Source organism: Macaca nemestrina, chromosome 3 (assembly GCF_043159975.1).
Source record: "Macaca nemestrina isolate mMacNem1 chromosome 3, mMacNem.hap1, whole genome shotgun sequence".
Lineage (NCBI taxonomy): Eukaryota > Metazoa > Chordata > Mammalia > Primates > Cercopithecidae > Macaca > Macaca nemestrina.
The window spans coordinates 93,449,670-93,937,256 of NC_092127.1; the positions used below are offsets into that span (position 1 = coordinate 93,449,670).

At 37.3% G+C, this 487,587-nt stretch overlaps 1 protein-coding gene and 1 long non-coding RNA gene across 4 annotated transcripts; one reads left to right on the plus strand and one right to left on the minus strand.

Annotated features, from left to right (window-relative positions):
* The first annotated feature begins 100,025 nt into the window (after nucleotides 1-100,025).
* Nucleotides 100,026-487,314, plus strand: LOC105464214 (unc-5 netrin receptor C). Of its 3 annotated transcripts, XM_011711873.3 has the most exons (17): nucleotides 100,026-100,280; nucleotides 319,826-320,047; nucleotides 352,331-352,474; nucleotides 376,053-376,156; nucleotides 402,806-402,986; nucleotides 408,337-408,504; nucleotides 410,876-411,040; nucleotides 433,070-433,126; nucleotides 435,152-435,343; nucleotides 436,019-436,363; nucleotides 439,148-439,235; nucleotides 449,248-449,416; nucleotides 452,342-452,575; nucleotides 469,222-469,371; nucleotides 471,358-471,522; nucleotides 479,558-479,736; nucleotides 480,492-487,314. In XM_011711873.3, the coding sequence occupies exons 1-17, from the start codon at nucleotides 100,157-100,159 to the stop codon at nucleotides 480,655-480,657; spliced, it is 2,853 nt and encodes a 950-aa protein (XP_011710175.1). In that variant the 5' UTR covers nucleotides 100,026-100,156; the 3' UTR covers nucleotides 480,658-487,314. The 3 variants fall into 3 exon arrangements, with proteins under 3 accessions (XP_011710175.1, XP_011710176.1, XP_070949392.1); XM_011711874.3 differs by lacking the exon at nucleotides 433,070-433,126; XM_071093291.1 differs by lacking the exons at nucleotides 469,222-469,371; nucleotides 471,358-471,522; nucleotides 479,558-479,736; nucleotides 480,492-487,314 and adding an exon at nucleotides 459,355-462,921.
* LOC139362367 (uncharacterized) lies at nucleotides 466,181-472,647 on the minus strand. Its single transcript, XR_011621162.1, has 3 exons — nucleotides 472,511-472,647; nucleotides 470,468-470,522; nucleotides 466,181-466,317 (listed from the first exon to the last, which is right to left on the minus strand). It is a non-coding gene; the product is annotated as an uncharacterized lncRNA (long non-coding RNA).
* Nucleotides 487,315-487,587: the final 273 nt, after the last annotated feature.

Below are 487,587 nucleotides of genomic sequence, written 5' to 3' on the forward strand. Positions count from 1 at the left end.
TAAAGAGTAGTTAATTTCTGTGATTTACTATTATTTACACTTATTTGCTAACAACTTAAATTTAAGCTTATTTTTAACCATCAAAAGAGTATTTGCAGGTATGTAATATAAGTGTTCTGTTTATGGGTAATGAAATTATTATAATTATACTCACAGATTACTTATTCAGTTCCAAACTGAATGGTGAGTAATAACAAAGTGAATTAAACATTATTTATGAGTTAAGCTGTACCTTTTCATGACCTACTACACTTTCAGCAGTAAGCAAGGGCATAGGAAAGATAAGATCTATCATATGTTATGCTTCACAAACTATCTCCATAGAAATACAGTTCATTCCTTCTTGTTCAAAAAGTGTTTGGATAGGGTTCACTACTGATTTGAAATTTAAATAAAATTTTGCTCCGGAATGAGAGGATTTTGTTAGTCATGCATGTATTGCTTTTTTTTCTAATATGACCTCTGTTTTCAAATGAATGACTTGTTCCTCTTCAAAAGCTGCTGGATTCTATGAGGGGGAAAAAGCTACTACAGCTTTGAAAGACAACTATTTGCTTTTAATGTTTATTTCAATATTTTTTGATGCAGAAGCTAAAATGCATCAAAACCAATTTTCCTGGCTTTATTTATATCAGGCTTATCATTTTAGAAATGTACTAGGTATATGAATTTAATGGAAGGACTGTGACTTTTTTTGCAATCCTAAACATGGCTCTTAGTTTAAACATGCTGAAAAACGTGAAAAGTGTGGGATAAAAATAACATTGCTTTACTTATGCTATATAATGAGTCTCTATGGTTGCATTATATGGCTGAGTTGCAAGACAATTATGTAGAGTACATATATTGTATTCTTTTCATATTACTTCTTTTATAGTAGAAAATTGACTGATGTAGTTGATTAAGCCCATTTCACCAGAAAATAAGGCATAGTTTATTTTACTCTATCTAAAAATAATTTTAAAGGCCAACCCTAATCTCATATGTAAATAGCTATTAGCTAGGTACTAGAGATGCCTTTCGGTGTCATCAAAATTAAAACCTTTATGTAGCACAAGAAAATAGATTCATTTTGTAAAATAATACTCTTTCATTCTGCCTGGGAAGCCTTGAGGTTAGCAGTAATAACTGTAGAATTAATATTAACACTTATTTTTGTTCATAGAAAATTATATTTACAGAGATTTAACCTTTTAATTTAAAGATTTAACATTTTAAATTTAACATTTTAATCAGTGGAGTTTTCAGACTGTTGTTTCTGTTTTAATTCATAATCGCTGTTGTCTTTAGATGTTTATTATAGCTCAGATAATTCAAAAGATGAGCATAAATTTAAAAAGCTTAGCCAAGGTTTGCCATAAAAGCAAAAAAGAATTATACAGCTGTCTGTGTACAATGGGTAAAACTATAAAACAAATGTCACTTCTTAAAAAGTATTTTATTGTTCTTTTGTTAAACCATTGGACATACATTAAGTAGCAACTTATGCTAGCTACAGCACTAAGTCTATAAGAAACAACAAAAACAAAAATCTGCTAGCATATTTAAGTTTTCTAATTTTTTTAGGACACAGGGTTGGGTACTATTATACTCTTTATTTTCTAGATGAACACACTGAAGCTAGCAATGTTAAATAAATTTCCCAGGCTATACAACTGGGAAATGGTAGAGATTGAATCTGGATTTATGCTTTTTGGCATTATATCATAGATGACTCTTTTTTACTTGATGGTTTATTTGCTTATTTCCTCCACTACACCCTAATCTCCTTGAATTCTGAGATTGTATTTATACATTTTCCTCCTCTTGAAAATACCTTTGCGAATCACATTATCTGGAACTCACTAAATGTGGCACTCACAATAAATGCTTAAACAGTCTCCATTTAAAAGTCATTTTATTCGTGGGTCTTTCCTATCATATTTAAAATTATAAGTCTATCCTATCCCCTCACACAAATTTTCCCTAATTTTTAACTCTGCCTATTTTCCTTCTTATGACCATTTGACATATATACATATATTTTACTGGTTTATTATTATTTTTCAATGTTTGCTGGAAACTAAGCTCTATGAAATAAAATGTTTCTGCTTTGTTCACAGCTGAGACAAAATACTGCTGGAACATAGTAAGACGTTTAATAAATATTTGTCGAATGAATTAATTAATAAACATCCGGTTATTGGGATATAAAATAGACATCACAGAAAACCCAGCGTGATAGCCACTGCAAAAATCCAGATGCTGACTAGCATTACTAAAATGGTGGTAGTGAAAAGAGGAGAGAAAATAAGGAGTCTAAGAAATATTTAAGGGATAAGCAAGGTTGGTCTTGCTTACCAAATAGATAAACATTGGGCAGTGTCTTTTACATGTGCAAAGACTTACATGACATCAAATGAATTCCTGGCATCTTAGAGCTGGAAAAACTTAGACCTCAAGGTCATCACACTTTATCCCCTCAATATGAGGAGGAAACTGAGATTCAGGCTGGTTATGTAACATACCCAAGAGTTCCCCCACTATGACATGGTTATTTGGTAAGCAGCAGCATCTAAGTTTACAATGTATCATTGTAATTTTTGTACAGGTAAAATTTAATATGAAGTTTTGGTTAATTTTGGTATTTACCAAAATCAGTTGTGAACTGAACTAATGCGTCTCTCTGATGAGTTCTTATGTTTTACTAGCCATTCAACCACTCATCTCTAACCCAAATATCAATATTTGCATGTGGAACTAAATAATAGCAAAGTCTAACCTTAAACAAAAGTATTATTGGGTCATTAGAAAGAAAATTATACACTATAAAGTACGGGGAAATTCCATAACAAGAGTTTGATAAGATTATGCTTTTGTACTTGCCATACATCTATTAAATGTTAAAATTGATCTTTAGAGCTAGCTGAATATAAAGGTTTTTGTGATACTTAAGAATGTTACAGGAGCAAAAAGTTCATTTTAGCAAGGTTGTAAATGAAATAAAAAAGGTTATTTCAGAGTACAAATTTGAACCATAACATAGAAAAACTAGCATTTTAAAAATATCCTTTTATTCATAAAATTAAACTTGAAAGAGTGGTTTTAACACCACGCTATTCCAATTCTCAGAGTCATTACACTCTAAATAAAAAGGCACAATGATGACAAATAAGTCTCCACAAATATTTGGAGATACAATTTAGCACACATTTAATTTTTATGTATATGTCTTTACAAGATTACCAATGAATCATTGGTGAAATGGTGATGTTAACTAGGCGGCATTTGATATGTTTTGTTATAACTTTGCAAAACCCTGGGCAAATTCATAATATGGGCCCCAGAAAGATGACTAACCTGGGTCCAGACAGATTAACTATAAAACCAATAAACTGGGAGCAGTGGCTCATGCCTGTAATCCCAGCACTTTGGGAGGCCGAGGCGGGCGGATCACGAGATCAGGAGATGGAGACCATCTTGGCTAATATGGTGAAACCCCGTTTCTACTAAAAAAATACAAAAAAATTAGCTAGGCATGGTGGCGGGCACCTGTTGTCCCAGATACTCAGGAGGCTGACGCAGAAGAATGGCGTGAACCTGGGAGGCAGAGCCTGCGGTGTGCCGAGATCGTGCCACTGCACTCCAGCCTGGGAGACAGAGCAAGACTCTGTCTCAAAAAAAAAAAAAAAAAAAAAGAAAAAAAAAATTAAACTTCATAGGAGTGCTAAGATGTTATTATTTCTCCTCAAATTTTTTTTAGTTTACAAGATTTGTTGCTGCACTAAAATAGCATTAAAAAAGTAAGATTTGAAATTTTTTCTTTTTTTCTTTTTTTTTTGAGACAGAGTCTAGCTCTGTCATCCAGGCTGGAGTGCAATGGCGAGATCTCTGCTCATTGCAACCTCCACCTCCTAGGTTCAAGTGATTCTCCTGCCTCAGCCTTCCGAGTAGCTTACAGGCACGTGCCACCGTGCCCAAATAATTTTTGCATTTTTAGTAGAAACAGGGTTTCACCATGTTGGCCAGGCTGGTCTCGAACTCCTGACCTCAGGTGATCCACCCGCTTTGGCCTCCCAAAGTGCTGGGATTACAAGCATGAGCCATCACATCCGGCCAGCTTTGAATTTTAATCAATTACCCATGATTTAAATAGTTTCTCCCCACACTTCCCATATCCCTTTTGATGACTTCCTTGCCTTGGTGGAGTCAGAAAATGAATAACTATCCCAGAGGCCAGGGTGTCACTCTATTCTGAGGTGTTCCAAGATTGGCATAGTGCTATTTTCTGCTCCTAAAAGAAAAACACAGGTAGTCATATAAGTGTTAGTGTTTTCAAGCCTACACATAGTTCGTCTTGTAACTTCACCTGAACCTGAAGCTTCATGATAGTCAGGCGCCACATTTAGCACCTTCGGGCTTCCGCTCTGTCTACACTGCTTCCAGGGCTATAGCTCCATAAGCAGCTGCAACTGGCCTGACTCCTGATCTGCTGGTTGTTGCCTAGCTCACCTGTATTCCACATCTTTAGAGCCTGTAATATTTTCTCTTTCATGGCTGATGACTCTGGTTCCCATTTCACTGAGAAAATACAAGCACTAAGAGAAGTTTCTAACCATTCTTATCACCATATTTCTTAGTCTAGATTTACTTCTGCTTTTTTTATGAATATACTCTCCATGTGCCTATGAAAGGCCAATCCCTCTTATCTTCTGGATACCATGCATTCAAACACACCATTCCAGCCATTGTTCCCTTCCTCTTCTGCTGTTTAAAATATTTTCTTCACTACTCATCCCTATCAACATACAAATATACTAAAATACCTCTCTTTAGAATGTTTCCCTTGAGGCTCTATGCTTTTGAGTTACCATCCAATTTCTCTTATGTCTGTTTAATCATCCATCATATTCCTTCAGTGCTCCTTTCTCACTCCCCAGTCATTTTGACAGCTGTTCCTGACTGGGGGCTGTCCTGCACCTTAAGACAACAAGGTGGTGGCAGAACATAAGATTAAAAAGTCACCGATGTCCAGCAACTCTAGGCTTCAACTTGTTATTAAAAGTGGAAAGTATGTGCTTGGGTACAAGAAAACTCTGAATATGATGGTGCAAGACAAAGCGAAATTGTTCTTCCCTGCCAACATTCCTCCTGCCCAGCTTTGAGGAATTCCCAAATAGAGTACTAGAGCATGTTGGCCAAAATTGGCATTCATCACTAAGAATGTCGAATTTGGTCAGTGTGCAGAAAATACTACAGAGTATGTACACTTGCTATCACTGATCTAGGTGACTGATATCCTTAGAAGCATGTCGGAACAGACGGGTGAAAAGTAAACCATGCAAAATTTTTCATTAATAAAATTTGCCAAAGTTGGTTTAAAAAAAGAATAAATTTACCTAAGAGAGTCCCATACTGTCTTCTTTCATAGTCTGTTGAGCCCATTCCATCCCCCAACCTGTCACCAAAGTTTCTGATAGCTACTATATTGCTAAATATAATATCCATTTTACTCCACATCAGCAGCTTTTGACAGAATTACTCATACGCTCCTCGACATATTCTCCTCACTTGGTTTCTGACTCCCACATCTCCCTCAGCTCTCCCTTCACTTTACTGACTGGTTGTTCTTAGTCTTTGCTTATTCCACTACATCCTCTCCACCTGCAACCCAGAGCTTAGTTCTCAAGCATCTTCTCATCTCTAAGCACATGAACTCCCTGAGGGACCTCATTCTATTTCATGCTTTTAAATACAATCTATAAAATGGCAACCCTCAAATATATATTTGCAGCCCAGACTTCCCTTTGACATGTATATATTCATCAGTGTCTTCCACATCTCCACCTGGTTGTCTCAATATTACCAGATCCAAAACCAAACTTCCAATTTACCCCCACCAACCCTGTATCTCTCATATTTTTCTCCAGCTCAGCAAATATCAACTTCATGGTTCCATTTTTTTCTAGACAAAATCTTTTGAGCCATCTTCGACTCTCTCTTTTTCTCATACATTGTGTCCAATCCACCAACAAAACCTATAGGCTATAGGTTTTTAAAATAGCCATCTTACTACCTTTACTGTTCTTAAAGTAACCATGCTCTTAAAATAACCATCTTACTACCTTTACTGCTACCACCTCAGTCCTGACTATCACTGTTACAGGAAAAATTTGGGATGCTAATGTCCACTCCAAATTGGGAAGGAGCTGAGAGACCAAAGAATGACTCAGACGAGTCCAGTTTGACAAGAAGATGAATGTATTAAGACTTACTTACATACAGCACCCTCCTGGCTGGTGGCAGGACAGCTCTAGGGATCCACGCAACCTCCCATCACTAAGCTGCTTTTAACTCATTTTCTTGCTCCTTGCCTATTGTGGGTGAGCTTTGATAAGATTCTTTTTCTTGGTGGGTTCTCATATACTCTCTGGGATGTTTGGGTTCTCAGGGACACCTGCTCCTTGGCTAGGCACCACGGTCTTGGCTCACTGCACAGCCTTCAGGGTTTAGGCAGGGGAACATACACCCTTCTCTACTCTGGTGGGGGACCTATCATGCTATAATAATCATTTCTGAGATTATTGAAATAGCTTTCTCACTAAAACCCTGGTTTTTACCCTTGCCCTCTCAAATCTATTCTCCACAGAGATAAGTCACAACAATCCTTTTAAAGTCTAAGTCAGATCACTGCCATTCTATGCTGAGAGCCCTCAATTGCTTCCTGTCTCATTCAGAATAAAAGGCAAAATCCTCAGTGTCCTCTAGGTCTGGTTTCCTGAGTCTTCTTTGACCTCACCTTCTCCACTCTCCCCTTTGTTCTCTGCAGACTTGCAATGATTTTCTTGCTATTCTATGAAAAGAGCACCTTAGTACCTTGGATGTTGCAGTTTCTTCTGCATAAAATGTTCTTGTCCAAATATTGTCACACACTTCCTTCCTATCTCTGATCTACTTTGTTTCATCAGACAGGTTTTTCTTAAACTCATATAACAGGGTAACACTCTATCTTTGACTCTTCTTATCTCCTTGTTATATTTACCTCCATAGCACTTACTACTACCTGACATATGCCAGTCTCCCACACTAGAAGGATGGGTCAAGGTAGAAACATTATTTGGTGCATTGGTCTAACTCCAATACTAAAACAGTGCCCAGTAAACAATAGCTGTTCAATAAATGTTTGTTGAATGCTGTTGTCACCCATTACAGCTAAAAGGACAATTCTGTGCTTGCTAAATGCAGCCAACTCTTTCTTCAGACATTTTAATCAAAACAACAAAAATTTGGTGGAATTCCATGTAGCTCATTATTTCCAATATGTACGTCTTGGCAAATGTACTCCCTTGGTTTTATAATCCCTTTGCTTCCCACCTTGGTCCACCCTTCTTATGTTTGTCAGCATGGATTTAGAAACAGCACTGTCCATTTCATTAATGACCTCCTAGAAACTTTAGAGTAAATTGCTGCAAATAATTGCCACCAGCACCTAAGATGCAGAGAACTAAGGTAACAAACACTATAGCCTTAAATCCAAAGGAGGCCTTCAACTCTGCTCAGATTAGAAGATTTTTACGTAGTAGATTCTGCTTACTATTTGAAGTATCAAGTGAAACTTTGTTCCCAGATTCAAGTCACCTTGAAAAGCTTAAATCCCTGGTACAGAAGCCGTACAGTAGAGCTTATTTCTCCTATAATTAGATGAATAGCCTTCATTGGAGGTTAGCTAGACATATCAGTACAACTGGCTGCTAACAAGTGCAACTGTGGGTGCTGGCACCATGGGGGCTGGCTGGATACATTTTGGAGCAGGTATCAGCAATCTTTTCCTGCAAAGGGCCGGCCAGATAGTAAATATTTTAGGCTTATTGGCCACATACTGTCTCTGTCACATACTCTTTTTCTTTTAACAATTCTTTAAAAAAAAAGTAAAAACCATTCTTAGCTCCAGGGATGTACAAAAACAGGCCACGTACTGGATTTGGCCCATTGGCTACAATTTGCTAACCTCTGATTTAGAGCTTAGCATCTTTTTGTAACAAGTAAAATGGGTTAAATGTAAGATTCCCAGGACCCAGGAGAAGAAAGACCTATAGAGATGGAGTGTTTAATAAGGGAAAAAAACTTCAGGAGGCCAAAGCAGGCAGATCACTTGAGGCCAGGAATTTGATACCAGCCCGCCCAACATGGCAAAATCCCATCTCCACCAAAAATACAAAAATTACCCAGGCACTGTGGTGCATGTCTGTAATTCCAGCTACTCGGGAGGCTGAGGCAGGAGAATCACTGGAACCAGCGAGGCGGAGGTTACAGTGAGCCGAGATCATGCCACCGCACTCCAGCCTGCGTGTCAGAATAAGACTCCGACTCAAAAAAAAAAAAAAAAAAAAAAAAAAAATTTAAGCCACTGAAAAATGTCCTAGCCAAAGAGTAATCAGGATCAGACAGAACAAGTGGAAATTCTACGTGTCGGCCACAGTAAGCTACATGGAATGTTATTTCAAGTGGCCTTACCAGAGGCAGTAGATGAATGTCAAGGCAAGTGAAATATAAATCTGGTGTAAAATAGATCCTATGTTAGAAAAAGGCAGAAGGCCTGAGGACTGGTCTTAAAGGCCTGAATTTTATTTCTATCCTTGTGAAAAGCATGGCATACGTAGAGTTTCTTGCTGGGAAGAACCCAGATGAAGCAGTTGAGCACATATGTAGCTACCATTTATTTGGTGTTCGTATTTTATGGAAGACCTAGCATGTGCCAGCTTCTCTTCTAGGTATTGTAGGTATAGTAGGAGACAGATGAGACAAGGTCCCTGGAATCATGTAGCACGCATTCAAGTTGGGAAATGGAGACAGTGAAAAAAGCAAAAGTAAACAAGATCATTTCCAATATGGTAAGTTCTTAGCAATCAGTATAGAGGTGGTAAATTAGGATAATGAACCAAACTGAAAGTAACAACCAAAGCTTTAATCACTTGCTGCCAGCAATGAAAACAAGAGGCAAAATAAATACTGGCTCACCAATGTTCCATTTTTCCCCATAGAACAGCACAGAATGAGGGGTCAGATAGATGAAGTGCAGGTGGGAGAATCATCCATCTCACTGCCTAGAAGCCTCAAACAAAGGGCTGCTGCCTCTTTATGTATCTACGGGCTGAGGGAGGAGGGGGAAAGGGCTAGGAGTGGAAAGGTACTGAGTCAAAATACATGTGCTGAGCCAAGGTCCCTGATAGACAAAGAGGCCATCAAACACAGGGGCCTAGGCTAGGAATGCAGATATGCCTGTAAGAATATAAACACTGTTGTTGGCTGGCGGATGGAGTGCTATGCTAAGTCCTTGACTACAAACTCCCTCCAGAAAAAAATCAGAAACTGCAATGCAAGGGCTATGGCATTCATCTTCCTGCTCCCACCATGAAGCCTGCCCAGTAAAGCCTTGTGATTGCCCATCATTGGGCCTGAAAGATCACATGTAGAATTTGGGCCTGGAAAAGGACTCCCACTTGGAAGAAAGCTGTGTGTGTGTGTGCCCATGTGTGTGTATGTGTGTGTGCCCACGTGTGTGTATGTGTGTATAAAAACAACACATCGCTGAGGAGACACACTGTCGCACCATTAAGCTGGCACTCAAACAACAAAAAGGAGGTCAGTTAGGACACAAAAAGTTGTGAGAAATAGCACTCCAGCCACAAGAAGAGCAATTCCAAAGTGATACAGCAGAAGCTAGGGAGATTCAAGGAACAGAGAAAAAGGCCACTGTGTCTGGAGCATTGTAAACAAGGAGAGTCTGTTATGAGATTAGACATCTCATCGCCTGAGCTCCTGCTGTGTTCCAGGCACTTGGCTGAAAGCTGAAGATATTGCCGCAAATAAAACACAGTCTCTGCCACCACTGCATACCCATTCAGACTCAGGTATAGTCATTGCAATTAAAAAGAGAAAGCAATAAAGATCAAATATGTATTGAGCCTCCACTGTATCAGGGACTGTGGCAGGAGCATTTTAATATTGAGTCCTCAAAGCAACCTTGTAAACTGAGTTTTATAATGTGTTTTTACCTAGAAAGCAAATACGTCTCATTGAGGTTAAAAACATTATCGAGTACAACCACTTGATAACTGCAACTACAGCCTATCTTTTTGCCTCTATACCACAAGTGACTGGCAGTTCAGAGACTGTCATTAAGAACTAGGGTTCAAGGGCCAGTGAAGTCCATGAACTAAGGTAACTTGCTGTTAAACTCGTACCTACTTTAAGATTCTTTATCTACCTTTGTCCAAGGTTTAGATAAAGGTAGGTAAAGATTTATTTCAGAGTCTTACATGATGCTGAACACATACCTACTGTCTATGTGGCTAAGATTGCAAGTGCTACAAGCTGCTGAGAAGGTCAGCATGCAGACCATTATTCCAGCCAACCTCTCAATACCCCACAAGCAGCCTGGGCCCTTTATCCCTGGGCACCCCAGGGTCATATTCCTCACAATGTGCTATGACTCAATTTTACTTCCACATGGTTTCAGAAATACCATTCTAGCTTATACCTTGAATGGAAACACAGTCCTTTAGAAAAAATGATGGCTGATTAAAAGAAAAAAAACAGCAGACTTGGCAGAATAAGCAAAAACCTGAGCCTGAAGTGCTCAAAGTTATTAGACTGGCTCAGAAATAAACCACTATGTCTGCCTGGGAGATTTCTTTCATCTTCTCTTCCATTTTGGTTTTATTTTACTGAGAATATGAATGTGTTACCTACTGTTCTTATCTTTGAAATGGGGATAACATATACCTACGTTCCAGGGTCTGAGAGGGACAAAGACAGTGTGTCCTGCTCAGCACACAGGAGGCTGGTGATGCAGTAATTACAGTATTTTTATGGTCTGAATATTTTCTCCCATTGTGTAAAACATTTCTCAAGGCTCAAATGGAATGTCCCCATTATTACCTTCATTTGTTATTGTGTTTCTTCTCTTACATACCATCTTCCAGGATTACAAAGAGGATGATTAATATTTTAAAGCAGCAGCACCAGCGTGTTGTTATAGACTGTCATTCTAACCAGGGCATTTTAATGCAATTGTGCAATGTGACTGGAGTGGAGACCTCAGGTTAATGTCTACTGTCTTTCACTTTCAATTTAAACAGTAGATTAAGGATGATTTGCTCTTTTTGAACATGACAGAGACCTTTTGAGATGAAATGTCTTTAAGCCAATTTGGTTGCTGAAGTTGTTGGGATCAAATCCCTGAGGGTAAACATTATAGTGACTGCTGAGAAATACCTCTCAAGTTCTTAGAAATGACTGCTTTTCAACTGCAGCAATGACAGGGATGAATACCAAAATAAAATGCAGCATCATTTCTGTCCCTCACCATCGAATCTATTCATATCAAGACAACGTTTTCCTTAACAAAAAATATTGCAGCTTATCTCTATTCACTATTATGTTTTTTTCCTTTTATTGATTGGTGCATCATTGATTCCTTTCTCTTTCCTGAAAATATGCTATACATCCTTATCCACCATAGTTTTAAAAGCTGCATCATCTAACTCTTAGTTTTTCTTTGATTCAATTCAATGCTGCCATGGGCTGTCAAGCATTTCTGATGCAAGCTTAGGCAATTAACCCCTCTTTTGTATTGTGTTCTCAATTTTTTTCAGTGGGGTAAACCAATATAAGCTTAAAAAAAAAAAAGAGAGAGAGAGATTCTATGAAATGAACAAACATTGTCCTAGAAAACCATAGGAAAAATTCATTATTCTAGTCATTCATATGCAGATGTATTTTTCCCCCACTGTTGCAGAACTTTGCACTTGGTAAGTGCTCAAAAAATGGTTGTTTTCTTTTTAATTTTGTTTGTTTTTAAGGAGCAGGAATGAATGATGCATTTTTGTCAAACTTACTCTCCAGATGAATTTTAATAAATCTGTGATTACACATTTGCCAGAAAGATCTGTGAGGGCTTAGCTGTTATCAGCAAAATATAGTCAGTGACTAAGTCACTTACATTTTATAATCTAAAATCCTTTAGGAGCGTCAAGTTTCAGGACATTCCCATTACAGAAGAGTCTTCAAACAAAAATATTGATAGTGTTTAAAACAGCAGAAAAGAGAAAACAACATTAGAAAAAGTACTCTGAAGAAATTACAATGAAAGGGGGAAAAGCTCAATTTACATAAGACTTACATCTAAGACTAGGATGATCTCTTTTAATTTTTTCCAACTTGCTCAGTAAGAAGTGGGAAAGTTCAGTGAAACTATATTTCAAAAGATTTGATAAGAAAAAAAGGTAAAATTGTGCCATGTTTTTGCATTGTATCTTCATCTCCTTCCTGTAGTATGTTTCATATATTTATAATTGAATCAAAAACATTCCAGAATGAAGTAATTTTGTAATTGCTTTTATATTTTTAAAAATTTTAATTTTGAAGTATAACTTGTTTTTAAAAACCAAATGTAGATCAAGAGCTTCCGCCAGATAAAACCTAGCCTAAGAAATATGTATTAGGTAATGATTCACATAGCTTCCTATTTGTCTTAAAGCAGCAGATGATATTATTTCTCTTAATTCAATCACACAGTCAATCAGCTGTGCATTCTTTGCTCTTCTTGCTTCTAGTTCCAGAAGCATTAACTTTGCATCAAAAGCAAACTAGGATGTTTTATGTTTCAGTTCTCAGCTGGAGAGAACACATAGGGTTACTTCTTGGCTACCTCTCCCGGGAATGCTCCTCCTACTGGCTTTTGACTGTATCACAGTGAAGTAAATGGGGCTGTGATCTTTTTCATCCCAGTTTCCTTGTGTTCTGAAAAGTAGCTGTGTCAGAGCAACAATCTCTCAAGCTCAAAATTCCACACTTCAACTTAAATTCAAAGAGATTTTTATTTGAAAAGAAGCTGAGAATACCACTATGTTAGTACAATATACCATATTGTAGATTGCAATCCTCAAAGGCAGGGGAAAAAGTCTCTGAATCTATGCTATGAATTTTTCCTCTACATTTACTCTCTCCCCTCCTCCCTCTCTCCTCCTCCCCTCTTGATGACTGAATTCCTGAAGGATGCAGAAGACACACACAGCTGGGCCTAAAAATGTTGTATGCATATACGGGTTGCGTGTATTAAACTATTTACACTGGTGTGTGGGAGAAAGCAAGAGATTCTGTTGCCCGATAAAGAGCTGGGATAACAGAGGAATGGGAATTGAGAATAATAAACGTTAAGAGCCTCAACAGCTGACATTTTAAATGTTTACAAACCACAAAATTTCCATTAACATAAGCTGTGTTATTATAAAGCAGTAAAACACAACATAAAGGGACTCACGTACACAAATAATCTCTATACATTTCCTGCATCAGAACAAATGGCACTAGATGACCTCTAAGAATCTTAAGGAATGACTACCTTAGTCTTAGTTCATGTAGATATATATAAATAATAGATATTTGTAGAGTTCAGAAAATGCGTAAAGCATGAGGACATTTTCCTTTTAAATTGCAACTATTTCTTCCACAGAACATTATGTTCTAGTGTTCCCTAATGGCATAGTCAACTTCTATAAAGTATCTATTTATATTAAAATATTAAGGACTAATAATGTGCTTAAATTTTTTTCTTAGTTCTCAACAAAATACATTAGTTCAATGCAGACTCCCTGATTTTTCTAATCATGTTTGCTAATCTGCAAAATTTAGTAATTTGCAATGGATCTCCCAGTCATTAGCGTCAATTAGGGAGGCTCTCCCTCATACCAGATGGTACTGAGGGAACAGAACAAGAGAGTGGGAATAAAACGTGTTTTCTAAAACCCTCCTACATACCACTTTAAACAAAAACTGTGTGACTTTTAAAGAAAAAATATATAGTAAGAGTAGAGAACGTAACACCTCATACTTGTGGAGCATCTTAAACCCAAGGAATTCAAGAAGTAAAGAACTGACTAATGACACCCTTGTAAGCTAGGTATACAAAGACCATACGGCAATGATTTCCCTTTGCATCTAAAACAAAAATGGTAGTCCACACGGGCAAGGTTCTGTTTTCACACTGCCCCATGCTTAATTTTAAAACCTCCATCATTTACAAATGAAGAACTAGCAAATCCTCCTTTTTCCATCCTATCTACTTATGATTTGTTTCCTGAGACAGTAAGAAAAAGCTGAGAAATAATCTCAGCCTTTACAAGGTTCCAGATATTTCATTAACAGTGAGTGTCCCATTCATGGGAGCCAATTTTTTTTTTGTTTTTTTTCCCTATGAGACAGGGTCTCACTCATTCTGTCACCTAGGCTGAGTACCGTCAGTGACGTGATCTCAGCTGACTACAACTTCCACCTCCCAGGTTCAAGCAATTCTCATGCCTCAGCCTTCCCAGTAGCTGGGATCATAGGCATGCACCACAATGTCTGGCTAATTTTTGTACTTTTACTGGAGAGGAGGTTTCATCACGTTGGCCAGGCTGGTCTTAAACTTCTGGCCTCACATGATCCACCCACCTTGGCCTCCCAAAGTGCTGGGATTACAGGCGTTAGCCACCACACCCGGCCTAGGAGCCAATTCTTATCCATCATTATGAGGTGTCTGCCTTAGTCATGGGCACATTGCAGGTTGTAAATAAGTAAATGGTGAATGAGGGAATAAAGGAATGAATAACTGAATGAATGAATGTGCTCTGTCTTCATCCATAAATTTCTCTTTCTGACCATCCTAACCATAAGGCTTCTGCATCCTTTTATGCCTCCTTGTCTTAGGTCAGTTTCCCTGTAGGAGAAAAGCTGAAGATAATGATTTCAGCGTTATAGCTTATTTGAGAAGTAATCCCAAGAAACACAAGTACTGGAGTGGGGAAGTGACAGAAAAGGAAGTTTATACAAAATATGTAATGAGTAGATCAATGTGGCATAGTGAACCGCTAGGGCTCAGTCCTGCTGGGGGCTTCTGGAAGACTCCATAAAGTAGGCTGTATAGTGGTCCCACCCAAGGGGCAATGAGGTTGGCTATTTATATGTCAAATGCTGTCCATCACTGGTTGAGGTCTGCTCCTGGAAATGTTAATAACCAGGCATTCCCAGCTTTTTGCCCAAAGTGTTAAGAAAGAGAGAGTCACAGAAGCTTACAGGCAGAAGCCATGGGTGTGTATAGTGAGTGCTGAGGAGAAATGAGCAGGATGGTAACTGGTACTATCCCATGTAACAATAGACCTTGCAGGTTTTTGCCACTACTCTCTATGACAAAATAACAAAAATGACATAGACTTAAGTGATGGCAGTCTAAGCCAATTACATTTTTCCTGTCATTTAGAGACAATTTACCTATACAGGTACAAATATGCATGCAGGTAGAGATAGCATCCTGTATAACTCAATAAGCAAAAACTTAATTCATAACTTTCTTATTTTTTTCCATTAAAACCAACTCAGTCCAGACCCATATGTAAATATCAAGCTATCAAAACAGGTCAGTTATTTTAAAAAGAAGGATCATTTGCTTTGGTATCAGTTCTTTTAAAATCTGTGGAGTCTGTATGGAAAAATGGGCCATCTCATCATAACTCTTGCAGGAAGATCACAGTCCAGACTGGTCCAATATCAGTAATGGTTTTCTTGATCTTTATAACCCTACCACATTAGATACCTCCAACCAATTTTTAGGACCCATCATCCCAACAAAATATATTTTGTTAGTATTCAAAAGTGAGAAATTAGCTCCATCTTGGCACATAACTGACTTTAGAACTTCCTGTCCTCATCAAAATAGCTTATTATTATAGCATCTGCAATAACTTGATTTTTTGTCCAGAATTATCCCAAATGTCTTCATACTTCACCTTCCTATTAAGAAAGTTTAGAGCTCTCAGTATGAAGTGACTTAAGTGCTATGATTTGAAGGAGGAACATGCACAAAGTAGGAGTTTTTGGATGGAAGAAATAATCTAAGAAGGTTTCTAAGTATGCTACAATACTTGAAGTCCACAGGCCCATATGGCCCCAACAATCTGTGTCTCTGCCCACATAGGAACTCCTGATGTGCTTCTGAATGTAGTCAAATGTTCCCTGAAAAGCATACATATTTAGGGCATTTGTTAAAGTCCAAATAGTAGGAACAACCACAGGAGGGCTTATTAGTGTAGTTACTGATGGATATAAGAGGTTTTCCAAGTTACAAAGGCTGCTGCTGAATCTTAAATCTGACCAAAATCCATGTCACTACTTTAAAATTCATTCCGTTTGCTAACTGTCATCAAATTTATTGCTATGAACACTTTTTAAAAGATTTTCTAGTCTCCACTTTCTAGTTAAGGTAAATTTGAGATTCTCTTTTCTCTATTTTCTTTCTCTCTTGCTGTCTTCTCAATTGAAAATTTTATTTTACAGGTTAGGAAAAACTAATGCTTAAAAAGATTAGTCAAGTTTTCCCAGGACACACACTTACTTAGCAGCAAAGCCAGGATGCTCATACACAACTGACTCCAGAGCTTAAGCCATTGTCCCCTGTGTTGTGTTTGCAGTGACAACATGACAGAACCCAATATAGACAGAGGGTGAGGGTTGTGGTGGAAATATTAAGAAATTAAGGAAGAATCCATCAACAACTGAGAAGAAAGGAAGGGATCACAAGAGAAAATAATAGAGAAATAAGACAAGAGTCAATGAGTTACATAACTGTATTTTGCATTTATACAGCAGTATCTTTTTCCTCAATCTTATCAATGTATTTTGTACATGTAAAGTATCCAATATACATTCAATATTTGTCAGTACCTACTATAATCCAGGTACTCTTCTAGAAACTGCAGATTCCAAAACAAAGCCCTAGACATCCTAGAAGTTTCCATTGCAATGGGGCAGAGAAATAACAGGCAAAGAAAGAAATGGACAGATAGCTAATAGAACATCAAGTAGTGAAAGATGAATCATATTCAGCAAAGAATGAACTATTAAATTAATGCATCTAGTTCATTCTTCTATTTCTAGTTCTAGGTTATGCATGTAGTTTGAGCATCAAGTTTAAGTATCTAGTTCATTGTTGAATTAATGAAACAGGTGCTATTTCAGATAGGCAGGCCTCACTGAAGAAATAACACTGATTATCACTTCTCTGTGATTGTTGTTCCAAACACTGTTTCAGGGAGGCAGGAAGGAAATAGGGCGTTCTCATTTTCCTAAGAGGACTTAAAGTCCCAGCTCAGTGAAGGGACTTGCCTACTTGTGTCATTATAAAATCTGGGATGAAATAGAAAACTTCAGATATTCAATTCACTGTTAATAATAATTGTGTTTGTAAATTTGTTTTCTATCTCTATAATCTCCTCTGCCATTTGTCCCTATTGTCTAGACAGGGCTTACCGCCTCTTACTCCATTTTTTTTTTTTTTTTAACTGATAAGCAAACTCAGGGAAAAAATCGTAAGAAACTTACCCCAAAGTCAGAGAAGGAAGGGTATGGGTCTTAAGTACAGTTCAGTCTTCAACCCTCTGTTCCTGTGTTCTTACTGCACACTCCAGTATCTTCTACTGGATCAACAGGCTTCTAGTAAATATTGATCCACTTTCTGTAGCAGTAATTTAAGGGAGTGGACATATTTCAACAAATGTCACCCACCATCCACTCAGCCTTCTTAAAAAGAGCAGTGCTATATTTCAAAGGAATGTATGAACAAATTTCTTAGTAGTTTGTCATGTTCATCAGTCATGAACATTTGTTGATTTTTCTTGTCTTAGGTTTTTAGAAATCATGGATCCTTGTAAGAATATGATGAAGATTATGAACAGCCTCCCTATAAAAATAAATAAAATTTCAGGAGGCACTTTGAGACATGTTCTTGAACTCACTGGGGTCAATGGACCCCCAAATTAAGAATTTTTGCTAAGGACTATTGCAATTGTGGGCCCACACATCCCATAAAAGCAAACAAATTAGCCAGCTTTCCTTAGTTATATCTTCTGCATTTTCAAATGAATGCAGTGTCCATCAGGAGATTAAGGGAATGGAGGTGGGGGGCGGTCAGAAAATGTACATAATTAAGAGAGGGGGCAACCTATGACCTGAGTCACACAGAGATGGTTTATTTATGTGAGCTTTATATTCTTGGACATGGTGCTTAATATCTTTGAACCTAGTTTGCTTATCAATAAAATGTGGAAATGGTCACCAATCATTATAAACGAGATAATATGTGCCAAGCACCAAGGACATTGTTGACACCTCTGTAAATACTCCAGCACTGGTCCTTCTTTGGCTTATTGTTATTGTTGTCATGGTGGTGCTATGACTAACAGTGGGTTACCAATCCATCAGTAAATTACTACACTCCACGTGACAGAATTTTGACAAAAGCTCTTATTTGACATGAGAAGTTATTAATAAATGGAAAGTTCCAAGTTTGGCCAGAAGCAAAAATAGGGAAATTATCAGAAATTAAACCTCTATATATTGCACATAATATTTTCTAACAGAATATTATTTAATTGAAATAAAGTATAAACACACAAAAATAGTAACAGATTTTTTTAATATTTAAAAATTTTGTTTGTGAGCAAAACACATTTATATGCATGAGATTTTAATTGGACACATTTTCCATTAGCAGAATTATGTCTCTATGTTTTGAAACATTATACAATGAAAAAAAGGATTAGCAGAAAGTCAAGAACACCCCCAAAATATTTTTCACTGCATCTGGGGATATGCTAAACAACATCTGAATAAAGATAGTTGACTTTTCACTGCCCCACTGATGCATTTGGATTTATCTACGAGAAAGATGAGACAGTCGGTATTTATATATTTGAATATATTTGCTTTAAATATTTACACTATGCAAACTGCTAGAGCATTTTGAGGATATTTTGTGAATTCCTCATAAAGTTTTAGTTCAAATGAAATTTGTTGAAAATGTCAGCATGAATGAAACCATTTGTTGACCAGAATGAGCCTTATGTTATCAGGATGATGGGAAGTGAGGAAGGGTGTAGGTACAGATATTCATTCTACCTGACCTCAATTTTTCTTACCTATAAAATATGATATAGTTGAGCTCCTCCAATAAGAACTGAGTTCTCAGTACTTCTAAAAGGACTCTTATTTGTTCCACTCCCTCTGTTTTCTATAATCATCATATGGCAGATACTGTGAATTGTCCAAATGCACACTCATTCTCTTCTACTTTGTTAGTAACAGAAACCCCATTGTAGCTAGGAAACAATACTCCCAGCTCCTTTGAAACCGAATATGATCACTTAATATCTGACTGACAAAGCATAAAGAGAAGTGATTTGTGGGACTTCTGGGAAATCTCCTTAAAGGGTGTGCCCTTTGCCTCCCATTCCATGTCTCCATTGCCTGGGGTATGGAACTGCTGGGAGAATTTGCAACGCCGTCATGGTGGGTTCATATGGGGCATTCTAGGGACAGCAGGGCAGTAAAATACATGCAACCTAGGAATCTGATGAGTGTGGAGCTACTACACTAGTCTAGGACCACCTACCTCAGGATGTTAAAATGATAAATTTCTATCTTTTGCTTTTCTATAATTTACAATGGTAACTAATTCCAATTTTTATTAATTTTTATCAGCAAATCTTTTAAAACCGATTTTCAAGCCTCCAACTTGAGAGTTGGTTTTCATTGACCACCATTCTTTCATATACTTAATTCAACAAATATTCAGAAAGAACCTACTGCATGTCAGTTGCTAGGCTAGCAGCTGATGGTTGATCAAGAAACATATTAGATACAATTATGGAGCTTATAGTATAGCACGGGGCAAAGCATTAAACAAAGAAGCAAATAAATAAATACATAATTATAAACTGTGGTGTAAAAATGGAAATAATATGAGGAAGGTTAAAACAAAATATTGATTTAGATTGAAGTCTCAAGCAGGATTCTCTAGAAATGATATTAACTGAAACCAAAGGATGCACAAAGTCACTAGGAAGAGATTTTAGAAGAGAGTAGTCTGTCAAAATAATGAAAACAAGGTAAGAGTTTAATTCACTTAGAAAACTGGAGGAAAGTCAGCAGAGTCAGCACGGCTGGAGGTTAGAAGGTAATGAAAGGGGAGGCAAGAGATGCTCCTAGAAGGGTGTGCAGAGGATATGGGAACCAGAGACTGTTGGTAATGCTGATTTGAAATTTTGTTCTAAGGGGAATAAGGAGATATGGAAGTGATTCAAACAGAGCATAAATTTATTTTTGTTTTTTGTTTAGAAATATTATTCTTGCTGTAGTGGGAAAAAAATGGATTGGAGGGGGGCAAAAGTGGAAGATGAGAAGAGATCAGAGTTAAATACAGGGATCCAGGTGAGAGAAGCTGGTAACTTAGACCAAAAGTGATGGCAGGGGAGATGGAAAGATGTGCATATTTAAAATCCATCTTTCTACTTGAATTGACAAAATATTTAAAGAGATTTAGAGGTAGTTGGAACAAAGGCATGATGGCATGAGCACCTGGGAGTAAGGAGGTACCATTCCTGGAATATAGAAGCCTAGAAGAGAAAAATATTTGGAAGGAAATAAAAAGTTTACTTTTAAACTGGTAATAGTTTTACCTCCTCATGAGACATCCAACTGGGAATGTCAAGAAGGACACGGGATAAACAAGCAGGGAGCTTTGAAATGTGACTTTAAAAAATGCAAGCCCTATGTATCTCTTTCCTGCTCAAAACCCTTCAATGCTTCTACTTGTCTACAGGTATGAAAACATTCAAACTCGTAAGCATGGTGTTCTACTCCATTTATGATTAAGCACTAATCCACTCTTTCAGTTACATATCCTACTATGCCTTCCAAATGCCCTGAATCCTGGTCACACTGGTCCTTGAATACACCAGGAATTTTCACAACTGTGTGCCTTCTTTTTTCATATTGTCTGCAGCTGGTATATGGTTTCTACCCCTGCCTCTTTCCGATATTTTTAGCCTAAATATTGTGCCCATATTGCAAAGCTCAATTCAAATTCCAAATCCTCTGTTTTCCTTAATTCCTCTCTATTATTCCTTCCTTAGTTTGATGTCCTTAGTCTACTTACCTAAGCATGCAGGAAACATTTTCCAGACTTACCTTGCTTTTTATTTGAAGCCAACAAAAACAATGTAATTTAGTCAGCTACAATGTTTCTAGGAGGTTTCTCCAACGTAAATTTAACTCAAGCACCAAAATGCTTTCAGTCAATTTAAGATTGTTTCAGTCATTTCAGGATCCCACACTGCTTCCTCTTTTGTCTAAAGAGATGCATTATATTTCCTTGGGTACTTAGTAACAGGTACTGGGGAGTGGGATACTTGTTATCTAATAACATCCTCCACATTGACTGATACCTCTTTATGTTTTCCAACATCTGGACATCACCCTCATCTTTCCTGGTCCCCCGATTCATACGTTTTTCCACTTGGCATTCTCTTTCTCCCTACTTCAGGTCTACTCCAGGATGGAAGTCTCTCTCACCTGACTTCCACATACTCTATGACAGGAAAAACGTGGTGTTCTCTCATGTTGACACAGGCTCATAAAATCTATTGGGATTGTCTTAGGCTTTCTGATTCTTCCCTAGAAGCACATAAACCCTAGACATCCATTTCATTAACATTCCCATTCCATGGGGATCTTCTGAGACACTGCCGACCCCTGGTCTTCCAGCCAAAAAAAAAAAAAAAAAAAAAAATTCTGTCCACATCTGCACTACTGTCCAGATCTCTAGAAGGATTAACTGAGGCTTTTATCACTTGCCCTCTCCCTCCAGGTTTTTAGACTCCCTCTCTGAGGCTCTAATTCACTTGCCTCCTCATGGACTCTTCTTCCCAGTCCAGGCTACTCCAATTTCTGAGTGAGAGGTAGACCTGTCCTCCCTGTCTGCCCTTTTAAATACATTAAGAACATGAACTTCATTTCAATACTCCTACCAGCCTAACCATTTGAAATGCAGAAGTCCTGGCTCCAACACATCACAAATCTTGGCTCAAAAGACTAATTACCTCCCTCATGAGTTTAAAAAGTCAATTCAGATATTCAAAAGCAAAAACTTGGCTCATGGTTCCCTGTAGTCGGTGTCATCATTCTTCTTAAGTAATGCTTGGCTCCTAGGGGGTAGGGGTGTCTCCTGGGGGGTAAGGAAATAGAAAGGGAGGAAATGATGAGGTTTACAAAATTGTAAAACTTCACTCCACCACAAATCTTCCAAAGAAAATGCACTCTGCTTATATTATAGTTCACTCTTTTTGAATCTATCCATGCTTTAAGAGAGGTAGTCTTTGAGATAGTTTAAAGGTCCATAGCTTTTGTGTCTCATTGTCTCAGTTGAAATCTCAGCTGCACAGCTTACCAGTTGAGAGGCTTTGGGCATTGTCATTAGCCTTACTAAGCTTCAGTGTATTCATGATAGGAATTGTACCAAAACTCAAAAGATTGTTATGAGAACTGAATTACATAATCCATATTAAGCACTTACAACAGTGCTTTGAAATGTAACTAAGAAGAGCTCAGAAAGACCTAGTTTTAATTATTATGGCCAAAAATATATTCCTTGAGTTTCAGAGCAAATGAGACCATATGGATAATCTAATCTAACACTGTCAATGTGCAGACGAGGAAAACAATTTTCTAAAAGACACGAAGCCTGGACTCACTGAATCTCCTGACTCGAGCACTTTGTTTTCTTGCTTTATGTATTACACCACGCCAGCCACCCAGCCACTTCATTCAGCTGAGTGATCATAAAGTCTGAGTCTATTTAAGGGATTATGTTATATTTATTAGTAATAATCTCCAACTAAAGATGTACAAAAGAATAATATTGATGCTGAACATTGATCATGAAAATATGCAAAAACTTTAGGCTATGTTTGAAGATCCAAATCCATGAGCAATCCTTTCTCTATATTCATGAATAAAATGCATTCAAAACACATTTAAGGCAATAAATGTAGTTTTATTGCTGACTTTAGCTTTAAAGTTAATTCCTCATCCTAAAAAAAAAAAAAAAAAAAAAAAAACTGTGTCTCAAACTCTAGTATTTATCTTCAGTAATCCAGGAATTCTCCAAATTAAAAAAATATTTTCCTTTTGATGATAATCTAAGAATTAATAAAAGTATATTCTGGGTCAATCTTTTACCTACCTTTTAACAGAACAGGGCCTATTTTTGTATGAAATGCATAGGGAAAAGTTGGTGCCAAGAGATTATATTAAGTGATATTGTTAATGTATATTGGTTATATGTTTAATTTTAATATACCTTACTGAAATAAATGTTAAATGATTGAAAAATGACAGCAATAATTCCTCATTCATTGTGTATGTTGTTTGTTACAGATGAAAAACATTATGTTTGCATGCTATTAGGAATAATAGGTTAATAGAAAAAATCTGATAATGCAGAAAAGCAGTGATATATTTGCAGAGCAAAACTCCTTGAATAAAATGAGTGGAATCAAATACATAAGTATACCATCTTTTATAAGAGCAGTAGTATTGGATGCATGTAGCAGGAGGGAAGATAGATTATATAGAGACACATGTATGTATTTGGTAAATGTGGTGCCAGCAAGATAAGTAAGTTTTCTTCTCACTGCTTTAATATTTTTAGTAAAATAAAAGCAGAGCCACCAGATCAGTCCATTTTGAGATTCTGCGAGTGAATTCACTGGGAAATATAGTGGATATTGTCTGCAAGTGCTGAAAACACACTTAAAGTTTAACCTAACCAACAAACATATCCCTATAATAAATAGAAGAAATCATGGACAAAAAAGAGAGAATATGAATAAAAATGCAACCAAGCTGTGGCACTAAAATAAAAAATTTTGATAAAAGTGATTTTTTGTGTTTTTGAAAAATATAATAAAGGGGTAAAGGATGGATGCAGAAGAACAAAAACACTTAGATTGACACTAGTCTTATGAAGGTACTCTATTGCAAGTTGATGATGTGCTTGAAAAAAATGGAACCAGAAAGTAATCCACTAAATGCTCAGACAACTGACAGGTATAGAAAGTGGCAGAAAAATGAAGCCAGAAAATGTAAATAAATGCTTCTGGACATATACTAGAGGCATAAAGACAAAATCACTGTTTGAAAATGGTTGGCAGCAAGTGAAGATCCTGATGTAATTGATATCCATGAGATATTTACTCAATTTCAGGAAAGAGAATGCCAGAAAATCCTAAGCATTTGTTAGGAGAAAAATGAAAAGAGTGGCTCCAACCATCTAATGATTTTTACAAATAATAAAGTATTGCAAAGTAAGAGTAAGCATTTAGGCTCACCTAGGAACTACTTACCATGTGGATATAATTTGGGAAAAGATTTTTTTAAGTAACCTAAAGCTGGTATCACTAGGACCATTTTATCTCTGTGGTACCAAATCCATGCTCTAGAATAAAAAAGAAATAGCAAAGATTCTGTAAACATTGTTTTGGTGCTTATTGACAACATATTATGAGACCGATTCCAAATAATCTTAGCAGACAAATGAGAAGTAAAAGCAAACAGATGGCGACATTGGTTGCTTTACATTAGTTGATGAACTGGATAAAAGTAAAACATGAAAACTGAATCTCCAGTCAAAATTTTGAGAAAACCAAGAGTATAAATTATATAAATCATGATTAGTGTATGTGGCCATAATAGTACAAATAGCAACTTTCAGGGAACCAGAGGCTTGCCAAGATGTGCCCCAACTTGCACAAAGTTTCCAGAAAAAGCAATAGAGCACATGCAATTAAATTAGCCTTACTTCCATGGCAGGAAAGTTCTAGGCATAATCCTATTTTCAGAAATGTAATCTATTGAGATCAAGGCAACATTAGTTCTCACTAATCTACTAGAATTATTTGGGAAGGACACATAAATGGATGGACAAGGAGGAACTGGTGCATAATTGTTTTTGACAGGAGAAATTTTCAAGATGTTATTAAGCCTCTGTAATAGAATCAAATTCTGTTGGCAAGGCAAGAAATGATGTTTTTTTTAAAGTCTTTGTAAAATAGCCAGTTGAACCTTGTCTTCTAACCCACCTCACTTCCCACCCTTTCCAGATTCCAAAGGAAATTATCAATATAACATAAAAGTAAGAATCTGTACATAAAAATATCAGTAGGTGCTATCCACATTCCGAAAAAATATCGTGAGAAATAAATAGCATATTGTAGTGCAATTGGGTCCAAAAGATGTCTTTTGTCTCCTTTGCTTAAGAAGGCAAGCAAGGGAGCAAGTAGAGGAGATCTTGATCCCTCTAACTTGAAATTATGAGAGCTGGAGTTGAAAGAAGGCCATAGTCCAAACTGGATACACTCCTCATGGTTTACTTTCCCCGTTAGAATTCCACAGCTGCCCAGACGTGTTCCACACAGTCTCAGCAAGTGGAAGGATGGCAGGGCTTCCACCTGACAGGACAGTGTGAAAGTGAGGGCAACAACAGTAAGAAAGCCAGATAGTATTATAAACATACATTTGTAAAAAAATAAAAATAAAAAAAAGGCCGAGCAGAAAATAAATAGTAGATATACTTGATTTTTCAGACAAAAAATTCAGTAATCATGAAGTCTCCTGGAATTTCATAGTCAGTCTATAACCTCTTCCAAATGTAATTTTACTTCAGGATCTCTGCACTTGTCACATAAGCTGACACAAGCCAGTCCTTCAGACAAAAACAAAACAAGAAAAATCTTTAATAAACAAACACACCAAATACACACACACATGTAGACACTGTATAGATCACATTCTGTGACCCATATTCAAGTGAGAGAATATAGAAGGAGAAGCTGGTTTAGGAGCAACATTGATAGAGTTAATTTTGGACATGTTGATGTTCAGGTGCCTGTGACAGCCTGGGAGGAAATGTTTGGTTGGCACCTGTGGTTGGCTGCCTCTGAGGGGGTCCCCAGTGTTCCAGGTCCTGGCATTCAGGCTCTTGTATAATCCCTTCATCTTGAGGAAGAGTGGACCAAATGACTCACTTCTGATGAACAGAATACAGCAAACAGGATGGGTTAACACTTCCAAGATTAGGTTATAATAAGTTTGTGATGTCCTTCTTGCTTGCCATTCTCTCATACTCTCATTCCTAGGAAAGCCCTCTGCCTATCTGCCCAGTGGAGAGGGCTGTACAGGAAAGAAATTAAGAGAGGCCTCAGGCCAACCCCGGGCAAGAGCTCAATCCTTCCAACAATCATGACAGTGATCTTGGAAGCAGATTCTCCTCCAGCTGAGCCTTTAAATACGCTACAATCAAAGCAACACCTGGATTGCAACCTTGTGAGAGACCCTGTGCTAGAGGACCAGCTAAGCAGGGCCCTGATTCCTGATCCACAGAAATTATTATGAGAGACTGTCTGTTGTTTTAAGCTATTAGGTTTTGGGATAATTTGTTACACAATGATAGAAAACTAATATAATACAGTAATTGAATAGAGCAGTTTGGAACTCAAGGTAGGGCCTGATTTGGAGTCTGAGGTGGAATTTTAGGGAAATCAGTGTGTAGGTGATAGCTGAAGCCATGGTTAAGAATGAGATAACTCCGAGAAACTCTTTAACGATCGGAAAGAGGACCAGTGAGTGAAGTCTCCATGTTAAGCAGGCTAGCTTACCTGCTCACAACCTCAAAAAATAATCTCTTTGTCTTTCTGTAGGATTTTTTTTTTGTTTTGAAACAAATTCATTTCATACACAGTGATAAATAAATATTCAGAAGCATGTCAACATCACATAATTAGTGACTCTAAGCTCGAGATTATACTTTTTTATACAGTGTAATGAACACAAATATCACTCTGGCTACTGCTTCTCAGGACCAACTATAAAATAGAAAATTGCTAACTTACTGAGATATTTTTATTCTAGGTCAGAGTGTTCACCAAAAATGCCTTTGAGTTATTTTTAACTGAGGCTGCTTTCTGAGAAAAGGCAAAATGTCAGCAACAACCAGTTAAATTGGGTTTTTCTCTTGGTTTGTTTCATTTTGTATTTTTGGATCATGCATTATGCTATTTGGGGAAAACAATAAAGAATAATTGGAAAAATAAATTACAGCTAAAATTAAGTAATTTAACTTTTTTCCTAAATGATGGTAGGAACAGTAAACCTCATACTATGGTGAGATTTTAATCATCAACATTTTCATGCCAGTGCCAGCAGCCCCTGCCGGCTTATATTCTGTCATACCTATGAACATTTAAATTCCAAAAATATGATAGAAACCATCTCTATGTGAAAGATACAAGCTATTCATATAATTTTTTTACATTTCTATACCAGCAAAACTGGTTATATTGCAACAATAATTTGAGAAAACTCTTTGGCCATGCTGAGGTCTAAATGTTTGTTACAAAGCTTAAATGTCCTGGGCTTCTTTTTTTCCATATTATAAAACAGATTGCTATAATGGAAAAATTGAGAGAATGTTTGAGATAACAAAAGGCAGCTAAGTATAACAGTCATAAATTGCAGACAATAAATTTAAAAGAAGTAACCTTTATGGTAAAAAAAAAAAAAAAAAAAAAAAAAAAAAAAAAAAGGTTGTACTATTCCTTTGAATGAAATGGAGGCATAGATTTTATAATTTTACAAAACCTGGAGCTTAGTAAAAAGTCTCACCTAAGATAAAATCCAGCAATTACTATTTCTTCTTTTTTCTGTAATTTTGGGTATGGTTTTGACTAACCAGTAAGTAAAGATGAAGGACAACGCACAAAAGATGGCTCAGAGTCAAATAATCCCAGAAGAAATATCCTATAATTTCCACAGATCTTTCCTATTGAATCTTCCTTTACTTCCTCATCAATTCCACATTGGTGTGCTGATTCCCTCAGTTTGCCTCTTCACATCAACCCTCCACGATTCATTCTGCTCTGTGTTGGGGGAGAATGACATTGATGGGCTGCATAAACAGACCCTCTTGTCTTCTAACCCTGTTTGGGTTTGGCCTATGGCAGGCATTGGTAGGAAATCGGAGGGCTAGAATAAATAGAAGTCAAGGTATCTATTTCTCTGGGTCCTTTCCTATCACACCGCAGGTTTTGGCTGGTGGCCACAGGTGGTTCCTGGTATTCTCTACCAAAGGCATCTTTCCTAGAGCTTCAACTTACTTCAGGTGTCGCTTCCTTCCCTCAGCCCTCTTCTCCTTTTCAGCATAGGATAATGCCACTCACCCACAATTTTTAGAAGTAGTAATCCCTTCATTAAATTCCTCTCAATTATTTCATTTGGGTGTATCATCTATTTCCTGCTGGGACCCTGAGTAGTGACATAGCCAACACATATACTATATAAATGTATATATTTATATAAAATCACCAAAAAAGGCAATGATTTTTTTTTTTTTTCTAGGGACAGGGTCTCACTCTGTCACCCAGGCTAGAGTGTACTGGCATGATCATAGCTCGCTGCAGCCTCAAACTTCTGGGATCCTCCCGCCTCAGCTTCCCCAATAGCTAGGATTATGGACACATGCCACCACACTCAGTTAATTTAAAAAAAAATTGTTTGTCACATGAGGACTCACTATGTTGCCCACGCTGCTTGCAAACACCAATGGTTTTTAACTAAAAGAATATATATGCACACACACACACATACATATCTGTATATTTCCATATGTGTATAACTATATATTAGGTGAATATGAATATATTAGCAGGTCTTTTTTTTTCTTCTTATGTATACTTTCTTGCTCTGTAAGTTCAAAAAATAAAATGTTAGGAAAGAGAAAGTGTCTTCGGGCTCAAAAATTCCACTTTTCTTCCAGACCTTAATTGCTAATTGTCAACTTACTTAAGAGCAATATGGGCTGCAGTAGCACTCCCTTCCCTGCTTAAAACAATGTACTCTAGAAATAGCAACATCCCAGTCTTATCTTTCAATTGATAAGTGACCCACTTTTAAAATGTTTACATCTGCAATTGGATACTTCCATTCTTCACAATTTACTGAGATACATAGACATTGCTGTTTCCCGGGGTACCTATTTGATTCTTGCCCACTGTCTACTACTCTTCCAAGTGGTCATGTAAATAGAATATAAAGGAAGTAAAGTACGGAACCATCTTCTTCTCTCTGATTCTAATGTCCCACCCCTTCTGCTGTGAGCCAATAAATAAATGAGCCAGAGCCTTATGTTCCTTTCATCAAGTAATGTCTTCACTCTTCACAGCAATCCCTAAAATTTCTGCACATTTTTCAACGTCGAATCTGAAGCTTGGTCTTTTCTCCAGGAAAGGTCTCTTTTCTACTTCTCAAGTTGGCATTTAAAAACCACAAACTATGATATGAACTGTAACGTAAAAGCCCTTTCCTACAAAATGTAAAATGCCAAAGTGATATTTACAGAACTGTAAATATCTTCCTCATTTAATTTGGAACTGTCATATGTAAGGGCAAGAAGTCACTCCTTAGTAGTGCTGAGGAAAATTAGAACAAAGTCAAATAAGTAACTTTTCAGTCACGGTTCACCCTCACACTTTCAAATGTCTCTGTTGTGGAAAGTCAAATAGGAAACAAGTGTGTCATGGCAAGACCTAAGAAATCATTCCTCCTTTAATACATGGAAAACAGGCCTTGAGACTAAAATTTACCAGAATTTTGTCAAAGCTCTATTCCAAACATGAAGAGTTATTAGACTTGTCTGGGCCTTCTTATCTGTAAAATGAAAATAGTGCCATTAACTACAGCTCTTGAGAAGATATTGTGCCTTCTCCATAGGAGTCTTCATTAAACGTTAGACCTTTTCTTCATCACAGCCTAGTAAAGGAGATAAGGCATATCCACACAAAACAAATTAGGCAGATGATACACCATTTCATTTAAAAAGTATAAATTCCTGTTAGAAGGGAGATAGTCATGTCAAATATTAAATTTTGGCAGTAATGCGTGATGGGAAAAAGTAGGGAGTGAAAGAAAAGAATTGTAACACTATGTGATACGTTTTAAAGAAAACAAGATGTGTTTAATGAAAGGAAGTAATAGCGTGCCAGCAGACTAAGTTACTTTTCAGAAGAGCTTCTAGGAGACAAGTCTGGAAAAGTGAGTCTGTACCAAGTCATAGATGATCTTTGAAGCGCCCTCTAAAGCTTTGAAGAGCCCTCTAAAAATAGTGACCTACAGTCGATAGGTAATAGGAAGCTTTAGTTTCAATGAGTTCCTATTTTTTGTTTTGTTTTATTTCTATCCACATGACTAGAGACAGGTTTTAGGAAAAACCCATTTGCAGGTTGTGTATAGATTGAATTAGAAGAGCAGCTATTGAAGGGGGGAGATCAGCCAGGAACTGCTGAGGACAGCTGTAGCGATGATGGTGTGAACCATGGTGGATGCAGAAGAACAGGAAAGGGGCAGAAAAATGCGAGAGACGAGTCAGTGACGACTGTAAAGGGAGGTCGAATTTTTTGAATTTGTTCATTTGTTTCATTTTCAATCATATTCCAGTGAATATTTAATAATCATTCCTCTGTCAGTCTGACATTATGCTGGTTTCTTTCAGAGATGTCAAAGAAGTTTTTTTATCGCTTTTTTTCCTTCCAACTTTTATTTTAGGTTCAGGGGGTACATATACAGATTTGTTACATGGGTAAGTTTTGTGTTGCTGGGGTTTGATGTACAAATGATTTCATCACCCAGGTGAGCATAGTACCTGATAGGTAGTCTTTCTATCCTCACCCTCCTCCCACCCTCTATCTTCAAGTAAGCCCTGTGTATATTATTTCCCTCTTTGTGTCCAGGTATACTGAGACCATATGGTATTTGGTTCTCTGTTTCTGCTTTAATTCACCTACAATTATGGCCTCCAGCTATATCCATGTTGCTACAAAAGACATGATCTCATTCTTTTTTATGGCTGCAAAGTATTCCTTGGTGAATATGTACCATATTTTCTTTATCCAGTCCACCACAGATGGGCATCTAGATTGATTCCATATCTTTGCTACAGTGAATTGTGATACAATGAACATATGTGAGCATGTGTCTTTATGGTAAAATGACTTATATGCCTTTGGATATATACCCAGTAATGAAATTGCTGGGTCAAATAGTAGTTCTATTATAAGTTCTTTAAGAACTTTCTAAACTGCTTTCCACAGTGGCTGAACTAATTTACATTCCCACCAGTAGTATATAAGCACTCCTTTTTCTCCACAATCTTGCTAACCTCTGTTATTTTTTCTTTTTTGACTTTTTAATAACAGTCATTCTGACTGGTGTTAGATTGTATCTCATTTTGTTTTTGATTTGCATTTTTCTAATGATTAGTAATGTTGAGCATTTTTTCATGTGTTTCTTGGCCACATCACGTGTATGTCTTCTTTTGAGAAGTTTCTGTTCATTCATTTATTCATCGTTCCTGTCCTTTGTCCTTTTTTTTTTTTTTTTTTTGAGACAGAATCTTGCAATGTCACCCAGACTGGAGTGCAGTGGCATGATCTTGGCTCACTGCAACCTCTGCCTCCCAGGTTCAAGCAAGTCTCCTGCCTCAGCCTCCTGAGTAGCTGGGATTACAGGCACCTGCAACCACACTTGGCTAATTTTTGTATTTTTCATAGAGATGGGGTTTCGCCATGTTGGTCAGGCTGGTCTCAAATTCCTGACCTCATGATTCTCCCACCTCGGCTTCCCAAAGTGCTGGGATTACAGCCATGAGCCACCACACCTAGCCCATTTGTCCACTTTTTAATGAGGTAGTGTGATGTCTCTGGCTTTATTCTTTTTGCTTAGGATCACTTTGGCTACTTGGGCTCTATTTTTAGTTCTATATATATTTTGTAATAGTTTTTTCTAATTCTGTGAGGAAGATGTTGGTAGTTTGATAGGAATGGCATGGCTGTATGGCCATTTTAACAATATTGATTCTTCCTATCCATGAGCATGGAATGTTTTTCCATTTGTTTGTGTCGTCTCCGATTTTGTTCAGTATTGTTTTGTAATTATTGTCGTAGATATCTAAACGTTAAACCCAAAAGAGAACAAGTAGGTGAGTGTGGTGGCATGTGCCTATAGTTGCAGCTACTTAGGTGGCTGAGGTGGGAGGATCACTTGACCCTAGGAGTTTGAGGCTGTAGTGAGCTATGGTCATGCCACTGCATTTCAGCCTGGGTGACAGAGTGAGACCCCATCTCTAAAATAACAACAACAACAACAACAACAAGTAGATGTTTCTGTGAGGAAAAATGATGAGTTTAGGTTCTCCTATAGTGCCTTTGAACTCTGAGGACGTCAAGATGGTCATATTCAGCAGAGAGTTGAAAAAAAAATTCTGAAACACAGAGGGTCCTCAGTTCTGGAGATATAAATTTAAGAACCAAGACCGGGCACGGTAGCTCAAGCCTGTAATCCCAGCACTTTGGGAGGCCGAGATGGGCAGATCACAAGGTCAGGAGATCGAGACCATCCTGGCTAACACAGTGAAACCCCGTCTCTACTAAAAAAAAAATACAAAAAACTAGCCAGGCGAGGTGGCGGGCTCCTGTAGTCCCAGCTACTCGGGAGGCTGAGGCAGGAGAATGGTGTAAACCTGGGAGGCAGAGCTTGCAGTGAGCTGAGATCCGGTCACTGCACTCCAGCCTGGGTGACAGAGCGAGACTCTGTCTCAAATAAATAAATAAATAAATAAATAAATAAATAAATAAATAAATTTAAGAACCAATAAAGTTGAATACTGAAGACACAACTGCAGGTGACATGGAAAGATAAAAATAAAGAGTACTAAAGGCATTGATGTTTTAAAATGCCTATACTGATAAAGTGGAAGAAAGGCTATTTGAAGAGATATAATTAAAGAGCTCACTGGAGTAGGAAGAAAATCAGGGTATCATAGAGTGTTGTGAGATAGTATTGCATAGCATTTAAGAAATTAGATATGCTACAGTAAATCTAATAGCATGAGACAAATATTTAGTAGCATGTTTGGTACAGTTACTACTCAATAAATTTTGTTAATAAAATAATAAGAATAACTTTTTTCTCAAAAAATAAAATGTGACACTGATGGGGTGTTAGTATTGTTGCCATTTTACAGACCTGAAAAAGAGGCCAGAGATGTTAAGTACCTTGCTCAAAGAGCCATAAGAGTGCTCCAGGCTCTGTCTGACTTAGAATATGTTCTTACCTGGTGAAATTGATCTTTGGTGAGGCAATTTGGACTGAAATTCCTTGTAAAATGATTTGTAGTTAACATCTATTCAAGAGTGTATATTCCTGCTTGGTTTCTGAAATTAGTTTTTTTTTTTTTTTTTTTTTTTTTTTTTTGCTACAAAAATTTGGTTTTGCTCAGAAATCTGGAAGCAGTGGCTTAAAATAGCATTAGTTATCAAATAAGTGTGGGTATCATCAATTAAGTAATTATTAATGCCCACACTTGGCCTCTAGTCCCCAGACATTTTGCCTCTAAAATGTTGCCTAGGCAGCTTAAATTTGTTTTAGTAAAGGGTTCCTGGGTTTACAAGAAAAGTACTAGAAATTGTGTTGCTTTCAGTTTGTGAAACATTTGTATTCTGGGCTTCCGTTTTGAGATTAAATTCAGAAATGAATTAACTAAACAAATACAATTAGCTCTCCCTTGATTAGTCGCCTGCTTTGCTGATTATAAAAATATTATCAACAAAAGCAAGTGCATCAACCACTCAAAAGAACGCTTTTTTTATTTTGTTAACTATTAACTTCTTAAGCCAAAATAAGGCAGTATAGCAAACTGAAGATACATATATGTAAACCTACATATCACATGTATATACCTATAAGTTGATTAAATTTCTACTCTTAAATTCTCTAAGAAGAATATATTTTTCAATATTTGATAAATACTATCCAATCCAATATGCCTTTTGCAAGACACACTTAAATCATTAGTGAATGTATTTAAAAGAAAGGTATCAGCAAACACTAGTTAGAAAAAATAGTTTCTATAGCTCTGTTAATATCAAATTGAAAAGGCTTCAAAGCAAAAGGAACTTCAATAGACACTGATCACTATGTGAAAATAAACATTACCAATTACCAGGAAGCTAGCCATTTTAAACATGTATGTTCTTAGCAACATAGCTTCAAAATTGAAAAATCAACTGTTATAGGTGGAGATCTTTAATACATCTCTCCCAGTAGCTGATAAATTAAAAAGACAAAACCAACAACAACAACGAAAGTAAATTAAAGTTACTTGCCTCAAGATGGATGAATTTCAGAAGCACCACGGTGAGTAACCAGCAAAACACACAGAATGTAGACTAATGATGGTATAGGGTTGAGGGCTGCAAAGAGGAATAGGGAGTGACTGCTAATGGACACAGAGTTTCGTCAAGGATAGTTAAAATGTTCTAAAATTAGATTCTGTCGATGGTTGTATGATCTGTGAATATACTAAAAAGCACTGAATTGTATACTTCAAATGGGTAAATTTTATGGTATGTGAATATCTCAATAAAGCAGTTTTTTTTAATGTCACAGAAAAGTGTCCAGAGTGTAGACACTACTCACTGCAATTAAGAAGGCATAAGAAAAATTTTATAATACATGTTTTAAAATATGGCATTCATGGCAATAAACATATGTACAAGATAATGATAAGTGCAAAGTCAAAACCGTGCTATTTCTTATCCCTGGCTGCTACCACAGTAATGGTCTATTTTTCTGATTAGATGCCTCCATAATTTTATTGTTATACTTTAAAATTTTACACGTTACATTATGTTCTTTCATCTGTATACATTATTTCATAATTTAAAAACACTGATAACTGGTTTCATATCAATTCTAATCATTTGTCTACTCAACAAAAGTCTAAATATTGCAGGTATTACTACTTTTCAACACAACTTCCCACATAGTATCTTACTTTACCCTCACAAATAGTTGAATTGGGAAACCCAATATCATCATTCCGGCCAGGCATGGTGGCTCCCACTTAAAATCCCAGCACTGTGGGAGACCAAGGTGAGAGGACCACTTGAATCCAGGAGTTTGAGGTTGCAGTGAGTTACGATCATGCACACCAGCCTGGGCAAGGAAGCAGAACCTTGTCTCATTAAAAAAAAAAAATCATCATTCCATTTTTTAAATGAGAAAAAGAAAAAAGTCCAGTTGAGTTGATTAGTGCATAGTCATAGTAAATTCTTGCTGGTGGCAGAACTAGTACCCACATCTTTCAACTGAGCCACACTTTGTTGTTGTCTATTTCTTTTTTTTTTTTTTTTTTTTTTTTTTTTTGAGATGGAGTCTCGCTCTGTCGCCCAGGCTGGAGTGCAGCGCGATCTCCGCTCACTGCAAGCTCCGCCTCCCGGGTTCATGCCATTCTCCTGCCTCAGCCTCCCGAGAAGCTGGGACTACAGGCGCCCGCCACCACGCCCGGCTAATTTTTTTGTATTTTTAGTAGCGACGGGGTTTCAACGTGTTCGCCAAGATGGTCTCCATCTCCTGACCTCGTGATCCGCCCGCCTCGGCATCCCAAAGTGCTGGGATTACAGGTGTGAGCCACCGCGCCCGGCCTGTTGTCTGTTTCTTTAATTTTCTTCTCTAGAAAAAACTCTGTGTAAATAATAAAAACAATCCACCAAAGTAACCTGCTACGCATTAAATCCACTGTCAGCAAGAATCTCTACTCTCATTATTTCATTTAATCCTTAAACAACTATCTCTGTGTTGTAGGTACTGATATTCTGATTTTACAAGTGAGAAAATGAAAACATAGAGAAATGTTTACTTACCTAAGATTATAAAGTTAATAATTGATAAAAATGTCATTCCAAAGCCCAGGCTTGTGTGGTATCAGACCAATATTTTCAACCAGCATATTATCTGGCTAGAATTTAATGCCAAAACACTGACTGTAGTTAAGAGGGCATAAGAAAAGTTTTATAATTTCTATGAAAATACATTAAATGCATGTAACTGACAACACACAACAATAATACAAAAATTGGTACTTTAGGATCTTGTCTCCTATTTTCCTGACATTAGCAAATGATTTAAACACTAAAAATAACACTCTCCACATTCATTTCCTGAAACTGATGAGTTTAGTTCCTAAATTTATAATTTTATATGTTTTTCTTAACAGATGAAATTTCTAAATTTCACTTATATCAGTATAATCTCCAATGCCTGGAATAAATAAATGCCTCAGCATGGGAATCAAATTTATTTATTTTAAGTTGGAGCTTCATTGTTGTTTTCAAAGAAATGTCATGAGCTGGAATATAGGGTAGAGAACTTGGCAAAAAGATAGGTGATAGGCTTCCAATATAAGATGAATCCATTGCGTTCAGACCACCAGTGTCATTCAAGCCACTGCTTAAGTCACAGAATTTGTAAAACACCTATATTTATTTTAATTTGTTTGATTGTGAGCCAGGCAAACATACTTTTTGATATATAGGTGAGTCAGATAGAATATTTGGGTACTCCTTAGGGTTAGTACTAAAATGAAAGAAAGCAATACCTATCCCTTCTAACAGAGGGTCAGTGCTAGCCCTTATTGCATTGCTGAATATCAAGCTCTAACCTGGCAAATCAAATTTGCATGTTTAGAATTTAAATAGCACTGTCAATCATTACTTTTTTAAAAAAATCGTGGAACACAGCAACAGAAGTGCAACAACATCCGCAATTTTCTGCTGTATTTGGGGGTGTTGCTGAAGGAGGGAACTTATGTTTGCAAATGACACATGGTCTATCTCCACTTAAGTTCTTTCATGCCTCTATGAGGAACCTGACTATTCCCATCCATCTTGAGAATAAAGGGTTATATTATAGTCTGTTCGATGTATGAATAGTGTTTATCAACAAAAGATTGAAACTTACACTTTACAATTATTCCGTGAATATTTTATGTTGGCTTCATAATTATCAAGCTTATTTAATCATTCTGACATAATCAAATGGTAAAGAAAATATATGACTATATGAAAGTTCTAATATTGTGTTTTTAAATTTAAAAAAGCTCTAAAAGGAATATTGGTATATTCTGTATCAGTGGCCTATTATATTAATAAAGATGTTTAAATTTCCTTTGGATTATATTTCATTAAAATAGATATTACACAGAAAAAATAATTACTTTGGTAAAATGCTTGGAAAGAATTTATGTATGTTTGCTCTAGCGCAGTGTGTATGCCCAGTTTCATGTTATTGTTTCCTAATGTATTTAATCTCTTATAGTCTTTTTATTAATTAATACATTTTAATTCTATTTGACTAACCTAGCATATAAAATGTCGATATATTAAAGGATTAATAATGAATAGGTTATTAATCTTTAAGTTCAGTATATAATTAAAAAGGGAATAAAATATAAAGTTTGAAAATAAAAATTATTTTAAATCCTTTTAAAATGGATCCAGGTATATTTATATAAAATAAATGTATACATGTAAAATAATTCTGGGTCTAGAAGAGTATAGGGACCATAGAGTTCTGACATGAGGTGAGACTTCAAGATAAATGTTTGGGATTGTTGAAGGCAGAAGGAAAGTGCACCATAACATGACAAGCTTTTGGTGATCAGGCCACACTCCCTGCCAGGACTTCTTGTCTGTGGGATGAAGAGATTCAGCTTTACAGAAAAGCTCAAAGACTCTATTTTGTCCACTTTCTAAAACTGGATATTTGAGAATCAAGGAATCCTATTTAACTTCCTGCTGCCTCCATGATGTGGAAATAAAGAGAATAGAAGACCTCCGTATTGATGAGGTCATGTTGCCCACAAGCTTAATTTGAGCAGAGCAGATCCACTGGGTTTCCAGGATGTCCATATGTGATTGAGGTGACAAAAATGAACTCAACTTTTCATAATTTTAGGAGTAGATTTTTAACTCTTTTTCCATAGTAAGAAGGACCTTGGGGTTCCTAGTGAACCTTTAAAATTATCTGCTCTGCTGAAGGCCAGGGCCAATGGGGATATAACTGTATCAGAGGTTTTCAGAGGCTTTGATTCCTGGAGCATACTGATCAATTGCAATGGAAGCCCTTGAGGAAGATATAAGTCCCAGGAAATACATACTGAGTGGATTACAAGGCGAAAACTTTGTGAAAACTGCAAACGTGTGATGCTGCTTTGAAAAATGGGTCAATGAAAGACAGCTGGAAGACCGGTTTTCTAGCCTTGTTTGCATCATGGAAATGTAAAGAAATAAAACCCTCTGGGAGAGAGAGTAAAACACAATAAAAGAGTTTGGGAAAGAGAGATCAATGCTTAGGAAGCAAACCAAACAAAGTCCAGGAAAATAAATACATAAGTTATAGAGTCTTAAAACCTAGGAAACACTGCAGTACCCCAATATGCTAAGGGTAACATGTATCCTCAGGCCACAGGCAAGAGGGGTTCCTGCTCTAGTTCTTATGCTTTATAGGGCCCCACATTATCATACACACATGCGTGCATGTGTGTGTTTGCACAAATGGATTCAAACACACCTGGGCAACTCCTCACTTTGATCTTATGCTCAGCACTAACAGAGTATGACCATGAAGACACCACAGAAAATGCTTCTCCACATTTCTGGTCCTATGACTTCAAATAGGTCACTGAGTAGGAAAGCCATGAACGCTTGCAAGTTGTGCTGCTGCAAATGTAAAAGCATGGTTCCTAGTGAGAGGGATTTGAGTGTGTGAAATTGCTCCAGTAAGTAAAATGACAAATTAATTTTCTCGTCAAACCTTTTCTCCCAGGTAGCATGAAGAAATGAATTCCAATGTAACAAAGCATCACTCTCATTAGCGCCAAGCATTCATTTTTATTGTTTTGCTTTGTGTTCCCAACAATGCCCCTAGAGGTACTCTTGAGTTTGAGTGGTATTTACAATAGTTGCACATGATGGCTGAAAACGTTTTGTAACATTAGACAATTCAAATTCCTCTTAACTATGCATATGCTTAGGTCTACACATAACCAGATGGGCTTGAGTGTTAGAATTCAAACATTGAAACATCATAATTTTTTAAAATCAGATTTTATTTGATTTTTTAAATATAAAATTATCACATTTACTTATATAATTTTCAGTTTAAATATTTGTATTTACTAATTTTAATTTGTATTTTCTTTTGATTTTAATATATGATTTGAATATTTTCAAAGAATATGTTTTTATTTGTATTTAACTTAATAGTACAGTACTTAGGGTCCAGTCAGGAAAACAGAATCCACACCAGTTATCTTTACAGAAAAAATTTAATATAAGAAATTTGTTAAATAGATTTTAGAGGACTGAAAGGGGAAAAATATAACACTGAGTAATATAAAGTTAGCAACTGCTGAAAGAAGCTGCCACTCTTTGAGTGGGGTAAACAAAATGAAAAGATTTGGTTTGTAGAACCTCGAAGTTTATGTGTAGCCCTACAGAGCAGAGACCCAAACCTTTTAAAGAATAGTATTAACCAGACAGTGCTGGTACCTCAGGGGCCTAGAAAAACATCCTCACACAGCTGGAACTAATAGCTGAGGAAGCTATGCCAACTTTCTGGTACTGGTATCTCTTAGGGGACATAATGAGGCTGGTGCTAAAATATGAAACCAAACAAACAAAAACAGGAAACTGAAAGCAAACAACCATTGTCAGGATGAAGAAATATTGCCAAAGGGACTCTAACAAGAATAGGAAGTAAAGTCATAGGGAAACAAGCCCTTCTTTGTACTGTCTTTCCTCCTTAAAAATTAAAGAAATTTGTCTGAATCTTCAGTAACCTAAAGACTAAACTGCAAAATGAAACAACAACGATCCTAGAATAAAGCAATAAAGTAGCATGCATATGTAACAAGCAAGGGAAAAGATGCCCAGAATTTAAATCCCTCAGGCCTATAATCCAATTGGCCAGGAGTCCCTAATTACTTTTCTTACATTATCCATTTTTTCTTACCTTTGCCCTCAACCAGAATCTTGGCTGGTTGGCGTTATCTTATGGGATGAACCAAAACTTCATTCCTAAAGAGTCTGAAACCCTAATGTTTCTACTTGTTTGTTTACCTTGCTGTAGCTGTTTATTAACTTTTACTATTAGATATGGAAATATGAAAAGGGACCCCAGGGAAATCACTAGGTTCTAGCCGTAGTCCACCATAGCCTCATTATAAAGGAGGATCTCAATTTCTTCTTGATAATTGCCATAGCCATTAGAGAGAGCCCTGCCTTTCTTGCCTATTGGTTCAATAGCATAAAAATTCCAATATACATGTAGCAGTCCAATTCAGTGGAATTCTTGTCATGACACATTACTCCTTTGAACATCAATGCTCTAAAGCAATGTAACTCTTAAGTTGCAGGGACTGGAAGCAAAAAATAAATAAATAAATAAATAAATAAATAAATCCTGTGAGTGGATTATTAAATGTACTAGTGAGAAGAGCCATTCCCATGTCTAACCCTAAAGCCCAGATCAATTATTAAGTAAATTACACAATGAGTTGGTCACTGATTCAACCACAAATTAAGTCCTACATATAGAACTCCACTGTTTCAGGGTACTGTCTCCCAACTAGTGTAACTGAGTATTATTGGGAAAACATCTTAATTTACCAACACATAGATGAAATATAATTTTAATTTTTTGACATTTAGTATACATTTTTGATGAAAATACATTCCATTTTGAACTCTTTAACTGCAATTACACTTTATTTTGTAAAACCTTAGATTACGTTGATTGCAAGTCTAGATCATTCTAGAATATATACTACTAAAATATATTTAAATGGAGCTCAACAAAAGATCCTAAAAAGAAAGAAAATCTGCAAAGACTTATCTTCCTGTGCTTTAAACATGCTTACAAGTAATGCCAGCTACTCGAGAGGCCAAAGTGGGATGCCCACCTGAGCCCAGGAGTTGGTATCCAGCCTGGGCAACATAGTGATACTCACCTAAAAAAAAAAAAAAAGAGTAGAAAGCTAACAATAAAAGTGAATAGACTTCTGTCAAAGATGACATACAAAATCCACAAGTGAGATATTAAAAATATTTAATGATGCTTTAGTTATGAATAAAAACATTATAAAACAGTATAAATATCATTTAATTATCAACTTAAATTGGTGAGATGAATAAGACATATTATTTAATGTATGTTATAATTAGTAATCAAAGCATCAGAAATATAAAAGAGAACTACCCATATCAAATCCATGATTCACAACCAACAAATGTAACTCTGGAGGACTGCCTGTTAGAGAATGAAGAGAATTATATTCATGATGTTGGTAAATTGAACAAGGGAAAAAACAAAGGTTCCTGATCATTAACTATGTTTATTGGATGTTATTTCTGGAAACTGGTGATCATCATTTTGAGAGCATGAGAATATCTCTAACAAAACCAAGTGCTAGGAAGATTTTTTTAATACAATTTTCCTTTCTATGATCCTGGCAGAATATTTATACTTATATTTATTCTATGCCAAAAATCATTTCAAATATAGAAAGAGACTTTAAAAATGGGCTATTTTTAAATTGTGGTAAAATATGCATAACATAAAATTTACCTTTATTTATTTATTTGTTTGTTTGTTTGTTTTAGATGGTTTCTCACTCTGTCACCCAGGCTGGAGTACAGTGGCGTGATCCCGGCTCACTGCAAGCTCTGCCTCCCAGGTTCATGCCATTCTTCTGCCTCAGCGTCTCAAGTAGCTGGGACTACAGTTGCCCGCCACCACGCCCGGCTAATTTTTTGTATTTTCAGTAGAGATGGTGTTTCACCATGTTAGCCAGGATGGTCTCGATCTCCTGACCTCGTGATCCATCTGCCTCAGCCTCCCAAAGTGCTGGGATTACAGGTGTGAGCCACCACCCAGCCCATTTTATCAGTTTTAAGTGTACAGCCTAGTAGCATTATAAACATTCACATTGTTGTACAACTCGAATATTTCCAGTCACAGATTGGTATGATTTGGCTCTGTGTCTCCACCCAAAATCTCATCCGGAATTGTAATCCCCACATGATGAGGGAGGGATCTGGTGAGAAGTGACTGAATTATGGGAGTAGTTTCTCCCATGCTGTTCCCATGATAGTGAGTGAGTTATTTCCACTCTAGAACTTTTTAAACTTTTTCACCATTTCAAAACGAAACTCTTTACTCATTAAACAGTAATTCCCCATTCTCCCCTCCCCCTAGAGAAATGGTTCTTTATATTCCAAATTCAAAAGCATTTAGTTTCTACTATTGGATTTTTCACAACCAGTCTTCAAGATCGACTTTGGACTTCATTTGTGTATTAGTCTGTTTTCACACTGCTGTAAAGAATAACCAGGGACTGAGTAATTTTTAAAGGAAAGAGGTTTAATTGACTCACAGTTCCACATGGCTGGGGAGGCCTCAGGAAACTAACTTAAAATCATGGCAGAAGGTAAAAGGGAAGCAAGGCACATCTTCCCATGGCAGCAGGAGACAGAGAGATTGCAGAGGAAGTACCACACTTTTAAACCATCAAATCTCATAAGAACTCACTCACTATCATGAGAACAGCATGGGAGAAACTACCCCATAATTCAGTCACCTCTCACGAAGTCCCTCCCTCAACATATGGGGATTACAATTCGGAATGAGATTTTGGGTGGAGACACAAAGCCAAATCATACCAATTTGTGACTGGAAATATTTGAATTAGCAAATGAAAGACCAAACCAGGAAACATCACTTGCACAGAAATACACGCATACAAGCAATTACTAGAACCAGGGGGGAAAAGAGTGAGAAAAACAATAGGAAAACAGTAATATTCAACACAGATGAGTAAAGGCCAATATAGAACATTTGTCTCATGCAACTAGAAGCTCCTTTCAGGGGCAAAAAGATACCTACCGGGGCTTCTGGTCTTTATGCTTGTACTCTAGGCACCTACATCAGTGTCAAGCTAGAATTTTGTTTCTGAACCATGTTGTGTAAAAGTTGGTGTATTTAATATCTTTCTTCGGGATAATATGAATTCTCATTTAGAGTCTCTATAGTTTACATGAAAAAGGTATTAAGAGACCATTCAGTACTCGGAAACTGCAGAGGTAAAAAAATAAAAGAAGTTTCCATTTGGAAACAGAGTTCCATTGTTCACATTATGAAAGCCACTCTCCTCTGAGCCTGTGGTTCCTAACCACCATGTAGCCTGGCTGGCCGTCGGAGTGCTCACCCGCGTTTGTGTGAACATGTGCATTCTCCATTTCCTCCTTTCCCATGGGCCCAGGATGTACATTCAGCAATTAAATATTATATATGCCATAGCGATCACACAACTAAAGAATTCTTGGTGTTCAAATCTACAGAGAAATATCTGGTCTTTTGAATAACAAAACCAAAGTTTGCTAGCTCACAATGCTTAGTTATTTTGTTTCTATTTTAGGTATAATTCCTCGCATTTTAAAATAGCATTTTTTTAAACTTATGCATATGTTCCCTTTTGTGAAGAGTGACAGAAGGTATTTCTATTAACTTAGCAGTTAAAAAAAAATGTGGCCGGGCACAGTGGCTCACGCTTATAATCCCAGCACTTTGGGAGGCCGAGGAAGGCGGATCACGAGGTCAGGAGATGGAGACCATCTTGGCGAACACGGTGAAACCCCGTCTCTACTTAAAATACAAAAAAATTAGCCGGGCGTGGTGGCGGGCGCCTGTAGTCCCAGCTACTCGGGAGGCTGAGGCAGGAGAATGGCGTGAACCCGGGAGGCGGAGCTTGTAGTGAGCTGAGATCGCGCCACTACACTCCAGCCTGGGCAACAGAGGGAGACTCTGTCTCAAAAAAAAAAAAAAAAAAAAAAAAAAAAAAAAAAGTTACCTGTATTACTTCAGTGTTTTGTTTGTTTGTTTGTTTGCTTTTTTCCTTTTCGTGGAAGAAGGCTGTTAGCATAAAAACCAGGCTGTAGTGGGTAGTGACCCAGTGAGGTGGGATGTCAGCCACAGATAAAAAGGCAAATATATTTAAAAGGCCATTTTCTTTCAATGAGTTATTAGGTGAGACATTTAAGCCCTTGAGTTTCCTCCACCGCACCCCGAGGGCACTGGCTTTTACTCTGAAAGAAAAGAGAATGAAAACATTATTTTTTCTTTTTTTTAGAGAATGCCAAACATAAAATAATTTTAAAATTTATTATATTCTTAAAGTTTGCAAAAATGGATGGCATAAAGAACTGAGAAACCTATCACTCCTTAGTTCAGCGTTTCTTGTCTGATGATCCCACCCAAGGTAAACTTTTCTGAGGTGTGAATGTGGTTCAACTCTGTGGTAACATGTAACTAAGACTCAATACAAAATCCAAGGGAGTAAGAGGCTTTTAATTTCCATGAAAAATAAAATTTTGGATGCTTGTACTAAAACATTTAATGTTTGTCCTCATGCTATTCACTCTGAACATCCATCAAAAATGAAGGAAGGGAGGAAGGGAGGAAGGAAAGGAGGAAGGAAAAGTGAGAGGAAAAAAATTATAAGAACCCTGGGTCCTCGTAAGGGGATTATGATTTTGTAATGCAAATGTACAGTGTAATTAAGACTTTCGCAATTTGATTTTTGTAGAACTAGGTGACATTTAAAGGCTTATATGGAAATTGTTTCATGTGAATTTTCTGGATGAGAGTTTTTATGTTCTAATCCTGGACACATTTTTCCCCAGAAATTCTTAATATGATTTCAGTTTTGCCCTCTAAGTGACTCTAAGCGATTTAGATGAGGTGCAAATTTAATTGGGAGAAACGTCAATAGCTCGGATACCCTTGTCACTCACCTGGCAAAATTAGCTTAATTTTGTATGAAACAAAGTTTTGGGAACTGCTTTCACTATTAACATTTTATGTTTAGACATAGGTAGGAAACTTTTATTTGCATCACTATAGCCAAACAGACATTTATATTATTCAGGAAAAAAGTAACAGGCACAACCAAAGAAAAAAATTGAAAGGATGTGACCAAGAAAAAGAAGGGGAGGCAATAGTCTCACGGTGATGCTAAAAGACACACGATTTTCAAAATGGAGAAATAAGCACCTCTCAAGCTATCTATGATGAGGAAGAGGGAGAAAGGACAGCCTAACTCCATGCAGTTCAAAAAGTAGGGCTCTGTTGTCATTCTGGAGCCTTGATTCTTTATGGTTGGAGACGAGGTTAGGAATTTCTTTCTCTTTTCAGGTAGCTGGAACTGGACTGCAGTAAGGCCGACAGAGGCTACAAAGACCTGCACTCTTCTAGGCCACTTTCCAGATGGAGGAAAGAACAAAAAAAAGCAGAAAATCATTTTCACCACATTCAAATGTGTAAGTAGAGCCTCTATTCCCATAAAGGCTCTCCTCATACATTTTATTTATAAATCATATTAATCCTTGGAAGCCAATAAGAGGCCAACTAATGCACAAGAAATGTTCCTTTATGGTATAAATGGATGACACCTAAAACTCTGGACAGTGCTGTAATTTAAACACATGGACTGGGAATCAGCTTCTAGCATTAAAATGTTAAATTTAGTAGGATAATTTATATATACATACACACACGTGTGTGTGTGTGTGTGTGTGTGTGTCTAATGCTTTAATCAGTCAATCATACTGGAGCAATACTAAAAAAGAAAATACAAGCCATGGGCGGTGGCTCACACCCATAATCCCAGCACTTTGGGAGGCCAAGGCGGGTGGATCATCTGAGGTCAGGAGTTTGAGAGCAGCCTGGCCAACATAATGAAACCCCATCTTTACTAAAAATACAAAAATTAGCCTGGCATCGTGGTGCATTCCTATAATCCCAGCTACTCAGGAGGCTGAGGTAGGAGAATCACTTGAACCCGGGAGGTGGAGGTTGCAGTGAACCGAGATTGCACCCATGCACTCCAGCCTGGGTGACAGAGCTAGACTCCATCTCAAAAAAAAAAAAAAAAAGAACAGAGTTATGCACAGGTCATTTGTAAATGTCGACACAAGTTCATCACCTTAAGGAATTTTCCTTTTTTTTTTTCCTGTCTACCATTGCAGCCAAACAGTTTTCTATAATCTCATCTAATCACCAATAAATTATATCTAAAGAGGCCAGCCATGCCCAGATTTCATTTCCCCTGCACTCTAATTTTACTCTCCTGTACTATCCTTTCTTAAATTAAACCAGGTATTTTAGAAAGGTATTGGAAACTGGATTTGGAGTTAGTAAAAGAGCAAGAAAAGGGGCAAGACATTCTTGTTGCTCTCAGGGATATGAAACATGAACCAGTATAAAACCAAGAATCCAGACTTCCATGAAACTCCTCTAGAAAGGCGGTGATATATTGAGCATTAAAAAAAAACCACAGTAACTACATTTATGTAGTAAATAGCAATGGTTCTATGATCCTTGCAGTCATTTAGAACACGTTGAATGTACCAAAAGAGCCATGTGCATTTGTGTATGGATTTTCTGGTATGTACATAATTTCCAGTGTTTTTATTCAAAAGTTTGCATTTGAATCAAAAATAACTATTTAACAAATTGTATTGCTTTCCTGTGAATTGCCAGGCACTTAACGGTTCTACTGGTGATGCAGCCGTGTACAAGCAGGCTTAAAATCGCTGCCCCTATTAAACTAAAATTCTGTTGCAGTTTTTATTCTCCAGTCTGGGTCAATGTTCATCTTCTAGATTACGAATGGTAAATAGAAGTAGAAGAGAAAATATAATTAAGAAGCACTTTTAAAAATCATGTAGTTGTATTATAGTCCACTCATTTTAAGTTGGGGAGTATAACTGCATAAACATTGAGACATATGAGGATCATCTAATATCAAAACAACTAAACATAAGTCTATGATAAAATTCAGCATGGCTCAGAGCTATAATAATTTGTAGATCATTGGTGATATCCAAGTTTAAGAGTTCTGGGGAGAACAGCCTCCTGCAATCTTATGAGAAAGCTGAATACTTTTAAGAGTTGATTTTGGCTCTGTGTACAAGTTGACCTCTAATACCCTCAGGTGGCTGACTACTAACCTAACCACAGCTGTCACACTTCAAGATCTGGCCACTTAAGATTATATCCATAAAAAATAGCCATCGAACAAGGAAATCCAATTCTCCAACCAAGATACAAACTGGATCTTCCTTTAGATAAATAAATAAAACTCAATGAAAATGAGTTATGGGTTGTTGGCCAGAGAGATGGGACCCAAGAGCCCTACTTTCTACCAAATATCTATAGGTCAACCTGTAGCTGCCTGCCTGTCTGCCTTGGTTACTACCGAGAGCAAAGATGGGGCTTTAGGATAACCATTTGGGGGTTGCCTGATATAAAAGGAGAAAGTAATAAAACATGGACTTTATGACAACCTTTTGATTCTCAAATAGGGATCAGGTGCCAATCACAAGTAAGTCTGAAGATGTCATTTCATGTAGCTTTCTCCATTGATTTTGCAAGCTTCAGAGTCTTACTACCACTTGTTGCCTGCTTCAATGAAAGGCCACTCCACGTGGAGTGGAGATAAGACAGCCTGGGGCTTCGCAAAGGTCAAAGCCTTCTGGAACTTATTTGCATGCATTTTGGAAGCCTCTGGGCTCTCCAAACTCAAACTTTGTGACGCAGATGCTTTATGCTGTGGATATGAGTTGGTGACAACAGTGAACTCAATGAAATCGAGCCACAAAACTTAGAATATGACAGGCCACAGTGATTTAAATTTATTCAAATATTCCAGCCAGATATAAATTCCATTTTCAGTGATATACATATAGAAAGGCCACTTTTCATAAAAGCCAGATCTAGTATTTAATATCTCTTTTCCCTCTAATTTTTATTTTTTTGGAGATGATACAATTACACACACACACACACACACACACACACACACACACGCAACTTGTATATAAACATTGTATCACTCTTTTGTTTGTTTGTTTTTGTTTTTGTTTTTGTTTTTTGAGACGGAGTCTCGCTCTGTCGCCCAGGCTGGAGTGCAGTGGTGCGATCTCGGCTCACTGCAAGCTCCGCCTCCTGGGTTTACGCCATTCTCCTGCCTCAGCCTCCTGAGTAGCTGGGACTACAGGCGACCGCCACCGCGCCCTGCTAATTTTTTGTATTTTTAGTAGAGACGTGGTTTCACCGTGGTCTCGATCTCCTGACCTTGTGATCCGCCCGCCTCGGCCTCCCAAAGTGCTGGGATTACAGGCGTGAGCCACCGCACCCGGCCACATTGTATCACTCTTGAGCCTTTTTTCCCCACATAAAATAAGCTCAATGTCTTTTTCTCATACTCTTTCAAGAACGTTCATTATATTTTGCTAATAAGTAACTTATTAGTTGTATTTGGAAATATTTAACTCTTACATTAAAATTGTTCAGAGGGAAATGTATTTCATAGATGAGATAAAATTTCCCCCATCTCAACGTTATGAAAACTGAATTTCCTGTTTCACATTAATTTCTATACCTTCCTAATTTTGTTTAATATTGATAGCACTTCCACTACACCTGCTACTCAGGCTGAAAACTTCAGGGACTGCAGAATGGGGTCTTGTTTCTCTATTCTCCCTTCTTTCCTTTCTGTTTCCCCCAAATTTTCATCCATATATCATTACTAAATATTAGGTAAAATATTCTCCTTCCTCTCTAAATTCCTTCCCAAACTTCATCCTAACCCCAGTTATTTGGACTTCTATACTGTGACTTACATTTAGTGCACATCCCCTTGTCACTGCCTTATTCTATGTGAGTGCTTGTTACAAAGGTGGAACTTAGTCCTTTAATCCAACCTACTTACCCCTTCTCGGAAGCAAAATTTTAGTCAATCTCTGCATGGTTTATAACTCAAAGATAAGTTTTGGGTCCTCTGATTCTTAGGAATTGAACGGGAAACATTTGGGCTTGACCCTCAGTTGACATAAGAAGTGGCACCAGTCTCTGCTCTTTAATGGTAAGCCATGCTCCCTAGTGCATTCCTGCAGGGGTTATTTCCCTCCCCATTTCCCCCTCCCAACATGTGCTAAGTGCATCTCTACAAGCCCCTTAGGTTCTGGATTTGGTATCCTGAATTTGGAATCCTAGATATGCTGCTCACTAGATTTGTGAACCTAGGCAAAGTGATCTGCATCTCTGAGCCCCAGTTTCCTACCTGTCAAAAAGGAAAAACGGATAGCACTTCTTTCATACAGTTGCGAGAACTGAGTTAGCAGAAAGTTCTTAGAACTGTGCCTAGCATCTGAAAAGCACCAAAGAATATTTTCCATTATTTTATTTGAAGGATAAATAAATTGGGAATGTCTCAAGATTCTTTTTTAGTTGGGCACTCCAGTTCCTCTTTAGTGGTTCCATTCATATGTAGCTTCCTGCCTGTCCTCTAACTCTCCCCCCTTAAACTCAAGCAGTATTCATCACTTTAACGTATTGAAATGTACCTGCTCCAGGAAATATTTCTATGCATACCCAATATCTTTCTTATTACTTTGTTATTCTTAGTCCTAATTTAGGCAGGTGCACATGTGTGTGTGTATGTGTATGTGTGCACATTACATATATGTACACATACATATATAATTCATTGTCATAATTTTAAACAAGTATTACAACTGTCCTCAAATTACCCACGTATTGGTTGCTCATCTCCTCAATTAGAGTTTAAACTCTCTATCCACTCATTTTTCCTATGTAGTCCAGGACTGTAGCAACAGCATACTAATTCGTTTTTAAAACTCCTCTTTATTATGTGCCAGGTACAATTACATGGGACATTACACTTAATCCTCACAATGACCCATGAGGTGAATATTATTACCCCCACATTGATGAGCAAACTGAAACCTTGAGACTACATAATTTGCTCAGACAGGACTTAAATCTGAGCTTTCCAGGCTTTTAATAATTTTCTCTCCTACAGCGAGTTTACCTGCAGTACTTAGAAAGCACTTATAGAGAAAAGAAGTAACTAATCTGAATGCTGTCATGAAGTAACATGATCTTCTCTTAAACAAGTCCAGAGAATTAAATTTTAAACGTTTCTGTACTTATAGGAGTATAAGTTTTAAAGTCGGACTGACTTGAGGTCAATACTTGGCTCCAACAATTCCTGATGTATGAGTTTAGGCAAGTAATCTAATCCCTCTAAGACTTGGTTTCCTCATTGATAAAACAGGATTCTATCAACCTCAAAACATTTTTTAGGAATCAAATGGACAAAACCATATAACTCTTAACTCTTTAAAACAGCTAAATACAAGTGTGGAAAAAAGTTCCATGGGACACTTAAAAGTGGATTGATGTTTGAGATGAAAACAAAACAAACATCAGAAATATCTGGAGGAGCGGAAGTGGGATGACATGGAGGGTAGGGGATGTGGGCGAATTTGACGTAATTAAGTCTTTATCACCTAAACCTAGTTCTGCCTTTATATTTAAAAATTAACATGATTTATTGTTTGTTGCAATTTTCTCAAGTATTTAAAGTGTAAGGAAATCAAAGGATTCATTATACAGTTTTGGTTCTGTAGAGTTGCCATGGCAATACTCTATTTTGTTTATCTTACTTATTTATATATTCTTCCTCTCCATATACACAGATAGCTTGTCTCCAAAAGGCAACCAGTTTCACAATTCAAACCAAAAGATTTCCTCCCACCTCCTGGAAGTACATATGATCAAGTTGGGTTTCAGTATGACAGCTCATACTGAAGAAAGGAAACCAAAACAACAAATTAAAAATCATGAGAAAGCAAAGCAATTCTGAGTTCCTCTTATATTTATAAATCTACTTCTAAATATCCTCAAACAACTTTTTTGAAAACTGAATTCATTCTAACGCTAGGAGTCATTAATGTGGTAAAATAGTAGAAAACAAATTTCCAAGTCACATAATCTAGTAATCGTTCCCTGTCAGACTCACATTTCATCTCCTAGTTGTTACTGTATACACTGGAGAAGGGATGGCATGAGTAGGTGACCAAAAGGATGCACCTTCTAGTGCCTTCCTAGGCGATCGGGCAAGTGGACTTCTGCCTATATGCCATGAAGAGTACTTTACATAAAAATGATGACCACAGTAAACTGACTGATAGAGATAATTTTGACATGTTTTATTTCAATCAATAGCAAGGTTATGACTTAGCTGTCTTTCATAATAGAGAGCTTTGGCCTCACAGACTTGTGTCATCAGTTCCATGTATCTTCACTTTCTCAAGAGTCCTGAGCATTCCCAAATAAAAAACGAAATTACCTTTGGCAAGAGTAATATGCTGCTCAAAAAAGCATAATGCTTGATACAAGTTCTTGGTCATCTAAAGTTTCATATTAAATCTTGCCCTTATCAAAATATTAATACTGCTTCATGGAATAAACATGGTCTTATTACCCACAAAGGGAAATTTCTTTTTCTTTTTTTTAACTCACTGTAGCAATACTGCTATTCTTAAAGTTTTTGCTCAAATTTGTAATATAATATTCTTATCTCCTTTCATCATACTGCAATATGTTTTTTCATGTGGATGAGACTTACAGGAATACAGTGGCTCTCTTAGTTGCAATATTCAGAAAAATATTTTGATAGCTTTCAATATTCTAAAAGTTTAGTGCAGGTGTCAAATTTAATTAAAATAAGTGTGTACAAGTAAAAGTTGTACAAAATCAGGCTGAATACAATATATTGATACTGGATTTTATATTTAAAAGGTCATTTTTAACTTAAAATTGAGATGCTGAAAAACCCAATTTTCTGATATCTACTAATTTTCCTGCAATTTTCTTCTTAAAAATTCAATGAAGATAATAGTCTTATCAACTGAGTGTATTTTTTATTGAATATATTATTGCATATTCTTGCATATGTATGTATGTATGTGCATATTTAACAAATGTCACACGTTTACTTCTAGTAGAGTGTCTGACATATATGAGTGGCTAAATAATATTAAATAATTTTAAATATTTGAATTTAGATCTTTAGGATTAGGGAGGAGCATCTAAAAATGTTTTTCTTAAATAAAAATATCTAATTATACAGTTAAAGTGGGCCATAAAATGTCTTAAAAATTCTATCTAGTTTACAGGACATATTTTTCAATATTATTTAAAAAAGAAAATATTGGAAAAAAGTTCTGTGCAGCTCAAATATTTAGATAAATCTATAGAGTGAACTTTAATAATTAAATATAGCCTAATGGATAGTTAATATGAAGCATGCTGCAATGCACACTTTTATATCTTAATATTTTTTCCTTTTATGTTTGCATTGCTCTTCTAACATAGTCCATGCCTGTACTAAGCTTTATATACCAGAAAATTATCTGTTTTGAAAAGAGAGGCTTTAAAAAGCCTAAACTCTAGATGAGAGAATGTTTTATTATTTATCTATGCATTTGGCATTATTTAAACATGAATTTAATGACCAATGCGTGCAAAATATGCACTTATCTAGTATATGGGTTCTTACACAGCATTCGCTTTAGGTACTCACCTACTTCAATTCCTTATAAAACAATATTACTAGTAGTCAGATTTCACAGCTCACACTGCCCTTAGAACATCAAACTGCTTTTATTACTGCCACTTCATCACCTTATTCTAAATCATACCACCATCCTGCGACCTGTTTCACAAAAGGCAGAAATTGTCAGGAATGAACTATAATATTTTAAATGAATATATTCCCTAAAGCAATCTTCTATAAGTCCTTACCTCCTTTTTGTTGTTGCTGTTAAATCAACTAGGACCTCTCTTTTAATTGATGCTTTTGTACTTTTAGTGACTCTTCTAAAAATGCTTCTGTCATTGGGCATGTGTTTTGAATAGCTCCTTTTCATGGAGTCATTGGAATAACTAGGAACAAAAATAATAAATTTGATGTATTGCTTCACTGGAGATTTAATTTTCTGTGGATCCCTACTTGTGCATTTAGTTAAGGTTTAAGAGCTCAAAGTATTATTCCTGACAACACGTTAAATGTTTGAGGTATGGATGTATAATGGAATAATGCAATAAATGTCTTGTGCCCATATTGATTTTTTAGATGAATCTGCTTTGAAAATTCTGGCACCCAGCAGCCCAACAGCATTTAACCATGGTAATCTTTGAGTTTTTTTAAAGAGTATGGCACTTCTGTAGTCAGGTGTAATCCCCAGCAGACTCTCAGAGACAGAAGAATTGATCCTTATCCTCTTGTGCCCTAAAGTCATTTCAAGGAATCAGGCTCTCAAGGGCCACACTGCCAGGAGAGCTAGGCAGCACCAACAAGTCAAGCCACAATGTGATATTTTCTACATGGGCTGGTATCACTTTCAAGAAGAAAGTGTTCCTGGAGAATGAAGGAATGACTGGCGTACGTAGCTCTGCAACATGTGACAAATAGGAAGCACTATTTCATGCCTTCACATGAGACTTGTTAATACAAGTTTTTTAATGACTTTATGAGATCCCTTAGAAAGCTGGATGAACTAATAAAACAATGAAGGGATTCTCTCTTCAGTGAACATAATTGAAGGACCAATAACATGTGGAAAATCAAGGGAAGTATTTATCGTGCATGGTAGATGCCTAAGGACTTATGCAAATGTGTGAGAGCAAAGACAGGCTGTGGAGGGAATAAACAATTGAAGGAAAATAAGGGCATGTTATCCCTCAGGGTCTCCTTCATTTTCAAATCCCTGTACTTTCCTGGTCCACATCCCTGGCATCCGTTAAAGTGAGTAGCTTCTGAAAAGGTCCCTTAGACCTGTCAAAATCTCAAAACTGCTGTGGGAATCTTTTAATTTTAATTTTAATTTTATTATTATTTTTTGAAACAGAGTCTCGCTCTGTCGCCCAGGCTGGAGTGCAATGGCACGATCTCGGCTCACTGCAACCTCCGCCTCCCCGGTTCACACCATTCTCCTGCCTCAATCTCCCAAGTAGCTGGGACTACAGGTGCCCACCACCGCGCCCGGCTAATTTTTTGTATTTTTAGTAGAGACGGGGTTTCACTGTTTTGGCCAGGCTGGTCTCAAACTCCTGACCTCGTGATCCACCCGCCTTGGCCTCCCAAAGTGTTGGGATTACAGGCGTGAGCCACCACGCCCAGCCGGGAATCTTTTTACATAGCTTTCATTTTCCTACGGTTCAGCAGGAAGGGAGGGAAGGAAGGAAGGAGAAAAGAAAGAAGGAAGGAAAAAATGAATGAAGAAATAAAAGGATAAACAAAGTGGTCTTTAGTGAGAAACTTTGATGGAAGAAATAGAGCCACCAACTATATTACAATATAGTTTTTTTTTTTCTTTTTCTTTTTTAGCTTTTAGGATCAAGGGGTACATGTTCAGGATTGTTACAGAAGGATATGGTGTAATGCTGAGGTCTGCGGTATAAGAGAAACTGCCACCCAGATGGCAAGCACAGTACCCACTTGTTAGTTTTTCTGCCTGTGCCCCCTTCTTTCCTCCCCCATTTTGTATTTCCCAGTGTCTATTGACCCATCTTTATGCCCATGTGTACCCCACGTTTAGCTCCCACTTATAAGTAAAATCATGCGGTATTTGGTTTTCTGTTACTGTGTCAGTTCACTTAGAATAGCGACCTCCAGCTGCATCCATGTGGTTATTATGGCTGTGTATACCTGGTGTATACGTACCACATTTTCCTTATCCAATCCACTGTGTATACATCCCACGTTTTCCTTATCCAGTCCACCATTGATGAGCACCTGTGTTTATTCCATGTTTTTGCTATTGTGAATAGTGCTGCAATAGACATATAGGTACATGTGTCCTTTTGGGAGAAGGATTTATTTTCCTTTGGATATATACCCAGTCATGGGATTGTTGGGTCGAATGGTAGTTCAACTCTTAGTTCTTTGAGAAATCTCTAAACTGCTCTTCACAGCAGCTGGGCTAACTTACATTCCCATCGATACTGTATAAGTGTCCCCTTTTCTCCGCAGCCTCATCAACATCTGTTACTTTTTGACTTTTTAAGAAAAGCCATTCTGACTGGTATGAGATGCTATCTCATTGTGCTTTTGATTTGCATTTCTCTGGTGATTAGTGATGAAGAGCATTCTTTAATGTTTGTTGGATGCTTGCCTTCTTTTGAGAAATGTCTGTTCATATTCTTTGCCCACTTTTTAATGAGATTATTTGTGCAATTTTGCTGCTTTTTATTTCTGTTTTCTCTTGGTCACTTTTCCTATCAAGGAGCAATTTTCAAAAAATAACAAAAAACAGTGCTATGTTCCTTTTTATGTTAAGTATTTCTGTTTATCTATTCTGATGATTTAGGACACAGGTGATTTTAAGTTCATCTTTAGACCATGTTTTAATTTTTATTACTTTTTTCCTTTAAAGAGCTGAAAGTAGAAAATTATTGGGGAAAATTATCTTCTAGTCATGTTTCATTGTTAAATGTATTCATGTCAGTTTGGCAAAATCGCTTTCATCATCCTGAATTGATTTCACTAATATTTCCTCCAGATTGTTTCCATATTACGAGTTATATTTTGACATTCGGCATTCACTATCTTTTAGGGCCCTCATCCATACATTCAACAAAAATTTCTTGAGTGTCTCAGAGTCTGTTATGTGCCCACACTTGTCTAGCCCGTGGGGTTACAGCAATGACCCAGGAACCCTTGCTTTCAGGTACTTAAGGGGCTGATTCAAAAGCACAGTGATCCAAATCATAAATATCCACTTTGAACAAAACCTTTTCAATAACATCTAAATCATTAGGGACTGAATCATACATTACTGCTCTTTCTTCAGAGCACCATAAGTAAGCAATTGAGAAAAATAATTCTAAGTCATTTTCCCGAAATAGGAAAAAAAATGATTTTTATAAACTTCTAAACTTTGTTTCTAATACAAGTACATTTTAGTTTGTTTGCTTCTAATTTTTCAACTTGGTAAAACATCTGTAACGTTAATTGGACCATTTGTCAATTGTCAGCATGTTAGTTTTTTCAAATTTAAATTCTCTTCTCAGCATTCATTTGTCATATCATTTAATATTACAGAGTGCACCCTTTTAAACTGTGTGCCCTACATACAAAACCATCTAGCATAAATAATATCTGAAACCCAGAGTAACGTTAAATTCTTCAACTAATAGAATTGAGCCCTATGAAAACAATATGTAGGCCAGTGAAAATAAGTTTGTTTTGGACAATCCTGACCCCAGTAAAAACTTTTTAGAGTAGAAACATTATCCAAATCTACAGCAGTGGAAACCAATAGTAACTTTTAAAATTCATATTTACCTTTGGCTTAAATTTTACTGGATTAAGTGGCATTTAAGAAGAAAAATACATTCTATGTTCCTTTCACACTATTTCACTACTGCTAACAGATTTTGAACTATCAAGTGACCCCCCTTAAAAAAAGCATTACAACTATGAAGGACTCTAAAGCAATTTTGTAAAATGTTCTTTGAAGTCTCTGAGGCTGCTAAAGGCCAAACACATGGAAGTTTATTTTCCATTTTTACTGACTGTAGTTTTATCCAGACCAATGGGCCTTTTATTTCATAGTATTTTCTCAATCCATTGCTCTAAGTTCTTCGCTCTCACCACAATCAGGATGATGGAAGAACGCAGAGCTACAGTTACCACTGGGAGATCCTATCTGACACACTACTTTCCAAACTGCTATAACGCCTTAGACTGTCTTTGACCTTTTCCTCATCTCAGTGAGCTATGAAGAAGAAACTCTCCCTGAGCTGTTATTTTTCTCCTCAAATCCATAACTTGTAAAGCCTTCAAACTGAGATATCCTGATCTGAAGAGCATACAATCACAATCTATTACCCCAGAAGCTTCCTGAAGATTCTAGGTTACTGCTTTTGCTGCTTTTTTTTTTTTTTTTTTTTTAAGTAGTACAAAACACTGGTTAGCAGTTGTTTCAAATCAGAAATCAGTCTAGTGAATTTTATCTGACATAGCATAAATTCATGACTGTGCTGTTTTTGTCTTGCTGAATAAGGACATATTGAAAATAATTGGAGTGAGGAAAAGTTTTGTTGTTTTCTTCTTTTATGTTCATGTGTTCTTTGCTGTAATTTATGAATATACTGCCTTGTATTTTTTCATTATATTGTCTCGCTATTGGAGTAAGGAAAAGTTCCTTGTTTTTTTCTTTTATGCTCATTTTTTCTCTTATGTTCATTTTTCTTTTATGAACATAAAAGAAATACTGCCTTGTATTGTTTCATTTATATTGTCTCTCTAGGTGGACTATAGATTCCTCAGATCAGTGAAGAGATTTCATAATTTGTAAAAGCCTCTTTTCAGATTCAACACTGAATAAAATGTAATAAGTAAAGCCTTTCTGAAATAACTAATTGGTTAATTAAAAGACCACTTGCTTTGAAAGAAATAAATCCTATAATAATTATTTATAAAATCAAGCATTTTATTTCCAAAGCATCAAAATTAATTTTGAATAAATTCATTAATATTTGTAAGGTAAAAAATTGTTTGCATTTTTCTGTGGTAGATTATATGTTATACTCAGTTATCATACATAACACATATATACACTATACATATGAAATATAGATATACAAATATATTACAATAATATCAACTAAGTTGTGAAATCATGTGGCATGAAATGAACGAAGTTCTCTTTAAATTGTAAATACAGAATAGTGTGTGTTTTTATCAAAGGAAAATATTTATAGTCTATTTAATCTCACATTCCTAAGAGTTATTCAAAATCTTAGTATTAAAAGTCTCTAAGAATGCAGTTGTATATCCAATGAAATTGATTGTTTTATCTAATCATCTAGATAATGACTTAACTTTCTGGGTAAAATATAAACCAGCTGGAATCTTTGTTTATTCCCCCTGGACGGCAAGTCTCTGACTGTTTTGTTTGTTTGTGTAATCCAAACACCCAAAACAGTGCATGGTGCTTAATAGGAACTCAATAAATATTTGCTGAGTAAATGGCTTCTTATTGTGTACAAAAGAAAATATGTGAGTTTATATTTGATGGAGTTATCTAAGTGAAGGAGACAGGATAAAGGGTTTTGCAGGGAGAAAGAACACCATGTGTGCAAAAGCCCTGTGTGGAAGATAATGAGTAATGTTTGAGTACTGAAAATCCCAAGTGGCTGGAGTACAGAAACTGGGGGAAAGTGCTTTAAGATAGCCTCAGAGACATAAATGGGCCATATTATGAAAATCTTTTCAGGTCATGTTAAGAATGCAGTCTTTATCTTTAAAGCAATGAGAAGTGATGTGGAATGTTAGGCAGGGTAGTGGCATAAGCTGATTTGTATTTGAGGAAAATTACACTTGTAAAGCTGATAATGGTTGGAGGGGACAGCATGAGTGGAGGCGAGGAGCCCAGTTTAGGAGGCTGTGTGATACTACAAGTGGCAGATGATGTGGGTTGCAAAGACAATAATGGTGACTATAGAAATAAGTTTACAGCTTTGATGTAAAGTCACAAAGTCATCTCCATGCCATTTATCAAACTTTGCAATTGCCCATTTGTTTCTATGACTGTAGAGCAATGTCTACCACTACTGATCTCTGCCCTCCCTCAAGCTGACACTGGGTCTAATTTGGCTGTCCATTCTACCCCAGTGCTGAATACCTGGCACACAGTAACTGCTCCATAAAGATTTGTTGATTACCTGAATGGAATTATATTCAAAATTAAAATTGTATTCTCACAATACATAAAAGTGAAGAGAGTTTTGCTAAACAATCCATGTCCAAAATGGTTAATTTTAGAATTTTAAAAGAAATTTTAAAGTATATTAAAAAACCATAAAATATATAGGAATCCTAGAGTTTAATATGTCTCACAGAGTTTCTAAAAGCTGGATGGTTTAAGTAGCTCCACCATGAGTAGCCCACTATCTTATGATGTAATTTATTGCATTGGCAAATAACTGGGTTTTAACAGTAATTCTTACAATATGACAAAATCTATATTCTTTTCACTTTCACTGTTATTTCTAGTTCTGAAGTCTGGACCAACATACAAAATTTCTAATGCTTTTATTATTTCAAAGTTATTTAAATATTTAAAGATGGCTTTGCAGAGTCTAGTCTTTCCAGTCCAAATAATTTCAGCTGCTTTTTTTTGACATGCTTTCTAGACTTACCATCCTAGACTTCTGAAAATTGTGATGATTTCCTCCAAATGCCTTTCTTTAAATGCATTGAGGTTTGCCAATGCTTCTAAAATGTATAGCTATATTTGAAAAGCACCATATTGTATAAATATACAGATATGTATTTTTAAAGTTTATGAGACAAAGGGTCAACACCATGCTGCAACTGTGGTTTGATCAGCATTGTGTGCAATGAGTTTGTTGCTTCCCATGATCTTAGCATCATTCATACACCATTTAAAACACTAAAACTAACTGAGGAGAAGTCACATGCCTAAGTTGGGATGTGCTGATTCATAGTCTATGTTTTCTACCTGCATAATTAGATGTAGTTCTAAATGCTTACAATAAAAAGATGATGATCAAAAGAATAAGTGATCTTTGACATAATATACTTCCATTGCTAAAAATATTGCACATCTAATTTCCAGACAAGATCTCAAAGCACTTAAGTGCAAATACTTTTTAATAAATTAGGCTGGTTTTCATATAGGCACATAGATAATGTTGTTGTTATAACTCAAGTTCTCTTTATATGAAATATAGCTCACCCAGGGAATGCACATCTGTTTTCTGAAAAAAAAAATTCAAATTGAGAACCTTGTCAGTATTAATTAGGATAACAATACAAACCACACTAGTGTAGTTATTTTCACTCATCTAATAAGCTCTTCAGTAAAGATCTAAAAATGTATTTAAAACCCATAAAACAAAATCATGTCTAATTATGAAGGGCAGTTGCTATTTTAATCTGCTTGCAGTGTTCAAACCAGAAATAATTTGTTTTAGATGTTGTATCTGATATACTGAAACCCAATTACTATAGGATAATTAAGTTGGTTGTTAATTGTGGGATGTAACTGAAACAGAATCCATTATAAACTATAATATCTGTTATTAAATGACAATTATTCCTATAAATGTTATCATTGGCTTAATATATCAATATGGGTAATTTGAGAAAATATTAAGAAATGTTAATTTTAAAATGTATTAAATTATACTTTGTCTTATTGGATCTTCTAATAACAGACAAAATAGTATTTGTATGAATTTTTAAAACACACTGGTATGGACAAACACAGAAAGACTGAATCTGCATGGCAAAAATACATGTCATAATATATCATATATACAGCTAACATTTATTTCACAATCAACTTTTTTTTTACTGAGTACCTAATATGTAAGGTAGTATTATACAATCTCTAATAAACTTTGGTTAGAACCTGTTTTAATTGTGTTATATAATTTTAAATAATAATGTTTAATAATATACATATACTACTTTTAAATAATATATAAGAATATATAAACACTAGAATATATGCATATTTTCATATGTGTATATATTTTTAAACTGGAATACACTTAGATAATTATAGATATTCATTTTTCTATATGCAGAACAGTCATTAGTTTTTTAATATATTAAATATTGAATGTAATTAAATTCAGATTCATATTCACATCAGGCTCTTTCCACATGGCAAGTCTATGTGCTAGAACAACAATTATTAGTGAGTACAATAAATAAGTCTCAGCTCATAAAATTCAAGAAAAAAATACCATCTGGACAGTAACCTAAAAACTAGACCAGGTAATCACCTGAGGTTCCATTTATTTGCATTAATCTTAATTTCTACATTGTAATTTTCATTTGTTGAGTAAATTTCCTGTTATTGCAGATAAGAAACATTCTACAAATATACCAGAACTAGTCCAGCATTTTTCAAACTTCTATTTTGATGCCACCTAAACAAATTTTGAAAGCCCTTCACGAAATATTTAGCTGTTTAATTTTTCATAAAATTCTAGTCATTGTAAATTATATAATTTTTTAACACGTTGCAATTATTGACTTTTAAAATAAAAATGTTATGTCATTTAAAATGTAGCCGATGGTATCTACATATCATGGCAATTTTATACTTATCATTATTCATATAAAAAATACATTAAATCTTTTCAACTGTCAGAAATGTAATATCATGACTCTTCTACTTGAACTTATATATCCATTTCACTTATGCTGACAATTTTATTAAAATTTAATGAATTACTATGTTTTAATCTTTTCTTGTTCCCCCATCGTACTTCTCTGCTTTATAATATGTATGTAAATTGAAATTTAATTTTTGAAAAAGTTTACCTGACTATAAAGTGCTGAAGTGCTAAAAATTTCTTTTGATATATACATAATTGCAATAATTAGTTGTAAAAATGAGTAAAACAACATAAATATATTATGTTTTGTAATAAATTTTATACATAAAGAGCAAAATTTTCTTGGAAACTCATTTCTTAATGAGATGGAAGCAGTTCTATTCCCCTGATTAATTTATATATCCAGGGATGAAGATTATTTATTGCCAGACAAAATAGTGGTTCACTATCAATTCTATTCTATTTGATCTACTACCAAACACCGAAGCAATTAGATACTCCTCCAATTTTGATGAAAGCGAAAAATTAGAAATCATAACATGCAAATGGATTTGGTATTGTTATTAGACTCATTTACTTCCTCAAAGCAAACACATTTGTAATTGTCATTTTATTTAATACTGAGAGTAGGGTTTCTACACTAAGACAATTCAACAATGGTTGCAACACAAGATAGAAGAAAAGGGTGCCCCTTTTTTGTGGAGTAAGGGAAGGGCAATTGTAGAAGGAAGTGGGAAAGGAAATCAGCTTAACTTCTCAGTTGTGCTTTTATAGGCTGACACATATTATTTTTAGTACGTACGAAAATTAGAAGACCTCTGATCTATTTCAGCATTCCACTAGCAAAGCAATCCATTCTGAAACAACCTTGAGAGGTATGAACAAATATTGCTAGCCCTCCATGTCGACATTAAGCTCAATCCAACTTTCAATGTCTGAGATATTCTCATTTTGGAAAAGAAGCAGGGCTGTGGAGGAGGGATTCTTTTGTCCCTCACTAATATCCAAAAGTTCCATCCACCTCTTCTGAACTTCCCATTTATCTTAATTGTTCTGGACAGTAGTGAGACTGAGAATAATGATAATATGTACCACACCATTTTGAGACCTCTCTTCCTCTGATGATTTTAAGCAGAATCATCATTCTGGAGAACAATATACTTTTAAGGCATGGTGTCATCCCTCCCATCCCCAAACACAGGCACTCACCATTCAGAGTCACAAGGATCCATTTCTGCAACTACTGAGAATTCAACTTCATTGGTTGAATTAACTTTGTTTTACTAGTAACACTGATCATAGCTGTTTCACTTCATTATATAGGTCACATTTTAACATCTTGTCCATACTTACATCAGGAAAAAACTAACCCTCTATATATGGCATTCCCTTGAGTTAATATAGGCAAACAATTGTCCAGACAGAAAATGGTGTTACATGGATATAAGGCTTTCTTAAAGACTCATGCTCGTACTAGTGAAGCTTAACTTATGTTAGAGCTCACAAATCATCTGACCTAGAGTTTTTCCATGAATTGATACAAGGTTACCAAAATGAAATATGTAGGATTTGCCCATTTCTCTTTTTTTGAAAAGTACTCAAACATTTGCCAGTTTTCCAGCCTTAAGTCATCTCTACTATTTACATTGATTTACCAAATATCAAAATCTTTATATATCTATATGCATATATGCATTATTCTCTGCCCTAGGATTTAATTTGCATTTACATGGACACTGCTAATATAAGACATCTAAATTGATTTTAGTTTCTCTTAAAATGAGTAACTGTTTTACTCTCTGCATTTTGAGAATATTTTCTTGACAGAAAAATAAGGAAGCACCAAGGTGGGAGGATCACTTGAGGCCAGGAGTCTGAGACCAGCTTGAAGCAACATAGCGAGACCCCCATCTCTACTAAAAAAAAAAAGTAGCTGGTTGTGGTGGCACATACGTGTAGTCCCAGTTACTTGGGAGGCTGAGGTGGAAGAATTGCTTGAGCCCAGGAATTCGAAGCTACAGTCACACCACTGGACTCCAGGCTAAGAGACAGTGCAAGATCCTGGAAAGAAGAAAGGAAAGAGAAGAGAAGAGAGAAGAGAAGAGAAGAGAAGAGAAGAGAAGAGAAGAGAAGAGAAGAGAAGAGAAGAGAAAAGAAAAGAAAAGAAGAAAAAAGAAAAAGAAAAGATCCAGAGAGGAGAGGAGAGGGAAGGAAGGAAAGAAGAAAGAGAGAGAAAAGAAAGAGAAGGGAGAGGAGAGGAGGAAAAAGAGAAAGAAACATGAGGAAGCAAAATATTAATTTTATTAAATGAATCATAATGTGCTGTTTCCATACTAATTACAAAGTTAGAATGCTTTCTGTTTTCATCAATTAGAACAACAATGTATTTATATTTTTGAATATGGCACTTTAAATATTGGATATCATCTACTTAAGCAGACATGCAAGCATGGATGCTTAATCTGTGAACTACTCCATTTCCATAAGCATTTAAATCACTGGTATATATTCGGCTAAATGTATTCCACTGAAGTGGTTATTGTCTGAGGACTTAATTTCCCTTAGGGTAGTTTTTACACTCTAATATTGTCCTTAGCATAAAAATATTAGGATTTTTTTCATGTGGTAATATTGATATCTGTTCTCAAGACTCAAGCTACAACCTTAAAATTTTTCTCTGAATGAGATCTTTTATATAGTCTTCACAAAATAAATATTGCTCATCTCTAATAATTTTGTATCATTAGAAATATCAAATTGTCAATATTCTGATATTTAATAATTCCAAATATTTAATAATTCAAGAGAGACTATTGAAGAGTGAACTGGAAAATTTCCCAGTTTTAAAAAGTGACAACACATTAACTTAGTCATAACTAGTCATAACTTAGTCATAACTTAGTCATAACTAGGTGCATAAGAGATGAAATACCAAAGTTAACACCAGGTCCAGGTAAACTTAAAAAGCAGAAATACACAAACAGGCAGGGTAAATTAGAGCACATGTGCCTTCTATTTGTATATGAATCCCAAATGGATGGATGTCAGGATTGGAATATTTCTAAGTTATTATTCAAATCAAGTCCTATAGCATTTTTTGAGGACTCTACTCTTACAGGAGCCATAATAGCACCTAGAGATACAAACCTCTTAACCATAGAATCTATTCTCCACATCAACACACTATAGAAATAAGCATAGATATGCCAATAAATAATGTGCCCAGGGCGTGGTGGATCATGCCTGTAATCCCAGCACTTTGGGAGGCCGAGGGGGCAAATCACGAGGTCAAGAAATCGAGACCATCCTGGCCAACATGATGAAACCCTGTCTCTACTAAAAATACAAAAATTAGCAGGGCGTATAGTCCCAGCTACCCGGAGGCCGAGGCAGGAGAATTGCTTGAACCCGGGAGGTGGAGGTTGCAGTGTGCCGAGATTGTGCCACTGCACTCTAGCCTGGTGACAGAGCGAAACCCCATCTCAAAAAAAAAAAAAAAAAATGCCCAGGGAAGGGAGTAATTATTCTTCCTCTCTGGGAGAGGTCAGTGACTATTTCATAGATAACAACTAGGCCGCTTTGGCAGATGAATACTCATCTAACAGGAAGACACATAGCTAGTGAATATTAAGTTCTCTTCTGCTTATATGAGATAAAAAATTGTCTCAAGAAGTGATCAGGGCCCACTCCTGCCACCACTGACACATATGAATGCTGCTTGGGGACCTCAGGACCAGGCCACCAGTGTTCTAGTCTTCAGCAAAGGCTCATCACAGCCTCCACAAACAACCACAGCCTAAGCCACTGAGGAACTCAAGGACAGTACTGATGTTGATCACAGCCAAAGAAATCATATGGAGACTATACTGTGGTGGTCACCCCAAACCAAACCAAAGTACACTACCCAGCCAACATTATAGATCCATCTAGAGGAAAAACGTATTTTTCTATGAAAATAATTTAATAGGAAAGCTATGTCATAAACTTGGAAGAAATTACTGTTAAGCTACATGCACAAATATTAACTTAAAAACACAGGAAACATAAAAAAGTAAGGAACCTGACACTTTCAAATGAAAATAATAATTCTCTAGTAACATACCCCAAATAAAAGGAAATCTATGAAATGTCTGAATTGAAAAGGAATTCAAAAGAATGATCTTAAACTCAATGAGACACAAGGGAATACAGAACATATAATCAGGAAAACAATTCATGATCTGAATAAGAAATTCAACAAAGGGATATTGTAAGAAAGAACCAAAAAAAAAAATAGTGGAACTAAAGAATTCTATAAAATAAAAATACCATCAAAACATTAACAAGAGACTAGCTCAAGCACATGAAATAATTTCAGAACTTGAAGAGAGGTCGTTTGAAATAGCACAATCAGACAAAACAAAAAAAGAATGAAGAAAGTCTACATGACATATGGGACACCATCAAGTGAACAAATAATACAATTTTTGGATTTCAGAAAAATAAGGGATGAGAAAAGTCATTAAAAATCTATTTTATGATAAATCTCCAAACTGCTTTCCACAGTTGAACTAATTTGCATTCCCACCAACAGGGTATAAGTGTTCCCTTTTTTCTGCAACCTTACCAATATCTGTTATTTTTTATCTTTAGTAATGGCCATTCTGACTACTGTGAAATGGTACCTCATTGGGGTTTTGATTTCCACTTCTCTAATGATTACTGATATTTAGCATTTTTTCACATATTTGTTGGCCACAACTATGTCTTCTTATGAGAAGGTGTCTTCATATCCTTTGCTCTTTTTAATGGGGTTGTTTTTCACTTGTTGATTTGTTTAAGTTCCTTATATATACTGAATATTAAATCTTTGGCAGAGTAGAGTTTGCAAATATTTTCTCCTATTCTCTAGGTTGTCTGTTTACTCTATTGATAATTTATTTAGGTCCACCTTGTCAATTTTTGTTTCTGTTGCAATTGCTTTTGGCGACTCAGTCATAAATTCCTTCCCAAGGCTGATACCCTGATATTTCCTAGGTTTTCACTAGGATTCTTTTAGTTTTAGGTCTTACATTTAAGTTTTAATCCATCGTCAGTTAATTTTCATATAGGGTGAAAGGTAGGGGTTCAGTTTCATTATTCTGCATATGGTGAGCCAGTTATCCTGAAATTTAGGTATTCAAGTCAGTAATCCCATTACTGGGTATATATTGAAAGGAAAGTAAAACATTCTGCCAAAAAGACACATGCACTCATATGTTTATTGCAGCAGTATGCACAATAGCAAACATATTATGTCAACCCAGATGCTCATAAATATGAACTTGACAGAGAAAGTATTTGTACATGTATTCCATGGAATACTGTGCAGTCATAAGAAATGATGAAATCATGTTGTTTTCAGCAACATGGATGCAACTGGAGACGATTACCCTAAGTGAATTAACACAGGAACAGAAAACCAAATACCAAATGTTTTCACTTATAAGTGGGAACTAAACATTGAGTACACATGGGCAAAAAGATGAGAACAATAGACACTAGGACTACTAGAGGGTAGAGGATAGTAATGGAGGCAAGGGTTGAAAAACTATCAGGTACTATGTGCACTACCTGGATGATGGAATCACTTGTACACCAAACCTTAGCAACATGCAATTTCCCCATGTAACAAACCTGCACATGTACTCCTGAACCTGAATGTTTTTTGAAAAACTAATGAAATAACGAAATAGGGGGAAATTTCTTAATTCTTAGAAGAAATATAGACATCAATATTCAAGAAGCTAAAAGTTCCCAAACAGACTCAACCCAAAAAGATCCTTTCTAAGGGACATTATGGTCAAACTGTCAAGTCAAAGGAAAAGAGAGAGAATTATATTTTCAAAAAAGCAGAAAAACATAAAATCACATATAAGGGAATTTCCAACATATTAACAACAGATTTCTCACCAGAAGCCTTATAGACCAGGAGAAAATGGGATGATATTGTCATATCAAAAGACAAAAATGCTACTTAAAAATACCCAGCAAAGTTATCTTTCAGAAACAAAGACAAAATAAAGTATTTCCAAGACAAGCAAAAACCAAGGGAATTCATCACAATTATATTGACCCTATAAGAAATGTTTAGCGGAGACCTACGTCTGGAACTAAAGGATAACATCTACCAGCATGAGAATACATGAAAGTATAAAACTCTTTGGTAGAGCAGATATGCGAGTGAGAAAGAGTAAGAAAAAAATATTACCAAAGATAATCAACAGATTGCAAAGATAAACAATAAGAGATGAAGAAAGGAACAGAGGATATACAAAACAATCAGAAAACAATGATCAAAAATGACAAGAGTAAGTCCTCATCTATCAGTTAAAAACTTTGAATGTAAATGGTTTAAATTTCCCAATTAAAAGATAAACACTGGTTGAGCAGATTAAAAATAAAAAAGAACCAATTATACACTTGTTACAAAAACCTTACATCCCTGTTAAGTCACACATAGATTGAAAGTAAAAGGATGGAAAAAAAGATATTCCATGCCAATAGAAATAAAAAATATGCAGGAATAGCTGTACTTATATCAGAGAAAACAGACTTTAAGCCAAAACACAAGAAAAAAAGATTAAGTTCATTATACAATGATAAAGGGATCAATTCAGCAAGAAGACAAAATACCTTTCAAAGTATTTGCACCTACCAACAAGGAACACAGATATATAAAGCAAATATTATTAGAGTTAAAGAGAGAGATAGACTCTAGTACAATAATAGCTGGGAACTTAAATACCTCACTTCCAGCATAGGACAGATCATTTAGACATAAATTCAACAAAGAAACAAAAGACTTAAATTGCACTATAGACCAAATAAACCTCACAGAAGTTTATACAATATTTCACCCAACAGCTGCAGAATATATATTCTTCTAATTAGCACATGGAACATTCTCCAGGATAGAACACATGTTAGGCCACAACATGAATTTCAACAAATATTTTCAAATGGAAACTATATAAAATATCTTCTTAAACAACAATGGAATAAAACTAAAAATCAATAACAGGAGAAATTCTGGAAACTCTACAAATATTAACACATGGAAATTAAATAGGTGGGTGCTTCCAAGATGGCCGAATAGGAACAGCTCCAGTCTGCAGCTCCCAGCAAGATCAACGCAGAAGACAGGTGATTTTTGCATTTCCAACTGAAGTACCTGGTTCATATCATTGGGACTGGTTGCACAGTGGGTGCAGCCCACGGAGGGCAAGCTGAAGCAGGGCGGCGCGTCACCTCACCCAGGAAGTGCAATGGGTCGGGGGATTTCCCTTTCCTAGCCAAGGGAAGCTGTGCCAGACTGTACCTGGAGAAACGGTACACTCCTGACCAAATACGGAGCTTTTCCCACAGTCATAGCAACCAGCAGACCAGGTATACCCTCCCATGCCTGGCTCGGTGGGTCCCACACCCAGGGAGCCTCGCTCACTGCTAGCGCAGCAGTCTGAAATCGACCTGTGATGCTGCTGCTTGATGGGGGGAGGGCTGCGCACCATTGATGGGGCTTGAGTAGCTCATAGTGAAAACAAAGAGGCCAGGAAGCACGAACTGGGCAGAGCCCACTGCAGCTCAGCAAGACCTCCTGCCTCTAATGACTCCACCTCTGGGGGCACGGCATAGTAGACCAAAAGGCAGAAGACAGCTTCTGCAGACTTAAATGTCCCTGTCTGACAGCTCTGAAGAGAGCAGTGGTTCTCTCAGCATGGCATTCAAGCTCCAAGAATGGACTCCTAAAGCGAGTCCCTGACTCCTGTGTAGCCTGACTGGGAAACACCTCCCAGTAGGGACCGACAGACACCTCAAACAGGTGAGTGCCCTTCTGGGATGAAGTTACCAGAGGAAGTATCAGGTAGCAATATTTGCTGTTCTGCAGCCTCCGGAGTGATACCCAGGAAAACAGGGCCTGGAGTGGACCTCTAGCAAACTCCAACAGACCTGTAGCTGAGAGGTCTCTTAGAAGGAAAACTAACAAACAGAAAGGAATAGCATCAACATCAACAAAAAAGGACTGCCACAACAAAACCCCATCTGTAGGTCACCAACATCAAAGCCAAAGGTAGATAAAACCACAAAGATGGGGAGAAACCCGAGCAGAAAAGCTGAAAATTCCAAAAGACAGATCACCTCTGCTCCTCCAAAGGATCTCAGCAACTTGCCAGCAATGGAATAAAACTGGATGGATGATGAGTTTGATAAGTTGACAGAAGTAGGTTTCAGAAGGTGGGTAATAACAAACTTCTCCGAGCTAAAGGAATATGTTCTAACCCATTGCAAGGAAGCTAAAAACCTTTCAAAAAGGTTAGATGAATGGCTAACTAGAGTAAACAGTGTAGAAAAGCCCTTAAATGACCTGATGGAGGTGAAAACCACGGCGCGAAAACTGTGATGCATGCACAAGCTTCAATAGCCACTTCGATCAAGTGGAAGAAAGGATACAGTGATTGAAGATCAAATTAATGAAATAAAGTGAGAAGATAAGATTAGATAAAAAAGAGTGAAAAGAAATGAACAAAGCCTCCAAGAAACATGGGACTATGTGAAAAGACCAAATCTACATTTCACTGGTGTACCTGAAAGTGATGGGGAAAATGGAACCAAGTTAGAAAACACTCTTCAGGATATTATCCAGGAGAACTTCCCTAACCTAGCAAGGCAGGCCAACATTCAAATTCAGGAAACACAGAGAACACCACAAAGATTCTCCTTAAGAAGAGCAACCCCAAGACACATAATTGTCAGATTCACCAAGGTTGAAATGAAGTAAAAAAATATTAAGGGCAGCCAGAGAGAAAGCTCGGGTTACCCACAAAGGGAAGCCCATGAGCCTAATAGCAGATCTCTCGGCAGAAACTCTACAAACCAGAAGAGAGTGGGGGCCAATATTCAACATACTTAAAGAAAAGTATTTTCAACCCAGAATTTCATACCCAGCCAAACTAAGCTTCATAAGTGAAGGAGAAATAAAATCCTTTACAGACAAGCAAATGCTGAGAGATTTTGTCATCAGCAGGCCTGCCTTACAAGAGCTCCTGAAGGAAGCAATAAACATGGAAAGGAACAACAAGTACCAGCCACTGCGAAAACATGCCAAATGGTAAAGACCATCGATGCTATGAAGAAAATGCATCAATTAATGGGCAAAATAACCAGTGAACATCATAATGACAGGATTAAATTCAAACATAATAATATTACCCTTAAATGTAAATGGGCTAAATGCTCCAATTAAAAGACACAGATGGGCAAATTGGATAAAGAGTCAAGACCCATCAGTGTGCTGTATTCAGGAGATTCATCTCAAGTGCAAAGAAACACATAAGCTCAAAATAAAGGAATGGAGGAAGATCTAACAAGCAAATGGGAAGCAAAAAAAAGGAGGTGTTGCACTCCTAGTCTCTGATAAAACAGACTTTAAACCAACAAAGATCAAAAGAGACAAAGAAGGCCACTATATAATGGTAAATGGATCAATTCACCAAGAAGAGGTAACTATCCTAAATATGTATGCACCAATACAGGAGCGCCCAAATTCATAAAGCAAGTCCTTAGAGGCTACAAAGAGACTTACATTCCCACACAATAACAATGGGAGACTTTAACACCCCACTGTCAATATTAGACAGATGAACGAGACAGAAAGTTAATGAGGATATCCAGGACTTGAACTCAGCTCTGCACCAAGTGGACCTAATAGACATCTACAGAACTCTACAATCCAAATCAACAGAATATACATTCTTTTCAGCACCACATTGCACTTATTCTAAAATTGACCATGACTGGTAGTAAAACACACCTCAGCAAAGGTAAAAGAACAGACATCACAACCAACTGTCTCTCAGACCACAGTGCAATCAAATTAGAACTCAGGATTAAGAAACTCACTCAAAACCACACTACTACATGAAAACTGAACAATCTGCTCCTGAATGACTACTGGGAACATAACGAAATGAAGACAGAAATAAAGATGTTCTTTGAAACCAGTGAGAACAAAGACACAATATACCAGAATCTCTGGGACACATTTAAAGCAGTGTGTGGAAGGAAATTTATAGCACTAAATGCCCACAAGAGAAAGCAGGAAAGATCTAAAATCGACACCCCAACATCACAATTAAAAGAACTAGAGAAGCAAGAGCAAACACATTCAAAAGCTAGCAGAGGCAGGAAATAACTAAGATCAGAGCAGAACCGAAGGAGATGAGACACAAAAAAACCCTTAAAAAAAATCAGTGAATCTAGGAGTTGGTTTTTTGAAAAGATCAACAAAATAGATAGACTGCTAGCAAGACTAATAAAGAAGAAAAGAGAGAAGAATCAAATAGACACAATAAAAAATGATAAAGTGGATATCACCACTGATCCCACAGAAATACAAACTACCGTCAGAGAATACCATAAACACCTCTATGCACATAAACTAGAAATTCTAGAAGCAATAAATAAATTCCTGGACACATACACCCTCCCAAGACTAAACCAGGAAGAAGTTAAATCTCTGAATAGACCAATAACAGGTTCTGAAATTGAGGCAATAATTAATTGCCTACCAACCAAAAAATGTCCAGGACCAGATGGATTCACAGCCAAATTCCACCAGAGGTACAAGGAGGAGCTGGTACCATTCCTTCTGAAACTATTCCAATCAATAGAAAAAGAGGGAATCCTCCCTAGCCTAATTTTATGAGGCTAGTATTATCCTGATATCAAAGCCTGGTAGAGACACAACAACAAAAAAAGAGAATTTTAGGTCAATATCCCTGATGAACATCGACGTGAAAATCCTCAATAAAACCCTGGCAAACCAAATCCAGCAGCACATCAAAAACCTTATCCACCACGATCAAGTCAGCTTCATCCCTGAGACGCAGGACTGGTTCAATGTGCACAAATCAGCAAATGTAATCCATCACATAAACAGAACCAATGACACAAACCACATGATTATCTCAGTAAATGCAGAAAAGGCCTTCGATAAAATTCAACATCCCTTTGTGCTAAAACTTTCAATAAACTAGGTATTGATGGAATATATGTCAAAATAATAAGAGCAATTTATGAACAACCTGCAGTCAATATCATTCTGAATGGGCAAAAACTGGAAGCGTTCCCTTTGAAAACTGGCACAAGACAAGGATGCCCTCTCTCACCACTCCTATTCAACATAGTGTTGGATGTTCTGGCCAGGGCAATCAGGTGAGAGAAAGAAATAAAGGGTATTCAATTAGGAAAAGAGGAAGTCAAATTGTCCCTATTTGCAGATGACATGATTGTATATTTAGAAAACCCGACTGTCTCAGCCCAAACTCTCCTTAAGCTGATAAGCACCTTCAGCAAAGTCTCAGGATACAAAATCAATGTGCAAAAATCACAAGCATTACTATGCACTAATAATAGAAAAACAGAGAGCCAAATCATGAGTGAACTCCCATTCACAATTACTAAAAAGAGAATAAAATACCTAGGAATCCAACTTACAAGGGATGTGAAGGACCTCTTCAAGGAGAACTACAAACCACTGCTCACGAAATAAAAGAGGATACAAACAAATGGAAGAACATTCCATACTCATGGATAGGAAGAACCAATATCGTGACAATGGCCATACTGCCCAAGGTAATTTATAGACTCAGTGCTATCCCTATCAAGCTACCACTGACTGTCTTCACATAATTGGATAAAACTACTTTAAAATTCATACGGAACCAGAAAAGAGCCCACATAGCCAAGACAATGCTAAGCAAAAAGAACAAAGCTGGAGGCATCATGCTACCTGACTTCAAACTACACTACAAGGCTACAGTAACCAAAATAGCATAGTACCAAAACAGATATATAGACCATTGGAACAGAACAGAGGCCTCAGAAATAACACCACACATCTACAACCATCTGGTCTTTGACAAACGTGACAAAAAGAAGCAATGGAGAAAGGATTGCCTATTTAATAAATGGTGCTGGGAAAACTTGCTAGCCATAAGTAGAAAGCCGAAACTGGATCACTTCCTTACACTGTGTACAAAAATTAACTCAAGATGGATTAAAGACTTCAATGTCAGACCTAACACCATAAAAACCCTAGAAGAAAACCTAGGCAATACCATTCAGGACATAGGCATGGGCAAGGCTTCATGACTAAAACACCAAAAGCAATGGCAACAAAACCCAAAATAGACAAATGGGATCTAATTAAACTAAAGAGCTTCTGCACAGCAAAAGAAACTATCATCAGAATGAACAGGCAACCTACAGAATGGAAGAAAATCTTTGCAATCTACCCATCTGACAAACGGCTAATATCCAGAATCTATGAAGAACTTAAACAAATTTACAAGAAAACAACACCACCATCAGAAAGTGGGTGAAGGATATGAACAGATACTTCTCAAAAGAAGACATTTATGCAGTCAACAGACATAGGAAAAAATGCTCATCACCATTGGTCATCAGAGAAATGCAAATCAAAACCACAATGTGATACCATCTCATGCCAGTTAGAATGGTGGTCATTAAAAAGTCAGGAAACAACAGGTGCTGGAGAGGATGTGGAGAAATAGGAACACTTTTACACTGTTGGTGGGATCATAAAGTAGTTCAACCCCTGTGGAAGACAGTGTGGCAATTCCTCAAGGATCAACAACTAGAAATACCATTTGACCCAGCCATCCGATTTCTGGGCATATACCCAAAGGATTATAAATCATGCTGCCATAAAGACACATGCACACTTATGTTTATTGCAGCACTATTCACAACAGCAAAGACTTGGAACCAACCCAAATGTCCATCAATGTAGACTGGATTAAGAAAATGTGGCACATATACATCGTGGAATACTATGCAGCCATAAAAAAAGGATGAGTTCATGTCCTTTGCAGGGACATGGATGAAGCTGGAAACGATCATTTGGACAGAAAACCAAACACTGTATGTTCTCACTCATAGGTGGGAGTTGACCAATGAGAACACTTGGACACAGGGTGGGGATCATCACACACCAGGGCCTGTCGGGGGTGGGGGCTGGGGGCTGGGGGAAGGATAGCATTAGGAGAAATACCTAATGTAAATGAAGAGTTGATGGGTGCAGCAACCCAACATAGGCACATGTATACCTATGTAACAAACCTGCACATTGTGCACATGCACCCTAGAGCCTGAAGTAGAATAAAAAACGAAATTAAATAACATTCACCTGAATGACCATTGAATCAATGATCAAATTAAGACAAAATTAATCAAAAAAATTTTTGAAACAAATGAAAATTGAAACACAAAATAACAAAATTTATTGGATATAGCAAAATCTAAATGGAAAATTTGTAGCAATAAATGACTACCTTTAAAAGGCAGAAAGATTTCAAGTAAACAATCTGACAATGTACCTGAAGGAACTAGAAAAGCAAGAACTGACAAAACCACAAATTTGTAGAAAGAAAGAAATAATAAAGATTGGAGCAAAACTAAACCAAAAGAGACCAAAACAATACAAAAGGTTATTAAGAAAAAGCGAATTTTGTTTTCTGAAATGATACAAAAATCTGCAAATTATAAGCCAGATTAAGAACAAAAGAGAGAAGACACAAATAAAATCATAAACAAAAAGGGAGACAGTGCAATTGATAGCACAGGCATGCAAAGGATCATTAGAGACTATTTTGAACAGCTATATGCCAGCAAATTAGAAATCATAAAGGAAATGGATGAATTTCTGAATCTGTATAAACCACCAAGATTGAACAAGCAAGAAATAGAAAACATGAACAGACCAATAGAAGTAACAAGATTGAATTAGTAATAAAAAGTCCCCCCAAAAAGAAATGTCCAACACAAGATAGCTTTGTTCCTGAATTCTACCAGACTTTCAAAGAAGAACTAATAGAAATTCTTCTCAAAACCTTACAAAAAATTAAAGAGGAAGAAATTCTTCCTAACTCATTCTATAAGACCAGCATTACCCTGATATCAAAACCAGAGAAGGACACAACACAAATTAAAACTGTAGGCAATATTCTTACAAATATGATGCAAAAATCCACAACAAAATACTATCAAACAAAATTCAGCAACATATCAAAAAGAAAACACATCATGATCATGTGGCACCTATCCCAGGAATGCAAGGATAGTTCAACATATGCAAAAAAATTTTGGTACATCACATCAACAGTATGAAGGACAAAAGCCATATGATCATCATAATTGATGCAGAAAAAGTATTTGATAAAATTCAGCATTCTTCTTGATAAAAACTCTCAACAAATTAGGTGTAACAGGAATATACCTCAACACAGTAAAGGTTATATATGACAAACCTGTAGCTAATATCATACTGAATGGGGCAAAGCTGCAAACTTTTCCTCTAAGAATTGGAACAGAGAAAAAAAGGTCACTTTCACCACTCTTATTCAACATAGTCTTGAAAACTCCCTAGTCAAAGGCAAGAGAAAGAATAAAGAGCTTCCAAATTGGAATAAGGACGTCAAATAGTGCCTCTTCACAAATAACATGATCTTGCATATAGAAAAACCTGATACTCCACCAAAGAACTCTTAGAACTGTTAAGTGAATTGAGTAAAGTTTCAGGATCCAAAATCACCATATAAAACTCAGTAGCATTTCTATGCATCAATAATGAATTTGCTGAATAAGAAATCAAGAAAACAGGGTGGAGTGATATGGCAGAACAGAAGACCCTGTGATTTGTACCCCTTGAAAAACACCAAATATTAACAACTATCTGCACACAGAAAAGCACCATCACAAGAACCAAAAATCAGGTAAGCAATCCCAGTACCTAGTTTTAAATTCATGTCATTGAAAGAGGCATTGAAGAGGGTCAGAGAGACAGTCTTGAATCAGAGGCACCATCCCTTCACATCCAGCAATGGCCATGCAGCACAGAGAACCTGTACACTTGGGAAAAGGAAAGTGCAGTGACTGGAGGACTTAACATTGAACTTAGTGCTTCCCTATTATAACTGAGAGCAAAGACATGCTGGGCTCAGCCAGTGCCCGCTTATGGAGGAAGCATTTGGACCAGACCTAGCCAGAGGGGAATTGGCATCCAATTGGCCAGAGCATGAGTTTCTCGGCAAGCCGCACCACCATGGGCCAAAACCTAGGTAAACTTGAAAGATAGCCAAGGACACAAGAATTGCAATTCCTTGGCAACTACTGGGCTGGCTCAGAGCCAGGGATCTAGAATGGCATTTGACCTAGGGAAACATGAGCTAGGGTTGGTAAGGAAGCGCTTGCACCACTCTTCCTCCAACCCCGGTCAGTGTAGCTCACAGCAATGACATTGTCTCCTTCCTTCTACTGAAGGGGAGGAGAGTGAAGAATAAAGAGTACTTTCTTTTGCATCTTGCATACCAGCTAAGCCACAGTAGGAAAGGGCACCAGGCAGAGTCCTCAGGCCCCCGATCCAGTCCCTAGCACCCTGCAACCAAAAGAAAACCTGCTTTCTTGAAAAGAAGGACCCAGTCCTTGCAGGATTCATTACCTGCTGACTAAAGAGCCCTGGGGCCCTGAATAACCAGCAGTGATATTCAGGTTGTACACCGTGGGTCTTGGGTTCTGAGTTAGGCTGACTACAGGTGTCACTCAGAACATTTCCAGCTGTGGTGGGTGTGGTGGAAGACTTCGTCTGTTTCATAAAAGCAGAGAGAAATGTAAAGAGGACATTGTCTTCTACCCTAGATACCAGCTCAGCCACAGTGGGGTAGAGCAACAATCAGGCTCTTGGGGTCTCCAATTCCAGGACTTAGCTCTTGAACAGCATTTCTGGACCAGCCTTGGGCCAGAGGAGAGCCCACTGCCCTGAAGGGTGAGTTCCAAGCCTGGCAGAATTTACTATAGAGCCTGACTGAAGAGCCCTTGGGCTTTAAGTGAACACTGGTGGCCTGGTGGAACCCCCAGGTGGGCCAGTGGAGGTGGTGCCCATAGGAAGAGGCTCCCCTGCCTTGAAAAAGAGGAGGAAAAAGCAGGAAGGATTTTATATTGTGGTCTGAGTGCCAGCTTAGCCACAGTAGAATAGAAAATCAGGCAAAAATCTAAGGCTTTTGACTGCAAATGCTGACTCACAGACAGCATTACTGGACCTGCCTAGGGCCAGGTGTAGCTTCGCACCCTGAAGAGAAGGACACAACGTGACTGGCTTTGCCACCTGCTGATTTTAGAGCCCTAGGGCCTTGAGAGAATATAGGTGGTAGCAAGGTAGTGGTTACAGTGGACCTTGGGCGAGACTCAGTGCTATACTGGCTTCAGGTGTCACCCAACACAGTCCCAGTGTTGGTCAACACAGGGGTTGTTACATCACCACACCCCCTGTTCCAGGTGGCTCAGTACAAAGAGACCCTTTTTGTTTGATAGAAAGTAAGGGAAAAGGGAAAAAAGTAAAGGAAAAGTTCTCTGTTTGGTAATCCAGAGAACTTTTCTGGATCTTATTCAAAACCACCAAGGCAGTACCTCTACAAGTCTGCAAAAACCACAGCACTATTGGGCTTGGGACCCAAGTCCCTTTGAATACCTGGAAAGCCTTCTCAAGAAGGACGGGAAAACACAAGCTCAGACTATGAAGACTACAATTAAAACATAATTATTCAATTCCCAAACACCGACAGATGTCTACAATCATCACAATCATCCAGGAAAACATAACCTCACCAAACGAGCTAAATAAGGTACCAGTGACCAATCCTAGAAAAACAGAGACATATGCCCTTTCAGACAGATGATTCAAAATACCTGTTTTAAGGAAACTCAAAGAAATTCAAGCTAAGACAGAGAAAGTATTCAGTATTTTAGCAAATAAACTTAACAAAGAGATTGAAATAATTGAAAAGAATGAAGCAGAAATTCAAGAGTTGAAAAATGCAACTGACATACTGAAGAATGCATCAGAGAAACTTAATAGCAGAATTGATTCAGCAGAGGAAAGAATTAGAGAGCTTGAAGACAGGCTATGTGAAAACACATGTTCAGAAGATAAGAAAAAAGCATCAAAACAATAAAGCACACCTATCAGATATAGAAAATAGCCTCAAAAGGGCAAATCTAAGAGCTATTGGCCTTAAACAGGAGACAGAAAGAGATAGGGGAGAAAGTTTATTGAAAGGTATAATATCAGAGAACTTCCCAAACCTAGAGAAAGATATCAAGACACAAGTACAAGAAGGTTATAGAACACCAAGCAGATTGAACTCAAAGAAGACTATCACAAGGCATTTAATAATCAAATTTCCAAAGTCAACGATAAAGAAAGGATTCTAAAAGCATCAAGAGCCGAAAACAGATAACATACAAAGGAGCTACAACACATCTGGCAGCAGACTTCTCAGTGCAAACCTTACAGGCTGGGAGAAAGTGGCCTAAAATATTTAAATGTTGAAGGAAAAACTTTTATCCTAGAATAGTATATGAAGTGAAAATATCCTTTAAGTATGGAGGAGAAATAAAGACCTTCCAAGAAAAACAAAAGCTGCGGGATTTCATCAACACCAGACCTGTCCTACAAGAAATGCTAAAGGGAGTTCTTCAATCTGAAAGAAAGTATGTTAAAGAGCAAGAAGAAATCATGTAAAGGAACAAAACTCACTGTTAATAGTGAGCACACAGAAAAGCAGAATACAGAAAAACACCTATAAAAACACAGAATATTGTAACACTGTAATTGTGGTATATAAACTACTCATATTAATCAGAAAGACTAAATGATGAGCCAATCAAAAATTATAACTAGGCTGTGTGCAGTGACTCACACCTGTAATCCTAGCACTTTGGGAGGCTGAGGTGGGTGGATTGCTTGAGTCCAGGAGTTAAAGAACAGCCTGGGCAAGACAGCAAAACCCTGTCTCTCCTAAAAACACAGTAAGTTAGCTGGGTATGGTGGCTTTTGCCTGTAGTCCCAGCTACTCGGTAGGCTGAGATGGGAGAATCCCCTGAGCCCAGGAGTTAAAGAAAAGTCTGGGCAATATGGCAAAACCCTGTTTCTACTAAAAATATATTTAGCTGGGTGTGGTGGTGTGTGTCTGTAGTCCCAGTTACTTGAGAGGCTGAAGTGGGAGAATCACTTGAGCCCAAGAAGTCGAGACTGCAGTGAGTTGTGATTGTGCCAATGAGCTTCAGTTTGAGTGATGAGAGAGAGACTTTGTCTCAATAGTGATTATTATTATTATTATTATTATTATTATTATTATAACTACAACAGCTTTTCAAGACATAGTACAATAAGACTTAAAGAGAAACAACAAAAAGTTAAAAAGTGGGGGATGAAATTAAAGTATAGAGTTGCTACTAGTTTTCTGTTTGGATGTTTGTTTATGCAATAAGTTAATAGTCATTATCGATTTAAAATAATGGGTTATAAGATAGTATTAGCAAGCCTCACAGTAACATCAAATTGAAAAACATACAATGGATACACCAGCAAATAAAAAGCAAGAAATTAAATCATACAACCAGATAAAATCACCGTCACTAAAAGGAAGATGGGAAAGAAAGAAGGAAGAAGAGAAGACCACAGAACAACCACAAAACAAATGACATAATAGGAGTAAGTCCCTGTTTATCAATAATAGCATTGATTATAAATGGACTAAACTCTCCAATCAAAAGATAGAGAGTGACTGAATGGATGGAAAATCAAGACCCATTGATCTGGTCCCAGCAAGAAACACACTTCACTTATAAAGATTGAAAATAAAGGGATGGAAAAAGATATTCCATGTCAATGGAAACCAAAAATGAGTGGGGGTAGTTATACTTACAACAGACAAAATAGATTTAAAGACAAAAGCTGTAAGACAAAGAAAGTCATTATCTAATGAAAAAGGAGTCAATTCAGCAGCAGGATATATTGATTTTAAATGTATATGCACCCAACACTCGAGCACATAGATACATAAAGCAAATATTATTAGACCTAAAAACAGGATAGACTTCCATACAATAATAGCTGGAGGCTTCAAAAGCCCACTTTCAGCATTGGACAGATGTCCCAGACAGAATCTCAGCAAACATTGGACTTAATCTACACTATATAAGAAATGGACCTAATAAATATTCACACAATATTTCATTCAAAGGCTGAAGAATACACATTCTTCTCAGCACATGGATCAATGTCAAGGACAGACAATATCTTCGGTCACAAAACAAATCTTAAAACATTCAAAAAAAAAACTGAGATAAAATCAAGCATCTTCTCTGACCACAATGGAATAAAACTAGAAATTAAACAAGAGGAATTTTGGAAATGATATAAACAAATGGAAATTAAACAATATGCTCCCAAATGACCAGTAGGTCAATGAAGAAATTAAGAAGGAAATTTTAAAATTTATCAAAACAAATGATAATGAAAACACAATATAACAAAACTTACGGGATACAGCAAAAGCAGTAATAAAAGGGAAGTTTATAGTTATAAGTGTACACATTGATAAAGAAGAAAAATTTCAAATACATAACCTAACAATGTATCTTAAACAACTAGAAAAGCAAGAGCAAACTGAACCCAACATTAGTAGTAGAAAAGAAATAATAAAGATCATAGTAGAAATAATGAATTTGAAATGAAGAAAACAATACAAAAGATCAATAAAACAAAAGAATTTTTTTTTGACAGATAAAACTGACAAACTTTTGGCTGGATTAACAAAGACAAAAAGGGAGAAGACCCAAATAAATATATCCAGAGATGAAAAAGAGACATTACAAGTGATATCACAGAAATTCAAATGATCATTAGTGGCTACTGTAAGCAACCAAATGCCAGTGAATTGGAAAATCTAGATGAAGTATGTAAATTCCTAGGCATGCACACTTACCAAGATTGAACCATGAAGAAATCCAAACCCTAAGCAGACCAAAAACAAGTAATGAGTAAAAAGTCTCCCAGTAAAAACAAAAAGCCTGAAAGCCAATATATTTAAAGAACTAATACCAATTCTACTCTTCTACTCAAACTATTCTGAAAAACAGATGAGGAGGGAATACTTCCAAACTCATTCTACAAGGCCAGTACTATTCTGATACCAAAACCAGACAAAAGCACATCAAAAAAAGAAACCTATAGGCCAACACCTCTGATGAATATTGATGCAAAATCCTCAACCAAATACTACCAAACCAAATTCAAAAGGATAACTGATCATGGGCAAGTGAGATTTACTCCAGGTATGTAAGGATGGTTCAGCATTCACAAATCAATTTGATACATCATATCAACAGAATGAAACACAGAAATAATATGATTATTTCAACTGATGCTGAAAAAGCATTTAATAAAATTCAACATCCCTTCATAATAAAAACAATTTAAAAAACTGGGAATAAAAGGAACATACCACAATGTAATAAAAGCCACATGTGACAGATTCACTGAATGGGGAAAAACTAAAAGCCTTTCGTCTAAGATCTGGAACATGACAAGATGCCACCTTTCACCAGGCCTATTCAACATAGTACTGGAAGTCCTAGCTAAAGCAATCAGAGAGGAGAAAAAAAATTGCATCCACCTTGGAAAGGAAGAAGTCAGATTTTCCTTGTGTACATATGATATAATCTTATATTTGAAAAAAAACTAAAGACTCCACAAAAAACTACTAGAACTGATAAACTAATTCAGTAAAGTTGCAGTATACAAGATCAACATAAAAAATCAGTAGCATTTTTATATGCCAGCAGTGAACAATCTAAAAAAGAAATCAAAAAAGGAATCCCGCTTACAATAGCCATAAATAAAACAAATACCTAGGAATTAATTTCACCAAAGAAGTGAAAGATCTCTACAATAAAAATTATAAAACACTCATGCAAGAAATTGAACAGAACACACACAAAAAAGGAAATGTATTCCAAGTTTGTTGATTGGAAGAATCAATATTATCGAATGTCCGTACTACTCAAAGCAATCTACAGATTCAATGCAATCCCTATCAAAATAGCATAACATTCTTCAAGAAACAGAAAAAAAAATCTAAAATGTATATGAAATAAAAAAAGACCCAGATGAGCCAAAGGTATATTGAGCAAAAAGAACAATACTGGAGGAATCACATTATCTGACTTCAAGTTATACTACAGAGCTCTAGAAAACAAAACAGCATGATACTGTCATAAAAACAGACACATAGACCAATGAAACAGAATAGAGAATCGGGAAGCAAATCTGCATACCACCAGCAAACTCATTGTCAATAAAGGTGCCCAAAACTTGTATTATCGACAAGTAGGAACTTACTCCTACCATTTTGTTGTTTGTTTTCTGGTCTTCTCTTTCTTTTCTTGCTTCTTCCTCTTAGTGAAAGTGATTTTCTCTGATGCTATGATGCTATGATTTAATTTCTTGCTTTTTATTTTTTGCATATCTCTTGTATGTTTTGCAATTTGAGGTTACTATGAGGCTTGCAAATACTATCTTGTTGCCCATTATTTTAAATTGATGATGACTTTATGCTTATCGCATAAACAAACAAACATGTGAAAGAAAACTAATAAGAACTTATGCTTTAACTTCATGACATTGATTTAAAAAATGATTTTTATATGACCCCAAAACACAGGCAACAAAGCAAACATGGAGAAATAGGAACATATAAAACTAAAAAGCTCCTGCACAGCAAAAGAAACAATCAAGAGTGAAGAGAGAACATGTAAAAAGAAATAAAATATTGCAAATTCATTATCAAACAAGCAACTAATATCCAGAATATACAAGGAACGCAAACCACTCAGCAGCAAAAATTATAATCCAATTAATAAATATGCAAAGATTCTAAACAGACATTTTTCAAAAGAAGATATATAAATGATCAAGTATATGAAAAAATGCTTAACATCATTAATCATAAGAGAAATACAAATCAAAACCACAATGATATATCATCTCATCTCAGCATATCTATCATCAAAAACACAAAATATAACAAATGCTGGTAAGGATGCCATGGAAAGGGAACTCTAATACACTGTTGATGGGAATATAAGTTAGTATAGCCATTTTGAAAAACAGTATGCAGCTTTCTCAAAAAAACTAAAAATAGAACTATTGTACAATTCAGCAATCCCAATACTGAGTATTTATCTAAGGGATGAAAAATAGGAATACCAAAGAGAGACCAGGTCTTCCATATTTATTGTAGCTTTATTGAATAAAGTTCCATTTTTAGTTCTATTTTCAGTACTTAGTTATCGTTTAGCCAAGACACAGCCTCAACCTAAATGTCCATTGCAGATGAATGGACAAAAAATGAATATATGCACAACGGAATACTATTCAGCTATAAAAAATGAAATCCTATCATTTGGGGAAACTGATTACTTGGAGGACATTATGTTAAGTGAAATAAGCCAGGCAGAAAAAAGGCAAATTATTCTCCCTTACGTGTAGGAGTGTATTAGGGCATTCTTGCATTGCTGTAAAGAAATACCTGAGACTGGGTAACTTATAAGGAAAAGAGGTTTAACTGGTTTATGATTCTGCAGGCTGTACAAGTGTGGCACCAACATTTGGTTGGCTTCTGATAGGGGGCTCAGGAAGCTTACAATCAGGGTGGAAGGTGAAGAGGGAGCAGGCATATCATGTGACAAAAGCAAGAAGACTGGGTGGTTGTGGGGAGGTATAACAATTTATAACAACCAGATCTGGTGAGAACTCATTCATTATCACAAGGACAGCACCAAGCCATGACCCAAACACCTCCCACCAGGCCTCACCTCCAACATTGGGAATTACAATTCAACATGAGATTTGGTCAGGGACAAACATCCAAACTATATCAGGGAGTTTTTAAAAATTTTTCTTATAGAGGTCAAGAGTGGAATTGTGGTTATTAGAGACTGGGAAGGGTTGCAAGGAGGAAAGTTTAGGGAGATGTTAGGTAATAAAGTTACAGCTAGATTGGAAGAATACCAGTGTTCTGTAGCACTGAAGGATGAATATGGTTAACAATAATTTAGTGTGTATTTTCAAAAAGCTAGAAGAGAGAATTGTAAAACTGTACAACACAAGGAAATGGTAAATGTTTGAGATGATGGATATGCTAATTATCCTGATTTGATCATTACCTATTGTATACATGTATTAAAGTATCACTGTATCCCATAAATATGTATAATTATTATAAGTTAACTAAAAATAGAACGAAAAATAATGAATGTAGATAAATGTTTAAAAAAGAAGGAAATTATCTAGGACTGGGATAAACAGATAATCCAAAGAAGGTAAATGAGATCATACGTGGCTTCCATCCCAACTGTCTGACCATTGACTACGGAAGACATAGTTTTGCAACTGGAGGTTTGTAGAGATTTATAGAGTAAGAAGTTGGGTGCACCTTTCTGCATCTGACCTTGAAGGGAAAAAGATGCCCTGTGTGCCCCCATGCATGCCAGGAGAAAATATGACATCAAAGGAAGCCATCAGAGACCCAGGAGGGTATGAAGCCAAATGAGGTGTCTACAAAGTCAGACCAGCAAATCTACCCCAGAAGGGGTGAAATTTTATAATTTTGAAACATGACTATTTATATACTCTTTGTATCCTATTTTGTACCTCTTTATACTGTAATATGGCTACTTTTGAAAATGTCGTATTATCTCAACTGTTCTGAGGGAAACAGGCTGTTTTCCACACTTCGGTAAGAATGGGAGAGGGTATGGATAGACTTACAAAGAAAAACCTCCAAAAGGAAGTGAACCCTAACTATACATGGCGGCTGCAGTGGGGAATGGAAAGTTTAGGATGGAGTAGGTGTTCAGAAACGTCCTCAAAACATCTCCCTGCCCTATGCCTTTCAACGAGAGTGCCCCTGTAGAGAACTGATTAAACCTTGGTATGTTGACCCTTCTGTGAGGTAAACAGAATCAGAAAGCAGCTGGTTCTATGATGCTCACTAGGAGAGCCTACTGTTTCAAAGGCCTACACAGACAGGCCTAGGAAGTGGATCACGAGATGTACAACACTGATTCCAACACCGAAATGCTTGCTCTCTGCTCTGTTCAAAAAGGGAAGCAAGGACTTACATGTTTATGCAATCATTTATTCCTTTAAGTGTTTTATAAATATTCATTGGCTACCTCCTAAACTTTGCATTTTGTGCCAATGGCCAGAGAAAGGCAGAGCTGCTCTGATGTGGTACAGGGAAAACTCAAGTCTTGCAGGGAGTTCAGAGACTCCCACTGCTTGCAAGAGAGGGAGCCGCTGCAGTTCTGGGTTACTTTGGCGTATTCAGACATGCAGAATTCTGCAAGGCCTGTAGGTGTATGACCCTCCATATGCTAAACTTCAGACAAACCAGGGCAGACAGGAAGCTGCTCTATCATTCAAAATGTTATTAACAGGTTTGGAAAAGATTTCTTCAGTCACTGAAGCCTGAGTATGAACATGAATGGTAAATATATATATATAGTAAAATAAGAAAAAACAGAAGTAATTTTCCATAAGAGAAAAGAGTAAACTAAAGGGAAGATTACAAGGTGAGGTGACATAAAAGAAAAAAACTGGACTTGGTAGGAAAATCCTGTTTTGCACTTACTATATTCCATGAATGGTATTAGGTCATTTTATATCCATTCGTAGGGCGATGCTTCAAAACAACTCTATTTATTCCCATTTTATCTCTCCCTATTTAACGATAGGTAAACCAAAGTTTATTTAGTTGGTTTAAGTAACTTGCAGAAAATCATGCAGCTAGTAAAGAATCAGAAGTGGAATTGATATCACATATATCTTCTATTGCAGAGTTTTTCCAGCATGAGCAGAAATAAAAAGAGATCATCCTCTGGTGTTGAATCTGTCTCTATCTTTCTTTGGACCAGTAAGTTTGGCTTTTGGGGCCTCAGTTTCCTTATGTTTAAAATTGTGTTCCCTTGGGTCTTATTTTAATTATGATTGAAAAATTGATCATGCTTTGGTTCTTTACAGAACATAGGTGGAGAGAAAAAGGGCAAATTAGAAAAGGCAGAAGTAGTAGGAAGAATGGGCAGTAGAAGGATACAGAGTAAGAGGTTAAAATGTTAGAAGAGGATTGAGAATTATAAGTTGCAAGGAGGGTAAAATTTTAAGTGTAGGCAGGTGTGTGTGTGCGTGAGTAGGGGTGTGTGTGTCACCTACGTTAGTATCACCTGAAAATGCTGGAAAACTAATGACAGACAAGTACTGGTCTGAACCCTGAACCCTGGAAGAAAGAACTGGTACACACACACGTACACACACACACACACACACACACACACACACCCCACACATCTCCCACATACCAATTACTAATCTTGAAAATCTGGGCAGGTTGCCTCACAAGGAAAACATAAAATGCAGAGGCTACTGTTAGCCAAGTGGCATTTGATCTGGTGGCCAGGCATGCATTCAGGGATAAGCTAGCTTTTCCACCCCCAGGACTGACATGGATTCCAGCAAGATTCTCATTTGCTTTAGTCCTTTTCTCTCTTCTGTAAAGTCGGCCTTCTGTATCCACACATTCTGCATCCACAGATTCAACCAACCACAGATGGAAAATATTTGGGAAAAAAAAAAAACAGTATAATAAAAAATACAAATTAAAAACAGTACAGTATAACAACTATTTACAGAGCATTCACATTGTATTAGGTATAAGTAGAGATGATTTAAGGTGTACAGAAGGATGTGCAGAGGTTTATGCAAATACTATGCCATTTTATATCAGGGACTTGAGCATCTGTGGATTCTGGTATTCTCAGGGGTCCTAGAACTAATTCCTATGAATACCCAGAGATGACTCTATAAATTCCCTTCCAGGAAACTCACAGCTGGGCTAGAAAGTCTTCTGCATCTATTTATCAAAGCAGAACTTAAAACACAATCTTTTCTGTAGTGTATGGAAAATTAATCCAATTCTGACAACTTCTTCTCTTTGGATAGTCCAAATTCATCTATTTACAACACTATCAAAACAAATGAAATGACATTATACTCCCAACCTTTTAAGAATAGGAATCTTCAGTACCTCCAGAGGAACACAAGAAATACCCTTTGGGTGTGACAAAGGTTGTTTATGCTCTGGGAAACCCAGTTAAATGTCTGGAACTTCTCTCTGGCATCCCTTACTTCTGTGGCATTAAAAAGCTACCTGAAATTATCAGCATTTTAGCTCCTGCTTATAAGTGAGAACATGTGATATTTGGTTTTCTGTTCCTGCATTAATTTGCTAAGGATAATGGCCTCCAGCTCCATCCATGTACCTGCAAAGGGCATAATCTAGTTCTTTTTTATGGCTGCATAGTATTCCATGGTGTATATGTATCACATTTTTGTTTATTCAATATATTATTGATGGGCTTCTTAATACCTGAGTGATGAAATAATCCACACAACAACCAACCATGATACAAGCTTACCTGTATAAGAAACCTGCACATATACCCTCGAACTTAAAATATAAGTTAAATCAAAATAAAACTACCTGAAATTTACAATTGCTTGAATTCTCAGACACTTGCATGTAGACTTTCCCCCTCTTTCTTTAGTTTAACAAGTAGATGGGAAAGTTTATAAACACATAGTACATATATTATTTTTCATGGTTGGTTTAAAGCAGTTTAAACATAATTTTGACTATAATTATTTTAAATCTCAAACCTAAATTCAATGGTTTTACTAATAATATTTGTGGGTTGCTTTAATTATGTCACATATGTATGATTCATTTATTTTGTGGCCTATATACATGAAAACACAACCAAAATAAAAATTATCTTTGAATGACATTGTGGGACCTGCAATTTAGTGCCACCCATACAAATGGAAATAATGTAGGATTTGAACTAATCCAATGTTTTTAAATGGGCCAATTTAAAGTTGTTGTTAAGATGCTCAGGTTTTGAAAATTATGACATCAAATGCAAAGAAGAGCAATCATACAAGTTGCTACCAGGAAAAGCATTCACTTTTTACTTTGCAGCTCAAATCAACATCTACATGACATTCATGTATTTATAAGCTCTAAATCAGTGCTGCACAGTGGGGGCGAGGTGGGAGACTATCAGAATCACCCAGGAAGCCTTTTCAAACTACACCAGTCCTGCTCTCCCTGCGGTCCCTCCTCCCCCTGAGATTCTGCCTGGATGTGTCTCTGAACTTGAGCAACACCATCTGTTCACTTACAAAGAGGCATTTTTATCTCCAAAAGGGCAGGTTTCTGCACATGAGTCTCTAACATGTATAGAAGGCAGGGAGGGGAAGTCCTGAAACATACATCAATAACATAATCTCCCAACTGAATGCTGACATATTAGAAAATGGATATGTCTATAATATTTTCTGAGTGACATATTCAACTGGTTAGCCTTTGTGCTAATGAGATGAAAATTGCTATTTTAAATACACATATAGGTTAGTAAGCTTCATTCTGCAAGTTTTCTACAAATTCAGGCTTCATTCTTGGAAATTTTCATAAATGCAAGCATTTGTAGAATTAAGTAAAAGAGTGTGGCAATGTCAGCTCAAATCAACTAGTGCTATTAGAAAAGCATGGTGGGTGAGTACATCAACTTTCTATCATGAGGAATAAGAAAAGCCATTCTTATTATACACACATTTCCCATCGGGTGAATTCCTATGAAAACCATGTCACATTCCCTTGAGTGTTTTCCCCCTTTAAGAAATATTGTGAACATTTGTAGATATTGTTCTATTCTGCACAGAACTGACCTTGTAGGTTTCCTTTGCTGCAAGTGTTATCTTGAGTTTGTGAACATAAGGCATAAACATAAACACACACGCTGCTCACATTTTTATGTTATAATCACATAGTTGAAGCATTTTCTTCTATCATGCTTTTGCCAATTTATTTGGAATATGGAATATGTTGAGGTTTTGAAACTAAATATTCATAAAGTATATCATTTTGAAGAGTAAAAATATTTGAATGGATGTAGCATTAGATCATTTATGAAGTAAAAATACTTAAAATGTTACAAATATACAGTCATGTGTCACTTAACATCAGGGATACGTTCTGAGAAATGCATCCCTCGGTGATTTTGCCATTGTGCAAACATCATAGGGTGTCCTTAGACAAACCCAAATGAAATAGCCTACTATACACCTAGGCTATATAGCATAAGCCTATTGTTCCCAGGCTACTAGCCTGGACAGCATGTTACTGCACTGAATACTATAGGCAAATGTAACACAATGGTAAGTATTTGTGTATCTAAACACATCTAAACACAGAAAAGGTACAGTAAAAAAAAATACAATGGTATAATCTTATGGGACCACTGTTGTATATGCTGACTCTTGTTGACTGAAACATTGTTATTCAGGACATGACTATTTAATAGAACAAGCCATTTATGTCTGTGACATGACTAAAATATTTCTGAACCATCTTTTACAAACAGGTACTTATTTAGTGAATTATAATAATAATTTTTTAAAGCTCATATTTATTCATGTTCACTCTATCCAAGCATGGTTATTAGTGAAGTAAGCAAATGAATTTGTTTGACCTATACAACAATATTACAAGGTAAGTCCTACTATAAAGTGGCTATGAATATCCCAATTTATAGACAGGGACAGATAGCTTATAAGCAGCTCATGAAATTTTCTGTAGTGACAAAGTTAGTAAGGGACACAGCAGGAATTAGAAGTTAGGAGGCATTTTTGCTTCAGAGTTCATGCTCTGAAACACTTGACCACTGTAGAGGTGTGCTGGTGCCCCGTGGCTCATCCCTGTGTTGAGTCTTGCTAGCCATGCAGCACACGATTACTACCCATACCCGTAGCTTCTACCAGCGTGGAGATCAAGAAAATTACTATGGCTTTTTAACCGGTATTACCTCCCGTGTCCTTTTTCACTAAGGGCATTCAGGATGTCTCTGATGCAAAATTGCCTTCGATGCTCAGAATGCTGAATAGGTTCCTTTTAAAAAATTTTTTTCCAGGGCATATCATGTTGATATAAGGTGATCTCCTCCTCTTAATACACAGAGTTTCCCTTGACTTAACTGGAAGTTTCTAGAATTCCCTCCCTATTAAATACACCCCATGGACAACAATAGAAACAAAGACTTCTTTGCTCTTTGGAGCAAAGTACTGTGCTACTTTGCAATGGAGTAGGTGATGATGATTTAAATATTACTACAACACAATAAAATCGTTCTTGAGAAGCTAGCTAAAAGTCTAGAATAGTAACATATATAAACAAGCAGGCAAATCATTGCAAGGCATTTATTCTTAAAAATATCTAACTTGTAATATTTTCATAAATTATACTGTTGGATCGCCCACTTAATCCTGCTCCATAATACCTGGCTGTTTTTGGCTAGTGGGGTAGTGGCCCTTGTGGATGATTATCTGAACTATTGCTTCCTCACTATTTAACTTCATCTCATTCTTTGGGGACTTGTATTTCACACAGTTCTGTTTAAAATACCTCTAGAAAATTCTCCCTTGAATTGTTTTACTCTTTCTTTCCTTCTCTGTATTTTATATTTGTTTTCCTCCATGTGATGAGAAAAATTTATTTCTGTTTTTACCTTCTTTGTTCTTTTAATTTAATTTCTTAACATACAGCAAATAAGCAAAAAACAGCTACAATCAACATAAGGCTAGTTAGTGGAAAAAAATCCTTCTATTTCCAATTGAAATTAGACATGAAACAAGAGGAATGGCTTCACAGTTTGGAATTGTTGGAAACGACATAAAATGAACTTAGAAATCTCCTTAAAATCTTTACCCTTTTTTCCTCATTCTTCTTTATGTTTTCTACAAGTACAAAGATCAAATGTCTTGCTTTTGCTTTCATTTAACTATAAGTTATATTTGGATTGGATTATATATGCTGTAATAGCATTGTTTTCCACATAATGACACATGATTAACAAGATTGTGTGGGCTGAATTCCAAACCATAATTTATGGCATGTTTCTGCAGGATAAGGCACAACACATTTCTAACAATGAAGTTATAAGTAAATTTAAAAAAAAAAAAAACAAGTAAAAGATTTCTAATTGTAATAACTGATTTAGGTTACATATTATAAAATATTATTATTATTTATTTATTGTTTTACTTTAAGATTTTTATTTTTAAAAGATTTATTGATTACCTTCTCTGTGCCAGGTAGAGTTTTAGGGACTTTGAAAAGCAAGTAGTATGGCTATGTATCCAAAATGTTGGTGAGTCATTACAGTATTTCTTGAATAAACGATTTCAAGGCCCCATAAACACCAGTAATCCTAAGAAATGAATGTGTCCCACTGGCCCTTTAAATCTTATTTTTAATTCTTTAATGCCTTTAATTAAGTTGAGGGTGGCTTACTGTTTCAAGTAGTTTTTCAGGGTTACATAATTTATTCTTAATTGTATCATGAATATTTAAAACACAAATTTATCATCCTGTGTTCTGGCAGTAGTAACCACCATCCCAATTGGCTATCTTGTATATATCCCCTTTACTCATTTTCTGCTTACTACTACCTACATCCAAGCTCTCGCTGCTTCTCATCTTGATTGTTGGAATATACTCCTAAATGGATACTCCATGATTTTTCTTCCCACTTTAGTCCAGCTTGCACATTGCCGCGAGAAACGGTCATGGTATTACCTCATTGCCCAAAGACCTTTGGTCACTTCCTATTCTATGCATAATGTGGGACAGACTTCCTAGCAAACCACAAAACGCCTTGGAAAAAATAGCTTTATCTTCCTTTCCAAATTTTCCTCCCAGTATTTGCCTGCATCCAGATAAATTCAACTTCAGATCCCAAGCTGACACTAATTTAGCATAGGCAAGTTAACCCAAACAAACCTCAATTTCCTCAAGCTTAAAATGAGGATAATAATGATACCACTTCATATATAGTATTGTTGTGTGTATTAAATGAATATTTATCTCTCTTTATACAAAACAAGGTGTTTGATTAATGAGTATTCAAAAATGTTAACAACTATAATTTTTATAAGGATGATGATAAAAGCATTAAGCATGATGCTTTCTGGCCTCCAACCTAAGTCACTCAGTATTTGCTATTCCTGTGCTCCTTTTGCCTGCTGTGGCTCCAGTTCTTTCTTCTTCCCAACTCAGCAAAAGCAAATTCTATTTATCCTTCAAGACCTGGGTCTAATGTGCTTTCATTTAAGATTTCACTGGTTCTTCAATGTGAAGTAAGTGTCCTTTCCTCTCATCTCCCATAGTGATGTTTCCGTAACTCTCTCACTGCACTTTTCAGAGTCAGCCTATTTAATTCTGTAGTCTGTCTTATTTTCTATTAGCTTAGTGGTACTCTCAGGGAGATTGTCATTTTATTTATCTTGAGCTTAATCTGAGGACATGATTTCTCACACTAGGCACATTAGACACCTCTTGCTGCAACATTGCTGTATAGAAAATTAACCCTGAGCTCGGTAGCTGAACACAAGTACCTTATTTTTCTTGCTCATAGGTCATTGGCTCTGATGCAACACAGGCTCTGGACTCCAGACAGCAAGCACAAGGCTCCAGGCTGCGCATCTCTCTATGTGTCTCTTATCCACCTTAGTTTGGTGGTTAGACATTAGAACCTGGAAAATGTTCTAATGTCTTAGGACTAATGGTGACAACACATGAAAATGAGTAGAGGTATGCAATGGGAGCAACTGGCACACTGTAGCACCTGCCCAAGATCACTGGTCAAAGCAAGTCCCATGGCTCAGCAACCATCAGTGAGAGAGGAAGCCAATATGACCCACTGTGCAGTGGGTGGTCCTGCAAGGCAAAGTGCAAAGGAAATAACTGGGTAATTATGTTACCTGGAAAGGAGGAAAGACTAAAGAATAGTGCAACCTATCATCCTCTGGTCGTTCTAGAACTGCTTTTTTAAAGGACAGGAGTTCCCTGTAGTGGTCTTTGGAAAAGCAGGTCTGAGGCAGTGAGGAATCATTGACTAAGATTTTAGGACAGTAAAATGACAGGTTTTACATATTAGAAGGTCTTTCTGGGAGGTGTGGAGAGCATGGACTAGAATGTAAAGGCAAACTAGCTACTAAGGAAATAATTACAAGACCTCTCAGTAACAAGCAAATATATTGTGAGGCTGTAGGGCTGGTGATAATGGGATAGATCGTATAGCTCTTTAAGTAGTGAAATTGGATGGACTTATAAAATATTAATTGAATAGGTGATGTGAGCAAAGGAGGGAGATACTGACAGTAGCTCCAAAGATTATACTAGGGTGGTATCATTCATATATAGAAAGCCACATCACTAATACTATATTTTTCAGATGATTATGTAAGTTAAGTACAATAGACAATATAGAGCATATCTTACCCTAATAACATCTTCAGTGTAGACATATTACAAAGCACTTTCAGACACCTTTTATAGTCACAGGAACTTTGTGCATTCGTATTGTTACCGTTTCTTGTAACAAATAAATTAAAGTGCAAAGAACTTACAGGGATTTCTGAGCAAATAACTTTAGATAAATGGAGACTAAATTCATGTTTCCTGATCCAGATTCTTCCCACCATTCCATTATGTATTTTATTTCTTCCATCTGTAAAATGAGAAAAATGACTGTGGTCTAACTTGGCAGATAAATTTAAAATAAAATGAGATATTAGAAAAGCTCTGGTGAGCAATAATTATAATCTCTATCTCTAGTAATACTCTTCTAAATTAGATATTCTATTATTTTCCTTATAGTTTTTATTGACCTTTTCATTGTTTCCTCCCTCTTGTAGCAGTTACAATATGCTACACCAATGCAGAAATCACATTGGATTTTATTTATCTCTTCCTTCATTTCTTCTTTTTGCCTTTCTTCTTTCCCTTTCTTCCTTTGTCCCCTGCATCCTTTCTTCTTTCCCCCCTTTCTTTTTTCTCCATCTTTCCTGTTATCTTTCCTTTATTTTTGCTTTGTTTCTTTTTTATAAATATCATTTCTACCATCCAACTATAAACTCCATGAAACTCTACCTCAATGCTACACATTTTTTTCCAAAAATTCAGTAAATACACTTCAGTGAACTGAATAATGGAGTCCTTTCCATCTTTCTATTTCCCAGTGTGATAGAAAACACACTCACCCCTCCCCTATTTTGGAGACTCCAGAGACCGAGGCAGGAGGATCACTTGAGGCCAGGAGTTCATGGCTGTCATGCCCTATACTTGCACCTGTGAATAGCCAGTGAACTCCAGCCTGGGCAACATAGCAAGACTCTATCTCTAAAAAAAGAAAAAAAGAACACACTTTCCTCCCCTTTCTCCCTTTTTTCTCAACCAACAAACTATTTTTCATTTACCTATAATTATTCAAATCCATCCTCAAATATCCTGTCTTAATGTCTTTCTTTCTGTGCCTTCCCCTTGTTCCTCCTCTCCAAAACAGTTGTGTCCAACTCAGATGATCTGGCCAACATGTACAACACCCTTCTCCTTCTCCACCACTTGTGATTGATCTTAGGGGGTTATTTGACAGACCATCAAGGAAATGGAAACTACTTGGGCTGAGGGCTTCCAGAAAAGTTATGTGGAAGGCATCTAGGCTAGTTGCAGCCCCTCAGGCCTGTTCCGCCTTCTTCTGCCTGAAAAGTGAAACATGACTCCTGGAGGTGGAAAAGCTATCAAGCAACTGTGAGAATGAAAGCTGTACATTCTGGAGTGTGGAGCCAAGCCATGAAAAGAGCATAACTGAGCTTCCACGGTGGCCATCTACTGCCTACTCCCAGGTTCCTTATTGTTAGAGATAAATACAGCCATTGTGTGAAGCATAGTATTGCTGACACACAAGTGTGTGTCTTACTTTTACATAAATCTTCTTCCCAGGCTCCCATATCCTTATATTCCCACAATATTTTTGTCTCTATTTAAAATCCTTCTGTTTATTCATTTATGTTGCCTGTTAGATTCTGAGCCATTGCCACACAAGGACTACACCTCATGTATATTTTTCCCTAGGGATCCTAGAGTGGAACCACAATATAATAGGGGGGAAGTGAAAGTTTTCTGAATTGAATTGAATTGGACTTAATTCTTTCAGTCAGTTAATGGGAAAAGCAATCTACAGGGGGTTGGCTCTCTTCAGCCCTTCTTAACTAGTGCTCTTCTTTTGCTACAGTGGTAACTCATCCGGCTGCATATACCACAGAATAGGGATTTGTTATTTTTCTGCCCTACATCCATTCTCTTTGGCATCTTTTTCTTTTTTCTTTTTTTTTTGTATTAATCATTTTCCAGTGTATCCCTTTGGACAATCCTTTATCCCCACTTTCAATCCAAGTTTCCAGTTGGCAAATATTGGCACATGACCCAGGCCCTGCCTCTCAGTATATGCCAAATATCTGGCCGTAGTAATTACCTCAGTTGTGAGTATGTGGCCCAAGATAGGCCAGGGCCATAATTCTGTATTTATGTTTTGCCATTTGGAAATGAGTGTGCTTTGTGTTGAGATTGACAATGATAAAGACAATGTAAACCTGGAGGTGCTGGGAATCCCAGGATGGAGATCATAAGTCTGTGAATGAAACCAAAACAGAGGAGAGCATAACCAACATATTGAGGGTGGGGGAAGTACTAAGTCCCAGGAGTGATATTTAAATGCATGGGTCTAGGACATGATCCCTCAAATCAGACTGTCGCTAGTAAATACTGTGTGTGACCTTGGGCAAAATTACATAACCACTCTGTTTCCTCATTTATGAAATGGAGATAATAATGGCACTTTCATTCAGTTATGATGATTAAATGAGATAGCACATGTAAAGAGCTTAGAAAGTGCCTGACACGCAGTGACAGTAAATGGTATCTATTATTAAATAGATATTTCTTATCCATGGTTTTTGAGTTATGTACAGTGATAAATTATCTTTTTGCTTAAGCTGGTTCGGGTTGGGTTTCTTTCACTTGCAACCAAATGGGTCTTATCTAATACAATTAATAAAAAGCTTAAAGCCCTAGAGAGTTTTGGTTTATGACAAGTTAAATCTCTTTCTCTGGACTAAGGTAGGGAAGGAGGATTGAATCAACTGAATCTAGACCATCTGGCTCTCCTTAGTTGATGTCTATCAGTAACATTATGTGAGGACTCTGAACTCCCAACTCGTAGGAAAGGAGTTTTCCTCATCACCATCCTATTTATTCACTAAAATCCTCTTTCTCCTATGTTGCCAGTTAATCCAGCTAATAATATCCCTGCTATGGAGATTTATTTTTAAAAGTACACAAAACATATAAAAAGTGAGGAATCAAACCTATAAGGAGAGAGATAAAACGAAAGAAAATATTTCCATAATTAAAATATATGATCAGTTGTTTTTGATGTAAGCTTTAAACTGGAAACTTTTTCAGTACTAGTTCCGAGTAAATGATATTATTACTAAGCAGCCTACACGCTAAATAGCATACTTTTCTTGGTGTAGATTTCTGGAGGGATATGCAGGGGATTTGCATGCTTAATTCCCATTAGCACCTGTCACTGGGATTTATTATCCCAGAGTTAATTCTCCATTCACTGCAGCCAAGAAAAAGAAAGCCCTTGTATATGGATTTAAATGAAGCTTTTCGTTTTTCAAGATGAGATGAATTTCATGTCTGTCCCTTAAACACCTGCAGTATTCCAACCCTAAAAAGTCAAATTCCAATAAATTTTTGTTGAAAATTTGTCAAAACTTGATTTTACTCAACAACTAGGAAAGCCTACTCATAATTTGATAACTTGGGAGGCTGAAGAGGAGAGCAAGAAGGTTTAATGAAGGACTTAGCTCAGTTTTAAATCCATTGGCTCTGATTCGGTCCATTCAATATTCAGTAAGTATTTATTGATCACCTGTTATGTACAAGGTATTGTTCCAGGTTCTGGGTATAGAGCACTGAATGTATTAGAAAAAAAAATTCCTCCCCTGAGAATTTTATTGGAGCGTGTGTATATACATGTACATATACATATATATACACACACACACATATATGTACATATATAAAATAAGTGTTATATGGAAAATCAAAGTCGGCAAATAATACTTTGGATGATAGATTGTTGCTATTTTAGGTAACTTGGTCAGTGAATGCCTCCCTAAGCAGTGTCATTTGAGCCCAGATCTCGGTGACATTAGTAAGCCTATTCTCAGGAGCCTACAAAACACTATTATTTCTCTCATGAGGAAAAAATGTGATGATCAACAAAAGTAGGCAGGATGTTAATCCACAAGACAAGTTTCATCTGTATTTGTAGATAGCAGGAAACTTGCCTGCTGTGTAAAGCTGATCTATTGCTGGTGTTTTTCCTGTCCTTGGTGTGGTGTTGTCACTCTCCTCTTCCTTTTCTACCTCATCACTCTATACACTTCTCAAACCATTCTCCTGCCATCTTTAGGCTGAATTTCAGTATTTAACTACATTTCCTCTTTTAATCTCTTATTTGTTTTAAGGAACTAATTGCATGTGGTATCTGTCACTGAGTACCTCAATGCCCCAAACAGGAGTAGGTGACTATTTCAACCTTCTTTAGCTGTCCTAGACTTTGAGGAGTCTTCCCCATTGAGCTTTTTGGGCAGGAAATCAATCAATATTGATTGAGTACCAACTATATATCAGGCTCAGTTTAGGAGCTGTGGTTGAAATAATGAACAAAGGCAAAATCTCTGTCTTAAAACAGTTAAATTCTAATGTAAGAAGACAGGCAATAAAATTGTAAATAAATAAACAAATAACTTTTGGATGTTGTTGATGTGATGGTGAGTATGTGTGGAGATTTCTTAGTATTTAAGCTGTTGTCCTTCTTAGTAAAATTGTACATACAGATAAGTATAATAATAATCCCTTGTGAAGTCATTCTCAAAATACTTGACAAGTTATTAGTGGCCTCAATACACCATAAAATATGGTAGCCGCCGGCCACATGTGACTATTTAAATTAAAATTAATTAAATAAAAATTTCCAATTCACACTAGCCACATTGCAAGTAGCCACATGTATCTCATAACTACCAGCTCAGAAAGCACAGATATGAACATGTTCTTCATTCCAGAAATTTCTGCTGAACAGCACTGGTCGAGATAGCATAAGGCTAATGGGAATTTTTCATGAACGGTAAGAACAGCAGTTTACAATTTTGGTGTCAGGCATTTTACATATGTTTAACTTATATAATCCTCAAACAACCCTGTGAGATAGTTCCTGTTACTAGACCCATCTTACAAGTTAGGGAAGAGAGGCACCTAGCTTTAATGCTCAATATCAGTCAAGTAATAAGAAATGCTAAGAACTGAAGGCAGACAGTCTCGTGCCAGCACCTACCCTGTTGTCAAATATCATGATATCTTGGTATGGAGAAGATGAAGAGAGTGAAGAAGAGTTTTGTGTGGTGGACAAAGTCTCCACAGAAATAAGAAGTGGCCGGTTTTGTCAATGTCTTTGGCAAATACTACCTTTCTGGATCTCCCTGATTCATCCAAGATAGGTCTTATTGCCTAGATGGGGCTGTGCAGGCAGAATCATAGAATGCTAGAACTTAAGAGAACTTTGAAACTATCAAAATATTTCACAAATGAAGACACTGAGACATTCACAGGTTACCTGACTTACCCAGGGTAACCGTAGTTATGACCACAGCCAAAATTAGACCTCAAGTTTCCTGCGTGTGTGTGTGCATGTGTGTTTACACATGGCCCCGTTGGTACCAAGAACATAAAATTCCCTGATGTATTATTAGTTTAAAGATATGCTAATCTTGGGAAATGGTTTTCTTTTTCCCAAAATGCTGTGTCTGCGTGTTGATCTTTTAATAAATTCACTTTCCTTTTGTCTAGTCTTTCCTTATTTTACCCACCCAGTCTTGCATCCTTCCTTCATCATGACAACAGGGATTCACAACCCGGCTACGTAGACAATTATTTCCCATAGAAAGGTAAACAAATTCATAGCAGCTCGAGTTCTTACACACACTATTAGAAATTTGAAAAACATGTTATAGGCTCCATCATCACTTTGAGTATCTACAAATTTTGCTTTGCATTTTTTTTCTAAGAGAGTTTCTTCCTTCCAGTATCGCCTCACCACCCCTGTCAGCCACCAAGATGCACGCAAAGAAAGCACTGTTGCAGAATGAGTTTTCATGGAGCTTTTAGTTTCTGTTCCACTGCAAAGGGGTCACACGCGCTCAGAACATAAAGCAGTCTGACAGGCGCTGACAACCCCAGGACAGCAACGGGCTGGAGCACTGCAAAAGCTTCATGCCTTCTTCCCCAACCAAGAAGGACTTCAGTTCGAGCCCGCACCGGCTTGGTCAAACCCAACACCCGAAGTCTTATAGCGAGTCCAGTCCCAGGGAGTACGGCTCAAGCTTTGCCGGCGCGGCGAAGAAGGTGGCAGGCGGCAGGCTGAGCTCCACTGGACACAGCCAAGTGGCCCAGGGCGCGCCCGCTGCACTCCTGGCGTCCGGGTCTGGCGCACCGCGGAAGGCAGGCGCGCGGCCACTCTCCACAGCCGCTTCTTGCTTCTTCCTCTGGTCTCTCTCGCCTCGGCTTCAGCGGGCAAACCCACAGCTGATCTCCACCTTCCGCCCTGGGCGCTGATCTCTCTCCAATCCTTGCTTACATAAGGCGGGCGGGCGTGCTCCCGCCCCCGGTTACCCCCCAGCGGAGTTGTGCTGCGCCCTCTACGCCTCCTTGCCGAGCGCCTTCGCGCACCCGTGCGCCCTACTCTAGGATGTGACCCTCCTTGGCCACCCAGCAGCGACAACCGGGACATCTCTCCGCCGGCGTGAGAACACTGAGATTGGAGACCAGAGCGCCTGACGGTGCCCAAGCTTCCTCCCTCCCTCCTCCTCCCACTCCCCACTTCAACCCCCACCCCCACCCCCGGTGTCTGTGTGTGTTCCTCACAGGCGAGGGGACCCGTAGAGCAGTCCAGACTCGGCGTGCGGCGGAGCTGCGGCTGCTCCTGCTGCTGGGGGGAGCGGCGGAGGTGGCTGCCTTGCGCCTCCCTGGACTTCCCAAGTGGGGGCAGAGCAGTCGCTCGCGGGAGACGTCAGTTAGAAGGCATTGGAAAAGAGGGACCTTCAAACTCCTCCTCGGCGTCTCCTCTCCTCCCCCTTTTGGCCCCTGCCCTTGGAGAAAGTGGAGTGTGGCGCTCGGTTGTCGTTATTTCTTCGGACTGCTTCGCGGTGCACGGATTCAGCTTCTGCCCAGTGGGGCTTTCCTCTGTTTGCGCGTCTCTCTGTTCCCCCCCCTCCCCCGGCACACCTCTGTCTACGATGAGGAAAGGTCTACGGGCGACAGCGGCCCGCTGCGGACTGGGACTGGGATACTTGCTGCAAATGCTCGTACTACCTGCCCTGGCCCTGCTCAGCGCCAGCGGCACTGGCTCCGCCGCCCAAGGTAAGGGGGTCCGCCAGGCTCCGCGGCCACCTCCCTTCGCTTCTTCCTTCCCTGCTTCCTCTCCTCCTCCCCAGTTCTCCTGACTTCCTCAATTTGCCTCGTTGCTCTCAACTGGAAACCACTCTAAATTCCACTTTCCCAACTAGTCAAGAATCTTTATTTATTATTATTATTATTATTATTAATGTTTAATCTATCTTCCGAGATGGGCACGAATGGACCGGGGACGAACGGGGTGTGGACACGCATCCGATCCGTCTCCATACGTGTGGGAGCCTGGGGTGTCTTGTGCACTTTCAGCACCGCACATGCACGTTGTTGCATATTGTACACACAGAGGTTTGGAGAGACTCTCGGTGCGGGTCGCTCTGTGATATACCGTAGATGCACCCCGAAGCGCATGATGCACAGAGGCTCCTCGCGCTGTGCCAAGGCTGGGGTAGCAGGATCTTCACTGAGTCTCTGAGCACACTAGACCCCGAAGGGCGCTCAGCTAAGGAAATGTGTCCATTACTGTCAAGGACTCAAAAGCATCCGTCCCCCTCGCCTGCTGCTTCAGGTGCTGTGGAAATACACAGCCCACCCGAATCCGCGTACCCGGCTGGAGGCAGGCCCGGGGTGTGCATGCCTCTGCACTCATACATACCCCAATTCATGTCTGCCTCCCACCAGGGGACGTAGAAATGAAAATCCCAGAGCTCTGGGGGAACCGGCTGGTTGTTCAAACCGGATCCGAAACTCCCCGGGGTGGCCGACCAGTTTATAACTCTGACATTTTAATTTAACGCCTGTGAGCTTTAACATAAGTGACCGGAGCCCTGGGCGAAGCCGGGTTGGGAAGTGTGTGGCCGGGAGTTGGCGATGGGTAAGGGAGGAGGGGAGGCTCAGGAGCTGATCGCCCGGCTCCCTTCTTGTTCCCCTAGTTTGAAGTGTTAGCAGCAGCTCCCAGCCTTCCAAGCCAGGGAAGCTGACTGGAATGGAGCGGAGAAGAAAGAGCCAAGGCTGACCCCTCTGCGGTCTCTTTCGGGTCACCTGGACCCCAAAACTTCTGGCCAAGCCCAACTCCTTCCTGGGTCTCTCAGCCCAGTTCAGTGGTGATAGCCGGCTCAGGCGAGGCGGCTCAGGCGAGGCAGCTCAGCTTTTCCTGGAAAAGGAGAGGATGAAGGAAGCTTATGCAGCATTCAGAGGCAATTCAGGGATTCTCCCCTCACTCTCGGTTACTATTATTTCCAAATTTGGAGAGTAAAGGGAGGCTCTACGGTAGCCCCAACTCCCCAGGTGATGTTCAGACACCCTAGGGGTTCCGGAGAGCATTCCCTCTGATCTTAGAGAGGCGCTGGGGATGGGGGTGGGGTTGTTGGAAGTGGAGGAGAGCGCCTAGCATAGGAGTGTGGTCTGGGTGGGGAGGTAAGTGATTAGCAAGGCTTTGTGAATTAGCGATAGCTTCTTCGGGAGTAAATTTTCCTGCTGCCCTGCTAAGTGGCCCTGCTCATAAATCCTTCCTTCCCTTCTCGCCAGATGCCTCCCATCCCCGAGGTTCTGCTCTTGTTTTCTTATGCACACTTCCAGAGTTCATCTGTCTGTCCATTTAAAAAGGAATCTCCACCAAGAATCATAGCTTGTAGATTTCCTAACATTGATAACAAGTTCTCAGGGCGCTAGCCAGGGATACTTAGAGGGGGGTGTTTGGAAGCTTAAGTGAACAACCTGATGAATAGTCGTGGAATCAACCGCATGACTCCCTGTGGAATTCGCCTGCTGTTATTGGGCGCACAAAGGACTGAGCCATGGGGGTGGGTGGTGGGAGAGGGGGACGGGACACGGTGAGAGAACTGTTTGGGAAAAGGACAAGTTAAAGTCCCCAAAGATGTCAAACAAGAGATAGGATTCCTGCTGAGAGCTTACAATAACCAAATTAAAAAGACTGGGTAGAAAAAGGATCAATAAAGATAATCAAACAGGAGATTGTAAATGGATTAATATTGAAAGAAGAAGGGAGAAGAGATTAAAAAGAAAAAATGCTTAGGATAGACTGTTTTCCTCTTGCACTTTTTATAGAGTAGGCAAGTTAAAGATTAGAGACCGAGTCTCGTCTTAAGTGGAAAAGGAAACGTACTCTGTTGGGTGTGTGCATTTCACTGCAGTTCTTGTCCATTTCGTTTATTTAGTTCCTTCAGTGCTTGATTAGCAAAATTTTTGTTTGAATCTTATGGTCTGTAAAATGCACTATTCTACCACTTTTATCTTTGTTATCCTCCATGTTCCAGGGATACCAGTTCTTCCTGTGTTGTCTGTTAGTTATCAAAGGAAGGATAAAGCACCAAACTCCACTATCAGCTACTATCATCATCACTGCAGTACATTACCCCAGCCTGTTTATCTTGAGCCACTATTAACACTTTCCTCTCAGAATCACACATTTTATAAATGGTCTGATGGTCAGACCTCCTTTCCCTTCTTCTTCCTCTTCTTTCTCCTTTCCTTGGACTAGAACACTAGCCCATGCCCTCAAGGTATGATTTCCTTGTGGTGATGACTTAAAGATCCGAATGAACTATTTCTTATGAATGAAAGTCCAAGTGCGATTAACATGGGAAAGTTAATTTAAGCACTTTACAATGTGGACAAGGTTTTCATTCTGTTGTTGAAGTACTGCAGAAATTAGAAGTATGTATATATCTTCAGATATGATCAAGGAAACAACAGATATTTAAGATAAAACATAGAATAGGCATTATTTGTGAATGTACTGAGTTTTGTAACTGCGGGTCATTTTAAATAGGTCCTTGGGAAATTCTCTAGGCTGTAGGCAACAACTTTCTCCTTTCTGGCTATGCCCTAATTGTTTCATTCAGGATTGCTGGGAACTCCTAGCTCCAGGGAATTTGCAGTGTTTCTGACTTCCAAGAATGAAAGATTTTACTAGTAAAAGGCAGCGTGTGTGTGTGTGTGTGTGTGTGTGTGTGTGTGTGTGTGTGTGTGTGTGTGTGATCAGTGTGCTTCTGAATTAGGACCCTCCTAGTTTATAAATGCATTTTATCTGGGCTACACAGCATTGGTATGCTGCTTATCTAGCACCAACTAGTGTTTGAGTGTTAACACCACCAAACTCAGGACAAAAAATTACTGAAGTCTCTAATCAGATTGGGATAATTCCCTATTATCTTAACTGATAGTTTAAAAAAATATATATGTCTTCCTACAAAAGAGTAAAAATTCCTTTATGCATGTTTGCATATTGGTGTGGTATAAACAGACAGTCAACAATGAAGACAACTAAAGTTCATTACAATTCTGTCGTATACGTTTCCGTTGTAGGAGTACAGAAAATTTATGAATTCACATTAGGAATATACAATAAGGAAAAGTAGGCTAGTTTACTTCTGTTTAGAAAAATACTTTTGTGTATTCTAGCTTAGAGAATGCTTAAAACTTCAAAGAATAAACTTTCCAAACACTTGCAAAGAATTAGGAATCATTAGATTATAACTGACATTTATTGACTCCCTGTATTCTGGATACTGAGGGTAGAGTTAATTAAGACAGGGTCCTCAAATGCCTCCTATTGTAGTTTGGGAGCTGGTTGTCCTAGTCAGAATTCGTACAGGTCTATTTTAAGCAACCCCCCTAAGGACATGAACAGGGCATGAGCTCTACTAAGCAAACCCTCTTAGCTTATTTAGAATTATTGTTGAGACTTAAATATAACTGTTCTCTAATGTATGCTAGGTTCTCCAATTAGTGCAAACAGCAAGTGTGCTCTATTAGGCCTTAACTGCGTTTAGCACTTTTCTGATTTAGGTCATGGCTTTGCAGGAGCAGCAGAGGGAGTCACTCTCAGAAGAAACATTAAAATTACCGGCTGCAACCACTTCAGGAAGATAATGGGGAAAATTGTGGGGTTTGAGATTGAGCCAGTGCTATTGCCTTGCAGTTTTAGCCTACATATTTTTTTTAGTTTGACTTTTGTATTTGTGGCAGTTAAAAACAAACCTGTTCACATTTCCTCACAAATTAGAAACAATGTTTTCTTTGGATAAAGCATAGTATTAGAAGTAAAGTTCTTAAACAATTATTGTGCACTCATATTGCATCCCAGACTGAATGCTGTTTGTTGGAAACGGAATGTAGCGAGGCAGTTTCAGCCCTACAGGAAGACAGAAGTAGAATCATGGAATTATAATTCACTTTCTTAAGTATAAAAGCGGACACAGGTATAGTACTTTCTGGATTCAAACATCTGAAGACAGTAAACATAGGTCAAGCTAGGATTCTAATGTGAGTGGTGGTGGGGGGTTCTAAAATTTCTACACAGAAGAACTTGGGAGCAGTGATTTGGCTGGAAGTTGTATGTTCTTGAAGCTCAGTTTGCGTTGCAACAGCATTTTACTTAGATTTAATGCAAGTTTCATCTGGCTCTGGGGAAGCACGAGCTAAGAGCTGTTAGTGGTATATGCCCATTCTGTCAGTTAACACAGTGCTTACCAATGCTTCATAATACTGCTTCCAGCACCTCCAGTTGTGTGACTATGAGCAAGATATTTAACGTTTCCGTGCCTTAGTTTCCTCACATGTAAAAATGAGGATAATATATACTACAGGTTACAATTAGAGCAGCGTTTAGCTCATAGAATATTAGTATTATTCCTTGACTTCCAATTCTACAAACCATTGGCAAAGAAATCTAGATGTAAAAGAAACTAAACGTCAATAATTTTGAACTCAGAGTCATGATAGCTGCTGATACTGCTTCCCCAAAAGCAAGAAATGGAGCTGTCTGAGGAGATGCTCCAAAGTAGATCATTGTAAACTCCTGAACAGAGCACAGTTCTCTGAACAGCCTGTGGGAATCTCATTCCCTTCCACAGCCTCTTTTCTTCCCTTTTGTTCTCTCTGGGAAAATTAACCTCCTATTAGTTCTAAAAATGCCATGTTAAGTCACTGCCAGTTAAGTCCTTGCAAGAAGCTCGTCCTTGACTTTCCGTTTTCCCAAGGAATATTGCAAGATAACTTTTCATAAATCCATGAGCACTATTACAGAAAAAAGGTACACCCCAGGGTTTCTGATAAGGGTTTGGGGAAAATCAGACCTTTATGTGAATGTGGACAGTTTTTCTTTAAAAGAAAATGGACACAAGTGTATACTCTAAATAACATAATTGGTTTTGTGTTAAAACAAAATAAACAAAAAATAGGTCAACATGAAGGCAAAGCAAATTCACCAGAACCTTCATTTATTCAAACTATATTTGCAACAGGAAGTTTGGTTATCCTAATTTAAAACAGCATAGATACTCTCGATGACATATATTTTGGTGAAATATTTGCATTTAATTCTTACTGTTTAATGGTTATTGCTATTCTTTGCATGTTTGGAGCAAATGTTTTCTGTCAAACTTTTGAGATAAAATAAGAGATTTGTAGGGCATTTTATATTACTTACAGTTTAGATTTTTCGCCTACAAAATTGTCATTCTGCTTCTATTATTAGTTCTGGTTCTGCACTCTTTCTTTTTTAACCTGACTTCTTAAACATATGTATGGATGCTTCTTTGGTTTCATTTCTTACTTGGATTTGTTATTGCTTATGTATTTGTGGAGGAGGGCTACATGAATATGAGACCTTTGGTATTATTTCAGTATCTCTTAGCTCAAGGATGTTTTACTCACAGAAATTTGGTGCTGTTTTAGATGCTACTTTGAAGCAGAGTAAGTTTGCTTTGAGCGATATTCAAACATTAGTGTTTCCGTTTTTTCTAGTTTTTAAAAAAGAAACTCAGTAATGGGATAATTTATAGTTTCTCTTATTTTAAATATTTGTTATTTTCAAACTTATGGAGATTTTAATAAAAACATTTTATAGTAATACTTTTATGAGCTAACATGATCAGAAATAGAAAACTTTTTTTTTTTTTTTTTTTTATCCTATCTACCTCTATGGAACCACCAGAAGAATTTCTGCCTTTTCATGAAAACCCAAAACATATATCATGCTGCAGATATTTGGACTCTTTAGGAGCAATATGTTTGAAAATATTGAGCTGAAATTTCAGAATTAAAAAGTTTTGTGTTGAAGTTGTACTGTGGTTTTTCGTTTTGAGCATTGCTGCTCCCCCAAAAGTTGCTCACTTAGGAATATATAATGAGGTTTTAAAATACACAGAAGAATGTTTCCAGATTTTATAAGTACTTAAAACATACCTCCCCTTCTAGATGGAGTATATAGTGTTAAAGTTGCCATGACATTAATTAAGCTGAAGTTATAATTTAGAAAGTGAGCTATAGCTTTGAAAGTGCCAAATATGCAGGTATTTGTCCTTAGGTCAGTATAGTTTTTATAGCAATGAGCAGTGATTCAAAAGTGCTTTGTGTGGCAAAAGTGAAGTGTAACATCTGAAAACTCCCATGTTAGGGGAATACCCTCTTTTAGTTAAATAACTAAACACATCTCATTGCCAACGTGGCAGTGGAATGTGAGAGTGAGGGGAGCCAGGTGAAACTTCATTATACAGATATGCCTGTTAGAGTTCTTATTTTAAATACCAGTGCTCACAATAATCATATTAACAGATGATATTGATTACTCAGATTTAACACCAGAGTTACCAGTCTTACTTATTTTAAAATGTTGTGAGGATAAGGGGTTTTACCTTCATTAATCATGTTGTCATGTGGATCCTGTGGCTAGTTTCATTTCTCAGCAATTATGAGAGCTATAAAAATGCCTCATGTAGATGACCATGGATTATACCCCCTCCTAACTGAGGATGTGAAGCAACAGAAACTCCCTGAGCACACTTAACAAGTTCATTGATGCATGCTAACATTTCTCAGTTTTAGTCAATCTCTTAATTGATTACTTAATCACAGACTCCCTGAACTCTATTCTTATTTATTGTTTTCTCTCTCTTTTTTTCTGTTCGGAAGAACCACCTTATATGTGGATATTTCTTTGCAATAAAAAGAGAGTAGTGCTTGTTTATTAAAATGCATCTACAGTACAGTCAGAAGGGATATATCCATAAATAGAAATATATCCATAAATAGAAAGGCAGGTTTTCTCAAAATTTAAAAAACTTAGAGTATATAATAATATAAAAATGTAGTATAGAAGCACAGCATTTGTGGATAAAAGTGATCATTTTAAATTAATTCATAATATACATTCTCTTAGATAATAGAAGTTTAGTGCAATGTAATAGGGTACGTGATATAAAAGTATCTACTTATAATAACAAGCAAAAGAAATTCATGTACAGCAGTCCTCCCTTAAATGCAGGAGATATTTTCCAAGAGACTCAATGGATGCCTGAAAGTACAGATAGTACGGAACTCCCATCCACACTGCTTTTTTTCATTTGATAACCAAGATAACTACTAAGTGACTACCAGACAGGAAGCCTATACAGCATGGGTACATTGGATAAAGGAGTGATTCATGTCTGAGAGATTTTTGTCACGCTACTCAGAGCTCCATGCACTTTAAAACTTATGAATTGTTTATTTCTGAAATTTTCCATGTAACATTTTTGGACCACAGTTGACCTCAGGTAATTGAAACTGCAGAAAGTGAACCGCAGAGAAGCAGGGGGACTACTTTATAGAACTAAAGGTAAAAGGAGCAATTTGGGACTCTTCTATTCTCTATGAATTTGCGTATTTGTTACTTGTATTCAAATTCAATATTTTAAATAATTCTAATATCTTTTTGGAACTTCATATGGCCTTAAAAACCCTTTGAAGAACTAGATCAAAGATTATATTTTAGCCAATGGTATTCCGTAACTTTTATAGAAACTAAAAATGATAGTCAGTGACAAGAGCACTGTTATTATACATGATTTTCGGAGATCTGTGTTATTACTAATCAAAATCAAACAAGTAACCAAATTAGTACCACAACAAAATCTTTATGATTGGAAATACAAAGTAAATAATGGTAATTTCACTTTGAGCTGTATGTCTATGTGAAATACTTTGACATTAGAATTTCGCTTTTGATTAAGGGAAAATGATACATTTTATCTCACTGAATAAAGTGTTTGGCAAATATACACATTGTAGCCACCCAGTGGAAGTGCTCAAGTTTAGCAAGCAGCAATCTTGAAGTCATTCTAAATGAAACATTGATTATGGTGCCTGTCATTTTATTTAGCAACTTTCCTTTTTCCTTCTGGATCTCCTCTATAAGATGATGAAAGAATAAAGTTTAAAAATGTGTTAGGGATCAAATTCAAGGATTGGAGGCTCAGACATTTCCCGCTCTGCCTCCCACAGCCATCACCCACAGAGCATGCAGGGTGGTGGAAAACAGAAGCCCATTTCAGTAACTGCTCTCAGAAGCTGAGGAAAAACAGACATGTTCAAATGATTTATTTGTGCTATCTGGAATAGAGACCCTAGATCAGTATTTCATCATAATATTATTCAACAGGCCCTCTGACTTGAAATTTTTATCTAAATAGAGTCTTGATTTGCACATATTTCAATTAACATAGCAAAAGAATTTGGGAAGTATTTAAAAGGTATAAACTTGTAAGAAGTTTGAATTGTATTGGGACTATTTGGGCAGGAAGTGCTTGTCTGAGAAATCTAGACTTAAATCAATGGTATACCAGTATCCTCCAGGGGTTTTATAAAATGCTACTTCCTAAGCTACTCTGTTAAGTATTGTTGTCATTTTTATTTGTGTTTATATTTATACACACATATATAAATCTGTATAGAATTAAAATGACCACAGTGAAAAATGTTATAGTTTACTTACTATAATATGGTTTTTTTAAAAAAAAAAAAGTAGAAGGATGGCTAGGAAAAGTTTTGGCAGTAAGTATGTTTTCCCAGTAGCAAGGGAGAGCAGATAATCTTATTGGATTTATTAGAAATGATGATCACATGAAAGATACACGTCATTTTTTATTGAATTAAATAACTATGGAAATATTTCCTAGGAGGGTGTTTCCAGGCCGACTCTTAATGAAATGAAGAATGACAAGGAGAAGGCAAACATAGTTCCCTAATTCCCTGTGAGCATATATGTGCTTACACAAATTGTGAGTGTGTGTGTGTCTGTAGCTTTTTATGTTTTAGGAGCAGGAGTTGATTTTCAAACAGACTTGGCAATATTCTCAAAAAACCAATGGAGCCTATCAAACAAATGAAAAAACTTTTTAACTTGTAAAACAAATTCATAAAGGTAGTCAAGGACTAAGAACTCAGATTTAATCACTGATTTCTAAATGAAGAATTATATCTTACTTTTCTTAGAACGGTTGCCTTGCTCTTGGCAAATTGCACAGTCATTTCCCCAGTTTCCAAAGAGATGTTTCTGCCTCATTAGTGCAGTGGCTTATCTGATGGAAACAAGTTCTCTCCTGTCATCCAAGTGACAGAGACTAGGGGATCTCCACTTTCACTGACTTGTTTCAAAGCCGTGGAGGAGAACTGCTGTTGTTTTCCTACACGGTGGACTATAATTTGTTGACCAAAGGAGACTGTCGACTTTTATGCCTGCAGTGCACGCAGGGGTAAAATCCTCTCTTCACATTTATGAACCCCTCTCTGGGTGCTCTCTGGAAGAGACAGCATGTCCCTGGTAAGCACCCTACGTGAGGTGACCTCTCGTGTGGGCTGATTGAAGAAGAGGTCAGTTGTGCTGTTCTTCTCTGACCAGAATTCAGTGATGGTTTGTTTCAACCTCTTAATCAAATGAAGTTATGTTTGATTTTCTTGGATACCCTCAGATGCCGTATTGGTGGCTTTATTTCCAGGTTTATCCATTACATCTATTTAAAGCTTTATTTAAATGGATGAAGATAAAGTTAATTGGGAGGAGGGAAGGTTGTTGCTACTAAAGAAAGAATAAACATAATTTTATTCAGTATATAGTGATAATATGCTTCCCTACTTATATTCACTACTGTATTAAATGCAGGCTAATTATATGAATATTTATATAATACATCAACATATAAACATATATTGATTATTATTGTCATGCATTCCCACATCACTTGTCATTTTTGAACTAGGATTTTTAAAGTGTGTAAATAAATTCTAGGATTAAGCAAACTGTTTTGAATGTTTTCTTTCATACATATACCATTCATCGGTGACGTGGGGTTTTCATAGTGAAATATGTAGTATACTGCTAAGAATGGCAAAACAAATAATAATGCATCACACAGTTTTCAGATTACAAGTCTAAATACTAATGAGGGAGGTTGCCTGTTTAATGCTGAATGAAAGGTTAAAAAGAGGGTCTTAAAGATAACAGCGGACTCCAGAGTTCTTGAGTTTGTTTTGCATTCAGTGACAGTCACTAAATTAGGGAAAGGAATGTTCAAACAACACACTTGAGGAAAAGTGATTTTTATAGAAAGGAGCCATTTCTGCTAATAGCCAGTAACTGCACATAACCCCGCTGACATTAAAAGTCCATTAGCTAAGCCCAGTTTAAATAGCAGCTGATGCAGTGTCAGCTAAATGTACATTGGAATTTTTCATATAATGCAGTAATAGCAGTTCTATAATTTTTTTCCCCTAAAACTACGTACATTAAGTAAAACAAATGTCATCTGATAGTGGTGGCAGGGCTGCTAATAAACAGGCAGAGATTTGTGATGAAGCAAAAGTAACAGTCTATATAACAAGAAGATAATAAATAGTAGTGATTGTTTTTAAAGGGAGCCTTTGAGAAAAATCATATGGAGAAGCTTAAGCTGACATTCAGAAAGAGTTGTTTCCATAGAAGCACATATTAACATGAGCTACTTTGAGAAATTCACTTAAAGTGAAGTGATTTTTTTTTTTTTTTTTTTTTACTCTTAGCTGAGTGTCTAGTTTTTCAGTGCAGTTTGAAACTATACGACACTCCCCCCACCCCAAACTGTTATGTGTCTAAATGGGAGAGAAGGTAAGGAAATTAGAAGAGAGAGCAAGTAAAAACAGAGGAATGTGTCCTGATATTTTTAAGGTGATTACTATGATAATCCTTTTGAAAGTAGTATGATGCATTATTGCTGTCTGAAATGAAATTGAAGGTTGAAATGCCCACATTATTTTCCCCAAGAGAGTTTCTTATATGTACATTTTTCCGTCTTTTGAATATTTTCCAATCTTCATTTTAAACATCTGAAAGACAAGAAGTTTCACCGCAAATTTACACTAGTATCCAAAGATCATTAGTAAGTCACCTTAACATATTCTCTAGGACAGTGTTCTGCAACTATGAAGCCATTGTGGAGACAAACGGGATTGCTCAGTAATCTAATGTGTGTTGAGAACAGGGCAGTAATTAATCAGTGGCTGTCATGCTTAGACCACTATAAAGTATTACGAGAACCTCCATGCCGACCTTCCCCTCCCCTATTATCAGACCATTAGTGAAGCTCTGTACAAGTAACAACGGTGGAGCCCTGCTTAAGCATATGACCCCTATAGCTTGTGCATAAGCTTTGTGAGCATTTTCACAATGGTCACTTGAATTCTCATTATACTTTCTAGTAGTCAGAATTATTTATTCAATATTCTAACCAGAGGCATCACATCTTTTATTTATTTAGATTTTAAAATTAAGTCCATATTTCCTTATATATATATTTTTAAAAAACTCTCACAGAACCCATCATTTGTTGGAAAAAGAGAAAGCAAAGAAAGGAAAAGGAAAAGCTTACTCTTTACTGTAGCGGGATGGCAGAGATCTCCCCCTATATTAATAGATTTTCATACATGCATTTCTTAATAAAATCAAGAGGTACTCTTTGGTGTTGTTAACTGTTTTAATTCAGTTCAGGCCACTGTAAAAGCTTATTTTGAGTGAATTGGGAGCTTACATGGTCAGGGTTTGAGCAATTAAATTACTAACCAAAATCCCATTTACTAACATATTGCATGAGGGACTTGATGAATAATCTCATCTTTAGTATATAACTCAAACATTAATAACAGATGGAATATGCCTCAGTTCAAGCCATGGGCTTTGATTTTTAATTCTAAACCCATTTTATTTTTTTCAGACTCAAATATCTATTAAAAGTGACTATTTTCCATATGTTTTTCCTTTTGTATTGCATAAAACTTAATTCTATTGCAAGATGAATAAAGAATGTCATTGTATTTGGCCACATAATAAATTTACACACATCTATGAACTAGTATTATGAAACTGAATTATGTTGAAAATAACAAGATGATGCCAGACTGATTGAAATAGGACAATTATTACATTAGACTTTGGAATAGTTTTTAGAAAAAAATTACCCTGTTAATGTACTGTTACTTTCATGGATAACTTTAGAAGTGTGTTCTTTTCTTTCTGTATGAATGACATTTTAAAAAATATATGGAGTGGCCGGGCGCAGTGGCTCATGCCTGTAATCCCAGCACTTTGGGAGGCCAAGACCAGTGGATCACCTGAGGTCAGGAGTTCAAGAGCAGCCTAGCCAACATGGTGAAACCCCGTCTCTACTAAAAATACAAAAATTAGCTGGTCATGGTGGCATGCGCCTGTAGTCCCAGCTACTTGGGAAGCTGAGGCACGAGAATCGCTTGAATGGGAGACAAAGGTTGCAGTGAACCAAAATCGTGCTATTGCACTCCAGCCTGGGTGACAAGAGCGAGACTCAGATCTCAAAAAAAATATATATATATATACACACATTTATTTATAAATATATTTATAAATATATATAATATATATTTATATATATATAAATATATATATATAAATATAAATATAAATATATATTATATATATAAATATATATAAATTTATATTATATATAAATTTATATTATATATATAAATTTATATATATAATATATATATAAATATTATATATAAATTTATATTATATATAAATATTAAATATATATAAATATATAAATATATAATATATATATTTATATATGAATTTATATATTTTATATATAAATATATATATATACACTGCCAACACATTATAGTATGGATTGATCTTCACTTGATTATTTATTATTTATGCTTATAAAACTTTTATTAAAAGCATCTTTAATAATTTTCATTTTTTAAAGTGTATCATGGCTGTGTTTCCTTGAGTGAATGCTGTAAATCTCTCCTTTTTTCCAGCTTAATCCTTTCTTTCTTTAACTGCTAGAGAATTAAAAATGTATTGGATGTGTGCATGTATTTGTATGTGTGTGCGCACCCATGTGTGCGTGTTTGGATCTGATAATTTCCTGATATAGGAAATGAATCAAATTACTCTGAAAAAAAATTAAGATGTACAACCAAATGTATTCCTCAGACACCTGTGCTGGCCAAATACTAATGGCAGCCTTTATGTAAGTCTCTTGGTACAGGTGAATAAATTGTGCTAAAATATATGCTTTGCAAATTGAATACAAGTTAAAATCTCTTAGTTTCACTCCATATTTTCAAGGAGAAGATTCCAATAATAATAATAGTTACATCATAGAATTGTAATTAACAGGGTCATCAAAAGTGAAGAACTGAGAATAGCTCCTGGCACCAAACAACACTTAATGCACATTAGCAATTGTTGACGTGCTGTTTTATTCTCATCATATAAGTCTATGCCATACAATGATTTTCACTTGGCATTATTATGAAAATAATTAGATAAAAGAATGACAAAATTGCGTTCTGTCAGGGGTACCATCAGGTGAAAGAATGTCATATGGACCAATAAAAGCGTGTTGTCAAAGGTAAAATTCTTAAAATAAATTGGTATGTTTTAAAATCACATTTTTTTGTAACCGGTTAGGTTATGAGATTCTGATTTTATGATAAAACTCTTTGGAAAGTCAACACACTTTTGTTTCAGTTTCATGAATAAGCAAGTTTAGGTAATTTCTTTTTTTCTGTGCCAGGTTCTGAATCTAGAATATATTTCTATAAAATTACTACTTGATAAACTGTAATGAAAAAACTAAGTTGTGCTTTTCTCCCCTATACATTTGCTGTATTCATAAAGACAAATATAATTAGAAATCAGGAAGAATAGGAAACTTGTTACCCATTGCTAACATTTAAACTCTTTATAAAGGAAGAGAAACAATTAACCTTCCTCACTATATCAGAAATTTTAACACAACAAAGTCTTTACTGGTACTAATATAAAAGCAAAAATTAATTAAACTGAAATTTCCAAGCAAGGTCAAAGTTCTACATTTGCAAGGGGACACATTATTGTATAAGCAAAAAAGAAATTAATTAGGTACCCTATTGTTAAATATATATGTTGTGACTGACACATATTGCATTTAATAAAATATTCCTAAAATGTACTAATGAACAGACTCTAGCTAAACTCTATAGTTTCTAAAAGGCATATATATGTTAATCATGATATAATTAAGGAGAAGGGAATGGAAAAAATATCCAAAGATCACAGTTCTACTTGAAAATGTTTTCCAGTGTGTATTTGTAAAATGAAAGTGTACAGTTGCTTAAGTAACAACTTTATTTTGAAAAATAATATGAATAAAGAAAAAGCCTTTCAGCTACAAAGAATACTCATTAGTATTTGTCGTTGTTCACTGTGACATTTATATTCTTTAAAATGTGTCATTGTAAAATTTAAACAAGACAAAACATAAAAAAATCTTGTCCTCAAAATGTGTCAACTTGATAGGAAGAACATAACCCAAAATATTTATAACCCAAATTAATGCAATGGTGGACCTTTAGCAAACATAATGTAATAGATGCATTAACTAACTAAATAAACAAGGACAACTCAGTCACCACTTCAGGATGATACCCCCACAGGAAACATTTTAAGCAGGTCTATAAAACACCGATTCACTTGTAATTTTCTCTGTCCGAAAATCAGGTTAACACTCTTTTATTTTTTTAGCCCAACCCTCCTCCCCAACTTCCTCAAGTGCTGTGCTGCAGGGAATGTTCCACGTTTAAAACTCTGCAATCAACAGTGTGGTTTAGTCCCTACATAATTATAAAAATGTTTTATCTTTATAGGATATTATTCCATCTAAAGAATTCAACGGAAGCAACCTAGAATGCTTTTAATGATTGCTTAAACTGCTTATTTGGGGTTTTATGCTACCTAGAACATTGAATTTGTAGGAATTTTTATTTGAAGATTTCCAGGGAGGGAAAAACGAAACAACAAAAAATTTGAGACTATTTAGAATCCCTTCTTTCAGGCTGTACCTGTGTTGTTTTCTGATATAAAAACATGCTTCTCAAAAACTAATTTTCTGAATATTAAACTGTCTTAGGAAGTTCTATTGAATGATTACTGCCTTTTCTGTTTTTGTTTTTGAACTAACAAGAACGATATTTATTTTGTGCCATAATATATTATTTATTTGCTATTATTTCGTTGAAGTGTAGGAGACCAATTCAGAGAGCCAAGTTATTCAAACAAATAAAGAATTAAATTATTTCCTGGAGTCCCACATATTTACATGTTCACAAAATATGTACACATATTCAAACATTTGATGGTGTTGTGTTTAATGACATATTATTTAATGATATCACATTAAATGATAAAAATTGTTTTATCATTTAAAATATTATTAAATAATAAAATATTATTCATATCATTTTTCTTTTTTTTTTCTTTTTTTGACATAGAGGTTTACTCTTATTGCCCAGGCTAGAGTGCAGTGGTGCAATCTCGGCTCACTGCAACCTCCGCTTTCTGGTTTCAAGCAATTCTCCTGCCTCAGTCTCCCAAGTTGCTGGCATTCCAGGCGTCTGCCACCATGCCAAGCTAATTTTTTTTGTATTTTTAGTAGAGGCGGGGTTTCACCATGTTGGTCAGGCTAGTCTCGAACTGTTGACCTTGTGATCCACCCACTTTGGCCTCCCAAATTGCTGGGATTACAGGCGTGAGCCGTCATATTATTTTTCAAAATAAAGTTATTTAATGATTACATGATGTTACCTAACTATTTTTAAAATATGTCCATTTCTCCCAACTGGTTCACTGAAGAAGGTTCTTCCTGCTTCCTGTCCTTCCTCACTCTCCTCAAACCTCCACATTCAAGTCAGGAAAATTCTAAGAGACACCATCAGTAGAACTTTTTTCCTTAAAACCTTTTTTTTACCTTTACTAAACAGTTACTTTTAGAATATGATCTGAACATCTTACAATGAGTGACAGGAGTATTTGTGCTAACCCTCTACTCTATTCCCTGTCATTACAATCTTCCAGACCATGAACCCTCCCAAATTTGGCACAGACTGTTCCAGTGCAGCCCCAGTAGATGACATCCTTTAGGGTTTTCTCACAAGCCATCGTGCCCACTTACTATCAGTTTCGCTTAAGCTCTTTCATTTGCTATGAACAAGTGTTAATTCCTCAGGCTCCCTAGTTTAGATCTTCACCCCTTCTTACAGCAACCTTTCCCATCTCACAGGAGCACTCTTCTTTTCCCTGTGTCCTCAGTTGCTAGGCCAACATGATAAGTACAGGAATTGATGAGTTGATTCTGGTGTCTCTAGCACGTGATACAGCTTTTGGCACACAGCCAGAAGGTAACCAGGATTTTTTTTTTTTTTTTTTTGAATAATGTCGGGTGAATGCATATTTTGTTGATGCATAAATAAAGCATCTTGGAAGGACTTTGTGTGAGGACTCAGGGTGGTAAAGTTCATTGAAACTTTCCAGGTTCATCACTCACTTTTAGAGTTACTGGACAGAGCGAAGTGAATGTGAAGTCGTAGGTGGAAATCAAGACTATCTCAGGAGTGAGTGCTTCCCATCTCTTAGATTCTAGCTAAAAGGCCACTCTCCTCACCCTCAGAGATCCATCTCTAACTTCAGACTTTCTATCCTGTAATTTGGGACTATTAACTAATGAAGAACTTGGATTCTGTTGCAGTTGAGGAAATAAACCCCAGACAATTTGACAGGTAAGCATTAAGAGCACAGTTGGGCTCTAACTGGTTTGGTCAATTTACCTAAAGACAGAATTGGGAATTAAAGAGGTGTGCAAGTCAAACAGCACTGCAGTCCTGCCAGAGAATCTTTCCAATTATTCAACTGTAGAATTCTATCATATGGAATACTGACAAAATACATCGACTTTCAGGTTGAGTGATGAAATTTTGTTCTATATTGGGATTATTGTTGTGCCAAAAATCACCCCATGGCATATTTTTCATTTTTCTCCACTGTAAAGTCAACAAGTCTTGTGCAGGGCATGATGGTGTAAGTGTGAGGTGGTGGGGAAGGGTGGCTATAGGAACAGGGGTAGAATGGTAAAATAAAGAAAACTAAATATGTTTTGGAGTACATATTAAACCAAATGTTTCCCTGTAATTGACTATTATCTGAAAATTCTTTTGGTAGGACCACAGCCTATTATTTTTGGGCAGGATATTTTGATTTTTTGACAAGGAAATAGTTTAGTGAAATGTATCATTATAAGGTGTTATTGAATAAAATATTCTCATAAGCACTTTTAAGGTAACCAAAATATGTTATGGATTATGTTACACTGCTAGCAAAGAGGAAATTATAACAAGTAACTGCTTCTTGTTTCCTAAGACTTCAGTAAACACAGACCCAACTTGCCCTGAATAATTACCGCAGAGAGCTGTGCACTGGTCTTTAACTGGTAGTTGTTTGTAATCAAGCAGCCTGAATCTTGCTTTGACATAAAGCAGAGGAAGTGGTTAGGAGACAGACCTGTAATTATCAGCAGCAGGTGCCCATAATGGAATGCCAGAGAGATGTTTAAACATTACTTTAGGAGAGATTTCAAGACTGTCAATTTAGACCAAAAAACATTTAAGGAAAAACTGGCTTGCAAAGAGTATTAAAAGAATACTTCTCTGGAAACAAAGAAAAGTTTAAGAATCCCATTAATGTAAGTTAATCTAGTTTTTTTCCATACACCCAAATACTATAAAGTTATGAAATCTTAAAACAAGGCTGGATTCCACTTTCAGAAAAGGGATGATTTAACAACATTAGACATTCTGGTTATTAAAAGGTTTATGATGTAAACAAAAACTTTTGTCTTTAGTAAGAATCACATGAATATATTGAATGAATGACTCACTTCCTTTTTTAAACGAATTTTCATGGTTTCAAAGGTCCTCAAATCTTGATTTCATATTCATATATGACCAAATATATTTACTTGTCAATTGCTGAACAAAAATGCACCTTTCAGCAGCAGTTTTCAATTTTCACTTTTTTTCTGAAAAAAGTCCTCTCTAAATACAACTTATAAAGAATAATCAGCCATATGATAAGGTGCTGTATATTCAATAGAAACTTGTAATCATGTTATAAAGGAAATGTTAAATGTCAATTGATGATGCCAGCACCACTTTTAAAAATGCACTTAGTGTTGTTATTTTGATAGTGCAAGGTACTTCAATATTTCTCTCAAGCTATGCACTACTGTGGTTAGTATTAACTTACAGGAAATTCTATTGTATGAGGCATCGACTAAAGAAATCCAACAAGGGCCGGGTGCGGTGGCTCACGCCTGTAATCCCAGCACTTTGGGAGGCCAAGACGGGCGGATCATGAGGTTAGGAGATCCAGACCATCCTGGCTAACACGGTGAAACCCCGTCTCTACTAAATATACAAAAAATTAGCCTGGTGTGTTGGTAGGCGCCTGCAGTCGGGAAGCTGAGACAGGAGAATGGCCTCAACCCGGGAGGCGGAGCTTGCAGTGAGCCAAGATGGCGCCATTGCACTCCAGACTGGAGGACAGAGCGAGACTCCATCTCATAAAAAAAGAAAGAAAGCCAACAAAACATAAATGCTTTGGTAGTGTTTTGAATTTTTAAATGAAGAATTTTATTTTTCTTTCTTTTCCAAGTAAGAGTACACTTTTGTGGTTTTCTGTTGTGGGAGTGAATGAACTTTGTGGAACTGAATATCTCCTAATGCAGAGGGGAATCATGATATATCTGTACGACCCCATTCATTACCAGATGGCCTTAGCATACATTTTTGGAAATATTTATTTTCGTGCTTAATGCTAACCATATATTTATCATTATGAAAACAAGTGGAAAAGTCAATCATTCACTGCACTTGCCAGAAATGCCTTTAGCTCCCACAATAGTTATATGTCAGCATCTTGCCCCACTTAAAAGCAAGACATAAAATTTATTCTGGAAATTTACCAGGAGAGACCAACCCTCAAAAATATAAAGGAAAAGATCTCTGTAGCTAAATAAAAATAAACTTAAGTCACACTTGATGCATTACACTTAAGATAGCCCCATCTAAAACTATATATGCAAGTTGCAGAGGGTTTCAGTTGTTGTTCAAAGTGGACACCAAATACGGAAGACAGATTCAAGAATTACCTAAACTTCGGTGGATGAAAAAAGGAGTGTAAAATTTTTATGATTTGTAGTTTGTCTGCATATTTTGACTTATTTGGAATTCTTTTTTCTTAGATTAAGGAAATTAAATTAAGCCTGACATTAGGCCCACAGTTTATGTAGTTGTAACAAAGCATCAAAGTAATTGAATTCTCGCTAGGGAATTTTTTAATTAATTAATTAATTTTTTTTTTTTTTTTTTTTTTGAGACAGGGTCTCACTCTGTTGCTCAGGCCGAAATGCAGTGGCGCAGTCACAGCTCACTGCAGCTTCGACCATCTGGGCTCAAGCAACTCTCCTGCCTGAGCCTCCTGAGTAGCTGGGACCTACAGGGATGCACCACCCTGCCCAGCTAATTTTTTAGTATTTTGTAGAGATGGGGTTTGCCATGTTTCCCAGATTGGTCTTGAGCTCCTGGTCTCAAGCAGTGTACCCGCCTGGGCCTCCCAAAGTGCTGAGATTACAAGCATGAGCCACTGCACCTGGCTAGTATTTTAAAATTTATGTGAGTATAAATGTGACTAGAAGTATAGATGTGGAACTTCGAATATATATATATATGTATGTATGTATGTATGTATATATAGTGTATTCTCTCAAATCACAATTCAGTTTAGCTTTTTTAATGGAGGAAAAAAATCAGTACTGCTGAGATGAATCCAATTCTGGAAGCATTAATCGGCATATCCCATGGAGATAAATGAGACAGAATAGCATAACATACGGTACCTGCCTTTAAGAAACTTAAAATCTTGTTAGGAAGATAAAATATATAAAATCATAAGCTGGTCAACTGATATAAAAAATGAATGAAAATATTTTGGAAGAGATTAAAGGAGAGATAAATGTGCTTTGGTAACTTTCTGCTGGAATTAACTATTACTTAATTTTCAGGAAAAAAAAATCAAGCAACAACTTTCTTTGCCTTTAATAAGGATTGTTCTTTACTTAATTCAGAGAGGCTACTGGAACTGTTTTATTATAGCCATGCACAGTTATATCCTCTCTTTGCCTCTTTCCGTTTTCTTCCCCTTTCAACTTGAGAGCAAATCTTCCCTGGGGCCTCTCCTTTTAACAGCTCTTGTCTTTACCTTGAAGTGGGGAGCTGCAGAGAGCCCCTGTCTCTAATTTCTTGAGTCGCTCTCTACTTGGCTCTTCCAGGGTTAGACTACATTTCTGCAGCGCAAAATGAGTCTCCAATCCAAATTTAGCTGTTTTATTACATACTCTGTAGCTAAGCCACTTTAGGCCAGACATTACCACATCTCTCAGCAACAGAGTTTCAGTTTGTCAAGTTGTGCACGTTTGTTGTCTCCTTTAAAATACAGTTTTACATCGTTTAAAACTTGTTTGGATTTTGAGTAATGGTCTCCTTGGTCCCCTGTTGTTTACAAAATGATGTCAGTGCTTGAAGGTAAATGGTGGCAACGTTAGCTATTTCTCCTTTTCCTTGAAGGCTATATGAAGGGAAGGAGACCCTGTGCATGAATCTCCATGGGTGTGAAAATTGATAGAGTTAAGCATAAGCAGAACTACTTCAAAGTCAGTTATAGAAATTTCTATAATTAACTGGAATTCTTCAGGTAAGTTCATATCGAAGGGGCCAGAGGGCTTTGTATGAAAGATTCTGAAAATCAGATTTTAAATTCAAAACATAAGAATGTTTTTACCTAACAGCTTTCACAAATAAGTTTCAAAACATAAACGGATAGTTAAGAGATATATATTAATTTTAAATTTGATCATGTAATAATTTTTAGAACTGGAATTTCCTTACTCTGTAATCCTCCCACTAGTAAAAGCTTTTTGAACTTTTTCTTATGCCTTTTGTCATTTGGAAAAACTAAGAGTATTGTTAGAGTAAACAGTGTATAGGATGCCAATGAATATTTCTGAAGCTCTGGTGTTTTCTAGTTTTAGGAATAGAAATGTTAAAAACAAAAATGTGGAAGGAATATAGGGGAATAGTGTAAAGTGATTTTGCAATACAGTGTCACAGCCATGCCTGTGGTAGGCTCTTATTAAAAATTTCTCCATCGATTGCATTAAAAATACATGTAAAGAAGCTTCATATTACAGATTAATAAGAAAATCACAACACATTCCCTCAAATAAAGTTTGCATAATTCTTATCAAATTCCATCCTTTTCATTTGGCATAGAAATTATATGCCCATAAAAAAAACTTCATTTTTCTTAAAATAGGTAAAAATAGTAATTACAAAAGCAGTTATAAATATTTACTATGTTAAATATATATACACACAAATAGATATTGAATTGACAGTTGTATGATAGCAACGTAAAGACCATGAGGAAAGATAGAGGCTGAGAAATACTCCAATATTTAAAAAACCTCAAGTTTGCACAGCTTACCCATGAAGTATCAGGAGTCTTTCTTTAATTTATCAAATCAGTTTGGTCACACTAATCAGAAGTCTTGATTTGCAGTTGTATATCTTTGTGATTTAAAGTGAGTTAATTTATTATTTCCCAATAAATGCAATTTATTAAGCATGAAGTATAAAACAATGTCAAAGGCAGGAAAAAATGTTTCAAAATCCTAAGCGAAGTAAAATTAGGAAAATATTATTAATGGGTGTGATGCGTTTTTGTCGTTACTAATACATTTGGAATTGAAATTGACAACATTTCTTGAGTTCAGTTAATTTTTGTCATTGGATTGTAAAAGTAACTTGTTTGGGGATCTTCATTTTTAGGAAGTTTGTAAATAGGGTAAATGCATGGGTATATTAAAAAATTTAAATACAGACTTTTGAATTTGATCTTCAAAATATTGTCACTTAACTTGAAACTTTATCCTAAAAGCTATCATACTATGCCTGTATTAAAGACATGTTTTTGCTTTGTATTATTGGTTTTTTTTAGTGCTACATATTACTTTAATAAAATTAAAATTCAACTTTCAGCTAATTTTATTTATTAAGGACTTAGTAGAAATAATTATTCTTTTGTGTTTTTATTGTTACTTTGTACTGTTGGTAATATAACCATGTTAAAATCATTTTTTTTAAAATCCGCCTGAGTAGTTTCATAGCAATACAGAACAAAATTCACATTGTGAAACATATCTTAAATTTGGGCAATAAGAAGACCATTTATGCCCCATATTCCACTTTTATTTTAACTTTAATTCATTATACAATGTTTAGAAAATAGTTTTTTTTGTGGTGATTATTTAAATACTCTGGATTTTAATTTATCTTTGAAGACACGAATTAAAAACTTGATAGATAATGGAAATAAGACATTTGTATTACTTACTAGTTTTGTAAGTTTAACCTATTTCTGACCATTTTTTGTTATTGCTTAGTAGAGTTAAATTGAAAGTATAGCTTGACTAAAATTAGTGTAGAAGAATATTTCTTTACACTTTGTATTGTAAATCTTCCTTTTAGTGCATTTTCTTCAACAGGTTCAGTCTTATTAAACCTACATCTGTCTATCTACAGTGTTGCATGAAAGACTAGGTGCATTATAGTGACCCAGAGGTAGGGAGACCACATAATTTATTGCCTAAATTGGGCCATTTTTGTGCAGGAGATAGAAAGTTATTAATAATTGTTTCTTTACAAGTATAAACTGGGATTGTCTTGGGTAAACAAGATGGATAATCACCCAACTGGGACACTGCAAGATCATGTAGTACCTTCTTAATCACTAGGGGAAAAGTTAGATCATGCTCACAGCGAATTTGGAATTAAATGTACTATATTCTGTGTCTTTGAAAAATTGTTGCCCTTTCATGAGTGTGAATAAAATAATTGATTAGTCAGAACAGTTACCTTCTTGCCCATGTCAATTAACAGAGTATGCTTTACCTGTGCACCTTTAGTCTTTCATTAAGCCTATTTGAATTTTTAAAATTAAATGTGTTTTAGAAAGTAAAACAGTTGACTTCTTATGACAGATGATTTTTCAAAAAGCATAGAAATTACAATTTGTTACACCATGAACAACACAAATCTATAATCTATTTTGCCAGAGTTGATATAGCCCCTTACCTCCCATTCTTGTTAGCTTTTATTCCACCACTGGGAATTGTCATTAATTGACTGTCACATTTGAGTAGAGTAGCTATTCTATACAACAACAGAACACAAAACAGAAAACCTTGACAGTAACTTTCTGTAAAGTTTATTTGCTTGACACTTCCAAATCCAGTATCTTGGACTTCAGCAAGATATATTAGCTGCATATGTCTTTTTTTTTTTTTTTTTTTTAAGAAGTAGGCTTAGCACACTGCTATGAAAATTGAATATGGGTTTTTTAATATACTATCTTAGGTGAGAACTTGAGTATCACATTTTGAGTTACATGTTTTTCACATCTTTTTCTTGTGGGATTTACAAAAATCGTTTGATTAAAAATTTCTAGAATGAAAAACACCAGAATAAATCTTAACTGAATAGAAAGAGTGAATAATGATACGTACCCAGAGTCATGAGTTTCAAAACGTAGTTCTGCAAACTTATAAGAGTATATGATTGGAATTTTGCTTAAAAAGAATTATAAAGCAGATATAATTTATTTTAGTACTTGAGCATTCCTAGGTATTTTAGGCAGAAGAATAAACTTGAGGGAAACAATTAGTTCTATTTACTCAGTTAGAACTAATGCATTAGGCCAGCAACACAGGGGAGTGCATTCTCAAAATTGCTGCTCTTATGTATGTTAAACTTCCTTTTGGCATTTGAGCTTCCAAATGTATCCCATCAACTCTGTGTGCAGTGTTTCTTTTTTTGACAGGAGCATTTGGAGGGAGGGCTTTCTCTAATTCAACCAGGCTTCGGTGACCCACTAATTTGGCATCATTTTTAAAAAAGAACAAATGAGAAACTGAAACCCAGATGGGGAACTGACTTGCCTGTGTTCAGAAACTTGACCTACCCAGAACATATATTTTACAGATGAGGAAACAGTCCCCCATAGAGCCCAGAGTTCACACAGGTGTTAATGTAGAACTGGGGCTATAACTCATGCCCCTTGACTCCCGGTTCCAGCTGCTTTCTACCACGAAGCACTGCATCTTCAGCTGCCCCATGCAGATTTATATTGCATGCCTCTGGGTCTTATGCTTCCTTGGCAAACCAGGCAGTCACAAGCTCCAGTGCCTACTGGGACCAATGAGTTACATGAGTAAATGGGCTGAGTGTAGGACAACAGATTCTGCTGGGAAGTGTGGTGAACTGGAGAGCACACGTCCTGTCTAACACAAAAGATCTCACTGCAGGAATATGGGCCCAATATGGTGGCATTCCAGTTTTCCAAGAAAAGCCAGATCTCAATTTTTATTTTAAACTTTTTACGCAGGACAGGCCAAAGAACATGCATGCAGGTGGATATTTGCCAGCTGCCTGATAGATTGCAGCCTCCACTTAAGTGCATGTTTCTTATCTCCCTAACAGCAGCAATCATAATTGTCCCTGTTGCATAAAACATGCAAGGCATCATTTATGTCTTATCTTTTTTAATCCTCACAAAAACCCAGAGAAATGTTGAAGATGAGGCACTGAGGCTGTACCAGTTTGAAATAATATGCCAAAGTCAAACTTAGCTAAATGCAGGGTTAGGATTGAAATGTAGACCTGTCTGATCCCTCAGCTTTCAATCCTACCCTAACACCCTTAGCCTTCCTGATGCTTCATCCATTGCTGATTGAATTAAAGCTACCAACAAATCTATAGAGTTTTCCAAAGTCCATTTCAATTCAACTTTTCCAACACATTTTAAAAAATGTATTGAATAATCACTATGCAAAAAGTATTGTGTGCTCTGAAGAGGACCAAGATAATTTCTAGAATTTAAATCACTTCTGTCATGTATTAAACTTCTAACTGCTCATTTTGTTGGCTTCTACTTGGGTTGACATCTATTTCTTCTTATTTTTCTTCCAGGAAAAAAAAATCAATAAATTATTTGTGAACTTTTTATAGAAATGGAGTTAAAGCTTTTAAAATTTTTATTAGGGGACTGATACTTTTGACATTTATTCCTAAAAGTAACATTGTTTGAATTATTTTTATTATGCATTTGGTAATTGGAATGCTAAGTGACTATATTTACATGTGATTTTTTTGTAGTGTATGGTTTTAACGGCAATTGTAAAAATTATTTTGTTATTAATTATTTTGTTCTTTCAACTTCCAACATAGCAGCAGCCTTGTCACTTTGGTGAAACTAGCAGAATAATTTTTTGAAAATTAATTTCTAATATTTTTATTATCTCTCTCTCTCCCTCTCTAGTACAGCCATGCATTCTTTCGCAAACTATACCCCTAATCAGTTGCATAGACACATTTCATTCCAACTGCAGTCGAACTTTTCGTCTATCCTAGTGCCTGTTTCTGCTACATGCAGAGATGATCAGTTATGTCAACAGAAAGGTGATGGGAAATCTCTAAGGAATGGGCAAACAGTGGATGCTGTTACTTTCCTGTCCTGATCTCCTTTACTGGCCCAGTGCACACATCCCCCAGCTGCTGTCCTGTTGGCGGCTAAAGGCTTACAGCTGCCCCCTTCTCCCTTCTCCAAGGAATCTCCTTTGACTGAAGCAAGAGCTGCCTTGCCTGGTAGGTTTCCTCAAGGTGAGAACAATTCTGTTGGGCAGTTCATGCTCCAGAGGCTCCAAAGGCTTGGTGAGGCTGAAGCTTGCCTCTGATGAAGACTACATTCTTGCTCAGCCCCTCCTCTGCCCTATCCTGACCATCTCACTCTCCCCCTCTCCTTGAGGGTGTCCGTTGGTGAGTCACCTGCACAGATTCCCTCTGTGGAGCTCTTCTTTTAGGGAATCCAGGCAAAGATAGGACAAAATACCCATCAGTATTGATGAAACACACTAATTTTCTAGAAAATGTGCCTACAACTGTGGGGCCCTTTCTTTTCTTGTGCTTTGCTCTGGTCACCGGCATTGCAGAAGACCAGAAACCACAGGTCTTGGAGTGTTTGAATAGAACAATTATGAGAACATGTGACATAGAATACAGGATAGTCTCCCCAGCAGTTCCTAACACAGATAAAAAACTCACGATTAGGAGAAAATATAGAGGAAGAAGAAGAAGAGGAAGAAGAAAGAAGAAGAAGGAGGAGGAGGAGGAGGAGGGAAGGAAGGAGAAAGAAAGAGGAAAGAAAGAGAAAGAAAGAAAGAAAGAAGATTAAAGATTAAGATTAAAATGCTGTAATGATTTCAAAAATTATTCTAAGGATTATAAAGCCCTTTGTATTGAAGGTTAATGGTGATAATAGAATCTACAGAATCTACTGTGATTTTAGAGGTTGACTCTCAACTCTGAACTTTTAAAGACTGATTAAAAAGTCAGGACACTTTTTTTTCACCATAGATTTTTTAAGCTTTGTGTGTGTGTGTGTGTGTGTGTGTGTGTGTGTGTGTGTGTGTGTGTAGGTTGTTTTTTCATGTTAACTTCTTCATAAAGATGAAATTGTTAAAATTTTAATACAACCTCTCATTCTGTAATTTCTCTCCTTCTCTCTTCCTCCCAAACCTCTTCTCTCTCTCCCTCATGGCTCTCTCATGCACACCTGTGTTTGTTTTTCCTTTTATACCTTCTTTCAGAATAGCTTTCATCCAGCCTAATCTATTTTTACTGAAAGAAATATTAGCATTGCACTTTAAAATCAGTTAAAGCTCCTACCCATTTGTAGGGTACCAAAGTATGAACAACTGAGGATGTTTTATTTTAAATTATTTTATTGGAAGGCTATTTTCCAAACTTTTAAAATATAGAGTATTAGAGTATTACTTAATATTTAGAAATGAATAATATAAACTATACCTTTATACAACGTTTAAATAATGTCTTTTTTCACATGCAGCTGTTCAGCCAGGGACTTATTTGTAGATGATCTTGGAAAATTGAATACGATTTACTATATATGATTATATTAAACTAGAAATAAATTAGTGGAAGAAATGTGGTCATATTTTTTTCAGAAAAAAGAACTGCACGTTTCTGACATTTATTTTCAGTTTGATATTCATTAAGTTGAATTACACAATTTGTAACTGCCAGTTTTCTCATTCACCAAGCCAAGACCACATTGAATGATAAAATTAAATAGAAAATTATGTTTACTTTTTCATAATTGCACTCATTTAGTATTATCTCTTGCATTCTGTGATATATAAAAATGGATAGGAACTTTAAAAAATATACAATAATTTCCTTTTCAGAGACCACATTTTTGGCAAGTATTTTGGAAAGTTTATGAGTATCTACATAGCTTTCTCACATTTTTCCAATGGATGATTGCTATGGACTGAATGTTTGTGTCCCTCCACAACGTATGTGTTGAAACCCTAAGTCCCCAATGTATTGGTATTTGGATGTGGGATCTTTGAGAGATAGTTAGGATTAGGTGAGATCATAAGGATGGACCCCTGATGATGGGAATCAAAGGCCTTATAAAAAGAAGAAGAGGCTGGGCGTGGTGGCTCACGCCTGTAATCCCAGCACTTTGGGAGGCTGAGGCAGGTGGATCACCTGAGGTCAGGAGTTCGAGACCAGCCTGGCCAACATGGTGAAACCCCATCTCTACTAAAAATACAAAATTAGCCAGGCATGGTAGCACATGCCCGTAATCCCAGCTACTTGGGAGAATGAGTCAGGAGAATCGCTTGAACCCAGGAGGCAGAGGTTGTGGTGAGCAGAGATCATGCCATTACACTCCAGCCTGGGCAACAAGAGCAAAACTCCGTCACACACACACACAAAAAAAAAAAGAAGAAGAAAAAGAGGAGGAGGAGGAGGAGGAGGGGGAAGAGGTGGAGGAGGAGGAAGAGGAAGAAGAAGAAGAGGAAGAAGAAAGAAGAAGAAGGAGGAGGAGGAGGAGGAGGGAAGGAAGGAGAAAGAAAGAGGAAAGAAAGAGAAAGAAAGAAAGAAAGAAAAAGAAAGAGAGAGAGAAAGAAAAAGAAAGAAAGAAAGAAAGAAAGAAAGAAAGAAAGAAAGAAAGAAAGAAAGAAAGAAAGAAAGAAAGAAAGAAAGAAAGAGAAGAGAAGAGGGAGAAAGAAAGTATAAAAGAAGAAGAGACACTAGACCTCTCTGTCTCTTTTTCTGTATGTACTAAGGAAAAGCAATGTGAGGATATAACCAGAAAGAGCTCTCACCAGGAATCTAATCATTCAGGCACCCTGGTCTAGGTCTTGAGAACCATAAAAAATAAATGTTGTTTTAAGCCGCCTTGATTATGCTCATTTGTTATAGCAGCCTGAACCTATTTAAGACAATGTTTCTTGGAGGGGTACTAAGAGAGGGGCATCATTATTTTCACAGGCTACATAGGAACAGGAGGTACTCAGGTTACAATAAAGAGCATATACTTGATAGTTTTTCTGAAAAATAGTTTTTAAATGTGGCTTTCTTGATGGCTTAAGAAATTGCAGTTTCTCTTTGTTCCATTTTAGTCATTTATCCAAAGAGATAATGAATATCTCCTTAAGCAAAAGTATTTATATCAGAGTTCAGATATAAACTTCCATCATATTTTTCACCGTTATGCACTTTGGGGCTTGTCACACCAACTAATATAACCTGACAAGTACAATGAGTCAATCAGTGTTAAATTAAAAATGAAAAATATAAGTGTTGAATTTTACTCTTGACTTATATTTGAATCTTACATTAGATAATCCTTGTCTTTTAAAATTAATTGGATTGTCTTGAAAGAATGACACAACAAAATATCAGTATACCTACAAATATATTTTATATTCTATTTTTAGAGGTGATGTGATCTGTAGAAAGATCTAGAGATCTCTTCCTAGGTTGAGTATTTAGAGACTTGATAAGCTCTGTGACCTTGGGAAAGTCATTTTACCTTTGTGGAGGTTCAATTTCTTCATTGATCTCAAAGTGTTTGGAGTGTTGCTAGAGGTTCCTACATACTTCGTCTTATCTGAAAGCATAAGAATCCATCTTGCATTGCTCATTGGATGGTTTTGTATAATTCCCAATGGTTCAGGCACTGAATGTCTGGGTTAATGACTCTTTTGGGAGTACAGCTTCTTCATTATGAAGTCAGCATGTTCCAAAATGTCTTTATAAATCATCTCTATTAAAGATGCAGGCATTTGCAGTTATGCAAGACAAAAATACCTTCAGCTATGTTAGCAGTTTAGGTTTGAAGGAAAGTAGGGCAGACAATGGGAGAAATGGGAAATCCATAAAAAGTCTTCCCTTTCTGTTCCCTTATGCACACTGGGCAATTAAAACACATTTAATGAATACTCTTCCAATTAATTCTGTCACTTGTATTGACAAAGGAAAGTGTTTGCTGTGAGGCAATTAAGCAGGTAGGTTGAATTTACTTTAGTCCAATGAGTTGCAGTCAAAATGTTGCCCAATCAGCAGTTGAAGTAGGAAAAGTTTTTGTTTTTGTTTTTGTTTTTAAAAAGAATGTGTTAATGTGTGTTTATGTTTGCTTTCTTGTTGAAGTGTTCTGAGTTAACAATGCAGTGTTTTGGGCCATAGGGCATAAATAATGGCGTTGGCATAAACAACTTGGAATAGACCCAAGTTGAAATCAACTTGGGTCTATTCTATGGGTTTATTAAGGGGGAACATCATTTAATCATTCTGGAATGATCAGAGTGGTGTGATGGCCTCTAAAGAGGTCTCTGGTTTCCCCTCCAGATGGATTCTTATTCCTCTGGGGGCTTCAAGGCCATGCTGACCTTATTGTAATAGCTAGATACCGGGTCCTACTGCTCAAGGGGCCTCAGGTGTCAATTACTACTCCCCTAGAGTTTTTTTTCTTAACCCATGCTTGCAGTTTAGCAGACTACTCAATTATCATAATAAAATTTTCTTTAACTCTCTATACTCTATGTCTTGAAGCAACGTTTCCCAGATGTTGATTTAACCATGAAGCAAGTTTCTCAAAGTGTGGTCCATGGAACACTAGTCATGAAAGGTGTAATACCTAATAATCCATAGAAATAGAGATTTTCTCTAGTCAAGTCCCTGCCCAACCCCAACTCTGAGCTTCAAAATGACATTCAAATAAGACACTTTGGGAAGTAATACTTTCACTTTATTCCGATCTCTCTAGTTCTCCAGTACCAAGGCACCCAAGTCAACATATTTCTCACTAGATCCTCCTTTAAAAAATATTGTACAAGCTTACTTATAAGGACTTAAATATTTGGGGAGCAACCTCTTCATCAAAGAGATGTTAATGTTTTATTTAATTATACTTTGAAATCAAGTAAACCTCACACAAAATAGATCTTGTTTGATTGCTTCTTTACAAATGAAATGAAAATATGTATCTTAAAGATAAATGCCTGAAAAGCACTTTTAAAGTGAAATGATTGTTATTCTGCATATTGAAGATGATGTATAAATCTCTTCCAAGGTGAGCTACTGGAGTTGCACTTAATTTCCTAGACCTTCCTCCATATTTATCTATGTAACATTGGGACTTCAGATAGTTTTCTGTATAAATATGCATAAAGTCAATTAAAAAATACTTTGACTATATTTTGCAGCATAATTATGAAATCAGGTTTTTCCTTTTATGTTATGGTTTTACAGAGTTTACATCTTCTCATTGTATATGGAGTCTTGTCTTTAGTGACCTCTTCTTTAGGTTACCCAATTAACAGATAAATGGGGTGTTGCTAGAAGAAAGGGAACAAGGATCATCTTTTTGTTCAATGTAAATATTGGGTGCTAGATAGTCCATGATTTATTTGGAGTGAGAAAAATGGGCCTTGTTTGTTCAGACACTATCCCCAGTGACACGTAGGCCAAACATAAAGGAGATCGCCTACCCTTAGTTCTGGAATTCTGATGGAGCAAGGCCTTCTCTCTGGTGCTTTATTAGTTCTTGGACAAGGACTGCAGGGTTATGTTGAATAACACATTCACTATCTCAGTCTTTTTTCCTCATTAAGGAAAAAAAATTCTGCCATAATGTGATCCATGATTAGAGTTAATGCAGTCTCTAACGTCTCCCAGATGTTTTAACGTCACTCACGTCACTTGCAGAGTTTATAAATGTGATTTGTCTACTGGTTTATTCCTTTTTGTAGCAAACATTATCTTTCCGCTTGAGAAAAAAAAAATCTAAATCAGAGACTCAGTGAGTTACTTAACATAATTTACAGTGTGTTTAGAAACAGTGCTAAAATGCAGAGTATGTAATCAATGGCACATTTTCATAAAGAATGTATTTGCACTTCGTAACAGAAATGTGATCATGCCAAATTGACCAGATGTCTCTTCTTAATGGTATCCCTTTTTTTGGTACTGTGCCTCCATTCCAGCTTTTCATGTCCATAAAATATTTTCCGTTTTTTCAGTACAGGGTTGGAAATGCTGTAATCCCAACCTGGAAGAGTATATCTTCGCAGTATTGGGTTACAAGTTTAATTTTCAAAATTGTTCTCTTTATCCTGATTTTTTGGGAGCGCTTCAATAAGGCTCTCCTCTTTTGGTTTAAGTTTCTGCATATATTGGTTCGGTTTTTAGTTTTGTGTATATGTGTTTATGATACAGACGGGACCCCCTGTTTTTCCTTTCATTGTGTGTGCTAGGCACCATGCCTCAGGTAGTCAGATATTTATGCATAGTCAGCCTGACTCCAGTATAAGGTCAGTGGGAATTAGAAATCCCCTAATTTACAGATTAAAACATAATTGAACAACAAATGAAGAAGATGCAAATTTCAAGAAGTAAGAATTGTATTTGGAGGAAGCAGAGATTTTCTGAGTGGGATTTGAGGAATAAGATAACAGTATCTTACATTTAAATAACAGTTTAATATTTTTATCATTATTATCATTAATCATTCTTTGTATCTAGCTTTGCAATTTTTAAAGCACGGTTCATATGCTATGACTTTGGCCTTCACAGTTAGTTTTTGAGAAAAAGAAACAAAATTGATATTATCCCCCAGTTTACAGAGAGGAAACTGATCAGTGAGTGAGCCATGAACACATCCTTCCCAGTCTGTGCTGTTGCATGACATCATGCTCCCTGTAAGCCTCTATCCTGGGGACATCAGATCCCTTTTCATAGTGCTCTCCATGTGTATGTACAACAGGAAACACAGTAACTTGGCACGCACTGTAGGTCCTTTAGGGCACACAGGAAGTGTCATTCCAAGAAGAGATTTTAAAATGCCTGGTCGAAATGAGGCCTTCTGTTGCTTGGCTCTCCAAGATGATAAACACCAGATGCAGACATTGATGTAACAATGATTATCCAGGCTGATGAGCATGTTACTTTGATTACAAGAGCCATGGACTTAGAAGCAGGGCTTGGGAAAGCTTCGGAAGCAGCAGGAGATTTTGCAAATCCATTACTCCCTGCACTCTAAAGGCTCCTGTGTCCACTATGAAGAGGGCGGCCGACTGCCACTGGCATTTACACACACTCCGCCCCAAGCTTTCACCATACACCAACCAAACATCTCTGAAAACAGGGAATTTGGCCTTCATAATCTGAAAAGCCAGCCCAGCTTTGAGCAGTTTCACTAAAATTGGGGATCATGGGTGCTTTCACTCTTCATTGGATGCTCAGTGCTCAGTATATTTTGGTTGAAGGAATGGAGGATATTCCAAACCAAATAATATTCTGTCCCAGTCAATACTGTTATCATTTGCTTAATATTTAGAACCTCCAGTCCACAAGGTTCACGTTCAAGAATGGTCTGTGAGGAGCCATATGCTGGGGCAAATGAAGATATCACAGTTTAGTTAAATATGTGCTAATTTAAATCACACTTTATTTTTATTCAAGTAATATAATTAACTATAACTGAATTATTTGTAAGGATTCAATCTGAAAACATAGGTAAACATTACTACCATATTATTGAGAAAAAAACAATAAATATTTGTTTTCTACATGGGTGATCCAGTCCAAAAGCATGTACAGTTACAGTTAATTTTTTAATTGATTTGTCTTATTTCAGTTCACTTTAACATTTTTATATGAAATTTAATATATTCATATATACATGCACATAGAGCATTAATATATGCATACATACACAATACTACATCATTAGGGATTGTTTGGTTAATGTTTACACAAATTTCATGACATCTATATACACTCTTTAGACTGCCAAGTTTCTCTTTGGATGAAGCCAGCATACAGCCCTAAAATAGGAAAATATGATGTCAAAAAGTAAGAATTGTCAAAATTGTTTGTGTGCCAAAATTGACCTTTGTTTTAGGACTTTGCAAATAAAGTCCTGTGTTAGGTTAGATGTGGTAGATGTTTTTTTCTCCTTAGATCTGTTGGATCTATGTTGAACATCTGTTGACTATTGGCTATGCGTAGTAGATGATTACAGCTATTTAGCTGCATTATTCATACTTAACATTCACTACTCTCTCTAACATAAGGGAAAATTTTAGATGCTTTCAAGTATCCATTTTACTCAGCTAACAAAAACTGAGATTCACTAAGGAAAACCTAACACGTTAAGCGGAAATACCTTAAGGGTCAAGCTATTAAAATACTCATTAAGAATTCTGTCATTGGGATTTCATTCAGACTATAGGGCTGTGCAGATTCAGTTCTTTCAGTATTACCTACCAAGTGTTTAAATTTGAGCAAACAGCAAACTCTTAACATTCTGAGCCTCAGTTTGTCCATCTGTGAAACAGAGGCAATAACACCTTACCCAAAGACTCTAGCAATTATTTATTGAGAAGATACATGTGAAAGCAGCATGTACTATAATAAATAAATTACAATTATTAAATTAATTACATATATACTACTAGAAGCATATATTGTATAAGAAGTAAGATATTCTTGATGCTATTTCTAAATCATTGTTAGTTTTCCATGTTACATATATAAAGTATATGTAAAGCAGTTGATTTCCTGTCATTTAAGTAATATAAATAATCTAGGCCTTCTTTGCAAATTAAATATATTTAAGATCTTTCATTATGAAGATGGGGAAATAGCAAGGAATAGATCACCATTTAAATATTTCCTCATTTAGGGCCAGGCATGGTGGCTCATGCCTGTAATCCCAGCACTTTGGGAGGCTGAGGCGGGTGGATCACGAGGTCAGGAGTTCAAGACCAGCCTGGCCAACATGGCGAAACCCCGTCTCTACTAAAAATACAAAATTAGACAGGCGTGGTGGCACTCACCTATAATCCTAGCTACTTGGGAGGCTAAGGCAGGAGAATCACTTGAACCCAGGAGGCAGAGGTTGCAGTGAGCCGAGATCTCGCCATTGCACACCAGCCCAGATGACAGAGCAAGACTCCATCTCGAGGAGAAAAAAAAAAAAAAAAAAATATATATATATATGTGTGTGTGTGTGTGTGTGTGTGTGTGTGTGTGTATAATATAAATGCATTTATAAATATATTTATATTGCTACTCTTATAGAACACACAGGCTAGTGTAAGAGATAAATACTAAAGAGATATATAGAAAGGAACTTAATTGTACTTGGATAATTGCATTTAAGGAAAGATACAGTAAATTATAGAAGTATGTGATAACTTGTGGAGATTGCCAAAGAAGGCTTCTCAGAGGAGATTATTTGACGTCTAAAAGATTTCAAAGAATTAAGGCCAATAGAACTATAAAATTTTGTAAATTGGTCAAAGCATACCAAGGTCACACACATTTCTAAAATATCTCAACTTACTTTATACCTAATTAACTAGCCTGGATTATTTCTGGTCTTCCCTTAATTTATATGTACAAACTGAATATAGGCATTTAAATATAAATGCAAATTTTGTTAGTATTCCTTAACTAGTCAAGCTTATCTATAACAGATTTGATACTGGGTTGTTATTTACTATTGACAATTTTTGGACAATTATCTTGTATGAACACGTGCTGTGGAATGAGACGATGGAAAAATGAGGAAAATGTTCCTGTGTGAATGACAGCACTGGTTATTCTCAGAAAGCTGCTTTGAGAAACAGGGAATTTATTTATGGCTAATTTAGCAAATTTGATATTGATTCTGAAGTATGCCATCTGCCCAGAGCATGGGGTAGCACAAATTTTATATAACCCAAAATTGTTCAAGTGATAGGCTTTAAAGTTTAAAAGAAAGTTAGGTAAAGCAATTTATGAGCTCTAAAATTAACATCTATGTATTCGCAAAACAAATGAATTTCCCAGATAAGTTAGACATACATTTAAGAGACTTGTCACGATGGTTGACAATACATGAGCATCCAAGAAAGATATACCGAAGTTTGAATATTTCAAACTCCCAAAATATTCGAAAGGCTTTTTGCCAGGCTGCTCTAAAGCTGTTGCGTTAATGCCTGCCCCTCCTTCACCTGTTACTCTCTTAAATTTCATGTGACCTATCTATGTATGTGTATATATTCAGCAATACAAATAAAATAATTGAAACATACATTTTAATGTGTTGTCTTCATGTGTCTTGATAATATATATTAAGCTTGAATTTTGTGAGGAAATTAATATGATTTACTAAGAAAATTTCAGCAAAATTTGTCTATTAATGAGGGAAAAGGAAAAGTAGAGGTCATACTTAATAATGCTGGCAGATCTTTACATTTCTAAAAGATTTAAGTCTACATCAGTGGAAGCGATGTATATTAGAAAGTATTTGTTTATCCAGCCATTACCTTCTTATCACATTAGGAATGAAGGCACCACTTAGCACACTGGGCTGGTGTGCGCCTGGCATTCTGAACCTTAATCTGACTAATGCCCCCATTGCAAGATGTAAATAGATTACAAAGAAAAATTCAATATTTTCTCCCTTCTCCCACCAGAGCAGCCCACATTAGTTGTTTCCTGCCATATAATTGCATTACTTGCCGGGACGTGATCCATGGTTAATGGCAGTCACAGTCAACTGTCACTTTGCTTTTAGCCTCGGTTATTCAGTATGATTTACATATTTAGCAACCATGATGAGAACTAGATTTGTCAAACCACTTGTGGAGGTTGTGATTCTAACTGCTACCAAGAAAATTTTTGTTGTTGTTGAGGGACACCTTTGCAGGTGGTAATGCACCTAGATGCAGAGCATCTGTAATGTAAATTAATTATCAAGTATTTTTATGTCCTTAAAAATATTGACTACATTACTGGATTAACACTTCTGATTAATAATTTTCATTACCTGGAAATTAATTTTTATTTTAGTTTCTTACCAATTAAACAAACTTTTAAAAATAAAAATAATTACTTTTGCTTAATAGTAACAAATATATAAGATTGTTTCCATAAACCTGGCATAAACATGTTGAAAATCTAATTTATCATAGCTATTAACAAAACATATAATTGCATATAATGAATCTTTGAACCGTGTTGAAATGTCAGAGATGGTAAATTTTAGGAGATTTTGTTATGTATAAATAGATATCAATTTAAATGCACTTAAGTCATTTAGTTATTCATATGAAACTCTCCTCCCTGGGGTAACTTGAATGTCCAAAGATTGGCAGAATGAAAGGTGAAGGCCTCTCATTGCTTTATTTTATACATGAACTCTCTTTTCAGAACCATGCCCAGTTTCCCATAACACATTGTTCTGGCAGAAGAGGGTTAAACAATTATTAGCTGTGAATGAGGAATTCTCCTTATTGTTTGGTTGAAAATAGGCCATCCAATTTCTTTGTAAAAGTCTCGATCTGTAAGCCTAAGAATAATTGCCTTACTCCAAGCCACTTCTCATACCTTCATCAAGTGGTGTGCCTGTGTGTATGAATATGTGTGTAAAATACCAAAATAATGATTTTTTACTTTATTTTTGCACAGTTTTCCTGTGTTCCCTCATCAAGTTCCAGTTTGAACCTGTAAATGTTTCCTATCACCAACTTAAAGGAAATCATAGTTCCCTGTAGGAGTGGGGCATGACAGGTCCTCTACCTTCTCGCTCCTGCCTCCTACCTCCTTCTCCAGCTCCCTTTTCATTTCCATATTCCACTTACAGTGCCATGTTCTCCCACCACTTGGTGTCCAGTGCGTCACGTGCTACTTCCTTTGCATCTAACAAGCAGTGACATACCCTTCAAGTTTCTGCCAAAACAAGATTATCTGAACAAAACAACGTTCTTCCCTTGAATCTTCTTCCAGACAATACTCAGAGTGTAGCCCCTTCCCCAACTTCCTCAGAAGAAAACTTCCACCTCTTTGTTTCCACAGTAATTGGTACATATTTAAATTTTTATTGATTTTTTTTTCCATCGCATGGGTCTGAATGTCAACATCTTTCTCCCACATGTAAGAGAAAACCCTTCAAGGGAAGGGAGTGTTGATCAGCTTTATCTTCTATGCATCTAGCAGGGGATCCTAACTAAAAGGAAAGCTATGTGAGAGCAGATCTGGTTACTGTTGTATCCATGGAACCTAAATAGAGGTTATGCATGTATCTGCTGAATGAATGAATCAGTGTACCTACTAAGTGAAGAGATGTGGATTGTGCTCTGGTGGTTCAACATTTCTCTATCAATTTCTATATCTTGGTGTTCATTGTTTTCCTCCATGTAATTTAGTTATGTTGGACATTTAACACTTTTAATACTAATAGCATGTGGAGGAGAGGAGGCTTCCATTTTTCCTCATAATTCGGCACAACATTTCTAGTACGTCTAGCCTGCCATGAAAGTGTTGACGTCAGAAAACACTTTGATCCTGATATTAACACTTTTATCCTGATATTAATCCTGATATTAACAAAAGCAATCTTTTGTCAAAGAACCCCCCGACAAATACAATTAAAAATATGCAAAGGTTACTAAACTCTCCTTTGTGGTGCTTAGGTTTGCCTTCTGCCCTGATATTATTAGCTTCTGCTAATTTGACAAGGTCAGCAGTGACACTATCTTTCTTGCCATTATCAAAGGTTGTAAGGCGTTTCTCTTGGATGAATCACAAAATCATTAACTTCTCTATCACTGAAAGAGCTTCCCAGCTATTCTTTCTGTCTTTCTGAATCAATATCCCCATGGTATCAGTGTCCTTTTATATTCAACAGAAATTATGAAATCATTCCACCCGTTTCTCAGGGCACTAGCTAATGGGGACCTGAAGAAGACTTTAATTGTCTCTGACAACAACTCAACCAGTTTTTTCTTCATATGTGGATCCTGGTCTGCCCCGTAAAAGAAGGGACAAACCAAGTTAGGAAAACACTGAGGCAAATATCGAACAGTGTTGAAGAATATTCCACAGGCTTTTATTAAAATCCCATTCTATGGAGATTATATAACATTCATTAATAGACTTTACACAAAAAGCTGTTCTTTGATTTTCAGTGTCAGAGATGTCCAAGTTACTATACGACAACTTGCCTGGGAAAGTCTGGTTATTTGATTTTTCTACAGCACACTACCCTTAAGATAAAAATTTAAAGATAATACATCCTGAAGGAATAAATAACGTTAAAGGGATGTATTAAAACCATTTTCAAATCTATATGCCTGTGTGTATATGGAGAGAGAACTAGGGATATACACACACACACACACACACACATACACACATATGTATATATATGACTTGCTTTAATTCTGTATTCACAGAGGCTGGTACACAGTGGGCACTGAAAAATTAGTTTTGAATAAAAAATTAAGGCAAGAAAGAATGATTATTAGATATAGCTAGTGTTTTTAAGGTAGCTATATTCATTCACTTCTTTATATCTGAGATCAGAGTGTGGCTTGCCCTCTAGTGGTCTGTTTTAACGAACTTTAATCCTGGCCTTTGAAAGATAAATATTTACTTGATAATAGTAAAGTATTTATAGTAAAATATTTACAAATGGATGGTAACATAATTTTCATTTTTAATAAACATATGTCTAATAAAGCTTTCTTTTGTCCACTTTAAAAGTTTGTAGTGAAACATCAAAGAGAATTTGGAAAACTAGAAATAAAAGGACTTTACCTTTTAGAAAAATGAAAATATTTAATATATGACATTGATATTTTAAGCCTGATATTATTGTTTTTTAGTTATACTTCCAATTTCTGTGCCTTAAGTAAAATATGGAGAGGACTTTAAATTGTTTTCCCTGTCTTCTATTACATGTCAAGTGTTTCACAGATGGAAAACAGAATCTATTTAACAATATTGCAATCATTGGCGTGAAATGCAAACATACTTTTCTTTTGGAATATTCCAATTATGGCTACTTAGGAAACTACTGACGATTTATATACTAGTGTGGCTGATTAATACTTACTTTTTCATATTATTTATATTGTTTATATTTGACTACTATTATGCAAATAATTATTTGAATTAAAATGGCCTGCTACTCTAATATCAAATATACTAATATACTGAGAATACAATTAAATAAACATACATAAACACATTTCAAGAAGTGTATTTTTCTCTCAAGAGTTCACTGATTATTTAGTAATTATGTTCAGTCTAGGTGGCTGCAGTTATTTTTAAATGAATTAATAACAGGGTACACACATTTTAAATAATATTTTACAACAGGCATTTAATCAGTTGTGTAAAAGAATCAATGTCAAGCTTCAGATTTTTTATTAAATTCCTTCATTTTATTTGTTGATTTCAGCATCTCTTCTTTCTTTGTTTTACTTTATGACTTATATAATAGAAATAAAGGTGGGATTTTTCTAGCTACAATTTGGGGCCTAGAAATTAGGAGTTGAAGGCTGAAATGTGTGCAAAGGAGCATAGAATTATAGACTAAGATTCTGTAAGGAATCAAAACTTTAGTCTGTATTGCACTATACTCTTTGATTTACTATCATCAGATACAATATTAATAGTTATGTTGAAAAGTATAGGTACAGACTGCAAAAAATTTTATGATTACTAGAAAAAAGTGTAAAAAGTTTTTCTCTGGGCTTCAAAGTTTTTAATTAATAGTGATATTAATCAAGAATAAACTTAATCAGATGTTATTAAATATTTTTTATTTTTGGTATTCCACTTACATAATGTGTCAAAATTCCTACTTGTTAGAAAATTAAGCTTTTCACTCTCTCAATTATCCCAGATTTACTTAAACTCATTTTTGAAATTTAGCATTATGGAGGAATGCTACATATCATTTCCATAGGAAATTGTGACTGTAACACCAGTTTCAAAATTAAAATGATTTTCAGTTCTCTTCCTGAATCTAGAATATTCATGTCTAGATTTCTAATAGTTTCTGGAAGAAAAAAGATGTTTACTCCTCCAATAAATTTGGGATACTATATTAAAAATATTCTTTACTGTAGGACATCTTAAGGTCCATTAAAATTAATGTGTAATATTAATCTCCAAGATAGGTTATAACATACAGCTCGTTCTCAGTTGATTTGAGGATTCCTTTTTCTAGAAACTTTGACCAATACCAAATGGTGATCTGGTTTTTCCTCTTTGGGAACAAACTAGACTTAAGTCAGTGAAAAATGAGTAACACAGTAAAAATGGAGAGAAACAACAACACATCAAAGAAAGAGAGGGACATAATGAGTCACAGCATGAATGAAAACATAATTTCAAAGGGTGTTCTTTTTAATTCACCCCGTCTGGAGCAGAGAATTCATATTGACAAATACTATTTATTGAATTTGAGCCAATAACAAGATCAGATTGTACAGAGTCTAATTGCCAGGTTAAAGGATTTAGGCTTTATTTTATAGTGTACAGGAAGCCATTAGAAGTTTTTCATAAAATAGATGATAATGGTAATAATAATAGTGTCCATCATTTATTAAGCAGTTGTCTTAGAAGCTTTTCTAAGTGCTTTCCCTGTATTAACTCATTTATTTCTCTCAACAGTCCTTCGGTATAGGTAGAGAATAAGGGAACAAAATGTCAAATAACTTTTCCAGTGTCTATAGTGGATGTTGGAGCTGGCATGTGCAGATCCTTAAGTAGTGTGATTCTAGAATTGTTGCCCTTAAACCCTATTCTATGGTATAAAGAGTATCCTGTAAAGGAAGATTAATCTGGAACCATATGAAAGATGGATCCAAGAAGAAGAAGACTGGAAGAAAAATTGGTTGGTCAGGAGGCTCTTGTAATAAACCAAGTGTGAGATCCTAAAGTGTTTAATGGGGTGCCAATAGGAATGGAAAGAAAAGGGTGAGATTTAGAGATTCTAAGAAGGCAACATTGATGGTAAACATTTAACTTAATTTATGGCTTCACATTGATCCAGGGAAGTGGAGTTCCCTGTATGAGTTTTAGCTGATGGTAGCATTAACAACAAGATGATGGAAAAATTATGATACCACTGACAAAACTAGGGAACTCATACAGAAGAAACAGTCATAGAGGAAGATGATGAGTCTGAGTTTTAAAGATCTTTAGTTGGAAATGATGTCAGCACACTAGAATTATGTGACTGTACATCGAGAGGAATAAATGGCTCTGCATAGAGACTTGGAGTCATCAGCACCAACATGATGGTTGTGATCAGGGCAGGCTATGAATTTTTTAAGGGAAAGGATGAGGCAGGAAGAGCTGAGGCTCGAGAATGGGCCTTGAGATCTGCTAAGTGCTATGAGTGTGCAGAGGAAGAAAAATCAGAGAAGGAAACTAATATTTTAAAACGGAAATTGTAATGTTGCAGAGCCGTGTAGACAAATATCCTTAAAATGATGACGCGCAACACTGTAAAAAAGGACAAAAAAGAGAACCAGGAAGAGGGGTGGCAGTTAAACCATCTCATTGGTTTGGACTGTTTGGATGTTGTTACAAAGAATTCAGTGAGTCATTCCAGAGTTAGCAGCTGTCATTTGTCTCTCCTAACTATCTAATGGTGCATCATTAGCTCATTTTTTCTGGTCAGTTTAAATAGAGAAACACTTTCCTTTGTATCTGCTGATTAATTTACGTGGTGTGATACTATATTAGAGAAGAATCAAAAATGATTATTCTCCCCATTTAAAAAAGTGTATTTGATAGTCTCAAATTCTTGAGAGTAAAAGCTTGGAAAACTGAAGGACGCAACACATTTATCAAATTCCTGGATATTTGTTGAGTTCCTACTCTGCTTCTAAAATTGTAACGGTTTTCAGGTGATTTAAGTGCAAATTCTAGTCATTTAGTATATATGTGTGTTTTTGTGTATATGTATATACTATTTATTGTTATTCATATTATACATTGCATGTATATTTATTAATATCTTACTTACATTTATTAATATAAATAACCCTCAAAATCAAATATACCCTCAACATCGCAAAGTGAAGGCATTAGAAGAGAGTAATAGTGAAGGAAAATCAGATGTATCCTGGATATTATCATTGCCATATAATATATATATTATTATGACCATATTATATGTATATTAAAGTATTTTATTAGTTTTCTTAATGCAGTATAGCTATTTAACAACCCCAGATTGTTAACATTGTTACTGATTAATTTTTCCCAGATCTACCATCTGTCTGGGCTGACTACATAGCCATTTTGCTAGGGTTTTTTTTTTTTTTCCCCTCTGTAGCAATTAGCCTTACTCAACATGCTGGCTTCTTTAAAATGTAAAGTAACACGTCATATATTATTACATCAAAGACCATTCAAAATAGCAACTTTTAAATGTGTGAGTGACAGAATAAATTACTACTGAGTATTATGCTTAACATCACTATCACCTAGAGCCAAAAACCATCATGCAGTGTTGGTGGTTTGGTGACATATTTTGACTGGAATGTGCTGTACTATTGGGCATCAGTCAAATGTGGTAATTTATGATAATTACTCATCTGAGGCAGATAAAAAAACAACATCCTAAATACAAATACTGTCATAGCACTATTGCCCTGAACTGGTTGCCCCAGATTTGAATATTCTGCAACTACTTTGTGATTTTGCTTCCAATTTACTTCTGATTATTTTTATATAATATATAGAATCGTGTCTACTTTTGTCTACATTTCCTGAGAAAGTAATAAAAATAAATGGCCCCACCTGTTAAGATTAAGATGAAAATTGAGATTTCATAATGAAAATAAAAATTAGATGGATGATGTAAATTTTAAAAAACATGTTTTCTCATCCTTTCCTTTTTTCCAGATACTAAGAGAAAAGGCACATGTCAGCATATATTCTAGTCTTCTGGTAGCACTTTCAAGAAAAAAGCCCTTTAGAGTTACTCTTTACCCTTGAAATGAGTTCAGTCTTGTATTCTTTGTATCTGCTCTTGGTCTTCCTCAAAGACAAGATAAAATCAGAGTTGTGACTTTACTGCTACTCTTTCTAAAAGACAGATTCTCATTTCTTTCGGAAACGATGTTATTTGTCTTTTCAACATCTCCTGTATTTCAAAATTGAGAGTCAGTAGTTTTACTGTTAGATATAAATTGACACATATTTTCCCCCAGTAGCAAAGCAAGTGATCAATTCATATGGAGAGCATGAATGTTTCTAGAACAAAAATGCAATGTGCTTCATAATCTAAATCTGACAAGTGTTGAGGAAGAACTTTTCAAAATAGTGATCAGACCAATTTGCTTTAGTTGCTTAAAATATTATGTCACCCAATGACAGAACAAAAAAAGTGTTTATAAGGCATACTGCATAATTAGGAAGTAAATTCCTAAGATATATGGCTAATACAGCAGGGTTTGAATAGCTCCATTTCTAAAGCTGAATCATGGCCTTTGATGAGAGTGGGTTATAACAATGCAGGCTTTGAGAGCCTTGCAAAATCTCAATTAAGTTGCTGAAATGTTTCCACAGTTTATTTTTCTAGGATCTTTTCCATGACTGCTTGCTCATAAAGACCTGGCTGTGGAAGGAAATTGAACAGGAACTTTTGAATTGGCCTCTTGTTTGCCTAGTTCTATTGACCTGTACCAGGGTAGTTACACTTTAGAGGCCGTAAGTTGTTCATATGCTACTGTTCTTAATCAATAAATTGTTCCTTGCTAATGAATAATTAGAATCAAATTCTGATAACAGACCAATTAAAGCAGGAAGCAAAATTCTGAAATTAAGAAGTGAATATTTGTTGATTTTTCTTTTTGAGCCCCTGTCATATATAGCATTGTCATTTTTATTTGGTAAGAGATTATTGGAATACTTTGGTAAATAAGCTAAGCCTCTTAGTTTTAGATGGGTTGCATGTCAATACCTAAAAAATGTAGAAGTTCTTTAATGAAAGTAATTGTATAAAAAATAAAAATTAGTATCATAAGATCATCAAAACTATAAAAGAGACCACCCCCCAATTTAAACTGCAATGAATGACATCATAGGGCAAAGACATTATTTGATGATTCATATTAATGAGGGTATGCACACATATATGCATATGTAATATCTTTGCAAAAAACTTTTTAAAGAGCTGTTAATTTGATTTTGGCACAAAGGTTAATTTTTCATGCCTTGTTATAATGTGTCAGCAGTTTTTTGAAACCACAGCTTAATTTTGTTACTATATTTATAGACCTGAAGTGATGTGTGTTTTTCTCCAATTTAAAAAAATGTTCTCCTTGCCTTTAAATAATAGACAAAATCCATAATGAAATACCCCCTGAATTATTCAGTACCTTTATCATGATTATAATTCTTGCTAGCTTTTTCAAGAGTGCTATTAAGAAGTTTAGTTTACAAAGATGTGATTCATATAACAAATATATATGTTCTTTACATGTATCTGCCACAGACTTGGGTCAAAAGGAAATGATAGTTGCCCCAAATGGACAACTAAGGATTTGAAGACAGAAGGTTAAAGAAATGCTAAAAGCGTTGTTTGTTTTTTGCTATATTTAGAACTGAGTGGTGGGTAAGCTTGTTCAGAGGGGAGTGCTGTTTGCAGTAAGAGGCAGAAGCCCTAAGTGTTCAAAGACAAAGAAAAATGAAACACATTTGCCAAAGATTGGAGGACCAGGAAGTGCCATCTTATATTACCATCCACTGAAAGTTCATTATTTCATAGAAAATGTCAGTGGGACTTCAAGAATAGGAGTCGTGTTTTACTACATAATGTATGTGGAGTTAAGATAAAATCATGCATTACAAAACTGTAGGAAATAAGTGTTTAGGATTCTTAGTGATATTACATAGTGGTGATTGATTAATGACATAAATTTGAAATTCCTCTTGGACTGATGTGAACTGATAATTAGGGACTGTGGTGAAAGAGAAGAAAATGCTGTAGATTTCTGAAACTAGAATTTGTTTTGTTATATCAAGGATACAAGTGAAAAATTTCCATTGAATATAAGTGAAATGGTGTGGCAGCAGATGGAAGCAGTCTTAACTGACAGCCAACAATGAGGAATTTGGAGGAGTGATGAGGGGCCATGCTACTTTATGCTTTTCTAAAGAGTTAGTTAAATGGTTTTGAATATTCTTCAAGTAAAAGGACAGAAATATAATAAAAAGTACATAAAGCATGTTGATTATTCTTCTATTATTTTAGCATCTTTTAATAAAGTTGCTAAAGTGTTTATTTGGCATCTATTCTTTCAGAAGGTTTGTGTCCTGATGGCAGCCAGATGACATGAGACAAAAGGAACTGAATTTGTTGCATTAGAAGAATTATGTCAAATGACTCTCTAATAGACAATAAATTACAATTACAAATCAAAATAAAAGCCAACTTATTAGTGTTACAAAAGAAGAGATGTATCGTCCAATAATTACAAACTTGAAGAAAATGGGTGACATATTGTTTTAGTTCATTTTGTGTTGCTATAACAGAATACCACAGACTGGCCAATTTAAAAAGAAAAAAAAGTTCACAGTTCTGAAGGGTGGGAAGTTCAATATCAAGGTACCGGCATCTTTCTAGGGCCTTCTTGCTGTGTTATTCCATGGTGAAAGGGGAGACGGTGAGAAAGGGCATGAGAGAGAAACCAAGAAGGGGCCTCTCTTTTGTAACAAACCCACTCTAAAAGTAACAACAATGATTCATTGATGAGGCCTGAGCCTACATGATCTAATCACCTCTTAAAAGACCACCTCTCAATACTGTTACATATGGGATCAAGTTTCCAACACCTGAAATTTGGGAGACACATTCAAACCATAGCACATATGAACCAAACTTTTTCACTGAATAGGAAGTTAAGATATGGAATACATTTAGTGAATATAAATAAAAGTTAAAAGAGTGCATTTTGTAATGAACAAAGGGCAAAGGTAAGGTTAGTCAGAGTCCACGATAACATCATTTGAATAATCTTGGATATGATATCTGTGGGATTCTTTGAGGAGAGGAATTTTAAAGATTCTGGTAATAGTTAATACCACATAATATTCAATATAACCTGAACTTAAATCTGTGCTTTTCCCTAAGAGGAAGTTATAGGGAACAATTTTATTAAGATTTTCATACAATAAAACTGTCTATTTTCATTTTTAGTAATAATAAAAATGGTAACTGACACATACTGAGTGCTTTCCACGTGTGTGTCAAGCCTGTGCTGAGCATTATGCACTGTTGTGTAACTGCTCAGATTAAATGTAAGTCTAGCACAAAATGTTTGTCTGTATAAGTCAAAAAATGTTGGCCAGGCATGGTGGCACACCCCTATAATCTCAGCACTTTGGGAGGCTGAGGCTGGAGGCTGGCTTGAAGCCAGGAGTTTAAAGACCACTCTGGGCAACAAAGCAAGACACCATCTCTACAAAAAGAATTTTAAAAATAAGCTGCGCAAGGTAGTGTGCAACTGTGGTCCCAGCTACTTGGGAAGCTGAGATGGGAGGATCGACTGAACCCAGGAGTTCAAGGCTGCAGAGAGCTACGATTGCACTACTGTATGCAGCCTGGGCAACAGAGCAAGACCCTGCCCCTTTAAAAAAAAGTTTATATGATAATTATTTTCTGTTACATTTCTAATAAAGTTTCTAATCCAGTTTTTACAAGGTGATTGGGGACCAGTCATAATCCATTGTTGTAACCAATCACACTAGAAGTAACATGTTCTTCATCAAAAGACCAGCTGTAAATGCTCCTTTACTTTTGTCAAAACTAGTAATGAAGTAAAACACAGCACCATGGTAAGAAATTGAAATGTTCCTCAACTAATGGGCCGTAGTTTTTGAAGAAATAAAACAGTGGTCACTTCTTCAGGGGCTGATTTGTCAACATAATACAAGGGAAAAGAAATCTCCTCTCTTCTTCTACTGTGGCTGCATCACCACAGGCTTCCAATCAAAAAATAAATATTTCCAACATAAGAGGAAGGAAGCTTTGGTAAATACACGTATATATTTTTCAAAAACTGTTTTACATGAAAGAGGTCATTCATCACTGTAATAATATTTTCAAAGGTAACATCAGATGTGAAATTCAAAACTCCCTCAAAGCTGAATCCTGAAAAAGGAACTATAACAGACAAAAGAATCCTTGGGTTTATATGTGTTCTTGGGATTCTCTGATTTGCCTTTATAATATTTGCACAAGCTATAGTTTATTATTTTTAAAACCACTTTACTTCAAAATTATTGTATTTCAGCATCTAGTCCATACACATGTAATAAGAGGAGCCAAATAATTTATTAATTTAACAACAGCGATGGAGATTTCTGCACTCATTAGCATGTAACAATATTCATATTTGTTAGGTTGAAAATGACCTTTACCCTATGAAAAGTTTTGCTAAGCTAATTAGTAACAAAAAAATACATTGCAAATGGACATTGTTAGCCTCCTTAAAAGCAAACGTCTTTTAACTTATCTTAATTAAATAGCAAGATTATGTGTAAATACTGTATTTGTGGAATGATTGATACTTGTTGCTGACCAAAAGAGCCCTAAATTGTAGTCTAGTTCTCAGAGTTCTGAGCCAATAAAAAAAAATGCCTCTAGCTAGTTCTTTTAAAGAACACAAGCCCACATTGAACAGAGGACTAGCTGCCTATATATCATTATAAAGCAAAACCTAATTGTACTATCATGTATTTCAATATTGCATCTATAAAGCACTTTCCAAGAACTAAAATAAGAACATTAATTTATACTTGTATTTTAATGCAGAAGTAGAATTCCATCTCTTTCAGTGCTTATGAGTTTGGTGTTTTAACTCCATCCCAAATTACCTAAATTCTACAAATACTTATTAACACACAGGGTGTAGTATTATTCTAAGAGTTTTTAGACTAATGATCATGCAGTACTATCTAAAATAGCTATTGATGTTAGAAAGTTGTAACATTTCTTTTCCATGTAATAGCACATGATATGCCCAAGGGAAAAAATATACAGTATTTGTACATAAACCCAATCAAGGTGATATCAGTGGGACTGAATTTTTCCTCCTTAAATAACCAGCAAATGAAAATTGCTTTCTAGCATCTCAAAGGAGAAAGTGCTAAAAAATATTAGCTAGCAGAGCTTTCTGCCTGGCTGCATTAATTTTCTATTCATTTTAGTAAAAGGAAAGTTTTGATAGGCCTTATAAATTACAGCATGTTCCTGGTAGACTAATAGCTTGAGGAAGAACATATAATAGCTCTCCTTAATCAAAATAAGAGCAAGTTGTTGTTTATGCAGCTGAGGAACCTTGGATCAAGGGTGCTGATTTTATTATTTCGATGCCAAATCAAAAGTAATCCATATAAACATGACCAATATTTAGAAAGGTTAGGAAAAAACTTATTAATGTGGCTCTAACAGGCAGAGTTTTTTAGGAACTCATCCATTTTTTATAACTAGCTTGGTTTTTTTTAAGAACTTAATATGGGCCAGACATTGTTGTATAAGCACAGGGGCCATCATATTGAGCAAAACATTTCTATAGTCCCTGTTCTCATGGAATTCATTGTCTGGCAAGAAACTAAATGGGTAGCATAAGGTTTGTAGGACACTAAACTCCTTCAAAACTAGAGACCATCTAACTATTCATTGTGGCATGATAAGGTGCTAAGAATGAAACCAAAATGGAAATAAGATTTATGTTCTATTAATATTAAAAAGAAAATACTGCAGCACTTCTGTGAACTAGGTGTTATAGAACTGGCTGATCCCAAAACAAAACTCCTAAGTGTTTATCATTTGTATTAAGTTTCCATGTCAATTGGTTTTACTGGCCAAACTACCTTTAGTTCACCTGCTATTGAGTCAGATGCTAAAGGTGTGTTAAGTCTTCCAAGGATGGAGGGATTTATCCTCATGTGCCTACGGTTTCCTGAAATTTAGGTCTGCACTGAATGGCCTAGTTCAACTGGCTAACTAACTTCAGCCAGTTAACCTCGCTGAAACACAGCCTATCCTGTTTTGTTAATTTCCACAGTGAATGACAGTTCTTTAATTTCTATCTTTTCCCCCCAGTGCTCCCATCTTACTTATGTGCACATACATTCCTCCAACTTCTAACTGGACGTCAATGTAAACTTACCTTAATAGCTTTGGCAGATATCTGTGATCAAGGGGAGGGAGCTTACTGGAGTGTGTTTTGTCTCCTTGGAAGATTGAAGGGGTTTAGGTTTCCTGTGATTGACTGCTGTGCTCCTCCCTTTGTCTCCCCACAACTTCACCTCTCTGGCCAGATCAGTGTCAGTAGGTAAGTGAATCCATTATTTGAAAGCTATCTGTTGACCTTTTCTTCATGATTGATTGCATGAAAAGTGCATGGGAGTGAGATTTCCAGAGAAGAGAACGGTCATGCTACCTGCCCTTGCCACTTCTCCCAGAATATCACTGGGGTTTCCCACAGAGGCAGAGGCTGCTTGGGTAGAAGCAATACCTGAGAATGCTCTCAAGTAACCATGGTGAAGCTGAAAGCCACATCCAGCATTGCTCCACAGCTGGTGAGAATTATTTATAAAGACAAGGCAGGGGTTGAGTGGTTTATTGCCCTTCAAAACATTCCTGAAGGGACAGTGACCAGGTCTGCAGTTGCCTAAGGGTGTCAAGCCAACTTTTCAACCTCCACCTATTGTATCCAGAGGATTCCTTCTAACTTGGACTCAGAAGAATAACCAGATTCCAACTTTTTCTCAAGTTGGAAGTTACATAATGAATGATAGCTGTCCTAGAATAAGAAGTATATTTTAAAACTTTATGCCTTAAAATATTTTTCTTACTTGAGTCTGCATTTCATCAGGTCTCCTGTAGAGCTTTTGTTTTCTTCCATGTCCATGAGGAAAAAGAGGTTTCAATATCAAGACTCTTCCAATAATGAATATTAAAAACTTGCATTGGAAAAAATTAAGCACAAGTACATTTGGAGAAGTACATTTTTATTTGAATAAGGTAGTAGATTTACTGCAGCAAAAGATAGCAATGTATCAGTAGTTGAAATAGTGATTATATGTGTCTTACCCAAACTTAGAATCATTATGAAGTTTTACATGTCATTTCATACAAATCAACTCCAAAATAAATTTTAAAGGGAAAATTTGAATTCCGTTATAGCGATATATGATCCCAAGGAAAAAAATCACTGTATGTTCCAATCTGAAAATATTTTTGGAAGGAATAAAATGATAAAACAGAAAGGGTTTTTCACTGTTTTTAAAATTTTATAAATATGTAGAGATTGGCTTAAAGTTTGGGATACGACAAATCAGTGAAGAAAAAATCGTACCATTATATGTTAGCATTAGCTAACATTTGTATACACTTTTCACTTTTTAGAGTATTTTGGTAAGGAGTATCTCATTTGGCGTTTTTAGAAAAGATGGAATGTTTTCCTGTTTTATGTAACACTTTTCAACTAGTCAAAGGAAATATTTAATTTTAAGTACAACTAGTCTTGCTTTCCTTTGCTTATGGCTTACTGAATGATCTTTCCTTTTGCCAAAATGTAAATGACGAGTTATTGGGTGCCGCACACCAACGTGGCACATGCACACATATGTAACAAACCTGCATGTTGTGCACATGTACCCTAGAACTTAAAGTATAATTTAAAAAAAGAATTAATACTATATAATTCTGATTTGAGGCTAGAAAATAAGAAACTCAAAGATCATTATAAGTAGTAAGCAAAGTTATGCATGGGGCTGAATAAAACAACTCAAAAAGAATGATTATTCAAAATATTGTTACCTAATTCTGCAACATTAAGGGAATTATAAGCAATAGTTGCTATTTCCTAGTTCTCTACTGACTTTCGGGATCTATGATAGATGTTTGGTAAATAATAGTCTCTGATGCTTGAAAAGCCTCAAAGCTACTTATTTTTATCCCCAATTTACAGATAAGAAAACAGAATGTGAAGTGGTAGAGCAATTACCTAACTCTAAACCCAAGTCTCTGAGATTTGGAAGCTATGCAGCCTGTGCATTATGCCATGACTATGATATATCTGCTCACTAAGTTGAATATCATGTAGCTATTTAAAAGCATATTAAAGTATTATGTAGGATTATATGAAAATACTTGGGAGGAAAAAATTAAAATTTTCGTCTCAATAAAATGCATGTTTGTTAAAGACTGGAAAAAACACATAAGATAAAACTGTGTTTTTTTTCTTATTATGCTTTTTACCTTTGCTACAATTTCTTAACTTTCTCTAATACCGTTATAATTATATTGTTCAAAAACATCTATTTTTAAATAATAAATGGATCAAATGGTCAAGTAGTAAATGAGTATGTGGAAAATACTAGCTATTAATTAATTTATCTGTGTGCATTTAGTACTGTAAGTATTAAATTTATTACATTAGGTCTTATAATTTGTTTACACCACTGGGAGACCATTAGTGATTTCCACACGAGTATAGCTGATGTCTTATCTACACAACTTGAAGACCAGCACAGTGATTGCCCTATAGTGTCTGCTAAATAAATCCCAGGTGAATGATCATTGAATAAACAGGGATCTTTCTTAAAACTTATTAACAATGAAGAGTTTGTGAAGTAAGAGTAGAATAGAATTAGTGAATTTAACTGCTCTTAAATGGCTTATATAGCATATATCAATATGGATTTATATTTTAAAGTAAGTGCAAACTGTGGTTAAAAGCGTACATTTTTGCACTGCTGGTGGGAATGTAAATTAGTACAACTACTGTGGAAAGCATGAAGGAGATTCCTTAAAGAACTTAAAGTTGAACTACTATTCAATCCAGCAATCCCACTATTGAGTATCTGCCCAAAGGAAAATAAATCATTATATGGACACATGCACACACATGTTTATAGCAGCACAATTCACAATTGCAAAGATATGGAACCAACCTAAGTGCTCATCAACCAACAAGTGGATAAAGAAAACGTGGTATGTATATACCATGGAATACTACTCAGCCATAAAAAGGAATGAAATAATGTCTTTTGCTACAACTTGGATGGAGCTGGAGGTTGTTATTCTAAATGAAGTAACTTGGGAATGGAAAGCCAAATGTTCTATTTTCTCACTTCTAAGTGGGAGCTAAGTTATGAGGATGCAAAGGCATGGACTTCAGGGATTCGGCAGTGAGGGGGAAGATTGGGAGATGGTGAGGGATAAAAACTACATATTGGGTATGGTGTACACTTCTTGGGTGATGGGTGCACCAAAATCTCAGAAATCACCATTAAAGAACTTATCCATGTTACCAAAAACCACCTGTACCTCAAAAACTATTGAAATAATAAAAATTTTAAAAGTACAAATATCTATTTCTTGTTATATTTGTCCTCAATGCTACTGTCATTTAGTGCCAAATATTTATGTTACTTTATCAAATTAGGGTTCTCTTGGATACAAAGAATGTCTGTTTTAAAACCTAGGATGAACTAAAAGTGATGCTTTTGTTAGTGGCACATGTTAAAATATTTTAAAATTAAAGCTTAAAAATGACTGAGGATGGGCTGTTCATAATTTCCTAGTTAAAATAGCAATCTATAATTGTTTTCCCTTCTATATATTTAAAATACATTATACAACACAGTTTTAGGTATAGTCCAATTTGAAATACATACTCAATACTCTTAATTTTCCATCAGATACTAATATACTCTTCTTGACCAATGTGAGTCATTCACCTGTTTAAAAGATAAAAGTTATTAGACATTTTTGGTTAAATCCTAATTTCTGAGGCTCAGTAAATGTTTATTTTGAAAGTCAGGAAAGAGCTAAAATATATAAGTAGTATATACACTGTCAGAAGAGAATGCCACTTTTCTTGTTGCTTAGTTAATGAGTAAGGATTTATGCAATAATACTGTTTTTCTTCAGAGCAGTGTAATCTTCTAGTCCTCAGATTTTCAGTTAGTTGTTAATGTGTTTTGTTAATTTTGACATTAACAAAACATATTAACTAGCATTTATAGAATTGTTTCTATATGCAATATAAATAGGATAATGTATGTAAAACACCTTAAAATTGCAAAGTGCTATACATATGAAAAGTGTTAATATTAATATATATCTCTGAATAATTTCTAATTTCTCCATATGAATTGAATATTGTTTAAAATCTGGGTACTTTGTTATTCATTTGAACTTTAGTAAATCTTTGAATTTTCTTCTCCTTTTTGGCCCTTCAGATTGTTGTTGCTTCTGTAGTCGACAGATTTTTCCACTAATTTCATAATTTTAAAATGAGGGTGATAGAGTTGGCCTCTAAAAGAAGATGAGCTCTGGAGTCAGAACATGGGACTTTAAATCCTAGATCTGCCATTTAATAGCCATTTGAACTTAGACAGTTATTTAACTTGCTGAAGCCTTGGCTCCTTATCTGTAAAATATGGATTTTAACCCATATCCTTATTTACTCGCTGAGATTGTTGTGAAGGTTCAGAGAAATCATCTATGTGGAGTTAATGTGATCTTTATGATGTTAAGTACGTATCAATTATTATCTTTTTATTATAATATGTACAACTCAATTTCAAATAACATCTGCTATCCTCAGGGGTTTCATCAGTGCCACGAAAAGATACTGTACTTAATTTGGTTTTGAAATTCACAATCTATTTCCCTCTGTTGTTAGAGGCAATGGTTTTATCAATTTCAGGGGCAGCTTTTATAGACCAATAGATCCTGACGTCTATACTGGGAACAATTTGTCTTAAAACTGACAAAGTTACAAGTGATAAAAGGAATATAGTGCTGTTGAAAACATTCCCAAGAGAAGGGAGTGGGGAGTGTGTTAGAATCTTCTTTTCAGTTAGTTTTAGAAAACAAGTGATTATGTAGAAAGAAAAAATAGAGAACAATAATTTACCCTTTGAAATAAGAAAAATTAATATAGATATGCAACAGTAGGGGAACATATAAAAATTCCTTCCAACTTAAATACTAGCTGACTTCATTAAAATAATTAGAAATGCCTATATTGATTCACATGAATAACTGTATATAACTGTATCACTTTGGTTACATTTGGAGAAATATCTTATATAAATCCTACTTCCAAATATTCTCTATGGTGGCCATATATATTCATATAAAATATTAAATGTTATTAAAATTTGTCATGAAATCAGTTTTTCTCCAATTAATGTTTTCAATTAAAGAAAGGCAATAGTGAGTTACTTCTGGCTACTTACAGTAATGAAAATTTCATAATAAGTAGTGACTAAAAATTTGTATCAGTTCTGCACTTTAAAGGCATGTAAATATGTCACATGAACATCATTTAAATTGGACATTTAAATGTTTTAATTTTAGCTGAGACTTAGTTTAATAAGTTTTAAGTTTAGCATTGCCTCTTAGAAATGGAAGACATCTGTCCTCCATTCACCAGATTTGCTTTTTCTTATGTGAACTTTACTTCTCCAATTTTGAGAATTGCGTTTAATACAGGAAGGCCTTCTAAACAAAGATATGTCATTGAGAGGCAATTGTGCTCTTTCTTTCTGTAAAAGCATTGAATTCTGTTGGCTGTAGTTAAGGGGTGGCGAGGACAACAAGATCTGAAAAACATCTCCAATGAGAATTATGGGGCCTTTTGGTCTAATTTTCCAACAGCTAAAAATTTTCATCAGCACTAACTTTTTTAAAGGTCCTGAAATCTTTTGAATGAATAACAAGTTGCCATTACTAAAAAGCCAGTTGAATATCTGGACATATCAAACCCGCTGGCCATTGTTAATTGTATTTTAAATGGCTTACCTTCCTATAAAATGTAAACTGATTTAAATATCATTTGATTCACACTTTAAATTTGCCAAATAGCACCACTCTTCAAGCCTTTCCACTGAGTTAAGCAATATCAGCTGATCATCTCCTTTTTTACTCATTGATCATTTGAATGATTTTTCTTTCTTGTCGTTTTTAGTCTGGGGAACATTTTTAAGAACCCTGGAGTGAGCCGAAATAACTGATTCCTGTAGTTTTAATATCTCCTTATTGAATTTTGATATCATAGTTTAAATTTAATCATGAAATGTATCATATACTTGGCATCTTAGGCAGATACAATTTTTAAAAACTAAAAAAATGGCATTGTAATTGATAGAGAATATTAACTGTACATAGTAGTGGAGATTTCCTATCTATCATTTGCCTTCAGATTGTTTATTAATATAACAGAATTGGCCTTTAGGTTGGAATATTGTTGATCAGCCAGCTGTTTTTTGACTTAATGATTTGCAAAGCCTGCTGAAACAAGCAGGAATATACAGCCAGCTTTTGTCAGTATTTCTTGAATTCCTAACCCAGTTACTGGATGCCATTAAAAACCTAGACGACTTTTGCCCCACAGTACCTAGTTAGAAATGAGTACTTAAACACACTTAAATTTGAAGGAAAGAAAATTTGAAAGAAAGATTTTTTTAAAACTTAGTGTGTGTTTTTTTACCTTTTGTAGTTCTATTTTTCCCAGATTAAAAAAATTGTTAAAGTTTAATAAAGCTCACCATCTAGTGTTTCCATCCACTGACTGAAAAGCGTATTGTTGGATAAAAATATTTGGAAAACTCTCTTTAAAAATAGAGCGTACACAATAAAACTTCAGTTCGCAATTCAGTGTTTAAAAGTCTGTTCCTGACTGTATTTCCTGCCACCTTTCCAACCGTGAATTCCACATTGTAATTGGATTGTTGTGCTTCCAGTTTTCCAAAGAGGTCTCTTGAATTCCTAATTCAAAGCTATATCCTTATTTCTGGCCTGGAATTCCTTGTAACTCCTTTCCATTCCATTATAACTTCAGATTCTAGCTCCTGGAACATCTCATCCCTAATAGCTGCAGCCTATGGTCATTTCACATTTACTTGAATTTATTATTATATTCATTATCTTTATTTTAATTTGGAATTAAGCTTACATTACTTTATAATAATGTTGGTTGCCATTAAAGCTGCCTCTAAATGTGTCATATGTTGAGTGCTGTACAACATACATCCCAACATACAATAGGTGTTTAATAAGTATTTTTTAGCTTTTCTGCAGTTTAAAAGGGTAGTCTGAATCAGTCAAAATCAGAGTTGTATATAAATTTTAAAGAAATGTTATTATTTACTACTAAATATATGCCTAGCTATCCAAATATTAACAAATAGGAATCTTTGGATAACTCCTCTGATTAATACATAGATGAGAATGATGTCAAATAAACCAAAAAATCTTACCACAATTATTTCAAAAGTTTGTTCTGTTTAGTTAAACACTGCATTTGAAGAAATTGGCTCTTCTGATCTCATTAGATAATGGATTTCTCTCAGAGTAATAGTAAACTTCATCACAGCAGGCCTCTCCATTAGTAACTTAATCTCCATTAAAGGTGAAGTCAAGATTTGTGTGTGTGTGATAACGTGAATTTTTGTGTGGAATTATTACATTTTCCTTTTGTACCTTGAATAAAATATACTTTTAAATCTTAAACACAGCTAAAAGCAGTAATGCATAAGATTAATGCATATAATTAATGCATAAAAGCATTAATGCATAACATAAAGATAAACCTTTAAACTATCTAGTATATATTTTATGAGTGGTTATCATAAAAACAAAGGACAGATAATAATTCAGGCTTCTAAGGCTGGAAGAGAGCAGCTTAGTAACTGGATACTTTCTGCTAAGATTATTCCATGTTAGGAGAATTAACAGTAAGCAGAAACAACATTCAAAAATCGATATAACATAATGCTATGCACATTCTAATTTTTAAAGAAATTTACAATAAATGGCAGAAGCAGCATGATAGAAGTGAACACACATGAAGAGTTATGAGCTATCATAATCTTGGCTACTCAGGGCAAGGAAACAGTAAATTAATTAAGATAGTGTAACTATTCATAAAATAAACATATAATTCCTTCCCCAAACTATATATTGCTTTTTAAATAGCGTAGGAAACATAACCCATTTTGCATTAGAGATTTATTTTTATCATCCATCTCCCTATTTCTTTTCCTCACAACTACACACACCCCCTCACACACACAAAGCAAGCTTTCTTGTAACATTTTGCACAATAAATAGTAATTACATAACTAACACACCACACTTCAAGAATTTCAGTATATTTCCCATGTTTTACACATACATTTTGATATAAGCCAAAATCGTCTGGTTGTCCTTGATGCTACCAAACAATGTCAATGATAGTGACATTATAGAGTTTGGACACGTATTGATATTTAAATGGAAATTTCTGTTTGAGAATAGAACAAATCAGTAAATGTCTCAAGAACGCCTTAGTAAAAAAAAAAAAAAAAAAAAAAAAAACTCACAATGCAGAAATAAAATCATCATTTCTTTGGAACACAACACATTTTACTATTGCTTTATATTTTATAGAGTATTTTCAAATATATTGTCTCATCTGATTTCTGGAACTATCTGATGTGGTAATTACTATCATTTGTAACCCTAAATGGGTTCACTAGTGAGTGAAGGAATTAGGATTTGGGTATCTGTTCCATGTGACTGTCCAGTGGATTCCTCGCCATGTAACAACTGCACAGTAAGCAGAATGAATTATCCAAGAAAACTGAATGGCTATTTTACTGACTTGTCTATATATAGATGGGCAGTTTTTCCATATGTAAGTCTTTAAAATGTTCATTAAAATAACTTTTGTTTAGTCTCTTTGCCTAACACCAAATGTTTCTTATCCTAAATTCCACATTTCTTTCTATCAATAAGTGAATATGATCACTTTTCCAAAATATTGTTTCTTTTCTATCTTTAAAATAGCAACAGCACTATATTGAGGCAATTTTCCATTTGTGCCTGTAATTATTTTGTCAGCCTCTAGTTAAACAATTTACTATGTTCACATTTTCTTACTTGTGTCATGCAAAGTTATAATATATACTCACTTTTTTGGCCAGTCATTGAAAAAGTTTTGTTGGCAAAAATTTTATTTTAGAAGGGGGCAGTTTTGTGTATCCCCCATCTTACTTTTCTGCTACCATCTTCCCATTGATTTGTTCATTCAACAGACATGTATTAAACTCCTACTGTATTCCATGTGCAAGGCATTACACTAGGTAAAACCATTCCCTACCAGAAGTTCTATCTAGCAGAAACAGGAACTATATAGAATTAAAGAAATCAATCGTATTCTAAACTTGACCTAGTAAAATGAAATGAGATCTGCTTGGATATATAATAATTTGATAAATTATTTGATAAATTGTTCAATTTAAATCACTTTTTATTTACAGCATATTTTACCTTTTAAAGTATTTTTTTCATGTATTTATTTTATTTTATTTTTTTAATTTATTTATTAGTATTATACTTTAAGTTGTAGGGTACATGTGCATAACGTGCAGGTTTGTTACATATGTATACTTGTGCCATGTTGGTGTGCTGCACCCATCAACTCATCATTTACATCAGGTATAACTCCCAATGCAATCCCTCCCCCTTCCCCCCTCCCCATGATAGGCCCCTGTGTGTGATGTTCCCCTTCCTGAGTCCAAGTGATCTCATTGTTCAGTTCCCACCTATGAGTGAGAACATGCGGTGTTTGGTTTTCTGTTCTTGTGATAGTTTGCTAAGAATGATGGTTTCCAGCTGCATCCATGTCCCTACAAAGGACGCAAACTCATCCTTTTTGATGGCTGCATAGTATTCCATGGTGTATATGTGCCACATTTTCTTAATCCAATCTGTCACTGATGGACATTTGGGTTGATTCCAAGTCTTTGCTATTGTGAATAGTGCTGCAATAAACATACGTGTGCATGTGTCTTTATAGCAGCATAATTTATAATCCTTTGGGTATATACCCAGTAATGGGATGGCTGGGTCATATGGTACATCTAGTTCTAGATCCTTGAGGAATCGCCATACTGTTTTCCATAATGGTTGAACTAGTTTACAATCCCACCAACAGTGTAAAAGTGTTCCTATTTCTCCACATCCTCTCCAGCACCTGTTGTTTCCTGACTTTTTAATGATCGCCATTCTAACTGGTGTGAGATGGTATCTCATTGTGGTTTTGATTTGCATTTCTCTGATGGCCAGTGATGATGAGCATTTTTTCATGTGTCTGTTGGCTGTATGAATGTCTTCTTTTGAGAAATGTCTGTTCATATCCTTTGCCCACTTTTTGATGGGGTTGTTTGTTTTTTTCTTGTAAATTTGTTTGAGTTCTTTGTAGGTTCTGGATATTAGCCCTTTGTCAGATGAGTAGATTGCAAAAATTTTCTCCCATTCTGTAGGTTGCCTGTTCACTCTGATGGTAGTTTCTTTTGCTGTGCAGAAGCTCTTTAATTTAATGAGATCCCATTTGTCAATTTTGGCTTTTGCTGCCGTTGCTTTTGGTGTTTTAGACATGAAGTCTTTGCCCATGCCTATGTCCTGAATGGTACTACCTAGGTTTTCCTCTAGGATTTTTATGGTATTAGGTCTAACATTTAAGTCTCTAATCCATCTTGAATTAATTTTCATATAAGGAGTAAGGAAAGGATCCAGTTTCAGCTTTCTACTTATGGCTAGCCAATTTTCCCAGCACCATTTATTAAATAGGAAATCCTTTCCCCATTTCTTGTTTCTCTCAGGTTTGTCAAAGATCAGATGGCTTTAGATGTGTGGTATTATTTCTGAGGACTCTGTTCTGTTCCATTGGTCTATATCTCTGTTTTGGTACCAGTACCATGCTGTTTTGGTTACTGTAGCCTTGTAGTATAGTTTGAAGTCAGGTAGCGTGATGCCTCCAGCTTTGTTCTTTTGACTTAGGATTGTCTTGGAGATGCGGGCTCTCTTTTGGTTCCATATGAACTTTAAAGCAGTTTTTTCCAGTTCTGTGAAGAAACTCATTGGTAGCTTGATGGGGATAGCTTTTAAGGTATTTTACTGTTTGTCCTTTAGTACAAGTGAAAAATTTCAGTTAATGGACTATTTTTAGTTGTTCTCTTAATCAATATGACTAAATGATTAAGTGTATTCAGAAAATTTTATTCTTAGCAGGAGGATTATTGAGAGAGAACTATTGAATGATAATTTTTTTCCATTTATATTTGTGGTTATGGTGATCTTTTAGTAATGTTTTACTGAAGCAATAAGGTCACTCACTAAAATGCAGATGAATCTATTATGTGTGTTCATTATGCCTTATTTCATAGATATATACATGCAGAATCTGAGACATAGTCAAGATGTTAATTATTTTATAATGATTAGAATAAATTAACAGGGTTTTTTAATATATTAATTAAAAGTTCACGATGGGAGCAACTAAGCAATAAAATGTGATTGAATGCTTATTTTACTATGAACTTTAGGTTTACTGGTATCTTGAAAAGTTCAAACTTTTTAAAGTTATCACTTTTTAATGCCTTTTTTCCTGAAATTTCAGTGATTTCTCTAAGGACTTGTGATAACTTGCTATATTTTATTTTGGCCAATGTAACCCCTTCCATCTTATCAAGATGCATCTCTCGATTGCCATGCATTTTTGTTCTGCTTCCCTTCTGCCTCTCTTCCTCTCAGATCTGTCCGTCTCATTCTCCTTTCCTGGCTTTTCCTCTTCTCCACAACTGTTAGGTGTCCAGGCCTCAGGACTCCACCTGGGGTCCCCTTCTCTTCTCTGTGTAAACATGTATTTTCCCCAGTTGTGTGCCATGGTTCTGATTATCCTTCTTAGATAATCTCATTAAGTTCCATGGACTGAAATTTGACTTATATGCTAATGACTCCTAAATTCACAATTCCAGCCCTAACTTTCCACTTGAAATCCAGAATCATACATTCATCTGCATAGTTGATGTCTCCACTTGGAACAGACTGCTCACATACAACCTGTCCGTAAAACAAAAGTTGTTTCTCCCCTTTCTTCCCTCACCCCAAAATTCCTCCTCTGCATCCCATTCCATTCCTCAACTTCTCACTGTGTACTCCAATTATCAACATGTCCTGAGACTGATTTCACAGCATATGTAGAATCCATTTACTAACAGTCTACCACACATATGTCTCTCCATCTCTTTGCTCCCTTCCAGGGCAGGACTCTCACATCTAGAATATGGCAGTAATCTAACTGTTTCTTGCTTCAACTCTTGCCCATCCAAAACACATTCTGCCCCAGACAGTGAGGATGGGCTTTTAATATCTTTACTAGTTCAGTGACTTTCTACCATGTGATCTTCTAATACCTCATCTCTATCCTCAGAATAAAAATTTAAAAATTACTCTTCACTGTGGCCTGCAATGCCTTGTATCATCCCACTTCTCTCTGCCTCCCAGGTCACATCTTCTGTCACAATCACTATCACTGAGTTCCACTGGTCTTAATTCTGTTCCTTAAAAATCCCCGTGTACTTTCCACCTTAGGGCCTTTGGTTCCTGTTTGTAATGTCCCAACCTCAGAAATTGAACAGCATGTCCTTTCTTACAGGCATTTGTATTGTATCACCCTATCATCATGTCTGAAATCTTATAACATATTCTTACCCTTCCTTCCTTCCTTCCTTCTTTCCTTCCTTCCTCTCTCCCCCTTCCTCCTCCCTCCCTCACCCTCCCCCTCCCCTTTCCCTTTCCCCTCTTCCCCCTCCTCTTCCACACCTCCCTCTCTCCCTGCCTCCCCTCTTCCCTTTCTTTTTTCCTTTCTTTCAGAATATACTCATTTTTATTAAGTCATGATACCCTCATCCCCTTGATGCATAACACAATTTAACATAGCAGAGAATAAGTATATGCCAAATTGCATGGTTTAGTCAAATTCTCAGTTTTTGAACTGGTCTTATGTTTTCTGAGGATGCATCCCAAAGCTAGAGAGCATGCATCGTTGTGTGAGAGTGAACTGCTACTTTATCTAGCATTACCTTTATCTAAAGTTATCTAAATATTTGAAATATTCTATGCTAACAATTTTTGCCTCCTCCTGAGGCTGTGAATAGAATTATTCTCAGATGGTCCCAAAGTTTCAGCACATTACTGCAGTTAACAAAAAGCTTTTGAAAATGTTATATTAACCACTAAGGGGCATATGCTACCATTAATTTGTGTTATGAGTTCCTGTTGTTAATGGTAGAATTTGCCTGAGTGTGCATTTTTCTCCTTAAATCATATATAATAGAGTATTTGTTCTTAAGAAATCACAGATACCAAAGAACTGATATTAAAATACTTAAAACATGTTAAGTGTGCCTGTTAAAAGAACCAATTCTTAGAAGCTATGGAAGTATTGCCTTGTTTTATCTTAAGGAAATTTTAGTTGAAAATTTGCTTAAAAATGTACAGAGAGCTGGATTATTGTTGTCAAGGAGTATGTAAAGTGTAATTTGTTTTTCTTTTTCTTTTGCATTTATATCAAGTAAATTCATGCAAATTCTCCTTAGAAAATATTTCTGTTTAATTGTTGTTATGAATAATATTGTTAGTATATTGTATATATAGCACTTTCAGATTTTATATATCTATCTATATTCAAAGAATTTACATAAAATAAATAACCTTAATATCAGTATTCCTGCTATTGACTCAATGGTTATTTTCAGAACATTTCCAGGATAGAGACTGTTTAAAATGCCATTTGGGCTTACCATAGTTTGACTGAATGGAGCTAAGTTTCTTTGTGGATTGGACCAGTATTAACCAAAGAAAGATGAAAGGTTATCACTATTGTTAGTCCTATACAAAACATCTGTAAAGTTTTGAAGACAATGGGATGGGATTTACTAAAATTCTTTTCAACCTTCTTATAAACAGTTTACTTAAATGAAAAAGACAAGCCTTAAATTATAATACTATAGCCCATGAGGAAGGAGTTAATCAATAAGGAATTCAAGGTCATAAAGTACACTTTCTGTTTCCTTATAAGAAACTAAGGCTATAGTTTGACTTGCTGCTTGCCAACTTATATATATGGTTACCAGGGTAACTTCCTGTTCTAAATTATGCTGTATGAAACTTACATGTATTTTCTTAATTTAGACCCCAAATTTAGATTCCATTTATAATAACTAGGATGTGGTAGGAGAGAGTTCTCTAATAACTTAATGTTTGTAGTTTCTTGCTTAAAATCAAAAACTTTTTAGTGGCACCTAAGTATTTATAGTAGTGTAAATCAATACATAGCACATTTAACCAGATCATAAATCAAAACAGTCTAAATAAAATAAATTAGGGAAAAGCAATGTTTTATTTTGAGTGATGATTTTATAGTAGGAATATTAAAAAGGATACCATAGAGTAAGTGTTTATTTCCCTTCTGTATCTCTTGTGGCAAAATATGTGCTAGAAATTTATGAGCATATTTTCAAATGGGTGTAAATATTTATAGAGTTTTAGAGAATATGCTACCTCCGTCCTTTAATAAAATCTCACATTCAGGTATTAGAGATAACTATTCATTCACTCCTTTGTTTATTCAACAAACATGTACTGTTCATTATGAGGTACAAAGCAATGTGCTAAACACCAAGGATCCCAAATCAAATGTTCTACTATCCTCAAGGAGACTAGAGGGAAAGATGGTGTCTTAGTCTCTGCTGTTATAACAGAATACCACAGAATGGGTAATTTATAGTGAACATGAATTTATTGCCTCATGGTTCTGGAGGCTGGGAAGTCCAAGATCCAGGGGCCAGCATCTGAGCCTTCTTGCTGCATCATTCCATGGGAAAAGCCAAAGAGTGTGCAAGAAAGAGCAAGGTATGAATGTGTGACCTCAAACCTTTTTATAATTGGCCTTGATCCATTCATGAGAATGGAACCCTCATGACCTAAATACCTCCCATTAGGCTTCACCTCCCAACCATGGCATTGGAGATTAAGTTTTCAGCAAATGATTTTTTGGTGGGACACATTCAAACCATAGCATGTAGCAGTATATCAAGTTTCATAGTGCATTGTGATAAGTTATATAAAAGAGAAATGCTCTGGGTGCCAGGGTCATGGTGGAGAAGCATCAAAATCAAATGATGGGGACCAGGATGTTTTTCTGGAAGAAGAAATACATTTAAAACATTTTCATCGGAGGGTAACTCAAGTCATCAGATTTGCATTTTGGATTAATAACTCTAGTAGCAGTTTGGAGGCTGTTGGGAATAAGGCCAGACTGGAGATATGGACACCCATTCTTGGGAGATCATTGTGTTAAGTGTAGGATATGGATAGTGTAAATATGGACACCATATACTTGGGAAACCAGTGTGTCAAGTGTAGGATAATGAGAACCCAAACTATGTCAGTGACAGTAGGAATGTCAAGAAGAGATGCCAGAGTATCAACACAGCAATGATTTGGAGTCAAGGAATTTTAGAGAGTAAAGGGATTGTGGATGATGAATGCCTATATTTATACATTGGGAAACAATAGCCCAGAAAGTGATGCATACATATAAGTCTTAGACAAAGGGGATATTATGACTTCAATATTCTCAGTGATGAGCATGCAGTAACTTCAGAAATGTTTTGTGCCTTAAGATTAATATAATAATAATTTCTGTAATGGTCATAAATTCTAAAAATATATTTTATTTTATGTATATTTGATAGTTTGACCTTGAACTAATCAGAAACTAAAGAGATAAGCCAGAGTTTTTAAATCAAAGCTGATTAAATCACAAAAACATTTGAGCCAAAGGTTGCCTCTTAAGTAACCTGATATTTTTCAGAAAAATATTTTTATGTTTCATTTCTAACATAAATTTATAAAATCATTTTATGTCATGCAACTTTTTTGGTGATGACAGGGTTCTTAATTCTTAATGTAAAAGATACTGGAAAGTTGTATAATTAAACGCATGGTTGGACCTGTGGATACTGTGTTACTATTAATACTCATAAAAGTGACCATCTGAGTAGAGCATAAATGTAGCTTATAGAACTCTACCTGATAGCCTTGAACATTTTAAAACTATAGCTGACCTAATGATAAAATAAATTATAGGAAAAAATGATAAACTTTGATCAAAACAACTTATCTTTCTTTTTTCCCCTTTAAGAATGATAACTAATATCAAGATATAATTTATATCTGACCGTATAAATTTAGGGACATATGATCATCATCCAGTTTTCAAGTGCTTATGTTGTTAAATGCACAGAGCAAATATAAAGTGTTTGACTAATTTGTGGTGTTAATGTTAATTTCCTCTGGTGCCACATGAAGGTTCTTATATATCATGTTCTTAAAAGCACTGTAAAGTGGTTTACGTAAAGATTTGACCTTAGAAAGATGAATAATTTCTTCCTTTGATGATGATTCAAGTGCCTACAATAAGTTCTTACAGATCATGTTCTCTTTACTACATGTTTCCTAAATAAATAGCTTATGCTATTTCAATTTAGACACATCTTTAACGTTTGGGTCAACTTTAAACACAACTCATTTAATGTCATTAAAATAGTAAAGACTGTCATATTCTGTCTTAGCATAAGATATCTAGTAATTCCCAAGGCAGTTTAGTTCAGTGAGTTTAAAAAATTACATGTCTTCTTATTAGAAATTGTTGCCAGAACGTATAATTAACAAGATACCAATTTCCACTATATGGAAATTTATAATTTTTCAAAAGATATTATCATACTAAAGAAAGAAAGGCAGAATATAAATGTCAGATATTCACCACTGCTTTTGTTTTTGAGACCACTTATCGTAATTATGTGACATAAGCCCAAAGAGATTATATACGCTTGGATAGATTATATTTGTCATTTTAAGCATTTTTTTAACCAAGGGTACAAATATATGAAGTGTTTTCAGCTTCAAAAATAATTTCCTATAAAGATAATATGAACAGGTCAAATGGTTTGACTTTACCTTCAAAACTTATCCAGAACCTCACCTTCACTACTTTAACCTTGGTCCAAGCCCCTGTCATCTCAGAACTGAGTTATTGTAGTAGACTCCCATTTAGTTGATTTCTTCAGAACAGGCTAGGCTTTAGCAGCAGTAACTCTGAACTCTCCAAACCTCAGTGGCTTAACACAAAAATATTATGTATCTTCTTCAAAATATCTACTTTATGTTTGCATGGGTAAGGATACTAGAGGAGCTTCTTACTGTCACTCAGGCATCCAGGTTGACAGAGGCTGCACCATGTACAAGGTCACCAGTTGAAGCGGTAGGAGAAGAAACAGACTGGAGAATCCTGTAGCCTCAGTATAGAACTGACACATGTCACTAACGCCCACAGGTTGTCACCCAACACCAGTCATGTTGCCTCAACTCCAACTGCACAATGGTTGGAAAACATACCTGCTCGTGAGTCCAGGCAGAAATGGGAACAGGGTACTACTGAGCATTCATAATATCTCTCACACTGGTTTGGAAAATCCAGATTCCTTCCTTGCTACAAGAAAATCTCAACGGGGCAGCCAAAAATGGTCATTTTAATGTGTGGGGTCATATCCCTCCTCTGCTCAAAATCATTGAATGGATGCATTTTTCACTCAGAGGAAAAACCTGTGTCCTTACTATGAAGCACAAAGTCAAATATACACCCACCCATGTGGCTTATTCCCTGACTTCCTGTAGGTCTGCTTAATACAGAAGCCCTTCCTCATTACCCATTTTATTTTTCTCCATAGCACTCACCACTCTGATATTCTAACCAACATGGATTTTTTTAATACTTTTGTTGATTGTTTGCCTCTTCCTACTAGAACGTGACCTCAAAAGTGGAAGGACTGTTTAATTCACCATTTAAACCTAATGCCTAGAATGGTGCCTGGCATATTAGAATATGAACGAATGTACGAAATGCCCTAAAAGCTGTATTGTGAATCCCATTTCCTCTGTGTAGTTAACGTGTTTGTCATATCGTATTCCTTAGGAACTGGAGGAACTTACTTTCTTTTTTCCCTTGTTTCCTGAGGCTATCACAAAAATTAGAGGGACTTGTCTCTTGCTTAATGGGATCCAGGTTGAAAACAGTAAAAGTAAGAGATTACAGCCAAACATGGGGAACAGCTACTCAATTAAGAGATTGTATCAAGGAGAGGGAACCCTTCAGGTCAGTAGAGGCCTAATTTGGGGTGATTGTGAGGATGGCTTCTCAGTCAAATTGAATTAATGAGAATACAATATAGAACCATAAAAGGGTCTGTTTCTCAGCCTTACTAAATTCGTTCTTAGGATGGGATTGTATTTGATTTTTGAAGTGAGAAAAGCTTATCAGGCTGCCATTTTATATACAAAAATTATAGTACATTTAAGATTTCTAGTGGCAGATGCATTATTAACATGATAAGCAGATGAAAATATATACACACATTATTATATACATACACATTTCTATTGGTAAAGGGGTGAATATTTACAAAATAAAGAGAAAGAGTTTAAGATAATATAAAAAGTCCTGATTTGACTTTAATAGTCACAAAAGGAAAAACATTAATACCCTTTTAAGCTCACTTGACAGGAGATGAACTGTCAAAGAAGGAAAGACAGAAGGGAGTCTGGGTAAATTATTTGCTGGTGTGAGACTGAGGATTTATTATGCCTGACTGGAATTTGAGTTCCTTGCCAGTGGGCACTGTAATATACCAGAGCTAAAACCCAGGCATATATGATTAGCAGGAGGTCTTGAAAACAAGTTAGTGATGGGCTGGTACTTATCAAGCGCTAACTTGTGAGAGCTGCTAGAACTCCCTGCTGCTGTTCCAACGAATTCCATTGTGACCATCTTAACATGCTCCTTTTTTTAATCTGAGGTATAATAAGTACGCTGTGTACAATGGTAGAAAATGACATAGGGTGGTCTTTGAGAAAATTCTCAACAAGATTCTATTATGTATACATGAAAATGGTGGCATTTATTGCTCATTTCTGAGGACATGACAACTAATATTTTTAGACAACTCTTTCCTAAACTATTAAGTATTGCAGAAGTCATAAACTAAAGCCCTATTGTATTAGTCATCTTTCTCCAGAGAACCAGAGCCAATAGGCTATCTATATATGCACACACAAACACATATATGTATATGATTATAAATATAAATTATATACATTATAAATGTGTATATACATATATACTTGTGTATACATATATATGTGCATACATATACACATTTATATATTTATTTATTTATTATAAGGAATTGGCTCACACAATTATAGAGACTGAAAAGTCCCAAAATTTCCAGTAAGCAAATTGAAGACCTGGAAGTGCTGATGGCATAGTTCCAGTCTAGGCTCCAAGACACAGGCCCAAGGTGTAATTTCCAGTCCGAGTCCACGTCAGAGTCCAGTGGCAGGACTAATGTCCCAGCTCAAAGACATTCCAGGAAAGAGACAGAATTTTCTGTTACTCACCCTTTTTGTTCTATTCAGTCCTTCAACAGATAAGATGAGGCCCATTCATTATGGAGAAGACAATATACTTTACTCAGTCCATTGATTCAAATGTCAGCCTCATCCAGAACATGCTTACAGATATGTCAATAATAATATTTAATGAAATATCTGGGCACTCCATGGTCCAGTCAAGTTGACACATAAAATTAACTATTGTATTCATGAAAAATAAATTTCGTTGTTTATGAGGGGTTGGTTTTCTGGGTAAAAAAATACATTCACTATCTTGGGTATCTTATAAACTAAGCTATTCTTTATGAATATGAGGATTTTCTTTCTGCTAAAGATGGTTCATTCGCCATTTTTGGATCTTCCAATGTGTACTATAGCTGTTAGTTTCAGAACCTTCGTATATTTCAGACATTCATTTAGTTAACTGAGAGGAAAATACTGTCTACTTAAATAATAACCCAATTTCTACCCACTGTTGTGGTTTATACTATAAGATCTCAATCCTGGCTGCATAGTAGTATCATCTAAGGAAACATATCTCCTGCTTCTGGCATGATTTTTGATCACATGCCCAGGGATCTATCCAATGGTCTAAAATTCTGTATCACCTAAGCCCACATAGAAACAGAGATCACAGTTTTTAACCAAAAATAGAGACCCACAGTGAGGAAGAATGTGCATATGAAGATAATGGAATATACTATTTGAAATCAAGAAAAATCTGGACAATGAAAATTCACATAACTCTTTATACAAATCAGCCTAAGAATAGAGCAGGTAAGCATGCAATTTCTAAAGGTAGATGCTTGTGTTAGTCTGTTTTGTGTTGCCATAAAGGAGTACCTGAGGCTGGGTAATTTATAAGAAAAGAGATTTATTTGGCTCATGGTTCTGGAGATCGTACACCTTCTCAGCTTCTGGTGAGGCTTCAGGAAGCTTTTACTGGCAGTGGAAGGCAAGGGGAGTCAGTGGTCATATGGTGAGAGAGGGAACAAGTGAGAAATCAGGAAGGTGCCAGGTTCCTTTAAACAATCAGTTCTCACGTGAACTAATGGAATGAGAACTTGCTCATTACCATGATAAAGGCACCAAGCCATTGATGAGAGATCCACTCCCATGACCCATATACCCACCACTAGGGCCCACCTCCAACATTGGGGATCAAATTTCCACATGAGATTTGAAAGGGATAGATATTCAAACTGTATCAGTGTTCAAATAAATGATAACCTGGATTTTGGACATTAGAGTCAATTGTGTCTACTATTGACAGAGTTAAAAAACAAAATAATAAAATGCAGAAGAATTAAAGAAGAGTCACTCTAGGCTAACTGAATTGCTTTTGGGGATACGTACATATCAGTGTCGTTTACAACAAGGGTGTGGAATAGAAATAACCACCCAGATATTGAAAGGGGCATCAACATCATACTACTGTCCCTAAAGATAACAAGAGGGATATATGGTGAATTTGAAGCAGTCCTGAACCATTGAAATAGGTGGAAGAGGGTTTAGAATCTCATTAGCTGATGTGCAAAGCAAATGTCAGGTAGAGACTGAGAGATTGTTGAGTGATCTTGGAGAAAGTGGTAGCTGAAAAGAAAAATTATAAACCCCAATCCTTGTCCTTATTCTTGTCCTGTCAATCATGGAGCTTAGGGACAGAGGCACATAGAAGGTTCAGCTTTTACTGGCAAGGATTACTAGAGAAAAAAACTGATGCTATCCGGAATGAATAAGGTGGTGGTAGGAACTTGAGGAGCAAAAATAAAAATGGAGAGGAGATTGTCAATTAAGAGTGGGTATAAGGACTGAATAAAGTGTTCAGATTGAGTATTGGGTTTTGGGAGTGGTAGGAGTGAGCTAAAAACCTAGTAATAATATTGATAATACACAGTACTCATAACATTTTATTGAGTACTTATAAGCACCATGCACTGTTCTAAGCACTTTACAAATATGAACTTATTTAATTTGCATGTCAACCTGTAAAGTAGGTACTATTAATTGGTCCCAGAGACAGGCTACCTTATTTGGTGAGGGTGACACTGGAGGTGAAATTCCAACCCAGGTGAGTCAACTGCAAAGCCTATCCTCTTAAGTGTAGGTATATGCTTATTATACTTAAGTTTGTGCTCTGAAGTATGACAACAACTAAAGGCATCTGTGTCTAGATGACTCTTCATGAAAATCCTGCTTTTTACACACACAACATTATTGTGGATGTAGGAAAGTTTAAATGTAACAAGAATTTGCTGAACAAAGGCTAATATGTTGTCCACCAGGCAACCGTTTTATAAGGCTGCTGGGTGAACGTGGACAAGGATGAGCACATCAGAGTAATTTAGGTTCCAGAGCTGCTGAGCTCTAACAGCTTTGTCTCTCCATCTCATGTAGGAAAAATTCTGTCTGGGAGGCAATGGTGCCCCTTTCCTTTAGACAGTGCTTATGATGGCTCCACCAACCTCAGTTTCACAGACCTGGCCCTTTCTCCAGTCCACATTAATTCCCCATTAGACTGACATTTTGTTCTTAGATATGTTATTATTACTTGAGCCTTTGGCCTGGAAATCAGAAATCTCTTTAATGTTGCAATTTCTTTCCTCTGATCCATTTTGTGATAATTTCATATAGTTTAACCCTCAACATGCAATCTTATTTCCAAAAATGTGGCCTGCCTATATATATATATATGATAAAAAAGGAATAATAAAATCACTTGGCTAAACGGGACCTCAAGAGGGAACCTAATATATGTCATAGCCAGTTGGCAAAATCTTCTCCCCTATATATAAGCAGTCTAATTTAATCATCCTAAAGGTTATCTTTAGACATTTTTATTTATGTTAAAATAAACGTTCCATTTCTCTTGCTGTCTCTCTCACATATTTGTGTCTTTTGTGTGTAAACATGCACACATGCACACGGTCACAAACTATCATAATTCAGATTCCAGATATGTCCAAATGAATGAATTTGGTGTGAGATTTTTTTTTTTTTTTTTTTTTTTTTTTGAGACGGTGTCTCGCTCTGCCCCCCAGGCTGGAGGTTCAGTGGCGCGATCTCGGCTCACTGCAAGCTCCGCCTCCCGGGTTCACGCCATTCTCCCCCCTCAGCCTCCCGAGTAGCTGGGACTACAGGCACCCGCCACCATGCCTGGCTAATTTTTTGTGTTTTTTTAGTAGAGATGGGGTTTCAGCGTGGTCTCTATCTCCTGACCTTGTGATCCACCCGCCTCGGCCTCCCAAAGTGCTGGGATTACAAGCGTGAGCCACCGTGCCCGGCCTGGTATGAGATTCTTTTTCCCCATACAAGGTTGTGGAAAAGGGCACAGACCCTGGAGGCATTCAGACCTGAGCTAAAAATCATGAGTGACTGAAGAATTACTTAATCGCTGCTAGCCTTGGTTTTCTTATCTGTAAACTGGGAACAAGAATAGTATATACCTAATAGAGTTAAGAAGTTTAACAACAACAACAAAAAAAGGACAAATTCTTACTGCAGTAATATGTATTATTTAATACTAAACAACTATAAATTTTATTAGTTGAAGTAGTTGCATGCCTTTCTTCAAAGCAGCATTGTTTTTTCAGAAAGATTCAAAATTCTGTGTCAGAACAGAATGAACAATATTTTGGAAACTATCGCAAAACATGAATTCGTGTTTTTAAATTTAGCAAAGGTAATAGGGACAAAGGAAGTGTTCTTTGAAAAAAACTAAAGGACACCCCACTTCCAAAAGGTTATATTTTATTTGGTTATGTAATTTGTGCGATATTTCACCTATAATCTACTGTCACCTTCCGGGGAGAAGAAAATAGCTCAGTCTGCCATTCCCAAACTGTGACGTTCCTTTTATGACTGCAAAGTACCCTATGGAGATGGTAGATGCCAGGCTTTTTAAGACTTTACAAGGACTGAAGGCCAACTGCTTTCAAACAGAAATATTTACTGAGAAGCTAATGCATGTATCAGAGATCTGAAGAGAAAGAGCATGACTAACAGCTGAAAATAGGGCTCATTAACAGAGCAATCTGCAATGAGCCCAGAGGGAAGTTCTCTCATTCTAGAAAAGATGTGTTTAAAAGGAAAGACCAAGAAATGGAGTTAGATCAAATGATATGTTTGAAGTAAGGAGTTGGACAAACTGACTTGAGTGAATATTAAAAATGAACAAAATGGGCCTCATTAAGTTATTACAATTCATCGTATGGTCTTCATTCCAAAGTATTTACTTATCTAACTGGAAATATTGACCAGTACTTGATATTTTATAATAATGCAGGTGAGCATAATGTATGCCTGACATAATTACATGAGCTTTTGAAAACACTTTATTGCCATAAGATGTAGCGAGGACCTCCTGATTATCATTAGACATCTTGTTGTGTATTTAGGTAATGAATGATTTGGTAATAGTTTTTATTCAGGCTTATGCCAGAAACAGATTTGTTTTAAAATTATTTTGCTAAAACATAGGAAAAGCTGACATGTGATATTTAATAGTAAGTTCAAAGTTTTCCCAGGTGGGTAGTTGTTTGTTTTAGTATGAGAGAACTTATTTTTAAGACCCTTTTTTGTGAGTTTAAAGGGGCAATGGACTTAATTGTTCTGGTCATGCAAAATATGTTTTATTCTGGATGTCTTCTGACTTTATATTTTGAATATATATCTATTACAAATATCTGTCTGTCTGTCTGTCTGTCTGTCTGTCTATCTTTCCTGAGTGTCACAGGACAGAAGCAAAGAGAGAGGATCCGTCAACTAAACAGTCATTAGCACTGGTTGTTTTTAATATATGCCATCACTGAATTCTCTCAGCAACCCTTTAAAAATTGGGTGTTATTATTACCTTCCTTTATAAATTGGGAATTTGATGCAACTCCAATTTCCCAATTTCCCAAGTAATGAATTAAGTGAGACCCAAAATGGGTCTTGGATTCAGATTCCATGTTCTCACATGTTTCCTTCAATAATATGGATCTTTCATGGGGTCCCAGTGGTTTTCATCGTCTTAGTCAAGAGGAGAAGGTATAAAGACACCCCGTAATTTAAGACTAGATTATCCCTTCATCATTGGGAAAGCTGAGGTATTTGACCTAAGCTATAAGTGAATGAAGCAGGAGGTAGAACCCTAGGACCACTCATAGATGGAGCTGCTTGTTAGAGTACATAGCAGGCTCTAGCAAGTGGGCTGTCTGGGATGAAGTGGTGCAAGCAAGGGGAGAAGATCGATATAAATGTGCTTGATGGTATAGGGGAATTGATATTTATTTCATGCCAAGGCACTGTAAAGTGAACCTCAAAAGTCTTAAAACTGTGAAAAGAGTCAAATGTAGTGTTCAAAGTCAGAAGAGTGGTTATGCATAGGGTGGTGGGTAGTGACTAGAAGACAGCACAACACAGGCTTCAGGAATTCTGGTAAAATCTCTTTCTTGATCTATGTGCTGGATGAATAATGGGTACAATTTGTAAAATTCAAAGAGCTCTACATTATAATGCATGCATGTCTTTCTAAGTTTTTATTATTCTCCATTATGTTTATTTTACACTTTGTTTGCGCATATAATTGTATTTCTGTTTCCACATTATCTGGTCCCAAAGGTATTAGTTTTTAACAAGTTGATCAGTGTCTTTTAAAATTATATGTACCACAGGCCAGGTGCGGTGGCTCACACCTGTAATCTCAGCACTTTGGGAGGCCAAGGCGGGTGGATCACCTGAGATCAGGAGTTCGAGACCACCCTGGGCCACATGGTGAAACCCCATCGCTACTAAAAATACAAAATTAGCCAAGTGTGGTGGCAGGTGTCTGTAATCCTAGCTACTTGGGAGGTTGAGGCAGGAGAATCACTTGAACCCAGGAGGTGGAGGTTGCAGTGAACAGAGATTGCACCACTGGACTCCAGCCTGGGTGACAGAGCGAGACTTCATCTCAAAGAAAGAGAAATTACATGTATGACAATGTATAAGAAAATTCACACGTGTGTGTGTGTGTGTGTGTGTGTGTGTGTGTGTGTGTGTGTGTCTCAAGCCTAGTTTGATTCCATCTCAACTTTGTGGCAGTGGGACAGTCACAGAAGGCGAATCGGCTCGGAGAAATGCAATCACATTTTTGTGCAATATAGACAAAATGGGGAAAAATAATACTAACGGTTTCTGAATGAAAGGAAAATATCAACTACAGAATCATTGAAGGAAGAATTTATCATTGAAAGTGTAGGTGTTATAAGCAAGGAATTTGATTATATGAAATATCACTGTCTCCAACACAGAGAAAATTGAAGGCTGAGGAAAAATGTGTTTTGTGATTATAGCTTACCAATGTTAAAAGGCCCTGTGATCTATCTCAGGGATTTGGACCTTGAAATCAGGTGGAAACTATTATCCTAACAAACACTCCCCTTCCAAAATTCCATCCTTCTGAAACTATACTGGTCTCACTATCTCATAATTAAGTCATTTATAGCTACTGTCTCCCCTCTGTAGAAGTTTTTAGTGCAAGTGGAGTTAGACTTGGAATGTGGCACAGAGGAGTGAAGATCTTAATGTTTCTTGAGTAAATTCCACATAGGTCACTGACTTGGAAAATCTGCCTGTGTGTGACCATCTCTAATAAAATATCATCTTATGACAGCCTTTTTGCAAATAAGATACTTGAGAACAACATACTTCAATTTACCATGGATTATACCTGTATCAAGACAACATGAAAGAAAATTTAACCATTGTAAAGGACAGATCAAATTTAAGTGGAATTTGCTCTTATCCCAAAGTCTAAAGATAAATGCAGGGAAATTTCTCAGCAAAAGGAGAAAAGGATACAACACATTGTTCATAAATACAAAGAAGCAGCAAGCTCTCAAGAGACAAAAAGAGAACAGATTGCTTAACTACAAAGTGGAAACTTAAGCTTTCCATTCACAGATATAAAAATAAAACACGACCCCAGGTTACCATGGATGAAGATATGGCAGAAATCTTAAGCTACTGTGTCTTTGGTTTTGCAATCAAAATCTAAGCAATTGATTAAAATCAGGTTGCAGATATTTTCAGTATAACTGTCCCTGATCACATATTCTAAGAGGAACTTTTAATGAAACTTTTGAGTAGAAAGTCAAAACGCAAAAGAAGAGTTGGCATGAATTACCTTTGGGTGAGTGTATCATGAGGTTAGATGTTGAGGAACACATTAGGAGTTAAATTTCAAATGTCCTATACTGTTGGCAGCAAGATATAAGATATCTGAGTAACAATTTCATTATTAACTAATTTCTGATCTTTTTATTTCAGTGGAGCATAAAGGATATGATAAAAATTTGCTACAAATAAATGACAGCTTTGTTGAACAGGAGCACTTTTTTTTTTTTTAGATTTTACAACAATAGAATGGGCCAAATATCCTTGTAAATTACATTAATGAGATAGATTGCTACTTTTAATGGAGGCTCTGTGCTCTACATTATGCCTTATGCAGATTTGCCAGTTAATAAGCCTGAACAGTGTTTCTGTTTGAGGAAAATGAATCTGAAACGATTGTCAGATTATCTGTTTGGCATGCCTGGCTGGTGTCTGGAATGGCACTTTGCTAATGTGCTATTACTCAGTGTCATTAACCCACACAAATGATTGAAAGGTGAATTTATATGTGTACCATGGGACTCAGCACAGGGAACAGGCTTCAGTGAAATGAGACTGCAAAGGATAAAATGAACCATTCATTTTTTACCTCAATTTTCATGTGCTCACTTTAAAGACAGATGATATTTAAATATACGAAAAAGAATGAGACAAAACTATTACTTAAAAAACACAACTTTGCATTGCATTAATGGATTAAAAGTTATGTAGTTGAAAAGTGAGCATTCATCTCCCCATCATGATCCTCATGCCTGGGAGATCTTGGCAAAAAGGGCATAGCAATTAAATACCTTTGAATCTATCTCATATAAGACTATTTTGTACACTTTAAAACTCATGATGGAAATGTAAAATGAAAGGCTTCTCCTTCATGAGAAGAATTTAATTTACACGTATTCAGATTCATTAAAATACTTTAAAATGGAAAACTTATTTTTTAAAAAAATACAGATTAATACAGTAAAGCCATCAAATGGAAGTTATGAAATATTTTCTAGTTTGTCTTTTTAATGTCTTGTTTGACATTTATTCACTGGGTATTTTAATGCACATCTATCCTTTTGAATTTCAAGGGCATTGGAAATTTTGAATAAGCCTGTAAATAAAAGTTCCTGCCCTTATTCTTACAAAATAAACAGAAAACATCCTTTTAATGTGATTCTTACTTTCTGCATAGCTAAACTTATTTTCAGACTTAACAGAGACACTTGAGGCCTAAAATACCTCTAACCTAGCTGGTCTTACTCTATGTTTTAAGGCTATTTGGAATTTAAAAAGAAAAAAGAAATCAGAGTTTAAAAAAAAAAAAAGACAAAATGCATACAGGCGTAAAGTTTTTTGACAGTGCATTTATGGAACTCATCATTACATCATGTGCTGTTAAGATTCATAAACTAACAGGGGCATCCCTTGAAAACTGTTAAAGTTATATATGTGCCTATATGCCTATGCATGAAAGGAAATTCGACGTAAAAACATAGAAACGCAAACTGTGTTGAGAAAAAAATTACTCTTCCAATAAGATGTCATGATATCAATGAATTTGAGGGCCATGTTGACAGGCAGTGAGTCTTGAGTCAGGGTGTGGTAAACTGCATGTCGGGGGGTCCAAGTACTCATGTAAACTGCGGGTTCCCAGGAATGCTTTCTTGTTTATCTCTGAAACGCTGTGTTGAGTGGCTAATGTTCTCACTGTGATATTCTCTTATCCAGGAAATCCCTTTATTTAAACACTGCGTAATTTCTAATGACCTTTTTGAGTGGTGTCATCTTTCTATTCCTAGTACATTCAAAGGTCTTGTAAATTACATGTTGGTATACTTACATGAAGTATATCATCCATGAAAACTTATCCACACATTATTATATTTATAGCATAATATATTTAGGTTATTTTTATTCATCCGATTTCAAACAAAAATCACAATTTCCAAGGAAAATCATTTTTTCTACTTTTAATTCCAGCCTTCTCAGTAACAGCTTACCACCCCCACCCCGCCCTCATAGAAATAAGGAATTTTAAGTTCCAGCCAATCTTCCTATATTTAAATTTAAGAAGTTGCATAAAGGATATTTCCAAATTTCCTAATTTAGGCTCATTTTACTTGGATAATGGTTTCCATCCTTGGATTTTTTTTTTCTTTCATAAGGAAAAAAGTTTTAAAAGTATATCCTGACACTCATGAAGGCTAGAACTTTTTCAGTACCATTAATCTTGTTGAAAAATTAAATATTTCATACTTCTTTTTTGTTTTTGTCAAGGAAACCCTTACAATTTAAAATGAATAATTAGTAATTTCTCCTTAGCTAAGCAAATAGACCACGAGAGTAATTCAGGCTTGTGAGAAATGGCTTTTCTTTATCGTTTAAAAATATTTATCCAATCAGAATGTTGCTTCTTTTCCTCCTCTAGTTATAAATGTTTGTTAAGTATAAACTTTGGTACACATCTGACTTATTTCAAAAGCATTTTGCAATAGCCTTACTTTTGAGTGCTCACTTTGTTCGCGCTTAAGTTTATTGCCATCACATACTGCTATTTTTTTTTTTCTAACTCTTCTCTCTGCCCTTTATTCTCCACCACCTGCCCCTCTTCCCCAACACTAGAGCTACTCAAGGTGGGCTACTGCTCCCAAGGCTATATCTCATTCACAGGCACAGTCCCTATCTCCTTCCCAGATGTTGTTGTATACTCACGGTGTGGTCCATTCTCTGTCGACCAGGTAACCCAAGGTAAACTGATCAACAGAACCATGTTAATTTGTTCATTTATTCTTCTCTTTGAAATACATTTGACCCTTGAACAACATGAGTTTGAACTAAGTGGGTTAACTCATACATGGATTTTTTTAAAATAAATATATGGAAAAACATTTTTGGAGATTGTAGCATTCTCCAAATGCTACAATTGGAAAACATTGCAGGTGAACTCAAGTAGCCTAGAAATGTAGAAAAAAATAAGATAAAGTTAAGTATGTAATGAATGTATAAAATATATATATACACTAGTCTATTTTTATCATTTACTATCATAAAACATACACAAACCCATTCAAAACCGTAAAATGTATCAAAACTTATGTGCACAGACTGTATTTGTGCAAACAGTAAACTTTGATTAACACCATGGGACCTACATGAAGTGCCACTAGTGATGCTGGAAGTGCTCCCAAGAAGCAGAAAAAAGTCATGACATTACAAGCAAAAGTTCACTTGCATGATATATACCATAGCTTGAGGCCTGCAGCTGCAATTTCCCACTGTTTCAAGATAAATGAATACAGTTTAAGGACCATTGTAAAAAAAGAAAAGGAAACATGTGAAGCCCTCACTGCAGTTATACTAGCAGGCATGAAAACCTTGTACTTTTTGCAAAATACCTTTTTATCTTGTATTGAAAATGCAACCTTTTGTGGGTGCAGGGTTATAATAAGAAAGGCATACTTTTGACTCTCATATGATTTGAGAAAAAAATGAAGTCATTGTATGACAACCTAAACCAAAAGGAAGGTGAAAGATCTAAAGCTGAAGAATTTAATACCAGCAAAGGATGGTTCGATAATTTTAGAAATATTTTAAAAGTCAAGATAACAGGAGAAGCAGCTTCATTTGACCAGGTGGCAACAGTGTCCTCCAGATGCCATTAAGAAAATCTTTGAGAAGAAACAATATCTGCCTGAACAAGTTTTTAATGCAGATAAAAGTGACCTACTCTGGGAACCAAAAAATGCCACAAAGTATATTTACTGGTAAGGAAGAGAAGTGAGCTCCAGCAATTAAGGGAGGGAGGGATAGGCTAACTCCACTGTTTCGGGCAAATGTAATCAAGGTTATGATTGGAACTGCCCTTATCTATAAAGCAGCTAACCACTGAGCCTTGAAGGAGAAAGAAAAGTATCAACTGACAGTCTTTTGTTTGTAAACAATAATGCCTGAGCAAGGAAAACCCCTTTTGTGAATTGGTTTCATTGAGGCTTTGTCCCTGAAGTCAGGAAGTACCTTGCCAAAAAGGGACTGCCTTTTAAAGTTTTTTTTATTGGACAATGTTGCAGGCCACCCAGAACCCCAGGAGTACAACACTGAAAGTGTCAAAGTGGTCAACTTGCCCCTAAACATGACATCTATAATTCAGCCTCTAGATCAGGTGTCATTAAGACCTTTAAGCCTCATTAAACATGGTCCTCTATGGTAAAGATTGTCAATGATACGGAAGAGAACCCCAGTAGAGAGAACTTTATAAAGGTTTGGAAGAATTACACCATTGAATATGCCATCGTTGTTACAGAAAAACTCCTGAGAGTCACCAAGCCTCAAACAATAAATTCCTGCTGGGGAAAACTGTGCCCAGATGTTGTACATGACTTCACGGAATTTATGACAGAGCTAATCAAGGAAATGATGAAAGGTATTATGGATATAGCAAAAAAGATGGAGGGTAAAGCATTTCAAGATATAGATCTTGGAGAAATTCAATGACTAATAACCACCATATCAGAGAAACTAACAGAAGAGGACTTGATGGAGATGAGCGTTTCCAAACCAGTGCCAGATAATAAAAAAAAAAAAAGAGAGAAGAAGCAGTACCAGAAAACAAGTTGATATTAGACAATCTAGCAGAAGGGTTCTGATTATTCAAGACTGTTTTGTTTTACAACATGGATCTTTATATGATATGAAACTAAAGCAAATGGTGGAAGGAAGATTGGTACTTTATAGAAAATTTTTAAATAAATGAAAAAGCAAAAAAAGGAAAAAAAAAACAGATATTACGATGTATTTCAGTAAAGTCCACCAAGTATGCCTTCCTCTCCTGCCTCCCTTTCACTTCCTCCACCTCTGCCACCCTTGAGACTACAAGACCAACCCCTCCTCATCCTCCTGCTCCTCAGCCATATGAAGAAAATGAGAATGAAGACCTCTATGATGATCCACTACCTATTAATGAGTAGTAAATATATTTTCTCTTCCTTATGATGCTCTTAATAATATTTTCTTTTCTTTAGCTTTCTTTATTGTAAAAATGCAGTAAAAAGTGTATATAACATGCAATATATGTGTTAATTGACTGTTTATGTTATTGGTAAGACTTCTAGTCACCAGTAGGCTATTAGTAGCTAACTTTTTGGAGAATGAAAATTTATTCTCAGATTTTTGGCTGTGTGAAGGATTGGTGTCCCCTAAGCCCAGCATTGTTCAAGAGCTAACTGTATGGACTCTTCCTAAGAGACTTTCCTGGAATCAATATTTTATGCAGTGACTATGCAGACACAGGGCATCGTTTACCTTTCAAATAAGTTCATGCTCTTCTTTCTTATCTTTGGAATCCATGTAGTAATTTTCATTAACTACAGAAAATGTTGCCACATAATGATGATTGTAAATTCCAGTGATAATGTGAAAAGAAAATATATGCCTGCTGCAAGGGTTGTGCCTGCTTCTCCCAGTCCCATTCTCTCTCTCTCTCTCTGTTTTTATCTATGGGTTGATCTTTATATGTTTTTCTCTCTCCCTCTCCACACACACAGTGATTGCATTTCCTGTTGTTTATTCCTTCTCTATCTTCCAAAAAAAGTGATTGCATTCATTATCTATTGCTGAGTAACAAATTACCCCAACATTTAGCAGCTTAAAACAAAAACATTGGTCATTTTTACACCGGTTCTGAGGGTGGGGAATCTAGGAGTAGCTTGGATGGTTGGCTCTAGCTCAGAGTCTCTCATTAGACAGCAGTTAACCTGTCAGCAGGGGCCAGAACCATCTGAAAGCTTGACATTGAAAGCTTGGGCTGGAGGATCTGCTCCCAAGTTGTGTCACTCCTGTGGCTGTTGGCAGGAGGCCTCAGTTTCTCATCATGGCTTGAGTGTCCTCACTACATGACAGCTGGCTTCCACAGAGCAAATGATCTAACACAGAGCAAGGTGCAAGCAGGAAGCCACAGTAACTTTTATTACCCACTCTCTAAAGTTGCATACCATTAGAAGTGAGTCACTAGATCCAGGCCACACCCAATGGGAATGAAGTTAGACTCCACCTCTTGAGTGGCTAAATGGCGTGGTATTAAAGAACTGTGGACACACCTTAAAACCACCATCCTTCTTGAGAAAGAAAATATCTCTGGTCACTTCAATAACACTATAATGTGATTTATGAATGGCTTTTAAAAATAAAACAATGAGTATCTCCTTTGAGGCCTGGGGCATTTTTTTTTCTCATATGCACCCTATGTCCATAGCTCAACTCAAGCATAGAACCTGGCAGATAGTAGCTGGTACTGAACAACTATAGCATTAATTAATTAATGTCTCCAAATGCTGGGGTATGTTTTCTAAACACTTGAAGTTTTACTACCAACATTTGCTCCTCTTGCTCTGCTTCTAATAATGTTAAACAGGGGAAAATAGAATTAAGGGTATTTATTCCTTTTATCTAAAGATTGATTTAAAAAGTTACAAGCATCATAATTTATCTCTTAATTACTGTCCAATGTATGTGAAGTTTATATGTAGTTTCCTATATGTCGATTATCTGCTTTTATAAGTCTTTTTATTGTCTGTTACCTTCACTAGATTTTACGCTCCGCAAAGGCCAGGATTTTTGCCTATTTTGGGTAAGGCAGTATCCCCAAACTAGGACCCTGTGACTCTATGAGTAGGTACTCTATGAATGTTTATTAAATGAATTAATTAAAATTTTCACTAAGCTAAGGATGTCAGAACCTTGTCATTTGCAGGGATTTTGCTTAGACAATTATACACACTTATACTTATCTGGAGATCTTCAAAATTCCTCTCCTTTTTCTCTGGGTTGAAGTCCTCAGCATTAAAAACATATGATTGAAACACATACTTATTGCTGTTGCCAATATACAGGCTCGTCAGAATGACCAGGTTTACTTGACTAGCTTGTCACTCTATACCTTGGAAAGGACAAGGTAAGATAAGGGGCAGAAAAGCTGTACAGTCAAAGTATGGCAAAGAAAAGCTATGAATATTGGTGAAGATAGAAAACATGTTCCAAGGCCTGGGCAGGAGTGCAGAAAGGAGAAAGGTTAATGGGGAAATTGCTTGTTTGTAATTCCAGTCCTGAAATTAGAAATGAAATAGCATGTGCAAATCCAAACTTTTTTTTTAACCTGGCTGCTTTGGATCCATCTGTATATTTTGTCCTCATTGGCTTTTCTAAGTTCTAGGATACAAATTGCTGTAGATCTTAAAATAAGCTACTGAATATTCTCTATTCATTTTTACGCATCCCATATGTTACCCAAAATGATGGGCAAATCTACCTTAAAGAATCACCAAATCTGTTCGGAAAGGATGGCACTGGGAGAAAGACTATTTGGCTTTCTTCCTGCGTGGAAGGAAAGAAACACCTCCAGAGGAGCTAGGACTTTCTGTGAAGCCTACACTATATTGTAGCATAATACAATGATTCAAATACTTGTCAAGTTCAAAGTGACTTTAGAGACCACATATTCTAATCTCCCCTTATAACATTATATAATTTGGATAATTTTCCACTTCAAGTATGTCAACACGATGGTTTTGATGACTGCACTTCTTTTGTTCCTACTTTGGAGATGGGAGGGACAGGCTGCAATATACCTTGAGAGGCTATGCCCTGGCAGGGATTAGTCATGTAGGGAGTCTCTTCAAAATAACTCATCTGCTTCCCTTCCTGAGTGTTCCTCTGTCTTTGTGGCTGTTTGTTTTAAATTTTTTATTGTTTACTTAACATAGCCTGCAAGTGACCCATACGGTATTCATTTGGAACGATGCGCCTTAGTGAGGCTTTTTATGACACCCTGCAGATGTTAGGCAGCAGTCCCACGGTTCTCACCATCACTGGGGACACACGTTCAGCTTGGATCATCTCTCTGTGAAAAGCTCCACAAGAATATCTTTTTCATTATTTAACACCCACTTATTGTATTTTATTTGAACGTTTGATCTTCAGGTTTACTTATTTAGCCCAAAATGAAAACGTGACACCTAATCCCAATCTAAAAACTAGTAAATGTTCTAAGTTCTGAAAATGGGAAAGAATTATGATTTTTCATAAAGGTTCAAAACTTACATGAGGTATAGGTGGGAAGACACACTCAGGTGGAAACAAAAGCCTATTAGAAACTTTTTTCATGCTCACGATAAGAAAATAAGACAGTGATTTGTTTACAAAAACCATAAAAATAATTCTCAAAAACCATTTCGGTTACAAATAGTTATGAATTTATTTATAATTAAGCAATCTATGATGTTTGGAAGTTATCCCCGGTAAAATGTTATCCCCTATTTAATTATGCATTCTTGTTGATAATGCATAAATCTCTGTGATTATGTTCTTAAGTTAAGGAATTTAAAATAGCTCTATTTTAGATGCTCCTACTTTTCTGGCTTAAAAAAAGCCTTTCATATACCAACCAGGATACCATCCAATAACAATTCCTAAGGCTTGGAAACTTCTCTAATCAGATTCTTCTTAATGACACGGTGCTCAATACTTGTCATTTTTAATTGTAGATGACAATAGCAAACTGTAACAATTTCATTTCCGTAGGAACCAATTCATTATCATGCAGCCTGCCAATGATGCTCTTGTTCCAACTCCTCCCAGCATGCCTACTTAGCCTTCATCAAATATTTTTCCTTTAAAAGTAAACCAATACAGAGCTTTTTAGTGAGTCTTGCGATGTGGTTCAGTATCAATAGTTTCCAAATAGATTTTACTGGATCAAGATAATGAGATGTTTCCTTCAATCCACATATCCAGCACCTTTCTGTTATGTAGGAGAAACCGTACCTTCTGAATAATAATACTGTTCCTTACGTCATACTTTCAGCTTATGTGAAAGTATTTATATCATTGTATTTCATTTTGCACTTCCTGAGAAGACTGGTTTACAGTAAAGATTAACAGTTATTTTATTAAAATGCTTCATTATTTAAGGTGAATCCTGGTGACTTAATAATAGTTGGAGAGTTTAAAAATACTCAGGACAGATACCTCTGTGTGTTCACATATCTTTTGCCCTCTCTAGACTATTACTAGGGGGCAAGACCTGTTTGTTATTCATCTTTGTATATGGAGTACCCAATACAGTAGGTTGAAAATAAGGAGTCAACAGTTCTGTTGAATAAATCAATTGATGGTTAAATGGATGTAAATATTGCTACAAGTCATATGCTGAGATTTGCAGTGTTCTGAGATTTACATTTACAATAATCTGAAAATTAAAATATCCTGCTATTTTGATCCTTCCCTTTTCTTCTTTTTTCTCTTTTGTCTCAGAAGTCATGTAACTAAAGCAGGTTACTCATAGATTTTTACTAGGAAGATGTTTCTGACCTGAAACCCCCACGTTTCCTCCTCTAGCATCTGCTCTATGCTCTGCTTTCCATTAGGATGGGTTCATTTTCTGCCTCATGGTTTGGACTCTGAGCCTCAGTCTCTGCTTGTGCTTCATTCAGTGTTCACCATTCATGGCATGGTTGGGCTTCTTGCCCTTTAAATCAGGAGAGCCTGGCATCATCCTAAGCTGAGACTGCTCTCACCACCACTTCTTCCAGAGAGCCCTTCCTCTTAGCAGCAGAGCCTTCTTGTTCTCCCTGTTAGGAATGTGTCCACATATTCAGCAGCTCTGCAGTCCCTGCAGCCACACGTCTCCAGCAGTAGGTCACACACTGCAGCCTGGCTGCCACTGCAATCACTGGCCGTATTCATCAGCCCTTTCTTTAGTGCTCTCTGTGGCTGGAAGCCTGGTTTTTCTCCAACATGAAAGCCCTGTGTTTAGTTAGTGGGGAGAGCACAGCATGTTTGAGGGTGGCAGCTGGAAGACTACCTTCCCCACCAGAAACAGATCAAATGGTCATTTCAGATATTTCCAGGTTTCCTTGTTTAAAAGGCAGACAGATCAAAGACACTGTCACCCTCAAAGATTTGAAGACTAGCAGAGCAGCCTCAAGGCCGTCACCCCGTCACGACCCCTAACTGTTCACTGTTTGTGGTGACTTTGCACTATGTGATTTGCCTGTCTACCTTAATCAAAGAATCTGGAGAATCAAATACTAGTACACTTAAATATTCTGTCTTGAATATCAACAAGAATAGGGCCATTTGTTATTTGAATACATTGGAAGAAAGTAATCTGCATATATTGTTTTTAAATTTGCTACATAAACCCAGGATACATGCTAGTGTTGGCTGTAGTTTTTAGTTTTTATTTTTAGGAAAGATCTAAAGTATTACAGCAGTTAAGTCTTATTTCATTCAGAAAGCTTTATTTGACTTTCCCTTAAAACCAAATTACCTCCTGTATGTTGCCATATTACAAGAAGTTACGCTAGAACTAGGCATTTCTCCTGAAATTTTCATTTTTATAGTCAGGGTTAACTTGACTATATTCTCCACTATGTTGATTTTTGGCTGATAAGGTCCTTTATGAGCAGAGGATGGATCTTATTTATAATTTTTACCCCTAATATCTAATAGAGCACCTGAAACAAGTTTATCACTCAGTATTTCTTGAATTTGTTAGTATAAATTCCTAACATACATTGTGCTCTTGTCCTGTGACTAGTTTGAATGTCCCATTTTTTTGTTGTCTACATTTATAACTATTTACATTATATCTAGTTAGGTATAATATGTGTACACATACATGTGTCAATTTAGAAAGAGAAAGGGAGGGAAAGTGCGCATTGAGGAAATGTTTTGTCCATGCAGTAATGGTTAAAAAACAGCAATGGATTTTCTTGAATGCGGTTTTATTTTATGGTATTTCAGTATATAGCTTTCTCTCTATTCACTCACCTAAAAAAACAAAAAAACCCAAGGCTCTATCAACTTGATTGAGGAAAGGATTGTGGGAGTCACTAAAAAGATAAAAAGTCAATAAATAGTTCCAGCTGCCAATCATATAACCACAAGATAAAAAAAGAAAATCAGAAAAGGCAAATAAATGTTTCCTTTTATTTGGGTAAATTTCCACATATGAAAGGATATCTTGGGTTAGCAGGGAAAGCAATCTGACTTTACCAGCAGCTTTGCAAACATGGTCACTATCATCACCATGCATCACCTCTGATTGACTTCCTCCTTGCTACCAGGTTCCATTAGGCACCGGATTAGAAAACACAGAGTTTGAGCAGTGCAACAGCATGCTGCAGGTGGGCTTGCCAAATTTAAAGCCCCAGGCCCAGGGTTGTCATTGTTGTTGTTATTTTCATAGAAAAAGACTAAGGATAATGTAAAAGAAAACAATTCAAATAGCCAGAAAATATAGCAAAATGTGTCATTGCTAACAGTTAATTGTATTAATCAGCTTGAGATATTTGTAAGGTAAAACTGAAATTGTATTTATTTTTTTTAAATTTATTTATTATTATTATACTTTAAGTTGTAGTGTACATGTGCATAACGTGCAGGTTTGTTACATATGTATACTTGTGCCATGTTGGTGTGCTGCACCCATCAACTCATCATTTACATCAGGTATAACTCCCAATGCAATCCCTCCCCCCTACCCCCTCCCCATGATAGGCCCCTGTGTGTGATGTTCCCCTTCCTGAGTCCAAGTGATCTCATTGTTCAGTTCCCACCTATGAGTGAGAACATGCGGTGTTTGGTTTTCTGTTCTTGTGATAGTTTGCTAAGAATGATGGTTTCCAGCTGCATCCATGTCCCTACAAAGGACGCAAACTCATCCTTTTTGATGGCTGCATAGTATTCCATGGTGTATATGTGCCACATTTTCTTAATCCAATCTGTCACTGATGGACATTTGGGTTGATTCCAAGTCTTTGCTATTGTGAATAGTGCTGCAATAAACATACGTGTGCATGTGTCTTTATAGCAGCATAATTTATAATGCTTTGGGTATATACCCAGTAATGGGATGGCTGGGTCATATGGTACATCTAGTTCTAGATCCTTGAGGAATCGCCATACTGTTTTCCATAATGGTTGAACTAGTTTACAATCCCACCAACAGTGTAAAAGTGTTCCTATTTCTCCACATCCTCTCCAGCACCTGTTGTTTCCTGACTTTTGAATGATCGCCATTCTAACTGGTGTGAGATGGTATCTCATTGTGGTTTTGATTTGCATTTCTCTGATGGCCAGTGATGATGAGCATTTTTTCATGTGTCTGTTGGCTGTATGAATGTCTTCTTTTGAGAAATGTCTGTTCATATCCTTTGCCCACTTTTTGATGGGGTTGTTTGTTTTTTTCTTGTAAATTTGTTTGAGTTCTTTGTAGGTTCTGGATATTAGCCCTTTGTCAGATGAGTAGATTGCAAAAATTTTCTCCCATTCTGTAGGTTGCCTGTTCACTCTGATGGTACTTTCTTTTGCTGTGCAGAAGCTCTTTAATTTAATGAGATCCCATTTGTCAATTTTGGCTTTTGCTGCCGTTGCTTTTGGTGTTTTAGACATGAAGTCTTTGCCCATGCCTATGTCCTGAATGGTACTACCTAGGTTTTCCTCTAGGATTTTTATGGTATTAGGTCTAACATTTAAGTCTCTAATCCATCTTGAATTAATTTTCGTATAAGGAGTAAGGAAAGGATCCAGTTTCAGCTTTCTACTTATGGCTAGCCAATTTTCCCAGCACCATTTATTAAATAAGGAATCCTTTCCCCATTTCTTGTTTCTCTCAGGTTTGTCAAAGATCAGATGGCTGTAGATGTGTGGTATTATTTCTGAGGACTCTGTTCTGTTCCATTGGTCTATATCTCTGTTTTGGTACCAGTACCATGCTGTTTTGGTTACTGTAGCCTTGTAGTATAGTTTGAAGTCAGGTAGCGTGATGCCTCCAGCTTTGTTCTTTTGACTTAGGATTGTCTTGGAGATGCGGGCTCTTTTTTGGTTCCATATGAACTTTAAAGCAGTTTTTTCCAGTTCTATGAAGAAACTCATTGGTAGCTTGATGGGGATGGCATTGAATCTATAAATTACCTTGGGCAGTATGGCCATTTTCACGATATTGATTCTTCCTATCCATGAGCATGGTATGCCCAAAATCTCCTTAAGCTGATAAGCAACTTCAGCAAAGTCTCAGGATACAAAATTAATGTGCAAAAATCACAAGCATTCTTATACACCAGTAACAGACAAACAGAGAGCCAAATCAGGAATGAACTTCCATTCACAATTGCTTCAAAGAGAATAAAATACCTAGGAATCCAACTTACAAGGGATGTAAAGGACCTCTTCAAGGAGAACTACAAACCACTGCTCAGTGAAATCAAAGAGGACACAAACAAATGGAAGAACATACCATGAAATTGTATTTAGATTAGTGTAAATACTTGATTCTCTTGTTTGAATTGTAATTGTATTTTAGATAAGCCAGCAATAATTTATAATTTTACTTTGGGAATATTTTTCGACTTATATTTGATTATAATATGTTCACAACACAGTATTTTACTCACAAAGCATGACATCTTCTTTTGTTGATTTCTTTCCTTTGACATCTATTCAACTTGCTCATGCCTTGTGCTTCATGTTGGAAAAGGACTGTATCACATCTTAACTTCATGGGAAGAATCAATCACGCATTAAGTGAATTATTATATATTGCATGCCTTGCACTATCCTTGGAGGAAAAAAGATACTTTGCATTAAGAAACCTTCCCTTCAAGTCTTTCTGAAAAAGTAAATGGGGGATCTGTTTATATCTTCAGAGTACTTACCTAAGCAGAATAACTATCATTGTCAATAATTTAAAACTATAATTTATGAACATGTTCTATAATAATAAAATGTGTTTGTAGAATTTAATATGCCAAAATATCAGAAAATATTTTAAACCATCCATTGTGCCTACATAGAAAATATGCTATTTATAACTTTTGTGAATAATAAGCATCTTTTATATACCTATGTGGCAGTTAGAACTCTAGGATGGACCACATGATCACTTCCTCCTGATATACACACTCTGTGTAATCCTATCCCAGTAATAGTGGGTGGACCCAGGAATGTGATGAAATATCACTCCTATGGTTATGTAACATTGTTTGTCAAAAGAGAATTTGTGGACATAATTAAGGTTCATAAACAGTTGACACTGTGTGTATTAGTTTGTTTTCACGTTGCTGATAAAGACATACCCAAGACTGAGTAATTTATAAAGAAAAAGACGTTTAATGGACTCACAGTTCCACGTGGCTGGGGAGGCCTCACAATCATGGCAGAAGACAAACGGCATGACTTACATGGTGGCAGGCAAGAGAGAATGAGAGCCAAGTGAAAGGGGTTTCCCCTGATAAAACCATTAGATCTCGTGGGACTTATTCTCTACCATGAGAACACTATGGGGGAAACCGCACCCACTATTCAGTTATCTCCCACAAAGTCCCTCCCACAACGTGTGGGAATTAGGGGAGCTAAAATTCAAGATGACATTTCGTTGTGGACACAGTCAAACCACATCACTGTGTTAGATGAAACAAAGATAAGCACGTTGCTAACTATTTAAGTTATTGCATAGAGAAAAGTTATTATTAGAATGACTATTTAAAATTTAGTATTATGAATTCATACATATACATGAATAGACTTCTTGAAAATGCAAGTTATAAAGAAATATGAAACACACACACACACACACACAAAAACCACATGGGCAGTTCCATCCACCAACAAGTGCGTAAAATGCCGTTACCCACAGACAATCCTAATTGGGGTACTCGCTGGTAACTTGTTACTCCTACTCCTTTTTAAAAGTGCAGTTTTCTTCAATTTGATTCAAAGAAAATGTATTTCCACAAGAAATAACTGGAACTTGAATTAAGTACCTGTCAGTATATTTTGATTCTCACTATTATCAATAATAATCTGTTACCATTTAAAATAGTGCATAAGTGCTTAATGTTATAAGAATTATATTTCATACATATTCTTAATCCATGAATGAATGACAAATATGTTACATATTTATAAAATTATGAAAAATACTTGTTAAAACTTAATGGTAATGATATTATCATAATAAATGACTGCTGTTCTATAATGAGAGACTTTTAGGGAAATTCTTTCAGGTCATTCTGGGATCATGTGGTGTACCACCTTTGGAATAACAGTCAAGTCTCCCCATTTTGAAGAAGTTAGAACCTATACTAACTGCTCTGCCTCTAACTATGTTGTCCTTGATAAAACAGTCTTTTGCCCCGTTGTTCAAATATTCGTAACTTACAAATAAGTTTATCAAATCCACTGCATTGAATTGGCTTGTAATTATAGTCTGTTGTATACATTTATTGCATTTTTTTCATTTACAGTGTGACTTATGAGTCTGATATAGTCTCAGTCAATTACATGTGTATAATCATTATTGAACCAAAATAGACAATGGTGGGTCCGGAGCCAGTCTAGCCTGATACCTTAATGGGCCTTTAGAGACTTTTAATACACTGACTACTGGAATAATAGAGAGTCAATCTACTGAATGACTTTGTACATTTTGATTTTTTTAAACTCTTCAGGTACAAAACAAAGTTCTTAGAGGAAGTAACATTAAAAGTAACAATCACAATGCCATATGAAAAGACTTGAATTCCAGATGTACTTGACTATGCTCCACATAGGAAGGGATGAGGAAGTTGAAGAGAAATTTAAGAGCTGGTTTTATTTGGAACCACTGTAATACTTTTACCTCTAATCGAAGAAAATATAAAGTGGGATTGAGAGTTCCTTTTAACTTTATGTTCTTTCTAAAAATAGATGTAGTGGAAAAATAACCTAGGAAAATTTCTGGAAGAGTATCGGGGTATAAATAAAAACATACTAGTAATATCCATATACCTAGTTCAGAATTTCAATATAAGAGAAACCAGAAGTCTTTTTAGAGCAATCACCAATAAATTATAATTCTATAATTCATTTACTTAAATGTTAAGGGATAAGTTAAAGTGATAGATATAAACTCCCATCATACCATTTAAAATATGGGATTACTGTGAACTTCAATATTCTATTAAATAATAGTAATAGAACTTACTCATTGGATCATTATGGGGATTAAAAGAGGAGGCATATGCAAAGCTATAGGAAGTACGCAATTACGATATAATTATTATTCAATTATTCCTTTACACCAAAATTTCATAAGTACCTATTAGCTGTGTGACAGAGAAAATATATTTTAATAATCACACTACCCTGAAAATGAGTTTTAATCTCGAAAGACCTTAGAAGAGGTCTCACTGAAGTCTTTTCCATTCTTCAATTAGCTCTGGTAAGGGGGGCTATAGATTTTTGTGGTTCAAAGGAAAGAAATGAAAAACAAATTTTAAAATTTTAGAAAGAAAAAAGAGGTGGAAAAGACAAACTGAAACTACATATTTGTCAGGTCCATGAAAAAAGAAACAGATATCTAATGGAAAAAGAAGAAAATTCTACTATATGTATTTTTCAACCATTTTTTTTACTTGACAGAAAAATCATATTCAGCAAAATTCTATTAATAGATGTGATACAGACATCTTCCAAACCACGTTTTTATCTCAGTTACCCCCATTTTCTAGCCAAAACAGAAGTAAAAATATCATACTACAATGGGACAGACTCACTCTTTTCATTGCTAAGTTCCATTTTGGTTCATTTGAAACTTCTAAACCCCTAAAAATATTCTGGCCCTATATTAATAATGAGCCGCTTGGAGCCTCATTTCCTTGAAAACTTGCGTTGAAGTTAAGTAATAAAATAAGTGATGGAGAAAATGTACATACACACACCCATACACACTACACAAACTGATCTTAGATTAGAAATTGTGGACTCTTTTCTAAGGATAGATTCTCCTAGGTTAGCACCACACAAAAAGCTGTTCACATTTCTCAGAGTTCTATAGAACAGAACTCGGAGAATGGGTAGCAGAGTTCTCTGCCCAATCTTCTCAAGCTAAAATTAAGTTGTTAGCTGGGGCTGCCATCTCACCCGAGGTTCAGATCCTTGTCCACATGCTTTGGTTGTGGTTGTAGACAGAGTTCAGTTTCTTGTGCTGTAAAGCAGAATTCCCTGTTTTCCTGCTGTCAGTCCTTAAAAAGACCATCAGTCTTTCTATTTCTTTTTCTATCTCTGTGTCTACCTTTATCTCAATCTCTGTCATTTCTCCTTCTCTCTTTCTTTCTCTTTCTCTCTCTCCAAGGTCTGTGACTGAGGATTCAGAATTAAATAGTTAAAAACTTCAGTTTGACTCTGGTACTCCAGCTGCTGAAATATTAACAGCATTAAATGCAGGCAAATGGGAAATGTGAGTGTAGACAAGAAGCCGTTCAGCTGTGTGCTCTTGTTTTGTTGGTTCCTGAGAGTAGAATCTCTTCTGCTTTTCCCAGACAGATGAAAGGTGACAAGGGTGGTAGGAATATTTGATATTGTTACCACAATTCTTTGAAAGCAAAATTTGGCAGATGGATAGAGAAGAGAGGGGAGGGGTTAATGTTCAAATTTGTTTTTTTTTTTTTTTCAAGAAACATGTTTTTAGTATGGTATAAAACACCCTAGACAAATCTGTACCCTATATGAAAAATGGTTCCCTTCTTCATTTTTTAAAGTATATTTGTTTGCAATCAGTACACATAACAGGTATGAACAAAGGAAAATAACAGGAAATAGGGGTTTCCTAATGTTTCTCAATTCAAGTTGAAATGAATTTAGAAAACAACATTGAATAATATATTTACATAAAATATTCTTTAAAGGTGTGTGTAAACATGCAGGTAAAGGTATTATTGGAAATTTCTGATTAGCTTTTAACTTGGTCATTGAAACATTATGTCAGTTGATTTACTTAAAAGTATCTAATAAGTTCTGCAAATGCGCAGAATTTTCTGGGAACATTGAAGTTAGAGATGAACATAGTATTAATATCTTATTGCTCATGTTACTTAAAATATTAAAAATCAGTCATTTCTTTGGTGAAAATAATTGTAGTCATAGAAAATGTTCTCATTTGCTTTTAATTTTCTAAATAAGTAAATCTTAACCTCATATTTGCATATGGAACTGAATCTTTTAATAGTATTTGTATAAGTTTCATCAATGAATGTGTTCTACGCATGAAGCATGATGGAATATCTAATTATATTTTTAAAAAGAAAAACATTCATTTCTACACATTGGTACATAACTTCACCTTCTTCAACTTCCCAGATATTTCCAATGTCCACATTTTGGTTACATCCTTGAATTTTTGTTATTTCCTTAATATGTCTGGCTTCAGGAGTTTTCTTCTTTTAAATTAAGCAATCTCTGTTATCTGAAAATCAAGCATAAAGACAGCCATTCACTTCATTTTCAGGATATATATTGAACACTAGAACCAAATTAATCTATTGCACCTCAAAATTAAGAAGGTTCTAATGACACAGTCAGTGAAAATGCACAGAATTATTACAGTTGAGTTTACCAAAGCAAGTTATTCTATCTCCATCACCACTATGATTAAGTTCCTTTAACTCAATGGATTCCCCATTCCTACAACTGACTTTCCTGCAGTCTTAATAGCCAACTTGTATGCTTTCCTTATACCTAGAGGATTTAAATATGAAATCAACTTATACTGTAATTTTGTTTTACTTGAACACATTTTCTCGTTTCATTTGTTTTTTATTTTATGCTCTTAGTCAGTGGTGTGTTCCTCCATATTAAGGCCTTCATTGCCTTATAATTATTACCATTATACACATGAAAGATACAACTGAGGGGAGTACCTTTACATGCAGCCACTCAGCAATATAATAAGCTATGTGTTTTTCACATGGAACAAAGTCCCTAGATGTTACTCACAGGCCTCACTGTGTAGCAGTCATTTCTTTAGCACATCAACTGCCATCTATCTAGCTGGCCTTCAAAATTGTGATTTCAGACACTGGTGAATTTAATCTCATTTCATAGATACACTAATGTATCAAACCAAAATTGGAATTTAAAATGAAAAACATAATTGTTACCTGAATGGAATACTCCTATGGACATGGTGGACATGGTCTAAATACATGATACTGCTACTTTGGATACTGATATGATCAAATTATGTAGAATGTCAAGTTATTAATAACTTGAACTAATATCTCAAGGACAAGAATATCAAGGTCTGTATGATGAGAGCATTTTCTCTCTGTATGTAGATGCACATGGAAAAATAAGTAATAAAGATTGCTCAGAATCAGAATAAGGAGAGTTAGATAAGCCGATTTATTTATTTATTTATTTATTTATTTATTTATTTATTTATGACAGAGTCTTGCCCTGTCTCCCAGGCTGGAGTTCAGTGGTGCAATTATAACTCACTGTAGCCACCTCAAACTGCTGGACTCAAGCAATCCTCCAGCCTAACCTCTCAAGTGGTTTAATTTTTTGTGGAGATGGAGTCTTGCTACGTTGCCCAGGCTGGTCTCAAACTCATGCAAGCGATCCTCCTGCCTCAGCCTCCTAAAGTGTTGGGATTGTAGATGTGTGCCGCCACACTTGGCCTAAATTGCAATAGTTTTGGGCCATTACAGATGGACACCAAATGCAATCAAGGTTTTGTTAATGGGGGGGGGAACAACATAACCCCTTGCGTCTATCTCCAGCTTAGACATGACTTTGCCAATGGGAAAGAATTCTTGAAGTTCATTGCCCGAGCCCGATACTTTTCTACAATGTTTGAAAGATACTTTGAATATTGACATCTGTGATGCCTCTTCAATATGATCTCATGGGTGATTAATAGTCTTCTGTCTTCCCAGGGATTGGGACACTATTTTTAATACATATACTCTATACATTTTTCACATTTCTCTCTTGTTCCATTCTGTTTCAGTCTTATAATTTAACATTAAGAGAGCAATATAATTTCTTATTATTTTCAAGTTTTTGAGAAATAACTCATTCTGGGCTATAAATATTGACAAGTATATATTTCTTAATGTCTTTTCCATGCACTTAATTTTATAATCTAACTTAATTTTTAAATTTAAATTTAAATTAGAAATGTTCAGCAGATCTTTGGATACTGATATGATCAAATCATTAGAAAATGAGTTTTGTAGGTGTCGCCAGTTTATGCTATTAATCAAAATGGCAAACAGAAAATCATTGAGTCATGAAGTCTCATTCTACCTCTAGAACACTTAGTGAAGAACCTGGTAGGTTGAAGAGCGAATCAAGTATACCTGTAGCTAATTTTATAGTACTCCTAATTCACCTCTTCCTCAGTGTGTCATTTCCCCTCCTCCACAAATCCCACTTGCTTGTTTTCTTGCAAAGCTGCCAAGAAACTGTGAACAAATTTACTGTCTGAATGACTGATTGCTCTCTCAGTGACCTTGAAAAATTACTTGCATCATTAAAAATTCATAGAAAGTAACATTTTGGAGAATACTCGTATGTAATCATAGTACCTCCTGCTATGCTACTGTACTATTGCAATCTTCTGAACTTTAAAAACTATCTCAAAGACATTAACCTTGCTCTAGGTATCTAGTTAAATCAAAAGTTTCTTGCAGATTTTTCTTTCTCAAATATTCTGCATATTCTCCACGCGGAAAATTCTTCCACCTTTTTCTGCATATGGAGAATAAAAAACAGAAAATCAGAGGGAAGAGTCTGATTGACTCTAAATTTTTGCAACATGTCAGAATGACTATTTCAAAGTGCCACAAAGTATCAAATGAAGTGTCAGGTTTTTTTAATTGAGATGAAGTTCACATAACTCATAATAATCATTTTAAAGGGTAAAATTGAGTGGTTTTTTGTGCATTCACAACATTGTGCAACTACCACCCTATCTAGTTTTGAAATTTTTTAACGCCACAGAACATCCTCTACCCATTAAGTAATCACTCCATACTTCTCCCTCTTCCCTTCTTCTGGCAACCACTAATGTGCTTTCTGTGTCTATGGATTTGCCTATTCTGGATTTCAATTGTTTTATTTTTAAATATGTACAAATTACAAATTCTGCTTATGCATTGATTGTATGCCTCATTTTTCTTGAGGAATGAGATATGGAGGACTAGGATTTGAAATCCTAGTAATAATTCCTGGAAACTCTGCCAAGATGGTAAAGTCTCACCATAAGCAGCCTTCTGATCTCTTTCCCAGAGCAAGTATCACCCTCTACTGTAATAATCTGCTTATTTGTCTGTATTCTCTTCAAGACAGTAATCACTGGTGGGCTTTTTTCTAACTATAATGCTTAGCACAATGCCTTTATATGTTTCAGTCCTTGGTGTTTGCTGAAGGAAATGAAGGGGAACAGGAAGAGAAGAGGTGGAGCTCATTGGTGATATTTTGACCCTAGATGAATAAATGAAGAAATTATTTTAATGGATACTTTTCCTTTTTTGTTCTTGCTTTCTTGCTTTCTTGCTTTTCTTGCTTTCTTGCTTTCTTGCTTGCTTTCTTGCTTTTATCTTTTTTTCTTTTTCTTCTTATTTTTTTCCCCTGATGTCTGACTTTCCTGAAATTAGTTTGTAGACTATGGAATTGGTTCCAGAATATACTTATTGTATTAAAATTGACCTTACCTTATCTTATCCAACATTTGGCTTTATTAGCGTATGAGGAATGATTATGTGTCATGTATTATTATCTAATTGGTTAAGAGCTATGTTTAATTATCTGGGTAATGCAATCTGATTTTGATCTGCCTGTTTTCTTTCACTAGGCTTTCTTTCCTCTTGCACAACACGTGTCTCTCAACCCACCCCCAGCACCTTGCCCGAAGCATTGGTGCTTAGTCTGGTAGGTTCAGTCAATGAACACTCACCCAGTGCTAGAGTGAGACAACTAGTTAGATGACTGCCCATGGAAAAGGGAGAAAAACTAGTTTCAAATCCCATCCTTCCTCGGGTATATTTTCTGTAAAATCTGATTATTTGGCATGGGATAGTAGGAAATATGATCACAGGAAGAAAACCCATTGTCAACCACATTCGATTTCCTATAAGACAGCTTCCTTCTAATGGGCACATTGCCCACCACAAATAGTAGTGAGTATCATTTCAACAGTGGATAAGATAAGCACTTTCTTTTACCTTACCCTCTTTATTTCACTTCATGTTTCTTTTTTTTTTTTTTTTTGAGACGGAGTCTCACGCTGTTGCCCAGGCTGGAGTGCAGTGGCGCGATCTCGGCTCACTGCAAGCTCCGCCTCCTGGGTTCACGCCATTCTCCTGCCTCAGCCTCCTGAGTAGCTAGGACTACAGGCGCCCGCCACCGCGCCCGGCTAATTTTTTGTATTTTTAGTAGAGACGGGGTTTCACTGTGGTCTCGATCTCCTGACCTTGTGATCCGCCCGCCTCGGCCTCCCAAAGTGCTGGGATTACAGGCTTGAGCCACCGCGCCCGGCCTTCACTTCATGTTTCAAGATAACGAATGCTGGTAGATCTGTGTTGTATGTCTGAAAAAAGCAAATGGTAAAAACCTTCCCCATAATTCTTTAAACTTCAATGCTTATGTGCCTTCATTCTCTGTTGGCTTGGACAAACAATTCCTTCATAGACAAGGCATTAGGAATGTATTTTAATCTTGTTTCCAAGGTTCTGTGAAGATAATGCTACCTATTTGATTTGTGGAGAAGAATGGGTCCTTGCTGATTTTACAGAATTTCTAAGGAAATTGTTTTCTGCTCCTTTCATCTTTCTTCTGGGTAACACGTTACATTATCTTGTATGGCAGTGTCTGCTGTTTGCTTCTCAGTGCCATTAACATACATCTGGGCCACCCTTTGTGTGGAACTGTCCCCTGGTGAAACCCTCAGTGGTCTGGGATGGAGAAAGACTGCAATTTACAGAGTCCATTATCACCTCTGGACGTGTAGAATGATAATGGAAGTGACAGAGGTGCAGCTGAAAATTGGCTCTTAATATTTTATGTGTTCAAGCAAAGGATTGGAAATCTCATGCTGCTCTTTAGGGAAAATGAAGTATGTGGGATTTTTTTTTTTTATTAGAAAGTTATATGCAAAGAGTTGACTGCAGGGTTTCAAAGAAATTGTTACACCATATTCATTTCGTGTTAACCAGTACTTTTCACTAGGGAAAAATACTTTTGTGTGAAAAATTAATAAATGGAAGCAAAGTATATCCAGCATTGAAGCAAATTTAAAATGATGTACCATATACATTACCACTTTGTTTTAACCAATATGCTATGTCTATAGAGTCATACATATTTGCTTTAAAAGGTTATCTTTAAATTATTTGGTTGCTTTTTGTTACTTTCCACCTAACATATTCTTTTCTGATTTACAGACTTAGGACAATGTTTCAAGAGCCATCATGGTAATGCTGATTTTGGAAGGGGAAATTTTGTGTCAGATATTTTAGTGTTTAAGACATATAGTATAAGATAGAAAACAAATACAGTTTCTGAAATAGTTATATTGATAATTTAACATTTATCTCATTTGTTATAATGCTTATTATTTCACTAAAGAGATGTTTATCAAAATAATTTTTCTTGAAAAATATAGTTGCTTTCTGTTTTGACTAAGATGTGAAACAATACAGTGTTGGTAGAAGAATTTTATTACTTTTCATCATCTGATCTCAGATAAAACAAAGTAGCAAGATAATATTTTTTTCTTACTAATAAAAGATTAAATGATTTGAAATTTAGCAAATGTTAAGATATGTTTTTATGTCCTTAATTTTATTTATGATGAGAATTTCCAATTTCTCTACTTTACCAAATAGTAACTATTAGTGGCATTACTATATTACTATTGAGTTATGGTTAAAATATCTAGATTTTACATTTTGAAGCATTTGGAGATGAAGGGATAAACCTGGTGAGGTTTTTCAGTAGCATTTCAGAAATGACAGCCTGCTTTTTCTGATATGTTTCTGTCGAAGTTTCCTTTCTGGGAATGAGTATCACTTTTCTAAGCTGTAAGCAGGAAAAGTTTCAAGCTGCTGTGGTGGGCTTCACCCCTAATTTAAATCAGCAGTGCCTGCCATTTGGAATAAGGTCCCAGTAGATCAGTTTATTTAGATGTGTAATGTGATTCCGATGCCACTGACAAGATCAGATTAACAAGACTTCCAGGTTGAGATTTAAAGTGACTTCTAAATGCTACAAACACTCTGCTAGTGATGCTCAACTAATTGCTACGTAAGTTATAGGTTTTTCATATTTTTATGAAATAAATATAGGTTTTACATTGTATGGAATCAATATACCTTTAATCACTAACATTTACTGAAGGTATACGTGCTAACAAAATTATAGGCACTTTTACATATGTTCTCCATGCTACGTTAGTCCTTTGGGGCATGCTTATGAGGGAAAAGGTGATTGTCTTTTTCTTCGTTAGCCCCAGACCTAGTTTAATTCCTGGAAATTGATAGGACCTCAATAAATATTTGTTGAATGATTTAAGACATTACTTAAGGTGTGATGACAAGGATATCTATGTAAACATTTTAATTTGCTCTTTCAAATAAGCAACTTGGAAAATATGTATTAAATGGATGACTTTTTTAGTTTATTCCATGCCATACACTGCAGTTTATGGAAACACATTACTGTTATTTAAGCAGCATTACTTATAATAGACAATGAAGAAATAAATTTCTCACTTAAGGAAATAAGACAGAGAAAGGAAGCTGAAAGAACAATACTACTCAAATAGTTTTTCACAGTGCAATTCAACAACATTAGATCTTTGACGTAAGAAGCACCACCAAGGCCAGGTGCAGTGGCTCATGCCTGTAATGCTGACACTTTGGGAAGCCACACCAGGAGGATTTGAGTTTCATAGTGACACACACCGTCTACAAAAAAAAAAAAAAAATTAATTAGCTTGGTGTGCTGGCATGCACCTTTAGTCCCAGCTACTCAGGAGGCTGATGTGTGAGGATCACTTGAGCCGAGGAGTTTGAGGCCTCATTGAGCCATGAACCTATGATTGTGCCACTACACTCTAGCCTAGGTGACAGAGCAAGATCCCATCTCCAAAAGGGTGGGGAAAAGAAGCACCACCTTACAATTTACATCATGCTAATTACCTACAATGCCTAGATGCAGTGATGACATGGTGGAAAGGGCAGATCTATTATCTGTTTTCTCAAAGGGAAATGATGTATAGATAGAAACAGAGAGATTCTTATAAAATAGAATTCTTCTTGGTGAGTTGCTGACTAAAATTAAATTGAAAGAAGCAAATAAATCTTGAATAGTTAAGGGATTGTTTCTCCCTGCTGACAGTAACAAGAAACTTGGGTATGGGCCAGATTTTCCATTGCAGTCTGAAGACCTTTGATTTCCTGAAATGCACGTCTCCAAAGTTTGACAAATGCTCCAATCTTTAAACACTACTAGAACCTAGAACTTCCCCCATACAAACAATAAAATGTAAGACTCAAATAACTTTATTGTTTCAATAAATATAAGACTAAGATTATTAATAAAGTCACTAACAGACATTTTAGTTGGCACATTTACTAAACGAGTTCTGTATAGAGTTTATATGTAGATGTGTTCAGTTACAAATTTGAAACGTTGCAGAATTTCACATTCCACTCTTTATACAAGCTGCTATTTTCTGACAAAAAACTGCCAGCACTTTCTTAGATGTCTTTATGTTTTCCTCATTCCTGTCAATGGCTTGAAGAATTGGCATTCTTCTGGGGAAACATTTTTCATGAGAGAAAAAGATTTTTGTTATTTTATGAGCATAAGAAAATTAGCTATGTGAGATGTGGATGCTGCATATCACCATACACTTTACAGGAAGTGCATATTCATCATAACAAATTTAGAATTATTTTTCATTGATGAATCTCATATTAAAAATTAAGGGTTCAATCCATAAGTGTCCGTGATTATTTTTAAAGGGGCTGGTTTCATGAAAGGCCTGGAATTTTGATGGTGATGACAGACAATGGTCGTCTCATTGCTTTTGGGTACCAAGTATGTACATAAATAGAATTCCAGAGATAAAAACTTTATCAAGTTGGGGGCTTAACTGGTTTGCTGTTTTGAGAGGGGCCAGGTAACATTGACCTTTCTTTTTGTTACCAGGTGTGGATGTTCCCTCTGGGTCCTGCCAGGTCTAGAACAAAGTAGCAATATTTCAAGTGTCTTTTTTGTTAACATAATTTGATTTTTTTCCCCAGTAGGAGCAAGTTTGCATAATCAGTATGTGGGGATGTGTCAGGTGTAAGGGGAAGGCAATGGATATGGGGTTTTGCCTGGCATAACCTTAGATCAAATGTCCCCATGATATTAGAAGAGTCTACTTAGAGTCCCCAAAGAAAAGGGGCACCTAGAACGGATTACTAACTACTTCTGTTTTCAAGTTCAATTGGCTGGAAATCACATGAAAACAATTTTAGCATCCAAATACAAGGAATCATTAAATGATATAAAATGTTCATCTCAAAAGAGAGTGTATCCGTTACTTACAGCTTTATCTGTGTAAAAATGTGTTTCCCAGGTGTCATGACATTAGCACATACTCTCATGTTAAAACTCTGCAGTCTTGGTAGTTGTAATTCAATTTATTAAAGGAACACAGGTGGAAAATGTTATTGCTCTGTACTTTCTCACACCACCACATGTTACACTTGCCACCATTTTCTCTCAACTCCACCCCGAGTTAAAGCTGCTTTTCCCAGGATTTGGAGACATTTTGCTTATCTTTCCTTAACTCGATCCACTATGTGCCATCACTAGAATTTAAAATTGATTTCATATCCATAGAAATTAATTTGATCCTCACAATAATCCCAAAAGGTAGACAGAGTCAATTGTGTTGTTAGTGAACTTCTCTCTCAGATGAGGAAACTAAGGCCCAGAAAGGTCTTATGGGTTGCCTCTGGTGATGAGGTTTTTGGTTTTCAAATGTTGCTCGTGTGGCTACAACCTGGCTTCATTGTTCTTCCCACAGAAGATGGTGTCCACAAATCAGGCTTTCTTTCTCTCTCTCTCTCTCTCTCTCTCACACACACACACACACACACACACACAAGCAAAACTTGAACACTTGTGACATGCTAACATCACCACCTTTTTCTCTCAGCCCGGCCCTGACATATCAGGGTGAGGCTCTCAGGGTGGGGCTGAGAAAAAATGGTGGCGATACATGTTAGCATGTTACAAGTGTTGCTTTTCTCAACTGGACATAAGCTAGAAAGTGTCAGCAGGAAAGAGATTGTTTGCTCTACTGACGAAAGCCCTTTCCTATCTATTAATCTGTCAAAATTCTATCTATCCTATGGTGCCAGCCCAAGCCTCTTCTTCCTGGAAGAATATCCCCTTTCCTACAGATTATTTTTCCCCTGTTATAATATTCTTTACAGTCTGTCTTATGGTAGACTTTTTTTTTCCTCCTATCATTGCATCTCAATGAATCTAAAATTAGGCACAGGCTGGGCGCGGTGGCTCATGCCCGTAATCGCAGCACTTTCGGAAGCCGTGGCAAGCAGGTCACCTGAGATCAGGAGTTTGAGACCAGCCTGTGAAACCCCATCTCTAACCCCATCTCTACTAAAAATACAAAAGTTAGCTGGGCATGGTGACAGGCACCTGTAATCCCAGCTACTTGGGAGGCTGAGGCAGGAGAATTGCTTGAACCTGGGAGGCAGAGGGTGCAGTGAGCCGAGATTGCGCCACTGCACTCCAGCCTGGGTGACAGAGCGAGACTTCGTCTCAATAAACGAATAAATAAACAAACAAATAATAAAATTAGGTAGGCCTGAATTTTATTTTCAGAACTGTCACTTTGACTAGCTGTGTGACACTGGGCTAGTTGTTACACTTTCTAATATAACTTTCCTTGTCTATAAATTAGGGCCCTTTTCTCAGTGAAGTTTCGAAGCTTAAAACATGTAAATCATGGCCGGGCGCGGTGGCTCACGCCTGTAATCCAGCACTTTGGGAGGCCGAGGCGGGCGGATCACAAGGTCAGGAGATCGAGACCACGGTGAAACCCCGTCTCTACTAAAAATACAAAAAATTAGCCGGGCGCGGTTGTGGGCGCCTGTAGTCCCAGCTACTCGGGAGGCTGAGGCAGGAGAATGGCGTGAACCCGGGAGGCAGAGCTTGCAGTGAGCCGAGATCGCGCCACTGCACTCCAGCCTGGGCGACAGAGCGAGACTCCGTCTCAAAAAAAAAAAAAAAAAAAAAAAAAAAAAAAAAAAAAAAAAAAAAAAAACCATGTAAATCATTAAGAAAACGTGTGATACTATGAAGTGCTCAATAAATGGGAGCTATTATTATTTTTGGATTTTGTAACTCTCTGGACTTTAATTCAGATACTCATTTTCCTATGAATCTAGAATAGTAGTTGAATATAGAATTTTATAACAATACATATATCTGTATTTCTAATCTCCAGCTCTTCAATTTTTACTAGACAAAATAGATTCAGATCTAAGAAGATGTATCTAGATAAAATACAACATTATGATCATGCTAGAGAGGAACACATTTTGATTCTGTAACTCCAAGTATTTATGAATATGTTTTAGAAATAATTTTTGTATATGGTCAATTCTTGATTAGGTCAAACAGAGAAAGAAACTTAAGAATAGATAATGGTAAGATTCTGCCAGTCTACTAAGCTGTGCATAGGGAATGATAGAGAAATGCTGTGGAGACCACCTTGTACATGGACAACCAAGATAAAACAGTGGTATACTAGTCATGCACAATCAACAGACATATTTAATGCTCCATTAGTGAAAAACCAGATAATCGCAGAAAATGAACTGATTGTTTTTAAACAGAGAAATTTATATTGAGTAAAATTCACCCATTTTAGTGTACAGTTCTATGAGTTTTGAAACACAGTGTGTTACCACTATAGTTGTGTAGCCAACACAGTCAAGATATAGGATTTTTTTTTTTTTTTTTTTTTTTTTTTGAGACAGAGTCTTGCTCTGTCGCCCAGGCTGGGGTGCAGTGGCCGGATCTCAGCTCACTGCAAGCTCCGCCTCCCGGGTTTAGACCATTCTCCTGCCTCAGCCTCCAGAGTAGCTGGGACTACAGGCGCCCGCCACCTCGCCCGGCTAGTTTTTTGTATTTTTTAGTAGAGACGGGGTTTCACCGTGTTAGCCAGGATGGTCTCGATCTCCTGACCTCGTGATCCGCCCGTCTCGGCCTCCCAAAGTGCTGGGATTACAGGCTTGAGCCACCGGGCCCAGCCAAGATATAGGATATTTACTATTGTGTGCCAATGAACCTGAAATCAGGCAGGTTTAAATTTAAATCTGTGATCTGCCACTTTCATTAGATACTTGTCATTGACCATTTTTCTCATCTCCAAAATACACCCTCATGTCTACTTTCTGTCAATTCCTACCCTTGCTCCCATTGTCTGGTAACACTTACTTATTTCCTCGCCCTGCAGTTTTTTTCTTTCCCGGGATGTCATATAAATGTAATCTAAATAGATATCATTATAAGCTTATTGAGTATTGCACAATTACTGTATGTAAGAATCTGTATTGTAATATTAAGCAGTCCTTCAGAGTGTATCACGTATGGGATGCTCATTTTTTGTGGATGGAGTCAGATAACTATTTTTGAATTCTTGCCTTCTATTTTGTAGAATTTTTTTTTCCTACAGCCTTTGCCTCTGTCTTTACAACTTGCCTTCAGTTTGCCCTCTGGCTACTTCTTGCTATGCTCTCCTCTTCTTATTTGCTACTTATTTGTATCATAGTAAATCAGATTAAATAACTTGTTGAATTGTTCGTTACTTAAGAACAGATGAGTTCTGAATGCGGCCGGTCTCTTTAGGCACTCTCTTGAGACAAAGTGTGTCCTTCCTTTATTCTAGGTACTTTATAAAATCTACCTTTATAAAAACCACATCTCCCCGCCATTTTTTTTTTCAGGCTTTTTGGTATCTTCCAGAAATGTGATATTCTTAGTGAGTAACTTCTGGTGGTGCTATCTTAATAATAATAGGGAGTCACATCTCAGGCTTTCCCTCTCCTCTGCTCCAGCACTGAACACCTGTGTTTCACTGAGCAGCTTAAGACTCACTTCTTCCACCTCTTCAGAAATGTATCTTGATGATTCCACTCGATCTACATTTCTCTCACATCGCTCAGAAAATTCACTTATTGCTTTATTGCATACTCATTGTTTCACAGTAAGTTGGGGCTTCTCTTGGCAACAAAATTGTCAAGAACTTGTACTTTCCCCTCTAAATGCTTCCTTCATACTAGACATATTGCCAAACCAATAAATATTTACCGATTTATTGCTTGATTAGCTGGCATAAAGCAACAGAAATAAGAGTATCATTGTCTTACTGAATTTGTTTACTTTATGTTACTGATTCTATCACAGGGTGTGCTATTTTTAAAAAGCCAATTCTACAGGACTGTTGTTATCAAGAGGGGAATTTAAAAACGCGCCAGCTGAATCTGAATGGAACAGAAACCTAACTGCATTCAGCTGCATTCCCTCCCTTTTTCACTGCAATTCACCTAAAAGAAAAAAAAAAAAAATTAATTTATCTAATTAATTCATCTAGAAGAAAAGGGTTGGGGGGACAGATGAAATTAAGGAGAAAAAAACTAAGAATGGAAATGATATATCATTGCAAGTAGGGAAGGAAAAAAATAAACCTTAGTAATTTAATTTACAAATCATCTCCTGAAATTTGATATATATTTAATATATGAATTGTCTCTACACCCTCTCCATTACAAAAATAGAAAAGCAAAAGGCAACTAATAATGAAAATCGTTGGGTGAGGTGACAGCTTTGTCATTGTTTTAATTGGATTCGCTCTCTCCTTCCCTTCTGAAATGACGCACTCAAGACTCTGCCTCCACAGCTGTCAGTTCAGTTCCCTCAGACATTATTAAACCCTGCAGCGAAGCTTCCATTGGAATACATCTACCAAAAGTGGCTGCTCATATGTTTCTCTGTTTCTAAATATAATTGAAAACTGTTTTAGTGTGATATTTCAGTTAATTTTTTTTAATGGAGGCAAAATCGCGGAGTTGCAGAGTGGTGATAATCCCCTGCAGATACAGGACCATCAGAGCTTGCCCAAGAGCTGTGAGTACTGGCAGTCAATGGAGGAAAGAGTTATGGCTTCGCTCCTTCAGTTCTGAGGTCTGTTTTACTGTGTTGTACCTATGGTACTTAGTCCCCATGGCCAATCATACACGTTCCTAAAGTGCTTTAAAAAGCAATACACTCCAGCTGCCTATTTACTTGTTGTCAGACAAGCAAGTATCCCCATTTTATAAGTGGGATTGCTGAGGCCCACAGTGAACTTCCAAGACCCCATTGTGAATAAAGAAGAAAGAGGTCAATGAGCAGGTCTTTATCTGCCAGTGCAGTTTTCACTGTAGAACCCCACATTAGCAGAGATAAGCTGAATTCTGTTGTCCATCTGTCCATTCCCAGTATAGTCTATGGAGTTAGTTTCGTGCTCTCAAAGGATATTCAGGAGACCATTAGTATATACGGAGATGCGCTGTATTAATAGCCATCTCCATGGTACAAGACTAAGGAATTAACTTTGTCAGTATTCAAAAATGGTGATGGAGTCTTAATGGACTAATATATGTTTATGTATATAAAATAAAACACTCATGGTCTAATTAAAATGTTTGTAAATTATCTTGATTTTATCTTAGTGAAAACATAGGGTGTTTGTATTATTCGAGAGAGAGTATGTCAAATCCTACCAGCACTTTGACTGAAAATTCTGTAATCTCACAGAAATTCAATAAAGAATAATAGTAAAAAGAAACAATAAATATATAGTTCAAATAAACTTTTCTATACCCCTTAATATTGATAGAATTCTGTATAGGAACATCATTTTCATGTTGTATCTATAAAAAATAGCACAAACTGAAAATCAAAGATGTTTAAATAATTAAAGGAAAACATTTTTAAATGTCAAATTTTCAGTGAGTTCCAAATAAAAGAATTATTTATTACATTCTCAAAGGTCCTAGATTCCTCTGCATCCTTGCAGCAAATGATTGGCAAATTGCTTTGATTGTTCCTCTAATATCAGTGTGCATTTAGCATAACAGATACCCTCAGTCATTTGAAGGAATCTTTTGAAAGTTAAGAAGTGTTAAAGAAATGATATTTAACATACTAATACATACTGTGAGTAGCAAAAGTAGGTACCCTGTTACTCCCTGGTAGTTTCTAATTATACTTGAAAAACAACAACACAAAAATACACAAAGTCCTCTGAGGCCCTGTCTGATCTTTAAGATGTGCCTTGCCTGACTGTGTCCCTTCTGGTCTGATCACGTAGTATTCTCTTCCCTGTGTCACACTGACTTTCTTGCTGTCTAGTTGTTTAGACTATCCAACCTGCTTGCCAGATCCGGCCTCCTACATTAGCTGTTTCCTCTCCTTGGCATGTTCTCGTAGTAGATTTTGTATTACTTCCTTATTCATATCATCTAGTCCTCCCCTAACCAATCTGGCTAAAATATCCCCAGCTTCTCACTCTTTTTTTTTTTTGCAATTAGTTTATCTCCTCATGTGCTCCAACTGGAATGTGAGCTCTTTGAAGACAAGGACTGTCTTGTTCATTATGATGTCCTCCAAACCTAGGAAACTTCTGCCCGAGTTACCATTATGATAAATGATACAAGAAGAAGCTATACATAGCATATATTTGCATGAGTATGCTTTTTTTTTTTTTTTTTTTTTTTGGTATGTGTGTATGTATTGGCACACACACTCATGCATGGACTTTTAGGAAAAAAATTTTGGATTTTTAGGACACATCTGAATACACTACTAATTATTTGGCATATTATTATATTAGGCTACATTTGTGATTGATTCTATATAAGACAGCTGTTATTTTACCTCACCAAAATCTTCCAGCAGTGAATAATAGAAGCAGAAGATAATATATATTGTTAAAAATGATAAGTGTGCCTTAGTCCCAGCTACTTGGGGGCTGGGGTGAGAGGATTGCTTGAGCCCAGGAGTTGGAGGTCAGCCTGGGCAACATAGCAAGACCCCATCTCTAAAAACAGGTGGGCTTGATGGGTCACACATGTAATCCCAGCACTTTGAGAGGCTAAGGAAGGAAGATCGCTTGAGACCAGGAACTTAAGACCAGCCTAGGCAACATAGTGAGACCCTGTCTCTACAAAAAAAAAAACCCATAAAATTAAATTGGCTGAGCATGGTGGCACATGCCTGTAGTCCCAGCTAGACAGGAGGCTAATGTGAGAGGATTACTTGAGCCCAGGAATTCAAGGCTGCAGTGAACTATGATCACACCACTGCACTCCAGCCTGGGCAGGAGACCAAACCCTGTTTCAAAAAGAACAACAACAAAAAAGCAATCAAAAAACAGTAGGGTCCTTCAAGACTTTGAAAGTCTTGAAGTCTTTAAAGATAATTCAATCTCTTTCTCTCTACCCCTGTGCTACTACTGTTAAAAGAGTTAAGACTCAAAAAGTTGACATGGTTCACAGGGTCACGTGTCTAGTAAACTATACAAGCAATTCACCAAATTGGGCTCCTGAATGGAAGTCATAAATTCTTTCTACCCAGGTTGACTTTCTTTGCTCTATGCTGGGTTATCCACCAATTGATCTGCTTAGCATCTTAATCTTACTAGTTTACTATACTATTTAGCTTTATGAGAGCAACTTATTCTGAGCAGTGCTTAAGAGTCCAGCCTCCTGAAACAGACTGTTTGGGTTTGAATTGTGACTATAGCATTCACTAGATATATTGCCTTAGTTAGGTAAGTCATATCACTGTGCCTCACTTAATTCATCTGTAAAACAGTGATAATGATACCTGTCTTTTGCTGTGATAACTCAATAAAATAATTTATGTAATTAGTTACATTACATATATTATGTATCTATGTGTATATATGTATTACATATTCATATACAAAACAATGTAATTATACCTATTTTTTGCAAGATCTCCAAAACATTGATTTGCAGAGTTACTTAGAATAAAGAGAAATTGGGTGCTAACTTCCATTAAACAAATAACATTTGGCCAAAGTAATTTAGCAATTTCTTTATTAGTCAAATATTGATTGAAAAATAAAACAACCTGGACATATTTTTCACTGATAATCACAGAGTTCTCCTTCATTATTAATTAAATAATTTTTATATTATCTTTTGAAACATACAACTTTGAAAGTTAAATGTATGCAAAGAGCACAATACATTCATTTGAAGTTCATTTGGAAGGATTTTTTTTTCTTTTTTTTTATTATTGTACTTTAAGTTCTAGGGTACATGTGCACAACGTGCAGGTTTGTTACATATATATACTTGTACCATGTTGGTGTGCTGCACGCATCAACTCGTCAGCACCCATCAACTCATCATTTACATCAGGTATAACTCCCAATACCATCCCTCCCCACTCCCTATAATAGGCCTCAGTGTGTGATGTTCCCCTTCCCGAGTCCAAATGATGTCATTGTTCAATTCCCACCTGTGAGTGAGAACATGCAGTGTTTGGTTTTCTGTTCTTGCGATAGTTTGCTGAGAATGATGGTTTCCAGCTGCATCCATGTCGCTACAAAGGACACAAACTCATCTCTTTTTATGTCTGCATAGTGTTCCATGGTGTATATGTGCCACATTTTCTTAATCCAGTCTGTCACTGATGGACATTTGGGTTGATTCCAAGTCTTTGCTATTGTGAATAGTGCCGTAATAAACATACGTGTGCATGTGTCTTTATAGCAGCATGATTTATAATCCTTTGGGTATATACCCAGTAATGGGATGGCTGGGTCATATGGTATTTCTAGTTGTAGATCCTTGAGGAATCACTGTACTGTTTTCCACAATGGTTGAACTAGTTACAATCCCACCAACAGTGTAAAAGTGTTCCTATTTCTCCACATCCTCTCCAGCACCTGTTGTTTCTGTATTAGCAGTTCCATTGCTTTCTTTTGTTAAGCTGGGAAATGAGAACATAGCCATATTTATTCAGGAATGAATAGAAGCATGACACAAAATCTGAAGTCTGCTGGCCTGACATTGAAATTGTCCTTGTATATCAATTTTTTAAGCAGTTTTTAAGACACCCTTGAATTTAAGCAGCCTCCATAAAGGAATGCTTTTATGTAGTCAAAACCAAATTTAGAAATCAGAAATTCTAAAGTCCAATAGTATATAGACTCTATTTCCAATGACCTGTCCAGTTTTGTTTTTATTTCTCCTTTTTAAAATTGAGTGTGGCTTATGTTTAGTATTTGTGAAGTCCTTTCAGGTTCTTCAAATGAGCAACTCTATATAAATGCAGAAATAGCATTGTTAATTCTCAAGCATTATAAACATTACTTAATGTTGTAAAGTACATTGAAGATGAAAATTGTTATGTAAACACTAAGTGTTAAGTATTATTTATGAAAGAAAAGCATGTTAGAGCTATGTTTACTGATAAGTACTTTTTAAATTTCACTGAGTTTCAAGTTCACTGAGGCATGGCCAAATGTTATTCAAGCACTCCAGGAATCTTCCCTCCTTTTTGGGACTTATTGCTTTCTTTTTAGTGTCAGGTCTTAGGAATCTTAATTTTCCCTTACTAATTATCACCATTACTGCCATCTAGAAACCTAGAATGCCTTAAAATTGTATACAAGTGAAATTAGCTATATATGCGGTATTTTTTCAGTGGAAAGAAATAAGTAGAGTCTTCTACTAATACTTCAATTAAAAGTCATACCAATATTTGAAATAATTATGAAAGTACTGAATAACTAGAGACAGCCTAACATCCTCTCTTAATGGTAAATGATACTAAATTGCTGTTAATGAAGGCTGAAAACATTGGTCTGTTTTGTTTGAATTCCTTACATTTAGAGAGCAAATATTTTTTAAGATGTGACTAAATTCATCTGGGTTGTCTCTTTTTCACATGTTTTCCCTTCTGTAATACTAGCACATAGGGAAACAAACAGAACAAAGGCAGCAAACACAGGTAAGCCACCTCCTACTGAAAATAATCTAGTGTCTCCCTTTCTCCATTACGTGTTCTTCCGGCTTCCCTATCCATGCAGAACAATAGCCTCTCTGTGACTTATAATCTCTGCAGGAAAATCAACAAAGGTATCTGAGGGTCGCTACATTACCAAATAGAGAACAGCAGAGGCAGAACAGCCAATGGAAAGCAGAAACAGCAACAGGTGACCGATTTTGCACAAAATACAGGAGAGAAATGTTTCCTAGTACATAAGGGAAAATAAACAAACAGCATGACTGAGTAGGTCAGCTCTTAGCTTGTCCTCTCTTCCTGTAATCTTCTTTTTTTCTCTCCTTTTCTAACATTTCAACCTCTAGGAAGGAGTTGGTGACAGAGTGGTGCCATGAAATTAGAAGAAAAAGACTGGCATTCAATTTCTTAGTGCCTGTGGGGTCAATACACTCCCTGACATATGGGTTTACGTTTCCCACCCAATTAGCCAATCTAAATGGGAATATTCATTGTTCTAAGCAAATCCAAATTGACATCAGCATCTCCTATATTTATTTGACCTCAGAACACGTTTTTTCCCAAAACACCATTAACATCATGCTTCTAGAATGCACTTTGGGGAATGATGCTTTTTATACAATCAAAAAAGTTTCAGTTACATATTCAGCTTATCACATTAACACGGATGTATGTGACATGTTTTTGGAAGGTTTCCTTCAAATAAAATGTTTTGTTTCCAGAGGTATTTCTCTTTCATCTATCAAAAGCATATCTGTGACCCTAACCATATCCAATAACAAAGGGGATGCTTGTGTTTTGTGTTAAATAAACTTTCCCTTAAAACATAAGAAGAAGAGGGGAAAAAAAAAAAAACCTCACGTAGCACTTCTTTTTGCTAAATGATTCAGATTTTTCCTCTTGAGTTTATGGTTCAAACAGCCTCTGAACCCTTCTTCACGTCATCCATGCCAGCCATGCTTATAAATCTTTTACATTCTAGAAGCTTGAGATGTTTTATTATTTATCTGTATTTGTTGGGGCTAGCCTTGATAAAGCGAATTGTTTATAATGGAACTGCTTATTGCAAGGGCCTGTAAAAGAAAAATAAGCTGAATGTGGCCTGTGAACTTGGATATGCACCAGGGTATAATTTTTCCTGCTACATGACAGGGTAGAAAGAAACTGAAATCACCGGTAGAGTTTTTGGAGATTTAAGGATTGGAAACAGAGCTACCTTGTATCATCTTCACTTGGAGTTTTGCACTGAAAAGTAACATCTTACTTGAAAGGGATATCAGAATTGAGAGGGCCACTCAGTAATCATGCAACATTTCAAAACCTTTTGTTTGTCTGTTTCCTTGTACTCTGTCTCTGGAATTTATGATTCTCAACCAGTCAGTACAAGCAACCATGACACTCTACTTATTTAATGAATGAATATGTTTAAGGGAGCAAATGAAAGTGTGGGACATGCAAAATTTATTCAACTATCCATTTCCTCTTGTACGTTTTTCTGCAAGAGCAAAACTCTTCTGTGATGTTTTGCTGTACTCTGAGAGAAGTTAACAAATATTGGTAGGGAATGGGCTTTGACATACTGCAGTGCCTCTGTGGCCCTTGCACTGCTGTGCTTTCATATTCTGGAGCTAGACTCCAGTGTACAGAGTAGAAAAATAATAAGTTCTTTGAGCTGAAACTTCATAGTCACTGTGGGATATTCAAGAAGGAGACCAATGGGGAGAAAGATAATATAGTCATGGCTTCGAACTTTTCCTAGATTTTACTTGCCAGAAACCAAACGAGAGTCACTCTGACACCTTATTATTACTAGCTCGTTCTCCATGTAGGGAAAAGTGCTCCACAGTCCATGTCAATAAAAGTGAAAGGGAGTTCACACATGAGAGAGAAGGTGGTCTGAATTTAGTGTGTAAAGAAAGTATAGTAAAGCTAAGATCTATTCCAAGCCTCAGCTTGGAGGCCACTTTCAATGGCAAGTCAGTCTTTTCCTTTCCCTCTGATTCAAGTAAGGTGCTCCTTCTTGCATTTCCAGAGCACTTTTCAGATTATATTGTATGTATCCGTTTCACTGTCTGGTACCAGAGTAGGTGCTTAGTAAACATGTATGAATGAATGCATAAGCATTGGATCTCAGACATTACTGTGAAGAGGAAGAGATAAAACATACATTTATGAATTGATTATGAGATAATGTGATGCATTATTGTAGAATGAACAAGTAATGTCCAAGAAAGAAGAGATCAAAGAGGGCTATAATTCATTCAGTCAACTGCTATCTGTATTCTGTTTCCCTGTGTTAGATGAACTAGTGGATTAGAAATATATAGTCCCTACAATCATGGAACGTATAAACTAACAAAGCACACAGACATTAAATAAAGAAAACGTAAACATGTATAATTCACATTTTGATAATAATTATAGAGCGTAACTGGGAAGACATAATCTATATGGGCAGGCAGGGAAGGCATTTTTAAGGAGGTGATATTTAAAAGTGATGATCGAAGATGAGGAGGGACAAAAGGAAGGATTAACTTGTGCACAGGCTGTGAAGGCATCAAGAGCTCAGCTACATGAGAAAAAGAGAGAAGGCTGAAGATGAGTGAGCTGGGTAGGCATGCTGGGCTGGCGTCATGAGTAGAGAAACAGGCTGGAGCCAGATCATACTTGGTAGAAGGTTTGGATTTTAACTGAGATGAGTTTGCATGCATTTGTCAAAATTCAGTGAATGTAAACTTAGTATTTGTGAGTTCTATTTTGTGTAAATAGTGCATGAAAAAAAAATTTAAACCAATATTGAACTCTGGTTAATGATTTACATGTTTAAATATTTACTAGGATGATTCCTGGGTTTGTAATTTACATTGAAATGCATCAGAAAGATAAAATTGATAGAGGAGTAGACAAATATATAAAAGTATGATAAAACTAGTAAAGTAAGTTACTAATAAATCCAAGTGGTAGATACACAGATAGTCACTGCAAAATTTCTTCCACTTTACTGTATGTTTGAAAATATTCATAACAGTTTTAGAAAAAATAAATGCTCCAAAATAAAAATAAGGAAATATATAATAATCATACAAAATCCCACAACTCCAAAAGAAGGATTCTTCTAGCATATTACCATTTGATTCTTGCTCTGCGACTTTTTAGTTTTATGGAATTGATATCTGCATTTTAAAATAATAAGCATATCTCATCACTTTAAAGAAATTATTTTAAATTATTTGCATCGTTTTACATTACTTAAACTATCCAATCTTTGATGAGGTATTTCTTTGACTAAGTATAAAGACAAATCTCTTAGACTAGAATACATCGATCCTCAACTGTCCACCCAGTACCTGTCAGTGTGGCAGAAAGGAAGTGAACACACTGGAATCTATTAGTATAATCAGTTCTCAGCAGAAGATTCTACCTTTAAAGTTTTTTAAGATTTGTGGTTGACTTAACTGACATAAAAGAAAGAACAATTGTTTCTTTGAAGGTAGCTAAGGGTACCCAAGAGTCTCAGTATATTCAGTAGTTTAGCTTCTAACTTGTTTCCGTAAAAATGTAAGTAGCATACTGTGAAGGCTGTGGAGCAGATTGCTCTTTTTCTTGATGAGTTGCTACCCACCATGAGCATTTTGCTGATAAATTAGTGCATCACACAATGTTAGCAGCCTCATGCTTGATCTCCCCATGTTTTCAATGAAAACATTTCCCTTTTATTGATGTTTGTTCTTATTGACCCTTTGAGGTCAGAAGACAGAGTTTCTTTATTAAATCAGTAAATCAGGGGTATTTAATTGGCTCTAGAAACTTCTGAGTGGTTTTGGCCTATTCCAGCCCCAAACAGGGTTCTGACCGACCACTGTGAATTCTGCTTTTCCAGGAAGGTAGGGGGTGAGAGATTATAACAGGCTCTGTGTAAATTGTCAGTTGCTCATTGCCTTCAAAGCACTGGTTTTCTTGGTGTAGGCAAAATGCCAAAATCAATGTTTTTGACTCACATAAAGAAATAGTTTAGCATTTAGAAAACTATATGGTTATCCTTCTTTCTGACAGGCCATCAGACATTTAAAAAATAAAATATGTCTTAGATTTTTACAGAGGCACTTATTTTTATTCTTCATGTTACATCAAAAATAATTACATGAGTGTTGGCCTTAGCAACTGTGCTAAGATCAATGATACTGCAGGAATGATGAAAGTGGACTTTTATAATGAGAGCAAATGGCCCGGAGTCTGTGAGAAATTGCTGAGGATCCTTTTATGGTAGCACCATTGCTAATTAAAATCTAAGAATCAACACCAAGATTGTTCAGGAAACACAAATACTGATTGGAGAACCAACCTTGAGGATCATTCCAATTCCTAAACTATCTTCATTGGAATTTAACTTTTTAAAAAATGTCTCCAAAGCGGCATAACCTCACTTCTATTCATTTCCTTTTACATTTCTTACATTTGGTTCCCTAGGCTTTCTGTTCTTGTGCTTGAGATCATTATTACTTGATATGGGGCAGTGACAAATGAGGGAGGCAATTTGTTCAGAAATCATGCCTGTGGCAAGTATTTCTAGACTGGAGGATGTAGCCTCATTTATCATCATCATTATCACTGAAAAGCTATAGGTCAGGAATGTCTTAAGTCCCCTGTGTTTCAGCATTGTCTATTAAATTGGGGTTAATTAAAATGTCTCTTCTAAAAGTACTTCTCTTGAATACACACACACACTTTAACGCTGGTCTTTTTTAGCAGAGCCATTACTCTATTTCTTGTAGGGAGGAATGGAATGACATGTGTAGGGCATGATTTCATTTTTAAGACTAGAAAAGGAAAACCACCTAGAGAATTGTGACTTTCAGACATGGCAATGGTTCTGCCTCCATGTAAAGGCTATAGTCCACTTTTAAAATATCTCTTTTGATTTTAGTCTTTACCCCTTATTTCGTTGATATTTTAAGAAAGGAAAAGTAGCCTCAATCTGTGTTCTTATCCTTCCAAAGAATATATTTCATGCTCTAGTTTTTCTGAAGTTAGGACACATAGGTATTAGCGTGGAAAATTATTTGAAGTACAGATTTCTCAGCCCCATTACCAGAGGTTTCAATTCAGTAAGACCAAGATGAAACCTAGAAATCTGAGTTTTAACAAGCTTTTGAGATGATTCTGATGCCTGTGGTACTTGGACACATTTTTGAAAACTGTACTTTCTACCATCACTGTAGAGTGATATGGGGATGAGTGTAAGGGGTGCGAGGAAACTGCACAGGAAGGGAACCTAAATTAAAAGGTGGTAGCACTGAGATTTGAACTGAGAGCTGAAGGTTGCGTGGGGGTTACCTAAAGGCAGTTGGCAGTGCATGGGCTATGAGAGGATGAAAACATTTTAAACTCAAGTTTATTTGAGTAAAAAGATATAGGGGCTAGAGAGAAAATGGTACTTTAGGATCCGCAAGTGTATCAATCTGGATGAAGAATGATGTGTGAGTGGCTAAGGAGGTGGGATGTAAAGATGAGCTTGAAGAAATGAGTGGAGATCAGACTGTGAAGTCCTTGGAGCCATGTGCAAGATTTAGGAAAACATCCTGCCAAACACCACCAGGACTTCTGTAAGCTGTGGACCTTGCCACCATTCATGGGTTCTTTCATGTTCTTAGGCTGCATATAGTCTGGGGTCTGTCATCATCAAAAAAAGAAAACTGCTTTCAATGTAATTTTCATTTCCACTGCACCTTCCAAGGGTGAGACTCTACAGAAAAAAACAGGTCATGAAGTAACATGCAAGAGGAATGGCTTTGTGGATATATTTTATTTGAAGATAATTTGTACTTAATATTCAGACAGCTTATTTCATTGACTTTGAACCATAAATATTAGAAAAGAACACTAGGACTATGGTAAGACAATGTCATGTGACAAAGATTAAAAGGAAAACAAATGGTCTAAGATTCCACCATTTGTGTTTTCTGTTGTATTTTTAAGTGCATTTCTTTTCTAATAGGTAATTGAAGGTAAACCAGGCATTTTTATCATTTATTTTGGGTGCATCTAATCATGACATTTAAATAAATAATCATCCTCATCCTATAACACAAATTAATGTTCAAATACATGTTAGACTTCAGACTGAAAATTATTTTAAAGACGTTTTGAAGTTCACAGCAAATTTGAGAGAGAGGTACAGAGCTATCCCACAGATGGCACTCCCTCCCACATATGCATAGCCTCCCTCCCACATATGCATAGCCTCCCTCCCACATATGCATAGCCTCCCCAATTATTAACATCCTGTACCAGAGTGGTACATTTCTTACAGTCGATGAACCTACATTGACACATCATTATCGACCAGAGTCCACAGTTTACGTTAGGGTTCACTCTTGGTGGTGTACATTCTGTGGGTTTTGGCCAATGTATAATGACATGTATCCATCAATTATAGTATCATACAGAGTATTTTCCTTCCCCTAAAAATCCTCTGTCTTGCACCAGTTCATCTCTCCCTCCCCACTAACCCCCAGCAACCACTAATCTTTTTACTGTCTCCATAGTTTGGCCTTTGCTAGAATGACATATAATTGGAATCATACAGTATGTAGCCTTTTCAGATTAGCTTCTTTCACTTAGTAATATGCATGTAAGTTTCCTCCATGTCTTTACAAGTCTTGATAGCTCATTTGCTCTGAGTTTTTCAATGCTATCCCTACTTGTTTTCTCTTCCTGGTTAAGGATATGTGTGTATTTCAATGTGTGCTTATGTGTCAATAACTGCCAGTCAAGAAATGGCAAGAATATATGTTAGAAATGTAAGAAAATTGCTAACTTGAGCTTAAATTTGATGTGTTGACTCCACTGTTGTGAATGAGGCTTCTTTGGCCCCAATCTGATTCGTGTCAGTATACAAACACCTCAAAATGGAAAGCTTACAGCCTGCCAGGAAGAAATTTTTTTTCTTCTTTTTTTTCTCCATTTAACTTTGAAAGTGGGAGGATTTGATTTTTTGATTGCCAAATTGCTGTCAACTTAAAACAACTAGATTTTATTTTCTTATAGTTAATTTCTTGATCTGGATCAAGATCTGAGCAAGAAAACAGCTACCACTGTAAACAGCTATTGAGGCAAGAAAAAGTGTACTTAATATAGTACAGACACAATCTGTGGTCTATATGATTGGATGGTAAAATTCCAGTTTGTTGGGTTTTTTTTTTTTAAGAATCACTAAGTATTATTTAAAGGGAAGATCTAAAATGCTCCAGCAAGTAAAAATCAAATCCTTAAGATAGTTTTTAAAGACAGTTTCAGACATGTCATCTAAATGCTAGTTTTAAAGTGCTACCTAATGAACTAGAAGAGGCCTTGATTAGCAAATTTGCCTGCATTTGGCCTACTGAGTAGTGAAAGGCTTGTTGAGGGTGGGTTCTGCTTTCTCAAATTGGCCTCCTTAAACAAACAGAGCAAGAGCAGAAAGCTTTTAGATGTATAACATGAAGCCTTACAAGAAGCTGAAAGTCAGCCCATGAAAGAAAGGAGCTGTTTAGTGGGTTTCCAGTTAAGGATCTGGGTGGTGCTGGAAACAGAATGGTAGATAATAGACTCCTAGTGACGGGCTGTCAGGAGATAGAAAACTGTAGCAGCTTTGTGGGAAAATAGAATTGCTGGGTTTGCCCACTTGACCTTTACTCTGAATAGATGGGCTTAAGAAGATCACAAAGGACTTTGCAAAAAAGTAGTCTCCTCAGTTCTTTTGGTGCCTGAAACTCCTTCTTTATTCTGGGGAGTTTTAAGTTTGTTTCTTAGTATTCTTAAAGGGATTCTGTGAAATCCCTATTATCATTCCATAGGTATGTGTTTTAAATGAAGGCATTGCTCACTATATGGCCATCACATGTCCTGTGCAGCAGTGAAGCTAACTGTTTATGGAAAAGATTACTGAATAGGGACTCCAACATCTGTACACTCCACATTATCACTCCTATCAAAGGCATTCATTGAGCCCCCTTCTATGTTTCTGGATAATTGCATAATCTTATTTAAATAAGAAATGCAATCACCATTTGAAGGCAAAATGTGTATCAAATGCATATATACTGCTATATAGATGAAAGGCTTGCAGATTAATTGGCAACATTTTCAGAAAATAGGGCTTGACAGTAGCAGTTCATGTGAAAAAGATCTGGGAGATTTTAGTTAAGTACAAGTTGAATATGTGCCAAGGTTACGATGTGGTGGCCAGCAACCCAATTTAATCTCATAATAGTTGCATGTATAGAATTACAATTTTCTGCCCTAGGATGCATGGACACTGATTGCACATTTTAAAAATTGTGTCCAGTTATGAACATCACACTCCTGGATAAAACTGGCAAGTTTGAGAATATACAAAGGAGACCAAAAACTCTGAAAAAAAAAAAACAAAAAAAACAAAAAAAACACCCTAAGCCCTTTAAAGGAATTGATCATAGTTAACACAGAGAAGAAAATCTAGTGATTTGGATGGAAGATAAATGGTAGTCATGATAACAAACTTCAAATAGCTGAAGGCCTATTATATAGAAAAATATCATTTGTGATTTTTCAGAAAATTTATAGTTCTTGAAACCACACAAAAGAATAAATAACAGATGGATTAAAGAGACAGATGTGGGAAAATATAAGGAAACCATAAAAACTGCAGAAGAAAATAGAAGCAAATACAAACATACCTCAAAGATATTGTGGGTTTGGCTCTAGACCACCACAATAAAGCAGATATTACAATCAAGTGAGTCATATGAATTTTTTGGTTTCCCAGTGCATATCAAAGTAATGTTTACACTCTCCTGAGTCTATTATGTGTGCAATAACATTCTATCTGAAAAACAATGTACATACCTTAATTTAAAAAAAAAAAAAAACCTTTATCACTAGGAAAATGCTAATGATCATCTGGGACTTTAGCAAGTTCTCATCTTTTTGCTGGTTGAGGGTCTTGCCTTGACGTTGATGGCTGCTGACCAATCAAGGTGGAGGTTGTTGAAGACTGGGTTGACTGTGGTGATTTCTTAAAAATAAGAGAATAGTGACGTTTGCCACAGCTGACTCTTCTTTTCATGGGCGATATCACTATAGCATACAATGCAGTTTCCTAGCATTTTACAAACCATAGTAGAACTTCTTTAAAAATTGGAGTCAATCCTCTCAAACTCTGCTATTGCTTTATCAACTAAGTTTATGTCATATTCTAAATCCTTTGTTGTCATTTCAATAATATTCACAGCATCTTGACCAGGAATACATTCCATCTCAAGAAACTACTTTCCTTGCTCATCTGTAAGAAGCAACTCCTCATCCATTCAAGTTTGACCATGAGATTGCAGCAATTCAGTCACATCTTCATGTTCCACTTTTAATTCTAATTCTCTTCCTAGTTCTACCACATCTGCAATTACTTCCTCCACTGAACTCTTGAACCCCCTCAAAGTCATTCATGAGGATCACTTCTCCTCTCTAGCTATGAAGGTCCTACATGGCATCTTCTTCCAATATATGGCTATTTTGTCTACATTAAAAATCTGTTGTTTAGTGTTGCTACCTTCATCAATAATCTTAGCTAGATCTTCTAGATAACTTGCTATAGTTTCTACATCAGCGCTTGCTGTTTCACCTTGCACTTTTAAGTTATGGAGATGACTTCTTTCCATGAACGTCATGAACGAATCTCTGCTAGTTTCTAACTTCTTACCTTCCTCACTTCTCTCAGCATTCCAATAATCGGAGAGAGTTAGGGTCTTATTTTGGATTAGGCTTTTGCTTAAGAGAATGTTGTGACTGGTTTGATCTTCTATCCAGTCCACTAAAACTTTCTCTGTATCAACAATGAGGCTGTTTTACTTTCTTTTCATTCATGTGTTCACTGGAGTAGCGCTTTTAATTTGCTTCACAAAGTTTTTTGCATTCACAACTCAGTTAACTGTTTGGCACCAGAGGCCTAGCTTTCAGCCTCTCTTGAATTTGGCATGCCTTTCTCACCTAGCTTAATTATTTCTAGCTTTTGATTTCAAGTGACAGATGTGTAAATCTTCCTTTCACTTGAACACTTAGAGATCATTAGAGGATTATTAATTGGCTTAATTTCAAAATTGTTGTGTCTTAGGGAATTGGAAGGCCTGATGAGAGAAAGAGAGATGAGAGAACGGCTCATTGCTGGAGCAATCAGAAAACACATGACATTGGTTGATTGATTTTACTGTCTTATGTGAGTGTGGTTCATGGCACATCAAAACAATTACAATAGCAACCTCAAAGATCACCGATCAAAGATCACCATGGCAGATTTAATTATAATGAAAAACTTTGAAATATGGCAAGAATTAGCAAAATGTGACATAGAGATATGAAGTGAGCATATGCTTTTGGAAAAATGGTGCAGATAAACTTGTCTGACACAGGGTTGCCAGGAACCTTCAATTTGTAAGAAATGCAATATCTGCAAATACAATAAAGAAAAGTGCAAAAAAATCATGTATGCCTATTTCTAACTTCTTTTGGAGGTGGTATGGATGATACTGAATGAAAAATATATAAAAGGAAGTGCTGGTAGTTATGATTAGGAATATCTGAATTATTAAAAAATTCTTTGAAGTTGTAAAAATTTAAACATGAAGCTGAAGAAATTATTAAAATTACACTTAACAATACTTAATGGTATGAATAAATGTGCACAATATAATGTTGACTAAAAGATCTCTAGATCAAACTTTAATTTTTAAAGTTGAAATATATGTGTTTGCTAAGAAATCATTTTTCATCAATTTCTTTGGGTATTCAAATTATATGCTTTATGTTTTCAGAAAGGCATATAAAGTAATGAATATAAAAAAACAAGTGAGTCAATTATTTAGACTTTCTGAGTAAATAAAGTTAACAAAAATAAGTTATTTCTAACAATTATACTTTTAACAATGTCTTGTGGCCTATGGGCTGTCTCCTTCATTGGAAGAATTTGTGTAGAAAATCACTGTAAATCTGAGATAATACAGAACAGATTTCTTATGGTAGGAAGGGATCCTATATTTGGTGATCTCAAATGCCTTTTCAACACTGGCCTTCTAGAGGGGAAAGGCAATTTACAATTTGAAACATTTTGCAGATTGGAGTGGAAAAGTGACAAGTGACATTAAAATGCACAATTTCAACTTTAGACATTTTTAAAATGACAAAAATGTGTAAGTCCAGAGACTTATTAAAATGATCAAGAACACAGCCGACTCAAATTTCCTGAAGACTAGTCCGGTCCTTTCCCTTCTGGTAGAGACAGAATAGTTTGGTGGGTAAAAGTGTCTGGGTTTGAATTTCAGTTAGGAGCACCTCCTGTTTCTAGACTTCCCTGTGCCTCACTTTCCTCATCTATAAAATATCTGGGCCAGGTGCGGGGGCTCACGCCTGTAATCCCAGCACTTTGAGAGGCCGAGGAGGGCGGATCACGAGGTCAGATCAAGACCATCCTGGCTAACACGTGAAACCCCGTCTCTACTAAAAATACAAAAATTTAGCCAGGCGTGGTGGTGGGCACCTGTAGTCCCAGCTACTCGGGAAGCTCAGGCAGGAGAATGGCATGAACCCGGGAGGCGGAGCTTGCAGTGAGCCGAGATTGCCCCACTGCTCTCCAGCCTGGGAGACAGAGCAAGACTCCGTCTCAAACAAACAGACAAACAAACAAACAAACAAAAACTTACCATACTTACAATGCTGCTGAGAGGATTGAGCACTTTAATATATATGAAGCAATCAGCCCAGTACCCGAAATACGTGAAAAATCAGTATTTCCTACTCTTCATACACTGTGTCTATATACACAGACATGTATATATGGTAATTTTCGTATTTCAATTTTGGTTTCCATGTGTGTACACACACACACTTGGAATGAGGCGTGGGGGTAGGGAGGGATGTCAAAGGTTATTCCGGTTTATTTATTTATTTTCATGTTATCTTAGTACCTTTAGAAGTCACTCATCAGGGTCTTCATCCTTCAACATGATTTACTAAAATTTCCATGAATCTGAAAAAATAGAACCCTTTATAATTTCCCCCATTTAAAAGGTGACATATTTTTACATGTGAATTAATGCTGACCTTTCTATTTAGTGTTTAATAATATTTAGTTTGTGGAAACTGATCAATTTTGTTGTAGTTTTCCACCTTAAGACCATCTAGATTGGGCCATAAGCATATTTCTATTCATTTTAGAAACAATAATCACTATACTAAAATGTTTGTTTCCCTTTTGTTTGTATCCTTAACTTTAGAAGATTAAAGAGGTGTTTGAGAATGTTTACCCTGGTGTTACTATAGCCTGGCTCTTAATCACACCAATACAAATGCTCACATGTACACGAACTTCTCTCTCGTGTGCAGGAATGGGCACAGATAGAGTCTGCACTTTTTACAGAAAAAGGCTTAGATGACTTATGCCTCTGGAAATCTACGCTTCATTTTTAAAGACATTTCTCCTAAATCTTCTTTAAATGTCTTTTGTTTGTGATTTATCTCGCCAGTATCCAAATCGATTTTAAATACTGAAAGACAAAAATCTCAAAACGTATCTATTTGAATGGTAAAGAATACCATGAGAACTTTTTTCTGTCTTTTTGAATGTATTTTATTGTGACAGGTTTTTCAGATCTTGTAGTGATCCACGGATAGAATCCCTCACATGCAATTCCGAGACCCATAATTCCATGGTGTTACTTACATTTTTAAAGTATAACTGCATTGAGAAAGGTGAGCTGAGAGCAGGCAACTTACTTTCTCCTGCCATACAGAAACAGCCAGTGGGCTCAGCTGCCAGCAAACACAGGTGGATAGTCCCTGTGCTTTCTGGGCAGCATGGCCAGAGCACTGTTGTCTTTAATGCCACAGAGGTCCAAAATACAGTTTTGTGTCCTCCAACTCCCAGAGAGAAATTCCTATCAGTCTACTCACATGATTTTTAGGCTCAGGAAATTCTCTCTAGCAAAAGATACAGTCCTTTCATATAGCAAGTGTCATGGTTGCAATGGGACTTGTCAAGGGGTTTGTCTGCATTAACAAAGGTATTCCCTGGGGTCGTGGGAAAACATCTCATTGTTGAGCAGAGACCACCACCACTTATGTATATTTAATAATAATGCTGTTCCTGAGCTTTCAAAAATCAACAAATTTAAAATTCTGAAATTGTGAACTGCTGTTAATATTTTTGTATTATATGTGCTATGCCTATTCCCAGCAACCTTCCTCATAGTACTCATGTTTTGGTTTGTTTGGTTTTTTTCTGCATCTGGAAGAGGAAACACATATAACCACACATGTGTGTGCAAACACAGCAGAATTATCCACTGGCAGCCATATTTGCCAAACTAATTAAAGAGAATAGCATATTAACATGCACACCGTAAAGCAAACTCTATTCTCTCTAGAGCATTCTCTCACTGAGATACAAGGACTTTATCTTTGCACAGTGGGTCTGAACTAATTGAGATGTCTTAAAAAACAAGTCAGTTAAGAAGGTTGAGGCGACGGATGTTGTTGCAAAATTGTCAGTTTGCAAGAAGACATTCTCTCGGAAAAAAAAAAATACAGCCCCCGGTTGCAGATGTAATCAGTGACGGGTATGGGAAGTGGGGAAGAGAGCATAGAGGGAAAAAAATATGTCTCAAAGAGAAAAAAAGAGCAAGACCCTAATTGAAATGGGAAGCATTCTCATTTTAGAAAATGTTTTCTTAACAGATTGCTCTAGCCCTCTGCCTTAAGGTTTTTGATTAAATTAATGATGGGAGTGATAAGCTCCATTCGTGTTGCTGTTTCCAGAGGGAAATTTTCTACAGCCTTCTCTTTGCCTTCGTTCCCCAAATCTCAGGTATGACAATAGAATTGCTAATTGAGACCATAACATGCCAAGAAGATGAACGTAATATTACTATGCAAATGCAGACAATCCAGGAAATTAATATTTCATGTGTGCCTACCTAAACGAGTAACGTTTCCATTATGGGCTTGGTGTCACTCAGCTGGGAAGCTGTTGCTGCAGCTTGTTGTCGTCAGTGAGGTCTTGAACTTCTCTTTTTTGTTTCATGTTGCCTGCTGTCTTGGGACCAGTCAGCACATCTGACATGTTGTGCTCTGTTGGCCCTTGCTGTTACCACAGATATTTTACTAGTGGAGATAAATGAAGTTGTTATGATCCATAGGACATTATCAACTTGATTTCCTGTCTTAGTAGTAAAGTATTAGAGAAAGAAGAGGAGCCAAGTCTTAGATAATAAAGAGGAAAAAATATTTCAGTAAAATGAACCATAAAATCCATAATAGGAGATATGATGGGGACTTTTCCATGCAACATAATTAGCAGACTGAGTGCTCTCAAAAACACAGTAAGAATAGTGTTACTTTAAGGGCCTGAAATAGTTATAGTAAATTATTCATAAACATGTGTTTGCCAAACATGATTATATTTCATAATCTGATGAGAACTATTGTGTTAACAATTAGCTGTGTGTCTGTGTGTGTGTGTGTGTGTGTGTGTATAAAAGACACTGTATAGTAGGAATATGAAGCAATCTTGGTTTTAACATTCTGATTCTTGTTTTGAATCAAATATCAAATAAAAGATATTTCCTTAAGAGCAGAAACCAAAAGAAATCTTTGAAAAAAAAGTCTACTGTAGTACCTGAAAGAACAACAAGCATTCAAATAGATGTTCGATAAATATGTTGGATATAATTTTTTTTACTTTTCCAACTTTGTTGAAAAATAGATGTATCCTAGAAATGAAGGGTGGCAATGTAGACCAGAGAACAATGGGCTTCTTGGGGTCTCCCCTCTTCTCTCTTATGCTGTCTGTCTTCATGGCCAACCTTTATGAAGATTAAACTACAGTTATACTACAGCTATTCTATAGTAAAGAAACTTTTAGAGAAACTAGAGTCATGAAAATATGTTCCAAAAAGATCACAGGAAAGTGATTCTGATGTAAAATTTTTAGGATCCAGAGTAATTTGTTTGGATAGAAATGACTGGAGAAGGGATTTTAGATTGAAAATACATGTCTAACAATTGAGAAAGGGAGAAGTCTTGGTCCTGTTTGCTCAGATGGAGTGAAAAAACTGAACAAGAACATTCTAGAGATTGAAGATAGGATTATCAAAGAACAGGTCCCAAATTCTAAATTATAATAGGTAGCAGATCTGGAATTAAATGCTAGGAAGACCTTGGTTTTAGGCTTCGTAATCTTAAGTGCTAATCCTGTGGTTTTATAGAATTTGATCAAAGCAGCTTTTGTCCTTATTTACTGGAAAATTTTTCATTATAAAGTTATGCCTCTTTTAAAATGTAACCTGGATTATTTATATTTCCCTTTTCTAGTCCTTCCTTGAGTCTCATGTATCTTTTCCATGTCACCCACAATGATAGTGTATTCAGTCCCAGATGCCCCTTGTGAAAGATAAGATAATGTCTTCTACCTTTTTGTTGGAATTGTTTACTCTTATAGCTCATTGTTGTAAAATCTAAAAGGCAATTTCATTTAAAAGAAGGAAAAAAATGGACAAATGAGTTTAGGCTAATTTAGAACTCTAAAAATATTTTATATATTTTAGCATATGCATCAATAAAATGTAGTTGCATAAGGTTTTATTGGGACATATTTATCAATTCCCTTTTAAAAATAAAAGTGTGTAAGGGCTAATAACTAGAACAAATTAGATTTGTTAAATCTCTAGGCTTATGAAAATATTGATTATTTTATTTTGTATCCTCATTGACACAAATATGTCTAGCATTCTCAGTGAAATTGCCTACATAGTAGACTAAACCTTCCTGGATTTTACATTAGACATGAATGTAACAACAAAAAATAACAAGAATTAGAACCTAAAGTTGCTGTCTTGGTACTTGTTCAATGAGTTTTCATCATATTTTGGAGGGAATAGATTGATAATATTTTCCAATAAAACATTATTTTATCTGATCCATCGTTTTTCAAACACACAGTAAGTGTAGAATAAATTAACACATACTAGTTGCTATGGATGCTTTGTTTTCATATCTGATCATAGGTATTTATACTTAAGACGTCTCAAGAGGAAGTGCTGATAACGTCATTTCTTTGTAAAAAGACAGACCATCAAAATTGTGGAAATATGGTGTTGCAAGACATTTTTAAACATAAAAAGCCGTTGTAAAAAATATCCATCCTGTCTATTTCTTTGAGAACATCTGAGCTATTCCAAGCTTACATTTTAGAAGTTAAGTTCTAGAGGGCAATGATCCTTTGTCTGGGGTATTGAATATTATCTAGTATATCCAGTATAGGTTTAAGGGTAGTTGCTATTTTATAAATGTTCAACATGGACCAGAAAAGCATCAGTCTATAAATGGATTCCTTGGGCCCAGAGCTCTGATAAAAGAAAAGTTTGAGGGTTTGGGGATAGTGGGGTGGTGACTGCATTACTATATTTCTGCAACATTTCTGTTTTATGTACAGTAGTACTCAATAAATATCTGCTTACTTTAATTGAGTAGGCATAATAGCATTCACCAGAAATCCTTTGCTGGCGGCCAGCTGCATTTGACTGCTGAGAGCCATAGCATATCCTCTCTGAAGTTGGAGGGAACACAACCTCTTCTCAGTGTCCACCTTTGTTCAAAAAGAGAGTCAAGCTAGAAGATCAATTATGATTTCTTTATGTTCACAGATAAAACGGTTTAACAGAAAGTAAATCATATTATCATAAAGAACCCATTGGCAAAAAGGCAAATGAAGTAAAATGCTAGGTTTTATGACAGTTATTAGAGAATTCTTAAGGGTTTTTATCTATTTTAAACATTAAGAATTACCTTTTTCCATATATGTTGACATTATGGGGTTACCTTATCATCTTAACTTCCCTGATATAAAACTGAGGAAGCGTGGAGGTATACTTAGAGACCACCAAAAGAACCACCTGGGGATAATCTTTCTCCATCTTCACCCATCATTTAGCACCAATTTGATGTCAGTGTTTCACCTGTTCCGATATTGACTTTAAGGAAGTCTTTATTTTTGTTTATATTATCTCAATTCCAAATATCTGTTTATGGGAAAAAATAAGAGATGCTTAAATATTGAAGATCATCGTGTCTCATCTAATGAAGTGGGTCTTCCAGAATCAGACTAAAGGCAGATACACAGAAAGTGAGCAGCAGGAAAACATTCTGAAGTCAGGGGCAAGAGGCAGGGGGAGGGCAGAACAGAGGAAGAGGAATGGAGTTCTTCCTAGACTTTGGGCTGGGCATGTGCTGTGAGAAATTGGTGCTGAGCCTGATTGTGATGAAGAACAGGGACTTCTCTGTAATTGTTTATCATCTTTCTAAAGAAAGTTACTTTTTTTTTTTTTTATTACCACTGAAAGCTTCACATGTTCTAGGTAATGGCTAGAGGTATTTGATAACATGTTTTCTGTTTTTCTTTTTCTAATTTTTAAATAGATGGTCAGGAGTCAGAGAGGCATGGACAGCTGGTGCTTACTCAGTAAATGATATTCATGTTATTATAGTAAAAAGTAGGCCTCAAATTACTATAAATATTATACTTCTCAACCCGAGCACAGCATCCCTATTCAAATATACATTTTAGATCACAGCATCATTACTTGTAATACATTTTGTTTTCATCATGTATTTCTTAATTTTGTTTCTTAAAATTCCTAACCACATTTACTCTAAAAATTGCTTGAAAGATAACATAAAACTTCTCCTGGTTTACAAAACCTGACAATGAATCAAAGTGAAAAATCTCTTGTCATGGCATTTCTAATGAAACTTGTACAATTTTAGAATTGAGTATTGAAAGAGAACAATAATCACAGACTGATATTTCAAAGAAAAATACAATTGTTTTGAAAGGTAAATTATTCACTATAGTAAGACTAAGGCTCTGAAAATATAAGAGTCTAAAGTCTTGGGGGTTAGGTCCTCACTGCTCCTTCACCTAAGTGGAAGAATTGTCCCTAAGATGAGTTTGGAAGAAACAACCCATTCTAAAAACAGTTTCCCAATGACTTTTTGCTCATTCGCTAACCTACCATCACACCACATGGAAGAAGGAGTCATAAAGTTTCTAATCACTTCTTGAGATCATTAATTGCCTTAGTATATCAGTAAGTCATTTTCTTTGGAACAAAATGCGACAAGAGTCTCCCTGATACTCAGAGAACAGGAGTAAAGGTGCAGGAAAGGAAGTACAGGAAAATGAATTTTAATTGCTTTGCATTATCTGTGTTCATATATAGTTGTTTTAATTGTGTTTGAGAACACATCAAAGGAGAAGGAAGAATTAATGTGGTGATGATAAACAACAGCAACCACATTTTTAGTTGGACTTGGCACGATGCCAGAAGTATACACTCAGTCAGTCCTATGTGTGCACATTCAGCTACTCACCTGTTCATTCCCTTTGTGCCTGCCCCCATTCCTTCCTGCCTTGGCTCTGCCTCATACATAATCATCTTATGAATAAGGAAATACAACTATGAAATGTTATGTCAATTATAGAGATTTTATGTATTGCTAATTAGCTTGAGAACTGAAGATGCTTGCCTCCTTTTTTCCCTAAATTGGTTTTTAATCAATCTGAACAACATCCCAAGGAAACATTTTGAAAGAGAATTACAAAATGGTCATCAGGAAGATTTTTTCCTGCTCACTAAATGTGAAAATCACTATGCAACAAGTGCATGAAGTCAAATATTAGAAGTTTATTAATAATGATAATAACAATATAGGTCAAAGAGCTCTGTGTGTGTGGAACATATTTAAAATAAATGATTAAACTTAATGCACATTCAGGACTTACAGGGCTAATTTCTGTAAAAAGATTTATTGAATCTCCACCTGGCAAAATCATTTCCATATGCAATTCATTTTCCTGTGTGCCATTGAAGCTCTAGGTCTTCATACTGCAGAGATCCCAATGGCACTCATTTTGAAATGTATTAAAACATATATGTAAGAGCAAGAAAAGTCTATGGAGGTCATTCAGCCCAGTTCTCGTTCAACAAACTTCGATTTAAATCTTGTTTCTCACACTTACCTTGGGCATGTTCGCCCCCTTTTCTCCCCAGTAAGAGAATTGTCATAGAATCGACCTCATAAGGCTATTCCAAGAATTAAATAAGACTACAGACTTGCCACTCTTTAAATTTCTGGACCAGAAGTGAGCTGTCATAAGCATTCACTAGCTCTAATATACGCATTCAGTAAATCTTTGTTGAGTGTTTACCTGGTGACAGGATGGGCACTCTGCTAGGTGTGGGGTCCTTTCAAACAGCTTTACATTGCACACGCTACCAAATTCTTACTTTTTCAAGAAGTACAAGCTATTTAATTATGTCAAGTGTTTGGTTCTGCTGCTCTGTGATTTGGACATGGCATGTGGACATTTTGATAATGATACCATAGAAGTTTTGAAAGTGAAAGCGTATTTTTGCAATGCTGATAAAAGCATATTTATGTGAACTGGATCTAACTGTCCTAATTGTCCGAATGTCTCCATTTATCCTGAATCAGATAGTACCTGTTTTAACTTTCACACATTATTTTTCTTTCTACCCCCTAGCCAGAGAATTCATGTCGCACTTATAATGACAGCAGAGGAGTGCCATGATACCCACACCCTTCTCCCCTCACTCTTTTCTTTGAGAATTTATGCTAGTCACTGTCCCCAAGATACTCTCTAGTGTTCCACTTGGTTCTTACAGGCAAATACTGTTCAAGGATAAACTTAGGAGTGAACCTGTCTTAAACTAAACTTTCTAGTTCTTTAGGGAAGCTACAGTGCACAACACAAGTAAGCACTTCCTCACTCTAAAAACTCTTATTTAGCCTGTATTCTTTCCAAACTCTTAGTCTAGTCCCTAAGGTAGCACTGACAGATGTTTCCTTGGTCTCTGCTCACAAGCCAGCTCATTCTATATAATAAGCACTTGAAGGTTTTTCCTTACATTGAGTTAAATCTATCTACTTTCCATTCTCCAGTTATTTATCTGCCCTCTGAACTTTCACAAATAAATGTATTCCAAAGACTACCTTCCCTTGCTTATGTTTTTAATTTTATCTTAACATGCCCACTTCCATCATGTTTTATATGATCTAATTAGTTTGAAGTTGGGGACTGGGGAATGAAAGGAGACAAAATTGTCTTTCAGTTATTGCCAGAGTGAAAAAAACAACAATTTTAAAAGATGACTTTCAAAGCACTTGAAACGTGGTCTCAATGTGAAGATCTTTGTTTAGAATGATAGGATCACACTTAGGGTTGCCATTTAACACCTGTACTTTCTGAACTTAAGCAATAAACCTACTCTAGTTATTCCATACTTTCTAATTTACTCATCACGGATAAGTAAATCATAGCAACTTGTGAAGGTTGCTAACCATCAAGTTGTTTTGGAAATGAGTTCTGGTGCATATAATAACTCTGTTTTAAAAATCAAACTTCATAAAAATGAGTTGTCAAACTTACTGAAACCAGACAGTTGACCTTACGAATAGTGTGTAAATAGTGCCCAGAGACAAGAAAAGTGGCGCATACACGACCCTCAGTAAATATCAACTCAATCAGTAAGTGATTAGTCGAGCATATTCATTTTATTTTTCATCTACTTGCTTTTTTTGTTTGCTTCTTTGGTTGGTTTTCTTAAGGAAAACTCCAAGTGTTTGCTATGAATCATCTGATCCCTCCTCTGAGATTTGGTTTCAGAAAGCCACGTTAGGGATAGGAAGCTGTAGTGTTTTTTTGTTTTTGTTTTTGTTTTGTTTTGTTTTTTAACAATTTTAATCATATCTTTTGCTGAGCTACTTGAGGATCACTGCCCTCTTGTAGCTGGGAACTTTGAAGTAGAAAGCTGTTACTAAAAGAAGAAAGTAGTAGAGTGCCAACAAATGTAGACTATGTTGAGACAAATATTAATGGCAAATGAAACTTCTACATGTCTAGAATTTTATAAAATTATTTACTTGGTTCTTTTACATGCATGCTTCTGATGATCCCTTTAAGAGTTAAAGGAGTCTGTGACAGCTCTGGCTAAAGTATCCAGAAGACAAGAAAGGAAAGAAATCCTTGGCTGTGATGGCTCAGGCTCAAATGGATTTATAATCAAGGGAGAGGCTTACAGTTATATGAATTTAATATGATGAGTAAATATTATTGTACTGAAGATTTGGATTTTATCTTATTTCCCACTTGTAAAAGAAAGGTCACAATAATCTCCAAAATTCTTTTCTTCATTTTTTCAGCATAATTATCCAGATCATTTTCTCTTCTTCACTGCACTGTATAACCTCCTTGAAGAAAATGTGTTTAAGTTCAAAGGCATTTTCCTGAACCTGAATAAATTACCTCAAAATAGTAGGTTATGGGTTTCTGCCTCTCATTAACATCATGTGGATAAGGTTATAGGCATTAATATTCTCATATAGAGGGGAATTTACTTTAAATGTACTTGTATATTTTATTAGAATAGAATGTGGACTAAGGGTTAGAGAAAGCTGACATCACGAGGTGTCCACAACCCTGTGGCCATACAGCAATAAGCTCTGCGTTCATGTTAAATACAAAAACAGCTTGGTCTAAGGACCTTCGTTGCTAGGTATTTCCTTTATACTCTGCTTTTGCCATCATCTGCCGGTAAATTCAGGTAAGACCTCCCATTGCCTAACAGAATTTAAATCTCCGCTGACAGGCTTCACAGGAAAGCCAACCGAGTGGCTTACTCCGCCGGTGTCTGGGGACTCTAGCAAGCCACCCGGGAGGTGTTGGCAGCATAGAGCAGCCTTTGTAAGCCGTGTAGACCCTTGGACACTTGCTTAGTTTCTTTGTCAGTATGACCCTCCATCTTCTTTTATCTTACCTGCTCTTTTTTGGTAACTTTCTCTCTCTACTAGACCTATGTTTTTTTTGTTGGGGGGCCAGGGGAAGGGAAATGAAAGAGGGCAGAAACTGGAACAGGAAATTTAAGGGGATTATAAATATCTGATGAAAGAACTTCTCCTTAATTTCAGATTTCCTTACCAACCATTTGAGCTACTGAATAAATTAACCTGGTGTGATCTTTGGGGGTAACACATAGATCTAATCAAAGAGAAATTGGTAGTTGCTCATGTGCCTCCACTATTTGATAAGATACAGACAAATTTGACTCTGCATTGGGATCTGAGTGCAAATTGGGGAACAGCTTTTCTTTGACGGCAAAGACACATCCTTCCCATTTGCAGGCTGTCTCTTGTATGGAAAAGGACAACCAGGGAGCTGTTCTGTAGCTAATTTAACACCTGTACATTTACAGGGTGTGCAGTAGGGAGCTGTGTAACCTAATGACCCAGGTAACTGCTACAGAATATTTATGTTCTTCTGCTTTCTTGGCTGTTGCAGGGACTTGCAAATAGGCTATGTGGAAATGTTTTCAACTAGTTGAGAGAAACATGTTTTTAATGAAAAAGTGTTATTATTTTTAAAGGAACAAAAATGGGGTAGAACACAGTCCTAGAAAACACTTTCCCCAATCTGTGTAGCTTTGAAACCTTAATTTCCACCACTGGGAAGATGAATTCAGTTGATTATTCTGAATCGTATTATATTCAATAAAGTGTAAAGGTAATAAGACCCTCCACACAAATGTGGCATAATCAGAATAATTAGATGTTAGATGATGCCTGGATGATGAGCTTGATGAATGGCAATTCTGAAAGTTAGTTTGGCCTTCTGTAGGAGATTGCTGGCAGCCAGGCCCCACCATGGGTGGGCCCTGAGAAAGCAAGGCAGAGGAGGCAGCAGGGAAATATAGGTCAATGCTCTTGTGGGCGTCTCCAGAGAGCTAGGAAAATCCTGCTTGCATTGCATTTGCAGTGCTATGAGAGATACTGGAATCAGAGGAGGAGAGGCCAATGCAGAAAACTGACCAGGGTTTGCCTCAGGATTATGAAAGCAAATCATAACTCCAACAAATCAAGGAAAGCTGTAAATCAGGAAGTTGGAGTGTGGCAAGGGCTTTGGCATATGAATTCGGGGAACTAACTGTGGTAAAGACGGAAAGTGGGTTTATCAGAGGGTCACATGGGATTCATTCTTTGCTTCTCAAAAGATGTGTTATATCTGTGAAATAAACAATTTCCCTGTTCACTTTTGTTCAAATCCCAGAAGTGAAGGAAGTTAAGAGAGAATCCTGGGTATGTAGATGGAAAGTAAGTGCTGGTGCCAGGGAAAATTAAGAAGCTGATAAAGTTGCTTTAATCCTTCTCTACTGTTTCCTGTCCATGCCAGCCTCACCCTTTTGCTACCTGGCCTTTCTTTTACTCCCAATTTTTTGCAATCTATGCTCTCCCATTCTTTTTGTTGACAGTGGGAACCCAAAAACTACTTCAGGGTCAGTTGGTGACTCATTGTGTTAACTCTCACAATAATATTTACATATTAATAGTTTTATATTAATAAGGCAATAAATCATGTATGAAATAAATCATAAATGGTAGATTTTCAGGCATCAGTAATTTTTTTGTGGAGGAGACGATTGACTTCCCACTGTTTCTCATATCATACCAAATATGGTGACTTCTAACTCAGTGTATTCTTAATATATTTATTTATCCAACAAACATTTATCCAGAAACATGGACACCTGATAAAGTTTCCATGATTTTGTGTCAGGCACAGCTCTCAATACTTGAAAAACAACCACAAGATAACAGTCAGTTCCTTCAAGGAGCTTCCAGTCTAGAGTTGGAGGGGAGCTAACATAAGATTGCCATCAAGTGTGAGAAAAGAAAAGCAGGGTCTGTGGAAACCTCCTCTGGCACAGCTGTGCCACACAGAAGGTGTTCAGGTGGCACATTCTTCATGGAAAATATAATATTCATATCAGATTGGAATTTTGTGTGGAGAGATATTAATGTGGTGGAGAGGATTGAGAAGGGTAGTTTGGAGAAGATAGAGAAACAGGTGTGAACATAAAAAGGCTCAAAGCAGCACACTCTGAAGAATTACAAGTCAGTTGTCATGACTTGAATGTGAATGTTGGGGAAGAGAGGAGTAATGACCAGAGATGAGATGAAGAAGCTCACGCAGGGCGCTATGCCAACCAGGAAGTGGGCATTTACTTTGTAAAGAACTAGGTCAGATTAGCAGCCAGGTGCAGTGGCTCACGCCTGTAATCCCAGCACTTTGGAAGGCCAAGACGGGCAGATCACGAGGTCAGGAGATCGAGACCATCCTGGCTAACACAGTGAAAACCCGTCTCTACTAAAAATACAAAAATTTAGCCTGGCGTGGTGGTGGGCACCTGTAGTCCCAGCTACTGGGGAGGCTCAGGCAGGAGAATGGCGTGAACCCGGGAGGTGGAGCTTGCAGTGAGCTGAGATCACACCACTGCACTCCAGCCTGGGTGACAGAGCAAGACTCCATCTCAAAAAAAAAAAGAAAAGAAAAAGAAAGAAAGAAATAGGTCAGTCAGATTTAAAGCAGACATTGACATGACTAGAATTAGGTTTTAGGAAAAAAAAAAAATTCCACAGCATTATGGAGAAGTGGTGGGAGGGAGTGATGACAAGAGGCCAGGGAAGGCCAGTTAGGAGACTCTGGCAGTTGTTAGGCAAAAAATGGGAAGGTCCTTAATGAAGGCAGTAGCAGTGGATACAGGCAGGAGAGGGCGAGTTGGAGGAAACATAATGACTAGTCTGAGATCCACAGTTACCCCTGCTGAAATCCATCAGAAAAGTTTCCAGTTAATAGTTAGCTGTATTCTCCTAAATATAACTTAGCCAACTAGTACGATTTTAAGTTTACAAAGAGAAGAGATTGCGATCCAATTTATGAATTTCTAATCTGCCTAATTTCCTCCAGTGAAATGCAAGTTTGTATTGCAATATGTGAATTATTTAAAATATATGCACTTTTCCTGTAGTGTGCAGATTTATGGTTGGATACAAAACAGCCTGATGCTAAACATATGTGAACATTCATTTTTGAAAATCAGGAAACTAGAGAGTTCCTATTTCCTGCAGGAACTTCTAAAAGAAACCAAAAAAGTAATATAATGTGCCAGAAAGCTCAAGGGAATGGATAAAGTAAATTACAAGGTAGGGAAACGTGGCCACCCAAAAGAAGATAACTTTCTCTTTAAAATTCTGCACTATGTATCCCTAATCAGATAGGCTGAGTGACTTACACAGGACCCTTTATGGACATCTGAGGGGTTTTTTGCCCCCTAGACCAAAAACATAAATCTTGTTCCTCTAATAAAGACATTTCAGGCAGAAAGTTATGATAGTATACTCAATATCTTAAAGTTAGATATGCCAAGACATTGGAAGACATCCATCTTCCCTGTCCTGGTCATTCTCTGGTTTGTCCCGAGGGGCTGTGGCATGTGTTTTCTTTGAAATTTTCAATAAAAGATAAGAAAATAATTTCTTTTGGATCATCAGCTTCCCCTGCTGAACTCCTGCTAGGTTGACTTGTAGAGACAATTAAACCAAGCATTTGCTCAGTTTAGGTGGACATTGTTATTGCAGCATTTGTCCCTTTCCTGACAAATTACATTATTCCTCTGCCCTCCGAACCATTAGAAGGTCCAGAGGGAACCAGGTGGTGGTGAGGAGGGGCTGATCTCACATTTGTCAACCCTGAGGCAGAGCCAGGCTAAGCGTCCAACTCCCTTTGATTCTATATACTGGGCTAGTGGGGTGGGGGCTTGACTGGGGTAGGATCCACATTTGAATGCTGTCATTTGCCTCTGAGCAGAAGGCCATCATCTCTAGTGTTCAGAATGAATATGATGCGCCCAGATCTGTTCAATAATTGCCCTGATTTCTGCCTGAGGCTTGACTTTCTTCTAGCTAAACGCTGCATCCCCTTACACTCTCCCCCAGTACTAACAAAGTGGCTCTTTCATTCTGCTCTGGGCGGTAGCAGCATCCTTTTGCCTGCACTTCAGCTCTGAGTCTGATTCAGCATCACAAACTTCCCTTTGTGAACATCTCTGACTCCACCCTCTTCTATTCCTCGCTGAAAAATAATGGGATATTTTAGTTAATGCTGAAACATCTGTTGAATTCTAAAGAAGAGGTGGAGTCTTTAATAAATGTGCATAAGTAAGAGAAGGCAGGTAACCCCTTGGGTGAAATCCGTTGGTCTTTTTTTCTTTTTTTCTTTGTATTAATGAGACTGGAACCTAGTAGGAGGTATCATGCATTTAGAGTAGTACAGGGACATTACCACCCTGTGGATTAGGGCTGGTTTTAGGAACTTGCAGATATAATTAAGAGGTCCATCAGTCCAAAACAACAGTGCCTAACTTCTCTTAAAATCAACTATGTCATCTGCAGAGAAGAGGCAGTAATACCCACTTTATAGGCTGGGGTACAAGTATTATATACTACATAGTAAGGTACTAACATGGGATGCTAAACACCCCCAAATCACTAGCAGTCACCATTTTCATTGCCATGGTTGTTTTTCTACTGACACTGTGATCATCTACTGTAAGAGGGTAGAGCCATCAGCCCACTGGAAGATTGGGTATGGAAACATGGGTTTAACATTAAGTCAGCTGAGCTACACAAAGCTCCTCCTTGGTATCAGGCCAGCCCTAGGTGCACATAGAAGTGCCCAAGAGCAGGACAGCTTCTGATCTGACGGACTATAGCCTCTTGTGGCAGGTGAGGAATGGAGGAAAGCAGATCCTCAAATAAGTCAATAAATAAATAGAACGCCTGTGAATGCGACGAAGAGGAGAAGGGACTGAGATAGGGAATGGCGGGTGGAGTGGGTGCTTGATTTAATTTGCCTGGTCAATGAGGGCCTCTCCAAGAGACACATCCCCCCACTGGACTCATAGAGGATAATTTTTTTTAGTACAAAAAGTTGTTCCCACCTTCACTAAGTAGTTGTACTTCTAATATCCATTGATTTGAGGATACATAAAGATAAAAGTCAATTGTGAATGCAATAGAAAGCTTTTACACAAGTGTGTATTTTATTCATCAGAGCAACATTGATGCACATTTGAAAAATAGAATTACACATATGTATAGGATATATTCTTGATTCCTTCTGAAGATAATGCTGGATTTGAATTTGGAGTTAAGAATGTGGACACTTTAACATTATCCTGAGTCCCTTGAATTGTTTAACATTATCCTGAATCCCTTGCAGCTTGGGAATGATGGATGAGAGTGCAAAGATTAGATAGGAAACACAAGAGTCCTGAGCCATATTTTCATTTTTTTCCTAAAGCTAAACAAAGAGCAAAGAAGTCATTTACCTTGTTTGAGCCTTTTTTGTCATTGGAATGAGAATAGTAATGCCTGTCATTTAACCTCCTAATGATTGTGTGAGGTGGAACTAATCTGACAAATAGGAAAGTTCTTGCAAAGCATAATGAACTATGTAAGGATAAAGCATTGACAGTGGCTTGAAATAAGAGAATCAAATAATCTAGAATATAAGTCAGCTTTTTTTTTTAAGAAAACTAACTTGTCAAACTGTGTACTTCACCTGACTCTTTGTAAATTCGGATCATGGGTAGCTCTGCTGGCATCAGCTATCTCAGTCTGTGTTCATTTCTCTAAATGATGTGAATGCGAGTCAAATCATAGGCTCCCAAGTGAAAGGGGGTATTATTGTCGACCTTCTAATCTTCAGGAAGGTTATTCCATGTTATACTTAAGGTTATACTTACATGCTGTAGATCACCCTTATGTAGTATTTGAAGAGAAATGTCTTTCTCTTTTTAAAAATCTCTCTAGTATATATTTTCTGCTCCCTTGTGTATAATGTAAACCCAGAAATAAATGTTTACACATTTTTATATAAGAAATATTTTAGTGCCTTAAGCACAAACATTTCAGTGTATTGAAAGGCCACACCTGATTCTCTTTCTTATTAAACAGTTTAGTGTTCAGTTAGTATATTTCAAATAATACTGACTGTGCTGCTTTTTAATATTGGGTAACAAATGCTTTACTATTGAGAGAGGAAGAGTTCCCTTAGAAATCTAACATACAGAAGATGAACAATTCAAAAAGATTCTATAGTTCATCACATCTTTTAATATTTTCAGTTTAGAATGATTTACTCCAAAGACAAAAGCACTAATGAAAACAGACTGAATGCATTTATGTGATACAGAATAGAAAAGGAAAGTTGCAGGTGAACATTTTTGGTATCTTGTAGGCAGAGAATTTTAGCTAGACAATCAGAAGTATTTTCATTTCACAGAACTCTCGAAAATACTTCCAGCCATTTAAAGCACATAGCAGATTAGATATTTCAGAAGAACCTGAGTATTCTATGACAATGAAATATGCTTGCTGCATTTTGTATTCAATTTTATAAAAATCTGCTTTGAAGTCTTTATAGAATTTATTTTAAAATGAATGTATTTAGCAAAACATTAACAATGAAAAGGAATTTACTTTAATTTACAGGTTAAGTAAATGTGTAATATATTTTTACCATAATAGTAAAACATGACATTTTAAAAAGCCAAATACTTCCTTACTAACCGCTGAGCAACCCACTTGCTTTTGATTCTAACCATTTCTTCTGGTTTATACCCATGTATTCCTAAGTAAAGTCTTTATTCTATTATTCTTAACATTTTTAGCCATCTGTGATTGACTTTCAACTATTGCAAATTGCAATTTCACCCTGTTATGAACCCTTTTTCCGTTCCACATGCTCCCCTCTCCTAACTGCCCAATACAGTAATATAATGCCTTTTGGTTAAATTAGCATTGTTTACAGCCTCATGGTTGTAGAAGTGTTATTTGAAGGTGAATCATCATATTAACTTATTTACTTTCTTGCATGACTTCTTGTTTTAATTGAAGTTAACAACTTGCCTCTTTTGTGCCTCTCTCTCTCCCCTCATCCTTAGATTTCTACATACTAACATTAATGTATTCCTAAGTGCTTCCACAAAATTCTAAAATTCCTCCCAGAAAAACCACACACATCATGTAATTTGTCTGTTTTTCTTTGGATGCAATCCTTCTGGAGACCCCTGCCCTTTGTCCCGGCTGAGAACGATTGGTTTTGCTCCAGGAATGTTGCACAAGTGAGGTGTCCACCTGTGATTTCTCTGCCCACTGCCCTGCCTCTAACCTGTCACTTTTACTGTACACTCTCCCTCTTGAAATTCCTCACATCCCATTGTATGTTTTACTCCCCAAAGCTGGCGAAACATACCCTTTGTCATCTTCCTCAAAATGGATAAGTAAGGCAGGTAAAATTTTAGTGCCCTTGTATCCCAAAAAATACCTTTATTCTCTTCGTATAGTCAATTGATACTGTGCTGCATACAAAATTCTAGATAAGAGCTTTATAATCTAAAACTTTAGCTTTTAATAATTCATCTGATTTTCATAATCAGTGTTTTTGACAACCTTAATCTGCTATTGTCTACTCTCCCATTCTCTTTGTTCTAGTGTTTGTAGCTTTTCTACTTCTTCACTGGAATTGGGGATTTCAGGAGCAAAGTACAATCATTTCTGTGTAATTAGTAACTTATACCTCCTTCACGAAGCCCCTAAAAATGTCCATTTAACATTATGTCTGTTAAATTTGCCATCTATAACCACTGAATTATTTTGATTTTAAAGGCAAATGTTTGCATTTTTAAGTGAGCATATTTTTAAATCGTGAAATTGTTGAAAATATAGTTTGCCGTGAACTAGCTTTTGAAAAATATATAAATAGCTTTTTCTTAACATTTTGAAACCTTAAGATTTGAATCTGAATTTAATTCTCCAGAAGCATATAATGCACTTTATTTCTCAGTCTTTGATTTGCCCTATAACTTATACTCAGAAATTTAAACTTGGAAAGAAAGAATGAGTAAACGTTATTAATGAAGTAGAGTGGTGAAAGAAATCAGGGGTTTTGACCTAGTTTTGTTATACAACCTATTTTTTTTTCTTCCATGTGCTGATAAATTTGGACTATGAATTGAGTCTGCCCTAGTTGCATCACATATAAGCCCTGCCTAAACTAGAGTTGTCAGGCTTCATTCTGGAGAAACGAAATCAGGGATGGCCCTAATGGAATCAAACAATAACTTTTCAGATGATGTCAAGGTCTTTGAAAATCCCACCACGGTACCTATGGATCATGGCACCATCTCCAGGAAGCTCATGCTGTATAATGCAGAACATTAACCGGAGGGGAGGGCCCTGCTTACCCAACCTAACGTTAGTGCAGATGAAGCATTCCTACAGATGGGAAGCAGAGGACTGAAAAGCAGGGACATGGGAAACAGGACCAGTAATTTGGTTTTTCATGTGGGGATGAAGTTAGAAGTTATGGTATTGAGGGGTAAAGAAATATTGAAATCATACCTTTACCTAGCATAAAAGTCGATTCTTTTCTGTTTTTTTTCAGTCCTCGTTAAATTAAAGCAGTGATCTCAATTTTTTGCTAGTGCCAGGGAAAACTCGTAACATTTGCTAATCTTCATTTCTAACATATACAGCCGCCTTGGGCCCCAGGCCTCTGGCAAGCAAAAGAATCTAAGTAAATGATGAAACATAGTTTTATGTTCATTTTACATTACGGTTACCTATTGGTGACAGCTGATACTGGTTTCCATTTACTGTGATGATGTACAGCGTCCTCTTATAATAAATGTGCTCAGTAAAAACATTAATAAATTTCAAAGAAAATATTCACAAATAATAGTAAAGGCAGTGAGAAAATACATCAGAAATTGTGAGCATGGTGCACACACGGCTAATGTGTGGGAAGTTCAGGCACGGAGCAAGAAAACAGGAGACCTGGACTTCGGTTCTTTCCATGGCAAATGTATGACCTGGGCAGTTCATGTAACTTTTCTTTGCTTGTACTTCCTCATCTAAAATGAGGAGTCAGCTCAGATCTCTTAATAAAACCCTTATATCTCTTAAATTTTGAGATTTCAAGGATTTTCTTTGCATTTAATATAGGTACAGGTTGTTTTGGGTTCGCAGCAACTAGCAAGGAGGAAAAGATTATGAAGCAGCTGATGATAACCACCCAGGTCATCCCCCTGAGGATCACTGGAATGATGGAATAACAGACCCACTGTCTCATAGAGCTTTAGAGCTTGTAATGAAAAGGAAGAGTTCTTTGATTCCCCTCATAGGACTGCAAGATGTGTGACAGAGGTGTGGCTCTCCTGTTCAGCTCCTCCACCACTCAAACCCCTTCTGGGAGGGGGAGCATGCAGATGGGGAGGTATAGAGGCGGGGACGAGTACTTGGGGCTCCAGCTCTGCAGTAGTGTCTAGGGGTGGGTGCCTGCAACCCGAGAGTTGCAGACAGCAAAGCTCTTTCAGCTTTGCTGTCCGCAGATGGCTTGAATGCTAACCTCTCAATGGACCCCCTGCCTTTTTACAAGAGCAGAGGGCCAGTATGACGCTTTCTGTACCCGAAGCTCTTGTCCAGCATCCCGGAAATTTCGGATCACACACTAGAAGAATGAATGCGGGGTTTTATTGAGCGGTGGAGGTAGCTTTCAGCAGGATGGATGGCAAGCCGGAAGGGGGCATGGAGTGGGAAGGTGATCCTCCGCAGGAGTCAGGCCGCCCACTGGCTAAACTCCTCTTCAACTGCCCCCAGTCAGACTCCTCTCGGCGTTGAGATCTTCCTCCTTTTCTCCCTTTCTCTGCTGCGTTGTTCCGCCATCCATCTGCTGGTCTGCTGGTTTGCTGCTCTGCTCTGGAGCTTGGGGTTCAGGGTTATATGGGTACAGGATAGGGAACATGGTGGGCCAAAAGGCAACTTTTTGGGTGCAAAACCAGGAATGCCTGTTTTCATTTAGGGCTGCAGATATACGGGCTTGAGGGTGAAGCCTTCGCCAGAGAGCCACCCTCTTGTATCCAGTATTTCCCTGTGTCCTGTCCATGTCAGTAGCACCGTTAGAGATCATTAAGATGAACTCTCCCTGCCAACACTCATTTAATAAACGTCAAAACAAGCGTCCCAGAAAACCTATGTGGCCCATTATTATACAGTTGAATAGTAACAGGCAAAAAACTATTTATATCCATGGACTTTGGCCTAGAACCCTGGCTCTGCTTGGGTCCTCTTCATTGCATATCTTTATGGCCTTGGAATGATTTTCCTGACCTTATTATGCTTTTAAAAAGGGAGAGTGACACCTGGATGCTGACTTTTTTTTATATCCAATACATTCAGAAATAAAATGAGTTTCATCAATACCAGCAGCTAATAAAGATAACTCAGAACTACTTTTGTTTCTGACATACTTTGGGTAGTTTTGTCCAAAAATATTCTATTTCCCTTTGATGGTTAGATCTAACTGAAATGTGGGATATACCTGGACCTCTCCCAGAGAATGTTGTGAAAATAAGCAGCAATTATAAATGACTTAAGAATTGTGTACAGTTGCATTATTAATTTATGGGTTTTTTTTTTCATTGGTGATATAAAATAAAAGCGATTCTTTAAAAAAAAAAAAAATGGAAGAGAAGAAAGTTTACGTGCTTTTTCGTTCTTCCCTCCCAGGCCTTTAGAGTCTATCGACTGTTCATCAGTTTAATTATTGTGTTATGTATGTCTAATGTACTCGCCACACAGGAGGCTAAGTAGTTTCCTTCCCCCAAGGTAGCTTTCTATGGCTGGAAAACGATCCATCTGTGAGCCACACTGGCCTCTTCGGAAATACCCTCCTATTGATTACAAGAGAGAACTGTAAAAGATTATTCAAGAAACACTACTGAGGAAACATATCAGTGTTACTTTAATTATGACCTAAAGCAAATTCTTGAAACAAGGATTGAACAAGATCCACAGAGCACTGAAGAACTGTGCAGTGGATGAGTAAGCCAGATAGAGATGGACATAGACCAGAAGAGATGCACTTGGGAAATGGTAATCCATCTGCAGCTGCTACAAATATGGAAAGTATCTATCTATTTTATTTCAATAATAAAGGTATTATATTTAAAATATTTACAGTGGCTCCCAAAGGGAGACAAGGTTTTGAAAAGTAGCAGAAATAAAGTGAAAGTATTAGCAGGTATTTATTGAGTACTATTGACTTCCCTGAACTGAAACTTCCAGTGGCCTCCTGCTGGCTAGCAAATTAAAAGCCTTCTTGTCATCTCCACACTGACCTGGTTCCCAAGTGTAAGTCCCAGCTACTGAGCAGTGGCTGGGTTCCAGCTCACCTGTCCTGTTCAAGAACATGCTCAAGATTGCTCTACCAACATGAGTTTGCTCAGGCTGTTTTTTCAAATATTCTTCTCCCAGCAGATACCAGTTTCTGCCTTTGGAAATTTCGACAATACTCAAAGGCTTATTTCATGGCCTTACTCTGAAAAGCCTCTCCTGATTAGCTCAACTAGATGCAATCTTTATCTCTTTTTTCATTTTTGTTGCCTACCACACTTACTCCTTGTTCTACTTAGTAATTATTGGCACACGTGTCTCATTCTCTCTTTCTTCCCCCAAGACTGTGAAGTTCTAGACATCCTATGGAATATAGCAGTAATTTATACTCATCAAATTGAAAAGATATCTTAAACACCTTACAATGTATTTTAAAAGAAATAATATCTCATACATGAAAAAGTGAATCACTGAAAATTCAGATCACTGTTAGGATCATAGAAGAAATGTCTCAAAGAGACTTATTAGTTTTTTAATTTAGAATAAAGGGAGCAATCTCTTTAGATGAGGGGACCCTAAAGAAATTGCTGCCAAGGAACTAGGATTTAAAATAGATTTAGAAAGATTTAGCTAACTGCAGATAATAACCTAGAGAAATGGCGTGGACTAAAGTGTGGAGTAGGAAAGTATAGGCTACAATCAAGAGACATAGTTGCTAAATATGTGTTATAGCATATTTATATGGTGATAAAGGGTTGCTATAGCTTGCAAACTATTTTTCTTTATATTATATGTGTCCTCAAATACTACCCTGTAACATTAAGTTACCATAATGTTTCAAGGCCTTTTGGGATTATCTGTTTATTCTTCTCTCCTATTTATCTGTGTGATCAGAAATAGAGGGAACCATTATTAAGCACTTTTTTTCCCCTCAAGGCTAAACACTTCTTAAAGAAATAAGCAAATGGAGAATGATTGTGCTGATTATACAAAATAAGTCCCTGAGAGAAGTGTGCTTGATCACAGAGCCCGCACTTAAACATAAGGCTTCCTTGTCTGTCCAGTGCTTCTAGCATGCTAGGACAGCAGGCCTAGGCAAAAGAGAGAAATCTGAAAATGTACATCTGATGAATATTATAAATAGGGTAGCAGCCATTTAAAAATTAGAACAAATGGAGTAAAACAGATGATATCTACGATGTATAATGGCATCAATTAAAAGGCATTCTGAAAAAAAATTTCAAGTAGGTAGAGTGGATTTAAATGAAGATGTATTAGTAGCATTACATTTCACAAAATGAATAAAACTACAAATGATACATTTTTAGAAACAGCTTTTAGGCAAAAACTAGATAATTGGTATGTGAAATTGCATGAAGACAGGAGAAGCAGCTTTTCGCCAGTCTCGCTAGCAATAACCACTGTCCACATCTTCAAGAACCACAGTAAGATACCACTTTCGAAAAGGCATCCTTGACACATTCCATTGTACTGTAATATCTCTCGAGCTTTCAATTAAAAATCTGTAATTTTTGATTGTCAACTATGCATCTGGGGATGACAAAGGTGAATAAAATATTGTCCCTGGCCTCCTCCCAGACGGGAGTATATCACACAATTCTGCTCAGATCCACTGAGTCTCACCTCCTTCAGGTTCTGGGCTACTTGTTATGCCCCAAATAGGGGCTCTGACTCAACTTCTCAGGGTTAGACTCAAAATATCATGAAGAGGTGCTGAACATATATGTTGAGTTCTTTGGATTATTACCCAATCTGTATTAAATTATTGGAGTGGAGCACAGTGGCTCACTCCTGTAATGCCAGCACGTTGGGAGGATTACTTGCCCAGCAGTTCAAGACCAGCCTGGGCAACATATTAAGAACTTGTTACTGCAAAAAGCTAGGAAAAAACCTTAGCCTGGCATGGTGGTGCACTCCTGTAGTCCCAGCTACTCGGGAGGCTGAGGTGGGAAAATCATTTGAGCCTAGGGGTTCAAGACTGCTGCATGAGCCATGATCACAACACTGCACTCCAGCCTGGGTGAAAAAGTGAGATTCTGTCTCAAAAAAACAAAAAAATAAAAATAATAAAAATAGGAGTAAATACATTATCAGACACTGTGTTTTGCTCACAGCTTTAGTACCCCCCTAAAGTGTACCCTAATTTATGCCTCCCGTATTGCACGTGGTAGGCACTCTATTAAGAACAAATTGAAGCTTCCAAATTAAAAAAATACATTGAATAAAAAAGAAAAATACCTCTAATGTTATATCTCAAGGACAAAAAGTATTTCTTTTAGTGAGAAAATCATCTCAAATAAAGAAAAAAAAAAGAAAATACATTAACATCCAAAAACTCAGTCATTAAAATAAAAGAGAATAAAATAAGAATATCAATGAAGAAAGAATCCATTTGCTGGCAATTTGGCTCCAGATGTAATTTGGCAACTGTGTTAGTTTCCTACTACCCTGTAATAATTACCACAAAATTAGCAGCTTAAAATATCCATTTATTATCTCACAGTTCCTGTGAATTTTGTGTCCAGGCAGGGCTTACTGGGGTCTCACCAGGCTGCAATGCAACTGTTGGCCAGGGGTACATTCTCATTCAAGGCTCAACCCAGGGTGGGGTAGGGGACTGGATGGTTGATCCACTTCTAGGCCACCTCACGTTGTTGGCAGAATTCATCTCACTGTGGCTGTGGAACTAAGGGCCACATTGTCTTGCTGGCTGTGATCAAGGTCTGCTGTCATCTCCTACAGGTTCCTTGACATTTCTCCTCTCTCAGAATATAGCAGCTTACTTCTTCAAAGCCAACAAGGTATAATGTAATGTAATCATGGGAAATACATTCTGTCACCTTTGCTAGATTCGGTTAGTTAGAAGCAAGTCACAGGTTCTTTTTGCATGCAAAGAGAGGGGATTATGTAACTCATTATTATCTGCTTAGAATGTGTGCACTATGACAATGTTGTCCACTACAGTCTATATATATGCAAAAGATTGGCTACCTTTATCTATAATAATGTCAGAAACAAAGTCTAATGACTGGGAAGTTGACTATTATTTCAAGATATATTCCTGTGAATATATGAAGGCATCGTGATCAATTAGGGGTAAAAAATGGAGATGCAGTCCCTATAGCTGTAAAACATAATCTAATGGGGAAGGCTAATCTTAAAGACAAACAAACAAAAATCCTACTCCCATACATAATTAGTTTCTAATAAGTCCTGAGGAGGAAAAGAGCAGGGTTCTAAGAAAATGACTAATGAGGAAAATCCACTTGGGTGCTGAAAAAGAGAATAAGAAAAAGTACTTTGAAGCTGGTGATCAGGGCAGGCTTCCCTGAAGAAATGTCATTTGACTACCTAAAGAATGCCTAGAAGTTATTCAAGAGGAAGAAAAGAAAACTTGAGGTACAGTGAACACAAGTGCAAAGGCCCTGAGGCAGGAACAATTAAGTCCTTTGGAGAAAATGGAAAAATATTAGTGTAAACAGAGAATATGCCCTGTGGATAGATAAAAGTGGGGAGATAGGAAGGGGATTCAGGCCATCATGAGGATTTAACATTTATCCTAAGTGCATGGGAATCCACTGAAGAGTTTTATACAAGGGAGTGACATAATCCAATTTGAAAATCACTAAAGGAGAAACAATCTTTTGCATTTTTAAAAATCCTCATTAACTTGAAGGGGTTCTTGCCTCTTGTATGTAGTGTGATGCTTTTATGTGGAGTTGTTGACAGTATTTCCCAGGTAGTCTCTAGGGAAGACACTGCCTAAATTAAAGTAATTGGTATTTAATCATGTCTTAGTTAACATTTTTAGAATACTGCTTTGAGCATGGTACTTCCTATATCTTTTTTTTTTTCCTTTTTAAAATTGGTGATTGCATTTTTATTTTAGGGACTTAAAAACATTGCAGGTGGCATACTTCTGTTCATATTTTTTATCCCAGTTTTGTCTAAGGCATTAGGAAGACCTATGTGATAGAAATAACATGTTTAAAGTAAACTGACCTTATTTTTGATGATTTCAGTAGAGAATTAAAGAACCTAGATTCTATATTTTTCCTGTATTATTCAGATAATTCATGTAGTAAAATATTTCAAATTTCCTCTCAAGTAAGAAACAATACTTTTTTCTGTGATTTTTATCTAATTAGCTGTAAAGCAGCATTTATATCTGAAAACTCTCTGCAGCAACTCCATTCCCATGTAGAATTCACTGTAGGCAGAAAAAGGACACCGTGTTGAAGTTTTTTGCTACCAATTAAATAGCAAAATAGCAAAAACCATCCCACTGAGAAAGTACATACTAAACCTTATCTCATTAAGACAAAGTCTACATGCTTTATTTACTTGTGGTTGAAAATCAATGCCCTATTGTCTTCTAGACGTACATAATTTGCAACAGAAACAAGAAACAGGCAGTATATCTTCATTGCTTTGTCTAAACTAGTAATTAAAAAGAGGATTTTTATTTTCAAATGGACAGTATTAGCAAGTCAACAATGGTTTAGAATGATACAAATACTACATGGAGAATTATCTGCTGTAGTAGAACTTTCCTTATTACCTTGTGCTTAGCAAACACACAATTGTTGAATGAATGAATGAATGAATGAATGAATGAGTGAGTGAATGAATGAGTGAATGAAGTTAGATTAGTGCCTTGCATCTATTATCTCACTAGTTTGGTAGACAGTTTGCAGAATCTGGCCACCAAAGTTGGGCAGCACTGGGGTCAGTATCAAGGATGATGGTTTCTTGGTTGCAACTTTGGTAAAATGAAAAGTAGATTCAATTATTCAGCAATAGAGGATACCTTTCCATAATATTCTGGGAAGATATAATAGTTCGCTCTACTACCCAAGTAGTTTTGATGAATCAGGTAAATGGTTTGGATGATAAGCAGGGAATCCTGTGTTTTTATTTGCATGTGTTTAGTGTTGTTAATTTTCTTCCTGTACTTTGGGAGCAAGGTTAAATGTTATCCACTGTAACATTTTACATAAGAAAAAAAAAAAAAAACTACATTTGGCTACGTCTTATTGGGAAATCGTGTCCCAAGGGTGCAATAAAAATGCCAATTTTATGCAACAGATGTAGGACTGGACACATTGAATTATGAAGATGGAGCAGAATGCAGACAATTAATAATGCTACTGCTCTAAAATATAGATGAATTTTAAAGAAATGTTTTGATAGTTGTCTTGATGTTGTATAATAAGATGATTTCTACTGCACAGTTAATTTAAATGTTCTTTATTCTGTAAAGTCTATGTCAGATAGTCTGAAGGGCAATCAAAACTTAGATGGTATTTTTTCAGTATGTGGACACTTGTCCAAAGGATTGAATTTTAAGGACGGTATTGGTCATATCATGTACATTCATGTCTTATGCATTGAATGACACAAATATGCAAAACATATAAAAAGAGTTATGTAAGTTTCTATTTGCATATTATCCTGTTCAATGTGCTTTTTCTACTTTGGAATAATATATTTAGGATGTACTTAAAAATTAATTATTAGTGGAATATATAATGAGAAATTAGGAGGGATATGAAGAAACCAGGTTCTTTGTCTAGGGGCTAATTAACTAAATCCTTTAGATGCCTGAGTGTTTTCTTACTAACTTTTCTTTAATGCTACTATTTAAAACTCCTCGGTAGAATGGGATTAGACAAATACCAAATGTGAATTATCACATCCATACTTGTTTAGTTGAAAATATAAGAGTGGTGCAGATTTAAATGCACCAATGTATTAACCTTGGAATTTGTTAGACATTTTTGTTTTGTATAAAGCACTTTTATTTTTCAGAAACTTGAGTGGAACTTCTGTTATATTCTTTAAGAAATTCCTCTTAATTCCCACTTGTCAAAAAGCTGCATTTCCCTGCTGTAGACTCTTCCTTTGGCACCCAGACAATACACACAAGACTGCCCACCCTTCCTTTTTTCCCTACCCCTTCTCTGGCACTCAGCCTCCTGGCTTCCTCGACCCTGAATGGATCAAACCCATGACGCTGCCATAGAGCCTAGCACATGATAGGGGCTTTGTAAATGTTGGTATGCTTAAGCTTTTTGGGCTTTGACTCCCCTACCTGTAAACTAGGTATGATGACAGTATCTACCTCATAAAGTATTCATGAAAATTAAATGAGTTAAATGCAAACTAAATTAGTTCAGTTGTTAACGTGGGGTCACAATCAGCGACAATGGTTTCTTGGTTGCAACTTTGTTAAAATGAAAAGTAGATTCAGTAATTCAGCAATGGGGGTTTTTATGGATTTAGAATGGGGGAATGCATGCTGATGAATCCATGGGTGGGCTTGGAAAAAGCACCATTCGATTCATTGAAAGGCATCATTCAGGAGGAACCAATCCAGAGAGAGTGGGTAAGAGAGGGATAGAAGTTTTCACTCCGGTGGTGGACTCCATCCGGAACTGCCATCCGGAACTGCCATCTGGAACTGCCATCCGGAACTGCCATCCGGAACTGCCAGCCGGAACTGCCAGCTCAGTTTTCAGGCTTTAAACTGTCCTTTGGCTTGAAGGTCGGTTTCACCAGGGACCCATCCCTGTCTGCCTAGAAATTTGTCTATCTCCTGTTGCTATCAGCATCACCATCATCATCACCATCATCATCATCATCATCATCATCATCGCCTTTAAATAAAATTAAATACTCATTACAAGTAGAGATATTTCCCTGAAAAAAGAAAATGTATATCATTTCTCTTTCTTCTTAAATCACAGACTTAGTAAATTTTCCAAAGACCCTTGAATCATGTCTCTAACATCTTTACTTTAAAGTGAAAAGCAGGAGATCCAGGAGGTTGGAGTATCTTACCCAAGGTGATAGAGCTAATTAATGAGCAACATATCCTAAATTCATATGTTCTGATATCTATGGTTCAGCACATGTTTTCTACACAACAGAATCTCTCTCTTCCCCTGTAGCTTCTGAAGTTGCTAAAGACAAACCCTCCTGTTAATATCCTGTGGGTTTATCCTAGGTTGAAACCTTTGCCCTCGTTATTGGTTATCTGTTAATGATAGCCTGCCGGGTGGTTCCTAAGGCTCTTACTGCAAAGGGTGATACATAGAAACATAGAAGTTGCCTTATGATGAAGTCAGAGAAGCTGTACTGCTCTGAAAGCTGCCCATCTGTGTACTCCAGCTCTATGAGACCCAGAGACAGGCCAACAGGCCAGTCTTCATGGGCTTGTGACTTGAGGGATACTGGACCTTAGAAGGGCCCCATGCTTGGTCTAATGCTCTGCTGTGGCTATCTTAAAATTCTTAATGTTCTTTCAATGAAATCCCACATTGTCATGTTCCTCTCGGCCCTACAACTTTTTTGGCCTGTCTCCTGAAGAACTAGTGGATCTTTGTGATAAATCCCTGGGCGCTCAGGGAACTGCGGTTGTATGGGAGAAATTGCTATGCTTTTAATAACAAAACTCAGGACTAGAAACCCCCAATTAGTAATATAGATGAAAACTGTATTTTCATTAGAGCAGCATGTATTTTTTCTAAGAGGACTTTTTAACTTTGGTATGACAGAGGAAGAGAAAAGACCTGCTCTCAGACAGCTATACCCTTAATGTCTTGGAGAACGACACTAAGAAAACTCTATAGATTTAACCTGGACAAATTTCTCGCTAGCACTATTTAAAGGGATTTTGTTCTAATTTTTTAAAAAATAAAGAACATAATTTGGCATATAAGAATAAAGTTAATAATGCTTTGATAAAACCTGTGCAAAAGTAAAATAGCTTTACTGAGACATTCACCAGCATTTTGACCATACAACTAGACTAATGACTTTGTTGAAAAGTAAGGTAGTAACATTCAAAATCACAGAAGTACGTTCCCAAAAAGCAAATAACTTTGGATCCGATTAGCATTTTATTCTAGACAACTGGAGGAGCTCAAATTAATACTGTCCACAACATGGGCCCACCTTTATACATTGGTATTAAGAGAGGCTTGGCCAAATGATATGTCCACCATGGAGAGCTCCACCACATCATTTCCCTCCTGGGCAGACAGGAGGGCTGAAGAAGCAGACTGGTGAGAAATGGGCAGCTCACTCTGAATCTTTGCCCTTTGAGTTAATTCCAGTTGACCTACTTGAGCAATGATTGAGGAATTTTTGATTCAGTTTGCCCTGATCTATCCCCTGGTGAGCATGGGCTTGTTATTTTTTAATGAAACTATTTTCACAGCCTGTTGTTTTCAGTGTCAGAGATAGAGATGAGTGAAGTTATTGTTTTTTATTCTTATTCCATTTTGTTCATCAATCCTAGTGCCGCTTATGCTGCTGAATTGTGTTGAACCGGTGTCTTGCAGCAAAGGATACTTCCTAGCAAACAGTGCAAGAACACTAACAAAGGATAAAAATAATACCAGGCAATGACCAGTGAGAAAAGCGCGCGCGCACACACACACACACACACACACACACACACACACACACACACCCCAAATACCTTTTCATAGCAGATGCCAGAATTGTAATTATATAATTTTTTCATCTCTCTTGCTTTATGTAACAATATCTGTTGGGAAGTACTTGTCCCAACATTGAATATTTCTCACCCAACACATATCTTATCTCTTACAATCAATGTAAAAGTACTACTTTATATTTTTTGCTGGTAAACTGAACTCTGTTTAGTTACTCCAGTTTTTGCCCTTTGGCAGTAAGGGTGGGTAAAAGTCAATCCCTGTTCTCCCAAGAGGAGTTTTCCAATTAGATGCACTTTATTTCTAGAATAAGGAGGATCTGACTGCACAGCTAGCACCCCCCATTTGTGAGATTTCATCACTGCCTTTCAAAACTTGCTTCAGTGGGATTGGAGGTTTTTTTTGTAAATTACTATTAAAGTTTCAGAACTGGATAGATATCTCAGTTATTTAGAAAGCAGCTGGGTACAGAAGTCAAGCTGAGCTAACTTTTAAAATAAAACAAATGGAGAAGCAATACTGCAGAAAAGAGTAGATTTATTTCACAGTGTGAGCTTTAGTACATTAAAAGCACAACTAAAGGCAATGCACTAACAATAGTCAGTGCAGATTTGCAGATAAGATGTCCTTAGCTACCCAGCCATACATCTTCATTTGTTTTCCCATTTCTTAATAAAATGATCAGAGAATAGGTTTACAAAACTGAGTGTCATTATCATGACTTTAATCTTGTTTAAATTCAAAACTGTCCTCTAGGGTTAGTGTCTAAAGGGGAGATTTATAGTAATATGTTTTAAAAAAAAAAAGAAAACAGTAGATTGTATAGGAATTACTATTTGGATTCTATATTTCTAAAGAAAGCAACTCTGTAATTTTTGGAACAGCTCACTATAATAAAACATCAGTAGACTTTTAATTTCAAATGAATAAGTGATCACAGGAAGAATATATCAGCATACTAAATATTCTCTAAAGCTGGTAAAATAATTTTCGTATCTCTAATTCAGGGTCGGAATGGGTAATTGGACCATAGAAATAACATCTACAGTCAATACTTAGACACAACAAAAAATTAAATATTCGGAAATGTCAATGGTATTCAGTGGAACTTCCTAAACAAGTCCTGAGTGCCAAGTGGAATTACTCTAACTTAGAAAATACTTCAGGAGCAGCTTAAAATATAGAAAATGTCCTGTGGGCTTATCACACATGGTATGTGTGTCATAATCATCTCCAAGTGACAGTCTTTTGCCACTTTCCTTGATATTCCCCCCTTGGTTCCTCCAACAGTGCTCCACCATCAACTAGTATGACTGGGTCATGAAAGTTCCATCTTGGAAAATTCAAATTACTTACATTCACTCCATATTTTGGGTTTAATCCCTTGACTTTAAAATAATAACTCCTAATATCTTGGGGAGGAGGAAGTGACATTACAGATTCCTTCTGAACCATCTAAGTCCTCCATCTGCCCTACTCCCACCTTGCATTTTATCATGAAGTGACACATAGTAGAAGAACAGTATAATAAATTTAAGCCAGTGACTTACTAGTTTCCCCAAGGGTAGAAATCCCTTCTGTTTCTTTTATCTTTTGTTTCCTGGTTAAAGGTTGCATTTGCAGACATCTAATACCATGTATGCTGATCTGAAGGAATTTCCCTGGGGGAATGTGAGATGTATATGTCTTTTTTATAGTCTCATGGGAGACTTTTACTTTTAGATAATCACAGGTAAATCAATATGGTTTTAGTCCTTCTGAACCAATAATATATGTTTACTGAATTGCATTATAAAACATCTTATACATTAAAATTATCTTGTTTTCTTTCTTAAGAAGCTTTTTAGTACGTTGTAGTGATATGATTTCTGTAGTGGAATAGTTTATTGAAAAAGCATTTCAGCCAGGCTCCGTAGCTCATACCTGTAATCCCACCACTTTAGGAGGTCAAGGAGGGAGGATCACTTGAAGCCAGGAGTTCGAGACCAGCCTGAGCAACAAAGTGAGACTCCCTCATCTTTAAAAAAAAATGTTTTAAAAAATTATCTGGGCCTGGTGATGCATGCTTGTAGTCCCAGCTACTGGAGAGGCTGAGGCTGGAGTTTTGCTTGAGTCCATAAGTTCAAGGCTGCAGTGAGCTATGATCCTGTGCAGTGCACTCTGGCCAAGGTGACAGAGTGAAACCTGTTTCTTTAAAAAAAAAAAAAAAAGTGTTTTGATACTTCAAATTCTCTTAAAAATTGCTTTGTTAAGTGTATAAATTATGCCCAAAATTTGTGCCATTTTAAAACTCAGTCAGCATTTTAACTAGAATGCTTTATCTTAGACTAAAAATGTTATCTGTTATATAATTATTTTCTATTGACTCACAGAAGATGCTAGAAATAACTATATAATTACTCAATAATGAGCTAAGTTTCTAGGGAGTGAAGGGAGTTGTCCTTGCTTAAAAATTGGGTAACTTTTTAAACTTACCCAATTTTTAAAGTCAGCTTTTCTAGGGTTTAAAGATACATTTCTGTAAAAAATATTCATTTGTTTTTCAACCTACATTAAAAGAATATTATGAGTACCTCTTTTTTATTTTGAGATGGAGTCTCACTGTCACCCAGGCTGGAGTACAGTGACATGAACACAGCTCACTGCAGCCTCAACGTCTGGGGCTCAAGTGATCCTCCCACCCCAGTCTTCAGAGTAGCTGTGACCGTAGGGGTGTGCCACTACCCAGCTAGAGTTGGGGTTTCTGTACGTGGCCCAGGCTGGTTTCAAACTCATGGTCTCAAGTAATCCACCCATCTCGGCCTCCCAAAGTGCTGGAATTACAGGTGTGAGCCACAGTGCCTTGGCCTCTCTTTAAAAACACCTTCCCCACCGCCCCCCCATGGAAGGACAAAGCTCTGTTCGTATTTTGTATAGCATGGTATTTGAACAAAGTTAGGGGATTGGTTATTATTAAAATAGTTATGACATGGTCTACTAAATTGTTTGTATCTATAATACATCAATACTGAGTTATAGAAGTTCACATATAAAATGTGGTATTGACAGTGGAAGAAAAGGAAAGAATGCAAGATATATTAGAGAGAAATAAATGACAGATATCTGATTGTCTAGCTCATCTCTTATAAATGATTTAATACATGAACATTATTCACCATAATTTCTGTGATTGTCAGAAAATGACAATCAGTATAATATACTGAAAAATGATTTAGATTAGTTGTAGTCCTAGGCTCTTCACTTTCTAAAAATGTGTCCATTTATCCCAGCACATTGGAAGGTGGAGGCAGAAGGATCACTTGAGCCCAGGAGTTGGACACCAGCTTGGGTAACATAGCAAGGCTTCGTCTCTACAAAAATTAAAAATAAGTTAGCTGGGGTCTGTTAGTCCATTTTCATACTGCTATGAAGAAATCCCTGAGACTGGGTAATTTATAAAGAAAAGAGGTTTAATGGGCCCACAATTCCACATGGCTGGGGAGGCCTCACAATCATGGCAGAAGGTGAAGAAGGAGCAAAGGCACGTCTTGCATGGCAGCAGGCAAGAGAGCTTGTGCAGGGAAACTCCCATTTATAAAACCATCAGATCTCCTGAGACTTATTCACTATCATAGAACAACACAGGAAAAATCCACCTTCATGATTCAATTACCTCTCACAACATGTGGGGATTATGGGAGTTACAATTTAAGGATGAGATTTGAGTGGGGACACAGCCAAACCATCTCACTGGGCATGGTGGTGTCTCAAGCCTGTGGTCCTAGCTACTCTGGAGGCTGAGATGGGAGGATCTCTTGAGCCCAGGAGTTTGAGCTTGCAATGAGCCATGATTGATCCACTGCACTCCAGCCTGGGCAACAGAGCAAGACCCTGTCTCAAAAAAAAGCCTGTCACCAAGTTGCTGTGAGTTGAACAAGTGGAAGTGGTGCTATGAAAAAGTAAAGCATTATGTAAGTGTTACCTTCTTAGAATTCATATAGAATCACCAACTTTAGAACTAAAAGAAGTTTTTAGAGACCTCAAGCCTCTCTGACTCCATTATGGAAATAAGGAAATAGACCCAGGGAGGTAGGGACAATTGCAAGACTCGGACCTCAATTCAGACCTCTGGACACATCTCATTTGTTTACCTGTGTGTTTATTTGTTTATTTTTATATATTTACTTTTAGAATGTAGTCTAAAATAGAACACCATTGGGATCATTGAGAAGTGTATTGTTGTGTCATTTTTTTTTTTTTTTTTTTTGGAAATGTAGAAGCCAAGAACGAAAATGCTGTAGAGATTTCTTCAGTTACATCCCCCTCTGTTTAGAAGTTCTGCGGAATGTGCCTGTCTTTTAGCAAGTCGAAATGTCCCTTGCAAAAGTTGTCTAGCTAGTTTCAGGCTAAGCATCTTAACAAATCCTGGCTTTAACCTACCAGTACTATCTGAAGTCATGGAATGAGTTAGACACCCCACGTCTCCCAGTTTTCCCTTTTATTTCAGGTGATTTAGCACTTACTGAGTCTCCTTCATAATGAATTAGTATGATACATTTTTACTGTAGCAACTAGAATGGAGATTATCGTTGAAAAATAATGTAATTTCAGTGAGTTTTGGGGCATATTATTACACTATTTTCAAGACAATTAGTGAACTTACAGTCATACTTTCTAGCATAATGCTGTCCAATAGAACCGTAATGGGCACTACATATTTAATTTTAAGTTTTCTTGTACTCACAATAAAAAAGTGAAAAGAAGCAGCTAAAATTATCTTAATAATATTATTTTAATTCAATATGTCTAAAATATTTCAACATGTAACTAATATTTTTAAACTATTAACGATAGATTTTGCATTTTTTTTTAATACTGTCTTTGAAATTCAGTGTCTATTTTATACTTATAGCACATCTAATTTGGATTTTAAATTTTCATCAGAAATACATGATCTATATTTGATTTCATAAAATTTACATTTGAAAAAAGTAAATTTACATACCCAAGTTATTCCAAAGATGCTTAAAATTATTCCAATAACTGAATTAAGCATCAGTCATTGATTTAAATTTTAAATCAATTTTTATAAATTAAAATTAAAAATTCAGTTAATCAGTTATATTAGCCACATTTCAAATGCTGGATAGCTGGATAGCCACCACATGCAGCTGGTGGCTACCAGAGAGAATAACAGTTCTAGATATTCAGTGCTGTCACCATGACTGTTTCTGCAGAAGAGAGATAAAAAGTTCATCTATCCATCTATTTTGTTTTATTGATTAGCGCTTTATTTTGCGATGCAAACACTACCTACATACCTTCTGTAATTAATACTTAGATTTTCCTTTCCATATTGAATAGTAAGACATCCATTATAAGCACTGATGGGAAAATAAACCTTGGGAAATTGCCTTAACTGTGATTGTTAGGACTGGAATTGACCAGATTTTCTTTCCAACAGCTTTGCATGTTTTGTTGGTTTGTATAACCATGTGCCCTGCTTTGTAAATACTTTCAGTTTAACCTGCTTTGTTTCACTTGATTGCTCTAGTATGGTTAAAGACAAGTGTTTTTGAATAACAGCAGGCCTATCAAATTGCCAACTGGGAAATCCGTGGAATATGCTTAGGGCAGCTTTTTGCATCATTTCCTGTACGTGGCAAAGAATTTTTGAAAAAAAATGTTAAATAGCACAATGGATTCTTAACTGGCAGACTCTAGGAAACACTTTTATATATAATATATAGGCTTACTAGTTGCCATTACTTTTTTAAAAGTTAGTGCTTTAGGCCCATGTAGAGAGACAGTATAGCAAATAAATCAAAAGCGTGATTCTGGAGTCAGAACCATTTAGAAATTATATGCATTTGTCCAAAGTTACTTTACCTTTCCAAACCTTAGTTTCCTCATTCTAGAATGGAGATAAGATTAGGACTTACTCAATGAAGTTATTGGAGAATTAAATGAGAATATGTCCTTGACTTTGTACCTGTCACAGAGTAAGTGCTCAGAAAATGAACTGTTACTCTACAAGACTAGTGGAACCATAGGCATCATTACACTTGAAACTCATCACCAGTAGTTAAGAAGAAGGAAAGCAAATACTGTACGTGACCACTGTGAAGTTAATTCAAGGAGCATAAACCCTAAAAAGTGGCGTGCCAGTGGCCTCATCCCCAGTTTGTTTATTTGTTGTTGTTTTTAGTTAGTGTGCAAAATCTTTACATCAAGAAGCAAAAGGAATTGTTCATCAATTTCACTATGTGATTTTTGCTTTCTTTACCTGTTCCAAATCGGCTAGTTTGATTATATTGTGAAACAAGAACTTATAAAAAAATTTTCTAAAACCATTCTATGAGTAACAGATCAGACTTTTAATCAAGGTATCATTTTATGTTCTGCAAATTATAGCAAAGATAAACATCATGAAGTACATTTGCTAGTTTTATGTAGTGCCAGATTGGTAAATTACTGTACATTTTTGCTGTCCTATTATTGTTGTTGGTGGTTGTTTTTTTAATTTACATCATCCTTCATGTCCCTAGACTCCTATTTCTCAGAACCCTTTTCTGTATTATTATTATTAATGTGGCATGTTTAATGTTTACAGTATTTGCATAAGAATAGGTCGTCTCTGGTAGGTAGTTTTCAGTGTTAAAGCAAATGTGCTTACTCATTGAATATGAAAAATATCCCTCTGGAACAAATGTAGAACCATTCATCTCTTGAACAGAATTCTTATGGGTTTTACTTATCTGCCTAACTGCCTTGAAAACAGCTTGGAAATCATTCCCATACTTTTGGGGAGCAGTCAATCATTTAGACAGTTTCCACTGAACAGCTTAAAATAATCAGGTTATTACAAATAAAAATATTTTAGGATGGGTATCTATGCCAGCTAACATGAAAACCCACACCGAACTGATGTTTAAGATGCATTATCACAGGCAAAAGGAAAAAAAATCTTACTTTGTTTTTTGCACTGGCAGATTACAAAAGTTCATGGGACAGCAGTCACAGAAACACAGAGTTGTAGGATGAATTATGCATTATTTTAAAAACCTTTAGTATTGAGTTGTTAGCCCTCCTTGTGTATAGAATTTCAGAGCCCTTGTTATTACATTTTAAAAGTGAAACTAGGGCAGAAAGTGGCTCAAAATTAGAAATGTCAGGATCTTCAATTTTGAGGTATGGCCGTTTATTCTCAAAGATATTGCATTCAAACCAAAAAGGGTCAGCCGAGATGGCTTATGCCTGTAATCCCAGCACTTTGGGAGGTCTAGGAAGGAAGATAGCTTGAGCTCAGGTCTTCCAGACCAGCCTGGGCAACATAGTGAGGCCCCCATCTCTACAAAACCAAAACCCTAGCCTGGCATGAGGATGGGTGCCTATAGTCCCAGCTACTCGAGAGGCTGAGGTGGGAGGATGGCTTGAGCCAGGAAGGCCAAGGCTGCAGTGAGCTATGACCACACCACTGTACTCCAGCCTGGGTGAGAGAGTGAGACCTTGTCTCAAAAAAAAAGAAAAAAAGAAAGAGAGAGCGAGAGAGAGAAAGAAAAGAAATAGGGCACCATTTCAAATAAAACATAAAAGCGTTTTTAAAATATTACTTCTTTATGATTTAGAATGGATATTTTTTCTTCCAGAAGTGAAAGACAAGTGTCTCTAGAAGACCAGACTTTAGAATAAACATTGCAGCGAATGTCCAAGCCTTGGCATATACCCTGTGTTTTGTTGGCATCTTGTATAGGTTTCTAATCTTATATTATAATCCATATGAATGTACACTGAGGACCACAAAAAGATCTTCATGGAATAAAAGAGAAAACACAGCTTCACCACATTAAATTAAGCATAAGAGGGGCACAAGACTCGGTATTTTTTGGGGGGGAAGTGAGAACAGCTCCGGCATTCGTTCTTCCCAGCAAAGGTGAAAATATGGCCGTGGTGTCTCTTGCTGTCAATATTTTTGCCCCTGAGAGAGACTAGCAAGTCAGAATTGGTTAAAGAGACCATCAGAGAGAATGAGAGATCATCTGCATCTCAAAGGATTAAACACACATTGGATAGAGAGGAACAGAAGGCTTCAGGTAGAGACAGTGGTGTGATCAAAGCCATTCGTGTCTTAACTTTACAACTGTGTTGAGTGCTCAAAAGGAGGAAATATGTGAGTAGATCAAAAGATCAGTGTTGCAGTAAAGGAAGAGATAAGATTGAAAAAATGTGGAGAAGTGAATACTCAGCCTACAGTACATGCAGAAAGTATATCTGGGCTCAAAAGTTGTGTCAAAGAACTCAGTTAGAAATTGGTTGTAATAATACCATGGTGAGTTAGGAGAGAATGAACAAAGAGATGGGAGAAACATTAGAAAAATTACAGGGAGAAACACTGACTGCAGGTTACAATGGCTGGTCAGAAGTGGGTCAAGACAAGTTTCCAAATGGGTACCAGAAGTAATAGTGGTACCATTAACAGACACTGAGGAGAGCGAATGTCAGGAGATACTGGTTGGGAAGGACTGAGGCTTTTTGGTATTTTAACTTGGTATAAAACAGAGTGACTTTTAGGTTTTATTTTATGTAACAATTTTCATGCTATAATAGAGCTTGATTTTTCTCAGGTCATTACTAAAATATCACCAAAGAGAAGAATTCTGGATATATTAGAACTCAAAAAGATATTAAATAGAAAAACAAGACTGGGGAATATATTTCTTAAACACGTGTAAGATGTTTGTATGTTACAAGCAGACCTCCATGTAGTCTGTCTACTGGAAGAGTCATCGTGGGACTGGACCTTCAACTACTGGCAAACACTAGAGATAAAGTATGGATAGCCATCAGTAAACAGAGTAATTCTGCTGTAAGAATAGGTTAGATTTACAGGAGTCCTCTCATGGCAGTGTATAAGCACCTTTTTTATTTCCTCTTTCTAACGGAAGAACCATCTACTTGATAGCAGTGGACACTTCTGAGGCTTTTAATTGTAGAATCTTGGAATAATATGCTGTGCTATTAAAACTGCTCTTTCTACTTTCTATAGTTCTATGAAACGGAAAACCATTTGGCTTTAGTTGTTACTTATTTAGTGATGACAAAAATGAATTTGAATGAAAACACACATTTTTTACAAGAATAAAATTGAGCAGTACAGCAGTACGGGTTTATCCATCTTTCTGCAAGTAGTCATCTACCATTTTTATAGGTTATGAGCACTTCCGCACATCGACACAATAGGAACAAAATCATAAACAGCACAGTTATGTTCTTAGCGTGTGTTTGAAATAAAACAAAGTCTTTATGAGCATGAAAAGTTTTTTTTTTTTCTTTGACTGCAAGTCTACAAAGCCCTGTAAATGGATAATGTGAACAGGGAGCCCATAATTGTTCTAACGGTTGAGAACATTTCACCTCGGTCTGGAAGATTTCTCATTCCCACTTCTAAATCAGCTCCAGACCTCCCCCTGGGCACAAATGCAACATGAAGGCACTCCTGTCTCTTCTTCTCCTTTTTAACCCTGTCCTATCCGTACATTCCCCACCTAATTTGTTAGTAGCATCAGTCTCCAAGTAGACACTTTATTCCTAACTTGTCCCTCCCCTCTATTACCCACATCCAATCAGATATCTAATCTCAATTTAGCCTTTAAGAGTCTTATATTTTGTTCCCTCTTCTCCAGAGATGCTATTTGGGTAGAGGCTCTCCTGGTCTCTCACCCACTTTGCAATATTCCCCTGCCTGCTCACCCCCTTTCTGTCTTCTATCCCTCTGATTCCCTCTTCCACATATCCTACAGCATAGTCATTTTCCAATAGAAATCTGGACCTGTCATTTTCCCCCTGAAAAATTATTTAGTGGCCTCTTGCCAAGATATTATTCAAGCTTCTTGATTTGACCCATTAGGTCCTTACCCACCCTCCAGGCTTTGTCCACACTCAGGTAGTGTAGACTGTGGTCCAGCTCTACCACACTCCGGGGCGTTCTTCACACCTGCTCTGCCCAGCCCCCTCCTGGAACACGGTGAGTGTTTAGAGTGCCCTGGACACACACTCCCACCTAAGCGGGTCATTTTTCAAGGTCCTGCAAAACATGATCTCATCTAACCTTTTCCCCTGCAGCCCCATCTGTTCCCTTTGCTTCATGCTTATACTATTACTCCTGTATTTGTGATCATTTTCAACCTCTCTCTCCATGACACCACGTGCTTTTTAAGGATGGAGGCTATCCATAAGCATTCTCCGTTTCCAAGACCAGGTACAGAACCTAGCATGTAATAGTTACTCAATAAATATTTATCTCATGACGCTAAGAAAGTAGGCACAGATGGGCTTCACATTGGAACTTTATATCTATATATAACGAAATATTTGGGTTTGGAACATAGTATCCTAGTCATTACTTTATCTTAGAGTAAATCATTTTTGAACACTCTACTACTAATTTAATTAATGGCTCTTTATGAGTTAAATTAGTTAATACTATTTACAAATGTGGTTAGTATACTGAAGTAAAATAACATTCTGAGACAATCTAGTTCCCATTTTTTAACCAAAGAGACAAGTTTGAGTTTCCTGATGTGAAGAGGAAACCATTTGATCTTATCAAAAATTAAGATGGAAAGGTTACATCTTTCCATCTTATCAAAAATTAAGATGAAAAGGTGCAGTTATTTGCTAGTGTAATGAGAATGTCCATGTCTCCATTTATTAAAAATTGGGAAGTTTATGTTAAAGCTGGTTGTCGTGCTTCAATTAAGTTAGCAAATATGGATGTCAATTTTATCACAAATGCACTAATAGAACTGATGTTTGGTCTTGTCTTGAATGCAATGATTAAATTTAATCTAGTACTCAACTCTCTCATATTGAATAAGGAGTAAATAGCCTGCTGTTTTCCATATCATGAAAATCTCCCTCGTTTGCTGTGGTTGGGTGTTTATACATACATGCAGTTAGCAAAAGGTAAGCAGATTCATCATCAAATTGTTGTATTGAATCAGTAAAGAGATCATTGAATCTTAAGATACCAAAACAGAAATCTTGAGAAATGGCTATTATGGGACTAGTTTTGTGTAAAAGGGGAAAACATAAAATCAGTAGAGGAGATTTACTTTTAACTTCCCAGTATATTTTATGTGTTTAACAAGAACAATAAATAAAACCCATGCACATATAATTGAGAGTGCTTATTCCTTTATAACTGTTCATTAGTTTGGAAAAGAGGTCTGCTCGTTAGTTTGGAAAAGAGGTATAAAAATGAGAGAGAGAGAGATTTTGTGTGTGTGTGTGTGTGTGTGTTTGTGTGTGTGTGTTTAAACACACACATATTTATATATTTCAGATAATTGATGTGTCCTTTGCTGAAAGAAGAAAACTATGAGAAAATGTTGGTGATACACTTTTTCTTCTTCTCTCTTTGTATTTGTTATTTTTGTGCTTATCTTTAGTTTTGATATTGCATTAACTTTGGCAGCTTTGCTTACTCTTTATTCTAGGGATGCTTCTTGTATAGGGCCTCTGTTATCATATCCTGCTAACAATACAGTAAGTGGAAATTTAGGGAAAGAAACAGTAGGAACTGCTATGTATCTGCAGTAAGTTAATCAGATTTTGATACCCCAAAACCAACACAGCCCACAAGACTGATAGCCCAATGCTGCAGTAAATTGTTTCTCAGCAGGAAATCTACAGTAGCAGTGTAATTTGGACAATGGAGCGTTTGACAGCTAACCCATCAAAAGCAGTGCACCCTGAGGAAGTTGCTCACTTCTGGCTTTACATTCAGCCAAGCATTGATAAAGCAGTGGCTAAGTAGTAGAATCAATTTAAAATCAAATGATAGCAAGGCTATTTATCCCATTGCCAAAAAAGGACAGAGGCAGAGGGTAGATTGTTCCACCTGAGGACTCTATACTGTCCTTATCCAAATGAGGATGGGTCACTTATGCCTTCTCAATTCCTTTTGAGTGCCAGTTTTCTCATATAGTAATATTTCTCATATATCAATATGAGCATGATTAAAAGCTAAGCTATTGTCTATTCTCAAAAGATGGATTGATGCAAAATGATTTTGGATTATTCTTCTTAATGAAAACTCTCACTTTTTCTTTTTTTTTTTTTGACAGAGAGTCTCACTCTGGCACCTAGGCTGGAGTGCAGTGGTGCAGTCTCAGTTCACTGCAGCCACAAGTGATCTTCTTCCCTCAGCTTCCCAAGCAACTGGGAGTACGTGCACATGCCACTATGCCTGGCTAATTTTTTTTTAATTTTGTAGAGACAGGGCTTCACTATGTTGCCCAAGCTGGTCTCAAACTCCTGGACTCAAGCAATCCTCCCTCCTTGGCCTCCCAAAGTGTTGGGATTACAGGTGTGAGCTGCAGCACCTGGCCTGAAATTTTTTAAGCTTCAGGTCCCACAAAACTTAAATGTGTTCCTGAAGGGCCACGGTAATGATCCTGGTAAAAAGGACAAACACTACTTGAAACTGGCTACACTTGACCTGAGTGAACTCATTAGCACCAATTGCAGATTGGCTGGGAAGCTTGGAGACAAGCTTCTTACTTCATCCGGGGCTCCTGAGCTTGGGAGTGGATGCCTTAGTAGCCCTACAGTTTGGGCTTTGCTCTTTTCTTCTAGAGAGACTCTGTTACCCACCAGCTACCCCATACACACACCTATAGCTGCATTCCTGGGTTGTGGTCAATAACCAATCACTATTAAACTGGCATCATACCAATATGAAAGTCCTCCACTGTCTCAATATCCTAATAGCCACGAAGATCTATAGTTCTGATTTAACATTTTAGCAGGTTTTTTTTTTCTTTAATCTAAGCACTTACATTACCATTTAGTTAATAAGTGTATATGCAAAACATCATGCAATAATTTCAGATCTTCATTGTTGACAGTAAAGTACTCAAAATTTAGACGTAAACCACCAAATAATTAAGTTGTACAATGTAATGTCACATTCTAGTATCTGAGTTTAGACATATTCCAAATTTAATTTTTTTGTTAAATGTAATACCACTCAAGCTTACAGACAGTGACAAATGGTGGTGGAGAAGGAGGACTGGTGGTTCTTCTTTCTGGTAATAAAGCTAGAAAAGTCATGTTTGTTTGAAAAGATGAAATAAAAAGACACACAAATAGGAGTTGTTGCCCCTTCACTCCAGTTTTGTTCTAGAAACTTGGCATCCCCACACATACACACATTCTCCTTTCATACCAGATCTGCTGTGAACTTCAGGCCATTGCATGCATTCGTAAGTAATTTCAAAGAAATACACAATCAACACATCGAGCTCCATGGTATAGCTCTTCAAAGTGGCTCTCATGGCCGCACTATGGATGTTCGGTGATGATGAGTGTTCACACTCAGGAGCAAGCATACATCTCACGCTGTACCTATAAGAAACTTTTTTCTTGTTTGATGATAGTACAATACATTTTTTTAAGTATATATTTCTAAAATAAAAAGCTCCTTAAGAAGGTAGTTACGCAAAGTAATTATCTTAGGTATTTGAATTAAGAATATTAAATCCTAAATACATTGTTTTCTTCTCCTATGTAATGAGTAAAGTCATCTTTGATATAAATTACATACTTAACAAATATTCATTACAATAAAGGTTTTAAATTGGTATGGTAAAATTGCACAAAATATGAACTTTCACATTGCAGTTGTCACGTGGTCCCTGGGAGAGCCATCCTTTCTGTAATGAGGTTAAGTTAATTAAAGTGAGCTCAATGCTATTAGCTGCATGCAAAACTGAAGGTAAATGCTTAATCGTAGAAATTAGAGATGATCATTTAATGAATTCTGAATAAATGTGAGGTTTTATTCCAGGATGTTTGCAAAAGGGGATTGTTTATCACACATAGAAAGGTAAGAAAAATGTCATTATAGAAAATCTGGGATTTAGTTTGCAGGGTCTTTGTTTTATTTTTCATCTTTTCTGGGTAAATGGTGATTTTAAGAAGTTATGTTAAAAATGGTTTGTAGATCAAGCATGGTGTCTCATGCCTGTAATCTGGTGATTTGGGAGGCTGAGGCAGGATGGCTTGAGGCCAGGAGTTCCAGACCAGCCTGGGCAACATAGTGAGACCTAGTCTCTACAAAAAAAAAAAAAAAAAAAAAAAAGGTTTATTAAGTATTAGACATGAGGAAAAATAGCAATTTGTAATAATAATTGCATTAGTGATCTCAAGATTCTTTATAATGTATAATTTCTATCTATCTAAATTTGACCATGTTAATGAGACAAAATGTAAATTGATCACCTTGACTTTTTAAAAAAAATTGAACTGTCCTGTATTATTTTAAACATTAAAACCAAAATATTTTTAGATACATATAAAGTACACAAAGGAGCTAGATTTGAGAATATAGCTAAAACCAAAGTAGGAGCATGAGAAAATGAGACAAAATACGATTGATTCCCATCAATGTGGGCAAAGCAGCAGCGAGTCAAGACAACAGAGAGGGCATTAAAATAAAGTAAGGACCAAAGAGAATTTTGGAAGTGAAAACGTTAAAGAGGATGTTTCAGAAAGTTTCTAATGGAGTAGGAACACAGTAATCAATTAAACAAATGCTGCAATAATAGTCATTTTACGTCATGCAGCCACACGTCTTTCAGCGACCATTTATGTCTTACCACACCTACAAGCCCAAACTAACAACCCTTCCCTAAGAGTAGCTGACGGAACTAAGAAAAGCCTGAGGCAGCGCAGCCATCTTGTCACCTCTGTATTTTAGCGTCTGTGCCCTCTCAGACTCCTTATCCGGGTAAGAAGTGCCAAGCCGTTCTTGTTCTGATGGCTTCTGAGCGCTGATCTACTACCATGTGAAACTAAGTCATGTGAAACTAAATCCAAAATTCCACAAGGAATGAGGTCGATCTATCAGTGAAAATAATAGCCCATTTGAGCGCTTCTTCTTTCTCTGACCGGAAGGCAAGCTCTCCAGAGTCCACTGGGGATATTTCCTAAAAACACTTTGAAAGCTCACACATGTGTACTGTGATTTTTAGAAAGCAGGATACTCCGCTTGGGGAATAGGAAGGCCTCTGTAACAATGAAAAATGGTAGAAATGGGAAAGATTCATGAGCATGTCCAGGGAGGCTTTCGCATAATTTAATGTTGTTTGTGTTTTCTAAAGCTTAGATAATTGCTTGTTAAAGACTCCAGCAAGTTTATAGATAGAGTGCTTGCTACATGATAGTCATTGTATGGCATAAACCTATTTTAGCAAATTTTCCAATAGTGCACAGCATGCATCTGTGACTGAGACAAAAATCAATGCTTATGGATTTAGCAGTGTAATCCTATCACTTGTTTTGTGAGATATGATTTGAAATGTAAAGTACGTTAAGACTTAAGTGAACTTGGAGGCATGGAGTCTCTGGGGTGTTTCTTAGTATCCTATTTATTATTGATCAGACTATTTCTTTATTGTCTCTCTGCTCCTCACCCCAGTTATCCTTCCTCCCCTGCACCAATAGTTTTTAAATTATGTGTATCAGAACCAATAAGTTATCCTCAGTATGAGTATTTAGTTCCTACTTCCAAAGTGAGGAATAATGTGTAATTTTTCCTATGCAGAACATAATCGTGTAGCCAATCAATTTAAGTCTTAGAATAAAAATACTAGTAAAACGTTAGCTCAAGTTTCTAATGTGTCTTTTTTCTAGACGCATTACACAAAGACAGTAAATCTACTTCTAAGCAACTTTAAATAACCCTACATTATTGTGCTTAGTAGCTGTAGGAAGCACTAGTGTAAAATTTTAGAAATTGTAGTTTTTAATCTGATTTTATCAAGATTTTAAAACCACGTGCTTGTTCTACTCTCAAATTTACTATGAAAGAACAATCAAATACAGTTTGATGTAGTTCTACCTACCTGGAATTATTCATTCATTAAATACATATCTATTGGAGATCTATGATATGCCATGTACTGGGACAAAGTCCTCAACTCTTATAATGATTTTACTCTGGTGATCCATCAAAAGCTATTACTCTATGGAAGCTATTACTATTTAGAATTTGCAAAAATTGTGTTTGTTTAAGTAAATGCAAAAAGTCCGACTCTTTTCTTAGCTTCTGAAATGATCATCAGCCACAATACCCTTAAGATATAAAAATTTTGATAGTTACATAGGCTTTTTTTAGTACTTCAATCTAGCCTGATTTGAGATAAAATTCTGTTGAATTTAGTAAATGTTCTTATTAATAGATTATGTATCTAAGGATCTGATTTTTAGTTCCTACTTTGAAAATGAGTTACATTTTGCGTTTACTGTACACTTATGATGTGGCCAATTCAGCTGCAAACTAACATGAATTGTTAAAACTATAATTCTCATTTCCATCAGCATATTCCTTTGGGAAAGAACATAACCTGTCCATGAAAGGACACTCTCTATATAAAATACTGAATCTTGGCTTTCTATTAACTATGTGACTTTCAGACATAGGCAAATGTAGTGAAAAAAAAATAATGTGAGCTTGCATCTAATAAGACCAGACTCTGTGTGTGAAAATAATTATTGGAAGGAGGGTGGGAAAGGAACCTGTGCCCATTCATGTGAGCTCTTCTTGCCATATATTTAAAGCAAGTCAGTTATCAAGAAGGAATCCTTCAGAATACCATGAACATATGGAAAGTAGCTGCTTATACATATTGTCTGACTCTTTTAAAAGTTATTTTGTCTTTAAAAGACCAAATCCACAGAATGACCTTGAGTTACTATTAATCCACCTAACTGTAGGGCGTGAACACAGAACACATCTGCCATCTGTCAGCTGAGAATTCCCCCGGCACCACCCAGACTCCCACTCCTCACAAAGTCCTCTTGGGGCTAAGATGACTTAGAGAGAGGTCTTTCTTTGCTGGCAAAGAAGGAATGCATTTAGGCTAATCATTAAAACCCATTACCTAACAAAGTGCATGTTCTTAGGGAACACAGTGATACTTGCCAATGAATTAATCAGCAAAATAGGCTAGGAGAAGGTGGGATTAGCAGTCTCAGAAAAGATCAGAATCCATGAGATGCCAAAGCAGTTTCACTTGCCATAAATCTTCACCCAATTAGAGGGATTTTGTCTTAACATTTCAGGATTCTATCTGGATTTAGTCTCTTTGTTGCTCCACAGTATGTTATAGCTGGGGCTGGAACAACGACCAGGGTTTTCCTGGAGCTTGATAGGGAAAATCATTTATTTGAATAATTGATCATTCAATTAGCAAAGCAAATGTTGAACAGTTGGACAGCTCTTTTTATCAGTGTTGATGGGAAGTAATTGGCTGTAGTTCATTACAAAGCAGAAAATTGAAAAGTGTGATTTTGAAATAATATTAAATACAACTTCCCCCACCAAATAAAGCCCTCCTGCCTCCTCTTTTTGTCATTGTTGTTTGGTTTTCTTTTCCCTCAGTGCTATTACATTCCAAAGTAAAATCAAGCAACTGATTATGTTCCCTGGCTATTACTGAACAGTGATTTCCCTATACCGGTGTGTCTAGTGTTAAATAATTCTATGAGTGGAGAATGATATTAGCACTTAATTTGCTTAAAACAACAGCAAAAAGGCAGACAACCAGAACTGTTGTAAAGGGAGCACTGGAGGGGCTCTTGGGTTCAGCTGAGTTTCCACTCAATTTGTAAGAAGAAACCGTATTTTCAGTAAAAATACTTGCATATTAGTGGTCAAATGTGAATTTTTAACAATAAAATATTGGATGGATGTAGAGTGCATTCATTATACGCAATAATAGTGGTTTATCTTTAAAGTAATTTGGAAATAATTAGAAACAATTTGATAAAATTGCAGCCTATTCTTATTTCAGAGTAAGTGTAACCCTCATGTCAAATGACTATTTTGGTTCAAAATAATCAGTTATCATCATAATAAAATATTTTACAGGATCACTTGAACATTTCAAGAGGTTCTTATAACTTGGAAAGAATTTTGTAACCCCATTTTTCAAAAAAAAAGAGCTTCTAAAGGTACGAATTGATTGCTGGTTCTCAAGCTGACCCTGTTTTTAGCCAACATAAATATTGATAAACCAGCATAGCACTTATATATACTTGTTTATATAGAATATGAAAACAATTTTAATGTTTAAAAGGAATCTATTTTCTTTTAGTCTCTAATATCACATAACCTGCTTCTTAGAGTAGAAACTGGATTACTGTATAGCTCAGCAGTACAGAATTGAGAACAAAATAACTTACTGAAAACAAATATATATTTGTGTGTATACATATATATACATGCAAACACATATAAGATATATCTGTATAAATATGTATATATATTAACACATATGTATGAGATGTATGTATAAGTACATATAGAAAGAAACAGATATCTCAAGGGCAGTATCTTAAAATGAGTTAATGAATCAAACGTTGATTCTGTTTATTCTGTGTGTGTGTGTGTGTGTGTGTGTGTGTGTGTATATATATATATATATACACACACTTTTTTTTTTTTTTTTGAGACGGAGTCTTGCTCTGTTGCCCAGGCTGGAGTGCAGTGTCGCGATCTCAGCTCACTGCAAGCTCCACCTCCCAGGTTCATGCCATTCTCCTGCCTCACCCTCCCAAGTAGCTGGGACGACAGGTGCCCGCCACCATGCCTGGCTACTTTTTTTGCATTTTTAGTAGAGACGGGGTTTGACCATGTTAGCCGGGATGGTCTCAATCTCCTGACCTCGTGAGCTACCCACCTTGGCCTCCAAAAGTGCTGGGATTACGGATGTAAGCCACCAAGCCTGGCCTATTCCATATATTTTAAAACTATTCTTGGATGAGAAATACTTCCATAATAATATTAAATCATGAGCATGCTTATTTTATTCCTGGATTTAAAGGAAATTTCTCAAGAATTTTCCCATAGAGAATTTGCTTTTCACCTTAAGATAGGTACTTTGCTATTAGAAAAATGTTCTTCTAATCTTATTTTCAATGGTTTTATTAAGAATGAGTGTTAAATGTCATCAAATACTTTTTTTGCCTCAAATTAATTGTATGATGCTTTTGTGGGCTTTCAGATTAGTATTTTATATTAACATGTTTTTTATAACAATCATCTTTATATTCCAATTTTTGTTCTGTTTCCTCATTGTAAAAGGAATACTGACATATTTCTTGAAAATGGTCTCTTTTAAAATAATCCATTGTCATTTTTTCACCCTGTTTGGAAGTATGGATAATGTATTTTTCTATGACATGAAAGAATCTTAAGAGAAACTACTTTGATATTGGTTTTTTCTTATTTTTACCTAAGTTTTAAAATGCTTTCCTCAATTATGTTCTTCATAACCAATTCTAATTCATTTTTATGGTGATTCTGAACTCCTATTATGTATTCTCTGTGTCTGTCATTTTCTCTCATCATTTCTTAATTTAGCTTTTGTTTGTTCATCTCCTTCTTATCCGAATGTTTATTGCAAGTCTACTACGTGACAAGTTACTAGGCAAGAGGGATGAAGGAAAGATAAATACAATAAAATACCCACTTTCCAGTCTCTGTTAAGCATTTTTACTACATGTTACTCTAATCTATATTCTCTTCTATATCAGTTCAACTATTTAATGCTTGAAGTGATGATTTAAATATTCAGCATTATAGTTCAACCTATGATGTTATTATAATTTAGCAACCATGACATTTTTAACTTCCTGAGAATCAGTAATGTGAATTTTTCTAAACTTTGTATTTACTTTATATGACATATATATTGTACTTGATTTTCATACTTTTCTGCTTCCTTTGTGTCCTCTTGAGAAGGAGTCTGACTGCAGCAGACCATGCCTCACTTAGACTGGTTTAGAGGGCCTGCCACCCTGGGCCTCCCTCTCCAGAGGGTCCCCATTTTGGCCCTTCCCCAACTATGCTCCTCCTCACCTACCATCTCTTCTAGATTATGCCTTGGGTAGCCAGGATTCCAGAATTTTCTGCTCAAATGGCTCTTGCTTGCTTTCCAGGGTCTGCATGGATCATTTGCTTGGGTCTGTCCTCTCAAGGATAAGTCCTGCTGTCAGTGTGTAAATCCCTGGGTCTGAGGGGAGGCCAAGGAGCAACTGCTTGTAAGGGGTGTGGACAGAGCATGTGCATGGACCGGGATAGCCATAGAGGCACGTGCAAGGCTGCTCATGGCGACTAAGGAATCTGGGCATTGAAAACCCATAACACTGAAAGCACTTAAAGAATGATAATTTGGAGCTTAGCTTTATAATAAATCTCTAGAAGATATATTTGTCAAGATTAGAGGACAATAAATACTTTACTTAATACCTTGTTTCCTTAATACATAACCTTGAAGTATCTAGGCATATGGTATGCAAGCCTCCGTTTGCACTCTTATCCTGAGCCCTGCAAATGTTGAGGGCAAGTCTGCATTGAAATATTATTCTCCTTTGTTTTCTTGAATTATTTTCATAATTCATTAAGAAGAATCCTGAGGGATGTTGCTTTGACATCTCCTTCCTGTTTTCTTAAAGTCAGAGTACGTGATCCCTGAGTTTTTTGTTGGCATGTCAACTTACTTATAGTATAATTTAAGGGCTAATTCAGACCCATTCTTCAAATGCGGGAAAAGATCACAGTTGGAGGCCAACTGGAGATCAGATCTCGTGTGTAGTGATTTTATTCGAGATTGTCATCAAAACAACTTCATCATATTTAGAATGGCTTAACAAACTAAGATGAAATAATTTTTACTCCTGCTTTCTTATTTTGAAGCATAACATAGTTCAACCTCAGAGGGACATTAATGGAAGCTTGCCACCCCCTTCCTACATTTGTAAAATGAATCAGTGTCTTTCCATCCTATATTCAACAGCTGAGCTATTTACGTCCCATAAACTCGGGGCTCATTCCCTTATTCAGCAGCTATTTCCTGAGTGTCTACCTTTTGCCAGTACTGTGCTAGTGCTGAGGATATAGCAGCGAAACAAACTGTTAGGACATTTGGGAGGAAGAATCAGACAAACGTCGTATCAACACATCAACAATTGCCATAGTATTGGGAGAAGATAAAGGTCACCAAGAAGAATGAAGTGGTGAGTAAGGAGATGGATAACAGTCAGGAAAGTATTCTTTGTCAAAGCAACAGTAGAGAGCGCTCCTGGATGCATGGAGGGAGCAGGATATGTGGATACCTAGAAGGATATTATCTAGTAAGTATTAGAGGAACACCAAGAAAGTCTGAGTGGCTGGCATAGAGTATGGGAGAGAGAAAATATTAGAAATAGAATAAGAAGAGTGTCAGCTCACATAGATGTAGGGCATTCTAGGCCATAGTAAAATAAAGCCATGGAAAGCAGGGGAAACAGTTAAGTAGTGTTGTGGCATGTGTTTACTTAAGTTTTTAAAAGATCACTCTGGCTGTTGCGGGATAGTTGAATTAACGATCAAAACAAGGAAACCTGCAAGGAGGCCATTACCATAGTACAAGACAAGAGATAGTGAGATCATGGTGGTTTCGACTCTGTTGATAGCAGAAAACATCGCAGGAGTTGAATCTGAGGTATATTTGTCTTTAGGAAATCAGAATTTATGTAATCCTAGCTTCAAGGAGTGCTGGCAGAATCTGCTACACCCCTATATTGTTTATACTCTCCTGTGATGGTGTAGCTGCTTGAGGATTCTTCCTGATCACGACCTAGGGTCTGGTGCCACTTCTTACACCCAACTTTTCAGAAATCTAAACTGAACTCTTTTGTTATATTTGTGCATCCTCTGAGCGCTATAGAATGATTTCTCAGTACTTTACTTAGAAGCAGAGCAAGAAAATCTCTCCTGTGTTAACAAACCACCAACCACACAGTAGTTCTGCCTTTAAATGCTATATTTTATATCTATTTCTATTGTAACATGACTTAGATCTAATTTTGAATGTGGAACGAATACTCATTTTTAATAAAAATGTAATAGTACTCAAAACAGGACCAAAGAAACTAAAAATCAGGATGTTAAATCCCATAAAATGTTTTTGACTATTTCTCAATTTTGTAGAATAACAATAAGAGGAAGAATTAAGAAGTCTCTCTGAAATCAATCATACCTAATAGAGCAACCCTTTCCTGTTTGGAAATTGCTTTTCTGTATGTGGTAAGGGGATGTCATCCAAAATATCATGGAGACCATTATGTCTGCACTTGTGTCAGTGGGTTCGCCTAATTTAGGTCTCAAATACATGGATGCCAAACACTTAGAAAGCAGCTGTTCTTCTAAATGTATTAAGCAATTTACTTTAGGTAATGTAGCCTATAAAATTTTAATTTTGGATTAAATAAGCCATATCCTGCAGCATGCCTACTGCACCTTGATATTCAAAAGATGAAATATGGGCATATTTAGTGAATTTCTTCTCAGGATGCTCCACTGGAGAAGGGTCAATAGTTCCCTAATGAAAGTAGTCAATAGCAATTCCTCTTAGGAAGCTCAAGGAAATTAGCATTAAACAACAGGCATGGGTGTCTAGGGTTTTACACAATTATGTGATAGGATTGTTACATGTTTCAGGAAATGGTTTCAGGAGGCATTGCACTGAAGAGGCAATTGATAGGAAACAGTGCAATTGTCCTGGTTCTGGTGCTGGCTGTATTATAATGTAGAAATCAGAAAGAGACATAGCTTAAAAACCTATACTAAGAAATGCAGAACATGGTTTTACAAATAAATTGCAAAAGTTAGTAAGGGTTATTGCATTTTAATGTCATGATTTGGAAGAGAACAGATGGTTTATTGGGTGAAAATTTGAGTTAAATACCCATTTGATTTCCAGCTTCTCAAGTGTCCTTTATGCTACTGTAAGGTTTTGAGCTGTGAAAAACTATTTATTGAACAAACACTTACTGGTGTTCCCAGTGCTTTGTACATGTTAACTCATTTAATTTACATAACAATACTTTGAAGCTCGTGATTCAATTATCCCTATTTCCCAAGTGAAAAAACAAGGCACAGAGAAGTTAAGTAACTGGTCCAAATTCACACAGGTACTAAATAGTGAACTCAGGCAATGTATGTAGATGCAGAATTTGCCTCTAAACCATCAGATTATGCTGCATCTTCCAATCAGTTTTCATCTTTTCCAACTCTAACCTCAATCATATTTGATCCCCCCCAAAATATAATGTGTTTTTCTTTCTTATCATAACTGTAGGTTCAGCAAATGTTGAAGAACAGTGACAGGTCTGCCTTATGTACAGTGGGTTTTGTAACATTTTAAAAAGCAGTATGGATTTTTCTCATCTTTTACGTTTCTTTTTATTTCATGTCCCTATTTCTGTCAAGATATAACCTATGGAAAAACGTTATGAAACAGCATTACACTGAGGAGACTATCAGAGCTGGGGGAAAGCTGCCTCACTGAAGTGTTACTGAAAATAGGCTTTCTGTCCATGTTTCAAGGCACTTCTCTTTCCCAGTTAAAAAAAGGAAATTGGTCATAAATATTGAGCCAAGAAAGTTTATCGGTTTCCTCCATAGCATTTTAATAAATAGAAAGTGAAAAGAAAATCAATGCTTGCCTATTTTCTAATGCCAACTTTGGTTTATTTCATTGTCTGATTAACATTTGACATACCATGTAGTGTCTTAGAGCACACAGAATTCACTAGTGGCCTGAAGCAAATTCCACTGCTGTGATTTTTGTTAGATCTTTTAAGGTAAGTTGTGATGGAAAAAGTGAGTTGTAAGGGCTCAACAAGGGCTATTTTAATGCTTCAGGAGTCTTGATTTCAAAGATGGCATTTGTCCATTTAGGTATATCCAAAATTAATGTCAGCTGTTCTAAAAGTATTAGGCGATAATCACTCTCCAAAATTCCTGTTATTGGCTTAACATAGGTCATTCAGTCTTACCTAGTCCTTTCTACATGAAGAGTTGGTACAGGTTTAGGAAATTATACTTGTCTCCTTTTGCCCTCAGTGTTTTTCAGCTACAATAGTAGTCTTATCATGATCCCATTTGATAAACAAATGTCTCATATTCCTCAATGTACATCTCATTTTGCAGCTCTGTTTAGGCAATTTACTGAACATGCAAGGCTGGAGAGGTAAGAAGATACGCTGTTTTCAATGTGTTGATAATGGAAAAAATAAGCCATAACCCAAGTTAGACTGATTATGGAGGCATGGAATGAATATGTATTTATTACACCTAAGGAATCAAAAAACTCAAAAAGAAGGCAACATGAGATCTATGAGTTTAAGGATAGGAGAGATTTTGCTACCTAGAGCAGACATTCCCAACCCCTGGACCACAGACCGGTACCAGTTCATGGCCTGTTAGGAACCGGGCCGCACAGCAGGAGGTAAGATGCAGGCAAGTGAATGAAGCTTCGTATGTATTTCCAGCCACTCCTCATCACTTGCATTACCACCTGAGCTCCAACCTCCTGTCAGATCAGTGGTGGCATTAGGTTCTCATAGAAGCGTGAACCCTATTGTGAACCGCACATGCAGGGGATCGTGGATGCACACTCCTTATGAGAATCTAATGCCTGATGAAATGTCACTGTCTCTCCTTACCCCCAGATGGGACCATCTAGTTGCAGGAAAACAAACTCAGGCTACCACTGATTGATTCTTCATTTTGCTGAGCTGTATAATTATTTCATTGTATATTACAGTTTAATAATAATAGAAATAAATTGCACAATAAATGTAATGCACTTGAATCATCCTGAAACCATCTCCCTTCCCCAGTCTGTGGAAAAATTGTCTTCCACAAAACTGATTCCTGATGCCAAAAAGGTTAGGGACTGCTGACTTAGAAGATGGGTAATTAGGCAAGGGATGAGGGTGCCTCAGAATCAGAAGAAACAAGGAACAAAGTCACTCGAGAATTTTATCCATTCATTCATTCATTCAACAGATAGTTATGGAATGCTTGGTATGTTTTAGGAACTGTTCTAATCATTTGTAATGATAAATACACCAAAGAGGAAAACAGAGAAAGATCCCTATTCTGGTGGAGACTGAATTGTAATATGTTAAAACTGACGGAAAATAATAGAGAAATGAGTAAATTGTTGGTAGGCTAGAAGCTGACAGATACGGGAAAAAATATAGAGCAGTGTAAGAATTGGGAGTGCTGGATGGGGAAGGGAGGGTTACAATTTTAATAAATTGAATGAAGATTAAAGAAAGAATAAATGCCAATAATTAAGGATTAAGGCCAACAATTACATTAAGGCCACAAACTAAAGTACTATATGACCAGAGTAGGTTGGAGAGATATCATATTAGGCTGAAAAAGTGGACACGAGCCATATTATAAAGGACTTGGAATACAAATAAAGGATGACCGATTTTAATGCCAGAAATAAAGAGGAAACATGAAAAGATTTTGGAGAAAGTCAGTAATATGATTAGACTGGATTTTTGTAAAACAAACAAAAAACATGAACAATGTGGTATTTCATTCCAGGTCAGAACAGAGAGTTGATTCTGCTAGTAATTCAGGTAAAGCTGATGAAGATCCAACTAAACAAAAGCAGATGAGAAAAGAAAACAGGAGATGGCGTTTAGAAAATTTTAGAGATACGATTGCCATAGCTTGAAAATGGAATGGTTGTGATGGGTAAGGAAGAGGCAAAAATGAAATTTGATTCCTAGGTTTCTAAATTTGTTGACTTGGGAAAAAAGTTGTATAGAATTAACTATATTTAGACTTACGAAAACAGGAAGAGAATCAGAATGGTGATCATCTGATAATAACTGTGTGAATATAAATTACTTTGCATGTTGGAGGGTGCACACAAATATCAGCTTTCTTTTACACTCTCCCTTCTCTCCACTGAGTGCAAGCTGAATGCAAGCGCTATTTGCATGTTTGTGTGAAGGTGTTCAACAAGATGGCAGCTTGCTCTTGACCCATACAAGTCTAGAGATACAGATTTATGAATTGTGGAACCTACATCAGGGAAGGAAATTAGAGTGCGCTGGGAAAGAAAGGTAAAAAAAGTCAACTTTAAGGAACCAAACTATCTTCAAGTAATCACAGGAATTGAAATGCTAACTCAAACATCAAGACTGATTTAATTAAAGAAATAGCCTTTTCCTTCCAACATTTTCAACAGTTGTTCTTGATAACTCTATAAATTATAGTCTATACTGTGCTATCATATATATATAAAATCATAAATGATCCACCTAGTATCTCTCTCGCAGTTCTGAGCATTTAACATTCTTTCATTATGAAACATTCTTATTCTACTGATTTCTTTTTTTCCAGCTCATTGCAGATTGGTTCAAACCAATCTGACTCTAGTGAGTCAGAGAGAAAAACCAGAACATGTCATTCTTTGCTTTTCTTTAATGTACTGATTTTGAACAGCAGCTGCTTTTTTTTCTTTAATGCCTTCTCATGTTACCTGAAGAGCATAACAGAGAAATGTATATATACATAGAGGCATATACATATAGAATCATGAATTACTAGTTTTGGTTTTCTGTTAGAGGACTATATACTTGGACAATTCAACATTTAGATGGAATGTAATCACCAAATAGACTTACAATTTGTTATCAGACAGAAGACTGAAGAGATCACAAGGTTAATGTCAGCCATGTGCTGTTTCTTGTCTGATGGATTCAAAGATTGCTCTGTTGCATAGTAAGGATAACCCACTTGTAAACTGCTTAAAATTAATGTTAACAGTTAGAGAGTGGTTTAAGAGTAAAAGTTCTGTGGCTTTATTAAATGTTACTAAAACATAGATCCATTGTGCTCTATATGTGACTGAAAACACATGGTAGTTTCTTTATAGGTTTATTTATCTATTCATATTTAGTACATTATTTAAGCAAAGAGTAATGCCAATTACCTAGAAATTAGAAACTTCTAGTTGTTTATTGATAAACGGTTACTTTAAACATTGTTTAGTCCAAAAACTTCAGGTTACTAAATTTAAAAACAAAAAACAATCCTAAACTTAATCAACATGCTACTTCAAGTGATTAAAAAAAAAATCATATCATCAAGCTTGAAAAACCAGCCTCAGCACTCACTTGAGAATTATTGCTACAGTAATACTAGCTGGTAACAGTCATCCATCCCTACCTCAGGCGCATCTTTTTCAACATAAGGACAGCCTGTCTTTATTAGGCAGTTCCCACTCTGCTATGAAGAACTACCTGGGACTGGGTAATTTAAAAAGAAAAGAAGTTTAATTGGTTCATGGTTCCGTGAGCTGTACAGGCTTCTGTTTCTAGGGAGGCCTCAGGAAACTTACAATCATGGCTGAAGGCCAAGGGGAAGCAGGCACATTTTCACATAGCCAGCAGGAGAGAGAGAGAGAGAGAGAGAGACAGAGAGACAGAGAGACAGAGAGAGAAAGAGAAGGGGAGATGCTACATACTTTCAAACAACCAGATCTTCTGAGAACTCACTCACTATCATGAGAACAGCAAAGGGGAAATCTGCTCCCATGATACAATTACCTCCTACCAGGTCCCTCCCCCAGCATTGGGAATTACAATTCTACATGAGGTATGGGTGGGGGCACAGAGCCAAACTATATCATTGTCTTTTAACTTGGTAAAACTGAGTGATAGAAATTGAGAAATGCTCACGTAAAGTATAATAAAAAAATAAAAAATAAAATAAAAATAAAAGTAAAGAAATTGAGAAATATGTTTAATTATAGAAGTAAGGACATTAAAAGACTAGCTCAGTCTTGGAATCCTATCTGTGATTCTTCCTCTTGTGGACTCTGGAAAAGAAGACTGAGAAATATACCTTTGTCTATTACCAAGGGAAGTTTGGCAGTATTTTCTATTACCAGGAAACAATTGCCTGGAGTCTTCTGCAGGCGGAATTTATAGATTAATACTCTGCCCACCAGTAACAAGTAGAAGCACATCTCTGAAATTTTATATTTGTCATTGCACAACTCTTTTCATGGTAGAAGGATACCTTAATGCAAAGTCCCAAGCTCTATAGTCAAGACAGACAGTATTCAGTTTTCTGCACAGCCATGGAGAAGTCACGTGATCTTAGGGAAAGTGTCTTCACTTACCCTTGGTTTTCTTGTCTATACATGAGGTTCATACTGAGCTGATTGTTATATGGACTAAGAAGACTATGTACAAAAGTGTCAAATAATGTGCTGGCACACAGTAGGCTCTCAACAAATACATAAATTCTTTTAGGGAAAGGAGTTGAATTAAATGAATGGAAGATGATAGATATTGGCCATGCTAACAAAGAAAGAATATCAGATAAGCTATTTCATGATATCAGCTCTGTATTACTCAAGCCATAAATTAATAGACAATCATTAGGGATAAACCCCTAGATGTATTATTTCTTTTCCTGTCCATCTCTTCCAACACTTCTTACGTTTTTATTTAAAAAAAAAAAATGTATCCAAATCCCATCCCTTTGAACATTGTGTTCCCAAGGTTGTGCTGCTTCTATTTATCATTGAGATTTTAGGTAAATAATCCTGAAAATAAAAGGCAGATTTTCTGCAATTAATATCCCAGCTTGACTCTTTTAGAAATTCACTTTAGTTAATATTAGAAAAACAATTATTTCCCAAAACTAGAGAGTGTGTCATTATATGCATTTGAAATACACATAGATCCCCACATGGGGTGCTAAAGTCAGTGTTTACATAAGCTGCCATTCACCTTCTTGTCTTTCAGCAAGATTAACCTTTCAAAAGGTGAATTATATTAGCTATTTTCCGTTGCAGTCATCCAGGCAACCTTATCAACCCTTTAAAAGAAAGTACTGGAGTTGATGGACCTCTAGTAGGCAATCATTCTGTATAACTCTGTCCTTTTATGTTTCCTGTTGAAAGTCAGTGCTTGTAAATGGTGTTATTAAAATGGTGTATTTTTAATGAGATTTCACTATTTTGTATTCTAAGGGCTCCCTTTGTGGGATCCTTAGAGGCGCATTACCACGGCATTACAAGGCTGGCTAAAAATCTGCTCCTCGTTATCTGGGCCATGCAAGAGTGTGTTGTATTACAGCCCCAGAGCTACAGGCAAAATTCCTTTCAAGAGCCAAACACAGAGAGTATGTGGTATGAGAGCAAACTTTTTATGTGCCTGATGGGTGCCAGGAAACTTCACAGAGGACAGTAAGCATCAGATGTGTTGCTAGCACCTCAGCAGAATGAGCAAGCGCCCTCTGTGCTGCTTTGCACTGAGGAATTGGTGACAGTGCCACGTGCTAAGACAGAGTGCTGAGGCCAGTTATGATCGAGTCCCTTAGGCAGAGATGGTCTCCAAAAACCTGGTGTGATAGTACCACTTTTTAAGTTCTCCACACTGAAGTTTCCAGATGCCACTTTAGTATATGCACAAACAACACAGGCAATCCAGATTCAAGTAATTACTTAGTGTTGATACAGCACTATGGATGCTGTTTTTTCCTTCTCCCCACCCAACAAGGGTACCACAGAGCAGGCCACAGGAGTAGTCCAACACTCTTTCAACTTTCCTGATGGCCCCAGGACCCTGCCATGTATTGTGATCACTGGATAAACAACGTCAAGACAAGCATAAACCTATAGCTTTCCCTCTGCAGACCACTTGCTTATTAGAGAAATGAATGACCACTTTGAACTACATATTCTTTTGAATTACATACTCTTTTGTACAATCTAGTGATTATTTTATTCATATAATCATTGGAAATCATGTAGTGCTTTTCTTATGATGCTGTTGTCTTACGGTGGTAAAGTATAAACCTGTACACATAATTACACGATAATTACATGGAGTCACCCACAATGGGTGGTGCAGTTTGCTACTTCTGCAACTTCAGAAGAAGGAAAAACACAAATCAAGCCGCCAAATGTAAGTGAGCAAAAGAAGGTTAACAAAACAAAACAACAATCAGCTGAAAACGAGTACAAATAAACCTTTCTTTTCATGTAGGCCCTACTTTTCATGAGTGCACCCAATTTTGCTTCCAAAAGCCAGTGACAGGAAACCAGGTCCTAAGCCCAACTGTGGCCAGGAATATGCAGCCTTTTCCTGCTAGCATATTGGTGAAGAATTCTGTGAATATCAGAAATCGCATGTACAGGCAATGCTGTGACATAAGCAAATGTAAACTTTCTCTCTAGATGATGCTATATAATATAAATATAATATGACCACTTATAAAATTTAAAATTTTCTAGTAGCTGCATTAAAAAAGCAAGTGAAATTAATTTCAGTAATATAATTATATAACCCAATATATCTAAAATATCATTTAACATGTATTCCATAGTAAAATATTGTTAATGAGATATTTTACCTTCTTTTATGGCCTAAGTCTTTGAAATTTAATACATATTTACACTTAAGCCACATCTCAGTTTGGATAAGCTATCTTTCAAGGCTCAGTAGCCACACAGGGCTACTGGCTAATGTGTTGGAGAGCACAGCTCTAGACCAAGCTTTTCTCATTCTTTAAAAGAATTTGAAATGTATACTCATTAGTTCTTTTCTACCTCTAAAACTATGTCCTGTGTATTCTTGCAGACAGTGAATAAACAGATGGTAAAGTTATTCCAGGAACAAAATATGAGAGAATAATCTTGGAAATAGTTTTGAAAAAAAAATGGGCTTACACAAAGGAGTTTTATCCATACTTGTCATTTCAACTAGTTTTCTTCCTCTGGAATGCCATCCTTCCTGTTCATTCATATTTTACCTACTGCTGTAGTCGAAACTTGCTGTGTTGTTTAATTTGTTTGGATCTGTGCTATCCAATATAGTAGCCCTAGCTACATTGGACCATTGATACCTTGTAATATTGCTAATGTGACTGAGAAAATGTTAATTTTATTAAGTTTTTGTTAATTTAAATTGAAAACTCCTACTGGATCCAGTTATTAAGAAACTTTTCAGTACATTTGGAATATTTGTATAGGTTAATCTACTTTTTTTTTTTTTTTTTTAAATGCAATCTCACTCTGTCATCCAGCCTGGAGTGCAGGGGCGCAATTGTGGCTCACTGCAATCTCTGCTTCCTGGGCTCAAGCCATACTCCCACCTCAGCCTCCCAAACAGCTGGGACTACAGGCATGCACCACCACACCCGGATAATTTTTGTACTTTTTTGTAGAGTTGGGGTTTCATTATGTTTCCCAGGCTGGTCTCAAACTCCTGACCTCCAGTGATCTGCCCACTTCAGCCTCCCGAAGGGCTAGGATTACAGGTGTGAGCCACCACGCCCGGCCTTACTTTTTGAACTATAAATTTTATGGAAACCAAATTCAAGTCAAGATTTCTGGTAAAAAGTTAGCACCCAAATTGATATTACAGAAAGTATACATAAAAATGCACACTTGACTGGGTGCAGTGGCTCATGCCTATAATCCTAGCATATTGGGAGGCCGAGGTGGGAGGATCCCTTGAGGCCAGGAGTTCAGGACCAGTTTGGTCAACATAGTGAGACTCCATCTCTACAAACAAATTCAAAATTTAGCCAGATATGGTATATGTCGAGGCTGCAGTGAGCTGTAATTGTGCCACTACACTCCAGCCTGGGTGGCAGAGTAAGACTTTGTCTCAAAACACAGACACACACACACACACACACACAGGATTTTATAAACTTGGTACAAGAAAAAAATGTAAAATATATCATCAATAAAATTTAATGTTGAATATATTTTGCAATAACAGTATTTTGGACATATTGGGTTAAATAAAATGTTATTAAAATTAACTTCACTTGTTACTTTTTACTTTTTTTAAGTGATGACTTAAAAATTTTAAATTACATATGTGATTTGCATTATATTTGCATTGGACAGTGCTGGTTTAGGTCTCACCTGGACTTTGAGAATGTCTTAAACACTTGATTTGGAGAGTAATGGCCAAGAATATAATGCATTCCTAAAACCTGTAAGTCATAACTGGCTTACAGGTGGCCCCTTGAAAAAGTCACAGGACTTAATAAAGTGCATCATAAATATACATTAGCTGTCATCAGAGCCAGCCTACCTTTCAATTTATTGCTCTGTGAAAAATTTTGCCTTTTTTGTTTCTGGAATTATTTGTTTTTCTTTTTTCATTTATTTACCTTTTTAAATGAATTGATAATTCTTACCAATGCCATAATGGGATGTGAAATGCAGTAGTAAGCCTGTAATTTGCAAAGCATTTTGAAATTGATAGTTTTTTTTTCAAAAAGGATGTTATAAAAGCATATTATTTTACTTAGTTTCTGTAGACAGGAAAAGAGCATAGACTTATTAGCTTATTGAATGTGCTTTTCTGAATACCTCAGTATTGAATTGAACTACTAATTTATGATACAATTTCATACAGCACAGATAACTAGACAGTGTTATTTTAGACGTCAAAATGTTTTTAAATCATGAAAGGAGTATTCATACACTACGCTAACAGGCTGTCAGCACACCAGAGGCTGATTTAGACTGTGTCTGGGTTACTTTCATGACCTCTAATGCTTCTGTGAAAGCATCTATTCCCTGCACCATATCTGTCTTTCATCAGAATGAATTTGTCAGCCATTTCTAGGGAAGATAATGTAAAATAATTTTCCATATGTACTATTTGTATTTCATTGCTAACATGATCTATAATGTCCTTAGATAGAAGCTGATCAATTCAAAAAGAATTTCTTAAGCACCTACGACCGGCTAAGTATGGTAGGTAATATAATCCAATTCCTTGAAAAAACTAAAATTTACATGAGTCACTGAAATTAGCCTCTATGAAAACTTTAAACATCAGAGTAAAGAAAGATAAGTTAATATTATTATGATAAATAGTATGTTCAAAGTTTTATTATCATCAAGTTTACATAATTAATATTCATATAATCCACTTGTCTAGGAGTTACCAATAAGGTTTTAGAGGAGAGGTGATCACATTTTTAGAGGGTTAGTACAAAATATTTAATATGTAGAATATTTAAAATATCTAACATCTAAATTCAAATAAAGTGGCAACAAAGCATAGTGTTAAGAAGGACAGGAGAAGGCCAGTGTGGTGGCTCATGCCTGTAATCCCAGCACTTTGGGAGGCCCAGGTGGGAGGATCACTTGAGCCCAGGAGTTTGAAACCAGCCTGGGCAATATGGCGAAACCCAGTCTCTAAGTAAAAACATAAAACACAAAAAAATTAGCTAAGCATGGTGGTGTATGCCCGTAATCCCAGCTACTTGGGAGGCTAAGGTGGGAAAATCACCTGAGCCCAGGAAGTGGAGGCTGCAGTGAGCCGTGATTTGCCACTGCAGTCAGGTTTTTTCTTTTTTTGTTTTAAAGAAAAAAAAAAAAAAGAAAGAATGGGAGTAGTAAGAAGACTCAAATTCTAGGTCTGACATACCAGTGACCAGTGGTATGATTTGAGGATATGTCAAGATTTTTGAGCCTTGATATGATACATTAAATGAGGATTAATAAACTCTGCCCTGCCTAATCTATGGGGTCTTAGTGAAGATGAAATGATACAGGTTTGTGAAGGGTTTTCCTGAACTTCAAATGACTAGTCAAATGCAAGACATTATTATAAATGTAACTTCCTAAATTCCTGTGACGGCTTACAATATCTCTTTGCTTTCCTCAACTGCCAGCAAGCCTGATAGCATTGCAAATTATACTTGGGTGAAAACAGAAAATTTTGGTATAAATTGCCTCACACAGAGAAGTTATTTTTATTTTGAAATAACAGCCTCAATGTTTAGCTCTGCTGTTTTAATGTGACAAAATTTCACTTAACAATTAAAAAAGAAATAAAACCAAAGTTAGTTTTGACCGGACTTAATAAGAAGACCTCTTAGCATTGCCATCTGGAACTACAGCCTTTGAAAATCATTTCGCACTTAGATTTGCAACTTGCAGTTTTATGTTGACAAAGGTCCTACCAATAATTGCTTCTCGTTAAATTTTACAGTAAACTTCATGACTAGGTTAGTATTTGATTGTTTTTATTCAAATAGAAGATTTTGGAATGTGAAGCAATTTTCAAAACATAGTGCCATCCAGGAAAGAGATTGGGATTTTAATTGTGTTGCCTTCATTATTGTTGGATGCCCCACGCATCCAACTCTAGCTCCTCAAGAAGTTTGGATAAAAGAATACAGTGACTCATCTCTTACAATAAACCTTGGCTGAAATATAATTTGTAAGTTGATTCGTGTTTTCAGGATCACATAGTTAATTTCATTTCATTTTATTTTATTTATTTTGTTCTTGAGATGGAGGACTCACTACATTGCCCAGGCTTGTCTTGAACTGCTGGGCTAAAGTGATTCTCCCACCTCAGCCTCCTGAGTAGCTGGGACTACAGGTGCACACCAGTGCACTCAGCCCATCACATATATTTTATTAATACAAAATAATGCTTACCTCGACTTCACTTCCTAAAACATCATAAACTTGTACCTTTCTCTTTTGAAAAGTAGGTAATTCCAAGCCCTTTGTGACAGGACCAGATAGTGGGTTGGCAGTAATTTGCTGTAAGATATTCCGCTGAACCAAATTTAATTTCTCCTCAAATGGAAGAAAAGCATAGCATATTATAGCTTAGAATTTTGATTTAAAAAAAAAAAAACACTTCTCAGGAAATTCTTTAGAGCAGAGAAATCCTGGGGGAAAAATCACATCACTTTTTACATAGCAGCTAAACCCTAGATATAAAGGAAAATAATGCCTGGTAGATGAGTGCCTGAGCTTAGATATCTAGAAATGATTAGTCATCCAAGACAACTGGGTCTTGCTATTGCACTTACCTTTTACATTGTTTATTCTCAGTAATTTTTCATATGCATTGATATTTAGAACATGTCTCATTTTAACTCTGTGTATTAGAAATCGATCTGCGTTTGAAAAGATAAAGATCAATTGGCACTTCAACACGTTTGAGCATTGAAAAGAATATTTTAAAATAGGTTTGAGCCATTAGAAATAATATTATGAAATAAAATATTTAAACAGATTTATAAAATTTTCAGTGAGGGTATAATTGTAACAACAAAATGGGGTAGTACTTTTAGTGATATATTTTAATTTTGAAAATGCATATTTATATTTTACATCATATATTTTGATATTTTTACGTTGGATTTATATGTAAAAATATAGAAAATAATATTTTTTATATTATATATTTTTAAATTTTTTTTTATTGTATTACATAGTATTTTCTTTCTTTCTTTTTTTTTTTTTGAGACAGATTCTTGTTCTGTTGCCCAGGCTGGAGTGCAGCAGCATGATCTCAGCTCACTGCACCCTCCACCTCCCCAGTTCAAGAGATTCTCTTGCCTCAGCCTCCTGAGTAGCTGGGACTATAGAGGCATGCCACCATGTCCAGCTAATTTCTTGTATTGTTAGTAAAGACAGGGTTTCACCATGTTGGACAGGGTAGTCTCGAACTCTTGATCTCAGATGTTCTGCCTTTCTCGGACTCCCAAAGTGCTGAGATTACAGGTGTAAGCCACTGCACCCGGGCTAAATATTTATTTTTTACATATAAATAAATACAACATACACTTAAATATATCTATAATATATTTGTTATATTGTTTTGTTTTGCTTATGACGTCCTTTCTTGATAAAGAATTTGACAGTGCTTACAAAAATACATAAATGCAATGAATAAGATAAATCCTTGAGAAAGTTAGTAGGACAGAAAAACAAGGCAATGATGATAATGATTTGATGACGATGAAGTAGTTGTTCAGTGTGGCATCAGTGCTAAGCACTGCTATAGACACTTTTGATGCAGCTACTCATGTAATCCTCACAATAACCTTAGAAATATCTTAGGATGAAAAAGAAATTAAGGTACATATTCCAAGTCACAGAGTTAAAAAAGCACTCATATTTGAAATCTGTCCTCTGGCCTTTGAGCCTGGGCTCTGGGTCACTGAGCTCCCCTGCCTTCTCCGTAAAACCAGCAGGTAAAATTACATATACACTTTACAGGGCGCCACACATTTGGTTCTAAGACTTTTAGCAGCTAAATCAAAGCTGCAAAAGCAATCATAGTGTCAATAGGATAAAATACCAGTCATTTTGAAGATAAAGTGGAATGCTTTACAGATTTACTTGAAACTACCTCCACCAAATATTGAATGCCGTGTCAAATTGTCCCCGTATCAATAATGGGATATAGTTCTTGAAAGTATCCACACCTCCTCACATCAACATTTTAATACCATTTTGGTGTATCAAAAAGAGGTTTCCTCTTCAGTATCTCCAGACACAACGATGTAGCTTGTGCAGTTGTTGGTGGAGTCACATGTTCTGTGCCAGAAAAGCACTGTTGTATTTTGCCAGCTCAGCTACAGACAAGCCTCTCAGCCTTCAGACCTTTGGTATTTTTTGTTTTGTTTTGTTTTGTTTTGTTTTTGTTTTTGTTTTTTTTATTATTATACTTTAAGTTCTAGGGTACATGTGCATAATGTGCAGGTTTGTTACATATGTATACTTGTGCCATGTTGCTGTGCTGCACGCATCAACTCGTCAGCACCCATCAACTCGTCATTTACATCAGGTATAACTCCCAATGCAATCCCTCCCCCCTCCCCCCTCCCCATGATAGGCCCCGGTGTGTGATGTTCCCCTTCCCGAGTCCAAGTGATCTCATTGTTCAGTTCCCACCTATGAGTGAGAACATGCGGTGTTTGGTTTTCTGTTCTTGTGATAGTTTGCTAAGAATGATGGTTTCCAGCTGCATCCATGTCCCTACAAAGGACACAAACTCATCCCTTTTTATGGCTGCATAGTATTCCATGGTGTATATGTGCCACATTTTCTTAATCCAGTCTGTCACTGATGGACATTTGGGTTGATTCCAAGTCTTTGCTATTGTGAATAGTGCTGCAATAAACATACGTGTGCATGTGTCTTTATAGCAGCATGATTTATAATCCTTTGGGTATATACCCAGTAATGGGATGGCTGGGTCATATGGTACATCTAGTTCTAGATCCTTGAGGAATCGCCATACTGTTTTCCATAATGGTTGAACTAGTTTACAATCCCACCAACAGTGTAAAAGTGTTCCTATTTCTCCACATCCTCTCCAGCACCTGTTGTTTCCTGACTTTTTAATGATCGCCATTCTAACTGGTGTGAGATGGTATCTCATTGTGGTTTTGATTTGCATTTCTCTGATGACCAGTGATGATGAGCATTTTTTCATGTGTCTGTTGGCTGTATGAATGTCTTCTTTTGAGAAATGTCTGAAATGCAGGCCAGGGAGTGCTCCAGAAAGTTTCACAGCGTGGGTGAGAGTGGCAGCAGAAAGTGGGACCAGGAGGAGTGATTGAGATGGGTCATTTTGAACATGCAATCAAGTGGCACATCTTAATATGTTGGTAAATACAGATGTAAAAGTATGTCACCCCACACTTTATCCAAACAATTTGCCCGGTATAGTTCAAATGGGGTTTTCAATTGCTTCCCCCGGAAGTGCAAGATTCAGCGTCTAAGTATGGTAGGCCAATTGCACCAAGCCTAGGGTTGATGCTACCTTTTGTGCAAAGGAGAGAGGTGATTAGGTCTGAATTTGACTCCTGGAGTGAGGCCTTGGCGGGTGGGGGGTTGCGGTCTCCAAAGCGTCAAGGGGTACTGTGGCTGTTATTTCACCAATGAAGAAAAGCAGCATCTCCATGAAGGTCTCAGAGGTTTTTCCTTTTTGCTTCCTTTTTGTTTTGTAGCTAAACAATGAACTAACTTGGCACTGTTTCAAAAGGGGCATTACATCAAAGAACATTCTTTCTCTCTCTTTTGTAACTGATAAGGAGAGACAAGCAAAGCCTCTTTTATAGAGTGCATATTAATCACTATCAAAACACACAGCTGTTGCTTTAATTTGGCTACTAATTTACTTATAGTTTGATGTTGCCACTTTAAAATGAAGTATTATCACTGAGGCAACAATGTGAAAGTATGTTGTTGTAAACGACCTCTGAGTCATAAAAGCTCCACTTGTTTTGCCAAAAACGTAATCTGATGTTCAATGAATCTCCCACTGCCCAAGGACCTCTGTAATCCTGAGATGCGACATTTTGTTTGCAGACTCTTGATTTAGTGGTGCCTCTGCCAACTGATCAGTAACAAATGATAGCACAGCCAAGTGAGATCAGTGAGATTTGTGTCTGGTTTGTGTAATGGTAAGCTGGTGGTGCCAGCTGTCTGCCAGAGACTCCTCCTAAAAACTCAGATATAGGGAGCAATAATCAGCTCATTAAAAATGAAACAGCCAAGAAGAACCATTATGGTGATTGAAAACACTTGCTGGTGCAAGCGTTTCCCCAGCCCAGTCCACCAGCTGGCAGAGGTGTGGCTAGGGTTTCTGAGTGTGTGTAACTCCAGGGGGGTGACATTTACATAAACTACAATATGAATGGCGCCCCCTAGAGCTGTGTAATATGATATCCCTGCATTTTGTAGTCTACACTTTTTACCTTATCCATGGTGTCCTATTATTATTTAACACGTTTGTATTTCCACTTGCCTATAAACTCCTTCATAACTTGTTTCACTTTCTTGATCTTCATATTCCCAGGCCCTAGAATGCCTATGGCATAGAAAAGGCATTTTTATTTAAAGTTATTCAGTGAATGAAATAAAAGTGCAAATATATTTTTCAAAGCCAAGCATTTTAGCTTTTGTGTTCTAACAAGTAAGAACTTTCCAAAAATACCATTCATATTGGTATGTCACAAGATCTAATAGTGAGGAATCTTGTGGATGCAAGTGAAAGAAGCCTAAATCAAGGAGGTTTAAGTCAAAAAGATAAAAAACACATTAATTGGTTCATGTAACAGAAAATCCCAGAATTAGACCCATCTGGCTCCATCACAGTCAAATCCATTGCCCTATATGATGACCTGACCACATTCTTGCCCCATCTCTCAGCTGTGCCTTTCTCTGTGTTGCTCCATTCCACCTTGCTGTTTCCATCCCACATCAAGATGGCCACGAACTGCGTCACACTAACAGCCAGTCTTTCAGCAATCATTTTCTTCCCATCACAGCAAAATCCCAGATTTCATTGTAATTACACTGCCTTGGGTCATGTGCTCATCCTAAACCAATAATTGTGGTCAGAGGATTGGAATGCTCTGATGGGCAGGAGGGGAAGCGAGTGGGAAACTGAACCACATGGCCTAAGAGGGTGGGAGAGGTTTCTTTTTCAAAACAAGAAGAAACAAGAAAAAGGAAAAAGAAAAAAACAAGATGTTTTCCTGACATCATTCCTCATTTAACAGGTGGTGAAACCAGGGCTCAGAGAAGACATGTGTCTTGACAATGTAAGTCTTCTGACACTGAGTCCAGTATGTTTTTTACCTTATCTTTCATTCATTCTTGGGCTGCTTCAGGTTTTTAAGTGATTAGATATAAGATATATATATATATCTTATTTATGATAGACATATCTGTTATGTATATACATATATATATGTATATACACACGTCACATAGCATGGTGCTCTGAGAACACTGAAGAACGAGAATAAGCGAGTGGGTTGATTGATCATTAGAATCATAAGAATATTTTTTGAGTCTTTGGTTCAGTATGATTCAGCTTGATTTTTTTGACAGATCATACAAGTAGGTAGAAGCTTTTTCAGAATTACTGGCAGTGATTTCAACAAAAAGCAATCCAATGCAAATGGCTGTCTTGTTTCTCTGCACTCTTAACTACTGAAATGTTTTGTTTGCTTTGATTTGGATGTGGGTCTGGTTTTAGTGAGAGTGAAGTGGCACTTTGGCCTGAAGGACTGTGTATTTTAGAGAGTCACAGACATTCGATCTGCAGCCCACACTGCACAGGAGACACTTTCATAAATGCTGCATGATTCTGTGTCCACATCTGCACAGAGCAGCACATCCTTGATGACCACATTTTATTTCAACTTAGTTTTGTTTACTATGTAATTCACTTTTTGTGGCAGTTCATATTGAAGGTATGAAAAGGATAACAATTTCACAAGAACTTGAGTTGAACTCATGCAGAGGAAGAGGGAGTTAAAGGGACTGCCCTGAAATCAACCTGCTTATTTAAGTAGATTTGAAGAAAAACAGAGCATGAAAACAACAAATCAGCCTGACTTATCTAAGAAGAGTGGACAAAATAGTCCCTGCAGGAGGAAATGTGTAACCAAATACAGTACTTTATCACATCTTCACGAAACCTTGAAATAGCTCTGTGAATTTATATTGTTTCCGAAAGACATGTGAGCCGTGCTGTCTTATCCTGCCCCACTGTGAACCCTGAAATCAATCCATTGCTCTCTCAAACTTTGGGAAAATGATATACTGGAAATGTCAATGAACTAGCTGCAGTCACAGAATGTGTTTTCACTTTCCAAGTTTACTGAAGTGGAAGACAGAAAGGACGTCTTCCTAAAAAATAACCGCATATACTCACAGACCTGTATTTTCTTGACATGAGTATATTTCTATTAAAATGCCTCCTTAACATGAGAAAACCTTGTAATTACTTTCCTTCACAAATCATTTGCCTCCTTTATATTTTCAAAGATGGTCAATTCTAATTTCTTTTTTGGAGATTTTATAAAACAGAGGCCTTGGAGAAAGGAAATGGATACCGTTCAAAGAAATCTACATCCTGAAACACAAAAGGCCAGAGTTAGATCTTTGGTGCTTCAGTCTTTCCACAAATCACCCACCTCTGTTTCAGCTTATACTAGTTCATAATCATTGTTTTGAATTGTAGATATTCTGAAGAAGCACATTATCAATGGATAAAATGCAATTTAAGACTTCTGGCTCATGAGGAACAGTGAAAGGTGGTTAAACATTAAGTTGAATCATACTACTCAACTTGGAATCCTTTCCCTATATACTTTTTGCAAATTTTCTATTTGTTTATTTATTTCACAATAATTTTAACAGTGCTGATCTCTTACTCTGTGGAGCAGTTAACTGTTCTCCAACTGGTTATACATATCCTGTGCCATTTGTGTCTTACTGCTCCTCTTCATATTGCGGACAATGATTTGCTAAGTCTTTTTCCTTTCACTTACAGATTACCAGTAATTTTATATTCACAGATAACTTTTAAAACATTTTTATAAATATGTTGGTTGAATAAATTAGAAAGTAATGCAAATGAAAGAATAATAAGAACATGTCATTGTAATCTCTGAAGAGACCAGTATATATAGTATGTACAAACATATTGTTGAAAGGTAACATCTGTATATTTCTCATTTAGACCTATAACTAATAAATAGATATTGGTATCTCCGTGGGAAACTCCACAGAGTTTATTATTCATCAGATGGTTCTCTAAGTCTATGTATTGAGTATTTGTCAAGCAAAAAGGGAATGTTTGCTACTTACTAGCTTTATAAACCTTGGGCAAGTTAATGGACTTCTCTGTGCCTGTTTTTTAATCTTCAGAATGGCAGTAATGATATTACCCATGGTGCTATTGTGAGAATTAAATGAGGGAAAACATCCAAAGTCCTTAGTAATATACCTGGCATATTATAAGTGCTTCTTAAGTATTTGTTATTTTTTAAAATAGTTTTTTTCAATATTGTTACTAACCATAATACTGTTAGAGAATTATTTTCAAAACCAAGCTTTCACATTTTGGGAGGCAGTGTCATGTTTACAGCAGTCAGGTTTACAAAGCCAGCAGTACCTAGATTCCTTTCATAGCTCTTCTGTTAAACAGATGGATAGTCTTGGGACACACTCAAAGTTTCAAAACCCAATTTCATCTAGGAAAACCATAGGGAAGTTAGAAAGTTGCATCCCAGATGGTAGCTGAAAAATGAGAAGGTAATATTGTTAAATAATGTAGAAAAATGGCTTCATAAAGAAAACTTCCCTCACCTTTTTATTTTTTTATTTTTTTATTTTTAGAAACAGTATGGATAGCAATTACTAAACTGAGAAAACACTTCTCTAGTTTAACAAATGATGCCAAAGCTTGTCATTAAACCTCATCCAATTGTTTTGCTCTAGAGCTGAACACCTTTGGCCAACAAAAGAAATTACTTGCCTGATCCTTAAATTTGTAAACAAAAAAACATTATTTTCTGTTTATTTGTACAATGTAGAAGTAGGTCTAAAGTAATTGGCAACTTGGCAAGTTTTTATTTTATCTCAACAGTGAAAATACTTAAGCCGTGTTATAGTTTCAGACTTAATTTCTTATTTCACACAGTCTTCACTTTTGTCTTCTGATAAATGGATGTCAGCTGCTTAAGTCTTAAATACAATATGATTTCCAAAACAAACTTATTGGGCATGAGTTCAACTATACTGGTTGGTTAATCTTTTATTTTTGATGTAGAATTTAATTACAGACCTCAAATAAATCTACCTCCAAATATAATATTAAATCTTAAAACTTTAACTGCCTTTAAGCATGGCCAGAGTCCTTGGAACTTTTTATTTATCTGCAGACTTCTACAGAATAACAGTTTCATGGCTGCTGAAACATTTGTCATATTTCAAAATCTAGTCTTTATCTGTGGCCTTAAAGTAGATTTAGGTCTTGCAAGACTTTTTTATCTTATAAAAATAGTTCACTTCTTTCAACTACATGTAAAGATTGCAGGCTGGGCTAAAGTGACAAAGAATGCCTTAAGGGGAACTTTGAATGAATAACTTTAAAGGAAACTATTGTCACCAAAGACTTGTCCAGATTTAATTAGTTATGAGGGTCAAAGGGAAGGAGAAAAGGCCAGAAGCCTGAAGGGATTGCCGGAGTAAAATGTTAAGGAGAAGTGAGGACTCACGTGGAGAAGGAAGTGTAGCCACTTGAAGGTTTAATAATTTTGTGACCTAGTGTCAAGTATTGTGATTTCTAAGGGCAGAAGTGGAAATGTGAAATATTAACCAGCACTGTTGATTGCTAGAGGTGACTCATACCCTTACCATCTTCTTCAGCATATTGGGTATATTATCCTTCAAAATAATAAATGTTGGAAGAATATCATTTGCTCCATCAAAAAGATTGAAATAAATGTGGTTTATAGTGAACATTTTCTCTCAACAAATGGAGTTAACATTCTTCTTGCAAAGCCACAAAAAAATGAATTCTATCACATGCCACAAGGAAGCTATGATTTTAAAAAAGGACACACATGGATCTAGAATTCATTTACTTTAAGCTAAAGGTAGAAATTAATTAATAAGGATTGTGATGCTTTTTTGTTTTTGTTATAAAACACCCACCAAAAATTTGGTACCATGTAAACATTAGCAAAGCCATAAATGTGCAGTGGTGTTTTTTTTGTTTTTGTTTTTGTTTTTGTAAATATTGTATGATGGTAGCTTATATTAAACATAGTAGGTCAGCAGTTGGCACATAGTTGGTTTATGACAGCACCAAGTTTTGTAAGGGATGGATCAAGTGAGGCAGAGTATTTTCTTAAAAAGCAGTAGCCAAGACACAGAACATGTACAGCATAATCCCATTTATCTGTTTTCGAACACTGTATGTGATTCACACACACACACACACATTCATTCTTTACTGTAAAATTTTAGCTACTACAATATGTTACTATTAGTGTTTTTTGTGGTTGTCATTTTTGGTTTTGTTTTTGTTTTGAGACATGGCCCTGCTCTGTCATCCAGGATGGAGTACAGTGGCATGATCATGCTTACTACAGCCTCAACCTCCTGCCTCAAGTGATCCCTCCACCTTAGGCTTCCGAGTAGCTGAGACGACAGGCATGCACCACCAAACCGGGCTATTTCTTTCTTTTTTAAATTTTTTGTAGAGACAGAGGTCTTGCTATGTTGACCAGGCTGGCCTTGAACTCCTGGGCTCAAGCGATCCTCTGGCCTCAGCCTCCCAAAGTGCTGGGATTATAGGCATGAGACACCAGGCCTGGCCAGTATTTTAGTTTTTTAATAAGGAACATGTAGCAGCATTAAAAAAAAATGCAAGGCCAGGTGCAATGGTGCACGCCTGTAATCCCAGCACTTTGGGAGACTGAGGAGGGTGGCTTGAGGCCAGGAGTTTGAGACCAGCCTGGGCAACATAGCAAGACCCCATCTCTACAAAAATATAATTTAAAACATTATCTGGGTGCAGTGGCACATGCCTGTTGTCCCAGCTACTCAGGAGGCTGGGGTGGGAGAATCACTTGAGTCCAGGAGTTGGAGGTTGCAGTGAGCTCTGGTTGTGCCACTGCTCTATAGCCTTCTAGGTCACAGAGTAAGACCCTGTCTTTAAATTTAAAAAAAAAAAAAAAGCAAGAAACCAATAGTCCATGCGGGTAGCTCAAAACTAAGAAGAGAAAATAAACCTCCAAATGAATTAGAAGTGGGACTGAAATGTTGTCACAGAGCTTACATAGTCAGAAAATACACAGCAGAGCCATGAAATTATGATAGTGGCCTGGAAGGTCTGCCCCTTAATACCTATGCAATCTCAGAAAAGTCACTCAGACCAGTTGCGCCTCAGTTTCCTCTTATGTAAAACGAGACAGTTTTACCAACTCTAAAATTCATTGTTGATATTTACTTATGCAACAGATTACTTCTCTATAACCTCAAGCAATACTCACTCATGTTTCCCCACCCTACAGTTTTGTGACTGCCACTCAGCCAGTGAGAATGGCCACAAAGAAAGGAGACATTTCTCTGAACCTCTTTCTCTGCCCTTGTTACCCAGGCGTCTCTCTCACATAATCCTGATACACAGCCATGGTGGAAGCACAGACGCCTAGAGTGCTAAGGGACTTCTAGACTGCATTCAGTTTCTGGAAACTGCCATTCGTGTGTATGATGTCTTTACAACTTGGATTTTTGTTTACAGAATATGAATCGACCCATCAGCTCACTTAAACACACTTAGAAAAGGCAAAAGATCATTAGGAATGTGGCTAGAACCAATACCAAGTCCTCAAACTCACGGTTCAGTGTTCCTTTCACCACCTGCTGATGCCTCCCAAGCAGCACTTGAAAATAAAAAGATTTTGGTAAGTGAGATGGTAACTGGAATTTCTATAGAGGGAGATTTTTAATGAGCAAATTCTGAAATTTTGTTTATAAATTATATCCTAAATTTTAATAGAGAGAGAACTAAGATAAGACAAAAACAATGTTGTATACCATAGGAAAGAATGAGGAAGAACGAGGAATCTTTTTTTTTTTATTTTTTTTTTTATTTTGCTACAGGGTCTTACTCTGTCACCCAGGTTGAATGAAGTGCAGTGTTGCAATCATAGCTTACTGCAGCTTCTAACTCCTGGGCTCAAATGATCCTCCCTCCTCAGCCTCCTGAGTAGCTGGAAATACAGGTGGGTGCCACCACACCCAACTAATTTTTAAATATTTTGTAGATCTCACTATGGGTCTCACTGTGTTGTCCATGCTGGTCTCAAACTCCCGGCCTCAAATGATCTTCCAGCCTCAGTCCCCCAAACTACTGGAATAACAAGTGTGCACTCAACCAGTAATAAGGAGTCTTAACAAGGCATTAACGCAAAAACTAATGTCTTGTTTATTAAAAGTAGTAAAATGAAGAGTATTGACTATTATATTTTTAAAAACTGGGGGAAACATAGTTTTAGGAATCTCTGTGTATTCATCCATTTATTCAACAAACGTTGTCTTTTATTTATCTTTGGTTTTACTATGTACCAAACATGGCTGGGTACTACAGATTTATAAATGAAATACACAGAAACTTGTTCAGATAAACTCTGTTTCATGGTGGGGTGGGGCGGGGGGAGTGCAGAAAAGAACGAGGTGACATATTTCTGTGTGATAGGCGCAATGGTGCAATCATGCCCATTGTGCAGTGGTAGCAGGGGGAGATGGCAACAACCCCATGCTGGAAGGGCCCAGAATGACTCCTGGAGGAAATAAAGCTTAAGGTGAACTTAGAAGACTAGGAGTTCACCAGGCACAGGGGAGGCAAAACATTACCTGTGGAGGGAATAAAGAGTACTAGAGCTCAAGTGTATTTAGGAAAATGAGAGAAGCTTGATACCACAATAGACATTCGACAAGAAAATAAGTCAAGTAGAAAATTTTCTGTGTGAATATCTCTTCTTGTGGTCATCTCTAAGCTAAGTCATTTACATTCCCTTATTTCATGTAACCCACACACTGTCACCACATTGCCATATCTACAGATTTTACAGCCACAAAAACTGAGACTAGGTGAAATGTCAGAAGTCACATACCTAATAAGCAGCAGTACTCATATTTAAAACTAGGTCTATGGAATCTCAAAGCCTATTTTTATAGCAATTACACAATTCATAATCTATGAGAACAAAATCTATATTCTCTCCTAGATTCAGACAGCTCTGCAATCATTTATTCAAAAAATACAAATTCAACTCCATGAGCATAATAAGCACCAAGTATGCAAAGATGCATAACAGCCAGCTAGTTAGCTATGAAGCTAATTATAAAAGGTAGTGTTAGAAATATATATAAGCCCCTAACAAGTTGAAGATAGGGGTGGGAGAGAGAGAGAAAATGGTTCTAAGCTGGCACAGGTGAAGAGAGTCAGAGAAAACTTCCTAAAAGAAATGATGCTGGCTGGGCATGGTGACTCATGCCTGTAATCCCAGATAGCACTTTGGGAAGCCAAGGCGGAAGGATCACTTGAGCCCAGGAGTTTGAGACCACCCTGGGCAACATAGCAAGACCCCATCTCTACAAAAAATGTAAAAATCAGCCAGGCATACTGGTGCATGCCTGTAGTTCCAAGTACTCAAATGAGGCTGAGGTGGGAGGATGACTTCAGCCCAGTCATTTAAGGTTACAGTGAGCCATGATTGCACCACTGTACTCCAGCCTGGGTGACAGGGCAAGACCCTGTCTTTTAAAATATATATATATATATAAGGAAGAGTGAGGTAAAATATGATAGAAAAGTCATTGAAGACAGAAGGTGTAGAAACTGTGTGTTGTGTACATAGGATGACACAGGGTCTGTATTTTTGGAATGTGGAAGGCAAGGCAGGGAGTGGTGAAAGATGAGGTTTGAGTGGTCAGCAAGCTATGGAGGCCCTGGAGACCATGTGTGCAAGGCTTGGATTCATCTTATAAGAAACGAGGAGCTATAGGAATTTAAACCAAAGATGGACTTATTCAGATCTTACCTTTGGACAGCAGACAAACAACAGCAGTTATGAAGCTTTGAAAATGTTTAGGCAAAAAATGATAATAGTGGAATCAGAAACAGAAAGAAACAGATTCAAAAAGTATGTAGGTCATACAATGAGTAGGACTTGGTTGTTTTAATGTTGGAAATGAGGGAGAAGAAAGAGTTAAAGATGATTCTCAGATTTCTAGTTTGGGGCAATCATGTGATTTTGAAGGTTTTCTGTGCTCATGAACTTCATTAAGACTTATGGACTTCCGTACTTTTCATGTGTATTATTAACAAATCATTTCACTGAATTGAAGTAATAACTTCTATACTCCATAGTCACTAAAAATGTTTTTTTAATTTTTATAGAAAATCTCAAATTAGAGTTTTTAAATGGTTATTTAGTTAAAATATACTTTAAACCATACGGTCTTATCATCAATTATAACTATTTTTAGTGTCACAATAATTTTAATGATAAACATTGTACTACATCAACCAAGTTTTCTTTTTTTAAATAAACCACATATTCTTATTTTCAACATATCTCTATTTTCTTTTCATAGTTTCCAATATTATGAATTTAATTCTTGTTTTCAGTTTGGTGATGTTAGTCTCCTTCACTATCTCAGCCTAACACTCTGATATTTTCCATGCTTGTGACTTCTGAATATTTATAAAAGAGTTTTTTCTTTGAAACAAAATTGGCACAGTATTGAAATTTCTTGAAGATGAGTTATAGGTACTTGAGGTTCTTTGTTACTATCATTTTGCCTTTACTTAATTTTTATAATCATTACGAAATATATAATGCATGCATATTTTTGATATAGATAGATATAGTTAGATTATATTCAGGTAATTTAATTTAAAATATATAATCTATCCATGTGGATGACATGAATTTTCTTCATAGTTCTTGAAACAAGTCATCACTTTTAGATGTGTTCACTTAAATTGAAAAGTTTTAGAACCCACTTAGGTATGTGGTAGAGCTGACTGCAGTAAAAAACACTGAGACCATCAAATTGCATTAAAGGATTTTTACAGTTGAAGAGCAAGTAATGGTTTTATCTGGGAAGATTATTAATAGATTTTTGAATGAACTCAAAGTCAATAAGGAATAAGGCATTAAGTGCAGAATAAATAAGTGAAAGTGGAAAAAATTTTAAAGGCTACATTTACGGAATATAGAATCACCAAATCTAGCTTTGGTGGAATGGTATTAAGTGAAATGGAAATTAAATAAGCTTTGGGCCACGTTATGTGGAATGCTGAAAGTTTCCAGCAGAAGCTGTTATAATTCCACGTTCATTTGGGAATACTGATGTAATGATCTGGTATAAATGGAATTGAGAGAAGAAAATCTAGAGCAAGGCAAATCAGTATCGAGGCTCTTGTAACAATTCAAATAAAAATGATAAGGGCCTCAACTTGAGTCCTGGTGATGAAAAGGAGAATGGGAGTTGAGGGTGAGTGAGATAATGGAGAGCTGATATGCACTGTGATTGTCGATGGATTAGACCTGACAGGGAGAAGGAATTTCAAGCTTTTGAAGGATCTTGTAGTCTGGATTGGGGAGCTGAGTCAACAGGGGAAGGTAGTTTTAGAAGGAAGGTAAGTTCATCTGATGGACAAAGTTTCTGATGCCATAAAGCTTGGAGTTTTGCGGGAAGGGAAAGGAAATAAACGACTAACTTAGTAAACAAGCACATTTGAGAAAGTGATAGGTAAGAAGAAATAATCAGATACAGGCCGGGCGCGGTGGCTCACGCCTGTAATCCCAGCACTTTGGGAGGCTGAAGCGGGCGGATCATGATTTCAGGAGATCGAGACCATCCTGGCTAACACAGTGAAACCCCATCCTACTAAAAATACAAAAAAATTAGCCGGGCGTGGTGGCGGGCGCCTGTAGTCCTTGGGAGGCCGAGGCAGGAGAATGGCATGAACCCGGGAGGCGAAGCTTGCAGTGCGCGGAGATCGCGCCACTGCACTCCAGCCTGGGCGACAGAGCCAGACTCTGTCTCAAAAATAATAATAATAATAATAATAATAATAATAATAATAATAATCAGATAGATAGAATGAAGCGTTCTCGGAGGGAGAAATACACTTGAGATACAGTGGTCAAGAATCTCTTTGTCCAGGGGACATCCTGAACTGAAACCTAAAAGGCAATGAGAAGAGGAAATATCCTTCCTAGGGAAGTGAAGGGCAAGTGTGAATACTCTAGGGCGGAAACGAGTTTGGTGTGTTGAAAGATACAAACACCGGTCTGTCTGTCTGGAACATAGTGACAACAAATCAGGAGCCTTGAAAATGAGACATAGAGCCTGGCAGCAATCAGATCAGGGGAGTCGTTTTCTGCCTTAGTAAGGAGTCTGATTTCATACTTGCTTGATGCAAAGGCATTGAAGGGGTTTAAGAAGCAGCAGAGTGGAGTGGAAGGTTGTGTATGTGACATGATCTGCTAACTGAAGCCACAGTTAGGATAAGATGCCTGGGGGAGAGACTAAAAGAGAAAGCTTGGTAAGTATCTGACTGTATTTAGGCAGCAAGGAAGAAAGGGAAAGGTGGAAGATGTAGGACAGGAAGCAACAGAGTGCTAATACACAGTCCCCCAAAGAGGAGGAAGTTTGCCAAAGGAGAGAGTGGTGCAGTGAGGTCAAATGTCAGATGAGACCAAGAGTTTGAAGGGGCACTGTATTCAGAGGTGTCATCTTATTTCTCATTCACAACACGATTTAGAGTCAACTTTAATTATTCAGTGAAGGAATACATTTAGTCCAAGGCCCTACACATCTCATGGTGGATGGCATTAGCACTTGCATAGAAGATACATATTTTTTTAATTTTTCATTTTTTTTTAGGACACAATCTCACTCTGTCACCCCAGTAGGAGTGCAGTGGCATGGCCGTAGCTCACTGTAGTCTCAATCCCCTGGGCTCAAGCAATCCTCCCTCCTCTGCCTCCCAAAGCCCTAGTATTACAGGCATGAGCCACTGCACCTGACCACATAGAATTTTTTAAATGTGAGAACTGGATCTGTACTTATAAACACTAAAGGATCAGTTTTTAAATATGCACATTTCTGTTTTATTTTGTACAATGATTTCTTCCAAAGTTTCACAATTTTGATTAATAGAGTAATTCCTATAAACTTCTGTCTTACCTTACAGAACCTCTTTAGGAACCACAATGCAAATTTAAAAAAAAACAAAAAACCTAACCCTAAAGTCAGGTTTACTGCCTGACCCTGAAGTAGACATTGGTTATGCAGCAATGAGTAAGATAAGCACTGCCCTTCACCCTCTGAACTTGCCATCTAGTGGGGGAGAAATGTGAACAAGGAAAAGAGCAGGGAGCAAAGGGAGAGGTTAACAAGGGCTTATGTCCTGGAGTGGGGAGGCCTTCAGGTGAAGGGGCATTTAAACTAATATCTGAGAAATGTTTAAGAGTTCTGAGGAATGGTGGGGATGAAATTGTGGGGAGGAGAATCTGACAGTGTCTGCCTGGCCAGACTGTAGTCCCTAGTTGTTCAGTCAAACACTAATCTAGATGTTGCTCTGAGAAGCTTCAGCTCTGCTTTTAAGGCCTTTCAACTGATTGAATCAGACACATCCAGATTATCTAGAATAAGCTCCCTCACTTAAGATTGCTAATTGTGGTCTTAATCACATCTACAAAATACCTTCACAGAAATACCTAAGTTGATGTTTGATTGAATAATGGGGAACTGTAGCCTGGCCAAGTTGACCCATATAACTGACCATCACAGAGATTTTTCCAGAAAAGAGAGCGTGTGTCATGCAAATATATTGTAATAATGAATTTTCAATCTTTATTGGATTATTCTATATTATAAATCATTCTTATTAATTAGCTAGTAAGGCTTAACCCTATGTTTGAGTTGTCCTATTTGTCTGACAATAATTATTTAATTTTTACAATATTCCTGTGGGTAATCTTTTCTTATTCTTCAAATTCCTGAGGTTCATAATACTAGTACAGGGTATGTAGCTCTAATCATTAACAGGCAGTAAGGAAATGGTGGAACCTTTTTTGAGATGGAGTCTTGCTCTTTCACCAGGCTGGAGTGTAGTGGCACGATCTCAGCTCACTGCAACCTCCGCCTCCCGGGTTCAAGTGATTCTCCTGCCTCAGTCTCCCAAGTAGCTGGGACTACAGGCATGTGCCACCATGCCCAGCTAATTTTTGTATTTTTAGTAGAGATGGGGTTTCACCATGTTTGGACAGGATGGTTTTGATCTCTTGACTTCATGATCCACCCACCTTGGCCTCCTAAAGTGCTGGAATTACAGGCGTGAACCATCGCGCCCAGCCAGAACTTTTTCTTAATTCCCTATGTAAGACCCTCCATATATTAACAAACTTTTCTGATATCCTAAAATGAAGCATGTTAAAGTGAATGTCAAGTGCTAATGAGTTACAAATTAGTTATAAACATGATATTTATATAACTAGACTAATAGACCAGTTTCTATCACAAAGTCAGATTATCTTAAATTTACTATATTCTATTTCATGATTTCTTTTTATAAGTGAAAAGATTTCATTGAAATGTAAAGTGTGGCTTCCACTATAGTAGCTAAGACAGTCTCAGCAAATAGAAGGTGATCAACCAGCATTGATTTTTAAGCAAAATGTGAGAAATATACTAAACTATGTTAGTTCAAAGTCAGAGGTCACAGACATGAGGACATTAGGGCATTGGAAAATAAGAGAAAAATGATATAAAGGCAGGAAGATTTAAAGAAATGTTACACATTATACTTATAAGTACCGCGGTGTATAAACACAGGTTTTAATGGAGACATCAAGCGATTTTTTTATAGAGTCAGTATCACTGATTTGGGAGAGTTGCATTTAATGAAGAGACTTGTAGTTATTCTAAGCTGAAGTAATAGGTTGCATGTGGGAATATTTTATTTCTCCATCTCTTAATTTGAATAAAAACTCAAAAAGCTGAAAAAAATAGGAATTACCCATAATCTAGGATTTGAAAAATCTGTTTCAAATAAAGGTTAAAGTGCCCCATAAAGCCCTCTAGTTCTTTTCCCCAGAAGTAAAGACTGTCAATATTTGTGTGCATCAGCTTCTAGGTTTTACCTTATACTTCTTGTAGTGTGTGTGTGTGTGTGTGAGAGAGATTGTGTGTGTGTGAGGGAGATACAGCCACCTACACACACACACACACACACACACACTCCCTTTCTCTCATTCTCTTTATTTTCTTTCTGCATTTTTAAAAATTTGTAATTTTTGTGGGTACAGAGTAGGTGTATACATTTATGGGGTACTTGAGATGTATTGATTCAGAAAAACAATGCAAAATAATTACATCAGGGTAAATGGAGTATTCCTTACCCTAAGCATTTATTCTCTATTTGTTACAAGCAACCCAATTATACTCTTTTAGTTATGTTAAAATGTATAATAAATTTTTGTTGACTGTGGTCACTCTGTTCTGCTATCAAATACTAGATCTTATTCATTTTATCTAACTATATTTTTATACCCATTAACTCTACCCCTCCCGCCCTCTCCCTCACTACCCTTCCCAGCTTCTGGTAACCATCACTCCATTCTCTTTCTCTGCGAGTTTGATTGTTTTACTTTTTAGCTCCCACAAATATGTGTGAACCTGTAAAATTTGTCTTTCTGTACCTGGCTTGTTACAGTTAATATAATGTCCTCCAGTTCCATCCATGTTTTTGCAAATGACAGAAACACTCTTTTTTATAACTAAATATCATTCAGTCATAAAAAAAATCTTTTTTATAGGTTGTAGTTTTCGTTGGATTTCTGTAATGATCAATGGTGTTGAGCACCTTTTCATATATCTGCTTGCAGGTAGTTTACAAATGGGTACTTTGAAAATGCGGTAGATGTACACAATGGAGTACTATTCAGTCATTAAAAAAGTACTTTTAAAAAGTGTACTTTACAAAAGTATTTTTTAATGACTGAATAGTACTCCATTGTGTATATCTACCGCATTGTGCATATCTACCACATTTTCTTTATCCATTCATCTGCAGATGGACACTTAGGTTGCTTTCGAATATTGGCAATTGTGAATAGTGCTACATTAAACATTGGAATGCCAATATCTCTTCGATATACTGATTTCCTTTCTTTTGGGTATACTTAGCTGTGAGATTGCTGGATTGCCTGGTAGTTCTATTTTTAATTTTTGGGGGAACCTCCACACTGTTCTCCGTAGTGGTTGTACTAATTTACATTCCCCCCAACAGTGTATGAGTGTTCTCTTCTCTCCACATCCTTTCCAGCATTTGTTATTGCATGTCTTTTGGATAAAAGTCATTTTAACTGGAGTGAGATTACATCTCATTGTACTTTTGATTTGCATTTCTGTAATGATCAATGGTGTTGAGCACCTTTGCATATACCTGCTTGCCATTTGTGTGTCTTCTTTTGAAAAATGTCTTTTCAAATCTTTTGCTGATTATTTAATGAGATTATTAGATTTTTTCCTGTACAGTTTGAGCTCCCTATCTCTTCTAGTTATTAATCTCTTGTCAAATGAGTAGTTTGCAAATGTTTTCTATCATTCTGTGGGTTGTCTCTTCACTTTGTTGATTGTTTCCTTTGCTGTGCAGAAGCTTTTCAACCTGTTGTGAACCCATTTGTCCATTTTTGCTTTGGTTGCCTGTGCTTGTAAGGTATTATTCAAGAAATCTTTGCCCAGGCCAATGTCCTGGAGAGTTTCCCCAATGTTTATTTTTAGTGGTTCCATGGTTTGAGGTCTTAGATTCAATTCTTCACTCCACTTTTTATTCAATTTCTGTATATGGTGAGAGATAGGGGTCTAGTTTCCTTCTTCTGCCTGTGGATATCCAGTTTTCTCAGCATCATTTATTTAAGAGATGGTCCTTTCTCCAGTGTACATTTCTGGCACCCTTGTCAAAAATGAATTCACTGTAGGTGTATGAATTTGTTTCTGGGTTTGTTCTTCCGTTCCATTAGTCTGTGTATCTGTTTTTATGTCAGTACCATGCTGTTTTGGTTACTATAGCTCTATAGTATAATTTGAAATCAGGTAATGTGATTTCTTCAGTTTTGTTCTTTTTGCTCAAGAGAGTTTTGGCTATTCTGGGTCTGTTGTGGTTCCACGTAAATTTTAGCTTTTTTTCCTATTTCTGTGAAGAATGCCGTTGGTATTTTGATAAGGATTGCATTGAATCTAGATTGCTTTGGGTAATATGGACATTTTAACAATATTGGTTCTTCCAACCCACAAACATGGAATATCTTTCCATTTCTGTGTGTCCTCTTCAATTTCTTCTATCAATGTTTTACAGTTTTCATTTTAGAGATATTTCACTTCTTTAATTACTTCCTAATGATTTTATTTTATTTGTAGCCACTGTAAATGGGATTATTTACTTGACTTCTTTTTCAGATTGTTTGCTATTGGCATACAGAAATGCTACTGATTTTTGTATGTTGACCTTATCCTGCAACTTTACTGAATTTGTTTATTAGTTCCAATAGTTTTTTGATGAAGTCTAGGTTTTTCCAAATATGTGATCATATCATCTGCAAACAGGGATAATTTTACTTCTTTCTTTCCAGTTTAGATGCCCTTTATTTTTTTCTCTTCTCTGATTGCTCTAGCCAGGACTTCTAATACTATGTTGACTAACAGTGATGAAAGTGGGCATCCTTATTGTTTTCTAGATCTTAGAGGAAATGCTTTCAGATTTTTCCCATTTAGTATAATACTAGCTGTGGGTTTGTTGTATATTACTTTTAGTGTGGTGAGGTATATTTCCTCTATACTAAGTTTGTTTTAGGGTTTCTATCATAAAAGGATGTTGAATTTTATCAAATGGGTTTTTAGCATCATATGTTATTGATTTTCGTTCTCTTGATAGGATGTATCACATTGATTTGTGTATGTTGAACTATCCTTGAATGCCTGGGATAAATCCCACTGGGCCATGATGAATTATCTTTTTAATGTGTTGTTAAATTCAGTTTGCTTACTAGTTTGTTGATGATTTCTGTGCCAATGTTCAATATCAGGGATATTGACCTGTATTTTGATTTCTTCTGTATGTGTTTCTGGTTTGGGTATAAGGGTGATACTCACCTCATAGAATGAGTTTTGAAGTATTCTCTGGTCCTTCATTTTTTTGAAATAGTTTGAGAGGATTGGTATTAGTTCTTCTTTAAATGTTTGGTAGAAATCTAACTGTGAAGCCATTGGGTCCTGGCTTCTCTTTGCTGGGAGACTTTTTATTACTTCTGTGATCCCCTTACTTATTAATGGTCTGTTCAAGTCTTGGATTTCTTCATGTTTCAATCTTGGTAGGATGTATGTGTCTAGAAATTTATCCCTTTCTTCCACATTTTCCGATTTATTAGCATATAGTTGCTCATAGTAACTGAGCAATTCAATGATCTTCGAATTTCTATAGTATCAGTTGTAATGTTGTAATGTCTCCTTTTTCAAAAAACTTTTGAAAGTGAAACCAACTTCTGTTTCATTGATCTTTTTTTATTGTTTTCTTAATTTCAATATCCTTTATTTCTGTCTGATCTTTATTATTTCTTTTTTTCTACTACTTTTGGGTTTCGTTTGCTCTAGTTTTTCCAGTTTAAGATGAATTTTTAGGTTGTTTGTTTGAAGTTTTTCTACTTTTCAGATGTAGGCACTTAAAGCTATAATTTCCTCTTAGTATTGTTTTTGCTATATCCCATAGGTTTTGGTATGTTGTGTTTCCATTATCATTTGTTTCAATAAATTTTTAAATTTACTTTTTAATTTCTTCATTGACCCACTGGTTGTTCAGGAGCATATTGTTTAATTTCCATGTGTTTATACAGTTTCCAAGATTCCTCTTGTTATTTATTTCTAGGTTATTCCATTGTGGTCAGAGAAAATACTTGATATAATTTTAATTTTTTAATTTTTGAGACTTATTTTGTGGCATAACACATGGCCTTTCCTTGAGAATGATCTATGTGCTGAAGGGAAGAATTGTGCATTCTGTAGCTATTGAGTGAAATTTTCTGTAGATATCTATCAGGTCCATTTGGTCTATAATGTAGATTAAGTTTGGTGTTTCTTTGTTGGTTTTCCATCTGGATGATCCGTGCAATGCTGAAAGTAGGGTGTTGCAGTTTCCAGCTTTAATTGTATTGGGGTCTACCTCTTCAGCTCTAATAATATTTGCTTTATATATTATATTTAGGTGCTCTAGTGTTAGATGTATATATATTTACCATTGTTAATGTCCTCTTGCTGAATTGACCCATTTATCATTTTATAATGACCTACTTTCTCTCTTTATATAGTTTTTGTATTGAAAAATGTATTTTGTACAATTATTCCTACTCTTTTTGGTTTCCAGTTGCATGGAATATCTTTATCCATTCCTTTATTTTCAGTCTATGTGTTCCTTTATAGGTAAACCGTGTTTCTTGTAGGCAACAGATCATTGGGTCTTGTTTTTCTGTTTTGTTTTATAATCCATTCAGTTACTCTGTGTCTTTTGACTGAGGAGTTTAATCAATTCATAGTCAATATTATTATTCACAAATAAGGACTTACTCCTGACATTTTGTGGTTTGTTTTCTGTTTGTTTTGCAATCATCTTATCTTCCTTCTTTCAATCCTCCCTGTCTTCCTTTTAGTGAAGGTTTTTTCTTCAGGTGGCATTTTTAAATGTCTTTGTTTTTTGTTTTATTTTGTGTATCTGTGTATGTTTTCTGATTTGAGTTTATCATGAGGCTTGTAATTGATATCTTGTAATCCATTATTTTAAACAGATGACAACTTAACACTGACTACATAAATAAATAAGCAAACAGAAAACTAATAAAAACTCTACACTTTAACTTTGTCCCCCCACTTTTTAAATTTTTGTTGTTTCTATTTATTCTTTATTGTGCTGTCTATGTCTTGAAAAGTTGTTGTTATTATTTTGATCAGTTCATCTTTTAGTCTTTCTACTCAAGATATGAGTAGTTTACACACCAGAATTGTAATGTGATAATATTCTGTGTTTTTCATGTACTTGCTAGTACCAGTCAGTCTTGCACCTTCAGATAATTTCTTATTGCTCATTAACATTTTCTTTCCAATTGAAGAACTCCTTTGTGCATTTCATGTAGCGCAGGTCTGGTGTTGATAAAATCTCTCAGCTTTTGTTTGTCTGGAAAGTCTTTATTTCTCCTTTATGTTTGAAGTATATTTACTATTGATATACTATTCTAGGAAAAGAAGACTTTTTCCTTCAGCACTTTAAATATTTCAGGCCACTCTATCCTGGCCTGTAAAGTTTCCACTGAGAAGTCTGCTGCCAGGTGTATTGGAGCTCCATTGTATGTCGTTTTATTCTCTTGCTGCATTTAGGATCCATACTTTATCCTTGAATCTTTGGGAGTTTGATTATTAAATGTCTTGAGGTAGTCTTATTTGAGTTAAATCTGCTTGATGTTTTGTAGCCTTCTTGGGCTTGAATATTAATATCTTATTCCAGGTGTGGGATGTTCTCTGTTATTATCCCTTTGAATAAACTTTCTACCTTAACATCTCTCTTTACCTCCTCTTTAAGGCCAATAACTCTTAGATTTGTGCCTTTGAGGCTATTTGCTAGTTGTGGTACATGTACTTCATTTTTTCTCATTCTTTTCTAATTTGTCTCTTCTGACTCTGTATTTTCAAATAACCTGACTTCAAGCTTACTAGTTCTTTCTTCTGCTTCATTAATTCTGCTTTTAAGAGACTCTGACATACTCTTCATTATCTCTGTTGCATCTTTCAGCTCCAGAATTTCTGCTTGTTTTTAATTATTTCAATTTCTTTGCTAAATGTATCTGATAGAATTCTGAATTCCTTCCCTATGTTATCTTAGATTTCATTGAACTTCCTCAAAGCAATTATTTTGAATTCTCTGAAAGATCACATATCTCCGTCTCTCCAGCATTGGTCAGTGGTGTTTTAATTTGCTTGGCATGGTCATGATTTTTTGGATGACCTTGATACTTGTGGATGTTTATTGGTGTCTGTGCATTGAAGAGTTGTAATCTAAGTTTTTGGTCACTCCAGCCATATGTGCATTAGGTGGCATCCCAAGCCCAATAACACTGTGACTCTTGCAGACTCATAGAGGTATCACCTTTGTGGTCTTAGATAAGATCTGGAAGAATTCTCTGAATTACTAGGCAGAGACTTTTGGTCTCTTCCCTTACTTTCTCCCAAACAAGCAGAGTCTCTTTCTCAGTCTACTGAGCTGCCTAGAGCTTGAAGAGGAGTGACATAAGCATCCCTGTCTCTACCCATCACTGGGACTATGCTGGGTCAGACCTGAATCCAGCACATACTGGGTCTCACCCAAGGCCCATGGTAGCCACTGCCTGGCTATCATCTATGTTCTCTCAAGGCCCTAGGACTCTAGCAGCAAAACCAGCCAGGCCTTGCTTCTTCCCTCCAGAGAAGCAAGTTGCCTCCAGCCCTGTGCGCGTCCAGAGATAACATCTAGGAGCCAAGGCCTGGAGTCAGAAACCTTAAGAGTTTACCTGGAACTTTATTCTGCTGTGGCTAAACTGGCATTCATGCCACAAGACAAAGTTTCTCCCACTCTTCCATCTCCTTTCCACCATCAGAGGAGTCTTTTTCCACGGCCACTGCCACCCCAGGCAACAGCAAGTACTGCTTGACTACCACCAATGTTCACTTAAGGCCCAAGGGCTCTTTAGTCAGCTTGTGGTGACTCTTCCTTCAGGGCAGTGGGCCCCCGTTTGGCCCAGGGAAGGTTCAGAAATGCCATCCAAGAGCCAAGGCCTGGAATTGGGAACCTCAAGGGATTCATGTGGTTCTCTGTCCCACTGTGGCTGAGTTGGTACTTAACATGCAAGACAAACTCCCTTTTATTCTTCCCTCCCTTTTTCTCAAGCAGAAGGAGTCTCATCCCAGCCCACTCTCACTACAGCTGGGAATGTGCTCAATCTGAAGCCATCTGAAGCCAGCACAACTCTGATTCTCACTCCAGAACCACAGTATGTACTACCTGGGTATTGCTGCTGATTATTCAGAGCCTAAGGTCTCTTTAGTCAGCAGGTGATTAATTCTGCCAGGACTTGGTCCTTCCCTAGTAGTTTTGCTTCTGGTCCAAAGTGGCTCTAGAAATGTCACCTGGCAGCTATGGCCTAGAATATGGGCCTCAGGACTGCCCGGTACCCTATCGTACTGTGCATGAGCTGGTAGCTAAGGGACAAAAGAAAGTCCTCTTTACTCTTCCCTCTCCTCAAGCAGAGGGAAGGAATGTCTCCTATAAGCTGTCAGCTGTGCTGCCCATGGTTAGGGAAGAGGTGGCACAAGCACTCCCTTAGCCACCGTGGCTGGTATCTCACTAGGTAGCATGTTCCCCAAGTCCACTGATTCCGACCCTGGCATAGAACCATTATTTGCCCAAGAACTGCAGTCTTTGTGGCCTGGACTGCCTTTCAAGTTTATTTAGGACCCTAGAGGCTTTAGCCCATGGTGACAAGGCTTAATAGAACTCAGGTTCTGACTGTAAGGATGAGTGAGTGCCCTCTGGCTAGGGCAGTATAAATGCTCCCTCTTTGGGCCCCAGCTGAATTCTGCCCCATTTTGCTTTCTGCTGTGACTGGGTGGCACTCTGTTCCAATGCAAAGTTGCACAACCACTGCCCTCTTCCTCCCCCAAGGACACAGATTCTCTCTGCACACCTCACAGTTACTGCTAGGAGTTGGGAGAGTGGTGACATTAACAATTTAAGACCGTTTTTCCTACATTCTTCAGTGCGTTTTTCAGTGATAGGAAGTTAAAACCAGGTACTGTGATCACTCACCTGAGTTTTGGTTCTTATGAAGGTGCTTTATGGTGTATATAGTCAATTTGATGTTCCTGCAGGGAAGACAATCAATGAAGGCTTCCTTTGGCTATCTTGTTCTGCTTCCTCCCCACCCCTCCCTCTCCCCTTCCCCCTCCCCTCCCCTCCCCTCATCTCTTCTTTCTTTCTTTCTTTATTTCTTTCTTTCTTTCTTTCTTTCCTTTCTTTCTTTCTTTCCTTCCTTCTTTCTTTCTCTTTCTCTCTTTCTTACAAAAAGTGGTATAATTCTATACAAACTGGCCAAAAACTTGTTTTATTTGCTTGCCCTTCTAGGTCAACACATACAAATCCGCTTTCTTATTTTTATTGGCCAGGCAGCATACTTTTGCTTGGATGTTTCAGAAATTATTTAACCATTCCTCAGTTGGCGGTCAGTTGTTCTCAGTTTTATTCAAATGAGTAATTCCAGCTGCCTTTTTTTGTAATATATCAGATATTCTTTAGACAAACAATGCTGCAGTGAACATATTTGTACATATGTATTTACATTTTCATGTCATTCTGTCTGTAATATGGATTCCAACAAGTGGGATAGCTTATTTGGAGATATGCAGAGACTTAAATTTTTACTTATATTGTCAAATTATGTCTTCTGTGATACCCATTTACACTCCAGCCAGTGTATGCAATTGTACATTTTTTCACCTCCTCATCAATCATTCAGTATTTTTTAGCTAATCTGGTAAGCAAAAATTTTATTTTGCAAAAAACATTATATTACATTTATTAAATTATTTGAAAAAGAGGTAAAGTTGTTTTTGTGAAAATGTTTTCTAAGAGCACACCATAGACTACATGGCAGAGGTAGAGATGATAGGCAGGAAAACACTTAGGAGGGTAGATTAATTAATAAAAGTCAGAGATCATGAAGGCTTAAGCAGGCAGAAAAAGGTGCCTCTTTTTCAGGGTTAAGTGGCTATCAACTAGCACATGAGCTGTATATTGTTATGACTAATGTATGGGCATGATTCGGCAAGTATTTCTTTAAAAACAAAAGAAAGTTTGTTTTGAAGTTAGAAATCATTCAGTACTTCCAAGTTATGTAATACATTTAAGGCATTATGTATTCAACAACTTGAATTTAAATGATGAATCCATTAATATATTGCTTGAAATATAGACCATAGTCTTTGCCTTCCTGAGGATATTTTAATCAAAATATTAAAAATAAGCTGGAGTCTCATTCAAATAGTTAATTCCAGCTGCCTTTTGTTGTAATATATCATGAATTATCTCTCTGATGGATGGGTAGCCAAATGCAGATAAAATTAGCTTTGCAGTCATTCATTTTAAATTGCTCTCGAATCACTTGGAAGTAAATTCCATTTCAGAAGAATACACTTTAAGTCTCAGACAAAGAGATAATGGTCCCATATTTTATGATATAAGCAATAATAGTTTAAGTCTTATGATTCAGAAATATAGAAACTTATGTATTAAGTTGATGAAAATTAAGGCTTGATATATAGCAATAAAACCAGCAACCTAAAGCTCCCCAGATTGATGTTCATAGCATAATATTTTCCAGTGAAGAATTAGGTGGAATGAAAGTCTATAAAAATAATATATGGCGAAAAGCTTTCTCTTCTTGGATGTAAATGAAAAAGCAAAAGCCTATGTGAGATAACAGAAAAAAGGAAATACTGAGATTTATTGATATCAAGATAAAAATGGTACTACTGTTGGAATGTCAGTATTGAGTAATAGTAGAAAGTGGAAAATTGAGTCAAATATCGGAGGAGGGTAAAAGGAATAATAACATTATATCTAAATCAAAAAAGCATTAAATTAATACTGAGTTCAATGTACAGAACAAAAGCAACTCTGGAAATTTACCTTGTTAATTTGAATGAACTACAAGTACAAAACTTGTTTCACAACTTAATTTATCAAGTCATTTTGCCCAGATAGCATGATGCAGTCAATGCCAGCAGCCGAGGTGTGCATTTATAGAAAATGTAATAATTTGGGATACCTGTGGCATGTTGCCAGAAATAAGTTCACAGTCTGAAGTTACTGTTCACAGACTGAATTCCTATTATCACCCTAATATCACTCCTTCAGATATTTATATTAAGAAATAAAGTGGTAAGAGGATGTACTCACTGATGTCCTTGAAGAAAAAAAAATCAATTTTTTTTATAGCTTCAAGTTTTGCAGCATGACCTTAATAGTATCATAAAGCTGGTTTTTTAAATTATTTTGTTATGTGGGGTTTTTTTTCTAGTATGGTAATATGAATTGCATGAAAGGTACTGATCTCAGTAAACAGTCTACCACCTCAGGGTGGAATCACAAACTTTCTTATCTCCATGGGTTCAGCAGTCCTTTAATGCCCTGAAAAAGTAAAAATTTTAGCATGGCAGGATTTTACTTATTTTGGATCAGAGGCCCTTTGATGGGCACTAGGGATCATCCAAAGGAAGGCCACGAACACATAAAGTCACACACCTTCCCTTGCACACCATTGCAAATACACTTGCTTAGAGAATTGATACGAGCCTGAGATTCTCAGTCTGAACAATTATGTTTTCCTTTAGAAAATATCTAATTACCACAAGAAGCTGGGAAAAACAAAGTTCCAAAATGAATATCCAATAATAAAGATGCAATTTCATTTTTCAGACTTTCCATGAAGTGACATGCTCATTTAACTGACATTTGTAGACAGGGCTGGCTGTCACACAGGACCAGTGTTTGGTTTAATGTTCTGCTGTCACCATCTCAGAAATCTTAATAAACTTTTAACCAGGGATCCTGAATTTTCATTCTGCATTGGGCCACACAAATTTTGTAGCCAGTCCTGTTTGTAGATATTTCTATTGTTAAAACATCTTATAATTGTAAATGAATCTGAGGCACTATAAACTCTAAAATCCTCTGTGAATCTCTTAGAAATGACCAAAGTTGCCATTAGTATAATATTCATGCATTTGTAAGATTTTTATTGACCCCATATAATGTGCTAGACTTATGGAAAATGAAAATGAAAACAATATAGCCCCTGCTTTCAAAGAGTTTCATTTCTAGTGTTAAGCATTTGTTATATATTTCTAGTTTTTTGAAAATTGGTAATAGTCTTATAAAACAAATTACAAAACTGAAAAGTAGATTCCTCCCCTTGTATGACTGGCAAATGCATTGCACAGAGGAGCTAAATATTCATGTAGGATAAATGGTATTTGTAGCTGATCACTTTTTATCTTTAAATACGTGTAGCTATAGCCATGCTGGATATTTAAATAAGTTTTCATCTATTATTTTAGTTGAAGAGAATTGGCTTGCTTGTTTGATTTTCAAAACTTTCTCTAGAAAAGAAAAAAGTTAGGATACAGTTTCATAAAAAGATGATTTCTAAAATAACACTGTATCTGAGAATTAATGCTGAAACTTAACAGTTTTGTATGGAGCAAGAATCAGAAAGTGTTCTTTTAGTATGTTTAACTTGATGGTGGGACCAACTTCCATGGTTGAGTAAGGTACCCAGGTCATATATTGTATGTGGAGAAGGTGAGGGTTTCACAACAGTGGTGAGCCTACTGATAATCAGCTTATTTGCATTTTATCATATCTGTCCCACTGTACGTATCTACTAACCCAAGATCTTGAATTTTCTATATTAATATCATTCTCAACAACTGAATTGAGTAATAGAAGTGATATGCCATATTGCCTGTAACAGGAATTCATCCAGGGCATAGGCTTGAATTTGCTTTGTGAATATTATAGGAAATCTTAATAAACTAATATGCTGGGGTTGGCCAAGGCATCTCTCTAGATCAACTTTTAAGAGATTGGTTCTGCCGAAACTATAATGATATGTAAAAGAAAAACTGGATTTATTAAATTAAAACATTTCTAATGATAGAAATTTTCCTTAATAAGTTGTATTTTCAAGTGTTAACAAATGTCTTGAAAAATCAATACTGTGTGAAACCTCAAACCAAGATATAGGTTCATTTCTCTTTACTTGTTGTGATCATGTTGTCTTAAAAGTCAAAGTTAAGGAAATACAAAGTTAGTGTGCCCATACATTGTCTAAATATATTGTTATTACTTTTTTCCCAGCGCTTAACAGAGCTGCTTTTGACTTTAAAATGTGTGAGTTTTTTGCTTCCATTTGTCTTTTCAGTAGTTTACAATAAAATAATCAGAAGAAAGAGATATACGCTTTGGCAAGGCAGAGTAATCAGTTTTTAGTGCCTGTAAAGTTTTCTCTAGCATGTGAACATATAAATACTTTTGCTATATTACTTAATAAGGTAAGGTTGTATGCAATCATCTATATCTTGCAATCATTCCTTTTCAGTTTTATCTTCTGAAATAATGGCTGAAAGATTTATTATACTTTGCATGCTTAAATAAATATAGTTATTAAATACATTCACATGTTTTTGTGTGTACAAACATAGTTAAAAAATAAAATCTAGTTGACCGCCTTCATGAATAGTAATAATTAAAAACAATAGCTAACTTCTATAGAATTTGAGTCATGTTTTTTGGAGCTTTTTTGATTATCAGCACTGTCCATCATCACATATAACAGTAAGTGCTTTAGAAAAAAAATTGGACAAGACCTTCAGGACATCAGTTTCATGCTGATGGATTTGTCAATAGTTCAGTTCCTCATCCCTTTTCCTTTCTGAGCTATGTTTATTTAAGCAGTCTTGAATGTTCTTGCATATTGACTAAAGGAGCTGCAATTGATGGAAACAAGGTTATTCTTTAGTAAGCTGACAATTTTTGTCCTTGATGTTCAACAATGGAAAAACTAGACGTGATGCCCTGCCAAAAGAAAGCAAATTAAGGAGGTAAAGTGAGAAAAAATATCTAGGTATAGGAAACAACATTTACATTTCAGTGTCATAAATTTACTACTGTGGGCAGCTTTGAATGCTAGTTTTGTCTAGTGATGCAAGTGAAGTCAATTTTTACTGCAAAATAGATTAGCAGAGACCGGACATCATTACTATTTGACAGCTATCTTATGACTTGAGTGAAAAAAGTTCCAAGCCAGTTTTCTTAGTGGACAGATAGATGTCCACTATACCAATGGCTATCTTCCAACACAGGACAACAACTGAAGGAGAAATAAAATGACTTTCAAGACAACATGTGAGCAACCAGCCTTTAAGTATCAATACCATACTCTATATTTACTACTGAATAAAAAGTACATTTAAAGAACTTGTAAAAATTTTTAATTTTGACATCAGAGTTTTCACATGACGTGTTTGTAACCAATTTGGGGAATTAGTAATAGCTTTGTTCTCCTCTATCCCAGTTGGAAGATTATTATTAGGCTGAACTTATTTATGGTGTATTGAAAAGACTGTTTTTACCTTGACTTTTGTACAACACAAGAATAGGTTTTATTATACAAAGCACTTTTATTATTACTTTTTTATTTTGAATCATGCAGAATCCAGGTTTAAAATGTATCTCAAAGTGTGCAAATTATCTAAAGTGGTTTTTAAATTTTGGGTTGAATGAGTATTTCACACAATGACATCTTTTGAAAATAACAACAGATTTGAGTTTGAATGTAAAGATCTTTAATTAAAGTTTCTAATATTTCTGCTCATCTCCTTGCAAAGGATGTAAGCTTTATCTATGAGCTTTATGCTTTTCAAAGAAATGTTTCTAATGAAGTCGCTCTTGCTTTTGTCTGCTCTCAAGGGTGACACTCTATAATAGGAAATGTAGTGATACATTGGGAAGATCATGGTTTTGAATTGAGATACACATGAATTCCAGTTTCAGCTCTCCTCTTTACTACCTATGTGCTCAGGGCAACTTATTTATCCTCCCTGATGTTGAGTTTTGCTGTGTATAGAAATGGGAATAATAATCTATATCCTTAGTTAAACGACCAGTCAATAGATCTAACATACTGCCTAACACACAGCAGGCATTCAAATCCCTTAATTACTGCATTTATAAGTCATTATTTTTACACAACTAGCAAATAAAAGGCAAGTTGTTACAATGTGTTAACCATTTTTCACTTTCTTCTCGTTTCTCAGACGACGACTTTTTTCATGAACTCCCAGAAACTTTTCCTTCTGATCCACCTGAGCCTCTGCCACATTTCCTTATTGAGCCTGAAGAAGCTTATATTGTGAAGAATAAGCCTGTGAACCTGTACTGTAAAGCCAGCCCTGCCACCCAGATCTATTTCAAGTGTAATAGTGAATGGGTTCATCAGAAGGACCACATAGTAGATGAAAGAGTAGATGAAACTTCCGGTGAGTTTTCCATTGCATTTGCATTGCAGTTCAAGATTCAGTTACTCACTACTCTAGCCTGGGGCCATACTATAATTTCAATTAGTAGAATGGAAAATGGAGTTATTCTTTGAAAAAAAAGTTTTGAATTGGTTGGTTAAGATTTGGTGATCTTGTTTCATGTGTTGAAAAGTAAAATGGCGTGAATAAATCTTGACTTGATTCCCGTTGGACTACATGAGATTAAAACATGGTTCATACTTAAGAAGATAAATAATGCAAATGAATAGACTGACAATGTTAAATGCCCTAGCAAATAATATTCTTGAATTGCACTTGCGTGGTAGTCAGATCTAAATAGCCTGAGATCTGGGAAGCATTTTTAACTAGGATAAATTGAACGTGTTTACATTACTGTCTAATGTTAATCCATGTGCGTAGTTTGCCCTTATATTTGTTAAGGATTTGTAAATGTCGTAGATTCAAAGTATCTTATACTCATAATTTACATCCAAAAGTGAATCCTAACTTCCTAACTCTTATCTAAAATTAAATTAAGGGTGATTCAGAACAGTGATAGTGTAGGATCCATGAACAGAAGAAATGGTAATTGTAGCCCTTTCTCAGAGGGTCTTGATCTGATTATCTTTGCCGCGGCATGGTTAAAACTCCTGACTTTGTTGCTCTGTAAATACCATCCTTAAAGATAAAATACTAAAGGCAAAGAAAGGATGAAGTAGATTCTAATAACCTGTGGGATTTCAATTAGATATAAAGGAAACTTTCTTGATAGCAATTTTCTGCTACACAATGGATAAGTTAGGGTGGTTGTGGAATCTCCTGGAGTTCTTTTAAATTGGAAACATATATATCTTTCCATGGTAGTATAAGTGTTTTTGCTCTCCAACAGAGAGAATAACTCTTTGAACTTTCATATATCTTCCAGACTTATGATTTTGTAATGTTGACATATATTTAAGTATTAATACTTTATTGTTCAACGTTTTCAAGCCAAAGAATATCAAGCATGACAAAAATTGAAGCATTTAAATATCTTTGTTATCCTTCATAGATGTCTTTCTATACCAAAATGGATACACATGTTCAAAATCCAAATTGTAAATAATTCATATTTGTACCCAAGTGTTGGATTAACCAGAGACAAGTAGAGACCAGCACTTGAGGGCTCTACTTTCTACTTTCAAGGTCTGCAACAAAGTAAATAGCATATTGAGGTGACAGAACATAAAGAAACAGAACTGACTATGAGAGGACTGAGAAGAGGCAACTTTTTAAAAAGCATTTGGGGCATATTCTTTATAACATAAATGGTCTTTGGAAAATCAGGTGGCAACTCTACATAATTGCTTGTCAATTTGTGAATCAATATGCTCACTGAATGCAAGCTGATGACTGCAGATACAACTGGGTATCCAATTGTAGGGTAGCTTACTTCAGGGAATTGTCCCACCTCTTGGTCTAATTACTCAGAAAATAACTCCACCAGATGTCTTCAAAATCTCAAGTGGATTGAGTTGTATTTGTTTCAGCTCACGTATTTGTACAGATTTCAAACAAATAAGCTTTAATGATAAAAGGAAAGAGAAAGAAATCACAAAAGCTCAAATATGTCACAACATATTCAGGCTTATCTTTACTAAAATAATGAAATGCCTATATAGGAAGATTATAAATAGAAACAAAACTATTCTAATATTGAATGCTTCTAACAATTTCATGCTATGTTGGTAACACACCCACACACACTTATACACATATATTGAGAGAGATTTCCTTTCTGTGAAACCCTTATTTTTAATAATTCTACACAAAATTCGTTAATATTATATACATCAATGATTAAGACTACCTTTTAAATTAACTATAAACTAAAATAGTTTGCATGTTTTCATTTAAATTCAGGAGAGACAGATGAGAACTAAGGGATGATTTAGGAAATTCAATACTTTCTCAGTTCTCCTGAGATTCAGGAATGGAGTGAAATATAATATAGCTTTATTGGGAGCTTTCATTTTCATCCAAAACTTTACAAAAAAAAAAAAAAAAAGCCAGCATCCAGCCAAAAGCTAACATACTAGACTCATGTAAGTATTACCTTTAAAGTTAGGAAAAACTTGGTGGGAATGTAAATTAGTACAACCTCTATGGAAAACAGTATGGAGATTTCTCAGAGAATTAAAAATAGCACACCATTTAATCCAACAATCCCACTACTTGGTACCTACCCAAAGGAAGAGTAATCATTACATCAAAAAGATACCTGCACTCATATATTTTTCATAGCTCTATTCACAATAGCAAAGATAGGGAATCAACCCAAGTGTCCATCAGTGGATAATCAGATAAAGAAAATGTGGTATATACAAACAATAGAATACTATTCATCCATAAAAAGGACTGAAACCATGTCTTTTGCAGCAACATGGATGGAACTGGAGGCCATTATGTTAAGTGAAGTAACTCAGACCCAGAAATATATTAATAAATGCCACATATTCTCACTTGTGAGAGCTAAATAATCTGTACACATGGATGTTGAGTGTGGAATGATAGACAATGGAGACTCAGAAGGGTGCAGATGGGTGAGGGGGTAAGTGATGAGAAATTACTTAATGGGTACAGTGTATGTTATTCAGGTGATGGATACCTCCAAAAGCCCTGACTTTACCACTATGTAATCTATTCATGCAACAAATTATACTTATATCCCATAACTTACTACAAATAAAAAGAATGAAGTTAGGAAAAAGACAAAGATGCCCACAGATACCATTATTAATTGGTATTATTCTAATCTACCAGCCAGTGCCATTAGACAACACAAGTAATGAAGAGGTACAAAAATAGTAAAGAAAGTGGAAAATCATCATTTATGACAAATTATGTGATTTTGTGCTCCTGGAAAATGTATGCATTTTAAAAGAAAAAAAATTTTTAAATCAAGAGAATAGAGAAAATAGCTGATAAAAAATTTGTATAAACAACCAACTTTCCTATGTACAGACAGCCAATTCAAATTAAAATGCAGTAAAAGATGTCATTTAGAATAGCTATGTAAAAGAAAACATGTAGGTATATACTTAACAAAAATTTTGCAGAATTTTTTAAAGGAAATTTTAAAATCCTACTTAGAGGCAAAAAGATATCATGACTTACATTAAGGAAACACACATTACTCTTGAATGGAAAGGTCAAATATGTTTAAATGTCTAATACTTATAAATGAATCTGTAATGTCACCGTCATTTTATTAAAAATAATTTGGGAAAATAGCTGAGAGAATTCTTAAATAGTAGAGTAATGAGAAAGACCCAACTCATTATAAATATAATGCTAAAGAAGTTAAAAGAGTTTGATCTTAGCAGAGGATAAAACATACAGATTAATGGATTAAAATAGAGATCAAGAAACAAACACCTAAGGCATTTGTACCTATTACATTACCTAGAATGTAATAAAGATCAGTTTTTTAACCAGTGAGGAAAATAGTTTATTCCGTAAATTATTTCATAAAACAAGATAGGAAGTTCAAATTGAAAAATAATAAAGAAAACCTGAAACTATCTCATTCTTTAGAACAAAATAAATGCTAGATGTTGGGGCTTAAAATCATCATCATCATCGCCACCATCACCATCATCATTAGGAGAAAATTTGGCAGTTGGTTGGTTGGTTTCAGTGGTGAGCATAGTCTTTTAAATCGGGACACACAATCTATAAGTCTTACAGGAAGGCATCATTAAACATGAATATCCAAAGTAAGAAAACCACAAACAAAACCAAGAGACAGAATTAAAAACTAGTTATAGTATCTGTGGCTATCTATTAGCCAACAGGCTAATTTTATAAATATATAAATAGCTCAAAACTCTATTTAAAGAAAAGATCAGCAACCCAATAGAAAATTGAGCAGAGTTGTTGACACAACAAGATACAGGAACAGCAGTGTAAATGGTAATTAAGTATCTAAGGAGATGTCATCAGGATCAAAACGTTTGTTAACATATGGTGTTGATTAAAGGCATAATGTGTTGATGGGTGTTTAAATTGATACAATCTTTTTGAAGGCCAATTTGAAAATACCTTCAATATTGAAAGGTATATAGCTTCTACTGAGTAGTTACAAACCTAGAAACTATCTGAAATATAATTCCAAATGTGCACAAAGGTTGGCCATTGAACCTTTGTTGCAGTTGCATATCAGGGACTGTTTATCCCTACTGTGATACTTTTAAATTTATTTTTTATTTTTTTGGAAACAGGGTCTTCCTCTGTCTCCCAGACTGGAATGCAGTGACGTGATCATAGCTCACTGCAAGCTTTAAACTCCTGGGCTCAAATGATCCTCCCACCTCAGCCTCCCAAATAGCTACAACTACAGGCACACTACCATGCCTGGCTAATTTTTCATTTTTTGTAGAGATGGGGTCTTGCTATATTGCCCAGGCTGGTCTCCAAACTCCTGTGCTCAAGTGATCCTGCTGCCTTAGCCTCCCAATGCACTGGTGAAACAGGAGAGTTCCCTCGACCACTTCTGGGGCTTGCAACAGGGGTATGGCTCATTTACTCTTTAAGCTACACTCAAACACCTTTTGAGAGGAGGAGCGTGCAGGTGAGGGGGTGCAGGAGCTGGGGCGAGTGCCTTTGGGCTCCAGCAGGAAGGAACCCTTTACCAGCCTGCAGCAGTGACTGGAAGTTGCCTGTGACAGAGCTTTGGAGCCCCAGAGGGTACGTGTTATAAACAGTGCTCTTTCAGCTTTGCCTCCACAGATGCCTTAAACGTGAACAGCTCCGTGAAGAGTCATTGTGACAGCCTTTTTGGGTTCCTGCACCCAGTGTGTCCTGAATTCTTTTTCAGCATTAAGGAAGAATCAGGTCACAGGAACAGTTTGAAAGGTGATGAATGCGTAGGATTTTATTAAGCGGTGGAAGTGGCTCTCAGCAGAAAGGGAGCTGGAAAGAGGATGATATGGGAAGAAGGTGATCTTTCCGTGAAGCCCGGCCATCTGCGGCCAGGCTCCTCCTCTCCAAAGCCATGCAGTCAGAAGTTATACTGCGTCTATCTGTAGTCTCCGATGCTCAGTTGCTTCTCTCGACATTCAGCTGCTTGTCTCTCTGCCAGCTAAGGTCTGGGGCTTATGCGAGCACAGGATAGAGGGGCAGGGCAGGCCAAAAAAGGTAACTTGGGCAGGAAAACAGGGGGCTGTAGTTTCCAGGCTTGAGGATGGGGCCTTTGCTGGGGAACTGCCCTCTTCAACTCACTATTTCCCTTCCTCCTGTCCATATCACTGGAGCTACAGGGGAAGAGGCCCACCATACCTGGCCATCATCCATTTTAAAACAATGAGGTTGCATCAGATATATATGAAGCTATAGAAAACTCTCTGAGATAAAACTTAGAATGAAAGCCAAAGTAGAGAAGACTGTGTACTGTGTGTGTGTGTGATATGCTTCCATGTATAAAGAAAGAGGATGCATGTATATTTGTAGGTGCATTAGAATTTTTCTGGAGAAACATAAAACAAGCAGTTGACACCTTAGAGTCTGGGGTGATAAAGGGACTTTTATTGTTTGAGGTTTGTTTTTTTTTTTTTTCAATCCTGTGAATGTGTTATTTTCATAATAAATAATGAAACCTGAACAAAAGCCCGTACCACTTTATTGCCTCTCTTTGCCTGCTATCATAAATCCCCAATATGGACAAATATTGGTGGAGAAATTTGTAGGCTTTTTATGTTAAAGTTTTTTGCTTTCCTGTGAGATCAGAATATCGTGAATGCAACTGAAATAAAGGCATTTGTTTTTTTAGGGGTGGGGGTTGAGGGGTTTTTCTTGAAGCTAGATTCGCCCTGCAACTTTGGTTCTCAACTGGAGTCTGACTGTAGTATTGGTGGGGATTTATTGGTTCTTAATAGCAAGAAATTTTAGAATACATTAAGTCCTGAAATGTATTTCAAATCAGGTAAATTTTCTTAGTATTGGAAAAAATCAAATCTGGTTATCCTATGATAAGACAGAGAAGAGACATTGAAAACAAGTTGTTTTTATACATACCTCTGCCTTATAATCATATTTAGAAGGATATTTAGTGACAACCAAGCTACATTACCTTGAGACTAAGAAAAGTTGACTACATTCAATAAAATATCTATCAAAGGTAACTTCATATTTAAAAACTGCAAGACAATAAAACTAAAATAAAACAAATTTCTTCTCCAACTCATAAGATCGTCTTTTAAATTAGGAAATCATTAAATAGGAATCAAATACTTATTTATACTCACTGATTATATCTATCCATTGATCATAACAAAATGTACTGATTGAAGATCATTCATTACCATTACTCTTTGCCTTTCCATCATTTAAACCACAATTGCATTTCTTACATATAAGAAACAGAAAAGTGGAAAGCAGCTTATAATAAATCATTTAGAAATTTTCAATATTTGAAAGTTCTTGATTTGTTAATACAGTAATACATGCCTATGTTGCCTTCAAAATTCCATAGAAATCATGATCTACTCAATATTTTGTGGTTACATTTTTAAGAAAAACTCAGGCTCCGCTGTTCGCTTTCTATTTACTTGAAGTCTTTTCAACTCTTGTTTCCATGGTACCTAAGATCTACCATCTAAAAGCAAATATTTTTTCTCTGTGAAGAAGCAAAGAGGTTTAGAAAACCATGGTTATGTTGAAATTTTAATAATCCCTGAGATTTTCCTTCTTCATCTTTAATTATTCTCAAGTTAGCAGAAAATATCAATGAGGTCAACACAACAAAAAGAAAAGTTCCAGGCCTTATCCCAAACACCTTACATGTATTCTGTTCTTTAGTCATCACAAGTGTCTTATGAGATAATTTCTAAGAATCTCCTTTGGTAAATTAGGAATCGGAGGCTCAGCAGGATAAAGAAACAAACTTGCCTCAAATCACCTAATGAGGAAGTGATGCAGCCAGGATATGAACCCAGAGCTCTCTGCTTCCAAAAACTTTGCTGTTGGCCCTGTGCCTGGTGTCTCCCTAAGTTTTGCATAACTACTGAACACAGAACAGTTAGTCTAAAAAAACAGCTATGCAATACAATTATTTCTTTTCCCAGGAAAAACAGCTCCAGAGTGTCAGCTGTATGTGCATTTTTCATGTTTTTATTTGCCTTCCTTGCTTTGTGTCAGGTTTTCCACATGCAGGCCTTTGTGATTCTTTAATATAATAACATAAGCTAGTGTTTAGGGTCTGGTTTTTCATTCTTGAAGGCCTTTGCCTTTTGGCCAATTAGCAAACAGTGATCCTTAATGGAAAAAAGGAAGTGATGAAGAGAAGCTATAATTGGGCATAAATTTAAGTGAATTGTTTCTAATCAAACCTCAGCTTAGGTGTACTGTGCTCACTCAAGACCCCATTTGTTGCAAGAGTGGGAACAATGAAAATCCTCCTCCTTTTGTATTCCTATTTCAGATACCTTTTCTCTCCATCTGGGTACCAAAAATTAAAATCTCAGCTTCATCCTTCACTCCAACAAGCAAAATGATCATCAAGTATTGCCAATTTATTTTCAAATCATCCTTCTGTTTTAAGTCTTGCTTCTACTCCCCTTCTACTCTTTAATATATACCTCTTTGATTATCTAAATAGCCACCTACATCTTCTTTATTTTGGCCTTTTTTCGAGCAGTTTATTCTCCAAGTAGTTATAGGCCTAAAAGACAAGTGTTCAAATGGTTTTTCCAAGTGGTTGTCATTCCCCTTCTTAAAAATATATAATGGTTCCCCTTTGTCCATGAAATAAAGCACATCCTCCTTGATCTTATCTTCAAAGTCTTCAGTATAATTGGCTCCTAATCAAACTTTCTAGCCTTGTCCCATAGTTTCACCTTTACCACATGCCTTGTATAGTAAGCTGATAGGGTTTTTCCTCTTAAACTGTGTTCAACAAACCACCAGTGTCTTATAAGTTCTTAATAGATGTTATTTTGGAAAACAAGAAAACAAAAACTTTGCAGCCAATGTAGGAAACGCTGCAGTAATTATATTCCCTTTTTGGAGAAAGTACTAAGTCATCTTAATCCATCTGGGCTGCTGTAGCAAAATACCACAGCCTGGGTCGTTTATAAAGAACAGAAATGTATGTCTCACAGATTTGGAGGCTGGGAAATCCAATATCTAGCAGATTCGTTGTGTGATGAGGGCCTGCTTCCTTCTAGATGGTGCCTTCTTGCTGTGTCCTCACATGACAGAAGGGGCAAAGGGTGCCTCCCTTGTCTCTTTTATAAAAGCAGTAACCCATTCTTCATGACACTTGCCCCCATGGCCTAGTCACCTTCCAGAGGCCCTGCCTCCTAATACCATCACCTAGGGAGGTAGCATTTCAACATATGAATTTGAGGGGATATGAGTAATGAGACCATAGCAAACGTATATTAGCACAACAGTCCCCAACCTTTTTGGCACGAGGGACCGTTTTCATGGAAAACACTTTTTCCACAAAGTGGGAGGGGGATAATTTAGGGATGATTCAAGTGCATTACATTTATTGTGCACTTTATTTCTATTATTATTATATGGTAATATATAATAAAATGAATATACAACTCACCATAAATGTAGAATCAGTGGGAGCCCTGAGCTTGTTTTTCTGCAGCAGTCTCATGTGGGGGTGATGGGAGACAGTGACAGATCATCAGGCATTAGATTCTCATAAGCTGCATACAACCTATATCCCTTGCATGTGCAGTTCACAATATGGTTTGCGCTCCTGTGAGAATCTAATGCTGCCACTGATCTGACAGGAGGCAGAGCTCAGGATGTAATGCTCTCTCACCTGTTGCACACCTCCTGCCGTGTGGCCTAGTTCCAGTACTGGTCCGTGGCCTGGGGGTTGGGGACCTCTGTATTAGCATGTGAAAGTCTTAGGAAAGGTCTGTAATGAGAAAATCTTATTTATTTATTTATTTATTTATTTATTTATTGAGATGGAGTCTCGCTCTGTCACCAGGCTAGAGTCAGTGGTGCGATCTCGGCTCACTGCAACCTCCACCTCCCAGGTTCAGGCGATTCTCCTGCCTCAGCCTCCTGAGCAGCTGGGACTACAGGCGTGTGCCACTATGCCCAGCTAACTTGGTATTTTTATTAGAGACTGGGTTTCACCATGTTGGCCAGGCTGGTCTTGAACTCCTCGTGATCCACCTGCCTCAGCTTCCCGAAGTGCTGGGATTACAGGCATGAGCCACCACACCTGACCTGATAACCTTTTTACTATTTGTCAACTGTAATCTTTTTCACAGAATCTCTATTGAAATATCATGAGATCTTAATGTCACACCAGGAGATGATTTAGGAAATGCCACTCACAGATTTTCAAAGGGGAACTACGGGAGATCTGTATAAACTCTATCAAGTGATGCATACTCTTTTCTTTATAGTTTGGAGCATTATAATCATAGAAACATTAAGTTTTGAGAACTATGGCAGTCATTTAGTTCAGCTTAATTAATTGTTGGCATGCTCTTCATTAAATTGAGTGAAACTAATTTTTTATTATCTTGACTTTGTGAACCTGCTTACATCACATGGAACTTCAGAAAATACATTTGTTCACATCTTGTCCTCTTATTATTAGTCTTAGATAACTTGAAAAAGATAATTATCACATCTCTTTCCCCAAATCTCTCCCCTCTTTAGTCTAAACATTATAGGTCAAGAGAAGGCTTCATGAAATTCAGGGCCGTGTCTGTCTTTTTTTACTGTTGCTGCTCCTGCTTAACATGATGTTGGGTACTTAGTAGGGACTCAATAAATACATTTTGAATGAGTTAATTATCCTTTATACCATACTTTTCTTCTCTCCACCTCTGTCAACACCTTATTCATTCTTAAAGAAGTATCTCAAATGCAATACTGTGAATGAATCTTTCTATAAAAACCCAAGTCATAGGTAAATATGTCCTCATTTCTGTTATTTGTACTTCCGTTTTCTTTATACTCATGGTAATTGTGGAAATACTATGATAATCCCTATGAAATCATCAATATTTAGCATTCAACCTTTTTTTTTGAGATGGAGTCTCGCTCTGTCACCCAGGCTGAAGTGCAGTGGCATGATCTCGGCTCACTGCAACCTCCACCTTCTGGGTTCAAGAGATTCTCCTGCCCAGGCCTCCCAAGTAGCTGGTATTACAGATGCCTGCCACCATGCCTAGCTAATTTTTGTATTTTTGGTAGAGACGGTGTTTCACTGTGTTGGCCAGGCTGGTCTCGAATTCCTGACCTCAGGTGATCCACCTGCCTCAGCCTCCCAAAATGCTGGGATTATAGGCATGAGCCACTGTGCCTGGCCAATATTCAACCATTTCTGAAGTGCAGAAGTCACAGTCTTATATTCAATATCATGTGTTATTTATTAAAGTTATATTTATGTATACATTTATTAATAGAGGTGCATGTATATATAATATATATAATCTCTGTTTCTCCAACTAGATTGGAATGGTATGGTATGGTTTATCTTTTGTAAAGCTTTTTCTTTTCTGTAGTTTATAACAAGGTGCTAAGTACAGGCAATGATCAATGACAGTTTATTTTCTGAGATTATAGCTAGTCATCCCACTAAATTTGTGTAACTGAAATTTAGTGAGACAAACCAACAGTGTGTATTTGGAATATTTCATGAATAGGTAATTTGAGGAATACATAAAGATAGCTTAATCTTCTGTAAGAAGAGTTACTTTATACAATAAATATACCTATCACACCAATTGTTATTATCCATGTAATCATTTTAAACTCAGTTCTCATTAACAGAGTGAACAATTTCAAAAGGAAGTTATGTGGGTTTTGCTTACATTTTAGTAAATGATGCATAAAATTTGAAAACTCTACTTGAACCTCATTCCATAATTTGTTATTTAAGTCAGTAGGAATATTGCCTTTGCAAGAATGGAGCTTTATATCTGTAATACAGTTGTCTGCCAATGAAGATAAATGATTCTGGAATTTAAATCAATTATTTATTTGATTTCTTTCTCAGAGGTACTTATTTCAATACCAGAGACTAACAATTTTTTCTTTTCAGTATGAGGCTGGCCCCAGGGCTGAGTAAATAAAAATAGAAAATTGATAAGGACCCATGTAGTACATGAGGCTATTTCACTGAGTTAATCTGATAACTTCACAAGATAGTAGTTGCTGGTTAGTCATAACAGAATATCAATTGTCCTGGATTGAAAGGTGTAATGTTTTCTCACCTTTACTTTGCAATCATGTTCTAGGCCATATCTGTGCAATAAGTATATGTTATTAAAATTTTCTATGCAGTATTTGAAGATTCAGTATCCCATGGGGAAGATTTTTTAATGTTTAAATCTTATTTTTCATTTATTAGTGTTCACAATTGATTCATCCTTATTTCACGTTGACTTTGTCTTTAAACACCTGGGCTAACATGGCCAACATAAACTCAGCTGCAATTACAAAAACATGGTTAGATCAGAGTTCTAGAACCTGAGTGTTTGTTGCAGTTGCTTCCATTATATGACGCAGATGAATCTCTGCTAGCTGACTTATTTGAGCTCACCTTCTGCATATAAATGTTTTTCTTTTCATTCTTTTTCTAGCTTACAAAAAGAAGAGAGTACTTGAAAATTTTTAGGCTACACATTTAGATTCTTTTTGTTTCTAATCTATTGTTGTCATGAAGTTTTTATTGTTATTGTTATTTGTTCATTTTTGGTAATTCCAATATTTGCAAATATCAGTATTATAGACCCCGTGTATACTCCGGAACACCCTGACTATATCCTATTTGCAGAACTATGTAATTTTAATTTAATTATATCCCATGGGGAAGATTTTTAATGTTTGAATTTCTACTGTACAGAAAATTTTAATAGCATATATTTATTGCACAGATATGGCCTAGAACATGATTGCAAAGTAAAGGTGAGAAAACATTTCACCTTTCAATGCAATTTTAGCAAGTTGTGTTTCACTAGGGGAAAAGAGAAATTTTCTAAAATTATACACAGTGAGAGTTTTTAGTGTAATAAACACAAAGGAATTCTCCCCTGCCAATTAACACTTAGGGCAAGGTTACTTGTAATACATAACTCCTCTTCTTGTCCACAGTGAAGATGAAAGCACTGATTAATACAATTTAATCAAAAATATGCATATAAGTAGATATGTAAATACAGACCCACATATTTGCATGTGTGTGTGTTTTTCCAAATTCAGAAGAGAAAAAATCAAATTGTATCCATCCTCAGGCCCACATAGAGGCTACAATAAGAAGCTGGAGTCCAAGGAACATTCTTCATCTAGATAATATGCTACTGAAACAGGCATTTCAGGAGCAAAACTAGTGATTGTGTTGCTATAGCAATGTTGCCACGTGCTCAGCAACCATGCATATGCTGTGTGCTGAGTTTTAATATGACCACTTCGAAGTGAGAATAGCACAATTGTTAAAAGCCATATTGTACTTTTTAATCTAACCTTTGGCTGAAGCATGTGAAGAGTTTAAGAAGAATCTCTTTTACTTTTTTTTTTTTTTTTTTTTTTTTTTTGAGATGGAATTTCTCTCCTGTCACCCAGGCTGGAGTACAATGGCATGATCTTGGCTCACTGCAACCTCCACCTCCTGGGTTAAAGTGATCCTCCTGCCTCAGCCTCCCGAGTAGCTGGGATTATAGGTGCCCACCACCACACTGGGCTAATTTTTGTATTTTTAGCAGAGACAAGGTTTTACCATGTTGGCCAGGCTGGTCTCGAATTCCTGACCTCAGGCAACCCGCCCACCTTGGCCTCCCAAAGTGCTGGGATTACAGGCGTGAGCCATCTTTTACTTTATTTTCATGGAAGAAACATTTAAAAGAGTTTGGGGTTATCATATAAAACAAATTAAGCATCATTTTAAAGGAAGTTTAAGAAACAATGTATGCTTAAAAGAGAGGGTCCACTTTCAAAAGAGCATAGCTTTTCTCCTAAAATTTAAATATTATTGTTGGGTGTCTGAACCTATTGTGCTAAATATAAGTAAACTGGTTGGTAATTATGATATAATGATCCAGGCTATTATTCCATTCTATTTGTTTCCGTATCACTGAATCTTAGTACCCACTATTCTCTCAATAATTTGGTCAAAATCCTGATGCTGTTTCTCTCTTCCCACCCTATCATTTTTTGCCATCTTTGAAAACACAATTAAGAACTTTTTAGTTAAAAATTTCCACAATCGATGAATAATCAAATGCGAACCCTTGAGTCGGGGGTACATCGCTAACTAGCTGTGGATCATATTGTCTTCCCCCGTGTTTACCATCAGTCCTGAGTCATCGCTCAGCTAATGCTTGTCAGACCAGTCCTGGGGAAGCCTGTTGAAATATCCATTCTTGCCAGATCCTCTAAATAGTACCTTTTGGAGATATAAAAACCAGCCCATGTAACATGAGCACTACCATTAGCCAACTATCAGGGTCTGGCAAAAAAGTAAGCACAGCATGTAGGAAATACAGTATCTTGCAATGAAAAGCAATTCAGATGAGGGAGCCTTGGACTCATTTCTAATTTCATCAAAGGTTTAACCTGATTATAAAAATTGTGTTCTGGAAGAAAGTTTCCAGAACATGAAGGCAAGAGCCTCAAGGAACTATTAGGCAGGAACTGTCAACCCTGGCTGCACTTGACAGTTACCAGGGGGGATTTTTGAAAACACCTAGGTCCTGGCCCCAGCCCCAGAGATAATCATTTAATTGGGAACAGGCCATAGCTTTTCCTCTGTCCGTTTGTTTTAAGCTCTCTAGTAATGCTAATGTACAGCCAGGCTTGAAAACCAGGGCACAAGAGAGATGCTATTTATTGTAGAAGTGTGGCAGAGAGGGAGTACATAGATGTTCTGTTCAAAATCCGTGACCTAGATACTTTACTTGGTGCTGTAAGTAGAGGCATAACCAAGACTTGATTACTGCACTTAAGGATATCCCAGTCTGGAGGGAGCAAAAGAGAGGAGGAAAAAGAGAGATGGGGGGAAATGAGTATGCTTTACGATTTGCTCAGGTTTGCCTCTCATTCTGAGAATAAATTCATGAAACCCCTTGGTAGTCCTATGGTATAGAGTTACATGGATAGAGCTCCTGCTTTCTTCAATATCCTTTCCCCTGTCTCTGCCTATTAAACCGCTAAAGCAGAAGGATAGCAGCCTCCTGGGGGAAATGCAGGGAACTCTCAGGCTTAAGTGAATTAAAATTTCACCCGAAAAACCCAGGGGAATGTTCTGTACAAGGCGAGTCCAGGAATGGCAGGGGGTGAATGGCATACCTCTTTTTATAGCTGCACCCTGGGTGACCCTGGACAGTGATGCCCTCTGTATGAAGTGACCTCAGTGACTAAGAGGCTGCCTCTCCAAACCCATTCTGGGGGCATTTGTGAAACCAGACAAACACTGCATGGTAGACAGTTTCTTCTCACCTTTTTGCTCTGTCGGGTTTCTGCATCCAGGCTTTGAATGGACAGTAAATGCCCTTAGTCACTGCATTTGTCTCCTAGGCTTAAAACAACAGAAATGTATTTTCTCATAGTTTTGGAGGCTAGAAGTCTGAAATCCAGCAGAGCTGCCCTCCTCGGGGAGCTCCAGGGGAAAATCTGTTCCTTGTCTCTTCCAGTTTCTGGTGGCTGCCCTGGCACTCCTGGGCTTCCAGCTCCATCACTGCAATCTCAGCCTCCATCTTCATGTCACCTTCTCTTCCACATCTGTCTGCTTCTCTGTGTGTCTCTTCCAAGGACTCTTGTCATTGGATTCTGGGCTCCCATGGATAATCCAGGATATGGATTACCTAAAATTCTTGTTTATATTTTTCAAGGTGAACATATTTTTATCTGCACTGATCTGTATTTTCCCCTCTGCTGTCCTCCCAGACTGTCTCCTTATCTCAAGACCTTTAACTAATGACTTCTCCAAAGACCTTTTTGTCAAACAAAGTAAGATTCACAGGTCCCAGGGATTCAGACATAGACATATCTTTTGTGGGACACCATTCAGCATTCAGCCCACTACAGCCACCAAACATTTGTCAAGAAAAAATCACTTAATATGACAGTGCAGGAGGGAAGTGATGGTGGAGAGACCGAGTAGGAGTGGTGGGAACTGAACGTAAAGGGACTTACTCACCTGGCTGTTTTCCCTCATTTGGTCGGTATTTCTAAAGTAACTATAAATGGAACAGGCAATGAAAGCATTCCCTAGTGTTCTTTATCAGCTTTCTGAGGCCTCCCCCAGTCTGCTGCCTAATACTCAGGGCCAGAGACAGGAAGAGAACTGCACAGCCAGGCTCTGCATAGCGCTCATTTTCCTCCTGCTCACAGCATCCTTGCCAGCCCCTGCACTGTGACAGCCCTCCCATCTCATTCTCATAGCCAGCTTCTCATACAAGTTCTTTTTCCACATTGTTGCCAAAGCCAAACCAAAATAGCCAATACAGTCAAAAGAGCTTCACTTCATAATTTCCTTTACACACGCACATATACACGTGCACGCACACGCACACACTTATTTTTGCTTGGCCTAGCAACACAATGGGAATGTAAACACGTTGTTAATGCAGCCGCTCTCAGTTGGCTTCCCAGATGGCTTGAGTTCAATAGATTTTTCCCCCTGATTTCCTCAGCTTCTCCTAGCAAGTGCTAAACAGCCATTATGCCTTTTCCTGCACATTGAGATTCATCTGCAGCTACTAAACTGCCTCCAAAGTGCTTCAATTTTGCATGAGCGCTAAGCTGGGGACTGGGAGACATTACCCAGTGCTGAAGGCCCAGATCATTAGAAAGAGCATGTAAATCCTCTGAACCAGAAATAAAAAGTGCAGAGATTTCCTTTGTGAAGTCCCAACTGCTGCTTTATGTAACACGTGAACCTTTGGCGAGGTTTTATGTGGCCCCATTCCCTTTTATTTTTGCTTTTTTTTTCCCTTTTATTTTAGCATATGTGTTCTTTTTTTTTTTTTTTTTTTTTTTTTCCAAGCAGTGAGATTTCCATCAGGAATATATGAAATTACAGCCATTCTCTGTCGTTAATTTTCTTCTTAGGACCTCAGATCCCTCTTCACTTTTAATAGGGGTGATACCTGAAGTATTGCTAAAGGATCTCCTACATGGTAGACTTTTGAAAAAACTTGCTGAATACCAAGAAACTTTGAGGTGGATGGACTGACATTTATAAGATATGTACAGGGGACAAAAATCTATATTATTTAAGTATAGATGTAAGGAGTGTGCAGGTATTGGATTATGGACAGAAGTTGGAATACAAACTAAAAGGGATTGTGAAAACTATTAATGAGAAAGCAGTGGTTCTATTCTTCTCATTTTTCAATAGGTACATCCCTGTACATTATTACCTAAAAGTCTTGTTTGTATTTTTCAAGGTGAACATATTTTTATCTGCACTTGATCTGTATTTTCACTTCTGCTGTCCTCCCAGGCTGTTCGTCAGACCATCTTGCCACAAATTAAAAGTGTGCCTGTGGTTAGCTCCGAAGTGCCTGTGAGAGGATGAGGAAGCTAGGCTTGGAATCCTGAGAGCCCCACGGTTTTGCATGCTGTGGGGCTGGGCCCACACTCCAAGTCCCTGGCTTTGTAACAAAAAGCACTTATGATGGAAAGGTTGACTCTCCATCTTTATTTATTATTTCCTTTGCAGTAGGATTTTTTGATCAGTTGTAATAACACTTATTTTGATCTATCATGTACCCACTTAAGAATAATAAACCAGGCTCCTTTTACATGTTTTCTCTATAATTATTTCCTTTTTTTCCATGTATATATAGAGTAGGTCATGCTATCTTCCTTTTAGGATTCTGAGAGTAAAAATGTGTACTTGATGTACACTTAATGATCAGATACAGCAGTTCATTATTTATCTCTAAACACATTTCCAAGGACATTTATTAACCACTGATTTATTCAACAGTGAATATGCAAGTGAAATCTGACAGAAGTGTTACCAAATGGGCTTATAATAAGATATGAAGTAAATGCATTCCAACTTGGAAGTAAAAAGAAAATACTAGATGAATAATATGCATACACATGCAAACAGAGATGTTAGGTGCACATGTATACTCTCTATATGATATATCCATTTTTATGCTGAAACTCAGTTTTGTTTGTCAGCATGTTGTATGTATCCTTCAAGCTAAATATTCCTATCCATTAATTTTCCTTTACTAAAAACATAGCTAATCATGAAAACGTCATCATCTTTATTAGTGTTAGTATCATTGCAAAATATTATTTACTGTGATTCATACCTCATGGCTCCAAGTGCATATATTAAATAGCTACCTTTCATCTTCTTCTTCTAGTGGAAATTGTTTATCCACTAAAGTATGTGTCCTTTGAAGCAATACATTTGTAAAAGAAAGGAAGAAGAACAAAACTTTGCCTGGAGATATGAATAGACATATGATGGAAGCTGTTTGTTCAATTGTCAATATTATACAGTTACATAAATGTCTCAGGGAATTGGAGCTCATAGTGGGAAACAGTCATTTTTCTTTTTTTTCTTTGTAATGCTAGTGTAGAATAAACATGAAGACATTACAGGTTCCAAACATACTCAGAATCTGGGTTCACTCCTGCCTAAGGCAAGAAGAGCTGCCCTGAACAAGGTCACCTTCCTAAGATTGTTATGACAATGAATGTACCATTTATTGTCACATGTTTCAGCCAGTCCATCTTGGGAGTAGGGGGTGTCTAAATGTTACAGCAGCTTACCATAACATAGACTTAAATGATATGGAATATAATATGCTTGGCACACAGTAGGTTTTCAGTAAATACCAATTGAATAAATGAATGAAAAAAATACTTATAAAGTCCATGAAACTTTGTTGCTTTTTACCATGGTCCAATGCTTAGCTCCAGACAATTAAAATTTATTTTTAATTTGACATTTTGTTAGATACACAATTCTGAGGGTTTTCAAATATCTGAATGTTTGATTTTAATATTATGCCCAACTGCCTCAAAATGCAGAGGAATTTATTACATAACAAAATGTTATTTTCAAAATTTCATGTTTGCAATATTTTTCAAAATGTATTTTCCAGTATAAACGTTGAACAAATTGATGTGAAATGCTAGGTCATAGTGTTTAAGTACCATTATCATTTTCTTTACAGTCAATCATGTTTTGATGTTTTTGCGAGAGATAATAAAACTAAAACCACAGAAAAGTGACATCTGATTTGTGGAGAGCCTTGAATAGCAGCTAGAGAGCTCCCTGAGGGGGCTCACATTCTAGTTGGAAAGTGAAGGAAGACTCCAGAAGACATGATTATAGTCATCAATTTTATATCTTTTTTAAAATATGGATGTTAGCTTATTCTGCCCAAAATTAGTCAAAACTAACCTACTTAGTAATGTCTGTTCAGTTGCTTAATGTCCCTGCCTCACCTGTGTTATTGAATAAGGATATAGGGAATGCCTGATAGAGGAGCTGTGCAAGCATTGTGGTTGGCAAAATAAGTAGATCTTCTACACTTTGATTCTTCATGTCAAGGTAGCTCCATTATATCTACACTTCAGGATGGTGGGGTTCTGGAGGGTTAGTAAAATTCCAGGTGGCTTGGCTGAAGGACAAGAAACTTAAAGGCAACTCCCTGAACTCATTTCTAGTGTTCTAAATCCATGTCTAAAGAACCTAGCCTCATCTGCATTGCCCTGAACAACTGAAATCTTCACTCAGACTTGACTTGCCCGACTCCACTGAAAATTCCCCAAACCAGTCATGTCTTTCTCATCTAGGTACGTGCCTAATATAATTTTCAATTAGCGGTGCTCTTCTCCTCTGCTAAGTCTTTATAGTACCTCAAATGATAATTTAATTTTGGGAATAGAATACAGCTTTATTCTCAAGATAATTTTGATGCAGTACATTTTAAAGACATTTTATGGATTTCAAGTACTTTTGTAACTGTTATTTCATTCATTTTCTCACAACCCAGCAAGACAAACACATTTTTAGTCTCATTTCACAAGATGGGAGACCAAGGTTTGATGAATTTAAGATTTGCCAAAAGTCAGAAAATAAACACAGAGCAGAATTCTACTTTCTTATCTCAATAAATCACTAGGTAGTTGTGTGTTAGATGAATATGTTTTCAGTCACCTAGTTGCAATAATAATTGTCCTGGGTGAGTTGAATTTTGAAACATATGAATCTTTATAGTGTTCTTTTTAAAGTTTCATTAAGACTATGAAACACACTGCTTTTCAGATAAACAAATAGCAATCCTCAATAGAACGTACTGTGTGTGAACTGTTATAAGTGGTAGTCACTCAGAGGTGACTGCTGTTAATGCTTGTTTTCAAATCATTTGGAGTAAATGCAAAATGAAAGTCCATGAAGATGAGTAATTATTATTCTGGATACATATATCTGGTTTCCACTGTCAGGCAGTGTTTTTAGAGGGTCACCAAGATTATTGTTCTTAACACTTATGATTAATGACTTGAGGTAAGATCAAAGATCTGAAAACCATTTTGTAATAATAATTAAAATTAAAATTATTAAAATTCCTTTAAAGTAAGTCAGTTTATCCTTATTTACTAATAGAGACAAATCAATCTTCCTGAAGCACGTCATTTTAAAAACTGTCATTTTACCAATTTACAATTTTTACAGTCTCACTGCTCCAAAGAACCACCTTCTCTAGCTGCCATTCAAAGCTCTTCACGAATCTCTTCTATCTAATTCAACACTTATTCCTTTACTCAATGAATGTAAACTACTCTCCCCTGGAGTGCTCTATGTGTTTTCATCTCTGCTTTTTGGCTTCATGCTATTCTGTCTTCCTGAAGTGTCTTTGATTCCTTTCTCTAAATCTTTAAACTGAAACCTTGTTTCAGTGCCAATCTCAAATATTCCACTTTGCCATGTTCCCCCAGTCTCTCCATCTGAAACTATTTCACTATAGCTTTTGTCATGGGATTTTCAGAATTTTCTAAATCTTGGATTATTTTTATTCAATAGATCAACGTAGAGAATGCTAAACAAAACCATATTGAAAGCCATGATGAAGTGAGGTTCTGTGGCTACGTTGACTGTAGGGCTCTGTGGTTTAACAAACTGAGGGAAAATGGTGCTAATCTGTACTAAACAGACTTCTTTACTGCAGAACTTCTGACCAATGCCTTCAATATGTGGATGGACATTCTGAGTTTTGTAGAAGCGGATGTATTACACAGAAATTCCCAAACTTGTTTGACAATGGAACTCTTTTCTGAGACATAGTTTCAGGAATATCGGTGTAGTGAAAGGAATAGGAACATTGGATTCAGACAAATGTGGGTATAAATCTTTATTTTGGCACTTATTGGCTGTATGAAAAATTGTTTAGATTCTGATCTCTGCTCTTTACCTATTTATTATAGATTTGACAGTACGAATCCCCAAGGATTGTTATGTAGATTAACTGAGACGCACAGTAGCAGTTCAAAAAATACTAGTTACCTTTACTCTTCTAAGTTACAATTAAATTTATTTTATACCTGGGATTAAACACTTTATTTTCTGTTGTAGCTATATATATGTGCAAATCATTCACTTATTTGACATATATTAACTGGACAAATATTTGTGCCAGTTACTGTACTGATGAATACAGAATGCACAGGACAGTGCCTATGCTCAGTGAACAACTATTTTATCTCTAGTCTTTGTATCTTCTGAGGGGAGGATTCATAGGAATTTCATCAATGTGGCCACCTAAGAAACTATCATAATGCATGAAATATGTGCTTAAGAATTATCTTCATAATGGAATGTAGCCCACAGGAGAACAGAGACCTTATCTCCTATCTCGCTTTCTCTTCCTTCCTTCCTTCCTTCTTTCTTTCTTTCTTTCTTTCTTTCTTTCTTTCTTTCTTTCTCTCTCTCTCTCTTTCTTTCTCTCTCTCTCTCTTTCTTTCTTTCTTTCTTTCTTTAGATTAGATTTCACTCTGTCACCTAAGCTAGAGTGCAGTCATGCAATCATAGCTCACCATAAGCTCAAACTCCTAGGCTCAAGGCTCAAGCAATACTCCTGCCTCAGCCTCCTGAGCAGCTAGTACTACAGGCATACACCACCACGCCTAGCTAATTTTCTTATTTTTATTTGTAGAGACAGGGTCTCTTTATGTTGCCCAGGCTGGTCTTGGATTCTTGGTCTTAAGCAATCCTCTCGCCTAGGCCTCCCAAGGCTCTGGAATTATAGGTGTGAACCAGTGTGCCAAGGTGATACCTGCTTTCTTTAGTACTGTATCCTCAGCACATGGAAAAGAAAAGTGCTTCTCACATAGTAGAGTCTCAAGAAACATCTATTGAATGAATGACTGGACAAGAGTAATAGTGAGGTCTATAATTCACAAGTGTACAGTTAACTAGATTTCCAAGAACACATTACCATGCCCCACTTTTATTAGCAGGAATCATTTTGTTAAATTTTATTAAAATTGTATTAAAGCTATTCATGAATGCATGAAACAAGGAAGCAAATACATGCATGTAGTCAGATTTAGGTCATAATTAGCAATTATATTTTTCAAGAAAAGTGTTGGAATATACATTCAAATATGTATAATATATTTGGTGTTTTAGGACAAATATTTAGAAGGATGCTGCATTTGCTAATTCAGTGGAACATGCTTTGTGCCCTTCCAAATTAAACAAATTGCCGTCATGTGTTCACAAAATTGTTTCTTTATATTCCAAAGAACATTGACACACAAGGCATAAGTTAATAACAGAAAGCATTTTAGCTGCCCTTTTAGTATCAGAAAGTCGTCTTTGCACACATTCGAAAGATTTTTTATCACCAAAGTTAAAAACAAGAATTAAATCACAGCTAGTGCTTGTAAGGTTGATTTCTAGCAATTTGTTGCCACTTTAAATGGAAGAGAGAAATATTTTGCATACCCATCATTCCAGTTATCCCTCAGATATGGACTCTAAGTTTGATGTTAGTTGGAAACTCAAATCAAAAGTAGAAGGCCTAGTTCTCCTGTAAAACTCAAAACCTGACACTCGCACAGAGGAAAGAGGAAAACTGTGTTATGATTGCCAGAGTATCATTTTTCATTCTATGTAATATTGTCTTATAATTAAAATTTCGAGTTTTAAGGCAGAAAACTGTGCATTGATCTATATTTGTCACAGAGCTTTCTAGAAGCACTAGAAATCCCCCCCAACCTAAATACACAATCCAGTGAATATTCTTCTCAGTTCTAGACAAAACAAAAATATAACAAAGCATAGATCCTCATTTGACACAGGCTGCCACACAGAGCCAAGTTACTAAAAACTATGGCCATGAAAAGGAATTGAGTCAATGACCTAGAAATTCTTCCAAGCAAATCCCTTAACCACTCAGTTTCAGTCATATTAATTCTTTAACCTTTGAATAAATTTAGCCTTCTAAATTTTTCATTAGCACAATTGTATATATTTGTGGTGAACAACATGATGTTTTGAAATATATATATCATGGAATAGTTAAATCAAGCTAATTAACATATATATCACCTCATAAACTTCTCATTTTTTTTTTTTGTAATGAGAACACTTAAAATCTGTTTTAGCAAATTTCAAGTACACAACACTTTACCATTAACCATGGTCATGATGTTGCACACCTCTTGAACTTACTCTTCCTGTCTAAGTGAAATTTAATATCCTTTGACCAACATTTTCCCAGTCCCCCATCTTGGGACCCCCACCCTCTCTGAACCACCATTTTTGCTCTGCTTCTATGATTTCAACTTTTTTAGAATCCACATATAAGTGTGATCATGCAGTATTTGTCTTCCTGTGCCTGGCTCATTTCCTTTAACATAATGTTCTCCAGTTTCATCCAAGTTGTGGCAAATCAAAATATTTCCTTTGTTTTTAAGGTTGAATAGTTTTCCCCTGTGTATACATACCACATTTTCTATCACCACTCATCTACTGATGGACACTTACATTAATCCCATATCTTGGCTATTGTGAATAGTGCTGCAGTGAATGTAGGAGAGGAGATATCCCTTTGAAATACTGATTCACTTACTTTGGGTATATACCTATTTGTGGAACTGCTGGATCATATGGTAGTTTTATTTCTGTTTTGTTTTGTTTTCTTTTAGGGAAACTTCATACAGTTTTTCATAAGGCTGTATTAATTTACATTCCCACCAACAGAGTGCAAGGGTTCCCTTTGTCCCGTATCCTTTGTCTTTTTGATAGTAGCCATTCTGCCAAGTGTAAGGTGATATCTCATTGTTTTAATTTGTATTTCCCTGAGGATTAGTGATGTTGAACATATTTTTATATACCCGTGGCCATTTGTATGTCTTCTTTTGAAACCTGTCTTTTGGGATCCTCTGCCCAGTTTTTATTTGATTATGATACTTTAAGTTCTATGGTATATGTGCACAGCAGGTTTGTTACATATGTATACATGTGCCATGTTGGTGTGCTGCACCCGTTAACTCGTCATTTACATTAGGTATATCTCCTAATGCTATCCCTCCCCCTTCCCCCAATCCCACAACAGGCCCTGGTGTGTGATGTTCCCCACCCTGTGTCCAAGTGTTCTCATTCTTCAATTCCCACCTATGAGTGAGAACATGCAGTGTTTGGTTTTCTCTCTTTGCAATAGTTTGCTCAGAATGATGGTTTCCAGCTTCAAACATGTCCCTACAAAGGACATGAACTCATCGTTTTTTATGGCTGCATAGTATTCCATGGTGTATATGTGCCACATTTTCTTAATCCAGTCTGTCACTGATGGACATTTGTGTTGGTTCCAAGTCTTTGCTGTTGTGAGTAGTGCCACAATAAACATACGTGCGCATGTGTCTTTATGGCAGCATGATTTATAATCCTTTGGGTATATACCCAGTAATGGGATGGCTGGGTTAAATGGTATTTCTAGTTGTAGATCCTTGAGGAATCGCCACACTGTCTTCCACAGGGGTTGAAATAGTTTATGATCCCACCAACAGTGTAAAAGTGTTCGTATTTCTCCACATCCTCTCCAGCACCTGTTATTTCCTGACTTTTAAATGGTCACCATTCTAACTGGTGTGAGATGGTATCTCATTGTGGTTTTGATTTGCATTTCTCTGATGGCCAGTGATGATGAGCATTTTTTCATGTGTCTGTTGGCTGCATAAATGTCTTCTTTTGAGAAGTGTCTGTTCATATCCTTTGCCCACTTTTTGATGGGGTGGTTTGATTTTTTCTTGTAAATTTGTTTAAGTTCTTTGTAGATTCTGGATATTAGCCCTTTGTCAGATGAGTAGATTGTAAAAATGTTCTCCCATTCTGTAGGTTGCCTGTTCACTCTGATGGTAGTTTCATTTGCTGTGCAGATGCTCTTTAGTTTAATTACATCCCATTTGTCAATTTTGGCTTTTATTGTCATTGCTTTTGGTGTTTTAGTCATGAAGTCCTTGCCCATGCCTATGACCTGAATGGTATTGCCTAGGTTTTTAATTGGGTTCTTTTTCTTGCTCTTGAGTTGACTGAGTTCCTTATATATTTTATCTATTAACCCTTTATCAGATGTATGGTTTACAAATGTTTTCTCTCATTCCATAAGTTGTCTCTTCAATTTGTTGATTAGTTCCTTGCTGTGCAGAAGCTTTTTAGTTTGTTGTATTCCTATTTGTCTATTTTTGCTTTTGTTGCCTGTGTTTTTGGGGCCATATTAAAAAAAATCATTGCCTAAACTAATGTCAAGGAGCTTTTCCTCCATGTTTTTTTCTAGTGGTTTTACAGTTTCAGGGTTTACATTTAAATTTTTAATCTATTTTGAGTTGGTTTTTGTATATGGTCTGAGTTAAGGGTATAATTTCATTCTTCTGCATAGAGATATTCAGTTGTCCCAACACTATTTATTGAAGAGACTGTCCTTTCCCCATTGTGTATTCTTGGCATCTTTGTCAAAAATCAATTGACCATAAATGTGTGGATTTACTTCTGTGCTACCTATTTTGTTCCATTGGTCTATGTGTCTGTTTTCATGTTAGCATTATGCTATTTTGATACTGTAACTTTATAGTGGATTTTGAGATCAAGTAGTGTGTTGCCTCCAGCTTTGTTCTTTTTTGCTCAAGATTGCATTAGCTATTCAGGGTCTTTTGTGATTCTATATGAATTTTAAGATTATTTTTCTAATTCTGTGAAAATCATCATTGGAGTTTTCATATGGATTACATTAAATTTGTAGACCACTTTGGTTAATATGAACATTTTAACATTAGTTTTTCTAATCCATGAACATATCATTCCATTAATGTTTTTTTTCTTTCTTTTTTTTTTTTTTTTTTTTTTTTTTGAGACAGAGTCTCGCTCTGTAGGCGAGGCTGGAGTGCAGTGGTGCGATCTCAACTCACTGAAATCTCCACCTCTCAGGTTCAAGCAATCTTCTGCCTCGGCCTCCCAAGTAGCTGGGATTACAGGCACCTGCCACCATGCCTAGCTTATTTTTGTATTTTTGGTAGAAACAGAGTTTCACCATCTTGGCAAGGCTGGTCTCGTACTCCTGACCTCAAGTGATCCGCTCGCCTCTGCCTCCCAAAGTGCTGGGATTACAGGCGTGAGCCACTGCGTCCGGACTTCCATTAATGTTTTTCTTCATCAATTTCTTTCATTAATGTTTTATTGTTTTCAGTGCACAGCACTTTCACCTCTTTGGTTAAATTTATTTCTGTGTATTTTATTATTTTTGTGGCTGTTATACATGGGATTATTTTCTTTGTTTCTTTTTGGGAAAGTTTATCATTCATGTATAGAATCATTACTGATATTTATATTTTGATTTTGTGTCCTGCACTGTACTAAATTCATTTATTAATTTTAATGGTTTTTGTTTAGTCTATAGGATTCTCCAAATGTAACAGCACGTCACCTGCAAGCAGAGACAATTTCCTTCTTCCTTTGTGATTTAGATTTTTTTTCCCTCTTACATAATTGCTCCGTCTAAGGCTTACAGTACTACGTTGAATAGAAATGGCAAGAGTGGGCATCCTTGTCTTGTTCCTGATCTTAGAGGAAAAACTTTCAACTTTTCACTGTTGAACATAATGCTAGGTCTGGGCTTGCTTTATTGTGTTGAGATACATTCATTTTCTATCCAATTTGTTGAGAGTTTTTCTCATTAAAGGATGTTGAATTTTGTCAAATGTTCTTTTTACAGCTATTAAGATGATCGTATGATTTTTGTCCTTCATTTTGTTGATGTGATGTATTACATTGATTGATTGGCATATGTTGAAACATCCTTGCATCCCAGGAATATATCCCACTTGATAAGGGTGCATGATCCTTTTAATGTGCTGTTGCATTTGGTGTGTTAGTATTTTGTTGACGATTTTTGCATTTTTGTTTATCAGGGTTATTGGCCTGTACTTTTCTTTTCTTGTGTCCTCAGCAGTTTTTGGTAAGAGGATAATGTTGGCTTTGTAACATGAATTTTGAAGTAGTCTCTTTTCTTTAATTTTTTGGAAGAGTTTGAGAAAGGTTAAGGTTAGTTCTTGTTAAATAAAACTGCCGGTCCTAGGCCTTTATTTGATGGGAGACTTTTTATTTCTGATGTAATCATCTTACTGATAATTGGTCTGTTCAAGTTTTTTATTCCTTCATGATTCAGTCTCTGTAAGTGTTGTGTTTCTTATATTCGTCTTAATCACAAAGATAGTAGATGTAACTTTACAAAATTATACTCATAATAAAGCTAATACACCAGTAAGTTGCAATTCCCACTTGCACAAAATAACTTTAGTTAAATTATATAGTTTGCTTATATATTAAACAATATTTTAAAAATTCAATTAAAACATTTCAAAGAGTAGGTAAATTTTGTGTTAACAATACCTTCCTGCTATAGTTAAAGATTGTTGAACGACTTCATGTAACACAACATTGTATCTTGATTCTGAAATTCTGCCTTTTAAGTTATCATACTTTAATTACTTCAATAAGAGTTATAAGGTGCTAAAACAATAATCAGTTTTTATGGTATGACATCCTTTTAAATAATGACAGGGTGTTTGTGTGATTTAGTTGATACTAAGACATCTAGAACTGATATGTTTCATATTTTAAATAATACTAGTAAAAGCTTGTAATAGAATGAGGCACTGGAAGAAAGTATGAAAAGATCACAGTAATTCAATAAAACTTTGTAATGTATTCCAGAACATCCCAACCTGCAGCTTTGTACATTTCCTACCAACCTGTGTCCTAACTGTGAATGTACTATAATGAGATTTGGTGGAGTGAGCTCTGCAGTTCTTCTCCAACTAGAGAGATTGCTGGAGAAAGTCAAATTACCAGGCCTGTACAACATGGTATCTTAAAACTTCCTTTTGCCATAAGAAAGATTAAGTCATGGGGAGGAATGCAACTCAGGCATACGTAATATCTAAGTCTAAAGTTGGGTTAGGATACTTTTAAAGAAACATACATGGAATATCAGAAGGTGCAAATTCATGATCATGAAAATATGTTTTAAGACGATGTGTGATTTTTTTCAGTATCACCTAATAAACAAGATATGTTTATAAAATGTATGGAGAGGCCAGGTGTGGTGGATCACACCTGTCATCCCAGCACTTTGGGAGCCTGAGGCAGGCAGATCATGAGGTCAGGAGATCGAGACCATCCTGGCTAACACTGTGAAACCCCATCTCTAGTAAAAATAGAAAAAAATTAGCCATGGTGGTAGACGCCTGTAGTCCCAGCTACTCGGGAGGCTGAGGCAGGAGAATGGCATGAACCCAGGAAGCAGAGCTTGCAGTTAGCCAAGATCACACCACCGCACTCCAGCCTGGGTGACAGAGTGAGATTCTGTCTCAAAAAATTAAATAAATGAAAATAAAAATAAATAAAATATATGAAGAGCTTAAGGCTGAGTAATGTTTGACTCATCCTCACATTTCTGCAACTTAACATAATATCTGATACTAATGGACTTTAATACTTAATTTGTTTGATAGCACTGTAGATTACATTTTGGGGAAATATAGATATTATTATAAGTAATTATTTAATTAGATTAAGCATGTATTTGTGCTCACTTCATAGTAGTATCCTAGAAAAACAGTATTTGTGGTGCCTTACCACTATTATGAAATTAAACGTATGCTAAAAATAAGAAATAAATGTCATTATCCGGTCTTATGGCCATATTCATGTATGCCCTCACAAATATCCAATCAGAGAGTTGCATTTGAATCTGGATTTCTATATTCATTTGAAATGTATTATTAACAAGTGCACACGCAGACTCATCGTACAACTTCTTGGAATAACAAGCTAATTAATTTCCTGCACTCTGGCTCCCAAACCACAATGAATCCTATTATAAAAGCAAATCACTGCAAACTTCAAACAGCATGCATCCTTGAGATGCCACTATTAAAGCAAGCACTGTGATGGGAGATCTTTGATGTTATCAGATGCGATGGAAACTACACATTTGTATTTGAGTAAGTCCTGTAGACCGAAGCATTTCCCCACCCTTAAATAACCTGAAACCAATTTCAAGTTCCCAAATGCTCTTCAAAGCAAACCACCTTAGAAGTAATGCTGATGGCATTTCAAATATAAGGTAGTTTGCTTTTTCCATTTCCAGACTTCAAGCAGATTTGAAATTATAGGTTCAAAGAGAAAAGATATTATCTACTTCTACCCAAACCACTAGGCTCTGGTCTGATGAACAAACTATCATAGGTAATAAACTCAGCTATGGTTATGAAAACATGGCATGGAACCAAGTAGCTCAGAGTCTGAATAATGCAGCTGATTCTATGGAATTCTTCTGAGCCATAAGTATTTAGATACTTCATGCTTCAGTTCTTTCTTACTCTTATGTTGTTGACCAAAAGTTGGAATGTAAACTTTGGGCTATGTAATAGGACAACTGTACACAACTCACCTCCTCCTGAATGGGACATCTGTGAAGCTGAATACAAAAATCAGTGTGTGCTTGACTCCAGTGCCCACGGGGAGCCTGAGCCATACAATTCAGAGCATTCAGACTATGAATAACTCCTGTAGCAGGAGAGTTGGTCTGCGGCTTTTTAAAAGGCTTCAGATTTGTGGTCAGTAGAACCATCCATGAGCCTATTTGAGCTAAAGGATACAGTGGACCTAGTGAATTCCTCCAGCATTTAATTAGGCTTCCTGTAATTGCTTTAAGTAAAAGTGGGGGAGAATGAGACCTGAAGTTATCATCTTGGGACACCAAATATTTGGATGTGGTTTTAATATCCTGAGCGTATTTGTTGCTGCTCTGCATCATGTAAAGAGCTATTATAGTTCTAAGGAAACACATACTGCAAATTTATCAGCCCTTTGGTGACTGTAAGTTACTGCCGTAATCTTAAAGGAAGAGGTTTGTTTCCAGTAACTGAATTTCCCCATGAAGAGGGAATGTATAACTAAATAAAGCAGGAAAAAAACATCAAACATCAGAGAGTAGGGGGGAAAAAAGAGAGAGAGAAAGATATGGGGAGTGGGGAAGGAGGTTGTGTTCCATCTCCCCATAGATTTCCAGAATTGGAATAATGTGAAAAACTACAATAAGATAGGAAAATGAGAGGTCTGAGCAGGGGCCAGGAAAGAGGGGCAAAGTGGTATTATTTGTTAATGGCCTGGGGTTTTTGCTGAGAGGATTGTTATATTGGTTAGACATTGGCTAAAATAATATACTAATCTTTCCACAGAAGGGTGATGGATTGGAATATGCCACTTACTTGGAAATTCATTTTAAACTGGTTAATATATAAACATACAAGGATTACTAACTTTCAAAACATTGAAAAAATTTTAAATATACTTCATAAGCTTTTGACAATAGAGTTGCCCCTTAGGATCTTGTCATGCCTTGGGATTATAAAACCCACTTTCTTGGGCTTCATTCTATTTAGATAGTCATTAATGGGCCTATGAGCTTAGCAGTTTCTATGACACAAGCCCCATCAGCTCTTGATAGGAAATACTGTTTGTTCCCCCAGTGGGACGGCTCCTACTCCCATTGGGTAGTTGTTAATTTCCCTGAGTGTGTTTAGTCATTTGAATATTTTCCGGGCGTTAAGGAAAGTTCTAAAATACAGTTTTTAAGGAGTTCCAGAAAATATACCCTCTCCTGTCACCTATCATCAAACATTTTGAGAAATTATAACTTTTATGAACTTATTAAACTATAAAGAATTGAATACACATACACATACACACAGATATATACATGCACACATATACACACATCTATATATCTCTTTTATATATGATATCTATGTATATATTTAATTCTCATCTGATCATATCATCTACTTGCTTAAAACACTTTAGTAATATCCATGGCTTTTAGGAAGAAGGTGAACATCTTTGAGACACTCATTACCGAGGCTGGAGTGTGATCTCGGCTCACTGCAGCCTGCGTCTCCTGGGTTCAAGCAATTATCCTGCCTCAGATTCCCAAGTAGCTGGGATTACAGGCGTGTGCCACCATGCCCAGCTAATTTTTGTATTTTTAGTAGAGACAGGGTTTCACCACATTAGCAAGACTGGTCTCGAACTCCTGACCTCAAGTGATCCGCCTGCCTTGGCCTCCCAAAGTGCTGGGATTACAGGTGTGAGCCACAGTGCCTGGGGGAAACTGAGAATTTTAAACGTTGTAGATGTGAGTCGTTCTCAAACTCAGCATGCATTGGGATTACTTGGCAGGCTTATCAAAATACGGATTGCTGGCCCCCCACCCCCAGAGATTCCTATTCAGTGAGTTTGGCATGGAGCCTGAGAATGTGCATTTGCAGCAGGTTCCCAGGACTGATGAAGCTGCTCTGGGGGCCACACTTTGAGAAACACTGGTCTACACGACTATATAAACTAGACCCTGTCTTGTTTCTAGCTTCAGCTCATGCCACTATTCTCTGTGGGTGGTGCTCAGTTGTCTTCTCCTAAATTCTCAAACTCCTAATTCCCTTCCCTGCTCTTTCCCGTATGTCCTGTCCCTCCTGCTCACCATATGATTGAACCAAGCTAGCTCATACTGGATCCTTCATGCTAGATTGGGTTCCCTGATTACTCACTCTCATCCCTATGCCTCTCCTTTGCAGCACTGAACGCAATTGTACCTAAATAATAAGTTGTATAATGCATTGTTAATATGATACCTCTTCACAATAATATAAGTTCATTGAGGGGAAGGACTGTCTTACTGATTACTTTCACAAGTGCTGATACAGTATCTTTTACATAATTGATATTTAATAAATATTTATTCAAAGAATAAATGAATAGACACATGAATAGTGCAAAACAATACATTTAGTCATTCTTACTATAACTATACTTGACCCAAAGCAAATTCTCCTCCTCCCTAGGGGTGTTCTGCTGGTTCCCTCAGTGGACACTCCATGCTGGAAGTGTGCAAGTTCAAGCTCTGGGGGAACTGGCAGTTGCCCACATATGTTATTCAGATAACCCCTCTTGCTCAGGGCAAAGAGGCACAATGAAGAATGAATGTCTGAAACAGCCTTGATAATACCTCTAAAATGATAATCCCAGATGCCTAGTTCAAATTTTTGTTGTTCAAGATTACATAATGCTGTGAAATAAATTCCAAGTATTTGACCATTTTGCAGGAGGCTACTTTACCTTTAACAGGGTTTTAGTACATTACTTACAGAGAAACATTTGGGCTTTCAAAATATTATGCATGAAAACCTTAAAGTTATATATTCTTTGGATACAATACCAGAAGTTTGTTAACTAAGGCTAGTATCTCTTTCAATAAAAACAATGTGCCATTTAATTGAACCACAACTGTTAAAGTAATTTAGTTATTAAATAATCACCACAATGCCTGTTGTTTTTAGCTGTTGTAAATCTGTGTACATATGGTTATTTTACCCACAACTATATAATTGAGGTAAAAACCCTAGAATGTGAAATTCAAGTTTATATTTCAATACAGAGGTAAAAAAAATAGCAAGCTATATTGGGAAAGGAGTTATTCTGAGGAGTGATAGAGTCATTCTACTTTCATCCTCAGAATAATCCAGAAGATTTGAAATTGCAAATAAGAGAATGAAAAAGTTGTGGAATAAAATTACTGGAGTGAGAAGAAAATCAAGAGATGAGAGACAATATCTGGGTTGTTCATGGCATCAAAAGGGACGACTGGGGGAAAAATACGATGTGATGGTTTATATTTCTTTAGTATGAGTCTTGTGTTGACTTCGATCTTTTTCTCTTGTCAGGTCTCATTGTCCGGGAAGTGAGTATTGAGATTTCGCGCCAGCAAGTGGAAGAACTCTTTGGACCTGAAGATTACTGGTGCCAGTGTGTGGCCTGGAGCTCGGCGGGTACCACAAAGAGCAGGAAGGCGTATGTGCGCATTGCATGTGAGTCATTGTACATAAGCACCTTAGGTCTCAGAAGCTGATGCACTTAAAGGAAAGTTTACACTATGACTACTCCAGCACCAAAGAAACCTGGTCAAAAATCCTGGAAAGGCCGGGTGCGGTGGGCTCATGCCCGTAATCTCAGCACTTTAGGAGGCCAAGGCGGGCGGATCACGAGGTCAGAAGATCCAGACCATCCTGGCTAACAGGGTGAAACCACGTCTCTACTAAAAATACAAAAAATTAGCCGGGCATGGTGGCGGGCGCCTGTAGTCCCAGCTACTCCGGAGGCTGAGGCAGGAGAATGGCGTGAACCCAGGAGGCGGAGCTTGCAGTGAGCGGAGATCTCGCCACTGCACTTCAGCCTGGGCTACAGAGCAAGACTCCGCCTAAAAAATAAATAAATAAATAAATAAATAAATAAATAAATAAATAAATAAATAAATTCTGGAAAAAAACTGCTCCCAGATTTCTGCATTTGAGCCACATATTCCTCTTAGGTCACCAGGATTTCATTTTATTTTTAATTTTCTTTTTTAGTTTTTAATTTTTGTGGGTGCATGGTAGGTGTATATAGTCACATAGTGCATGAGATGTTTTGATGTAGGCATGCAATGCATGAAGTATGTGAGGTATCCACCCCTCTGGCATTTATCCTTTGTGTTACAAACAATTCAATTATACTCTTTTAGTTATTTTTAAATGAACAATTAAGTTATTATTGACCATAGTCACCCTGTTGTGCTATCAAATAGTAGGTCTTATTCGTTCCTTCTATTTTTTTGTACTCCTTAATCATCCCCACCTCCCCGCAAAACCCTGCCACTACCCTTCCCAGCCTCTAGTAACTATCTTTTATTCTCTATGTCCATGAGTTCAATTTTTTTCATTTTATTTTTTGTTTTAAGGCACTGAGTAGATTTTCTTTAGGGCTGTGAAAGAACTGTGCTACTTTCCAAAGATTTTGATTTTTTAAAAAATCTTAGGAATTAGGCTATAGGAAAATCAGTCCTTACAATGGCATATATCATTCCTTGAATGAGTTCATTCTACCACTTTAAGACAAAGTTGAGTCGTTTTCCTATTCAAAATAGAGATTACCAAGATAAAGCTTCTCTATTTATTTTGGAACCATTCTAGTACATTGGACCACACATAGGACTGTTTTCCAAATTGTGTTAATTTCTAGAGTATACATGTTCAGGAAGAGGTTAAAAGTTACCTTGCAAAAAAGGCTTCCATAATCAAATAAATGTGAGAAATATATTTTTTGACAAAGTTATAGAAGCTTCTTCATTGCAAAACTTCTCAGATGATTTAATACACTAATATGCATGTTATCACCACTAGGGAGATGGAGGCTGCAGCTTTGCAGAGCCCTTTCCTCAGTAAATATTCTCTCTGTCTTAAGCAACATGGATGCCATGTAACCTGTCTCAAGGTTTTATATTGAGAAATGTTCTCATCTATGAGAAAGCACTGAAATCCATATGTGTTCTTTTCTGAACCCTTTACACCTTTGCATTTTACTAACTCTATTTTGTGTTGGATGCCAATATCACTTAGATCTAAGTCCCATCAATCCTGGTTCTAAAGCTTCACCCAATTCTATACTTGTCTCTGCCTCCTTTTCTTCTTCATATAGATCTTCACCATTGCAGATCTTCCAGTTAGTCTCCATGGCTCAAGTCTTTTCTCTATTCCAGTCCTTCCTCCATGTTCCCACAAACACAGTCTTTCTAAATCTCAGGTGTCCTCTTGACAAGGTTTGGCTCTGTGCCCCACCCAAATCTCACCTTGAATTGTAATCATCCCCATGGTTGTGGGAGTGAACTGTTGGGAGGTAATTGACTCATGGGGGTGGGTTTTCCCCATGCTGTTCTCATGATGGTGAATAAGTCTCAGGAGATCTGATGCTTTTACAAAGGGGAGTTCCCCTGTACGTGCCCTCTTGCCTGCCACCATGTAAGATGTTCCTTGCTCTTCCTTCAGCTTCCACCATGATTATGAGGCCTCCCCAGCCATGTGGAACTGTGAGTCCGTTAAGCCTCTTTCCTTTATAAATTACCCAATCTGGGGTCTGTCTTTATTAGCAGCATGAGAACAGATGAATACACCTCTCATCTTGCCTCCATTCCTGCTCCAAATTTTATAGTGATGTGTGAGATAGTCAAAATTCCTTACAATGGCATATATAATTGAATTAGTTTTCTAGGGTTCCCATAACAAAACACCACAGATTGGATGGCTTAAACAATATAAATTTATTTTCTCACAGTTCTGAAGACTGGAAGTGCAATCTCAAGGTGTCAGCAGGTTTGGTTTCTCTGGAGGCCTCTCTTCTTGCCTAGTCAGTGGCCTCTTTCTCACTGTGTCTTCACGTGGTCTTTCCTCTGTGTGGGTGTGCATCCCTGGTGTCTCTTTGTGTGTCAAAATTTCTTCTTCTTATAAGGACACCAGTCAGATTGGAGTGGGGCCCACCCTAACAGCTTCGTCGTAAATTAATCACCTCTTTAAAAGCCTTATATCCCAATATAGTCACATCCTGAGGTACTGAGGGTTAGGGCTTCTGCATCAGAATTTGGGGGAGTGGGATGTAGTTCAGCCAATAACAACCACATTTTGTGGTTTACATAACCAACCTATGTTTCTAGCTCTGAAGGTAAGGATTTCTACATTGTAGTCACACTAGATTAAAACTACTTTGATTTCCATGCATTTCAGCTATTCTTTATGCTGAAGCATTGTACCCTTATCTTACTACCTTTTACAACATATATATACACATACACACTTTTATATATACACACACACACATATATATATGTATGTATTTGCTCACTTAGTGTTTGTTCACTTAGACAAATACTAAGTGAAGATTCACTCTGTTCTTGGGACAATTGTGGGTATTGGGGTTGGTAGTAGAAACAAAACATGTAACATGTAACCATTCTTGCCCTCATGGAGCTCATGTTGTGGTGAGGAAAGGCAAACTCTAAATAAAATGAATGATCATCAGGTCCAGAGCAGATGGTAAGTGCCATGAAGAAAAATAAAGTAGGAAAAGGGAATTTGTAGGGCTGGGAGGGAGTGGTCAGGAAGCTTTGCTGAGGAAGTTGACAGTTGCGTAGACCTGAAGGAGGGGCAAGAGGGAATCAGGCAGAGGGGACAGCGGATGGCACAAAAACCCTGAGGCAGGAGTGTGCTGGCGGGACCCAAAGACAGCAGTGAGGGCAGAGTGGCTAGAAGAGTGAGTGAGAGGCCATCCCCAGATGCAGCAAGAAAGGTAAGGCCTGGGCTAAAGATGGGAGGGGTATGTGGAGGTGGCATAGGGTTCTGTAGGTGTTGAAATTATCTTTGGTTTTGTTTGTTTGTTTGCTTGCTTTTTGAAATGGGGGTCTCATTCTGTCACCAGGCTGGAGTGCAGTGGTGCAATCACAGCTCATTGAAGCCTCAATCTCCCAGGCTCAGGTGATTCTCCCAACCCAACCTCCCAGGTAGCTGGGACTATAGGCGTGTGCCACCATGCCTAGCTACTGTTTTGCATTTTTTGTAGAGATGTAGTTCTATCATGTCACTGAGACTGGTCTCAAACTCCTGGGCGCAAGCCATTTCACACTCTTCAACCTCCCAAAGTATTGGGATTACAGGCGTGAGCCACCACACCTGGCCCATATTTGGTTTTGAGGATAAGTTGGGAACACTTTGGAATCTTTTCAGAAGAGGAACTCATGACCTGACATCCATTAGCAGAGTCATCTGGCTGCTGTGTTGAGAATGGACCATACTGGGCAAGGGGAAGAGCAGGAAGACCAGTGATGAGGCTGCAGCTATGAGAGATGTTAGGCTACTGTAGAATGGAAGCAGTGGAGGTGATGAGGCCGGGATTTCAGATATATTTAAAAGTAGAGATAATAGCTTTTTTTGAGACCTTGGATATGTGATGTGAGAAAAAGAAGGGAAAGGATGATTTGAAAGGGCTAAACCTTTTCAGGGATTTCTTTCAAATGTCTTTAGTGAAGCCATTCCTGCCTCATTGAGGGAGAAGGCTAGGCATTCCTTTCTCAATACTTTCAGGGCAGTTTGTCTGTACTCCTAATATAGGGCTTGTCTCATTTCAATTATATTCACTTGTAAAATCTGTGTTTCATGCCAGTGAGTTCCATGAGATCAAGAATTCTATTGTACTTAACTTTGTATCTCTCAGGCTTAGTACAATGCCTAGAATATCACAGATGTTTAACACTTTTTTTGAATTAAAACTGTTATAAAGAATTCCCCGTGAAGTTTATTAAAATGCTCGACATTAATCTTTCCTCTCTGAGAATGTCTAAATAGATTTTCTCGTTGTCTTGAGTGGAATGTCTGTGAAATACTGTGGAATGGAGTCATACATGCAGCCAACGTATTGAGGGATGCCCTTAGGAACAATATGCTAAGGGTACTAGCTTATCAGGTGGAGGAATAAAGGCAATAGGTGGGGCAGAGGGAGAAATTGACCTGCAGAGCAAACACAACACATGATGAATCCACAGGTTTCTCTGGACCTTCAGAGTTATAGCACCCTGAGGCCCAGGGGGTGAGCAGACCTGTATTCCCCTACATAGACTCGTCAGTGGATGAAGACCCTCCTTTACTCCCTACCCCACCAGCATGTGTAACCAGGGCCAAGTCAGCTCTGCACCACTGAGGGTGATTCCAGGAGACAGAAGCTGAGACTTTCACCGTCAACACTTCCAACAGGTGGGACCAGGCCTGAAAGGGGATCCTGGTAGCATACCACAACATCCACTGCCACAAATTCCAAAGAACTGATTTTATTAATTATAAAGAAAAATACTTCTAATCATATTTAAAAAGAAACAAAAAGCAAATGTTTCAGTCAAAGATTTAACTGAACTCAAAATCAGTTTCAAATTGTAATCAAAGAAGGTACAAGGATAGAAAGCTATTCTTTTATCTTTCATTTCTATGTATTCATTAATAGCAAGCACAATATATACTTAAAATTGCCAGTCTACATTCCACCCTACATTGACTTGCTAAAGCTGAACTTTAAGAGCTGCATAGTTTCAAATAATGAATTTTTAGTTAATAAGCCTTCAATTTTCAGTAATTTGCAGAGAACATTATTGTGCCAATTTCACATATATATATAATTATATGTGTTTGAGTAGATATATTCTTTTTCAGCACACAAACATTAAATACATATAGGTATAAGACCCCTTTCTTTGCAGTATGTTCTATAAACTTTGCTATTTACTTCATGGCTTTTAAATCTAGTTTGACATTTTCAAATAAAAAAACAAAGTCTTCTTCTAGGTCAATATTAATTTATTTATCCATGGTAGCTTTTCACCCTCATGTAATAATATGCAAGAACAATTCACCTATAATCCTGTAGCTAACTGAACTCATATGTGTGTACTGAAGGAACCCTACCTAACATGTAAAGATTGATTCATATAGATATGCATCATAATGAGAACAAAAAAGGTTGAATTTTCAAATTTTCTCTGTACAGGCTGACACCTATTGTTAGCAGGTTCTTGCTAATGTTGTAGACGTTTGTGGCGTTTTTAGTTTTTGGATTTTGTTATTTTTTGAGACGAAGTCTTGCCCTGTCCCAGACTGGAGTGCAGTAGCACAATCTCGGCTCATTGCAACCTCTGGCCTCCCAGGTTCAAGTGATTTTCCTGCCTCAGCCTCCCGGCATTTAGCTGGGATTACTGGCATGTGCCACCACCCCCGGCTAATTTTTGTATTTTTAGTAGAAATAGGGGTCTCTCCATGTGGCCCAGGCTGGTCTTGAACTGGTGAGGTCAAGCAATCCACCTGTCTCAGCCTCCCAAAGTGCTGGGATTATAGGTGTGAGCTACCGTGCCTGGCCACTTATGGGTTTTCTCGTCTGTCCTGTATCAAGTGAGCTGTGGTGCTCTGCCCAGTAATACTTGACAGAGGGCCATCACATAAATGGCAACTGAAGTTTAAACTCATCAGAGGTGAAGATCACCACGATGCTAAACTTAAATAAGTATGATTACCTCTTACCTAATTAGATGTGTGCTCATTTGATGTAATATGGAGAGGGCCATAGTTCTTTCATGAAAAAGCTCTATTTTCAGTTTATAAACCACAAATGAATATTGACTATTAATTTATGTATTTAAGCTTGCTTACAATATTTCACACATTCAAACCATGTAAAATATAAAAATAGGTTTGTGAGACAATCAAGGCAGAGGAAAAAATGGAAATATGCAAGTTAGGATTCAGCCAGGCATGTGCTGAGAACATAACACATCTGCTCTAAAATCCTGCACATTAACAAGACAGCAGTGCCAAATTTCCTAGGTGGGTCTGGTAGTTTTCATTCAGAGAAAAGTTTATTCTGAGAGAATTCAAGTTACCACTACAATGGTGTCCTGTGCAGAACCCTTACAGTAATACAGCTCCCAGTATCGCCACGGGGTTGCTTCTTCCAGTGTCTCTGGTTATAGGCTAATGAGTGAATCCCAAGGCATAAGGTTCAGGCAAAATATTAACATACAAGGTCTTTCCTCAGGAACAATTTGGGTCTCAAGAGTGCTGCTCCTGATGTTGCCATTGTTGATAATGCTGTGGTTGTGTGGCAGGAGTAAGGATAAGATGGAAAAAGCAGCATAGGAGAGTGGTTAATAGCACAAGCCAAGGGACAGATTGACACATGTTCAAATCCTAGTGCCATGACTTCCTACTGTGACCTTAGTCAAGTTACTTGACCTCTGTGTGCCTTAGTTTCATCAACCATAACATGAAAAAGATAGAGTTACTTTAAGATTAAGTGAAATAAACTTGTAAAACACATGGCACAGTGCCAGACACAGTGCAAATGCTCAGCAAATGATAATAGGTGTTCTTAAAAATGGATATAACAATTTTAAACAACTTTATACGTTTGTTTTGAAACATCAATACTGAGCAAACTTTGAAAACTGGAAAGTCTGTCTTTCCTTTACCATTTCATGTGCCAGGACTAGACTGTCAATCCTAGAGGTTGAAATTCTCTGCTGATTCACCTAAAATTTGACTATAATTTCCAAACCCTCCTGCCCATGCCTGAGGATGGAAGAACATGCCATATGGTCACCCCTTATCCTACAGTCATGAGCTAAAATGGGATTTACACGCACCGAAGTTTCATCTTCCGTGGAACAGCAGGAGGGCTCCTCCGGATTTCCTCTCGATCATGTTTGCACACCAATAAATCACAGCCAGCATCAGAAAGCCTGCTGGCCACAAAGAGGAATAAGGTAGCTCCTGGAAAGAATCAAGGATGATCAAGGTGGCCCTTCCTGGCTTCTTCTCACAGCTCACTCATCATTTTCACTGAGATTATAACTATATTTGTGAACCACCTGTGGATTTGGATCAAGTCTTGTTCATATTCGTGAGTCTGTAGTATCCAGCACACTGTCTAAAACAGCAGTGTCCAATAGAAATATCCTGCCAGCCACAAATACTGTTTATACTTTTCAAGTAGCCACAATTTAAAAAGAAACAGATAAAATTAATTTCAGTCATGTATTTCACTGAGTCCAATATGTCTAAACTATCATTTCAACAGTATTACCAATATAAACAATATTTATGAAATACTTTTCTTTCTTTTAGTCATACTGGTTTTTCAGAGCTAGTATGTGCACCCTTACAATAGCTTCAGTTATGACCAGCAACAGGTCAAGTGCTTGAAAACCTCATGTGGTTTGCGTTGGACAGATAGGCTCCAGAATAATAATAATGATAATAATGGAAGTGCTGTTTCAATCATGTATTATATATTAGATCATTCAGTCTTTGCAAGGACTCTATGTAATGAGTGCTATTATTATTCCCATTTTATAGATGAGGAAATTGAGAGCAAAGGGAGATTAAAAATTGCCTGAGGTTTTACAGTTGGTATATGGAGCAGTGAGTCAGGCCAGCATCCAAGTCCATGTGTTTAACCAGCACGCTGGGTACAAAGAAGGGAGGAGAAAACAAGGACTTCTAGATCAGCTGGCAATTCACAAAAACATCTTATTCCCTACATGCATAATATGCATAATGTTTATAACTGGTGCAACATCTCACGCTTGTAATCCTAGCACTTTGGGAGGCCAAGGCGGGAGGATCACTTGCGCACAGGAGTTTGAGACCAGCCTAGGCATAGCAAGACCTCGTCTCTAATAAAAGTAAAAAAAAAATTAACCAAGTGTGATGGTGTGCACCTGTGATCCCAGCTTGGGATACTACTCTCAACCCAGAGGCTGAGGCAGGAGGATCCCTTGAGCTCATGAAGTTGAGGCTGCAGTGAGCCATGATCACACCACTGCACTCCAGCCTGGGTGACAGTGAGATCCTGTCTCAAAAAAACAAACAAAAAAAATTATAAGCTCACTATTAGTTATAATATAGAAGCATAAAAGGACTTTGGCTTCCTACCTCTCTTCTTATTGCTTGGTCTGCTCTAAACACACCCATTTCCTTGTTTCAAGAATGCAATAGATTCATTCCACATACAGGCTGTTTGCAAGAACTGTGTCTTCCCACTTGGAACATTTTACCCTAGGTCTAAAACTGCCTTACTTTCTTCTTTCATTCAGATATATACTGAGATGTCACTCCTACAGACGGGTCTGTCTATCCGGACCTCAACCCTGTCACTCGCCTAATCCTAATCCTAAACCTGCTTTATTGTTCTCCATAACGTTTTTCTTCATCATTATTTGTTTTCTTTTGAGTTAACCATCTGCCATAGCAGAATGTAAGCTTCACAAGGACAGAGCCATTCTTTTCTTCCTTGTTGTCTCCAGTGCCTAAAAGATGTCCCTTGCCTGTGGCTGGTGATAAATAAATTAAAACATAAATAAATGAAATAGAATTAAATTGAAAGCACGTGGCCGGGTGTGGTGGCTCACACTTGTAATCCCAGCACTTTGTGAGGCCAAGGCAGGCGGATCACGAGGTCAGGAGATCGAGACCATCCTGGCTAACACAGTGAAAACCCGTCTCTACCAAAAATACAAAAAAATTAGCTGGGCGTGCGGGCAGGCACCTGTAGTCCCAGCTACTCGGAAGGCTGAGGCAGGAGAATGGCGTGAACCCGGGAAGCGGAGCTTGCAGTGAGCCGAAATCGCGCCACTGCACTCCAGCCTGGGCAACACAGTGAGACTCCGTCTCAAAAAAAAAAAAAAAAAAAAGCGCATGATGGGGAAAAGCACTGATACTATTCAATGCGAATCATTTGTTCATTTAATAAAAATGCTTTTTTTCCCAAGGAATTCTAGAACATCAAGTAGCTGGACGTGATTGCCTCTGCACTCACACTCGTCTCACCCCCATGGCACTCTTGTACTTACTATGTTTCTGCATAGCACTTCTCACCTTCGAACCATCATACATTTACTTATTTATTAGTTAATCATTTGTGTTCTGTTCCCCTCACCCCCTTAGAAAGTAAGGTCCACATAGGCAAAGATTTGGGTTTGTTTTTTTCACTGATGAATTCAAAACGCCTAGGGTGATTCCTGTCACAATGTAGGGACTTAAGAAATATCATAAAGGAATGAATGAATTGACACTTCTATATTTAAGTATCTCCAGTTAAATATGTATGTAATCTCATGAATTATTATGTTGGTTCACATGTACAGAAGTCCTGACTTGTGGCCTTGTGTGTTACTTTTTTATTTTCTACCTGTCTACCCTACTTGGCATAAAACAAAATTAATTATATAATTTCACAAAAATAATGCATTTCTTTAAACAAGCATCCTGAAAGATATAGGTCATACTATAAAGAGTTCTAGTAGCCTAATGTCAAATGTCTTGGTAGAATTCAGTAGGCTGCCCTGTACACCAGAATAGATGGCATTTTTACTAAGGTACATTTCTGAGTTGTGGTATGATACAACCATTAAAGCCAACATTAATCCAGTTATAAGTAACAGAGGCCATTTTTGAATTGGATAAGATTAAATATATACTTTAGACATTTTTAGATAAGGGAAAAATGTTTAAACAATAAATTAATTAATCCCCTTGTTTCATATAAATCTTGAGTTGTATTAATCAGGTTATTCCTATTTCAAGATTAAATATTATAATGTATACCTGATTGTGTCAGTATATATTTTTTCAAACATATTTGCTTTTGTAGATGGTCAGAAGTTCCCAAGTTTCATGAATGCCCCACAGATTCATAGGCATTTATAGCTCCTATTTATTCTGAGAAGTAGACAACAGATTCATAGAACACAGTCTCATAAGTCATATTTTGGGGGGAATCATCTATACATACGTTATAGGCAGGGCTGGTAACACACTGGACAAAAATGTGTTGTTAAAGTATGTTTTATGCTATATGAAAAGTGAAGTTTATGGCTCAAATGCTTATTTGCAAGAAAACAGCTTGTCTGCAATCATTGCATTCTTTTTTTTGTACTCTGAGAAAAAAGCCTTAGCTTTTTGGTATGTCAGGTTCCTCATCCATAAAGTTGGCATATTTCTTATTATTTATCCCTAAGACATACCTTAAAAAATATTGCGATGACATATAATCACTTTTTTTCTGAAACTAAAGATGCAGTGTGAATATAAAAGAGTGACTTGTATGGATTTTTTTTTTCTTCCTCTTTTCTGTGGTGGATGTCATTTGGAGTGCTAGCTGAAATATTTATTTAAAAAAAAAACTCTTTAACAAGACTATCTGAATACAAATGTGTTTGTCCTATAAATGCCCAAAAGTCAAGAAATAACAAAGAATGGCTGAAATTGTCCTCCTTTCTGAAGAGGCTTTGTTCCCTGGAATTTCTCCCATTTAAATGATCTCAGTGCAGTAAGTGATAGCCAGGACTTGGCACGACTGAAGAAATTACCAAGCTTACCCTTCTGCTGACTTGCTGCAGATCATTCTAACTTCTCTTCCTGGTTATGAGTTATGATATTATGAAAGTGTTTGTGGTAAATTCCTAAGAGAGAACAAAAACTTTATCCCTTACAAAAGCAAAATGAGATTATAAAATAACAGGAAAAAAATCAAAATCGATTGTCTTTATTCCTTCTTCTTTAGTCTCTGTCCTAGTAGCCAACATTTATGATATGCTTACTGTATGCCTAACTCTGTTATAAGACCCTTGTTCATGTTAACTATCATAATCCTCATACGACATCCTATGAAGTAAGTTCTGTTATATTCATTTTGTAAATAACAAAATAGAATCATGGAAATATTAGCTAACTTGCCCATGTCACTTGTTTAGGAAACACTGAATCTGAGTTTTAAACAAACTTTTCTCTTTGTAGTCTAGTTCATTGTACACAGTTGCAAAAACATATAACAATTCTTGACTTTTCAAGCTATAGAGGGAACTGTATATAGTTGATTTTTGTTTGTTTTATTGTTTACAATATTTGAGAAGAAAAGATAAGTAAAAAAAAAAAAAAACCCAAACTTTTTATTAATTTAATTTGTTTTTTCAGAGACAGGGTCTTTCTTGTCACCCAAACTGGACTGCAGTGGCATGAGCATAGTTCACTGCACCCTTAACTTTCTGGGCTCAAGCAATCCTCCCACCTCAGCCTCCCTAGTATCTGAGCCTCCCTAGTATCTGGGACTACAGATACCTGCTTCCATACTCTGCTAGTTTTCGTATCTTTTGTAGAGATGGGAGTTCTCACTTTGTTGCTCAGCTTGGTTTCAAATTCCCTGGCCTCAAGCGATCCCCAACCTTGGCCTCTCAAAGTTCTGGGATTATAGATATTAGCCACTGCACCCAGCTTCAATCTTTAAAATATTCTATATCCTTTATATTTATAAACTACAGTAAGAGATGCTTAGCATAATAATATTTTTATTCATTTTTTAAAATTCCAGCAAAAATCAGATACTCTATTCCTGGAAAAGAAAACCATAGCTAACATTTCAGGGTTCTATGGCGTTAAGTCAGGCATTTTTCACTTCTAATAAATGCCCAAAGCTCTGAAGGCTAATTTAGTTCTTCCAAAATATGCTTCACTGGTTGGTTCACAGCAGTTATTTCCTGTTAACAGATAGATTTGGTGATTTAAGCATAAATTCTACTCTGCTATGACAACATAATTAGCTCTTTCCATCATTATTGGAAGAAAGATACATTTTTCCCCCTTCGAGAACACAGTATTATTACTTTGAGTGACCATGAAATTATTTGCTAGAGGAGCACTTTGAAAATATATTAAAAGTTTTTTTAAAAAAAAAAAAAATTAGGATGTGTTCATCACCATTGTTCATTGAGTGTGTAAAAGAATTAACTGAAAAGCACTTGAAAGTATGAAAATGTGAATCATAGTACAGCAGCTGTATTTGCTTAATGCAGGGTCAGGCCTAGGTCAGAAAGTGAATACGTTGGCCAGCAGCAGATAACAACGTGAAGCTCTTCTAAGTACAGAATTTCCAAAGATCAAGAGCCATTTTGTCAAGACCAGTTCAATTTGGGAAGCAAGAACTTTATTTCTGATATTTGGAGTTTGGCTTCTCAGTAAAATTTAAAGAAATAAATATCAGTACAACCATCAACTCTGTGAACACTTGACAGCAATGCTGATTTGGGGGCTGAATGAAGTGGGTATGTAAATGAGTACATTGATAGAGGACTCTTTATGTAACTGCACTGTCCTAGGTTTGTTATGTATGTTACCTTTTAAAATCTTCACAGTAATCCTATACAATATGTACTAGAATTGTCTTCATTTTATGGATGAAGAAATGAATACATAGCAACCTCAGTTAAGTACAGAACTAGGATTAAACTATGGCAGAGCAGATCCAGGCTCCATGCTTGTAACAACCACAGTAGGATAATGACCCCCAAAGGCATCAGGTCCTAATCTCTGGAATTTGTAAATTTTGCCTTATGTGGAAAAAGGATCTTTGCAGATTTGGTTAAGGATCTTGAGATGGAGAGATTTTCCTAGATTGCCCAGGTGGGCTTTAAAGGTCATCACAAATGCCTTGTAAGAGAAGGACAAAGGGAGATTGACACAGATTGAAGAAGAGAATGCAGTGTAACCACAGAGGTAGAGACTAGAGGGATGTAACCACAAGCCAAGGAATGCCATCAGCCACTGGAATCTGGGAGAGGCAAGTCATGATCTCTCCCTAGGAACCTCCAGAGGGAGCGCATAGTCCTACTGTCCCTTTGATTATGGCTCAGTGAAACTGATTTCAAATATTTGGCCTTTAGAACTGCAAGTGAATATATTTCTGTTGTTTTAAGTTTGTGGAAATTTCCACTGGAAACACAACGGCTATGCGGCATCCATTTTCCAGCAAATTCACATCATGGAGTAACCCACTTCTAAATAGCTGGTGAGCTTAAACAAGTGAGTTAGCCTCTCACAGTTCTAGTTATATAATCTGTAAAGTGAGGGAGTTGGACTTTGTGACTTGTAAGACATTTTATAGTTATACATCATAACGGAAATTGTTTCCAGGCCTTCGGCAAAGGGAATTGCCAGATTATTTTGGGAACTGAATTTAACTCAGCATTTACTAAGGAGCTGCTATGTACTCAGCACAAAACACCAAGATTTATTTGATCTCAAATAATTTTTAAAATTTTAAAATGTAGCATTCAAGGCTGGGATTAAGTTTGTTTTTTGAAGTAAAACTCAGCAGTGACATGATATCAAATAGAAACATGGCCATAACTGTGCAGAGACACATTCCATATCAGGAGTTTCTGTGCAGTGAACTCTAGGCTGAGGATGCAAATTCATTGCATCTTGCCTGTTAACTCTTGCTCCGCCGTGGCCTCCCAGAGTCCTGTGTTGGAGCAGATCCTGAAGCTAAATCCAGACTCTGGAGAAAATATCATGGTCAATTAGGTATAGACACATGAGCTGGAAGGGAATGCAGTGGTTCCAAATGTTTGCCATTCCTACTCTAAAGCACAATAATTAAGATCATAACCACTCTTAACAGTTTCCTGCTGTACCTGAAAGAGCTTCAGGTTTTTCTTCAAAGCAATTGTAGAAATGACAACATTGGTTCCAAAAAGAATGTAGGGACATTTTAATCTAAGTAATCATCAAGAATTACAGAAATGACTGCAAAGTGTCTTTTCAGCCATCAAGACACTTTTTCTTTTCCTAACTCAGGCGCTATTGGTTTACATTTATTAAAAATGTCAACTAATCTTCTGACGTGCCCACATTTATTGCCTAACATTCCTTCTGAAAGTAGGTAAAGGAATATAAGTGAATAATTATAAAATACTAATTTATGAAATGTTATGTATGCAACCTACTAACAAAAACAGCTTTACTCACCAATGTCTCTTGTTGGCTTTCTTAGTTAAGTGTCTGAAAGTCAGAGCAAAAGGCTCTGGGGATTTTCTCTGAGGTGAGAGGCCACAAGAAATATTAACGTAACTTGACACTTTCAGCATTGAACTTTCTGGACCATTGGTCTCAAAGTAGCAGTCCACAGGCCCAATATGGCATCCCACCTTTTTGGTTTAGTCCTCAAAATGTTGGCCCACACAAGTATTTTGATAAAGTTTTAAGTAGCTGACAACATATAGTTAGAAAAAAAAAATCTCATAAAAATCCACATTACCAACTTCTGTTAGTCATCAAATATGGGGTCTGTAGCCCATTGAACCTGCACTGCTATTGGCAACAGGCAGCCAGAGCTAAGTAACAAGAGTAAAGAGGAAGCTGATTGATTGGTTTTGTACCCATGTCTCCATTAACAGTTAGAAAATAAAAGACAACCCAGGTAGGTGTCATGTTTCAAGAAAAAAAAAATCTTATGCCTAGCTTTCTCCCATTTGTTACCTGTATGGCCTCTGGAGACATATGAAACTCAAGTCCTGTGCTAGACAATGTCAACCATCAACTAGTACAAAAGTGAGCTCTGGGACACTGTGGAAACACCAACAGGGACACACTGTAAACCAGGCTTTTAGAGCCACAATGCAGAAGCAGATCTGCATGGCTCCCCACAGCCTCCTACAGTGTCCACATTGCCATACATATCTTGGTGCTCCATAATCAATGAATCAATTCATCAACCAGTGCTTCTCAGATTTTAATGCTGTGCAGAAAACACACCTGTGGAGTTTGTTAAAACTGTAGATTCTCAGGGCCCAACCTGAGTGTGGAATCTGCATTTTAATCAAGCACAGCAGGGTAATAGCTGCATATCTCTTTACGAAACATCACCTTCAAGTATTGGCCCTCCCAATTGCTTTGTCTCATTGGTTATGTTTATTTTGATTAGTAGTGATAACAGTAAATGTATAGCCTAATAAAATTTATTAATACTTTGGGGGAAAAGTAGAGTGGGGGATTATTATCTTTTGGGCACTTACTATATGCTAGGCATGTGCTTAGAATTTTATAGGTGACCCTTCCTATATAACCCTGTGAAATTATACCCATTTATCAGCTGATGAAGTAACTAAGGCAGGAAGAGGCTAAGCAATGTGCTCAAGGTTAAATGGATAGTCAAGTGGCAGAGTCAGGACCTAAACCCAGGATTGTGTATGCCAAAACCTTGCTCTCAGCCACAGTGTTAGCCTACCCCGTGGCTTTCAGACCTTTTTGACTTACAATAAAAAATAGGTTGATATCATGACCTACTAGACACATACCCACATCCTTACACACAGAGACATATGAATGTACATACACATACACATCTATAAGACTATGTATATCTTGATAACTTCTGTTTATTCAGTTTCATACTTTTTAATGCTAGGTTTTAATCCACTGAATAGATTTTATAACCCTCTTAAGGGTCATGACACTCAGTTTGAAAAACAGCAATAAACCTGAAATTCCAAAAGAACAATAAGGAATATTAGATACTATAGTTTATGGACCGTATGGCCAAGGTGTGTGTGTGAGCATGATGTGTACAAAATTTTTGCAGATGAGTAATCACTTCTCATTCAAGAACTCTCTGAGTAATAATAAATGCAATTATAACAATCTATTACATATGTTGTGCTTTATAATTTTCCAAACTTTTCAGATTCATTATCTATTTTAATATTCACAAAACCTGATGAAGTCTAAAAAACAACAACAGTAATAATGTAACATATCACTTATATCTTATTCTGTGGAATTTAAGGATTTAGATCCCCACTAGGATAGTCTACTGAAATATACCCATTGAAGAATTACTTCATAATATCGGTCTATCACATCACCAATATTTTGTTTTCTTAAAAAAAGTTATTCTATGCTTAATGATGGATAGAAAAAAATAAAAAATATTTTATTCTAATTAATCTTTCTGCATAATGAAGTACCTTTGGTGAGATAATACATATTTTTAATAAATGTAAATCATTTTTAAATTGGATAAAAACATGCTTATCTTCTTCAAGGCAGTAGTATCCACCACCTGCCCGCTTAGCTACCACAGGGAGATCTTTTTGCTGATATTTTGTCCTAGTCTTCTAAAATCAGCAGGGCTCAAAGGTGGAGAGGTGTTAGTATGACCCATGATACTAGAGCCTCCACTTTCCTATTATAGGCATCACTGATTGTTTTCAGACAGTAACAGGCAGAGGTGCTCAAGAAATGGCACTGGGAAGAGACAGGATGTTCTGCCCCTTTTGTAAATATGCACGTTGACATGATGGGCTTCCTTCCACACTGTTTTGGGTAGGCATTTCCCTCCCCCATCCTCTCTGTCCTATGGATACAGTTGCCAAAATAATTCTTAGTGCATTTACAATCACCGGGGCCTGAATTTTCATCTGCTTTTGTGGAGTATATTATATTACTCTCCAGGATTTATACAAAGAATTTGCTAATTTTTTAAAGTATTAAATTTCTGTAACTCACTTCTCTCCCTAGTTTCTAACTCTTACACACACCTGTAGATCCAAGTATCCAAAAAGTTCCCTGAAAGTTGTTCTGAGAGGAATATTATAAGCTGTTGTCTTCAAAGATGTATCAACTCCTTGACTTTTGAAACAATTTCTTCTCTTATTTCTCTTGGACACATAATTGCAACCAAGAAGTACCTTATTCCACAAAGGATAAGCTTTCCCCCCTAAAATGTATATTTAAAATCTTAGTCTGTTCAGTAATAGGTCCTTACAGCAAAAGCATCCTTCAGAATTATCTAGTAATTCATTTTCATTTCATAAATATGGAAAATGAAGGCCAGAAAATCTATCTCCCAGTGAGTCTTCTTTTCTGCTAACCGCATTGTCAAAAAGCAGAGCTAATGTTTGCGGAATGCCATGAATTCATGTATTCTGTATCACAGCTAATTTGTAACCACAGTATATTGTGCAAAAAAAAAAATCATTGAAAGCATCAAAATTCTACCCCCAATAAATGAGACTCTGTTTGCACATGTGTGTGTCCAAAGGGACTTTCTTTGGTTATGTATAAATGGAAAATAGAAATCTATATTGTTTCAGGTCTGATTCTACATCTGCTAATTGGATTTCAGTGTATGGATTCAGTAAGCCAATATTCATGTTCTTAAGTAAACATCTCTCTGAATGCATACATATGACGATAGCTTTTAATTGGCAGAATCAATGACTAAGTTAGATGCATATCAAGTTGAATTTGCGAAAGTAATCTAGGTTATTAATGAAAGGACTTCATACTTATTTTAGTAATAGTCTTATAACTAATGGAAAGAAAGCAGAATGTAGAATCCTAAAGGTCTTCCAAGGGCAGAAATTCGTCTTTTTTTTCCTGACAGGAATGGCCACATTATTCTGAACCATTCTGTTTTACATCTAATTCCTAGCTGACAAGTGTCTGTTTTTCATTCTTATTCATTCGTCACCCTTGTGTTCACTCTGCCTGCAAGGCAACCGGCCTGCCTTCTATCACATCTCTCCAAATGATGAAAGATATGCTTAAAATCTTATCTACCCTCCCCTCACAGAGTAGCGAGGTGTGCTGAAATGAGCGGCTTCCGTCCTGCATGGCCGCGATATACCCTATGCTCATTACACAATCTCAAAGCCAGAGAGGTTTTACGGCAGGAATTAGAAGTGTTTTTCAGGAAGAAGTATTGCCTTGTGGGGGGTTAAGTGTGAGATCATTCTAGAAATTAGATAAAATTTATATAGAGCTTAAAGCCAACCCCTTAAAATAATTCTGTGGTATTCAATGATGGTTTATTAAGCCTGTCTCTGGAAGTAGATGCCTGTATCCATCGCCATTCTCAATTAGGAAACAAACGTCTACATAAAATACGCCTTCCTATGGCAAGAATTAGAAAACTGTGCCAAAAATTGCACCATATTCTGAGAAGAATTACAGCATGCTGCACTCAAACCCGTTGCCCGTTAATGGTGCTACTAACTTCTGTCACCTTAAAATTTTGGAAAAGAGTAGTAGATACCGTTGGGACTCAGAAAACAATACCCCAAAATGAAGACCCCGGAAGCAAAAGTTTTTCTCTGACCTTCTCCTGCCCTCCTGTCTCTCAGTCCCTTCTTCCCCAAGGCCAGCTATGGAAAAGACAATCCCTCTTTCCCCCAGGCGAGTCATAGAAACCCCCTTAGTCCAAAACCAGCCACAAAACTGAAAAATATTATTCTAAATTTCCAATCTCCTTTTTGTGTAAAAAGTGACCATAAAAAATTCATCTAACCTACCTTGTGTGATCATAGGTCATCAGACCCCCATTCCAGAGAGGGCCCTGCCTGACACCCAGGTGAAGGAAGGAATGAATGCTCAGAGAGGCCAGGAAAAATCTAGACCCACAGTTTTGCCGGGTCTCTCCACTCAGTCTATTAACATTAGGTCAGATCCTTTTTGTCCAATCATATTTCTACACACTGTCCAGTTTTTGTTGAATGGAAGCATCAAAATGGGCAATTATCCCTGGATCTTTATGTCTTCATTCCAAAGGCTCCCATGTGTACATGTTAAGTAAAATTTGTCTGTCTTCTCTCCAAATAATCTGCCTTTTGTGACTTAGTTGGTTTTCCACTGAACCTTCAGAGGGCAAAGGAGAACTTTTCCCTCTGCTCCCACAGTACCCAGAATGGTCATTTCCCCACTTCCTGGCCACTCCTCATCACAGCTTGGCTTCTGCTCCCCCTCACTCCTAAACTTCCCAGACCAATGACTTCTCTCCTGTGAGTGCTTCTGAGTCCTTCACTGCATTTCTCCTATTGACCTCCCCACTTTTTAAAACTTTATTTTCCTCTTGGATGCTCTGACACTAACTTCCTTGGGTTTTCTCCTACCGCTTTGTTCACTCTATATCATTGGATGACAGCTTTTCCTCTTGAACGTAACCGTCTTCTTTTTTTTTTTTTTTTTTAATGCTGTAGCCTCTCCCTGGTGATGCCATCTATTTCCAGTGCTTCAGCAATTGCCTAGTTAGTGAAGCACAAGAAATCCTACCAGGCCTTCTTTTCCAAGCCCTAGACCTGCGGTTCTCAACTGCAGGTGACTTTTCCCTTTAGGGGACATCTGGCATTGTCTGAAGTTACTTATTTTCTTAAGGTTGGGATGGGGTTCTAGTGGCATCTAGCAGGTAGAGTCCGGGAATATTGCTAAGCATCCTGCTATGCAAAGAACGACTACCACAAGGAATTACCCAGTCCCCAAAATTAATAGGGTTAAGGTTTAGGAACCATGATCTGGACTACTAGACTTTTCAGTTTGAATGTTTCACAGATGTGCCAAACCTAACATGTACCAACATGAATTTATCTTTCTCTCTGCTTCGCTGCCCAAGTTGATACTATGCCACTCAGTGTTTGTACCAAGTTAACAATGCAGTAGCTAAGAATATAACATTATTCTTGCCTTGTGGCACTCTCCAAATACCTACATCTTCTTCAAGGTATGATCTATTTATTTCTAGAATTACTTCCTCCTCTTCCTGTCCACTATACTAGCTGAGTTCAGGACCCCATCATCCCTCATGGTTTATTCAAATGAGTCCCTAACTAACTTCGGGCTCCTCACCACCGCCTCCCTCCATCAGTCACTCTGATGGATACTCTTGGTCTCTGACCTCACTCCTTTCAGGGTTTGCCATTCCATAGCATGACAGAAAGGCTTTTCATAAGCACACCTCAGCTTACCTTTCTAGTCTTCTTTCTGTGTCTTGTACATCTTCATCCAAAGTACCTAATAAAATGTCTACCATATGGAGACAATGAATAAATGTTAAATGAAATTGCTCTATTTAAATACATATATGCCTTTTTCTTGTTCTTAGCCCTCATTTTGTGATATCTTGGTCTTAATTTAAATTAGAGTGAGTCAGTATGTTATTTAATTTGAGAACTCATTCCAGTTATTATGTCTTTGCCCAACCCCACATCAGGCAGAAGTTCCTCAGAATCATTTTTTACAAACAAGATAAATCTTGTCGAGAACATTTTAGCCCATAAATGATATTCACTGCTGCTCTTTTTATTGGTATCTGGTGTTTCATCAAATTTTATCTCAGTGCAGATAAAAAAAACCAAGAGAAGCCACCACATAAGAAGAGAAAATTTTTAATGTTTCCATTGAAAGAATACGAATTAACCAAAAGAGATGTCAGGGGGATGTGTGGGGTGGAAAAATGTAGAAAATCTGTATCAGTAGGTTCTTTTTTTTTTTTTTTTTTTTTTTTGAGACAGAGTCTCGCTCTGTCGCCCAGACTGGAGTGCAGTGGCCGGATCTCTGCTCACTGCAAGCTCCGCCTCCCGGGTTCACGCCATTCTCCTGCCTCAGCCTCCGGAGTAGCTGGGACTACAGGCGCCCGCCACCTCGCCCGGCTAGTTTTTTGTATTTTTTTTTTTTAGTAGAGATGGGGTTTCACCGTGTTAGCCAGGATGGTCTCGATCTCCTGACCTCGTGATCCGCCCATCTCGGCCTCCCAAAGTACTGGGATTACAGGCTTGAGCCACCGCGCCCGGTCAAGCAGGTTCTAAGGCAGCCATTGATTATTGTGCTGTGATGCTCCAGGTAATTTGGTCAACATGTTTTTTGGATGTAAGACAATGACATGGTTTAGATAACTTTAAAGTTATGATAACTCTGTGGATTCCAAATGTTCATTTCTTTTTGTCATTGTTCTTGTTGAGATGAGGTCTCACTCTTTCACCCAGGCTGGAGTACAGTGGTGCAATCTCGGCTCACTGCAACCTCCGCCTCCTGGGTTCAAGCAATTCTTGTCCCTCAGCTTCCCAAGTAGCTGGGACGACAGTCGCACACCACCATGCCCAGCTAATTTTTGTATTTTTAGTAGAGACTGGGTTTCGCCATGTTGGCCAGGCTGGTCTCAAACTTCTGACCTCAGGTGATTCACCTGCCTTGGCTTCCCAAATTACTGGGATTATAGGCATAAGCCACTGCGCGCGGCCCCAAATGTTCATTTCTACAATATACTCAATGTCTTGACAATCAAATTAGAAGCATTTTTCTGATAGAAATTCTGTCACATTTGGAGGTCTCTTGTCTTGCCTCAGACCCTCATAGATCTATAATTTTCTCACAACCCTTATAATCTTGAGGGTTTTCTTCTGCCGAGAATTCCAAAAATATGGCACGTGTGTAACAATGCAGTCTTTTCTTAGTGCATTTTTTCCAGGTGCTTTCTGGTAGAGCTCTATTAGGGATATACTTGAGAGCAGGAGTCCCAACCCCTGGGCTGAGAACTGGTACTGGTCCGTGGTCTGTTAGGAGCTGGTCGCACAGCAGGAGGTGAGTGGCAGGCTAGTGAGCATTAGGGTAACACCTGAGCTCTGCCTCCTGTCAGATCAGTGGCAGCATTAGATTCTCATAGGAGCATGAACCCTATGTGAACTATGGATATGAAGGATCTAGGTTGCACACTCCTTATGAGAATCAAACTAAGGTCTAATGATCTGAGGTGGAACAGTTTCATCCCAAAGCCATCCCCACCATGCCCCATCCCAACGGTCAGTGGAAAAACTGTCTTCCACGAAACCAGTCCCTAGTGTCAAAAAGGTTGGGGACCACTGCTCTAGGGTCTTCAGATTTCCACTCATTAGTTCAATCCACTGCAATGCCGCTCTCAGATTCTTACGTCTTCATCAGGGACCTGGGATGACACAACAGAGGCATTAATTTTTTATTAAAATTCACTGGGTAAAATTCTAATAACTTTTTATTGGAAGGAACTGAACTGTACATGCATGAAATAAAATTTTTGTAGACTTTTAAAAAAATGCTGCTTCAAAGTTCTATGACTAAATTAATTTTTTAACTTTAGAAATTAGATTAAATGTATACAGAGTTTAAAGCCAAACCATTAAAACAAAATAATTGTATGGTATTCAGTGATTATTTAGTTAAACCCATCTCTTGAAGTATGTGCCTCTGATGTGTTTAAAATGACACACTGGCTTCTAACACTTCTGTGCCCATCTAACAACAGTTTGCAAAACTCAGCTGCATATCCCTATATCAACTATAACTAGATAAATACATAATTAGGTACCTGGGATATTTGAGCAGAGATGACTAGGCTTCTAATTGATGAATGGCCATATGATTAAATGTAGTGATATCTTGGGACTCTTCTCCATTCTCTTTTCTCTGCCTTGTACTTGAGGCTCCTGAAGAAGTTATGTTTCTTCCTTACAGATTCCAGCATTCTGTTTTCCACTTTGTTTTACTATTATTATTATTATTATTATTATTATTATTATACTTTAAGTTCTAGGGTACATGTGCACAACGTGCAGGTTTGTTACATATGTATACATGTGCCATGTTGGTGTGCTACACCCATTAACTCGTCATTTACATTAGAGCTATACCTGTTTTCCACTTTGAAACGGAAACTCACCTAGAGTATTCATCGAAAGATTCCAGAGTTACTGGAGCTTCAATAGTATCCATTGTGAGAAAAGAGGAAAATATGTATATACATAAGGGAGTCTGTAGAAGAATCAAGAGAATGGAGTTTTTTTGACTCTGTGATCATCATAATTGATGGATAAAAAAATACTAATGAAAAGCAATTAATGAACTTTATTAATTGTTAAAATAAGGACTGCCAAAGGCTTCCATTGAAGTTTAAAGTAGGAACAGTTCATAGCCTCTGAATTTCACAATTTCTTCCACATAATATAGTCACCAGATTTAGTAAACTACTAATAACCTGTGGTTAAACAAAAATGCAAGTCCAGGCACCGTGGCTCACACCTATAGATCCAGCACTTTGGGAGGCTGAGGCAGGAGGACCACTTGAAGTTAGGAGTTTGAAACCAGCCTGGGAAACATAGTGAGACTCTATCTCTACAAAAAAAATTAAAAAAAAAAAAATAGCCAAGCATGCTAGCATGCACCTGTAGTCCCAGTCACTCAGGAGGCTGAGGCAGGAGGTTTGCTTGAGCCCAGGAGTTCAAAACTGCAGTGAGCTATGATCACACCACTGCACTCCAGCCTGGGACATGGAGTGAGATCCTGTCTCAAACAAACAAACTAGAAAAAGCACAGATAAAATACTAAGTCAGAAAATTTTTTGTACTCTCTGTAAATGAATAAACGTTATTTAGTTAGTTTTGACATGTATTTTGTCACTTTTACGTTCCAGATCTACGGAAGACATTTGAGCAGGAACCCCTAGGAAAGGAAGTGTCTTTGGAACAGGAAGTCTTACTCCAGTGTCGACCACCTGAAGGGATCCCAGTGGCTGAGGTGAATAACAACAGTTCTTTGCATTTAGCAATTGGCACTAAGTTATTCTAACAGGGGCCTAATCCCTGGCTAATGGTGCAGTGAATTAGGGTATGGCATGATGAATGGTTGGTAATGGAGTCCTAACTGCCTGCTGCTGGCAAAATAGATTGATTGGGAACTGATTAATGACTTGGGAGTCAATTAGAATGCCCCATTGGACAAAGCCACGGGCAGCTTGGTTTAATTTTGTCATTCTCTTTCAAGAAATCAGAAGTACTGCTTTATTTTATCTGGCACTTATCACAGAGAGAGATGGTATGACTTAACAATGTGCCATCAATTTTATTATTGTTCTTGCTGATATGCGAAAAATGTGAGTGTAAGAAGACAGTGTGTTTTTCTGTGTCTGTGAGTCTGTTCACCTAACATATGTATTTTCTATTCCATGATGTAGTCATAGACATACCTAAAAGCCATGCCCACACACCTTGCATAAAAACATGTTTTAGGAGTAACAGGTGTCAATTAGTTTCATCCTATAAGCTTTTGATCAAGTCCTTCATTTTCCATTTTTTGTTTCTGCTAGAACAAAGCCTACTGGTTGCTAATGAAGTATTAAAAATCAGATGCATACCATGACTTTTCATTAGCACCACACAATACAATGCCCTTTGAAAATATCTCTCTTTGGGGAAGAGGACTCTGACCCAGAAGAGACTGCAAGCACTCGCCATCATCTTAGATCACACTGTTGAGGAAAACTAATACCGTGTCTTTCATTTGTTAACAAATAAATCCTAAACTCTAAAAACAGGTTACCCTTTAAATGATTATTAGGAGACATACTTATATGCATCTGACACTATTGCCCTAACTGACCCCGTGTCCTACAAGCCCAAGCACACATTAATTTGACAAGTGGCATAGCTGCCAGTTTGGTGGTGGTCTTTGTTGGCCTCCAAACTACACTGAGTCATTTGAAAGTTTTACTCTTTATTGCATGTGTTGAAAGAGGCATATTTCAGTTGTTGCAATTTGGTCTTATATATGGGTTCAATGTATATGAATTTTTAAAAATTAAGCCCTGAAGTTGTGCCTATCTCTGAAAGTGAAAAATAATACTATTGAGACTTTCAACACAGTCCAAAAAGCAATTAATAATTAATAATGTACTTAAACTATTTTACTTCTCATAGTTTTTCAATTTTTTTCAAGAAGTAAAGATGGGGTCAGGTAGTTCGCTGGTCCCCTGACAACAAACTCAAACATCTGATTGTTCTTTTAATAGTAATAATAATAATTAATTAATTGAAAATTTAGGCAGAGTCCTTATGAAATAACTCCATTTTTCTATCATAGCCATTCATATCTCTATGAGTCAATGCAAAGAACTCAAAGGAAACTTTAATGAAATTCCTTTTTTTTTTACTTTGAAAGAGCTATTTTTTGTCTTAAATTGGCATCTCATGCCAATTGTTATCAGAGACTTTGCTTGATAGTAGCTATTTCATTCAACGGCATCAAAACCTTATCTCCCAGCACTAAGACACAGTATGATTTAGTACGACTAGAAAGGAGGAAACTCTTCTCTATTCAATATTTCATTTTGATAATTACAATAGTGCATATGTCTTCTTAATGGTATTTCTAAAATTTTAATGCACACGTCCTCCATGAAACCACCTTAGAGACCAAAACAGATCATGAGCAACATGGGTATCCATGGCATCATTTTTGCTCAGGGCTTCTAAAAGGTAACTGATCCTTGCAAAGACTTTAGGTGGGGAGATCTTAGTAATGTCTTCATTTTTTTCAGTCTCCTCGACAAAGTAGTTCACTTCGTCAAGGAGTAAAGATTCATGACTGCAAACTAATTGGCTGTGAATTCTATGTGTATCATCACTAGGGAAGAGACCAATTAAAACTTGGCAAGCTCAAAAATCATATACCCATTTGACATTCAAAGAACTATATTTAATATGCATTTCTTTTTCATTTTTTAAAGTCGGAAGAGAGATCAAACACACATGCTCAAGAGCAGGCTAATAAATTCCTGTGTAGATTCTTTTCAACACTATTAAAATCACCAAGATCAGAAAGCTAATGAATACCTTAACATGACATATTACAACTGCCATTTGCTCAAGAGGAGCAGATAAATTAAAAAAGAAAGGGATGAAAGGTAACTTGGTGAGTTAAAGGATTATACAATCATTTTCCTTCTAATATAAATGTGTTCATTATTTAATATTTCATTTATTTGTTTAAAGAATCTTTAAGCATAAAAATAGGATAAAGTGAAACATTGATGTTAAAGGAAAACCAGCAGGTAAAACTCATGTGTTTTGTAATAATTAGATCAGACTTTGGAAGATGAAGCCAGACTGGATTCGTGCTCCTTTTGTCTCCAAGGCAAATAATTCCAAGAAAGAGTCAGGCAAAATATGTTCAATGAACATATGGCTGATTGTTTCAATTGATCTTTGTTTTATAAGCATATGTCTAGTTCTATTGAGGAAGTAGTCAGGTACATTCTTTGCAGAATGTCAGGAAGCAGTAATTCCTTTTTCTCCAAATCAGTAAGTTTGTCAAGAATGCTAGTCTTAGTTTTGATATAGCACTTTGGGTACAAATAATGGCATAGGCATTTCTAAGGTAGTAACATTTTACTTCTTCCCTATTTTGGCATCCTATAATCTCCACCATAGAATGTTTTCTAATTTTCTTACAGCATTCCAGGTTCAAACCCAAGCATCACCATTTTTTACTTCAGTCAAGGTACTTAAATACTGTGAACCAAAGTTTCCTCAACCATAAAGGGGAGATAATACTAGTGTCTATGCAGAATGTGGTCGTGAGGTTTAAATGAGATAATATATGCAAATCACTTAGAACATGTCAAAAGCACTCAAGAAACATTAGGCATTGTTGATATTATTAATATATTATAATTTTTTAATTCACACAAGACCAAGCTCAACCTCTTAAATTCAAAATTCTTACTGAGTACCTTGCCCCTCTTCTTGGCACTGTGGGGTACACAGAGGGGAAGCTTCTGTTCTAAGAATCACCAAGATGCTCTCCTGTATTTGTTACTTTGGTTGGAGTCCACACATGCTACAGATGAAGACAATATTGTGAGCTTTAAAATAAGGAAATGCTCTTTCAACAACACTACCAAATAATTGGTTAATGAAACTACTTATAGCAAGTCATGATGTGCTGCTGCCCTTACCCTAATGTTTTGTTTTGTTTTGTTTTGTTTTGTTTTGTTTTGTTTTGTTTTGTTTGAGACGGAGTCTTGCTCTGTCACCCAGGCTGGAGTGCAGTGTCATGATCTTGGGTCACTGCAACCTCCACCTCCCAGGTTCAAGCAATTCTCGTGCCTCAGCCTCCTGAGTAGCTGGAATTACAGGCGCACACCAGCACACCCAGCTAATTTTTGTATTTTTAGTAGAGACAGGGTTTCACTATGTTGGCCAGGCCGATCTCAAACTCTGTGCCTCAAGTGATCTGCTCACCTCAGCCTCTCAAAGTGCTGGGATTACAGGTGTGAACTACTATGACTGGCCCCTTACCCTGATCTTTAAAGCTACTATTGTTCATTCAGTCCTTATTGACTCAGGACACTAGACCAGCCCTTACATTTTCTCCCAGAGGAAATTTAGCCTGAGGCTACTCTTGGTAGGTCTCCTTTTCAGAGCCCAAGGAAAGAGGGTGGCAAAGACAGTCTCAGAGGAGGAAGCGGTCAACCAAGGACTCCTTATACTTGTTTAGACTAAGCCCTTTCCAATAAGAAAACAGGGGACGCTAGGGAGGAAGCACAACAGTTTCAGAACTCTAGGCTTGGCTGCTCCTTCTCTGTTCTCCCTAAAGTCCTTTCTTTATATCTAGATTTTATTCCAAATATTTAATAACTGCATGGATTCCTGAGCACAAGAGCAGACTCTTAGGGGCCTAGTGCTATATCAGATATAACCCTTTAGCCACGGGGTCACAGAGTATCCAGAAATCCCAGGCAGCCAGCCAGGGCCTGGGGGTGAGGGGCACTCAGTAGTTTAGCAACAGATACAGAACTGTTTCCACATTGAATACCTGGCATGGATGAACCAGTGTGCCTGGCTAAACAGCAGCCCCCACATGCCACAATTTTATATAGCTCTACCTACTGATTGTATTGAAATTTATCTGTTTACTCTTCTTCTTGCCTGACAAGCTCGTGATGAGATAAGGAGCAAAAAGTTTTTTGTTCATGTTTTATCTCTAACGCCAGCAGGTTATAAGTCACTTAGTAGATTCTCTAAGTATATTTAACTAAATGACAGAAAGAGGCCCTGCTGGATGTGACATGGAGGCAGCACCTCAGGAGATGGAACGCTCTAAGAAAAAGGATGCTTCTCGTCCCTGAAGATGCAATCCTACTGAGAGATCTTGGTGTGGGATGACAGACTCCATCAGTCTGAACCCTGAGGGTGGGGTTCCAAACCACTAGGACCAAGAACCAAGGCCACTGGGAGTGGGAGACACTTGAGTTCCAGGACGATAAGGGAGGTGTTAATAAGAATAACATTAAAATTTTCAAGTAAACTAGATGAAAGAAAGGAAAACAAATCCCAGGAATACTCTAAAATGATATAGCTCAGTGTTTCCTTTAATAACACTTTTGTTAGGATCAAGCCAAAAATATGATTGTTGTCTTCCATTTCTGATGAGGCGTTTGCCTTTCTTTCAACAGATAAACCTTCCCCCCATCTCCCTGAAGATGCAAGAAAATTAATACACCCATGGAACTGGTGCTGAGTTATTCCACTAGCATAATAGCAGCACTCTATGAAATTAATCCCTCTTTGCTCATTTTATTTTATGCCTAGAAAATGTTACTGTCACATGGAGAGCCAGAAATGTATTCAGAGATGCTTTATCAGATTATCTCTTTTGGAGAGTACTGGGATGAAAACATCAATGGATACAAGATTTGTTGGCATGGCAGAAGGAGCAAAGCTGAATTTTTCTCTAAAACCTGTGATTTGTTTCACCTTTAACAAGGGGATAATTGCTCCTCTAATTATAATTGAGCTATTTCTCATAGGAGTTTAATTGGAGGAACAGGGCACAATGTTCAACTTATTGACCCAGTTGTGCTTAGAAACTGTCATGTTATTTATCAACATTTGCATCTCTAATTAGCAAGAGGGAAAATATGGGGTGAAGTGCAAAAGAATAGACTATTTTGCTGAGTGTAGTCGTGATAAACAGGGAACAGATTTTTTTAAGCTGATACTGACAGGGCAGAAAGCTGGTGGCAGCTGGAGGCGCCGCCAAATGTGCAGCATCAGGTGGCTCTCCATCTAATTGATTATTAATATGGCTGCTGAACACTTTCTTTCATGGGTCCTTCACGTTTCCCTGCCATTCTCCCATAATAGGAACTTCATATTGATGAATTTCCATGCAGGTATGTTGTCTCTGGAGAGGTGCTTTACACTCTTTCCAGGCAAAAGAGTTTAGAGAGGAAAGAAGAATTTGAATACCAGTTTGGAGGGAGATGTTGCTTTCAGTGCCAGTAATTATCCGTTGGAATTTTCTCCTACCGTGTGTGTAGCTACAAGACAGAGTTTTGATTAGGATATAATTCTCAGCCTTGAACACAGGTTTTCAAAAGTATCAGGTTCCCTTACTAGCAGTCACCTTTCAAGCTTTGCTTTGGTCCAATCAACATTCGCCAAAGTCACCTCCTTATTATGACCATCCCATACTTTTTGGGGTGAAAAATCATGGGAAAAATCCCAAATTTTTCTTCCAATATCTGCCTCTAATAGTTATACATAGAGATCGCCACAAGCCCAGAAACCATGTAAGCCAAATTAAAATTGCAATAAGTTTAAGCAATGTAAAGATCCATTTTAAAGCAGAAGAAATAATAGATTTTATCTGACTTATTATACATCTGTGGCTTGATTTCTGCATGTACTTAGTGATTGCTTTGAGCCTATAGTATAAAATGTAGATTTCTAAAAATCATCAATTCACTTATACAAGAAATATTTACTGTAGATGCTTGGTGTGCTAGACATTTTTCTGGTTGCAGGAAATGCAAGTCAGTCAAGTCCCTCGAGGAGAAAAACAATAAGCAAGAATGTAAGAAAAATGAGTGAGATATTTTCAGATAAACAAGTTAAAGGAAATAAGGTCATATGAGAGAGGGTGATGGTTGTTGGGGATTGAGGATGACTTTAGAGTTCAAGGAAAGTGTATCTGAAGAGACAGTAATGGAGCTGAGATCTGAAGGTAAGGAAGGAGCTGTCTTGAAAAGATCCGAGTAAGAAAGCTCCAGGTGATGGGAGCAACAAGGACAAGTACCCTCAGGAGGAGGTGATTGGTTACAGGGTTAAAAAGGAGGCCAGTGTGTCTGAGACCAGTGAGCAAGGAGGAAGGCAGGAAGACGTTCAGTCAGGAAAGGGGGAACGAGGGCGCGGACTTGTAGAGACGGTAAGTGATTTGGAGTTTTCTTTAAATGCTGAAAAGCCAACGGACACATGAAGGAATTGTCGAGACCTGACATATACCTTTAAAAGATCATTCTGGCTGCTGCATGGAAATGGATTTTAGAAGTGCAAGAATGGATTTAGGGACACCTTTATGGATTTATTTAATGATGAAAATCTAGAAAAGATTTAGTCTTTGAGGAGAAACTGAAATGTTCCATGTGGAAATTCAGCAGACCCACTAGAATGAGCTTTTTTCAGATGACCTAAAATCAATGGTTAATAAGCCTCAGCTGTTTTCGAGCACAGTCTCTATCTCAGTAGAGATAAGGCAGCAGGCAAAGACCTAACCTGTGCCCATAATCACGGAGCAGGAGGGTTTTTAAAAATGTGTGTTGGCCTTCATTTGTTCAAAAAAGGTTTTTCTTCAATAAGTTCCCTTGCTTGGGGATTTCTTCCAATGATTCTTTATATGCCTACACACACTAACATAAACTCATTATGGAGTCAGAGAGAGCAAAAACGCATATTTTTCTAAAGATGGTCAGACTTAGCTAAAGACCTGAACACTTTTAACTGGTAAGAAGAAAGGCTGAGAGTTACCTATACTGAAAGGCAAGTTTATAGTAAAAACTGGTTAGGAACTAGCTACAAATTAGTCAGTTTGTTGCCCTTTTGCCCTGGAAAAGTTAGCCTTTTAGGGACACTTCAATGCCATTTTGTTCCCTTGGATGGTGCTATTACATATAGTCATTTTACTTTGGGTTTTGGTTATTTTATTTCATGTGGTTTTTGTTGGTATTAGTTCATTTGTCAACATGCTTTTATCTCCTCATCGTTGAACTTAGGTTTTAGAAGTTTTCAGATTTCAAGACAAGTTCACCTCTAAAATACGGCCTATGTATGTTCAACCCTCAAAAGCAATGAGCTAGACATATGTGCAATTAAGAGAGTGTTTCCCCAGCAGGAAAACAAATTCCCTTTCTTGGCAAATGCCTTTCCTTTGCAGAAGTAACAACAACTGAGCAAAATGCCACTAGTTTCCACTTGCTTTTTTTAATCCTTTGGCTATCTTTTTTTACCATTGTCTAAAGATATAATTTCAGCTTGCTTAAAGACAAACATTTTTTTTTAAAGCACAAAAATACCCAGGCTTCCACAAACCTACTGAAAGGTGCAAAGTATATTTCACAGTGGTCAACACAGAAGTGAATGGATACTTGTTTTATTCCAAAACTGAGAAGCAAAAATCTACATAGTAGCCTCTGGTTTTTAGCAAGAGAGAACGTCCAGCATAATTATCCACAGTAGAGAACTGTTTTGATTGTTTAAAGCACCTACAAGGGAGGGTGAGATACCTTTCACCAGTGGGAGAAATAAGAAAATAATACTAGGATTTCAAACTCTGGAGCAATTAGAGCCAAACCTACCTGTGAAAGTCTACAGAAGACTATTAGCTGTCAATATCTTTTAGAATTGTCAAGGCCTTGGCCAGGCATGGGGGCTCACGACTGTAATTCCAGCACTTTTGGAAGCTGAGGCAGGTGGATCACCTGAGATCAAAAGTTTGAGACCAGCCTGACCAACGTGGTGAAATCTCATCTCTAATAAAAAAAAAAAATACAAAATTAGCTAGGCGTGGTGGCACATGCCTGTAATCCCAGCTACTCGGGAGGCTGAGGCAGGAGAATCGTTTGAACCCGGGAGGCGGAGGCTGCAGTGAGCTGAGATCGCACCATTGCACTCCAGCCTGGGCAACAAGAGTGAAACTCGGTCTCATTAAAAAAAAAAAATTGTCAAGGCCTTGCAACTCTAACTGTGGTACATAGATTATCTACATCATCATGACCTGGGAGCTTAGAATCTCAGACCCAGAACACTTAATCAAAATCTTAGCAAGATCATCAAACCAGTCTTCACTAGGCACAGTGGCTCATAACTGTAATTCCAGCAGTTTGGGAGGCCAAGGCAGGAGGATCACTTGAGCCTAGGAGTTCAAGACCAGCCTGGGCAATGTAAGAGAACCCCATCTCTACAAAAAATAAAAAAATAAAAGTTAGCCAGACATGGCAGTGTGTGCTACTCCAGGGACTGAGGTGGGAGGATCACTCGAGCCTGGGAGGTCGAAGCCACGGCTGCAGTGAGCTATCATCACACCACTGTGCTCCAGCCTGGGCAACAGAGCAAGACCCTGTCTCAGAAAACAAAACAAAACCAAACCACTCTGCAGTACTGGTTCTCAGCAGTGGAGGCACAGTGGAATCACCTGGGAATTGTTAGAAACTACCAATGCTTATATCCCACCTAGAGATTCTGATTTAATAGATATGATACACAGCCAGGTTATCAAGATTTTTTTAAAGCTCTCCATGTGATTCTAAAATGCAGTTTGAGAAGCTCCGGTGTAAAGGACAAAGTTAAAACAAACAAATACACAAAAACTTCAGATTTGTCACTTCCAAACCAGTCAGTAAAACTTGGCAGATTCCCAGCTTCTAGCTAATGCTCCTTGGAGAAGCTTGGCTTTGTTGAGTGTACATTTGATAATAGCCACCTAATTGCTTTTCTCATTTGTTTAATTAATGTACCTATAGACAATGATTCTAGGCTAAATCTCCATTCTTTTAGGTGTGCACACAGTTCTCCACTCTGTTATATCATTTTCAACCTGTGCTCTGACTTGATGGGCCTCAGTTTGAGTTTAACAGAGTAATCTTTCTGATAGACGTGGAGTTTTCTAGCTAATGGTTGCTGGACTCACTTTTCATGTTGGGTGGCATGTGGCAGTTTCCCTCTGTTAATTAGAACAAATGTGCCAATTATGTTAATGTTTCTCCCGATACCAATCAGTGAATAATTAGACACAACACATCTGTCTTTCACAGGAGAGTATAAGAAGAAAGAAAACTGCAAGATGCTTTGCTCTCTATTATTGACATATATGATTAGACAATTCCTTAACCAATCATAAGGTTAACAAGTTTGTATATCAGAAGGGCAAAGGATGCCAAAAGTGATTTTTGGAGCTGAGAACCTCTCATTGTTAGTATGGTGCTGACCAAAGTCCACCTATCTCTCAAGTATCTCTGCAAAGATTTTCATTGATCTTTCCTTCCTTTTTAACAACAACAAAAAATTACACTGCCCTTTTGGTAAAATGCAGGGATGTGGTTTATTTATCCTGAACTAAAGAAATAAACAAGTTCTTAAGTATTTGAAACCCTCAAAAAGTCAACTTTATGTAAAAGGTTATGCTAAAAGAAATCACAAAATTCAGCCTATAGAATCATATGGAAGGTGTTATAAACATGTAAATCAGAATCAGATTATAATTTATTATAGTTTCTACTTATATGTTTCCATAATATCTGAACTTTAGAGCATTCTGATTGAGGAGAAAAAAATGATTTTGTTTGTATTGTTATTTACTGGCATTTGCATTCCATACTTGGCAAGACTTTAGAAAGAGATGGAGTTATAGTCCAGTTATTTCATAACATAAGCAGTGCCTGCTTGTGTTGATTCCAAAAGTATGAGGAAGATACTTACAAAATCAACACATTAGTCTTCTTGAAGGTAGTCAAAGTGTATCCTAAAATAAAGCTTTTTGTTTCGTGTGGAGTTATAAGTCTATACTTTCTGCTGAATATGGCTCACATTCCTAAATGCTTGATGATATTCAACTATGTATTTGTATCATCCAAAGGTGCAACATCATCCTTTGTTACCATAATGTCTATATTATTGTGATTACAAATATATTGCCCCTCTTGTTAGAAACAGAAAATAATACTTGAATGTCAGATCATAAATTTTTTTCTTACTGTGACACTAATTTGCTTATTTTGGAAAGGAACAACTCAGAGAATACATTAAATATATTGGAAAATAGTTATGATTACTACTTCTAGTGTCAGACATTCCAGGAAAGCCCCAAATATATGAATCACCCTGGGACACATTCCTTCTGCCCAGGCCATTATGAAGAATGCAGCACTGAGGGAGAGGCCATAGTTGTCCTTTTTAAAAATTATGTTACTTTGCCCCAGATAGTTGTCTTCTGTTTTTTAATAGTAAAACATGAGCATAGTTATAATTTTAAAACTTTTGATAGCAAACCATGGGAAAAATTATTGGAAATAAATATTGTTTGGAAAATAACTGTCTTATCTAAATGGGGTCCCATTATATACACTCTAAATACAAGAACATGGGAATCTGTCTTTGGTAACATCATTTTTATGATCTTTAATAATGGAGAAGGGAGTGAACGAAGGTGAGAAAATGACTATGGAAAGTCAAGACTAAACTGGATTATAACTTATCCCATATTTAATGACCAGCTATAAATGGATAATCCACTGGAAAAGTTAATCCATATTTCTCTGTCTTTGCTGATACTATAAATAAATAAAAATTTAAACTGAAGAATAAAGTATTTAGGAAAGAGGTAACAGAGCATTTTTGAAATATGAGGGTTGTTGAATGCTGGAGTTGCTACTCAAAAGAAAGTATGGAAGCCTGAGCCATTGAAAAATGATCTCCATGTTTTGCTGCAAAACTTCTCTTTCCCTGACAGTACTTAGGCAGCCAATGGTTCTGACTATTATAAAATAGCAGTAACAGCGAAACTATAAAACCGTGAGTCTAGGAGCCATAAAAAGTTGCTTCTTAAATCACACTGCACACAAGTAGGGATGGCAGTTTTATACACCTTTTCTGGGAACATACCATATAATGTCAATATGCTCTAGTCCTAAAAATTGTAATCAAGTTAGGAATCATTCATATTTGTTAAAAAAAATCATGTTAGTATTTTGAGAACACTGTGCCAGACTGAAGGCATCAGTAGAATTGAATGACCTCACTGTTGGAGGGATTTCCAAACACTTTCTCCTCCTACTGCAAGAGCTGGAACTGGTCCCCATGTAGAAAGGCGAGAGATATGACATCTCTTCTGTACATACACTAGCAGGGATTGAAGCTGTAAATAAGACGACACTTTCCTCACTGGGAGCGTTTTATGAACGAAGACTCATAAACCACTCCCTATAGTCCTGTGCAGCAGTAAATTGAAAGTCAGATTTCTCTCAGGTGTTTGTTTTTTTTTTTTTTTTGAGATATTACTAATTTGGCATTATGAATTTGAAGATATGTACTTCTTAATAGAGACACTAAGGGGCACTGAATCATCATTGTTTAAAATACATTTAGGTAGGTATAGCTTTGTGTAGGCTCAAGTTAGTTCTAGGGAAGAGGCAATTAAATTACACTGATTGACTATCTCCTAATTCCAGGTGCTTTCTTTTCATAGCTCATTTAAATCCCCCTACAACCCTTGGAGGGATGCGCCCTGCACTTGTCCAGGTGAAGATTATGATTCTGGGAGCTTACTGCCTGTGCAAGGCTACAAGCTCAATTAGTGAGAGGGCTGGGATTCAAAGCCAACTCTGCCTGACTCCAAAGCACTTTTGTTTTCCTTATAACAAAAAAAGAAAAAGAGTTTTATTGACTGTATGCTTTTAAAATTTGATTCATTAAAATGACACAAATTGTCTGTGTGGTCTCATTTGATGAATTTTCATAAACTAATCAGATAAACCCCAAGCAAAAATGTATTTGGGAAAAACTCATTCATTTAAAAAGTGTCACATGCATCTCATCAATTTTCTAAAAGTAGAGTAAGCATATTTCATTGTGTTGTGTGTGATTATTTACACACACTTCTTAAATAATGAAAATTTTTAGAAATTCTTGAATGGAAAAGAGAAATTCAACTTCAGCGTCCATTAATGACTCCATTATTGAAGAAGAATAAGACCGGAGGACCAAGTTTATAGAGAGAAGGCCACTGTGAGGAGATATTGTGATGGATTTACACCTATTGTGGTGTGAATCGATTACATCATATTCAGCACTTACTATGTTTTTTTTTTGTATTCGTTGAGCATCCAGATGGAATTATCTAAAAAGTAATTGGAAGTATGACTAGAGCTTAAGAAAAGTTGGGACTGAAGCTAATGATTTGTGAGTTGTCAGCCTTGAGAATGAATAAAGTCACTCAGCCAGTGTGTATCTCATTCTCAAACCTGGCTGCACATTGAGGTCACCTGAGTAGTTTTTACAAACACTGATTCTTGGGCCCTTTGTCTGCCCAATTAAATAAGAACCTTTGACGGTGGGGCCCAGGCATCAGGATGGCTTAAGCGCTCCCCAGGTGATTCTGATGCAGGACAAAGAACCATGATATAAAGTAGAAGGAGGAGAAAAAGAGAGAGAGGGAGGTCCTTGAGAAGGACTGTATGAAAATGCTGGATGTTATCAAAGGACCAGTGAAAGAGGTTTGCAAAAGAACGGATAATCAAGTGGCAGGAAAGACAGCAGAGGGAGGCTTTTCAGAGGGACAGTGGAGCTGTTCGCCATAGACAACAGAAGATGCCTTTGGATTTAGCAACGAGAAAGGCCACTGGCCACCTTTGAAAGTGAAGTTTGAATAGACTGGGGAGCAGGAATCCAGACATGGCTAAATGGGAGAGTGAATGAGCAGGTGCATAAAGAGGGATGGGGAATATGTCACTCTTTCGAGGAGTTTAGCCACTAAGGGAAAGAGAAGTCTGAAGCATAGCTGGAGAGGATGGGTACGTCAGCCTTAATTTTGTTGTTGGTTGGTTTTTAGGATAGAAGAGATGTGGGCATGTTTCTGGATTACTTGAGACTCAAAGAAAGAGCAATGGGAGAGTTGATGTATTTTGGACTATTTAGTTTGTTGAAAGAGACATATGCCATCTGCTCAGATTAAGGAAAATCACAAAAATATTGAGTACTTTATTGATGACCTAGAGTCTCAACAGGCCTACGAGGAGAAGATTAGAAAGTTACCAGTGAGTGAATTTCTGAGTGCAAGATTTCAATTGGGCATGGTCTTTGGAGTGGCATGTAAACCTTCAAGTTCATGTCTTCTGCATAAACTTTCTCCTTTTTCCTAGTTGCTAACACATTTCAGCTGAAGTAGGATGACCCTATTTTTGTTGGTCTTTCATTGATTGTTGAATAAGGGCTCACAATGTGAAGATTGTTCCTTACGGAATTATATCACACTGTTGCTCAGCATCCTCAGCACAGAGCATGTTGCCTGAGAATGAAACAAACCACAGTGTTCAGTTACGCTGAACACAGTGAGTTCTAGCATCTGGATATGTATAAATAGATGGTGTCTTTAGGACAGAATTTAATGGAAAATGTGTCCATTGAAAATATTTTTAAATATCTTTCATTTTATGCTAGATATCATTCCTCCCTGTTCACTAAACTTATATCTTAATTTGTAAAAGTTATTTAAAGTAATAAGGACATGTTGTAGAATAAATTATTTACTCTGTAAAGAAATCACCATAACACCAGCTTAAAGTTGTATAGAAGTCATCAAAAGTGCTTTCATATATAGTATATGCTTTTCAAACCACACAAGAGCCTTATGAGGGAGTTAGGACAGATACTACTTTTCTTGTTGTAGAAGTAGAAAAGTAAGTTTGAGTGATTTTATGTGACTTGCTCAAGAGCATAGACTCAGTGAATGGCACAGTTGGGTCCTATCCCTAGGCTTTCGTACTTGAGACTTGAGTGTCTTTTGGCAAAATCTCACTGGTCTTCTGTGAAAGTGCAGCATAAATACAACTGCAGAGGCATCCAGGAGAAATATTCGGAGAGCTCCATTCACTGACCTCCAACTCCCACTCCTATTACCCTGTTCTTTAGTCTTTTCAGTTCTCAACCTTCCTCATTCTCCCCTGGTAAAATTTCCTGCTTGGTAACAGAACCACTGTCCTCTCATGCCCTAGTGAAGTGTTCTTTAAAATTTTTGCTAGCATATCCCTAAAAGACTTAAAAAATACATATCTCCTTGCACATTTTACATTGGTATCTAAAAAATATTATCAAACAATTAAATAGTGGGAAAAGATACCATGTCTGTGTATATTATAAACATTTGACATCTTTAAAAAGAACTGTTAGATGACTTAAAGTTATCCAATGGAATGCAGACACCATAATGATGTCTTATTCAACATTACCAATTAAGAAAATGTAAGAACAAACTCTTCTTTAATAGTAGGAAAACTTACCAGGCGCGGTGGCTCACGCCTGTAATCCCAGCACTTTGGGAGGCTGAGGCAGGCGGATCATCTAAGGTCGGGAGTTCGAGACCAGCCTGACCAACATGGAGACACCCCGTCTCTACTAAAAATACAAAATTAGCCGGGCGTGACAGCACATGCCTGTAATCCCAGCTACTCGAGAGGCTGAGGCAGGAGAATCGCTTGAACCTGGGAGGCAGAGGTTGTGGTGAGCCGAGATCACGCCATTGCACTCCAGCCTGGGCGACAAGAGTGAAACTCCATCTTAAAAAAAAAAAAAAAAAATTGTAGGAAAACTTACAGTATTCCTTTTTCTATTTTAACTTATATTTCTATACCATTTCTCTCATAGGTTTTTACTCTAAGAGAATAAATTTTAGGCATAAAAATTTCTATTGGTCATCGTATTTCCCTGTAATAAAAATTTGCATAGAAGCTTTATTTCCTTTGACCATAGGGATCAAATTGTTAATTTTTTTGTAAAAACCCAAATGTACTACAAGTTTTGATAAATAATTGGCATAAAGACTGAATTTTTATTGGAAATACAGCTTTTAATAGGAGAAATCGGGTTTTCATCCCTGCTCCCCTGTCCAGGTAGCTCATTTAGCCGAGTTTGAATGTTACTTACTGCTGAAATGAAACAGGATAAAATCAATTACATTTCTATCTGTCATTTATAATAAATTCAAATACTGAGAACCTTCTCATACATAAGTAAATAGGAATATGTGGAGTTATGTTGTAACAATGTCCCTCAACTCTGCACGTCTTCCAAGTTACAGGTCAAAAATTGCATAGCGATCTGTCATCAAAATTTATGTTCAGTGACCCATCATTTGACATATTAGGCCCTCCTTCAGTTTTGATGAAAGCAAAGAATTTAAACCACCTGATTTGCAAAGAGGATTTGTTGCCCAGTTATTATAGTCCCTTATTTTCTCAACTACCACACTAATATTCCCAATTATTCCCTTATCTGCTGCCCTAGAGGTTTTTACAGTCTCATGTAATGTATGATGATAAGATTTTCATGCAAGAGATGTCTTTCTTCTGAAAAGCAGAGGGCAAGTTCTTAGAGAAATTAGTTATAAGAAGGAATGCAGACCGGGTGCAGTGGCTCATGCCTGTATCCAGCATTTTGGGAGACTGAGTCAGGTGGATCACAGAGTCAGGAGATTGAGAACATCCTGGCTAACACAGTGAAACCCTGTCTCTACTAAAAACAGAAAAAATTAGCTGGGCATGGTGGCATGCCCCTGTAGTCCCAGTTACTCAGGAGGCAGAGGTTGCAGTGAACCGAGATGGCACCACTGCACTCCAGCCTGGGCGACAGAGCGAGATTCCATCTCAAAAAAAAAAAAAAAAAGAGAGAAAGGAAGGAATGCATATGGAAGTTAAAGATATACTGATTACCTTAAAAATATGTTTGTTTGTATATCCCTTAGAAATTTTTGCATACTGCTGGATACTTGAATCCAGTCCTACCTTGAAACCCTAGCACCTTGAACTCCTCTTTATCTACAGTCTTCCCTTAGTTAATTATATGCCATGTTGTAGAATACTGTATATGATTTAGTTTGTTATTTCTCCAGGTCATTTACATGTAAAGAGATCCTTCTAATGATGGAATTTAAAATTGGTCTCTCCTAAAGACATTTCAAGTCATTGTCATAAATTGGGGGGAGTGATTTTGGAGAGGAAGGAGGCTTTCCTGATGCCCCTAAAATCAAAGCACACCCAATTCTAGTTCTAGCTCTGAAAGGAAATCTGCATTCGTCCTATGAGTGACGGGGTCATGTTGATAACAGAAAGTGTGTCCAGTGCTTCTTTTCTAAAGATCTCTCTGCTTGCCTGGGGACACCAGCCTGAGGACAGCCTCAACCTAAGTCCTGGAGTAGCTAAAATGTATATGTCTTGGTGTCCCAGCTTTTTCCAGCCCCCATCTCATAATCCGCAGCCCACTCTGTCAAGGCTGAAGTCTGTAGCACTGTAGTTGGCTCCTCCTGGTTCTTGGCTCTATGGACAGAAAAGAGTCCAGAACTCAGGCGGTCCTGAATTCGGATCTCTGCTCCTTTCTGAGCTTGTAAACCTGTGCAAGCTTCTTCTCTGTCAGCATCATTCTTCTCATCTGAAAATTGGGAGTGCAACTACCTCCTTCACAGGCTGCTGTGAGGAGGAACCACTGAGTACAAAGTACCTAGCTGGGGACCCGGAATGCACCCTACAAGCTTCTTGTTTTTCTCCATTTTTACCCTTGGGCAACTTCTCACCATTCCTCCCACCTGCTTCTCTGTCCTCACAATTTCAGCACAAGGAAAATGTTCTTCTTTTGAACTCTCTCTGCTCCCTAAAGCCAGGTCAGGATTCTCATGATTTGCATTAGGGAGTACAAGGTGCCCTCTTCTCCTCCAGGTCACATCCCCTACTTTTCCCACCCTAAGGAATGGTAATTATTCTATCACCACAGAATGTGTCCCATAATTTTCACTTCTTCTTTCCCATTGGACCAGCCCATCTGCCCCAGAATCCTTTCTGTGGGAAGAGAGAGAAGCAAAGAAGAGAGTTCAGGGACAACCACTCCGTGGGTGTCATCAAAGCCGTGGATAGAAGGCTGCTGGAGGTGGCAAGGTCACCAAGTCTGCCCAGAAAGCTCAGAAGGCTAAATGAATATCATCCCTAATACCTGCCACCCCAGTCTAAATCAGTGGTAGAAGTATGGGCCCAGAACTGTTTGTTTCAATTGGCCGTTTAAATTTAATGGTAAAAGACTGGTTAATGATAACAATGCGTCATAAAACCTTCAGAAGGAAAGGAGAATGTTTTGTGGACCACTTTGGGGTTTTTTTGTTTGGTTTTGCATGCGGCAGTTAAGAGTTTTAAAAATCTATGGTTTTTAATGGAAACAACTTGACCAAAAATCTGTCACAGAATTTTGACTCCCATGAAAACAAAGTTTAATGAGGAAAAAAAAGATGGGGGACAGTACGTTTTTGGGGACCAATGTGGTCATAGGACCAACATAGGTGTACTTTCAGGGTAGTAGGGAAAGCAGAGGTGGCTGGAAGAAAATTGTATCTCTTAGGGGCATGGATAAGGGTGTTGAAGCTAATGATATGTATGCAATGGTATGGGGCTGATAGACTGATGTCATTAAAAGAACAAGTAGACTAGCTTGAAGTACTAGGAGAAAAGAAATGGAAAACCCACAAAAGTAAATTAAAAACTATAAAAATATAGATGGTCTAGGTAAAAATAATAGTAATATAAATTGCCTATCATTTATGCCTTATTACCAAGTATGATAGTGAATATTTCTCATTTGTTTTAATAACTTGTCTTTGGTTAAAAATCTTTTCTACTTATTTTTTAAAAATTGATAAAGTATGTTTTCTTATAATTTAGAATTAGAAAATAATTTTTTATAAAGATTAATTAAAATATTAATACCTATGAAGCAAATGCATGCTAATGACATCTCTAGAATTATGAACTCATAGAGTTTAAAGGAAAATATGTATTTAGGGTTAGCATACAAACAATATTGGCCAATGTAATACTCAGTTACTTACATATTTGTAGTGCAAACTTAAAGAGGTATAACCTAATATTGAGTGGACTTTGCCTCATAGAAATGCCAGCGAAGGCTGAAAGGACTCAGGTGTTAAATGTTTTTTTAGTTTTCAGATTAACACCATTTCCTTTTCATTTTTTAGGGTTGTTTGGGGTTTGTCTCACCTGTTTTAGTATATCCTTAACTAAATGTTAATAATTATTTTCAAATACTTACTGCATGCCAGACAGTAAGTGTTTTGTGTTTTAATTCATTTAGTTTTTAAGAACCTTATAATGGGTTCTAGAATTATCCTCATTTTGTAAATGAGGACTCTAAGGCATACAGAAGATAAAACACTCGCCCATGGGCGACATACACAGCCCCAAAATCGCAGAGTTCAGTTCTGAACTCAAGCAGTTGAAAGCAGCCCTCTTAACTGATACTTCAGGAACTGCTCCTTAGAGTAAGATGCTCGATTGCACACAGTGGGACTAAGAACACCAAACAACAGCAGAATATGCAAACCAGTCATTCTAATGTTGCCTTGTAACTATTTTTAGTACCTGTTAGTAAAATCCCGTGCCTTTATAAACACTTGAGTAAATTGGTTCAAATATGCCCCAAATCATTGAAAGGACGCAGTTACTGAACCACAAGGACAGAAGTTGTTTGAACATTATTTTGCATCTCTGCAACCATGACAACAAGTCCTAGTTTATGGTTGAAGTCTTTTATTGTTTTCTGAACTTCAACCTATTTTTCTTTCTCTTTGAAAATTTTGTACATAACTCAAAATAACTTCTAACTGAGAAAGACTTCTTTCTTGTATAAATCGGTTTATTTAATGGGAGGAGTAGAGAAAATAGAAGCCACAGGTTGAAATCAACAAAAAGCATTGAAATGACCAAAATATGAACAGAATTCTATGACCAGACCAGAGTACTGACTCCTGGTTAACCAAGATTAGCTTACAAATAAATAGCTTTGCAACAATATAATTAACTACATACTATTGAATGCAATAAATTTCTAACGCAACAAAACATTCTGTATTGTTTCTTGGCATTTTATATACAGTGTATATAAGGAGACTCACCGTGGAATTGTTTCACATGGAAGAATGTTAGTTTTGCAGTGTGTGTTCTGGAAATATTGCATGAGAAGGTTATATATTTTAAATTGTATGTTATGCCTCTTATATTGATTTCTCTTGCTGATTCAGACAATCTTTACATGATAAACAGAATTATTCTCACACATTGTTTTCCTTGCCATTCATCTTCTAAGTTTTATTAATGCTTTATCATTTTTATCTGAGCCACAATGGTAATAAATGTTGTTGCAGTCATGCTGGCCCTGCAAATACCCTTTCTATCAATATCCACGTTCAGTTCTTAATGCTAAGGTAAAGCTGATCCAAGAGAAGCAGAGATCCTCAGCGTTATTTTTTAAAATTATTTCAAAACTTTAAGAGAAAAACTCACTCTGTTCATGGAAATAATGGGAATTTTTAGCAACTTAACTGTTGTCAGAATCATGCTGTGCTAGCTGGATTCCTTATGAGATCAGCCAAATCGGAATCATTATACTTTCTACCCTCAATTATTTTCTGCCTCCTGTATCCCTGCTCCATACATGGGTCCTCAAGCCTGAAACTGAAGATGAGTCCTGCTTGCACGCCCCTTTCCACATACCATCAACTCGTATGTCCTGTCCTCTGTCCCTTCCAATTATTGTCTGAATCCATTTTTTTTCCTGCCTGTCTCCTATCCCCATGCCACTTTTTTCTTTTCCTTTTTTTTTGGGGGGGGAGACAGGGTCTTGCTGTGTCACCTAGGCTGGAGTGCAGTAGTGCACTCATAGCTCTCTATATCCTTGACCTCCCAGGCTAAAGCCATCCTCCTGCCTTAGCCTCCCGAGTAGCTGGAAATACAAGCACATACCACCATGCCCTACTAATTTTTGCATTTTTCTTATAGAGGTGTGGTCTCACTATGTTGTCCAGGCTGGTTGTAAGAACTTTAGTGCTGACACTGAGTAGGAGAAGGAGCCATTAGGAGGGTTTGAGATGAGGTATAGTGTGACGGTTGATACTGAGCGTCAACTTGATTGGATTGAAGAATGGGAAGTATTGATCCTGGGTACGTCTGTGAGGGTGTTGCCAAAGGAGACTAACATTTGAGTCAGTGGACTGAGAAAGGCGGACCCACCCTTAATCTGGGTGGGCACCATCTAATCAGCTGCCAGTGCAGCCAGGATAAAACAGGCAGAGAAACATAAGAAGTCTAGACTGGCCTAGCCTCCCAGTCTACATCTTTCTTCTGCGCTGGACCCTTTCCGCCCCTGAACATTGGACTCCAAACTCTTTAGTTTTGGGACTTGGACTGGCTGTCCTTGCTCCTTAGCTTGCAGATGGCCTATTGTGGGACTTTGCAATCATGTGAGTTAATACTTAATAAATTCATATATATATATATACACACACACACACACACACACGCACACATATGTATATGTATATATGTGTGTGTGTGTATATATACACACATATATATATACACATAACCATATATATATATATGGTTCTGTCCCTCTAGAGAACCCTGACTCATACATATAGTATGCTCTGACTTTTGATGGATCACTCTAACAACAGTGTTGAAAATAGACAGTTGAGTGTTCAGGGGAAAAGCAGAAGATAAGACAGACAATGATTGCAGTAATTCAGGAAGGAAATGATAGTGACTTGGACCAGGAAGAGGTGGCAGGGAGGGAATGAGAAGTGGTCTGATTCCTAATGTGTGCTTCTGTAACATTGAATGGGCTAAGAAAGAGGGAAAAAGCAGTCAACACTAAGTCAGTTTTTGTCTAAGTAGCTGGAAGGCTGCATTTGGCATTAAGTGAGGTGCATAAGACTGTGAGAGGAGCAGGTTTGGAAAGGCGGTTCAGGAGGTCATTATCAGACAACCAAGCGGAGCTGCATGAAGGCAGTTGGATATACGAGTCTGGAGTTCAGGGGTGGGGTCTGGGCTGGAGATAAATTTAAGAGTCATCTGTGTGAGACTGGATGAGTTCACAAGGAAGTGAATATGGATAGAAAATAGAAAGCAGCAGAATTCCAAGGACTGAGCCACAGGGACACAAATATTAGTCTAAGGAAGCTGTGAGGCATGAAGCAATGTAGGACAAAACCCAGGAAAGTGTCCTGTCAAGAGAAAGAAAGTCAGGAGGAGGAAGCGAGTAACCAGATCACATGCTGCTGTGAGTCAAGTAAGATGAGCACTAAGTCCTCAGCAGCACATTTAGCAAAGAGAAAAGAGCAGCTATGGTGAAGCAGTGGAAGTGAACACAGATTAGAACAGGTTCAGTGGGGAATTGAAGACAGCGAATGTAAACAACTATGAGGCAGGGCAAGCAGAGAAATATAGGTGGTGGGCGGGGGGTGAGTAGAGGCAGAAACAGGTGAGAAGGGTTTTTGTTCTAAGGTGTAAAAACTAAGCACATCTGTGGGCTGGTGGAAATGATTCAGTATCAAGGGAAATTGAATAATTTAGGAGAGAAAGAAGAGAATTGCTGGGACTTGCCCTTGAATAGAAGAGCGAGGCTAAGATACGGAGTACAAATCCGAGGTGACAGATAGGAACACAGAGAGCTCCCCCAGTGATAGGAAAGAGGGTGCAGATGGGGGTGGGGACACGGATAGTGGGAGTGTTTGAAGATCTCTTGTGATTGTCAGTTTTCTCAGTGACATGGAAATCTTGGTCATCAGCTGAAAGTGAGGCTAGAATGGGAGGTAGTGGAGAGGAGTGTGAAATAGTTACCTAGGAGAAGGGGAGAGTGAATAATGAAAATACAGCAGCCTTCTTGGCAGAAATAAAGGCCCACTTGTGATCTGTTATGAATTTTAAGATGAGCTCACTCTCCATGGCTGTTTACACCCATGTTCCACCTCAAGAACACAGAGGGGGAGGCCGGGCACGGTGGCTCACACCTGTAATCCCAGCACTTTGGGAGGCCAAGGTGGGCAGATCACTTGAGATCAGGGGTTCAAAACCAGCCTGGTCAACATGGTGAAACCCCATCTCTACTAAAAATACAAAAATTAGCTGGGCGTGGTGGTGGACACCTGTAATCCCAGCTACTGGGGAGGCTAAGGCACGGGAATTGCTTGAACCTGGGAGGTAGAGGCTGCAGTGAGCTGAGATCACACCACTGCACACAGTGAGACTTTGTATTAAAAAAAAAAGAAAAGAAAAGAAACCACAGTGGGGTTGTAGGCAAATAGTGGCCAAGTGAGTATCTTGAAGTGACAAAGGGATGAGAGCATTGATGGCATACTGCAAGAATCATATATACAGTTAGACATTGGAATTTACACTTGAAAGTCTGAGAAACAAATTGGCAAATTCAACAGATTGTAGGTGCTGGTGAGGGATTATTGAATTCAATATCTTAGAGTGAATAGGAAAGACAGAAAAGGGTAAAGGAAAGGATAATTGGAACTAAGTTTATGGAGGAGTTGTAACTGATGATAAGGACAAGAACTAAATCATGCTTCTCAAAGTTTAGTGTGTATATAAACCCCCTGAAGTTCTTATTAGGATACATATTTTGATTCAGTAATAGGTGGCAGAGCCTTAGATTCTATACGTCTATCAAGCTCCCAGTGACACTCATGCTATTGATTCAGGGATTGCGTTTTTAAGGGCAATGATCTAGACTGGTATTTCTCAACCTTAACAGTAAATTACAACCCTCGGGGAACTTAAAACACACTGATGCTAGACCGGTGAATTGGAGTTTTTGTGGGTTGGATTTAGCTTCTCTGGGTTGAATTTAGAATTCATATATTATAAATGTTTTCCACATTATTCTACTGTAAAGTGGGGTTGGAAACCTTTGGCCTAGAATGTGTGACCTTAGAGGATAAGATCATTGCAGGATGGAAGGTCATGGAACTGAAGGGCCAAGATGTTGGAAGTGTCATCTTTGTGGTTATTAAACTCTTCAGAAATTATGCTTTAAATAAAGTGACTATAAGCCCAGAGGTCTGTAAATAACTGCAAAAAAAAAAAAAAAAGACTCAAAATTGGGTGATATAATCTGATGGCATGAGATTCAAGGCGAAGATGTTTAGAGAGAACAGTCTGAAAGACACAATCCTGAGCAAGGACAGCACTTACCCATCCCCAGACCCAGTGGCATGTTGGATTTGGGAAATCGAACATCCACCCCTTCAGAGGACTCCGGAAGAAACAATGGCATCAGAAAGGCCTAGACTTTAGTATGAGAAAAATGTAAAGGAAACAATCTAAAAAGAGACTGAAATGTTAGAAGATTTTCATGCTGTCTTCCAGGCAGTATGGAAGAGTGTCAGGACTTCTGGGGTTGGTTATGTGTAGCCCCTGGTATTCCAGCACAAGAGGTGAGGGGTGGCCTGCAGTCCTCACTGAGCCTCTCGAGGAGAGGAGATGATTGTCTCAGAGCAGAGTGCTGTGATATGGCTGGCAGCCCTGGGGTGTTGGGAACTGTGGGGTATTGTCAGAAGCTGGAGGAGTCCTGGGCCCGCCTCTTCATTCCCGCAGCTATTTTCTAGCTGTAGAACCCTTTGTTTCTTGAAACAAAGGCGTGAAAGCAAATCCAGTGTGGAAAACAGATAAAAGCAGAGTTTCTGTGATTCAAATGGGAGTTAGGGGAGGAGAGCAGTGCCCCCCACAGGGGCCATCAAACATGGCTGGGGCTTCTCAGCGGTCCTGAGGTTCAGGTCAGAACCACTGCTCCAGCATAGGCAAGAGACACCCAAGGCAAATGCGTAGTTATGTATAATCGAGTAAAGATCATATACCCAACAATCATGTCTCTTCAAATCTTTTGTCAACCGTGCAGACTGAACACTTTCTTCCATGTAATAAACTCTTCATACAAACAAGTGATTTCTAATATCCCTTGGGACTTCTTTATGTCATCTGTGATTAGGATAACATCATTTACATAGGAGGACCCATAGTTTTGAATAGCTATGGGTTCTCCAGAGGCAAACCATGAACCAAAGTTATGAATGTGAATAGTCTTTTAAGAAAGCGCTTCCAGGAGAACCCTGTAAGTGGGCGAGCAAGCAGGGGAGAAAAGAAGCCTAGTACAGGTTGAGTGTTCCTTATATAGAATGTGTGAGACCAGAATTGTTTTGGACTTCAGGTTTTGGAGTATTGGCATATACATAATGAGGTATGTTGGGAATGGGACCCAAGTTCAAACATGAAATTCATTTGTTTCATATGCGTGTTATGCACACAGCCTGAATGTAATTTTATGTAACATTTTAAACAATTTTGTGCCTGAAACAAAGTTTGTGCACACTGAACCATCAGAAAGCAAAGGGATCACTATGACAATCTATGGTTGTTTGGTGTCACCATCATTCCCTTGGAGATGCTGAATAAACTGTGTGTTACGCACCTGCATTTTGACTACAACCAGTCATGAGGTCATGTGTGGGATTTTCTACTTGTGGTGTCATGTTGGTGCTCAGAAAGTTTCAGATTTTGGAATATTTCAATTCCAGATTTTTGGATTAGGTATGCTCCATTTATAATAGTGTCAGTTCAGGTCCAGTCTCAAGGATAGAGCTTCAGCCTCATCCCTCCAAGGGACTTCTGGAAAGTTACAGCTCAGATTCTGACCCAATGGGACAGAAGCCATATTTCTGCACCCATTAGTCAATGGCTAATGGGGAAGTTATAAAAAATCCTAGGCACATTCAGGCAAAAACAATCCATGAGCCTGAGGGATACAAGAACAACTGGGAGTAAGGGAGTCTGTCCATGCTTTGTGTGATAGGAGGCTTTCTTTAGAAGGACATAGATAACAACCTAGGTAAAGATTCCACTCAAAAACTATTAATTTCAACTTTTAATTATCATCAAAGAGATTTTTAACAGTATAAATTGTGCCACCTTCTCCCATGCACTTCCAGCAGGATCGTATTTCCACACATAGGGTGAAACGTTGAGAAAATCCAGGTCAAGTTAATATGAGTACATATCTCAGAGATACCCAGGCATAGCCCTGACTGAATGTGCAGTCTGTATTTGAAAACAAAATACATATTTAAAACACCCACTGTTTTAAATAGATTCTATTCTTTTTCTCACTACCTTGAGTGCAAATATCAAGAATGTTTAGCTTTTTCAGCATTTACATCATTACAAATAGTTTATCTACTCTACAACCTCATACTTTTCTATATTTCAAGATTGTTGTTGATTTTTATTTTTCTCTATAAATGTTGGCTTCTCTTCTAAGGATTAGAGGAGCATTATTTGAGAGTCCCTGCCTTAAATGTAATTTAGAGTTGTGCAATGTCAAACCCACTGACAGATTTAGAGATTAATTTCTAGACCTCTTGTGGTGTTAGAGAAGCTCCTTAAGGTTTTGAAAATGGCAACAATATTGACTCCCTACCACTAAAGGTTACCTGTATCCACATTCACCCTAATGCAAAAGCAGAGTTTGAGTGTGGTAAATATCAACATTGTTTGTTGTTTTGCTTTATGGAAAAACCTGTGCATAGAAAAGGCAACTACCAGAATAAGAAATAGTTTACCTTCAGAAGAACAGTTTATACAGGTATGTTTCCTCTCTTTATTCAGCAAATATAACATCACTATTACTACATTAATATTATTCGCATAGAAAAAAATAGTTCAGTAGTTTTAAATGGTCATGTCTTAAGGTCAGGTTCCCCAAAAGTACCCCCTGAGCCAAAGATTTGAATGTTAGCATTATACAAAAGGAGGGATTCGAGTATGATTTGTAAGCTATTCAGATTGTATTAAGAATTGGTAGAAAAACTTTAAAAAAACTTGGCTTAGATACATCTCCAAATATGTGTTTTGCTACATTTTGAAGTCAGTGTATTTTCAGGGATATTTAATCCATATGTTTCAGTGAGGCTACACGTAAATCATCCAAATGTTATTTTATTACAGCTATGTGATGTCTAAAATGCCTTTTGTGCTTTTAAAAATAGTCTTTCTATTCTTTTCTGAAAAGCAGCAGGTAAGTTGCCAAGAGTAAACAAATCAAATAGCAAAAGGTTGGAGTTCAGTTTGAAACGCTTATCCTATTATTTTTGATTGGGTTCTGAACTGGGCAGCACACATTCCCCATTTCCCCATTTGTGCCTGCAGGGCAAAGTGAAAACAATTTGAACACTGTATTTCCCAATTGGTTCATTGACATTTGAGAATAATGTAGTACAGACAGAATCAGCATGTTTGGCAGGTGAGTGATACTTAACATGACCTTGGAAAGTTACTTCCCACCAGTTTGCAGAAGTTCATGGCCTGGAACAACATAGTACATATTATAAAACACAGGTATCGCTTCCTGGCCTTTTGGCTAAGATCAAGTGTACAAAATACGGGTTAGGACAGACAGCCATCAAGGAATCCATGCTGAGGATTTATCTATTTTTCTCATGTATCTTTAGGTGGAATGGTTGAAAAATGAAGACATAATTGATCCCGTTGAAGATCGGAATTTTTATATTACTATTGATCACAACCTCATCATAAAGCAGGCCCGCCTCTCTGATACTGCAAATTACACCTGTGTTGCCAAAAACATTGTTGCCAAGAGGAAAAGCACAACTGCCACTGTCATAGTCTATGGTGAGTGGCCCTTCAGGGTCTCAATCTAGTTCATGTCTAACTAGTTTCTCATTGGCATCGGTATCTTAACTTTAAAATATCAAGCTGGAAGCCCTTTTGTTAAAATTTCATTTTATCTGAGACAGGGTCTTTCCCTGTCACCCAGGCTGGCATGCAATGGCATGACCATAGCTCATTGTAGCCTCAACCTCCTGGGCTCAAGGGATCCTCCCACCTCAGCCTCCTCTGGAGTAGCTGGTATTACAGGCATGCACCACCATGCCCGGTTCTAGAAGCCCCTTTTCAATCTCCATCGTGGCTTCTTTGCTGCTTTTCACAGGAGCAGTGAGGTTTCATTGCTTCCCCGGTACTGATATGAAAGGATAGGCTCGGACATTCTCAACCCTTTCTCAGCCAGCTTCCAGGAAAGTGAAGAAAGCCTTCCTGGGTGGCTGCTGTCCCCTCTTCTCTCCAGAACCTGTACCGCCAAGATCTACATTGAGTTCTACAGATGAATGTGCTTCTATCAGCCTGCTGATGTTTCCATGGACCTAACCTCAGTCTTATCATTGCAAACCCTCAGAAAGCGGGAGCTGACTTGTTCCCAAAATACATTAGAGCAATTTCAGCTTCTTAGAACTCATTCTACTCACTCCATCAGAGGTGTGCGGAGTGAAGATAAGGGCTGCCTTGTCTGGCCAAGTGGCCCTAATCCTAACAATATGGTAAAATCCAACAAAGTGACTTCTTAGGAAGCTTCCTCCCGTGCCCTGGTCCTTTCTAAGCCAGCTCATCTCTAAACCTATCAATCCTCTGGAAGTACTAAGCAATTTCATACCCCATTTTGATGTGGCACATATGCTTTTATCTCCCTGTGTGGTTTAGCACTCAGTTATTTTCCAGTCATTTCATGAGTAGTTTCATCTCCCCAGCTAAGGTGAAGCTCCTTGGTAGACTGAGAGACTGGTCTGTATATGTACATATTTCTTACAATGTTAGACATCTAATAGTTTCTCATATTATTGATGTTTTACTGTCTCAGAGGAAATTGAACAACGTGGGAAGTATTTTGAGGTTATGCCACCGCCAGAATGATATGCCCATGCCTCACCACCTCTTAGAACACAATGAAGATTTTCATCACTGTTTTAGTGTTAAACTCCATGGGCCTTGGTGTCTTACTGACTGAAGGAGGGACAGCCACTGGCAAGTATGTGGCTTATGGTACAGTCAGTCATGTGTCACTTAATGATGGGGACACATTCTGAGAATTGCATCGTTAGGTGATTTCATCGTTGTGAGAACATCATAGTGTATTCACACAAACCTAGACGGTATAGCCTACTGCACACCTAGGATAGAGGGTATAGCCTATTACTCCTAGGCTACAAACCTGCATACTGTGTTACTGTACAGAATACTGTAGGGAATTGTAACAAAATGGGATTTGTATATTTAAACATAGAAAAGGTACTGTAAAAATAAGATATCAAAGATTAAAAAAAAAAAAAGGTACACCTGTAGAGGGCACTTACTATGAATGAAGCTTGCAGCCCCAGAAGTTGCTCTGGGTGAGTCAATGAGTGAATAGTGAGTGAATGGCAAGGCCGAGGACATTACTGTACACTGCTGTAGACTTTGTGAACACTACACTTACGCTATAGCACATATGTAGAAAAAGTAAAGTAATACCCCACAATGTTACAACAGCTATGAGGTTATTAGGTGATAGGAATTTCTCAACTCTGTTATAACCTTATGGAACAACCATTATTGTATATGAAGTCTGTCCTTGACCGAAATGTTACGGGGTACATGATAGGACTGAAGGAATTAAGAATTTGTCACCCCAGAATATGCCACTTGGCATATTGACTGTTTTCTGCATTAAAGATCCTTGAGAAACAGCGGACTCAAGATCACTCTGATAAACCTTCTAACTCTTAAAAGCAGGAGAGGAGATTTTCAACTGAAAGATGGCTTCCCTATACTAGAAGGAAAGTAACATTCTTATCCTCAAGGACAGGAAGTTGAGACCAGGGGGAAGTTAAGATCCAGATAATTCTGTATTGATCTTATTAAAATAACTCTTAATCTTCTTTTAGCATTACCACATAATTTACTTTTTCACAACTTACTACTCTTTGTCTGATTCAATATATAAGCATTCAACTCTAACTGCATCTTTGGGTCTTCATTTTCTTAGGCCATGTTAAAGTTATATAAAATAAATTTACACATTTTTCTCCTGTGATTTGTGTTACACCAATTTAATTCTTAGGCCCCGTCAAAAAATCCTAAAAGAGTTGAAGTAAAATATTGCCTACCCCACAGTACCATTCAGATGGATGTGTGTTTATGAGAAGAGAAACCACTATGCTGTTCCAAAGGATGAATGTAGTACTGCTATAAAAATGTCATTTTAATTACAGGAAAGATGCATAAAATTTTTTTGATCCTCTGATTACTCTGAGGTTTAATTTCCTAGTCCAGATAATGGCTGTGTTAAATTGTATGCAATTGCCTTTCTTAAATCACAATAAAATGTTTTCTTCTTCTTATCTCTTTTTAAACTGCCTGAAAGACTTGATTAACAACATTTGAAATGCAGAAAAGAAATGGGGCACAATCACAGCATGTGCCAGTCATAAATAACTAATGAAGGCAGACTATATATAGTTGTGTTATATAGATGTTTAATGTACATGCAAATCTGCAAATCTCTTCCTATGTATATTATGCTTTCAATATCCATAAATACAATGAATATGTTGTCCTTAGGAAGGATCAAACACAAGTAACTTAGTATTTAGAATTAAGGAAATGGATTTGGACTAGGGTCAGGAATATCGGGTCATAGGAGTATTTCTGTCACTAACTTATCTTCAGAGGGTCTTTTAACCAGGATTCTCTGAGCCCTTGCCTCCTTCTCTGTAAATGAAGGGATCTTCAAAGACTTTTCCATCTCTGAAAGTTTCTGATTATTCATTTCTCATTAAAATCTCCAACAGAACAGTACATGTATCCTAAACCCCAAATATCAGCTTGCCAGTATGCTAGTAAGCAGTTTATACAGACAATTCCATGGCAGGGAATTTTGTAAACTTGAGCAGGTTAAGTTGCTTTTTGGAACACTAACTGAAACCCTACCTATCCACCATCTGCTTGTCCTTTACTTAACCTCCTAAAATAACTTGTCCAAGCCTCATAGGTTGAATTCACCAGAACTCCACAGAAAACATATATATCTAACCAGTATTTCATACTTAACGACTGTTGTATATATTTTTTGTTAATGCAATTTTTAGATTGCAAATATGCATCCATTAGAGAAAATTTGAAAAACAGAAAAGGTCAAAGAAGAAAATGCCTATACCTATAATTCTGTCACCCAGAGATAGCATTTAAACAAAAATTATATATATACTATTTGAATTGTCTTTCTTTCTTTTTTTTGAGACACAGTTTCACTCTGTCGCCCAGGCTGGGGTGCAGTGGTGCAATTTTGGCTCCTGCAACCTCTGTCTCCTGAGTTCAAATGATCCTCCCTCCTCAGCCTCCCAAGTACCTGGGACTACAGGCATGTGCCACCGCACCTGGCTAACTTTTGCATTTTTTGTAGAGATGAAGTCTACTGTATTTCCCCAAGCTAGTCTCAAACTCCTAGACTCAAGTGATCTGCCCGTCTTGGTGTCCCAAAGTACTGGGATTATAGGCATGAGCCACTGCACCTGGCATATGCTACTAATACTTTATATGTATACATAAGGTTTAAAAATAAGCGTTATACATTGTTATACATCTTTTATAATTTAAAATGTATAAATATAAGTGTTGTATACATATTATATAAAAATTATATACATATACATGATTATGGATAATGTATCCATAAACATTACTTTTATTTAAAACATACTGAAACACTCATGTATTATTTATTTATTTGTTTGGAGACAGGGTCTCACTCTGTTGCCCAGGCTGGAGTATAGTGATGTGATCATAGCACACTGCAGACTCTACTCCTGGGCTCAAGGGATCCTTCTGCCTCAGCCTCCTGAGTAACTGGGTCTATATGCACATGCTGACATGACCTGCTAATTTTTTAAATTTTTGTGGAGCTAGGGGGTTGCTGTGTTGTCCAGGCTGGTCTTGAACTCCTGGTCTCAAGCAATCCTCTCTTCTTGGCCTCCCGAAGTGCTTGGGTTACAAGCATGAGCCACTGCACCCAACCTCATGAATTATTCAATAGCCTTCTATGGGATCACTTTTAATGGTTGTCCAGGAGTCAGTCACATTAACATAGATGGCTGGCTTTGCCATTTTCTTGTTTTTGAACATTACAGTTGTTTCCAATTATTCCTCTTTATATGAAATAAAGTTGCTATAAAAAATATGTTTCTGTCTGTAAATATAACATTCATCATTATTCCCTATTGGATAGGTTTATAGAAAACAAAATGTTGGGCAAATGCTGTGCACATATAAGGTTTGTGTTACTTGAATGGCTAATACACTTCTTTAGTATCAGGAAGCAGATGCATATACTAGTTGTGTTATATTTTAACTACAAGGAAATAATTTTTGTTAGAAATTGTTTAATTACAATATTGTATAGACTCACATTATTGAAGTATTAAAAATATATATCAAAGTATTTTCTAAAGAGAGATCTGCAGAATTGAAGAGTGTGCTGTGTTAGGGTGTAGGTTTTACAATCACATATGCTGACAGCTCCATCAGACATCATAATTGGCCTTTATACACAAAATAAGTGCTAATTTCAATATCAACTAATCGCCAAGTAACTCAAATAGCCAGTCAATTTGTTTATAACCCCAGTACTATAAGATTTTATTTTTTAGCCGGGCTCACTGGTTTGTGCAAGTGAATAAAAATCCTTAAAAGGTTGTAAAGTTTACACATGCTTAAAAAATCAATCATCTTTTTTTTTTAAGGCTAAATTATTTTATTCTGTTCCCATGCTATAGATTCACTTGCAGGCTTGTCATAGAGATGTAAACATTTATTATTTGAGACGAGCTGTCAAAAGTAATTTTGGAGCTTGACTAGGTAAGGAGATATGTATATTTTTTAAGAACACTGGCCAAGTAAAAGAGAACCCATACAGTCCTATTTATTTCTCTGAGTAGGTGAGTAAATCTTTGCAAACATTTTTTTTCTCTGTCTATATACTAAAACTTTGGATAAAATGAGGTCGATGGTCTCTTCTGGCTTTGAAATTTTGGATTTTTATAAATGGTCACTTGGAAAATAACTTTTGTTTACATATTGTGTCTGTTTTGTGTGTCCGTGTGTGTTGTGCATGCACACATGTTTAATTCACTTTTTACTGTTTGCCTCCTTTCAGTCAATGGCGGCTGGTCCACCTGGACAGAGTGGTCTGTGTGTAATAGCCGCTGTGGACGAGGGTATCAGAAACGTACAAGGACTTGTACCAACCCGGCACCACTCAATGGGGGTGCCTTCTGTGAAGGGCAGAGTGTGCAGAAAATAGCCTGTACTACGTTGTGCCCAGGTAAATAAACCAGTCCTCTCAATCCAAATATCTCCCATTATTCAAGAAATATGCTTTTAGAGAATAGATATAGAAACTTTATTCTTGATCTGAATGTGTGATAAACATTATTTAAATCCATCCTACTCACTGTTTGCATTACTGGGATATCAAGTGTTTTCCTCCAAAAGAATACTTAACTTTGTTACCAAAACATGCCAAATTGTATAAAACAGGAGATTAAACACTACTGGATGTAATCCCTTTATATTATTCAACACAACTGCTAGGACCAAGATTGCAGATTTTATAATTCAAGAGATTTGAATGGCACTGAAAGCCACACATTTTAGGAATAACAATCTTTGATCTTCAGAAAACCACAGAAATTAATTGAACTGAAATTTAGAAAATGTTTTAGATGGAAATATTTTACATTTGGTGTCATTTTCTGGTCAAGGGCAAATATAACATTTGAAATGAATTATAAGGAAGGCAAAGTTTTTTGGCACATGGAATAATGGATTCTGAAACTACAACGCAGTCAGTTCTTTGTTATCTGTAAATGTTGGTCATCTATTTTTTTGAGTGGTATCTACAGCAAGATTGCATCTCTCCACCTCTTAGCATCTTTCTGTACTATCTCATCTTGCTACCAGCTCTTATCCCTAGGTAAATTGAAGATAATATTTGCCAAAAGTAAAAACAAAACCCTTTAAAATGCCTCGTTATATAATATATTCTAAAGCTAGGCTAAAATTATTTTGAAATAATCCATAAATTTACTGCACTCATTGGAGTAGCTATTGTGTTTTCAGTTTTATTGTTCAGATACACAGCCTCCTTCTCCCTTTTGCCTAATTTTGTCGTGTTTATCCTTTAATCTTTATCTTTTAACCTTTCTCAGAGATGGGGCGGAGAAATGAACTGGAGAGATCTACATAATCTACACTTTACATTCCCAAATGTTGATTTCCAAATATCAAAACTGTCTTCCACAGTGAACCCTTTGAGAGCTTTTATTTATGAAACAAATTTTGATGCTTAGCTAGGCTTAAAATTTCAGATTTTATTTTATAGGTGCTGACTCCCACAATTAAAAAAGCACTGATCAATTTGAGTTGAAATAGAAACGCATGTGTCAGTGTTTTGGTAAACTGGATTGGTGCAGGTCAAAGCAAATGTTTTTGCTCTAAGTAGTTGGGACTTGCGTATATAGCCACTTCTGTATGACTGAAATATTAACGCTGTTCTCATTTTTCATGTGGGTATCTTTATAACCATATCCACATTATACATGATATATTTATATAGTAATTTGAATACGAAATCATGTAGATTTCTCAAACTACGTAGACTATTAAAATTGATATAATTATTATCAATATATAGATATAAAAGGTTAAGATGTTCAGTAAATAATGTTTAGCATTGTTTTACATTGAATCCTTGATCATCATAATTATGTATTTCAGGGAAAATTAATATTTTAAAACTCTTATTTCAACATTTTTATCCTATTTTTGTGAGAAACTTAAGCTGCATTTTAAAGTATGACTGAAATTTATCTTTTTTCAAACTGAGATTTAAGTTGTGTACTTTTAAAATAGAGATATCTGAGTTATCTTTGAAGTTGCTGACAAGCCAGCCACCAAAATTAGGAAGAAAGTCAGTCAGTTCTAAATGACTGAATCACAACAAATATTAGGGCCTTACCTAAATTTTTTTAATAAAAATAGAAACAGAAACATCATCAAATAGTGGAATTATCAAACAATAAATGAAAAAATAGTAGTCTTTTCATGAAAATATTACAGAAGGTTTCAGCAGAATCAAGCAGACCAAATGAAAAAAGTAAAATAAAAAGACAATATAAAATTTAGATGAGAGAGAAGAGATAAATAGATGTATACCAACTGGATGAATGAATGGAAGGTTGGATAGATTTCTTCTCCACTGTACCAACCTCTTCTCTGAATTCCCACACGAGCTTACTTTCGGTGTCCACATGGCCCTAGGAATGAAGGAATCTTGGATCCAAAGACAGACCTAATTTTCAATACAAAACCCAGAAGCTCCCCCATTAATAGGAAAAGGGAAACCATCATGGCCTACTTTTACATAGCTCCTGGTGACAACTTTGGATTTTGTGTGTCTCAGTCAGCCTCCCTTGACTTGGTCAGTGAGAAAACACTCACACACTCTATAGGAAAAGCTCACTGAACCCAAATGATATAGAACATGCAATGTCCAGCAATTGAAATGAATACAGTGCTTCTCAGTAGGGCATGCTTTTTCTTGTTTTGTTTTGTTGTATTATACTTGAGCTCTGCTCCATCCCTTAAGCAGCTGCCTCTCCCTCTGACTTGCTGCTGCATTTTTTCCATGGCAGTGGACGGCAGGTGGACGTCATGGAGCAAGTGGTCTACTTGTGGAACTGAGTGCACCCACTGGCGCAGGAGGGAGTGCACGGCGCCAGCCCCCAAGAATGGAGGCAAGGACTGCGACGGCCTCGTCTTGCAATCCAAGAACTGCACTGATGGGCTTTGCATGCAGAGTAAGTCAATTTAAGCAAACTGCAGACATTGAGGGGGCTGGAGATTGAACCATTTGGATTTTTTTAAGGAAACATTAGAAATAAAGAATTCTTTGAACAACAATAAAATGCAATAATATAGCAATATTCTAGCTCGCTCTCAAAATTGGAAAAAGCAAATTTTCCAGGAACCAGAATAAATAGTAACTATGTCCAGCTAACAAATGGCATGCAGTATTGCTTTTTCATGAGCAAGGGGTGATTCAATCACTTATATGGAAGGGAACCATTACTTGGTTTTATCAGAAAGCACAAAAGGGCACTCTAAACTCCTCACAGAGTCAAAACAAGACTTCTAAAATGTAAGCTGTTTATTCTTAATTCATGGCAGGTACCTAACCAAAATATCCATGGAGTGTAAAATATATGTAAAGATGAAAAATATTTCTGTAGGTAGATTTACCGACTTAGAACAAATGTTTAGTGAGAACATCTCCGCAACCTCTTGAAAATTCTGGGTTTGTGTTAGAAATTATAATGTGGATATTATTTAGTTTATTTAAAGGAAATAAATATTAATAAAGCATACATTTTTTAAATGAGTGCCAAAGATTGGCTCAGGAATGTAATGTGTGCTATAAGCTACATATTCTCCATTTTTTCATGTCTTTGTTCCTTAGATTTTCTTAATTAAATGGTAGTTTGATTTCATACTTGCAAACTCTCACCCCTTTATTGAGGAGTCCTCAGATGTTACACAGTTTACTATCTCTTTTCATGATCATAAATTGAGGTATTAAGAATTATTCTGAAATCATACCTATTCAGATTAATGGATCAAATGATGTGCTGTCTTTGGATGTGAACTAACGGTGGTCTAGTGTTGACATTTCTCATAATACATTACACATTGCTAGCAGAATGCAAGCAGCTGAAGGTATTTGTGCAAAGGTATTTGTATTTGTCATTTAAGAATAAAATATTTTGTTTTTACCACACTTAGGAAATTCTGTTTACTTTTCAGTCTATACACACAGGAACCTTTAGAAAGATATCTTACTTAAAATACAAATAAATAATTATGTTGTTCACACAGAATAAAAATCCAGTAGGCCTCTTATTTTTATGTTCAGGGTACATTTGCATTCCTCGAGAACGGGCTGCTGCTGAGTGTGTAAAGCACAGCTTCTGGTAATGATGTGGGGCCTGCCACTGTGAACCTCACAAGTTTGTACCAGAAATGCATTAATGAAAATTGGTTTTGCTAACCATTTATCCAGAGGTACAGAGTTTGTTTGGGTTGAGGATTAAAATAACAACATACCACATACAAGTTAGTCTTTTTAACATTTTCATCACTTAGTGTTTTTCCTTTACTGTAGAACCAACTGATTCATATGATTGCAAAGTAGAAATAGTTGGACTTTTTCTCTCTTTCTGTCTTTCACATTCTTTCTCTCTCAATATACTATTTCAATATTGGGTGATTTAATACCTACTACTTCTATTGTGCATATTTGCAAATCTTCAGAACAACCTCTTTAACAAGGAATACAATGCCACAAGACAGAATCTTTTATTAGTCATAGAAAATGTCACATTTTAAATTATGACAAATACAAACATGATATATTCAAACTAAGACTTTCATGACATAGCAACCCCTTAGCTTCTAGATCATTTCTTAAGCATTCATAGAATTTTTTCCTTATGATTGGATATTTGCCAGTAATGATGGCCTGAAGTGTGTGTGTATAGACAAGGAAGAGGAATGAGGCTACGGGAGGGGTATTTTTAGTTGTTTGTTTGTTTTTGTTTATTTTTTTATCACGTCTCCTGTTTGATGGAAACATTTTGCTGTTTGGGTTAAAATCATTCCATTTAAAGCTATTTGTTTCTGCAGCTCTGATTTGCTATAGTGACAATCCCTACTAGGTCAATAAACTCTTTCATCTGCCCTCCTGTATCCACTCCAGTCAAACAAAGAATTGTAGTCTACATCACTATTGATTTCCTCAGTGATATAACCACAGATATTCTGCACTGTGCAACTGTAGTATTTTACAGTGAAAGCTATAGTTTCTGCTTACCAGTTAGCCTGGTGTTTCTGGAACAGTATACTGCCAAAGTCTTGCAAAGAAATAATATTGTTTGGCCATTATTTTGGAAAACAAAGGCTTCTAACAGTGATACTGAAAAGTTTGCAAAAGGGACAAGGTCAGTATTAAGAAAAAGATTGGGGGTAGAAAAGATAGCCAGAAAGTGGCAATCAGCAATTAGGAATTATCATTTAATATTTATTTCCTTTGGGAGAATTAGTGTCTGGAATGCATTAATAAATAGTCTTTCAATGATATCACAATGTTATCTCAAAATAAAGCTAGTCTACTTTCAGTGAACCAGGTAAGAACTACATCCTCTGAATCTATTCAAAATTGTATACAAATAATTCTGACATAAATGTAGGTGTACTGCTAGATAGGAGAAATTCAGAGTTCATAATGGATGTGAGTAGGATTCAGAGTTACCTAGATAATGTAGTATAGTATTTCTTCAAAAGCTAACTTGGTACTTAAGAGGAACACAATGTGAAATATACAGAAAATATTACTGTTGATGTTTATTTGTTAATTTGTTCAAAACAAATTCAGATACATTTCTTTGTTAAGCACTTAATACAAACACCTTTAAAAGTATATTAAAATGTTGGATAAAATATTGCAAACTTAGTATGAGACATACATGTGCATGCAGAAAGAGAGAGAGAGAGAAGAAAAGAGGTCCAAAAGAAAGAAGATAGAGAAATCCTCAAATGCCAAAAATGAAGCTGCAACTCCAAGCTTGAGAGGTAACTGTGTGAATTGACACCAAAATAACCAGGAAGGGGGAACTGGATATGGACATGGGTCCCAGGGACTGGAAATTAGGGTTTCAGTTTTGGCACAGAGGCAGAAGCCCTGGCTTTGTAAGACCTAGACTTGGAAGTAAGAACCCTAAAGAAAGCTGAAACTCACAAATGCCTGACCTATACCATAAGAAACAACTAGAACATTTTTGCCCACCAGCCAAGGGAAGACATAGAAAAACATGGTAGGAAAAAGGAAGTGAAGACTTCATTTAAATAAAATCTATAGTAAAACCATAACTTCACCCCAGCTCTGGTATGGAATCTAAGATACATTGCTAGAAGCAAAACACAAAATATGTATAATTAAGCTTCTAGGACACCAGCTGAGCAAACAGCAAGCTACTCTCTAGGTTTCCTTCCATAATGTAAGTTCATTAGTCTATGACAAACATAGGCCACACCTGTCAATAAGCTTACAATACAAAGTTACCAATCAGTCAAGAAAATTGTCTACTATAAGGAAGAGTCAGCAATAATAAATGAGTTAGCATTTTACTAACATGAACTCATAGAGCAATCTGAAAAAAACTGTAGAGTAAATGTAAAAAGACAAACCATATTTTTAAAAGGAATATAAGCACAAATGAAATAACAGTTTGTTAAAAAGACAGATTTGGAGAAAAAACAAATGGAATGTCTAGTGAGGAAGGCATAATGATTGAAATTTAAAACTCATTGGAAGATGAAAAATCAGATCAGATACAGCTTCAGATAAAGCTGAAGAGAAAATTTGTAAACTGGAATGTAGATCTTATGAAACTTCCCACAATACAGGGAAGTTTTGTGAATACATAAGTGAATATGTAAAAGGGAGAATAAAACTCATGGAGGATAGAATGAGAAAATCCAACATTTACTACATAAAAGAGCAAAATCTGAAAGATTTTCAGGTAATCAAGATGGAGAGGATTTATTACTCATAAACCTTACTGAGTAAACTACTGAAAATGAAAAATAACAATTGGTTCCTTAAAATAAGATGAGACCAATTGAGGAGCAGTTGAAAATAAGAGCGAAATGGTAGACAACATTAACATGGAATATGGGAAGGTGTAAACTAAGTTAAAAATTTCCATTTTCCATATATTGCTCAAGAAAAGAATAGTAACAGTATTTACATTAGACTTCATTGATGCCACTGTTGAAGTTAAAATGTTAAGACTTGAGTACACACATAAAAATTGAATGCATAAATTCAAAATAAAAATTTTAAGGGTAGGAAATTGGCAAAAGGAAAACTAGTAAATGAATACAATAAGTGAGATGGTGGAAATAAAGCTACATATATCAGGGATCATAATGTAAATGAATTAAACCCACTTGTAAAAGGAAATCCAAAATTATCAGAAAAAACTCAGTTTTATTCTGTTTATGAGTCACATACTTAAATCATAATTATAGGAAAAGATTGAAAGTTAAGATGGAACTTACAGTATTGTTCAGTATGTATGTATGTATGTATGTATGTATGTATGTATATATTTAGAGACGGAGTCTTGCTCTGTTGCCAGGCTGGAGTGCAGTGGCGTGATTTTGGCTCACTGCAAACTCCGACTCCCTGGTTCAAGCGATTCTCCTGCTTCAGCCTCCTGAGTAGCTGGGATTACAGGCACATGCCACCACACCCAGCTAATTTTTTATTTTTAGTAGAGACAAGGTTTTACCATGTTGGCCAGGATGGTCTAGATCTCCTGACCTAGTGATCCGCCCATCTCGGCCTCCCAAAGCTGGGATTACAGGCGTGAGCCACTGCGCCCGGTCTGTTCAGTATTTATTTTAACATGTCCAGTTAATGGCTTTTACTATCTGATTGGGCTATTCTTTATTCAATTCCATTTCCCATTATGCCTAAGTAATATATATTAGAGATCATTTTTGACTCATAGTTTGGATATAGAGTTTTGTTTATCATGGGCTTTATAGTTTTTAGAATGTTTAAGTTCAACTGAAAAATTAATCATCAGTTTTCTAAATTGTTTACCAGTTTGATAGTGTTCAGATAAGACATGTTAGAAATCTATTTCTTTCCTCAAATTCAACACCAAGTGAAATTTTTCATAAAAAGACTTTGAAGGTTACTTATAAAATTAATGAATACTTTAAAGATATAACAATGCTAAATGTCAAGCAAATATGTAGTCAAGTGGAAACTTTTGTACCTTGCTATGGGAATAAAAATTTTTATGGGGAAGCAATTTTACAGTATAAGTCAAGAGTTTTAAAGTTATCATACCCTTTGACCCAATAATTCTACTTGAATGAATAAGTTTTAAGTAATTAGTATGAATATCTAAAAATATATACAGTCAGCCCTCTGTATCAGTGAGTTACACATCTGTGGATTCAACCAAGAACAAGTCAAAAATATTTTTAAAAACAATAAAAAATAATACAACAATTAAAAATAAAACAAATTTTAAAATGCAGTATAACAACTTATTTAACATTTAAATTGTATTAGGTATTATAACCAATCTAGAGATGGTTGAAAGTATATGTGAGGATGTGCATAGGTTACATGCAAATACTATGCCATTTTATATAAGGGACTTGAGCAATCTCAGATTTTGGTGTTGGTGGCGGGGGGTGGTTCTGGAATCAATCTTTCTTGGATACTGAGAAACAGCTGTATGCCACATATGTCTATATTCTTTGTTATTATTGTAAAAAATGCAAAACCCAAAAGTCTAATATTAGGATGATGGTTAAGTAATACATAGTACTTCCATTAAATGGAACATCATATAGCCGCTAAAATATTTAGAAGGTTTAACATGGAAAAGCAGAATATGGATTTATATATGTATTTAGTGATAAGTGTGTAAAGGTATGCTTAGTAAAAGATGAATGAAATTTATGAATTTTCTGGGCTAATGAGATTACAAGTATTTTTTTCTTTTTCTATATGCTTTCTATTCTATACATTATTTATGCTTAGTATTCCATTATGTTTATAATAATAAATGACATTTTTTAAAAAGAACGGTTGAGGATAGGCCACAGCATTGTCTTGGAAGCATGGCTCCCTGGATTTAAGAAGTAGCAATGTCACTGACTTTGGTCACATTGATTCAAATTAGATTACCAAAAAAGTATTTGCATAAAATACTTGTATAAAACCCTAGTTGTACAAAACCCTAGGGTGCAAGAATTACTTATAGCCAGTAAACCAAGTATTTTGAAGATGTGGGGATTTGGAACTGAATTATAGTTTTGCAATATTTCCCATTTGTCTATTTTATATATATATATATATATATATATATATCTGGCCTTGCAATCATAATTTAAATTCTTAGTCTGTGTGATAAGTTGGATTCATTATGTGATACTGTGTAATCTCATTTGTGAAATATGATCATGGTCTGTAAACAATTTCAGAAGCTCTATTAAATTTTTATACCACTCATACACAGTAGTTCATATTGTAAGTACTGTATAACATATATATATATTACACTGGATACAATCTCACTGGTCTGAAAAAGTAGTTCCTACACTGGACACATTTTGGTACCTTCAAATTAAGGCCTTTACAAAATTGATGTTATTTCACCAGAATGCGTTACTAAAGAGTAATTAGAAGCTATCGGAATCACTTAAGGTCCCACAAATAACTTGGACATTTTGGATTTATAAGCACATAGTTAATTTTTTTCCAAACAACATTTTAAAAAGTGGAGTTCTTTGGTATACTAAATGACATGGATTGCATTGAATAAGAAAGGTAAGGGATGTGGCGTGTTTGTCACTATTTTGTGCGTGTGTGTGTGTGTGTGTGTTTCAGTAAAACTTTATTTACAGAAATGAGTAGCAGGACCAATTTAGCCTGAGGGCCAGATCTTGCCAACCCCTGTTCCAGGCTGTCACATCTCGAGGATATAGCTATTGTATTACGTTAATTTACTGAACTTAACAGGTTTATCGCCTAATTTTTAACCTATATGCCATACATTGACATATATTCATAGGAGGTGAAGGGTATTTATCAAAGATCCTATTATCTTTGCTTTTTTTTTCATTTAGTTCTTATTTTTAGATCTGTAATGGGTACAGGTGCAGAGTTCTCACATGCATGTATGTGTAGTGATGAAGTCTGGGCTTTCAACGTATCCAGCATCTGAATAGTGAACTGTGCTCAACACCCTTTTTTTAAAAATTATATTTTAAGTTCTAGGGTACATGTGCACAACATGCAGGTTTGTTACATATGTATACATGTGCCATGTTGGTGTGCTGCACCCATTAACTCGTCATTTACTTTAGGTATATCTCCTAATGCTATCCCTCTCCCTACCCCCACCCCATGATAGGCCCTGGTGTGTGATGTTCGCCACCCTGTGTCCAAGTGTTCTCATTGTTCAGTTCCCACCTATGAGTGAGAACATGCAGTGTTTAGTTTTTTTTCCTTGCGATAGTTTGCTGAGAATGATGGTTTCCAGCTTCATCCATGTCCCTATAAAGGACATGAACTCATCATTTTTTATGGCTGCATAGTATTCCATGATGTATATGTGCCACATTTTCTTAATCCAGTCTATCATTGATGGACATTTGGATTGGTTCCAAGTCCTTGCTATTGTGAATAGTGCCTCAATAAACATACTTGTGCATGTGTCTTTAGAGCAGCATGATTTATAATCCTTTGGGGATATACCCAGTAATGAGATGGCTGAGTCAAATGGTATTTCTAGTTCTAGATCCTTGAGGAATCGCCACACTGTCTTTCACAATGGTTGGACTAGTTTACAGTCCCACCAACAGCGTAAAAGTGTTCTTATTTCTCCACATCCTCTCCAGCACCTGTTGCTTCCTGACTTTTTAATGATCACCATTCTAACTGGTGTGAGATGGTGTCTCATTGTGGTTTTGATTTGCATTTCTCTGATGACCAGTGATGATGAGCATTTTTTCATGTGTCTGTTGGCTGCATAAATGTCTTCTTTTGAGAAGTGTCTGTTCATATCCTTCACCCACTTTTTGATGGGGTTGTTTGTTTTTTTCTTGTAAATTTGTTTGAGTTATTTGTAGATTCTGGACATTAGCCCTTTGTCAGATGAGTAGATTGCAAAAATTTTCTCCCATTCTGCAGGTTGCCTGTTCACTCTGATGGTAGTTTCTTTTGCTGTGCAGAAGCTCCTTAGTTTAATTAGATCCCATTTGTCAATTTTGGCTTTTGTTGCCATTGCTTTTGGTGTTTATGAAGTCCTTGCCCATGCCTATGTCCTGAATGGTATTGCCTAGGTTTTCTTCTAGGGTTTTTATGGTTTCCGTCTAACATTTAAGTCTTTAATCCATCTTGAATTAATTTTTGTATAAGGTATAAGGAAGGGATCCAGTTTCAGCTTTCTACATATGGCTAGCCAGTTTTCCCAGCACCATTTATTAAATAGGGAATCCTTTCCCCAGTTCTTGTTTTTGTCAGGTTTGTCAAAGATCAGTTGTTTGTAGATGTGTGGTATTATTTCTAAGGGCACTGTTCTGTTTCATTGGTCTATATCTCTGTTTTCTTACCAGTACCATGCTGTTTTGGTTACTATAGCCTTGTAGTATAGTTTGAAGTCAGGTAACATGATGCCTCCAGCATTGTTCTTTTGACTTAGGATTGTCTTGGCAATGCAGGCTCTTTTTTGGATCCATATGAACTTTAAAGTCATCTTTTCCAATTCTGTGAAGAAAGTCATTGGAAGCTTGATGGGGATGTCATTGAATCTGTAAATTACCTTGGACAGTATGGCCATTTTCATGATCTTGATTCTTCCTATCCGTGAGCATGGAATGTGCTTCCATTTGTTTGTGTCCTCTTTTATTTCGTGGAGCAGTGGTTTGTAGTTCTCCTTGAAGAGGTCCTTCACATCCCTTGTAAGTTGGATTCCTAAGTATTTTATTCTTTTTGAAGCAATTGTGAATGGGAGTTCACTCATGATTTGGCTCACTGTTTGTCTGTTATTGGTGTATAAGAATGCTTGTGATTTTTGCACATTGATTTTGTGTCCTGAGACTTGGCTGAAATTCCTTATCACCAATCCCACAGAAATGCAAACTACCATCAGAGAATTCTATAAACACCTCTACACAAATAAACTAGAAAATCTAGAAGAAATTGATAAATTCCTGGACACATACACCTTCCCAAGACTAAACGAGGAAGAAGCTGAATCCCTGAATAGACCAATAAGTCAGGCTCGGAAATTGAGACAATAATTAATAGCCTACCAACCAAAAAAACTCCAGGACCAGATGGATTCACAGCTGAATTCTACCAGAGTACAAGGAGGAGCTGGTACCATTCCTTCTGAAACTATTTCAATCAATAGGAAAAGAAGAATACTCCCTAACTCATTTTATGAGGTCAGCATCATCCTGATACCAAAGCCTGGCAGAGACACAACAAAAAAAGAGAATTTTTGACCAATATCCCTGATGAACATTGATGGAAAAATCCTCAATAAAATACTGACAAATCGAATCCAGCAGCACATCAAAAAGCTTATCAACCATGATCAAGTGGGCTTCATCCCTGGGATGCAAGGCTGGTTCAACATATGCAAACCAATAAACGTAATCCAGCATATAAACAGAACCAAAGACAAAAACCACATGATTATCTCAATAGATGCAGAAAAGGCCTTTGACAAAATTCAGCCCTTCATCCTAAAAACTCTCAATAAATTAGGTATTGATGGGATGTATCTCAAAATCATAAGAGCTATTTATGACAAACCCACAGCCAATATCATACTGAATGCGCAAAAACTGGAAACATTCCCTTTGAAAACTGGCACAAGACAGGGATGCCCTCTCTCACCACTCCTATTCAACATAGTGTTGGAAGTTCTGGCCAGGGCAATCAGGCAGGAGAAAGAAATAAAGAGTATTCAATCAGGAAAAGAAGTCAAATTGTCCCTGTTTACAGATGACATGATTGAATATTTAGAAAACCCCATCGCCTCAGCCCAAAATCTCCTTAAGCTGATAAGTGTTTGTCACTATTGAAAATAATTGAAAACATATGTCTGATCTAAAAAAACTTAGCATTAATAACAAATACCAGTTTTTACTTAATAATACTACAGAATCAGTATTGGAAGACCAATTGTACTATGTACACATTAAAATATTTAGGTTTCTTTATATCATCCCTAAACTGATGTGAAAACAGCCACCCTCCACATTTCACAATATATTTTTGAAATAGGCTTTACATTAAATGGTTATGACAAGAGAGAGACACACAAAGAACAGGACACACAGAAAGATACAGAAGCAGCAGAAAGCACTTAAGAAAACTCAAAAAATGCTAAGACAATAAGCATATTTACCTTTTAAGTTGAAATACAATTGTATTACTAAGACCTGATAACTTTTAACTTTTATAATCTTTTGTTTTTGTTTTTGTTTTTGTTTTGTTTTTTGTTTTTTGTTTTTTTTTAATGTGACAGAGTCTCACTCTGTTGCCCAGGCTAGAGTACATTGGTGCGATTCTGGCTCACTGCAACCTCTACCTCCCGGGTTTAAGCAATTCTCCTGCCTCAGCCTCAGGAGTAGCTGGGATTACAAGCATCTACCACCCTGCCCAGCTAATTTTTGTAGTTTTAATAGAGATGGGGTTTCACCATGTTGGCCAGGCTGGTCTCGAACTCCTGACCTCAAGTGATCTGCCCACCTCGGCCTCCCAAAGTGCTGAGATTACAGGCCTAAGCCACCACAGCGGGCCTAACTTTTATAATCTTTATAATGAATTTTTAGTAAGATTTATTTGTCATGGATGGCATATAAAATGAATAGTTTAATCACTGCTTACTTCTTCCTTTTGAAAATAGCAATTCAAATACTATATATGGCCTGGTCCAGAAATGCAGATTTTTATATATATATATATTTATCAATACACTAGATTGGATTATTAAGTTACTGCAACTATTCCTATAGATTTTAGTTTTATTCCCATTGTAAGTTTGGAGTTTCTCATAGGGATTCGTAACAGTTCAAATCTGAACTTAGAATTACTCCTTGCTGAAGACGGTTCATGCCACAGTAGACAAATTTAAAATTGCAATTTACTAACAAGAACTGCCCAGAATTGTGTCTGCATCAGTGAACTTCCTGACTTTGGGAAATTAAAATGTTAGGCATTCTGCAAAGTTAGCACTTTCAACTCATTAAAAAATTTACACGTCACACAACTCTTCTATTAATTCTCAGAAGTACAGAGGAAGTGGCAGAGCTCTCCATGGCTAAATTGTGGTGTGGACACACTGCATACCAGGGCCCCCAGAAGCCCAGGTGGATTTAATGTGGGGAAGTAATTTACCTTACAACTACTCATTTCTTGACTTTAGAATGATATGTTTATAACCGCCTGTGGTAGGCATTTGAGAAGGTGCTAGTCATTTCCCAGTGAAATTCTTGTCAACACAGCAGTTTGATAGGAAAGCATAATTGTGAGTGGTAGACAGTAAGAGCTTTTATCTATAGTTGGAAGAAGTTGATGTCATAGCTGTGTTTGTGTAGTTCTTGATATGTGTAGCGTCCCAGCTGGCAAATAAATATTCTGTACGTGGCCTGCCTGCCCTGTACAATGCTACACAGTGTCCGGTATAATAAGTGTGGTTTGCTTTTGCTTTTTTCCTTTCTGGTGAAACATTTTCCTGGTTTTGAAAGCAGGGATGTGGTTAGAAACTTTAGCCCACAGAAGCCTAATGAACACCTATGGAGCACCACACAGGTTAGAAAACAAATGCAAGGTCTTTAGATTCTAAGTGGAAAGGGAACTCTGAGGGGATCAAGAAAGGTGCCACCATGCCAGCAACTACAGCAAAGCATGGGCTCCTTCAAGATCACAGGGGTGCAGGTCCAGGGCTACAAGCTCAATTTTCTTCTTGCTAAAAATCTAGCAGGTAGGTTCATGTATTCTAGAAGTCAGCCGCCTTACATCAGGACTCTTCATCATTTTACTTTTTCTATCACGTGTCTTTACTACCATGGAGGGATTCTGGTATCATTGCTTTTGGATTTATAATTTATTATTCTTTTTAAAGAGGCATTGATGGGGATAGAGTCCATTATATAATATAACACTCATATGAAACATATATAATGTTTTATAATACAGTTTACATAATATAGTTTATATGACACTCATATAAAACATATAATATAGTTTATATAACACTTATATAAAAACACTTGAGTAGCTGATCTTTGAGTTTGATTTTAATGAACTTAGCCTAAATTTCAGGCATTTATGCTTCACCTACTGTGAATCATGAGATAACACATTTACATCCTGGGATATTAATTATCTACTATTCATTTTCAGAAGGGTGTGGTTTGTCACTGTAAGGAACAGGGCTATGGACCCGCTTAGTGAGGTGTGGCTGTTGTCCTCAGCAGGCTGGAGCAGTAAATTACCATGGCAATTTAGATAACTGACGTCAGTGATAAGCAAATGTTCTTTTTAATTGTTGTTGTCATGTTCTAGGATTTATGTATTCATTTATTTGGAGTTCCTTAAGCCCTATCAATAAATAAACCCTCAGAAGAGTGGTAAATTATAATAAATGACGCTGGGTGTCTTTGACAGACCTGACCTTTGACATCATTAGTGCAGCCCTGATGGGTTTGCTAGATAAGAGCTGACCTTAAAGGATAAAAGAAAATCTGGACATGTTTATTTTGAATGGCCCTTGAGGTTTTAATAGGAATATTTGCATCAGAAAAAAAATGTAATTGGGGTGAAAAAATTGCCCATGTTTTGGCTTAGCGTAAAAAGTCACTGGCGAAAAAGAAGACCAAGCAGCCAGGTCAAGGAGAGGGGATTCTTCTAACATAGGAGTAGAAAATGAGGAACAATCTTATCAAGTAGCCTAGTGGACTTAGAGTAGATAAATATTACTAAAACTGACCAAGACCTTTGTGACTTAAAAATAGCTACTTTTATACAATATGCTTAATGCTTTTATAAATGACATTATGTCAAATGCATAATTTGCATCCTAGCTACCCCCATAAGATATGAATCCATCTTCTATTGTGCTTAATCCCCCACAGTATCCTAAAATCTATTTACATGTATTAAGGTCATAGAAGCAGCTCCTACTGAAATGTAATGAGTAAACCTCAAAGGCAAGCAGGACACCTCCTAAAACTCTACCTATCTCCCTTTTGGCCAAGTATCTGATACTAATGTAAAGACAGGGTTTTAATGCCCAGACACCTACAAGTAGACTTTGGAGGGCATAAAAAGTACCATATCTTATATTGTAGTTTAAAGATATTTCAGATTTCATTTTAATTCTATTTGCTGTCCACCTAATACACTGATTTCAGGCCCTGGCATTAGTTGCTTCTGACTCCAGTCTACTGTGTCAGACATGACCAAGTTAAGACAAAATTGAATTGAGCTCAATTTAATTAATACTCAAAAGGTAGAAAAAAGCCTTACAAACAAAACTTTCATTAATCCCTAGTAATAGTTCTCTTTTGCAAAGGAAGAAACTGAGGCATAGAATTGAAACAGCCCTCCCAACACCCACAGATGAGTGCTGGAGCTAATGTACGAAGGCAGATCTGTCTCATTCTTAAGACTGTTCTCATGCAGGATCTTGGATGCCAGAAGCAAGTGGTTGTCAGCTTTTATTGCTTTAAAATGGGGTAAGGATGCCCTATTTAATAAATGGTGTTGGTAAAACTGGCTAGCCATATGCAGAAAATGGAAACTGTACCCCTTCCTTACACCTTATACAAAAATTAACTCAAGATGGATTAAAGATTTAAATATAAGACCTAAAACCATAGAAACCCTAGAAGATAACCTAGGTAATACCATTCAAGACATAGGCATGAGCAAAGACTTCATGACTAAAACATCAAAAGCAATGGCAACAAAAGCCAAAATTTACAAATGGGATCTAAATAAACTAAAGAGCTTCTGCACAGCAAAATAAACTACCATCAGAGTGAACAGGCAACCTGCAGAATGGGAGAACATTTTTGCAATCTATCCATCTGACAAAGGGCTAATATCCATAATCTACAAGGAACTTGAAAACAAATTTATAAGAAAAAAACAACCCCATCAAAAGTGGGCAAAGGATAAGAACAGACATTTCTCAAAAGAAGACATTCACGCAGCCAACAAACATAAAAAAGCTCATCAGCACTGGTCATTAAAGAAATGCAAATCAAAACTATAATGAGATACCATCTCACACCACTTAGAATGGTGATCATTAAAAAGTCAGTAAACAGGCTGGGTGCAGGGGCTCACATCTGTAATCCCAGCACTTTGGGAGGCCAAGGCAGGTGGATCACATGAGGTCAGGAGTTCTAGACCAGCCTGGCAACATGGTGAAACCCCATCTCTACATAAATACAAAAAATTAGTTTGGCATGGTGGCAGATGCCTGTAATCCCAGCTACTCAGGAGACTGAGGCAGGAGAATCGCTTGAACCCAGGAGGCAGAGGTTGCAGTGAGCTGAGATCATGCCACCGCACTCCAGCCTGGGCAATGAGAGTGAAATTCCATCTCAAAAAAAAACAAAAACAAAAACAAAAGTCAGGAAACAACAGATTCTGGGGAGGATGTAGAGAAATGGGAATGCTTTGACACTGCTGATGGGAGTGTAAATTAGTTCAACCATTATGGAAGACAGTGTGGTGATTCCTCAAGGATCTAGAACCAGAAATACCATTTGACCCAGCAATCCCATTACTGGGTGTATACACAAAGGAGTGTAAATCATTCTATGATAAAGACACGTGCACACGTATGTTTATTGCAGCACTGTTAACAATAACAAAGACTTGGAACCAATCCAAATGCCCATCAGTGATAGACTGCATAAGGAAAATGTGGCACATATACACCATGAAATACTATGCAGCCATAAAAAGGATGAGTTCATGTTTTTTTCAGATACATGGATGAAGCCGGAAACCATCATTCTCAGCAAACTAACTCAGAAACAGAAAACCAAACACCGCATGTTCTCACTCATAGGTGGAAGTTGAACAATGAGATCACATGGACACAGGGAGGGGAACATCAAACACTGGGGTCTGTCGGAAGGTCTGGGGCTAGGGGAGGGACAGCATTAGGAGAAATATCTAATGTAGATGACGGGTTAATGGGTGCAGCAAACCACCATGGCACGTGTATACCTATGTAACAAACTTGCACATCCTACACATGTATCCCAGAACTCAAAGTGTAATAAACAACAACAACAACAACAACAAATGGGATTTTCTTCTCACATGTAGAGCTCTTCCAATTATTGATGTTTATTTCCTTTTTCTACATGGCATCATTTTTGAGGGAAACGATGTTTCTCCTTTAAATATTACTTACAGGGTTTTATGCCAAATGCAATGGATTAGCATGTATTAACAGCTACATCATTCTAGCAAGGCTCTCCAGTTACATTAGAGTGGAAATGCCAAGGTTTGGTACACCTCTTTGCTTGCCCCACACTTGAAACAGAAAACATTGTTTGGAAGGTTTTTTCATTTAAGGGAGACAACCTCTCTACGCTCTCTTTAGCTTTATAAATGTCATGACTGTAAATGTTTCAAATGGAGAGATATTTTACAATCCAAATCAGCAGGGTTATCTCACGCAATCACTGAACGATAAATTAAGCCAGGGGCCTACCAAGCCCTCTTCTGTCATTTCCTTATCTCTCCTCATTTGAATCTACTAATTATTGCTCACATAGTACTTAAGAAGGACAATGGAGGTGTAGCCTGAGGGCTGGGATCCAACCCTGGCTCTGCTGTTTCACCAGCTTTATAATGTTAGACAAATCCCTTTACCACTCTATGTTCAAAGGGTTAAATTAGGCAGTTCCAATCAATGATCTATTTTTGCTCCAACATCCTGGGGGTTTGCAAGTTTGTGAGAATATAGACTTGGTTTTGGGGATTTAAACTTGGCTAATGATGTTCAGAAGTTATGACATTTCTCACATCAGAATATTTGCTTGATAATTATTTCTATGAGAGTATGTATTATGGCATAAAAAGTTTGAATGATCATTTTTTTAAAATGTAGTAATAAAACCATGATCATTTTTTGCTATCTATCCATATTGCATGGAAATAAAAAATTTTTAAAGGCTAGAAAAATAAAAGTAGTTGCTGTTCATTGAGGAAATGAAGATTTACATTTGGTTTCTGGCATTGTTCTTGAGACTCTCAAATATAAACCCACCAAATAGGCTACATTGAGGCATATTGTTGCTCAGTTACTGGGTCTTGGCTGTGTACTTAGGGATAATTTGATATTACTTCCTTCAGCGTAAACACCAAGGAAAGCTCTCTTGCTCTCTTTCTTTTTTACAATGCTTGGACATGGGCTCTGATCTTTTACTCTTGCTCTCTTTCTTTTTTACAATACTTGGACATGGGCTCTGATCTTTTACAATGGTTGGACACCACTAAAAAGTTTGGGCAACCTCACCTGTAGTCTAAATGATGACCTTGTGCAAATTAGAAAAAAGTCATTCGTTCCCTAAGTCATTTTACTACCAGCAGCCAGAAAATGGTTCTATGATTAATCCAAATCTACAGTAAACACAAATATGAATGGTGCCACCCAGAGCTGGACAATGCAAAATTATACATTGTCAGTTTTATTGACCCAAATTTTAGTTGATAGAATTTCAACACTTTGGGTAACTTTGCAAACATCCTTTCTCACCTTTGAGACTGTCTCCTCATATGAAAAAGATTGAATGAGATAATCTCTTGAGATGATGTTTTGAGCAATTATGAGATGGGCTTCAGGTAAAAGGAGCATCGCATGAACTGTTTAAGACATAGCCTGCTCTTGCTCCAGTTTTCAAATATTTTTCCTTCACTTAAAGGTTTTCTCCAAATTGAATCTCCTTTAGTCCCTATTCCTGCAGGTCAGGAAAATCTATTCTTTAAAAAATAAATGTTCTTTAAAAATACAAATTGCAGCTGGGTGTGATGGCTCACACCTGCAATCCCAGCACTTTGGGAAGCCAAAGTGGGAGGATCACTTGAGCCCAAGAGTTCGAAACCAGCCTGGGCGACATAGCAAGGCCCCATCTCTACAAAAAGTTTTTTTAAATAGCCAGGGTTTGTTGGTGCAGGTCTGTCTTCCCAGCTACTTGGGAGGCTGAGATGGGAGGTTTGCTTGATTCCAAGAGGTGGAGGCTGCAGTGAACTATGATCACACCACTGCACTCCAGTCTGCATGACAGAGCAAGATCCTGTCTCAAAATAAATAAATACATTTAAAAAAAAAGTGGATATAGGTTATAAGCAGTTACCCTTAAAAAAGCACTGCTCTTGAAAAAGCAGTTGCTGAGGCCACACTGTCCCCAGGGGTAACAAGCCTCGTGCCTTTCCCTGAACGCCATGCCTGTCCTTGCCTTCTCAGTCGAAGAGAGGTGATTTTGAAAGTTGTTATCAAGGGAGGTGGATTTTGTTCTGGGCCATCCTTTCATGGCAAGATTATATCTTTCATTGCAGGACATTAAATATCCTTGGCCTTCACTCACCAAATGCCAAAAAACAACCCCCTAATCCTTATGACAACCAAAAAAAAAAAAAACACCACCCCTACCCCATTTCCAAACACCATCTTGAGAAATGGCATCACTCTTGGTTGAGATACCTTTTTACCATCAATTTGCACTCTGGCCTTGAAATGTGCTTTGGAAACATACCACCACATCTTTTGCCAGAAGCCACAAAGGCCAGGCATAAGCCTTTTTACACGAAGAGAGTGAAAGAGTCCTTAGAAGAGAGCGTTGCATATGGCTTCTCTGAAAAATGGGGCTCCTTGTCTATGTAATAACTGGGGAAACTGAAATTCAAACGACTTTCCTAAGATCACTCATTAGATAATAGGCTATGTTGACTCTACAAATAAAATACCTTAAGGACCCAGCATCTTAGTGTACCTTAGTAATGCGCATCATAATTATATCAATGTCATTGTTGGTCATTTTTTGATTACTGGCAATGTACCAGCACCTTACAAATCTCATTTATCCTTTCCACAGCTCTAGAAGTATTCATATCCCCTTACACAGATTAGAAAACTGATGCTTAGAAAAGTGAAGTCGTTTGGCCACGCTCTCCCAGCTAAGTGGCAGAGCGAGGATTCAAGCTGATGTTCGTGAGACCAAAAAGCAGTGTACTGGCCCATGGCCTGGTGCTTTTTTTAGTCCACCTTACTTTGAAGTAGCAGGAAAGTTAACTGAAATCCCTAACTTTTGAACCAGGGCTGTCGGTAGCAACCTAAAAACAATTATTTTGCACTGTGTTCTGCCGGAGATGTTATTTTCATTATTGCTAGGACTACTCTCAGCAGGGTCACCTCATTAGCTGAAGAAAATGTTCCCTGTTGCTCCGTGAGAGACGGATCAGATGGAGAAGCATAAAAACAAACTCCAGAAAGTGATTCTGTGTTCCCCTCATTTAGAGGATGGAACAGTAATCCCCTTCTTCTTTGATTCCCAGCCTGCTAAGTGATGTTTTATTTCTGTAGTTGCAGAAGTGTTTTGAAAATGATGGAAAAAGTTTTACAGGGATGCCTTCCAAAACTCTTTATCAGTGTTTCCATAACAGTAAATTGGAGTGTCAAACCTTTGGTGAGTACACTTAATGTTGGTCTGTTTTAAATTTTCCCATGTAGGAAAATAAGAGTTTGGCCAGATTGGTCCTAATTGCCTATGAGGAATAACTAAAGTAAGTGAGACTTTGTAAAATATTTTAAATTTTTAAAAATATTAAATATTTTAATATTTTTAATATTTTAAATAGAGTGAGGCTATATTTAATATTTTTTAATATTTTCTTTTTGTTCAGAACAACCTCAAATGCAAACACTTCATCAGTTATATTGATACACCTATCGACAGACATCTCCCAAGCCATGTGTTATAGAAACCACCTATGAAACCCTATTACTTTGCTCCATGTGAAAATCCATATTTATAGAAACCAAAGTGACTTTTTTTCAAAATGGCATTTGATCACAGGATTTGGATTTCACTTAGAATAAAATCAAAACTCATTGTGGAGGGCAGGTGCAGTGACTCATGCCTGTAATCCCAGCATTTTGGGAGGCTGAGATGGGCAGATAGCTTGAGCCCAGGATTTCTAGACAAGTCTAACCATCGTGGTGAAACCCCGTCTCTAGTAAAAATACCAAAATTAGCCAGACGTGGCGGTTCATGCCTGTAATCCCAGCCACTCAGGAGGCTGAGACAGGAGAATCGCTTGAACCCAGGAGACAGAGGTTGCAGTGAGCCAAGATCACGCCATTGCACTCCAGCCTGGGCGACAGAGGGAGACTCCTCATCCTGGCCCACCAGGACGTGACCTGGTGCTGCCTGTCCTCTGACCCTACCTCCTCCCTTTCTTTTCTCGCTTGCTCCCCACCCTCCAACCATTCTGTCTCTCTGTCAGGACTTTCGTATTTATTGTCGTTTCTCATCAAGCACTTGCCTCCTGATCTTCACTTGGCAGATTCTATCTTTTTTTCAAGCTTCAGGTCAAATTTTATCTCAATTAAAAAAAAAAAAATTCTTCCTCAATTCCCTAAGTTGGCCATCTCCAAACACATTACATCCTTTTGGTTTATTTTTAAAAGAACTTTTTTACTATTTGAAGTGATCTTATTATTTTGTTTACTTGCTTATTTTCTGTTAAACTTCAGTAAAAATAGGAAAGTATCTCCATGTCTACAACAGAACCCAGAATATAATAAGGTTGAAGAGTATTTGCTAAATGGATGATGAATGAATGAATGAATGAATTCCAATTCTGTACCTGGAATGAGATTGAAGTTTCAGATAAATACCATAAGGCACAAAACATTCATTGAGTAGTTCAAATCTACATAATTTGTGAAAGTTGACATTCAAATTGAAATTACAAAGTTATATTCTCTATTCTTGGTCGGCCTGTCAAGAACAGGAATTCCGGTGGGAAGCAGGGATAAAAAACTCAGAACTGCTTTACAGGGAGAAATTTCAGACCACATGCTATCTAGCTGGAGATAGGCTTTCCTTTTGCCAGGTGCGACTTTTCTGCTTATTCAAGCAGGACCACGCTGATTCTTTTCTTTTTATTTTTTGAGACAGAGTCTCGCTCTATCACCCAGGCTGGAGTGCAGTGGCACAATCTCTGCTCACTGCAGTCTCCGCCTCCCAGTCTCAAGTGACTCTCCTTCCTCAGCCTCCCGAGTAGCCGGGATCACAGGCACGCGCCACCACTCCTGGCTAATTTTTTGTATTTTTGGTAGAGACAGGCTTTCACCATGTTGCCCAGAGTGTCTCATACTCACGAGCTCAGGCGATCCACCTGCCTCAGCCTCTTAAAGTGCTGGGATTACAGACGTGAGCCACCATGCCCGGCCCGCCAGGCTGATCCTTACCAAAAGTTTCAGGATGAGCATCATAGGATTTGTAAATATGCCCTTTATACTCATTTCCTTGCCCTCTGACCTGCAAGAATAAGTCTTCTGACATTCCTCTATTTAACATCGTCACTTTCAGGAGGATGGCATTGTGATCTGTTTCTCCTCTACTAGCAGTGAACTTGTTTTGTGTTAAGTCTTTGGGTTTTGAAAATAGAGCCTGTATATGTCCCAGATGTCCTTTTATTGAGTTCCCAGAATACAAATGGAAACATTTTATTACCAGACAGTGGTGTTTAAAAATGAAAATCAAACCTAATACATGGACTCAGACAACAGGAATAAGGAATATAATATTTATAAAACTGAGTAGGAGGTTGCAATCATTGCTCTAAAATAAAGCATTAAAAATTAATTCAGAGCAAACCTGTCTGTGCTACAGCAAAGCTCTCTTTCATTAAGGTAGCACTGCATGTTTTTCCAGAATTAGTTCCCCCAAATAGGTAAATGGCTTGTAAGAACTGAGTGTTCGGCAAACTATGGAAGTGCTACGTGAGGCACGATTTAGAGCTGCTTTTAGTATTACAGCTTTATAGACCTTTCATTTTGAACCAATTAATTGTGAATCTTGCAGTTTTTCTCTGTTTTTCACCCTTGAGTATTACTAGGAAGGTTTAATTCACATGCTTCTTAGTCATCTTCATTTGGTTAATCCAGATGGTTCTATATCATTTGATCAATTCATATGCAGCAGAATAGTAAATCTTGGAGAACTGTGGTTACCAGTTATAAGATATACTTTAAAACTTTCCATAGGTTTTTCATTTCAAAAAGTTTGTGTTGCACATATTTTAAGTGACTTTTCCCTATCTTATTCTACTTCACATTATTCTCATTATCCATATTGCATTATTATTGTTAGTTTCCATCTTCAGAATACGCTAAAAAGGAAGAGACATAAAATGCTAGTGCCATTTCTACATTTTCTATGAGATGAAGTTTTTATTTTTACCAATATACACCATTTCTCTGAAGCCCTAAAATAAATAACCTTATAACCTCTAGGCCCTATTGATTTTCTAATGATTTCAAATAAAAAACATCCAGTTTCCATTGCATTGACAAACTGTTCAGTCCCTGGGCAAAACCTATTGGATTCCTATTAAATGAAGGGAGCAAGAAACAACAGAAAATTCAAAAAGTAGATTTGAGATGGAGCGGGGGAGAGGTGGTCTCAGCTTAGCTCAGTAAATGGGTACTTAACCTTTGACCAATGATGACAGGTCTTCTTTAGTTCTCTTAGACCAAGCGCAAGCTGTTATGATTAAATAAAAAAGAAAAAAAACTGTTTAGAGCCTTACTGAATATGTCCTGGGAATTAAAGCATATGGCAGGGATAAGGAAAAAAGATTTTCCTTATGCTAATGACCCCTGATGTCTGAAATAAATTAGATCCATTAGAGTTTATGCTCAATAAAAGAAAGACTTTAAGCACTCCAAAGTTAGTGACTCGAGACCAGTTTTTGCTCTAAAATTCAATCTGCCTGCTTATTAATTCTTAGTGAGGCTCCAGAGCAGACAGGAGATGCAAAATCATAATTCTGTACTGAACCAGAATTTTAAAAGACCACAGGTTTCTTTTCCTTTTAATTAAACCATTTTTCATGCTTCCTATTTTCTTTCCCTCATTAATTTGATTTTGTTCCCATTTTTGTTTCATTTTTTTTTCTTTTCAAGGTTTCATTTATCCCATTTCAACTGAACAGAGAACCCAGAATGAATATGGATTTTCTTGTAAGTTTGATGTTTGGATTTTATGTCGCTGAATAATCATTTAACGTTATTGCCCCTAGTTCAAGTTTACCTTTCTTTGGATTACAGATGTGCACACAGGAAATAGGAGCCAAATATATTCTAACATGAAAAATAAATTAGATTTTCGCTGCTGAAGAGAAGAAAGGGTCATTTCAAGACTCTGCCAGCTTTAAAATCTATCAGTCTACCATTCAAAGCCTGAGTCCCAGTAGCTGACAAAACATATCATGAAATATGCTGATATAAGTAAAGGGCAGGGTTCAAATACTAAAAAGGAAAGGTTTGAAAAAAGACAGATCTATTGAGCTAGAAATCATGAATGTTGAATAAGTAATAATGGCCTGGCAAAGTAAAACGTTAAGGATTTAGATATAATATTCTGACCAGAGTTCAGAATCCTGCAGCAGTGCCTCAAATAAAACCCAACAGAAAAGTGAAACAAGCACTTTGAAAGCAGCACTCACCCAACCAAGAAAACTTGGTTTTCTGAAGAAAATCTGCTAATGTTGACTAGATTGTTAAGAAAGTGAATATTCTGGAAATTTTGGGAAGAAAATTATTTTTAAGAGAAAGCAAACCTCTTTGGATACATTACATTTAAACACAAAATGCTAAAAGAGATAGAGCAATTTCCAATAGAGAATTCATTTACACTGCTAATATGTGAAAGATTGCATGATATTAGAGTGTGGGTTATCTTGTGAGCCACTGGCAAATGAAATGATGACTTATTTCACCATGGAAACCATGTGGATGTGAGTCTTAGGACAGGACCATGGTTCGTCCCATTTTAGGAGGTCATGGGACCTACAAATTTGAAAGTTCTCTCTCCCTGAAAAATGCATATGTATATAACACTGACCATTAAATTCTAGGTTGTTCTCGACCACCTGAAGTACCAATTTAACAACCTCTTTTACAGTGAGTGGAGCAGCTTTGATTAATTTTGCTGAACATGTTTTTGTGTATCACAGAAAACTAAAACCAGAGACTTAAAAACGTCAAAGGGTCCACAAAGGTTTCATTTCATTTCATTTGTTTTAATTATCAGCTTCTATCACCTTTTCCAGTTGGATGAAAGCATGTTCTATGCCACCAAGGCAACATGCAGCATTTATAGGAATTCTGTTCTAGAAACAAGGCCTCAGTTGACTGACACGCTGTGTTGGTCAAATGCTTATTTGCCTTTTGGGGTAGCCTGACCTTTCTGATCACTGAACCAGGCCTTTATCTTCCTTAGTGCACAAGAGAGCTATATTTTATTCTAGTAATGAGTAGCTCAAATGTAAATCTCTGACAGGGGACCGTGAGAAGCTCAGGGTTCTCAGAGATAATACTGCATCTGTATCAAACCCTGGACTTAGAAAAGGTTATCGGCATTAACCTCTGTCCCCCAGATCTGGGCCTTCTGAACGCACACCTTTCAAATCTAATATGTTTGCTCCTAATATTTGCTTTGCTTAGTTACACCATTCCCACCCACCTCTCCATTGATTTAGGGGGAAATGAGGACAGTGCTATGGAAAGTAATTTGATGACTTGGAGTGATACTTAGGAAAATATTCTGGTTCAATAAATATACAGATTTAAAACATGCCAGATATTTCTAACAGTGTTTGTGTTTATGTTTTTAAAGAACTATCAGAGAATTCAAAAACCCTTCCAAACTTTTCCACCTGAAATGTGTAATAAACTTTTTTTTTTTCCTGTGGGTTGGGATGGTTTTAGTTCCAGTTTCTTTATATGCCTAGCAATAAATGGTCTGTTATGCTGCCCAATTATAAGATAGATTAGTGGGTGGATAGATGCAGAGTGAGAAAGGAAAAGAAATCAGAGATAATTTTCCACTGAAAGGCCACAGCCATTTTATATAGCTTTTGAAATAGATTTGAAATTAACCTATAAAAAAAGGCAGTAAATGTCTGAAAAAATTATAGCAATACATATGTGTACTGTGGGAAATTTCTATAAGCAGCTGGTTCAGTGTTTCACTCTTCCTTCTAGCTGCTCCTGATTCAGATGATGTTGCTCTCTATGTTGGGATTGTGATAGCAGTGATCGTTTGCCTGGCGATCTCTGTAGTTGTGGCCTTGTTTGTGTATCGGAAGAATCATCGTGACTTTGAGTCAGATATTATTGACTCTTCAGCACTCAATGGGGGCTTTCAACCTGTGAACATCAAGGCAGCAAGACAAGGTCAGTTGACATTCCACTTCACACCCTGTTACTTACGCATGTAAGCAGTTTCAAAATCAATGACTTCAGAGTCATCTCATTCAGCTAAAATGTAAGCTCCATGAAGACAGCAATTTGAGTTAATTTTGTTCGTTACTGTATTGATGTCATTTATATAACAAATGAGAGTTAACAAAGTAAACAAATCCTCTTTTTTTTCTTTTCTGACAGATTGCTCTGTCACTTTTTAACTTCTATTTGAAAAGAATACACTGACTGGTTGACTGATTTCTTGAGTCTCCTTTTTTCCTTCCTTTGACTAGATATCTTGTATTGCTATAAATACAATAATTTACCAATGAACCCAAATCCAGGATAGACCAGGGAAACCATAGCTAATCGACACCTAGCAGGGCTCATTGTTCAATCCAATCTGTTGAAAGAGCTAAATACCTTGGGCATAATGAGTAGATGTCAAAGCAAATTATAGAATGAGCTTGACCACTTACTTATAGCCAATAATAAAATAGCTGGTAGTTATCTGATTGCCCTGTTTTCAGTAGAGCCTGTCTATCCACCTCCAATATTAGCTGAGCTGCTTTACTTTTGGCTCAGAAAGTGTGAGAGGGAGTCTGACTAATGTAGTTTGGCCTGAATGGAGAACGCCAATGGGATTATTTTCTCTTTCTGACTCAGATCTGCTGGCGGTACCCCCAGACCTCACGTCAGCTGCAGCCATGTACAGAGGACCTGTCTATGCCCTGCATGATGTCTCAGACAAAATCCCAATGACCAACTCTCCAATTCTGGATCCACTGCCCAACCTGAAAATCAAAGTGTACAACACATCAGGTGCTGTCACCCCCCAAGATGACCTCTCTGAGTTTACATCCAAGCTGTCCCCTCAGATGACCCAGTCGTTGTTGGAGAATGAAGCCCTCAACCTGAAGAACCAGAGTCTAGCAAGGCAGACTGATCCATCCTGTACCGCATTTGGCAGCTTCAACTCGCTGGGGGGTCACCTTATTGTTCCCAATTCAGGTAATTCCTAGAGGTTTAAATTGCAAAGAGGCAGCTTGAAACATATTTTTCCATACCAAAATATTTTTTGTTCATGGGATGTTTTCATTCATGGCCTGAAATGTTAAATGTGACCTATCCAGCCCAAATCTACTTTCAGTGTAAACAGAACATTTCTTTAGACAGAATCAGCAAAACCATTTCTCTTCCTCCAACCAATTCCGAAAACACTTCCTCTAGAAATTTTATACTCACAACTTTCTGCTGAGGTGTAATTTAGAACCATCATTGACCTCCTTTTTACTAGAACTTCAGAAGGCAACATCAAGCCACAAGTCCTAATGTTGTCATTATACTTTAAAAGGACAAACTAATTATAAAATATATCATTTGGTTCAGTTCCAATTTACTATATGAATCAATGCTACAGAACACAAATTTTTTGATCATCAGAGGCATCATAATCGACATCAAATCTTCATTTATTAACCTAACTTCATAACACAGTCTTTCATCTCGCAGTATTGAGAGTGTACACTGTACTCACTCCTACCTCTGATATTTGTATCCAGAATCACCAGATTCATCAGGTGTGCTTTTGCACTATTACTTGGTTTCAGTTTATTATGTAGTCTCTCTGCATCTAGAGAATAAGCCTCATAAAGGTCTTTCATGGTGAACAAAAGTTAATGACAATACTTTTGGATTAAAAATTGATATTCATTAATCAATATTAGCAATGAGCTCGGAACCATGGGTGATAAAAGGGTTAATGGCTTCCTCTCTAAATCTACCTTAATTCTTTTGGACAAGGCTGTGAGTATTTTGTAAATACAGTAATACCTAAAATGTAAATACCTAAAATGTCACATTGAAAAAACATAATATATGTATAGTCAAGGAATATACAGACCAATGAGTCTTCAGGCCTGAATATGAAATTTTATTTGATTCTTCCTGTCATTCACTCTTTCATTTCAATGCCTTGGCAACTTTTACCCTAAACCTTTGAAAGTATATTTTAACAAAATCAAAACATTTAATAAAATACCATTTTTTTCTTCACAGTTTACATAGCTGAAATCATGTATTATATAATGTTTTCCACCCTTTTCTCATTAATCCTTAAGCTATTGCATGCTCTTTAAAATCATGATTTTAAATATCTTTATAACAGTCCATTATTGAATGAATCAAAACATACTTTAATGTTCTTCCATTGTTTAAACATTACAGTTGTTCTCAAAATAGTTCTTTTCCCTCTGATATGTATTGGATTCTGCCTTTTCTTCCCATTTCTACCTACCACTTTTTCACATGTGCATTATTATAAAGGCTTCTTAAGTGGAAGGGAGTGAGCTAGCATGTTTTAAATGCTTCCTATGTATTAGGCAATGGTGATCAGCATCTGATATTTTATTTAATGGACAAACAATAGTTACCTATTACTTTATATTCATAATGCTGTTTCATCCCCATAACAAGGATGAAGTCATGTTTTATATTTTCAATGAAAAAAATAAAAGCACTGAGGCTTGGTAGCCTCATGTGTGATCTTCCCACTGTGTCCTCCACAAATCATTCTGTACGTTGACAGTCCACTTCCTACAACACCAGGGCTCTCATATTACTCTCCTTCTCAAGAAGGCTGTGGCTCACCATCTTCAACCAGTTACATAAAGGCCTTTGAATAACTACTACCTCTTAACTCTCCATTCTTTTTTCTTGAGACTTTCCAGTGTGGTCAGGCAAGTTTTCATATTGCCCCACACTCATTTGGCATATTCCATTTCCTCGCTAATTAAATTATGAATTACTCAAAGACAGGAAGGCTATCTTTTCCTTCTTGAAATTCACAACAATGCCAAACACTGTACTCACAAGGATGCTTCATAAATTTGTATGGAGCCGAAGGAAGCTGGATCTTATGGGAATCAAATGATAGAGCCAAACATCTTTGGAGTGCTGTCCACACTGAATCACTCTTTGTGATGATGAGCAATGGTGTGGGCCCCAGACCACCACCATGGGCATCACCTGGCAACTGGTTGAAATAAAAAATCTCCTACCCCACAGTCCATATCTCTGAATCAGAAACTCCAGGGGTAGGGACCAGTAATCTGTGGTTTAACAAGCTCTCCAGGTGGTTCTGATGTGAGCTCAAATTTGCAAGCCACTGCTACAGCAGACACAGTTAGCTTAGAACACAGCCCAATCTGATAGTTCTGCAAAAGGGCACCGATTAGCAACTAACTAGAAACGCTTTGACCTGCTGTGACTAAACTAGGAGTTACTGTTCACTTTCTAGAGTTATGTATAATAAAAGGTCTTCACCAATTCTTATACCATTGTGGAATTACATTGATGCTAACCAGATATTTTAAAAATACATTTTTTTTTTTAATGTTGAAGTTGGCATTTCCCTGACTTTGAATCTTGTGGGGATTTTCAAAAAATTGGAAATGATGCATCATTACAGCTGTTTGAAATTTTGAACAATTGTTGGTTTTCCCCTTGTCTTGCAAGGAAAACAACAGTGGAACCATCTGTCTGTTCCTTAAATAAAACAAGCGTTTAAAAAGTTACATCATTCCTTTAAGTAATTCCATAAGAGTTCAGAGGGAGCTATGGTAAGGAGGCCAACAAGGAAGGAAAACAGAGCAACGCGGAATATTTACATGTCTTTAGAGAAAACGAAGCAGGCTTGTGGCTGTGCGGTCACAAAATCTCCTCATTCCCTTTTACGTGCTGCAAAAGCTTTGATTCCTAGGTCTTATATGACTGCTTTTCTCTTTTGCTATTCAGGAGTCAGCTTGCTGATTCCCGCTGGGGCCATTCCCCAAGGGAGAGTCTACGAAATGTATGTGACTGTACACAGGAAAGAAACTATGAGGTAAATATGCGTTTTCTGGTGCACTGACTTTACCAATGTCTAACTTGGAGGAGAATTGTACAATAGACAATAAACCCAACATATTTTTGTCTCAAGTGCCTTGCTTCTGGCGTACATTATTTTTCCCTTGACCTACAAGAGGTCAGGTTTTACTTCTCTTTGTCTTCCAAGCTCCAGACACTTTTGCAGATCTTGAATATGGGTAGAAGGCTAGAGATCTTTTCCCAAGTGGACATGTTGCCATATTTCCTGGAAAAATGTCCAGAAATGTGATTCCTAGATTGTCCGGAGAGACAAGTGGGTAGACACAAGAGACATCAACTTCATGGGACCCGGCTCAGAAATCCAGCCTGTTCCTATTACAGAGTCAAAGGTCACAAAGCATTGAACAACTCCCCCAATCCCTACCACTCCCACTGAGCCTAGCCCTTAATTCTGACCCATGGATTCTTCCTTTTGTGACTGTCTTCTAGCTTAAGTGTTACCAATTTCCTTCTTATGTTTAGCACTTATAAATTCCACATTAGGCCGTTCAGAATGGGTCTAGGATTGATTAAAACTAGATTGAATTAAAAGGTTTTGTTTAGAATGTTTCATAATCATAAAGATGAAGTTATTTTAAGTAAAAATAACAAGAGTCATTGAGAAGTCCTAAATTCAATTTTCATTTTGGCCTTTCACAAATCGTTCTGGGTCTTTCTTGATTAGTTTCCATATAAAATGCGTGTGTTAAATGGTGCTTTAGAAGCCTGATTAATGCTTCTGAAGTACACCGAGATCTTAAAATGAAAGATGTTGTTAAAATGGAGATCCTCATCATGTAATTATCATTGTTTCTCCCAAGGGGAAAAGCATCGGCTCCTCAGCCCTGAGCTCTGAGTATAAAGCATGAGTGACAGTGCACAACTACGTTATCATTATAACGCATTATACCTTTTCTTTTCCCAGCTCTCATCCTCAGAAAAACATCCATGTTTAGTCTTGTTCTTCACTAGCTGTAAAGCTTTTTTATTATCCTCTCAGGTGGAGATATTGGCATTTATAATTGGTGTGACCCAGAACATTTTTTTCCTCGGGTGGTGTACTTCCACCTACACAAATACTAGCCTGTCTAAGAAAATAATACAATTCTTGAGCATTATTCATGCCTTAAATTTGAGCAACAGAAAATCACTAAAAGGCTTGTATTTACTCACATCAAATATTCATTTTTTTCATTCCCAATGCAAAGCAACATTCACAGGCCCTCAAAGCTCCCTTCTTTTGCATCAGGAGAAAAGAAGATTAGCAAACTACACGATCTCTTTATTTTATTTTATTTTTCTTCCTCTTATCCGGAATCAAGGTTAGCATTAAGATCTATCCAGCAAGGCCTTTGCCAGCATGGACATTTTGTTTAAACAGAAATAAGTATTCGCTTGTGCTTTATGGTGATTAACAGTAAGATGCCTGGGCTCCTTATTTTCCATCCGATTATCATTATCTGCAGCTGAAGATCAAGCCTTAAGGGGCTGCTGCAGGCACAGGCTGAAGCTGAAAGAGGTGTGCATTCACGTGCCTGCTCTTCCCATACTTTCCTTGGCAGCAGAAGCAGGATAATTGTACATTTTAGATGAAAGAAAGAGAAAACAGAAAATTGATAAAGCTAGACACTTTTCTGTTTTTAGGGTCCTCTGCCTTTGACTATAATGAAAAGGAAACTATCAATCTCTCCTTGCTATGCCTACCATCTGAAGTTAGGTGCAGAGGGAATTCCTCTGTTGAATTTGGTGTTCATAAAAGAAGTTCTGTGTATAAAAATGAAGCTAGGAAAACCTCAAGATCTCAAAAGAAAATATGCACCAGAGACCATGAACCAAGGAACAAACACAGGAGGATAACCGTTTCGGATAAATAAGAAGTCTTCTCGTCACTAGTTTTCTGTTATGAACCAGATGCATATTTATTGTAAAACACAATGGCAAGAATGTGCTTTAGGATATAGTCGTAATACAAAGCATCCCTGCCCTTCATCCAGCAAACTCTTAATTTCATTTACTTCTCACTACGTTCTGCAAGCTGTGATGAGCTCCACTTTAAAGATGAAGAAACTGAGGCACAGGGGAATTGGGTTCCATAGCCAAGGTTTCACAGTTAATACCTTAGCAAGGCAGAATTCAAACCCAGGCTTTTCTGATCACAAAGCACTTTCTGCTTCCTAATGTGCCATCCTCCTCCATCGCACCAATGCACAAACCAAACCTCTGCCTACGTATTATGGTGCATTTTTGGAGACACTTTCTATTGCTCACTAAAGATCCTTTCTATCCACACATGATACAAGACAGAACTTCTTTGGGAGAAGACTCCTGTGAGGACATCAGGAGCTGTGATGTTACTATGCGTTCGTAGGAAAATTCTGAGCATTTTTCTCCATTTTCCTTCTCTCTGATTCCTTTTATTGCATCGCAAACTGGGTATGTTTCCAGCTGGATGGTATCCAGCTGGTCATCTGTGGATGTGAATTGTCTGAAGGGAGGCGTGAACTTAATTACATGTGGCATAGTGAATGTGACAAGAGGGGTCTTATCATTACGGAATATGCTCTAAGCGAAAGTGCAAGCTGGCAGCTGAACAGCCTGAATGAGCCACAGAGATGGGACAAGCGGTCTCTGACCAAAGATGGTGCAGAGCTGCAAGGCCGTGCTCAGGATTTCTGCCTCTCCTGCTTCACAGATCTCTAGAGAGGCGGCGAAGCCTTTGTTTTCCTGGTGGATACAATTTCCACAATTAATGCTGCTAACATGGGCCTTTTTGCCTTGTTTCTAGTAGCAGTTTGCACAAGTGAACCCCACCTAGACTGAAATTTTGTCCTGTATCGATTCTTGTCGGAAAACAATTTGAGTTGAAGATATGAAAGTTGATTTTCCCTTTTCTCTGCATTCTGTACTCACCTCGCAGTTTTATCAAAAGGTGAATAAATCAATTTAGAAATTCCAAATACAAAGGTAAATAGAACACCTTTTTTATAAACTGTGGGGAGCCACGGAGTTTCTGAGCAGCTGAGTGACACAGGAATAGCAGTGCTTTTTAAAGATTGATCCGGTGACAGTACGCGGGATGCATCGGTGGAGGGAACAGAAGGACTTGCCCAGAAGGCTTGGTGCCTGGGTGGGCCCTGGCAGTAATGCAGGTGTGAGGAAAGAGGAGGAGGAGGAGCCAGGCCGGAGGGTGAGCCCAGGTCCCAGTCTGAGAGAACGGGGAGGGTATCAAGAGAATCTATTTCAGAAGAGAAACTATTTCACAGCTTGCTAGAAGTGTTGCAAAGGAGGGGCAGAACGCACAGAATAGATTCAAGAATCAAGCCTGGGGCGCTGTGAGAATTGTGAGAAAGGTGAGAAGCAGCAGTGGCTCCAGGGGAGAGGACAGATTCCAGTTTGGATGCGTTCAGTGTGAGTGGAAATGTGGATTCCTGCTAGGCACGTGGAAGTGAAGTCATGGCAGAGAAGGAACCTCCAGCCGAGAACATGCAGGGGCAGAAAGAACTGGGGAAAGAACTTTAAGAAATAGTCCTACGAAGGTTTGACTGTCATGAGAGAAACTAGACAGAGCATGTAAGGATAAGGCAAATGAAGAGTTTGCATCTAGCACAGGACTTAACATATTACAGTGTTAGGAGCAGTGGCTCCTCAATGAATATTTCTGAATGAAAGTATGAAGGTTTGTAAGGGTAGCAAAAAAAACCGTGGTATAAATAGGTTCTCAAAAATCAAACATAAAGAGAGCTCCAAGATGGAGCCTTAACACGAGGTGTTATTAAAGTAAAAATGTAAAGAAAGAGGAAGAACAATAAAAAGATTGTTAGATTTGTCAACTGTGGGACATTAGTGGTGTTTAGGATTTTTTTTTTTTTAATTGGTGAAATCCCCTTAGCAATAGTTTAAGATGTGAAATAGTAGTGTGGCAACTGACACTATCATATATATCTATTAAATATAAATAATACAGTAATGTGTGAGGATAAATGTCCAAAATTCCCTGTGTAGGTAATTGTGTAGAGATAGATTGACTTATCATGTTATTTTTTGGAACTTTGTAAAATAGTAGCTGACATTATTCTGTCTCAAGGAAACACAGTGATCTTTCTCCTTTTAGTAGAGTCCTTTCTCATTCATGAGCCTCAAGTTCCTCAGTTTGAAAGAAGAGCTATAAAAAGGCTAACGGTGGGAGTTAGTGAGTCCAGGTATATTTAAATCTTATCCTCATACTGTTCTTGACAATGTTCATTTATTGAAATCCCACTTATAAAGAAATACTTCAAGGTAGTTTATGAAAACACTTCTTCTCAATAAGAGGAATAAATTTAAGTAAGTGGATAAAAAGGTAAGAAAATGGGGAAAATAAAGTTATAAAAGATAAGATAAAGTAGGCGAGCAGTTAGAATATAAAATAGTTGGTATAATTCCCAGCACATTTGCTGTTACCAGGTCATGAATTTACTATTTCTAAGCCTTTCAAGAAGGGGATGTGTTAAATTACAAGATCCGCATGTCCATGAGGGAAAAAAATATTCTCAGAAGAAACTCAATTATTTTTCCTTTGGTTCCTCATAAAGAAGACATTTTGCTAATGCAATGAACAGCATACTTAAAAGAAAAACAGCAATGAGCTTCAAGGGCCGCTTCTATCAGTGTCCCTCAGTGGAGGTAGATAAGCATAATGCTTATCAGTTCTGGCTTAATCCAGGGGTAGATTTTGGCCTGTCTAGGGAAATGGTGGCACGCCCTTCGGAGTGGCTTTCATAAATATTATTTTTGCACAATTGAGTTTTTGATAGCAAGTGAGTTAGATATTCCCTGTCAAGTACCTAGAGTGCAAATATTTCAAGTTGCCAGTTATGTGTGAAGGCCTGTGCTTTAAAAGGCAGCTGAGCCTAGGGTGGGATTATCATCCTAAGGGACCAGACAAAAGACATGTCCATCACTAGAAGGCACCTCCTGTTCCCACAGAGGTGGATGGAGACAGATTCTTTCCTTGAGCCTGCTCTAGGAAACAGACAGGAATAGTTTCGCAAGGACTTAAACCCACTCTAAGCAACCCAAAATACGGCATCGTGTGAAAGAAATTAAATGATTTGTGTTTGAAACCTACCCAGTTTTGCATCCTTAGGCAAGTGTGTTAATATCTGTAGATTTCAATTTCCTCTTCTGGAAAAGAGGTAAAAGACATACACTATCTTACAAGTGTACCATGGCAGCAAATGCAAAGGCTTATGTGAAAATTTTGTAAACTATGCACTCTTGATTAGAAGTTCTCCTCACTGATGAGGCCGGGCGCGGTGGCTCAAGCCTGTAATCCCAGCACTTTGGGAGGCCGAGACGGGCGGATCACGAGGTCAGGATATCGAGACCATCCTGGCTAACACGGTGAAACCCCATCTCTACTAAAAAAAAATACAAAAAACTAGCCAGGCGTGGTGGTGGGTGCCTGTAATCCCAGCTACTCGGGAGGCTGAGGCAGGAGAATGGCGGGAACCCGGGAGGCGGAGCTTGCAGTGAGCTGAGATCCGGCCGCAGCACTCCAGCCTGGGCGACGGAGCGAGACTCCATCTCAAAAAAAAAAAAAAAAAAAAAAAGTTCTCCTCACTGACAGCAACAAGCAAAAGATGAGAAAATATTTCTGACAGAAAACTGAAATTTCTCTCTGTGGGCTTTGTCCCTAGAGGACTCAGCACCCATCCATCATTTACTTGAATATTATCCTTGTTGGACTTCGGAAAACATTTAAAATTTTAATCATTGTTCTTTGCTGAAATTTATACTTAATTGCTGCTTCTGCAGCTAATTTTTGTTCTATGTTCATTGCCATATCATCTGCAATTAATATTTACAGACTACTTGAATTGCTTAGAAAACACATAAGACATAAAGAGGGAAGCCGTTCTCTGCAAAAACATGAATCCGAGATATTTATTTTCTGCTATTTTCTTCTGTGTCATTTAATAGCTTCCTTTGTATAAATAAAGGAAATGTGTTACACACTCTGACCTTAGTTTTCACATAGTTAAATCTTATCCTGCGTAACTCCTTCCATATATGCTCAGATATTTCCAATTTCAATGTTATTTCTCTCATCTTGAAAGCCTATAAGAGAATCTTATTATTATTTCTTCTTTGTTTTTCATTCCCTGTTAAGAATTCCACTTCACCACTTCCCTATTCATTACATTCTTGCACCTCACTGGGTTAATAAATTCTTTTGACACCTACTGCCCCTCCTTCCTCCCTCCTTCCCTTGCTATCCCTCCTCCAAGAATGGTGCCCATCAATATTGCATGCCAGGGGTGTACTTGGAGAGTACAGGTCTGACAGCTCCCCAGTCCAGCAGGGAGCCTTCTCCCTTCTGTTCCAAGTCAGTGGTGAGAAGGACCCCTCCTCCTTCCTGCCTCAAGCACCGGCTGCTAACACCAGACTGAGAGATAGATGTTTCCAATCCCCAACTATATTGCAAAGACCACTTGGAATAGATTCCACTCTAGTGTACCTTCTTAAAAGTTTAATGTTCACTTCTCAAGGTACACTTGTAACTGGAAGGTAAGAGTAGTGCTCAGAAAAATGCAATCATTGTTTTTTTTCCCCCTCCAGGATACAAAAAATAGAATTAAGCAATAATGAAGTCACCGCTTAAGGCAGATAGTATAGTGTTAACTATGACGCGGTGAAAGTAGAACTTGACTTGTGTTCTTAGAGAGTGAATTTCACACTGGAAGAAGGAAAAATTGGGTTAAGAGAAAGTGAAAACCAAGGTGGTAATGGGGATAGTAATGAGGTCTCAGGTTGCTCCCAATAACCCTATAGTTCCAAATTTAAGTACATTCCCAAGTACCTAAATAACTTTAGATTTAATGGAGGAAAGGGTATTGTTATTTAAAGAGAAAGGAAATGCTCTTAAAAGACTAAAAGTAGGTAAAATTTGTGTTGGTTTTCTAAATAGCAAGAAAGAAAAGCCATAGGTTAGTGAGATCCTAGTGCAATTTTAGAACAAGAGAGGAAGCAGTGATAGCCAAGAGTTATTAAGGGGAACAGATACCAAATTTTAATTGTGTTCTTAGAACTAATAGTCAACTGTGAAAGCTCTAAGACTTAAACTTGCTTGTGAGCTACCAAGTTAGCTGCTACAGTTGTATGCATGCTGATAAAAGACACAAGATGGCCGGGCGCGGTGGCTCAAGCCTGTAATCCCAGCACTTTGGGAGGCCGAGACGGGCGGATCACGAGGTCAGGAGATCGAGACCATCCTGGCTAACACGGTGAAACCCCGTCTCTACTAAAAAATACAAAAAAAAACTAGCCGGGCGAGGTGGCGGGCGCCTGTAGTCCCGGCTACTCGGGAGGCTGAGGCAGGAGAAAGGCGTAAACCCGGGAGGCGGAGCTTGCAGTGAGCTGAGATCCGGCCGCAGCACTCCAGCCTGGGCGACAGAGCGAGACTCCGTCTCAAAAAATAAAATAAAATAAAAATAAAAGACACAAGATGTGTGGATCAGAGACAACGGACAGCTTACTACCCACAGCGATAGCATTATACAGAGTACCATCATTTTTGTGCCAATTTTGTGAGCCCCATTTTAGAAATGGTGATGCAAAAATGTTCAGATGAAGTCTACACACTCAATGGTTGCATTCCAGAAAAGGACCTGTGAGCTTAGGGAACCTGAGTCTTTTATAATGAGTAGACATGCCTGCCATTTGCTCCAGAAGTAGACATTGTCTTTATCTTTCAAGGTAATTGCTATACAAACATCCATGCATAAACATGAGAAATCCATGGATAATTGTCTTCCAACAATATTAAAAATAATAATAACTGCCACCATTCATTGAGTGTTCAACAAGGGTACCCATAGATAAAAGCTAACTTCTGGAATATGTAATAAATAATGGGTAAACCACAAACAAAAACTAGAGAAAAATCCATTTCAAGTGACCTTTGCAATTATAAAGGAGTTGTATATGTCCCTTGTGATGTATATGTGAATTCAATCAAAAAATGTGAACGGAACAATGTCCATTTACTGGGTTTATATTTGGTGGAACTAAATAGCTCAAAGTATTCATGTCAGACTGGAAAGAGGTTTAAAATGGTGTCATTGAAAAGGTCTCTGCCCTTGCTCTATTCTTGTGTTGCAAAGTTATCAATGGTTAGAATGAGAAGATAAATGGCAAGCATATCAGATTTAGGAAGGAGAAAAGACTGGAAGAGATAGCCAATGTTTGGAGGGAAGATACAGCATTAAGAAATAGATGAACCAAAATTTACCTTGAAACTATGAAGTGCAAATGAAAAGCTAAATATAAATTTCTGTACCTAGGTTTAAAAGCCATCATTACAATCATGGAACCAGACTTAGCCTAAGAACCACATCCTTAGACTTAGCCTAAGAGCCTTTCATGTTAGGAATACTTAGAGTGGTTAGCTTTAACAAATTTCTTAACTTCCTTGGAGCTGCATTGCTTCATTTTATAAAGGAAATTCTTAACCATACTATCTCCATCTTCCCGTGTAACTGGAGCCTGCTAAATAATATTTATAAGTAATTCCTTGATTGGGAATAATCAAGAGCAACAATTTTGTGAGGCATGAATATAAACACAGATTGCAAATCAAAGAAAATGTTCTCTCATACTGTCTATGTGAGTGTTGAGTCCAAGATGCCACTACTTTAACGAGGACCTGGAAAACAATGACAAGCATCCATATGAAAATGAAGATAGAAACCCAAGGAGAGATCCGGAAACCATGCTATTCCAGCTGAGGCTGGGAACGTTGAGGTTGTTTGGTCTGTAATAAAGAAGACTGTAGAGACATCATAATGATCTCCAAGTATATGAAACAATGTAGCATCGAAAGCAAACCAAGGATACATACCGGGAAATTTCAGGAAGTCAGGCTGTGCTCATTTTAAGTAAGAATATTTTGTAAATTTGAGTTTATAGTAAACGAGGTGACCTTTTAGCAGTAGTGGACCACAATTCCGGATGTGTCTATAGCACTAACTATATATCAGCCATGTTGTAGAGGGGTTCTGGCTGGATGGAAGGTGCTGCCCAATGACCACCAAGGGCCCTTCTAAAATTCTGTGAGTTCATGATTTCAAAAGCTCTGCTATTCTGATTGAGGAGTTTGAATATTGTCATTGAGAAGGCATTTATGTTCGTCTCAGCACTAACTAGCACTTAGTTGTGAGACTTGGGGCAATCCACTCAACACCTTTGGAGCTATATCTTCACAAATTTACTGATGGGTTAGGTTAATTTATCCATTTGCTTGTTGATTACAGTCTTGCTAGGGAAAAGATGTAAGGCAATTTTTATATATAAAAATAAAGAATCTGCATTTTTGGGATTCTTTCTGCCCCGATTCTCTGAGTATGAACTATACAAGTAAAGAGATCTCATTTTAAGTTGCTGTATAAATACAGTTCTATATTCTTTCTAGTCATATTTGAAATAATGAATCTGCTGTACTAGCCTAAATTATTCCGGAAAGTCATTTGGACTAAGTTTAGTTCTAGAATGTCCTCATTCTGAAATGATTTTTTAAAAGTATTTTTCAAGTCAGGTCCTGAAACCACAGAAGTATTTAAAACCCTGTGAGACCAGTGGCAAGAATTATCAGAAAATCTGGTTATGTAACTTCATAGGGACTCTGTTCATTCTCATTCCATCTTGAAAGTGTCTGTACATAAATTCAGAGGAAGCTACCACAAAAAGACCAGTGTCGGAGGGAAGGGGATCAAAGAGATGCTGGCAAATTTGTTGTTATCATAAAGACTTCCTGTCCTGCAAGATCAAGGTCTTGGTATAAAGAGCATTTAATTCTGCATCACCCATTTCCTCTCCCCAACACCCCAGAAAAAAAAAAAAAAAAGAATTCCAAGAGAAACCTACTTGACCTGTTTGCATTCAGAACCCAAGTGGATAGTTCATAAATACAATGGAAATGTCACTGATGCCATTCTCTGCTCTCCTCCCAGGCCACCCATGGATGACTCTCAGACACTTTTGACCCCTGTGGTGAGCTGTGGGCCCCCAGGAGCTCTGCTCACCCGCCCTGTCGTCCTCACTATGCATCACTGCGCAGACCCCAATACCGAGGACTGGAAGATACTGCTCAAGAACCAGGCAGCACAGGGACAGTGGGAGGTGAGCTGCTGTCGGGATAAAGATGCTATGCAAGAATAATCCATGCAGATAAGTAGGAGCAATTATGGAAGGCCTATTATTTATAAAGCAAAACATGAGTGGAATTTTAGCTCACCCTCAAAATGAGAGAGAAACAGGCAGGCAGACTAGTTCCTGAGTGTTATATCTTCTGATTGATAAGCACACAGAAAATGATGGTCACTCATTAGATAACTCATAGGAAAAGTATATGTAAGAGCTGTAGACATGTCACTTTCAGAATATAGATTATATATATGTATATATATTATGTGTATATATATAATATATACATATAGATGTCTATGGGGTGACTCATGCCTGTAATCCCAGCACTTTGGGAGGCCAAGGCAGGTGGATCATAAGGTCAGGAGTTTGAGACCAGCCTGGCCAACATGGAGAAACCCCGTCTGTACTAAAAATAGAAAAATTAGCTGGGTGCAGTGGCGCACGCCTATAATCCCAGCTACTCAAGAGGCTGAGGGAGGAGAACCCCTTGAACCTGGGAGGCAGAGGTTGCAGTGAGCTAAGATCACACCACTGCACTCCAGCCTAGGCGACAGAGTGAGATTCCATCTCAAAAAAAAAAAAATGTACATGTATATATATGTATATAATTTGCAGGCACAAAAACGTTGCAAATGGGTCAGAAAATGTTAGGCACTTACTTGCAGACATGTACCTGGGATATAGTTCTTGTGAACTTAAGCTTGAAAAACAGAAAGGGTATGTCTCCAAAGCTCCACCAGAAGGAAGAAAATTCGCAGCATTCTGGCTCTCTGCGACTGTTGCCATCGTAACTTCTTAAAGACAAGTCCGGTTCTTTATATTAGAACCCCCCACTTAGCACCTATATTTCAGTAATATGTTTATCCAAAAATATTCAATAATTTTAAAACTATACTTTATATGTATAGTTGTATAAAATGTAAAACATATAAAATAGGAAGTTATAATATGCAAAGTATATATTATATGCTTTGTGATTACTTATGATAATTTTTTAGGAAAAAAATTTTTAGAAAAGATACACATGAAGATTCCAGCTCCTAATATTTTAAGAAAATATAGTATTAGATGTAGAAGAGTACGAGAGCATCCCTGGGATTCACTGGGATTTCCCTCCTAGGGGCATGTTCTACTCTTTACCATATCGGGGGATCACTGCTTGCCAAAACGTACATAATAAATAAATAAATATACTTTATGCTGAGTTAAGACCAGATTTAACCAGATCTAACTTTAATTCTCTTTAAACTTTAAATGATGTATCTGAAAAACATCCTTTAATCCAAAGTGATCCTAAATTGTTTGCATGATTCTCTTCCTATTACCCTATCCGTTTCTGGGTTTGAGTAGTAACAATAACAACAACAGTAACAATAAACTGAGTAGATGAGGAAAGTAGAAGAGGACAGTCCTCATGGAAGCCCCCTTGTACTTGTGACTGACTGGGACATGGGCATCGTTACTCTTTGGCCATGTCTTCTAGGAACCTTTCTGTACCATGTCACCACTAGGGGATACCAGAGGGTTTCCTTTGCCCTGGAGAAAGCAGCTTCTTTCCAGGTGTCTTTTGGGACTGAAATAAACCTGGAGGTTCTGAGCTTCTTTCTCTCTTTTCCTTTTTAGAGACTTCCTCTGGGGGCATAGTTTCAGTAGTAGAAATTATTTCACTGATGCTATTAAAACACAGCTCTTATTATAGTTCAGATCATGTTGCAAGGCATAATAAATAATAACCTAGGTGGCGACCTCTTTCACATCTTTGTGTAGCCCTCTGAACTAAATGTATAACAAAGTGTTCATTCACTGTTTCAGCAAATGGTTGTGGGACACTCATCCTGAGCCAGACCCACTGGAATACAGTGGGAAGCAAAGTCGACATGAATCCTGCCCCTGCAGAGAGACTTTCTGACTCTGTCTCTGACAGTGCAGAGACTGACTCATGCTCACACGTGGATTTCTCCTGCCTGAAATTTTCTTTTAAATTTGAGTTAATTAAAAGTTGGAAGATTTCACATTAAAATCTGAACCTCCAGTCTGTCTTGGAACATGTGAGGCTTTGTCCATACTTGGCCTGCATTCCTGCATAGCAGCCATAGGCCAAAGCCCAGCAGAGGCTGAGCTCTTTAGATAGGCACGCGCTCTGGTTCGCCACAGGCTCCATCATTCCTCCTTGTCTGTGGCCCTGCCTGCTTCACATGCCTCTGGTACCTGGTTGCCCCAAGATGCATTCGGAATCCCAACCCTTGGTTTTTGCATCCCATACGTGGTCTTTCGGCTAATGTATTCTGTGGCCTGAACCATATAGATGAATCAAAACTTGGTTGAATTAGTAACTGTTTTTTGTTAAATAAAAATCACTTCCATTTATTTTTATTTCATGCTAAATGTTTTCAATGTCTGAAAGAGTAGACTGTTTAATGACACATACAAAGTAACAGAGAAATGTATCTTATGTGTCATGGAATTTGTCATGTCTTGCTTTTCTTAGAACCTGACAGCCAAGATTACTTAGAAAAAGCAGTGTATTTCTGTAGGAAGAAACTGTCAGATGAGTTTTGAAAGAATATGGTAGAATTGCATATTAATATATTATTGCACAGTTCTTTAATTTATCTAATTCTTTTCACACGTACAGATTTTTAGGGAAAATGTAGATTCTTAGAAGATCAAAAGATGCAAACTGAAGGACATCTAAATAAAGAATATTCTCAGTGTAAAGACAATGGTAGAAAGAGATACAATGATGAAGAACTTAAGTAGACAGATTATAAAATCTGAGAGAGAAAAAGGCCAAGTAAAGGATAGGTCCTGCTCTACCCACTGCCATTCACCACCATCCCTGGTGGCCGGCATGCGTCCTGGGTGGCTTAGCCATGGCCTTTCCTTTTTGTCCCCCAGGATGTGGTGGTGGTCGGGGAGGAAAACTTTACCACCCCCTGCTACATTCAGCTGGACGCAGAGGCCTGCCACATCCTCACAGAGAACCTCAGCACCTACGCCCTGGTCGGGCATTCCACCACCAAAGCGGCTGCGAAGCGCCTGAAGCTGGCCATCTTTGGGCCCCTGTGCTGCTCCTCGCTGGAGTACAGCATCCGAGTCTACTGTCTGGATGACACCCAGGATGCTCTGAAGGTAAGTGCCTCCCACCTAGCCTGCCCTCTTCACCTTCACCTGGAAGCCAAGGTTTTGCACGGCTGTGCACACCTGGAGACGTGGCTCTGTGTGTGCACTCAAGTGTGTGGACACATGTGTTTGGCCCCAAAGGAGGCAGTTAAAAAAGATAGACATTTCTCTGAGGCCACGCAGATATATGAGCTGTTTACACTGATTCCTCCCAAGGGCTACTTTGTTTACCTTCCTTGATTTCTTTTAATGAAAAATTTAGAAGAATTTGGCAACGAGACCCGTGGATGGTAAATAATCTGCTTCCATGTTTACCTCAGCTGCATTCTTCCTATAAAAGGAATTGGCATAATTGCTCACACTGTATGTTCCTCTGGTGTGCTGCTTCATTTATATGCTTTCCCATTCTTTTTATGAGGGCTGCGAGGGAGCGGGTTAGCATTTGACAACAGGCTGCTGCTTTGCAGAATAAATGAGCTTAATTCCTGGTGTGATTATTGCCATCCATTTTATCCCATTCGAAGCTTTAAGGGATATAGTAAGTGCCTTTGAAGAAGTTATGATATAAAAGGAGGAATAAAAGAAGTATGCCAAGGCTGAGGAGGTAAGTCAGAGGGTGAGAAATGCCACAGTGGCTGACATGCAAAGTGCTATGTGGGGGCTCAGGAGACAGAGGCATTATTACTTTGAGGGAATCTGAAAAGGAGCTAACATTTGATGATTAGCCCTAATGGAGGATTAGGTTTTGACCAGCAACAGTAAAGGGAAAAATACAGGATTCCTAGGTGGAGGGAACAGCATGAATAAACACAGAAGTAAACAATAAATAAAGACCCTTGGCCGGGCGCGGTGGCTCACGCCTGTAATTCCAGCACTTTTGGAGGCTGAGGTGGGTGGATCACGAGGTCAGGAGATGGAGACCATCCTGGCTAACATGGTGAAACCCCGTCTCTACTAAAAATACAAAAAAGTTAGCCAGGTGTGGTGGTGGGCACCTGTAGTCCCAGCTACTTGGGAGGCTGAGGCAGGAGAATGGCATGAACCTAGGAGGCAGAGGTTGCAGTGAGCCGAGATGTTGCCACTGCACTCCAGCCTGGGCAACAGAGCAACACTCTGTCTCCAAAAAAAAAAAAAAAAAAAGACTCTCTACAGGCATATTATTTCCGGTAAGATAAGAATTTTGTCTAGATGGACCTTCACGGCCGAGAGAGAAGTTGGGATTCAGTTATTGAGTTAATGGGGATTGGATAGGTTTAAACAGAAAAAAGGCATGATTGAAAATACATGTTAGAAATATCAGCCTGACTTCAGTGAAAAGGTGAGTCAAAGTATGCAGGAACGGGTGATGGAGCTGGATGGTGCAGGAACGGGTGATGGAGCTGGATGGTGATGGGGCAGTGAGATAAGAGAACAAGCCTAAAAGGTCCTGCTCAAGTGGCCTTTTGAGAATCCCATGACGAACGCTCAATGGGTTGGGGCAGAAGGTCAAGTTCCTGCCTCTAAGTCATAGAAGCAAACTCAGGAGGCAGGAGGCCTTGGCGTGTTGAGATGGTGCCTGTCTTAGACAGTTTGGGCAGCTCTGACAAAGTACCACAGACTGGGTGACTTAAACAACAAACTTTTTTTCTCACAGTTCCAACCCAGACTTCCAGTGTGGAGGCTGAAAATCTGAGATCAAGGTGCCAGCATGGGTGGGCTCTGGTGAGGAACCTTCTTTTGGGTGACAGGCTGCTGGCATTCTGCTGTGTCCTCATGTGGTGGAGAGATGGGGAGACAGCTCTCTGGGATCTCTTCTACAAGGTTACTAATCCCATTCCTAAGGGCACCACCCTTGTGACCTAATCACCTTCCAAAGGCCTCACCTCCTAATACTATCACACTAGGGATTAGGATTACACTATATGAATTTGGGGGGGCACAGACATCAGTCCATAACTGTGCCTTTTCTTTTGGAATACTGAATTAGAGGTATGAATTGGGCATCTATAACAGATGCCCAAGGCACAGTTAGAAATATAGATATGGTTCTCTGGACAGAGAGCAGATCTTGAAATAGAGATTCAGAAGCCTACATTATGTTGATAACTGTTATCCACAGTGGTCAGGGAGAATATCAAGAGAGAGTAGAGGGAGAAGATAATCATAAAAATAATCAACATGACTGAGAGCTTCTATATGTTAGGCAAAATTCTAAATATTTTATATTAACTCATTAATCTTCATTTGATCTATAAGGCACCATTATCTACACTTTATAGATGTATCATCCAAGGCACAGAAAGTTTAAGTAAGTTGCTCTAGGTCACACAGCTGTTAAGTGGAGAAAGCAGGCTTCAGGCCCAGGCAATTGGCTGCAGCCTGGCTGATCTGCCCCTAAGTGAAGTTTCTTGAAGACCCGTACCCTAGAGACTGGGGACCAAGGAAAGCCCTGGCATTGCAAGGGAGGAGGAAAGGCAGCCAGCAAAAGAGCTAAAGAAGGATAAACAGCCAGATTAGGAATAGAAATGGAAGAAAAATGAGTCAAGGAAGCCAAGGAAAGAAAGTTTTTCTGAATATCAGGGTATTTCCATCTGGAGCTTCCGTTCAGAGAGTAGTGCTTGGTTATGAATACTGAGTGTTCCAGGATAGGTTCCCTGGGAAGCAGGCTACAGGCGAAAAGACTGGAGACGGCACGAGTGGAAACAGGAAGGTGAGCTAGGAGCCTGTTGCCATCATCTGTTCACTGTGGTGGATTTGACCAGCATGGTCTTGGGGAAGGCATGAGACCTCCTGGGTTAGTGCATATAATTTTGATAGTCGAGCCTGTAGGATTTTGTGATGTTGAATAAAAGTTGTGAACACACAGCTCTAATGTAAAGCTTAAGGTTATTTCTTCTATATTCCTTGCAAATGTGATACATCCAAAGCACTGTCAGGATAGGAATCATGCTAGGTTAAAATTAGGGAAAATGGTATCTGTAGGGAGCTATGGGGTCTGATTAAGGCAAAGTTTTTCAACAGTTTCAAGAAAAATCATTGCAAAAGCATGCATAGAAGACCTACATCATATTTGAAGTGTTTGATTTACATGTTTTATATGCACACACATAGTTCTCTTCCCAGGCACCTTGTCTTCCCGACAAACACACACAAATACATGCAAAAATAAAATATTTTATAAAAATAATTCTGATTATTATAATTAGTGAACTCAAGACACAAATGGTCAATAGTGAGAAAGAGTGATGAACAGGTTTAAGCAGCAAAAACAACTCAAGAGCACTCTGTATCATGGTCAATGCTTTCTAACTAGACATTTATAAATTCTAAGCATCTGGGGATCTAGCACTTAGCCTGAAACAAACATGAATAATGGATGAGGCTTTCTTGCACCTCATGGCCTTTGAATAATGCAGAAATACCAAAATCCTACTTATAGGTAAATGGCTTCTCCAACATACCGAAGAGACAATTATTTCAGTCACGCCATCTCTTCCTCACACCCACGCTTGAATTGGAAACTTCGGGCTGATTAGCTCAAAAAGCCCTTTATTACTAAAATTCTGCCTTCTTGCCACCCTGTTAATGTTCCCACCATACTCTCTCCCATCTCGTTGCTTCTCTAACCGCCGTTGCCCAGAAATACTTCCTCTTGCAATGTCCCTCCCGAAGGCCTCCTCCTCCTTCAGGCCTGCCCCCCTCCAGACTCACCCTCATGCTCTTCCAAAATCAGGAATTCTCAGTGCACAGAGGAAGCAGGTGGAAGCTTTTATAAAAACTCACTCCAGGGTCTCACTCCCACAGGTTTGGATCTAATTGGTCTGGGTATTGGGGTGTTTTTGTTGTTGTCGTTTTGTTGTTTTGTTTTGTTTTTTTTTTTTTAGCACTCCCTGGGTTATTCTATTGTGCCACCAAAGTTAAGAGCTATTATCCTAAACACTTTCCCAAATCTTTCTGGAATTAAAATTCTACTAAGAACAAACTTTCCTACAACCTTACATCATTCCCTCCCCCATTCCTCCACCTGCTCTCATTAACTGCCAGGAGATCTTCCTGGTAACACCTCACAATACCTGCAGTGAAGACTGCACCCCCTAACTAACCCAAGGCCAAGAGGAGATGTACCAGTACTTCTCATACTCTGGGGCATCTCTTCACTGCCCAGGCTGGATGGTTCTGCTGCTGCTCATACCCACTTCAGTTCCTTTGCACAGACCTCTGTGGATCCCGCCCTAGCAGTACTTGCCTTGTGGTCTTTCTTTCCATCCATTTTATTCCCATCATTCTCTCAAATTCAATGTCATGACTTAAATCACAGTCTCTCTGCCCAAACTTATTCCAGTAGCCTTCACAACATCTTACATTGTCTATTCACTCGTATAGATGTGCTCTGGATTTCATCTTCATTAGCAACTGCTCCACTGCCAAGATCTCCACCTGTCAAACTCCCCCTTTTTGACCACAACCATCTGACCTTCCATCTCTCTCTTCCACAAGGTGCATGGAAGCTACCCTTTGTTCTTAAGGAGAGGGTCCCTCACTGGGCATGGTGGCTCATGCCTGTAATCCCAGCACTTTTGGAGGCCAAGGCAGGTGGATCGCCTGAGGTCAGGAGTTCAAGACCAGCCTGGCCAACATGGTGAAACCCTGTCTCTACTAAAAATGTAAAAATTAGCCAGGCGTGGTGGTGCGCCCCTGTAATCCCAGCTACTGAGGAGGTTGAGATGGGAGAATTGCTCGAACCCGGGAGGCTGAGGCTGCAGTGAGCAGAGATCACACCACTGCACTCCAGCTTGGGTGGCAGAGTGACACCCCATCTCAAAAAAAAAAAAAAAGGAGAGGCTCCTTCAACCTGCTGCAGTTTCCCAGTCCACAAACCCTTCCCTGCTCTTACTCGCATCTGCAGCAAACTTACTTCCACACTGAACTCTCTCGTCATTGTGAGCGCTTCAGGCTTTTCTAGTATCAATAACCAAAGATACCCTCCACTGAACAAGCCCGCTACTTCTACTTCCAGGCTGATGAGTTGTTATGAAAAACCATACATTTCTGATTGGGTCTATTATACTCTCAAGATACCTATTCTAAGGGATGCCTTCCCTGCTTCTCCTTACTCCTTTTATTTAGCTCTTCCTGACTTACCCCGATTCCCACGGCAGTTCTTCCAGGTCTCTTCCGCTCTCAGGAAGTCCCTGGCTGTTTTAAAGCCCACATCGTGCCTAGCAGTGACCTAACCACCCGATGAAAGCTCCCCCAGCTGCCGTCCTCTACCCTCCAAACCTTTTACTTCAGCCTCTTCTCACTTCCTCTGACTCTGATGAAAAGGATCTCTGCTTCCTTGTTTGTGCTTTAATCCAATTCCTGACCTCCTCCATCTTCAGCATAGCAAATGATGCCTGAGGCTGCATTTACCAGCATTTGATATTTTCTTACAGTAATTGCTATGTGCTGGGGATTCTTTACAAATTGCAGAAAAATCCACAGAAATGCTGGACTAGGGCAGAGATGGAGGCCCAGTGGAGTACTTATTCTTGGGGAGTAAGTCCAGGAGAGCTATTGCAAAAAGACTGCCCTGATGTCTAGAGCTGTGTATTTCAAGAATATTAATTATCACTTTTTATTATATGTGGTTATATTATTCATGTGGATAGATAATACATTTATTTATATTATATGTAAATATATATTATATAAATATATATTATATATTTTTATTTATTTTATTATATATAAGATATATAATAAATATATATTTGTTATAATAAATATATATACATATAATATACATATATCTTTATATTATATATAAAAAATATATAAATATTTATATATTCATTATATTAATATATGGTTATATTATATATTTATATAAGTATATATTATATAGATATATTATTACATATAATATATAAAATATAAATATATATATTACATAAATATATATATTTGTACATTTATTTATATTATCCATATGGATGGATAATGCAGTCAGTCTTAAGCAACTGTGATGCATTTTTCTTCTTCGTACCCACCTCTTTGAGCTTGGCAGCTTTTGTAACAATTTCCCAGAGTTTTGTTAAGCCTTGGGGCAAAAATGGTCACCTGAAACTTAAAAGCTGCGTTTAGCAATTTGAAAGCACTGATACAGAATTAGCGTGTTGGCAGTGACTACCAGAGCAGAAGTCAAGGCTGATGGGCGACAGTGGAATTATTTTATGCCTTTCAGGAGGGCTTTTTCCTGTGCATGTGCTTGAAGGACCACTGGGAACAATGCTCTAGTTGTGTTCACATAAAAGGATAAAGATGCTAAGAATTGTGAGAATAGTTTGGAATCAATTCAAATAGAGAGGTCAAGTCTATTGAAAAGGTTGAGTTTGGTGTATCAGAGCTTTTCTTTTTCCCCCGTCTTCAGGTGATTAATGAAAAAGGTGTTTTCCTTTCATTATTTGCAAAGACTTGAATCCTAGTATAAATAGACCAACAATTAACAGAGAGCAAGGTTATATTTGGAGTAAGTTTAAAAACACCTAGGGAGAAACATACATCTATGTGGAAACAAGTCATTTCTGTCCCGGCATCCAAAGGGTACAATACATGAGAGTCTCGTTTTGGAATAAAGGGTTTTATACTAAACTCTGAGATTCAGAACATAAAAAAGGAGTTATTTTCATACATTATGGGCAGTATATGATGTTTACTGAATTTCTGACAAATGTATATGTGATACAAACCAAATAATGTGTATTAACATAACCTGGCTTTTTTTTTTTTTTTTTTTTTTTTTGATGGACTCATGGGGCATGGAGAAGATCTTCCTTGGATAATTTCATGTGCCCTAATCCCAGCTGTAATAGAGTAACTCTGTGAAAGATTGTATTATGTGAAAAGAGAAGAGAAGAATGAAAGAAACACCGGAAGGTGAAGAGAGAGAAAGGAGGTTGGCTGAAGTCTAGCTGAGAATTGTGTGATGCTCATGTTCTTGGGCCACAGTCATGGACAGTCAGACGTGGCTTGTTACAGGGAGAAGGTGGTTATATTTTTATCCTGTTACCTGTCACCTTCCTCACTGCTGTCCTCCTGGCATTTCCTCCATGGCAAGTTGTGACCTTACAGAACTCTGAACCCCTCATGCTTGCTTCTTCTAGGTCTTCTAAGGCTGATCCTCCCTGGAATTATCCTAGTAAGAATCCATACCTATTCTTATAGTTCCCACAAACAACCTCAAAAATAGCCTTACCTGTATACTTTCAGGATCCCGGCCTCTGGAGTTAAACTAATATATTCATATGTGCAACATGTGTGTTAGAGACCAACAACAAAACGTGTATTAAAGGTTTCTAGTGCATCACTGCTGCTGTGTGTATGGGAGGGAGCATGGTACGGCAGGAGAGCTTGAGTCGGGCTGGCTGCTGTGACTGGCTCTGCCACTTATCAGCTTGGTGACCCTGGTCGCTGAATTTGACCTCTTAGGAGAGTAATTTGGTCGGCGTCAAGGACTCTTTGAAGTTCTAAAGGAGATAAAAGTTATTCAATCTCCTGGCACAAAATAGACACCAGACACTGTTTGCCATGCCTAGGTGGGCATATAGACTACAGTGGCATTTTGAAGATAATGGCTTAAGGAAGATATTAAATCTAACTGGAATCTAACTGTGAGGTGAGTTTCAGGGTTGATAGCAATCTGGTTGGTTAGACATTTAGTCACAGGGATCTTTTCGGTGCCTCTAAATTTATCCCATTTTTATCATTTTCTTATGAAATCTGGTCCTAGGTCTATCATATATCTTAGAAATGACTTGCTATGTTGAACTTACTTTTTGAAGAGAGAGAAAAGAAAGAAAACAGAAGTTGTTGTATGCGGAATAACACCCCCCCACACACACCACCACCCAGGGATGTTTACATGTTAATATTCAAAACCTGTGAGTATTTTACCTTATATGGCAAAAGAGTCTTTGCAGATATGATTGTGTGATTTGAGGAGATTATCCTGGACCATCTGGGTGAGTCCGGTCTAATTATATGGTTTTGAAGGTGGAGAACTTTTTCCAGCTATGGTCAGAAGGGGATATGACTGTGGAAAAAGGCTCAGAGAAATCTGTCATTGTTGGATTTGAAGACAGCGGAAGGGGACTGTGAGCCAAAGAATGTGAGAAACCTCTGGAAGGTGGAGAAGACCCAGTACAGATTCTCCTCTTGGGCCTCTGGAAAGGAGGGCAGCCCCACTGACACACCTTGATTTTAACTCAATGAGAACTGTGTTAGACTCCCACCCTCCAGAACTGTAAGATCATCAGTTTGTGTTATTTTTTAAGTCACTATGTTAGTGGCGATTTCTTATGGCAACAGTAGAAAACTAATACAGAAGATTAAAAACAGCATGTTAACAGGAGAAAAGAAACACAAGATGACTTCAGAAGTCCTAGAAAAACCTAAAAAGTCCTATTCCTAATACATAGATGTGAGAGAGAACCGTTTCCCTACGAGCATGCCCAGAGGTAGACAAGTGACATGCTACTTGCATGAGTGTCACCCCTTGGCATTTGGCTTTAAAAGTGTCGCAAACTGCCCTGACTGTGCAGGCTGGAAGTGGCAGCTCAGACCAAGCATCCGTGGCCACAGCAGCTGTGGGAACAGCAGGCAGAGCCCTAGAAACGAAGCAACTTGACGGGGAGATGTTTGCAGATGGGCACCAGAGTCCAGCCTTGTTATTATTAGGGAAGAAGTAAGGCAGATAAACTCAGGGGGAGAGCAGAGCACCCTGGCGTGAACACAGGAAGGGAAGGGAGCAAAGCCAGGCCGGGCGCCAGGGACACTGACCCGAGCAGGTGGGAGAGGCTGGGCTGACAGTCAGATGTTCTCCACTGCCCGGCTCCGCAGCCTGAGGCCCGAAAGCCGGAGAGGAGGAGACAGCGCGTGGGGGCCTGAGAGCAGCGTCGCTGAAAAGCTGGCAGGGAAGAGGAGAGAAGGATGGCCGCTCTTTTTGGCCTCTGCTTTGGTGGAGTACAGGCCCCCACAGCTGTGACAGAGACAGCAGTGACAGCCACCATAGCAAAGACACAGATTTCTCATCCCCAAATGACAAGGGCAGGTTTTCGACACAGGATTAAAGAATGAGCAGAAGAAAGGCAGGTTCCATGAAATGGCAGATGTGATTTTTTTTTAAACACCAGTCAGCACAGTCACTGAAGGCTGGCCTTTTGAGGTTTCACATGAGTGGCATGCTGCACGTTTGCTGGTCTGTTCTTTGTGTCTGCGTCCCAGAATCAAGGTGAAGGTGGGGCACCACTGCAGTACAACTCAGCCTCCTGTGCTGGCTCCAGCATGGAGAGCAGTTCTATCTCCAGGAGCCAGAGAGCCGAACCAAACCAAAAAACAGCCAGAGCGCGAGGCTGTCCGCTGCTTGGCTTCCTGCCTTCTGTTCTGTCCTCTCCATGTAGCGATCTCAGCGACATTTCCTCAGTATCTACCTCCACCTGCTCATGCTCCTGCTGCTGATGCCTGGCCTCGTGGCAGCAGTAAATCTAGCCAATGTGTGGTTCTGTGTTTCTCTCAAACATGAAGACTGCTTGGAGAAATAACATCCAGAAACAATATAAAGAAAGAAGCTAGGGCCGGGCGCGGTGGCTCACGCCTGTAATCCCAGCACTTTGGGAGGCCGAGGTGGGTGGATCATGAGATCAGGAGATCCAGACCATCCTGGCTAACACGGTGAAACCCCGTCTCTACTTAAAAATACAAAAAACCGGGTGCAGTGACGGGCGCCTGTATTCCCAGCTACTTGGGAGGCTGAGGCAGGAGAATGGCGTGAACCTGGGAGGCAGAGCTTGTAGTGAGCGGAGATCGTGCCACTGCACTCCAGCCTGGGTGACAGAGCAAGACTCCGTCTCAAAGAAAAAAAAAAAAAAGAAAAAAAGAAAAAAAAAGGCTAGCAGAGTGAAACAACCTGGATTTCAGCGCCTTCCAGCCTTCCCTTCAAGAGAGATTTCAGTGGGTTATATGAAACTTAACTTTAATCATTTCTTTCATCCTTTCTATAGCCTGTACTGCTTCTAAAAAGGGAAAGAAAACAATGACAGAAAAGTATTTGGAGAGAAAACAAGACAGAGGCAGAGAGGGAGAGAAAGAAGCTATGGACTAGATAATCTACAAATAACATAATCGCCCCTTGAAAAACTGGAAGGCGTAACACATGCCTTGAGGAAGAAGGTGGTGCGATTTTGGGAAAGTGGTGTGAGAGAGGGGCAAGTTGTTATGCAGGGCAAGGGTGAGCAGAGGAGGAGGTGAGCAGAGAAGGAGGTCAGCAGGAAAGGAGGGTGAACAGAGGAGGTGAACAGGGGAGGAGGTGAGCAGAAGAGGTGAGCAGGAGAGGAGGGTGAGCGGGGAGAAGGTGAGCAGGGGAGGAGGTGAGAAGGGGAGGAGGTGAGCAGGGGAGGAGGTGAGCAGGAGAGAAGGCTGAGCAGGAGAGGAGGTGAGCAGGGGAGAAGGTGAACAGGGGAGGAGGTGAGCAGGGGAGGAGGTGAGAAGGGGAGGAGGTGAGAAGGGGAGGAGGTGTGCAGAAGAGGTGAGCAGGAGAGAAGGATGAGCAGGAGAGGAGGTTGAGCAGGGGAGGAGTTTAGAAGGGGAGAAGGTGAGCAGGGGAGGGGTTGAGAAGGGGAGAAGGTGAGCAGGGGAGGAGGTGAGAAGGGGAGGAGGTGAGCAGAAGAGGTGAGCAGGAGAGGAGGATGAGCAGGGGAGGTGAGAAGAGGAGGAAGGTGAGCAGAAGAGGTGAGCAGGAGAGGAGGATGAGCAGGGGAAGAGGGTGAGCAGAGGAGGGTGGGCAAAAGAGGTGAGCAGAGGAGGATGTGAGAAAGGGAGGAGGTGAGCAGGGGAAGAAGGTGAGCAGAAGTGAGCATGGGAGGAGGATGAGCAGGGGAGGAGGGGAGGAAGTGAGCAGGGGAGGAAGGTGAGCAAAGGAGGAGGTGAGCAGGGGAAGAGAGTGAGCAGAGGAAGGTGAGCAGAAGAGGTGAGCAGGAGAAGAGGATTAGCAGGGGAGGAGGGGAGAAGGTGAGCAGGGGAGGAAGGTGAGCAGAAGAGGTGAGCAGGGGAGGAGGGTGAACAGGGGAGGAGGTGGAGAGAAGGGTGAACAGAGGAGGTGAGAAGGTGAGGAGGATGAGTGGGGAGGAGGTGAGCATGGGAGGAGGGTGAGCAGAAGAGGTGAGCAGGGGAGAAGGTGAGCAGGGGAGGAAGGTGAGCAGAATAGGTGAGCAGGGGAGGAGGGTGAGCAGGGGAGGAGGTTGAGCAGGGGAGGAGGGCAAGCAGGAGAGGAGTGCGAGCAGGGGAGGAGGGAGAGCAAGGGAGAAAGGTCAATAGAGGAGGAGGGTGAGCACAAAGTGGGGTTGGTGGGGAGGGCGAGCAGAGGGTGTAGGCAACAAAGCCAGGGTCTGGAGCACTAGCCCACCAGACCTGCTGTGGGGCCCTAGCACCTCACAATTTTTTGCACGAAATCACCACTTTGCAGGGCCCTGTAACTCAGCTTCAGCCTGGACCCTGGGGGCAGACTTGTCATACTCTTACAGATGTACTTCAAAGCATCCAAGTATATGCCACTCTGTTGCCTGGGGGCTCCCAGTGAGCAATAGCTGTGAGCCTGATATTTAATGGAAATTTGCCCAGGCATGGAAGGAACAGGCAGAGAGAGAACAAGAGAAGCAGATGAGGCAGATGCAATCTAACCCGGACATAATGCAGAGTGGGAATCTCGGGGGCTGGACAGGCCAGAGTGGAGGAGTGGCGTGGCTGGCAGATGTATCCTCCCTCCTGCCTCTCTGTCAGGCCTTAACAAGGGGAGATCCTCTCATCTAAGAGCCTGGAAGCATTCTGGGTACAGGCCAGAGGTGCCTCCTTTGTGCACACAAGCCTTTAAAACAGCCTGGATTTATTGTGGCTTTTAAGTGGCCCAGGCTAATGGCTTGGCATGGATAATGTCTTGGTTTAATTGGTTATTGTGAAAGCTGCTTGTTTCTACTGTGGAATCTCTTGTCCCTGCCTTTGGAGCAATCCCTCACAGGCTCCCTGAATCAATACAGCCCTCACTCAGGGCCGGCCAGTTTGCTTTGGAGGCGGCGCCCGCATTGGGGAAAGAGGCCCTCCCACAGGATTGCTCAGATCCCTGGCGGACGCTGGGCTGTGAGGCAGATGGCCTGCTTCTGGTGACTCTGATGGTTCGCATGTGTAGATGTGCATGGGCTACAGACACCTTTATTAATGACCTACTCTTGAGGGTGTCTTTGCAAGGAAAAGTTAGAGGAGTGCAGATAGAGCTGTACAAGGGGGTCTGGGCACAGTGGTTGATGCCTGTAATCCCAGCACTTTGGGAAGCTGAAGTGGGAAGTTTGCTTGAGTTCAGGAGTTCAACAACAGCCTGAGCAACAAGGCAAGACCTTGTCCCTACAAAAAATGTTAAAAGTAGCCAGGTGCAGTGGCATGAGCCTGTAGTCCCAGCTTCTTGGGAGGCTGGGGTGGGAGGACTGCTTGAGCACAAAGGTCAAGGCTGCAGTGAGCTATGATCGTGCCACCTGCACTCCAGCCTGGGCTGCAGAGCCAGCAAGAAGGTCTCTAAAAATATTTTGAAAAAAAGAACTGTAAAAGGAAGTCAGAAACTGTCTCCCTTCTCACAGAAGCAAAGCAAGGGGATCAAAGCAACAGGTGGATTCACCTAGAGCCAGACCAGGCCACTGAGGTGGGGGAACTCCCAGCAGAAAGAACACCTTCTGCAAAGGAAGTTGACATTCCGGTTTCTGAGAACAAAGAGGCCAGATGATCCGCATCCTTACTATAGCATTTCTTTCCAGGGTCACGATATTTCTCTTAAGTCATCCCAAATCTTTTGACCTTAAATATATTTTCTTCATATTCTTTTTTAAGGTGTGTGAAATATCCTAACCTTTGTGATTCAAAAGCAGCCTGTCTGGAAGTGGTTTTAGAGCTGAGCACACTGTGTTGTGGTTACATGTTTACAGGTCACCCCCCAACCCCCATGGACCATTAGCCCACTGGCAGTTTAAGGCAGTGACAGGGACTTACTTGTCTGTGTGCTCCAGACCTGACATGGTTCCTGGCAGCCTAACGTGTCTCACTGATGTTGAATGAATGTTCCCAGGAAGAGGAAGCAGAGGAAAACACTGAACTGTAAAGCCATGTCTTATTGATTTGTATATTTGTTATTGTTCTGTCCTCTTACATAGCTGTATCATATAAATAACCAAAATAAGATCATGTGCAAGGAATTCAGAAAATCAAGCTGTGTGAAGTACAAGTTGCAGCATATTTTTAAGTGGACTCTGCTGGAGTAAATCTCAAGTTATAACACTTAAAATGGTAACACAAGACAAAGCCTGATTAGCCTTTCGGGCGAGCTTGCTTCTTCTATCATCTGACACAAAACTCTATTTGAGATTCGCCATATGTGACGAGTCAGCTCCTGTTCCTGTGTGGTTTTAGATTATACTCGTTTCCCAGGAGTTGTTGGATGATTGACTGAGATCTCTTTAACTCACACCTTGGTTGTTGTCCTCTCCTTTTTTCTGTTATGCTTTCCTATGTCATGAACATCTGTAGTGCAACCATACCAGTTGCCACTTTGCGGGAAGGAGTGTTAAGTTGAAGTGTGGTGAGGTTACTGAATCCTTCACTGCTGGGCTGGATTCTTCCCCAGGTACCAGTGAAAGGACAAGCTCTCTGAGCCAGCAGTCTCCAACACGGAGTTTACACACCCCAGGCCCAATGAACCACTGGGACCAAAAAAAAAAATACAATATGAGTACCTAGCTGTATGCTAAGATAGATTAACACAGGATTTTATGTATTTTTAGATTTGATGTGTATTTTCTAATGCAATATATTAACATACCAATAATAGAGATATGTAATTTATAAATATGCATGCTCAATGTTTTGACTGGTAGACTATTCTGGCAAACATGTTTACAGCCTCTGCTCTAAGCATGGGTGTGTCCTGATGAACCGTTTATCTTTCCCCAGGGTTTATGTCCAAATGGAAGGGAGAAAAAAGTCAGGTTCCTCCCATCTCTGTGCTGCAGCTTTGTGTCACTCCTGGGTGATGGAGAAATGGCGAGCTTGAGACTATGGAAGTAATGTGTTCTGTGGTCCCACTGTCTTTAAAATGGCACTTGGTACCTTCTGTCCAAAACAGGGCTCCTCCAAGCCAGTCTAGACTTTTTCCCCACTAGGGAGAATTCTTTACCGTGACTTTTGAGATCGTTGCTGAAGAAACAAAAAACTGAGCCTGATTCTTGGGCTGACTCCAATGAAGAGTTTGCACTCAAAATGCCGTGTTAGATTTCCTGACTTCAAGGTCATGACCAATAGGCAGTTTGGGTTTTTTTTTTTTCAATGTCCTGCCTGCCAAGAAAACTGATAATGCTCTTCATATCCTCTGGCAGTCTATGTTGATTGTAGGAATGGGGTGTGGATTATACATTGTTGGGTACAATTACCTCCCGGAATACAATGCATCTTCTTTTAGACATCCCAGGGAGATAATTTCGACATAATGAAGATCTATAGTAATCAGATAATTACTATCGATTGCTCTTTAGACGTCTTGATGAGGTAATTAGGGCGTATGGAAAGAAGCTGGAACTGATTGATTGGCATGACTGTAATCTCAAAGATTTCTAATTATGTTTCTTTTCTTCTAATGGCTTATAAACAAACATCATTTTAGCTTTAGAATTTGTCAGGTGCCAGGTTCACTGGGAACATCAGCTTTCTCTATTATGCTAACTAGACACCAAACATGATCAACATAAGCTCATTATGCCTTCCTGCTGAAGCAGAAGAAACTGCAATTAACCCTCACTTTTCTTCTCCACTTCCACATGGCTGGATTCTTGTCGTGGAGTGGGGTGTCGTGGAGTGGGGTGTGCCACGTTCTGTGAGGAACATGTGTGACTCAGGGCTGGATGGGTCTGTGTGGCCTACGGGAGACCCTCGGAGCCTGCTGAGCTCAGGCACAGCAGACTAGGGGGACAATGACACAACATATGTGTTAAGGTGTCTGGCTGACTGTGGCTGGGGGCTGGCTGACTGCTCGGGCTCCTGTCACAAGCCATAGCTACTCATCAGCCAGCAACATTAAGTAGCAGGTCAATACTCTCAGGCAGCTCAACCACACACTTGTCTACGTCAGTGTGTTATTGCCTCATCTCTTCCATTAGATACTAATTAGAGGACGCCCTGTCTGCAACCACATTCCACATTATCCTAATATTTTTTTACACCTTTGAGCAGCTTGCACAGTTCAGAACAGTGGCCTCACCCAAAGATGACGGATATTAAGAACCACTAATGCAACATCTTGAAATGAGCTGTTTGCATGTAATCAGTGATGGTGGTAACCACCACACTTACTGCTCTACAAGTGCATGGGTTAGAATTCATTCAACAAATGCAAGGTGGATGCATTTTTCTGAATATGAGGCAATCTGGTTCCCATGCCTGAAATCCTCCACTGCGACCCACCTGTGCTTGGTGGGTACAAATACGTAGGAAATTTGTGACCCGTTTTAAAATAAGCGTCCCCAATCCATGCATGTTACAGTCTGAATGAACACCTATGTTCTTGAACTCCCTGCTTTCTATTGAAATATCACCAAAGAAAAAATTATATTTTGCTTTGATTTTTTTCTAAAATCCATATATTCCTGGACCCTTATTTTAAAACGGGTCACAAATTTCCTACGTATTTGTACCATTAAAACTTTTAAGGCATGAGAGGAGTAACGTGCATAGGGATGGTTCAGGCTGTTTGGATAATTACAGCTACAGTTGGAAATGCTTCATTAACTCCCATTGACTAGCCTGAGAAATGGAAGCATATATAGAATTTGTCTTTATGTTGTATCTGTATAGTATAAGAAAATTATGTAGCAAATTTTTTCATCAGTCACAATTCTCGAGAAATAAAGTATTCTTTTGAAAATGTAATTGGGGTAACTGTTCAGTTCAATATTTGGTGTTTAAAAAAACCTTCCTAATCTGTATCAGAATATTTTCCTTTAATAGAATATATAATTAGCATATTCTAAATTTTTTAAATTGGGAATTATGCAATACATCATTTTAAGCAAAATTTTTATGGTTTTATTTCTGTACTTGAAGAAACTATAAGAGATTGAACTAAATGCCTAAAACAGGTTCTGATTTTTTATTTGTTGGTTGCTTTTATCAAATCCAAGGAATAAGTATCTCTTCTAGTTATTTGTCCCTTTCTGTAAAAGTTAATTGAAAATCTACCTTCTTATCAGTTTGTCTACATTTCTACCTATTTTTTCTTTAATTGATGGCTCTCTGGTTTTGAGTTCTGATGTTATTCCCCCGACTTGATTATGTCCCCCACTCATCAGTGGGTAAAGGGTAAACTGTACTGAAATTACTCCACAACAGTGTGATGTAGACTGTGCCAAAACCTGGTTTGTTATTAGGGTCTGGTCTCATACAAAATGGGAGGGGTTTTAATTAGAGGGTCTCGAGGCTGCAAAAGTGGGTGTTCACGGTGTTGCGCAAGTTCCGTCTGCCATTCAGGAGGCAGTAAAGAAACGTATTCAATGAGAGAGCTGACAGAAGTGATGCAATTCAATAACGTGCTTTGGGTTTGGGGCCTGTCATTATAGGAAGTTTTACATCTTGAGAGACAGATGGGAGGACAGCTCCTAGAAGAACCTAAGGCTCTTCATTTTAAAGGCAGCACCCACAACCTGCGCCTGTCAATTCACGATATCGCCCATTCCCTCTGGAAGAGCAAATTGCTGGCTAAATATCAGGTAAGGTTCCCAAGCCGAACAAAAGGTCTGGAGACATCTCTAAGAAAGAGGTCTAAAATTATATGGACATAGGAAATCCCCTTCCTTGAAATTAATCATATGTCATTACTTGTTTCTCCAAAATAGTTTGGGTATTTAGGATTTTTGAGAAATATAGACATATTTGAAGGAATACTTTTTAAAAATTCCTCCTTTAAATAAGTGTACTATCATGGTTTTATTTTTAATAAATGACAGACTTCCAAATCCATCATTTCAATTAATTTTCATACTAAATGTTCACATCAATGGGTACAAACAGCTTCAAATGCATTCACAGAAACAACAGAAGGACATGTTTATTCCATGGGACACAAATTAGGCTTCAGCCTTCCTACGCCAGTACCCTTACATTGAAAAATTAGAGCGAGCCCTACTTTGGAGAACTGAAATAGCATGTAAAAGTAAAACCCAAACAGGGTATTATTAAATAACAGACAAGAAAATACGGGTCCCAAGTGTCATTTGTATATACCTGGGGGAAAATCACAAGACCCTCAAGGAATTTTCCCCTCCTCCATCCGTCAGCCTGTGCTCTGAGAAAATCTCTTTGATGGGATTGCAAGCCTCATATACAGTCCTAGGAGCGGCAGACATATTTAGAGAGCTGTGAATCCATGTTAATGTTTATGCAAATTCAACCCAAACCCCAGCATTGCCGCTGAACTGGTAGCTATTTCCTGATGTAAGTCAATGAACATACTGGAAGAATGAAGGGAAGACATTCTGGCTCCATTCTCACTCTCGTTGGTCAAGTTTCTGCACATGAATGATGGGAAACAAGCCTACTGGTTTGTTAACAATTGTGAGCTTTGATGGAGGTTGCACACCAGACTCTCTATGCACAGCTCAGTCCTTGATGGAAACAGAAGGCTTCTGACTTACTCAGTACACCTCTTCCTTTGCTTTCTTCTTTCCTCTGTGTTGCAATTGCCATAAAATTCTACAAATCTCCCCGTTTTAGAAGTAATTTCCTTTATACAATTATAAGAAAATACTATTTTAATGATAATGATAATATGATATTAGTTAAAGCTAAGCCTGGCTGAATGCTTACCATCTGCTGGACACTCTCTTCATACATTGGTTTATCTCATTTAACCCCAGCAGACCTATGAATGAGAAACTCTTTGTTTACTCTTTTGCAGATAGGAAAACTGAGCAGTGGAAAGATTAAGTAACTTGCCCCAGGTTATCAAGTAAACGAAATAAGGAGTTCTCATTTGTACTGGATTTGGCGCTGAAGCCACCGCTTTTTAACTCCATGCTCTCCCATTTTTTATGTGGCAACGTTTTCTTTCCTTTATTGAAAACAGATTCTAGGATAGGCTCTGTAAGGTGGTCTAGACTTTTAGAAAATTAAAGCCTGTTCTATGGTTGGTGCCAAGAACTCTTCTGTGGCAGCTAATTGAGTCTGAAGTTTCCAACTGTAGTGGGTTTTGGCTTCCCCTGTCCTGGGCAGAGAAGGATGTAAGCATGAAAGGGAGCAACATCAGTGCAGTATCTTTAGACTTTCTTTGCTTTTCTCCAGAATGTCACAACAGGGATTCTTTTAATGAGCAATGACTGGTGTGCGCAAGTTTTATTTTGGGAATTGTATAAACTCTTTTTTTTTTTTTTTTTTTTTAAATTATTTACAATGGCTCTTGTTGCAAATTAGAGACATGTGACAGACTGGTTAGGTACATGGATTCTGGAGGCTGACTCCTTAGGTTCAAATCTCAACCCTGCTACTTACTTGCTGTGTGATTCAGGGTAAGTTATTGAACCTCTCCGGGCCTCAAGTTTTTCATGTGATGAGGGGCCAGGATGTACTTAAACATGGGGCTGTTGTGAGGATTAAATGAGGCCACAGGTGTGATACTGAGAGTACCTAGCAGCAGACCATCTGAGAGTTATTTTTGGTATTAGTCCTTCAATTGTGGTTAACACTTTTACATCCTTTAGGAAATTCCTTTTTACCATGTCTGGAGTGGGTCTCAAAGAAACCTGCAGTGCACCTTCACCCTGGAAAGATTTAGCCTGAACACAGTGGAGCTGGTTTGCAAACTCTGTGTGCGGCAGGTGGAAGGAGAAGGGCAGATCTTCCAGCTCAACTGCACCGTGTCAGAGGTAAGCAGATCCTGTCTGTCTGAAATCAGGGGAGAGGGGGACCCTCAGGAGGAGAGAGCGTGTGGGCTAAAAGCGTATCTCAATATAGGCCATATAGAAGCCCTCAAAAGCATTCTATAGATCCTATTTGTTAATAGAATAATATTTGTAATGAGCAAGGGAAGCTAGCCGCAGAAAAAATATATATTAAGGGATTCTTTTTGAAAAACAAGTCTTAATTTTTATAACATGAATTTTAAGAATTATGTTCTAACTTTTAAAAACAGATCTGAATTTCAAGTAAAGGTTTAATTTAAGGAGCGTGCACATGGAGTAACTTCTCCCCCTGCATCCCTTAGTGTGCCATGTCCCCCATCCTCCATCTGTCTCTCCTCCCTTTCTGCTACTTTCTCAGCAACTCTCCTCCCTTTCCCCTAATCACGTGCTGCTGGGTGGAGTGGAAGAAGGGAGAGGGGCTTCTCTGCTCCCTTTTTCTTCTTGTCTCTTTTTTTCTCCATTCAAAGGAAGAAAGGAGAAATCTCTTGATCTCCTTTCTCATATATCATTCCCTAAATAAAAAAGAGATACACTTTCCTCCGGGGTGGGGGAAATATGCCAGAAATAGAAGTAGAATCTCCATATCTCCCCCGCCCCCCGGCCATGGCCATCAGCTTTGCCTTCCTTTGCTGTGATCTTCACACACTTAGGCTAGCCATTTCCCTCTGTCCATATTACAGAAATAATAGTGATCACTGCTATTTAAAACTTCTTCTTAAGGAAAGAGGAAGTGCCCACGACCTTCCTTATCTGTTACTTTGGATCCAAAGCCTTGAAAAGTGATAACCCTTCACACGGGAGGAACAAAGGGAAGAGAAGAAGCCAAATGGGCAGAAGGCAGCCTCTTTGGGGCCTCGTGGAGCTCAAGCCCCGTGCTGCGTGCTAAGCCACAAAGCACAAGATTGTCGTATGTGAAAACGACAGCGGGCCAGTATATGATTTAAAATACTACCTCTCCCTCATTGTGTCATGCACAGTGACGAATGAAATATCAGCATGTTCAGCGTGTCTTGCTCCACATGTGTTTAAAGACCATCTTCCTTAGCAAATCGAGAGGGGAGAAGAGCGCCTCAGCTTTCACGACACTCCATCCTTCTTTCCCACAACCTGCCGAGGTGCGGTCATCATTTCCTCCTGTAGTTTCATGAGACTTTTGACTCATAAACAACTTTAGTCACAGCCCCTGGTGACATTCATAAAGGAATGATCTCGGTGTCAGGGTGCCATGGCAACCGCCAGGCCTTCAGATGCGCAGCCCTATCTTCCAGGCACACAGAACCACCCCTGCTGGCTCGAGGGTGTTTTCACTTTCCAGGCCCAGCAGGTCTGCAAAGTTCAATAACCACGCAGCTCCAGTGACAACAAAGGCTGCGGAATTTTGGAGGGGGGTGAGGAGGCCTGGTCCTTTGATGCTTGCTTTCTGTTCCGCATGAACATTGGCTGTGTGTTAAAAAGGTGGATCAGATGCAGCCACAAATGAAAGAGAGCTGCTCTGTGCTCTCCCCCGCCAGGGCTGCCACCTCCCTTCAGAAAAAGGACAGTTTTGCATAGTGTGATCACAATTTAAGGGCTTGCTTTCTTGTGGCAACATAGAGGAAAGATTACTTCTTTTGCAACGTGGCCTCAGTCTGCTCAAAGAGACCAGCCTTCAGTCATGTCGGAGGCATTTGCCCATGTGTGACAGGCAAGCATGTTTAACTGAGGGCGGGGAAGAAGTGAGCGGAGTCAAGATGACTTTGGGGATTAAGGGGCACTCTGCGGCTTTTCCTTCTGGGTCACTGAATCCCACTGTTGTGCTTAGCATTTGAATGCGGATGCTGGGTGCGCAGAGGAGGGAGTGTGGATGGGGGTACTGACATTGGAGAGGAAGCCTCTGCACTGAAGAACAATGGACTCTGGAGAGTTCTGCGACCCAGATCCTCATCAAAACCTCCAAGAAAGGGTACAAGATGATTGACAAACCATAAACAAGTAGAGAAAAGGCTCCATTTGTGGTTTCTTTCTTCTGAACAGGGCTCCTTCCTAGGGTCACAGGGCAAGATGGCAGTGAGGCTGGGGTTCCCATTCCAATGTCCCATCTCTCAGAAATGAGCTGACTTGCCAGAAATATGCTGCCCCTCCCTCCAGCCACCCACCACCCAACGCACTCACCAGCTGTCATTTATATAGCCACACAGCCCTTGGCCTGTCCTGTCAAGACAGAGGACCTGTTGCCCACCCCAGAGACCAGGCTGTGCGTGACATCTACTTTGATTACTTCAAGGGCCAGCCAGTTGTCTCTGGGTGATTTAGCCAGGGATTCCTTAACTAGAGACAAAGGCTTTAATTTCACAGAGATGAAGTTTAAGAAGGAAAATGTCTGGAAGACTAACTGTATTGGCACAAACGAATGTCCAAGTGTAAAAGATGATAAAAGATTTTTTTTTCTTTTTTTTGTTTGTTTCATAGAAAAGTGCAGAGAGAGTAACCAGGAAGCTACTCATTATCTCCAAAAGAAAACATGGTACAGAGGACAGATAAATTTATAGTTTTTTTTCACATCTGTTTTGTTCAGTTACAGGCAGACATGCATCATGGGAAATTCCCATGACAGTTCCATGGAGATAGGGCCAATGACTTAATCCTTTCTTGCCTCAGTTTCCCTATGTGTAAATTGGTATAGAATATTATCTTGGGCCTGTGTGGGAATTAAATGGGAGAATGTTAGTAAGTGTTCTAAACAGAACTTGGCCCAGAGCACGTGCTTAATCTATGTTCACTATTTTCACTGGTGCCATTAATGCCATAAGAATAACAGGGCTTTTGAGTCAACTTTGCTTCTTCAATCTGTGGGGTCTGTCATCAATTGAGCTTTCAGATTTTCTTTCTATCAAAATAAGCACAAAAATAAAACTCAGATCCTATATAAATAAATAAATGAAAACTAAATATAAATAAACAAAAATTAGCTCCCAGAGAAAAGAAGGTAGCATGTATCCCCAAGTTAGTTTATCACAACATTGCTTTAGTTGAAGGCTCTGAACCCTGAAAAAAGGTGCAGTTTTAGGAGGCAGTATTAGTCATCTACTTTTATTTATTTATTTATTTTTGAGATGGAGTCTTGCTCTGTGGCCCAGACTGGAGTGCAGTGGCATGATCTCGGCTCACTGCAACCTCCGCCTCCTGGGTTCAAGCAATTCTCCTGCCTCAGTCTCCCGAGTAGCTGGGATTACAGGCGTGTGCCACCACACCCGGCTCATTTTTGTGTTGATAGTAGAGACAGGGTTTCACCACGTTGGCCAGGCTGGTCTCAAACTCCTGACCTCAGGTCATCCACCCACCTTGGCCTCCCAAAGTGCTGGGTTTATAGGTGTGAGCAACCGTGCTCGTCCTCATCTACTTTAATAATAGATTTATAGGTAATAAAAGCAATTATAATTTTTATATTTGCTAGATCTTATAACCTCAAGTCGTGATGCATAGCACTTTTGTATACACAAATAAATATTTAAAATAAATGTACAAAGTAATATCACTCTGCTATAGCCATTTCATCTGTTTACATCTTCTGCTTTCCATAACCTGCTCAAAATGACCATTGGGAAAATCTAGTTTTTCTAAGTGACTTTAGGAAAAGTCCAAATGTCAAAATAAAAAGTTGTTTTAGGACTGTGGAGTCCTGAATATGTGTATCATCACCCATAGCAGCTGTTTGACTAATGTTGAAAAATCGTATGTTTACATAAGGAAATCATAACATCAAAGACTGATGGTACCGATATTATAAATGATTATTGAGATAAGCATTCTGTGACCATGAACTCTACTTTTACCTAGAAGTAAAGGAAGAACTAATAGCAACTAAAATTACTAGATGAAATGTAAATGTATAAATGTGTTTTACTTTTACCTTCAAGGCTGTTGTCAGCCATTTGATAAGAGAGACAAAGAAATGATGCCCTATTGAGCTTGTTTCATCTACACAGAAATAAATAGGCTGAGTAGCCAGGGATAGACAGCTCAGGACTTTAATGCCCACATGAAATGCTGATAGTTCTTTATCCACAAGAAAATGGGGACAACATGAATATGTGAGCAGGCCCTCCCAAGATCCATGCCTATCTTCAACTGGCCTCTCATTTCAGGATTTAACTTCCACATTTAGTTGGAAGGCAGCTCTATGGGTGGGCTCCTATCAGGCGCTGGCTTCATCTTCTTTCTGTACTAAGGACAAATATTTTCTCTCATTTCAACAAACATTAATTGAGTTGCCTCTGTGTGTGGGGCACAGTGTTATCATAGAGGTCTGAGGGTGATATACTCTCACCAATAAGAAATGTGAGAAATAAAAGGCAGTAACCTACAGATACAGCCAACGTGCACAGAGCAGACTGTGAGGAGCACAGAGGAGCTGGGAGGTGCCAAGGAGACCTCCAGGCCTGACGCCTAGGGTAGGCTTGCCCCGGGAGCCCCAGGACACAGGACTTTTGAACCAGGCTTTGAGGACTTTGCTGGACAGAGATCAAAGAAAGGGCAGAATAACTGTTAGAGGTTCATGCTTAGAAATGGCAGGAGAAATAATGAGTGGTGCTCAGACTCTAAAGAGCGTATGAGTCAGGTCAAGTCATGGCAAGGACGGGGCAACCTGAGATCAGATAATGAAGTAGTGGAAGCACAAGTGGACAGCCCTACTCCGTGTCCGGCTGCACTCTGCACTTCACATGGTCACCTTGCAGCCTCATACCAGCCAACCAGGAAGGTCATACAAAGATCCCTTACTGGGTCAGGTGTGGTGTCTCACACACCTGTAATCCCAGGACTTTGGAAGGCTGAGCTAGGAGGATCACTTGAGCCCAGGAGTTTGAGACCAGCCTGGAAAACACAGTGAGACCCCATCTCTTAAAAAAAATGCAAATTAGCCCAGTGTGATGGTGCATACCGATAGTCTCAGCTATTTGGGAGACTGAGGTGGGAGGATCGCTTGAACCCAAGAATTCAAGGCTGCAGTGAGCTATGATCACACCACGGCACTCCAGCCTGGGTGACAAAGAAGTGTTAAATGCCCCTCCTACCACATGAAGACCCTGTCTCTAAATATATACACACACACACACACACACACACACACACACACACACACACATTTCACTGCTTGATTAAGAGTTGGACTTCATGTGGTAGGAGGGGCATTTAACACTTCTTAATGAGAGAATAAGAGGGAGAGAAAGAGAAATATTGCTGTTCATCAGTGCGGCACTTTAGGAAGGTTAGTTGAGCAGAAGTATGGGATGGATCACAGGTAAGCAGCGGGGAGGTACTAAGGCCAACAGTACAAAGGCTCTCTGGGGACACAAGACAGCACTACAAAACAAGGCCCTCCCTTGTGCAGACTTTAACCTTCCACTGCCACCCAGGGATGATCAAGGTGCTGGTGTATTAAGGAATATGGCAGGTCTCCTTTTAGGCCCTATTGTCATTATCCAGAAAAGCAGCAAGCAGGACCACGATGTGGGCGATGACACTAAACTGTGGAAGTAGCATGTGATTTTTCTTTGAAACCAGAGTTCCCTGATTGCTCTTACAGAATATACGACAGGGTTGTGGCGCACCTGTTTGGTTGCCGCACAGCGCAAACCCCTTACAGGAGGGTGAGCACACAGACGGGCAGGAGCAGGAACCGGGGCGAGCACTTTTGGGCTCTGGCCCCACAGCAGCATCTAAGGGTGGGTATCTGCGACTTCTGAAGCCCAAGTGGGCATGTGTTACGGTATGCTCCTTTAGCTTTGCCATCTGCAGATGGCTTGTGTGTTAATCAGCTCAATGGGCCCTCTGCATTATTGCAAGGGCAGGGGGCCAGTGTGACAGCCTTCTGCATCCTGAGCTCTTGCCCAATGTCCTGAAAGAATCGGATCACATGTGGGCTTGAAAGATGAGTGCAAGGTTTTATCGAGTGGTGGAGGTGGTTCTCAGCAGGATGGGTGGGGAGCCAGGAGGGGAGACGGAGTAGGAAGGTGATCTTCCCCTAGAGTCAGGCCACCCAGCAGCCAGACTCTTCTCCCACTGCCCCCGCTGAACTCCCCTTAGCATCCAGACATCCCTCCTCTTCTCTCTTTCTCTGCCATGTCGTTCCACTATCGCTGCCCTGCTGGTCTGTGTGCCTCCTCATCTCCTTACTTGCGGGTCTCATCTGGAGCTTGGGGCTTGGGGTTTATATGGGGGCAGGATAGGGGGCATGGTGGGCCAAAAGGCAATGTTTTGGGCACGAAAACAGAAATGCCTGTCCTCATTTAGGGCTTCAGGTCTTCAGGCTTGAGGGTGGGGCCTTTGCTGGGAACCGCTGTCTTCTACTTATTACTTCCCTGTCTCCTGTCCGTATCATCCTCACTTCCACACTCCACTCCATCTAAATATCATTCTATGCCTAATAAAGGCATTGGTGCATTTAGTCCAGATGTCCCGAACATAAATCCATTGATAAACATGACACATGCCCTCAGATCACTTATGGTCACCTTTCTTTAAGCCCTATTCCCCTAGAGGTCAGGAGCCCTCTTTCCTCGTTGCCTTGGAAAGAACCCTGTGCCGGATGGGGGAAAGAGCTATGGGTCAAGATCCTCATTCAGCGCCTCCGACTCCCATCTGTTCATGCCACAGTCTTTTAAACCCTGGTATGTGCTGGAGCTAACACAAAAGAGCCAGTGGAATGCTTGGAGCCTCAGTTTGCCAAGCTTTGGGTTTTGAGGACAAATATCATGATCATAGCCAACACCACTGTGTATACCATGGCAAAAGAATTCAAATGCCCTCCACACCCCTGGATTGACCCTGTTCCATGGGATTGCATAAGCCTAGAAGTGAGTACTTGCTGCTGATCCCAGAACGTGGAACACACTGCTAGTCAACACTGGCACACAGGCAATTGCAACCACACCGCCTGCAGTGCCAGCGCATTCACGGCTGGGGAGGCCACTGAAGCAGTGCAGGGCAGCATTTGGGGGGCTCTGGGTGATGGTGGTGTTGAGCCCCTGAGCTGAGTGCTCAGCAGGAACCAAACACTTCATGATGGCTGAAACTGGGTGTGGCCGGTTCATCCTCCGGCAACTAGTAAGGTACACCAACAAGTTACCTGCTTTAAAAAGAGAGAGATGGCATTTATAGTAGATTAAGTAGATTTTCTTTTATTGCTTTAATAGTTCCCAGGCAACATTTGCTTTTGCTTTTCCAACCAGCAGAAGTGATCAGAAAATGATTAGAATTTCTCCTGCAGATGAAATTCAGATTTTGCATTTGTGCTGTTTTATGAGCTGAGACTATCTTAAAAGCCAATTTATGGTTTTCTCTACTAAAATTAGATTTTTAAAAAATAAGGATATACAGCAATTGGAGGACGCCATTAACGACTTGCCTTAAGGCAATAATATACTGTGTTTACCATTTTCTTTTTTAAAAAATTCGCCTTAAGTTGATATCATTTAGAAGAGAGCTGTGTTCCATTTCATTCAACAAAAGCAGAACTCAGAAATCTTCTGTGGAGTTTAGAGGGAGAACTACTGGGGCATTTGCCCAGGACATTCCCTCAAGGTCAGGCTGTTTCCCAAAGCCTTGAATCTCAGATCTATTCATTCCCAAAGCACTGCCCTTTTGAACATTTTCCTCTCCTGAAATTTAAACCTTTAGAAGCTCTGATATTCCCTCTCTTCTCTCTCAGCCTGGAGAATCCCATTAGTAAAGCTGTTATCGAATCACACCAGAACTTTCCATCCAGCCCAGTCCTCACCAAACAGCCATAAATCTGTGGCTATGCAAAGTTAGCTCAAAATATATGTACCTCTTTCTCGGAGCCAGGTTACATCTAGTGAGGCACAACTTTCAGGCTAAGAAGAAGCCATTCTTCTGAAGAAAAATAACAGCACTCATTCTTTTCTTATCGCTCAAAGCAAGGCATTATGTTGATTGGTTCAATAGAGATTGCTTTTGTCTTCAGAAATAATGCTGTGTTGTTTCTGTCCCTGAACTACAGGAACCCACTGGCATCGATTTGCCGCTGCTGGATCCTGCAAACACCATCACCACGGTCACGGGGCCTAGTGCTTTCAGCATCCCTCTCCCTATCCGGCAGAAGCTCTGTAGCAGCCTGGATGCCCCCCAGACGAGAGGCCATGACTGGAGGATGCTGGCCCATAAGCTGAACCTGGACAGGTGGGTGTGGTCAGGCCCCAAGGCTAGCTTCTTTCTGTTAGTGCTCTCCAGGGCCAATAACTATTAGACGTAGGGTAGCATTCATTTTTTTTCCCCATCCACACATCTATTTAGTTTTTCATTTTGCAAATATGCATTAAGCTCCATCCTTGTACCTTGCACTGCAGGCTTGCAAAGAGTGCTAAGAGACATTCTGAGCTTATTTGGCATTGGTAAGTATCAAGTTTCATGATCCACTTTGCAAAGCTGGTGGGCTAAATTCCCCAAATCATACAACCATTCACTACCGTAATTATTGCTCCTCCCCTGCAGTTGAGCGGGACCTAATGTTTGATGAATAATTAGCAAGCTAACACCGCCTCGAGATTAAGTTATAAAGAGACATCTGGAGCCTCTACTTTGTGGAATGTCACCGTCACTACCAAACAAAACATGTGACATGACCTGTCAAAGAGTATCCAAGCCTGGACTAGAAAGAAAACATAAGTCTCTTGATTTCCTATTTAGAATATGACCCATAGACATCTCGTCTCTTAAATTATCTTACTCAGAGCTGAGGTTCACAAAGTTCAATATCACATCTCCTGTCTGGGGCTGATCTAATTAAGCATGGGCTAGTTATTTAGGATGGCTCACTGTCAACCACCATGGGACCAGGATACTTAAAGACAAGTAGAGAGACACAAAAGTTTAGCTGAGGAAAAATAGATATGTAAGTCACACCGTTGAGCACATTTTCTCTTTCCCAATTACAGGTACTTGAATTACTTTGCCACCAAATCCAGCCCAACTGGCGTAATCCTGGATCTTTGGGAAGCACAGAACTTCCCAGATGGAAACCTGAGCATGCTGGCAGCTGTCTTGGAAGAAATGGGAAGACATGAAACAGTGGTGTCCTTAGCAGCAGAAGGGCAGTATTAACCACCATCCTGGAAGGGGAAATGAAGGACGAAAATGCACAGGGAGTCTGTGGCCGTCCAGGGGAATCACAGCGGAGGAGGAAATCCAGACGAGACCAATGCACTTCACAGGCAAGACTGCAGCAGGAGCCAGAAGGAAAACAGATACAACTGCCAATGTACATGCCCACTTTACTCGGACATCATCACGGGAGTTAAGAAAAATTGTGTAAATTTGTACCTTGAATTTAGCTATCAACCTAATTTTCCTCTTAGTTGGGCTGTATGCTGTGTGGTACAGGATCTTACAGTTTCCTAGGAAACGCTTTTTATTGCTATCCAGATATATGGATAAACTTTCTTAACAAACCCAATTTCTACAAATGTTGTTTACATCAAATTGGACAGGGATACAGACACTGTCCATGGCTCGTTCTATTTTTGTTCAAATCATTTGAAGTTGAAGCTGTGGACGGTTTGTTGTGTCTATTTCAGATTAGTAATTTACAGAGAAATCAGACTTTTGCTACAAATCGTGTGCATCAAGTGTCTCAGATAATCCTCCCATCAGTGTTCTGTTTCTAGAACTTGTAGAACCAGTGTTATTGTTTGTATCAGGGAAGTGGAGAATCTAAGTGTAAAAAAGAAATAACTAAGACTCCTATTCCTTGGAGGGACCTTCTGGTGCCCTTTGGGAATAAAACTGTAGCATTGCAGGGAAGACAGTGATTCATGTTTAACCCCACAAACAAGCATTTTTTCACAACGTGTGTCTGTAATATGCAATATGAAGTGTTTTTTTAAAAAAAAGGTATTATTATTATTATTGATGAGTATTTACAGGTATTCTAGTAAAAGGATTTTTTTTTTAACTTCTATTTTTGTTAGTGGTACTGTTAGTATTTGAGTATTGACTAGACCTGCCCCACCTTTTCACCTATCAAGGTGGGTGTGGTCATCAGTTTAATTCAACATGCATAGCTTCCTTGACCTTTTACCTTTCTTTCCCTCATTCCGCCCCAGAAAGGTGATAAATGCTCACTGGCTTTGTCAGTCTGTTCCTTCAGCTTGCTCAGGCAGGGTCTTTCTCCTCTGAGTCTTATGATGAGATGTGTTCTCTATGAACTTCTCTTACTATTGCCATTGTGTGGCCCCACGTCGACTCCCTATGGTGCTCTACTTTAGAGGCAGTGTGGTTGGAGGAATGGACTCTGAACTGGAGATCAGGAAACCAGTTCTCATGTGAGTCTGTCACTGTCTCGTTGCGCCACCTTGAAAGTCATTTAACCACACTGGACCTCAGTGTCCTCACTAGAAAGTGAAGGGGTGGGATTAGATCATCTCCACATTCTGAAATGCTCAACTTCCACCATGATGCCTCCAGTCTCACTCATCTGTCTGAAGACCACAATGGACTCTGACCTAGATCATTCAAAATAATCAGCTGGTCTTTTGCCCAGGCTATGTTATGCCTTTCAAATAGTTCTGACATGGAAGATGATTATTCTAACCTGCATTATGTTTGTTTGGCTTGAGTCACTCTGCATCATTGCATTATGCTGTTCACTGAGAGATGACATCCCTTTATTACCATTTTCTTAGCCTCTCTTGGGACCCCCCTGCCCCCAGCCTTCCTGACTGGTTGCAAATTCTGTTTTACTATTGTCTTGGCATCTTGATATCTAGACCACTCCTACAAGTTTATCTGGCAGTAGGAACTTGGTGCATTTTTTTCTACACCCCCAAACCCCACCCAACCCCACCCTGAATCTTTGCTGTCATAATATTCAGTAGCATTTATAAAGGCTGTCTAGTTAGCTCTTTAAAAACTGCTGTCCTGCAAAATGTTAGTCAACACGCTACTTTGTGGAAACTAACTATTATGTTTCCTTGGGACCATCACAAGCTCTTTAACACAAGGACTCAATTCATTCAGCAGGTGGGGATTAAAGAATCAAAGCCCAGTAGCAAAACCAAAACTGAACAAGCAGACATGTGTATGAATCAGAACCTTTAGAACATGACTGTGGTTTACTTTTAGGCTGGAGGCACACAAGTTGCTGAACAGATTTGAATTATACATGTTCTTCCATCTTTCCATGTTTCTGCTCCTATTTTGGTAGCATCTTGATATTGATGCCTCTGCCATCCTCATCCCTGAGGAACTGCTGATACCTTGCTATGGAGCCTCTTCTTTCATGCTTTTTATTCCTTATCTTCTGTTTTGGACATATATTCTATAAAACCTCTCTCAGCCCACCCCCGCATTAGGATTTCCATATTTAAAATATTTGTACACTGACTGGGGAAGGGAGAGGTTGCACTAGTAAACAAGTTCAGTGGATAATGTTTGTAGCAATGAGTAAAACTGTATTCTAAATTAAAAATCAAATATATATACCCACAGTTATACACATACATTTTTTAAAAGGAGGAGGAGGAAAGAGAGCTGTTGTCCATTCCTACATTTTGAAATAAACTTCTCAAGATTACTCATCAATACCGGGGTTGTGGAATCATCTAGGGAACTCAAGAACTAGAATTATCTGAACTGAATGCTGAAACTTCTATGCCTAGTGAAAATGAGAGGGGAGCAGCTATGTAGCTATGAAGATGACTCAATTCCATAACTGTTACTAAAATCTTTGACTAAAAAGTCACCAACAACACAGAAATACTGAACACAAACAGGAACTGTTTTACTTAAAGTCATTGAGAACCCTTGGGGTTCACTTCAGATGCTTGTTTTTTGGTTCAACCTCCCACCACCAGACAAAGGAAAAGCGACTGATTTCTTATGTGTGGTACTCATCTGCCAGTCATAGAATTCTTAATGTTTCCTATCAAGTGAATGACAACTTCCATGCATACACTATTTATACCAAATAATTTTCACTACAAATTCTGATTTCCTTCTCCTTTGGAATAAAGTAATAGCTGTTAGATTGCTTTCAAACTTAGAAGGTCCAGCTATAACAGTCATTTCATAGGAAGCCACTTCATCAACTATTCTGATAGGTCCTGCTTCTTTCTACACCGCTGGAGAGGCAAGTTTGGCTGGCTTCATTTGGATAGAAAAAACTATCATTTGTGCATGCTGCCATCTAGTGGTGTGCAACACAATCGAACCTGAGTTTAATACTCACTAGAATGTGTTTGACAAAGGGAATGAAAAGCTGTAGAGTTCAAGGACCTTTATGACAAACAGATGTGGGAACATTTTCACTTCAAATTTACAATTTTCTTATTCTCACTTGTTTTTCATTTGCATCACCCATCTCAAAATCAGGTCATTGTGAGCCTAGTACATCAACCCATTCATACACAACACATCTTAAGTTGCTTCTTAACAGAACTATGTAAAATCTATATAAAACAGTCTTTGCAGAGTTGTCATTGTTATCATTTATGGTTTTCATTGGGATTTGTATACTTGAAATCTCCTTAATGTTTAGCTTTGGAAATGTAAGAAGTATCTGCTTAGAAAGAAAGAAGTCTTATATATGCAAATGGAATACTATGTCTGGGGAAGAGAACATTGGGGTTGTTAATCAAAGGGAAGAAAGCAGTTTCTTTTCTCCTGAGTTTGAGAATCCAAAGGCAGAGGTTCCATCCTGTTTTTATTTTCTTCTTATCACACTCATTCAAGTTTCCTTAATGTATCTGGAAGGAATAGAAAAGTTGGATTCAGAATTGACAGCTGGCATGCTGATGACATACCTGTGTAACACCAAGGTACTCACAGCTAACAGCTGTTTCACAAACGGCATCTTCCAGTTAGGAAGATGTTCGAGTTAGGCTCTTCAAAAACTGGACAACTTTTTGGGTGAGGTGTTCACTATCAAACTGCATCATCAGCCATTTTCATATATACTATTTTAGAGATTTAAATCTCTCAACTATCAAAAAGTAGAGCAATTTTTAGGAGAAAAAAATCATGGGGACTGAGTTCAGGACACTCTGAAATTGTGCGACCAGTGATTTTTTTTTTAAGGTATTTTTTCCTACAAGTAAGATATCCTAAAAGTCAATGTTTTGAGGGTGGAATCAAGACTTTTCACTTCTCCTGGAGAAGCGCAACAAGGCTCTTGTCTCATGTGTCCTTCTGTGTGTCTCTGTCAGCATCACAGCAGCTGTGCTCTTGGTCTGCTTACTCCTCTGTAATCCACGGATGCAGAGTGGAGTTAATAAGGTGATCACCATCTCCCCAGAATTCACAGGTCTCTGCCTCTATAAGGTCTGCCCCTATGGGGCCAGGAAAATAGAAACCTATATAAGGACCTGCAAGAGAGCGTAAAGAAGGTAGAAAAGGTTTACTTGTTGGGTTTTCAAGCCTTCAAGTTGAATGAGTCTTAGCTTTTGCTTGGCAGTTGTTCTGGACAAGTCATCAGTTTCATGTGGAGAACTCAGTGCAAGCCCAAGGCTTACAAACGGGAGGGGGCCCATGGAAACACAGCTGAAATGAAATGGGGCTTCATCCATTTTCTTTGAGAATGGAGGAGCTTTTGTGAAGCAGAACATCATTGCTCAAGATAATGGTTGATGAGCATTAGATTTTATAGATCTAATAAGGAAAATATTTTATTATCTCAAGTTAGCAAAACTTTTTTTATCTTTCGAGTGCCTCATAGGAGCAACTATTACTCTTTGGTTTTTATTTTTCTTTTTGTATTATTTTTATATATTCTTTAATCTTGCTGAGCTAATGTTGACTGAAATCTTTAGAACTTTGCCTCTGTGCAATGAAGTAATGTTTCTCTACCCTAAGAGATCTATTTGTATAATCTCTGGCAGTAATGATCACTTTGGAAGATTTCCTTTGCATCTCTAATTATTTCTTTTTAATGGAATAAGGCATAAGGGGGAATAAATATATTGTAATCAATGTTATGTAAACCCATATCCATACAGGCCAAGGAAGCCAAATGAAGTCATTAATATTTCCAGAATTCTAGTGTGAAAAACCTATTATTTTCAAAAGGTGGGGAGATGACTTTGTGTAGCACTGGGTGGATTTTCTCTGAAGACTAAGTCTAGCAATGAGCTTCCAGATCCTTTAGTTTTATCAGCCTTGTGCTTACATCATTTTCATAAATGCTACTTTAACAGCCTGTCTTCATAAGAGTTCATGGTTCCTAGGTTTTCCTGTCACCTCATTGTATTGATCTGTGGTAGGATATTAACGGGCTCATTCAACAAATGTAATGTGTGCCTCAGACCTATTTAGCATGGTTAGGGGGCATCAGCAGGACAAACCAACTGGTACTCTGCAAGTGTACTGGCACACCAAGCCCAGCAATTATTAGCAGCTCTTCATGAGCCTGCTGTCTACTCAGACGCTTGCCTACTGAAGGGACCTGTCCAGTGATCTTCTGGAATCAGGTTGGGAATCTCTGCAGAATATCGTGAGAGTTGTGGCCCAACTAGCTTCTAAATAGAAACAAGGAAGCTGCCCTGAGATATCGTCAGCTGCCCACCTACCATAGTGTTTGCTACTGAATACCAGCCTCTTAACATACCATTTCAGATCTGTCCTTCAACAAAAATATAAATTGCAAATCATATAATTTAAGGGTCTCCTACAAATATGCCTAAGTCGTGTGTCATTTTTAAGTTCCAAAGGCCTACTGGACTAAGTACTATGAGACCAGCTGTAGAAGCTGATGGCACTGACCCGGGGTGGAATAACCCTCAGTACTGGTGTTTAGAAGACTAACTGTAGGCAGGTTTTGCTGATCAACAGCCTAAGGATGGATGGGCTCTCTTTTGGCCTCTGATCCTGAGCACATGGAGGCAGCATCAGAGAATCGGGACCTGAGCTATATAGGTTCTCAGTGTGAAACCTGTTTAGAGTGACATATAAGAGCAAAAAATCTATAGCTGGTGTAGAATACCTTTGCCTTCTTTTCTATTCTGAAAGTAATGAATGGCATCTGTACATGTAGGGGTAAAAACTCAAGGTGTCTACTCCTCCGGGCCATGGACAAAAAAAAGTACAGCAGTCAGAACACATGGGAACAAGTGATTTGCATTCTCTTCTTCATGCTTTCCTAGACCTGCTACTGGTAGTGCAGCCCTCGCCCTCCAGACATAATGCATTGAGCCCAGTTTCAGGGAACATCACTGTGTGTGTGTGATGTCACGGTGTTGTATGTGTTGAGTTTAATGTTGAGCTGAAGCAAGTTGGTGACCTTCCTCTTTGCGCTTTGTAAAGAAGACACCAATGTTCGTCAGAGAAAAGTCCCCAGCAGTCATGCTGAAGAGGCAGTGTCATCCACCTGCTGTCTTTGGAACAGCTCAACTGCAGAAAGGTCGGATTGAGGTTTTGTGCTTTGTCGTTTTTCTTTTTTAAACAAAACATGACAACCTTGGCTTTTCTGATATGGAACACTTTTGTTGTTGTGGAGTTCCCTCTTGCTGTATCTTCTATGCAATTCCTTTTCTAAAAAATCCCCGGCGGAGGCAGAGTGCCCTCCGGACATCTGTCCGGCGCCTTGCTGAGTGGTGGAGGTGAGGGATACCAGCTCCGGGTGTGCCTCTTTTCTCTCCCTGGCTGCCAATCCCGATTTCTCCTGCAGTCCCCTTCGTTTGTAAATTGCCTGCATTTATTCTGTCAGCCAACATGTACAAAATGTAAGAAAGAATTTTTAAACAGGTAATAAATTATATTTATAAGCAACGAAGTGCTGGCTCCTTCACTTCACGCAAGGTTCTCCTGCGTGTTCAGAGTCGCCACGTGTTTCTTCAGTGGGACAGAAAGGCTTTGGGTCCTGCGTGGATGGTGATCACAACCTCCTGCAGGCACAGGATGAGGTTCTAGAATGTTGCTACTAAAAAATCAGCTCCACACTGGAATCACCCGAGGGGCCTTAAGAACTAACGCCAGGGTCACATCTCCAGAGATGCCGATGGAAGTGGTCTAGGGGTAGCCTGAGTCTTGGGCGTTAAAAAC

Coding starts and splice junctions, on each gene's coding strand:
- LOC105464214 (XM_011711873.3), top strand. CDS start 100,157: ATGAGGAAAGGTCTACGGGCGACAGCGGCCCGCTGCGGACTGGGACTG. Junction 408,505..410,875: donor CTGTACTACGTTGTGCCCAG/GTAAATAAACCA, acceptor TTTCCATGGCAG/TGGACGGCAGGTGGACGTCA. Junction 452,576..469,221: donor ACACCCAGGATGCTCTGAAG/GTAAGTGCCTCC, acceptor CTGTCATTATAG/GAAGTTTTACATCTTGAGAG.